Source organism: Mustela lutreola, chromosome 2 (assembly GCF_030435805.1).
Source record: "Mustela lutreola isolate mMusLut2 chromosome 2, mMusLut2.pri, whole genome shotgun sequence".
NCBI classification, from domain to species: domain Eukaryota; kingdom Metazoa; phylum Chordata; class Mammalia; order Carnivora; family Mustelidae; genus Mustela; species Mustela lutreola.
Window position 1 is genome coordinate 9083894 of NC_081291.1, and position 547984 is coordinate 9631877.

Here is a 547984-nt window from a genome sequence, read left to right on the forward strand (position 1 = left end):
GAAGCTCCCTAGTCTGTGGTCCTCTGGGATGGCAGCCCGAGCAAATTAATATGTACCTCATTCTTTTCTATGGCTGAATGATATTCCATAGTAGGGAGCTTTTCTTTCTGGAGTAACAAGATGGAAAAAAACATAAATGTCCAAGACTAGAGAGCTGGTTAACGAAACTACTAAATATCCAAAGGATGGAATACTATGCAGATGTTAAAAAAGAATAAAGGTCCTCTTGGGGTGCCTGGGTGCCTCAGTTGGTTAAATGTCTGCCTTTGGCTCAGGTTGTGATCTCAGGGTCCTGGGATTAAGCCCCGCATTGGGCTCCTTGTTCAGCGGGGAGTCTGCTTCTCCCTCTGCTTCTGCTCCTTCCCCCTCTGCTTGTGCTCTCTCTCTAAAAGAAAGAAAGGAAGTAGAAAGAATAAAGGTGCTCTATAGATCATGGTTCTCAGAGTTTGGTCCCCAGACCAGCAGCAACCCCCCACTGACCTGGAAACCTGTAAGAAATGCAGGTTCTTAACCTCCATCCCAGAATCAGATACTCTCCCATGAGCCTTCCAGGAGACACGGAAGCATTGCTGAGGTACCAGATTCCCTCCTGTATATGACCGTACACACTAGGGGTTCATAGCAGCCCCAACATGGTTTTTAAAAACACCAGTGCCTGGATCCCATCCCCAGAGATTCCACTGTAATTGGGAATCACCCAATTAGAACTGACTTTAATGGGCAGAGTCATATTCCAGATTGTTCCTTGCAGGATTCATTGTGATGGGCAATGGAGAAATAAATTTGGGAGATAGGTGTGCAGCAGAATACTCTTCAGAGTAGAAATGAAGCAATATGAAGTGGATAGATGAAAGTTAAAAGGATGTGTGTGTGTGTGTGTGTGTGTATAATACCATGTATATTAAATTTAAAACAACAAAACAATTTTATGTATCCGAATGGATACATATGTAGTAGAACTATGAATACAGGCATGGGAATTACAATTGATCAATTCAGGAATTAGGAACAAGTATAGCACCAGTTTCTCTCATATCTATAATTTTTAATTTTTTTTTAAAGATTTTATTTATTTATTTGACAGAAATCACAAGTAGATGGAGAGGCAGGCAGAGAGAGAGAGAGAGGGAAGCAGGCTCCCTGCTGAGCAGAGAGCCCGATGCGGGACTCGATCCCAGGACCCTGAGATCATGACCTGAGCCGAAGGCAGTGGCTTAACCCACTGAGCCACCCAGGGGCCCATAATTTTTAATTTTTAATTGGGGTAATGAGTACAGGGGTGTTTGTTATATATATATACGTATTTTTTAAAATATTATTTATTTATTCGACAGAGAGAGAGAGATCACAAGTGGGCAGAGAGGCAGGCAGAGAGAGAGAGGGAGAAGCAGGCTTCCTGCTGAAGAGAGCCAGATGCAGGGCTCGATCCCAGGACCCTGAGATCAAGACCTGAGCTGAAGGCAGAGGCTTAACCCACTGAGCCACTCAGGAGCCCTATATTTTTATCTATACTTATTTGAATGCCTGAAATAGTTCACTTATAAAGCAAGGGAGCAGACCAATCGTACAGATTGCTTTCATTTGTACTTTTTTTCTTCTGTTTCCTTTTGTATACTTAAAAATTTTAAAAAAGATTTTATTTATTCATTTGAGACAGATACAGAGAGAGAGAGAGCATGAGCAGGGGCAGGGGAGGGAGGCAGAGGGAGAAGGAGAAGCAGGCTCCCCCCTGAGCCAGGAGCCAGTTGTGGGGCTCTATCCCAGGACCCTGGGGAGATCATGACCTGAGCCAAATGCAGAAGCTTAACTGACTGAGCCATCCAGGGGTCCCAAAACAACTTTTTTTTTTTTTTTTAAGTAGTCTCCACACCCAGTGTGTAGCCCATGGTGGACTTGAACTCAAGACCCTGAGGTCAAGACCTGAGCTGAGATCAAGAGTGGGAAGTCGAACCAACTGAGCCACACAGACATCCCCAAAGCAATGTTTAAACTCTAAAGTGAAGCCCTTCCCCAAAACAAAAATTGCTGCTCTTTTCAACATGGAAATTCAAATGCAAACACAAGTAACGCATAGCTGTAAATTCTTGTCCCTCTCCCTCAAAAGGTCAGCATACAATAGATACCTAGTTTTTGTTTGTTTTTAAAGATCTGTTCATTTGACAGATAGAGAGCACAAGTAGGCAGAGCACCACGTAGAGGCAGAAGCAGGCTCTCCACTGAGCAGGGACCCCCGACTTGGAGCTCAATCCCAGGATCCTAGGATCATGACCTGAGCAGAAGGCAGACACTTAAGGACTGAGCCATCCAGGCACAACTAGACATCCAGTTCTGATTTTTTTTTAACTGAATTTTTCTTGGTTATATTTTCAGGCACAAAGGAGCTTCCTTAGCCCTGTACCACTGGGTAGTATTATGGGATTATGCCTGGTGAGTCTGGGGAACAGCGAGGAGGCCCCCTGTGGCTGGAGGGAGAAAGGGGGTGAGGATTGGAAAGCTGAGGTTGAGATAGTGGTGATAGGAAGGGACAGAAAGACATCGCTGGACTGCCCTGAGGACTTGGGCTGTTCCCCTGGGTGAAGTGGGAGCCCTGGAAGGTTCTGAGCAGAGGAGAGAAATGCCTGGACACAAGTACTCACCGGCGCCTTCTGGTTGCTGTGGAGGCAACAGACTTGGGGGAGAGGCGTGGGGGCGCGTGTAGCTGGAGCACCACTGTGGAGGGACAGTATTGGTTCAAGTGGGACATAATGGCTGTGTCCGGGTGGGGGAACGAGAGAGGAGTGAGAAGTAGATGGATTCTAGGTAGACTCTGAAGGCGGACGGGACTTGCCGTCATATCAGATGGAGGGGAGGGGGGCGTCAGAGAAAGAGGGGTCAGCAGGGCTCCAAAGTTTGGGTCCTTGGCACCTGGCAGGAGCTGCCATCAGCTGGGTCTGGAGAACAGCGAGAGGGCGGCTGGGGGGACGCTGAGGAGCTCGCATGTAGCGGGGTGAGCGGGAAGCCCCCTCGCACCTGTGGCCAGGTGGGGGCATCCAGAAGGTAGACAGCCTGGGCGCGGCCACCGCGCAGTCCCTGGAGCTGCCGCCAGAGGGCGAGCGCGCCCCATCGCCCTCCGCAGCTCCGCGGGGCGCGGGAAGGACCGGGTTTGCCGCTTCTCACGGCCCTGCCGCGGGCAGCTCCTCGCCTGGGTGCGAAATGCGGGCCACGGAGGTGCCAGGGCCTGTCTCGGAGTCCCCGACCCCACCCCCAGGCATCCCCCGGGCTCCAAAGCCTGGGACGCGGCTCCCAGCCTCTTTCTGCGTTTCCAGCCCTCCAGCCTCCACCCCCCACCAGGCTGTTCCCACCACTTCCAACAGCAGCTCAAGGCTCTGCAAAAATGTCACCTCCTCGGGGAGGCCTTCTCTGACCACCCTGGGGGCAGAAGGCCCCGCCCTGACACCTGTAAGGCACATCCTATTTAAATAACTTCTTTACACCGGAGCCTCTGGAATCTTTGTCTGTTTTCTGAACTTGTTTTCTGCACTGAAATGTCAAATGCACAGTGAGGACCCATTTCTGTCTTGCCCCCCACCCCCTCACCCCCGGATCTCCAGGGCTCAGAATTATGCCTGGCCTCTAATAGGTGCTAAAGAAAAAGCAGCTCTAGAGATGTTCATCATAGTTTACTCGTAGTTCTACAGTGTATCAGCCTCTGCTCTAAGCTGTTTACCTGAAGGATCCCACGTGCCCAGGTAGGAAGTGTTAAGAACACAGGATCTCTGTAACAGTAGAGGAAGCTGGGTCCCAGCATGGCTGAGGGGGTTGCACAGCCAGAAAGTCGCAGTGCTGAGGCTGCCACCGGGAGGCCTGGCTGGGATGACTGGTTTTGCCCTCTGGAGGGAGGGTGCCCTGGACCGGAGAAGAAGCTCCCTTCCCCCCACCCAACCTCCAGGCATTGTGCCCCAGAGCCCCTGTGTTTCGGGTGGTGCCTTTCCCTGACCCCACAGCCCACCCACCCACAGACCCAGCCCCCACCCAGAACCCTGGCAGGCTGAGGGGGAGGGGTGGGAAACCAGCAGGCCTTGGTTTATTTTCCTCCCCACTGTGGTGTCTCCTGCCAGAGCTGCCCAGTTTGGGGGCAGGCCATTAAAAGCAGGTCTGAAAGGCCGAGACTCCACTCACCAGACAGCAGGGTTGACTGACCAGGACCCTGAGCCCAGTCCCAGACTGACTGACAGACGGACGGATGTTCCTCGGCCAGCTGACCACTCTCCTGAGCCTGCTCAGTGGGACCCGGTTACACACGGGCTCCGGGAGGCCTGGACTCCTGGGGCCCCCACCTCAGCTCTGGGATGCCACCAATCAGACCCGGGCCCTGGGCCAAGGGACCCTAGGTTCCCAGGAACAGTTCTCTGCCCTCAGCAGCTGGAAGGCCTTCTTGGGCCTGCAGAAAACTGGGCCGCTGGGGAGAGGTAGCCAGCACCATGGGCAGGAGGTGGCCCCGACCGTGTCTCTGCCACTGGACCCGCAGGAAGTGGCCCAGGAGATGTGCAAGGCTGTGCCCTACACTCAGGTGAGGGTGGGTGGGGGGAGGGGAGGGTGGAGTTTCAGCATGGGCAGAGGGCACAGGCTGGGGTCCTGCACAGATCTGGGGTCAAGCCCGGCATCCATCTGCATTTCTCCTATCCTCAGTTTCCTCCTACCCAACTAGGAGATTTACCTGGTCTCCCACCCAAGTCTATTTTTCCACTTAACAGCCAGAGGGCACCTGCGCATACCTGAGTCACATACCCTCCTTCCCCAACTCAGAACCCTCCATGGCTCCCACTTCATCCAGAGCAAAAGCCATGTCCTTCCCAAGGTCCACAGGGCCCTGCACACTCTGCCTCTCACTTCCTCACCCTTGCCTCCTTTCTCTCCCCCTCACCCACTTCACTCCTGTCATACCAGCCACCTGGCTTTTTATCTGGACACATTCAATGTCACAGCTACCTCAGGGCCTTTGCACTGGCTGTTCCCTTTTGCATCTACCGTTCCCTCCCAACTCCCCGAGCATTCTGTGGCTCCTTCTCTCACCTCCTTCAGGTTTTTACTCAGGCATCATTTAAAAATGCAGCACCTGCCACCCTGTTGCCTGTTTCCTGCTTTTTTTTTCTCACTGTGGAACACATCACCTAACATCTAAAACTGATTTTGAAATTGCATTTATTGTGTCTCCCTCACTAGGATGTCTGCTCCAATAGCGCAGGGATTATGTTATGCCTTGTTTGCTTCCGTAGCCCCATCTCCAGGCCTGGGAGCAGAGCCAGGCACACGATAACCCCTCAGTGTTTGTTGAATGAATAAATGAATGAATGAATGATAGTATCTGCCCTTTAAGGGCTACTGGGCAGTTGAACGAGACAGGTATGGGTATGGGCACCCAGTCACTGCTCTGTAAGTGTTGTGAGAACTCAGACCATGTGTTTAGAACACGAGCTTTGGTGCCCGGTGTACCTGGCTTCAAGTTATGCCTTAACTAATGATTTCTGTGTGACCCGGGGGAAGTGGCTTCCCTTCTCTGAGCCTCATTTCCTATCTTTGCAACAACAGACTTAACAATAGACATGAATTTACGCAAGGTGTTTGGAGCCATGCCCTGCAAGGCATCCGTTCCCAGCACCCCCTGGCTTGTTATTCATTCAGCAAATTTTCGCTGAATCCAGGGGACATGCGGGTGACTGCGTGGCCTTGGACCAGCTACCTTGCCCTGAATCCTGCCCCAGTTGCCCCAGGCAGCCAGGCAGGCACACTGCACCCTGCAGAGGGAACCCCTGGCTTGGGATCCAGCTGTGTACCCTCTCCCAGAGCTATAACTGCCCCAGGATGACACAAAGAATTTCTAAGGGTTCGCAGTCCCTTCATTAAGGGAGGGACTGCTCAGAGCCTCTGGTCTCCTCATATATAAATGAGGATTCCAAGGTTCCAGCCTGGAGCATTGTGGGAGGAGTGAGTTCACCGAAGGTGAGCAGTGCGGGCCCTGGCCTGGTGTTAGGGCTCAGCAATGTCAGCTTTCCGCACGATGGACCAGCTGAGCTGCCCGCCTAAATAAAGCAGAGAACGTCCCTGTGTCCAGGTATCTTATGTTCTAGGAGAGGAACATCCAAAGAGACAGAACTATAAATTACTAGCAGCCCGTGAAGAAAGAGACTGGCCACAGGGATAGAGACCAGGGGGAGACACTTCCTGTGGGGGTGCTTTTGAGGAAGGAGCAGTCGGGATGATCTCAGTCGGGATGAGCTCAGGTGCAGGGCTCTGCAGGGGCAACGGGCCAGCGGTGGGCTTGTGTTTGGGGTACCAGAGGAGCAGTGAGGAGGCTGGGGCCGCTGGGGCAGAGTGAAGGGAGGGGGGGTTGATTGGGGGGGGTCGCAGGGTGGCAGGAATGCAGGGTTTAAACAGAGAAGGACCATGATCTGGGGACGAGTTGATAAAGCCACGAAGTTGGAGGGGACCCCAGAAGGTTTATTGAAGGCCAACTGTGTGCCCAGCAAGGGGCTAAAGGCTTTCTGTTAAATCCCCCCAGGCTCCTATAATACCACCCCTTCCTGCCATCCCTCCTCCCCGGAGGCGCAGCAGACTCCTCCCGATGCCAATCCCCAAGTGACCTCCTCAGCATCTCCTTCTCGGAAGAATCAGCCCTTCCCTGTAGTACTCCTGTTGAAAGGGCAAGACTGATTTCTTTCTTGCCTGGCTGAACTTCCACCTTTTACAGGTGAGGAAACAGGACCAGAGAGGTTAAGTAGCTTGCTCCGAGTCACACAGCCAGGAGGTAGCATTCAGGACCAGAGCCCGGGCCTGTAGAGGTGGGGGTAGATGATGATTCTCCCCATTCGGGCCCCAGACTCCGCTGCCCTTGACCCATTTCCCGGCCCCAGGTGCTCTCCCGGCCCGGCTGCTCGTCAGTTCACCTCCGCAATCACCTCTGCTTTGGCCGCTGCTCCTCCCTCTACATCCCCAGCTCGCAGCCCACCCCGCTCGTCCTCTGCAACAGCTGTGTGCCCGCTCGCAAGCGCCGGACCCCTGTCCTCCTGTGGTGTCGGGCGAGTCGCCCAGACTCCCGTCGACGGATGAAGACATCTACTGTGCTGGTTGAAGGCTGTCAGTGCAGCCCGAAGGCGTGATCTGCGCTTGATGGACAGACACACAGACGCAAACTCCTTGGGGAGATGCGGGAGTGGGGGGGACGTGCCCAGAAGACGCTGACCTGGATCATGAGCACTGGGTCAAGAGACCGGGGACAAAGGAACAGCCAGACAGGGCTCCAGGGACACCAGATGTATCCTCACTGGGGAGGTGGGGGTGTGGACCACTCACAGTCATAGCACACATTTTTGGAGCACTCTGTTTGCCCCGTCCCGCGCTGAGTGTTTGACACCCACTACTTCACGTCCTCCTCGGAGCAGCCCAAGGAGATACGGGTTGGTATCATCCCATTTCCCAGAGAAGGAAACTGAGACTCTAGGAGGCAAAGTCACTTGCTCAGGTCACACAGCAATAAGTGACAGATCCGGCATTCGAATCCTAGGCCGCGTGGCAACGAATTTTAACCACCAGGCCGGACCCCATCTCATCGAATGGAAGACACGCTCCCAGCTACCAGGAGGACGGATGCTCCTGCGCAGAGTAGGCGACACAGGGATGACCCATTCTTGGGACCTCAAGAAACCAAGGCGGGGAGGCCCACGGAGCCGCGGGGGGAAACGTGTGCTCCCCAAGTCAGGGGCAGGACCATGTGATCCCAGCTGCCCCTTCAGCCCCAGCCCCTTAAGTCTCCATACAGCCCCATGCACAGTGTGGAATTAAACAGGAACCGTGATGGTTGGCCAAGCCCAGTTGTGCGTGTGTGTGTGTCTGTGTCCGTGCGTGTGTGTGTGTGTTCCTCCAACCAGGGTTCCCTGGGAGCGGTGGCCCTGGGCTGGGGTGTAGGCAGCAGGGGTGCTCCCTCCGTAGCCTGGTACAGGGTCTGCGGCGCAGGAGGGCAGCCTGGCTCTGGGCGGCTGGAACCAGGGCCCTAGCAGATGGGCCCGTCTGGCACAGACGCAGGGACATGTGGCGCTGTCAAGGTTGCCTCCAAATGCCCCCCGGAGCGTGGGGTGGGTTGGGGGGGGGGTGGCCAGGCCCCTCTCAGCCCTCTTCCTGCCTCAGGAAGGAAGGCCCCAGGTGAGGGGAGCAGAAGGAGGGGACCCGAGGAAACAGATGGGCCAGCAGGGCGTGGGAGCCTGTGACCTCTGACCCTACAGGCCTGCACAGTGGGGTGGGAACAGGCCAGGCCGCCAGCTCCCAAAGCCTGGCTTCAAGGGCCCTGGGTGGGGGAGGGTCGCACGGGCCCACAGGGGGCGCACTATCCCTCCTCCCTCCAGGGTTCTGGGCCAAAGCCCGGGCAGGGTCCGAGTGGGCAGCTCAGCCCTGGCACTGTAGGTACCCCTCTCTCTGGCAGGCATGAGGCGCCTGCTACCCCCCTTCAGCTGTGCCCACCTCCTGCCAGCCGGGGAGCCAGCTGGGAACCTTAGTGCCAGGGGGCCCCCGGAGTCCCTGCCCCCTCCTGGGCAGTGCCAGCCGGCCCCCACCCCCGCCCCCCAGGCCCAGTAATGGGTGGGTAATGAGTGCTGGGGGAGCGGGGGAGGGGCAAGGGATGCAGGTGCCACAGGCGCTGGCACGGGGGCCGCTAATCAGGTTTGCCAACGCCATCTGTCACCGCGCGAGCATCTGGGGCTCAAGGTGACCCTGTCACCCTCAGTTACAATTATGAGTTTGGCATCTGTATTAAAGCCCGCCAGCCGGCCAGGCAGGGGAGGGCTGGGGTGGGCACGGGGGTGCACCACAAGCCCTGTCCCAGGGGTCCTGTTCCCAGGGGCTGCATAGCTGCCAAGGCGCGGGGCTTCTCCATGCTTGGGGGAGTTTGTGTGTGTGTGTGTGTGTGTGTGCGTGTGTATGTGTGTATGCCTGTGCCAGCCTTCATAATCCTGTGAGTGTGTTTGGATGCAGGGCACAGAATCTGGGGTGTCCTGGGTTTTGTGTCTCTGGGTATGGTGGCTGTGTGCCTGAGCTTGGTGGGATGGGTTGGGGGTGCGGGGGGGGAGCTCTGAGACTGCATGGGTGCACAGAAGAACATGGGTCCATGTGCTGGGAGAGGAGCATATGGCAGTTCTGGGTTTCTTTAGGTGATGCTGTGTTGCTAGGCTGTAAATGTGTGTGTGTGTGTGTGTGTGTGTGTGTGTGATTGTCCATGTGTATCTGTAGTGTATGACGTTGTACGTGTGATGGTCACAGGCTGTAGGTTTTGGGGTGTGGGTCTGTAAGATCCTGTTGAAGTGTGTGTGTGTAAATACACAGGGACAGCGGCTGGGACCAACCCCTGCTGCCTAGGGTCTAACGTGGGAGGCTTGGGGAATATTGGGACCTGGTTCCGAGGAGGGTTTTGGGCTCTGGGTCCTTGGTTTTAGGTTCTGGGAGACAGGATGTAAACGTCTGGATTCTAGATCCTAGACATTTGGACCTGGATTTTAAATTCTGGGACCTGAGTTCTAGGATCTAGATTCTAGATCTTGGCATCCAGGCATCTAGATTCAGATTCTGGATTCTGAACTCTGATTCTGAATTCTGGGATCTGCATTTCAAGCTCTGAATTCTGGGTCTGGGTTCTCGCTTCTGGATCCAGGCTTTAAGTCTCTCCAGGTCTCTGTACTAAGCCTGGGCCTGTCCTCTCTGCCCTTCTATTCAGGCTGGGTCACTGGGCTGCCACCATCTCCCCACGTGATGGGTGCAGGGACCATACATGGCCACCAGGGGACACCCTTGGTCCAGGTTTGGGCCAAGTTGACCCAGACAGCCAGAAGTTAGGGGAACACCCTGGCCTGGCTTGACCCAGCTCTTTGAAGCAGAGTGAGGTGGGGTTTCACTTCCTTCCGTTCCCTTCCCAATCTCCACCAACGACAGTGTCTGTATGTGAGACATGGGGACTGACCCTGCAGACCCACAGAACCCCCAATCTGGACTAGGGGACAGGAAGCCAGTCAATGGGTCAGACCAGGGGGACAGCGCATGTGTGTCATAGAAGGTGTCACTGAATGTAGGGAGAGGTGTGCAGATGACAGCATTCTGTATCTGGGCGGGGCACGTATGACAGTGTTCCCTAGAGGGTGAGCCTGTGTGGTGATGTGTGACCGTGTGTGACCAGGACCACATGTCTGGCAGGGTCCTCATGTAATGGTGCATCTGTGGGGCTCTGGTGTGGGGTAGGAGTCCCTGTCGTGGGTGTGCCTGCCTGTAGCCATGACTGTAAGTGTCTCTGGGTGTCTGTGGATGGATCAGTAGGTGTCACTGTGTCCGTGTCGTGTCCCCAAGGACCAGATTTCTGTGTCGACGGTCTCTTATAGCGGGTGTGTGGAGATGTGTAGGACTGAGGTTTGTCTTCTGAGAGTGTCAACCGGGGAAGGCGAGTCGTGGAAAGGGGAGTGGACAGAAACATGAGGGGAGTGGAGAAGGGACTGAGGTGGGTGGGACCAGAGACCCACGGAGCTTTCCCTTCATTTCCTTCCTGGGTCTCCCTGACCCTCCATCTGGCTGGGCTCCCCCCACCTCCTAGCATCTCTGACTTTGTCTCCGGGTCCTGGTCTTCTGCCTCCTCCCGTTGCCAGGCGCAGCGCCGGGCACAGTGGGCCTCTGTTTCCCCTCAGCCCTCATCTTCCGTCTTGATCCCCTGCTCTGCCTCTCCTTAGCCCTCCTCCTCTGTCAGGCTTTCCTCGTTTGGGCATTTTCCCCCATCTCTCTGTCTTTCCCCCCGCTCGCTCTTCCCCTTGTCTTCTAAGTATCTTCCTTTTCGCATCTACGGCTCTTTCGGTCTCTCCCTTCCTCCTGTCTCTCCCTGTCTTCCCGTCTCTCCCCAGCCCCATCTCCCGGTCTCTGCCGGCCCGGGTGGGTCCGGGTGGGTCCTGGACAGCCTGGCCCGGGCGCCGCGACGAACAATGCCCCATTCACGCGGCCCGTCGGCGCCATGGCAACGCGCCCGCCCCGCCCTCCCCGCGCGGGCCGCGCGTGCCAAGAGGATGCCATGGTTACGTCAGGCGCGTGCCCGCCCCGCGCGCCGCCGCCCCGCGCGCTCTAGAAGGGGCCGGGCCAGCAGGGGGCGCCCGGCCGCAGCCTCTGCCTGGAGTTGGGAGAGACTGTCCCTTCACCCGGCCTTCAGGGACTCCGTGCCTCAGTTTCCCATCCTGTAAAACATCAGGGGTGGGCCGAATTAGATTGTGGTGGGTGCGTGCTTGTGTGCGAGAGAGAGAGAGAGAGAGCAAGAGAAAGTGAGAGAGACACAGAGATGGTCCATGAGGTCACTTTTTGGGGATTGTTGTGTGTCTGTGAGTTTGAGAGTCAGTGGAACTGTATGTATGAACATGATGGTGCATGTTTGCACACTTATGTGGGTGTTTCATGAGAATTAACTTGTAGTTTGGAGGTGATCGTATGCCTCTGTGTGTGTGTGTGTGTGTGTACGTTTTCATGCCTGTGTGTGATACTGTCTATGTAGTTTCGGTGCGATGGTGTATCTGCGTGTTTGTGGTCGTGTGACTGAGTGTTTGTTTACCTCTGCTTTTTCATGTCGTGTGTGTGTGTGCACACGTGTGTTTTGTGTCTGTGGTTTTGGTATGATTATGTGTGGTTGTGAGTTCATGTGATTGTGTGTGCACCTTTATTTGCAAGTCTGAGGTGTGTGTGTGTGTACACGCGGTGGATGGCTATGTTGTTGGGTGTGGTTTTGACTTTGTAGGACTGTTGTTTGTGTGTCTGGAGGTCCGTGTTCACAGATTCGTGTGTATTTATGTGTGGAACTAGGGGTGGGCCCTGAGGACTGCTCGGGCTTGGCTGAGCCCCCCCTCACCTGAGGGCCTCCTGGCACAGAAGGGGGTGCCCAGCTGCCTGGGACCTCCGACTCCCCACAGGTTCAAGAGCGCCTCAGCTGATGAATATTCATGAGTTGGGGGGGCTGGCACCCACTGCCTACAGCTGCGAGTCCATTAGCCCCCTGGCTCTCCACACACTGACTGCAGCGGGCGGGCCACGGGGGGGGGGGTGGTGTCAGAACGGTTCTGTCCCTGTCTCCATGACTTGGGAGGCTGGGGGGTATCCTAGTGACTATTGTGGGGGCCATGTCAGAATGCTTGGCTGCTTGTGGGGACAGCTAAGGGGCTGTCTCAATGTTGTGACAGGCGCTGGGGAGAGCGACTGTTGTGTGACAGGATGTTCTTGTAACAGCGGTGGCGGCTGTCATCCACTGTTTCTTTGTAGCTCTGTCCAGGGACTCTGGGTGTTGTGCGGCAGTGTGAGATGTGTGCCTGTCACCTGCAATAGCGTATATGTCCGTAAGTGTGTGTCTTCAGAGTGTCTTTGCGCACTTCTGCAGTGGCCTGTACCTGCTGGCTGCCTGCTCTGTGACACCATGACAGAGAGGGTATGTCGTTGTGTTGCTGGAGTGACTGGTCTGGTTCAAATGTTGACTGAGGGACAGCTGTATGCCACAGCCTGGGGATGAAGTGATCAGATCTGCTTCCCCTCCTTGTGACCGGGGGTGGGGGGGTGAGCAGTGACTCTGTGTGGCCACGTGGCAACCACAGCTGCAGGGGCACCCGGACCGGGCGTGTCAGTGTGCCTCTGCTGGTCAGTGTGACGCTGAAGCAGTGCGAGGGTCAGCGTGTCAGGCTAGCTGTGAGGACACCAGAGACCATGTGGCCGAAGGCGTGTGTGACCAGAATTGTTGAGGGTGTGATGGTATTTCTGTGTGTAACAGCGTGGCTGAGGGTGTGACAGTGTCGCTGGTTGAAGGTGTGACAGTGTGGCTCTGTGTGTGGTTGAAGGTGTGACAGCGTAACTATGTGTGACAGCATGTGTGACAGTGTGGTTGTGTGTGACAGTGTGACTGAGGATGAGATAGTGTGGCTATGTGCGTGGCTGTGTGATAGAAGGTGTGACAGTGACACTATGTGTGTGACAGTGTGTGTGATGACATGAGCCAAGGGGCTATGCCTGCCCCACCCCCATCCCCAGGCTGCACAGGGAGCCCTGCTACACTGTCACACACAACTACACTGTCACCTCCTCAGCCATGCTGCCACATACAGCCTTGCTGTCATACGTTCATGCTGGAGCAAGGGGCCTCACGGCACGAGACTGCCAGCTGCCCAACCTGGGGACACACGTGGGCCTGAGGCAGGGACACCTGGAGAGCCAATCCCTAGTTGATCTGTCTTCTGCCTGTGGGCTGGGTTTTGGGAGTGGCCTCCAAATGCCGTGGGGATGGGTGTGGGGAGGGCTCCCGTGGTCTGGGGGACTCTGGCCTGGGCCCTGGTATGTGACTGGGTGGCCCCTGAGGCTTGGCTGGGGACATGACACAGCCAGCCTCACCCCCCTGATACCTACTCCCTGGGTCAGCTGGGTGGTGGCAGCATACAGAGGCCCCATTCAGGAGCTCAGGCTAGGTTTCCAGGGCGGGGGTGGGGGCGGGGGGGCGGGTCTCCTGCTGCCTGCAAATGAAACATTTTCCCAATTCCTTCCCTTTGCCTCCAGATGAGTGCTGGCTGCGGGAGGCCTTGCTGCCGGCCTACCCTCGGCCCTAGCCAGGCTGTGCCACACGCAGCACGTGGGAATGTGTGCCTGTGGGCCTTGTCTGCGGCTGGGGGCTGGCCTCACAGTCCCCTTTGTAATTTGGGGATGTTTATGTGTGTCTTTGGGTGTTGGTGTGACCAACTCTTCTGTGACCAACTCTTTCTATGTTTGAACATTTGTGATCGTAGGTAACCTTGTGTGTGTGTGTGTGTGTGTGTGTGTGTGATCTGTATATCTTTGTGTGACTTTGTGTGTGCCACATGTCTAGATGATTTGGGAAGCATCTGTGTGTGGGACCACACGGACTTGTCCCATATGAGATTTTGCGTGTGTACCTGTGTGACTTTGAGTGGCCTTGTGTGTATCTGTATAACTAGGCAACTAGGCTCAGGATGATTCCAGGAACCTGTGTAACTATGTCTTGGAAGGTCTGAGTGTGTCTTTGTCTGTCAGTGTATGTTTGAGTCTCTTTGGGGGTCTATGTGTCGGTGAGGGTCTTTGTATGTCCCTGGGGTGTTATTGGTGTTACTCTGTGGATGGATCTGGGAAGGTCTGTGTGGGATTGTGTGTGTGTGTGTGCGTGCGTGCGCGCGTGCCCGCGCTATTCTGGAAGAGTGTGAGCCTGTGACGGGATGTGGTGATGGCTCTTCATATGACGACCCCCAGAGGAGGTCATGTGTCCAAGTGTGCCTGTGTGTCCTCGGGATTCTCTTGTGTGTGAAACGTGGTCCCAGGTGCCTGACCGGGTGTGCCCCGGGAGGCAGGGCCTGAAATACCTCGGGCTCAGACCCCCTTAGGGACTCCCAGCTTGGGGTGAGGGCAGCAAGCACCAAGCTAGGACCCCAAGTTTGGGGCACAGACCATCCCTGCCGGGGGGCAGGAGAGGCATTAGGCCCTCATGGAGAGTGAGGACTCCCAGACTTGTCAGGAAGGCCTAGAGCACCCCTCTCCCTGATCCTGCCACAATCCACAGGCTGGCTCTTGGCCTACCCTGCCAGATGTTTACCCACAGCCCCAAGAGGCCTCCCTGGCTGCCCCAGAACCCAGTGACGCCTGGCCCCATCCTCAGTAGCCCTGGGCTGCCAGAGCCCAGATGTTTCAGTGCCCTCTCCTCTACCAACCCCCAGCATCCTGGCCAGGTAATGCCATGGGCCTGGTTCCCGATCCTCCCTCCTCCTCATTCCCCCACGCACCTGCATGGTAAGAACACACCTGCTGCCAGCTGCAGCCAGGTGGGCAGTCCCGGCAGGGAGGAATGTGGGGGATTCCAGCTGTGGCATCCCAGCTGTGCCCAGCCTCCTGGCAGCGCCCTCCTCCCCCTCGGTTTCTCGAAGGCCAGGTGTGCCCTAAGACCTGAGTTCTGTGTGGGGAGGGGTGGAGGCATGGGTGTCCTCTAGGACAGCCCCCCTTTTTTTAGAGCACCCCTTTGCCTCATAAAAATCCTCCCAGCTGGCAGCTGTAGTGAGGGGAGCCGAGTGGATGCGAGTGTGTGTGTGCGCGCGCACATGCATACGTGCATACAGGGTGGGTAGGGGGAGGTGGTTCAGCATGCAGAGAATTCTGAGTGCAGATATGTGCATGAACTTGGGGTCAAGTGTTTTGTTTGCGTGAACATGAATGGATGTAGTTTGCGACTATATAAGGAAGGGAGTGTGTATATGCACACAGTGGTGTGAGAGTGTGTAAGTGGAAGAATGGATATTGTGTGTTTATGAATGGAAGGAGGGGTGTCGTGTGTGTATCTGGATGTAGTGTGACTCTGTGTGTGTGTGTAAATGGAAGAATGGATGTCCTGTGGATGCGTGTATGGATGTTGTATCGTGTGTCTGTGTAAATGGAAGGATGTGTGTCCTTTTTTGTGTGAATGTGTCTGAACGGACGGATGGGTATCCTGTTTCTGTGTGTGTGTCTGAATGGGTGTTGCCTCTGTGTGTTGTCAATGGAAGCATGTTCTGTGTGTGTATATAGATGTTGTACGTGTGTGTGTCTGTCTGAATGGAAGGATAGGTGTTGCCTGTGTGTGTGTGCGTGCACATGTGTGTGTGAGTATGAGCAGAGGGAGGAATGTTGCGGTGTGAGTGTGTATGTGAACAAAGGATGGATGGTGTGCGTGCATGTGCAAATGGAATGGTGGTGTGAGTGCGGGTGTGAGTGGGTACAGGAAGCTGGTTCCAGCAGAGCCTAGGTTTGGGGACAGATGCAGGACCAGGAGGGAGATCAGCGAGTGGGGACACCCCAGCCCCAGGGTCTGGCGTGACTGGCTGACGGGGCTGGGAGCGCAGGCTGTCTAGTTGGGGGAGGACCGGACCCAAGTTGGCGAGGGGCTTCCGAGGGGCGCTGCCCTTCATGCCCATTTGCAGAGGAGGTCTGGCGGCGGGGGGTCGGCCTGGCTCTCGAGATCTCTCCCAATCCTTCCAGCTATACTAAAGGTGCCAGATACTCAGCCCTCTCCATTTCTTCCTGAGCTATCCAGCCCCCAGTCCTCCTTGATCTCTAAATCCCTTTCCTGTTCCTTCTTTCAGCCCCTCAGGGTGCCCCCCCACCCTGGTCCCCCACGCAGCATGCAGCCTGGCCCCTTCTCTCCAAACCATTTCTCACAATTGCCCCCCCCCCCAATCTTCCTCCTGCAGCGATGCTGGGGAGGAGCAGCAGCAAAGGCCCTGAAACTTTAAACGGTGTTAAAAGTTTCTGTTTACGAGAAGCCCTTGAATTTTTAAGGACGTATCGATTCCCTCTGCCACGGCCTTGGATCGGGAGCGGCTGTGGCATAGTGGGGGAGGCCGTGTGGGACCCACAACATTCTAGGGACAGAACCGATGAAGCGCTGAATGACAACACAGGGACCCAAACATACCCTCAGGCACACAGAGACCCCCTCCCTGGCACACGCACACACACAGAGATCCTTATCACTGCTCCCGACCCACAAAGACCACCCCACAGGAACACACTCCTAGTAACACCCATGGACACTTTCTGCCACCCAGACCCCTATCACAGACAGACTCAACGGGACTCTTGCCCACTTGCCCCCTTGGTCACTCGCCCTCTGGGACACACAGACCCATATCCCTGCCACACATACACAAGGTTGTCACACGCCCACGACACTTTCGGACAGAAAGACCCTCGGAGCCGCCGTGCACGCTGTGGTCAGCTTGAAGCACACACGTTCATTCCCCCCATGCACCCCCGTCTCCAGGACTTCCTGCCAAGCCCAGGCCCCATCCACACGTGACTCCCACTAGAATGTCAGCTCTTGGAGGGCAGAATCTTTTGTCTTGTTTCTTCCTGTGAGCCCAGTGCTTGACATGGGGCCTGGCAGGTGCTTACCATCTCTGATTCACAGACACTCCCAAGCCCATAGAGAGACCCACCACGACACAATGCTGGTCCCCACAAAGAGACTCCTGGGTGTACACTGACCTGTGTTTCAGTGTACACCCAGACCCACACAGACACCCGAGGACACAACTCCAGTCATCCTGCCTCAGTGATGTAATATGACCACACACACACACACACACACACACACCCCTGTGTCTGCTTGCAGGGACCCAAGGAGTATAGCCTTGGCAGCCCTGCACAGCCAGCCCAGCACGAGCGCGCGTGCACACGCACACACCTGGGCACCCGCACCCCTCCCACAGACAATGCAGGGCTTAGCATTGCCACAGCTTCTTGGCCCCGGGAGGGTGAGAAGGTGTTGGCTGTACCTGGCAGCAGGAGAGAGCTTTGTCTCGGCAGGAGCTGCCCAGGGGCTGCAGGCAACGCCTCCCCGCCCACCTCAGGGGGTCACCTAAGGGCTCCCCCTGCCCCACACCAGGGTCCTCAGTACCCACTTCTGCCCCCGTTCCTTTCTGAGGGCTCAGGAGCTTGCATGAGAGACTGGAGTCTCACAGGGGTGGAGGTGGGGCAAGAGTGTACGTGAACCTGAGGCCTCCATGCCCATTCTGTCCCTGCAGGACTCTGTGGTGCCTGCTAGATCTGTGTATGTCCACGATCGGGGCCAAGTACAAGTGCGTGTGTGTGTGTGTGTGTGTGTGTGTATTTGCATGAGGGCCATAAGGCTGGGGTGTGGGAAGGGCCTGGGTGTATGTGTGTCATACCTGTGTGCATGGCTGGGTGATCCCCTGGACTACTGGTCAATGTACCCAAGGCCCAGGGCACCAGGTGTGTCCTGTGTATGTCCTTGTGTTGTTGTGACTGCCAATGTCAGTTTGTATCAGTGACACTTTGTATCTCTTTGTATCAGGGTCAGTGTGCTCCTTCCCTGTGTCATTGGGCATGTGCATGCCATGCCGGTATCTGATGGCTTATGTTTGTTTGACAGTGTGTTAGCACATCTTCATTTTATTAGTGTCATTCTGTGTGCCCGGCTGGCTACTGCCAGGATGTTTCGGTGTGGCTTTGTGTGTGCCTGTGGGTGTCTATATATAGGAGTTGTATGTCTGGAGTGCGTCACAGTGTGGTTGTGTGATCATGCCTGTCAGTGTGTCAGCGTGAACCGTACGTGTCAGCACGCAAGGGTGTATGTGTCTCTTGGTGTGTATCAGTGTGTGTCCGTGGAAGGCCCATGTTCGCCTGTCTAAGCATGGTTCATTGCTGGAATGTATGTGTATAGGTTATCATCGTGTGATGGTGGGCCTGTGTGCCTGTCAGCGTGTGGGTCGCGGACTGGTGCACCAGGGCGTGTGTCTATGCTGTGTATGTGTAGGTGTCTGTGTGTGCTTCGTTGTTGGAACGTGGAACGTGTGGCAATGCGTTCTGTACGTGACATGTGTGGCGGGGTCCGAACCCTGCTGTGTGTCAGCGTGTGTCTGCGATGGAACGCGGGCCAGCACGTGTCGGGGTGGCTGTGTCGGTGTGCGCCCCCGCGCGCGTGTGTGCATGTGTGTGTGCATGTGTGTGTGTGTGTGTGCGCGCCGGCCGCCGCTCCCCCGCCCTGCCCGCCCCTCCCCGCGCCCCTCCTCCCGCCCGCGCCGCCCGCCCGCTCCCTCTCCCCGGAGTGCGCCGCTTCCAAACTTTGTCTAAACTTTCACTTTCACAGCGCGGCGGCGGCGGCGGCGTTGGCGGCGGCGGCGGGCGAGGGTGACCGGCCGAGCGGCGGCGGCATGGAGTAGACGCGCAGCGGCGGCGGCAGCAGCGGACGCGAGAGGCAGCGGCGAGCGCGGCGGCGGCGGCGGCGGCGGCGGCGGCGGCCCCGGAGCCGGCGGGGCCGAGCCTACGAGCGGCGAGCGCGGGGCCGCGGGCCGGGCGGGCGCAGCGCGGCGGAGGCCGGAGGAGCCGAGCCGGAGCCGGAGCCCGAGCGCGGCCGCCGCCTGCCGGGCCTCCCCTCGCCGCGGCCGGCCGCCGCGCTCCCGCCTGGGCGCCCAGCTATGTACTCCCCGTACTGCCTCACCCAGGTACCGGCCGCCGCCCCTGGGCGACCGGGGAGGGGAGCGGGCGCAGGAGGCCGGCGGGCGGGCGGGAGGACGGACGGAGGGGGCGCGCGGCGGCCCGGTGGGGGGGGGAGTGAGACTGCGGGCGGCCGAGGGGTGCAAGCCGTGCTGTGGGCAGTCCCTGCACGCAGGCGGGCGTCAGGGTGCGCGTGCGACCCTGGCCACCCGGAGGACTCCTGGTGGGGGCTCTGGGGGTGGCCGGCTGCGTGCGTGGCGCTGCCCCCGGAGCGAGGAGCGGGAGTGCGTGTGTGTGTATGTGTGTGTGTGTGTGTGGTGCGTGCGTGTGCGCGCGCGCTCGACTGGGGTGCGGTGGACTCCCGCCGACCCGGTGGGCGACTGTGGCGTGCACCCGGGCAGCGTGGCCACTGGCAGTGGTTGCAGGGGTGACAGAGTGGCAGGGGGTGGTCCCGAGGGCTCGGAGCTGGGACTGGGTCCCGCGGCGCTCTGTGGGGCGGGCGCAGCTTTTCCGAGGGTGGCAGCGGCCGGTATGCGTGGCGGCGGCCCCTGCGTGCAGCCGGGGTGCCCGGGGCCGGCCGAGCGGCCCGGGCGTCGCCCCAAAGTCTTTGTTCAGGCCTCACATGGGAGCGGGGCTAAGAAAATGGCGGGGCTCCCAAATTTCGGAGGGTTAGGGGAGGGGAGGGAGGGACGGGCGCGCTGCCAGCCGGGGCCGCGCCTCTCGGCCGACCCTGGACGTCGCAGCCGCGGCCCCCCCACCGCCCCAAACTTTCCTCGGCGCAAACTTTCCGGCCCCAGCTACCCTGGCTGCGGCGCGGTGGACCGGGCGGGCCGGGGGAATCCCGTCCCGCCGCCCGGAGGCGGGAGGGGCGGGAGACAGCCGTGGATGCCGCCGACCGTGCTGCGGCCACGCCGTCGGGTCAGCCACGGGCACAACAGAGCCGACCTTGGCGCGCTGCGCGAGCAGAGCGCGTCCCGCCTCCAGCGAACTTCCCGGAGCGGCGCTCAGCGGCGGCAAAAGCGCGGGGGATGCCTGCCCTGGCACTCCACCTTCCCTGGGCCATGATACCCAGGCTCTGAGAGGGCACAAGAACTGTCCAGAGCCCCACAGTGGCCCTGGCAGTGCTGCCTGCGGGGGGCCAGGCTACTGCTGGGCATTGCGGACTCAGAAGAGGGGACACCTGGGGACTGCCTAGCCCTGCTTGCCAGTAGGGCCTGCGTGTGTAAGGAGAATCTTTAGGCCAGGCCTGGGGTCCTAATTGTCTCCTCTGCCCAGCCTAAGTCCTGCCAGCCTTCTGCCAAGTGTGCCCACAGATGGGAGTGGGAGTCCAAGTGAATACGGCTGCTACCAGGTGGCAGAGGGTGGCGAGGGGCGAGCGAGTTGGTCGGGGTTGTATGTCAGCCGTGGCCGCACCACACTCCTAGATCCACAGATACAAGTGCGTATGTGTGTGTCAATCTTGGGGTCTGCATGTGGCTTCTATGAGTTGGCGGGGGGGGGGGGGCAGGCCTGCATGGTACCGACATGTGTGTGGCCCAGGGAGCAGATTTTCCTGTGCAAAACTGGGTGTGAGTGTTGGTGAGGATACAAAGGTACATGTATGTATCACAGTATGCATGGAGGTGTAAGCAGGCACTCTGGCCACTGTGGCAGCCTGGGGGACCCCCCCCCCCCCCAATCTATGCCTCTGATGGACCAATCACTCTATCTTGGGTCCCATGACAACCCTGCCCACCCAGCGGGGTCTGAGCTGTGGCTGCCTTTGGGGCTATGCTTGGCTGGACTACGTGCTGGTGTTTCGGGGGCCTAGTGGGGTCAAGACCCCATGCTTGAGTCGCCCCTTCCCCACCAGCTACCCGCCCAGCAGCCTGGCCTGCCCCCTGAGCCCTGGGTAAGACTTGGTACCCTGGGAAAGAAAATGCCAGCCAGTCCACTGGTGATAAGACCAGGAAGGGTCTGGGGTAGCAACCGGACTCAGGGGCATGACCAAGGCTTGAGTCTGTGACACCCCAGAGCAAGGGCTCAGCTCTGTGTCACAGGCCTGAGTGTGTCAAGGTGGATGGGGAGGAAGGGGCGCATGGTCTCTCTGGGTGGCACCTTTCAGCTCCGAGCAGGCGGCGGCTGTCAGCTGGTCAGCAGGGTCTGTCTACCCCTCCCGACAGTCACATCTCTTGGATCCAGAGTCTCTGTTTTTACAAATCTTTCTGCTTCCGTAATTTGCCCAGCCAGTCTCTGTCTTTTTCTCTGTCTCTGTCTCTATATCTGTTTGCTCTGCCCCTTTTCTGTCTCTCTCTCTTTCTCTGTCTCTCTTTCTTAGCCTCTGTCCTTCCATATCTCTGACTGTCCCTGTCTCTCCCTGTCTCTGTCTCTGACTTTGGTTCTGTCCCCATCTCTGCTTCCCCCCACCCCCCGCCATGAGTCTCGGACTCTCTCTTTCTCTCTGGCCTCTCTCTCTCTCTCGCTCTCTCGCTCTCTCTCCCCCTTTTTTTCAAACCAGAATTGGCTTCGATTTTAAAGTCAATAAATGATTGAGCAGGAACGAGCTTGGAGCAGCGGGGCCCTGGCGGGGAAAGGCACTGTGGGCGAGGGGGAAGGGCGGGGGGTTGGGGGGGGAATCTCCTTCTGGAAAAAGCATCGAAATCCAGGGCGGCTGGGCGGGGCGCTTGCTGGCGCTGCTTGAGCCCACTGCGGCCCTAGGCCTGAGTCCTTGGCAGACAGGAGGGGGTGGATGGATGGGACCCCTTCCCCAGCAAACAGACACACACTAGAATGAGGACATACATTACATCACCGCCACCCCCAAAATGGGGACATGAATGACCCGCTCAGGCTGATCATCCAGACACACGGCCATGGAGGAGCCTGCAGACACAGGAAACGGTGGACCTGTGTTCGCTCCCACCCCCAACACACACACACAAACACACAGGCGCGCCCCCCTTGAGATGGGATATGTGTATCGACATAGGCTTACGAAGACACAGCCATATCTCCCGGATACACTCGGATACACGCCGACTCAAGTGTGTGTTCACCCCTGCGCTTGCTCACACAGACTCAAGGACAGATAGATGGACAGACACATGCTTTTATTTTTTTTTTTTTTTTTTTTTTTTTTTTTTTTTTTTTTTTTTTTTTTTTTTTTTTTTTTTTTTTTTTTTTTTAAAGATTTTATTTATTTAACAGACAGAGATCACAGGCAGGCAGAGAGGCAGGCAGAGAGAAAGGAGGAAGCAGGCTCCCTGCGGAGCAGAGAGCCCGATGTGGGGCTCGATCCCAGGACCCCGGGATCATGACCTGAGCCGAAGGCAGAGGCTTTAACCCACTGAGCCACCCAGGCGCCCCGACACATGCTTTTATATAAGACGTAACCCTCTTGGCTCACCTGGGTGTGCACGGACCCGTGCACAGAGGAGACATTTCGGGCCACACAGCCACGTGAGCAGCAGAATGTTCACACACCCCTGTTTTTGTGAAGCCGCACACACAATCCTTCCAGGGCAGGGGCTGTGGGCTGGGGCCTCCCCGATGCCCCCAACTCAGCTCTCTCCTTGGGGCACCGTGGCCACGTTTCTGTCCCCACAATGCTATTGCTCCCTGTCCTGGCACAGTGTAGCGCCCCCTTTTAATGGGGCCTTTTCCCCCTGGCTCTGGCCCTACCTGCTTCATGCCCGCTTCTGGGATAGGAGGTGTGTGTAGGCATGAGCGGGGATGGGGCAGGCCGTGCTGGGGGCTAGCTTGGACTCCGATGTTTTGAGGCTGGACCAGGCAGGCCATGCTTGGGGCCAAGGGCTCTGCTGGGTTAATGGTGGGGGGCGGGCAGGATGCTCTCTTCTTGCTGGGTGCTGGAGTCAAGGGTTTTTGCTGAGCCAGGAATGTCTTGTGAGGCTTCAAGGGTCCCCGATGGAGGCTGTGGGTGCAGAAGTCAAGAATTGGGCTTTGTTGTTAGATGGCACAGGGTTTGAACTCTGGGTCTACATCTTCTAATCCTGTGACTTGAACTGCAGATTTTCCTGGTCCGTAGAATGGGTAATAAGAGCCCCTAACTCTTGGACTGTGATTAGGCTTTAGCGCAGAGCCTGGCCTGTAGCACATGTTCAGGAAATGGAATGACTTGTCATCTTGGTTATCATCATTAGGTTTCCCCTAGGCCTTCCCAACTGAGGGAAGAGTACTTCTAGGCGGGTGGAAGGCAGGGAGGAGCACCTCCCAACCATAGAAGTTCTAGAAGACTGCCTGGAGGAGGAAGCCAGAAACGAGTTTGGGAGGAGGGAAGCCGGTTCATGGCCCAGCTCTTTCCCTTGGGTGGAGTCCTATCAGCCAGGCAGAGGGCAGCAGGGGTTCAAGCAGGGAGAGGGGATGTTAGGGGTGGGCAGGGGACAGGAAGGGAGGGACGAGCCCTGTAATGCCCCGCAGGGACCAGATACCTTTTTGGGGGCCACTGGTTACCCTGACCCTTTCCCTAGTCTCGACCCTAGCCTCAACCAGGCCCACTTTGAGGCTGGGCTCTGAGGCCTTGTTCTGGAGCATGTAGGAGCATCCAAACGTGAGAGGGGCAAAGAGCCTGGAGTTGGGGGTGGGTCTTGATGACTTCAGGGACGTCTGCATGGCTCCAGAGCTGCTTCTGCATTTGGACATGAGTGGTATCACCTGAGTCCACCATAGGGCTAGGACGCATATGGGGGATCCTATGTGGGGCACCTGGCAGGGTCAGGCAGCCACTGGCGGTGTGCATAGGGGATGGGCACACAGCTGTGGCCGCCAGTGTAACTCCCCTGGTAGCGAGTGTCTGATCGCTGGCTTCCATCTGCAACCTGCTGGGAGCCTGGCCTTTTTTTTTTTTTTTTTTCTCATCTTGGTCCTTGTTATATCTGCCCTTGAAGCACAAATTTGGGGTCTCTCACTTCCCTCCAGCTGGACCAAGAGAGGCAGAGGATGCATAGACACCTGTGTTTTCCTCCAACAAAGTGCAGAGGATGGGCTCCTGCACCCCCCCGCCCCGCCCACTGAGCTGGGGTAGGGGAAAGAAGGGTGTGTATTCATTTTCCCATCCCCGAAGCCCCAGATGTGGAGGCAAAGGAGCCAGGAGGAGGGCCATGAATGGCTAACTGGCTTCTTCTGGATCTGCGTGTGTTCACTGGTGTGTCGGGCTTGAGAGCCACCATTTTGCTGTAGGTGGCCATGTGGCGCAAGCGTCAGCAAGGGTCCGTCTGCCAGTTTCTCCAGGTCTCCAAGAGTCCGTAATTGGGTGCCGCCTGCCTGTGTCTCCAGGGGTCTTCCCAAGCTCCATCTCTCCGTATCTGGGAACCATAGAGTTGCGGGTGCGTGTCCCTGTGTTTATCGGGTGCCTAGTGTCGTCTTTGTGTCATGGTGCCCCTGTAGCATGTCAGTGTGCCACTAAGTGTATTCTCTGGCTGTCTGACGGTCACAGCCAAGGTTGTATTGGTGTGGCTTCCCATGCACGTCGACCTATGTTGGCGAACGTATCAATGCCTGGGTCTCCGGGTGTCACCTGCCTGTGGCATTTTGCGTGCTGGGCTTGTCCCTGTGGCCACCAAAGCGTATCTCACCACGAGGGCCGCCTCTCCTTGGCCCCCTTTGGCTTCCTGGCAGCGTGTGAAATGCCTGCTATGGCGGCCAGGCTAGCGGCTGGGAGCAGGCCGGCCTCTCCATGGCTTCCCATGAGGTCGGGCAGCCGCGGTGGCCCCGCTGTGGGCCCCGCCCGTGCCCCTGGCCCGGCATGGACAGAAGCCCGTTGTGTGGCGAGGTGCGGGTGTGTGTTTGGGCCGCCCACAGGCCTCCCTCTGTCTGCCGGGTGCGCATTGATCTTGGCTTCTGCCTATGTCCGTCCTGGCCTGGCCAGCTGGGGTGTCCGGCTGTCTCTGTGGGCCTGAGCCCTCCGCCCCCGCTGCCCCCGCCATCAAGCCTGCCCTGGGTCCCACACCTCCCATGCCACCCGCTGTCCCTCCGAGGCTCTGAGAGCTCAGATTTGGAAACCGAGGCCCCCCTTCTTTCTCTCTCTTTCTCTCCTCTCTCTCTCTCTCTTTCCTCCCTCTCTCCTCCCCTCCTCCCGCTCCCTCTCTCCCTCTCTCTCTCCTCCTGCCAAACGCGTCTTGGCTCCGTCTGAATATCTCTCCTCCTCGATTTTTGGCTCCAGCTCTGGGCGCGTTCACTAAAAGAAGGGCTAGCTCCCCCCTTCCCTGCCCCCCCTCCTCGCCGCCTCCCCCCTCCTGAGGAGCCCCTCCGAGAGCGGGAGTGGCCGTGTGTAGGGGCCTGGGCCCCCCAAGTGGGCTTGGCCAAAGGGGCACAGGCCTGATGGGTGAGGGGGCTGGGTGGAGGGGGCCTGGCAGCCTGAGGGGGGCCAGCAGCCAGGGTGACCGTGCTGCCTGGCTGGCCGGGCGGGCAGGTGGGGAGGGGTCGGGGGCATGGAGCTGGGGTGTCTGGCTTCTGGTGGGGCTGGCAGGCCTCTGTGAGGCGCAGCTGTGCCCAGAACTCGGAGCTGTGTTTGCCACCACTACCGATGTGGCTGCGCCAGCCGGGGAGGGGGGAGGCGGGTGGCGGGCACTGCGGCGATCCGTAGCCAATCGGAAGCCAGGGTTGCACTGGGGAGCTTTCCCCCTACTGGGGCCCCACCCTGAGGGGAGCTGGGGGTGGTAGCCAGCAGTGGGCAGGGGGCAGTGCCACCATCACTGCTGAGGACCCTGCCCCCCTCGGCAGAAAGCTCTGTGCCAGCCTCCCTGGCACAGATCGGGCATGGGCAGGGGTCCGTCCCCACCTGAATCTGTGGGAGCCAAGACGGAAAAAGGGGCAACTCAGAGGTGCACCCTACCCCCTTGGCCTGGGGAAGCGGCTCTCAGTCCCGGGACAGTTGGGACCAAGGGGTGGGGGGCAAAGCATCCGGAGATTTCACCCCCATACTGGCTTCTGCAGAATCATCTTAGGGGTTTATTCTGGGTCCGTCTCACACAAAGTCGTACACTGTCACCGGCACGTGCGGGCATAGCACACCTTCCTAAATCAGGAGCGCACAGACACGGGCGGCCCCACACAAAGGGACTTGCCTTTCCACACAAACACCTAGAGATGCCCGCCCCACCCGAACACGTCAGCGTGGGCTACCTTTGCGGGGACGTGCACATGGGTACACGGGGTCCTTCAATCACAGGCCACGAGCTGCACAGCACAGACACATGCCTCGCTGTGGCCCAACACACAGGACCACGGAGTGTCGCACGGACCCACAGACACTCGGCGAGAAGCACATGGCACGTGCACGAATTAACACTGTCAGACTCCCAGAAACATACACACGAGCACGGATGCACTCCCGCCCACCATCACAGAGGAGCACATGCACACAGCCACACACTCACAGACACACAGCGATACACACACGCTTGGCAATGTCTGGGAACATATTTGGTCATCACACTTGGAGGGGAGCTGGCTACTGGCACCTTCCGAGGGGAAGCCAGGGACTCTGTCCCGCCCGCTCCAGCGCACGAGACGCCCCCCCCACCACCAACGGTGATCCAGTCCCCTGATGTCAACAGTGCTGAAGCGGCGACATTCAGCCCGAATCCTCTCAGACACACACATGGGCACAATGGATACTCATCACACACGCAGGTGCATGTGTGTGTGCACACACACACGGACAAGATGCTGTCAGTGCCGCACACACAGTCTTGCTCGTCAGGACCCAGGTGTTGTCACAAATGCGACCTCATCCCCATACATAAGCCCAGGCACAGACGGTGTGGAGTTACAGTCCGGAGTTGCCCCAGTGCGTGTGGATGAGCATCACAACCACACAGGCGTTCACGCCGGGGTTACACCTGGCTCTGTTTGGAAATGGTGGCTGAGCGCTGGAACCTGCCCTCCTCGGGCCTCCCCTCTGCCTGCCTGCCCTCTGGCTGTCTTTGAGCCTCTAATTCCACTACCTTGACCTCTCCAGATAGAATTTGGGACTCTGAATCCCTGTGCTGGTTTGTCACACCTGAGGGGAAGAAGCGTGCGAACCCACATGCCTGGGCTGGCCCAAGACACCCCAGTCCTCTGGCCCAGCGGCCCCACTCTAACTGTCCTGCTTCTGGAAGCCATCAAGACAGTCCGGGAGGGAGGCGAGGCTAATTTCTGAAACTCTTGTCCTCCGTGAGGCTGTCTCCTTAATCCTCTGGCCATGGACTCTTCATTTCTGACTCTGGAGAAAGAAAAGCGAGGGCTGGCAGATTCGCACAGGGAGAAAGCATTTTATGGGATTATAATGAGATGTCCTAAAAACTGTAGTGATAGCTAAAGCGTGCTGTATGCTTGCTGTGTTGTACCCTGTGCTAAGTGCCTTCCCAGCTTGTCCCCAGAATCCTTCCATGTGAGGCAGGCGTGGCAGGGGTTAGCTGTGGCTGTGTGTGCGCTACTCTGTGTGCGGATGACAGTATAATAAGGCAGGGTTTCTTCAGTTTGGCACTGTTGGCATTTGGGACACTTGGACGTTATTAGGAGAGCGGGGGCTCTGAGCCAACTTCCTGGGTTTGAATCCTGGTTCATTCATTAGCTGTGTGACCTTGGGCAACTCACTGAACCTCTCTGTGCCTCTAGTTTCCTCTCATAGGGTTATGGTAAGGATGACAGGAGTTGGCTTATAGGAAGTGCTTTAAAGTAGTGCTTAATGCGAAGTAAGTGCTTGGTTTTATAGATGAGAAGCTAAGAGAAGAGATATCTAGCGCCAGGGTCAAGGGCTCGGAGGTGATAGAGCCTGAGCCTCTTCTCTGATTGCCACCACTCCAAATCCTCCTGATGGGGACAGAATCGCAGCTTCTTTTCTGGCCTTTACCAAATTTCAGAGTGAGCCTGTACATTCCCCACCCCCACCCCCACCATGTGAAGCTTGCCCCAGCTGTCAGCACTGGAACCCTCCTTACCACCCTGACCTTCAGATCTTCTTCCTTCCAGGACTCAGAATGAGAGTGGGTGGTCGGCTCACCCACTCTGCACCACCACTGGCCCGGCTTGCCTTCACTCCCCCGACGGGGCGTGATGTCTTCTCCCACACCTTGCTGGGCACCCAGCTGGAGCCCGAGTGCTGGGGGTGCTGCTGGGGGCCTGTGCATTCCTTCAACAAATATCTACTCAGCACCTCCCCGGTGCCAGGCCCTGTTCTAGGCCCTGGGGGCTCAGCAGAGAGCAAAATCAGCAGAGGTGCCAGCCCCGGTGGGAGGGCAGACAGTGAACCTGAAAAACAAGGGAGTGTCCAGTCCTTGAGACAGTGATAGGCGCGAGGAGGAGGACAGGTAGGGCCCTCGGAAGAGCTGGGCAGCTGCTGTTTTAGCAGAGGCGGTCTGAGAGGCATCGTGGCCTGTCGCTGACCTGCCACTCAGCGTAGCTCTACCACAGCTCAAGCATGGCCTCACAGGCCCTTTTCCCTCTCGAGAGGGGGCAGTCCGGAGGTCAAGGGTATGAGGCTTAACCTGGTTGCCCCCACCGCCTGCCTCCGTGCGTGGCCTGTTGTTGGTGCAGCCTGAGATCATCCATTATCCGTGTTTGTGGATATACCGTATGCTGCCCGCCCAAGACGGGGAGACAAGATGGCTGGGGTTTCTCCTGTACAGAAATTGGGCCTCGATGGGCACCCGGTGTTCTCAGCCCTGCCCTGCTGCTCTGAGCTGGGGGTGGGGCAGGGGCAGCTGGTGGCCCGGAGTGGCACTTCCACCTGGGCCCCTCGATTTAGCTCCCCCGGGGCGGGCCCAGTTTATTTTTACCCCAGCCCGTCACTTTGGCAGTGCCAGGCTGCGCCATCTTTGTAGGGTCTTGGGGACCTGCCCACGGGCTCGAGGGGACCTGGCTTTGTCCGTTGGACCTCTTGATTTCTGCGGGACCCCCATATTCCTCCACCCCCAAAGTTCTAGATGTGAGGGCTCTGGGCTGGGGCTGGTGGGGTCAGCGCTGCCGGCTGGCAACCACCGTGCCCAGCCTGGTGGCATTTGGCTTGGCGCCCTGCCCGCCCGCCACCCCCACCCCATGCCCGGGCAGAGCCCAGCGGCTGCTGCTGCCAGTCTCCATTTCAAAGCTTGGGGTGGGGGTGGGGGAGCGTTGGGCGCCTCCCGGCCCCCTGCCTGTCCCGTGCCACCTGGGGCTTGTCCCCCCATGCCTGCTCCCCGGAAGGCCCAAGACTGCTTTTCTCGCTCCCCTTTTGCAGCCCAGAGCTCCGCAAGGATGCCCGCCTGGCTTCCATCTTCCCTGCTCGTTTCTTCCCTTGCTTGCTTGCTTGCCTGTAATGGCTCACCATTTTTGGCATCTCCTCCTCCTCCCCCTCCCATAGGCACCAACCTCACTTCCAAACCCGCCATTGCTGGCTCTCAGGCCTTCTCTGCTGCCTGGGGCCAGGACCCTGGAAATGAGGGTTTGGGAAGGCTGGCTCTGTGGGCACCAGGGGCTTTCTGGGTGCGTGCGTGCGTGCGTGCGTGTGTGTGTGTGTGTGTGTGTATGCATGTCTGGAGGGGGACACAGGCCCTGAGCCAGCTTGTACAACCTGCCTCAAGGCTGGCAGAGCTGGGCTCTGGAAAGGGGGCAGCACAGAAGAGTGTAGACCCTTCCATTTCTAACCAGACCCAGGGACAATCAGTCTCTGGGCCACCCGGAGACCAGGGTGGGCATTCTTGCCAAAGTCCAGGGCCTGGACTGGCAAAAGCAAGGCTTTTCTCTGTGGGGTGCCCAGATCTTCCCCCCACCCCCCGGGTCGCCCGGGGCCTTCAGGATTCCTGCTCCTTCTCTCTGGAGCTTTGGGGAGGGGAACTAAGCCCCATGTTGGGCACTCGTGCCCCAAGAGGGGCAAGGGACTTCGGAGGAACCGGTTTACTCCCCCCACCCCACCCCAAGCCCGCTGCCCGGGCCTCTCTGCCTCTCTCGGCACTAAACAAAGTTTGCTAAGTAACTTCAAATGTTATTTGAGGACGGCCTGGCCTCAGCCCAAGGCGGCCCTGTGGAAACTTGTTTTTCGCTGCCGAGGCTGCAAGTATCAAAGACACACTTTCGGGGGGGGGGGCTGCTTCGATGCCTCTCCCCACTCTGTGGCAGGGGCTGGCCCTGAATGGACACACAGACGCACAGAGGCCCGTACCGACAGAGGGACACATACATCATTCTGTGGCTTGCACACCAGACACACGACAGCCGTGGACCACAGCCCATGCCATCACGCACAAAACCTACACATCCTGACACACCAGGAGGCGGGCGGGGTTCACAGGGGGCTGCCCCCAGCCCACAGGGCCTGGGATTTTTCCAGCCGCGAGGTTTCTCCAAACCCGAAGTCCTCTATCCTCAGGTCTCCTGGGCGCAAGCTGGTGCTCGGGCAAGTCCCTTCCCCTCACTCAGCCTCAGTTTCCCCAGCTGTAAAGGGAAGAGGTGGGCCGGGGTGGTAAAAGAAATAGAATCCCACACAAATTAGGAGAATCCCCGGCTTTTCTCCCCCTCTGGCTGGGTTGATATGTAGCGTCCCTAAGATCAGGGGTCTGAGCGCGGAACCTGGGACACAGTGCCCTTCCGCATCAGTGGGTGTTTCTGCCAGTCCTGACCTCCCACCCACACAACCTGATGTGTGTCCAGCCCGACTGGAGGCCCCAGCCTCAAGCAGCTCCAGGTTCTCCAGGTCCCAGGCAAGTCTCCGGTCTTCTCACCTTCTCCCTCCATTTTTCCCCCTGGCTTTTCTGGAGCTTTCCCCATATCCCTCCTTTCTCTTGGTCTCCACCATCCCTGTCCAGGCCTGGAGCTCAGGGAAAGTGTGGGAAATAGGCTTGGGGTGTAGGCCCCCCACTGAAGCCAGCCAGACCTGGGGTCCTTCACACCCCGAGATCCCTGATGACCAATCCCGGGGTCTTCCGAACTCAAGCAAGAAGCGGGGGGGCCGGGGGACCTGAGTTGACAATAGCGGGTGCAGGGGCAGCTTTATCATAGGGCCCCTCTGACCGGTCACCTACTAAGGTTTGCAAGCAAGTGGAGTCCCACTGGACACGACAGAAAGGTCAAGGCCTGAGGGGCCACTGGACCCTGAGAGCCTCCCCCTTCCACTGTCAGCCAGAGCCTCACTGAGGGAGGTTTTCGGGAGTCCCCCAGCCCCAGCCCCACACACCGCCTCATCTCCACTCACAGTCGGTACCCGCAACACCCCGCCACCCGCAGTCTGTCGCGCAGTGACAGCCTGTCACAGGCAGTGCGCACACCGGCACAATCTGTCGTCCACGCACAGTCTCACACACAACCTGTCACACACACGCACACACACACAGCGGCACAGTCGCACGCACAGCCAGCCTCACGCGATCACACCAAGCGTCACAGCTTGTCACAGCCATAGACTCCTCACAATAAAAATAACAGCTACCAACTCCACAGCAGTTATGCCTGGGCAGCAGGCGGAGTGTGTGTGTGTGCGCGCGCGTGCGCGTGTGTGCTTGTGTGTGTGTGTGCGCATGTGCGCGCACATGACCTCCTGTAACCCTCCCAATGTGAGGCAGGTATGAGTAACCTGTTTTACAGATGAGGCAACAGAGGCCACAAGGTCAAGTGCCAAGGTCATGGGGCTGGAAGTGGGGGAGGGAGAAATTACTCAGTCAGGCCCCCAGGGGCAAGCAAGGCTTAAACAGGTCACCCTACTTTTCAACTCACTCCTATTCAGCGGAGACTCCCCCTCTTGGCCCTCCCTGTGGGAGTTCCCTTCCCATTCCCCGGATGGGCAGAACTGAGGTTCTAAGCAGTCCAGCCAAGAAACAGGGAAGGGGCCTCAAACTGTCTGCCCTCTGCTGCGGAAATTTGAGCCCTGCTCTCCACCCCAAATGCTATTTGGCTCCTCACCCGCGCATGGGGTTGCAGGATTCCCGGTGCGGGATCATTTGACTGGGGCCAGGGTCTCAGTCCATGGGCTGGGGGAGGGGGAGAATGAGTGGGAGAGTGGGAAGTTGGCAGCTGTGGGCACTGGCGACGTCCCTCACCCCAAGCCAGGGCCCAGAGTCTAGGGCTGCCCAGCACCCCTGCTCCCCAAGGCTCTCTGCATTCCAGGACGAATCTCCTCCTCCCCTGCTGCCGGCTTCCCTCACTTTCCCCTTCTTTGTTCCACCCCTGCTGCTCCCCGGGGCTTCCCCCGTTTGAGCTGCGTTGGCCAAAACCAACACGCCTCCAGTGACTTCCCGCCGCTGAGGCTGGCTGGGCAGCTGGCCCTGCCCCCTGGCCTGCTCAGGGGTTACATCCAGGCTCTGCTGGCCTCAACGGTGGCCCCAGCACACATGGCTGCTCCTAGGGGGCTCGAAAACCCAAGCGGGCGGCCCCCCGGGGCAGCATCCCGCTGCCCTCTGGCACTCGAATGCCCGTGTCTGACAACCCAGCAGGCCATGCAGGCGGGCTCTCTCACAGAGGCTTAGACGTGGTCCCCCAGGGGGATCCCAGGCACCACCAGTTCATATGCACGCATAGGCCTAACCCCTAGTGAGACTTCGAGGAGCACACAAGCCCATAAACTCACCCTTGCCCGACATCAGATGGGGTCTCCCTCACACACACACACACACACACACACCCCGCACACATACCACATGCTCTCCCCCGCCTTTTGCCCAGACCTGGCTCTGAGCACTGGTACTGACTGCCCTGTGCCCCCATGGGTGTGCTAGGCTCCACTGAGTCGGCAAGCCTACAGGACTGCTGATGCCCGCACACGTGGCTCCAGGCCCACGCAGGTACACACCTCCCCAGCCTGCACACGCGTGTGTTTCACGTGAGCTGCACACCTGCCAGGCCGCCCAGGGCACCTGGCTCCAAAGCGGCATTCAGGTTGTTGGGGGAGGAGACCGGGAAGCGGAGGCCTAATTCCCCCCACCGCCCTGCCGGATTTCTCTTAGAACACCCGCCTTCCCAAATGTCCCTGGGGTGAAGGCGAGAGCCCCAGAGCTGCTACTCAGTGGCACCCCTGCATGTGACATATATATATATTGGAAATTTGTACTTTATATATATAGTTTACATAGAACCTCTCCCCATTGCTGCTCCACGTTTGCAGTTGGATTTTTACCATCCCCCCACTCGGCTTGGTCCCAAACCTGCAAACCCTTTTTCACCAAGCAGGGACATGGGGCCAGGCAGCATCAGCCTTCCCCCCTCCCTCTGTGGACGCCCCACGTTTTTTAAAGGCCGGGCCACACCAACAAATCCTGCAGCACTCCCCGAAACACAATCGCGGGGGTGGGTGCTGGCGGCCAGACGTTGCTTTTTGGTGTGTGTTTGCTGTTGCTGCTTAAATTAATCCTGAGTGACGGCCCACAATTCCTCTCCACAAGGAGGCCATTTAATGCCCCCTCCTCGGGCGAAACTTCCATTTGCCCCCCTGAGTCCAGCTTGGTAGCTCAGACCCTGCCCTGGCCTCCTGGCCTTCCCCTCAGGTGCGCCTGGGGCAGAGGCAGATTCCCCTTGGACACCCCACCAGGGACCGCAGGAGCCAGTGGGTACATTTTGGAGGGGTGGGAGGTATCTTAAAATAGAAGTACATTGCTGAGCAGAGGTGGGGCAGGGGTTGTATCAGGACTCCCTAGATGGTCCCAGTGCCCAACGGTAGCACTTTGATGCCCCAACATCACCCAGAAGATATCTGGCACCCCCCACCTTAAGTGGGTGCATCCCATCATGTGCCTTTGCAAACCCCTGCAGAAAGTTGCCCCCAGGGCCATGCACTAGCCCCAGCACATGCATATGCCCCTTGCCAGGTGCAAAAGGTGTTCTTTATCCTCGTGGCATTCCCGGACCTGCTACAATTAGCTCACGCTGGGAATGGGGGTGGGGGCACAGGAGGATGGAGGTCGTGGGGGAGGCCTTCTCCTGGCCTCAGGCAGAGGGAGGGCTGTGTTCTTTCCACGCGGCAGGCAGGACACGGGTGCTGACAGTCACTGTCACCTGCACTGCACACCACGGGGTGGAAACGACAGGGACAACATACCCGTCGATGGTGCGGATGACCCCGGCCCTGGGGCACCAGAGGACCGTTGGCCGGGCGCAAAGTTGGGCGTGCGCGTGCGCGCAGAGGCAAAAAGGCGGGAAGCCGTCGTCGTCGTCATGCGACCAAACGAGAGTCCGTGCGCCTGTGCGCACGACGGCTGGGTCACTTGGGCGGAACCGCGCCAGGCGCTGAGCGAGGACTGAGGACCACTGCCTCCGCGGGCAGGTGACGGGAGACCGGGAACAGGTGTGAAGGAGTAGAGCGGAGAATGACGCCTCTGCGGGGCCTCAGGCCGGGTCCCTGCGGGGGTCCTCGCCTCCCCTGCCCCGCGCCCAGCTGGCAGGGCTCCCTTCCACCCGCGCACGGCCTAACCCCTCGCGGCGACCACCCCAAAGTGACCCCGCGTGGCGTCGAGGGCCTGCCGGCTTCGCGTTCCGGGGCCCTCGCCATTTGCAGCAGCAGAGGCCGCCGCCAGAAGGGGCTCAAATGGCGGCGTTTTGGCCCGTCGGGTCCGCGGGCGCTCCGGGTGGGGCCGTGGGCCGCCTTTGCTTAAGTTCCCTCTTCCGTGCCCATCCGGATCCCCGACAGGGGCTAACGCGCGCGAAGGCTTTGCAATGAGCGCGATGCTGATAATTCCTGTAATTCTTTAGTCGCGCGGAGGACTTTTGGGGCGAAATGCCCCCAGAATCTGCAGGCAACCTTAGGGCGCCAATCTGGAGAGGGTCCCTTCTCTGCCCCCCTCATCGTGCGCGCGTCGCTGCCTCCTGACCCCAGGCCTCCCTTCCATTTCTCTCCCAGCCGCTGCTCCTTTGGGGGGGGGGGGTGGGAGTAAGGGAGGGGAAATTTAGCAGGGGAGATTTTTGTTTGTTTCGAGGGTTGGCTGGGTTTGGGGGCGTTTGGCCTCCAGCAGGCACCGGGAAGAAATGTGACTAAGTGGCAGAAAATGTGCTTTCTCTTCCCCTCTCCCCTGCCTTCAGGCCGCGAGAGTTGCGCAGTCTCCAACAACGTTCAAAAAAAAAAAAAATTTCCCCTCAGATCCCCTCCGGTCAATACTGCCTTTCCTCTCACGGATGACTTCTTGAATTTGGGGTGCTAAGTCCCCCCCTTTCCCATTTCTCCCAGCCATTCTGCAGCACAACGTGGGCTGGCTTGTGGGGGTAAGGGATGGAAAAGCGGGAAAGGATCGCGTGCGCAGAGTGGGCCCGACTTAACCCGTCGGAGAAGGCTGGTGTCCCGAGGAAGTCACCCAGCGGCCCCTCTGGAACTCAAGCAGCACCCCAGCCTTCAGTGAAAGTGCCCTGGGGGCCCTCCCACCGGCCCATCGGAAACCAGTCATTAACGCTGACTTCTCATTGTCCAAATTACTTAAATGCGCTTTGGTGGTGTTAGGTCCTTTTACTTTTCCATGTGCAGATGACTCAGCCTACTCCAGCTGCGCCTGGGGAGGTGACCTGGGCAGCGGCTGACCCTGCACCCTGAACCCAGAGGCGGCCCATCCAGCAGCACCTCCCTGGCCCCAGGCTCCCAGACCACACTTGGCTCCCTCCTCCCCTTATATTACAGGTCATCTTTTCCCTCCTTTAAAAAAAAATATATATATTTTTAAGATTTTAAGAGTTTTGTTACTTTCTTTTTTTTTTTTTAAGCGTGAGACAGAGGCTGATGGAAACGAGCTGTTAAAAAAAGAAGGAAATACATGCCGGTGGCACTCTGTGGAGCTGGCGAGCCTCGCCTGCCTCACGACTGAGTTTTTGGTCGCCAGTTCCCTCGTAGAACCGGGCATGGGCACCTGGGGTATCCACTGCTGAAAAGGCACTATAGAAATGCAAGGAATTATTATGATTTTAATAAAATTGTGTCTCATTTAGGAGCGCGCTTCGGCGCTGCCTCTGTCGTCGGAGCCCGGGTTTGCCGCGGCAAAGTCTGTAATCAGAGAAAAATACCAGCTTTGTTGAGGGTTAGAATGTATCATTGGCTAATGTGTGTGGTTTTTTTTTTTTTTTTAAATAATGCTAAGCATTGGAATAATTAAAGAGTGAGAAATAACTCGTCTCTTCTCTCCCCTCGTCATTGTCTTATTTAAGGGTGAAAAGCGGGCTTTTAGGCAGAGCTGGTTAGTTTTAATGCGGGCTTTTTTTTCTCGCCCGCCTGTCCCTCCGCTCCGGTCTGATTCGCAAATCCCCAAACTGGCACAAGCCGGGAAACTTGCGGCGGCCGTTCTTCTCCTGGAGTTGGAGCCTCGCTTTCCTTTTTTTCCCCTCTTTCAGAGACAACCCTCGCCTCTTCCCTCCCCCGCCTCTGGGCCCTGACCCACTGCCTGGTTTGCGCTAGAGCGATTTAAAAAAGAAAGAAAGGAAGAAAGGAGCCGGGCTCTGGTACCCCTGTGCCAGCCGAGGGCGCGTTTCCCAGGCGGCGGGCTGGTGGGAAAGTCAAACCGGGTGGGGGGTGTGGGGGTCTCAGAGGCAGTCTTGATGCCTACTCTGCACTCCCCCCTACAAAAAAGAATCAAGTATTTCTAAAGATCGAAGGATTAGAGAGGGCTCAGATCCCTTGTCATATTTTAAAATCAAGCTGAACAGTTCTTTCTTCTCGGCCCCATACGCAATAGGAAGTGAAAATTCGGTCCTTGAGCCCAACTTGGCAGCCCCGCAGCCCGTGGTAGGGGAGAGAAGTGCCCACTTGGGCTGGGCCTGGCGTCCAGCCCCAGGACAGTGCTACCACCACCTACCGGGCCTAGGTTTGAGGCCGGAGAGCGGAGTACAGGGCCAGTGGTGGGCATCGCTTGGGAAGATGTGGGAATTGAGGAAAGGGCGCTTCATCAGGGCTTCGGAGGTTTCCTTCGGGCTGGTGGGATGCAAAGTGGCTGCCCTGGCCCTTCCCCCAGTTGTGGGGTGGATGGGCTCAGAAAAGGGGGTTTCTGTAGTGCTTGGGGAAGTCGCAGCTCCCTGTGAGAAAGGAAAGGGAAAAGTGAGCAAGAAATGGGGGTAGGGACTAGTGCCCACAGGCACTGCTTCGAGTTGCAAAGGAGTTATTTATTTGCTTCAGGTGTTTTTAATTAAATGTGTTTCTCTTTTATTTTCCTTGTTATTTGGTGCTTAGACTTTTCCGCGATCCCTTGCATTTTGTCTTTTTACATAAGCAGAACCCCCCCCCCCCTCCTTGGAGAGATATTGTGGGAGGTACTTTGCCTTCAGTGCTTTCTCTTTCCTGCTTTTTTTAAAATTTAATTTTAAAATTATAAAGTAAATTTAGTGCGAGTGAAAGTGAGGGGGGAGCCAGCTGGGGCTGGAGCCAGGGAAAGGGGGAGGCAGATGCAGCAGGGTTGGGCCTCCCTTCCAGGGCAGCTCTGCCCCAGGAACCCCTCACTCCTCTCCCTGATAGACTTTTGGGGACTGGAATGAGGGCAGCCTGCCTGGATGGGGTGCTCATTTACCCTCCGGGAATCCCTGGCTCTGCAGAGCCACTTTTTCACCCATTATGCTCCACACCCCTGAGGGCCCAGGTCTCTGCCTTCAGGGCGGGGTGCACGGGGAGTCTCTCACTCCCCCTTGGTCACTATGACTCTTGGCTTTCAGCTTGGTGGGCCCTGTTTGTCCACGACACACACGCCCGGCTGGTCTGTTACCCCGCTGCACAGTTGGTTGCCCTGTTGATGGGATCAGAGCCGGGCAGGCACAGAGAGAGACAGAGACAGAGAGGCACGAAACCCCGCTGCAGAATTTGAGGGGCTTCTCTTCACCGCAGTTTGTTTGTTTGTTTGTTTGTTGGTCACATGAGTAGCGTATGCTGCTCTGTTAACACATGTGTATACATAGGTGCTCGAACTTGACATTACTGGTGGGGGCAGGAGCTGTTTCTAAGGCCTAGAAACTCCGAGAACTCTAAAGTTAAAAGCTAAAGTCCTGTTCAGCGGTGCTGAAAATGTTCTATTTCTTAATCTGGGTGGGGTCACACAGGTGTGTTCACTTTGTGAAAATGTATCGAGCGCCAGGCTTAGAAGTGTGCGATCTTCTCTACTTTTTAGGCATTTCAGTTAAGACGTTTATTTAAAAAGAAAAAAAAAAAAAAAAAAAAGGAAGACCCAGCCTCAAAAGAAAAGGCCTTCCCTAACAAAATAATAATGATAATAAATGATGATTTAAATAAGAATATCCTCCAGCCGGCTTTGCTTAGGTCTCCCGCTAAAGAATGGTGGGAGGGCTTGTAAAAATTAGTGGGCTGATAAAAAAGCTCGCAGGCGTGTGGCCCACGAGGCTTCCAGACCCATCCGTGCGTGTACCGAGTGCCAGGAAACTGCCGGCAGACTCAGGTCTAGCTGTAGGATTTTGAACATCTCAGGACCAAAGGATGAAAAGTGGTAAGGAAGAAGTTACTTGCCAATTACATTTTGCTGTCAACATCTGGAAAGCAAAATTGCAGCTGTTCACCCTGCCCCCCCCCTTACCACCTCTTCTTTTTTTCTGCACACTTAAATTTTTGTATGCATGCCATCCATATTTCGGTTTTCTGCTCTGTTAAAACATCTTCACGGGTCTGTTCAAATCGAGTTGTTGGGTTTGGGCTTTAAAAAAAAATATCTATATGTCTCTCCTAGTATGACAGTATAATTTTTGGAGCAATCTATTTGAACAGGCTGTCTATTAGTTGATAATCCCTTCCCTGTTCTTTCCCCTTCTCGGCCTTCCCAGGACTGTTTAGGCCAGAAGCTTCGGGGAGAACGCTCTCGGCTGCCCTCGCCTCTGCTCCTCTGGGCAGGTACTATAGTTTCACCCTCCACGGCCCTTCTGCGGTGTTTTTGTTTTCCCTTCGCCCCCCAAAAATATTTGAACCAAAAAGCCTCTTTTTTTTTTCCTCCACCCACAGCAAACTGAAAGGGCTAGTGAACCGTGATTCAACAGAGCGAGGGCGCCTCTTTTCTTCCTTAGCATTAATTAACTCAAGTTCGTTAGGACGTTGGGTCTGTCGCCCACAGTTTTCTCTTGTGTGTGCTGAATCGGGTCATAGAGGGAGACTTCCCGTGCAAACAGTTTGTGTTGGAGCTGGAGGACACAGAGGGGGAGAGAGGGTGAGAAAGAAAGCCAGCCGGAGAGGGACGGATTGTGGCCGAGGGGTGGCCAGGTCCTGAGCTCCCGGCACCCTGGTGCCAGCCTCCGCAGGGGCTAGCCACCAGGGGAATGAGGATTCTCGAGTTTTCTTGGCCATGATCCTGATAATAAATTAGTTGGGGGGAGCAACACATTTTGAGGGATTGAAAAATGTCTTCCTTCCAACTCCTCAAATGGTACATTTTGGGGAAGCCGCTTGCCCAGACAGGGCCAGCCCAGCTCCCCTGAGCCCTCAGGCAGTGAAAAACCCAGGCTGTTTCTATCCTAGCCACCCTGCTCTCTGCCCCCGGCTCTGGGCACTGCCTGTTGCCGCAGCAACTGCAAGAAATAGGCTTTCTGTGGGCCAAGGGTGCGAGCAGTGCAGCCCGGTGGAGGAGACGGGGGATCGGAGAAACTCTCCTCTTGCCGCGGCCCTTCTGCCTTCTGTCCTGTGGCCGGGAGTTGGGGAGGCGGAGTGGACTAGGTAGAGCAGGGGGGTGTCCCTTCGGATCGGGACGGAGCTCCTGAAGAGGGCCTGGGAAGCCCACGAGAGGGGTCTCAGAGGGGCAGGGGAGGGAGAGGAACACCTTCCCTGGAGGATCCCCAAGCCTTTTGTGGGGTCCGGGGTTACAGCTGACCTCGGGCAAACAGTCAACATTTTGCCATTCGCTCTAGCCTTCTCTCTGGCCCTCTGGATATTTTTACTGGGAATGGCGGATCGCGCACCGACCTCATCTTCACGGGCTGGTTTCCCCTTGCCATGCTTTTGTCAGTATTTTCAGTTCTCCCCGAAAGTTGTAAAGCTGGCTTGTGGGGTTCTTCCTTCCTCCAGGCGGCCTTGGCCATCGTGGAGTGACACTTTCCAGTCGCACCAGGTGGGTGAGACTCAGGCTCTGCCCTGCTCTTGCCCCTCAGAGCCCGTGGCAGTCCTCTGCCTTGTGCGCCCCGCGGAGGAGGATCCCCGCGTAGCCCTCCAGCTGGAGGGCAGGGCTCTGGCCTTCCCGGTTTTATTTCTATTTGGTGACACAAGGAAGCTTCAAGCTAAATAGTGAATTAAAGGACTTGGGTTTTTGTTTTCTAGTATCTGTAGAGGATGAAAGTCCATTCCCAGATGCACTAAAGAGAATAGATGGTCTTCCCAAGACCTGTATTCCTACCCTATTTTATTTGGTGCCAGGAGGGTGAGGGGAGATGTGCCTGGAGCAGGGTAGTGTTTGGAGCCAGAACGAGGCTGCCTGTTGGCCCGATCCCAGGCCACCGCTCCCAGTTTGTAGACAGGAGGAGAAAAAGAAGGGAAAGGGAGGCGGATTTATAGGAGAGGAATGTGCGGCCTGGTTCTGATGCAGGCCGTGTCCTAGACCCAGCATGGGGGTGCGGGGCAGTTCCATTCAGCAAGCCGGAGAACGCTAGAAAAATCGTGTGGGGCTGCCTTTCCTGAGCAGAGGAAAACAGGCCCAAGTCAGCCAAAAACCCGCTTTGTCCAAATTCTGTGAGCCTCCTCGCAATGTGCATTTTCTGGTTTCCATGCCTGGCATTTCCAGATTCTTGGATGATTTTACTCTGGCTGCAGAGCCCCATCCCGCCTCCCCCCACCCCTGCCCAGAGAGGGGAGGCCCCACCTACCTCTAGGATAAGCAGCCTGGCCCCTTCCTTTTGCTTCGTACAGTTCTCTTTCCACCTTTGCCCCAGAGTCCGGACACTGCCTTCTTCCCTGCCTTCTTGTGACCCTTCTTCTGTGGGACAAGAGGGGAGATGTTGGGGTTACAAAGTTGACCCCTTTCTGTTGGGGCCAAGGATGAATTATAAAATCCCAAGAATTGGGCAGAGTAATCAGGGCTCTATTTGTGGCTTTTTAAAATTTCCTGCTTCTTTTTTCACCCAGGCTGCAGATAGGCAGTAGTAAAATGGTTACTGAAATATCTGGTTGGTCCTAGGAAGGTTTTATTTGCACTCACTGTGTATAGTTATCCAAATGAGCATGGCCATACATACGTAAATATATATATATTTATATGTGTAGCATGTGTCCAGGGTCGTCTGAGAGAATAAATCTGGGTCTCAAAGCAAGTAGTTTGTGGACAAATAGGATTTTTGTAAACATAAGGAACAGTGGCCCTGTCTTTAAAGATATAACTTACGCTTCTGGACATTTCACTGTTGGCAGGTATGGTCGCTTTCAAAACCTGTCTCAAGCTGGGAAAAATAGTTTGTTTCCTTGAAGACTTTTGGATACTGAGTGAAGTTCTGTATGAATTTTCCTATTTTCCCTTAAATAATCCACAAGACTTCATTTGTTTTGCGGAGTTTTGGAAAACCACACATTTTACTTTCTTGTGATAGAAGCAGTCATTTTCCTTAGCTAGCTATTCTTTTTTGCTCCTGACCCAGAGCCCTTGTCTTTTGTCCTTGTTCCTTGTTTTCTTTTTTTTTTTCTCTTCTTTTTTTTTCTTTTTTCTTTCTTTCCTTTCCTTTTCTTAATTTTCTTTTCTTTTTCCTTTTTGGTCCTGTCTTCTCTCCCTCCATCTTTGCCTTTCTTTCTTTGCAGTTTTGGGCCCAACTTGGCTTTTTCTCTCCAGGTTTGGCTTTCTTCTCTTTCTCTTCCTCTTTCTCTCTCTCTCTCTCTCTCTCTCGCTCACTCGCTCTTTTCCTCTTTTTCTGTGGTCTGATCAGTTTGTTTCTTTTGGAGGCACATTATTGCTAGTGATGGCTGAAACTGCCATGAGTATTTCTGAAATGTTTCAGTGAAAACTGTTGCTTTAAAAAAAAAAATCATATTCTATATACTTGACAGTAAAAGAGGCCTTTCTCTCCCAAAGGCAGAAAAATTCCTTTCCACAACCTAAAAACCCCATGTTAATTTTAAAAGTCTTATCTCTGGCTTCTTGATTTTTCTTTTAAGTGAAGAAAATACCTTTCCCCTCAATTTGTCTGCTTTTACATTATTTTTCCCCCCTTGTATTTGGTTTTCTTCTTTGCTCCCTGCTGTCACCAATATCACTGGCTCCCTCTCCCTGGTTTTTTTCTCTCATTCTCTTCCCTCCTCCCCTCTCCTTCTCAGAGGCCTGCCTGTCCCCTTGCTTCCTCCATCCCCTGAACCCTTGCACTTGTGGGTGACTCAGCCCTTGGAGAAGCCTTGAATTGTCTGAAGGTTTGTGTCTTGGCTCTTGTCCGCGTGCAGGGTGCAGAGCCTCTGAGCCCTCAACCCAGGCGGGAGGGGAGAAGGGAAGGAGGCTGGGTCTGGGACAGGTAATCTTCTAACAGAGCCTGCACTCTCTTAACAAAAGGGGGACAGTCCCCTTTTGTCTGGGGCTCCTGAGGGGCGTGTCCAGGGCCTAGAGCCACCACCAGTGGCATGGAGGAGGAGGCTGCAGCGGTAGGGGCACACCAAGTGTTTCTAATGGAACCTGAGTGAGTCCTCTCTGTGTGTGCCCACAGAAGAGAGAGAGACCTTCTCCCCTCCCTCCCAAGCCTTAGGAATACCCTGGCCTCAGGCCTCTCTTCCAGAAAACTCCCCCACACACCCCAGACAGTGGCCCCTGTGGGAACAGGGTGAGCGGAGAGTGCTCCCTGGGAATCCACTCTGCCCACCTTCAAGGTTACGACAACTGGCAGGAGAAGGACAATTGACGATTGTTCTCCTTCCGTGTTACTCTCCTGGGAAGGGCCTGTTGCTCCTCCTGTTCAGGGAGCATTTGAGGGGGCGCACTGTGCTCTGTGTAGATCCCTGAGGCTCTATTGAGAAACTCCACTGGTCCTCCTGGGTCGCTTCTCTGTCCTATCTCTGTGCCACTCCCCCGACCTTTGACCCTTCCCTCCATCCCCAGAGTGAATCGAGGATCTAGTCCGGTTTCCTTAACTTCCGCATGGACCCTCCCATCCGCCATCTCCCCACCACTCACCCAGGTGTACAACCCATGCTGAGCGCATCTCTTCTAGCCGGCTCCGTGGTCTGTGAGACGGAATATGCCAGAATCCTCCAGGAGGCCCGTGTTGGCCATTTTCTGTTTGGTGTCTAATATTTAGTATAAATCAGAATGCCAGAAAAACACCCATGTGCTGAATATAAACTCACTTCTGGTTTTTACCATCTCATCTCCACTCTAGAAAGTAAGAGTGCTTCTCTCAAGGTAGAGAGGCCGGGTTTGGTATCTTATGTCACTCAGTTAACATCTTTGGCTAATTGGACTGAAGCTGGTTATTAACATGATGTTAATTATTGAACGCTACTCTAAGAGGCCTGTCCGCAATGACACCTGCCTTCTGCTGGCTCACCTCTGTTTCTCTTGGTGTCAGCTGTGAGCTCACTTCAGACCACTCAGCTCAGGACCTGGAGCCCAGACCCGGGTCCCAGGTGCTGGCCGGCGTCTTTCCCTTTGTCAGGGCTCAGCACCAGCCCAGGGCTGCTTCACACCCCAGGTGTTCTTCCGGGAACCTTTCTGCCAGCATAAAGGCCACGGAGCACAGGGTTTCAGATGGGGAAGGAAGGGGCAGGAGTGAGCAGTGACCTTTCTTCCCCCTCCCCATGCCAGCTGAGGGCTGAGCCTCGCCTGGGGAGAGGGCAGCTGTGGAGACAGCTCCGAGCCGGATCAGCCTCTCCCTGTCTGTTCCAGGTCTCTGCCCTTCTTTTAATAACTGTCTCCTCCTTACAGCTTCTGCAAGGCCCGAAGCAGGCTGCTCTGTAGCCCCTGGCAGAGAGAACCCCATGGAGATGGCACTCACCCCAGGCCTCCCTCTCCGGGACTCACCCTCCCACCTGGCTGGGAGGGAGGCCCCTTCCCCATGACTCAGTTTCCCCAAAGTTGTCCTGCTTTTCCAGCTAGAGCCCTTTCCTTTCCGTTTTGCTGTTTCCTGCCTTCGATGTCTCCCTTTCGTATGGGTTTCTTTGCACACTGGTGCACCCTGCTCCTCCGTAGGGATTTGGGCCCTTTCTTCGGAATTGAATTGGGGGGGGGTAGGTGAGTATTGCCTCTCCTCCAACCAAGAAACACTAAACACGGATCAAGTGGAGAGGGTGAAGCTGGAGAAAGCCAAGAATGGAGTGGCTGGGGCTTGGGGGAGGCCTCGCGCAAGACTCAGTCACTGTTCGGAAGTAGTGTCCGTCTTCCTGCCTTTGTCACTTCTCCCTGGGATTGGCTGTTGTGTTTGTGGCTGCATGTAGTGCTTGTCAGCGGAGTGCTGTGACAGGAGGCTATTTTAATAAACTGTTGCAGTTTCTCGAGCCGAGCTGCATTGCGTTGGCATCCCTCGTCACCGCTAATGGAGCGTGCGTGGCTGGGTGTGGGCTGAGGGAGGCGGTGGAGCTCGCTGGGGGCCTGGGGGTGGGTGGGGGGGGGCCGTCTGGTCTGGGAGTTCTCCTGCCAGCGGCAGCCGGGCCGGGGAGGAAGGGGTGGCCGCACCCTGGGCGCCAGGTCCCTGCCCTGGAAGTGCTGCTGGCATGGACACTTTCCGAGCTCTTTTTCTTCTCTTTCTATTCATAGCACCGCAGGCTCGCGTGTATGGCCAGGGAGGAAAACTTCCACTCGCCCCTGTGCGCTCCATAAATAAAAAAAGAAATAGAACCAGAAAGAGAGTGTGAGGGCCTGAGAGAAAGAGACTGAAACCAAAACACAGAGAAGGCGCAGCTGCTCTCCCCAAGGCCTTCTGGGGCGCCCGCCCGAGCCAGGCCTTTATTTATTTCTTTTTCTGGCTTAAAAAAAAAAAAAAAAAAAAAAAAAAAGGAGGAAAAAAAAAATCCGTGTCTTCCTCAATCCTAGTCCCCCCAGCCCTACCCCCCTCCCCAGATTTGCTGGCTGCTGCTGCCCAATGGACCCGAGTGGGAGCTTGGAATGAAAAATTCATAACTGCTGGACTTTGCTTGTTCATTAGACGTGAACTTGTCGATTGGGCAAATTGTTTTTGGTCTCCAACTGCCGGGGGCTCTCCCCACCCTCCCGGCTCGCCCGGTTCCCTCCTCCCCTTGGACACAGCCATTGGCTGCTCGAGGATGTCTCACTGCCAAATAGGTGGATCCTTCTCTCTCTCTCTCTCTCTCTCTTCCTCCCCCCCCCCCCTTTTTACTGGCTTTGGCACAGGCAAATGGATGGGGATTGAGCATGAAAGGGGAGAGAGAGGGAGTTTGAGAGAGAAAAGCAAAAAAAAAAAAAAAAAAAAAAATCCAAAACCCAACCAGCACACACACACACACACACACACACACTCTCTCTCTCTCTCTCTCTCTCTCACTCGCACACTCACACACACACACACACACACACCACCATCCCATCCACGTCCTCCCTCGATCTCTCCCTCTCTCTCTCCTTTCCTCCCTCCCTTACTCCCTCTCTTTTTGCACGCGTCTGCCAGCGACGGTCTGCAGCCGGTCCGAACTCGTCCTCTGCCCCGGGAATCTGCAAGCTCCCCCTTTGCCTGCGATCAGGCTCAGAGGCGGAGGGAGGCAGCGCGAAGTTTACACCCCTGTGCCGCTGCCAAAGCCGAAAGCCTTTTTCTTCAGCTGCTGCTTTCCCCCTCCTGGTTTTTGTTTTTGTTTTGTTTTGCACGGGGGTGGGGTGGGGGGTGGGGTGGGGTGGGGGGTGGGGTGGGGTGTGCTGTGTGTTGGGGTTGGTGATTGGGAGGTAGGTTTTGATTTTTAAATTTTGCATATTTTCCTTCTCTCTCTCTCTCTCTCTCTCCCTTTTTTAAACTGAAAGAGGATGCACAGGAGGCGAAATTGAACATTTTTTTTTGTTGGCTTTTGTTTACCTGGCGTGTGTGGCAACCGGCTCGCTCCCTCTCTCTGCTTGCTATCCCTGACCTTTCTTTCTTTTTGCTCCTTTTCAAAAAAATATTAATTTCCCCCTTCTGTGCAATGGAGCGTGGAGGGGGGAGGAGGGGGAAGGGTTTGAGAATCCACCCAAGCCCGGCCCCTATTCCCCAGAACACCAATAATAACCCCCTTTAAAACATTTACCTTCCTCCCCTGCTCCTCCCCCTCCCCCCTCCCCCCACCCGCCCCCAACTCACAACTCTGTTGAGTCCAGAAGCTCAGAATCGGGCGTTGGGCTTTGCCGGGTGCTTCAGATCAATGGTAATTATTTAATTTTTTCCAGTTTTATTTTTGTAAACAGAAATCAATGATTATTTAAACTTCAAACAAGCAAACAAGCAAAAAGAAAAAAAACAAAAACAAAAACAAAAACAAAAAGCGGGAGCCCAGCCCTCTGTCACCTGACTGAGTGGGAAAGAGGGTGAAGGGGTCAGTGGGGAAGGGGCTGCAGGACGCCCCACGTAGCTTTTAACCCTAATGTGGCCGAGGCAACCACCTTATTTGTGCTAACAAGAAGTGTTTTGTTCCTTATTACTGTGATTAACATTAGTATCGGTGTCGGTAACAAAGCTGAAATCACATATTTAGGATTTAGATCTGATTAAAAAAAAAAATGCTGGGGTGGATGTTCCAATTGGAGCAGGAGAAAAGAGAATGCAAACAGCTCGGGGAGGAGAACGCCAAATCCGGTTCCTCGCCCGGCTCCTGGATGTCATGTTCTCTCTTTTTGGGGGTGGCCAAAAGCCGACCGGTGTCGGGACACGAGGCGGCCCCCGCACGCCTCGCCTGCGCGTCCGCGGGAGTCGGGGCAGCCGGGACCCGGCGTCGGGGCGAGCTGACAGGAGTTTGCGGCAGCGACAGAACATGGAGATGTCATGGGCGCGACAGAGCCTGGCGGGGATACCAGCAGCGTGTGTGTGTGGACGGCAACGTTGTCTGTGCGCGCGTGTGTGTGAGTGAGTGAGGGGGAGAGAGAGAGAATAGGTGTGTGCTCAGGCGCGGGGTGCCTCTGGCTGCCGAGGCTGACATGGGAGCGAGCGGCTGGCCAGGCTGGTGGCGGCTCCAGACCACACTTTCGTAGAACAATCACGACAGAACATTGTCGTGGGAGGGGGGGGGGCGGCGGAGGAGGAGGCGGCGATTTTTCTGGTGCCCCCCTTCTAACGCTTCTTCTCTCCTTTTCTCTTTCCCCCTCACCCCGTCTTCCCCTCCTCCCGTCCTCCCTCGCCCCGCATGCTCCCGGCTTGCCGCCTGCAGGATGAGTTCCACCCGTTCATCGAGGCGCTGCTGCCTCACGTCCGCGCCTTCTCCTACACCTGGTTCAACCTGCAGGCGCGGAAGCGCAAGTACTTCAAGAAGCACGAGAAGCGGATGTCGAAGGACGAGGAGCGGGCGGTGAAGGACGAGCTGCTGGGCGAGAAGCCCGAGATCAAGCAGAAGTGGGCATCCCGGCTGCTGGCCAAGCTGCGCAAAGACATCCGGCCCGAGTTCCGAGAGGACTTTGTGCTGACCATCACCGGCAAGAAGCCCCCCTGCTGCGTGCTCTCCAACCCCGACCAGAAGGGCAAGATCCGGCGGATTGACTGCCTGCGCCAGGCCGACAAGGTGTGGCGGCTGGACCTGGTCATGGTGATTTTGTTTAAGGGGATCCCCCTGGAAAGTACTGATGGGGAGCGGCTCTACAAGTCGCCCCAGTGCTCGAACCCCGGCCTCTGCGTCCAGCCACATCACATTGGAGTCACAATCAAAGAACTGGATCTTTATCTGGCTTACTTTGTCCACACTCCAGGTAGGTCACTCTCAAGCCCCTTCCCCGTTTTAGTGTACCTGCCGGCATTGGTTTTGTGTATGGTGCCTCTTCTTTCCAAAGGACCCATGCCCTGGGCCTAACTAGCGCGCCTGTCCTGCCTGGGGCCGAAGCCCCTGCGGAGGACCCCTTTTCTCCTTCTTCTGTTTCCCTCCACCCTCCTGGTTCTTCCTCCTTCGCTCCCTCGCCACCCTACCTACCGGATTGTCGTGCGTCTCCTGCTTTGGAGGACTCGTCTTACCCAAAAGACGCTGCAGGTCTTAGGACCGGGGCCAGGCTGCCCCAGAATTATCCACGATGGTGAGAGTTGGTGATGAACATTACCACACATTAAAAAAAAAAAAATCACTCGTTGCAGAGATTTAAAATGAGTCAGAAGAAGTATCGGGAGCCAGGTGCTGGCTTTCCTGCGGCTTCCTCCTAAGTCCTGGGGAAAAGCGGGATTTGGCACAAGCGGGGTGGGCAGCAGTTCGGTGGAGAGAGGGGCGTGTAAAACCCCCGGTTAGGAGCCAGAATGAATAGAAAAGAGGAGAGAAGGCAGAGGCGGGCCGATTCTGGGGCCCAGATGCCCAGGCGGGAGCTGGTATGGCTGGGATTTGGCTGCCGAAGAGTAGGAAAGTCCTTGGACTTCACAGAAAGTGAAAAGGAGCAGAGGATTCCTTGCGCTGTCCCTTCGCAGTCTGGCTCCAGTGGGGAGACCCCAAGGCTCCCCACCCCTCTGCTGGGAAGCACAGAGGCTCTCCCAGGCACCGGCATGGCAGGGAGGGGCAGCGGTGGCCTGCGAGAAACAAACAGTCCCCAAACTCTGCAAATTTTCCTTTTCCTTTTGTGTCCCGAGTAGTTCCAGTTCTCCTCTTGGCTTTTCCAGTTTGACGCAGCATTTTGGGTCGGGATGGTGCCGTTCTCTTCCTCCGGTCCTTTTGCCAACCCCCCCCCCCACCCTTTCCCTTTTTATAATTTCTTTCCGCTTTTGTTTTCTTACAAATTGAAACAGAGATGGCTGGTTAATTTTTAGCCTCCACTCAGCTACGCCCAATTTACTGCCGCCTTTGAAACCTAAACGGGCGGCACTCTGTGATTAAGCAAGGCAGAAGTGTGTTTACATTATGCCCAACCAACTTGTAATGAGAGGGCTACCAAACCTTTTTCTGTGTGTGTGTGTGTGTGTGTTTTTCCTTTCCACCATTCCGGTATTTTTTTCCCCCTTGTTTCCCTTCTTTCTCTCTTTATGCAAATGTAACAGAATGTGGCTTAACTTCAACTCTGGTGAATGTTCTTTCCCCCCCGCAAGAGTGTGTGAGTGTGTGAGTGAGTGAGTGAGTGTGTGTGTGTGTGTGTGTGTGTGTGTCTTCCTTCCTGTTCATTCATAAAAAAGAAAAGCAACTCACTTTTCTGCTGTGGTCACTCACTTGCCTGTTTGGGAAGTTGGGAGGAGTGGTATGACTTAATCCAGACATGAAATTTGGGGGAGCTTTTAGCACTGCGTCAGGAAGGTAACCTGGGCTAGAATGAGCGCTGAGGGTTTCTGTGCTGGACAACTCTGGGGAAGAAGAGGCGGTGCCGGAGGCCTCTGTCCCTGCTGGTTCACATTCTCTCTCATGAGAGGTGGCTTTGGTGGTTGTTTGGAAGCAGGGAACAAACCCCCTCACCTTTGACCTGGCAGGAAGCCATTGCCCCCTCCATGGATCTTTCTAGGCCTGCACCTGGCCCTGTGGGACTCTCGTGACCCCTCGTGAAGAATGCGCAACCGCCAGTCCTCTCCACTCCTCGCCCTTTTTTCCTTCTGGAAAAGAAACTAAAGAAAGATTTGAAAAGTTATCCTCTCATTCTCTGTCTACACAGCAAGTCAGAGTGGGGAGGGTGTGTGCCTGGTGGTGCTGTAGCTTCGGGGGAGCCTGGAGCCTTGAGTTTGTGTCTGCCAGGCAGACCTTCTAGAGGGGATTGGGTACCTTCTGACTTCAGCACTGGGGCCTCTAAGACGGAAATCAGGACTCTTCTTTCTCTGGCTTCCCCCTGCCCTGCTCTCTAGCTAGATCTCTGTAGCTGAGCTGTTTCCCTTTCCTCTTTTATTGTAGGCCAGATTCTTGACTGCTGCCAGCATGGGGCTGAGTTAGGATGAAGTGTGTGTGATGAAGGAGACGGTTTGTGGCCAGCCTGCTGGCTCCTGGACTAACCAGGCAGGTGTCGGGAGAAGGGAGGCATCCCCGCCCGCCCCCCCAGCCATAATGAGATCATTTGCCCAGGAATATGAGAGAATTCATGCCCCATCGAATGTGGCCGCAGCCATTTCTGTCCCGGCTGAGGTCCAGTTCCTGGACAAAAGCTGAGTGGAGAACTGAGGACATTTTAAAATAATTCATCCCTACTCTGGCTCTCTGGACTCCAGATAATTTCAATCAAGGTAGGATTTCTTGCCGGAATGGCTTTAATTCAAACGTGCCTCACTGCAGGAGCAGGGGTGAGTCGTTGGAGCACGGGCCACAGTGGGCCCGGGGTAGATGGTCTCGAGGATGCGAGGAGCAGGCACGGATTTCCTCCCAGGCCACCCCAGTTTGCTAGAAGATGTCTTCTTCTGACTAAATCCCCACACAGCATCGATGGGACAGCATAGCCCTCTCCATGCCCTGCGCTCCGATGCCCTCAGCAGCCCGCCCCACTTGTTCCTCCCACCGGAACCTGGGAAGGCGGTCTGGGGTCGCAAGGGCTCAGACAACAGTTGCTGTGGATTCTAAAGGAAGTACCTTTCTTTCCTTAAAACTGGGCCGAAGGACCCGGTCTGGGCTGCGCCAGTGGTGCCTGGTTTGATGGCAAGAGTATGACTCGGTCCTCAGCTAGGGAGCGCCGCTTCACCTGCAGGTGCCATCGTCATCCGTGGCCCTTGGTGCTCTTGTTTTGCCCACATGAAGCTTTAAGAGGAGCTGTGGTTGGGGAAGGAATCAAGGACATGGCTGTGTGATGTCGGGAGCTCCACTCCCAGTGTGCGGGGTCCCAAAGACCACCCAGAGTCTGTTCCGGCCTCCATGAGGGCTAGCCTTCCTGCTGGGAAGGAATCTCGCCATGTGTCTGTTCCATTTAGGAGGGGATGTTGAGGAAGAGCAGGGTCAGAGAACACTGTCATGGGGAAGAGAGGTGTATCCCTGGTGATGTTCTGCCATCCAAAGAGGTGGCCCTAAGGCGGGCGGTCGCAGATGGGCCAGAAGCGTGGGTCCTGGAGGCCCTTGCTTGTGTGGGGAAGGATGGCGGGGCTGGGCTGGTGGTGGGCTCAGTTCTTTAAACCCTCCACGGGGCCCTGAGGGTGGACTGGTATCTTCAGACCTGCCCTGATCTAGGCTTCGGCCTTAGGAAATAGAAAAATCTGGGGCACCTGGCTGGCTCTGTCGGTAGAGCATGTGCCTTTCGATCTCGGGTTGTGAGTTCGAGCCCCACGTTGGGTGGAGAGATTGATTAAAAATTAAAAAAAAAAATCTGTAAGTGATAAAATGCTTTATTGAATGGAAATGGCAGCTTCTTGCTGTCAGATTCCTCCGACGGGCTGGTAGTGCAGGCCCGTGGAGTCCAGATATTCCGGTGGTGGCTCTTTCCTTTATCTCTGCCTTTTCACTGTGGAGAATTTCACATGTAGAAGGAACCCCCTTCACCGGGGCCAGTAGTTTGCCAACTTACGGCCAGTCTCGACTCATCCATACCCCCACTGCCCACCCACGCTGTGTTGTTTAGAAGAAAATCCAAGCATTGTAGCTTTTCTTTCTTTCCTTTTTTTTTTTTTTTAAAGATTTTATTTATTTATTTGGCAGAGGGAGAGAAAGGGGAATACAGGCAGGGGAAGCAGGAGAGAGAGAAGTTGGCTTCCCTCGGAGCGGGGAGCCCGAAGTGGGGCTCGACCCCAGGACGCTGGGATCGTGACCTGAGCTGAAGGCAGACGCTTAACGACTGAGCCACCCAGGTGCCCCACATTGTAGCTGTTCAGCTGTAAATATATCTGTGCACATCTGCAAAGATAAGGAATTGTGAAGAGCGTAACTGCTATTTCACGGTCACACCTAAAAATAATCAAGAGTTTCTTTAGTATGGTCAGGCTAGTCATGTTCACATTTTCCTAATCATCTCCTAATTCTGTTTGTTTGTCTGGGTCAGGATCAGGATCGGGATCCAGGGGCACGCAGGGGCGCCTGGTGGGCTCAGTCGACAGAGCACACGACTCTTGATCTCAGGGTTGTGAGTCCAAGCCCCATGTTAGGCCTAGAGCTCTAAAAACAAACAAAAAATCAGGTGCAGGCAGTGCCAGTGGGTCGATAGGTCTTTCAAGACTCCTAATCTCTAGGTGGTCCTCCTCTTTCATCTTGGTTTCTTTTCTGGCAGTTTTTGGGTCGTTGCTGTCGAAGGGCCTGGGTTATTTGTCCTGTAGGGTTTCTCTGTCTGGACTCTGCAGCCGGCGCTCCCTTCGGCTGTTGGTGCAGTGCTCTGAAAGGCTGCCTCCTTCCTCACCTCCGGGTCCCGGGACGGCTGGAGCGCACCTGTCATGGAAAGTGGATTAGCACCTAACAAATTGTCTAAGAGAACCTTTCCGAGTGCGTTGTCACCCTGCTCAGGTGTAGGAGTCTCCTGGTTTTTGCTCTCTGCGTCAGAGCTCAGGGCTTTGCCGCGAGCACTGGTTTCCAGGTCCGATGGAGGACTGCTCATCTGGGTCCTTCCCTGGTGGGAGAGGGCATCATTTGGCCATGTTAGCCCTGCCAAGATGCAGCCGATGCCAGCAACGCCCCTAAGACTTTGCTGGACGTTCGGCCCATCTGGAGGCTCTGGGGTCCATGCGTGGGAGGGGCCCGAGGAGCACCCGCCATGCTCCCCGGGGGACTGACCCCTAGCATGGCCCCTGTGCCACCTCACCCACGGCCTCCTTTTTCAAGGCTCAGAAATGCCACTGGTCTGCGTCGTTGAGGCAGCACCATCTGGTACCAGGGCTAGCGGAGACTGCAGGGGCCGGGAACCAGATTCCTAAGATTTGCAAGATTTACGGATCATCTTTTAACCCAACGTAAGGTCCCCTTTAGAACACCCTGGAGGAGACGTTGGTGTCGTGCAAAGGTCAAGTTCAGTTGTAAAATTCTTCTGTTGGTCCAACCCAGAGACTGGTGAAGGGGATGAAAGCAGCTAACACGTGCAGAGACGGGCACGGGGCACAGAGCAGGCCATGGCTCACGGCGGCCGCCGTCACTGCTGTTAGGACTTCGTAAGCCCAAGACTGCCTCCCTGTCAGCTTCACCTGCCAGCCTTATTTCTGGTAAGGGACGACACAAGGTGAGAGCCAAGTTTTCTGTAACATGGCAGGCTCTTAGAGGCCAAAGCCCGCTCTCAGGGTTCCTTTCCACCGTTCCCCCCAGGAAGCTGTTCTTTCTCCAGGCCAAACGTTGCCAGTCCCTCCCACCGCCCGCACTGGACGCAGCTCCTCGAGCCCTTGCCATTTTGGTTACCGCTTCCTGGAGGCCCTCTTAAACTGGAGCATTTATTACAGAACACACAAACTCCGGGCACGATCAGATCCCATGGTAGCCACAGGATTTGCCCGGCCTTCCAGCTCCGTGATTTGTGGGGCCCAGTGCAAAATGTAAGTGTGGGGCTCCTAGTTCAAAACGCTTAGGGATAGCAGTGTGACAACAGTGATAGCATTAAAACCAAGCATGGGGCATGTGTGACTGTCCGGGTTGCACACCTGTGAAGCTGACCCAAGCCCCCTGTGCTCTGTCAATGTGACTGGGGATGCTGATGTCTTGCTCGGTGGGATGAAAGAGTGATAGGGGGTCAGGCTAGCCTCAAGAGGGGATGTGACCCCAAAGAGGAGACCAGAAATACCCAGACCCAGACCTTTGGCTTGGTCTCATTCTAGGACTCCCTTGACTATCTGCTCCTGTCTGTCTGCCCCGCTGGTCAGGGGTCCGCACTGGCCATGATGCACAGAGCTCTTGGTGGAGTGCTCACTCTGCTGGCTCAGTTGGAAGCTGTAGCTCAAGGGAAAAGAAAGACTCACCCTTGTCTGAGCTTGAACCGGCAGAGCTTGGGCTGTGATTAAGCCGGAGGGGACCCGGATGCCTGAGCATGGTGACCAAATGTACTCCACCACCCAGAGGAAACAGGGCCGCTCTGCAGCAGGAGGGCTGGGCTTCAGACACCCAGAAGGACTTACTTCCTGAGGATTCAGTTTACTTTTTGGCACTGCCACAGGGTGGTCGAATTTCCTTTTTTCATGAAATCCGCACTTGGTGAACCTACTGTGAGCGAGGCCCTTCTAAGAACAGAGTCTCCTGCTTGCAGCTGGCAGGTTTTGCGCGAGGGCCTCATGATGACTTCTAGAAGGCGCTGTCCCGTAGGCGTGAATGTGCAGTGATCCATGCTGGAGGGGAGGGAAGACCCGCAAAGGCTTCACCAGGGGCCGTGAAGAGGGAGGCAGGGCTCATCTCTGCCACTTTCTAGTGTTGCAGAGACCTGGGGCGCCCGGGAAGGGTGGGCCAGAGGGGCGGAGGGCAGCGCCACGGTCCCCCTCTGTTCTGGTGTCCTGCAGCAGCTGCACAGAGTAGGGCCCAGCTGAGCATCCCCTTTTCTGCCCAAGGAAGAGAGGGTGGCTCCCACCCCACCCCTTTCTCTCTTTGCCCCATCGGTCCCACCCCCCACCCCTGTCTCAGGAGCTGCCACGCTTCAGTTATTTTATCCTTCAGTGTCCGATTCAGAAGTCCTTTCAAAGGCCCCAGCCGTGTCAGCGCGGTGCTCGCACAAAAGGCCTCTTTGATTTCTTGTTTGTTTTCATTTGCCAGTGGAGGGGGAGGGGGCTGGAGAGAAAGAGCTTCTGGGTTTTAAAATTTTTATTTGGGTTGCTTCATTCTCAGAGGGGTCCGTTCCCTGGAACTCCTTCCTGAGCTGGGGGCTTGGAGGCAATGGGCGGTCTTCTGGGGAGAGGGCTGACGAGGGACGGGGGGGCTGCCCCCACGAAGCGAGAGGAGGAGGTGTGGGGGTTTAGGATATGGTCGTTGGTTCACCTTCAGACATCCAGTGCTAGGCCCCAGGGTGGGAAAGGTCAGGTTAGAGCCCGCTGCTTGGGTAGGGAAAGGTCTGACATGCCTGGCACCCAGGGACAGTCCTGTATTGGCCTCGTACATCCCGCGTGTCCCTAGTAGAGGCCTTGGCACAGCTGTAGGGTTTGAGTAGTCCTGAACCTTGACTTTGCCGTTTTCCCTTTAGTGTCCCAGATTATGCCGTTCCTCCCTCAGATGGGAAGGGAATGAGGATCCTTCCAGCATGCACATTCCTTGGAGATTCTAAGTGTCTTCAAATACAGGCTGGGTCTCCCTGCTCTCCGTCAGGGAGTGAAGTGGAGGGGTGACAGGTCTACGCAGCAGCCTGGCGTCCTGTAGCCTCCTGGCCTGAGATGAGCCCCGTTCCTTCCAGGCTGACTCTCTCACTGCCCCCCTGCTCCAGACCCCCATCCCGTACCTCTTGTCTCTCCACGATGGCTGATTTGCGAGACGCTGCAGCCACGGTGCCCCTCCCAGAGGACACGGCCCCCGGCTCCTGGAGGACTTTGAGGACAGGGAGCTGAGGCCAAAAGGAGACAGAGGGCTGCCCTCGCCAGTGGTTTGGGGCCAGAGACACCAGGACCGGTGCCTGTCGGGGTGCCTGCTTGTAGCTCATGTGGGTGCGTCCCAGCATGCGGTAAGGAGAGGGGCGGCCCGTTGGTGGCTGTGTCTGTGTGGAGGCCTCAGTGCCACGGCTCGGGAAGGGAACGCTGGAGCGTGAGGCTTGGGCAGGTGGTCACGGGCGTCAGCAACAGGGAAGCGTGCCCACTGGGTGAGGGGGCTCCGCGGGGCCTGCTTGGCAGACGGGAGGAGGAGGCTGGGGGGCTGAGAGATAGATAAATATAGCTGATGGCATTTCTGATGATAGGTTTTTCTTGGCACCAAGGGCACCGTGGAAAACAGCACGACAAACGCCGGCCCCACAGGCCGCCGTCGCCATTTTAAGCATGTTTGAGCCGAGGGGTTGCTGGCATTAGAAGAGGGTCCCAGTGGGCGGAGGGGCTGCTCTGCACAGGGAGCTTTGGCTGGACGGGCCTCACCTCCTGGGTGCCTGTGTTTTTCACTCTGTCGGATGGATATCTACTAACTGATTTTCTGGCCCTTTGGGGATTAAAAAAATATTCTGGGGTTGCTCTTTGTGGGCTTGTCTCCCAAGTGACGTGTCCCCCCACCAGCCACTGTGGCGCCCGTCTGTTGGGGAGTGTGTGTGTGTGTGTGTGTGTGTAGGGGGGGTGTTCTGGCTCTTGTCTTCACTTTTGATGTCTTAATGATGGCCTGGCACGCGGCTGCCCCAGGTCAGGACCATTGTTCGCTGTTATCTGGGGGACATCCAGTAACTTAAGGGGCATCCATTCGTTCAGGCTCCCAACAACTTCTTGTTCCCTGTCCAATGGAGGAAGGGGCACACCCCTGCTCTCCCTTCCCCGCTTTAATTCCGTTTTTTCCCTCAAAGGCCCAGTTCTGACTACGGCACCATGCTGAGTCCTGTCTGTGTGTGTTAACCACCCAGATTCTCACACCGACTCTAGTTTTAAATCTGTGCTCCTGGCTGAATGTATTTGTGCTCAGGTGACACATAGCAGTCTCTGTGTGCGGGGGGATCAGTGAATCAGATCCGGGGGGCCTGGGAGTCTTCTGGAAGATGACCTGTCTGAACCACACCTTGAAAGACAGTGAGGAATTAGCTCATTTTTGTCAGCTGGCTGAGCCTTTTCAGCCACCAGAAGCTGAGTCCCTTCTCACAATGGTTGAGTGATATAGGCAGGGCAGGAATTATTATCCCTGGGCCCGTACAGAGACGGGAACCCAAGTACAGAGGTGTCGTGGCACTCGGATCACGCGATGAGTTGCCGGCAGAAGGACCCCAGGATCCGGGTCACTGAGCACTTACACCTGTGGACTTTACTGCTCCTTGAACTTCATGGGGATTGCTGGCCTTGGCAGAGTCTCACGGGAGAAAGCTGTGTGGGTCCCCATGGTCTCCCTTGCTCTCTAGGAGCTGAGACCGTGGGGCTGGAGTCTAGCCTGTGGCTCGGCTCAAGGGCTCCCCCAGCTGCTGAGCACGTGGGGTGGAGACAGTGATCGGGCACCTGGCCTGTCCTTGACACTGGCCTCCCCACCAGCTGGCCCCCTGCCTCCGACCTGAGAGGCAGCATGATACGGGTCGGGTTGAGTCCACTGGATGTCTTCACCCTGCAGTGGCCAGCTTGGCTTCTTGGCACCCCTCCCTGGAGTGTGGGGCAGGGGAGGTAGAGTGGGCAGAAAGTCCAGGCCTGGGGCCAGGCAGCTCGGCTGGATCTTGGGATCCCTGATCCTTGCTCTGTCACGCCCTTTTCCTGGGAGTCTGCTTGGAATCAATGTTTGAAATAAAAATGAATGTAATTATCCTAATTAACCAGATGATTGCTGGACGCTTGCAGTAATCTTCCCTACATTGTCTCTGATGCTCCCTCACGTAAACTCTCGCCTTACCTCTTCCTTAAAGTTTGAAAACTTCAGGTCTGTGTGCATAAACACTCTCCCAGCATGTGGAGAGGTGGGGTTGTAGTGAGAGGCTAGCGCCCGCTAGACATGTTCCTGTTTCTGTGGCTAGTGAGACGGAGACATACCCTCTCAGCCACCAACAACAGCTCCCGTAGGTAGAGCCAAGTCTCCCAACCACAACACTGCTGGCTTTCCGGCCAGACCATTCTGTCGTGGAGACGGTCCTGTGCCCTGTGGGGTGCTTAACATCATCTCTGGCCTCCACCTGCTGGATGTCAGTTGCAGCACCCCACCCCAGGTGTGACAACCAAAGTAGCTCCAGACATTTCCATAGGGAGAGAATTTCCCCAGCAGAGAGCCTCTGGCCTGGAAGAAAGAGAGGGATTCAGAACTTTGTCCGCATTTACTTCTTGCCTCTCCTCTCAGTCTCGTGGCAACAGAACCTCTGAGCCCCCTCTGTTCTGCATGTGGTATGCCATTTTCCCTTCCTGGGCATCAGAAGCCTGGGCTCAAGCAGCCCGGCGGCTCCTCTCGCTTGTAAGAATCAGGAGCCCATCTAGGAGTGTCCTATTGAATGTTCCTCCTAGTATCTTGCGTCGTGGTCTGTGTCCTGGGGGTGCTGATCTGGGGACTAGAGCAGGGGGTCTGCTATCCAGCCGACGCAGGCCTTTATGACAAGCTGGTGACACTGTCAGTGCCGTCCCAGACCCCGAGGAACAGCAGGCATTCGTTTCTGCAACGTGGGACGCAGAGACCAGAAGTGTCACCTGAGCCTCCGCGCTACTCTTTTTAAATGATGGATTCAATTTTTTTTTTTTTATTGCGGTAGTAAAACACACTCTTTCTAAAAAAAAAATTCAAACAATAGAGAAATGAAAGAGACAGACAAGCTCCCCAAACAACCCTCCTGCGCCAGAGGGAAACTCACTTCCCTGATCTGTGTAGGCTCTTCTAATATTTTTTTTTTATCAATTCGTAGATCAAATAACTTAAATATGGAGATAACTGTTTTAAGAGCCAGTGGTACGTTTGGGCTAATTGGATTGGGTCCATGGAGTGCCACTGCGGTCTTGACTTTTCCTACTCCCTGCCCATTCTACCCGTGTCTTCCGTCACCCTAGGTGTGGAGCCAACGTCCATGACCTCTTTTCCCCCTAGGTGACAGTTTCTGCTTGTCCTTTCTGGGAGCTGGGTGACCAGCAGGATGTGCGTTAGTGTCTGAGCAGCCAAGATCCTGTGTGTGGGGGGGTGTGTGTGCATTTCTATCGGCTGTGTAACCTGGATGGTGGAAGTCAGGGCCTGAGCCCCAGCCTGTGCTGAGACCCCCGCCAAAGGCTCAGCCATCATGGGAGTGGCGGTGTGGCAGGGGCACTGAGGGAAAGAGAGGCTGTTGAGAAGTGGCCTGCTTGGCTGTGCCCTGCTTGGCCCCAGCCTCTCCTCTCTGGAGCCAGCTTCCCAGCTCTTTCCTGAAGGGCCAGAGTGAACCTCTGCGTGGGGTAGACTCTTCGTCAACTAGCCTGGCATCCCAGGCTCCTTCCAGGGTCACAGGCGGCTACTGCTTTTTTCCTTTCTTAAAATGGGGGTGGGGGCGCCTGGGTGGCTCAGTTAGTTAGGCATCTGCCTTCCGCTCCGGTCATGATCCTGGAGTCCAGACACTGAGTCCTGGATCAGGCTCCCTGCTCGGCGGGGAGTCTGCTTCTCCCTCTGCTCTCCCCACCCCTGCTGGCTTGTTCTCTCTCTCTCTTTCGCTCTCTCGCGCTGTCCCTCAAATAAATAAATAAATACAATATTTTTTTAAATGGGGGGGGCTGAAGTGTACCTCAGCCTTCCAGGATTTATCACATCATAATTCTTTGCGTCGCGCTTAAAACTATGGCAGAGAGAAAAGTGTTCCCTCCAGGCCAGGGGCACGGATAAGACTGGGAGAAGGAAATCTGGAGAGAGCTTTGCGGCTGGGTCAGCTGGTCTAGGGGAAGCTGCAGATGACAGCCGGGAGTAGGGTGACACCTGGTGACTCTTCTGGAGTGGGCGGAGTAAATGCAAGAGATCAGGAGATCCCTGGAGGCGGCCTGCAGGAGGCTGACTGAGTGCGGCCTTTGAGGAGTGTGTCCTTATTATGCCTGCAGATTATATCCCCATTAGCGCATAATTATTATATAATGGGTGTTATTGCATAATGGCAGTTATATAACACGTGGCCCAGAATACGGGGTGTGTGTGTGTGTGTATGTGTGTGTGTAATAAGTGTATATTCTCTGACTATAAATAGCTGCCAGCCCTGCACTGAATCTGTGGTCACACCAGAGCCACCTTATAAATACCCGGCGCTGGGCTATAAATTTCTGAGTGGTGACGTAGGCAGACAGGGTACCTACTTAGGAGGTGGTGGGAGGGACCTGCAGCCTCACCCGGCCACCTGACATCACTGTTTCCATAGTAATAAGAACGCTCCCTGGGGGACCAAGCAAAGAGAGGCCTTTAAAGGGAGGAGGCAAATGGTTAGAAAGCTGGGAGAGGGGTGGTTACCGTGCCTGGGGTTGAGCAGGGTGGGGTCCGTGGGGTGAGGACGGGCCATCTACCCTTCGGTGTTCAACCAGTGCCAGGGCAAGAAACTCCATTTTCTTTCATCTCTTCTTTAGAGGGTCTCAGGGTCCCTCCTCGTGTGTGGCAGGTTGTGAGAGACTCAGCTGCCTGTTAGGGAGAACGGGGGAGCCCATGGTCTCTCTTCATTCTTCCCTGTCCTCGGTGACCTCTCCATGGCTCTAGGGCCACCAGCTTAAGGGGAGCTGAACATGGGCAAACCAGAACCCTGCACCCCAGTCGTGTCCTCCCCAGGGCGGGACAGCTTCCCCTACTCGAGGTTTTAGGCCAATTCTGGCCTTAGTAATATAAGAAATATGTGAGCAATTTGGAGCACGTCTCAGAGAGCCTTTTGGAAGTCATGGCACTGGGAGTTGGCGCCTGGGAAGACACAGGAGGCGAGGATAATATTTTGGCCCCAGAAGAAGCTATGGGGTGGGCTGTCCTCTATTTTGGTGTATGAGACGTAGTTTCCTGTTGGCTGGTGAAGAGGTGTTCTTCTCATTCCCGAGGAAGAAATCCGTTTGTTGGCAGGTGGCAGGATGGAGGTTAGTTGGGAGGAAGGAAGGGTGGGTGACCAAGTTGTCACAGTATGACCAGTAGTTTTCTGGTTTCAGCTCTCCAAGTCCACTGTCTCAGGAAATCCCTCTGTCCTTTGCATGCCAGGATGGTTGGTCACCCTAGAACAGTGGTTTTCAACCAGGGGTGACTTTGACCTCTGGGGAACATTTGGCCATGTCTATAGACGCTTGGTTCGCACACCCGGGAGAGGATGCTGTCGGCATCTAGTGAGTAGAAGCCCATGCCCAGGATAGTCCCTCAACAAGGAATCGTCTGGCTCAAACATCACTAGGTGGTGAGGCTGAGAAGCCCTGCCTGGGGGCATGGGGCGTGAGGGAGAGGGTAAGCAGAGCTTCTGTGCCTCTCCTCAAGAGAGCCCTTGCCTCTGGCATCGGAGAGGGCACCCCCACACACACCCCCGGCCTCCGCTCTGCATATCTTGCAGCTCTATTTCCTGTGCTTTGCTTGGTTATGTGTAGGGCTCTAGGGCTGGGAGACTTTTTCTAGGGAATCATGAGGCTTCCGAGAGGGTCTTTCCCCCTCAAAGCTCAGAGGCTTGTGCGGCTAAGACAGTGTCGAGTGTAAGGCCTTGCTAGGCAGCCTGGTGCTGGTGTGGATCTTTTGCCTGTTATTACAAAATAATAATAATGGAGAAATCATTAAACAGCAATTCCTTATTGCCTGTCGAGGAGTTTCCAAGAGGCAAAGCTTGCCTGCTTCCCTCACCTTCCAGGCAAGTACTTCCTGTGCAGACCTGAGCAGGTGGCTGTGGCTGCCGGCCCAACGGGTCCCCCAAGTGTACCGGGTCCAGAGCCAGGACTTGTTTCCTGAGAAGCCCACTCCTAGGCCCAGCAACTAGGGCAGGACTCTGCCACTGAGAAGAGACTTTACCGGTGGAACAGGATGAGGGAGCTGCAGCCTCTGCCGACACACGGAGGTCACAGAAATCGGGTTTCCCCGATGTCACTTGTAGCAGATTACATTTTGCATGCGCACGGGAAAGGTAATCAGCAGAGCACAGCACCTTCTTCTCACCTGTGTTTAGTGCCTGTTGAGTGGACCACGTGGCTGTAGTCTTCTCGGTGCCCTCTGGCCCTGACCACAAGCATAGTGTGGCCACTCGGGTCATTGTTTCTGCTGGGGGCGGGGACCCACAGACGGCGGCCAGTATGGTGGCTCATTGGTCTGCTCTGCACCAGGTAGTTGGCCAGAACCGGAGGATCAGCTGGTTGCAGTCTGTCCCTTGTATGTGTGGAGCTCAACTTTTGAGTTGGACTCGGGATCGAGATGCTAGCGAGCGTGGACTGGGGAGGCAGGGCCCAGAAGTCTGCAAGCAAGGCCCTGCCTGCAGCGCCAAGGGGAACTCTGTGGGGAGCAGCGCTGGCTTCGAACACAAAGGCCGCTGCTCTGCGGACTAGTAACCCTCAGGGTATTGCCAGCCCGAGAGTATGGCCAAATGAGAGGCCCCTGCCCTGAGGATGGGCCAGATTTCTCTCACTTATTTATGGTATTGTGGTTTATAAAGTGGGCCCGGCACACAGATCTCTGGGCACCGTTTCAAATACAAGCATTTCTTTTAAATTAAACAACACACACACACACACACAGACACACACGCACACAGACGCACATGCACACGCACGGACTGTTTAAGCCATGCTGCTGCCCAGGACTGTTCGGCCACGTGGGTCGGTAACCGAGGATGATGGTCCCGAAGCCACCATTTAATATTAGATTTTTTAACTCAGAGATTCATTAATATAATTACTCAGATGCCAGCCTGGCTTGGCAAGGTCTCTTGAATTGTGTTCCTTTCCAACAAAGAGCTCTGGCTGCAGGGATGCCCCTGGTGTGCCAGAGCCCCACTCGCTGGTTTGTGGACTGTGGGCAGAGGCATGTGTTGGCCTCCTTGGCATACCCTCTCTGGGAGAGGCTGCATGATCCCAAGGCGGCGAGTCCTGCCTTTCTGTGTCTCATTAGGAGACAGGCTCCTCTGGAGAGTCTGCGGCAGAAGTGAACAGTCAGCCGGGCGAGGCCCCGTTTGAACACAAGTTCGACTCCGGGGCTCGGCTGGTGGCTAGGTAGTTTCGTTTCCCTGTGACACTTGCACTTAATTGTATAGGTTTTTCTGCTTCTGGAATCTTGGAACTAGGACTGTGTTTTATCTGCCCTCGCATCTGTCTCTTGCCCAGCGTACTAGGGTTATACAACCCCAAAACCCATTTTGAATATCGAATTACCTTCAGCTGGGAAGCATCCTGTGCCCATCCCTGAAATGACACAAAGGCGCAGAATGGGGTAAAAATCAGAAAAGGGGCTGATGAGGGAAGGGAGTGAAGGCAGGGGAGCAGGCATCAGAAGGGGAGAATTCTGACAGATGAGGAGTGGCAGAAGCTTCTGGAGGGCTGGAAGGAATGTGGCAGGCAAGTGAGAAGCTGTGGGTTAATGGGGTGAAAGAGACTTCCTTTCTCAAAAAGAAAATGTGTTTTTCTGCTTTATGGCTGTTGAGGTGTCAGGAAGATAGGGAAAGAGCAGCCCTCCTCCTGGCCCCCTCCTTCTGCTGGCCCTTTGTTACAGGGGCCACCACGGGGTGGGCCACTGGCCCTGGTTCACCCTGCCCCCACTCCCAGGCCTTTGCTCTTGTCTTTCTGGCCAGCCCTGTGAGACGGAAGGGATGCGTGGTCCCCGGAGCCCACGTCCTCTCCAGAGACACCCGCGGGCCGACTGCAGCCCTGAGCCTTTTGCAGGAGCATCAGACATCGGGACCGTTTGCCTCTAGCTCCGAGGCACCCCCCCCCCACACACACACCCTGCGCCCTCTTCTTTCCTCAGAAGCCCCCACCTCCAGTCCTCTTGTGTGGGTGTAGACTCATGGCTGGCTCTCCAGGCCTCTCTTTCCCGGAGACCCCTCTAGCCCTGGCCTCCCCCGTCCAAGATGGCTGCTGTCCCCCAGCGGGTACACGTGCACCCGGCTCTGGTGGCTGCGTGTGGTTCTTAATAAATTATTAAAGAAATGTGAACATTTTTTTTCTCACACACTGGCACACGCACGGTCACTTTTCTGAGCCAATCCCCAAGTCTGTTCTGGCCGCTGCTGCCCCCTTTGATTATCTCAGACCTCAGAGTCGGTCTCATTAGTTTTTCAGGGGACTCCCAGCTCTCCCTTTCCACCCTAAGCTCCTCTAGCCAGCCTCCTCCTCCCCAGCCGTGAACCTGCTTTCTCCAGCCCCGTGTGCCCGCCTGTTACTTTCTTGGAGACCAGTTTCCTTTTCAAGGTCCCCTGTGTCCAGTAGGAGAGCGGTCCCGCGGCCCAGTCGCAGGAGCGTGGCCTGCTGCAGCGTGACCGTGCTTTGGGGCTGTCACCCTCCTCCTTGCTCTGGGTCATTTGGTGTAGAGTCCACTTGAGCGGGAAAGTTCCACGTGAATCCCGATGGACCCACCGGGCTGTGGTTTCCCGTGGCCTCATGTTGTTCTTCTGTGATGAGGCGATGGTCGCAGGTGCGCCGTTGCTCATCGGTCCTCTGTTTTAAAAACAGGTATTTTTCTGATTATAAGACTAGTGCCCATTCATCATAAAAACACCAGAGAAGCATGAAGTCGGAGGGAGATCAGTAAAAAGTCAACATTCTGTGACTTAAATAACCACCTTTTGTTGCATTTTTTGCACCTATTCATGCACATATTTTATTCTTTAAAATTTGGAGTTTATGATACAAACACTTCCGGGTGCTGCTTTTAAAATTTAACACCACCGTGTGCCCTACCCCATCACAATTTTTCGAAAACTAAATTTTGGTGGTTTAGCATCTTTCCTTAGCTGTATTTCCCCTAATTTTCAACATTTTTCTAATGACTTCTATTCCCTTTTCATTTTGGAAATGAGAAACTACCTTCTATAGGGCGCCTGGGAGGCTTATTTGGTTAAGTGACTCTTGATTTTGGTTCAGGTCATGATCTCAAGGTCATGAGACTGAGCTCTATGTCAGGCTTTGCACTGGGCATAGAGACTGCTTGGGATTCTCTCTCTCCCTCTGCCCCCACCCCCACTCACTCTCGCTGTCTAAATAAATAAACAAGTAAATGAAATTACCTTTTGTTATTAATGAAATAGATGCTTATTAAAAAAAAAATACGAGGTGCCTAGCTGGCTTAGTCGGAAGAGCCTGACTCTTGATCTCGGGGGAGTGAGTTCAAGCCCCACGTAGGATATAGAAATTACTTAAATAAATAGAACTTAAAAAAAAAAAAAGAAACATGACTTTTAAATGGCTGCCTGAGACTTCAGCATGCCAGAGCTGATGCCCTCCCTTCTCTGGGAAGAAGCCCGTATGTCGTGCATTCTGCTGGGATGGACATCCTGACGCACCGAGCGCGGTAGCTCTGTGTCTGACCTTCAGACAAGAATTGCTGGTAGCTGAGTCACCAGGCAAAGGGTGCACACTCTTCTGAAGATGCTTCATATGGATTGCTAAATTGCCGCCTGGAAATCTGGCTCCTGCAGACGACGTGGGACGGTTTTTCTGTCCACATCCTCAGCTGTACCCCGTTCATGCTACCCAGAGCCCCAGAAAGACACTCCGGTCATTTACACACATCACACACACTTCACATACATATTACATCAGGCTGCCCCTTCAAAACAAAACAAACTGAAGTACAATTTACCCTGCAGCGTGAGGCTTGAACTCGCAGCCCCAAGATTCAAGACTTGCACGCTCTCCCGACCGACAGATGTGTGTTGCATTGGCTCCCGTATCCCCAAAGGACACATGCTGTTGTCCACTGTAAGGGCTAATCTTGGATGTCACTCTAGGCCTCTCTCTGTCAGCCCTGCTGGTGGGGAGGGGTCCTCAGAGCTCTGGCATGGCGGTGTCCGTTCCCTTGGGAGCCCCGGGGGCTGCCTGACAGTGAGCAGGTGTGGGACACAGCATCTGCGTGGCAGCCGCCTCCCTGCGCCACTGCCGAGGTGCAAGCCGTGAGAGCTTGCGAGGACGCAGCTGCTGCTGACCGCTGAGGCCGGCCCCGCCGTTGGCTGCCAGGAGCCCGGCCTGCCTGTGGAGACGCGTTCCTCCTGTGACTGAAGGGGAGGCCGAGGGAGGGCGAGTCCCTCACTCTGGGCTAGGGACACACACAAACACATCCATCCTGTGCCCCAGAGGTGGCATCCCCCAGGGCCACGCAGGCTGGGACACACAGCCCCCTGTGCCCTACCCCGGAGCCAGGACGGTCTCCTCCTGCAAGTCTCCAGGGGCACGTGCATGTGAGCGTGCTTCCCTCGGGCTCGGTCCCCCTTGCGTCTGCCGGTGCACGCTCGCATGTTCACTCACCTTGAATGCAGGCCTCGTGTCACTGTCTACTTCTCTTTGGTCTGTTGAGGCTGCAGCATCTCAGACCTCTTGTCCCCCAGCCCTTCTGCTCGGTGCTCCAATCTTGCCCAGAGCCTGACTGTCCCATGGCACCCCGCGAGGTGGGGGCCACCCCGTGACCCCTGAGGCCCAGCAGGAGGCCTGGGAGGTGCAGCGGTGGTGAGAGCCACGGACGGGGAGAGGCCTGTCCCCCGAAGCCTTTCTTCCCTCCTCTTCTTGCGGCGGCAGCTGCGTGTGGCAGTGCCAGGCATCCTTTGCCTCCAGGGCCCTTGGCCGTGCCATCGTGGGTGGGATGAGTGTTTATGAAACTTCGTCCGTTCTTTTCCGCTGCGAGTGTGCAGCATGTGTTACCCTGTGAGTGTCTGTGCGTGTGTGTCGGAGCGTCAGGAGGTGGGTGTCTGTGTATGAGCGTGGGTTGGAGTGTGTGTGTGTAAAAGTCAGTGCGAATCACACCCTTGGGACGGAAGGGGAAACTTGGAGGGTCACTGGATTCCAACTGTTGGTGCTCCCATGAGGCCACAGAAGCCCAAGGAGAGCGCAGTTCCCGGCCCCCCCCACTCCCAGCCCCTGTCACCCAGTGAGTACCCGGGTCGCCCAGGGGCACAGCCAGCAGATTCCAGGCCCAGAGCCGCTTTAGATGGAGCAAGTGGGGCCATGAAGTGCACTTGCCACAAAGCGTCAGGCCCTTCCCTGCCTGCTCCGCAGTGAGCAGCTCCTTTCTAGGGCTCTTTGTGAACCTGCCTTGCTATTAATCTACCTGTTAGTAAAAGAGATTACAATTGCCCTAATTACAGGGCGCTGTGGCTGCACCGTCAGGAGCCGGGCTGAGTGAGAGGCGAGGGGTGGGGGGAGTCCAGCCCCACAGGAAGCTGCTATTAAAAGCCCCATGTTTTGATATGGCACAGGGACAACAGCCCTTCCCGGGAGCTGGGCAGGTTTGGGGGGGCGGGGGCTGAGTTCCCACTGTGGGTGCTGGCATGACAAGGGAGGTCAACAGGGCTGAGGACAGGGAGGGCCCCCAGGCACCCTGACCTTCCGCGGCCCTATGCCCAAAGGTACAGGCCTTTGCGGGTATAGACATGGTGGCATTTGTCCGGATGGGGTGGTGGCTCTCTTCCGAAGGGACTCTGCAGCCCCCAGCCCCCCATTGATTTGTGTGGACACACAGAAGCACCTGGTCTGTGCCAGCCCGGAGCCGTGTGTGACCTGCTCCTGGGAGAGGACGCAGGTGATCCTAGAGCACAGCGGTTCTCAGCGGGGTGTGTGTGTATGTGTGTGTGTGTGTGTGTGTGTGTAAAAGATTCTGTCCCCAGGGGACTTCTGGCAATGTCTGGAGACATTTTTGGTCATCACTACTAGGGGGAGTGTCACTACTGGCATCTAATGGGCTGAGGCCCGAGATGCTGCTAAGTGTCCTGTAATGAACACTGTGGCCCCCCACAGCAGAGAACGATCCTGTCCCGATGGCAGAGGTGTCAGGGTGGGGAACCCTGGACAGAGCAAAGGAAAGGGATGGCAGTGGGCAAGTCAGACCAGAGGAAGGCCCCGAGGACTCCCTGGTGCTAGGACTGGAGACTTTAGCAAGTCTGTCCCTGGGCGGGAGTGGGAGAGAACAGGTCGCCCAAGCCAGCGACCCCGGTGTGTTGACTACTGGTGGGTGTCAGGGACCACAGGCTGTGGACATTTCTGTGCATTCCCCTCCCTCCCTTTTCTGGCAGCAAGAGCTGGACATGGATTGGGACACTTGTCCTTTCTCACTGCCCCCCCTGCCCTTGTCCTCACTGCCCACCGAGGCGCCTGGGCATGAGGGACTCAGACCTTTTCCTGCCGTTGGAGCCTGACAGGCCCCTCTGGGTGGGGGAAGTTGGGAGGAGGGCGTACAGGGATGCGAAGGGACTTGTGCCCTCCTGCTCCCCTGCAGGGACACCAGCCACACCCTGGCTTCTCCAGAATGCACCTCTGGTCCTCTGAGGCACAGAGCAGAGCAGGCAGAGGCATGAGCAGTAAACCCAAGTGCGTTCCTTTCTAGATGGGCCCAGGAAGCCTGCCTCCACCATTCATTCCTGTCCGTGATGGGGACACTGCTGCTCCCCTTTCCACTTCAGTTTCCGCTTTTCCTTCCCAACTTTGGTCTCCTTCAAGGTGCTCCTTGGGAGAGAGGACAGGATGGTGGGATAGAGGTACAGTAGGAAGTGGCCTGTGGGGGTGGTCCTGGGGGTGGTGGGTGCTACTGAGTCCTATGTGTCTTAGGGGATGTGCGCTGCTTGTGAGCAGACCGGGCTGTGTGTGGGGCGGCTTCTGACGCCTCTCAGCCCTCAGGCCGCCGAGTCTCTGTTATTCCACAGACAAAGCGCCAAGATTTTCGGCTGTTGTGAATTCTGTGCTTCACACCGAGTCTCTAATAGTGGAGTCACTTTGCCTAAACCCCCCCCCCTCCTTCTTTTGCCTTGACAGCTCCAACCTTATAATTTTACCTTCTCCCGTCTCATAATCGCTCCTTTTCTTCCCTCTCCCCTTCCTGGGGTTTTTGCTGCTCATCTCTGGGAACCCCCTTTAGGAGGGATCGCTCCTGACAAGAGGGGAGGGGCTTCCTGTCAAACATTGGGAGTTGATGTTTTGTTTGGTAAAATGTCTGTAAATAGGCTGTGAGGCATTAATTCTACACGGATCTCTGTGCACTAGAGCGTCTTTTTGTGTCTGTGCACGTCTCCGTGCGTGTGAATGTCAAGAGCAGAGAGAAAGGGAAGGAAGGAAGGAGGAGAGAGGAGGGGGATGGCCTCTGGGGGTCTTGGTTCTCTTCCTTCTGGGACATTGCCTTGGCCTACGTCACGAGCCCTCATCAGGAGAGGGCCCGAGGCCCAAGTCCTCTAAAAGCCAAGGAGAACGTCCGAAAAGAAGCCCCCATGGTTCTGGGCTGGCTGTTCAGAGAGTTGGGATGGGGCAGTGGGCCTGTAAATCCAGGGAGCCGGCGCTCTGAGGCCCTGAGAGATGGGCCATGAAGGGAGCTCTCCCTCCTGCGCAGGCTTTGCGGGTCACTTTAGATTCTCCAGAACAATGGCGGTCTTCCACCCATAAATGGACAGGAGGCTCTCTCTTAGGTAATTGTCTGCAGAGCCACTCCCAGGACTCTTTTTGTTTGTTTGTTTAAAGTTAATTAATTGATTGATGGATTTAAAAATTTTTTTTTCAAGTAGCCTCCACCCCTCGCTTGAGGCTCAAACTCATGACCCTGAGACTGAGAGTCGCATGCTCTCCAGACTGGGGTAAGCCAGCCCCCCTGGTCTGCCTTTTTTATTTTTATTTTTTTAACTAAGACTTCTTGTTGCTGTAGATTGGCCCCTTTTAAGCTTTAGGTGGCTTACGTATCCCAGGATTTGACTTAGAGCAAACTCACTAAAAGCCCTGGTGTGCTTGACATTACAGACTCAGCTGCGTCCGTTTTCCCGCCATCAGCCTTCCAGACCATGGAAAACTCTCCCTCTTTTCAGCTGCTCCTCAGCCGACGCCCTCCCTGAATCCATTTTGAGTTGCTCTTCCCCGGCCCCGTTAGAAAATGTCGGCTCCGACTGTACCATGCCCGCCAACAAAGGTGCAGAACGATTTTGGCTGCTTCGTCCAGGAAATAAATTCCTCTTCAGTGCCAGAAACCATAGAGTGGTGCCATGTGTTGAGCTCCGGGGCCCAGCACCATGGGCAAGGCTCTTGCTCCAGGCAGGGAGGGTGGAAGCATGGGTTCAGGATGCTCTGGGGGCGAGAGCCTTGCTGCCCACACATCCTTGGTGTGTCCTTCCTTGGTCAAGGACCCAAGAACTTGCCACTTGGCCTGTTCTCCCAGGCCTGGCTTCCATATGCAGTTGCCTGTGGTCGGCTTGGTCCCTGGACCCAGAGTAAGACCGGCCCCCTCTCTGCCCTGCGGCATGCAGCCTTCTTTCTTTCCAGCTACCTTGCCCAGGTTCTCCGGCTCCATCTGCCTTGTAAAGGTTGGTTTCCCCGGAGTCTGCCCACTCACCTCTCCTCTCCTCATAATTGGTGATGCTGTCACTGTCACTGAGCCCCAGCTCACTGAAGCCCACGACAGTCCCATGAACTACACGCCGTTCTAAGTCCCGAGTTATGCCTGAGAGCCCCGTGGACAGAAGAACCTTGCTGGAGGCCACCCTCACTGAGCACATCGGACATCCGCCCGCCCCCCCCACTCCCCCCCCCCCCGCCCACCGCTGATCCCTGGGCTCATCTCAGGACTGATTTCTCCAAACTCTTCTTTTCCAGCTCTTGGGCCAACAGCCAGTTGATACAGTACCCAGAGTGACCTCACGACACTCCCTGCTCCTCCCTTTTCTGTCCATTCCATGCCTGGCTTGGTGGGGGTTGTCCCCAGCCACCCAAGCTTGGGAGCCCGCGGGAGCGAGTCACTGCCGCTCTGGTGGCTCTAATCCCTGTCTCTTCACCACCGTTGTTGCTTTCCAAATTCAGCTTCTTCCCCTCTCTTCCAGATTTGTTTGAGGGGGATATAAGTCACATAATAAAAGTCACTATTTTGAAGTGTCCATTTCAGGGGCGCCTGGCTGGCTCGGTCGGAAGAGCATACGGTTCTTGATCTCAGGGCTTGTGAGTTCCAGCCCTGCGTGGGGTGTAGAGGTTACGTAAAAATAAAACCTTAAAAGCAAAGTATACGATTCAGTGGCAGTTAGTGCATTCAGTGTTGTGCAGCTTCCACCTCTGTCTAGTTCCAGAACATTCTCAGCACTCCCGCCCAAACCCCATGTCCGTGAGCAGTTTGTCCCCACTCCTGCCTCCCAGCCCCTGGCAACCGCCGGTCGGCTTGCCGTCTCTATGGTTTGCCTGTTCTGGACATTTCCTATCAGGGGCTCAGACATGTTGTGGCCTTTTGTCCCTAGCTTCTTTCACTGAAGGTCCTGTCATAGGAGCTCAGGACTTCATTCCTTTGTCTGGCTGAATAATATCCCACCGTGGATCTACCCCCTGTCTTTAATCCATTCTTCTGTTGATGGGTTGTTTCCACTGTGGGGCGAGTGTGGACAGTGCCGCCGTGAACATGGGGGTACAAGGAGTTTACGTGGACATATGTTTTTGATGCTCTTGAGTGTATACCGAGGAGGGGAAATAACTCTCTCCTGTAGAGTTCTGTGGCCACCCTTGAACGGGCAGCTGGTCATACCATCTCCCAGAGGTGTCTCCTTCTTAGCTGGGTTCCCAGAGTCGCTCACATTCTAGCCTCTGCTGACTGTTCCAGCATCATCTCCCCTCACACCTCCCCGTGCTGTGTCCCAGCAGACGGACCCCTCTGTGGGCCCTGAGTGTGCTGGATTGGTCCAAGCCTCTGGGCTTCAGTTCCTGTTTCTCTCCATCGTCCTTTCTCTTTCTCCCTTTGTCCAAACACTACTGTCTTTCACAGGCAGCTCAGCTCCCCCCCGCCCCCCCGCCTTGGTGCAGCCTTCTCCTCTCTCACCTCTCACCCCCACAGCCTGGCGCTCCTTCTTTGGGAGGCTCTGCACGTCATTCATTAGGCACCGCCTTCCAACTGCAGGGGACGTTGCCCAGGGCAGCTTCTCGGGTTCTGTACTCGTGGGCATTTGGCAGGTCATAGGTGCTTAACGTGGGCATTTGGCAGGTCATAGGTGCTTAACAAACATAGCAGACAGATTAGAGTCACATTAAGGCATGGTGTGCACATTCCCGGCCTGTCGCAGACCTGCAGGTGAGCCACTTGCGTGACCCTGCGGACACACGAATGAATGTCCTCCTGCGCTGTGCCTTCCTCCCCTCTCTGGGGCCCAGCGTGTTAGTGTCCTCACATTTGCTTCTCCAGGGCCTCCTGGGACCAATTAGAGTAAGTGTGGAGGCCAGGAGGCCAGGAGCTTCAGAGGGAACCCAGCCCCCTTTTGCCCAAACAGGTGAACAGCAAGTCACATGTGAGCCGGTCTCTCCCTTTCTTGCTGTGCCCCCCTCTTCCTCTTAGCACAGAGGGGTTGTTCTCTCCTTCTGGTCTGAACCAGCCTGTCTGGAGGTGATCCCAGAGTGGCCTTTGTTGGCTGAGTGTTGTGGACTAGACTCTTGCCCCAGGCTTTCCCCAGGCCAGGGAAGGGGTGGAGCCAAGGAGCCCGGAGGCAGCTGCCCCAGGCGTGGCTGGATCCCAGATCCTGGCACAGAAGGTGGGAATGAGGTGGTCCCAGCAGGTGTAAAGGACACTGCGTGGCCCCTGCACCGGCCCAACCCAGGGTCTGCCAGGTAGCCCAGATGGGTGGGCGGCTCAGGGGACACAGCACCGCCGCAGCCACCCCCCTGCAGGCCCAGGGAGGAGCAGGGGTGCAGTCACTCAGGGCCAGAGCAGGGTTGATGCTGTCTGCACCAGAGGGGGTCTGCATCAGTCAGTCAGGTAAGGCCGCCCTTCACCTCTGGTCTCCCGCGGGGGCTGGATCCTACCCGGTCCTTTCCTAGCTGGGCGTCTAGCTCTAGTCAGCCAGCCACACACAGGCAGGTTCCCCAGGCAGGCTGGACGCCTAGTGGCCCAGCTCCTGGCAACTCGCCGCCTTCTTAGGCGCAGCCTGGCCCTCCTCCTCCTCCGCCTCCCTCCTCAGCCCTCTCCTCTCCCTGGGCCTCTTCCCCACGTGGCTCATTACAACTCCAGTTGTTCAGGTCTTGACCTCAAGAGCCTTCCCTATTGACCCCTGACCAGCGATACTAATCTGTGTCAACAGGCCCCAGGGGTTAAAGAAACACAACCGGCGCGAGCTGCCTCCTTAGCAGGTGCCTGGAGGGGGCAGGGTGGCTCCTGGATGTGCGGCGGGCGGAAAGGAGCGTCCCCAGCCCCGCCTCCTCCCCACTTCACCCCGCCCTCCTGCTCCCCCTGTCCTGCTCTCTGGGATTCTCTTCTTCCCCCACAGACCCCCTCCAGCCCACGGTCCCCTCCTCCCTGCCACCACTTTGCTTCTGCCTTTTCTTTGCTCTCTACCCTGCTTTTTAGGATACGGGACCAGATGCCCCCTCCTGACTGGGCAGGGCTGCCCTTGTGCCCCCGCCCCTCACTCCCAATTTCCATCCCAGTCAGGATCCTCCCACTTAGCTAGCGGGTCTCACACCAGAGCCACCATCAGAATCCCCAGGAGGGCTTGATGTGACACGGATCCCTGGGCCTGCCCCAGGGCATCTGCATTTCCCGCTGGTTCCCGCGTGCTCCGGGCTGCCCCGCCCCCAGCCTCCGCTGGCTGCCCACTCCCCGCCAGGCTCGCCTGCACCTTTGTCTCCAGGGATGGAGCTATCCTTGGGACACTGAGGAGGCGAACTTCTGGCCCCATCGACCGGATGCTCAGAGGGGAGTCCTCCCGATGGGGCACGAACCCTCACTGAGCCATTGCTGTGTTCCAGAGCAGCAGGCGTGGGTCACCTGGTGACAGTGCAGAAGCTGGGGTGCTAGGCTGGCTCAGACTGTAGAGCATGCGATTCTTGATCTTGGGGTCATGAGTTTGAACCCCATGTTGAGTGTAAAGATTACTTAAAAAAAAAAAAAAAAGGAAAGGAAAAGATACTGCAGGGACTGCCATGTGGGACCCACTATGTGTTCTTGGGAGTCACACAAAGGAACCTGCCCTGGCGCTGACAGTGGTGGGGGGCACATCAGGGTGAGGGGCCACCCTCCTGACTTAGACAAGACAATCTGGGTCCTCTCGGAGAAACAGGCATCTGACACATGGGTCCCCTTTCTTGGAATGAGCCTAGAGTTCTGCTTATAATGTGCCCTTACCCCTACCTTTTGATGAAACCATGGGCCATCTCAGCCCAGCCTCCACTGCTCTGTGCTGTAGGGAGTACCCCCCCCCCCCAATTCACACACACACACACAACTGGCGGAGGGAGAAAGCTGGGCTCAGGGACGTTGACCTCTGTCATTGTCTAGTATGGCCTTGGCACCTGGAAGTCAGGATTCCCATGTTGCCCTCATCCTGCTCATAGCAAGATGGAAACCCAGAAAGGAGAAATCCCACAGGCCTAGAGTTCTGCCTTCCCCCTTTATCCCTGTTTTGAGATGCTGTTATGGCCCCCGGTGCCCCATCTTTTTTTTTTTTTTTTAAGATTTTATTTATTTATTTGACACACAGAGATCACAAGTAGGCAGAGAGGCAGGCAGAGAGAGAGAGAGGGAAGCCGGCTCCCTGCTGAGCAGAGAGCCCAATGCCAGGCTCAAGGGCTCTATAGAGGCTTCATCCCAGGACCTTGGGATTATGACTGGAGCCAAACGCAGAGGCTTTAACCCACTGAGCCACCCAAGAGCCCCCTGGTCGCCCATCTTAACGCGGCCTCTCCTTCTGTGGGGGCCACAGTCACAGGCTGCGTCTCCCACTGGGTGTCCATGCATGTGACGGGGATGGCCCCAGGATGTGCTGAACAGGGGACCCCAGAGGTGCTGGAGGGACCCCAGCAGAGGGAGAGACAACCAAAGGCCTCGTGTGCATGGGTGGGCTTGACAACATTTTGTGGAGGTCTTTCTTGTTGGCTGAGATACTGGTAGGTCCAAGAAATCCAGCTGGGGTCACCCACGGGGTGCCCCATTTTCCCTAGTGCTCTTACTCTCTCATGACTTTCTACTCTGTGCCCCACTCCCCCAGACTCCTCCTTCCCTTTTTCCTCTTGGCTGTGGCTCCCTGGCAAGGCTGGGGAGAAATAGACAAACTCTTCAAAAAAAATTTTTTTTAAGTTTCCCAAACTTTTCCAGATGCCAAGAAGAGGCCAGAGAAACCCTGCAACTGCAGGGCTGGGGTGAGGGGTGCGGCTTGTTTCAAGGCCTCCCCACCCCACTGCCTTGCTGTGGAAAGGAGGGAAACTAGGGGAATGGGGTGACTTTGGTGCCTCAGACAATCCACCTGAAGGTCAGTCAGGGGCTGCTTTGCCATCCCCAACAGCCCCCCCCATCCTCACTGAAAGCCCCCAGCCTGTGTGGGGACGCAGAAGCAGAGGGTCATGTCCGAAGAGCTCCTAGGAAGTGCAGCATCACATTGCAAAGGAAGTGACTTCTGGGGTTCAGGATTGGATTTGGGACAGAGCACCCCCAAGCTCAGTGAGGTCAGGAGCTGAGAAAAGGGGTAACCTGGCCCCAGGGGCTCCCTCCCCTGTAGTCTGGTGCCTGATATGAGAACCCAGTACTGCTGGAGCCAGGGGCAGGGGGACAGGCAGGAGGGGGTGGTGTGTGGGGACAGTGCAGACACCACTGTCCTCCCCCGGTCTCACCCATAAGGGGTGTTGCCCCCACCTCTGCCGTTCTGTCCATCCACTCCCTGGACACCTCCTAAAACAAAGGCCTCTTTGTGGTCCTGGCCCACTGGCCCGCTGCCAGCCACATTCTTTGCGTGTTTCCTGAGCACGGATCCCAGCTCAGTGGTCAGCTCCTCCCCCATTGGCCCAACTCCTCGGGGCTCAGAGCAGTCCCCTCTCTGCTGCCCTGCCCAGGGTCCTCCCACAGCTCCGATCCCTCCTGTCAACAGATCTGGGCTGAGAAGGGAGAGCCTGAGCCTGAGGAGCTCAGCCTTCTGGGCCTGCGGAGCAATCAGAAGCAAGTGGACATTCCATCCCTCCCGGCTCTGACCGATCCCAGTCAGTTCCACTGAGCCTTGATGTTCTCATCCCTGAACATGGGGAAAATAACTACCCCATGGGACTATGGGGCAGATTAACTGTCTCCCAAACACCCAGCTCCTGCCTGCCACACAGTGGCTGCACCAAGTAACTCGAGCTCCCCACTTGGGCAATGCACCCGGGGTGGGGGTCGGGGTGGGGGGGGTGCTGGTGGGGACTTTGGTGGATGGCTAAGGAGCTCAGAGGGTCTCCACAGCCTTGAGCAAGACATTTCCTGCAGTCCTTTGGGAGACCCAGAACCTAAGGCCCACTCCTAGGGGAGTCCTCCCCCCCCACCACCCAGAACAGAGCTAGACCCTGGCCCACCAGTTCTAGGCACGCTCCTGCTCTCTGTGCCCGTGCCCCTCCTGGCACCTACCTTCAAGCTGGAACAGCACTGGGGGACACCATCTGGGCGAAACATGGGGCAGGGCAGGGGCCAGATCTCTGAGTAAGAGGACCTGAGGAAGGTGACGGCAGGGAGCCAGGGGGAGGGACAGCTGGGCTTTCAGGCATAGCCCACTTTGAAAAGTCGGCAGATACATCCCGTCACCTCCAGTCACCAGTTACTCATGGTCACACACGGTCCTAATGAAGTCCTAGATTGCTGCTCTGGGGTTCCCCCCCCCTTGTTAAAAAAAAATGTTCATAATTTGGAAAGAAAAGAAGCTTTTTATTTTTTTTTTTTTTTTTTTTTTTTTTAAAGATTTTATTTATTTATTTGACAGAGAGAAATCACAAGTAGATGGAGAGGCAGGCAGAGAGAGAGAGGAAAGCAGGCTCCCTGCTGAGCAGAGAGCCCGATGCGGGACTCGATCCCAGGACTCTGAGATCATGACCTGAGCCGAAGGCAGCGGCTTAACCCACCGAGCCACCCAGGCGCCCGAAAAGAAGCTTTTTACAAGCTGGCGGCTCTAGGGAACTTTCCGTCGGGTTCTTTCTGGCCTCGTGATGGGTGGGGCCCACTTTTCCCTTCCCTTCTCGTGCTCTCCTAATAATCCCCCCCTCCCCAGCCCCATCAAACACACACACACTATTTAGGCGACCTACAGCCAGCTGTCACCCCAAGAAAGCTGAAGGCAGGCTGAGGACCTGTCTGTGCCCTCCTAGGCCCCAGCCAAGGCCCCGCACCACCTCCCCTGCCTGCGGAGGTCTCCGTCGCGCGGGCCTACAGTCCTCCGATAGCAGCTCTTCCCAGAATCTGCCCCAGGACCCAGCCCTGTCTGCGCTCCCCCAGGGCTTGCCCCACTCTCCTGCTGAGTGAGGGTCCCCCGAGTCCTCCTGGAGTCCTGGGGCCCCTCGGGGGAGGAGGCGAGAGGTGCTGAGCTCACCGCCTCGGCATCTGCCCTCCCCCTCCCTGGTGCGAGGGCCGGCCGCACTCCCGCCAGCGCCTCGCTCCCTAATAGCTTTTTAAGTCCAACCACATGTGTCTGTGGAGCAAGGAGCCGCCCCTCGCAGGGCCTCGGCTCCCCTCCCTCGCCCGAGACCACCCTCCACTCAGAGCAGCCCCGGGGCTGGGGGAGGGGGTCCGCCTCCCGAGAGCCCATCTGCTCGCTGCTGCCGGCGCAGCTGAACAAGAAGGGCCTTGGAGCCGGCTGAGTGCTCGGGTCTCTCTCGGGAGTGTTACGCGAGGAGACCAACTCAGAGGCTCCACTGGGCTCAGGGTCTCCCAGCCTCCCTTCCCGGTCCGGGGTCTGGTATCCTCTCTCCCTCTGGCAGCAAGGAGGGGCCAGCTGTCTGGGTTTGGGGGCCTGAAGTAGAAGGCTAGGAGGTGGGTGAGGAGCTCTGACCTCCCCTTGGGGCCTCCCTGGCCATGGCTTTGAGCCAGCACTTCTCTCCTGCACGCGGCCCCACTGTGGTGACCCCATGATCGCCCCTCTGACTGGTACACGTGTGGCTCCCTGTGCGTGTGAGTGGTCTGTGGGGAGGCCTGTGGGGTGCGGTTTCGCAGAAGGGGAGTGAGGGCTGAGAACCAACGGGCAGGCAGGCCTGGGGTCCTAATGAGAAAATTGCTTCCAGCCAGGGAGCCCTGCTCTGCGGCTGAAATTGCATCCAGGCCGAGCCAACTCTGCGGCCGCAGTCCCGCCCTTCGGAAGGAGGTGGGGGAGCCGCCTGGGGCAGGGGGAGGAGCGGGGCTTGCACACGACTCACCCCCCCCACCCCCCCCACCCCCCCCCCCCCGCCCAACACCTTGGAGAGAGTCTTCTGCCTTTTGGGGAGGGGGGACTCCAGTGAGCTCTGGGGCCAGGCTTGGCTCCGGACCCTGCTGCCTGATCCTTGGGAGGCAGAGGCAGGAGAGGGGACTGGGAGATTCTTCTCTCCCTTCTGCTCAGTTCCGCTGAATCTGTGGGGCCCCCACCGCCTGCAGGGGTTCTCAGGGAGGTGGACCCATTTACAGGCTGACTGAGCAAGGGTGTGAGGGGCGCAAGAGGTTCTGTGCGCAAGTTTGCCCACCTGGAGTAATTTGAAATCCAGCCGAAGACTTAGGGTCCGGCCCGTCTTGCCTGCTTCTCCACTCAGGAGGAGCCCAGTGCCCGCACCCCAGGCTAGGGGACCCGGTCGGTGAAAGGCCAGCTTAGCTTGCTTCTGTTACTCACTCTGGCCTTTCAGGAGAACCACCTACAGGAATAGCAGAAACCAAGGCCACGAAACCAGCCCCGCTTCTGAGGAAAGCTGGGACCTACTGTTCTGCTGCCAGTTGGCTCAGTGAGTTCCAGCCCCACGGATTAACCAGCCTCGGGCGTGCCCTTGCCCTGCCCCAGTGAACCAGAAGGTCCACCTTCTGGTTACCTATGGGAAAGACACATCCCACTCCTGGGAAAATACTTTCTTACTTGGGGCTCTGGTCTCTGCTGCCACTTCCACTTCGCTTGGAGGTTCTGGATCCCCTGTTTCCTAGATTCTGGTGGTTAGGGAGGAACATTGTGGGAGAGGGAGGAGGCAGAGAGAGAATGGGCCACATCCAGGTGCTTAGCTGCCTTTGCCACCTGAGGTGACCCTGACCATGGGATTGCTCCCCAGAGAGGCCACCGGTCACCCTGGACCTTCCTGTCCCCCCACCCCCCTGGGTGGGGCCTCACCCGGCTCTGGCAAGTTGTAAAGACTGTGCAGAGCAGGGAGTGAGCAGGAGTGCTTGGAGGGAGGGAAGAAGGCAGGAGGAAGGAAACAACCCCATTGTCATCCCCCAAATTACTGGCTGGGATGGCAGGGGAGGAGGCGGAAAGCCGACATTGTTTACTTAATTAAAAGTAAACAACAATTTGCCGCTGCCAGCCTCCCATTAGCTGTGTGCCGAGCCCTACGAGCTGGGGACTCTGCTTTAGCTCCCGCCAAGCCTGGCTCCTTTCACCACACCCCCAGCCTGGGCTCCCCCAGGGCCCTGCGCCCTTCCCTGGTTCTGCCTTTCTCAGGCTGAGCCGAAGAAGCGAGCTAAAACCGGTCGTGTCTCAGCATCCTTGGGGTGGGATAAGAGTGTCAGGAAACTGTCATTCGGCAGGTGAGTGAGAGGCCCCTGTGAGCCGAGGCTGTGATGCTGGGTTGTGGTCCCGCAGGACAGTGCAGGAAGCAGCACCCGGCCAGGTTAGCTAGGTGTCTGGCTCACTGGGGGAGGCGTTCCCCCCACTTCCCTCCTCACCTGGGTCCCCAGTCTATACTACCTGGAGGCCTGGGCCTCTCTGCCCCACCCCCCCCTTTTTTCCTTTTTCCCTTTTAGCAGCTTATAAACATCCTTCTCCCGTCTTTTTGGCTCTGCTCCCAGAAGGGGGCTGTTCAAGGCTCCAGGAGGGCTTAGGGAGAGAGGCAAGCACCCTGGGCCTGTGGGGAGAAGGGCTGCTGGAACGGAGTCCCCCCACTCCTGCCAGGACAGCCACAGGTGACCCCAGGAACAGGGGAGGGGAGTTGGTCTGGGTTAGGCCTGACCTAGGGCTCAGCTAGGGTAGGGTGGTGAGAGGGTTGTGCATTGATTTCTGTTGGCCTCCAGGGGCTAAGCAAGGTACCTTGCCTGCGGCCTTTCTCCCCACCCCACCCCCACCCCGCCTTTGTAGAGCTCAGGCTGCAGATCTGGCCCAGGGCATGACTTTGGCTCATGACTTTAGCCGTGACAGCTTTCCCTTTCCCTGTTGGAGGCCAGGGCTAAGTCATTTTCCAGCACCTTGCTGCTGATAAAACCCTTGCTGAGCCTGAGTCGCTCTGGCCAGATGTGTAAGTGGGGGAGAATATCTCAGAAAAAAAAAAGAGCCAAACCTGAGACACTTGGGAAGCCAGTCGACTGGGATTTACGCCCAAAGGGGGCGAGGTGAGGCAAGGCACCGGTAGTAAATACACAGTCAGTCTCGAGTCTGAGTCTCGGTTTGTATCTTGTGCCCCAGAGTGGTGGGTCCCACCAGACTGATTCTTCCCCCAGGGGACATTTGGCAATGGTGGAGACATTTTTAGTTCTCACAACTGAGGGGGCGTGATGCTACTGGCATCTAGTGGGTGGAGGCCAGAGATGCTTAGTGCTGCAGTGCAGTGCACACAGGCCGGCCCCACCACAGAGCGGTCCATGGGGCAGGGGCTGAGAACCCCAGTCTGGAGGTCTGCCCTCCAAGAAGATTGAGACACCTGCCCACTCTCCCCAGGAGCCATCCGGGCCCACCTCTGTCCTCCCCCAACATTTGCATCTTTCCGTCTTCCTCTTCTCCCCTCAGGATTCACACATCCACATGCGTGCACACATGCTCGCGGCTCCCGGGATTCACACGCATCAGGGTTTTCACATGCACTCGCACACACAGAAAAATCTGGGAAGTCTGTCCCGCGCTTAATTGAATTAAAGGACTGGGGTTTGGCAGGACATTGTGTATCTGAGCTGCAGCTTCTTGCCGCCGTTTCAGCCCTGGACAGGATGGTTCAGGCTCCCTGCGAGTCCAGCTGCTGCTGCTCCTCTCCCCTCCCTCCTTCCCCCACTTTCCAAGCCAGAGGCCTGGGAAGGGCCAGGCCAGCGACACAAGGCTCCTCCTCCCTGCTCTCACTGCTTTGCTTTGTGATACTGCGGCTAGGAGGCTGGGGCCTCCTGAAAAATAGGTATCCCCCACATTGGAGGCCAGAGAACGGTCTGGAGCAGTCTGGCCCAGGCCAGTCCCTTATTCCGTTTTCTGCTGCCCATGCATGGGTTGGGAGGTCGAGGGTGCCGCTGATTGGAAAAGGGTTGCACTTCTTGGCTGAGCCTAAAGCCCTCCAGCTCTGCCTGAGAGGCCGGAGGGCTCCGGGGAGCCTGCACCCCTGCCCTAATGGGCAGAGGACACACAGCGCTTGGGGGCCTGCCATCCCTCAGGTCCTTTCCTCAACCTGAGCCAGGGATGGGGTGTACTTCGGGGCAAAGGGGACACTTTTCAGTGTCTCTTCCCTCCCACTGCTGCCAGGCTCCCTCTGCAGCCTCTGCTTTGGCAGGCTCTGGAGGTGGGCCTATTCTCAGTCCCCCTTTACAACCCCATTCTAGCCCCTGCTTGGGGAACAGAAGGAGCTCAGGCCCTGCTTCTCATCTGAGGGTGATCCCAGCCCTCACTTTGAGGAAGCTCCACACGAGCCACCTCTAGCCCAGAGACCAGGGCTGTTAGAAAGGTCCTGTGTCTAGAATGGGTACAGGAGATGCCCAGGGCCTCATTGTGGGCGGGAGGGGCGTGGTCAGCCAGCCTGTGCCTCCTGGGGTGCCATCTTCTAGCATGTGCCACCCTCTCTGGCCATGTCTTTCTGGGGGACTGCTGCATGCAGAATCTGCCCCCTAAAACCCAGCAGCTTAAGAGCTGCCTGGGCAAATCGCTAGTGGCTGGTAGTGGCCCCGTCCAGAAGGCCCATTGGAGGACCCAGCCCAATGGTGTCCCACATGTGTGACCACTGGTGTTTGGACAAGGCCCGGGGTTAAGGAGCAGTGCTCCCCCACACACACTCCCCACTGCTGGGCTACTCCGCTGGCTGGCAGGAGGAGTGGGAGAAGGATTGGGGGGCCAGAGAAGCCGCCAGACCCAGTCCGGAGCCCTGAGAAGCGATCTGCAAGGCCCAGGGTCAGGGGGGGTGGGGGGAGCGGGCCTCACCTCGGCTAACCTCCCTGCCGAACAAAGGGGCCTTTCTCCACACCCGCCTGGGAGGGTGTGCCTGCGCGACGGCTGCCGCCACTGCAGAGAGCGCTGTTGTTTTCTTCTTCTTCTTCTTGACTTTTCTCCATTTTTCTCCCTCTCCTTGGTTCCTGATCTCTGACTTTAGTCTCCATTTTTAACTTTTTGAGAGGGGCGGCGGAAGGAAATCTTTCTCTTCAAGCGTTTATCAAGTGCAGGGGCAGGTCTGTGCTGCCAAAAGGTGGGGGCGTCGTGGGAGTGTTGGGAACAGCCCTGGGGTCACGCGGCAGCAGACTCACCCACACCCAGGGCAGCCCCGCTGCCTGGGGGAGGCAGGTAGGGACCGAGAGCCGCGGTGGCGTCGCGCAGGGTGGGCCCGAGCTCACTGGTTTACCCCCACAGCCATGCACCTGGCAGCTCTCCCCCCCCCCCGCCCCCCGCTCCTCGCTCGCCCATTCCCCGGCCCCCTTCCATCCGGCCCCCGCACCGCAAGCTGTTCCTAATCAATGAGAACGGGAAGCTCGGCCCTCACATCACATCACGGGATGTGCTTGGCAGCGGTATCGGCAGCAACGGGAGTCGCCGCCTCGGGCAGTACAGCCCGGGGTTCGAGCGTCTGGGTCTGGCCGGGGCCTCCTCCTTCCTACTTAGGCCCCGTGCGCGAGCAGAGGGAACCCCGGCCCCTGGAGCCCCCGCCGGGCCGCGCGCAGGTTGGCCGCCCCCGCCCCGGGCCCCGCGGCTGCAGGCGGAGGGCAGCTAGTGTTAACTAGCTGCGCCACCTAGCTACGGCGTCCGGGAGTGCAGCGCGCCGGTCCGTGCGGGCGCGGCCCCTGAGCCCTGCTGCCCCCGTGGCTCCGCTTAGGGGAAAGCCCCTTTCGGCCCTTCAGGGCATTGTCACGGGGGTGTTTGGCACCTGCCAACCTGGAGGGTCGGTATCCTTCGGTCTCTTCAGCAGCTTAGACGGTCCCAGCCCCGAGTCTGGATAGCTGCCTCCTACCAGGTGGCCCGCCATGGTACTGTGTGCAGGTCCAAGCTTCTGGAAGACGACCCTCAGCTGCTATTCAAGATCCCAGCAAAACTGAAATACTGGGTCCCGGAAGCCAGCCTCCTTGCCCCATCTATGCCCTCCTTATGTGTGCTTGGCGCTTTAGAGCGTATAAAACTACCCTCTGCTCTTCTCTAAAAATTCCTGCCCACAGCTCACTTTGTGCTGTCTGAGTGAGGCTCAGGGAGGGAAAGGAGGCTTGGGAGACACACTGGGTACCTGAAAACAGCAGGTCTAGGATTGGGATCCCAGACTCTTTCTGACACCCAGAGCCATCTCATGCCCTCAGGAGGCCACCTGCCTACACAGTTATTCAACCCAGCCTGGGCTTTCCATGCTGTAAGTTGGAGATTTGATATCAGAGGTCCAAATTCTTCAGGTCTTGTCTGGGTAGCTCTGGACAGTGGCTGCCATAAGGTCTTTGTGGGTGGGGGAGGGTAGGGAGCAGAGCAAGCTTGCAAGTGTGCTCCCCTTCCCTGCCCTCCACACGGAGACTCTGCGTCCTTTCTCTGGTCAGTCCAGCCGTCAGGTGTGGGGGTCCATGTGACCAGTCCTGCAGCGCGGGCCCAGCTGGGCTTTGCAGGAGAATTAGTGGTACTGAGGTTTCCACATCAATTCCTTGGGTGTTGAGTGTTGATGGACCTGCAGGAAAAATGTTCTCTTCTTTAGAAGGGAAGGTGCTAGCCACGTGGTGCTTCTATCCCCTGGGTGGTCAGAAGTTGGAAGAAGGATCTAGAAGGATCTATTTAGAGTTTCGTTATTCTTTCCAACTGTACTTCCAAGTGTGGTGGATACACAAGTGAACAAAACACTGGCAGGCCTTGACCCCGGGGACTGATGCTTTGGTGGGGTGCTCCCAGCTGGGAACCCTTGGTCTGGTAGGCCTGGTGGCTAAGTCCTTGGGGCTCTTTTTTTTTTTTTTTTTAAGATTTTTATTTATTTATTTGACAGAGAGAGACACAGCAAGAGAGGGAACACAAGCAGGGGGAGTGGGAGAGAAGTCGGCTTCCTGCCAAGGAGGGAGCCCGATGCGGGGCTCAATCCCAGGATCCCGGGATCATGACCTGAGCCCACGACAGACGCTTAACGACTGAGCCACCCAGACGCCCCCTTGGGGCTCTTGAGCCTTCCAGAACCAGAGTCTGCCCGTCCCCCAGCCCTGGTCCAGCCAGAGGCTCCCAGTGTAGATGGGATTTATTTTTTTTTTTAAGATTTTATTCATTTATTTATTTGACAGAGAGAAATCACAAGTAGATGGAGAGGCAGGCAGAGAGAGAGGGAAGCAGGCTCCCCGCTGAGCAGAGAGCCCGACTCGGGACTCGATCCCAGGACCCTGGGATCATGACCTGAGCCGAAGGCAGCGGCTTAACCCACTGAGCCACCCAGGCGCCCCTGTAGATGGGATTTAAAGGAAAGGCTGCTTGGCTTCCAACCTCCAGGCAGAAGTTCTGCACTTAGACCTTTGATTATGGCTTGTGCTTGTGTTTGCTGCTCTTCCATGAGCCCAAGTATGTGTCTCCCCAGAAGGCCTCCCTGGTAGAGGAGGCTCCTTTAGAGGGACCAGCCTGGGTGTCAGGTGCTGCGCCTTATGGAGCTGAGGAAACCAGAGCACCTGAGGACGGGAGCCAGGTGGCCTTGGCCTGCTCTGGCCTAGTGGGTTCTCTTTCCCCAAACCCTTTGGGTTCTCCTAAGGAAAGGGTCCGTGGGAGGCAGGGCGGGGGTAGGACTCTGCTCATGGCCAGAAAGAGAGAGGTAACCTAGAACGCGAGGAGCCCAGGGAGCCGTGATGCTCTCCCATCCCCACCATCTTCTGGCCAGCGTGACCCTCTCCCTGTTAGCAAGGAGGCTCTGTGTGTAGGAGCCTTCCTCCGCCCAGGGCTGGGCGTGACTTTACTCTCTGAGGGGATTCACCTCTCCCACCTTCTTTTCCTGGTCAGTTGTTCCTTTTCTGCCTCCTCTTCTGATCCTTTGCCCCCCACCTCCCTTCCCTGGAACATTGCAAAGGTGTGTGGGTAGAGGCTCCTTGGCTTGGGGCCACTCCAGTCCCTCACCCCGCTGAGCCCCCCCATCAGGTGCTGGCAGCTGGCTTGGGCTGAGCTGAGCTGCGCTTAGGAAGCCACTGCTGAGTGTTCTTAGGAATGTTTTCTCCTCTTGTGTTCCTTTTGTTTGTTTGTTTGTTAAGCAGTCACTTTCTCCTTTGTCTTCCTTTCTTCCTCTCCACTTTCTTCCTCCCTCTTGGAACCTTCTACTTCTCTCTTTTGCGGCCCTCTTGCTTTGAACCACTTTACTCTGGTTCTGATGTTCTATCTTGGTCCCTTCCTCTCTCTTAGTTTTATTTTTGTCTTTTTGTCATTCTCTTGCTCTGGGGTTCACGGATTCCTTCCCTCCTTTCCCCAAACTCCCGCTTGTTCCAGGCATGTCCCTCAGGTGGCCTCCAGAACTTCTGCACCAACCCCCCCTCCCCCCGCCTTTTCATCCCCGGTTGGCGTTAGTTAGTGCCTGGAGGACTCTGTACCTTTTACAAGTAATTAGACCAAGGGCAAGTGTATTTAGGGGATGGGGGGAGGGTGAGGCCTGACCCTGGGAGGTGGGGACACTATTAATAGTCCTAAGAGCAGCTGGAGGTGGGGGCAGTTGTCTGGCCAGGCCTGGCTTGGGCAGCTCAAAGGGTCAGAAAGGGCAGTGCTGGAAACAGAAAGCAGGTAGGGGTTGGGGAGCAGCTCTGCATGCCCCTAGCCTGGATGGGGGTGCCCCCTCCCCAGGGCCCAGTCTTTTCTTGGCATGCCGATATAGATGGGCATTCTCCACTGTCTGCTTCTGTCAGGTGCAGGAGAGGACAGAAGCTTTAGGGGTGCAGGCACTTTTATGGACCCAGCTATTACATGACTCCTGGCCCCAGGCGCTCTTGGAAACGGTGGCTGCAGCTGCTGGCGAGCTGTGGTACCAGCTGGCACTCCCAGGAGAGGCGGCTGGCCACCCCGTGGGGCAGCACCCACACTTCTGGTGTCCCCGGCCCTCTGTATCCTTAGCGCTGGACTAGGAGAGGCAGGGCCCAGCGCCCTCAGAGTCCAGGGGCAAAAGCTTTTCTCCCCCTTCTCTGTAGGCCTACCCATCCCCTGGCCTTCCCTCTCACTGCCTCTCCCCGACCGTTTCCAGTGTGGGGACCATCCTGAGACCACTGACTGACTTCGGAGAGGGACACACCCGTAGAAGGCATCCTGCTCTTTTATGTCCAGAGGAACCTCTCTGCCCCTCTTTGGAGATGGTTATGGGCCAGGCCAGGCCCTGAGGGAGCCCATCAGCTTCCTGGTCGCATTCTCTAGGCCGAGACACCAAAAACCAGTAATCTAAGGCATTCTTAACGTGTCATAATGCGCCTCTGTGGTAGGGGGAGCTGAAGGTTAGCCATACTTCCTTCCCTGAGGCAGCCTTTGAGCTGAGCGGGAGAAGGAGGAGTTTCAGCTAATGCTGGTCCACGTGGAAGGACGAAGGACGGTGACATTGACGAGTCGGCCCCGGGCTAAGCACTTTACACCTGTTTTCCCATTTAGTCCTCGCCCAAGAGCCTTAGAAGGCAGGTGGCATCTGCATTTTACAGAGGAGGAAACAGCTCAGAACTTGACCAAGGTCACTGGGCTGGTAGGTTCTGGAGTCTGGATGTGAACCAAGGGAAGCCTCTTTCCACGGCTGCTGGCTGTCTACCTCCATCCCCCACTGCCCTTGGTGTGCCCCCTTTACCCTCTCTGTGCTGGGGTGAGGCCCGCCCTTGGAGTGGACATGGGGTCTAGACCAAGGACATCTCCTGGGTAGGCCAAGGGCAGGCCTGGGGTGGGGAGCTCCTGCCTCCCTCCAGCTCTCCGCAGGTCCCTCCTTTGGCTTCCTTCAGTAGCAGCCACTTCACTTCCACTCCCTGTCTGCTGGGAGTTCTGCTCTGACAGGACTTCCTCTCCCTGGGCACCTCTGGAACCCCCCAGATGTAAGGTGTCCCGGGTCTGCTTGCTCACGGAGAGCCTGTGGATCACTGGCAGAGGTGCTGGGGGTCAGTGCTGGGTCTCCTGCAAAGGGGCAGACCCAGGAGGAGCCTGAATGTCAATTCACATCTCCCAGGGCTTCACTGCTGGGAATTAACTGCTTAACTGCTGGCCTGGGCTTGGAGAGGCCCCTAACAGGCTGACTGGGCTTTTTTTCCTCCATCCACCCGCTGGGTGTTGGCCTCCGCACCACAGTGCAACCATCATTCTCTCCGCCATTTTGGCCACTGTCTGTCATATCATGGGGAAGAACAACTGGGCCCCTGGTTCCCCCGGGCTTCAGTGACCAGACCCCATCTCTCGTTCTTCCTGGGCTGGAGGTAGTGCCGAGGAAGGTTCTCCCGTCAGGTGCAGGGCAGAGAACGCTGAGCAGCTCACACCGCGGGAGCACCCTGGAGGCACCAGGGTTATGTGCCTGGGTCTGGCCTTTGGGGCCCCTTCTGCTGGTCTCCTGGGCGCCAGAGGAGCCCACTGACTTGCCTTCTCCCTTTCTGCGGTCGCACTGCTGGGCAGGGAGCCCTGCGGCAGACAGATCTGGCCCTGGCTCCCCGAGGACCACAGGCGGTGCTGGTGGAGGCAGTGTGGGTTGAGGTGGGAGAGGTAGTGCTGCCAGGGCCAGGGACTGAGAGTAGAAGGTCCCACCCATGTGTTCCCTGTGACCCGTGCTGTTGGCCTTGCCTTACCCTCCTCCCATGGGCCTTTTTGAGCGCAGGCCCCACAGACAGCCAGAACAGGTCTAGATCGTGCAAGGGTGACTGAGTCTCTTCCCTGGCCCTCAGCCTTCCTCCCCTGCACAGGTGACTCAAGGCACGGGCTCAAGCCCCTTCAGATCTGTGGGTGGAGGGGAAACGAGGAAAGGGGAGATGGAAGGTAATGGGGGAGTGACACGACACGTGTGTGCATCTTGTCCCTGGCCGCACCCTTGCCCCTATGTTCAGGGCGGTGCTTCCTGGTCATGCTCCTGTGTTCTAGGTTACCTAGGAGTTCTAGGTTACCGCGGGATGGCTCCAGGGTCTGTGTGCACATGCACAAGCTGGTTGGCTCATGGGGGTGGTCTGCAGAGAGGAAAGAGGGAAGGAAAGATCCTAGAAGCTCCTTATGCCTGGCCTGGTGGAGGCCGAGCCCCTCCTCTCTTCGCCCTCTGGCTGCCCTACACTCTCTAGGACTTCCTCAGTCCCTGAGTCGCCTGTTTGCAGAGATGGGGAGAACCCCTCTGTGACCCATCTCCCTAGCCCCCCGTCTTTCCACCGCTCCCCTCCTCAGGGTGTCTCAGATTCTCAGACTTAGGTTTCAAGAGGCACAATAGTTACATTCTCCAGCTCTGATTGCTGTGGGCCAGGCCTCTGGTTCCCCTTGAGATTGGGTTTCCAGTGCCCTGGATGCTCCGGAATCACAGAAAGGGGGGGGGGGCAGGGGGGGGAGGGGAGTGCCACCCTGGGGAGGGCCAGGATCAGCTCCTGAATTGCATCAGTCCTTCAGAGGACAGCATCCCTGGAGCGGAGCACACCGCTGCCTTACTTCTCGAATCTCAGCCCCTGGGAGAGCCTGGGGAAGGGCAAGCCAACTGCGAACTCTGGGGGCTGCCCGCTCCAGCCCAGAGGTCAGTGGAGCGGCAGAGCTAGAGGTGGGCTCCTCTGCGGCCCGGTGCTAAGCACCCAGCATGCTGTGCACAGTGGGCCCGCAGCTCCCAGTGCCTCCTCTCATCCTACTCCTGTGGGATGGCAGGAAATTGCTGGTGGTGTGTGCACGTGCGTGCGTGTTTGTGCTTGCCTGAGTGTGTGCCCGTGTGGGTGTGGTTGAGCTGGGTCTTTCCCTCCTCTTGGCCACCTGAGCGCTCACTCTGTCAGTGATGTGCGTGGAGGCAGCTGGCCAGCAAGTTCCATGTGGCCCCTTTCACAGAGGGAGCTTGTTTCGGGTGGGAGCCGAGGCAGAGCGTTCCCCGCAGCAAGCAGGAATTCCTCCTTTACCTAACGGGAGCCATAAATATCTGCCCGTCTGTCTGTGACTGGAAACACACGTACACATATATAACGTGCTGTCAGTCGGGGTTCGTGTGCAACACTGGGCCCCTGCTGGCTGCTGCAGGTTCCCCTCCAGGGCTCCCACGAAGAGGCAGAGCCCTTCTGGGGGGACACACACACACACACAGAGAAACAGGCAAGGTTGGGAAAGGAAAGAAAGTTGGAGAAAGGGAACATGAAGGAGAAGGAAGGACAGAGAGAGGAGTGTGGAGCCGAGAGAAAAATAAGACTAGAAATGGGATTCCAGAGGAAAAGGTGAAGAGCTCCGTAAAGCAAGGAAGGGGCCTTCAAGGGCAGAGAAGGCAGAGCTGGTGCTCAGAGAAAGGCAGTCCTGGGTAGGGGGGCCTTGTGGCTGTTCGAGGGCTGTGGAGGGACCTAAGGAAGGGGGGCCCACATGCCAGCTGTTGGCTGAGCTTGGCCTGGGTCTGGGTACTGCAGAAGGCCACAGGCCATCTTTGCAAGGGGGTTGACTGATGACATGTGTGCAGATAAACAGGGAGTCGCCCCAGACCCAGGAGCCATGCTGAGACAGAGTCCAGATCCATTACCTGCTCCCTGCATAGTCCCCCCTTCCAGAAGCCTCCACAGTGGCCAGGGCCCTCAGGCACTATGGGCAGGTGGCCTCTGCCTTTGAGGTGTGGATCCCATGAGTAGCACAGGTCCCACGCAGAGGGCAGTCAGCTGAGCATGCTTCCGTGGGTGGCGTGGGCTGGCTTAACCACCGGCAGCGTGGAGAATAAGCTGTGGGCTCTGAGATTCTCTCCAACCCCAAACCTGGCCTGGGCTCAGGGATCCTGATGCCGGTCTGCACAGGGCATCAAGCCCAGGCATAGGACACAGGCTTGGACTGTTTTCAGGAGGCTATATTCGATGGGCCTCATGCGAGGAAGCTTAAAACCAGAGATGATGCCCTCTGGTCCTCCAGGCCAGGATAGAGGGAAAGGTTGAGTTGGGTCAGGGCCAAAGCGGTGCCCCTGGCGGCTGCTTCCCATCTCCAGTCGCTAGGGCGTGAAGGCAGCAGTAGCCTCTGATGAGAGGTGCAGGCAGGGAGCTTAGGGCTGCTTTGCTGACCTTAGGGTGGCCCCAAACTGGCGGTGTGTACTTAGGGGCCCCACCGCTCTGGCAGCCAGGCAGAGGAGAGGCGAGGCCAGAGAGGCTCCTAGGGGATGTGGCCCTGGAAGGCTGGAGAATCAGAGTGACAGCCTCGGGGGCGTGGGCCCGGGGAGGGTTTGCGGGGAGGATAAAAGATGGAGCTGGGCACCTGTCTGCCTTGTGCTAGCCAATACTGTCCCTGCCCCTCCACTGGCCCACAGGCCACCAGCTGGCCCATTATCCCTGGCGAGAAAGCAGACACTGGAGGGAGGCTCCCACGTGGCAGCAGCTCACTCATGCAAACCCGCCCGGCTGGGACTGCCAGGGGAGAGCCGCTCCGCTCTGGGTCCGAGGCAAGGGGAGAAGGGGGGCAGCGCAGAGAAGAGCCCCCGCTGTGCAGCAGTCAGGTCTCCTCCTGCGCTGTTGGCAGGGGGCAGTGCGTGGGGCCTGTGAACAGGAGATAAAGAGTTCAGGCAGAGGGTTTTTTCTCACTAACCGTGGATTTGTATGTTTGTTCAGCTGGTGGCTCTGATAAGCCCCATTCTGCCAGATAAAAGCTGAGCAGCCATGAGGCGGGGCGTGGGGAGGGGTGTCATAAAGGGACCTTCCTCCTGTGTGTCCTGAGGCCTGGGGTTATCCCCTCCCCCGGGGAGCCCAACAAGGAAAGGAGTCAGGATGCTGGGGTGTCTCGCTCCCTGGTGTGCTGGCCTGTGGTGCGGCTTCTGATCCCAGAGGGCTGTCTAGAGTAGGCCCAGAGCTGAAGCACGGCTCCTGGAAAAGCCAAAGAAAGCTAGCCTGCTGGCTCCCTGCTCTGGGGGTGGGGGGCGGGTGGTGGGTGGTCTCCTCACCCTCCCTAGGAGCCTGTCCACCAGGGCCCGCTGCTCTTTGGCCCTGCAGCTGCTCTATGGGCTCCTGTCGGCACCCCCCACCCCCCTGCCCTGTCTGCCCACCGGGTGGACAAGGGTCTGCCCCATTACGTCCCTTACTGTCCTGTCTGGGCAGGGTTCGTAGTTGAGCCCCTGGGCCTGGGGCTGGCCTGCAGGGGCTTCAGCTGCCTCTGAGCAGACCATGGTGTCCCCAGGGCTCCTGCTTTAACCCTCTCTTCCCCTCCTGCTGCGTGCGGGCCGCCAGGGTGCAGGGGCTGCTGCTCGAGCGGGCCGGTGGGGCCCTGGCCGGAGCTGCCCCTGCTGCAGGGCTGGCTGGGTCCAGATTTCCAGCGTTTCTGCCTTTTGTCCTGGAGCTGAGCTGAGCATGCCGGGGGCCGGCGGGGGTGGCATTGTGGGGACGCTGGCTGGGCCGCCAGCCGTAAGATGGCTGCCAAGGGCTAAGATGGCTGCCAGCAGCGCCTGGAGGCGCGTGGCAGCGGGCCTCGCCCGCGCTGGATCCTCGCTCCCGCTTGCTCCTTTACATCTAGCTAATAGTAATAACAGCAATAACGTTTCGGGACAGTGTCCTGGTTTAGAAGGATTTCCTGTCTATCGCGCTCTCCTGGAGCCCCATTTGTCTCTGCCGTAGTCGCTGGCCCACCTCCATCTCTTTGTCGGGTTCTCTCTCGCCTTGCTGTCCTTGGGCTGGATGTGCGCATGCGCGCAGCTTTCTGTCTCCACCTGGCCGCGTTCAGGGGGGCCCGGGACCACACCCTTGAGTGGACGCCTCTGGCTCTCCCAACGCCACGGACCCGGACCTGGAAGGCTAGTGGGGACGGAGTCGGTCCCAGGATGGGTGGGGTCAGTAGCAGGCGCCCCCCTGGGGCCGCAGGGGAGCGGCAGGCGCCGGGCTGGTGGGTTGGCCCTTCGGAAGCTTTGAGGGGCGCACGGGGCAGCCGTGGGAGATGAAGCAGGCTCGCGGCACCCCCAGTCTAGGGATGTCCTAGAATGGACCACGCACACCCTCAGCCCCTCACCTGAGTCTTCCTGGACTGGCGGGGGGTGGGGGTGGGGGTGGGGGTTGAATCAGACCTAGAGAGCCAGAAAGAGGCCAGGAGGAGAGAAAGACAAAATTGATACCCGCAAGACTGTGGCACAGAGAGGGTGCCCTCCTGGGAGCCTGGGAGGAGGTCCTGTAGGTTCTCTCCAGAGTGGAGAGTGCCACTAGCAAAGACACGCGGCCTGGGGTAGGACTCCCCGTCCCTAAACACACCACAGGCATGAGCACAAAGGGCGGTGTAGCAGGATGTGCCCCAAATTGGAGGGGTTGAGGGGACCTCATGAACATTTTCCTTATAGATTTCTGTTTTCTCGATTTGTGACGAGTTTTGTTTTTTGGTTTTTTTTGGACTTAAAAAAACGGAACAAGGTAAAGAATGGGGCAAGTGGGGACTGGAACTGTCCTGTTGTAGGCAACCTGTCCTTTCCCGCTGGTCACACTGAGGCAGGAGGACAAGAACTTGGCCTGAGCCAAGCCTGGGCCTTTGCTCCCAGGGGGATGCTGTTCTTCTTACCAGCCCCCCTCAGCCATCCCTCTTCCCTTCCACCCGAGTGGCCGAGCGGCCACAGGCCACCTTGCTGCAGTCTCTTGGGCCTAGGCCTTGTTCTTCAGGAACTTCCTTGCTGGTCACCCCCCCAAGTGTGAGCAGCTTGGCTGTGAGGCCAGTGAGGTGGCGGGGCTCTCAGGCCGGCAGGCTGACCGTGGGGTGGTGGGTGAGACCCAGGAGGCCAGGTCAGAGAGCTGGGCAGAGCCTTGGGCCGATACCAGGGTGCGGTTTTCTGATGCCACCCCCCATGTTTTTCCCTTGAGCGGTCGATTCTTTACCAAATGCCTCGCCTTCCTCCTGCCCCCCAACCTGCCCTGGCCCCCCTCTGCCACCCTCTCGCCAGCTGTCGTGCCTGGGCAGGCATTCTGGAGGTCCCTATTGTGCCCCTGGCACACAAAGCTTTGAGGACCTGGGGGGCGGGGGTGGGGGGGCTTTCCCAAGCTCCGCAAAATATTCACACACACACTCCACCCTGCCCCAGCCCTCTGTGAGCTCCCGCCGCACAATGGGCCCTTGTCTCGGGGCTCCCTCTGAGCAGCTGTGGCACTGGGGCATGAGACAGCCCAGACAGGCTGGCACAGAGCGGGCGACAGCGTCAGGGCAGACCTCCCCCCTCGGGGTTGCCAGGCACTGCCTGTGTGCATAAAGGTGAGGTGTAGGAATGGCTGTAATTAATGAAGTGCGAGAAGGAAGGGGCTGCTCCCCTGGGAGCTGGAGCCGAGTGGAGGAGGGGGGACCCTTGGGTTCATCCCAGCTGTGCAAAGAGGTGATCCCTGGCTTCTCTTATGGGTATCGTCCTTGCCCTGGTCCTCAGCCGCTGCTACTCTCCTGGGGCCGACTCTGCCACCAGGCACATGGGGCAGTGTCCGCAGCCCGTGCTGGCTGTCGCACTGGGGCGCTACTGGGATCTGGTGTGTGGAGACCCGGGCTGCGGCCAACCTCCCCACAGTGCCCAGGACACCCCGCCACCGAGAAGGAGCTGGCTCTGGTATCTATAGGACTTCCTTCTTTCTCTCTTCAGGTTGTCCCTAGGCTGCTTCCCTCCGAGGAGAGGGTGCTGTGAAGGTGTTTACAGGGCTGGAGGGGCAGCTGCTTGGATGGTGTGTGGGGGACACTTTGATCTTGACCCCTTTTCCCCTTTGTGTCTCCTGCAGAATCCGGACAATCAGATAGTTCAAACCAGCAAGGAGATGCGGACATCAAACCACTGCCCAACGGTCAGTGCCCCTCCGACCCCGCTCCTGTGGGCCCACGTCTAGCCTCTGTGGCTTGCCCTGCCCCTACCTGCCTTCCCTCCCCCTGGCCAAACTGGCAGCCCGTCTCCTCCATTTCTTCCCCTTTACTCAGCCATTCCTTAGCTGAACTTCAGCTGATGCCCCAAGGGCAGGAGCTCACCAGAAGCCTACTCACCCTTCTGTGTAGACATGAGGGCCCCTGAAGGCCAGCCTGGGTCTGGAATGGAGGGGAGGGAATCAAATCCCAGTGGGGAGAGCTTCAGGGACACAGGCAGGCAGCACCCTCCAACCTTGCCTGACTCACTCACTTGTTCTTTCCCCTCTTCAGGGCACTTAAGTTTCCAGGACTGTTTTGTGACTTCCGGGGTCTGGAATGTGACAGAGCTGGTGAGAGTATCACAAAGTGAGTTCTTTCTTCCAGCCAGGGCCGAGCTCAACAGACTGGGGGTGTAAGGAGGTGGGACACGGACCCCATGTGTGGCCCCCCCCGCTGGTGGGGTCTTGGCCGAGGGGCAGACAGGGTTTCCTGGGATGCTCTGCCCGTTGGTCCTGGGCCGGGTGGAGCGGAGGCACCTGGAGAGCCCAGTCTCTAGTCCCCACTGCTTCGGAGGAGAAAAATCACCACCAAGGGCTCTTGCCCAAAGACGCCCCAGCCAGGAGGAGGCTTTTGGGGAGTTGTTTAGGACGATAAAACAAGGCTCCACTGGGGCTTCCACCCCTCAAACCTTATCACCTTCTTGCCTTTTCCCAGCTCCTGTTGCGACAGCATCAGGGCCCAACTTCTCACTGGCCGACCTGGAGAGTCCCAGCTACTACAACATAAACCAGGTGACCCTGGGGCGGCGGTCCATCACCTCCCCTCCTTCCACCAGGTGAGCCCAGCACCCTGCCCCCCGCCAGCCCCAGGCCATCTCAGGTGCTGCAGCCAGCTGCACCTCCAAGGCCTGGGAGCCTTAGAAGGTCACCCCTTGTTGAGGGCGTGGGCTCCGGAGCTCCAGGGCCTGCCACGCTACCAATCCCCTGAGCTTCCTGCTTCGTGCTGTGCTGTCGCTGGCCATTTGGTGCCAGGGACATAAGCCTAAACAAGGCATGGGTCTGCCCTGAGGGCACTCCCAGTGGGGATCTGAGAAGGCCTCTCTGTTGCGGAAGTGACATTTGAGCCCAGACAGGCCTGGGATGGAGGCTCCAAGTAGAGCAGCCCCATCCCAGCCAAGGGTGGACAGCCAGGTGGGACGCCCCCCCCCCAAAGAAGGCTCTAGAAGATATTTAGACTTAAAACCTACTGAAGGGTTTGAAGCAGGAGATGCGGGGGATATGGGTTCCAGAAAGTGCCCCTTGCAACAGCATGTGTGGGCAGGACGGACGGCCAGTTAGAGGCTGGAGTAGAGGGGGGCCTCAGCTGGGTGTGGGAGAGGCGTGGGGGGGGTGGAGCTGAGAGGTGTTGGGGGGTGGACACATTCAGCCTTTGTCAGGGCCAGTTGTTCAGGACCGGAAGGGATCCTGTGCTTTAAAAAAAAACTTGGACTTCTGGTTCATTGTGAGGTTTTTGGCATTCACTTTAATTTGTTAGAATATTACGCTGTAATACTATAGTAGCTTCGTGGTAGTACTATTTTCATATAAAATAACCTAGTATCTTGATGTCTGAGTTTTGCAGCACCCCTTTGGGATTTTTGTTCCTGGCAAGTGCCTCTCAACTTGCCCTGGCCCTGGGGGTTGATGGGAAATAGAAGGCGGGGCCAGGGAAGCAAGGGAGGAGGCTTTTGCCCCCTCTTTGACCTAAGCAGCTCAGTGGATGAGGGTTTCATGGACTGAGAAGGGGATTAAGGAGGAGGAACAGGTGGGCTGGGCCCTGAGGGACTCCCAGGGCCGGTCTAGTCTCAGGGGTGGGCACGTAGTGAGTGCCAGGGAGCCTCGGCTTGAGTAGCTGTAGCTCAGTCTTCCCTTGGCCTACCTGATCCCTCTCCTCTTTCCCAGCACCACCAAGCGCCCCAAGTCCATCGATGACAGTGAGATGGAGAGCCCTGTCGATGATGTCTTCTATCCTGGTACAGGCCGCTCCCCAGCAGCCGGCAGCAGCCAGTCCAGTGGCTGGCCCAACGATGTGGATGCAGGTATGGGCGTTGCAGGGCCGACGCAGAGCAGGGCAGCCGGAGCCTCTTCTTCCTGCTCAGCTTCCACGGCGAGCCTCCCTCCGGTTCCCCTGCTGTGGTGGCGCTACCTGTCTTCTGGCCTCCTGACCTTCCAGAGGCGGGCAGACCAGGCCGAAGGGGTGGAGGCGAGGAGCTGGGCTGTCCCTACATGGGCAGCAGAGCCATGGGTGTGATGGAAGGAAAGCAGAGGCCCCAAGCCCCGAGCTCTCGTGGTCTCCTTCTCTTGCTGTTTCTCTAGAGAGGACACCCCAGCTCTGTGGTCCCCTGGTGTGAAGCAGTTTCTCTCAGTCTGGGCACCATGGACATGTGGGGCCACATCATTTTCTGAGGCGGGGCCGTCCTGTGCACTGGAGGGCGTGGAGCACCAGCCCTGGCCTCCAGCCACCAGCCAGCAGCAACTCCCCACTCCTCCCCAAAGTATAATGACCAAAAACGTCCCCAGATATGTCGCTGAATATCCTCTGGCATAGGGGAGAGGCCCTGAGTTGAGAACTGCTCGTTTGAAGGCCCGGGATCCCAGAGAGGAGCAGAGTCTAGGAAAGGATGACCAAATCATTGTCCAGTCAAGCGGGAAAGCTAGGGAAGGGCAAAGGGAGCCGGGTCAGTCCTCCCAGTACCCTCCGGCTGCCCCTTTCTCCGTGAACCCACCCACCTTCACTTCCAGTCTTGACCGGAGGCCTGAGCAGACCCAGAGAACCCAGATGGGAAGGAGAGGGGAGTGCGCATGTATGCTCCCACTTGTGTGTCTGCATGCCCGATAACATGCATGAAGAGGCTGGCCGTGGGCTACTCCGGCCGGGCACACTGCTCGTGCAACCTGCGTGTGTCCCTGAGGTGCGAGTTGCGGTGCTGGGGAGCGCAGCCCCGTGTGCAGGGCTTGTACACGGGGCTTGTATGCTCTGGTCAGGCCTGGGGATGGGAGCTCTGCTCTGGAAGCAGGAAGAGGAAGGCCTGACTTGCTGTCGCTTTGCCTGGTGTTTTCCAGATGTGCCTCTACAGAGATGGGCCAAGCAAATGGGCCGGGCAGGGGTTCAGGAAAAGCAAGGCAGAAGGGCGGGGAGGGCTTCTGCGTTGCTGTGGTCCAAGGGACCCTCTCTCAGCTCCCTGGGATGAGTGGAGGAGAGCTCATCTCGAGACCTTGGGCCGGGGGAATAGACCAAGAGCAAAGCTCACCTTTGTGGAACAGCTCTCCGGGCAGTCTTTGGGTGCCTCTCACAGGGCTTTGTGTGGCAAGCAGGGAGCTGGGTCGACACAGCCCAGATACTTCTCTGGGAGAGAGAGAAGGGGTTGAAAAGGCCTTGAAGACTCCGCAGCCAGGGCCTCAGTTAAGTGACAGTCTCTGGAGGACTCAAGTGCCTTGAGAGCTGCATCTGTAGCTGCCTCCTGGGGCTCAGCTTCCCCGTCCCTCTGCCCTGACCTGGTACCCAAGGAGCTGTCCCCTCTCTGACTCCCACTCTTTTTTCTCAGCCGTCTGCTCTGGTGCCTGCCATTTCTGCTCCTTCCAGCTGTCCTGCCACGCACGGCCCCCAGCATCCTCCTGCAGCACCCCCAGCTCCCTTGCTTTCCCTCTTTTCCTCCGCCCCCCACCCCCGCGGTGTTGTTTCCCCGTGCTGCGACAAATCGCCAATTAAGCAGCCCAGCTGCAGGACAGGGAACAGCTGGGGAAGCGCTGTGCGGCCACGGGGACAGCTGTGCACAGCTGGTGGGGGTGCTCCCCACCCCCTTACCGTGCCAGCTATCAGGTGGCACACAGCTGCCGCCAGATAACACCTCTGCTGGCGGCTGGGAGTTCACCCTTCCCCCACCTCTTCCCTCCGCGGTTAAGACTGCAGCCCCCCCCCCACTCCCACTCAGACAGAGTCTGTGCCTGAAAGACTCTCCGCGCATCCCCTCCACTCCATCTGAGCCCTCCAGCCTCAGCCTAGGACAGGGGACGAGCTCGCCTGGAGGACCTGGCCCAGGGCCCCTGCTGTGTCAGAGCCTCCATGGGACATCATGCTCTCAGGGTGCAGAGATGACTCAGTTGGCAGCATCAGGATCTTTCAGACAGAGCTGCAAGGCCGGGGGGGGGGGGGGGACTCTGTGCCCCTGTCCCAGTGAATGCCACCCATCTCTGGCACCAGGAGGAGAACAAAGCCCTGAAATAAGGCAGAGGCAGCCGCCCAGCCTCTGGATCCCCTGGAAGGGGGTTCCTTTGCTGTCTTGCTCTGCCACCCAGGTCCTCCGGTCCCTCCAGGTCCTCCTGCTCTCTCGTCGGGTGACATAGCATGTCACCCCTGCAGTCCCTCCCAAGGGCTGTGACTTCTTCCTACCAGAGCCTCCCCCAGTCCAGGGCCCCACAGAGCAGACCCCAGCCCATCGCTCTTCTGGGTCGCCCCTCACTCTGAAGCTGGCTCCCCGGGGCTGCTCCTGCACACCTTCCCCGCCCCCCGCCCCCGCATCCCACCTTTTCATCCTGTGCCCTACGAGCTCATCATCTGCTCATCAGGGAGCAAGACGGGCCCCCTTGCTCATCTCCTACCCTGTGCACCCGAGGGTCTCGTTTTGCTCTCGGGTCAGAGCACCTGTAGCTGGCCAGGCGGCACACGGGGCCTAAGAACCAGAGCCAGAATGGGGCAAAGGAGGCAGGAAGGGGGTGTGTGGGGGGAGGGATAGGGAGGGGGCAGAGGAGAGAGGAGCTGGCTGCTGGCTTCCCGCCTTCCCTTGCTCTCACCCCGGCCCAGCTAAACCTGCCCTGTGTTGCTGATTCCTCCCCCCAGGCCCGGCTTCTCTAAAGAAGTCAGGAAAGCTGGACTTCTGCAGTGCCCTCTCCTCTCAGGGCAGCTCCCCGCGCATGGCTTTCACTCACCACCCGCTGCCTGTGCTTGCTGGAGTCAGACCAGGTGAGAAATGGGGGGCCTGGCCGGGGGGTGGGGGCAGTGGGGGAGGCGGTGGAGCGCTTAGGGGCAGCTGGCCAGGTGAAGGAGCTGGGGTGACAGCCCGAGTGACAGCCCCAAGCTCTCTGAGTAGGCGGCGGCGGTCCGGCGGAGGGTGGGCACGGGAGTGGGCCCTCCCTCTGCGGCAGCCCCTCCTCGCCTTGTCCCCAAGCAGCGTCCCGCTTGCTTCTCACTCTCCATGTGCACGTGTGTGCATGGGTGCATGTGTGTGTGCTGGGCAGCATGGGTCTGTTTCAAGGCCCTCCCCGACCTGCCTTCGGTGACAGAGGCCTCAGATCCACTCCTGCCGCCTCTCCTTGCCTCTTGCCAGGGGAGGGCGGGAAAGCACAAGGCTTCTCCTTCTGTACTCTTTCCCTCTTCCCTCCGAGCTCCTGGCTGAGCCTGGGGTCCGATTTCCCAGCACCGGGGTTGGTCCCCGTGGGGCACAGGCTGACAAGAGCACTCAGGGGAGCCCGGGCTCCTTTCTCAGGCCCTCCCTGCCCTTTTGCCAAAAGTCAAGGGCTGGGCCCAGGGGCTGGTAGCACCTGGGTTGTTCTCCAGGGAGAGGAGCAAGCCCACTGCCTTGGTGGGCTCTCTTGCTTTGCTCGGGAGCGGGTGCTTGGTGGGGGCAGGGTAGGGGGGACATCTCAGTGTTCCTGAGGGGACAGCATCCGGCAGGAAGTGGTAGCAGCTGAGTCCTCAGCCTCTCCATTCCCTCATTTGCTTTTTCCCTCCCCTGGTACCTTTCTGGCAGAAAGAGGCCTGGACTTTTTCTCTGCCTGCCTGCCGTCTTGTGGGCTCGTCTGTAGGACACAGAGAAGAGTGAGGTTTACCCTCCCGGCTTCCTCCTCGGGGCCTCCTGGCTGAGAGCCCAGAGGCAGCCTGTGCTGGGGCAGGGCGTGGTGGCCGCAAGGTGGGGGCGGGGACCCCAGGCCCTCTCCGCGCAGGCAGCAGGAGGGCAGCAGGCCCAGCTCCGCTCAGCTTTTATGAACTCCAGAGAGAAGCCAAGTTTCCTCAGCCCCTAATGAAACTGAGAGCAAGAGCGAGCTGATTGGAAACAGACCGGAGGGGGAGGACTCGGCCCAGGGAAGAGCTGGGGCCGGCGCCGGGGTGCGAGCTGTGTGTGGGGATGCGTGTGCAAGGACCGCGGGGCTGAGCGCACGGGAACGCGGCCTGGGCAGCAGCGGCCAGAGCCACCGTCCTGTGCGTGCAGGAGCGGGTGTTATGTGTTTCAGGGGCTCGTCCTGCACAGGAAAGGGGCCGGGGCCCTGTCTCCAGCCAGAGCCTGGGACCCCTTGGTCCCTTCTCTCCCTCCCCCAGACTCACCCGTAGGCCCTGGACCAGGGTGAAGCCAGTGAGGCCCTCCCCACGACACCCAAAACCCTAGTCATCAAGATAAATAATATTTAATGTAATAATTGAAACGGTTGCAAGCAACACGCGAGGAACAGCTATCAGCATTTTAAACAAAAGATGGGGCTGGCCTTGCACTTGCCCAGCCTTGCTGTGTTCACGTCACCCAAGCTCCAGCCCTGGTTCTAATCAGACTTGATTACAAAGACCAGCAGCTGGCTGACCAGCCCTGGTTTGCCAATTTGACTTTTTATTTTAAAAAAGTAGTAAAAAAAAAAAAAAAAAAAAAAAAGATTTATTTACTTAGTTTGGCGGGAAGGGGCCAAGGGAGAGAGACAATCTCCAGCTGACTCCTCGCTGAGTGAAGCGCCAGGCGTGGGGCTCAGGGTCACCACCCTGAGATCACCACCCTGAGGTCATGACCTCAGCCGAAATCAAGAGTCTGATGCTTCACCGACTGAGCCATCTGGGCGCTCCGCCGGTCCAGCTTGTGAAAGTACTGTGTTAAGACATTGCTTACCTCCATTGTCGATTGTCGAATTATCTGGTGCTGCCTTAACTTTCTCACCGGAGGCCGGTGCCTCACTCTCCTCAGCCTGGTCTTGGCCTTGATCTTAACCCCATTCTCCCTTCTCCTCTGGCACCTCAGGGCTCTGTCTGACCAGCATCCCAACCCCCAACCAACCCCATCTTCCATTGCGCTCCCCTCTGCCTCCTAAGCCCTGACGCCCTCTTCTTCCTGCCCACATGCGCGCAGGGAGCCCCCGGGCCACGGCGTCGGCGCTGCACTTCCCCTCCACATCCATCATCCAGCAGTCGAGCCCGTACTTCACGCACCCGACCATCCGCTACCACCACCACCACGGGCAGGACTCGCTGAAGGAGTTTGTGCAGTTCGTGTGCTCGGACGGCTCGGGCCAGGCCACCGGACAGGTGAGTCCACAGGCCCCCGGAGCCCTGCCACAGCTCATCTCTGCATTTGTCCGTCTGTCTCGGGGCTCACAGGGAGAGGGTCCAAAAGCCGGGAGCCCTCCTAGGGCTGGGGCAGCAGAGGACCGGTAGTGCCAAACACCTCCGTCTTCTGGATCTGGGGGTAGGGGTCCATGTGTAATGCCAGGGCCTGTCACCGTCCAGAGTTGGGGACGAGGGCAGTGGCCGGGCCCGCCTCGCTCTTGCTCGGGCTCCTTGCCCTCCCCTCAGTCTCTGTTCCCCCGCAAGAGTGTGTCCGTGATCTATCCAACCCAGCCTGGGCTCCTGACCTCATAGCACCCCTCGTAAAACCTCAGGGCTACAAGGAGTGTGTAGGTGCTAGAAGGAGAGTTCCTCGCCTTGGCACTATTGACATCTGGGCTGTCCATTCTGTGTTCTGCGGGGCCGTCCTGGGCACTGTGGGGTACTGGGCAGCATCCGCGGCCCCACCCACTCAATGGCAGCGGCACCATCACTCCCAGTCCCGAAGATTGAGGATATTTCCAGAGTTCAGCGTGCCCTGGGGGCATCACCATTCCCTGGTGAGAAGCCCTGGGTGGAGCAAAGGCCCTCCCTCCTTCACCTCGAGCGGTCATGGAGTCTCCCGTTGGCAGAACTCTCAGCAAGAGGTTCCCAGGTCTGCTTTTGTTCTGGAGGGAAGCCCTTCTGCTCCTCAGCCTAGGAGAGATGCTGGTTGCCCATGGAGTTCTGCTGCCCCACCGCCCTTCTCTGTCAGCAAGCCCTAGGGCCCAGGCCCTGATGAGCAGAAACACAGGCCACTCAGCAAAGGGCTTATCCCAGACAGTGGTGGGTCAGAGGTGACCCTTCAGTGGGACAGTGGTCCTCTCTTAGTCCCTGGGTCCCTGAGCACTCGGGTTGGGACAAGGAGGTCTCTAGGCCTCTGGGAAGGTTCTAGAGTCCCAGCAGCACACGGCGCTGTGAGAAGGTCCAGCCCCTCTTTCTGCAGCTGGTCCAGCCTGGAAACCCGTTGGGAGAAGTCAGGGGGGAGGTCGCTCAAAGGCCCGTGGTGGGGCGAGGCGTTCGGAACCCCATGCCAGAGGTGGCCCAGGGAGAGCTGTGGGCGGCCCTTGGCCACACAGCCCAGTGCTGCCTCAGGGCGGCCTGTACAGAATGGGCATTTGCTGAGTGCTGGTGCATTGATTTGGGGCAGGGTTACGGCTCAGCCTCCTCGCTCTTGCTGTCCAGAACGGAAGCCGGTCCTCTCCCTCTCTCCTGTTCTCCCTCCTTCTACTTTCCTCGTCTCCTTTTCCCTGTGAGCTTCTCTCTCGCTGGCTCTGCAGCCCCTTAGCTCACTCGGAGCCTTGCCTACCTCTCTGGACAAGCTCTGTCCACTTTTAGGGGCATGGAGGGGGACGTGGCCATGACCCCCAACAGCTACTACGATTCCATCAGAGATGACAGCAGAGTCTACGGGAGCTACAAGCCCATGTCCCAGCGCCCAAGGGCCCTGGGGTCTGGCATATGGATCCGAGAGTCCAGGAACCCCACCTTGCATGCCTTCTCACCCACAGAGGCAGCTGGGGTTTGGAACCAAAATGAGACTGACCTGAGGGGCCAGTTTAGCCCAAAGAGCCAAAGCTAATGCACAGGACTCTCGGGAGTATGGGTCAGTCTGTCCTTAAGCCTCCTGATGATGGCTGGGTCCTGAGCCTCTCCCTTGACTTGAGCGTTCAAGATTAAGGGCTCATCTGGTCCAGAAGGCAGATGCTTGCTCCGAGCAGACCGTGGATAAAACACTGCCGGCAGGAGGGCGAGCAGGCAATCTGGTTGAACAGAAGAGCTTAGCCCAGCTGGGGAGCAGTCTCTGAGTTTCCTCTCCTGGCCTGTTGTGCCCAGAGAGGAGAAGGGCGTGTCTTCAGTGAGCCTGCTCTCTGGGGCTCGGCCGCAGGCTCTGGAGGAGGGAGCCAGAGGCCCCAGGCTCTGCAGCTGACCTGGTGACCGCCAGTGGCAGTACCAGGCTGCTCTGGGTCCGTGGCTGCCTCCAGAGCAAAGGTTCTCAGCCTTAGCATGCACGAGTCACCTGGAAAGCTCGCTAACACACAGGTGCCTGGGCCTCACCTGATTCTGATTCCCCAGACCTGGGTGGGGCCGAGAATCTGCATTTCTCCCCAAGTTCCCAGCCGATGTTGTTTCTGGTCGGGTGACCCACTTTGAGAACCATTGATCTAAAGCCTGAAGGAGTAAATTCCTAACCTCTTTGAGAATGTGAAGTTACAGAGCATCTTTGCAGAAAGAAAAAAGTACGCATACGAAATTTTTACGATTTGCAAAAGGGTTTCCAGGCACCACCCCGTGCTCGTCCTCGGACTGCAGCAAGAGGCCCTACTTGAGAAGAGCCAGATCGGTAAAGGCCAAGGCCAAGTGGACACGCCACTCAGAGGAGTCACAAAGGGCAGAAGGAAGATGCCTGGTTAGCTGTGTTTCTGGCAGAGAGAAGAGGCCACCAAGTGAACCGATGGAGAAGTCACAGGGCCCGATGGGATAGTGTGACCCCGGGAGGCAGAAAGACCGGTTGTAGGTCAGCCTCAGGCATCAGCGCTGGAGCCGCCAGGCCTCGTCTTCATCTGTCTGTTGAAAGTGAAGAGCTATCCCATCTCCAGGTTCCTTCTAGCTTTTAACTCGTGAGGTTTCAAGGCACCGCAAAATCACAAGACCTCGAGAGATTTTTAAAACCTCAACTTGTACTGCAATCAGAGCTGAGATACCGTAGCCTGGTTGGAAGTAGCTTCCAGAAACTAAATGTTGTAAACCAGCGGTGTTTGATGACTGGCCGTGTTGGGCTGGGATTGGCTTCATCAAGAGCGATGAGTGATTTAGGTCCTCCTGAGGGGAGACAGGGTCTTGAGGACTAGAAGGAGGCACAGGGCGCCCTGTAGGAGCCAGGGCTACCTGGAGGGCCGTGGGCCCCAGCCCCTGGGGGAGGGGGCGGCAAGCACAGAGTAAAGGAGTGAGGCTGTGATCTCTCGAGACTTGCGTTTCCTGCCCTGCTGGAGGAAGGCAGTTGCCTACTTCTGAAAGGGCACCTGGCACAAAGGGCCCAGGACGCAGAGACCAGCAGCCCCTGCCTGCTTTTGTCAGGGGACCTCTGAGTGGGCAGGAAAGAGCAAGTCAAGGGAACCATTTGGAGGGACAATGTCAGACCTAGGCGCTGGTCTTTAGAGGTGATGGGAGGTGGTGGCCAGAGCTCAGAAGGGTGTGGCCGGCACAGGTCAGACATGGGGCTCGATGGTTTGAAAGTGCAGCATGCCTGGGCCGCACAGAGGTGGCTGTCCCCGGGCTTGCTGGGGAGCCTGGGAGGCAGTCTGCTTCAAAGGCTTTGGTCGACCACCCTAGAAAAAAAAGGCAGAGAGAGAAACGGATGGTGATTTAGGGTATCTGGCTGGTCCCAGGTTGGGGATGGTGTTTTCTGAGCCGGACTTAAGGGGTATGGGAAGGGGTGTTGTAGATAGAGGGTTCTGCAGGGAGCATGGGTGCAGCCCCCAACTGCTTGGGCTATGTTCTGGAAACTCCAGTTTGTTTGCAATGGGAAGTACTTGGAAGGAGGTGACCGTAGAGGCATGAGTGGTGGAAGACCCCATCTGGGCTCCACCACAGGGGCCTTGAAGGTCCAACCAGGGGGCTCTTATTTGATGTTACACGCAGTCACATCCGTGGGAGGGGAGGGCAGTAGCCTGAGTGCTTTTGGATTTCAGGATGAGGGCTGGGATGAGCCCACTGGAAAAAATCCCCAGGATCCCTGGAGTGAGAGAGACATGGTTGTGAATTTCCGGCCTCACCAGTCACAGCTGGGTGACTGGATAAACCACTCAGCTGCAGAGCCTCAGTTTTGCCAGTTGTGCAATGGGGAGAATCAAGTTTCTCTTGAATAAGGGTTTCCCAGCCACGGCACTAGTAATGTTTGGCTTGTTGGGCCTTTATCCTGGGGGCCATCTCGTGCCTTGTGGGGTGTCTAGCAGCATCCCCAGACTCTGCCCCACCCCAGATGCCAGCAGCACCCCCAGAAGTGGTGCTACCCAACATGTCTCCAGACATTGTTAGTGCCCCCTGCCGAGGCAGAATCCACCCTGTCACCCCCGACCCAGGCAAAAACTGCTGCCTCACGGTGGGTGGGGTGGGGGGAGCATCGGCCACCACCTGGGTAAAGTATGCGGTACGGAGCCTGGCGCCGAGACGCTGAGTGTCCTTAGAGGACACTGTTAGCACAGGGGAGTCCCTTTGGAAGTCTCGTGGTCCTAGTCCAGTGGAACCAGTGAGGATAGAAGTTGGGTCGGCTGGAGACATCAAAGGGGTGGACTCCGTGGGGTTCGCCCACCAACAGAAGGGGCAGCACGGGAGCCTCCCTGAGCCTTGCACCTGGGTGGCTGGGGGGGGGCAGAGCTCTGCCCCTCGGGAGAGGGGACCATTTAGGACTCTGAGCTCTAGCCCCCTCACCCTGAGCCCAGGCTGCAGGTGGTCATCGAGAGCACTGCCCAGAGCTCCAGAAAGCTGTGCCTGCAGGAGGCCAGGGACCTCTGCCCCTCCCTGTGGGGCCTCCGTCCCCGAATCCCAAAGGCTGATGTGCACAAGGCATACATGAGGCTTAGGGAGGAGATTCAAGTTTGAGGCAGAAGACCGGATAGAGCCAAGCAATGGAGCTGGCGGCCAGGTTCCCAGGCTTCTGAGAGCCCCGTACAGGGAAGTCCTCTCTAAGAGCCTCGGGACTGCAGCTGGCAGTGATGGATTTTCCTCTTGGGCCGTTCTGTAGAAAATGGGCCGGCACCCCACAATCCTCAGGCTGCCGGAGTCCGGGGCAAGACCCCCAGCACGCGGCGTCTCCCTGGGCTGTGATGTGGGGTAGAGGCCCGAGGGCCTGTGGTCCTTGGCTGGGTCGGCCAGCCCCACCCCAGGGGCCCGCAGAGGGCGGCCTGCGTCTGTTTTCGGGGGACGGTGGGGGGTGAGCTGGCGCATCTTACCTGCTGAGGCAGGTCTTCCAAGAGCACGAGCGTGCTAGGGGCAGCTGCTTAGGTGGCGAGGTGGCATGTTTTGATACCTAAAACATGTTCCCTGAGAAATAACAAACCACTCGTCGGACACCCCCTTTCGTCCCTCCCACAACTTCAAAAGAGGACCACAAAAAAAAAAAAAAAAAAAAAGAGAGAGAGAGAAACACCTGAGAGACCAAATAGAAGCCTCACACCCTCACCCACCCCGTGCCCCGGAGGAGACGACCCCGTCCTGCATCTTCCACCGGGAGCGCCCGCTCTCAGGAGCGAGCTGGCGTGGCCGCGCAGGGGAGCGTGTGTCTGTGTGGGATGTGCCTTCATGCGTCACTCTATTTATGTTGTTCGCAGCCCAACGGTAGCGGCCAGGGCAAAGTCCCGGGGTCATTTTTGCTACCGCCGCCGCCTCCAGTGGCCAGACCTGTGCCCCTTCCTATGCCTGATTCCAAATCCACCAGCACTGCCCCAGACGGCGCCGCCTTGACTCCTCCATCACCTTGTAAGTGGACGATGAAACCGAAACCACAACGCCCAGCATCCCTGGCCCATCCAAACAGTCTCCACGGCAAAAAGAAAAACCCCTGCCCCGCCCACCGCCAGAGCCCCCCAACCCAGAGCGCCATGGAGCCTCCCACCCGGACAAGAGCAGAGCTGAGCCCCCAGTCATGGCCTCCAGGGCCTCAGTTGCACCAGCCAGCACCCCACGAGCCCCCCTGCCCACCCGCGGCTCCTAGCCGGGGGGCCCCTGGCCCAGGCCCCTCCCGGGGGCGGGAGGGGGAGCACAGTGGGGCACGCAGGCCAGGGGTGCTGGCCAGGGTGGGAGGGGGGCGGGGAGGCGCAGCCATGCCATCTTCATGCCTGATTGCTGTTTTTTTTCATTTTTCGTTTTTTTGTTTTTTGATTTTTGTTGTTTCGTTGTGCCCCGCTACACCAAAAAAAATTCAGTGTGACCACAAGGTGACGCCACTGCCATCCCCTTTTGGCCTTGCCCCCTCACCTCCATTCCGGGGCCCTTGGGCCTCTAACCGTACAGCAGGCCAGCCCCTGACCTCCTCCCCTTCAGTCTCACATTTGGTTTCTCGTTGTTCCTCTTTTTTTTTTTCTTTTTTTTTTTTCTTTTTTTTTTTCCTCCTCTCATCCCTCTCCCTTTCCCAGGTTGACTGTTCCAAGGACAAGGGAGGGCTCTGGGCCTCGGCTTACTTCATCTCTTTCTCTTCCTCTCTCTCTCTCTTTTAACCAATGACAAATTTTGTTAAAGGGAAAAAAAAAAAATCTGAGTTGAGAGGCCCAAGGTAGACCCGACGTGTGAAGGACAGGAGAGGTGGAGGGTGGGCGGTGTGCCGTCTGTGGGCAGAGGGTGGGCTGCGCTTCGGGCGCTCTGGGAGCCGGCAGACCCCAGGCCAGGACTGCCTGGTCCACAGTGGGAGGGGCGGCCCATCTCACTTTCCTCCGTCTCGCGCTCTCTGTTGCCTTCTTTCTCATGGTTTGAGTTCTTTCCCCCTCTCCATCCTCTTCATGCCATCTTCCCATCTGCATCCGCCATAAGACACGAAGTCATGGTCATGGTCATTGGAGGTGGGCAGGGTGGGAGAGGAGGCACCAGGCGGCAGAGTGGCTGGGGCGGGGTGGGGGGGGGGGCCCTGGACAGTATCTGGTGAGCATGCAGTCCCTGGGGTGTATCTGGTAGAGGGTGTGTGTTGGGGGGGAATCCCTGGCAGCCTGTGACACTCTTGTTCCTTCTGGGGACATCCACCCTGCTGGGGGTGCACAACCCATTCCCTCCCATAGGGTTCCAGCCAGAAAACCCAAGAAGAGCTCAGGGGTGTTGGGCTGCCCGTTTGCCCCTCAGGCTCCAGAACTGCTCATGGGCACCCAAGCCCTGGGGCTCTGCCACCTCCTCCTGTGCTACGGCCTGGGTCAGGCCCTGGGGACCGCGGGACCAGAGGCTCTGGCTCATGCATCAGAGGAGGAGGACGCCTGCTGGGTCCAAGCTGGCAGCCAGGTCCTCTCTCTGCCCCTGTCCCAGCCATCTCAGCCCTCCACTGGACCCCTGCAAGTTCCCTGAGCCATCAGCCCCATCCTTGGGACTGCCCGGCGTGGTTCTGTGATGCAGCACCGGCCCAGCTGCCCTGGTCGGAGAGGAGGCCTGGCTGAGCCGGCCTCCCCTGAGCAGGGTGGGGCCGGTCCGGCTGAGCCCCCAGCATCCCGCCCTCCCAGGCTCCCTCTTCCCAAGACCCAAGAGAGTCCGTGGGAAAGCACGGGTGCCTTGCTTCAACGAGGGCTAGCCTCAGTCCTGCTTGGTGCCTGCTTTGGGGACACAACGGGGTCTATGGGCCTCAAGCTAAAGCCTCCAGGGCCCCTCCCACACCCTGGGCCAGGAGAGAGGACATCTGGCTGAGGTGGAATGCTAGGGGTGGGGGACAGTGTGTGCTCCTGGTCAGTGAGCGGGTGATGGGACCCCCTCTGGCCTGTCCTTCCCACGGCCAGCCTAAGCCCTGGCAGCGTGGTCTAATCCAGTCTCTCCCTCTCTCAGCAGCCCCGAAGGGCAGTGCCCGGGCAGGCCCCAAGGCCTCACGGGGTCTCTCCCTCTCTTCCCTGCTCCCCACAGCATTCGCAACGACAGGCGCCTCCTCTGCCAACCGGTTTGTCAGCATCGGACCCCGGGACGGCAACTTTCTGAACATCCCACAGCAGTCTCAGGTAGGAGGCTCCACCCGCGAGGTGGATGTGGGCACAGGGGGAAGAGGCAGGGGCGGGGGCATCACGGGGTGGGAGGGAAGACGCTGGCTCCTTGAGGCCAATCCGGGAGAAGGGGCTAGGGCAGGGCTGGAGGGCCCAGGCTTTTGCAAGCCCAGCTGAGCCTGCCTCCCCAGGCAGCCCCCAGGTCCCCTAGCTAATCAGCTAATTGGATAATTAGCTCTGACAGCCCCGGCCCTGGGGAAGGCGGCCAAAGACCTGAGGCTAGAGGCGCTCTGGGCCAGGCCTGGTGGTAGCCCGAGGCCGAGGCCCCGTTAGGAAGAGGACAGCGTCTGCCTGTTGCTCTGCTCCCTCTCCAGCTGGAAGCCCTGGCCCCCAGCCCTCCCCTTCTTCCTTGGCTTTGGGTGGGCTGGGCAAGGGGTGGAGGAGGGACAGAGCCATCCTGGTGGGCTGATTGCCCAGAGACTCTGGCACCCAGGGTAGGGCAGGGCCTGTTGCCACCCTGGAGGCCCCTCCCTCAGGTCCCCATGAATCCCGTTAGAGGGGAGGCCGGGCTGTTGGAATCTCCAGTCCAGCTCCCGCCCGCCCGTCCCCGGTTCTCACAAGGAAAACTCCAGCCCTCCTGCTGGAATGCCCTGGATCTGGTTTTGTCCAGGCATCTGTGCTCTCGCACGCACGTGGGCCCCCTCCTCCCTGTGCCTGTCCCCCAGAGGCTGGAGCCCCGGGGCCTTGGGGTGCAGGGAGGACCCACCTCAGGAGCAGGGTGGAGGCCCGTTTAACAAAGCCCCAGGCTTCTCGGAAAGGAACATGCAAATAATCTTTCTCTTTTGCGCATTTTACCAAAACACCATCCTGTGAGCCCAAGGCCTGGAGGCTTTCTCCACCCCAGGAAATCCACCCCAGCCCAGAGCCCCAGGGCCACCTCTTGCTGCTCCGGCTCCTTTACTGCTCTGAGGCCTGAGTCCAGAGAAAGTCGGTGGATGCAAGTTTTGTGTGTGTGGTTTGAGGTTTTGTTTTTTTTTCCCTTTTCCTTTCCCTCCCTCAAAAAAAAAAAAAAAAAAAAAAAAAGCCAAAAAACTTTGTCAAACTTCAAACTTCAGAGCTCCCTAGTGGCAAGGAGGGGAGGGGAGGGGAACTTCAACCCCCTCCAGCTTCCCACCCCCTTTCCCCAGAGTCACGTCTGACCCGTCTGGTTTCCAGGAGCAACCAGACATGATGTAACACCCAGATGAACTTGAACTTGGGGGTGTTGAGAAGAAAAACAATGGCTCCGAGCAGGGGCTGGAGCCAGCCCCCTCCGCTGCTCTGTGCCAGGGAGGCCGAGAGAGCCCTGCTGGCAGAGGGTGGGAGGGGGTGCCAGAGGAAGGGACAGCAGGCGGGCCTCCCCTCCTGGCGCTGGGCTGGCACCAGGCGGCAGGGCTCCATCGCTCCCGCCCTCCCTCCCCCTGCCCCAGCGCCTGTAACTCCGAGCTCCCCAGCTCCCCGCTGCTTGCTTGCTCTTGGGGACCACTGCCGTGAGTCCGCCCCGCTCACCCTGTTTCCGCCTGCCTCCGTGTGCTTTCTCTTCACTTTCTCTGCTCACTTTGCTTGGACTTTGGGGCCAAGGCAGACTTGGAGGCAAGTTTGGGAAACAGTTTTTCTCCCCCTTGTTTTGCAAAGCAGCCTGAGCCCCGGGCCCCAGCAGGCAGGTGTGTCTGGGGGTGACGGTGGGGGCGGTGGGGGCGACTGGAGCCGGAGGAGGCCCACAACAGCCGAGAGCCCTTGGACCTGGGGGCAGGCAGGCGGCTGCAGCGGGCGCAGGGGGTACCGTGGGGGGCGGTTTCCACAGTAACCAGTGACTTTAGCTGATCTCTGGAGCACCAGATGGAGAGAGAACAATAGAATGAGGGAAGAAAAGAGAATTTTAGCAATTTTGTCATTCCCTGGGCAGCGCTTTTTACTTAGTTTTAATCAATTTTGGACCTGGCTCAGGAAGCAGAAAGGGTGAGCAGAAAAAGCCACTTTGTGCTTGGCAGCAGATGCCCCCCCCTTCCTGGGACCTATGGGGAGGCACTGGGGAGCTATCCTGGAACCACCTTTGTCTGCAACTCCAGGCCTTGAACTGGGGTCTTCCTGGTCTGCGGGGCGGGGAGGGGGAGGGCAGGAGGGGCTTCCCAATCTGAACACTGGTGGTTTCCCCCTCCTGTGCAGCTCCGAGGGAACCAGCCTGGCACCTTGGCTTGGTCCGACAAAGAGGGGCCAAACGTGCTCTCCGTGTCCCCGTTGTCACCTGCCTCCTTCCCCTTGCGGGGAGGGGGCGGGCCAGGCTTACACAGCGGCGCTGTAAGGGTTCCTCTGTTGTCTCCCCTTGCGAACGGGGTCCCAGAGAACACAGAGGCCTTAGACCGCAGGGATAGGGGCTCCCCCAGGCGGCTCCCTTCTCAGGCCAGGACTGGAAGCCTAGGGGCTGGCTGCTGACTTAGCTTCTGCCGAACTCGGGGTGCCTTTGGCCTGGGTTTCCCCTACACAGTGCCAGGTATCCCGTGAGACTCCCTTTAAAGACCTGTAGTTAGTTGATGGGGTTGGACCTTGGGCAGTTCCTCCAGGAGCTCGGCCACAGAAGGGCAGGTCTCTGGGTGTGGGCCAGCACGTGGCAGGAAGTTGGGCATCTCTGCCCACCCAGTAAATGCCAGCAGCACCAGTCATTGTGACAACCCCAAGCCCCCATTCCTCCAAATGTCCTCCATCTGCACCATCCAGCGGGGCAGGTGCCAGCCACGTGTGGCTGTTGAAGTTCAAATTAAATAACTAACTAGAGGGGCACCTGGGTGGCTCAGCCCTTTAGCATCTGCCTTCGGCTCAGGTCGCGATCCCAGGTTCCTAGGATCAAGTCTCACATCAGGCTCCCTGCTCAGCGGGAGTGGTGGGGGGTCTGCTTCTCCCTCCCCCTCTGCCTCTCCCTCTGCCTGTGCACACGCTCTATCTCTAATTAAAAAAAAAAATGTAAATAACCAACTAGAGAAAACTTTAGTCCTCAGTAACGGCGGCCACATTTCACTTGCTGAGACGCCACATGTGGCTCGTGGCTACCACACTGGATAGGGCAAACAGGGAACGTTTCCATTGTCGAAGAAGGTTCTAGGTAATCTTCCAGGCCCTTTTTAACACTACAACTCCATGTGTTCATCCCTCAGTAGAAGACTGCCCATGGTCCCAGACCAGAGCCTGAGGGGCGGGTCCAGCCAGCGGGCATAATCTGTGCGGCTCAAACAAGTGGTTTTAAACACTGACAGCTTTCACATGGGATGCCGTCCGGACTTCTGGCTTCTTTTGAAAAGCTGGCTGATCTCGCTGCCCTGGGGGCCTCACTCCGGTGTGGCAGCCTTGGCCCTGGGTTCCCTGAGAGCATGCCACGTGTGGCGGGTAGGAACATCGACTTGGAACCTTCCCCTGTGTCCGAGTCCTGGCGAGTCCTGGCTGGGCTGTGTGGGCAGACCATGTAGCCTCGGGCAGGCCAGCCCCACTCTCCCCACCCGGCTCTGTGTGGGCTTGGAGCACGGGTAGGATGGTCTGCTACCCAGTGCCAGCTCTGTGGTTAGCCCTGCTCGGCATTTCAGATCTGTGACCCAGAGCCTGGGAGTTGCCCCGATATACATTTCCAGGGACCCTTTTCTGGCCCCAAGGGTACTAGTAGTTCTGCACAGGTCCTGTAGACCAGAGAGGAGAAAAGCTCCCTTCCCTCCCCTCCCCCGCTGCCCCTTGGCCACAAGGTGGGGCCAGAGCCTTTGATGGAGGGCATTGCCAGGCCGCCCAGCCCCTGGGTCAGGTGTATTTTGTGATGAGGAGCCACGGAGACTGGTTTGTGGGAAGGCGGCTCCCCCTGCTGGCACCCTGAGGGAAGCGCCTCCCGCCGCAGGGAGACTGGGGTCCTTCCCCTGCGCCAGGTGCCCTAGGGTAGAGGATCAAGCACAGGGGGCTATGGGGCCCCTCCCCCAGGCCAGGGACTGCTAGGGACTGAAGCCATGTGCTGTCCCCCCCCTCCCCAGCCTTTCAGCCTGTGGGACCTTGGCTGGGGAGTACAGACGGGAATTTCTGCTTTTAATCCAAAGAGACAGAAAGAAAACTCAGCAAGAAGCTGAGCCACCCCCACCCCACTCCCCAAACCCCTCTGGGGACAAAAGCTCCAGCCTGGCATCCTCCCCACCCTGCAGGACCCATACAAAAACCTAAACAATTGGAAACATGGCCAGATCCCAGGTCTGTGCCTGTGCCAGCTCCAGCCATGGGGGTCCCACCCGCTGGGCACAGTGCCCACGGGAAGGCCAGCTGGACCCTAGCACTGGGGGGCAGGGTCTCTTGGGGGCAACAGGATTCCCACAGGAGGTACCGACAGAAGGGGGGTGTACCTCTTCGTGGGGTGTTGGTGTCCTTGGCTTTGCTGGAGGTGAGCCCTCCAGGGGCCTTGAGCTCCAGCCTGCAGTCTGCGGACCAGGTGGGCGCAGAAGAGACTTGCCCCTGCTATTCTCAATACGGCCTCTTTTTGTCCCATTTCAGTCCTGGTTCCTCTGATAAGATCGACAAAAAGAAATGACAAAATGTAAAGAAGAGGTTCCTCAAACGGGGGGAGAAGAAATTTTGAGACGTGGAAAAATCCCCCAGCCCAGCCCCACCGAAAAGCAAAAATTAGACGTCGTCAGCCACTCAGCCCTTCTCTCCTCCAGCCCGGGGAGCCCTGCAGGCCCCCAGAAGCAGCCCAGTTCTCGGAGAGCCCTCGGAAGAGGTCTCGGGGGAGCTGTGCACCAGCAGCCAAGCAGAAAGAAACATGCAAACGGACTCTGTTAAGTAGAGGACAGAAAGAAAGAAAGGATGCAGCAGAACTGCCTTTCTCCCCTCCCTACCCCGCCCGACCTTCCGGGGAAGGAACAAAATCAACCCAACAAAGAAACCAGCACAGTTCTAAAGGGGCCTGTCCTCCACCCTCACCCTTTTTAGGGGAACCCCACCCCCAACTTGGGCCGGAGCTTCACTAGGGAGCCCGGGGGACAAGCTTGTACAAATGATGGGGGGCAGATCCAGAGGGTTTCTCCCTCCAGACTCCGCCCCCTCCCTGCCTGTCTACCCGCCCCCCCCCCTCAGCCCCCACTGCCTTGGCCTCTGGCTTCTTCCCCCAGCTGCTCTGGACTAGGTGAGGCCGGTGCCTTCCTGGTTTCCCTGCCCTACCTTCGGGCTACAAGCCCCTGGGGCGGGGGGCAGGGAGAGGCCCCTGGAGCTAGTTTCTTGCTCCTGCAATGGAGGGTGTCCTGTCACCCCACCCTGAGCTTCGGGGTTAGTTTCAGGGCCCCAGACCCCTCTGTACAGTCCATAGGATAAAGTCGGAATGCTACAACAGCCCGTCCCAGCCTGGGACAGGCCCCCTCTTCCCGCCCTCTGCAGGCCGGGAAAATCACTCTCTCGCCGCGCCACGAGTGAGGGGAGGTGGGCCCCAGGGTCGCCCCCACACCCCAGCCCCGCATGCAGGTGCCCTCGCTCCGCCCCACCGGTCCCTGCCCCTGCCCCTCACGCAGACAGCCCTGCTGTGGCCGGGCCGGAGAGTGGAGCAGAAAGGGGACCCCGGAGCCGAGCGAGGAGGACGAGGCAGCCGCCGCTGCCACCGGCTAAGCCGCCCACCTGCGCTAGGTAGGCGTCCTGATCGTCGCCGACTTTCAGTTCCTTTGGAGGGTGTTGGGTGTTGTCCTTTTTCAAAAGTTTTTTTGGAGCTTTCTCTGTCCCCCCCAACCCCAACTTTCTCCACCATATGGGCCTCTTGGCCACTTCTCTCTGGATTTCAGCTGTAATGTCTTTACTCTTTCTTTAGGGGTGGGGCATTCATTGTTTGGGTCTTTTGCCGTCGCAACTGGGAACTCCTCCATTTGAGCAACTTGGGGACAATTTGGTAACACACCACAGGAAGTAGCTCTCCCCCCTCCCCCTGCAGCCCCTTCCTCCCCCACCAAGGGATGGTTGGGGACCTGTCCAGAGGGTCTTCTGAAGCCCCCTGGGAGGGAGGGAAGCAAGAGCATGCCCAGCCCCCCTCCAGGGTGTGACTTGGCCCCTCTGGCTTGTCTTTCTGTGCCTTACTCCCTCCTCCCTGCATCTCCCTTCCTCGGCCCCCTTCTGGAGTCCTCGTGCCTCTCTCTCTCTTTCTTAACTGTATGAAAACACAAAGCACAGGTCAGGATCCTCTGAAAGTCAGTCAACCCAACATTGCACCGTAGGGGTGGGTTGTGGGCTTTATTTATTGTGAATCTAGTTTGTGAGGCTGTGGCCCCAGCAGGGAGGGAGGGAAGGAAGGAGGGGGGGCAGCTGGCTGGGGAGGCGAAGAGGGCCCTGACCTGGGCCAGAAGGGGCCGGCGAGTGGCGTCTCCTCACCCGGAAGCCGCCAGGTGGCTGGCCCCAGCAGTGGCTTTTGTTGGAAGTTGAGCGAAGGCCCTCCCCCGTCTGCGTGCAGCCCCTGGGGAAGACCGGGACTGAGAAGCAGGGGATAGGGGATCCCGCGGGAGCCTGGGGGGGGGGCGTGGGGAGTAGGGCGGGGGGGGGGGTGGGGGGCCGGGTGGGCCGGGCGTGACGCGCGGTCAAAGTGCAATGATTTTTCAGTTTGGTTGGCTAAACAGGGTCAGAGCTGAGAGGGGAGCGGAAGGGACCCCCTGCCCGGCCGCACGCGCCCCTTCCCTCGAAGACAATCGGGGCCGCGGGCGCGCTGGGCCCGCGGGAGCCGGGGTCTGCGGGGCGCCCGCCCGGGCGAGGTCGGAAGCTGCAGGCCAGCTGGGCCGGGGCGGGAGCGCGCCCGGCGGGGCTGCCCGGGCGGGCAGGGGGGTGGGGGCCGCTCCTTTCCCAAGTGTCGTTGTGAGGGGGCAGGCGAGGGGCGACGAGGGCGACAGGAGATGTGGGGACGTGTTAGAAGAGAAAAAAAAAAAACCCACAAAAAATATATATGGGGGAAATGAACTTTTTTTTTCATTGAACCAAGTGCAATGCATCAGAGAGTTTTCCTATCTTTGTATGTTAAGAGATTGTTAAGAAAAATTCTATTTTTGTTGTAATGTCCTCGCGGCTCTGGGGACGCTAAAAGAACTGGGCCTGCCCCGCCCTGCGCGGGGATAACGAAAGCTGAGTGTTTTTTCCTTTTTTTTTTTTTTTTTTTTTTCGTTCGTTTTCAGTTTTGTTTTTTTTTTTTTTAAGTCGTTTTCCTGCGTTGACGAGGATGATCTGGGGTTTTTATTTGTTTCGTCGTTCGTTCTCGGTTTCGGTGGGAGGGCTGAAGGAAACGTTCACATTTTAGAGTTAAAAAAAAAAAACAAACACCTGGACATTAAAAAAAAAAAAAAAAAACACCACAAGATCAAAAAGGAAAAGGACGAGAGAAAATTATTTTTAAGATAATTCAACATAAAAACCCTGGTGCTTCTTACATTATAACGTACGTTTTAAAAAAAAACCCACAAACTATTATACATAAGTTTATGAATCAGTTAAATATCCTGCACTTGTTAGGAACACGCATATCCCTTCTTTGTTGAGTTTAACGGAACGGGACAGCGGCATACGCCCGGCGGCTGGGCTGCTCTGGCCGCGGGTCTCCCCGGGCGCCCCCTCCCCAGGGCCCAGCGCCCCCTCCTCGCCTCATCCCCGTCCGGGCACGGGGGCGCGGCGGGGGGGTCCCCAGCCCCTCCCCCGCAGAGGTCAATGCCAACGAACAAACGTCCCCTCCCTCCCTCCCTCTCCGCCCCGAGCGCCCTTCTTTGAGCCAGACGCCAACTTGACCCTCACCAGCATTATCAGGAGCGCGCTCAGCAAGTTGGTAGTTACCCCCCCTTTTCCCCGGCGCCCCCGACTCAACATCACTCCTTCCACCCCTACCCCTACCCCCGTCACCCACCGGGGAGCACGAGGAAGGCTCGAAGCTCCAGGACAGGACCAGCCAAGCTGACAGGTCGATTCGCCCAGGCCCGCGCCCGCACGCACGCACGCACAGGGCCCCGCACACAGCCCCACCCCACCCTGCAACCAGCCCCGTCGACTGCCTTACACACCCGCCCCCGCGCTGGCCGGCCGACCTAGTGCCTTGTTCTCACCCCCGTGCTGGCGGAGCGGACGCCGCGCTCTGGGTCCCAGAGGGGCCGGGTGGCTCAGACGACCCACCATTTCCTCACCCCGACCGTGCTGAACGGACCCCCCACACGAGAGAAAATAAAGGAGCAATAAAGTCACGAGAAATTTCGTCCCCCAATCGAGAGCCCGAGGGGCACCCCAGCCCCGCCTCTGCTCCCCCCACCCACTCACCCTCGGGGCGCCCCCCTTCCCCCCCAAGCCAGCCTGGGCCAGCCCCGCTTCGGCCCCTCCCGGGAGATCCGTGCGCCCGACCAGCACCAGCATCGCGGACCGCAAAGGCCGCCCGTCCCGTCAAACAAGTTTCTTCTTAGGCTAAGAAACGCAGTATATACGAGTATCTCTATATATAGTACTAATGGATTTGGTGTGCTTCCCCCTTAGCGTCCCCTGTCCCTCCGCTCCTCCTCCTTCAGCCTGGTCTCCCCCTCTCTCTGCCCTCCACCCCCGTCTCTGCACTGAGATACATAAGAAACAAGGGTAGTTTACTGTCTGTTTTGTTTTCTGGGTTTTCAGTGTCCTAGCGGAATGCAAGTAGGCAGCCAGCCCGTATGTTCCCTCTCCGCCCCGCCCCGCCCCGCCCCGCCCCCGTCACTGCGCTTCTGTTATACCATCTTTGCCTGACTCTCTCCGGCTTCTCCATTGAATGGCTAATGTGTATGTGAAATAAAGAAATAAAGAAAAACAAAAGTAAGAGCGCCCGAGCCTTCGCTAACGCCTTCGTCCGGGGACTGGTTCGGGATCCGTGGGTGGGTTGCCGCGTCGGTTCTGCGCCTCAGCGGACGCGGTCAAGGAGCGTGTATCCATGAGTCTCCAGGAGGGGGCGCCAGTGAGAAGGGCAAAGACTCCCCCCGTCCCTCCCCACCTCTCTCGGTGACCCCAGCCGGGAAAAAAGAGGCACCAGTTTAGTCCGATGAGCTGTCTGCCATGTTGGTTCCCGCACCTCGTCCCTGGGAGGGAGACGCGGGAAAGGCTATTTCCAGCGGTTGGTGGGTGATTTAAAAAGAAAAAAAAAAAGAAGAAGGTGGCCTGCTGGGGGGCCCCCTGGGGGCGACAGTCGCCCTTCCAGACCCCTGGGACCCTTTTCCCCGTTGGGGACGTCCTCACTGTTCCCTCTTCGGGGAAGTTCGCCCCAGAGCAGGCGCAAGGCATCATCCGCCCTTTCCTCGACAGCCCTGGGCTGAGTTCCCGGTGACCCTCGGCTCAGAAGCAACGCTGCGGAGGTCACCGCACCTCAGGGCTCACGGCCGCTCGTTCCGTCTTGATGGGCCGGGCCGCCCCGTCGGGACTGCCGTCGGGGCCGGCCGGGGTCGCGGGCTGCGAGCGCACCGCGGCCTCGGCCCTACGACAAGGCCCGCGGCGGGCGCCATCGATGGGGCCCCGATGCGCGGGTCTTTTGCGGGGCCCGGACGGGGCGGGGCCTGCGGCCAGAGCCGCCGCCTGGTCGCGCAGCAGCCGCACCAGGAAGCCGATGTATTTCATGGCCAGGCGGAGCACCTCGTTCTTGCTCAGCTTCCGGTCGGGCGGGTGCGTTGGCAGCAGCTTCCTGAGCTCTGCGAAGGCACCATTCACGTTCTGCTGCCGCCAGCGCTCCCGGCTGTTTGTGAACACGCGCCTGGCCACCTTCTGGGGCTGGTGCCCTGCGAACAGGAGGGGTTGGGTTGGCGCCGTGGCCCAGGAGGCGCCCCCTCCTGCCCACGTTTCAGGCACCCAGAGCCCTCGGGAGGGCACTTCCACATAGGCGGTGGGCTGGGGCTCCCTCCATCCAAGGGATCCACAGGCAGGACCCAGGCATATCTCCCCTGCTAGTGAGCAACACGGCTCCCACCCCCGCAGCCAAGATGAGGACATCACAGGTCCCCGCTGCAGACAACTGAGGCCTTCTGTATCTCTGTCCACACCTTCCTGTCAACAGCTGAGATTCCGAGGGACATGTGTCCTGTGGCTGTCAGTCTGGGGAGCTGTCCCTGTGGTCTTCATTCTGGAGCATGCCCCTATATGTGGCTGGAGGTGCAAGTGGGTCTGAGAGGTCCCCGTGGGTCTGAGAGGTCCCCTAGGTGCCAGCGTGGTCCTGTCTTGGGAGAACTCCTGGTATACCTAAACGGCTGTGGTCATGTCTGATCGTTGCCGGGTGGTTGTGGTCGTGTGGCTGTGGTTCTGTGGCTGACGCTTGTGGGGCCATGGTCCTAAGTGACTGTGGTTGTGTGGCTGTTCCTTGTGTGGTTCTTATCCTGTGGCTGTTTCCTGCGTGGCTGTGCCTTCTAGTGGGGGCTGTCATCTTGTGGCCCCCATGCCATGGTGCATTTTGCCACGACTCTTGGTGGCTGGTTGGGTGGCTGTGGTTGTGTGGGGCTGGCCGCGGGTCTGCGGTTTTGCACGTGGGTGTAACCTGAGTACTGGAGGCCTCGTGTGGGCTGTTCTGCATGTGTCCCTGCGGCAGACAGGAGTCCCAGCAGGTGGCTGTCTGTGCACACAAAGTCATACTCACCCTCAGCCAGCTCCAGTTCACAGTGGCTCGGTCTCCGCTTCAGCCGGCTGCTGGGGAAGAGGCCGAAAGCTCCTGCCGGCCCAATGTAGAGGCTGTAAGGGGTCGTGGGTCACTAATGCCTTGTGGGCAAGGACCCTGGCCCTGGATTCCCCCCAGGTCCCAGCCCTTCACTGACCTGTTGAGGAAGGGGTCAGGGTGATAATGCAGGGCCAAGGGGGGTGGGACAGTTCCCAGGGCAGAGAGCTGCAGCAGTGGGGGTCGCAGGGCGCTCAGCTCCGTGGTGGCCATGGTTACTCCTGGGGGCCTGGTGTGGCCCAGGCTGATCACCGGCACACCAGGGGGCAGCCTTGGGGGTGAGGAGCCTTGGTGGCCCATCTCTTTCACCTTCGGTGGCCCAGGAGAGGCAGGCTTGGGGGGCGGAGCAGGTGCTGGGCTGGGGGCACACACCATTTCGGCCTTCTCAGTCATGGTGGGGCCCACCTCTGCCTGGGCCTGGGGCGGGCACATGGACCCCGAGGGGGTGCTCACCTGTGGGAGGGAAGGAAGCTAGTGGGGAGGGAGGAAGGAATCAGATGCCAGCACATCCCTTTGCCCAACAGTGCCTTCAAAGGAGAGGGAAAGGGTGGTGGTGGTGGGGGGGTGGTTCCGTGCGTGAAGGCAGGTGGGCTCAGAAACCACCAGGACATGCGAGGAGGATGTGACACAAGGGCCAGAGGTAACTAGCGGGTCTCTGGGCGGCCCTGAGCTCAGCAGGGCCAATCTCTGAGCTATTTGTGACCCACGAGGACCTCAGTTGCCCAGCTTCTGAACAAATTTCCCTTATTCCAGAATCCCTTCTCGGCTGGAGTCTGGAGAGAGGGGTGAGGAAGGAAGCTGGGATGGAGCCTGTGTCCCCAGGATGACCCTGTAACCCTCAGATCTGATCTCGAGACCCTCATTGATACCACGTGACCTTAGAATCCCTCTATAATGGACTCTGACCCTTCACTGATACCCCGCCTCAGCTGACCATGTGGGACTCCGCTATGACCCTGAGGGCTCTTCTCATTGCCTCCATATCACACCCTGAAAGTCCCCCATAATTGCTCCATTGACTCCCACCCCCACTGAAAACATCCCCCTTACTAGACCTGTAACCCCACTGCTGACGCTGTGATAAAAAATGCTGACCCAGGATCCCCAAACCCTGACCCCACTGCCTAGTACCTACAGTCATGTCCCAACCCTTCTCTGGCCCTCCCTGATGTCCCCCACGCCCCATTTCCTATCCCCATCGCCACCCACGCCTTTGCACCCTGGCTTAAACGTTTTGGCCCCATGGCTTGGAGTATCCAGCAACTTCTGGGACTCCTGGCTCCCCTGCCCCCTCTTCCTAGGTAGATAGGCCCTGGGGAAGCTGACCTGAACTCTCACTAAGGAGGTGCCCCCATGAATGAATGAATGAATGAATGAACCAATGATCAAATGAATACAGGCACTCCCAGGATCCCCCACCTTCAGGCGGACTCTCCTCTTACCCCTGCACTGGTCCTGCTGTTTGGTGAGTGCCCTGGCTCTGTCCTTCAGGGTCGGGATGCGGTTGGGTTTCAGGCCAGGCTCCGTGGCCCCGATCCGATCCGGCCTCTGCGTTCACGGCCGCTGGGAGCTTGCCGCCCCCTCCCGGCAGCGGCGTCGGGGCCGCGCGTCTTCCCGGGCTCCCGAAGGCCGGGGCGAAGGCGGCGTGGATCCCTCGAGGGAAAGTGAGCAGCTCCCGGCCGGCCCGCCCTCTCCCCGCCCCCGGCGGCCCAGTTTCCTCCCTCTCACCCCCGGCCGCGCCGGAGGATGCTGGACCGGCACAGATAAGAGCCTGGCCGGCCGACTGGCCGCGCCTGATAAGGAGCCGGGCTGACCCCGGAGGAAACCGGCGGGCGGGGATCTCCGAGCGCTGGCCTCACAGCTCCGCCCCCGGCCGGCGAGGGACGGAGCGGTCCCCCGGGACCTCTGAGGACCCCGACCCACTACACAGCTGGGAGTGAAGTACGCAGCTGCACGCAGAGGGGAAACTGAGGCAGGGAAGGTGCGGCCTCCAGTATCGCTCGGGTTTTGCCTCCGGCTTTGAACAGCCCTGGCCCAAGTGTCCGTGCTGATGGGGGTGGAGAAGAGCCCCTTCCGGCTGAGCGGGGGCCTCGTGACCAGGGGCCCTCTCCTGCTCCTCCTCTCCTCACCCTGCTTGGTTCCTCTTTTTACGCCACCCCTCTGGGGCTGTGCACCACCCCCACCCCGGTTAGGGGCACTGGCAGGAGGGCAGTTCCTACGGCCTGCCTTTGGGCGTCCAGCGGTGGCCAATGTCCTGGGCCCCCAGGCCTGCTGTCCACACCACCTTTTCAGGCCCAGGAGGATGAGAGGAAGTACCACCTCTGGGAGAGACTTCCTAGGGTGCCAGGGCTGGCCAAGTTCACAATAGGTGTCCCTGATGTGTCCCCACAGGATGCAGATCTTCTAGGCCACAGGAGGGAGCACAGAGCCCCAACCTGGTGGCCTCTGGCCCTCCTCCCCCGTCATAGGCCACTTTGGGGGTGCAGGGGAGGACAGTGATAAAAAGGCCTTGGGCAAGTATCTGGGAGTGGGGGTGGAGCTCCTCACCGGCCTGGCCTCACCAAAGCGGGGGGTCCTCCCGGACTAGCTAGCTTCCCGGCTGGCTTCCTAGCAGGGACGAGACTGTCCCCTCCTCCAGGGCTCTCCCACTGGGGCCAGTCAGGCTTTTGCCTCAGATGTATCTGGGTGACAGCAGAAGCTGCCCCAATGACACCACCGCCCTCCCAGGAATCTGGTAGAGCCGGGGAACCAGGCCACCACCAACGATCCAGCAGCCCCACCAGGGGCTCCTCTGAGCCTGTGCGTTCACTGATCATCCCCTGCAAGCAAGGTTCTAGGATTAGGGTCATTTTACAGATGGGGTTGAAGCAAAGAGAAAGGTGTCTGGGAAGGCCCCACAGCTACCACTTGGGGGTGGGGGCTGTGCCCTAAGGCTCTCCGTTAACGTTGCTAACCCTTCTAACCCTCCTAACCCTCCGTCCTGCAGGCGAGGGGAAGCAGCAGGCCTGCCGGCCTCAGTGCGCTCGCCAGAGGGGCCGCAGAGCAGGAAGCACCTGGCCTGGAGCGGATGCACAAGGCGCCTGGTTCCGGTCCGGCTTCCGCCCCCGCGGCCCCGTGGGGAGCTCCGCCAGAGAACCAGGCGGCGACGCGGGTCAGGGTAGGGGTTGGGTGACAGGAGAGCCGGTCTGCATCCGCGAGACCCGCAGTGTGTGTGGGGGGGGCGGGGGGCGGGTAGTGGAGGGGGCGGGGTAAAGGCTCCAAGGGCACAAGCACACGGCTGCCGCCCCGTGGCCGCATCGGGAACTGCAGGGACCAGCAATGGGGTGGCCCAGGGCTTCCTGCTGCAGATAGTCCGGCCAGGCGCCCCAGAGAGAAACACGGACACTTCAGTCAGGCAGGGATAAACCCCCAGAATCCCAGGGCTCTCCAGGCAGTTAAAAAGGACGGACAGAGAGGCACCTGGGTGGCTCAGTGGGTTAAAGCCTCTGCTTTCCGCTCAAGTCATGATCCTGGGGTCCTGGGATTGAGCCCCATATTGGGCTCTCTGCTCAGCGGGGAGCCTGCTTCCTCCTCTCTCTCTGCCTGCCTCTCTGCCTACTTGTGATCTCCGTCTGTCAAATAAATAAAAAAAATCTTAAAAAAAAAAAAAGACAGAGAGAGGAAGAGTCTCCAGACGTGTCAGTTGGAGAGACGGGCAGGGCCCCCAAGATGGACAGACCCCAAGCGGCCTTCTCATTCAGACAAATGACAGTCGAAGGGATGACGTCTCTTTATTAGCTCAGTCTACTCCTGGACCAGTGGCCATGCCAGGCCCAGGCGGGTTCTGGCAAGGAGTCTCTGGACGGTCACCGGGGTCCTCGTCAGCAGTATCCTCGGGTGCTGGGGAGCTGTGGGAGTAGCAGCACTGGTCCCCGTGTTGACAGGTGCCCTGGTGGGAGGATGGGGTATGTGAAGCCTGGCTCAGAGCTCAGCAGCCTCTGCTGGGTCCTTTTCCTGGATGGGGAACTCACTTCCACATCTCGCCTGTCCCAGGTCTCCCAGACCCACCTGCCCCTTGGCCTTGACCTCTTGCTGGGAGGGGGATCCCTGGGTGCTGCAGGGGGAAGTAGGGGTGCCTCACCTCCTTGAATCTTTTACAGGGAAATGTCTTGAGCCGGGCAGCCCGCTGGACTGGGTCCTCTGCTGGCTCTTTCCTCTTATTCTGGTGCAGCCTGCGTCTCTCCTCCATAGCTCCGCCAGCTGCCTTGCCCCTGTGCAGGGAGAGGAGGAGCTGGGACCCCATTTGGCCTTTGCGTTGCTCCTGCCCTGGACAAGCCCCACCGTCACAACACTCTCACTCACCCTGGCCGGGCGCGGGGCCGGGGGCCCCAGTTGGCCTCAGGATTAGCCTGGAAGCGCTTGAGTCCTCGCTGGCGGGAGCTGGGGTTGGCATCCTCCCGGATGGTGAAGTTGGCCTGCAGCCTGGGAAGGCAGGAGTCAGGGCTGAGGGGCAGGTGCCCGCGGGTGAGCACAGACGGCCCGCCAACCTCGGTGCGGTGCCACGTGCCTCAGGAAGACTCAGGTGCCCCAGCCATTTAATAAACAGTTATCAAGGGGTGCCTGGGTGGCTCAGTGGGTTAAAGCATCTGCCTTCGGCTCAGGTCATGGTCCCAGGGTCCTGGGATCGAGCCCTACATCGGGCTCTCTGCTCAGCGGGGAGCCTGCTTCCTCCTCTCTCCCTGCCTGCCTCTCTGCCTACTTGTAATCTCTGTCTTTCAAATAAAGAAATAAAATCTTTAAAAAAAAAAATAAAGTTATCAAGGGCCTACTGTGTGCCTAAAATCTGCCATTTGCAAAGCCAGTGTTCTAGTGCATGAGACAACGGTACGAACCAGAAACAAGGAAATCACAATGTGTTTGGGTACAAGAGTTTTGAAACAAGCAGAGCAGGGGACCCAGGGGTAGGGGCGGGGAAAGGCATGCAGGGCAGAGTGAATGGGGGGGAGGGAAGCGCCATCAGGGGACCTGGGGACAGGCACTGCAGGCAGAGAGAAGAGCTCTCGTAAACGCTGTGCCTGGCAGAGTCGGAGCGAGGAGGCCCGGTCCAGAGGGAGGGGGGTGGGGAGAAGGGGACGAAGGAGGCCAGAGAAGATCGCAGCCAGGTGGTGCCAAGCGTGCACTAGTGAGTGCGGTGGAAGTCACAGGGGGAGCGGACTCGGGCTCACAGGTGCTATCTTGGCTGCTGGGCATGGGGCAGGGGCAAGCGGGGCGGCCAGGGGACCGGGACAGAGACGACAGCTCTGGGGTAGGTGGGCAGTGATGTGGCCAGACCAGGGTGGGGGCAGAAGGGGAGGGCAAGTGGGAAGATTCTGGATCCTACTTGAATGAGCATGGGGTTGGGGGGGGGCATCCGTGTTGTCAGCGCACACGGGAGCTTCTCCTGCCTCCGGGCAGCCCTGGCAGAGCCCATACCTGGGCTCCACACTGAGAATGCGGAAGGCCGGGCTGGTCTCGGACAGGCGCTCCCGTTTCACCGGACACTCCTTTTCCTGGGAGGAAAAGCTCAGAGATCAGGGGACGTTGGGCCTGACTGTCTGGCGCTCCCATCCCCACTCCGGCCAGGCCAGCCCTCACCCAGCAGCGCATGATGTCCCAGAGGGCGGAAGAGGGGGCATCTGTCTTCACGGCGTTCTTACAGGCATGGGAGAGGGAGACCCGGAAGCCAGCGTGGAGAAGGGCCGACCTGGAGACCAAGAGGGGCCGCGGTTGGCCGGGGGCGGGGGCAGGTTCGGGTGGGAAGCTGCGCCCCCTCGATGGGACTGGTGCAGCTGAATGGTTCGCGGTGTCTACGTGGCTTGTGTGAGGCCGGTTATTGAACCATAAGCCCATCCCCCTTGCCAAGGCTGATGGCCCCCGTGCCCTGCTCTCAGCACCTGCACAGAGGCATGCTGAGTCTCCGTTTCTCGGGAGACCCTGGTCTGAGAGAGGCTGCACCTGCCCAGTGGCCCCGAGGTCAGGCGCAGGCCCCATGCCCGGGGGATGCTCACCGCAGCTGCAGGAGGCTGGGCGTGCTACAGCGGATGGTACTGCTCAGCTGGTCCAGCGTGTAGTAGAGAGGCACATCCGGGAGCTCCTGCGAGTGACAACAGGGTGGATATGGGGCAGACGTTGGAAGGATGGCCAGGTATAGGCGGGGAACCCCCATCCGCACCCCGGCCTGGCCCCCACCTCAGTGATGACGCTCAGGACCCCCCGGATCCGCTCTGCGGTATGGAAGCGGCCGGGGTTGGTGCTCACAGCCTCTAGGACATGCCCCACGAAGTCCAGGTCATGGATGGGCTCTGCCCACAGGGGACCGCCAAGCTACAGACACACAGCAGCCGGAGGGGAGGGGTCAAGACAGCCGCGACCCCAGTGCCCCCCTTGTTTCCCTGCCCTGCCTCACCTGGTGTCGCTGCCCACAGTGCTCACACTCGGGGGCGACAGGGGGACCGCAGGCTGCAGAGAACTTGACCCTGCAGAGAGCGGAGTGGTTGGCAGGCAGTGACCCTGGGATGCCCCGTCTTCACCTTCCTACCCGGCTCCCTCTTGCTCACCGGCCTCCAGAGGCTCCTGACGCTTTGCCAAGGCGCTGAAGGTGGAAGGTCCCGCAGCCCACGCACTGGAATATGAGTGCCTGCTTGCTGTTGGGGAGCAGGGGCACCCCTAAGTTCCCAGCATGATCACCACACCCCGACGCCTCCCTCAGGCTAACTTCATCCCCATCAGACCCCCTTTTTTGGGGCGGGAGCATGACCCCCCCCATACCCCAAAATGTCCTGTTGCCTTCTTCCATCCGTCACTCTTCCTTGCCCCAGACTAACCTGGCTGAGGCTTTGACCTTGGCCTGGCCAGTGAAGACGCGGACAAAAACACGCACATAGAAGTCAGCACTGACACTGAGCAGCGGCACCACGAAGCGTTGGTAGCAGTTGGCTCGGAGGTCCAAGCTGTGCAGGACGATCCTCAGGGCCTGGGGGGTGGGAAATGGGCTTCGGCCATCAGCTGCGCCCCCACCATGGCCTCCCCGCTACCCTGGAGGCTCACGACCCCCTCAGGCCCAAGCCCAGTCCCCCATGTCCTGGCAGCATGACCCTTGCCAAGGGAATGTCTCAGTTCCCTCATCTACAAAATCGGGACAGTCTGTGTCTCTTTAGGGCCCTTTTGGTACCACACAATTAAGGGGTGCTCGGGCCCCTGAGCCCAGTGTATTCTGATTATCATTGACCGCGCGGGCCCTGAGCTGTACAATGTGCTCCAAAGACCAGTGTTCCAGCTCCCCAGACTGACCTGATGACAGATCCCTTAAGGAACAAAGACAAGACATTCTCCTTTCCAGCCTATGGCCACCCACAGGCAGCCCCTGCCTTCTCGAATCCCCGCGCCAACCCATCACCCACCATCATGCTCATTGCACAGATGCAAAAACCGAGGCTCAGAAAGAGGGGATTAGTTGTCCAGACACCGGCAAAGTTAGGATGTGAGCCCAAAGCCAGACCCAGACCTGAAAACTGCCTTAAAAAGCAATTTTGGAAAATTGTTAAAAACAGACGATACTGGGGGGAAAAAATGACTGAAGCACCGGTTCCTACCCCGGGCAACACCCCAGCCCCCCGAGATGACCAGAACTGGCAGCCCTGGCTCTTTAGGGCTGCACTGGTTGTAGACTTGCGTGTCATCCATGCCTTGGGACCTATCGGGAGGAAGCTAAGCGGCTGCAGGGGGTGGCAGAGGCCGGGGAGCACCCTCACCATCTCGTGGCAGGCGCGACTCTTGAGGGCCATGGCCCCGTACTTGCTGTAGCACGTCTCCCCGCTGTTGCCCGCCAGCACTGCCATGTCCGTGCACGTCACGCACAGCAGCCCTGTGAGGGGGGCCCGAGCCGTGAGGACTCTTGTGGCACCTCGAGCCAGGCTCTCCACCCCTGCAGCAGCGTGGCCTCACCTCCTTCACTCACGGCCTGCACGGCAGCATCCAAGAAGGGGGCAGGGCTGCCGTAGGGGTCCAGGTCGATGACATCAAACCTCTCTGACGCCTTCTGGTGCTGGTACATCAGCATCCTGGGAGCGAGAAGGCCAGGTCCTCAGCACCCTGCCCCAGGGACCTGCTCAGTCCCCTACGCGTGTTCTCTCACTCGGTGCGACCGTTCCGGCCCAGACCGAGGGGCCAGCTGCCTCTGTTCAGATCCTGGCTGGCCCATTTGCTAACTTCACGACTCTTCCTCCTTGGGCCTTGGTGGACTCCTGTGTAGCAGTGGCAGTAAGGACAGCCAGCCGCGTTTCAAGCAGCTTACAGCTCTATTAACTCATGTAATCAAATATGGATTTGGAATGATAGCTCCCTTTGTAAGTGACCAAAGACAAACTCTCCCATCTTGTGTAGCCTAAAACTGTAGCCCACCCACCACCTTCCTCCAGCCCTCTCTGCCCTACCCCAGCTGGAGCCGGGCAGAGGGAAGAGAAAAGCAGACTCCCCGCTGAGCAGGGAGCCCGAGGCAAGGCTCTTTCCCCAAACCCTGGGATCCAGAGGCCCCGCACTTAACACTTAATTGACCTAAGCCAACCCAGGCGACCCTCCTATCAGCTTTCAATACAACCAGGAAAGCAAATGATTTTCATAGCAAAGACTTTTTTGTTTTCTGTAAAGGGTCAGATAGTAAACATTTGAGGCTTTGTGGGCTGCAACTGGTACCCTTTTTAACCCTTTAAAAATGCAAAATCATTCTTAGCTGGTGGGCTCTACAAAAACCTGGCCCCACAGCCGGTTGTTTGAAGGGCCCCAGAATTAGAATATGAATGCCCCAAGGTCAGGGATTTTGTCCGTTTTGTTTCCTGCTGCCTGGCACAGGGTAGACCGGATATCTGCGCCTGCACTGGTGCCCGTAGTGCGTCTGAATGAGTAGAAATACCAGAGGTTGGGAGTCTAAATCGGCAACCATGATGCCACACTTCTGGCTACACAGCATTATCTCATTTAATCAACACAGCATTAGTATTACAACTCCTGTAATACTAACGTTCTCATTTTACAGACTGGGAAACTGGGGCTCAGAGAGACTAAGGCATCCTCCCGAGGTCACACAGGAAGAATATGACAGACTTAGGATTTGAGACCAGGCAGCCTTGTTCTAGCATGCGCCTGCCAGCCATCAGGCTCAGCTGCCCCAAACCTACCGGGCGTCTGCCTGCCTGGGATGCACCAGGTGGGCCACACCGTTGAGCTGCACGTTGCGGCGTATGAGATCCACGGCTCGGGCAGAGGCATCGTTGGCAACCACAGACTGGAGCCCAGGCACCTCTCGTGCAAAGCGAATGGAACGGAGGCCCGAGGCTGCCAGACCCTCCAGCACTCGAAGGCCTTCCTGTTGGAGTAACCAGGAAGCCCCGCTCACATGGATCCCTCCATCCTCCGCTGGGCCCCAAGGAGCCCCCACCACCCACTTCCTACAGCTCTTCCGCCACAGGAGCCTTCCTTGCTCTGTTACTGGAGGACTCTGGGGGTGCCACCTCCTGTGCTCAGGCCCCACCTCACAGATCTCCCCCACGGCAGCTGTTCGAGGTTGGTCTCCTGGGGCCAGGTTTGCACCCTCTTTCAGTTCAGCGTTTTCCTCCTCTTGCTCTGACAAGTCCACGACCACCTTTTGCACGTCCTTCTCACCTGGCACCTTGACTGCAGCCACCCAGAAGCACAAGTCAGGGGATAGTGAAGCTCCCCCTGAGAAAGCTCCCCCTATTTCTCAGGAAACAGAAGATTCAGGGAAGAAAATCTTTCTCAAAGCCCCTGGGGAAAGCCTGAAGGAAACGAGGCCAGGGCCTGCTGTGTGGCTGGAGCATTTCAGGACTTTAAGGGAAAGGAGGCGGGGCAGGGAGAAAGCTGGGCGTGACCCCCGCCCACCAGGAGACTGGACCTCGACTCACTCTGGATTCCTTTGGCCGCAAGCTGAACGCGAGCGAACTCGGTGATCACAGCACATCTGCAGGAGATGGAGGGTTAGCTCACAACCCCCTCATCCTTGCAGTTCCACTGCCCTCTGCCAAGCTGACCCCAGGCCCTTGCTCACGTCAGGTCGCGGTTAAACTCCTGCACTGGATTGTAGAAGACTTCGTTGGCGCTGGGGAAGGCTATCTTGGCGGCCCCCTCGGTGACCGTGGTCTCCTGAGCCTCGGATGCGCACTCTTCTCCGCAAGGCTCGGTCCCGTTCTCCATTTCGCCCGGATTCCGTAGCCCTTGCGCCTGTTCCTCCATAAACCGGGCTCTATAGAGACTGCAGGCGGGGCGAAGAGTCAATCTTAGCCACAGAACGATTCTCGCACGGGACATCCGCGGAAGCCTCTGCCCGCCAAGCCTGTTTCGGGGGGGTGGGGGAGGGCACAGGAAGAGCATCAGAGAGCCGTGTCTGCGAGCCAGGTGGCCTATACATCGATAAAGTTTCAGAAGACCCTGCGGCCTCGGTAAGGTGACACCACACCCCATTTTCGGGAGACCGGCCTCTGAGAAGCCAGAAGCCTTCGAGCTGGCCCAACCCCGACCTGTATCGTTCCCCGCGTCGCCCACGCCTTTCTCACCCTCTCTCGAGGTGCAGAGGACCGAATTAGTCTGGGTGCACGTTTCCCGGATTAGGACCTGGGCGTCGCCATGTTGGCACAGTGGGAGGGCAGGTCATATGATAGATGTTAGCCAATCAGTGATGCTACCTACAGTGGGTGGCCGGGATCAAAATGCACGGCGGAAAGCTCGGAAAGTAGTGTGGATAACCTCAATCACTTCGGCACCCCCGGGAGGGGACGCATCATTCGCCCCATTTTACGGATGAGGAAGGTGAGGCTCAGAAAGGGGGCGGTAAGCGGAGAAATTCACCTACTGATCGGCTTCTGTGTATTGAGTGCTGTGAGCACATTATTTCAGGGCACTCTGCGGAACAATTAAGGCTCTGAAGTTAGATTTAATGAGTTTGAATCCCAGTCCTACCACATGGTCTTGGGAAGTTACTTAAACTCTCTGGGCCTCACTTTCCTTACCTGCTAAATAAGAATGCTGGCTTCCAATATAGAGCAAAGATCAAACTACAGAATGCCTGGAAACTGTGCAAAGCAGCCCCTCTTACGTAGTAACCGCTGGGTAGGTTCTAACTGATGTAGGAGGAGAGCGTAGTGGTCTGCACTGCCTGGGTCTCTCAGTCCCAGCTCGCCTTACAACTTGTTCTTATCCCTCTCTATGCTTAAGTTTGCCGATTTGCAAAATGGACAGAAGTTTTTAACGTTCGCTACTGGGGGGTTGTGAGTTTTAAACGAGTTAGTGCAGGTTAAATGCCTAGAACGGAATCTGGCTTGGCATATTACATAAAATCGTTAACTTTTATTGTAGATTCTGGAGCCGGGGTTTGATTCCTGACACATGCCACCATGTACCTACTGGTGATCTTGAGCAGGTCTTTTCCATCTCTGTGCCTCCCTTTCTATAAAGTGTGTGTGTGTAATGATTTCGACCTAAAAATGTTAGTGTTAAGTTTAAACGAGATAATTCCCATAAAGAGTCTAAAACGGTGCCTGGCACAGTAAGTAGAAATCATTGTTGTTTTCGTTTTACAGGAAATGAATGTTCCGAAAAGCAGAGAGACTTGTCCAGGGTCGCGGAAGTAGAAAGTGGCAGGGTCGGGAGTCGAACTCTCCTGCAAAGCCAAGGTACTCGCGGAAACCGTGAAGGGCGAAGAGGAAAAAACGGGAGATGGAGGGAGAAAACGGAGATGGGAGGAAGGGAGCCTCTCGGCGCTCAGCTGGCCTCGCCTCGGGGGCGGGGCCGGGGGCGGGGCGAAGGCGGGGCTGCGGCCGCTCCTCCCCGGCCGGGTTGCGGCGGCGGCGGCGCGGCTTGCGCTCGCTCGGCGCTCGGCTGGGGCGGCCTGGCCCACAATGAATGGCCGCCGCGGCTGCCGCTGCTGCTGAGGCGGAGGCCGCGGAGGCCGCGGAGGCGGAGGCCGAGGCCCCGGCGCAGGGGGGCGCGCCCCGGGCCCAGGCCCGGCCCCAGCCGCCGCTGCGGAGCCCGCCGGGAGCCCCCGGAGCGCGGCCACGGCGCAGGTGAGGCGGCTCGCCCCAGGCCCGGTTCCGGCCTCGTCTCGCCGGGGCGGCCCGAGGGCATCCGAGGGCCGGTTGAGGGCTGAGCGGGGAGGGCTGGGGGTGCTCTCCTCCGACAGAAAAGGAGCCGGGTCCGCAACCTGCACTGTCCCCGGACCGGCGAGTGCGGAGAGGCTCGGCCCTTACTAGCGGCCTTGAGCGTCCAGTCCCGGGCCGGGCCGTGGGGTTTGGGGGTGGTGGTGGGATCGGGCCCAGACCTCCCCCCTCTTCGCTTTCGGCGTTGGGGAGGCGCAAGGTTGGGCCGGGGCAGGTGCCGGAGGCCTGGGAAGTTGGAGGGCCCGAGGAGGAAAAGTGAGGAGGCGCCCGGGGAGGCCGGGGGTTGGGGGGAGGGGAAGGAGGAGTCGGGCTTTGGGTCGGCGGAGTGGGGGAGGAGGGGAGAGTGGCGCGGCCGGAGGGAAACGGCCCGGAGGGGGGGCGGGGAGGGGCCGACTCGCAGGTAGTGTCTGGGCGCCGGAGGAGGTGGGTGGGTCAGGTTACAAGCCTGGGGGCGGCTGAGGAGAAGCCCAGGAAGTGGGGCAGGGTGGGTGTGGGCGGAGTTAGTTCGGGTGGGGGCTGATAGGAGATCCCAGAGATGTTTGCAGGGGTCAAATGAGGTTAGGGCTTGGAGAGGTGTTGGGCGGGGGGGGGGGGGGGGGGGGCGGAGGCCAGATACTGGGGCCATCAGGTAGGTTGAGGAACTGCTGTAGGAGCTTTGAGAGAGGGGGAAAGCAGCGCCTTTACGCTGGGTTGGTGGCCGCGAAACACGAATCGGGTCGTCCCGAGAAACTAGTGTGATCAAAAGGCACATGCCCTCTCTTCCCCCACCAGGTGTTACTTCTGGACCAGGTCTGGGGTCTTTTCCTCTTTTCTTCATCCCACTCAGGCTCTGGCTCTCTGACCTACCCTTTGGGCAAGCCTCTGGTGGCTTTTCCGAGGTGCTGGCCCACCCGGTGGGTGTTTGTGTGGGCAGCTTGAGAAAGTCTAGAACACCTAGCTGGGGCATATGTATTTGCAGAGGGGCAACCCAACGGCCCTTACCTGAGTATCTTGGGATACTTCACTTTTTGTGAGCAGAACCTTGGGGCTCAAGCCTAAGGGATGGGACCTCACGGGCACCATCTTATACCACGGCCTCCCAGGCACCAGCATCCCAGAGATGAGCCTATAAAGCTCTGTTCATTGTATTTGGATGCTCCTGATGGGGTGAAGGCAGGCCTCTGAGGAGATCAAAACCAGTATTTACACCCTGGCCCAGGCCTTTGGGGCTACTGGCCCCAGGGCTCTGCCTGTGGGGTGCTCTTCCTGGGTCAGGCCCCAGGATGAGCTCACTGATTGCTCACCACCACTGGGTCAGCTTAGGTCTCCCTGATAGGAGGAAGGTGAGGGCTCGGGTGGCTTGTCCCAGGTCACCCAGCTAGACATTGGCAGACCAGGATTGACTGGCACTCAGCTCAAACCCACAGTCTCCTGGGCTGGCCTCTGAGGAGCATGACCGGAGGAACTCCTACTGTTCTGGATTGCCTGGTGGGAATTCTGTGCCCAAGGCCTTTTCTCTTGCCCATCCCAAGGGATAGGGTTGTACCTTTGTGGACAAAGGGGTGTCCCACACACTCTGGTGTGTCCCAGAGGGCTGGAATAGCAGAAGCTTCTTTCTCAGAGGCTTGGTCACATCTCATTTCACAGCCCCCCCCACCCCACCCCGGTCTTCTGGGAGCCAGGAAGTCAGGGGTCACTGTAGGCCTGCAGTGGGAGGCAGTTATGAGGCTGGGCTCCAGAGCTGCATCTTGCTTTGGTTGCCTGGTTGTCTTTTCCCTTCTTTTTTTTTTTTTTTTTTTTTTTTTTTAAAGATTTTATTTATTTATTTGACAGAGAGAGATCACAAGTAGGCAGAGAGGCAGGCAGAGAGAGAGAGGAGGAAGCAGGCTCCCTGCTGAGCAGAGCCCGATGCGGGACTCGATCCCAGGACCCTGAGACCATGACCCGAGCCAAAGGCAGCGGCTTAACCCACTGAGCCACCCAGGCGCCCCGTCTTTTCCCTTCTTTGGTCCTGGGTCAGACCACCACAGTTTTCTTTCCTTCTCCCTGGGCTAATTGTTACCATCGTGTCCTGGGTGCAGATTTTGGATCTTGAGCCCCTGAGACAAGAGCCACAGACTGCTGGGTAAAGTGGTATCACCCAGGCCTGGTTTGTAACCCTCATTCCTTGCCTCCCCCCAGTCTCCCTGTAGTTCTAGAACTGACCCCACCTGGGCCCTGCTCTCCTCCTCTCCCTGGCTGGCCTCCTGGCTCTGAGAGGGGGAGGAACTGGGCTGCAGCCCCACTTAAAGATGCTTTTTCCCTGTTTGGTTGGGCCTAGGTTGGCTTCTGGGGCTCGGGAGTGGGTCCTGAGGCTGGGGGGGTGGTGGCTACCTCTGGTCACAGAGGCTGGGGCTGGGTGTTGCTGACCAGGGTGTGTGGATGGCAGAGGAGGGCTGTGGCTCCTAGCTGCGTCTAGAGCTAGAGGAGGCACTCAGAAGCTACTTTTCTGTGAGGATGTAGAGGCACACAGACCTGGGGCGTTGGAGAAAGCCAGAATAGCAAGTACTACAAGTAAAAGGACCTGTGGGACAGTTTTCTATCCCTAGGGTGTCGGCTACCTGCTGGGGCCAAGGGAGCAGTCCTGAATAACATCCTGGTGGGGAGAGGGGGATGGAGAATTTCAAATTGGGTGGTCAGGGACGGCTTGTGGGAGAACTGAGCCCTGAATAAGAAGGAGTCAGCCTGGTGGGGGGAAGCTGGGGCAGGGAGGAGCGAACGTTCTGGGCAGAGGGGACAGCACATTGAAAGCCTTTATTGAGCCTGTGCCAGCTTTCTGCTAAGTTCTCTAAATATCTTGTCCTCATAAGGAAGGAGTGAGGGGTGACCCTAGTGTGGAGATGAAGACCCTTAGTGCCATTTTCAGGAAAGCGCCCAGTCTCAGGGTCTCCTGGATCTCCCCACTGCCCCTAGATGAAAGTCCATACCCCTTGGCCTGCATCCAGGCTTTTTAAAGTCTGGGGCCTGAGCCAGGCTGTGAGGACGGCTGAGTTTCTGTCGGTCTTGGAGAACCTGTGGGGGGTTGCTCCAGCCAGGTCTGACTCGGAGTGCATCAGGTTCGGTGCCAGAGCTAGTGATGGAGAAGGGAGCCTGTGTTGGAGGCGACGATGAACCTCTTTCCCAGGCTTGAAGACAGGTCGGGGTGCTTGAACAGCCTTTGTTCCCTGTCTCGGGTCCTTCCTGCTCCTCATCGCCCTGATCGCTTCCGCCCTGCCCCAGGCCTTTGGGGTCTGTTGTGCCCGGCAGGAGCATACAGGCCCATCTCCTGCCTCTGCTGCTGGATCTCCTGGCTGAGAATGCCATCCCTCCATCTTCCCCCGGGGAGACTTTGGAGCTGCAGAGGCTGTGAAGTGGGACCCGTCTCGTAGTGGTTGCAGACTGGGCTCAGTGTTTGGCTGTGGTCGCCGCCCCATCTGTGCTGTGCTGCCTCCTTCGGTGAAGGCCTCAGCATCCTTGGAGAGATCCGAGAGAGCCCTCTGTGAGGACAGCGACTCTGTTTTCTGAACTAAGCAGGGGTTGGGTAAAGGTGAGCAAACATGGTATTAATGGGCAGTCTGCTCCCACCATTAGCACCGCTTGCTCGGCCCTGACACCCTGGGCCTAGGTTGTAACCTTGGCATCTCCCATTTCCTCCTCTGATAGTGGGAACCGGCAGGCATACGTCTGCCAGAGTGGTTCTCAATCAGGGATGATTCTACCTCCTCTTAAGGGATGCTTGGGCAATGTCTGGAAACATTTTTATTTGTCACAGCTGGGGCTGGTCCTGGCCTCTGGTGGGTGTAGAGCCCAGGGATGCCATTCGGCAGCATAAAAAATGTACAGGGCGGTTCCCCTCCCCAAGGAATGCTCAGTCCCAGTGGCTGCAGGGCCAAGGTCAGGGGATCCTTGTTATGTTGTTACCAGGAGGAACGCAGAGTTTGGTGTCCAGGGTGTTGGATGATACTGGGAAGGCACTGGGCGGGGAGCCCCCAGGAAGTACTGCCCCATTTATCACGAAATGGCATGAGGTTCCGGGAGCCAACAAGTGGTGTAGGATGTCTCCGCTGCTGCCTGAGACTGTAAGGGGCTTCCGGGGCAAACAGAAGGGGACATAACTAATAATCACAGCTGGTGTTACTGGGCACCCGTCTCAGGGTAAGCATCAGTCTACCCATGTTGCTTGCTGGTTTAATCCTTGAAACAGCCTTGTGTGGCAGGTGCCGCCATTCAGTCCATTTTATAGCTGGGAACACTGATGTCGGGGGCACGTACTGCTGTGGGTGAATGTTTTCTGTCAGTGTAGAGGAAGGGGAGCACAATTTTAAGCAGGAAGCTTTGAACTTCAGGTAAGATAAAAGGATTCGGATTCTCAAGCCCTGCCGAGAGGCCCTGGCATGGTCTCCCAGCACCTGTCAACAAGCCCCAGCCCAGCAGCCACGTGCCCAGCAGCCCTGCCAGCCTCCTTCCTGGGCTGCGCAGGTGTCCCCTCGGGGCCTTCACGCTTGATGCTCCCTTCACCACCCTTGGTGTGGCTGCTGCCACCGGGTCCTTCAAGTCTGAAGGCTCACGCGGGGATTAGGGTGTTAACTCAGGAAGGTGGGCCAGTGGGGAGGGGGAGGGCTGCTGCCCATCTCCTTCTCTGAGGAGCTGCTGCAGACAGAGGCCAGATTCCCCAGGGCTGCAAGAGAGTGGGCGGCGAGAGGGAGAAGCACTGGGCTGGACTGCTGGTTCCAGGGAGGTGGCAGGGCAGGGAGGAAGGGCGGAGAGTGGCTGCGGGAGGCTGGGCGGAGGAGAAGACCTCTCCCAGAGCAGCAGAAGGACCAGCACCCTGTCTGGCCCTCAGAGGGCACCCAACACCCCATTTCTGGGGAGGACACATCCAGTGAGGACAAAGAGCCCCATCTCACGTTGGCCTGTCTTGGCTTCCCTTCTTGACTCTGGCCTCTTTGCGCCCCAGTTTTCCCATCCACAAAATGGATCTGGTCACAGTGGCTGCAAGCCTTGGAGTGATGGGACTATGTAGAGTGAGAGGTGGGTATGGGCCGGCCTTGGTCAGGAAGCCTCAGCTGCTGTTACCACCAGACTCTGGGAGAAGAGCCAGACACTACCTCAGTGCCATCCTGGGCCTTGCTGTCCTAACCCAGAAAATGGCGCGAAGAGTCATTTCTACCTCAGAAACTAGCAAGAGGTGTCATGGAGCCCTTGCCAGGTGCCACGCATTGAAGGGGCGATGCTAATTGCCACCTATCCCCCTGTCACAATCCTGTCACCTGCCGTGGATTTAATGGCAGCTTTTTGGAGAAAAAGAGAATGAATTAAATGAGCACATACTTTAAAAATGTCAACTGTAAGGGGGCGGTCCCTGGCTGGCTCATTTGGAAGAGCATGTGACTCTGAGTCTCAGGACTCTTAACCTTGGGGTCGTGAGTTCGGGCTCCACGTTGGGTGTAAATACTACCCCCAAAAAAACACATAAAAAGTTTTTAAAAAGATGCCGACATAAGGATCTGTACAGTCAGATAATGCTTTGTTCTTCGCTAGCAAATGTTTACTTAAGCTGCCTTCTCGTTCAGCTCCTAGAGAGGGTCCTTGAACAGCCTAGGGGGGTGTGTCCCCCACCCCCTCCTTTACTCTGACCTCATGCTGAGCTACATGAAGGAGTGGGGGGCTTCCCAAGGGCTTTTGGTCCTTCTGCTGGGGTTGGTGGTTTCCCTTAATTGGCTTGCATGTCCCCGGGCAGCTCACTGGTTCCCTGGAAGGTCAGCGGGAAGGGTGGTCTGTGATGGTGGCAGACACCTGTACTGCTAGCTTCTGTTGCCTCGGGAATGTGGGGCTCCCTCTCCAAACCACTGGCAGTTTCCACCCCCACTCCTAGGAATCACCCAGCCACACAAAGCACTTCTGGTTCAAGCCTGCCGTACCCCAGCGCGATCCCACAGTAGTGTGAGCAGTTGATGGGAATCCATGCTGAGCCCAGAGCAGGACCCTGACTGCAGGCCGCCCAGCTGGTGCGGCCACCAGAGGAGGGCACCCGTCTGCACAGCCCCCTCCACGCTGGCCCTGAGGATTCCCCCCGTGGTGTGGATGGCACTCCAGGCCAAGCTCAGAGACCTCTGCTGAGGCCCACTGTTGGAGTCACGTTAAAGTGGAACCAAACAGGGAGTGAGGTTGGTAGTAACTGCAGTAATTCTTCATTCCGCAAACAACTATTAAGCACCCGTTGTGTGCTGATCTGGTCTAGGGGTAGCAGTCACCACAGTGTGAACCAGAGAGGCAGGCGCCGGTGGAGGTGACACAAAGCTGAAGACACCTGGGTAGCTGGACGGTAGGCAGTGCCAGCGAGGAAAGGTCAAGCCAGAGAAGTGCAGGGTCGGGGTTGGGAGAGGTTGTCTTGGGAAGCTCGAGCCAGGTTATGGCTTGGGAGGACATGAAGAGCTGCGGCCGTCTCGAGGACAGTGTGCTAGGAAGTCTAAGAACCGGTGGTGAAAACTGGTTTTAAAAGAGTTTGGGGTCGAGTCTGAGGGTCTTGCCCCGAGCAAGGAGGGCTGGAGCTGCTGTAAGCTACAGCTGGCGGACCGGGGCGGAGTTGGTATCTAGGACATCCACAGGCAGTCCAGGTCCGGGGCTCCGTGGGGGAGTTGGACGTGAGTGGATGGAACTTCCAGCCTCTCTCGAGTCCGCCTGCCATGACAGAAACCCCACAGACGGGATGGCTCAGGCAACAGACACTGTTCAAGGTTGTCGGGGCTGGAGGCCTGAGATCAGGTCCAGAGGGCCTTGGTGCGCATGCTCACAGAGAGAGAAATGTCTCTCTTCTCTATGGACATCAGTCCCAGCAGATGAGGGCCCCACTTTTATGTCGTTGTTTAATCTTAATTACCCCCAAAGACTGTATTTCCAAATAACAGACACATTGGGGGTTAGCATTTCAACATATGCATCGGGGTGAGAGGCACAGGTTGGTCCAGAGCAGGGCCCTGAGTCTGGGTTTGATCCCTGGGAGGAGAGAGGTTGACCAAGGATAGAGCTCAGTGTCCACTTTTATTTACCTTCAGTTTCTGGAAGGACCATGGCTGCTTCTCCCTCAGGGCTCTGCACAACTTCCCAGAATACTGAGGGCTGCGCTCCCAGTCCACCACTGCGTGGTTAGATCTGCTCCCTCGCCCATCCCCCAACCCCCGCCAGATACCAGCTCTAATGTCACCTCTTCTGGGCACAGTCAGAGGCCCGGGTATGCAGCACATTGATCTGTGTGACTCTGAATGTATGGCCACGTTCCCCATGGGACCGTGAGCCCTGGGAGGCTGGCCTTGTCTCAGTCCTGGCCTACCCCAGGCTCCCAGGCTCTTCATGCCCCAGGCAGGCGCTTGGCAAATATTTGTTGAGTGACTTGGGAGGTCATGGAAACCGTGCGCTGGGCCCTTGCATCGCACTGGGAGACCTGCTTATATTTGTGACCAGGACACTAACGATGCTAGGAGGGCCCACTCGGCCCTGTTTAGGACTGGCTGCTGCTCCTTCCCTCGGGGGGTCTGAGGACCCCAGAAGATGGGCAGACTAATATGCCAGCTTCTGAGGAGAGAGGATTTGAATGGTGTTGTGCCCTAAGGGAGTCTGTAATCAAGTGCTTTTCAGTGTTCTCAGAGGTAAGCATAAGGGCTCTGGATGGGCCGTGGGGAGAGCGTGCAGAGGGCGTGCAGAGGGGGGTGTCTCTAGTCTTGAGAATTCTCAGAGCCGGGGGGACGGAGGGTGGAAGAGGAGGATGTGGGCAGTGAGAGCTAGGGGGGGGCCTCCGGGCAGCGTGCACAGCTTGGCCAAAGGCCTGGCTGGGGTGGGAGAGCCATGCAGTTGCTTGCTGGGCACGGAATTGTAGGATGCTTTAGAGACCCCCAACTCTTGGCTCCATCGGTAGCAGGTGACCCTGACCCAGGCCAGGTACCTGGTACTTTAGACCTGCTTTTTCTGGGAGCCCATGAGGGCTCCGTGGTCGTCGTCTCCCTGCCTCCCAGCCCCCCACCCCGGGCTGGTGTGGGATAGGGGCTTCGCGCAGAGTCAGGTCAGCTGTTCCTTCGGAGTCCAGAGGACCGGATTGGGGTAGTTGCCCAGGGATGAGCGGAAGGTGGGGAACCTGGGGGTGGCCTGTCACTGTGCTTCTGAAACCAGCCAAGGCCTTGCTTTCCCCTGTCCTTGCAGGGGCAGCAGGGCCGTGCAGGGTTTCTGCAACTCAAAACCTGCCACCCCACTCCCCTGCACTGTTGTGGGGGCAGGGCGGGGGGTTCCTGGGCTCTGACTGGTTGAGTTCTTTGTACCAGTTGTCTCCCTCCCCCTCCCAAAGGCTTGAAAGCCCTGGGTGCTGGGCTCTGAGACTGGGGTTCACAAGGCTTGGGGGATCCCAGCCTGAATGTGGAGTGGCTGTCGCCCTCGGGGGGCCCCTTCCTGTGCATGTTCCCTCCTGTTACCACAGGGACATCAGTGTTCCTGCGGCTGAGCTTGCTCCAAGTGGCCAGCCTGTGCCAGTTTCCCAGTGAGGGGCCAGGCCCTACAGGCTGGCTGTCGGCCCCCACCTATCCAGTGGGGCAGTACTAGCACCCGCTCCCCTCCCTCCCGGGGAACCCCAAGGACAGCTCCTGCAGCAGCACCTGGCATGAGGACCACAGCTGGGAGCACTCCTCAGAGTGCCCCTGCAGCCCCCACCAGCTGCTGGGTCCCAAATTGGAGTCGTTCATTTCCACTGCGCTCTCCCCACCCGAAGAGTTTTTATTTATTTGTTTTTCTGACAGCGCACAAGCATGGGGAGCAGAGGGACAGGGAAAAACAGGCTCACTAAGCAGGGAGTCTGTCCTAGGACCCGGGGATCATAACCCCAGCCGAAGGCAGATGCCTAATGACTGAGCCACCCAAGCGCCCCTGGAGTCACTTATTCCTATCGTGGTGCCCCCTCTTCATAGCCACGCACTCACAGATCTGAGTGTTCTCTCTCTCTCCCCGTCCCTGCCACCGCCGCCTGCCGCCACCACGAGCCCAGCCCTCAGCGTCTCACCTGTTTCCGTTCTCCACACTGCTCCTGCGAATTTTCCCCAGGATGGTCTGGGCCTGCACCTCCCTTGCTTCAGGCTCCCCCCTGCTTCCTCAGAAACATTTGTCCTCACCAGGCCAGGCACCCCCTGTCCATACCCTTCCCAGCAGCCCCGTTGCCCCTGTACTCCCAGCCTCAAGCCAACACCGGCCTCCTGGGAATCTCCAGGCTGCGCCTCACTCCCAGTCCGCCCCTCAGGGACGTACTCTTCCTGGTTGTATCCCTCCCTGTGTCTCCCCCTAGACCTCAGCATGTGGGGACAGCCAGTCTTCTTTAAAGCTTGTCCCCCGTGCCTTGTGGTTTATCGGGGTGGATTGGGTAAATGAGTCCCCATTTTACAGATGAACAAACCAAGGCACGGAGGGGACGAATTGGCATCTGAAACAAGGTGTGGTGTAGGGGTTTGCTCTGACTCCACTGCTGGCCTCTCCTGCCTTGGTCCTCCCCCTTCCAGTATGAGCTTTCCAAGCTTGAGGGGTCTAGAAGTCTCTTTCAGGGATGGGAGCTAACCTTTCCCTTGACTTCCTTGACTCTGGTCACTTGGGCTCCAGTACCTGGAGCAGCTTCATTTTGGCAGCCTTGGGAGTTGGGTTGGGGCTTCGAGTCCCCTGGAGCAGGCTCTCTGGATTCTGTTCTTTGCCTTATCTTAGTGCCTGTTTCTCCTGTCTCCACACACAGGGTCAGCTCCGAACCCACCTGGCACTGAGTTTGAGCCCTTGAAAGAAGTGTGCTGTCTTCTGATGGGAGAGTCCCTGTCTCCGCCTAGCCCCTGTTGACCCTAAATTGTTTTTTCTGGCAGTGACCGTGATTTTGATGATGACAAGGAGGCAAAGGGCATACCCAAGGGAAATCACAAGTTTCAGTGCCTACACAGACTCTTGTCCGTATTACTTACTTACCAGTGACCCTTGGAACAGTTCTTGGCTTCCCTGTGGCCTCAGTTTTCCCATCTGAGAACTGGGAGTATGAAATTGGCCCCATAGGTTTGCTAAGAGGGTTCAGAGAACTTCCTGCCGGGCACCCGTCAGCTCTTTGGAAGCATGGGTGCTGGGAGGGGTGGGGCTTGCTGGTGTCTCTCTCAGGGTTCCACCACATGCAGCAAGTTCGAGAGGACAGACTGAATTTGTGTGGTAGGGTTGGTCTTAGCAACATTTGTTTCCAAATGGAGAAGTAGAGGTTTGGAGTTCATGCTCCCAGGAGGGAGTTGATTCTGGAGCCGGCACTTGCCTATCAGTCTGTGCAGCATAATTTTGAGTCCAGTGATACCAGGTAGGGCCCCTGTGTCCCAGTGTTCAGCCTGTGGAGGCGGCTCAGGAGGGACTCAATAGTGAGTGGAAAATGTGAAAGACGCGTGAAAGCTAATCTGGGAATGAGGGGAAACTGCTGGGGTCTCTAGTTGGTACCTGCCCCAGGGCCTTTGCACACATGCTTTCCTCCTTTCTCCTCACCAGCCCGACTCTTCTCATACCCATCCTGCCCATTCAGGACCACTGCCTCCTGTATTTTACAGAACTGCAGGGGACTCGCTTTTACCATGGGTACAGTCGTAAAGCCACATTGTCCTTTAGAGCCCTTTTATGAGGGCACTCAGACTATTGGACATGCCCAGTTCTGGATTGGAATGTGCTGGAATGTGCAGTGATGGAATAGGCTGTGAAGCAGAAGTTCACATTTGACAGGTGCCTGCACTCACTGCTCACGGTCACGGACAGTTCCTTTTTATTTTTTTAGTTTATTTTTATTTTTTAAAAAATTATTATTTTTAACTTATTTGAGAGAGAGCACAAGCAGAGGAGTGGCTTCTAGAGGGAGAGGGAGAAGCAGGCTCTCCCCACTGAGCAGGGAGCCTGACATGGGGCCCATCCCAGGACCCTGCGATTGTGACCTGAGACAAAGGCAAATGCTTAACTGACTGAGCTACTCAGACATCCCTCCTTTTTTTTTTTTTTCCTTTAAAGATTAATTTTATACTTGTGTATTTTAGAGAAAGGGAGAGTGGGGGAGGGGGGAAAGGAGAGAGAATCCCAAGCAGATTCTGTTCTGAGCATGGAAATATTATCTTTTTTTTTTTTTTTAGAAGATTTTATTTATTTATTTTGACAGAGATCACAAGTAGGCAGAGAGGCAGACAGAGAGAGAAGGGGAAGCAGGCTCCTCACAGAGCAGAGACCCCGATGTGGGGCTCAATCCCAGGACCCCGGGATCATGACCTGAGCCAAAGGCAAAGGCTTTAACACACTGAGCCACCCGGGTGCCCCAATATTATCTATTTTTTGTAAATAAGCAGTAGAATCACTAGGTTCAAAATTCAAAGGAACCACAGCATTCATGGCAAGTGTGAATTCTTTCTTTTCTCTTTCCTTGGCTTTATTGAGTTGCACGTAGCATGGTCTCCATTGAAAGTGTATAGTTGAATGGTTTTCAGTACAGTTGACCCTTGAATGACGAGTGGGTTAGGGGCACTAACGCCGCCCACCAGTGCGCACACAAGGTCAAAAGTGCATATACAACTTTCAAGTCCTCCCCACCCCGAATTTAACAGCCTACTTTTGATCAGAAGCCTTACTGATAACCGTTAACACATATTTTGTATCTTGTATGTGTTGTATGTGATTAAGCTAGAGAAAAAAATGTTACTAAGAAAATAATAAGATTTGCTGGCGGGTTCAGTCAGTAGAGCAGGCAACTCTAGATCTTGGAGTTGTGAGTCTGAGCCCCGCCTTGGGTGTAGAAATTCCTTTAAAGAAAGGGGGAGGGAGGGAGGAGAAAATCATAAGGAAGAGAAAATAACATTTGCAGTCCTGTACCATTGAAAAAAATTCTGTGTATAAGTGGACCCACACAGTTCCAGCCCGTGGTGTTCGAAATCGATTATCCAGAGTTGTGTGCACGTGACCACAATTTTAGACCATTTTAAGTTACGGCCAGAAGAAATGCCCGCATCCTTCTGCTCGCCACCCCACACCCCACCTAGCCCCTGGCAGCCACTAGCCTGCTTTTTTTGGCTCCGGATTTGCCTGTTTTGGACATCTTACATAAACGGGATCGTATAATACACAGTTCTTATGTCCACCTTCTTGCTTTAGCATGTTTTCAAGGTTTGCCCATAGAATGGTGTGTATCAGTGCTTTGTTCCTTTATATGGGTGAATAATATTCCATCATATGACCAGACCATGGGTTTTTTGTTTGTTTTGTTTGTTTTGTTTGTTTGTTTGTTTGTTTTAAGCCATTCATCAGTTGATGGTCGTTTGGGTTCCCATCTTTCTGGTGCTTGCGAGTGGTTCCATAGACACTCACGTACAGGTGTTTCTGTGGGTACAGGTGTTCGTTTCTCCTGGGTATAATTCTGAGGAATGGAATTGCTGGGTCATCTGATAATTTCGTGTTTAATCACTTGAGGACCTGCCAGACTGTTTTCCATAGCAACTGCACCATTTTACATTCCCAGCCGCAGTGTAGGAGGCTTCCGATCTCCTCCTTGCCAACACTTGTTGTCTGTCTTTTTGATTCTCTCCAGCCGAGCTGGTACGAAATGGTGTTTCCTTGTGGTTTGCATTTGCATTTCCCTGCCGACGGGTCCTGTCCTCGGACAGCCTCAGAGTTCCCTGAGTGCTCCCTTAGTCCTTCAGCCAACGTGATCGGGGGTCATGTCCTCAGCACTGCGGCCACGGTGCGAAGACCCGATGCCCCTGACCCTTTGGTGTTTCGATGCCAGTCCCCTTCAGAGTTCCCCCGTGTGTGCTGTGCTAGCGATGGCTAACACTCACAGAGTTCTCACTGTGTTGACTCATTTAGTATTCAAACACACATGTGTAAGTACGCTTTTGCCCCCACACCCCCACTGGAAGGGGCCGCTGTGGCCACCCGGCCCTGGAGCTGCCATGCCTGATTGGACAGTCTGTCACAGAGGCAATTCTGTGCTGGGACCAAGGGCGTGGGTGGCTGCCGGCATTTCTCCCCACCACGGCAAATCCCACCATGTGGATGTCTGCTCCCACGTGTCTCCCTGCCACACGTGAGCTTCGTGAGTGGCGGGGGGGCACCGAGTGTGCTGCCTGACCCTGTCCCTCTGTCTCTCTGTCCCTGTCCCCTGTGCAGCTGCCGCCATGGCCCAGACCCTGCAGATGGAGATCCCGAACTTCGGTAACAGCATTCTGGAGTGTCTGAATGAGCAGCGGCTACAGGGCCTGTACTGTGACGTGTCTGTGGTGGTCAAGGGCCATGCCTTTAAAGCCCACCGGGCGGTGCTGGCCGCCAGCAGCTCCTACTTCCGGGACCTGTTCAACAGCAGCCGGAGCGCGGTGGTGGAGCTGCCGGCCGCCGTGCAGCCCCAGTCCTTCCAGCGGATCCTCAGCTTCTGCTACACGGGCCGGTTGAGCATGAATGTGGGTGACCAGTTCCTGCTCATGTACACAGCCGGCTTCCTACAGATCCAGGAGATCATGGAGAAGGGCACTGAATTCTTCCTCAAGGTGAGCTCCCCCAGCTGCGACTCGCAGGGCCTGCACGCTGAGGAGGCCCCATCATCCGAGCCCCAGAGCCCCGTGGCCCAGACATCCAGCTGGCCGGCCTGTGGCACTCCGCTGCCCCTTGTGTCCCGCGTCAAGACGGAGCAGCAGGAGTCGGACTCCGTGCAGTGCACGCCGGTGGCCAAGCGGCTGTGGGACAGCGGCAGCAGTGGCGGTGGCAATGGCAGCCGCAAGATGGCCAAGTTCTCCACGCCGGACCTGGCTGCCAACCGGCCACCCCAGCAGGCCCCAGTGGTGGCAGCGGCGCAGCCAGCCGGGGTGGCGGTGGCAGCGGCTGCAGGGGCTAGCACTGGGCAGCCAGCCGGGGGGGCGGGGGCCACAGCCGCAGCAGCAGCAGCAGCAGGGGGCGTGGTGAGCGGGCCCAGCACGTCAGAGCGGACCAGCCCGGGCACCTCAAGCGCCTACACCAGCGACAGCCCTGGCTCCTACCACAACGAGGAGGACGAGGAGGAGGATGCTGGCGAGGAGGGCACGGACGAGCAGTACCGGCAGATCTGTAACATGTACACCATGTACAGCATGATGAATGTCGGCCAGACAGGTGAGGCGCCTGCCCTGCCCGCCCCACCCCTGCCCTGCCCCTACACCCCTCCCCCCGCGCAGCCAGCCCCCTTCCGCAACACATGCTGCTCTCTGCCCCCAAAGCCGAGAAGGTGGAGGCCCTCCCTGAGCAGGTGGCCCCTGAGTCCCGGAATCGCATCCGGGTGCGGCAGGACCTGGCGTCTCTCCCGGCTGAGCTCATCAACCAGATTGGCAACCGCTGTCACCCCAAGCTCTACGATGAGGGTGACCCCTCCGAGAAGCTGGAGCTGGTGACAGGTGGGCCGGCATCACTTCCTCCCCAGATTCCCTGCTTCACCCCAGGCCTCTGTGTCCTCTGAGCTAGTGGCTTGTGGGATGGTGGTTAGGAGCTGGACTTGGGGTCCGACCCCACTCCTGCTACCACTTGCTCTGCCCTAGGGCAGCTGACCCCTCTTTGCATTATATGTGCCCGAGACTGGCCTCCAGGTTTCCACACCAGAGGCTGGTATGAGCGTTGACTGGCACTGTTGGCCACACGGGCTGATGAGCGGCTCCGTGGGGCCGTTGGAGGGTTGACTAACACGGTGGTTAAGAATCTTGGCTCTTGGTGTCAGGTTGCCTTGGTGTGAGCTTCCTTTGCCTGTTCTTTCTGGTGCCCAGGTGGCTGTGTGGGCAGAAGCCATGCGAACGCGAGCAGGCTCGGCACGCTGTAGGTGCCCCGTGGACAGTGGCACCACCAGCTGGCCTTTCCTGATCGCTGACCAGGCCATGCGGGGGCGAGTTGTCAGGGGGCATCTTGGCCAGGCCCAGGCCAGGGCTTGGCCAAGTGGGGAACGGGGCAGTCTGGGGCCCCCCGGCCACCCTCCTGCTCCCCACTCCAGGCACCAATGTGTACATCACGAGGGCGCAGCTCATGAACTGCCACGTCAGTGCGGGCACGCGGCACAAGGTCCTGCTGCGGCGCCTCCTGGCTTCCTTCTTTGACCGGTGAGGCCCTCACAGAGCCCAGATGGAGGGGAGGATGGCTGCCCCCGCCCCCCACTGCAGAGGGCCTGACTCCATCCCACACCCATGCTCCCCACCTCAGGAACACGCTGGCTAACAGCTGTGGCACCGGCATCCGCTCTTCCTCCAACAACCCCAGTCGCAAACCGCTGGACAGTCGCGTCCTTCATGCTGTCAAATGTGAGTGTCTGGCCTTCTGGAGTCAGGCTGGGGTGGGGTCTGGGGCAGGCAGGTGGTCCTCTTCGCTGTTGACCCTGATGGGTGGGGATTGGTGTTAAGAAGGATTCGGAGGCTGAGTCTGAACTTGTTAGGAAGAGGACTGGAATGGGTTACAGATTTCTTCACAGTTGCAGGGACTGTTGGGGGGCGGGTCGACACTGAAGGTAAGCCTGTGTCAGATGGTGGGGGGCAGGGCAAGGGTCCTTGGGTAGTCATGGGAGCGATGAAGCAGCCTCCCCAGCCGTGTTCAGGAGAGAAGTCTAGGTTTTTACCTGGAATCTTCCCATTCCTAAATTCTGGCAAATGACCCAGGTTTTTCAAGAGCACTGGGGCACCCTCTCTGACCCCACACCTGGCCGATCTCAGGCATGGGGCCAACTGGTACGGTTTAGCGTCCTGGCTTGTGGGGCCTCCATTCTCTCACCTCAGAAGGGGGGTTCAGAGGTGCCACATGCATGTCGGGGGGGGGATTGAGGTGCAACGTGGCTGAGTGTTGTCCGTGTCAGAGGCCAGTGCCACGCTCTGCCTGAGCCGTGCGCTCCGCCCTCACAGACTACTGCCAGAACTTCGCTCCCAACTTCAAGGAGAGCGAGATGAACGCCATCGCAGCTGACATGTGCACCAATGCCCGCCGTGTCGTGCGGAAGAGCTGGATCCCCAAGCTCAAGGTGCTCATGGCCGAGGGTGACGCCTACACCACCTTCATCAGCGACACGGGCAAGATAGAGCCGGACATGATGGGCGTGGAGCACAGCTTCGAGACGGCCAGCCACGACGGCGAGGCCGGCCCCTCGGCTGAGGCCCTCCAGTAACTACCACCGGACCCTCCCCGCGGGGCCGTCACACTCCCCCCACCCGCCCCATCACACCCCCCCACCATCTTGGTCACGAGCTACTGTCTGTCCCTCCCCAGGACCCGCGGGGGGCGCTGCATGCTCCCAGCCCCTCTGCCTCCTCATCCCACCCTCCGACCACCATCCGAGTGGGCTAGGAGAGGGCGGCAGCCGGTGCGAGCTCTGTGCTGCCTCTCTAGCATGCTCGGGCACCGCTGGGGAGCCTGCGCTCCCCCTCCCCTAACCTCCAGCAGTGGTCTCTCCACTCACCAGGCCAGGTATGGGGAGGGGCCGGCCTGGGGGGCTCAGGAAGGCCCCTTCCCCAGGCCCGGGGCCCCAGGGTTCTCAGGACCCCTCCTGCCACCACCTCCCAGTGCTTCCATGTTTCCAAAAGCGCCTTCCTGACTCCCTCGTCTGTCCCTGCACCTGGGGGCTGGGGTAGGCGAGGCGGAGGGGACTGCCCATTTCACAGCTGAGGGAACCCAGGCTCAGAGGAACTCCACCGTTGACCTAAGGTGGTGGGCGGTGGCGGGCCCGGCGCCCTTCTCCCCCCCCCCAACCCTGCGCCCACCTCTGTTGCCCCCATCTGTCCCCTGGGGCCTGAGAGGGGCAGGTCCCAAGTGGGGGGCTCTTGGAGGCAGGCCAGGGGTCTCTGCGAATAGAATGAGAGGTTTCCTGGGCTCGCAGAAGTGTGTGCGTGTGTGCACGCGCGTGTGTGCGTGTGTGTGTGTGTGTGTGTGTGTGTGTGTGTGTGTAGACGTTTTTGCTTTTAAACAAATGAAGATATGAGAGGCAGTAGGGCCAGGGCTGGAAGTCAGGGGAGCAGGCTGGGGGGCTACTGCCCTTGCCCCCCTCCCCCACCCCAGCCCCCGGCCCCAGCCCCTGTACATAATTTTTAAAGCATTTTTTTAGCTAATGAAATATTGAAGTATAAGATTCCTTTTATTTTTCAAACCAACAGGACTGTGTCTGATGTCCCCTTCGGTCCTGGGGGACGTGACAGGCAGGACGTGGTGGGGGCTGGGGGCAGGGTGAATGCGTGCGTGTGTATGGAGTGTGGGTGCGCAGTTCTGAGGCTGGGACTCGGCCAGGCCTCTACTTGGGCTCTGTGGGTCTGACCAGGACCCCCTTGCTCCGCTGCTCCCCAGCGGGGTTCCATTTGAGGGGTGGCCCTGGCCTTAGCCTGTTGGCTGAGCCCAGCTTCTGGGGACAAGGCAGGGCCCGCTTCCATTGTTTAGCAGTTTGCAGAATTTTCTCTAACCATTCCTCTTTCTATCCTCGCCCAGTGCGAGGGATTTTTTTTTTTTTTTTTTTTTTTTTTTTTTTTTTTAATTTTACATGTGAACTTTGGAGGGTTCCTTTTGTTTTTTTACTCCCTGTTCCCCCACACTGGGTGTCCTTTTTTTTCACAATTTTCACCTTTTCCTCTCTAGCCCTGTCCCCACTGCCTCTCGTTTCTTCCCAGATCTGACCGGCCCATTCCTCCCATTGCTCCCAGCGGCCTTTCCAGAGGCAGGGGGATTGTAGGAGGTGGGGAGAGGGGGATGGCGGCCAGCCCTGACTGGACCCTTGGAATCTGACTTGGAGCCCTCCCCCACCACCCAGGAGCCCCCACCGATCTGCAAGGGGGTCGCTCCTGACATCTTGTTGTGGGGATGTGGGGGTGTCTGGTCTGGCCAGTGTCCTGGCACCCTGCTTTCCTGGCCTGGCCCCCGCACCTTAGCCCTCAGCCGGCCCAGTGTATGGGGGGAGTCGACGCCCCAGCTAAAGCACAAGCACCTTAGTCGCACCTCCCCCACGCCCTTGTCCTGGCCTTGACATCCTACCCCAGCATCGATCCCAAAGCACAATATCCTGGTCACTTGGCAAGCTGCCGGGCCGGCCAAGGCCGAGGGGCCGGCTGGGGCTCCAGCCAGACCCTACAAGGAAGGAGTCCTAGGCGCTGCCCTCCTTCCAGGCCTTAGCAGGGGCCAGCTCTCTGGGACTGGGGTCTTCTCCCTCCCTAGCCCTTTGTCCTGGATAGGCCCCTGCCCAGCCCCTCCCTGCCTTTTCCCCGGGTGGGGCTTGCCCGTGTCCCTCCTCCGAGCCCCTGCAGCACTGGGGTGGGAGAGCCCCCTCATTTCAGGGACCCCAGGAGGTGCCCCTGGCCCCGGGGACTGTGTTGGGGGGGAAGGGAGGGGAGGGGGGTGGGCAGGGGTGCAGGGGAGGAAACTCCTCACCAGGAGAGCCAAAGACAGGGTTGTGCCTTACCCCAGGAGCCACCCCTGCGTCCCTCCCGCCCTGCCCTCCCCACCTCCTGGGCGGCCTGCTGCTTTTCCTTCTCTCCCCACCCCTGCCCTGCCCTGCTCTGAGCTGCATGGTCCCCCCAACCCCGGGCAGCCCAGGGAGGAGCACGAATGGAGAATCACCAACCAACGCAAAAAAAAAAAAAGAGAGACTGTGGGGGCCCCCCCTTCACCTCCCCTGGCCGCCCACTCACCCGCCTCTTTCACGCAGGACAGACCGCCCGCCCTGTCCGTGTGAAGTGCCAACGGCCTCCCCGCCCTGGGCCGACCCCCCACTCCCCGGGCCCGTAAGTGAGATTGCACATTAACTACTGTAAGGAGAGGAGCCGCACTGGGAAATGTGAACCATGAGAATATCAGTGACACTGATGAGGAGAATAAACTAAACGCCTTTGTAACAGCCCAGCCGCATGCCGCTCTCTGGGGGCGGGGCCCAGGGAGGGACAGATGCACACAGGGGCTCGCCGCGGGCTCAGTGGGGCTCGCTGCGGGCTCAGTGTGCGCTGGGGAACTGCCGTTGTAGCCATTGCATCTCAGAACCTCTGTGTGTGTGGGGAGGGGCAGTTTCCCTCCTTCAGAGGCTCAAACCCAAGCTGCCAGTAGCTGCCCCTTGGAACGGGGCACCTGGCCGGCTCGCTCGCAAGTGTGGACTTTTGATTGCGGGATTGTGAGTTTAAGCCCCACGTTGGGGCTTGTTAAGTAGCACCTTTCTGGCTACCCTAGTGTATATAGACATGATGCCCTGGAGCTCTTCTGCACATGCATGGGCTGTCAGTCCTGTGCCAGGGTCCCATGGGATCACCCCCAAGAAGGGTCTCTATTGAATTGGCTGTAGGACAGACCTACTGGCTCGCTCCCCTTCTGTGGCCGTTTGACACCCCTAGTCCCAGTTCTGCATCCTGAACACACCCACCCCCTTCACTGTGGCTGAGCCGGGGCGCCCGTGCACTCCAGCATCGGAAGGAACAGGAGTGGGGATGGTGAGTCAGATTTGGCCAGTGTCCTTTAAAATACCTTGGACAGCTGTGGGTCCTGAGGATAGGGAAGGACAAAATGTCCTCTCAAGTCTGATGGAAAACACACAGATGGGCTGTAAGGTACCCTGATTCAGAAATATTTCTAGTAGCGTGGGAAGGTTATTCATCAATGTTAGGGGTCCTGTCAAGTCAGAAGATAATTTGGGAAAGGAGGCTTCATCCCCTGCCCTGGCCAGGCCTGTCTACTCCCCAATTAGGGGAACATCCAGACATCATGGGGAGATGATCAGAGAGGATTTCAGTTCCCAAGGAGGCCTGGATGTGTCAAGAAAACCAGCCCCCCACCCCTCGCCCCAACCAGCTGCCAGAAAGTAGGGTTTTGAGAGCCAGTGGCATCAACGGAAAGACCAGTCACTTCAGGTAACAGGAAGGCTGCCCCAGGTAAGTGGAAGCACCATCTGATTCCAGAAGTCCTGTCTTTGAACCCCAGGAAGACTTGGAACTAACTATAGAAAGATCAAGCAAACCCAAGCCATAGCATCAATGGGTTTGCATCAGAAAGGGAATCTGTACGTATTCGGTTCTTTTTAAGATCGGACAGATGAGCCTGATGTAAGGACATTCTTGTAACAGGCAGTATTTCCTGGTGTGTAAATGAACGAGCAAGAGGCGTTCTGATGTCTGACCGCACGCTGCACGGGATTTGAACCTCTTGAGACGCTGGCTAAGGTTCACGCTGGCTAAGTTTTCCCAGCTCACAGGAATCCTTTTACACCCAGACAAGCTCGGAAACCCCAGAGCTGACAAACGCTGCCTTGGGGACCAGGTGAGCCACGGAGCCCGGTGCTACTGGGGCCCCTCAGAAGCGACCGCTCAGCTCTGTGTCAAAGGGGCTGGCCTGCAGTAGGCCCAGAACAAGCAGAAGATTCTCTGAGTCCAGGAAGAATCAGGGTTGGCATTACTCAACGTTATCCATGGTGAAACCCAGAAATAAACTGGAATGGCCTTTTCCGCACAAATCCTGACCACTGAAATACCTCAAAGGCGTATGTGCGTGTATGCACACACATATGCACATGCACGCGCCTGGGCCCCACAGTGTGTGCAAGTGGGGCGCGTAAAACAGGAGTCCCACTTCGTGAGCCACAAATCAAAACACCATAGGATACAAACGTGTATAAAAAAGGCTGGGCTTTTATTTCCAAATTGGCACATGCAGAAGGCACAGGAGCAAATGGCTTTGGGGCACCAGAGTAGAAAGGGGGAGGGGTGTATCGGAGGTTCCCCTACCTGTACCACCTCCTAAGCGCACTTAAAACAGGACCAGTGGCAGGGGCTGTGGCCCTGAGGGTCCCACTGGCTCTGGATGAGAACCCTGGGACAGCTTCCCAGGAAGGAATACCTTCTCCCAGGGTGGGGGCAGGACCTTGCCAGCTCTCCCACCTAGAGGGACCAGCGCCCTCGGGAGGGCCAGGGTCAGAGAGAGAAGAGCAGGATAAGAACCAGAAGAAGCACCCCCAGCAGCACCACAATGGCACACCACTGTCGGCGGTCTGGGGGCAAAAGGGTCAGAGGTTACAGGGGGATGGGGTACCACCCCTGCCACCCCCCAGCCCAGCTGCCTCCCCAAGGGGTCTTACCACTCGTCATGTGGGATACTTTGGCCATCTTCCTGAGGACCCCATCCATCCGGGACTGGGTGTGATCCATCTCATGAGCAAAGGCATCCAGCATGCTGTCGAGACCAAGATGGTGTAAATCCCCAAAAAGTGCTGGGCACACTGGTGCAGCCAACTGAGGGTTCCCAGCCCCGCCTCCCTCCCACCCCCACCCCCGCCCCAGCAGGATCCTGGCCTCACATGCCCTGCTCATCCAGCTCCTCCCCAACACGGCCAGACATGTGTTTCAGAACCCGGATGCTCCCAGACACCATTTCTAGCTGTTGATCCTGTTGGTCCAAGATCAGCTGCAGATCCGAAGGAATGAGAATTGCTATCAGCAAGGGGTCCTGAGCCGTTTCCAGGCTCTTCCCGCCCAGGGCTCCCCAACCACCCACACAAACCTGCTGTGTGGCCTGCTGCTCCTCAATATAACGGGAGGCAGTTGAGGCCATGCTGGCGTCCAGCAGATCTCTGGATGGCTTCTGGGCAGCTGGCTTGCCCGTCAGCATCTATGGTGGCACAGGGCACAGATTCAGGGAGAGGCAGCCACTCAGAACAGAGCCAGACACAGGTCTGTGGCAAATCTAGATGGTTGTTGGGAAGGTAGTCTTGGCAATGGGATAGCCTGGATTCCCTGACCCACCACTTACTAGCAAGGTGACCCCAAGGCCATATCACTTGACCTCCCTGTGCCTCAGTTTCCTCATCTGTAAAATGGGAGAAATTCCTGGGGCTGGAATGAGGATTGACCAAATTATTCCATGGAAAACATTTATCATATAAACAGATGTATTTAAGAATTTAGACCTTAACCCTCCAGGCAGCACACCTGGAAAACATGTGGGCTCTGATACGTGGCTCCAAACTCAGCCCCCCACCCTCCCAGATCCCACAATGGGATGGAGACTGGTGGGTTTCATAACATGCAAAGAATGGCTGCATGACACAGAAGGAAAAAGTGTGCCAACAGAGGCGGCTGGGAGAGTGGCCACAAAAGGCATGAGCAGGCACACTCATGGGGGGAAATGGTATGCAAGCCAACCACAGCGGGGAATTCAGAGGCCAAGTTCTCCCGCTCAGATGCCTGGGTACATACACAGAAAAGTAGGCATACATCCTGGAAACACTAACACACCAAGCAAAAAAAGAGAAAGGAAACAGACATCCAGACCCACACCAGGAGGCAGGAAGGACTCTATACACAGGGCTCAGTTGTACACAACCAGAAAGAGCTAGCAGGTGGACAGCCAGGAGACAAGTGCATGCAGAGAGGATAGACAATGCAAGGGGGACAGGTGAACTAACACAGAAGGGTCAGGATCACTCTCAAAGGGGAGGGTCTCTCTGAGAGGCTCTGGTGAAGATATTGGGTCTGGATGGCTTACCTCTCTATTATTCCTCTCCATGAAGGCTATGGCTGCAGGGCTGACCATATGGTCCTTCATATCCTGGGGAGAGGACTCCATGAGTGAGTAAAGACACCCCAACCTCCCTGCACTCAGGATACAGGAAACTCTCCTCACCTGGACTGCCTCCCGCATCCGCTCCACGAACACCTTTCTCTCCTGCAGGTCTCCGGCTGGGAGCTTGAACTTTCCTGGGTTGGCTTCCACTATGCGTAAACCCGGAGTCAGGAGTCAAGGCCAAAGCCAGACACAACCCTGTCCCTGCCTCAAGCCCTTAACTCCTCCTAGGAGTCCAGCCGCCCCCGGCCACAGCAATGGGCTCTCCCAGGACGCCCTGCAATGCCCCCCCAGGATATCGATGGTCTCTTCCAGGTCTTCGAGGTCCCACTCGATGCTGCGAAGGCCATTCCGCAGCTCATTGGTCGTCCAGTCCAGCTCTTCGCGGCCGACGGCCGCATCCTCTTGCAGGAGCTCGCACCAGCGCTGGTACAGCCCGCGGGCCGTGTTCACCGCCTTCTGCACCTCACTGCGGGCCGGAACACACACAGCGGTCATGGCTGGGGGCCGGCGATCCTCCCGCCCGCCACTGCGCCCCCGAACCAGTGGGGCGTCTCAGGATACCCTGATACCCTCCTGCATACCCTCCCACTAGAACCCTCTGGCCGGCGCACCCTGACGGCCGTGCCCAGACCGCCTAGCACGCTCTGGCGGGCACGCGGGCACTAGCTAGCACGGGGCCCGAGCACCCTCCTCTCTCCTTCATTGCTGTCACTCACCCTCGGACAACAAAAAATGGGTCTTCGAGAGACATGTCACACCCCCTCCCCCCGCCCGAGGCCGAGCCCCCCCTCCCCTCCCGGCTTTGGTAGCGGGTTCCCTCCCAGTAGTCGGGAACGTGCCACTACCCCCGCCCCCGTCACGTGATCCGTACCACCATCGAGAGCGGGTACGCCAGAGTAGAAAGAGAGGCTTCGGAGGCCCGACGTGCGGAAACTTCCGCCCTTCTCTCGGCCATTTTTATTGTGGGCACAGATGACTTCGCGTTCGCGTACCCCGCCGCCACCGGCAATGTCCCAGTTACGTTTGGCTGGCTTGGGGGATCGGAGCTCCTGATCACTCAGTTCGAGACCCAGCCCTTCGGATTGTTGCTGCGCAACCTGTTTCCCTTTGGGGCATTGTGAATAATAACCTTCCTCAAATCAGAGATTATAGCTGGGGAAAGGGATCGTTCGATTCAGAGATCCTCTTCAGAGACTTGCTGAGTCTGCACCTTGATTCTGACCTGGGAGATCTCCCCAGTCTAGGATTGGGAAGGGAAATGATGGTCCTCCCCACTCTCCCGCGGGGATGGAGGTGCGAAGTCTTTTTGGACTCCTCTACTGGGCTCTTCCCTCCTCTTTTTTTTTCCTACGGAGGAAGGGAGCCTCGAGATCGACCTGGGGCGGAATGGCTGAGTGGGGGCCCCAGAGATGCTCCTGGGGTGTGTGAAGTCTTTCTGGGTGCGAAGATGGCAGTCGCGGGAGGGGGTGTGGTGGTGGTTCTGAGGGTTGTAGGTACAAGGAAGTCCTCTGCGTGTGGGTTCTCCATCTGGGGAGGGGCCAGGAATGCCTGGAGACAGACTCAGAGTTGACCCCTGCGTGACAAAGGCGCTCTGTGTGGGATCTCTGGAAATGCATTTTTTTCAGAGGTGAGCCATCACCTGAGTGGGGTCGTGGTCTGTTTCTGGAGAGATCGGGGCGGGATGTCTTAAGTTCTTGGAGAGTCTGTGTGCCCCTGTGCTTCAGATTCGCTGCCCAGAGTCTGAGATAGCGCCTGGGCCGGGGATGTCCTTGTGGATTCGCCGAGGTGGTGCAGGGGGAGATGGGGGCGTCCTCAGCAGGTCGCCCTAGTGTAGCAGGATCGTTGAATAGGCACAGTTTTAAGAGCAAATAATTGCTGAGTCCCCATGTGCGGGGGTGGGGGCGACCAGGGGGATGGCGGTGCGTGAGGGTTCTCCAAGGTTGTGTGGTTTGCCCGGGGGCGGGGAGAGCAGGAATACCTGGGAGAGAACCTTGTAGGGAGAAATTTTTGTGGGGTCTCTATGGCGGAACAAAGATGAAGGGATCCTCAGCGAATCGCCCGTTGTGTTGGCAAGGTCTTTGTGGAGGGTCTCAGAGTTGCTGTCAGTGGAAGCCCTTAGGTCTCCCCTAGGTGCCAACGGGGGTTTTCCCGGAGGCGGCCACGCCTTCTTGGCCTAAGGAGCCCGCCAGGCTGGACTCTGGTCCGGAAGCCGGAGACTACAGCCAGTCCTAGCTGCGGGGAGAGGGGGAGGAGGAGGGAAGGGGCGAGCCCGGAGGCCAAGGCACCGCCCCCGCCCGCCCGGAAGGAGGCCGCCACATCTCAGAGTGGAGATCCCGGCCCCTGTCCTTATATGGGCAGCCGGAAGCGGCTCGCGCGCCTGCCGTACGTCATTATATCCAAATTTAGTCGTGGAAGTCTGGCGCTTCCAGTGGCCGGAAGATTCTGCCCGCCCGTCGGCGGCTGGGGGAGGGGCGGGGGGGTAGAGAGAGGAGCCTTTCCTTAAAGGGCCCTTGTCACGAATGAATGGAGCTGTAGGAACAATTTTGCATCTTATTTTGGAGAAACTGGAAATAGGTTTTCTTGGAGGGATAGGGCGTAGCGGAGGGTGGGGCCGATGTTTTCCATCTGTCTGCTCTGTGCGTTGCTCAGTTTACAGCTCCTACCCCAACCTCGCGTCCCGGGGGGCAAAGGCGGAGCAGGGCCGTGTAGTCAAGGGGCGCTGCCACGTGTTCTCCCGGCCCGTCCTGTTGCCGGGTCCTTCGTCTTGCGAGTACCCAGCCCAGCCGTGGAGCTCTTGTAGAGGGAAACTGGGGGGTGTTCCGTGTGGAACGCGGGAATGGCAGCGCGGGCTGCGCTGGCGTCTGCAGACATCCGCTGCCCGTGGAGTGGGCAGCTATGCCCTGGGGCCAACAGCACTGCCCGCCGCCTCGCTGCCTACAAGGGGATTGAGGAGGGCTGGCTTACGCTAGAGAGACGCAGGAGCTGGAGACCCCAGTGGTCTATTTGTTCGTTTAGCAAATACTGAACGAGTCACTGTGTCTCGATTGCCCCGCCTGAAGAAATCAGGTATAACAGTACCCTTTGCGGAGTGGAGGTGAGGCATCAATGAGGTATTTTGTAAAGGAAACCCTTAACAGCGCCTGGCGGGTAGGACTTACTAGTGTTAGCACGGTTATTTATTAAAAAAACATTAATCGAAAAAAAAAACATTAATCGGTTACTGATTCAAAAAAACATTAGACACCTGGTAGATGCTAGGAACTGTGCCCACGGGGGATGTACCGGCTCGAACCCCGGTCTTCCCCGGCGCGAAGGGAAACTTGCCGCCTACAACCAGCTGGGGTTTCAGACGCAAGCACGTGGGTGGACTGTGCCCGGCTTCCGCGGCCCCCGTCTTCGGGGCCTGCGTGCTAGCGCATTGAGGGCCCTGAGCTTTCTCACCCCGAGAGCTCCGCCTGGACTGGGGGACGCTCCTCCTCGCCCCTACTCCCGTCCCTTTTCCCCCATTCGGTAAATCCCACCCTGTCGCTTTAAGGAGCCTCTCGCCGCGGTGCCTTGGGAAGCCCGGATGCGGCTCTCTGATTGGGCGGGGCGTCTCGGTGACTTCACTCCGGGTACAAAAGGGCCCGGGTGGCGGGCGCCGGGGCAGAGCGTCCTAGCAGTGTCACAGCGTGGGTTGGTGTGAGCGGAGGAGCGTGAGCGAGCGCGTTGCCCGGAGTGCACCTGCTACCTGTCCTGCCCAGCCAGGGAGTCCCCGCAGCCGTCGCCCCCGCCGTCGAGCCGCCATGGAAGTGCAGAAGGAGGCGCAGCGCATCATGACTCTGTCGGTGTGGAAGATGTACCATTCCCGCATGCAGCGCGGTGGCCTGCGGCTGCACCGGAGTCTGCAGTTATCGCTGGTCATGCGCAGCGCCCGAGAGCTCTACCTCTCAGCCAAGGTGGAAGCCCACGAGCCCGAGGTGCCCTTGCCGCCTGTCCGCTCCCCTGATCCTCGCCTGCACCAGTCGCGGGAAGCGGAAGCTGTCGCCGAGGCAGCGCCTCCCGACGGTGAGCAGCCCTCTCCGGAGCCCATGGACACGCGGGAGGCGCCGCCAGCCGAGGAGACCCCGGCCCGCTGTGCCCCACGCCCCGCCAAAGTCAGCCGAAAGCGGCGAAACAGCAGTCTGAGTGACGGCGGGGACGTCGGACTGGTCCCAAGCAAGAAAGCCCGTCTAGAAGAAGAGGGGGAAGAAGCCTCTGCGGAGGTCTCTGATCGCCTGCAGCCACCTCCCGCGCAAGCCGAGGGCGCCTTCCCGAACCTGGCGCGTGTCCTCCAGAGGCGCTTCTCCGGCCTCCTGAACTGCAGCCCCGCCGCCCCCCCGACGGCGCCGCCGGCGTGCGAGGCGAAACCGGCCTGCCGCCCCGCGGACAGCATGCTGAACGTGCTCGTGCGGGCCGTGGTGGCCTTCTGAGGGTCCCTGAGCGGCGCCACCGGAGCCCAGAGCGCGGGCCGAACCGTCGGCCGCAGAGCGCAGACCCGAGGCGAGGTCCATCCCCGGGGGAGTGCCCGCCGAAACCGTGGAGAGGAGCTGCTCCCCCAGGCTGCGGAGAGGCCAGAAGAGGGACTCTGCCCCCGGGGAGCCGTCGCTGCCTGTGTGCAGCGGCGGCGCCGAGGAGCCCGAGCCGGGAGCGCGAGCGCCTTCCGCCGAGACCTGCTGCGCCCACAGGTGCTGTCTTAACGGACTGGGACGTGGACCTTTCCCTCTCTCCTTCTGGGACTGGGAGCAGGGAGGCTTGGTTCTTTAAACTCCTCAGGGTCGGACTTTATTTTTCAGTGGGAGCTGTGCTGCCCTTTCAAGGTTTTTCAATAGTTGGTGTTTGCATTTCCAACCTCAGAAAATAATTCCAGGCAGGCGCTCCCCTTCCCCCACCGAGTGACATACTTGTGCAAGCGGTCATCGTTGCGTCATGGGGCAGATGTGGGGAGCTTCCTGTTGCCTTGCGTGGGTGTGGGGCCTGGGAGGAGGGTCTGGGGTGTGGACCGCCCTGGGGAATGGGAGGAGGGCCTCCTGAGTCACCTCGCCCCGCTTACTGCGGGTTTGTGCCCCGCACCCCTGAATCTTCGGGTGAATAGCGGCGGGGGGCGGGGGTGCTGATCTAATTTCAGGTTACAGTTTTCTCATCTGTTGTGTTTGAGGTGGGAATATGTTCACTGTCTCAAGCGTGACCATCTCTCAGACACAGACACAACCCAGACGGTCCTGGTCTGAATCACAAAAATCGGTGCGGGTGTTCAGAGCTCTGTAACGCTGAGCTGGGACCAGTTCCTGGTGGGACTGGGCCAGTTTGGGGAGGGGAAGATTCTTGCCAGGGCGTCCTGAGGCCTGTTTACCTTTACTGTGGTGGATTCTGTTTAATTTCATCTATCTGGTCTTCTGCTAGAAACGCCAGATAAAATAAAGACCATTTGAATAAAGTCTGTGCGGCCTGTCTGGTTTTCTTCCCTGGTGGGGGAGGGGCAGGGTTAAGGGGTCAGGAGCTGGCGGCGGCTTGCTGGGGCCCCAGAAACCGGTCTGACCGGCTATCACGTGGGCAGAGTGGGCGGGATGGGGCTGGGCCCCCTTTTCTTTGCCAGAGCGTTTCCGTGCCGGGTGCCCTGGTGTTCCCACTGCCTAAGCTCCCCCATATTTGGGAGTTTCTTCGACATTCTACAACTCCGGGGGGAGGGGTTGCCGAATTTGAGGCGGGGGGGGCGTGGATATTGCTGGGTTCAGTGCCCCAGGCGAATTGGGAGGGCCACGCCCCCTTCGGAGACATTGGAAGAATGGCAGATCTAATCCCCACCCTCCCGCCCCGCTTGATCAACTGAATCCTATTTGGCCGGGGCCCCACGGGTTGCGGGGTTGTGAGCTTTGGAGCGCTCTTTACACCCCTGTTGTGATCTCTCTTGGTGTAACTGTGTGACTCAGGCTGAAAGGTGAGTTCCCAGCCTCAGTTTTCCTCATCTGTGAAGTGGGCCTTCCCTCGAGGCGGCTGTAGAGTTAGAAATACCCGTGAGAGCCCTAGTTATTTGGTTTGGGTCCAACCCAGCTCCGTTTCAGTCACCCGAGAGCCCAAAACGCTCATAATTCACCCACCGCTGATTTAAGAGAGGGCCTGTAAGGCGTTGCCCCAGGGCGGGTGGCGGGGTGGCTGTTGGGAGGACAAAGGAGCCGCAGGTGCGGACAGTGAGGACCGCGGGAGGCTCCGGGAACGCTGCCGCCCCGCCTCCAGACGGCTGGCTCCGGCGCCGCGAGGCTTCTGCGACCCCGAGGGACCTGACCCCGAGGCCCTAGGGTGGAAGGAGGAGGGTGCGGTGGAGGGCGGGCCGGTCCCGGAACGCCCGCCTCCGGCTCCCCTCCTGCCGCCTCCACCCACCCCGATCCCCACTCCCCGCCTCCCGCAGGGTGCTCCCTGGGGAATCTAGCTCCGCTCGCCTCCACGGCCACCGGATTCTTTCCTGGGAAACATGGGAGACTTTAGCGCCACCCACTTGGAGTCCTGACCCGTAACACCCCAGTGGGACGTCGGAGGGAGGACAGGAGCTCCACCCCCGCTGTGGCAGTTCAGTGCGTTCGCGTGGGAGCAGCTCCCCCGAGAACCTAGCCGGCCCCGGGAAGTCCCTGGCGGCTGGGGAGGGGGCCCCTCACTGCGCATCCTGTTGCAGGAACGTCCTGGCCCTTCCTTCCTCCCGGGAAGCTGCCTGGCTGGTCTCCGCCCTTGCCTCCCCGGGGTAGGAGGGTGGGGGGCGGTTTCCGGTCTGAGGGCTGGAGGTTATGCGGTGGGAGACAGGAGATCCCCCCCCCAAGCCTCTCTAAGATACGCCCCTTCCCGAGACCCCCATTTCACCTTTCAGAATAGGCAACATTTGTCACAATAACCAACTCTGATGAGGTTTGCAGTTTTCACACCTTTACATGGCATTGGATTATTGGGATAGGCCCTGGAGTGGGGGTGGGGGCAGTCATTGATGGGACAATAGCTGTGAAAACAAAAAATGTCACCTATCCCTAGACCAGTGGATCCTCCAGGGAGCCTCAGGCAGGCTGCAGGAGGCTGCAGGACAGCGTTCACTAGCACTGTCCAAACAGGCCCAAACTGGAAAAAAACCTACATGCTCATCATGCAACCGAACTGGTCCCTCCCCAGTGAAGAAACGGCGGGAGGGGGACAGGACGGAGTTGTGGGGTCAGAACGCAGATTCTGGAGCCAGTCTACCAGCTCTGTTTGCTGGCTGTGCAGCACTGGGCAAGTCACCTTGTCTCTCTGGGCCTCAGTTTCCTTCGCTATAAATTGTGGAGACTAGCAGTCCCTACCGCTCAGATTCATCAGGAAGAGGAAGTGAGAGACTAAGTATAAAGTGGTTGGGGAATGCCTGGCACACCGGAAGTGTTGTTATTTTATTATCGTGGGAACCCAGGGGGAGAACAATGCCGCCATTTAGAAGCACCTACAGCCCTACGGACATACATGTCACGTGTGCACAGACGCTGGGCTCATTCGTCCTGGAGAGCTGGAACAAATAGTTCCTCCCTCCAGTGGCTCACTGTGAGCGAGGGTCAGCCTCCCCTCCTCAGCTCTGGAGTTTGGTCTCAACCTAGTGACTTGACAGGGTTGACTCTTCCCTTGCTGGCTGGGGGGGGGGGGGGGGGGGGCGCACACTTCTCAAGCCCCGGGGCTCTGTCTACACTCAGCCCTTGGTAGTGGTCTCATTCAGTCTTAGACCTCTAAATGCCGCTCTGCCCTGACACCCATATTTCCCTCTCCATCCTGGACCTACCCCCTGCCCCCAGACTTTATGTTCAAGCCCCCTCCCTATATCTCCTGGTGGGGCACTAAGGTATCCTGAACCTGATGGGACCCAAAGAGAATTCTTGCTGTTTCCTGCCAGCGTCTGGATTGAGGGAGCCTCCTTGAATAACCTTTTCTCCTTTCCTTGCACGGTACCCAGTCCCAGGTGCTGTCCACTTGACTTCCCATCCCACTCCACTCTCCCCACCTTCAGGACTCCCATCTTAATGTGAGTGGCGGCCATCACCTCTCCCCTACATCAGGGCAGTGGCTTCCTCTCTGCCTTTGCCTCCACAGTCCATTCTACACAGCAGCTACACAGATCTTACAAAATGCACATTGGATCATTTCACTCTCCGGCTCCCCTCCGCTTCATCCACAGTGGCCTCCTTCCTGCTTGGAGAACAGGCCAAGCATGTTCTAGCCCAGGGCCTTTGCACTTGCTGTTCTTCTGCCTGCGATGCTCTTCTCCCAGATGCCCAACCTTTCTTTCTTCAGATTTTTGCTGAAATGTCACTTCCTTGGAGTGGCCTTTGGCCACCTGATCTAAAATACCTCCCCATTCTGCCACTCAGCTCCTTTACCCATCTTCTTGAACTTCCTTAGGTCACTGCTCACCGTCCGAAAGAGTACATTTATGTTCTAATTAGCATCTGTGCCCTCATTTGAATATCACTTCCATGAATGTCCAACACAGGCCTGAAAGAGTGAATGGGGTTGTCTGGGGTAAGCAAGTGCTAAGTGCTAAATATTTATTGTCTCATTTAATCAATGGCTTCTCATGACTCTTAGAATTTCCCAAATTTCAGACAGTTGACAGGCAGGATTTTTGTCATATCTGCATACCGACTGTACTATTATTTATCTAAGAATTTGTCTTATTGTAACTCACTTGTTAATCACTAACCATACTTAGAAGGTAGCAGTTAATAAAAGTTACGGTGAAAACAAAACGTCATAAGATCCTGCTGAAACAGACAGCTTTCTTACTTAGAAAGCGAGATTAGCAAGTTACACATGACTAGGATAGGAAGAGGCCTATCTTTAGTCAGAAGACTAGGGAAAGACCGAAAGCTGAAAAGAGAGAAACTAAGGGATTCATTCTCTTCTTTAAATATTAGCATTACATCACTTTGCCCACTATTACGGAGTTAGGAAAATTCTGCTTCTGGAAGAGACAAAGCTACAAATGCCACCCCACCCCACCCCCATTTTAGTCCAAGACTCCTGTTTATGGACATCCAAATCAAGAGCTACTTTTTTTTTTTTTCTCCCTGGTAGTATCATAGTTGCAATTTTACGTTCGTTTCTGGGTTTGTCTCTCCTAGCCTCTAGCCTCCGTGCAAGCGCAGAAACAAATCTAGCAGGTGCGTACTAAGTGGTTTTTTGTGAATGAATGATCACTTGGAACTCTCCTAGGAGATCGGTCCTTTGAACTCCACTTTTTACGGATCGGGAAACTGAGGCCAGAGAGGATCGCCTCGCCCAGCAGGAGAGCAACTAGGGAATAGCTCTAGTCGTGTCTGCCATCCCCAAATCCCCTCCCCTCTCCGCTGTGCAGGACAGGCGCCCCGCTGAAGCCTCCGCAGAGCTGGGAAGGGGCCGGGCCACAGAAGCAGCACCCAGACCGGTTTACCCGCTTCCAGGAACCTGGGCGAGGTCCGCGCGTCCGAGAGGAGGAAACGCAGGCCCAGGCCAAGCCGGGCGAGGACCGCACTCGACCGCGGCTAGGAAACCTGACTTCCGGGCCGGGCTGCCGGATCCGTAACTAGACAACGCGGGGCGGAGCGATCTGGGTGTCAATCACAGGCGGGGGCGGGATTTACGAGTTTACCGGGTCTCGTGCTTTGCTCCGGTCTCGCCCATGCGCGCTGCCCCGAGTGACTTCCAAGAACTCGCCGGGTACTGCGCCGCCGGGTCCACGCCCCTCGCCCCCAAACCGGTCCCTTCCGGAGCCCGCCCAGGCCCTCCGCGCGTGGCCCCCTACTCCCAAGCACGCCCCGCGGACGGAAGGCGGAGGCCGCGCCGGGGGCGTCTGGGGCTGGGGGCCCCGCTCGGAATCAGGTAAACGGCGGAAAAAGCGGAAGGGAAATGGGGATTGCCAGGGTTTGAGGCTCACGCTCCCCACCGCCGTCGTGGTGGCTGCTGAAGCCCCCATGTGTCCAGAGGAGCCCAGAACCCGACACCAGCGTTCGGGGGGACCAGAGCCCCCCGCAGCAGTGTTTGGTGGAGCTCAGATCCACATACCTAAGTTGAGGGGAGCCCGCACCTTGCCCACCCGTGTCCAGAGTTGCTCTCGCTAGGGTACTTCTCTGTTTCCTGAGGCTCAGCCTAGGGCTTTTATTCCGCCAGGCTGTGTTAAGGGGAGTTTAGGTCTCCCGAGATTTGTGTCCAGGAGAGCTGAGGCCAAGGCCTAAGGCCTTCTACCTACTGATTCAGGCTTGAGACCTCCCCCACAGCCACCTCCCAGCCTGATACTTTTTAAGGCAGCCCCTCTCAGCAGAAATCTCCCTGGGTTGCAGGCCCCTGCCCAGATCTTTTTATTTCTCTTGGCCTTCCAACCTCCCTGCTTCATCGGTCCCGACTCCCCCCATCCCCTGCCTCCCCCAGCACATTGTTGACTCTCAGCTAAGAAATAATCTCAATGTTCTCTGACCCCCCACCGTTTCTGCTCCTTCCCGCACCCTGGCTGCTCCCCCGGGCCCCCTTGGGGACCTGCCTTTCCCCGCCTGTTACCGACTGGCACCAATTAATTTCCTCCTCAGCCTGTCCACCCACATCTGGTGGCCAGCTGCTCGCCCTCGCCCTGCCCGCCCCCAGGGTCTCCCAGGGAATTGCTAACAGCTCTCCTCCTCCCTGCGCCCCTCAAATCCGGGACGCCCCACCAAAAGCACAGACTTCCTCCCCTCCCCCACCGGAGTCTGCTAATCGGAAAAAGCTGGCAGTTAGGACCTGGAGAAGAGAAGATCTGAAATCAGATGGAGGAGGGGTGGGGTGTGAAACTTTCTGAACCAGAGATGGGGGGGGGTGGCGTGGAGGGAGGAAAGGGGTGGAGGGAGGGAGGCAGGAGTTTAAGTTTTACCTAAAAAGCTCAGATCAAAGCTTTCTGGCCTCCAGATGGGGACTGCAGGGAGGGCCGCCCCCACCCAGGGGCAGGCAAAGCTGAGCACCCCCCTTCTCGGAAACCCCCTGAGATGTGTCGGTGACAGCTGTGCCCCAGCCCGCGCCCAGCGGGCTTCCTTTTCCTGTGCTCACTCTCCCGACAGCCTGGCCAGCAGCCTGGAGACACCGGTCAGGCCCTTTTGAAGGGGCTCCCCAGAGGGGGAGGGGACTGGCCGACAACAATGGACTTCTGTAGCTGCCCGACGCCAGGGGCTTCCTGTTAACCCTTCTCTTCCGTTGCAGTCTGGGGAGCATCTCAGAGCCCTGGACTGCGGAGGGGACAGGGAGGGAGGGCGTTGACCAAGCAAGCAAGCAAGCAAACACACAGCTCTTTTTCTCCTGTTGCGGGTCTTGTTTTCAAAAGTGATCAGAAACGGTGAGCTGAATGGAGACCTTGCCTTCCCATGGAGTCATAGAGCCTGGTTCTCGGCTTTCTGTTGAGCTGAGGGCTGGACAGCCAGCGGACAGGGCTTGGCTAGTCTGGGAGAATCCTCCATCTGGAGCACCCAGCCATCCCAGGATCTCTGGTGGCGGGCATGGCTGGGCTGAGGGACCCAGGTGAATCCAAGGTACAGCCACGTTTGCCGCCCTGTCAGATGAGCTGGGGGTCACTGACTCCTGAGCCAGTTCCCTGGGTGGTCTGGACCTCAGTTTCCCTGTCTGGGAAGTTCTCCCAGGCGCCTGAGAAGAGCACAGGGTGGTCCTCACCGGCCAGAGTGACCTGAGCCGGGACTCCTGGAGATCTTTTGCTGTTCCTTGGAGCCCCGGGAAGCCATGTTGGGGAATTAGCTGCTGTGTTAATCTGAGGATGCACGCGAAGTCCCTTCTGTTTACAGAGCTAGCCTGAGAAGTTCACCCTCAAGAGATTCTGTGAGCCTCCGTGAGCCTCTAAGGGCCTCCCCAGTGGCCCCGAGACAGCACCTGGCCCTGGAGGCTTTCCAGTTGTTATAGACCAGATAACAAGCCCTGTTTTAAGAAGAGGCTACATTCAGGGGCCTCCCACCAGCCTATGGTGCTTGGCTCCTCCCCTGTGTTCACTGACCCCTCCCTGCAAGCCCAGGTCAGAATTAAAGTAGGCACTTTCACTGGTCCCATTCTACGGATAAAGGAATTGAGGCACAGAGCAGGTCTGTGTCTAGTAAAACAGAGTCCACCGTTTTTCTGTCTCTTCTGGATTGGGGAGGCAGGTGTTAGGTAGGGGCCCTTGTCCACACCAGTGCCCCACGTCTTCGTGCCATCACTGGGTGGCCTTTTCCCTCTCTCCCTCCATCCTTAGCAGACTGCCCCCAGGTTTGCCCACCAAATGCCCTTTTCAGCTTTTTCAGAACCACTTGCTGGGTAACTTGGTACCATCTTTTCTCCTCCCCCTTCCGATGGCGAAAAGCCCCCCCAAGGGCCAATATGTGCACACTCAATCCAAGGGCTTGATGAGGACAAAGTTGGTTTGGGTTTTTTGTTTTTGGGGGGTTTTTTTGGTAATCATTATTTACTGAGCAAAACCAAACTTCTAGACTGGAAAGGATGTTGCCAGGGCCCCTTGCTGGTGTCTGGAACAGGAAGTGTCTCGCTGCTTTTGCCTTTCAGCTCGGAGGGCAGGTGAGGAGGGTCTGCTGGAGGCCTGGCAGCTGGGGTTTAGGCCACACCGGGGTTTGGGCGTCGGGCCAGCTTACTGCCGCCAAGCCTCCACCTGAGGCCCCGTCCCCTCCCCCACCTCCCTTCTGTGGCCCGCCCTTCCGGAATGAACCTTGTCCTGGCTTCTGGCCACCAAGAAGGCGAAGCAAGCCTGCAATTACTCACTGCTGGGTCCCTGCGGGCTGCCGTGCTCAGACTCATCCGGGTGGGGGTGTGGTGACGGGGTCCTAAGACCCTTCCCCTCTCAGGCTCTGTGTCGGAGCCGGACCCGGAATCTGCAGCACCGAGTTCCCCTATTCCCCCAGCTACCCTCGAAATCCCCACAGATGCTGCCTTATAAACAGATCCTGGAATTTTCAAAGTGCTGTCGTGTGGTTTGGGACAAGGCCTTCTCTTCTGCGAGGGGTGGGTGTGAAGCCAGTTCTGAAGAAAACCGAGAAGCCAGCTGCAAGAAGGGGCACGCGCTGAGACCAGCAAAGCTCTCCTTCCTGCCAGGGTCTTCCCCCTCCCCGCCCCTTGGTTTGGCTCTGCTCTGTGGCTGTGGCTGCTGTGAGGCCCTGGGGCACTCGGTATATGTGTGTGCATCAGCAGCGCTTCTGTGTCTTCGCCTGGGCGTATTTTCCCATGCCTCCTTCATTTCTCCTCAGGCCTGTCCTTTCTCGTGGCTCTGTGTCCAGCCTTGGGAGGGGTGCGGGCATCCATGGACAGGTCCAACCTCCCAGTAGGTGCACTGTAAGGCTGGGAAGGCCAGAGCCAGGATCCATCCCCAGGATCGTGTCTCCAGCTTGGACCTGGGTTTCTTTTCTTTCTTCTTTTTTTTTTTTTTTAAGATTTTATTTATTTATTTGACAGACAGAGACACAAGTAGGTAGAGAGGCAGGCAGAGTGAGAGAGAGAGAAGAGGAAGCAGGCTTCCTGCTGAGCAGAGAGCCGGAAGCCGGACTCCATCCCTGGACCCCGGGATCACGACCTGAGCCAAAGGCAGAAGGCAGAGGCTTTAACCCACTGAGCCATCCAGGCTCCCCTGGATCTGGGTTTCTGGTCAGACGGGGAGGGTGGTCTCAGTCTCCTCAACGGCCAGAACTCAGTCTAGGGGCTGTGGGTTACACACACACAAACGTGCGCGCGCAGCTCCCGGGTATTCTCCATCAAAGGTGTACATTCTAGAAAGCTGGGGAGGGAGTTCCTCAGAAAGCTCCTGCCAGCCACACTCCAGGTTGGCTGGGGTCTCACACGTGCGTGGAGCCATATGCTTCCTGCTCCGCTCACGGCCAGCATGAATCCTCCCTGCAACCTTCTCCGAGTCCCTTGCACCTGAGCCCATCCTGTCCCGTTGCCATGGCATCCTGGAGCCCAGAAGCCAGATGGTCTCATGTCCCCTAATGCCCCTTCCAGACTCAGACGGTTCCGAGCTCAGCAAGAGTTCCCCCAGCAGCCCTGGGTCCCCAGCGCGCCCTGGGGCTGTGTGCCCAGCAGCTCATCTTTTCTCCTGATTGCTGAGACAGGCAGTGACAGCACTTGTCCAAATCCAGCTCAAAAGTGTCAGGTGTTGGGTTTTTTTGTTTGTTTGTTTTTTGTTTTTACATAAGATCTACGTGCAACTTAGGCCTTGAACTCACCAGAGCCAGCCAGGTGCCCCAAGGCAAGGGTCGGATTTGAATTAAAGTCTATGGGACTTGGAGTCTGAGGTCTTAAGAATGACAGTGGGGCCACCGGGGTTGGGGGTGGGGAGGCTGGGTGGCTCAGTTGGTTAAGTGTCTGCCATTGGCACAGGTCATGATCTCAGGATCCTGGGATCGAGCCTGGGCCGGCCCAGTGTGGGGCTCCCTACTCAGCGGGGAGTCTGCTTCTCCCTCTGTCTCTGTCCCTCCCCCTGCTAGTGCTCTGTTCACTCTCTTTCTCACCTAAATAAATAAAATCGTAAAAAAAAAAAAAAAAAAAAAAAAAAAGAATGACAACAGAGCCAACTGGCTGGCTTATTCTGTACAGCCTCTGACTCCTGATCTCAGGGTTGTAAGCTTGAGCACCACGTTGGGCATAGAGATTACTTAAAGGAAAAAAAAAATGGCAACAATCATAAGTAAGCCAGAGCTGGCTACTTAAAGTATTTCGCTCAGAATCCTCACCGTTGGACTTACTGGCATTCTCATTTTCACGTTGAGGAGACGGAGGCACCCTGCGGGTAGACAGCTTTCCTACCATGTCTAGTCTTTATGACTAAAAAGTACCGCAGGTTGAATTCGCACCCGGGCCTATGCTGGCATTTCTTGGCTTTTGCGGCTGAATCTCACACGTGGGCGCTGGCCTCCACCCACTAGGTACCAGTAGGGTGTCTTCCTGCGGTGGTGGCAATCAGAACTGTTCCCAGATGTGGCTGACTGTTGGGTGGGGAGGGGAAAGCTCACTGCCCTCTGCAGAGCATCACTGCGTGTGCGCACGTGTGCACGTGTGTGTGTGTGTGTGTGTGTGTTTGTGTGTCTTAGGGTATAGCCTTGACTTGAGTCCTGGAGATGGAGGAGGCGGTTGGCAGGTCCTGGCATGTTGGTGGGTGGGGGGGATCAGCAGGGCCACAGTTCTAGGTCACGTCCCCTCCGTCCCTGGAGGGAGGAGTGCTGGCTCCCAGGCCGCTGGTGGCCTGACCTGCCCAGGCAGTGGCTTGAGCAGTGCCCCAGGTGGGTGGAGACAGGCAGCCCTTCCTTCCTGGTTCCCAGGGGTGGGCGGTGGCAGCAGCAGCTGCCCCAGAGCCAGAGGGAGTGGGGAGCCCCGACCCGGCTCCTGGACTTACTGAGTGGGTGCTGGGGTGTGTGCTCTGAGACCCAAGGCCCTTGTGGACGGGCAGGAGAAACCAGAGGCTAAAGTAGGTCTCCCCACCCGCCCAGCCCGGGCTTCCTGCCAGCGAATGCCGCTCTGATGACTCATGGCCAAGTGGAGGAGAGAAGGACTGGGCAGGGTGGGGGGGATCCCCCTCATTCTTAGTTTCCCCAGCATCCCTATCCTGACCAGGACCCTTGAGGCCACCTCTCAGATTGGTCACCCTGGCTCTCTTCCTCTCCCTGTGTGCCCCCTAACCCGCCAGTGGGATTTCTGTTCTTGGCACCATCCTGGGGCAGAAAGGCGGAAATGAGTGTGGGGCATGGAATGTCTCTGAGGTTGGAATATATTTAGGCCTGGACGAGAGAGAGGGAGAGGGAGAGAGAGAGAGTGTCAGTTGTACAGAGCAGACCTCAGCGTCGGCTTGGGGTGGGAGGCTTCTGTCTTCTCTCTGTCTCTCCTCAAGACAGAGCTTCCTGGTTTCCCAGGGGCCAAAGAGAAAGAGCAGGGAGAGCCAGATGAGGCTCTAAAGGTGGAGACAGGCGCCTGCCCAGCGCCAGACAAGACCGTTTACCGCTGAAAACCTGAGGCCCAGAGAGGTGAATTTCGCGAGGTTGCTCGGGAAGGAAGGAAAGGGACCCGGGTCGGCTCGCTGATCTGCTGGCTACAAAAACGGGTCTCCTGCTGCCCTCTAGATACCAGCATCCATTCATTCACGGAGCTCTTCTGCGCGGTCAGGGCTCGGGTCCCAGTCCAGAGGCCCAGCCCACAGGAGACCAGGCAAACTGGACCAGGGTCTCCAGACCCCAACCTGCAGGCTGCCTCCTCATGTCCTTGGCAGGACCCTCTAGTTCAGAGATGGCTTTTGAGTTATTAAACAGATGAAAACGAAAGGAATAGAATACTCTGTGAGGGGTGCCTGGGTGGCTCAGTGGTTAAAGCCTCTGCCTTGGGCTCAGGCCCTGATCTCAGGGTCCTGGGGTTGAGCCCCGCATGGGGCTCTCCACTCAACGTTGAGTGGAGAGCCTGTTTCCCCCTCTCTCTCTGCCTGCCTCTCTGCCTACTTGTGATTTCTACCTGTCCAATAAACAAATAAAATCTTAAAAAAAAAAAAAAAAGAATATTCTGTGAAATAAAAAAATCAAATGAAATGACATCTTCTGTGCATACCGTCCTGCCCGTTCACCTCTGGCTATTTTGTTTGTTTCGTTTTTAAGGAAGTTAAAATACATGCAACCAAAAAATTTACCATCTTAGCCATTTTTAAGCATACAGTTCTGTGGTATTAAGTGCATTTTTGCATTGTTGTGCAAGCCATCCCGCCAGATCTCTTGTAATCTGACCCTTTGTCCCCACGAATCCCCCCCAACCCCACCCCGCACCCACCACCTGCCTTCTGTCTCTGAATTTGGCCCCTCTGGGGACCTCATATAAAGTGGAATCAGAGAGTGTTGGTCTTTCCGTGTCTGGCTTAGTTCACTCAGTCCAGGTTCACACGCGGAGCGGGTCACATGCCGAAGCAGGTGTCAAAATCTCCCATCTTTGTCTATGGATGGACCGCATTTGGCTTGTCCCTCAGTTCGTGGATGGACACTTGCATTGTTTCCATCCACGTTTTAACTCTTGTGAATAATGGTGCTAGGAACGTGGGTGTGCAGCTCTCTCTTTAAGATTCTTTTGGGGGATATACCCAGAAAAGGCATTGCTGGGGTCCCGTGGTAATTCTATTTTGATTTTTGGAGGCATCGGTATGCTGTTTTCCATGGACGCTGCACCCTTTGGCAGTCCCACCAACGGTGTGCAGGGGCTGCGGTTTCCTCATTTCCCCGCCAACACCTGTCTGGGGCTTTGGGATGGTAGCCATCCTGATGGGTGGGTGGTGGTGTCTGGCTGTGTCTGGCCTCCAGCAGCGCACTTGTAGCAATGGACACCCACAAAGGCAAACTTATTTTCCATTCTTTACGGATGTTTGCCAGTCCCTGGACTGGACAGGTGATGGGGGGTGGTCCCTATCCTTGGAGACCTTGTTTTCTTTCTTTCTTTCTTTTTTAAAAGATTTTACTTATTTATTTGACACAGAGAGAGATCACAAGTAGGCAGGGAGGCAGGCAGAGAGCCCGATGCGAGGCTCAATCCCAGGACCCTGAGATCATGACCTGAGCCAAAGGCAGAGGCTTAACCCACTGAGCCACCCAGGTGCCCCGAGACCTTGTTTTCTATGGGGCCGGGGGCACAGGCCATGTCGCATAGTCTCAGGTGGCCAGCAAGCCAGCTACAGATCAGCACTATGAGGACACATGACAGGGTCCTGGGGCGAGAGTAGTGGTTCGCTGAGGAAAGCAGTCGGAGGCAGCCTGTCGTGGGGGGCACATGGGAATGTGTGACTCCCCATCCTAGGCCAGGCAGTTGGGTCTGTGTGTGTTGCAGCAAAGACCCCTGATCGGGCCTCTTGTGGCCCGTTTCTCTCAGGCAGCTGGGGGCCTGGGGAGTACCTCGGGGTCTTCAGGGACTCCTGTGTCTCTCCGCTGGGAGAGGCCCGGCCCGCAGTGGCTGCTGGCTCAGCAGGGTGGTGCTGGCATGTGTGTCTTCTGACTGTGTCTGGGTTCAGGACGGTGTCTCGGGGCAGTTTTGACCTGGGGGTTTGGAAGGTGGCAGATGGGGGGAGGCAGGAGGGACAAGAAAAGGGGGCTGGGGACTGTGCCATCCTCCGCCTAGTCTCCCGGCGCTGGCCGGCCCGACGCGGGGCCAGGCCGGGCTCCTGCACACGGCCTCTAACCCTTAACCACGAGAGCCTGTTCTGTCCTGTCCTGCTTCCAGTGCCTCTTTCTCCTCGGTTCTCCCGTCCCCCGCATTTTTGCAGTGTGGGCTGGGAGCAGGGGGCCAGGCCAGCAGTGAGCCCCGCAGGACGGCGGGCGTGTCCTTGATGGGAATGCCGTCGCAGCCGCCGGGCTGGCGGGCCTCCCCTTCTGGGTTGTCTCGGGAGAACTCGCACCCCGTTCCTCTGTCCCCTTAATGCTGGGCTTAACATGTGAGACCTTTGCAGAAAACCACTAGAGTTTCCCAGCGTTCTGGAAGAAGGCGGCTGTGGCCCTGCCTCGGTTTTACTGGGCTTCTTTGACTTTACAGGCCCCCCACCCCACCAACTGTGGCGGCTCAGGCTCTCACCTTAGCCAGAGGGTGACAGGTGTCCCCAGAGGGTGTTCTCTGTCAACAAAAACTGCGGTGCTGCTGAGGAAAGCTTCTTCTAACATTGATGCACTGATCGATGGATCCCATTCGTTCACTTCCCACACATTCGCTGCGCTTCTGGGGCAAACCGTCAAGGGCTGGGTGCAGGGCCGCCCTCGTGGCCGTGTCCTTGCTGTACTGGTGAGGACAAGCTCAAGTCGCCAGACCCTGAAGGATTCAGAACCATTGTTCAAAAAAATCCCTGCACGCCTGTGTTTGTCGCAGCGTGATTCACAGTCGGAAAGAGGTGGAGACGACCCAAGGATCCACTGATGGAGAGAGGGATGGGGGCGCCTGACTGGCTCAGGCCGTAGGGCGTGCAACTCTTGATCTCAGGGTTGGGAGTTCAAGCCCCACGCTGGGTGTAGAGATGACTTAAAATCTGGGGGGCGCCTGGGTGGCTCTGTCGGTTCAGAGTTTGGCTCTTGATCTCAGCTGAGGTCATGATCTCAGGATCGTGGGACCGAGCGCCACGGGTTCCGCCTCCCTCCCCCACCTTAACTCTCCCCTGCTCAACCTCTCGCTCTCTCTCTCAGTGAATAAATACATTAAATGAAATAATGAAATCTCTATCTGACACAGAGAGAGAGAGAGCACAAGCAAGGGGAGTGAGAGAGGGAAAAGCAAGCTCCCCACCGAGCAGGGAGCCTGATGCTGGGCTCGATCCCAGGACCCCAAGATCATGACCTGAGCCAAAGGCAGACGCTTAACCGACTGAGTCACCCAGGCACCCCCTCCACCCCAAATAATGGGTCAACAATATGGTCCATCCATACTATGGAATATTATTTGGCCATAAAAAGGAATGAAGCTCAAACGATTGTGTTCGGTGAAAGAAACCAGTCACAAGAGGCCACGTATTATAACTTCATTTACATGAAATATTCAAAACAGGCCAATCAACAGAGAAAGTAAATTCGTGGCTGCCAGGGGCTGGGGAAGGGGGAATGAGGAGTGACTGCTTAATAGGTACAAACTCTCCTTTGGGGATGATGGCAATATTCTGGAGCTAGAAAGTGACTAGCGGTTGCACGAGAGCGTGACTGTGCTAAATGCTGCTGAATCATACACTTTAACATGATTAAGGGTTAATTTTATGTTACGTGAATTTCATCTCAATTAAAAAAAAAAAAAAAAGACAAAGGCACGTCAGCATGCTGGGTTTCATGCTTCCGCCCTGGCTTCAAATAAAAAGATTTACAGTGGTCTGTGGTGGGAGGCAGGGCAGAGCCCGAGCGAAAGGAAGGAGTTTCCCGGCATTCACCTCTGCTCCTGCGGGCGCATGAGGCTTCCTTCCCCGCAGCCCTGTGTGCAGCCCTGTGTGCGTGAGGGCAGCTGGCCTTTGGGTTGTGGGGAGGGTGCCTCCCGAGGGCCTGCCCCTAGGAGCCACTCAGAAACTGATGTCTCAGGATGGTGGGGGGAGCAGAGTCACCACATAGACCAGGTGCTAACACTTGTCACCCAGGCAGGAGGGGAGACGGGGCCAGAGGACCACTTTGTTCATGAGCCCATGGAATGATGACAAGGGATCGGTAGAAATGGGTCATCCTGTATTCACTTAGTTATTCAAATAATCCTCCTGTCCCAAGGTCACTCTTTGGTGAGTGTCAGTGCCTTCGGGCTGATATGACAAAAATGCCATAGGCTGGGTGGCTTATGAACAGCGGACATGTATTTCTTACTGTTCTGGAGGCTGGAAGCCTAACACCAAGGCGTGGGCATATCTGGTTCGTAGACTGGATTTTTTTGCTGCGTCCTCACGTGGCAGAAGGGACGAGGGAGCTGTCTGGGGTCTCCCTGTAAGGGCACTAATCCTGTTCGCAGAGACCAGTGATCTCAGCACCTCCCCAAGTCCCCGCCTCCTAGTACCATTACTTTGGGGGTTAGGACGGCACACACCTCCCTCCCAGGCTTCCCCAGCACCGATTTTCCCTTCAAGTCACTGACCATCCAGCCAAACCTTGGCCACAGCCCACGAATCAGCATATGATTACACATCCGGCCTTTTCTCCTTCCAGCTAAAATGAACAGCCAGGTGCCCTGCTGGGAGTTCCGCCTGCAGGGAGGGTTTCCCTTCAGGACAGCCATTCTTCCAGAATGTTCCAGGAAGGGATGTGGTGCTGCAGCTGTCTGCTTTCAGGTGGTGCCTGCAACCCTGGGGAAGGACCATCTGTAATCCCTGCCTGAATTTTCTCCTCCTTAACTGATCATAGGGACCTTCCCATGAAGCTACAGGTGCAGGACGGCAGAGAGAGAAGGAGGCATGGGGCCCGGGTGGGGAGTGGGGAGGGGAGGACTCTGTACCACGTGACTTTTTGCTTATAACAACATGGGTTTGTATGATCATTATATAACATAACATATTTTTAAAAATCTCGATCAGGGGGGCACCTGGGTGGCTCAGTGGATTAAGCCTCTGCCTTTGGCTCGGGTCATGATCCCAGGGTCCTGGGAGCAAGCCCTGCATCGGGCTCTCTGCTTTGCTGGGGGGTGCCTGCTTCTCCTCTCTCTCTCTCTCTCTCTCTCTCTGAACAAATAAATAAATAAAATCTTAAAAAAATATAAAAATAAAAAGCTGGATCCTCTTTCCAGACTCCCTGATACAGTATTAGAAGGAGCCGATATGGGGCGAGAGGTGGTGCTGGAACCGTCCACAGGCTTGTTTTGCTAAACGCAGCCCGCTGCCCGTTTCTGCACAGCCTGCAAGTTGAGAATGGCCTTTTCATTTTTAAATGGTTGGGGGAAAAAAAAACACGATGTGAAAATTAGATGCAATTCAAATTTCGGTGTCCAAGGGAGTTGGAGGGATGGGACAGATGTTGTTTAAGGGTACAAACTGGCAAGAAGTAGGAGATAAGTCCTGGAGAGCTAATGCACAGTAGAGTGAATATAGACAACAATATTGTATTATAACCACCAGCCTTGCTAAGAGACTAGAAGTCTTAATTATGCCAGCTACTAAAAAGAGATGATAATTACGTGATGTGATACAGGTGCTAATTATCGCCACAACGGCAATCGTATTACAATATTTAAATATATCAAATTAGCATGTTGTACACCTTGAATTCACACAGTGTTGCACATCAAGTACCTCGCAATGAAAGAATTCGGTGTCCATCGATAAAGTTTTATTGATATCACAGCTGTGCTCATTCATTCACTATCATCTGTGGCTGCTTTTTTTTTTTTTTAAGGTTTTATTTATTTGACAGAGAGAGATCATAAGTAGGCAGAGAGGCAGGCAGAGAGGAGGAAGCAGGCTTCCTGCCGAGCAGAGAGCCAGATGCAAGCTCAATTCCAGGACCCTGGGATCATGACCTGAGCTGAAGGCAGAGGCTTTAAACTACTGAGCCACCCAGGAGCCCCTGTGGCTGCTTTTATCCCATGTGGCAGGCTTGAATCATTGCAACAGGGATTCCCTGGCCCACGAAGCAGAAAGTATTTCCTGCCTGACCTTTTGGGGGAAGTTTGTAGACCCTTCTGCTCTACAGGGCCTGGGACCCCAATGGCAACATGCCTGGGATGCTTCCTCAGTGAAGAGGTGGGCAAGATTTGGAGTCTCTGTGGAGTGGGTGTGGGACACACAGGGGATCAATAATCGCACCGAGAAGGGGAGTATAAGGACATTCCCCAGGGGCAGGGGACATCTGGATCTTCAAAGTGGAGTGGGATTGAGCACTGGAAGGGGCCGGCTGGCGGCGGGCACAGATGGGGTGCATGGTAATGGCTCTGCCCCAGCTGGTAGATGCTTAACCCACTGAGCCACCCAGGCGCCCCTCCTCTTTCTTTTCTTTTCTCTCCTTTCTTTCTTCCTTCCTTCCTCCCAACAAAATACTTGTAACATTAGGTTAACCTTTGTTTGTTTGTTTGTTTGTTTATTTAAGTGAGCTCTACACCCAGTGTGAGACTTGAACTCATGACCCTGAGATCAAGACTCGAGACCCTCTACTGACTGAGCCACCCAGGCACCCCTAGCTTAACCATTTTATTTTATTTATTTTTAAAGATTTTATTTATTTAATTGATATATAGAGAGAGACAGCTAGAAAGGGAACACAAGCAGGGGGAGCAGCAGAGGGAGAGGGAGAAGCAGACTCCCCACTGAGCAGGGAGCCCAATGTGGGACTCAATCCCAGAACCCTGGGATCACGACCTGAGCCAAAGGCAGATGCTTAACGACTAAGCCCCCCAGGCGTCCCCTAACTTAACCATTTTAAAGTGTACAATCGCCCGGCATCTAGCACCTTCACCCTGCTGCACGACTATCCCCTCCATCCATCTCACAACTTTCCCATGGCCCCAGGTAAACCTGTAGCCATTAGCCGCTACTCTGGTCCCCCCTCTCTCGGGCTTCAATCTTTCTCTGTCTCTGTGGATCATTTGCCCATGCTGGATATTTCATATCCGTGGAATCATGGATTTGTGGTCTTTTGTGTCTGACTTCTTTCAGTTAGCATGTTTTTGTGATTCATCTGTGTCCCAGCGTGAATCAAAACTTCGCTCCTTTTCTGGCTGAATACTTTATTGTATGGTTAGAACCCAGTCTGTCTATCCATTCATCCATCGATGGACATGTGGGTTGTTTTGTTTTCCCCTTAGCCAATAACTTTTTGTGTATGTGTGTGTGTTAAAAGATACATAATAGGGGTGCCTGGGTGGCTCAGTGGGTTAAACCTTCTGCCTTCAGCTCAGGTCATGATCTCAGGGTCCTGGGATTGAGCCCCACATCGGGGTCTCTGCTCGGCGGGGAGCCTGCTTCCTTCTCTCTCTCTCTGCCTGCCTCTCTGCCTACTTGTGATCTCTGTCTGTCAAATAAATAAATAAAATCTTAAAAGATACATAATATAAAAATTTACCACTGTAGGCAAGTCTGGGTGGTTCAGTCTGTTAAGTGTCTGCCTCCAGCTCAGGTCATGACCCCAGGGGCCTGGGATCGAGCCCCACATTGGGCTCCTTGCTCAGCTGGGAGCCTGCTGCTCCCCTGCCTGGTGCTCCCCCTGCTTGGGCTTGCTTCCTCCCTCTCTCTCTGTGTCAAATAAATAAAATCTTTTTTTTTAAAGATTTTATTTATTTATTTGTCATAGAGAGAGAAGCGAGAGCAAGCACAGGCAGCAGAGTGGCAGGCAGAGGCAGAGGGAGAAGCAGGCTCCCCGCCAAGCAAGGAGCCCAAAGTGGGACTCGATCCCAGGACGCTGGGCTCATGACCCGAGCCGAAGGCAGCCACTCAACCAACTGAGCCACCCAGGCGTCCCTAAATAAAATCTTTTTAAAAATTACCATTGTAACCATTTATTTTTGCTTTTTAAATTATTTTTACTTTTTAAAATTGTCATACAAGACATATAAAATTTACCATTTTAACCATTCTAAAGTGAAGGGTCAGTAGCTTTGCCTACACTGACACTGTCACACAGCCATCCCCACCATCGGTCTCCAGAACTTTCTCATCTTCCCAAACTGAACCTCTGTTCCCCTTTTTCCTCCTGCAGCCCGCGGTAATCACTGATCCACTTTCTGTCTGTAAGTCAGTGAGCTTTTACAAATGAAAGTCTGAGCATGCCAGCTCTCCTGAGCCTTCAATGGCTCCCTATTGCCCTCAGAGACCAAATAGTCCCAAGGAGGATGCACTTTGCATCTTGGTCCTCAATTTGCTCCTCAGTCTCATGGACACCTTCCCTTCCCCTTCTGAGGAAGGCTGGCCTCCTTGCAGTGCTTTGGACTGCTTACTCACAGCGTACATCCTAGTTAAAATTCATTATGTCCGTGCTTTGTCCTTTGGTTTGTTGATGTAGGTCCCTGGATGTGCTCTCTGCCTTCTCCATCTGACTAGAGTGTGCTGTCCGCCTCCTCCATCTGACTGGAGGGTCTGGGCAATGCCTATTTTACTCAGTACCATGCATCCCTGGCTCCTGAGCCTGTGCCTGACACATAGCTGGTGCTCAATATATCATAGAAGGCACAGCAGAAAGTGCGGGTGCAGCGGGACAAAGGGAGTGGTCAGCTGCCCAGGGTGGTGAGCGGACAGAGGCAGGAGATGGATGCTAAGAGGCTCTGGGTGGGTGTGGGCGCTCCAGGGCTGCAGGATGGGTGGGTGGATGAGCAGAAGGCGGGGACCAGCTGGGTGGAGGAAGCAAGGGGCATGGAGAGGTGGACCCTCCCACCCAGGGCAGAAGCGCAGGCCGGAATTGGGGTCCAGGAGAGGTGGGACTAGGAAGGCAGGCGGATGATGCTGTTGTATCTGGGCCCATCCTGCATGTGAGGGGCCAGTCCAGGGCCAGAGCCCTATCAGGATGTCTCTGTGTCCTCCATGGGAGGTAAGTTCCCCAGGCAGGCTTGACCCATCTTGGCTGAGGGAGGGGGGGCATTTGCACAATTTGCATTTTCTGGGGCCCAGCTTTGGCCAAGGAGAGAGTCCTGTTCAAAGTCAGACTTGGCTTTCCCCCAGCTGGCTGGCCTCCTTATGCCTGATGCTAAATGTTGGCTTGTCACAGTGTCTGCACGCAGGCACACGCCTGCACCTCTTGGAGTGGGGGGTGGGGTGTTTGCCATGCTGGGGCAGTATGGGGGCGGTGTCTCTTAGCAAGCCAGTGGCCGCTCCCCTCCCCACCCCGGCGCCCTCCCCACGCTTCTTTTTATATCTCACGTTTACAGGGAGCCTAAAACGTCTGAGCCTGCGAGGGAAGGGGCGGCAAGGCGGAGAGGCGGGGATGCCTGAACCCAGTGCGGAGGGAGGCTGGCTGGGTCAGGGGCGGCCGCTGGCTTCCTTCCATCAGTCCCGAAGCATCAGATGGTGCTGAGCCATATTTAAAGGCTGATTTCTCCGCCTCCGCTGCGGGGTCCTCACCAGGATGAATGAGTCAGAAGGAGGCCTGGTGTGGCCTCAGGCCTGACCGGGTGTGCCCTTAGATGCTGGGAACCTCTCCCCTGGAAGCAATCCCAGAGCAGACCCGGCTGGCTGCCTGTTGACCTGAGGTCTCTCTGGCCGAGCTCCATACCAGAGCCCAGTGGATGACCCCCGAGACTCAGGGGGACCCCATGGGCGGCTGGAGAAGGCCCGAAGGGTCTCCCTGGCCTCCTGCAGGGGCCTTCCCAGCCAGCAACTCCTGTGGGATTCCCAAGGCCCCTGCCTCCTCCTTCCTCCGGCGGGGAGGGGGAGGGGGGGCGCACAACCCCATTCTTTCCCTGGTTTTCTGGCGTCATCACGTGCTACCGTGGTGGGCTCTGCTCGCACTCACATCCTTCCGGTTTTACTCCTTTTTTGTGGATTACAAGCCTGAGGTCCCAGGGTGGGGTGGACCTTCGTCAGCTCCAGCTGCTCCCACAAAGGACCACAGAGTGAGGGACTTCTAAACGACAGACATTGATTTTGCACAGGTCTGGAGGCCTGTCCAAGATCAAGGAGCCAGCAGGCGATGTAGCTGGGGAGAGCACTCTCCCTGGTTCATAGGTGGCATCTTCTCACTCTGTCCTTGCCAGGCAGAAGGGCGGAGGGAGCTTTATGCGGGCCCAGCTGCCATTCCCAGGGGCTCTCCCTCATGACCTCACCACCTCCCAAAGACTCCATCTCATAGTACCGTCACCATGGGGGTTAGGGCATCGACACAGGAACTGGGGGTGGTGATGGGGACAGTCATAGCAGGATGTGTGCCTGTGTGGGCTAGATGCAGCAGGACAGGGATTGGAGGACAGCCTGCCCCCCCATCTCTGCAGGCTTCCCCAACTTTCCCCAGATCCAAGCCCACAGATGGGGGGATCCTGCACCAGCCACTCATGGGCAGTGGAGGGGGTGATCATCCGGGCACAACAGAGCTCAAGAACGATCCTGGGGGTGGGGGGTGTATGTGCCTGGGTGATTCAGTTGTTAAGTGTCTCCCTTCAGCTTGGGTCATGGTCCCAGGGTCCTGGGATCAAGCCCCGCACTGGGCTCCCTGCTCAGCTGGAAGCCTGCTTCTCCCTTTCCCACTCCCCCTGCTTGTGTTCCCTCTCTTGCTGTCTCTCTGTCAAATAAATAAATAGAATCTTTAAAAAAAAAAAAGTACAGTCCTGGGAGTGTGAACCCACACCTGTGCCATCCAGGACAGTCGCCTCGAGCACTGTTGAAACATGGCTGGTCCAAATTGAGAGGTGCTCTGAGGAAAACACACAGGTTGGGTTTTAAAAACTTCCTAGGGGGAAAAAAAAATAAAAAGATTGTAATACTATTTATAGTGGTTACATGTTGTAATGGTTGTATTTTGGATTTGTGGCATTAAATGAATGTATTATTTAAAATATAACCTCACCATCCTCCAAAAGCTTAACAAAGGGCTATCCTGGGACCCAGAAATTCCACTCCTAGGTATAAACCCAAAATAATTGAAAATAGGCATTCAGATAAATATTTGTACACGGCAGCTTGGTTCACAGCAGCCAAAAGGTAGAAGCATCACAGATGTCCATCAGCAGATGAACGGATACGCAGAGTGTGGTGGAACCCTACCATGGAACGTTCTTCAGCCATAAAAAGGAATGAAGTCCTGATACGTGCCACACGTGGGTGTGCCTTGAAGACATTATGCTCAGTGAAAAAAAGCTAGACTAAAAAGTCACATATTGTATGATCCCATCCATGTGAAATGCCCAGAATAAGCAATTCCATAGAGACAGAAAGTAGACTGGTGGTTGCCAGAGGCTGGGTGGGGGGGTGGGGAATGACTGCCCACAGGGACAGGTTGATTTCAAAACTAGACAGAGGTGATAGGTTGCATAATGTTGTGAATGTACTAAGTGTCATGGAATTGAACTTTTTTTAAAAAAGATTTTATTTATTTATTGGACAGAGAGAGAGAGGCAAATAGAGGGAGAAAGAAAAGCAGACTCCCCACTGAGCAGGGAGCCTGATGTGGGGCTCAATCCCAGGACCGACTAAGCTACCTAGGCACCCCTTCCAGGGGGCTTTTGATTGTCTTCTGTTCTTGAGGCAGTAGGACCTCACTGTCTGTGGCCAGTGGGGAGGGGTGGTGGATAGAGATTGGTGCAAAGTTTGGTCCACCTTGGACTTCTGACCACTTGAAGTTCAAAGACCCGGAGACTGTTGTTTCTCGCTGGTGGCTTAGTGGTGTGCACGCCCAGTGACCCTGGTGGCAGGGAGGCAGCATTTGGGAGTGGTTTAGGATGAAGGACAAAAGAATCAGAAAAAGGGGTCATGGCACGATGGACAGGGCAAGAGGTCACTATGTCCCAGCCAAGAGGGGTGTGGTGTCACCCTGTGGGAGGCAACAGGGCCAAATGGAGGGAAACCAGCTGGGTGAGTTTTTAAGGTTCTTCCTTTTCTCCCCCCTGTGTGACTTTGGGCAAGATCTTGGACAAGTGATTGAACAGGTTTCTCATCTGCAGGTGTCTTCCTCAACTTCTCTTAGCCAGCCCCTCCTCGCACTGTGCTCCCAGAGCTCCTCTCCTGCCCTCCCGCCTCCCCTGGGCTCTTCCTGAGAACGTGGAGGCAAAAACAGGGAGACCAGCCTCTCTGGCTCCTGAACGCCCCCCCGCCCCCCGTCTTCCTGGGTCATCTGTCCTGTTCTGAGTAGTTGTTAGAAAGTTCTTCCCATAGAGCGGCCGGGCATTTACATCCGTGATGTCCCGCTGGTCCAGCTTCTGTCTCTGGAGCCGGGATTAGGGGTACTTTTATGCCCCTCCCTCCACCGCCTCTATTCCTCGCTCCACCCCCTGGTTCCCGGATCACGCCTTAGCCATTCGCTTTCTGGCCTCTAGGTGGCGCTGCTTATTCGATGCACCTGCGTATTAGATTGACCTGTCCTGCGGGTGCAACCTTAGCTCCACAATAGCTCCCCTGCGCCTCCTTGGGGGGCCAGGAACTGCAACTGGGCTGGGGACACCACCTTGAACAAGGTGCAGACCTCTGAGAGCCTTTTGGTTGTCCAATCGGCTGATTATTACAATGTGGTCTTTAATCTTACAGGGAAATGTGGAGTTCAGGAGGCATTTTTTGGAGAAAAAGGCATCTGGGTCCATTCATTCATTCATTCATTCATTCATTTATTAGATTTTATTTATTCATTTTCAGGAAGGAGAGAGCACTAGCAAGGGGAGCTCCAGGCAGAGGGAGAGGGAGAAGCAGGCTCCCCACAGAGCAGGGGAACCCAATGTGGGGCTCCATCCCAGGACCCTGGGATCACGACCTGAGCCAAAGGCAGATGCTTAACCAATTGAACCACCCAGGTGCCCCCCTCCAGCTCATTTTTCACAGAGGAAACATAGTCTTGGAAGATATGTTGTACATGGTGAGGCTGTTCTCATGTTTAAGGGCTGGGGCAGGGTGGGTGGGGGGAACAGGGGGTGGGCCTGGGCAGAACTGTGTGGGAGGCTGGGAGGGGGCCTGGAGCTCTGGGAAGCTCACAGGGCCCGAGGTAGTGGGCACGCTGGGAAGACTGCAGGGGGGCTCGGGCTGCTATTCCAGGCAGGCACAGGAGGCCAGATGGAACGTGGGTGTTACGTTTAGCAGATGAGGCTGTCATGGCAGATCCAGGGCAGGGGTGGAATGAGAGCGGTTCCGTGTCCACCCCCTCTGAAGATGCTTCTCCGGCCAGCAGTCCTTGTCCCGTCATCCTCCGCAGCGATATCCCCTGGGCCCTCAGCAGGTGTTCAGCTGTCTGAGTCCACTCAGGCTGCCGTAACAGAATCCTGGAGCCCGGGGGGCTTATAAATAACAGAGAGTTATTGCTCACAGTTCTGGAGGCTGGAGTCCAAGATTAAGGCGCTGGCAGATTTGGTGTCTGGCGGGGTCCGCTTGCCTCCTGATTCATATACACCGCCTTCTCGCTCTGTCCTCGTGCTCTCGAAAGGCTGAGAGCACTCCTGGGTCTCTTTTACAAGGGCACTGATCCCATTCATGGGGGCTCCACCCTCATCACCTAATTATCTCCCAAAGGCCCCACCTCCAACCACCACCACACTGGGAACCAGATCGTAACCTTTGAATTTTGGGGGGGGGGGGGGGGACACAAACATTCAGTCCATACCAATGGCCAACATTGGCAAGTGTGTGGGCGACTCCTCATCACAGTAATTTTGTGGCTGAGACACAGCCTCAGGGTGAAGTTAGCTCCTGTAGGGCACACAGAGGGCGACGGAGGTTGGGGTGGGCCTGAAAGCTCCCCCTTCTAATGACTAGGTCTGTCTAGTGATCAGCCGGATCCTGAAGCTTCTTAGGGTCAAGGTGCACCGGATAGGCAGCGCCACCTAGAGGCCAGAGGGCGAATGGTTAGGCGTGATGGGGTAACTGATCAGGTAACCCGTGGGGTGGAGCGAGGAGTCCAGGCGGTGGGTTGGGAGTGAGGGGCATAAGAGTACCCCTAATCCTGGCTCATTAGCATAAACTCAGGTGTGATCTAAAGGGGCTCCTTCTGGGGACGCCTTGCTGGCTCAGTCAGTGGAGTACATGACTGTGGATTTTGGGGTTGTGAGTTCGAGCATCACGTTGGGTGTAGAGATGACTTTAAAAAAATCCTTTAAAAAAGTTGGGGGGACCCCTTATGAATGATAGAAGACATTCATATGACTTATGAAATTCCAAGGGTTTTAGAAGATCTGTACAAGGAACTGGGGACAAAGACCAAATATATTTCTTCATATATATATATATATATATTTTTTTAAAAGATTTTATTTATTTGTCAGAGAGAGAGAGAGAAAGAGCACAAGCAGGGGGAGTGGCAGGCAGAGGGAGAAGCAGGTTCCCCGATGAGGAGGGAACCCCATGTGGGACTTGACCCCAGGACCCTGGGATCATGACCTGAGCCAAAGGCAAAGGCTTAACTGACTGAGCCACCCAGGCATCCCCAAATGTATTTTTTATTAAATCACAGGGACCTTATTTGGAAATAGGATCTTTGCAGATGTAATTAGGCTAAGGACAGAGATGAGATCATACTGGATTGGGGCTGCTGCTAAATCCAGCAGAAGTGTCCTCATAAGAGACAGAAGAGGATACTCAGAGACATAGGGACAAGGCCAGGTGAAGACAGAGGCAGAGATTGTGATGACACAGCCACAGCCAAGGAATGCCAAAGGATTGCCAGCAACCACCAGAAGCTAGATGAAAGCTGTAGACTGATTCTCCTTCAGAGGCTTCAGTTGGGAGCTGACTCTGCCAATACTTTGATTTTAGGACTTGTTGCCTCGTGAGTTGTAAGACAATACATTTTTTTAAAAAAAGATTTTATTTATTTATTTGACAGACAGAGATCACGAGTAGGCAGAGAGGCAGGCAGAGAGAGAGAGGGGGAAGCAGGCTCCCTGCCAAGCAGAGAGCCCGATGCGGATCCCAGGACCTGAGCCGAAGGCAGAGGCTTTAACCCACTGAGCCACCCAGGTCCCTGTTTTTTTTTTTTTTTTTTTTTTTTTTTTTGTTTTTTTTTTAAAGATTTTATTTATCTATTTGACAGACAGAGAGACAGCTAGAGAGGGAACACAACCAGGGGGAGTGGGAGCGGGAGAAGCAGGATTCCCGCCGAGCATGGAATACGATGCAGGCCCAATCCCAGGATTCTGGGCTCATGACCCGAGCCGTGCTGAAGGGAGACTCTCAAACGACTGGGCCATGCAGGCGCCCACATTTGTGTTGTTTTAAGCCATTCAGACTGTGGTAACTTGTTATATTGGTCCTAGGACAGCAATATTGCTACTATGTCTTTAATTTGTTTTTAAGCCGTTTGTTTTCCTTTTACTTTTTCTTACCTATCTGTTTTATCACTCTAAGTGCGCATCTCTGTGAGATACCTGGTTCACTGTGTCGGTGAGGCTTTTCCAATGTGCAGCCTCCTGGCTGCACATCTTGTCCCAGTCCTCTTCCTTCTGGTTGCTTCCGAAAATCAGGACTTCACCTCAATGCTGTACAGAGCTCCTGAGGAACTAGTAGTTCCCATATTGGGGTGCTCTGGTTGGCGCCCACACACGGATCTGGCTTTCCCACAAGTCTTTGAGCCAAGCGCTGTCACCCATCCACACTCTGCCGGTCCTTTGATGACAGCTGATGGGGGTCAGATTTGCCACCCCCAAATATGCCACTTTAGCGAAAGGATTATTTTAAGCTGAAGGCAAGTGAGATGCAGAAGAGGCCTCTGTTCTCCCCTTTTCTACCTAAAAGCAGGGCATACATTTCCTTTTAAGAAAGTGACATAAATTTCCCTTTTTGAAGATGTCCCCTTTTCTCCTAAATCAGGAAGAGAAGAGTGACTCATCACTGAAGATAGAGAGGCACCAAAACGAGCCTGTATCATCAACAAACCTTATGAAAATAACCTTTATCTTCCATTCGTTTCTACCAGACATTTCCTAGTCATTTCCCCACCATTTATCGTCCCTGGAAGCCCAAATCCCCTTTTCTTTGTTAAAATGGTATCTAAACCCCTGGGTCTAATCACTTCTTTGAAATTCACTGCTTTTCTATGCATGTAAATATTCATAAAAATGATATGCCTTTTCCCTATTAATCTGTCATTCATTAGCTTAATTCACAGGCCACAGTCACTGAATCTAAGAGGGTAGAGGCAATGTGTTGCCTCCCTGACACAGTGGTAAGTTCCCATTTCACAGACAGAACATTGAGGCTCAGAGAGATAGCAACTGGAGGCTGTGGATTACAGGGAAGCAGTTCCTTGAAGCACTGAGGACACATCTGTAATAAGCCTGGGTCTCTCAGACTGTTTTCCCCAGGAGGGGTGCTGCCCAGGGCATTTGCATGGCAGGCTGGGCTTTCAGAGTCTCCATTTCCTTGCCCCTTTGTCAGCCTTCCAGATGTTGTGGCTAAGTCCCCGGGGACTGAGGGATTTGTGAAACCAGGGCTTAAGCCAAGTCACGCCCTCCCTCTTCCTCTCCTGATCCCTCTTTCTGAGTCTCCTGGGCCTTTTACACCTGCTCTAGCCTGAAGGTGTGGGTGGCGGAGGCCTGGGGTCCAGCTTCCTGACACTCAGCCACAGGTTTGGCCTTTGGGTCCTGGGGTCGTTGGGGGGCTCTGGCAGTGGGCCTTGTTCCCTCATGGACAGATGGCTGTGGCTTCCCTGGCTGCAGATGGGCCCACGTGCTCCTAAATAGCCTCGGCACCATGGGAGGTGGACCTCTGCCAGAGGCCAGCCCTGCCTTGGGCAGGCAGCTGCTCTAGAAGTCTGCCGGGGTTGTGATTGGCTAAAATGCCTGGGCAGGAAGTCAAAACCCTCTATTTAGATTTTTGCGGGACTGGTCACTTCCTAGATGTCATGATTATAGAAGGAGGTCTGCCTGCCTTGCCGTTTGGAGTCTCTCAGCCTTCTTGGCCCAAGGTAAGGTCAAGGGTGGTTGGGGTCTAGAGCAAGGTCTGTCAAACTTTCTGCTTTGGTGCCATGGTGATAATGTCATTGGTAAGCAATTGCTCACTCTGAGACGGGGAGGTTCAGAGAACACATTATATATTATGATACTATTAATAATGCTATTAAGATGTCCTGTGCCTTTAATACTTTCATTCTCTCACACGTGTGTGGTCGAGTTTCCAGAAGATGTGGGATATTGGAGCAAGCTGAACGCAGAAGCAGATGTGAGAAGCTAGCTGTCTTCTGTGAGTTGACATGAATGAGATGCAAAAAACGTAAAACAAAGCCTCTTTTTTCATGTTTTTTTCCTTGAAAAAGTTGTTATTTTTCATTAAAAATATTATTACTCTAAGGTTTATTTTATTACTATTGGTAGGTTTATTATTGATTGCGATTTAGAAACTAGTATGTAGGGACGCCTGGGTGGCTCAGTCGGTTGAGCATCTGGCTTCAGCTCAGGTCACGATCCCAGGACCCTGGGATTGACTCCTGCATCTGGCTCCCTGCTCGGTGGGGAGCCTGTGTCTCCCTCTGCCTACTTTTCCCCTCTGACTGCCGCTCCCCCTGCTTGTGCTGCTCTCTCCCTCAAATAGATGAATAAAATCTTAAAAAAACCCCACAAACGTAATACATAGTTTAAAAAATTCTCAGTTTTAATTCCTAAATGGTAAACATAAGTGACTGTAGTCCACATTAATAGATATACTTTGGAGTCCTCAACAATTTTTTTTAAAAAAGATTTTTATTTATTTATTTGAGAGATAGAGTGAAAGCATGAGAGGAGAGAGGTTAGTGGGAGAAGCAGACACCCCGCCGAGCAGGGAGCTGGATGCGGGACTCGATCCCAGGACTCCAGGATCATGACTGGAGCCAAAGGCAGTCGCCTAACCAACTGAGCCACCCAGATGCGCCCGCCCCCCCAATTTTTTTAAGAACGTGAAGGAGGAGGGGCACCTGGGTGGTTCATTTGGTTAAGCTTCTGACTCTTGATTTCAGCTCAGGTCATGATCTCAGGGTTGTGGGCCCCAGCCCCATGTCAGGCTGCAAGCTCAGCGTGGAGTCAGTCAGCTTGTCCTAACCCTCTGCTCCTCCCCCTGCTCTCTCTCTCTCTCAAATAAATAAATAAATAAATAATCTTAAAAAAAAAAATAAAGAATGTAGAAGGCGCTGATACCAAAAAGTTTGGGAATGTCAGATGTAGGACAAGGGCCCAATTTGGCCCACTGCTTTTGTTTATAAATAAAGTTTTATTGGAACACAGCCACATTCACTTATTAACCTATTATCTCTGGCTGCTTTCCTGGTACAAAGGCTGAGCTGAAGAGTTGCAACAGAGACTGTCTGGGTCACAGAGCTGAAAATATTACTCTTTGATCCTTTAAGGCAAAGTTTGCTGGCAGCTGATATAGACTAATGCGCTTAATTGTCATAGTCTTATTATTATTTCTGTTTTACAGATGGAACAACAGAGGCACAGAGAGGTTAAGTCACTTTCCTAAGGTCACATAGTCAGTGAGGCTGGAGCTGAGCCGGGAGTGGTTCTAGGGAGGGTTCAGGGCCAAGCTCCTCAGGTCCAGTGACTGTCCCCAACGGGGTGTGGTAGATGTTTGTGGTTAGTCTACCGCTGCCTGGCCTCTGATTTTCCTTCTTCTGTTACCCAGATGTTCCCTGAGGACCACCCCCCTCTCTGTGTCTATAGATTTTGTGGGGTTCTCTGAAACCCTCTCTAGGGAGGTGCTCCAAAGAAAGGCCTCTTAGCTCAACTTGAACAAGGGGTTATAATGGGCCTTTTGATCACCTGAATCAACACAGCCCTCTCATCTTCTAACCTCACTGACTGCAGTTTTGTAGCTCTTGGCCATATTCACAGAGGCATTCACAGAACAGGCAGGGAGGTGAGGCCCTGAGGATGGGGGTCAGGAAGGGGGGTCTTCTACCATCTCCATCTGTGGGGTCAGCTTCCATCAGTCTGTAGTGGGAGGGTATAGACAGGTGCCCTGGGTGGGCTGTCAGTCCCTTCTGTAAGCACCCCACCTGCCCCTATACGTCTGCTACACTGCTGGCATCTTGAGCTGGCCATGACCATCCATTCGCACCCATGGGTGGGCTGCTTTGACTGAGCTCTAGGACTCCCCACTGCCAGGGTGTTTCCCATAGGAGTTCTGCTAATGTTTGGGACCTCACAGGTGCTCTCTGGGGTCCCAGTGGCCCAGTCATGCAGGATGGTCATGCAGGATGGTTGATCTTCCAGAACGGTTGCTTTTAGATAGAACCTGTTTGGCAGGCAGATGGCTGGAGACCTGGGTGCCTGAGGATGGAGGTGTGGGGTGGCAGTGGGGGCACCGCTCTAACTTCCAGCCAGAACAGCTGGCAAAGACCTGGCTTTTGGCCTTGGCTTTCCTCGGCTTGTTAAGGTAGCCAGGATTTCTAGAGCTCTGGCTGCTAAGTGCGGTGAGGCACAGAGCCTGTCTGCCTTGTTCTTTGTTGGCTCTGGAGCAACACCCAGACATCGCCAAGACTGGATGCCTAGAGAGTCACAGCTTCCTTGGCTACTTTCAAATATGTTCAAAGGGCCTCCTTCTACCATTCCCCCAAAGAGACCTAGGGAGCGCTTTGCATAGGGATAAAGACCAATGCAATCAAAAGCCCTTTGATTCAACTTTTTTATTTTTTTTTTCTTTTTGAATGTCATGCAGTAATTCACAGTCCCAAGCCCACAGTTTTCAAACAAGGTAGGAAAAAGGAAAAAAGAAGCAAAGGAAATCGGTGGTGGTGGTGGTGTTTTTTTTTTTTTTTTTTCTTTTTCTTTTGTTATTTCAAGCAGGACCAAATGTCAGAAAAAATGCTTCTTTTCTCAATCATTAATTTTTTTGTCCTTTTTAAAATTGTTTTTTTTTTTAAATTGATTTCTGCAGGCAGTAATAGTAGGGTTTGGTATAACCAGCAAGCACTCCTGTGTGTGTCTGAGAACGTGTGTGGGGTATGAGTGTCTGGTGGAGGTCTGTGTGGGACGCTGGGTTTCAGCTTCACTTCTGGCTTCTCCGCCACACGGGCCACCAGCTCGCGTTCACCAGGGAAAGGAAAGATTCGATTGAGATGATAAAACTCATCAATAGAAGCGATTTTTTTTTCTCCCCTTTTTTTCTTTTAAAAATGTTTTTTTTTTTTTTTTTAAATTTCCATTTTTCCCCAAGGTTCTCCAAAAATGGCTGAGTTAATTCGAATCCCTTGGCTGTGTGGTTTGTCTGCCCCCCCCCCGAGGGCCCCCGTCATGCGGGGGAGGGTCGGAGTTGGGTGGGGGGCGCATCACCGCCCAGGAGCGGCTTTTCTGGCCGAGGGTCTTTGCGGGACACCCTGGTGTGTCCGGGTCCTGGGGACTCCCTCCAGAGCCCGGGGTCGTCCGGCAGGTCCTCTCCTGGGCCCCTTCCGGGCCTCCCCTGTGTGCTGGGCAGGTGGCAGCGAGGTGGCCCCGCGGCCTGTGCGCGGCTCCTCCCCGTGGGGCGTGTGCGTGGGGTGCGTGGGGGGGCCGGGCGGGCGCGGGTGCCACCTCGCCCGGGCTTAGCACCAGTCGTCGTCGTCAGTCTCGCTGTAGGCTTCGTGCAGGCCTTTCCTGGAGCCCGGCCCGCGGGGCCTGGCCAGTCCGTGGGCCAGGTAGTAGCCGTTGGGGAGTCGCCGGCCGTGCCGGGAAGGCGAGGCGCAGGCCGGGCCTGGGGCCCGGGGAGTCCTGGGCGAGCACGTGTGTCGCGCAGGGGGTGGCGCGTCGTAAGCCGCGGCCCGGGGCTCCTCCCCGCCAACGCCGCCCGGGCCATCGGCCTCGTCGTAGTCGGAGCCCCGGTAGTAACCGTGGTGTCGGGGTCCGGGGGGCCCCTCGGACGCGTGCGCGCCAGACGCCGGCCACCGCGCCCCGCCGTGGCGACACGCCCTGGGGGACTCGCTCCGGGCCGGGCCCGGGACCCGCCGCTCCATCGCGGGTGAGCGGCTGCTGCCGTGGCCCCCCGCGGACGGCCGCTCCCCGGCCAGAGGCTCGGCCGCGGGGCCCGGGTACCTCCGCGGGCCGCTGGGGGCCGCCCGGCCCGGCCGCGCCGCCGGCTGCTGCTGCTGTGGCTGCTGCTGCTGCTGCGGGGGCCCCGAGCCGCCGGCCTTACGGATCACGGGGGAATAGGACACGTGTGGCCGGGGGGTGGAGGGGGTCTGGGGGAGCTGGCGGCGTCCGCGCCGCGGAGTGCTGGTACCAGATGTTGAGGGGGCTGGGCTTCCACTTACGGAACTACTGCCCTACACGAAAATTGAAACAAAGGAAATCAAAAAAAAAGATACAACAAAATCAACCAGAAGGAGACGGAGGAGACACAGGGGACGGGCGGGAGAGAGGGAGGGGCAGAGGAATACCAAAGGGGACGGAGGAGGGACGGGGGAGGAGGAGAGGGGGACACAGGACATTTGAATGGAAAAAAAGGAGAAAAGCAACAGCCACAGGGCAGAGGAGGTGAAGGAGGAGGAGGAGGGGGAGGAGGGGGAGGAGGAGGAGGGGAGGAGGAGTCAGACAAGGAGGGAGGGGAAGTCGAAAACCAACACAACAAAGTGAAAAGAGAAATGAGAAATGGAGTTTTGTAAGTTTCCGGGTTAAATAGCAGAAGTTTCAAAAATTACTCACAGGCGTCCAGAGGACAGAAATCATAATCGAAACAAAAACGGAAGCCGGGTTAAAGGAAAGCAAAAGGCAGCAGGCAGCCAGCGGGGGCATGAGCCATAAGGACCGCGCTGGCCAGAAACTCAAACGTGATCCACAACCAAAGAGGAAGCAGCTGCGGGGCAGGGGAGGGGGCGGCAGGCGGGCAGGGGGGCTGGGGGGGCAGAGTGGGGAGCCAGTGCCTACCCCTGCCGGGCTTCTCCCCATCCCCGGGAGCTTGGGGACCCCAATGGTGGGCAGGGTTGGAGGTCACAGTGGGGAGGGAGGACCCTGCCTGGAGGGGCTCTTATGGTGTGCCCCCCACCACCACACTGGTCTCCCAGGGGTTCAGGTCTGGGGCGCCCAGTGCCACACCCACCTGCCGGTGCGCTATGTGTTCACGGCCCTCGCTGGGCGAGCGGGACCAGCGTTGGTCCCGGGCCCGGGCCCGGCCGTGGTCAGGCGGCTCCTGGGTGTAGCGCTCCTTCTCGGAGGGTGGGGGGTGCGGGTGGTGGTGGCGGTGGTGGCGGTGCTGCCGGTGCCTTCGGTCCTTGGGCCGGCCTCGCTCCTGGTCTCGCTCCTTTGACGGCAGGTCGCCGGACTGGGTGGTCATGCTCAGGTCTGTCCCCAAGCCTGGGCCCGGGTTGGGGTGGGGGTCAGACAAACAGATGGCCTTGAAGGAGGAGTGGGTGAGATGTGCACCCGGGAGGTCACCTGGGGGGGGGGGTGCGGGCTCTAGAAAGGGGCCTCTTCTCTTGGACCAAGGAGGTCTGTTTGGTCCCCAGGCTCTGAGCAGCCCCTGGCCCAGCTCGGGGTCCCTTGGTCCTGTCCCCTGAGAGTCCTGTTCCACACCCAGGCCACTCCTTTTCTCTCTCCATGTTTGCCCTACTCTGCCCTATTTTCCTGTCCTGCCCTCCTCTGTCTCCTGGGGCCCGCAGGGCAGCCCACCTGTGTCCACATCTGTGTAGCGGCCCAGGGAGCGCTCAGAGGCTCGGTGGCCGCGGTCCCGGCGCCGCTGATGGTGCCGCTGGTTCTCCTCAGGCGGCACCCTCTCCAGGGAGTAGTCGTCCAGGCGCCGGGCCTTGGGGCCCAGCACGGAGGCTGAGCGCTTCATGGGGCTGGTGTCTGAGATGGTCTGGGAGGGTGGACAGGCCAGCGGGCCAGGGTCAGCCGCCTGCACCAAGTGGTCCCGGTCCGTTCTGCCCCATCAGCCCTCAGTGACCAGGTGTGACCACCCGGGGCAGAGTCCGAGTGGGCCATGGGGCTCGGCTTCCGATCCACCAGGATCCCAGGATGCCTCTGCCTCCTCCCAGGCCCATCCTGGGCTCCTGCCGGGAGGCCCCATCCGATGCCCTCCTGCTGCTTCTCAAAACCACCCCCGGAGGTACCACCGCCCAGCCCTGGCCATTCAGCCAGAGACGCACAGGCAAGCTGAAGGGGACAGCTTCTCCCATCCAGAGTGTCCCCTGGGGCCGCGGGGCTGCAGGGCCCTGCCCTCAATCCTGCCTACTCTCCTCCCACGGCAGGGCAGGGGGGGCGGCAGTGGTCAGGCTTCCTATGCGCCCAGGGCCAGGCACCAAGAATCCCAGCTCACTGTCCTTCCTCGGGTGAGCTGGGACCGGTCTTTCCTGGTCACCCAAGTCTGGCTCCTGTAGCCTGCCCTGGAGGGGCTGCCCTGGCACCTGAGGCCCTGGGGGGACCCGCTCTTCTTGGCCTGCAGTCTGGGAGCCTGTGGGAGCTGCACCTCCCAGGTCAGGCCCCGGAGAGGAGCCTGTGGTTCTCTGCTGCTGGGAGAGGGGAGGAGGAGGATGGTGCCCGGGGCTGGCCTGGCTGAGTGGTCAGTGGCACTTCGGTTTTAAGGGACATGAGGCTTCAGCACCAGAGGGTCAGAGGTGCGTCCGGGGAACAAGAGCCTCTGAAAAGGCGTGGGCCCGGTGGGGCTGCGGATCAGGTTTCTTGGAAAGATGGCACCTCCTGGCTTGGGGGCTTGGGGGTGAAGATGGGGGAGGGGTGGGGGGGCAGACCCCGCCCCCCCCCCCCGGGGCAGGGCACACAGAGGACACAACACACAAGGATGGGGCTTCATGGGCGAGGGGGGTGCAGTCTGCAACGAAGGGGCGGGGTCCAAGGGGTGGAGAGATGACAGGACTCCCACGAGGGGGGGTGGGCGGGAAGAGGGGGCCGGAGCCCAGCTGGGAGGCGGGCGGTGAGGTACATACACTGAGGTTATTCCCACGTGGCCGGCCCCTTCTCCTCTGTCACAGCCCCACGGGATGGTGCACACAGAAAAACAGAAAGAAGAAAATAAATATAAAAGCCAAGAGGGAGAGGGAGAGGTGGTACACGGAGATGCCACGGTTGGGGAGAGAAACCTGGGCAGTGTGGGGGAGGGGAGCAAGGGAAGCAGGGAAAGAGGTTAAAGTCCCTGGTGCGTGGGTGACCCCAGGCCCGGCTGGCCAGCCTCCCACGGGCACAGAGGAGACAGACAGGAGACACCACAGACAGACAGATGGCGGAGGCACGAGACCGACAGATGGGATGGCGTGGCCACAGGCCCCTGGCCCTGGGCTCTGTTTCATGCAATGCGCCCCAGCCCTGGCTCCGGCTGACACTCAAAGCTTGGGGAGGGGGCGGCCGTCAGCTGGCTTGTCCCACCCCTCTCCTGGGGCCCAGCGACTCTGTCCTGGGGGTGGACGGGGTAAGGGGGCTGGCAGCCACATGCAGCTAGGTGCCCCCCGACCCAGGTTCTCTGCAGCCAGAGGCCAGCCAGGTCCCTGAGCCACCCTGGCCCCGCCAGGCACAGCACAGCCTCCCCCTACCGCTGACCCCTCCGTGCAGACACCACGGCACAGCACACGGGAAGCCCGCCCCGGCCCCACATGCCACCGTGCCTCTCAGGCTGGGCAGGCAGCCAGCCATGCTTCTGGCTTCTGGCCCCTCTGTCCCTGCAAGCCTGGGGCAGCGGGATCACGCATCTCCCCACCCCACCACCCGCCCCGCTAACCAAGTGGCCTCTGCAGCTGGGCAAAGCAGCCAGCCACACACAGACACACACCAGGCATACGCCCCTGTTCCCCCCACTGGCCCCCACAAAGACCAGACAGGAAATACAAACCCCAGCTGCCTCCAGGCCCACCCCAGACTCTGCTACCAGGTCCTAGGACCTGCCAAATTCCTGATAGCAGACCTATGTACATGCGTATGTGTGTGTGTGTGTGCAGTGTGAGCACATGCCTACATGGTGTGTGTGTGTGTGTGTGTGTGTGTGCGCCGCGCAGCTCACCCAGCCCCGACACACCACCTCCTCCCAACACCCCCACATGACCTCCACATCCCCTTGCCTTGGCCCCTCCAACCTGGATAGCTGGAAAGCACTTGGCAGTGACGACTGTGTCCTGCTCCAGGGGAGCCCCTTCCCTTCTCTGCTCTCCATCAGAGAGATGCTCAGAGGGCCAGGCCTTCTGGGCCCTCCAGGATGGGCCTGCCCCCTGCTGCGGAGAGCGCAGGTGGGTCCCCCCGCCAAGCCCGGGTCCCAGAGGAAAGAGATGCCCTGGGCTGTGTGTTGGACCCCAGGGGCCCAGGAGTCCAGCCCCAGGGGGGGTGGGTGAAAGCCCTCACCTGGTTCTCCGCAGGGAGGCGGGGCATGGAGGCGGCCCGGGCCTGGCCTTCCATGGGGAGGTAGTGCTCGCTGTCCGAGTAGCCATCTCTGCCCATCTCTCGCAACTCTACAGACTGTGGGGCATCAGGGCAAGGCCAGCTGAGTTCCTGGCCCGACCGTTGGGCCCCAGGGGTGGCCTGGTGGGTGTGCGGCTGTGGGGCCCACACCCTTCCCTCCTGGGCTGCCTAGGCCTGGGAGCTGGGAGGCAGTTGGGGGGACAGAGGCACCTGGGAGTTGGGCTGGCTGTTGGGCATGTCGGTGGGTGGCCCCCGCTCTGGGCTCCATGTTCCTGTCTTCTGGAACATCTCCTGGGCTCGCTGGGTCACCCAGGATGGGCTCTCCTTGATGCTGCTTTCATGAGCCATCCTGTGTGTGGGGGGGACAGAGGACAGGGTGGCGGTGGGCACTCCAGGGGTGTCTGCACTGGGGAAGGGTGCCCCCCTGCTCTTCCATCCCCACCTCCTGGCCAGAGCCACACTCACAGGCCTCCACCTGGGTCCAGCTGGGAGGAGGGGAGGGCGTTCTGGCTGGGGCCCCCCTCCTGGGTTGGAGACGGGGGCTCCATGCGCTGGAACATGAGTGGTGTCCGGTTCTGGAGAGGCAGAGAACAGTGTGTGGGTACAGGGTGGACAGGCAGGGGCAGTGAGTAGGCTGGGGAGGGTGTTCGAGGCTCCGGGTCTGGCCAGCTGTGCAGAGGACACTCAATGCTTCTCCCCGCAGCCCCAGCCCCCCAGCGCAGTCATTCTTGACACCCAACACACACACACACTCTCTCTCTCTCTCTCTCTCTCTCACACACACACACACACACACACACACACACACACACACACACACTCAGGTTCGCTCCATCAGCCAGTCCGCTAGACTCTTCCCTGCAAGTCCGTGTAGAACAGGATCACTTCTCACTGAGCTCTGGCCCTATGGCCTAGCCTGGACTGTGCCACTCACCTCCTCCCCTGGCTCCCCGCTCCAGCCCTAACCCACCCCGGACACCAGAGGGCGCCAGCGACCACCTGAGTGTGGTCACTTCTCTCCGGGGGCGGGGCCTCCCATCAGACCCGGACAAAACGTGTCAAGGGCCTCCAAGGCTCTCCACAGTCTCCCCTCTCACTTTCTTACCCTTGTCTCCATTCTTTTTTTGAACTCACCGCCCGGAGTTCAAGACCTGAGCTGAGATCACGAGTCAGATACTTCACTGACTGAGCGACGGGGCGCCCCCTTGCCGCCCCTCTTGCTCTCTGTGTTCAGCCATATTGGCCGCATCGCTCTTCTCCAAACTCAAAAGTCTTGCCACAGGACCTCCGCCCTGCTGTTCCCTCTGCCTGGAGCCCTCTTCCCTCAGACATCCACGTGGCTTTCTCCCTCTTCTTTTCCTTTGGGTCTCTGCCCGACATCACCTCCTCCAGGCAGCCTCCCTGATCACCGGTTTCAGACTGCACCCCTCTCCCCCAGCATGCCTTCTTAGGACACTTACTGTTCCCTGCCATGTTAGTCACTTATTATTGTTGGAATGTCCGCTCTGCAGTGATTCTGGTCTGTTTTGCTCACAGCTGCACGCCCCCTCCCCTCCCACCCCCCGCCCCCAGGTCTGAGAACAGTGTCTGGCACACAGTAGATGCCCAATAAGTGTTGAGGGAACAGATGAATTCATCGGGGCCGCCTCCTCAGCCCGGCCCTACTTTCCGGTGTCCTGTCCTGCGTCCTGGCCATGCCCTGCTGCTCTGGTTTGTCACTGTGGGGCCCGCAGGGGAAAGAGCACCAGCGGGGAGGGGGCCAGGGCCCAGGGCCGTACCTGCTCCTCGCGTAGGGCCTGCAGCTTCTTGGCCTTGCTCTGCCGGTAGTACTCCATGATCATCATGGCCGCGTAGATCTTGCCCACGGTCAGGTCTGTGGCTGGGGGCACAGGGTGAGGTCGCCGTGGGTGTGGGCCCTGTGTGTGCCAGCCTAGCCCCTGCTCCAGCCTCCTCTCTCCCTGCCCCCTCCCACCCTGGCAGGGCAGAGCCCAGGGCCAGGCCAGGAGAGGCTCTTACACTTGTGGGGGGTGACCAGCAGGTCCAGTGTCTTCTGGGACAGGTTGGGCCAGATGGCCATCATCTCTTTCCTCAGCTCAGCGTCCATCTGCTGTTTGTCAGCTCCGCCTGCAACGTGGGCACAGAGAGGCCCTGACTGCCTGTCTGGGGGTCAGCCAGACTCCGGGGCAGCTGGAAAGCCAGCAGCTCCTGCCAACTCAGGCCCTGGAATCCTGCTTGCCATGGGTCACCAGTTCCCTGCAGGCCTGACCCAGAGGACAAATGACCATGTGGGCTCTGGTCCGTGGGGGGGCTATGTTGGGGGTGGGGGGGACAGGCAGCATCAGGAGGAGCGGGAAGGCGCAGGTCCCAACCTGGCTCCCACTTACCCACTGCATGGCTCAGGTGTTAGGCTACCATTGTGGGCCTCAGTTTTCCCATCTGCAAAATGGGATGACAGCAGTAGGACCTACCTCACAGAATGGTCTGAAGATCAAAGCAGCTAGTATGTGTGCAGCCTTAGGACAGTGTCCTGCCAAAGAATGACTATGACAGCAGCCCACAGGTCCGAGGCAGAGCCTCGTGCTAAGCCTCGGAGAGGCTGGGTTGTCCCAGAGGAGCCCTGATAGGGGAGGTTTCTCCCTCAACCAAGTCTCCCCTCCCACGGATGTGACCTTCAGCCACTGCTGATCCTCGGTCCCTCACCCCGCCCACGGAGGTCATTAAGGCTCCCTGCCAGCGATTCCTGGTCCGTCCAGCCTGACTGCCCAGGAGCCTGGCTCTTCCTACCCCTGGGCTTGGCCAGGGGGCTGTGTGATGACTTCTTTCCAATGAAGCGTGAGCGTGCTGAGTGGCCACTTCAGGGTCAGGGGATTTAGTGGCCTGTAGGGGGCATTCCTGTGTTCTTTTTCCAAAACTCTGTCACGGTGGCTGGTGAACAGAGCCCCCTGCCCACCCAGGAAGGACAGAGAACAGGAGTGGGAAGCAAATCTCGGTCGGTGGGAGTACTCAGGGCTGTTTGTTGCACGGGCACGTTCTCCTCCATCTTGACCGCTACACCAGCCCGACCCCCCTTCTACTACTGTTTCCAACTCCCCAGCTCTGGGCACAGGGGCGCTGTTCCAAACTTTTACCAGCAGGTATGGAGGGACAGCTAGAGCAAGGCCCACAAGGCCCCCTGTTGGGCCAAATATTAACCCTGTAGTTGCTGGACTGTGGGGTGGGGTGGGGGAGGTCCCGGAGATGGGGGAAGGGCAGGGGCCAGTACCAGCCAGCAGGGAAGTGTTTCAGAACTCTAGCAGCCATCGGCCTGCTGGCTGAGTAGCAGCTCCTAGCCTCGGCACCCCCAACATCCCACTTTGCCTCCACTCCCCGTGGACCTCTCCTTGCCCAGGTCTGTCCTCCCTGCCCTTCCATTTCCCCGGGCCACCCCTGCCCCGCCGCTGGAGCCCGGGTCCAGCTTCTCAGCAGATGTGGGTCAAAGCATAAACGTCTGCCAGACACTCTCTGGAGCCTTCGCTCACCTTCACACATGTGCCCCTGGACACACACATCTTTACTCTGAGAAAGACCCTCCAGAAGGGCCTTTTTACCAGTGCACAGGTAAAGCTCAGAACTCGTTCTGGAGTGAGACTATTGAGGCCCCGCGGGACTGACCTGCCTGCAGAAGGGCAGGTGCCTCTGCTCAGGAATCTGTGTCCGTCCCCGCCTCCACCACAAGAGGGCGCCGGCCCGGTTGGAGTCAATCCCCCAATGCCTCTGCTCTGAGCTCTCCGTGTTCTGTTCCCTCACTCCTGTGATTGCCCAAGTCCTCACCGTGACCCCACAAGGCTCTGCGCCATCTGCCCTTTTTTCCTCTACTTCCTCCCTTGCTCACTCTGTTCCAGACTGAGTTTGCTGTGCCTCACACATGCCCAGCATGGTCCTGCCTCATGGCCTTTGCTCAGGTTATTTCCTTTGCTAGGATCGTTCTTTCTACGAATATCCATGTGGCTTCCTTCCTCATCTCCTTCAGGTCCCTTCCCAAACCCAAACCCGTCTTCTAGCTGGCCTCCCTGAAACAGCCTCCCGCCATTCCCTTGGATGCCATTCTGCCTCTATCGCATTCCTTCAAATCACTTCGTGATGTTGTTCCCCATCTCACCCACTAGAGGGCGAACTCCACGGTCCGTTCTGTCTTTACACCACTGGTGATGCAGGGGTGTGTGGTCACTCAGGCCAAGCTGCATGGGGGTGGGGTTGATTCGTGGGTTAGGACTTAAGTTGAGAGTTCAGGACTATCATGGGAGACCCTTGGGAAAATCCCCCGTGTTGTTAAGCTCTCAAGACCCTTGACACTAACTCATAGTTTTTCTTTCCTTATGGGAAGCAGCTGGAATTACCAGCTCTATCTGCTGTCCGCTGTAGCTAATTGAGGTGCCCGGGGTGGGGGGGGGGGTTGTGTGGCTCCTTCTCAGAGACCCAGGGAGGGAAAAAAGAGATTGTGGCATTTCCTAGTAAAAGTCACGTTCTCCTTCTAGCTTATAGGTTTCCTGTTTCTGTGAAGAAAAGGAACACACCTGCCATTGAGAACAGAATTGTGTCCCCCTCCCCCAATTCATGTTTGAGCCCTAATCCCCAGTGTCACTGCATTTGCAGGTAGGGCCTCTAGGAGGTAATCAGAGTTACATGAGGTCATAAAGGTGGTCCCTGATCCCAGGGGACTGCTGTTCCTATAAGCGAGAGACCCCAGGCTATGTGAGGACACAGCAAGAAGGTGGCCATCTACAAGCCGAGGAGAAGGCATCACCAGGAACCAGCCCCGCTGGCACCTTGATCTTGGACTTCCAGCCTCTGGAACCATGAGAAAATAAATCGTTTAAGCCGCCCCGTCTCTGGTATTTTGTTACGACGCCCGAGCGGACTGTTGCGCTCGCTCTAGGCATTTGGGTTAGGTAAGGGATCTGGGCAGGGTTTCTCAACCTAGTTAGCACCATGGATGCCTGGGGCTGTATCATTCTGGGTGTGGGGTCACCCCATGCACTGCAGGGTGGTGATTAGCCTCTCTGGCCTCCACGTTCTTGGTACCAGTGACACCTCCTTCCCCAAGTCCTGACAACCAAACTGTCCCCAGACATTGCCAAGTGTCCCCGAGGGGATAGAACTGTCCCTTGGCTAAGAATCACCACCTCCAACTGTTTCTGTTTCAATTCACTGGGAAGTCTCCCATTCGGGATTGTCATTTCACATTTAAACAAAGGGAGAATCCTTTGGGGACTTCAAGGTGGCCTTCTGCTGGGGTCCTGGGGTTCCCTTCCAGGCTGAACTTCAGACTTATTCCTCCTCCAGGGACAGAATTACTAACATCTGGGGTGGGGTGAGGGCAGGATCAGGAGGTCCTCCTGGATGCAGGCAACAGTCCCTCACAAACCAGTTGTGTCCCAGGGTTTACCATCCTGGGTCCTCCCCTGCTGTATCCTGTTTTGCGTGACATTGGGCTCCGAGTCTGTCCCTGGAGGACATTTGGCAGCAGCCTCGGCCTCTACACCCCAGATGCCACTGGCACCAGCTCCCTCCCAGATGTGACAACCAGAAATGTCTCTAGAGTGCCAACAACCCTTGGGGGCAGGATCAGCCCCTGGCTGACCTAGGGTTTACCCCTCCCCCCACCCGAATCCCCAGTCCCTACCCCTCGCCAGCTCTATCTTTCCCCCTGCATGCCTCACCTTCCAACACATTACATACTCCATGAATTTATCATGCTTATTGTTTGTCGCCTTTTTGCCTGCAGCCCCATGAGGGCTGGAGATTCATTCGTCTTTCAGGTCTGTGTCCCACATACCAACAACAGGGCTGGGCACACAGCAGGCACTCAATGAATGCTCTCGTTCAGTGAGCCACGGCCAACGTGGCCAGCAGTTCTGGGTGGATAATAACATGCCAGGAGGTCACCCTCTCTGGTGCACCTGGGTCAAAGCCACTTAGCTCCCATGAGGCCCATCCCAGAACCTTCCACGTTCTGGCAGATCCCACATGCAGAGAGAGTCTGGTCTTTGGGGGAGATTAAAGGGCAGGATAGTGGTCTTTTGGCTCGTCAGCCCTGTGGAATCCTGAATGAGTGTGCAGGCTGGCCCTGGGTGGGGATAGCCTGGGCTGTGGCCCTTTCTAAGACAATTCCTGTTTTGGGAAGCTGAGGTCCCCTACAACAACCAGTGGCATGTCAGGACTGAGGACCATGTGGGCACGGGGGATGCCAGACAGGTGCAGAGATGTCTGGTAATAGTTGGCTCTGGTTTATCTTTTCTCCGTGCACCACCCCCACACCTGTCTGGGCTGATAGTGCACGGTGGCTCCACGTTTCTACAGCTCTCGTGTGCTCTCTGCAGAAGTCGGAGTACTAGTGTGTGGCTGGGGGTTTGCATCTGCTAACTGGGTTTCTGTATGGGTTGGTGGTTGGCTCTGCCCTCAGTGCACAGCCAGGGGGAGCAGGAGGACAAGGGGGCAATGAAAGGACACAGACTGAGTCCCTTGGAGGGAGAATTCAGGGGTTCAGACACAACGTCCAGGAAAAAGAGAAACATGAGAGAAGAACTTTCCTCAAAGATGAGATTCTCCTGGGTGCAGAGAACAGAGGGGTGGGGAGGAGGGACGGACAGACAGAGGAGGGAGAGGGATGGACAGAGAGGGGACAAATAGGTGAGCGGAGGGACCTGCCCTCTTTCTTCCAAGTATCCGGCTAAGAATGACCTCCCAATTTTTGGAGGATCTGTATGACTGAGGTTAGTCCATTCTCCCATATGCTGCCCCCTGTCTGCTGGAAAGGAGTTCAGTGTGTTTAGAAGTAAATGGAGTTGTTGAAAAAAAAAATAAGTGTTATACTTTCAGCCCTCCTAAGACACAAGTCAACTAAAAAGGCTGTGATTGCCATCACTGTTCTAACTGTTGTCCCCAAGCACTCAGCGAACCTTCCTTAACCCCGGAAACTGGATCAGTTATTCTCCGTGGAGCTCTGGGAGGGCCTGGTGCCCTCACCAAAGTCAGGATAGGGAGAGGTCCCTGGCTCAGAGATGTCAGGGGTGTGACCCTCTGGGGACTGAGTAGCATCTGGAGTATGAGTGACAACAGCAACAAAGTCAGGCACATCCCTGGGAGCCTTTGAAATCCTCATGTAGGGCATCTGGTGGGTGTCATAGAGACTGGCCTGACTGGAGTCCCACAGACGCTATCCTCATGATAAAGGACAACTTGGCATTCTGAAAGAAAGGACTGCTCTCTGACCAGCTCCTGGGAGGTCACCTCTATGTCCTTAGAGTGTCCTGCATGATGAAAGTGTCTTTTGGGCACGTGAGATAGTTTACCCCAACAATGGGATTTGTGGTGGGGGTCTTGGGCCATGTGACCCACCATTAGTGTGACCTCTGGAGGGGCTGGAGCCTGAGTAACTAAGTCAGCCAGGCCTACACGTCCAACCTCCAGCATATACTCTGGTCACCAGGGCTTGAGTGGGTTTTCACAGTTGGCCACACTTCAACTGGGTTGTCACATCCTGTTGCCGGGACATCAGTGCTGCTCACATGACACACCTGGAAGTCTGCACCTGGTCTCCCGTGGACCCTGACCTCTGTGCCTCTGCTTTGCAGATTTTAACCAGTATCCTTCTGTTGTAATAAACCATAACTGTGAGTCCAATAGTGCCTCTTGGTTCTGAGAATTTCTAGGTAATCACTGAATCTGAGTCTGGAGTTCTCTTGGTACTACTGAACAGGTCCCCAGAGAGAAACAGCATCTGGATCACAAAGGTATTGCAGACCAAGAGTGGGGGCACAGTTAGACCCATTTTAAAGGTGAGTGTAACATGGCAGGCAGAATTCTGAAGCTGCCCCTACCTCCTGCCCCAAGACGCTAGTTATTCGATCAAATGCTAGTCTAGGGACTGCCAGGAAAGGCTTCTGCAAATGTAATTAAAGTCCCAAGTCAGCCAGCTGTAAGATACATAATTTATCTGGGTGGGCCTGACCTAATCAGGTAAGCCCTTGCAAAGCTGAGTTTTCTTTCCACCTGGTGGCAGGAGAGGTCAGACAGATTTGGAGTATACAAAAGATGAGATGCCTCCCTGGGAGCTAAGTGCAACCTCTGGCCAAACGCCAGCAATGAAGTAGACCCTCGGGCCGATGGTCACAGGCCACTGAATACACCTGAATGAGTCTGAAAGTACATTTTCCCCCAGGGCTTCCAGAAAAGAGTCCAGCCTGGCCAACAGCTTGATTTCGGCCTTGTGGGATCCTGGAAAGCCCAGCTGAGCCTGTCTAGACTTCTGACCAACACGACTGAGAGCTATTAAGTGGGTGTTTTAAGCTGTTATGCTTGTGGTTGTTTTTTATGTGGCCTAATTAGCTAATATGTGGACTGAGGCTCGGAGAGGGTGTGATCTGCCCAGGTTTACAGCGAGGACAGGGCAGGGCAGGTGGGGAAGATGAGCCCACGGAACATAACTCTTCCACCTGATTAGAAGTCTGCTGCCTGCGCTTCAGATTCCTCACCTCCCCAGGCTGGGACCTGGACCAGCTTCAACCACAATGATAAGGAAACAGTCTTTGGGGCGCCTGGGTGGCTCAGTGGGTTAAGCCTCTGCCTTTGGCTCAGGTCATGGTCTCAGGGTCCAGAGATCGAGCTCCACATTGGACTCTCTGCTCAGCAGGGAGGATGCTTCTCACCGCCTCCACCCCGCCTGCCACTCTGCCTACTTGTGATATCTCTCTGTCAAATAAATAAATAAAATCTTAAAACAAACAAACAAAAAGAAACAGTCTTGGGAGCGTAGAGCCACAAATAGCCAGGACCTGGGCCGGACTTCTGCTGAGCACTGAGCTGCCTGGTAGGCCTGAGCCACTCACCTCGGACTTATTGCAGGAGAAAGAATTTGCAGGCTGTGCCAGACAAGGGCCTGACCCCCACCCCCCCACTTCTGTCCTCTCCTGAGCCTTATCTCTGCTTTTTCTGATTCTCTCTTGCTATACTGGGGGGCTCTTTTTGCACTCGGAACTTTCACCTGCATGTTTCCTGGCTAACTATGTCTGTCCTCAACCTACTCCCCTCTGCCGGGCAGTGTCCTAGTAGAAGCTGCTAACATCCCTCCTGGAAACCTTCCACCTCCCCAGCAACTTCTGGCCTTGGCTCCTCCCCATCCTCTTTTCCTCGGGACCCTGGAAGGAACCTGGGTCCCTGAAGTTCTGTCTTCCTTCCTCTTCACCTCCTGGTGGTTTTAGCTAGTGGACCCCTAACCTCTCTCTTTAGTGCCCTGATTTCCAGCCCAGGGCTGGACGAGGAACTCAGCCTTCTGTCAGCCCCTGTGCCCCCTGATGACCTGTGTGCACCTCTTTCTCTGTCCTCCTGTCCCACCAGCTGCCAAGTCACATCGGGTCTACTGTCAGGCCTCCAAAGCCCATTCCAGGTGGAGGGGAGGAGGGGCCCTCACCACTCCCCCAGAGCTGCCTGTCACAAAATCCACGGGTCACTCTTAGGCTTTGTCTTCCTTGGTTACTGGACAGTGCCTGATAGGCTGGAGACACCCTCCAAAAACCCACATTGCCCTGGCCCTCACTCGCCTCCCTGGTCACCCCTTCTCTGTTGCCTCTAACCCTGCAGTGGCCTCAGGCTGTCTTTGGGGGCATCCCTCAGCTCACACTCATCTCCCGGGAGAGCTTGTCCAGTCTCCTATCAGCATCTGATGTCTCCCGACTTTTCACCTTCAGCCCAGCCAGGAAAACTCATTCTTTTGCCTCCTTCAGAATGTTCCTGGGTTGTGTCCCACATAGGACATTTAAGCTGGAGACTCCCCTGCCTTCTGTGTGTCTCTAGGCTGACACCGACTTCCTGCCCTTCCTTAGCCCGGAACCTACCCCTCCTACATTTCCCTTGTCTCAGGCAACTGAGACATGGCTCTGTCCTTTTTGTGGTTAGGGCTCAGTCCCTGGTGGTGGCTCTGACTCCTCCTCTCTTTCCTTCATCCCCTCCATTGGTCATTGGCTCCCAAGAAATATCCAGAACCTGAACACTCCACATCCCCTGAATCTAGGCAGTCCTCCTGTGTTCATGGGGTAGTGGCCTCCACTGTGACCTCCTTCCAGACAATTCTGCCCTGTGGCTAGAGGGAACCTTTTCAAATGTGAGTCTGGTCAAGCACCCCCTTGCTCAAAGGGCAAGTCGGTTCAACACATTGGCGGATGGATGGCCTCCTACCCCAGGGCCTTTGTACCTGCTGGCCTGAGCACTTTCTCCCCAGGGGTCCATGTGACTGACTCCTTCAGACCCTGCTGGGGGAAGCCCCTCCCACAGGAAGCGGAAGCCGCGGAGCACAGCGCCGGCCGCTCAGGCAGTGCGGCGGGATGTCTGCCAAGTGAGTGGGGAGTGGGGTGACGCTCATGATGAGGCAGTGGCGCATCTGGTTTCATGTGGCGAGTGGGATCCCTGGTTGCCCACAGCTCTCCCCTCCCAGGCCCCAATTCCATCCTGTCCTACCTCTCTGCTCCCGCTCCTGCCCTTACCCTTGGCGATCTTGATGTCCAGGGCTGTGCGGATCAGAGCCATGAGGGTAGAATTGAAGTGGACGGTGTTGTCGTCCGCCACGGGCAGATCCATGCGAAGGAGCCTCTACAGAAAACCAAAGGCGGGGGCAGTCATTGCCAGGCACCCCTCCCAGTCCCCCCCCCCCCCCCCCCGTGAGCCAGACCCACACTACCCCGGGAGCCCTAGGAAGAACTCTGAAGGCGGTGGCTGAGGATGCTCCCCACCCTCAGGTTATCCATCCCCTGCGCTGTTTTCCGGTTTCCCTTCGTGGCCCACAGGGAGAGCTCTGGGGCTCTCCTAGTCCACCAGCCCCCGCCCTTCCCTCTCCCGCATGCTAGATCCCAGAGCTGGCATTTCCCAGGTTGGCCAGACCCTTCCTTGCCCTGCCCCAGAGTTCTTCTGGACGGCTCCGCGCCATTCTGACCCCAGAGAAGAAGAGCGCAAGGCAGATCGCGGCAGATCATGCAGCAGCCAGGCACAGTGGTCCCCGGGCCACAGCCGCCGGGGGGGCCACCGGCTCCCGCCTCCTCCCCCGGCTCAGCCCAGACCAGACCAGATGGGCACAGACCACATCATTCCTCTGAGAAGCAGCAGGCAGGCGGCCCCCCACTGACGGGGCAGCCGCTCACGGACATGCAGCGAGGCCATGACACACAGAACGGCAGACAGGGGTGCGCATGCAGACGGAATCTCGAGACTCATTCATAGCTCCGTGGGAAGTGTTTCTCAGGGGCATGTCCAGATCTTGGCTCTGTGCGATGGCAGGGGAAGGGTGAGGGGGCATTCCCGTGGCCCAGGGAAGAAAAGACTCCCCGTGTCCCAAGCAGGGGCTCTGTCCCCCGTGCTTGGTACTGTAGGAAGGTTTGCTGGACTGGTGGGCACCAGCCCAGGCGGAGGTGGCATGGAGATGGGGTTGAGGGTGAGTTAGGCGCTCACTAGGGGATTCAGACATACGTCAGCAGGAAAACACAGAGCTGGAGATGGGGAGAGGGATGGCAAACCCAGAACAGAACACAAGAGAGGGATTGGGGCAGGGAGGGGAGGGAGGTGGTAGACAGAGAAACACACACAGACTGGGCTGCTGTGCACAGCTGTGCAGGTTATGCACTGCACAAAGGGCTAACTGTCTTAGAAATCATAGATTAGTATATTTAAATGACAGCTTTTCAGCAGATAGCAAAGAAGTATCTTGTTTTTGCCAGATGGGTGGATTACAACAATTTTCCAGCAGACAAAATGTTCTGTGGAAAGGGTGTCCTTTTCAAATTTGCACAAAGGTGCCTAAGGACCCCTGGTGGCCCTGCACACAGACCAGGGGTTCACGCTCTCTCTCTCTCTCTCTCTCTCTCTCTCACACACACACACACACACCCCCACGCACATACACACACGCACAAGCACACGGGCAGCCAAGCAGAGACCAAGAGAAGGTACAAAAGGAAAGCTAGAGGAAGGATAGGTGCTGAGAGAGGCTTGTCAGAGAGGCTGGTGGGACAGCCCCTTCCCAGTCTAGACTGGGGAGGAGGAGGAGGGAGGAGGTTGCAGGGAGGATGCTTGAGGCGGGAAGGAACGGCATTAGCAGAGGGAGGGAGGACTCTCACAGACACAGGGGACGAGGGGGGCAAGGTGGCTGGATGATGGGGCGATTTTCTGGGAGAGCAGGCGGCAATTTTTAAAGGTCATCCCTGAACTTCTCGTGGATGAGCTGGAGGGAACAGAGCATCTGTCCTTGGGTGCCAAGGGAGATTCCGGGACAGGGGTCTGGAGGGGTGGCCCAGCCCAGCCGCCTGGCGGCAGGACCCCTGCTCCTTCAGCCAGCATGCACCGTCCCCCGGTCGGCCATGGTGCTTGCCCGCCCCAGGCCCCCGCCAAGGCAGCGTGCATGGCCTGCATCAGGGTGCCACGGTCCAGGGGTCCAGCTGCGGCCTGCCTGACCACTCTGGAACAATGGAGAGGCATGTTGGGGGTGTCTGGGGGAGAATGGGTGGCATAGGGGTTGGGGCTTGGGAAGCAATTTTGGGGGGGAGGGAGAGGTGGAGGGAGGAGAGGCTCCGGGTACCCCTTGGGAGGTCTCGAGTCCCCCAAGGCCCTAGGTCAGAGATCAGCTTCAGGTGTATGTAGGGGTGCTGCTGGACCTGGGGGCTCAAGATATGAAAGATGGGGGGGGCAGGGCCTTGCCTTTTTGGGGCCAAAGCCCACCCCCCCTAGTTGTGAGGTACCTGCCCCGGCCTGGGACTGGGTGTGGAGGCTGCTCTAGGTGAGCAGAAAGGAGGCGAGGAGGCATTCCCTCTGAAACATGTTTGTGTCCAATTTGGTTCCCAGGGGACCAGGTGCGAGGGGACTGGGGGCGCCCCTCCCCCTCCCCCCGGCGTGTCGGCCATAATGGAGTCTCAAAACACCAAGACACACTCATCAGAAAAGACGGACACAGTGTGCTGCTTAGAGTCAAGGGACGGTCATGATCCATTTACTCGAGGAGGAAAGGGAAAAAAAGAAAAAGAAAAAGAGAAAAAAAAAAAAAGAAGAAGAGTAGCTCCAGAAAAAGAGACTCGGCTGGTTGTTCCTGGTCAGCGCTGAAAAATCCCCAGTGCCCGACGCCGGTGGTCGGCAAGGGTAGACTACCTTGTAAGCCACTCTGGCCGGACACTTCTTCCCCAGACCCAGGGGCGGAGACATGTGTCTCAGCATCTGATACATGTCCGGGTAAGGCATGCGGCCCCTGGCAGCACCGAAAACAAAACGGGGTAGGAACGGAGAACCAAAGAAAGGGGTGGGTGAAGGGAGAGGGAGAAACGGAAAGAAAAAAAAAATTAAAAAAATAAAACAAAAAAACAACAAAGATAAAAAACAAAACACCAAAAAAAAGGAAAACAAAAAAGAAACCAAAACAAAAATCCAACCAAACAAAAAACAAAAAACAAAAAACAAAAAACAAAAAAACCACACGAGCCGAAAAAATAGAGAGAGGAAGATGCAGAGAACAATAAAATAGGTGTTTCAAATAAATGGAAAACAGGAGGAAAAAAAAAATGGAAGAAAAGGTCATTAAAAAAAGATCATTTCACTGCTCATGAGCAGGGAGAGAGAGAGAGAAAAGAGAAAAGTCAGATTCAGTTTTGACTCTGAGCTAGGGTTCTGGTGGGGCTTGGAGGAAAGGCGGGGTCTCATTTTGGAGGGACTGGCACAAGGCTCTGGCTCAGTGTTATTTTAAAAATTGGGTCAAGTTCTCTGGTTTGGCTGAGGCTGGTCTCTGAGGGGGCCTAGAAGGGGAAGGGGGGGCCAGGGCGGCGGGAGGAGGGCTGGGGGCTTTGGGAGGCAAAGGGTGGAGGGGGAGAGAGTGGAGGTGATGGGGGGTCAGTGCACAGCTCCGACCCCCGATGTGTCTGATTTGGGGTGCCGTTGAGACCCTGGGATGGGCAGCTTCAGCTAAGAGCAAGCAGAAATGGCTGAAGGGAACAGAGAGATTATGTCCCATGCTTCATCGAGTCTACGTGACTGCATTCTGTTGGCTAAGAATTCTCTAGTTTTAATGCAAGAAAGAGAGATGGCTCTGTTTTTTAGATATATATATATATATATATATATATGAAATATATATATTGAGGAACCCCAAGCCACACTCATTCCATGGATGCTAGCAGGTTTTAGTGGAATTCAAACCTTGCAAGCAACCCTATGAGGACATTTCTTGCCTAAGCCGAGAGGGGGAGATATCACGCGCAATAAACTGTACATATCCTTATAATGAATCCGACCACTGAAAGGAGAAGACAGGGGTTAGTGGAGGCAGGGGTCTGGGCTCACGCTAGCTCCCTGTGCACGCAGCAAGGTCGTGATGCCAGAGGCTGGGGACCCCCGGCTTTGAAGGGGTTGGGGAGACTCAGGGATGAGGGAAGGTCCCTGAACTGTTCCCAGACAGTCCGGGGGAAGAGGGTCTCGGTTGGGGTGTGTGAAAGCTCTGGGCCAGGGTGGGCTGGGGTGGGGGTAGGAGGGGCCCTCCCCCAGGGCTCTCTCTGTAACTCCCTTCTCCCCAGTCTGCACAGGCTACACTGCAGGGAGGGGGAGCTCGAGGAATAGGGGGACAGCATCCAACTGCTGTGACCTAAAATCAAAAGAGGAAGAGTTAGGAACCAGCCAGAAGTCAAGGCCCCAGACCCGTGGCTCACCCCAGCCTCTTGGTCTCACGGAGGACCTGTCTGGGGTTGTGGGAATGGCAAGGATGGAGTCCTCCCCACCTTCCTCCTCCTGGAGGCCTCCCCTCCAGCACTCGGGGTGCCAAGGGCCCCCATTAATGCTTTCTCAGGCCCCCAGCCCGGCTCGAACTAGACTCTTCCATTAGTGGTTGGTGGGCGCTGAGGTTCGGGGTAGCTTCTCTGAGCAGCTCCATGCTGGTCCCCAAGTGCACAGGGTAGAGAACGACCCTTTGGAACCACCACCAGGAGCACTCTGGTGCCCAAGGGTAGGAGAGCTCGCTCCCTTTGTAGCCGCGAAAATGCGAGAACCCCTGAGGCTTTGTGTCTTTGGCTCTGGCCTCCTGTGATAGCTGTCCGGCACCAGTCTGATCTCACAGCCAATGCCACCTGCCAAGGGAGCTAGACCGACCCTGTTCCCATCACTCCCAGGACAGCAGAGGGTGAGAGGCCTCTGGTTTCTTCCCCGTCCTCTGTCTGGCTGGCCTGACTAGCTTGTCCTCACCATCCTGAGGCCTCTCAGTTGCGGGGAGAATCACAGGAGGCTGAAACCTCAATGTTTGATTCCTTCCTTCTTCTCCCAGAAAGCCTGGGCCTCGGGCAGGCGGTCCCCAACCATTTCACCTGTGGCACGTGAGGGCGCTGATCCTTGTCTCTTTCCTCCAGGTTGACCCCTTGGAGATCCCAGCTAGCTCCCCAGCGACCCAAAGACCCAAAGTCCAGGACCTGACCTAGCCTCGTGGGCTCTAGCAGCCAGGGAGAGGTGGGCGATGTGGCTGGAAGGGGCGGGCGACTCCTTACCACGCTGCGGGGTCGTACTCGGCCCAGACACGCACGTACTCATCCAGGTGGTGGGGACCCAGGATGGAGGAATCTCGAGTGAGGTACTCAAAGTTGTCCATGATGACGGCGACAAAGAGGTTCAGCATCTGTGGGGACCCCGGGGGCCGGGAGGGAGTGGGGGAGAGCGAGACACACCCAAACACACATACACAGAGGCCCGGAGAGAGAGGGAGGGAGAGGGGCGAGATGACAAAAGGGAGACAGAGAAAGAAAAAGATGGGGGTATGGGGAGGAGAGACACACCCTCACACAAGGAGCCCCAGAAATGAATGCAGAAATGGAGATGGGACAGAGAGACAAAGACAGAGACAGAGAAATACAAAGAGACAGAGACCAGTAGTGATGGACAGAGACAGAGCCGGAGAGAGAGGGGGAAGACGCTATGTGAAATGGGGGCCAACCCCAAGGGACCACCATGACCCCACATCTTCCCACATCAGCCCCCCCCAACAAGGCCAAAGTCAGTGCTCCATGTGGATTGTATTCCCAGCCCCAGCACAAAGTAAGCATTCAGCAATTATTTCCTGGATGGACAGATGGACAGATGCATGAGTGAATGAATGAATGAATTTTCTTGCCCACATCTGCACCCCGTAGCACGTTTTCACATGTCCTTCTGGCCCTTAGCACAGCGGGAGATTACATCATTTTGCCTCCAATCCTTTGCAAATGTTGCATCTCTAGTAAACATCAGGATTTGTCTCCCTGTGGGGAGCAGCATCTGGGGAACCCCCCTCTTTTATCTGTAAGAGGCTGGAGCTGGGTGTGGCCAACCCCCAATTTCTGGCTCCCCAGGCACTGGTCAGACAACCCAGGAAGAGCTGTGATTGCTTAGGGAGGGACACATGACCCAAGGTGGTCAATGCGAGCCTTCCCTGGGATTTGTGCTGACACCCTGGCCATCGTTTGGACTCAACAAGGAGAAAGTCTGAGAGCGAAGCCAGTGCGGGGAAGAGCGAGGAGGACGGGGTCTGCTGTCAGGATCCCGCCTCATGTGGACTTTTCAGGTACACAAGTCAGTGAGCTGTATGTGCTGCTTACATTATGGAAGTTTCTGCTACTTCTAACGTGTTCTAGTTCTTGCTCGTGGTCCCTGCAGGCCACTCCTTGAAATCTTCCTTCCCTTGGTCTGAATCATCTCATCACAGCATGTATCAGGCCACGTAGCTATTACCTGCTGACTTGTCTGCCAGTTACCCCCGAAGCCTGAGACACCTGAGTTCTGTCTCTGTATCTCAGTGCCTAGCATCAGGTCTGGCATGTAGTAGGTATTCAACAAAGGTATAGATGTAAGCCTAGTAAGTGCTTAACAAATAACCCGTAATCCTAGGCGTCCCTAACTTCAGTGACTCAATTTTTAATTCATCTTCATGATATTGACGAGCTCCCACTGTGTGCCAGGCACTGTCCTAGGTGCTGGGGATGCGGCAGTGAACAAGACAGAAATCTCTGACATCGGGGGTCTGATGGTCAAGCAGAGACGTCTTCTAGGGTGCCTGCCCTTCTCAGATGGGCTCTATTATAGGATCTTGTCCTCATATGTATCTATAGCTGCTTGGACAGGGTGGCTATTTGACCAAGGGGTGGGCTGGTCCATTCAGATTCTCTCGCCTGGGAACTTGGAATGGGGCAATGAATAGAGCTTGTGGGTCAGCGGCTGCGGGTGCTGGACTCGGGGGCTGAGAGACAGAGGCTACAAGTCTCTCAGTATGAGGCCACAGGTCTGAAGGGGGTGAGGGTGCTGGACTTTCGCCGACAGATGCTGGCGTCTGGTCAGGGTCTGCGCTCATCTCACGCTCTCTTGGCAGCTGGCTTCCTATATCCTGCTGGGGGGATCCACGGTCAGGAAACCAGACCAGGGAGGATGGGCGAAGGGACCCCTTCTGTCTCCAGTGTGGATCTGTCTTGTGGGTTGAATTGTGTCCCCCTCAGAAGACATGTTCAGATCCTAACCCCGGTACCTGTGAACCTGACCTTATTTGGAAAAAGGGTCTTCGTGATATCAAGTTAGGATGATGTCATACTGGATTGGGGGGGGCCCTAAACCCAATCTGACTGCTATTCCCCTAAAAGAGGAATCTGGACACAGACGCACAGAGGAGAGGATGGAGGTAAGATGCCGGAGGCACAGACCCAAACCAGGGAACACCGGGATCCAGAGAAGCTGGAAGAGGCCTGGAAGGATTCTCCCTTAGAGGTTTTGGAGAGAGCATGGCCCTGCCAACTCCTTGATCGGTTTTAGCCTCCAAAACTGTGGGAGGGTCAATTTCTGTCATTTTAAGCCATCAAGTCTGTGGTCCTTTGTCACAGCAGCCACAGGAACTGTGTACAAGTGTCCTGGGGCCATGGACAGCCAGGGTGCCAGGGGCGGGCTGGGGGTGAGTCAGTCCGCCCTCTTTTCCTTTTAATTCCCGAAGCCAGGAATCCTTGATGACTCCAGGGTTCTCTAGTTCTCTTTCAACCCCATGTAGCCAATCCTTGTATTAAGTCTCCTCTAAGATATCTGGAGAGTTTCTGGTCTCTTAACTTGGCTCTGTGGCTCCAGGAAGAGGAGGGACATAACTAGTATCCCATGTAACTAGACTGGCCGTGGGGACCGACTGGCCCTGGGGACCAGCTCTCAGCTCCGCTAGTTTTTTCCTCAGTAAAACCCAGTGACTCTCGGATAGGGGAGATTCTGTCCTTCCCCCAGTCTCCAGGGGGTCACTGTCAATGTCAGAAGGCATATTTGCTTATCACACCTGAGGCTGGAGGCCAGGAAAGCTGCTAACCACACTGCAATGCACAGGACAGCCCCCCTAACGCTCTGCAGAGACCGAGCCAGGCCCAAATATCAGCAGTGTCGCTGCTGAGAATCCCTGGTTAACTGAATCCCCAGCCGGTGCAGAGACGCTCTGGAGGGAGCAAATCTGTGACACAGCCGTATTCTAGAGAAACCTATGCCCCGCAGTGGGAGCCAGGTCAGGGAGGCCCCCCGACCCCATGCTACTTGCCCCATCCCCCCACATGCACACAGACTCACCAGAAACGAGCATAGGAAGATGAAGGAAACGAAGTAAAAATAAGCAAATTCATTGCCACACTCGGGAGTCAGGATGCCCGAGTTCTTATCACACGGCTTCCCACTGAGGCAGGAAAGCATGATGTTGTGCCAAGCCTCCCCAGTGGCACTCCTGGGGGAAAGGAGAGGGGGAACCATCAGGGACCTGGGCACCTGGACCTGGGCGCCAGGCCTGGACATGGATATCCTTCGGGGATATTTGCATGGGGGTCCGGAGTTGAACTGGCATGAGTTCAAGTTCTAGATATGCTACCTTTTTGCTCTGGGAGCTCAGAGAGATGATTCTCATTATTTAGGTGTGCTTTAAAGTTCATTCTGGGGGACTTTAAACAATGCTGATGCAAAAGCCCCACTCTCGCAGACTTGCTTTCAACTGGTCTGGGGTGAGGCCTGGGGACATAGCTAGGTATTTTTTTTTAAACGATTTTATTTATTTATTTGACAGACAGAGATTACAAGTAGGCAGAGAGGCAGGCAGAGAGAGAGGAGGAAGCAGGCTCCCCGCTGAGCAGAGAGGCCGATGTGGGGCCTGATCCCAGGATCCTGGGATCATGACCTGAGCCGAAGGCAGAGGCTTTAACCCACTGAGCCACCCAGGCGCCCCATAGCTAGGTATGTTTTAAAGGCTCCTCTTCCTCCAGGCTATGATCACCTCTTATTACCTTCTCCCTAGGTCTCTCTGCTCCAGGCACACTGGGATCTCACTGTCCCCAAACATGCCAGCCATGCTCCTGCCTCAGGGCCTTTGCACTCATTATAACTTCTTCCTGACCTGCCCTTCCTCAGATAGCCACAAGATTCCCTCCCTCACCTATTTCTCTCACGCGTCACCTGCCTCCAGGGAGGCATGACCTACCAGCCCTCCATTCCTTTAGATGTTGTCGCTAAATTAAAGAAAAATTTTTTTTCTCATTCCCAAGTGTACATAAGATTTATCATTTTAGGGGTGCCTGGATGGCTCAGTCGGTTGAGCATCTGCCTTTGGCTTGGATCACAATTCCAGAATCCTGGGATCTAGCTCAGCATTGGGCTCTCTGCTCAGTGGAGAGCCTGCGTCTCCCTTTCCCTCTGCCTGCCCCCCCCCCACCTGCTTGTGCTTGCTTGCTCTCTCTCTAATAAATAAATAAAAATCTTAAAAAAATTGATTTTAACTATTCTTAAGGCTAGAGTCCAGTGGCCTTCAGTACATTCACAATACCGTGCACCTACTTGTCACCACTGTTCACCTGTAGAATCTTTCATGCGTCCCACTCATGCAGTCCCTGGCAATCTCTAGTCCTCCTCTTTACCTCTATGAAATGTGCCTGTTCTGGGCACTTCATGTAAGTGAAATCACACATTATTTGTTCTTTTTTTTGTGTGTGTGTGTTTTCTTTTTAAAGACTTCATTTGTTTATTTGACAGATCACAAGCAGGCAGAGAGGTAGATAGAGAGAGGGGGAAGCAGGCTCCCCGCTGAGCAGAGAGCCCCATGCAGGGCTCGATCCCAGGACCCTGAGATCATGAACTGAGCCGAAGGCAGAGGCTTAACGCACTGAGCCACCCAGGCACCCCCGCACATTATTTGTCCTTTTGTGCCTCCATTTCCCTCTTAACCTTGAATTCTATCCCCTTCCTGCACTCTCCATCACTAGCTTACTGATGGCCTTTCTCCTGCGCAGGAATAGAAGCACCTGGAGGGCACGGAATATCTCTTTCTGTTTTGTTCACGGTACCTTCAGCAATGCCTGGCACACAGTGGTGCTCAATAAACCTCCCACGGATAAATGAACGAGGGAACTCTAATGCGCATCCAGGATTAAGAAATCAAGCCTCAGGGTCCAATTAGCCTCAGTTTCCTCACCTGTCAGATGGGGTTGCCAAGAATCCCCACCTCACAGGACGGTCAGGACTCAGTGATGTAATGCCTGAAAACGCCTTCCATGCTTGTATCCTAGGACCTTTAGCTTCTGCTTAGCCAGGGTCCCTGGGCCCCCCACAAGCCCATGCTAAGCCTCATTGGAGCAGAAGGAAGACAGCACGCCCCCTATAGGAAGAGGAGGGAAAGGACACGCCCCCTACAGGAAGAGGGGGGTAAAGGACACACCTCCTACAGGAGGAGGAAGGAAAGGATACGCCCCCTACAGGAGGAGAAAGGAGAGGACACGCCCCCAACAGAAGAGAAGCAGGAAAGCACATGCGCCCGCTCACCTGAAAAGAAGCATGAGGGCCTGGAAGAAGGTCCGAAAGTTATTGTGCTCAGTGATTTGGAACTCATCCTCATCACTGTCCTCATCCTCCACGTCGATGCCGATGTTGCCAAACACCTGGGGCATAGGAAGGTAATGAATGACCAGGGGCACTCATGCCCCCAGTGGCTTCAGGGAAACTCCACTCAACCATCATGGCTGTCTCTCCAAACTGGGTTCCCCTAACCCACGCCTGCCTAAGGATGGTGGCCCTCCCAGGGAGGGCTCTAGGAACGCTAGGGGATCGACACTCACCTGCATCCCGATGATGGCATAGATAAAGAAAAGCATGGCAATCAGCAGACAGACATACGGCAGGGCCTGGTGGGGAAAAAAAGGCAATAAAAGAGAGTGCCAGGGGCCTCTTACCCAAACCATCTCCCTCCCCGTCCCAGGGTTCTGCCCCACTGGGCTGGGCAGCCCCAAGCTGTGCCAGAGTGGTGCCAGGGATCCGTGGGCCTTTTTGAGGTCATAGTGGCAAGAAGGCATCAGGGGGACTCTCAAGCTATACCAGGGGCCCACGGTTGAGAGACGAGCTCTACAGATCACAGACTCTCAGCAAAGGGCACCACAGAGGCATTTCCACCTCATTTCTACTTTCAGCCACAGCAGGGGTGGGGGTAAAAATCTTCTCAGCCCTAGACTGGCGGCAGGGGCTCACCTTGAAGGACTGCACAAAGGTCCAGAGAAGAATCCGGATGGTGTAACCCTGACGGAGGAGTTTGATGAGCCGGGCAGCTCGGAAGAGGCGGAGAAAGCTCAAATTGATGAAGTTATTCTGGGGAGATGGAGAGAAAAGGGTGACCATCCACCCACCCCCGGGGGCTCAGAGCCGTCACCACTCACAGAGGCCCCTACATGAAGCCAACCAACAGGAAAAGCAAGCCAGACCCCAAATAAGGAGGGAGAGAAAGCACTATTAATGCAATGGTGCGGAGGAAAAACGTGGAAAAAGGAACAAAGTTGGGGGGGGGGGTTGGGAGGAAAAGGCAACTCAAAAGCATAAACCCTCCCTGCCAGCCCCACCCGCGATGGGGAAAAGGAAAGAAAAAGGAAGGAAGAGAAAGGAACCGGGTGGGGTGGGGAAAAATAACCAAAGAACAAGTGAAAGAAAATATATCCGAATCATCCAATCAGGAAAAAAATCGAGATGGTTTTTGTTTCTCCCAACAACCAAATGCACTGAGACGATAGGACACAAGCGGGTCAAGTTGCCGAATCCATCACACGTGTACGATGCACAAACACCAGGGCAGGGTCGGGGTAGCCAGCGCGCAGGCCTGGTGGACATGTGCGGGTTCCCAGGGCATGTTACGCTCTGGGCCAGAAATGCATCTGTCATGGAACTCAACGGGCCCCCTGCCCTGCCCTGCTGAGCTGCCCACCCGCTCCTGCCCGCCCTGACCTCACCCCACGGCCAAGAGGAGCAGCGGCTCGAGCCAATCGGAGAAGCGGAAGAGCATCTTTTCTTACCCCCTTGGCGAGCGGGAATGGGGAGGACGGGAGGGAGCTGGGGCTGGTCGGCTGCAGGGCGAGTCCTCGCTGCCCGCTGAGTCGGAGAAGATGCATTTGGGGCCCTTTTCCCCCCTCTCAGGGATGGCTTCTCAGCTTCTGGGGCTGGGTGGAGTAGCACGGGACCAGGCCTGCGGGAAGCAGGAAGTACGCAGCGCCCGTGGGTGGGTGAGCTCGCCGACAGCCCAGGCCCACCAAGGGGCCGGTGCTGGAGGTGGGGCCGTCCCTGCCCCCAGGACCTCCCTGCGTGGGCCCTGCCTCTGCTCAAAGACCCCCTGACTAGTCACTGCCTCTACCTCCTCCCACCCAAGCCGGGAGAAACCCCCAGGGAAGGGGGCGCGGTCAGCTAGGAGGGGGGCCAGGAGAGCAGCGGGAGGTGGGCCCCTGGCTGCCCCCCGCCCCGGGTCGGGGAGGAGGGGTGGCTGGTCTGCTGGGGCCTCAGCGTCGCTGGTGGGGGACACGTGGCTCAAAGTCACAAATGGACCAAATGTGACTGGCGAAGCTCTCTCGTTGGGCCTGAGCGGTTTGGTTCTGATTAAGAAGAATTGCCAGTGTTTAAAAATCAGATGTCTCCACCAAATCTGGTGATTCTGGCAACTCTGGACCTGCCTCCAGGCTGGCAAAAGTTGTCTGGGACTTAGATATGGCAGCCCCCATGAAGTGGGCCATGTGCCCTCTAGTTTGACGAGATGCCCCACGTTCTAGAAATGGCACCCGCTTTCCTGGTCTATGGCACGGGCTTTGATGCCAGAGGCACTGGGGTGCGAGACCTCCGCCTTGGGCAGACCAGGAAAGCTCCGCTGGTCACTCTGCCCGCAGGCTGGAGGGGGGGGATCTTTACCTGGGCTCTGCTCTAGGGGATCTAGAGAGCCCTAGACATGGGCCATGTAGCAAGATTTCCACTGGCCTCGCCCTCACCCTTCACATGCGGCAGGGGCGACCATACAGGCTGCCCTGACAATCACAGCACTCCTTTTGCTCTCAAAAGCTCGGCTGATGAATTCTATCTGGGCATCCTACTTGGTGGCTCCTGGGGGCTCCCCAGCTACTAGGTCTGGCCTGGGAGCTGAGAGTCAGGGATGGGAGTTCAAGGAATTTCTGGGGCTGATGGCGGGGGGGGGGGGCTCTGGATTGGTTGGCAAAGTCTAGGATGCTCGTTGGGACCCATCAGTTGGCCCTTGGGCTTCTAGGATGGGGGAGGGGACTGGGAGAGCCTATCCTGACCATCCTGGGCCCAATCACTGTGAGAAGCTCCCAGGGGCCCCAAACAAGCTCCCACTCCCAGCTCAGCTGAGAGTTGCCCCCTGTGCCCAGCTGACCTGACTCCCAGCCCTGCCTGGCTTCCCAGCTCTACCTGGGGATGGGGCCGATGGCCCAGGTGTCCCCAGCCCCTCCCGACCATCCCCAGAGTACAAGCCATCCCTTCACGGGGCGGGTCATAACATGTGGACTCTGCCCAGCATGCAAAGGCAGGTGGGCCTGGAGCAGCTTCCGGGGACTCAGGGTAGAGCGGGGGAGCCTGCCACCATGCAGGAGAAGCAAGGGGTCTCGCAGGGGGACGCGTGCAGAGAGCATGCTGCCCTTCTTGGAGCAGAGGAAGGAGACACATGGGGGAAGTAGGGGTGGAGATGAGAGAGGTCCAGGGGGTGGGGGCAGGGGAAGGTACTTGTATGCCCTCATCCACCCCTCCGTCGTCTTCTTGGTTCTGCTTCAAGTCCTTCAAGTGCTCACAGAACTTCTGGAGACTTCCCTCTTCCTAGCTTCCATCTTTCCATCCACAGCCCAGGAAGGAGCAGCTGTGCTCTCCTCCAAGCATGCCCCATGCGCCCTGGTTCAAGGGTGATGGGGTGGAACGCAGGCCGGGGAAGGCTTGTCACGCTCAGGAAGACACGAGAACCAGCCATTGAAGGGTCCAGAGAAATCCTAGCATTTGCAGACCACACCTCCGCAGACCTTGCCCCTGCGCCCCAGATCCTGTAACCACCTGCCTACTTGACTTCCCCCGGGGTGCCCTTAAAGGCACCTCAAACTCTGTGTCTACATCTGCGCTCTTCCCCCAACCTAGTCCTCTTCTGGTATTCCCTAACTTCTGTCTCCAAGTTCAAGCCAGACTCAGATCCCTCCAGGTATCTTTCTCCCCCAGCCCAGACCCAACCCATCCCCAGGTCCTGGAAAAGCCCCTGCTTAGGTGGCCAGTCCCCTCTCGAGGGGATCCTGGTGCTCCCTCGTGGCCTCAGCCATCTTGTCTAATCATACTTCCATAGCTGCACCTGCTCCAAATCCTCTCAGGTTTCCACAAGGCCCCAAGGGCTTATCCCCTCCTAACGTTTTCACTTTCCCTGGGTCAGCCTTCCTTCACTCTCTTTGCTCCCACACCCCCTCACTGGGAGACCCAGACACCTGCAGGATTCCTCTTGCCACCGGACCTTTGCACATGCTGTTCTGGGCCTTGAACGCTCTTCTCCCCCCTCTTCTTTTGTTAACAGCACTTATCCTTTAGTTCATAACACAGTTGTAATTTCAGGTGGGTTTGAGAGTGGTTATTTGATCAATGCCTGGCTTCCTCACTTTGGCTTTAGGTGAGAGGGTGGCAGTGATGGTGTCCCCTGCAACCCACTTCCGCTTGCGGCACCACATTCAGAATCATGAAATGTCTGGGGGATGAGCGCACGTGGTGTTGCTAGCATGGGAGGGATCCTGGTACGGGGGGGGGGGCGCGTCCTTCAAAGGGGCGCAGAGTTGGTGGGGCTGAGGCAGGGGAAGATAGAATTTACGAGAATGAGAAGTGTGCAAGGAGCAAGGAGTGTGCAAGTATGCAAAGAGGAAGGGAGGGAGAGCGATGGAGATGGTGTGTGCTGGGGCAGGAGCATGGGTGTGCAGGGAGGAACAGAGAGGGACAGGTATGCATGGATATGTGTGGAGCGGAGAGGAGAGAGAGGAAGAGCACCCAAACAAGAGAGTAAGGGGGAGTGTGGGTGTCGGAAAGGGGGGCGGGCACATGGGTTCAGCGATGGTGTGCATGACCTCCTCCTTGGACTTGGAAATTGACGTCTTAGCCAGTCAGACCCACAGGCCTGGAGTGGGGTGAGTTAGCCCGGTGCCTGGGCTCTGTGAAGCTGAACAGGAGACAGGGGCGATGAGTGGCTGGCTGAGGGCTCCGAGTGTAGGGAAGCAGGTAAGGGATGGGGTGGGAGACCCAGCCAGCTGACTAGTCTTGCGGGAGGCATTACACAGGGCAAACCCAGTCTTCTCTTGGCAAAAGCTGTAAACCAACCCATGAAGAAAACCCCAATTTAGAACCCCATAAAAACAATGAGAAGGGGGGTGGCAGGGGAGGGAGGGAGGGAGGGGCTGTTGGAATGAGGAGGGAGTGGGAGTGGGCTGGGGAGACAGACAGAGAGATGGGGTAGGGGGGCTGGGGAGGAGCATCAGGCAACCCAAGTCCAAAGCCCAGGGCAGGACGTGCAGTGCTGACGCGAGAAGATGCGTTCACAGTTAATGTAAGGCATTTAGACTTCAGAAAGAAGTAAGACCAACCGGATTCTAGATGCAGATGTTGAAGATGGAGGGGGAGCGGGCGGGCGGGGGCAGTTGGGAGGCGTGTTCAGCGTTTTTTAGGTTGATTTGTAACCAGTGCCAAAAAACCAATGGGTTTCGGTTCCCGGGCGGGGAGTGGGGGTGGTGGGTTGGGAGATAGTCATTGGTGTATGAACACACAGACCACGTCATGGATGAACAAATGAATTTCATAGTGCATTTTGATTGGATGAGTTTTTCAGACGGCGTTGTGCCAATATACAGTTTAAAGAGCAGGCATGAAAAGAGACAAGACAAGAAACACAGTCATTATCCATTGAACGCAGGGCAAACCCACGTCACCCGGCCACTTGGGGGCGGCAGCTGAGGCCCAGGGGGTCCCCGGAGCCCTCTCCCTCCCAAACCGTGGGGACTTGGCCTCGCGAGGGTTGGCTCTTCCTGCCTCAGCCTGAGCTGAGCTCTGGCTTGACCTAGCGGGCTTACCTGGGAGGCAGAAAGGGGAGGCTGTGGGCTCCTTGCCCCGCAGGTTGGGAAAATTAACATCCTAAAAGTGTCCACACACCCACCCTCTATCTTTCCCCTCCAGATGATTCTAATTCAGAGCCCCAGGGAGATGGGGCCAGGGAGGTGGTTGGCCCAAACCCCAAATACCGCAGACCCAAATACCTTCACGGTAATAATAGCAGTAATAGTAACCACCATTTGGAAGCAATCTATTTCCTGGCAGGTTCTGTGCCAAACCCTTCACGTGGATTGCTCACACCTGTTGAAAGCTGCCGACTCCCTCCCTAGATGATAGATCATGAGTCCCCTGGGGGCGGGACAGGCATTCTTGTCTGTTTTCGCTTTGTCTGTTCCGGGCACTTACAGCAATGGCTGGGATGCAGCAGGCGCTCAGTGAATGCCTACTGAATGCATGGGGGAACGTGGACCTTGCAGGGACCCAGTGAGGTTAACTGCAACCACTGGACCCATTCTACGTGAGAGGAGGCGATGCAAGCCAGTCGAAGTAAACAGCTTGTAGGGAGGGGTGTCCGATCACTGTACTAGTCCTGATGTTCTTGAATTGGGGGCCCGGTGCCTCACCCTCCTGTCCTTCCCTAACCTGCCAGCCTGGAGGATGGGCCATTGGGGTCCAGCCTGATGGTGCCTGGAGGTTTCAACTAACTTTCTCCACTTGCGCGGCTGGGGTGCTGGGCCACCCTTCCGACCTCTCAACCCAGAGGGCCACTGGTTCAAAACTGTCGTGTGCTCAGCTGGATGGTGAGATATTGTGACTGCCAACGGGAGCTCTGGATCCCTTAGAAACTCAAGACAGTGATGAGGCCTTCCAGGTCCTTGGCTCCTGCAGGTGGACCCTCCTCATTCCGGCTTCAGCACCTGGGCAGGTAACATCTCCCCATGGTGGCCGTGTGCTGGGCACTTTGTCATCCTGTTCTGCCTCCCTCGCCTCCTTTCTGTGAGTGGTCTCTCTTTTCTGATCCCTTCAGCTGAATCCTCCAAGGGAGTTCTTTGCTGTCCTGACCCCCTGACCTGTACCACGGGCTAATTCACGTGAATTGTTTGGCACAGCACCTGTCGTGCATCTGAGTGGGCCGTTCTCGCCAGCCATTATATTTATTGCTATTATGATGAGGTTGATGTGCCCCGCCCTGCCCTTGGCTCCAACAGTCTTTGCCCTTTTGCTCTCCCTGTGAGGATCTCCTGCCCTCCCCCTAGTCTCCTGAGGGCTCCCAAGCCTGTGCTCACTCGCAAATGGCCAAGGAAGGGGTCTGAGATACGAGCTCTGGGGCCCTGAGTCTTTCAGATGAGGGGGAAGGACGAGGTGGCTTGTGGGGCCACAGCAGAGATGCCCAGAGACCCCCGCAAGTCACAAGTCTCCCAAGCCTGGGGATGGAAGAGGGTGGACATCCTGGGAACCTTCCTAAGGTCCTGGCAGTGGTGTCCCCTGTTGGCTCAATGGCCACGGCTCCCTCCTGAACCTCCCCGCACGAACCAGAAGGTGGTTAGTTCAACCAGAATGGACTTGAAGCTGGTTTTTTCTGGGTCCCAAGACTGTGTGGTGTTTGGGGGCAGGGCTCAGCCTTGGGGTCTTGTAATTATCCCAATGCACTCATCCATATTATATATTCATAAATCAACAGCCAAGAGGCAGGGAAGTTCACGCTGCAGAGCTGGCCCCAGAACTGTGGCTTTGGGCTCCCCCGTCTCCCTAAGTTGCCCTCCTGAGGGGCTGCCCTTGTCCCTGGGGTCCCCAATTCTCCCTCTTTGGTCACGGTCAAGTGCTGGCCCCAGTTAGCTGTGGCTCTTGGGACCGCTGCTTCTGGAAGATTCCCCCATTCTCCACCCAGCCAGGAGTTACCCAGAGAGAAGCTGGTGGGAAACTTACCCCAAACTCCGTCACGAGGATGTCGGTGATGCTGCCCAGAACAGTCACAAAGTCGAAGATGTTCCAGGCATCGCGGAAATAATTCTAGAATGGGGACCCACAAGACAGGGATGCCAACGCAGGGCTCCACGCCCAGCTGCCACGACCAGCCCCGGGGTACATTAGGGGAACAGCTGCCGATCATCCCGAGTGCCCACAGCATTTATGGTCATTCAAATGGCAAAATGCTGTGTGGGCTGCTCAGTATCATCTCCTCTGAGCTCCCCCTCCCTGGGACTAAACAGCTCTCCTGGCCCCAGAGGGGGGTCTCTGCAGCCTGAGTCAGCTCTGCTAGAGAGAGGGCTACCCTGTGGGCTTGCCTGTCCCTCTGACATATAGCTCCCTGACACCCCAGATGCTTTATAAATGATGTCACTGGGATCCTCACGTAGACCCTCGGAGAAAAGGATTATCAACCATTTTTTACAAGGTGGCTGAAGCTGAGTGAGGCCACTCGCCCATCTGAGGCAAACAGCACAGATGTGAAGAATCAGGATTTGAACCCAGGCCTGGGTGAGTCCAGAGTTTGTGTTCAAGACCCCACTCGTTATAGCACGCTCGCTAAGAGTGGGTTGTGGGTTCATATCCCTGCTTTGCTACCATCGTGCTGTGCGGCTGTGGGCCAGTGACTTAACCTCTCTGTTCTTCCACTACCTAATCTGAAAAAGAGATAGTAACAAGCACAAAGGCCTTCTGGCACACCGCAGGCTTCACTTCCTGGTCCCCCTCGTGGTTCTGTGGGGCCACGTGTCTCATTATAGCCAATGGGTTTTGAGCAGAGATGGTCTGAACCACCTCCTGGCCAGTGTCGGGCTCACCAAACTCTTTTAACCCTGGGCTTGGTGACTGTCCATGTTCCAGGTGGTGGCTGCTCTGTGGGCCTGGGTCCCTGTGTAACTATGAGGCAAAGAGCCTCCTCCCTTTGAATGTCAACAAAACATTTGTTGACCGAAGGGATTTAGATGTGGGGGTTGTTTGTTTCCGCTCGTAAACTAGATCTATCCTGACTGGCACAGCCCGGGCAGGGTGCTGGCTTGATCGGGTCACACAGGGACAGCACACTGCTGTGAAAATGATGAAATGTTTCCCACGGTTTGAGCTCACACTGAGCAGCACCTTTGAATCCAAGGGTCTGGTTGAAACAGACAGCCCTGCTCTCAAGGCTCAGGGCGACTCACACGACACGTAGGCCTTTCCAGCATCCTACAAAGCAGAGGCCAACAATGGGCTCGGGTCCCATACTGAGGGATCCGTTCCTTCTCTGAGTGTCTGACCCTGTGGCAGCCCTCTGCCTCAGAGAGAAGAACCCCGGCTTTGGAGCTGCGCTTTCCAAGATCAAATTCTTTCAGCCTGAGTTAAATGTCGTTGGAGTTGGACTGGTTGGGCCTTAGAGCCCCCTCCTGGAAGCCAGGGGTATAACAGCAATCAGATCAGGCATGTGAATGCAAGCGTGAAGTTTGGTTATACAGTAGGTGCTCAATGAATGGATGCTATTGAATACTCAGCTGAAAGGAATTCAGGTTTTACAGGCCCTTTTGGTGTTTTCATAGATGCTGCCAGGGCCCTGACCACCTCCCCTCATATTGTGACTACACGTCTTCAGTTACTCTGCCCAGGGGCATCCTCTTTGGATGGGAAATTAAAATTCTCTTTGTGGGAAATTAAAAGCTCCCCAGGGAGCAGCCCTTGACTCTGACTGATGGGCACTGGGGGATAACTACCCCAGCTCTCTCCTCCCCTCAAGTGAAAGAACTGTGACGTATGTGCTCTCTGCTGCCTCCTGTTGACCCTCAATGGAGCTGTGTCCCATAATACCCCCTGTACTGGCTGTCTTCTGGCTCCTGCCTCACTCCCCACCCACCACGCTGAACTTCCTGGGCTTTTCAGGTAAATTCCTTGCACTCACTCCTTATCTCAAGCTCTGTTCTGGGGAGTCTCAGTGAAGGCAGCTTTCTAGGTGTCTGGCCACAGGCCTCAAGCCCCTGGACTAGGAAGCTCCCCCCATCGCCTAAATTGCACATGGTGAACTTGGGGCTTCATCTACACTGGTGAGAGAGGCTCCACCCCCATGGGATGGTCAGGGGTGGAGGAGGTAGAAGCCCAGCCCTCGGGCAGAGCCACTTTCATTACCAAAAGATGGACTGGGGATTCAGAAATTGCATAGCACAGCTGCATCGTGCAGGTCCTGTGTCTGAGCCCACACCACGCTCCCCTCAGCCCTGGGAGGCTGGCATACAGCATTCCTATTTCTAGAGTTGCCTTGCTTGAGGCCAGGTAGCTAGAAAGAAGCTGGGGCAGGATTTGCACCCAGATGCGGGCACGCCAGAGCCCAATCCCCATCCCCCACGCATGTCCCGCCATCCATCCTGGTGGCAACCCCGGGACCCCAATGCTGAGTTGGTGCCACTGCTCAGGATGGAGGGTACCTCCCCCGCCTGCCTGGTGTTCAGCACAGGACCTGATAGCCCAGGCTGTCTCTTGGACTCGGCTGGGCTATTTGTTAAAGATACAGATTCCAGGGGTGCCTGGATGGCTCAGTGGGTTAAGCCTCTGCCTTCAGCTCAGGTCATGATCTCAGGGTCCTGGGATGGAGCCCTGCATGGGGCTCTCTGCTCATTAGGGAGCCCTCTTCCCCCTCCCTCTCTGTGTGCCTCTCTGTCTGCTTGTGATCTCTGTCTGTCAAATAAATAAATAAAATCTTAAAAAAATACAGATTCTGGGACCCCCACCTGACCAAGGGAATCTGAACTTCTGGTGTTGGCTCGGGGGCACCATTCAATTTTAAGAAATCTCCCCAAGCGGTCCTAAGAGGTAAGAGGGTCGGGAGCCTCTGCCTTGGAGGAGAAGGGGTGGGGGTGACAAGGCTTCCTGTGACCCTTCCTGGCATTTACGGGACACTCCATGCCAGGCTTCACCCTCGTTTTATCCAGACACACTTAATCTGTGCTGGGGTTTGCAGGGGCTCTTTTGAGGAAGGGGAAGACGACTGGCCCTTGCGATGGCGGGGGTGTGTGTGACACAGCCGAGATGTGATCTGAATGGAGGGCTCTCTGGTCCCAACAACGACACTCTTTGCTGTCTCAGGAAGCCATGGTGAGGAGCCAGCCTCCACCCCACTGAGAGCCTGGCTGGGGCCACCGACTGTAGACCATTCTCCTCTCCTCAGGGAGGTGGACTCAGCGGCTGGTGGGGAGGAAGCCATCTTGTATCGAGTCTGAACTCGGCCACTCACTGGGGGGGGGGGGCTTCTTGAAGTCACCCCAACACACAACCCCACCAGTTCAGGCTTTCTCCACTTTTTTTTTTTTTTTAAAGATTTTATTTATTTATTTGACAGAGAGAAATCACAAGTAGATGGAGAGGCAGGCAGAGAGAGAGGGAGAGAGGGAAGCAGGCTCCCTGCTGAGCAGAGAGCCTGATGTGGGGCTCGATCCCAGGACCCTGAGATCATGACCTGAGCTGAAGGCAGCGGCTTAACCCACTGAGCCACCCAGGCGCCCCCCTTTTTTTTTTTTTTTGGCTCTGAACCTCCTTGGCTGGGAAGACCTTCTTAGAGGAAGCTTTGTAAATGAATAAAACAAAATACCCAGGATGGCAAGGGCCCCTGTTATCTTTAAAATACGCTGATCACAGTATTTTTTTTCAGTGATCTAATTAATTAATACACTTCTTTGTTAACTCACTACATAACTTCTAACTATAGGTTTGAGAGTCATCAGCATCTGAAGTGAGGGTGAACATAAAAGAAATTTGGAGGTACCTGTGATCTCTTATCACGCCCCAAGAAAACATCTGATTTTTTATTGGGAACCCAGGCTGCACTGAGGGTAACATGGCAGGGGGCTGTCTGCCTTCAAGATGGAAGGAAATGTGAAAGTCCGATTAGTGGCTTGTGGAAAATAAAGATGTGGTTTCCCCCCCCCCGCCCCCCGTCTGATTTCACACACACTCCCCACACTGATCAATGGGCCTCTGGCTAAGACCTCCTGTATCAGTGGGAGATGAAGGCAAGCTAGTGGGGCCCCGACTACATTTAAAAAAGAAAGGCAGGGGTGTGTGTGCCTGGGTGGCTTGGTAGGTTAAGCCTCTGCCTTTGGCTCAGGTCATGATCTTGGGATCCTGGGATCCAGCCCTGCATCGGGCTCTCTGCTTGGCAGGGAGCCTGCTTCCCCCTCCCCTCTGCCTGCCTCTCTACCTATTTGTGATCTCTGTCTTTCTGTCAAATAAATAAATAAAATCTTAAAAAAAAAAAAAAAGAAAGAAAGGCCGGGCCATCAGTGGACACACAGCTTAGTGACAGGACACACAAGGGCACAAATCATCTCTGCTGTGTTTGGATGTCTGCCTGCTGCCTCCCTTGTAAAATGTACGTATTTCTGTGGATTGTGGTTTAGAATGGCTGGAATGCCATGGGCTTGGCCTGTCTGGATCTTGCTTTCCTTAAAGTGCATGGCAATTAGGCCCAGCGCTTTGGATCACTTCGAGGAATGACTGCACCAGGATGCGCAGAGGACCCAAGAACCCTCAAATGTTGGGTCTCGTTGCTGTCACTCGGCAAGCGTGCAAACACCTCCATGGGGTCTGTGGGCACTGGAGGGATGCTCATGCTACTGGGGTTGGGGGTTGGGGGTCCTGGGGCAGGTGGGGAGACCAACACCCCAGGACCCAGAGCCCCTCTGGACGTCCCCCACAACCCACGGCTCTAGCCCCAAGGCCGTGCTTACCAGAATCCCAAAAGCCATGACTTTCAGCACACATTCCAGAGAGAAGAGGGAGGTGAAGACGATGTTGAATACTCTCAGTGCGTTTTCATAAGCCACCGAGGCCCCATAGAACTGGAGAAGGGAAGAGAAAGACAGTGGAGTCAGCGGGCAGGGCGGAGGCTGGGGAGGCAGGTGGCTTCGCGACTATCCTGCCCCGGGGCAGGTGGGACTTGGACACTGGGCTTCCCAACATCCTGTGGAGGTGACCCAGGTCCCAGGCAAGCCCTCTGTGGGCTAGGCTAATCTTTTCACAGCAAAACAAGCACTTTCTCAAGTCCTGCCTTAGCATCCCAGATCCTAGGACTGCCTGCCTGATGGCACTCCTGGGGGGACGAAGGAGGACATGTGTAGCATCTTTCTGCAGGACTTTCTGTTTTTTTGTTTGTTTGTTTTTCCCCTTCAGATCTCTCTCTCTTTAAATCCTTACCTGTGAACTCCCATAAGATCACTCCCTAGCCCAAGACTTAGAAAACCTCCAGGACCCCCAAATCGTTCCTTGTATGCCTTTCTAGTCAGCAGCCCACCCCAGAGGTAACTTCTTCTTTTTTTTTTTTTTAATATTTTATTTATTTATTTGATAGAGAGAAATCACAAGTAGGCAGAGAGCAGGCAGAGAGAGAGGAAGGAAAGCAGGCCCCCTGCTGAGCAGAGAGCCCGATGCGGGACTCGATCCCAGGACCCTGAGATCATGACCTGAGCCGAAGGCAGAGGCTTAACCCACTGAGCCACCCAGGCGCCCCCAGAGGTAACTTCTATTCTGACTCCCTCTGAACTCTTCTTGCCCAAACTGTTTAATTAACGTTCAAGTTTATAACCTTGAGCCCTGAGAACCAGGTTACAGGAGACATGGCAGGTAGACGAAGAGGTTACAGTTCCCCATGAGAAAACCAACGCACCCGGCGGGGGGACCATTTTCCTTCAACTCATCTAGTTTCCTCAAGAAGTCCACAGCATAGGGGACAAAGAGGAGGGGCGAAGATGGAGTTGTAAAAGACAAAAACCAGAGAAAATGGGTAGCCATTTGGATTTTGGCTCAAAAAACAACTCCTGGGGCACGTGGGTGGCGTGGTTGGTTAAGCGTTAGATTCTTGATTTCAGCTCAGGTCACGATCTCAGGGTCGTAAGATCGAGCCCCATGTCAGGCTCTGAGCTCAGTAGGGAGTCTGCTTAAGATTCTCTTTCTCCTTCTCCCTCTGCCCTTCCCCACTTCTAAAAAACAAACAAAAACCCAACTCTTGCTGTAAAAGACATTTTGGGGATGTATCTTAGAGAACTGTCACTCATCTTGTTGAGCTTAAGAATATGGAGGAAGGGGCGCCTGGGTGGCTCAGTGGGTTAAGCCTCCCTCTGCCTTTGGCTCAGGTCATGATCTCAGGGTCCTGGGATCGAGCCCCATGTAAAGCTCCCTTCTCAGCGGAGAGCCTGCTTCTTTCCCACTCCCCCTTCTCCTGCTCTCTCTAATAAATAAAATCTTAAAAAAATTTTTATTTATTTATTTGATGGGAGTGGGGGCACAAGTAGGCAGAGCGGCAGGCAGAGGGAAAAGGAGAAGCAGGCTCTCCACTAAGCACGGAGCCTGATACGGGGCTTGATCCCAGGACCCTGGGGTCATGACCTGAGCCGAAGGCAGCTGCTTAACTGATGGAGCCACCCAGGTGCCCCTCTAATAAATAAAATCTTAAAAAAAAAAAAAAAAGAATAAGTAAGAAAACTTCTTCTTAGAAATACATACTGAAGAATTTAAGGGCAAAATACTGCGGTGTTTGTCATTTAAAATAATTTAAAAAATAGATGAAATGTCCAGAACGGGTAAATCCATAGAAACATAATGCAGATTGGTGGTTGTTGGGGGCTGGGGGAGGGACCCGGGGTAGGGGTGGCTGGTCATGAGGATGAGGGGGGTCCCTTTTTGAGGCAATGAAAATGTTCTGGAAGTAGGGAGAGGTGACGGTTGCCCAACCTGGTGAATGTACATTGAACTGCACACTTTGAAATGGTTAATTTTATGTGATGTGAATTTCACCTCAAGAAAACAGAGAAGGTAGATGAAGCAACCTTAGAACCGTGGGCACCTCTGGGTGCTGGAGACTAGGTACTCATGAGAGTGGGGTCTGGGGACCCGCGGCCCCAGTATCCTGGGGGATCCTGACTTGGAATGTCAGGATCCCAGCCCGATTCTGCTGAACCGAATTCTGCATGTTAATGAGACCTCCAGATGATCCGTGAACACACGGCAGCCTGAGAAGCGCTGTGCTATACTATTCTTTTCTCTTTGAAACTGCTCATGATTCTAACAATGAAAACATAAAAGAACTTGCTTATGGGGAAGCGTTTCAAGCAAAAATAGGCACTGCTTTTTTGCCAATCCAAAAATGAATAGCTTAAACATCGAGTGTTTTTGAAGTGTCAAGAGATATGCTCGTCTCTTTGCCTCAATGTCCTCATTCAATCCTTGTCCCCACCCGGGGACGGGAGGAGCGTGCTATTATGGTCATCCCCATTTTATTGACAGGGAAACTGAGGCCTGAGCATTGCTGGTCCCTTGCGCAAAGTTAAATGCTGAGATAAATGGCAGAGCTGGGCTTATATCCGGCCCTTTGGTTTCCAAACCACAGGGTGAGACGTTCTGACTTTTCACCCTGAAGAGGCTCTGTGGCCCCAAGAGTTGCGAGGTCCGTGCCTGCACCTCCTTCCTCAGTTTAGCCACAGGACATTTATAAAGGGCCTCCTGTGCCCTTAAGGGCAAGGATTCCTTGAACCCCAGGAATTCAGGGGTGACAGGGACTTGCCTGGGCCCTCGGAGCTCACAGGCTGGTGGGGGAGCGTGCCGGGCAACCCGACGCTGATATGATATGGCTCATGGGATCACTGGTGCTTGCAAAGACAGGTGCTTCGTGCAGTCATGGGAGGTCGGGAATGGCTTCCTGGAGATGCAGGTGGAAGGAGCTGGCCAGCCGAGGGGTGGGAACTGTGTGTCCGGCAGAGGGAACAGCCGGAACAGAGGCTCTGCAGTGGTGACGGAGTGTGGTCTGCCTGGGAAACTTGGGGCACATGGCCCCAGGGGGCCAGAGGAGGGCGGGTGTGAGGGGCGGGCACGCATGGGGCTTACGCAGGCTGGGGGCTCACCTTCATCATGAGCACGATGGTGTTGAGAGCGATCATGGCCATGATGGTGTACTCGAAGGGTGGGGACACCACGAACTGCCACATTCGGTACTGGAAACTCTGCTTGTTCTGGGGCATGTGTCGGGTCAGCGGTTTGGCACTGATGGCGAAGTCGATGCAGGCTCTCTGCAGGAGAGAGGCCGGTGGTGTGAGGGCCGGGGGTAGGAGAGCACCCCCCATCTCCCTGGCCACGGCTCTCGGGCACATCTGCTCGAGCCTGTCCCTAGCCGAGATTCCCCACTCCCAGAAGCCCTTCACCAGACCACTTTCTTTTGCCAGCAGCTGCGGCTCCTTGAGAAGTCATGGTCTGCCTGATCTTGCGCTAACATGCCCCTTGTGACCTCCCCGAATCCCCGCAGCAAACACGGGAAGTGGGTACTCTCGATAACCCTACTTTGCAGGGGAGGAAAAGAGAAACTCAGAGAGGTTAAGCCCCTTGCCTGACGCAGCACAACTGCCAAGTGGGCCAAACCTGAACCTGAACCAGAGTCTGATTTGAAGTCTGACCGTGCTTTCCTACTGAATATTTTGCTTCTTTTCCTCCTTTGCTTTACAGGAAGGAGGAATAATGGCTGCTTAGTCTTAGGGGCCAACAGAGCAGAGGAAGGATGGATTTCAGGTCCTCTTCCTAGCTTGGATGATTCTAGAAGGGCAAAGAGCCAGGTCTGTCCTCTCTGGAGGACTGGATTTTCATTCATAAATATTCACCACCCTGCCCTCGGGGAGATCATACTCCCTCACCCCGCTGATACCAGACATTGATGTGTGACTTGCTCTGGCTAATGAAATGTGGACAGAAGGGACACGTGTCCCTTCGGGGCACAGAGCACAAAAACTGGACCGGGGTTTGCCATTCTCTCTTCTTGATCTGCAGAGACTCAGAGGGTAACCAGAGTAAAGATGACGTGGACCAGAGTCCCCCAAGACATGTGGTGTTAAGCAAGAACTCCATCAATCCCTTTGTGGGTATCTGGCGCCGAGATTCTGGAACGGCAAAGCTATTCCAAACTGACTGATACAGACACCTGCGATTGGTGTGTCTTCCTCTGAGAACCCCAGGACGGGCTGTCCAGCAGATGGACTTCTGCCTGCAGGATGCTGCTGTGCCCACCCCAGATGCCCCCAAAAGCTGTTTCCTGGGTGTGTGTGTGTGTGTGTATGTGTGTGTGCGCATGTATGTGTGTGCGTGCGCGCATGTATGTGTGTGTATGGGGGGGGTGTCCTCAATTTTTAAACAAGGGATGCAGGCAGGAAGTAGCACCTCATTTTTCTCCAGGCTGTATTCCTCCATCATCTTGTCCCCCTGCTCCTGGAAGGTGATGATGATCAAGGCCACAAAGATATTGACGAAGAAGAAGGGGAAAACCACGAAGTAGACGACGTAGAAGATGGACATCTCCATGCGGTACCCAGGGCTGGGGCCCTGGTTCTCAAAGGTGGCGTCCACGGAGTGCTTGAGGACTCTGTGAGGGGTGGGGTGGAGAGAGGGGGCAAGTGGGTGGGTCACAGGAATGGGGGGAGATGTTAAGAGAAAACAGCAAAGAAATGAGAGTAGTCATTGTTTTCAGATGCCAATGACTGTGGTGACTTTACAAAGCCAGAAGTCTTCCCACCTCCTTTTGTCTGTGGGGAGGATCAAAAACAGCCTTTTGTCTGTGGGGAGGATCAAAAACAGCGTCCGTTACCTTCATCAACGCTTCTGGAAGGTTATTAAGTGCTGGGCATGATTTTATTTATTTTCTCGGCCACCCTCTCAGGGAGGTTACCACTGGCTCCTTTTTGCTCATGAGGAAATTAAGGTTTAACAAATTAAAGTGACCTCCTGAAGTTCACCTACTAAGGTCTGGCCAAGTTGGGATGGGAAACCAGGTTGGTGGTGATGGATGGGAGGGTGTATAGGGTCATGGAGACAGAAAGGAGTGTGTGTGGGGGCATTTAAGCACAGCTGGTGATCGGAGCCAAGAAGGGGTAGTGGGGATGAACGTGGGTGTGTATGTGCGTAGCTGCTCTGAACGGTTGCACAGATTGTGCACTGCTCAAGGGTTCTGTGCTTAAGGGGTGCCATTCATACTGTAGTCATGATAGATTTGTGTATTTATGATGACAACTTTTGGGCAGGTGGCCATGAAATACCTCATTTGAACAAAACCATTAAGTATATTGCAATGATTTTCTGACAGATGGAAGTGAAGTCTGCTGAGGAAGCGCTGTCTAAAAAATTTTCTCCGAGGTGCCGTATGGGCTAGCATTGGCCCCATGTAAGTGGGTACTGAGTGTGTGTGTGGGTGGGTGGAGAGGCACAGGAGGGCTGCTGTGTTTCCTGAGAGCAGGACGGAGGGAGGCGAGGACGAAGAGGGTGCACTGGAGTCCACTTGCATTTCTGAGACCTCTGGGAGGAGGGCCAGGACTTGGGTGAGGAGCGTGAGGCACTTGCCTTGGACACAAATTAAGGAGGTGCCAAACCTCTCAGTCATCAGGAGAAATATCATTTTACTGCAATATTTAAGCAAATTATTACAAATGCCAAAAAGACCTATGATGAAAAAAAAAAAAATCAACATTTGAAGTAAAGACAGGTCCAGCCCTGGACTTGCACATGATTCAGCCTCACCCAGGCCCTTGCTCTGTTCTGGGCGAAGAATGATCCTGTGGTCACAGGGACTTGGGAAATGTCATGTCCACACACCCTGGTCCTGGAGATCTGCACTCACCGGCACAGGAAGGGTTAAGAGATGGGCCTACCTGTGTCTAGGAAGCCTCCCTGCAAATTAGAAGCAATGCCCATTCCACAAACAGAGTCTGGCAGACGGAGCTCAGTGAGGGCTGGGTTCCTGTCCCACAGGCCCAGCCACACGTTGCGCAGGCTGGCGTTCCGGTGACAGCCCCTCACGCTCCTAGCGGGGTCTCCACCTTGGGAAGCCAGGAGCCAGCCTCTCCTCAGCCAGGCCTTCCTCAGTACTGGGCTCTCAGATCCTCCCCCGTCCTGCTCCCTAGCCGCCCCCCGCCCCCAGCTCCACCGTGGGGTTCTCTGGTGGGCCACTCACTGTGGCCAGCCTTCTCCCGTGGACACAGTGAAGAGAGTCAGCAGAGCCCACAGCACGTTGTCATAATGGAACTCGTATTTCTTCCACTGTCTGTCCCGTGCCTTCACCTCGTTCTTCTCGTAGAGGAGGTACTTGCCGCTGCCACAGAAAATGGGGGCCGTGAGTAAACAGAAGAAGGGGACACTCATCTCCAGCAGTCAGAGAGAGAAGAAAGAGGAAGAGGGGACCACCAGCCCCCACTGTGTCCCTCAGCCCAGGCAGCAGCCTCCAACGGGTCTCCCTGACGTCTGTTTGGAGACAAACCCCCACATGAGGCCGGACTCAAAGCCACGAGCCGACTCAGGACCAAGCACTCTCTTGTAACACAAAAACTTCCAGTCCTGCAGGTGGGAGCCTCAGCCTTGGGGGGTTGAGAGCAGGACGAGAGAGAGGCACATCTCTGGGTTCCTCAGGCCGGAGGGGGCGACTGCCGCTCCTTTTCAGGGCAGGACACAAGGCTCAGCCCCAGACATGTGGCCAAGTGTGTGGGGCCCTTCCAATGTCAAGACCCAGCCACCAAAACAAGAGGCTGCCATTCCCTGCCTAGTCAGGTTTTACACCGGGCGAAGGTAAAATTTACAGGGAGCTTAGTTAAAGGCTTAGCAATTTCTATCACGAGGCTGACCCAAAGATGGGGGCGACTTCTGGTCTACAGTTTCTCCTCCATGACTCCAGAATCTAGAAAATTATGAAAACTAAACACTTTTCTCTTAAGTCAGGGGTGGCAAGTTATGACCCGCAGACCAGATGTGCATCTGTTTCTGTATGGTCCACAAAGTGAGAACGGTTTTCTACCTTTTTCAGTGGTTGAAAACAAATAAAAAGAATGCATTCGTGACAAATTAAATTTGTCCGGCATTCACAATTTTCATTTCTAGAAATAAGAACACAGACATGCCCGTTTGTCCCCGTGTTGTGTGGCTGCTCTGCATTAGGATGGGAACGGACACGGGCTACTGAGGTCTATAGGCCCCCTAGAGATCAAGCACATAGGATCCGGCCCCTGGCAGACAAAATTTGTCTACTTCTGACCTAATTTGTTTGGCAATAAAACCTGACCCGACTAGACCTGAAGCTCTTCACCCTTGTCATTTGTCCCATTTAGTGCAAACAAGTGGCATGGTTCCCAGAAAACAAACAAACAAACACACAAAAACAAAAAATCAGTTTGATTACAGGGATGCCTTAGACCCAGCTAAGGGTGCGACTGATGTCCTATGTGTAACTCGCACTATTTGATCTTTCTAAAATCGCAAAACATTTTCACTTTGAAACGCCATCTGCCGGTAAAGGTTTTCCAAAAAGGGAATGTGGACGAATATGAATAGCCCTCCCGCGACAAAGGTGGGGACCAGAGCGATGCACGGCAGATGCAAACACCAAAACCTTTTCTTCCCACTCCAGTCCCAATCGGGTTGCACCTGGGTCACGTCCAGGGGGTTTCCAAGCCCAGGGGCGCTTCTGGCCCCTCCCCAACCCTCCCCTGGCCCGCCCCGGCCGGGACACACCGAGGAGAGCAGAGACCCACCGGCAATCTTTCTCGAACTCCTTGGACTCGTCAGTGCAGTGGAAGAACTTGCCCTTGAACAGCTGCACGGCCACCACAGCGAAGATGAACATGAAGAGCATGTAGACGATGAGGATGTTGAAGACGTTCTTGAGCGAGTTCACCACACAGTCGAACACGGCCTGGGGGGCGGGGGGCGGAGAGGAGAGAGGGCATGAGGGGCTGTGGGCTTGCCCGGCTTCTGCCTCCAGCAGCCCGTGGTACCAAACGTGTGGTCCGTTTGTCCACGTTCCAGACAAGCCCTTTCCTGTTGATTCCAGGTCCCTGCCTCCCTCTCTTCCTTCTGCCCACTGAGCAGTAGGGGGCGCTCCGGCTTTGGGAGCTGACCTCCCAGGCCCAGGAGATTCCATCCTGGGTGAGATGGCATCTTTCCATCATCTCTCAAAGAAGGCAGGGGTTCCTCTCGCAGCCTCTCCCACCCCGTTCTGCTTCTAACCATAGTGGGTCCTAACCACAAGTGGGTAAGGGTCCTCCAGCCCCCTGTAACTACAGGCCAGCTTTCCTGGGGGTGGGGGGTGAAGGGGGGGGAAAGAGTGCATAGCTTTCAGGGGGCTTGGGGAGGGGGCTGCCACCCAGAAAAGGGTGAAGAACCACAGCACCGAATAGGGCTGGACTGCATCGTACGTGTTTCAGTGCAAGCTTTCCTGCCCAAAGGACTGCCACATATCTGGGAGCACAAGTACCAAAGTCATGGGGGAGGGGCACATCCGGGCGACAAAGGACCTTCCTTTAGGTCCTGCAGGAGCCCAACGCTAAGTGGTGTTGAACTGCATGGTAACAAAATCATTCACTTTCCACTTTTTCCCTTCAGTCCTTTTGGGTGAAGGAGAAAGTCTTGCTTTGTTGCTACTGTGAGCACCTAACCCTGATACTTTTCTTTTTTTAACCTGGGAAGAGCAAGTACCCATGTCCGAAGCCTTTTTCAGGCAATCTTTCTGCCTAGATCTTAATAACCGTGTCTTTTTGGGGGAATGTATTTAGTTTTACCTTCTGTTAACATTGGGTTCCAATTTGAGAACCTTGGCATAGCATTTCCTTTTAAAACACATTCGTTTTAAAAAAAAATGAGGACTTTTCATGAAGTAGGAGATAATACAGGTGGCCTTCGGGTGGAACATCAGTGGAAAAGGTGTGTTTGAATGACTGGGTTGCATTTCCTTTTCTTTTCTCCCGTGTCTCCTGAATGACAAGCTTGGGAAATACTGGTTCATACTATTTTGGAACAGGAGATAATAGAGCCTAGAACAGACTGGTGAAAAGTAAAAAGTTGTGTGGGAGCAGAAACCCAGTTTCTGGCTTCCCACTTTATGGTTGTGCCCTATTTTATCCATATGATGTCCTCCTGTGAATTAGGAAAAGGGATCTCCACCTTAAGACATTTCATCTAATGGAAAACTGTCACAATACACAGATTTTGTTAGATCAACTCACTTTACTGCCATCTGCTGGAAAGTTCTAATAATAAATATATCCATATATGACGGATGTGATGTTATCAGCACCCCTTTCAATGTCGTGTCTTTGAGCAGCATGCAACCTGTCCAACTGTACATGGCAACCCAGACAGGCCTCCCACATACCCCAATCTCACCTTGAGCTTTGGCAACCGCTTGATGGTTTTAAGAGGTCGTAGCACCCGGAGGACTCGGAGGGATTTAATTGTGTTGATGTCCTTTCCTTTGCTATTGCCACTGTGGAGGGATGTTAGGGTATGGAGAGGGGAAGAGAGGGAGCAGAAGTCAGTCTGGATGGTGGGTGGCCCACAACTCCATGTGACCCCCCCACCCCCACCCTCTCAGGCCTAAGGGTCTGAGGGGAGCCTGGCACAGTCCTGCCCTTTCTGGGGAAGCGTGGTAAGCATTCCTGCTATGTTTGAGCTCAAGAGATAATCAACAGATGGCCTTCTGTGGTTCTTGTCTCAGGATTTGTTAAGGTCCTCCACCACTTGGCCTGGCTTGAGTAGCTGCAGGGGTGGCAGGGGGGTGCTCAGACCTAGCAGAGGAGAGCTGGCTGACCTTGTATGCTGGCTGGGGGTGGTCTTGGTGGGCTCTTCCAACAGGATTCAGGAAGTACTTAATGTGGTCCTCCCCCAGTATTCCCTGAGCCCACACGAAAGGAAAGAACCAGACTTCAGATGCCCATGTTGAACCTCTGCCAGGATCCCGTAGCCCGTTTTTCCAGAGAGCTGCATAGAGGTTTTTTAGTCCGGGGTCTATTGGACTTGAGCCTTTGCCCTATGGCCCCTGCAGATGCTTTCCTACCCTTACCCAGCCATGATGTGGGTCCCCCAAGAGGAGGGCATTGGGTGCAGCCATCAAGGTCTTGTGGTTAACAGAACTCACCATCTACCCAGTCTCCCAAGTCAGAAACCCAAATGTCACAATCAGCTTCCTGTCCTCCATCCCCAGTGGGTCACCTCCATAACATCTCCATGCTCATCCCTGGGCACCATCTTATGCTGGACTCTCGTGACCCATTTCCCAGTCCCCCACACCCTCACTCCCTGTCTCTCTCTCCTTTGATCTTTTCTGCACACAGTGGTCAAAGTCAATGACCATTTCGCTCTCCCTCTCAGAATCCTTCTGGAGCATCTGAATTACTAGAAGTGGAGACTTCGGGCGCGGCATTCAAGGCTCTTGGAAATCTAACCCAACTTACCTTTGCCTTTGCATTCCCATCGACCGTGACACACCCTTTGGTCACAAAAAGCTACACTCTTTGGTCTCCCTCTGCTTTTGCACATACTGTTCCTGCTGCTGGCAATGCCCTTCCTCCACCTCTCCATTCACAGGACCACGCAGCCCCCAAAGCCAAGTTAGATGGTCTTTTATCTGACAGCCTTCCCTGATTGCCGCTGGGTTTTACTGGCCCCTACTGCTGCTCCACAGTCACCTCTGCTTCTGTCTTTGGCTTCAGGCTTTAGACAGACAACCCCTCAAAGGCTCGAATTGTGATTTATTCATCTACGTGTCCATTTTCCCTTTCATCTTGGTTCTTGTCCCAGCCCCCATCATGTGCCTGGCGTGTGGTCTCAGGACGCCCATGAATGGATCTAGATCAGAGTTCTTTGAGGGTCCTGCAGTGAACATCTCTCTCTCTTGTTACCTCGTGGGTCACATGGAGAGCTATCCCAGGGACCCCCACTATGATGTGTCTGGGTATCTGGGCACAAAAACAATCCTTTTTTTTTTTTTTTTGCTTTTCCCTTTTTAAAGCCAAGGTCATCATTGTTATCTCAAGGCCGTGCCCCTGAAGTGACACATGTCAAGAGAGTCACTGAGGTAATGTGAGGCAGAACAGGAACACAATGAAATAATTAGACCGCACAGGGAAACCAGTGATTTCTTCTTCAAGAATGTTTTAGGCCTTTTGCTTTGGTAAGAGTGGAAGGTCTCCAAGATGTGCTAGGAGGTCTGTAATGTTTCCCTAACACTCACTAATTTCTCTGGAATTCCTAGAAGCCAGCTTGAATGTGACAAGTCACATTGTCACTGTTTCATGCCTGTGGGATTCACATTTCCAGCCGTGGTTCTGTCTGAGGTTAACAATACTGGTTGTAACGGGATGATCTAGTTTCCCAGCAAAAACTGAAGCACAGTTTAGACTACGTGTTGGTGGAAAAAATGTCAAGCAGGTGGACATCTAGGTTGTATGTGGAACCGGCTACAATCGAAGCGCTGAATGGCTGACATTTGGAAGCATGACTCCCATGGGCATATCCACTCTCTGAAAAGGACTCCCTGGCCTCCCCCCTGCGGGGCCCTCTCCCCCACGAGGTACTTTGGCCTCAGGTGAGGCTGAGAAACAGTCTTGTTTATTGAGGCAGTGAGGAGTGTCCCTGGCAGTTTGGGTTCTGAGCATGCAGGAATGGCTGGCTCAAGGCGCGCTCACAGAAACAACCCAACTTCGAACCGGCTTTGCTGAAAGTGTAGATGCTCCATGGGAGGCCAATTTCTCCTTTTAGAGCCCAAGTCCTGGTTGTGTGGCTTGTCCTATCTCGGGTTTGTCTGCCTTGTTGAAATCACACCTTGCAGAGGCCCCGCTTCCCCATGTCCTTTCTATTCTCTGCCAAGAACTGGACTCATGGTGGGTCATGGCGGGAGGCAGTGGCCAAGACCCCTTAGGGATCCTCCTCCCCGCAGAGAGACTGAGGGCGGGCTCTGGTCACTGCAAGCAACGGACGGCAGCAAAAACAGAAGGCCGTGGAAACAGGCCCAGAACCAACACAGCTGCACCAGGGCATGGAGAACGAGAGACAAAATGAGAGAGAGAGAGAGAGAAAGAGAGAGAGAGAGAGAGAGAGAGAGAGAAAACTTTACCGTGTACTGCTCCTGGTGAGGTGGCATCGGAAGGAGAGACAGATCGTAAGCGGCCTCAGAAGAAAGAACACAGAACACACACATACACACGCACACACACCTGAGCGCCCCCTGCCCTACCCGGGCACCAGGAGGGGCAGCCTCAGGCTTGTGGCTCTGGCCGACATCCAGCCTTCCATCTGGAAGCCCCCCCGTTCAGTCCCCTGCCCTCGGCAGGCTCCCGGCACTGCCCAACAACACCAAGAAAGCCAAATTTCCAAGTAGCAGGACAGCCAGAAAGTTGTCAATGACCAAAGGCAAATTCACCACTGAAGGTCACTGCCAAGAGCTGGAGAAACCCCTTTTCTCCAGAGGTTCTGGGGCTGGAAGGTCTTAGAATGGCTTGGAAATTGTGAGCTTTGGAGTCGGGCGGGGGGCACTGGGGTTTGAATCCCAGCTCTGCCCCTAATTATCGTCCTCACCTGCAAAACAGACCTTGGGGATTCTGATGCTTGATACATGGTAGCTACGGCCTTGACTTTACTCCCTAAGTTAGGAAGGAGAGGGAGGTCAGCAAAGAGTTCCAATTTGGGGTGTAGTTAGACACAGGTCTTGGGGGTCCTGAGCCGAAGCTCTTGGCATCTGACTCAGCCCCCGCACTTATCTTTGGAATCAGGCTTGGTCTCATGACAACGCTCTAACCATGGCTGGAGGTCAAGGCCAGAGGAACCTGAATGTCATCAGAAACTCTTCTACCATAGGGGCACCTGGGTGGCTCAGTAGGTTAAGCCTCTGCCTTTGGTTCAGGTCATGATCTCAGGGTCCTGGGATCGAGTCCCACATCAGGCTCTCTGCTTGGCAGGGAGCCTGCCTCCTCCTCTCTCTGTCTGCCTCTCTGCCTACTTGTGATCTCGCTCTCTGTCAAATAAATAAATAAAATCTTAAAAAAAAAAAAAAAGAAATTCTTCTACCAGGCGGGTACTCTGTGGAACTTCCTGTCTGTTGCCTCTTTCAAAGCTAGTGACTTACCTTCCTTCCTTCTTTCCATTTAACATTTTATTCAAAGTTAGTGATATTTCTAAATGCAGAATGGTTTAAATGTCTACAGATATTCCTGATGGATTTTTCCTGCCCCCCTCCAACCTTTTGATTTCATCTTCCAGGTTCTCAAAGCTCAAGATATCTAGGAGTTATCATATACATGGAATCGTGTAGATTCTCCTCGGTGGATCATTATAGATCTTTCAATGACAGTGATTTCTGCCTGACCTCCTGACTTTAAGTGTAAAATGTGAGCCTTCTGAATGTCACTATGTTTGCCTGTGGCACCATCATGCCTGTTTTCCAGATGAGGAAGCTGAGGCCCAGAGAGGGAGAGTGACTTGCCCAAGGTCACACAGCTTGGAAGAGGCAGACTGAGATTCAAAGCCCGGTTCGTGTATCTTGCACTCAAGTCTTCTTTTCCATTTTGTCACACACAAGAAAAATCATGTCTTCAGTGCAGGGGCTGGGTTGAGGATGGGATTAAAAATGCGGCAGCCCGAGGGCTCCTTCTTTGGCTTCCTGGCAGTTCGGCTCCTGAGCATGCAAGAGAAGCTTGATCAAGGCGTTCTGCCAGCTGTGCTGGCCTGCCTTGAGGGAGGAGTGGCAGCACCAGATGGACTCTTGGCAGTGAGGGCAGGATCACGATCTGCCAGCTGCTGAGACATGTCAGTTGGCCACCCCGATGCATGGGCACAGAGCATGAGATCACGTGTGACGGCTCATGAGATGGTGTGTTAATGGTGGTCGCGTGGACACGGCACACAGTCGGTGGAAGGAGCAGGACACACACACACACACACACACACAGAGATTCGGGTGAGGTGCAGGAGGGGTGGAAACTATCAGCAGAGCTTCAACACATCCCTTGGAGAACCACAGGGATAGTTTTCCTACATCTGAGACGGGGCCACGATCACAGCAGAATCCTTGCCTCCTCCCCAAAAGGCCAGACCAGCAAGATTCCTTTCAACGAAGAAAGGAGCAGCCTTGTGCCCCCTTCCCCAGGCTTTCGAGGAACCTGGTGGCTAAGCGGTCAAGTGTCCTTCTGTTGATTTGTGAAAGCTTCCACGTTCACAGCTGTGAGATGGGCAGCACCCTGGAATCTGTCGATTGAGCCCCACCTTAGCGATCCCAGACTCACCTCTGGGCCTCAGTTTCCTCCTCTACAGAATGGGAACAGTGAGACAACTTCCCACAGGAGGTTGCCGGGGGGATTAATTATATGGAGTTTGTGATGGACTATCCAGTCAAATTTTTTGGCTTTATGGGGAAATTGAGGCACAGAATGGCGACGGGACATGCATATAAGAGACAAACTTGTAGACTTGCAGGAGGCTCTTTCTAAAGCAATAAGACTAATTAACACCTCTCGGGGGTCTCAGCCTTGTCTGTGAGGAGATGGGCACTGGACTGATAAATTGAGCTAAAAGACCAGAAAGGAAAGAAGCAAAGGACTCTGGGGTCGGGCTCTCAGGCTGAGACCCTCAGAGACTTCCCACTCCTACCAATGTGATATCCATGTAGTAACAAGAAAAGATAGTAAGAAAGTCCTCATAGGGCGAGAAATGTTCTCAGGCAAAAGAGGCCAGAAACCTGCAGCCAGGGGCAGGATTCTGAGACCTTGCTGAGGAGACCTCCTGAGGACTCCTGCTTTGGATTTTGGGCAGATATAGCCCTGGGCATGCAGGAGTGGCTTGATCAAGGTGCCTGGCCAACTGTGCCAGGCCTGCAACCCTGCCTTGAAAGAGAGGTGGCAGCACCAGATGGATTCCTTGCAGCAAGGTAGGGAGGGTCTTGGCAGGGGGGTCTCAGGGTCTACCTCTCCTATCCCCATGACCATCACACAAAGGGACTCGCATGGATGTCAGCTCTCCCAAAACCCCTTGAGAGCGGCCAGCACTTGTCAGGATCCCACTGGAAAAATTTCACACCCCCAGTTCCTGCATGATCTATAAGCCCATTGAGGCTTAGAGGATGTCCTTAAATCACAGTCTGGACCTTTTCCTTGCATACGAATTAAAAAAAAAATACAAAATGGGGATTTTCAAGGTCATGGGTTGGCTGGCTTTATGCCTGTAGCAACTTCATAGAAGCAGTTTAAAAGACTGACTACAAATATGCTGCCAGATTTCTGTGAGTTGTAGGCTCATTTTGAATGCCCTTGTATAATTTCATATATAAAAATGAAAATTCAAAAAAAAAAAATCAGCTCCCTCTAGCAGATTCTTTTGCAACACAAAGAATCATACTGCTGATTGATTTTTGGTGGAAAAATAATTTTGATTTTGCAAATTGTTTGCTTAAAGTAGAGCCCAATTATAGCTCCAGGGATCCTAGAAACAGCATATTGTCAACTATAGCTTATTATGGCGAAAGTTCTCTGGTTGAAAGTCCCACGTCTTTGGAAGACCACCCATTCCCCAAATTGTGAGGTCAAATTGGGGGATGGAGGCGAGGCAGGGCAACTGTGGAGTCCCCCCTCCTTCTTACTGAAGCATGTTGGCTCCGACAGAGGTCTGGGAAGAAAGTGCCAAGGCCAAGGGTGAGCTGATGGGCCCCTGTCATCACTTCTTTTGTTCTATACCCAGTGGTGGCCATGGAGAGCAAAACTCCCCACCCCAGGCAGAGCTGGCAAAGGAGTGGTTGTGTGTGGACAGATGGATGTGGCTGACAGGGTCCGCCTTGACCTATCATCTCCCGAGCTCTAGGAGACTTGATGGCTGCTGGGAGGAAATCACCCTGGAAGGCTAGAGGAAGTCTGAGCGAGGTGCCTGCTAACTTGCCCTCCCTTGCCGCAGAGGCTGTCCCGGGTCAGAAGTGTCCCCTTTCTCTAGGCCACACAGGTTAGGTAGATGGTCAGGCCCAGGGGGCCAGGGTCAGAGGAAGGAGAGAGAGAAAGAGAGAGAAAGAGAGAGGAGAGGAGATGAACCAGACAGACGGACAGAGACAGAGAGAGACATGTATGTGCTGGGGAGGGCTGGGTAGGCAAAGAGAAGCAGAGAGACAGAAGGTGATAACAGAAAAGAGAAAATGCAGGGTTGGGGAAAAAAGGAAGAAAAGGATGAAAAGGGAGAGACACACAGAGAGAGAGGGAAGGAGGAATGGAGAGAAACAGAGAAGGAGAAAGAGCAGGAGAGGCAGTTAGAGGGAAGAAGAGAAAAAAGGGGTAAGAGAAAGAGGCAGAATGAAATAGGAACGAGGGAGGGAATGGGATTCGGGACAGAAATGGAGACAGACAGCACGGAAATAATTTCCACAGGGGATAGAATCACTCAGGCTGAGGGCAGTAAAATATTTTGGCTCCTCAGAATTGAAATTTTCTCAGGACCTAGCATGGTGCCTACCAGATACCTTGTAGGAGTCGTTCAAATACCCGATGGAGGGAGGAACGAGCATATTTCGTGACATCCTTAAATACACTTTAAAAATCTTTTTGGAAGCAACTGGTGCTATCTTGGTAGGAAACAAATTGTATCTTACTTGTATTTTCCATTTCTCCGAATTCTTTTTTTTTTTTTTTTTAAAGATTTAATTATTTATTTGACAGAGAGAAATCACAAGTAGACGGAGAGTCAGGCAGAGAGAGAGACAGAGAAGCAGGCTCCCTGCTGAGCAGAGAGCCCGATGCGGGACTCGATCCCAGGACCCTGAGATCATGACCTGAGCCGAAGGCAGCGGCTTAACCCACTGAGCCACCCAGGCGCCCCCTTTTCTCCGAATTCTAAGGAGGCTGATTTTTTTCCCCATTTTTTTTAGTTGTTAGCGTTCTGCAAAAATTTTTGTTTATATCCCTCATCCATTTATCTATTGAGGTTCATATTTCTTGTTGATTTGCAATTGCTTTTTATATATGAATGCCAATAGTTCTTTGTCTTATTTGTGGCAATCTTTCTCCTCTAATTCACCGTGCACTTATTTAATTTTTGAAACTTCAGAACACGTTAATAACATAGTCAAATTTTGTGGTTTTTTAGTGTTTTCCATTGCTCTAATACTTAAGTACTCATTTAGAAAAGGGTAAGAGAGAAGGAGGGAGAGGAGGAAGGAAGGAGAAACAAAGGAGACAAGGTAGAAGGAGAGCAGACATAGAAAGAGGAAAAGAAAGTAGAAGAGAAAGGTGGGGGGTGGGAAGTCTGGTCAGAGTCAGAAATATATCAGCCTCCTGACCCTTATGGTACTTCTTCACCAGCTTGGAGACATCCAGAACCTTGGAGCTTTCTGGCTGTTCTGACATAAGCTGACTTCATTGTTTTCCCACAGAAGAATCCGAGAGTGGCCCACATTAGTCCCTAAATTGGAAATGAGCCACCACTCTGGCCTCCTGACAAACCAAGTCTTTGTTATTTGGTTAGGGGGACATTCAAGAACCCCTAAAAATCTCCTGAGAAGGAAACTAGGGGGCAGAGGCACAAAGGAAGCCTCTGATTTCTCACTATGGGGGTGAGATGAGTCACAGTCCCTCCGAGACTTTCCTTTCTGGGAATGATCCATGGTGCTGGGCCCAGACAGGTCCCCAAGACAGTTCGTTTCTGGATTAGGAGCTGGTTGGGTCTTCTCAACCTGCTCCAAACATCTATAATTTGAGGAAAGCACTGCTAAGTTTGCTATCAAGGCCCTAAGATCTAGTGGCTTCCCAGCCCTTGGGTGCCATCTTGAAACGGGTTCCCACAATTTGGGTGCCATCTTGGATGGAATGGCTGCTTGGCCCTTGGGTGCCATTCTAGAATGGCTACCCACAACCCAGGTGCCATCTTGGAGTTGCACAATGATGCATGACCTTTCTGGAGGCAGAGAGTCCTAGGACTGCCAGGAGAAGTAAAAGACACATGAAGGGAGTCACAGGTCTACAACTACAGGGCCTTCAGGCACAGGGTGGGGGGGGTTGAATTCTCATGCACATTCATTTCCTGGTTTTCTTTTTAAGGGGCTCTCAGAGAGACAGCGGTTGGGGTGGAGCTTGTAGAGCAGAAGGAAGATGAGATGTCCCGGCGGGGCTATTCTACTGAAAGCAGCAGAGCAAGGATTCGGTGACACGGCTGTGTGAGGAGGTAGAAGGTAGGGTCCCTTCTCCTTCTTCCTGCACAGTGGACGTCATGCAAAAGCCAGTTGAAGCTCTTCCTGGAGGCATGCGGATGTCTCCCACCCCCCAGAGCCCACTCTCCCCATCTCTACACCTTGAGAACATATTCCCTGATCCAGTGGGCTGCCCCAAACTAAGGGCAGGGGGCAAAGAGGCAAGTAGAAGCCTCAAGAGGAGACTTACGTGAAGGCAAAGGCCACCAGGGCCCCACTGACCACTATGAAGTCAAGAATGTTCCAGAGGTCACGAAAGTAGGCACCCTGGTGCAGGACGAGCCCCAGGTCGATCATCTACAGGCGAGAAGAGATGGTGCTCAGATCCCGCATCCCACCTTGGGGATCGAGACCCACCTTTCCAGCCTCTGGGGGAGGGGCACCAGGAGGCGACATGTTGAGGGATGGGACAGCAGCCGGAGGTCGTGGGGGAGCCCAAAGTATCTCCCCATCTCATGAGAGGCAGTTCTGACTTGCTGGTTCTTAGGCCCAAAACCTCGGGGTCCCCCTTGACTCCTCTTGGTCTTATTCCCCACGTGGAATCCATCAGCAAACCTTCCAAGAATCTGCCCACCTTGTCCACCATCACCCTGATCTGCCCCCCATCACCCTCTGCCTGGACTAGTATGATCGCCGCCTGCTCCTGGTTCTCCTGGCTCCCACCTGTCCTGCCCCTGCCTCAAGTCTGTCCTCCCCAGCAAAACCAGAGGGTGCCATGGGCATGGGTATGAGTTGAGTCCCTTCTCTGCTCAGAATCTTCCATGGCTCCCACCTCACTTGGAGCAAAAGTCAAAGTCCTCCCCGTGGCCCACAAGGCCCTGCGGGTTCTGTCCTGTCACCCTGTTCTCATCTCCCTGCCCTGGTTTCCCATTTTTCTCACTCATTCCTTCCAGTCCTTGCTGCTGCTCCAACACACCAAGCATTTCTAATCCCCCGGGTAAGCCACCCGCCTCAGGGTGGCATTCTTGAGGTTGAAGATTCCCTTAGATCCCTGGCTCTCTCAGCACTCACCTTGATCACCATCTCAAAGGTAAAGACGCCTGTAAAAACGTAGTCAAAATATCGCAGCACCTGTAGGGGATAAAAGCAAGGGGGCAACAGATCACTAGCTTGCTCCAGCAGAGTCCCCATGAACCAAGTGATGGCCCACTGGGGTGTGTCGTCTCCAGAAAAGTCCCCAAGGAACACACTTTCCGAAGCAGAGAGGAAACATGGCTGCCACATACAGTTGGGCAGGGTGTGCACCGCACAAGGGCCCATCCCATCCTGTCTTAGTACAGATTTCTATGTTGTGTATGAAACTTTCCAGCAGATGGCAGCAACGTCCTAACAAAATCACTCAGGATGGTTGGTCTACCAGTGGGAAGGGTTTCTTGATTTGCCCAAAGCTGAAATATAAACTGAAGGTGGTCTTGGGGGAGTTCAGGGAGGACTGCATCCTTGTTGGGGATGAGTCTGACCTCTTAATGCCTTTGACCTTTGGGGCATCCTAGGTGAGAAACTGTAGGGTCTCTTAAACATGACCACCTAAGTCAGACCCCAGGGGGTCAAATTCACCACTGTGGTCTCCCTCCCAGCTCTGCGGCCACATCCTCACCATGGTGGGGTGGTTTGCCCTGCACCCCCTGCCGTACACAGATAGGGCCAGGCAGAGAGGTTTCTGCCTAGATGCGCAGCAGTCTGCAGCCTGTCCCCTCTCAGGCCCTGTCACCACACACCTCTGGTGTAACCTTAGTGTGAGGATGTGACTGGGCTAGTGCAAGGGTCTGGCAGGTGGCAAATACAGGGGCCTGACTCCCATCACACTCACGTTAGGAAGGAGCTGATATTTCCTGAGGCCCACCACCAGAGGACGTCTGTGAACACCGAGTCAGTTTCAGGTCCTTCTCTGCTCTAGAATTCTCTGTGGCTCTGATCTCACTTGAGGTAAAAGTCATAATCCTCCTGCCACCGCCCCCGCCCCCCAACCAAAGCCGTGAGCACTCTGGGGGGTTCACCTCTATGCCTTCACCTCCTCTCACTCCCCTTTGCTCTCTTTGCTCCTGTCACCCTGTCTTCACCCCAGGGCCTTTGCACAGGAGGCTACCTCTGCCTGGAATGCTCCTCCCCACATCCCACTGGATGCCCTCTCTCTCTCCTCCTCTATGGCTTGGCTTACACATCACTTTCTCAGTGCCGCCTTCCCCCACTGCCTGTTTTAAGTCCTACTTGCACTTTCCCTCACCAAGCCTACCACCCACCCTGGCAAACTATTTGTTATAATTTATTATAGTCATTAGTGATCTTAAAGTCCATGTGCCCAACCCGATGTCAGCCCCATGAAGGCATGAACATTTGGCTGTCCCTGTAGCCCCTCTGGGTCAATATCCAGGTCCAAGCATAGAGCTGGCACTCAAGAAATATTTGCTGAGGGATGCCTGGGTGGCTCAGTGGGTTAAGCAGCTGCCTTCTGCTCAGGTCATGATCCCGGCGTCCTGGGATCGAGTCCTGCATCGGGCTCCTTGCTCGGCAGGGAGCCTCCTTCTCCCTCTGCCTCTGCCTGCCATTCTGTCTGCCTGTGCTCGCTCTCTCCCCACCCCTCTGATAAATAAATAAAATCTTAAAAAAAAAAAAAGAAATATTTGCTGAATGAAGGCATGAGTACTGGAACTGTACTGGGTCCTGTAGGTGCTGGGCTCTGTGATCCACGTGGTCGCAACTCACATTCCCATTTTGTGTGGTGCTCAAAGGGCCAGTAGGGATCAGAGTGGTCAGGATGGCCAGCTTCCTGAGGTGGGGCGACAGGTGCAAAGGGTGGGGGGTATCTGGGTGCAGAGAAAGCATCCGGTTGCACTAGGTAGAGGGCTCAACAAGGTCCAGGACCTGGTGTTCTGTGATCTCTGGGGGACCGTTTATACCCTGTTAATCCTGGATGCTTAGCCCTCTGCCTGGCAATACTGGCTGCTCATTTAGTAATGACTAAGCAAAGCAACGAGTGAAAAGCAGAGAGAGAAAATGGAAGGCAGGGAGCGGGGAAGGGCAGCCCGGGAGGTCAGGGGAATCTACTTCTGGAGAACGGAATGAATTAGATGGGGCAAGAGAAAATCAAGAGACCAACAAATTAGCTTTGACTATACTGAATATGGAGATCCTTTGACCTTTATGAATGGCAATTTCCTGTGGCTCAGTTTAATCCGATGGTGTTCTCAGACCCATTTATCGAAGAGAAATGCAAATCAAAGTCACAGACAGATTCCCCTCCATAGCCACGGAGTCCGCCAAGCACACAAGTCTCCAGCACCAAGTTCTGACAGGCTTGTGGAGCAGCAGGAGCCCCCCACGCTGCCTGTGCGAGCGTCATCATATCATCCAGCAAACACCTGGCTGCAGCCGGCAAGCCTGACTGCACACAGCTTCTCTGATCTAGAAACTCCGCTTCTGGTTCTCTATCCTGAAGAAAGTCAAGCCCATGTACCCCCAGAGACGCACCCGGGGTGGGGTGGGGTGGGGTGTGTGGCCAGTGTTTTCACCTGGAAATGATGCAAACAGACATCAGCAGAGGAATACGAAACAGCCATGAAAAAGAATGACCGTCACTCCTTGCCACAATGTGTTCCTCTCACAGGGGACACGATGTCGGGTGACAGAAGAGAGGCATGGAAGGATTCTATCTGTTGAGGGTCAGAGAGGAGCAAAACCAAAATCTAGTGCTTAAGAAAGCACGAGCCCATGGGAAAATGAGAGCAGTTAAGCTCATTCCAGAAGTGGGGGAGGGGGTGTTGTGTCATGGTTACCTCCAGGCTTCGTTTCCCAAGGTCGGTGTGACGGACACTCAGGGCAGGGTCGTTCTCTGTGGGAGGGGCTGCCCAGGTGCACCGTCAGGGGGCTGAGCAACACCCCCGGCCTCCGCCCTCCAGACGCCAGTGGCTCCCTGCCACCCGCCCCAAGTCACGAAATGTGCCCACAGACATTGTCCCCGCTTGTGAACCTCGACTCCAGAGAGAAGAGGTGCACCGGGGAGGCCGTGGTCACGGGTGGTTTGTTCTATTTCTTGCCCCTGGGAGGGGTTGTGGGGGCTTTAAATCCTTGAAGAGATGGATCATGTGTGTTTCCTGCACTCTTCTGAGGTCTGTTCTAGTTCAGCCAACAAAAGAATGGGGGGAGGGGGTCCCTGGGCATCAGCTGGCAGTGTGGGGCCACAGTGTCCTTGAAGGCGGTGGGGTTTGAGGAGAGAAGTTTCAGCTGCGAGATGCAGCCGGAAGGGACCAGGATCTGAAGCTTTGCAAATGCTCCATGGGGGCTGGTCCGAGCCTGGCTGGGTTCCCTCAGCCCGGGCACCGCAGCAGCACCCCTGCCAGCCAGCGACCGAGCCTTCTCCTATGTCCTATAGGCGGCAGGGGGTTTGCCGACCCCTCTCAGGATGCCCCGTCCTGGGCCTGGCTCCCTGCCGTCCCTGGGGGAGAGCAGGCAGCAGGAGATAACAGGGTACAGCCCCAGCCCTGCCCTGGTACTAGTTTCTTCTGGGAGCCTTGTTCTAATTATTTCCTTGTAACTCCCCCATCGGGTCCCCAGGGACCCTGCCAGGCCTGCAGGGGAAGGGAAAGTGCAAGGTAAGCTCCTGTCATGCAGCCTTGACTTCTGGGGCTTTCTAGTCTCGCCAGGCTCCTAACCTACTTAGTGAGGGCAGCAGGGCCCAGCTCCCAGCGGGAAATGTTCCTTTGGCTCTGAGTGGGGGCAGGGCAGCGATGGGGGGCAGGAAGGAGCTGGGGCAGGGGCTGCTGCTGCCAGTCCAGAAACTGCTACGTGCCCGTCTGCCAATCTCTTGCTTCCCCGTCTCAGCCACAAGCACAAACTCATTCTTGCTTGGCAGGGCACAAGGGGAGCTGTGCTCAATAAAGGTGCTCAATAAAGAGACCGTTGAAGGAAGCAGCGGGAGCCCTAGGGGAAGCAGAGTTGGAATTGTGCTGTGTGATCTTGGTCGGGTCCCTTAGCCTCCCTGAACCTCAGTTTCCCCATCTGTCCCATGTGGGGATATTTGGGAGAGCTTACGTGCCAAGTGCCTGAGGTTGTGCCTGGAACACAGCAAGCACTCAATTAACAGGAACTGCTAGCAGACCCTGGACCCCTAAAGGGAGAGTTTTTTAGCACTCCAAAAAGTTAAAAGTGTCGGCTGTGTTTCTGAGTCAAAATAGTCCTTTCTTTCAAAGCTCATGTCCAAACCCAGAAGTCTGTTTGGTGACACCTGGCTGTCCAGGTGACTGGCTGTGGAGGACCCCCTGCCTGAGTACCCCCATACCTGCCACGCACAGCGTGCGTCCCTCCATATCACTCAGCCTCACTCCCTCTACCAGGGATGCCAGCAATTTCTAGCCCTACCCACTGTCAGCCAATTTCCCCTCTGCCACGTACACATAGCCTCTGTCCCCTCAAGTAACAGCCAGCCCCCAAGCACCTCCTCCAGGAATCAGAACTTCCCCTCCCAACCAGCAGCCATGGTGCACCCAGGGCTATGCCCAGGGGTACCCCTGACATTCCTTCCACCATGGCGATCAGCTTTCAGGGATGCAGGACAAAGGAGCCCGGAACAGAGGAGCCCAGCCAGGAAGGGGTCTGCTGGGTGGGACTCACGTTGTTTCGTGGTGCGTTGGGCTGCACGGGGTCCTCAGCCGCCAGGGCGATGCTGCTCATGGCAATGACCATGAGGATGCACATCTCAAAGTAGCGCAGGTTCAGGATGTAATGGCACAGGCGGCGCAGGCTGTTGGGGACACGTGGGTGTGCAGAGGTCTACTCAGATCGTGGGCTTACAGACCCTTTGCTTCTGTAATCTTATTTCACCTACCACTTCCCAAGGTCCCGTGCCCAACAAAGTATCAAGATCCTCCACCTGGGGGCTTTCATGGAGGTCATGGAACCCCAAGAAGGTGGGGGGGCCCTCAGCCAGGGAAGATATTCATAGGCCCTGTTGATAAGTTGATAGTTTCCCCGATTCTGCAGGACATTAAAAGGTTTTTCATGCATAAAATGTCCCATGGTCAAATAAAACAGGGAAATTCTGGGTTAAAGAGATTTCTTTTTTTTTTTTTTAAATTAATTGAGTGACCTTAGGCAAGTTACTTATCCCCTCTGTGCCTTAAAGCTCTCATCTGTGAAATGGCCATAATCATGGTGCCTACCTTAAAAGAATGTGAAGATCAAAAATGTTAATATATGCCTGGCACATAGTAGGGGCCTCCAGAAAGCTACTGAAATTATAGGTTGCAGACCTTATCAGAGCCTTTGATGTGGTAATGGGATAATACATAAGTACCTAACCTCTTAAGTGGAGCTAATAATATTTATAAATATGTCATAAAGTTGTGTGGATGGCAGCAAGGCTGTGTGTGTGGTTAAGAACACGGATGCTGGCATTAGTCTGTTTGGGCTCTCCCACTTGCTTGCGGTATGACCTTTGGCAGGTAACTTCATCTTCCTGGGCCTCAGTTTCTTCATCTGTTAAGTGGGCATAAGCACAGTACCAAACTCATAGCGTTATTATGATAATTTTATTATTTTTTTTGGTAAAGCACTCACAACAGTGCCTGGCACTAAATACCACATAAATGTTTTCCTAGTAAAATAGATAATTTCAACCACATAAAAAAAGGAAGCATGTAGGATGAGACTCAAAGGTCTCAAGAGGCAGGTAATAGAAAGTAGTTACTGACCAGCTTCTTTGACATGATTTTTGTCAGGAAGCATTTTGACGGACCAGGGTTTCAAGAAATGTCCTTTGGAAAAATGCAATCCTCAAAGAAGCCACAGTGAGATGCACGTGATAAATTTCTCTCCTAAATCATCTATCTTCCTCAAGGATGCCCAAGACAAAGGGCTATGGAACTCAGAGACCATCTGCCTAGAATCCAAATCCTTGGGGAGGAGAGGTTAGGAGAAAGAGCTCAGGGACCAGGGCCGCCATGTATGATGACATAGGTTGTGCACTGCATAAGGCAAACATTTCTTAGGGGTGCCTCTCATATTACAGGTGGTGTAGATTTGAATATTTATGACAATAATTTCTAGATGATAGTTGGAAAGGGTCTTTCACCCTACATCAATACTTTATGAGAAATTTATGAGATTTTTATCTTTATGAGAAATTTCTTACAGGACTCAAGAAAAGGGCATCATTTTAAAATTTGCTCAAAAATCCCCTATGGCCTAATGGTGATCTTGGAGACCATTCTCCCCAGTACCCACTGGGTGGGCCTGCCGTCTGGCTTGACTTCCACCAACCCAGTGGAAGCCCCAGGCACCCTGCCCTGGCCACAGGCCATACTCACGGGTTGGTTGTAGAGAGGATAAACATGGAGCTGTAGGGAGGCATGGGTTTGGGGCCGTCTTCCCCGGGGTCGTCGTCTTCCTCCTCCTTCTTCTCTTCCTCCTTTTTTGGCAGTGGGTCTGGGTTGGCGTTTTTGTTCACTGTGGGGACAAGAACCAACACAGGGCTCCTTCCGTGATTTCCCATAAGCCTCTGGGGGTTCCCGTCCGCTCCCCAGAGCAGACAATAAGCAGCTGAGATTTGTATAGTGTCCACAGTACGCCAGGGACCACATTAGTCCATTTAATACTCACATGACCCTGTGAGGTTGGTACTTTATACTCTCCATTTTACAGAGGATGAAACTAGCACAGAGAGGTGAAGTGACTTGCCTAAGGTCACACAGCTGGGATGTGGCAAAGCTGGGATTTGAACCTGGTCCCAGAGTGCCTGCTCTCAACCACTCAACAACCCTGAGGCTGGTGGACGTTCATGGGATGGTAACACAAACCTACCCCCATCCCGTGGGATCATCACACCGTCCTTGGAGGCAGGGAGCATGAGCTCCAATAGACCCATTTCACAGATGGTAACCCTGATCCCACCACCATGAATACCTCTCTTTCAATGGCAAGGGCCACTACCCTCCCAAACATTGATCCTGCAGCCTTGCTTTGCGTCTCTGGGCAGGCTGAGTTTCTCTGAGCCTCAGTATCTTTATCTATAAAACGGTCACAATTACAAGACCCTCCTTGTAGGGCTGTGGTGAGCATTTATCAAGCAGATTCATGAAATTCTCCTGCATAGAGCTGGCACTACCAAGAGGGCTATTGTTACCATCTTTGGAAATAACTAGCTCAGTGGGTCATCTCTAAATTCTCACTGCTTCTCTGACCCCAATCGTACATGGTTGGGGGACTTGGAGGGAGGTCACAAACTGCCAATCCCTCAAGGGCCTAGACCTGCACTAACACTTGAAGAGTACGATACTCTGTACGTGTAAAACACACTGAATTTCGAAGACCGAGTATAAGACAAAGAAGGTAAAGTAGTTCGTTACTGTTAAAAATGTTGATTATGTGTTGAAATGGAAGCATTTAAGATACAAATAAATAACACTTCGGGTTAAATGCGATTAAAGGGAGGGAGAGAGAGAGACTCCCAAGCGGGCTCCAATCCCAGCGCAGAGCCTGATGCTGGGCTCGATCTCACCACCCTGAGATCATGACCTGAGCCGAAAGCAAGAGTTTGATGCTTAACTGACTGAGCCATCCCGGTGCCCCTCTTTTCTGAAATCACTCCTTCCTCCCTCCTTCTCGCCTTTCTTTCTTTCAATAGGGCCACTAGAAAATTTAAAACTATACACGTGGCCCATGTCGCATTTCTTTTGGACAGCGCTGGTCTGGGGAATCATCTGATGCCTCCTTGATTTCCATGAAAAGGACCCTTTGCTTGTCAAATACGGTGGCTTCCTGGCTTCCCTGTGAGAATCTGGGAGGCAGACAATATCGCTGAACTTCTTGGAGGCCATGTGCCAGGTCACGGTGTATTATCTCATTTAGCCCTCCTGGCAGTCCCATGCGGGCAGGAACTGCATCTATACCCATTTGGAAAGGAAAAAACTGAGGCCACAGAAGTAGGTTCACTGTCAAGGGTAACTTGGCCAAGGCTGCCGGGACTGGGCCCTGCTCACCTCATTGGCCCCAGGGACATCAGGTGCCCCTCCCAGTGCCGGAGGTGGTGGGGGTCTCACCTTGGACGACGGTGTGGTTGAGAGGGGCCGGGCAGGCTGGGGGGATGTCCACTGTCGTGTGGTCGGGTTTCCTGGCAGTCTTTGCTGAGTTGGTCTGGGTGCTGCTGGGGTTGGTAACGATAAGGCTGTTCTCGGGGGTCTTGGGGGGGCCGGGGTCAGACGGGTCCCCAGGGTTGTTGGGCGTCCGGCGGCTGGCGGCATTCTGGGGGTTGGTGGCCGTGGGCGGGGCTGGCGTGGGTCTGGGTTCGGTGCTGTTCCCGGTCCTGGCGGGGCTCTGGGGCAGACCGGGGCGGCCGAGGCTGTCGTGGGCGCCGGCCGACCCCGCGGTGGCCAGCTTGTTGTTCCTCATGTTGTCGATGTCCTCGGCCAGCGGTGGCTCTTGGCGGCCCAGGTCCTGCTGGATTGGCCGGGTGGTCGACAGGTTGGGGCCTGACACGGGGACCCCAGGGCCCTGGTTCTCTCTGCAGAAGGCAGGCCAATGAGAAAGGACCCGTAACTGAGTGAGAATAATAGGACGAATGCTCTAGACCCTGCCTCAGCTTCTACCCTTCAGGGTATACACCTGGACCCAGAGGCCTGGAGCTCCCCAGGCCCTGACACGAGAGAGGCCTGGCTGACTCCTGCTTGGAGATCATGACCCCATGGAAGAGTAACGTCCCGGCCCCCCAGAATTCAGTGTGGTGCTTCTCTTGCTGTTTCCTCGGGGATGAGGCTACTCCTGAGGGGAGAGACCCGAGGGTAAAAGAACTTTCTGCCAGAGCCTGCCTTCTTCCAAACCAAAGCCCCCTGCCTCCGCCTATAGGTCCCCCCACCGGAGCTCCTGAGTGGGACTGGGGTCCATAGTGTTTTCAGGGGTGGTTAAAACTGATAGGGAGACACCATCTTTTTAGGGATAAAACTGTCTCATGGCTTTACATGCCTGATGTATTTATGTCCCCTCCCAATATCCTAGCTCGGGAGAGCACACTATACACCCAAATAAGCATCATAAACACGAATAAACCTAATAACAGCAAACACTTCAGTAACAAAGCTCTCAGCGGCTGCTCTAAGCACTCGGCTTATGGTAACCCCATCATCCTCAGCTAGATAACGAGCCCCATTTTCCAGATGAGGACACTGAAGCTCAGAGAGGTTTAGTCTCTTGCCTAAGGCCACACAGCTGGTAAGTGAACGTGATAATTTTTCATGGGGATACAAGTGTGATGGCCAAAGCATTGCAGGCAGAGGGAACAGCCAGTGCAAAGGTCTTGAAACGGGGACAAGCTCATGAAGTTTCAGGACGCTGGTATGGCTGCAGCTGGAGAGTGGGGGAGACAAGGCGGGTAGGAATTTGGTGCCTCAACTACTCAAATAATTAACACCGTGCAGACGGACAGAAGAGTCTTGAGTGTTCGGTGCAACTGGGGAGAAGAGAAACATGTTAAGGGTCTTGGCTGGGCTTTTTCTACCCCATCGCCGTTTGGGACATCAGCTCTGGGAGGCAAGTGGTTTATTTCTGTCTTTCTGTTCACAGCTGTGATTCCAGTGCCCAGAATGGGGCCTGGCACACGGCAAATGCTTGGTCACTTTTTGTCAAGTAATAAGTAGATGCCCCCACTTTTCAGATGAGGACACTGAAGCCCTGAACTCCCACGGTCCCAGCGCTCCCATCAGGCCCCGCCTCCTCCCATCTGGAGACTCACCCCTAGCTTGCTGGGCACCCCCAGGAGCTGTGGCCCCGGTGAGGGTGGTGGGGGTCTGGGTCCTGACTGGTGCCTGCTGGCTGCATGTCCATCCTCAGCTGGCTTCAGCTCTGCCTGCCTGTGCCAAGCGGACCTGGCTCCCAGTCAGCTCCCTGAGGGTTTGGACCCCAATATGCTCTGTTTGCTTTTAGACCACCCTTTAGACCTTGGGTCCTCCGATGAGGGGTCTCGTCCTTCCCTAGTTCCTGGGCGCTGGTCCCAGCAAAGCCTGTGCCCTGGGAACCCCAGGACATGTATTGTTTATAATCTCAACGATGTCTCTCCCTGGAGGGCTTTGCAATCTGAAACTTATCTCTCCGGCTCTTCTTAAAGGCAACCCCAATTCTGCTTCCTGTATCCTCCGCTTCAGCTCATAATAGCTCACACGCACTGAGCACCTGCTGTGGGCCAGACATAACATGCCTCTCAGACATACACAGATCATCTAATCCTTAGAATCACTGGGGAAACTGGGCAGTGCTATTAGTCCCATTATGCAGGTGAGGAAAACTGAGTCCTGGAGAGGCCAAGGCATAGTAGAAAACGATGTCCTCAGGCTGCACACGTTCATTGACCAGCAGGGAGGTCAGGTAGGATGGTAGGCACGAAAACCCACGCCCAGTTTGGAACTCTAAATCCACCTAACACTTCCTCGTCTTAATTTTGCATTTTAACTTGCCAAAGTCCACGGTGTTTTTGGGAAGCGGAAGAGAGACGAGGGATTTTATTTTCAGACTTGCGTCTCTGAGCCTGCACGGGGAGAAGGGCAGGCCCAGCCGGTTTTCTCACTTCTCAGTCATGTGAGTGAGACAGACTGGCCTGGCTTTGAGTCTCAGCAAAGCCCCTCACCAGCTGTGGGACCCTCTGTAGTTCAATTAACCTCTCTGAGCCCCAAGTCCCTTGTCTTTATATTGGGGATAAAGTAGCAGAGCCTTCCCTATGACCGGGCGGCTAAAGTGGGGATCCTGGAGCTGAGTGGCTGCAAAACCATCGGCAAGTTACTCAACCTTGTTCTTCATCCAACACATGTGCGTGGTAACCTCCTTGGGTCTCTATGAGGCAACTCCCGGGCCCGGAACCTGTTGGGATCTGCCCTGCCTCGCTTAGAACCTGCTTGTGACTAGTGATCCTTTATCCTTCTCAGCATCTCCCTTTTGGAATAGGGCTGTCTACCTTGTGCTCATCCTACCCCTGTATTCTGCCGGCAGAGAATTTGTCTTCTAGTTCATGTCCACAGATGGGAGGAGATTTGGCCTCTAAGTGGCTCAGCCCCAGAGTCTCAGCCATACCCAAGTTAGATAATGGGATGTAGGATTTCTGAGCTGATACTGTGAGAGGCCAAGACTTCTGGGGATGTTGGCATGGGGCGGGGGTCAGAGGGCAGACTGTAATGGGCGGAATGTTGGCCTCTCAAAAGATACGCCCACCTGGAAACCGTGAATGTGGCATTATTTGGAGAAAGGGCCTTTGTAGACATAACTGAGTTAAAGATCGTGGGATGAGGGGCACCTGGGTAGCTCAGGTCATGATCCCAGGGTCCTGGGATCGAGCTCCGAGTTGGGCTCCCTGCTCAGCGGGACATCTGTTTCTCCCTCTCCCTTTGCCCCTCTCCCACTTGTGCTCTCTCTCTCCTTCTGTCTCTCAAATAAATAAAAATCTTTTTTTTTTTTTCAAATAAATAAAAATCTTTTTTACAAAAGGGATCATGAGATGAGGTTATCCTGGATCAGGCTGGCCCCTGAATGCCATGACCAGTCCTTGGAAGGTCTGGAGAGGGGGAGAGAGAGGTCTTGGATGGTCTTGGAAGAGAAGGAGAGAGGACACAGGGGCCAAGGGGTGGGTCGTGCGGTATGAAGCTGGAGGTCAGATGTGCAGGGATGCATCTGTTGTTCAAGAAGGACCCAGCCTCCAGGACGCCAGCAGCCCTGGGAACCTCGTATGGTGCCCGGAGAGTGACTGTGCGTCAGCTGTAATGGCACGGAGTAAATCAAGTCTCCACCCGTATTTCCCCAATGTCTCATGCAGCCCACAAATAGGTTCCTATTTCGAACCCACTCCTGGTCCTTTTTGAGAAGTTGTTCATGAGAGGAAAATCTGGTTGGGAGTATTTTCTCATTGTTCTTATCAATTTTGCAGGGCGGGGGGGGGGGGAGATAGCCATCCCTAGCACAAAGCAGGTTCGGGTAAATTACCACTTCAGAGAGAACCTAGATCCTTCGGCCAGCACTAAAGAACACACAGCTGAGACCTGGTGCATCCACGGGGATGGCAGCCTCGTGCCCAGGACCAGGAGCCCTTGGCTCCCTCGGCCGGCTTGGTCTACTGAGAAACTGGAGCCAGCTCAACCGCAGTGGCCGCACCTCAGTCTCCAGGAGGCTTCACTGCCAAGCGTCTCCAAGGAAAACTCAAAAGGGGCAGAAAACTTTGAAGTCAGGCCCCTTCCCCCTTCCCTCTTGGGGATGTGCATCAGCTGCCCAGAATAGGCAGCCGGTTGCATAACCCTGTCCCGCCCTGCATCTCTCTGCCAGCTAATCACTTCAGCGTCCTTCTGCCAAGGGCCATGGACACCTTTTCCCGGGCGTGCAAAGGCCCCCGATGCAGAGGAGGATGGTGCCTCCTCCTCTGCTTCCTGGTGCCACTATGTCCTAAGGACCTTTGTGTATTAGCTCATTTAATCCCCATATCCACTACCACTGGACATGGGATTAGGATCAGACCCATTTTACAGAGGAGGAAACTGAGGCCAGGAGAGGCAAAGGCCAGATGTCACCCAGCTCGGAAAGGGTTGTGCTGGACTGGACTCTGGTCCTACAGATTCTAAGGCAGGATAGATTCTGTGAGGCTCAGGGGTTCAGGGTCTCCTTTTGCTCTTTCTGGGGAGTGGGTTTCACGGTGACGGCAGCAGGTGGAATGAGGGCGCAGAGAGCCCAGATGCTAACTCCAGGGTGGTGCAGGTCTTGGCAAGAGATGCCTCTGCTCAGCCCCGTCCAGCAGGAGGCACTGCCTGGCTACTGGGGAGCGGCAGCCACTCTGCGACCCGCAGCGTTTTCCTGGGAGTGGGGGACATCTCCACCTTCGCTCTGATGGCCTTGGGGTGCCACCGGGCTCAGCCACCTGGGGTGGGGGATCTGGGGTCAGTGGCTACAGAACGATGTAGAATGAATGACAGAATGTGCTTACGTCCATGTTTCACTGGGGTGAGCTTATGAGAGCTACGGGAGGCCATTTAAAGCTGGGGAGGAGAGGGTGTAATCCAGGAAGAGGCAGAGGGAATCGAAAGGGAATCCTTATATGTGTATTATCCATGTTCTGGTGAATGAAATACACAGCGCGGATCTGGGAAAAGGCCGAAGAAATGATAAAAAGGAAAAAGGCAGGTGGCAGACCCCTTAGGCAGGGCCATTGGCTTGTCACCATGGAGAACTGAATGTCTTTTTAGTATATTACATTCGTGATTAAAGTTTTCTCTTGGCCAGTTTTTTTTTTTTTTTTTTTTTTTTTAAAGCAGATGAATGCCTTGTCTTGCATTTTTTCTCTCTAAAAGTGTTTGAATCTTCATGAAGCTCTATTTCCAACGAGCATTAGACCCTTTTTATAAGCCAGGAGAATAATGTCTTCCTGGCCAGGGCTTCGAGTGAGTGCGTCCATTAACATGGTAATAGGAGCGGCCCCCTGGTGCAGGTCTGAGGTGGGAGTGGGGAGGTAGTTTCTTCCTCCAAAGGGGAGGGGGAGCAGGGGCCATCTGTGGGATTTGGGAACACTGCATTCTTATCACACCGCTGCTATCTGCGAGCTGCCCTTGGGAAAATCTCTTCTTCTTTCTGGGCCTCAGTTTCCCCATCTGTGAAAGGAAGGGCCTGGAGTGATCACTCTACAAGCTATGGATATGAAGTTGTTTTTTATGTCTGTTGATGAGAAAAAAGAATTTTTTTTTTTTTTTGGGGAGAGGAAGGGAGAGAGGTGGGGTGGGGGCAGAGGGACAGGGAAAGAGAGGATCCAGAGTAGTCTCCGTGCTGAGCACGGAGCCCAACGTGGGGCTGGATCTCACGACCCCAGGATCATGACATGTCCCCAAACCAAGAGTCGGACAATTAACTGACTGAGCCACCCAGGTGCCTCTATGAGAAAATCTTAACAGTATAAATGATAATAGTAAGAGTAATAGCTAATACTTCCAAAATGCTTGCTGTTACCACCTCTACACATAGTTAAGATATATTGAGTACATAGTAATAATCTTCACCGTGATAATAGCTAACGTTCACTGAGCACTTATTATACACCAGGCATGATTCAAAGCCTTTTACATATATTAACTCCACTGAACCTTCCACTTACGCTCGGCAGTAGGACTGCTCTCATACCCACTTTACAGATGAGCCAACAGAGGTGCAGAGATGGGAAAGGACATGCTACAAGTCACAGAGCTGGGAGGTGACAGGCAGGAGTGTGACCTCTGGCTCCAGAGTTCTTGCTCTTCACCACCAGGCTGTGCTGACATTCCATCCCTGTCACTCAGCCTCCTTCGATCATAGGAGTCATATAGCAACAAGTAATAGTAATACCAGCAGGAGGGAGAAGAACAGCATCGGTGAATCACGGGTCCTTAATCACGGAGTCATGTTCTAAACACTGTGTTCCACCTAAAAATCCTTTCTGTGGCCTCTCCTTGCCCTGGGAGGATTCAAGGTCCTGCTGATCCATCACTGTTCTTTCCATTTTTTTTGGTCTGCCACTCTCTCCTCACCTTCCAAACTGCAAACCGGCTTCCTTCTGGTTCACCTCAGGGCCTTTGCACATGCTGTTCTCAGCCCAGAACAGTCTGCTCCCTTCTCAGATAGCTCCTGTTGGGAGCCTGGTCTGGGTAGAGGGGGAGGGGGAGAGAGAATCTCGAGCAGACCCCCCACCGAGCACAGAGCCTGCCGTGGAGCTTGATCTCACAACCCAGGGATCATGACCTGAGCCCAAAGCAAGAGCTGGACACTCACCCGGCTGAGCCACCCAGACACTTCTTGTATGTTTTAAATACACTCCCTATTTTCCTGGAATGCAACTACTGGACACATTGAAGGAAGACTAGACTATTTCACAGGGAACTTCACCAAGAGGTATTCTCCAGTTTGGAAGATCTCCATATTGGTGGCAACCCCCTCATGTCACCTGAGTTGCCCACACCACCCAGAGCCAGCCAGCGTCGGCACCTGTCACGCTCATTCGTGGTGCCTCTGCACACAGGGCCCTGTGTCACTTTACTCTGTCCTCTAGACCCTCCTTACTCAAAGTGGGGTCCCTGGACCAGCATCAGTCTCACCTGAGAGCTCCTTAGAAATGCAAAATCTCAGCTGCACCTGAGACCCACTGATTTAGAAACTGTATTTTAATAGGATCCCTAGGGATTCATTCAGTTTTGGTAAGTGCTGGCCCAGTGCCCATGTCATATAACAGAGCCACTTAAACACATCATTAAAAAGCCAATATGATCCCCTCGTGGTGATATAAATGAAGACAAACAGGATGTCAGTGAAAATAAGAACAACTTCTGTTTCAACATGGTTGGGCTCCTGTATGTAGCATTACTACAGGACAGTTACAAAATATTAAGAAAACAAAGATGCTTTTGCTACTGGGTAGGGTGCTGGCCTGCAAGGGGCCTCAGAAAGCCTCCGCCTTGCTCTTGTTTCAATTCTGAGGGCCCGGAGGGGCTTTTCAGATCCCTCAGGAATAGCATCAGGTAAAAAGATGGTTGACTCATTAACAGCTAAAAATGGTCTACTTTTACCCAGCACTTACGTGTCAGCTGTTCTTCTTCGGGCCTTTTGCATGAATTATCTCTTTGAATTCCAGCCATGACCCAATTTGATCCCACCATCTCCATTTTACAGATTGAGAAAACTGAGGCCCAGAGATCTTTAGTCACTTGCCCGCGATCACACAGCAAGTACATGGAAGAGCTGAAGAATTTGGGGGTAGGGGGTTTGGCAGGATTTCTCACAGATTATCCCTGAGATGCACAAGGGGGAAATGGTGAGCCTGCAGAGGCTGGCGGCCAGAAGGCCTAGTTTCAGGCCCCTTAGTGGCGGTAGAACCCTGTGCCCGCAGCCCAAAGGCCTCTCGGTTCCGCATCTGTGACAATGGGGTGGGCGGAGGAAGACTGAGATGCTCAGCAGGGGCCAGCATCATTACCACTACTGTCACCCACCAGCCAGCCTCGAGGTCATCCCCACTTACTTCCTCCTCCGGTGCCTGCGCTCCCGGTCCTCCCTCCGCGCATCCGCCTCGTATGCAGCCGGAGGGCCGTGCCGGTGCCGCCGCCTCCGCTCGCCGCCGTCCGGCCCCTCGCCATCGCCCTCGCCGCCCCGGACCGGCCGGCTGCCCTCGCGGTGCCGGGACCTCCGCTCGGCCTTGTCCTCCGCGCCCTCCTCGCCTGGCCTGCGGTGGGTGCGGTGGCGTCGCGGCTCCCCGTCCGCGCCCGTGCGGGGCGAGCTGCTCCGGCTCTCCCGGCTGCCGCCCTGACGGTGCACGTGCCTGCGGTGGGGGTCCCCGACCTTGGCCCGCTCGGCCTCGCCCTCCCAGAAGCCCGGCTGCTCCAGGCTGCCCTCCCGGGCGTGGTGGTCCGACTCGCGGCCGTAAGGCCCCTCCCGGCTCAGCTCGGCCTCCTGGCTGCCGGCCCAGGCCCTGCGGGGGTCCAGGCCCACCGAGCCGCTGGGGTCCCGGGCCCGGTCGTGGTAGCGGGCCTGTTTCCTGAGGAAGTCCTCGGCTCGCTGCTGGCCGAGGCGCTGGTCCACCGTGGGCTCGGCGGCCCGGCTCTTGTTGGTGTTGTTGTTACGGTTCTCCTGGGGATCGACCACCAGTGGCCGGTCCAGGTGGGTCTTCATGTCCGGCCGCAGGTGCCGGGCGTAGGAGGCCTTCCAGCGCTCATCAGGGTCCATCTCGTTGTACAGGGCCTCCCGGCTGGCCAGCAGGTTCTGCTTCCGCATCTCACTGGTCCGCTGCTCCCACACCGACTTGGTGGGCTTCTGGTTCTTCTGTTGCTCCTTCCTGCAAGGGGAGGGCGCGGGGCTTAGAGCACCGCTGGCACTGTGGCCTCCTCTGGCTGCTCCCACTAACGGGAGTCTCAGCCTAGGGGGCGTCTCAGCCCACGTGGTCTTGGCCCGAGGCACTTCGAAGCTCAGAAGGGTATCTTGGCCTGGCTTGGTTATCTCCGCCCAACCAGCTTGTGCAGAAAACTCAACTTGGCTGGACATCCTGGCCTAGCAAGTGCCTTAACCCAGGTGGGTGTCTCCATTCAGCAAGGGGTCTTGGTCTGACTGCATATTTTGTCTAATGGGGGCTCTCAGCCCAGATGGGCGGACCCTGTTGTCCCCTCTACTCTTTTCAAATTGTAGCACATGACCTCCTGGGGGTGTAGCATTGACATTAAAAATATTTTAACTTCTGAGACAGCCAATCAAAAGGACATTGGCCTGGAGCAGATTCTGGAATTGTCCACGGGGTCTGCAGGAGCCTTCGGTTCTGGGTTATGGGAGGTCTGGGTGGTCCCAGGGAGAGCTGGGTTGGGTACTTGGAAGTCTGGGGGACAGCACCTCTTTACCTGCAGCTGCCGATTTACCCACAGGGCCCCTGCTGGACTGCTGGCCAGGCCAGAGCGCAGCCTGGAGATTACAGACTCTTCCAGGGTTTCTGTGTGCACTGATAGTTTTATACAGACCATCCACAGACCATCCTCCAAAACTCACTGGTCTGATTATTTGCTTTCCTAGGCTCCCCTTTCAGAGCCACTTCCTTCCGCTTTGGCCAAGAAAGCCCCCTTCCCACCGTCACGTGATGCGCCACCCCACAGTGTGTAAAGTCCCTGGGACATCCGACATAGGCACGGTTCGGAGTATTGGGGTCAACAAATCTCCCTTTAATCGAGACACCTCAACTCCCACCGCCTCACCACCTCTGCTTCACCAGCAGACTCTGTCCTCTCTGCCTTCATGATCTGTCTGGAATTCGGCTACATCCATCACCCTAATCTGGTCCCACTATCTGTTTTGCAGGGACCAATGTAGTCTTCAACCTGGTCCCCTGACTTCCACCTTGTTCCCCACAGTCTGTTTCCCTGAGAACTGCCAGAGGGCGTCTGTGAGCTCCCAAGTTAGGTCCTGGCCTTCCTGTGCTCAAGAACGGTCTATAGTTTCCCCCTGACTCAGTGCAGACGTCTGAGTCCTGCCCATTACCCACAAGGCCCTGCACGATGTTTGCCACCTGTCTTCACTTCCTCCCACTCTCTTCCCTCCCTCCCTCTATTTCAGTCACCATGGCCCCCTTCATGTTCCCTAAACACAACAGGCACTCTTCCTGCCTCAGGGCCTTTGTATATGCTGTTCCTGCTGCCTGGTATGCTCTTCCCTCACCTCCTTCCACCTTCTCAGGGAGGCCTGCCCTGACAACTTTATTTAAAAGTCCACCTCTCTCGAGCTCTAGCAGGCCCTCCACCCCTTAACCTCTTGTTAATGCTGTCTCCCCAACAGCTAGAACAGGGCTTGGCACAAAGGAGGTGCTTATTAACTATTCATCAAGTAAAAGGGTATGGAAGAGCAGAAGTCCCTCATTCTAAAGCTCAACCCTGTTGGGGACTGCTCCCTGCCCCCACATCATGGATGGGGAGGGGGTAAGGGCTGAGGAGCCTGGAGAGTGTTCTGGACTTGGGGGCACTTACACAGCTATGGACATGTTGGCTGCCGACAGGGGACTCACTTCCGCCACCTCCTTGGCTTTCTGTAGAGCAAGTTTCTGGTTGGCTGCTTCTTCTTCTTCTTGCTCATCCTAAAAGACACACGGAGTCCCCCTTCACAAAATAGGAACTAGGCCTTGGGGCCTCCCCTCAGACCCTACGGCTAATGAGCGGCAACACATGGAATATTTAGAAGCAGATGTGGCCTAGGGGTTGACCCACCAGAGCTGAGGCCCACAGAAAGGAATAGAGCCCAATGTTGGTCAAGGGCACGGCCACCCCCTTGATGTGCAGCCTTGACCTCCAGCTCGTTATTAACCCTATTTTGGCACACAGCCAGGAGAAAACAAAAGGAAAAAAGACCTTTCCTTCCCCACAACGGGGATTTCTCTGCGCCCTGTCTCAATGAGCCAGAAATTAAGGCAGAGATTTTCCTCTCGTTTTACCTTCTGGGTTGTGCTCTCTGAACCAAGACTTTTCAAAAACACTGACTAGCCCCCACGTGCAGAAAATCCCCCCCCTGGAGTCCCATGGCCCATCCCATGCACCGCCGACAGCCTCCAGAAGGGGAATCAGGAGAGGAGCTTATGTTCTCAGCCGGTTAGGTTCAGAGAAGAGGAGGATGGGGGAAGAGATTTTAAAAATACATACAGAAAAAGATGTTTTGGGGCTTTAAATCCTTCTTCAGCCTTCATGCAGGGCCTCATTCGTAAAACAGAAAAGCCAACAAAGAAAAAGCAAAGAAAAAGCAACGAGAAAGAAATGGCCAGAGATGAACCCACCCGTAAGAAGAGTCATGCTGCCGGCAGGACGCCTCTCCCCCTGTGCGGGGATCTCTGGGGCAAGCAGCAACCTTACCACCTGGGAAGTGGTCAGATCAGGACACTCTGCCAGTGACAACACGGAGGTGGGACCCGGCCGGCCACCCCTTCTCATAAGGCCTCCCTTCCTCCTTGGCACCTCACTCAGCATTTCTCAGAGCCCAGTCCCTGGACCACCCGCCTTAGTGGCACTGCAAATGCAGACTCCCAGGCCCCCGGGAGAGCCCGGACTGGGCCCTGGAATCTGCATCTTCAACAAGCGCGCGGGTGAGTATCAAGCATGGGTCAAGTTTAAGCAGCCGGGAATGTGGCAAAGAACGCAAGTTCTAGACCCACCTGGCTTCAGACCCCAGCTCCTCTGCTTACTGTTGATGTCAGGCAAGTTGCCTCTCCTCTCCAGGCCTCACCAGCCTCACCTAAAATTTCTACTCTCCCCGACTTTCCCTCCCTCACTCATCTCCCCAGCACTTCTCCCCATCTGACAAATTTCTTTCTTGTCTGTCTCTCCCGCTGGAATATCAGCCCCAGTGAGGCGGGGGGGGGGGGGGATTTCTGCTTCTTCTGTTCACTGCCACGTCTTTGGCTCCTAGAACAGGCCATGCTCACAGTAGGTGCTCGATAAATGCTTTTGGATGAATGACACAGCCTGTAAACTTGCTTCTTGGGGTTTCTGTGAAGATTCAATGAGATGAAACACCCCAGAGGCTTAGCAGGGTACCTGCCTCGTATGAAAGACCCAAGAAATGCTTGTGGAATAAATGAAGGAATCACTGTGGGTCTGGAAGAGAATGTTCGTTCTCCAAAGACCGTCTTGCCTCTCTTGCTCCCCGGCTCCCAGCCTCCCGACGCACCCGCTCCCGGAGACAACCTCTGAGGATAGGTTCATGGAACCTGGATGAGCACAAGGTCTGATCAGCCCCTGCAGCCAGCCAGCACCATGGTGACCAGGCCCGGGGCCGTGTGCTTGGGGTAGCAGAGACTTCCGATTTCCCCCCCTTTTGGAGCGGGGCCCAGGAAACTCTCTCTCCCTCCTGCCAGGGCCAACAGATGGAGGGTTTGGCAGCGTCCACTCAATTCGGTTCAACACCTCCAGGCTTGGGAGATGGGGCCATGAAGCGGAGGGATGCCCTAGGCCTGGCCCTCCTGGGCGGACAGAAAGGCTCTGCACATGTTCTCTTAATGGGATGGGGCTGTTTCCCAACACCCTCCTTTCAAATTGCAAAAATAGGTGCCTGGCTTCCTTTGCGCAATGCACAACCTGTATAACCATTCCCCACGGCCCTGCTCATGGGCTATCCCAGGGCGGTGAGCTGTGTGACTGAAAGTTATGTTGCCTCCTCTGTGCCTAGCTGAGCTGGACCCGAGTACCAGGGAAGTGTGAAGCTGCTCGAAGGAGGCATCCACCAGAAAGTTTTGCCCGGGGCAGTTCAATATTACTGATAGGACTGAAAACTGGACTTCTCGCACGGATGGCTCTCAGCCCCGTCTCCCAAAATTGTCTCCTGACTTCATTTTCTTCTGCTCTTCCTTCATTTCTGCTCCTTGAGGGCATCACATCTCTCCTTTCTCAGCTCCTAGCTATGCGGCAAGGCCACTGAACCCCTCTGGACCTCAGCTTTCCCATCTATGAAATGGGAAGCAGAGTAAATCCCCATCTCTCACTGTGGTTGTTATTTTGTAACTTTTCCTGCTCCAGCTGGGGCTCCAGCTAAAGCCAGCAGAGCCTGTAGTAGAAAGCTCAGGTTCTAGAGCTTGCCAGGCCTAGATACCCAGCCTTCCTTTTACGAGCTCTGCCCAGTGAAAGCTCTAGGGCCAGATCGTGCCTCGTGACTAACACAGGCTTCCTTTATTGAGCACTTACTGTATAGCAAGAACCGGGTTGAGTGCCTGACATGCGTTGTGTGATGCTATAAATAGTACCTGTTATTATCCTACCATCTGGGGCCAGTGACTTGGCCTTTCTGAGCCTCAGTTTCCCCTTCTGCAAAAGGGAGATGGCAGCAATGCCTGGCACTGTAAGCATCAATTAATTCTTTACTCCAGTCACTTGGAGGCAAAGTCTGGCCAGCTCCCAAGCTCCCGGGTACAGGCATTGAGCCTCAGGACCCTGTGCAGGTTCTAGTCCATCTGTCCTATCCTTTCAGCTCTAGGGTGGTGACAGTGCCTGCTAGCCGGGGGGCTACACCATTCCTTGGAGGTCCCTTGATGCCGCCCACTCCCTCTAAGGGGCACTCCAGTGGAGTGTGCCATCTGTTTCCTGCGGCAGACCTGCTACCTTAACCGCCTTCCACCTCCTCTGTTGTGGGATCCACTTGGTGCGGGACAGTCTGTTTCGGGGAGAGGGTGGGTCTCCTCCCTGGCCCAGTGCATCCAGGGCGAAAGCTCTAACCCTGTCCACAGCCCCCACGCCCAGCCCAGTCCTGATCTGCCACGAGCGAGTGGTAACTTTGCCACAGGGAGAAATGGTCTCCCACCAACTCCACCTTGGTGAGCTCCTGGGCGTTGGCCAAATTGTCCACCGCGATGGCTAAGAACACATTCAGGAGGGTGTCTGCAGGCGCTGGAGTCAGGGAAAGCACCGCCACTGGGACCCTGGCTACTCGGAACCTCCTGGGTAACTATCCCCCCACCCCCACCCCAGCACCCTCTCCATGCCGCCCACCTGCTCCACCAGCCGCCCAGGCCTGCCCCACCTCCCCCACGGAGGATACAGTTCCCGAAGAGCGTCAGCACGATGAAGTAGATGGAGAACACCATGCCGCCCTGCACACCCCCCTGAGACTTGATACCGTCATACATGACCTCATTCCAGTCTTCGCCCGTCAGGATCTGAAAGGGGATGGAGAAACACACAGCCAGCTCCTCTCAGCCACGGGCCGCGCGGAGACGAAGCTGGGGGGCTGGAACCTGCCTGCGGTGGCTCTCCCTGGGCCCTCGTCTTGGGTGTGTGTGGGGGGTTCTCATCTCGTTTGTGAGTGGGAAGGGCCATCCCTGTCCTGAGGGCCCTCTGCCCGGCTTCTAGGAAAAGGTGACCTTGGGGGAGCCACAAATCTTTCTGCAACTCTGTCTTCCCTGGTGCGACAAGGGATTTGTTACAGATGGGAGCTGTGCCCCTTAAATGCACTGCTTGAAGCTCTCAGCCCTGATGGGACAGTATTTGGGGATGGGGTAGGTGAGGTCACACGCTGGTGGGTCTCTCGGGATAGGATCGGCGCTGTTCTTTCTAAGAATAGACACCAGAGAACACGCTCTGTCTCTCTCTCTGGGCCAGATACGGAGGTGACCATCTATAAACCAGGAAGAGAGTCCTACCCAGGAACAGACCCCGTGAGCGCCCTGGTCACGCACTTCCAGCCTCCCAAGCTCTGTCACTTAAACCACATTGTCACTGGTCCTTCTGGATTGCTGGGCCTGGGGGCAGGGCGGGAGCCAGTGACCAGAGGACACATGAGGTACAGGGATGCAGGAACTAAGATAAGTTACCCAGATGCTTATGGGATGCCATGCTCATTGGAAAAAAAAAAAAATCCAGCTTCCCTCCTTTATAATATTTTCATTAGGATAAAGTAAATATAAAAGAACTCCAAAAATGTCAATCCGTTAATGCAGGCTTCTCAGCCTCGGTGCTGCTGACATTTGGGGTTGGGTCACTCTCTGCGGGGGGGCTGTCCTGTGTACGGTGGGGAGCTGAGCCACGGCCCTGGCCTCCACCCACCAGAGGCCTGCAGCATCCCTCCCCCAGAGCTGTGACACCCAGTAGTGCTTCCAGAACTTCCAAGTGTCCCTGGAGGACAGAATCCCTCTTGGACAAGAAGCCCTGTGCTAAAAATACATGGGTGGTGATTACGGCTGCTAACAGTCATGCATATGGGGGCTCAGAACTTCATGGACGGTTGCCCTTTTCCAACCCTGGTCTAGGGGGTCTCATTTAGAAATTACCCTCCCAGAAGTGGGAGAGAGTGAAGTCATACTTTCCATATACTCTCTGTCCCCCTCACCCCAAAGAGGCAGAAACTACCAGAAAGGCTCTGGAGGTCCCAGCCAGGATAGTCCCAGATGTCAGGGCATATGTCCACCTTGGTGCAGAAGTTGGTTTGGGGAGACCACTCAAAGGTCTATTTGCCTTAGAATATGGGATCAGGATGTCTTCCAATCTGAGGAGGATGGGCCTATTGCTACCCTCTGTCTTTTACTTCCTCTATTCTGATGCTTTGACATGGGGGGGGGGGCATGGCTTGCTGACCTTGGAGGGAATTAGGGCTGGCTAATTCCTACAAAGAGTAATCAACTTGCTTGTGAGTACACTTTTCAAATGCAAACCAGTCAATCCAGAGCCTGTACTCCCAACCACTTTCTCCAGAGGCTCTTACACTTAGAGCCCCAAATCCCCTGCCCTAGGCACTCAGGGCGGGTACCAGCCAACCCAAGCAAGACAGCCCTGATGCCCAGAGCCCACTGAGATCATTCAAACTAGCCAATTCTGAATCTGCTTAGCCTGCCTCGCCGATCCCTCTTGCAGAAACCACAGTCAAAGCCTTGGGTTCATGTTCCCCCTCCCTTTCCTTCCTGACCCACCCTGGGGCTTCCCGGTGTGGCCCTGTGTGGCAAGCATGTACTCCCTCTCTTGGGTTCTGCAAGTATAACAAGCTGTCTGTCCAATGGCAGTGGTCCACTGATCTGTTGGCCTCACCATATCTGAATTAATGATAAAACCTGTATTTTAAAATAGAGGGGCAAGGCAAAGCAGAGAAAGAGGGATTTAAAGAAGCCCCTTGTATACTGAATGGGAGCGTTAAACTTTTTGACACCAGGGGCATCTCCCGTGGGGCTGGGTGAAGACCGTACCTGAAACACTGTCATTATTGCTGCTGGAAAAGTGTCGAAGTTGGTAGGAGGAGTCCCCTCATCAAAATTAAACCTGCAGGGAGGACACACGCATTTCACATTGGCCCCACCCTGGGTGCTCTGAGGGCTTGGCTCAGCATCCTGTCTCCAGGGCAACATCTCCAGCATCTCTGTTCTCCAGAAGGACCCCCTGACTGGTACCCGGGGCCCCTGACTGGTACCCCGGGGTGAGTGCATTGGACATCGAGGCCATGCGGAGGGTGGTCTGAGGGATGGAGGTGAGCCTGAGTCTCTGGATGCTTTGGACCTGGGTCTGGGGACACTTGACCTGAGGCAAGCAGAAGTCGGGGAATCTGCTCAGCACTTACTGGCCGCCAAAGAGTTGCATTCCCAAAAGGGCGAAGACAACGATGAACAGGAAAAGGAGGAACAACAGGCTGATGATAGATTTCATGGAGTTGAGAAGAGAGACGACCAGGTTCCTGAGAGATGCCCAGTACCTGCCAACAGCGGCCAGGTGGGGGAGGGGCGGTGAGGACAGGAGAGCTGAGCCCACTTCCCACCGCGTTGGAGGGGGCTCCAACCCTGGTCCCCCTCCCCACCCCTGCTGGGATGCCAGGGAGCTTCAAGGACTTACTTTGTGACTTTGAAAATACGCAATAACCTGAGGGCTCGTAACACGCTGATTCCAAAGGATGTGCCGGGTTTTATGACGGCCCAGATGACCTCGAAGATGCTCCCGATGATAACCTAGAACAGAGAACCTGGTCTTATGTCCAGGGACCTTGAAAACATGCCCTGGCTCTAAAGCTTGCAGGAATCCAACCAAGCTAGCCCCTGGATGGAAACAGGGGGAGGGTCTCAGACTCCTCTCATCTCTTTCTTGAAGTTGATTAATAGGTCACACCGAGCAAAGAATTCCTGAAATGCACAACTGCAAAGTGAAGATCCATGTAACTTCCATCTCCATTAAGAAATAGGACATGTCAACACCCCAGAAGCCTCGAGAGACCCCTAGAGATAACCACCATCCTGAATTTTGTAATAACCATTTCCTAGCATCTTTAAAAAATGGAAGTGAAATTCACATAAGACAAAACTCACCATCTGAAGCACGCAACTCAGTGGCATTTAGCACATTCACAGAGTTATGTGACCTTCACTTCTCTCCAGTTACCAAAATATTTTCATCGCCTCCAAAAGGGAGTCCAACCCCATGAGCACTGCCCCCATCCCTCCACCGCCCCAGTAACCACTAATCTGCTTCCGGTCTCAATGGATTTGCCTGTTCTGGACATTTCATTTAAATGGAATTATGCAGTCTGTGACCTTTTGGGTCTGGCTTCTTTCACTTAGCATAATGTTTTCAAGGTCCTTGCCTTTTTAAAGTTTTCAAGCATCATCCCTAGCCAATACACTTTAATTTTATCCATTTGAACTCCCATGGGCAGAACCATGCTGTACGGACTGATTTTTGTCAGGGTCTGCCTCCTTTTGTGCAATACCATGCAGGTGAAATTCACCCAGCTGTTGGGTGTGACTGTTGCTGGTTGTCTCTCACCCCCGTGGAGAATTCCATTATATGGCTAAGTCACAACTTGTTTATTTATCCGTGCTACTGTAAAGGGATGTTGCATTATTCGGTTTGGGACTGTTACAAACACAGCCACACAGATCATTCTTGTGAGTTGCTGTTGCATGAACCTCTAGAATCGCCAAGTCTCCCCTGCAAAGGAAGGTCTGCACACCTCCCTCCCACTGGCAGTTGGCTAAATATTTTGGGGGCTCTGCATCTCCACCAATATTTGGGATTACCCTCTCATTCCTTCTGCATTCAGCTGAGGCTCTCGCATCCAGGGATGACCCCTATCCTTCCCTTTCTGATGTCCCCAGGCCTCAGCCATGTTAGGTAAGAGCTGCAGAAATGAATTCCTTACCAACCAGAGCACTTACCCCACAGTCAAAGCAGTTGAAGGAAGAGTGGAAGTAAGGCCGCGTCCCAAGCCCGTACATTTTTATAAACATTTCGGACATAAAGAGTCCTAAGAAAATGAATTCTGCATAGTCTAGAAAGGAGTGGGGGGAAACAGAGAGGAGGTTAGGTTTGTGGGGTGGGGGTGGCTCCCCGTGGCTTTGACTTTCCTGTTAATAGCTATCCTGTCCTGCTCTGGCCTGGGAGGCAGGGACAGAGGACAGTTGTTGGTGGCCTCAGCCAAAGATTATGCAAGGCTTCCTTTCCATGGGGCTCAGGTTCTCCTCTGTTAAAGGGGAGGAACAACAATTGCCCACCCCCCACCCTCCAACCCACCATGGCCTGACTAATCTTAAAAAGGAGTGAAGAAAAGTTCCGTGGCTTTCCACCTTGTAGTTTCTGCCCTGGTTCAGTGATAACAGCTGGACACGGGACATGGCCAAGGACCTAGGTTTTGTGATGGCTGGTGGGTTCCTGGGTGCTGACCATGTTTTTAAAACTAATGAACCAACAAACTAACTGACTAACTAATAAAATAGCAATGGTCCCAGGATGTTAGTGTGTCATAATCTAAGAATGATGATCAATCTCCTTTTATATTCCTGAGCTTGCAAGGAAAAATAGAAATAGAAATCATAATGGTGTCCTTTTAGTAATCCTTGTGTCGGGGATTTAGCTGGAGATTCAAGGGCAGCCCATCTAAGGTACAGCTTTTCTGCCAACTTGGAAAACCCATCTGAGGTCCCCTGGAAAAATCCGGTCTGACTGGTGTCTAAAAGTCTTGAACAAGATCAAGCATTCTTGTTCTTTGTTGAGAAGGCATAATGGTGTAAATGCCCTGGGGAGAGGTAACATAAGGGTAATTTGTTTGCTCCAGCAAAGACATGGCTAATTTCAGGACCCTTTCTCGGAGAGCTTTCTTGGTAGGGTGGGAGGATGAGTCATCATGAAGGGTATGGATACTCACCCAGTGGATGGGAAGGGGGGATATGGCGGGGTCTGAGGGGGAAGAAAACGTATAAAAAGGAAGCTGGAGGACCCAAACTTCCAAGAATGTCAATTTTGGTCACATAACTAATTCTGTTTGAAAGTCAAGGGTATTTATTATACCATTCTTTTAAGAGATGGTTTGAACTGTCAAGGTCCTTCATACTCATTCCTGATTGAAACTTCCCCTTAGTTTTTTGGACTCAAGGGAGCTCCTAGGATCTGAAGGAAATCAGGGTCTCCAGGATCATCAGGCCAAGATATCAGTGAGGGAAATATGTCTACAACATCTGGTGTATTCTAAGAACCACCAGAAACAACTCTGGGAGTACTTAAGAGTTTCTGAGGTGCTTGCTTCCCAGTTACCATGGAAACCTGATTTCTGGCAATGCACAAGACCTGAGAGAATTGTCTATAGCACTGGTGGGTCTGGAAGAACTTTCAGGGCCGTCAACTCCAATTTCCAGATGAGAAATTCAAGACCCCAAGAAACTACCACACTTCACTGATTCCAAGACAAACACTTTTGTTCAGTTTGACATCTGTGTATTCAGGGTATATCTTAAAATTGACATGTCCCAGTTTAAGATGGTAGCACTGCTTTATTTCTTAGCGGCAAATAAAAGAAAAGGGTGCTTTATAACTGAAGATGCTTTCAACTGATGGATGATGGGAGTGACTTGTCCGGGGTCACATGATGAGTTAGGAGCAGTGCAGACACTGAGAATCCAGGTCACCTGGTGACCAGGGAAGGGATCTGTCATCAGATCCCTTGGATTCTAGGTTCAAATCCTGGCTTTGTCACTTACTAGCTGTGTGACCCTGGGCAAGTTACTTAACCTCTCTGTGTCTCAGTTTTCTCAACTGGGGATAATTAGAGGACCATTACAGACACAGAGTCCCAGGGCAGGAAGTTCCAACCCCCTGCTCCTGAACCAGGACAGACAGAGCAAAGTGATTAGTGTGGAGAATATAGGAGATTAAAAATAGACTACAGAAGAGGTTAAGACAAGAAGTAAAGAGTCCTCATTTGTAAGACTCGAGGGGGACCAAAGCAATTACTAAGGTTGGAACTAGGTCAGGGCTCTCAGAAGGAGAGCTGGTCCCTGGGGGGTGTCCTGAGGGGTCAACAAATGTGACTGAGAACAAGAAAGGTTACAAGGAAACAATGACCTGGACCAGGCTTCCGGGCCTCTCTAGCCTGAAGACTAGACTACCTCCAGTGGCTGTCTGGGTGAATTCCAAATCAGGTCAGAAGGGGAAAGAAGCCACAGACCTAAGTTCACAAACATGCAGGAGGAGAGTAGCCAGCAGGCAAAAAGGTTTAGGGAAATCTTCTCTTAGGGTTCAGAAGTCCGAGCCAGGGCATGGACTCGCCTTCCGCACTGCCCAGACACTATTCTTATTGATTCCTCAGAACTCTTTGTTTTTTAAATCCTAGTCAGAAGTCTCCCTACCTTTCACTGCTACTCCTCACCCCCACCTGGCCATTGACTCTGATACTGTCTTATGCTAACTCCTGGAATCTGGGAATAGGTCCAGTGGGGCAAAGCCTTCCTTAGGGGTCCTTGTTTCCACTGAAGGAGAAAGAGGCCCTCACACTTGTTGGAGGAGATCTTCTAGAAATGAATTCTAGGTTTAAGGAAGTCAAAAAGGGCAAGAGAGGAAAGGCAGAAGGTTTGAAAGAAGAGGAGAGAAGCCGGGAGTGTCAGAAATGAGTAGAGAGATTGGGGACAACATAAGGGCCACTCTTTGTCCCTAAAGCATTCCCATCTCTCAACCACAAATTACTTATTTTAACATCCTCAGAAATGGGCCCATTAGTTAGATGTGTGTTTCTGTCTCTATCTGGCTGTCCTGTGGTCTCAACCCTTTTCTGTCTCTCTTCCAATGCCCCTCTCACCCCTATGGCTCTCTCCTAAAAAAGCACCACTGCAGTATTTGGTGGCCCGAATTCCAGCTTCCAGCCCCCAGGCCCAAAGGAGTTGGGCTCTGATATTGTGGTAGCAGTTACAGACACATCCAATCGAAAGGACAGGTTCAACATGAGCCAAGGAAGGAACACGGGCCACCGGAGGACAAGGGGAAAAGGTTTATGGAAGGGATTAGGGAGCGGGCGGGGGCAGGGCGGGGTGGTACTCACAGAGGAAGTCGGAGAGCCACTCGGGCTGGTTGTAGTGAACAATAGCAACACAGAGCGTGTTGAGGGCTACCAGACTGAGCACAGTCCAGTAGAAGGCCTGAGTTTTGACCATGCGGCGGATGTAGAAACGCATCCTCCTCTCCTTTTTGTGAAAAAAAGTCGAGTTCTCCAGCTTGGCACTTTTAATGCTGGCTCGGGCGAAGGGAGACCCTGCCAAGGAAAGGATGGAGAATGTCAGGGTGTTCCTGTGGAGGAAATTAACTGATGTGCGGCCCAGGCACGGAATCTGGCCAGGGGATCCATTAGCCTCCCCGGGGAGCACTCTGGCCCGAGGGAATGATCATGACCCAGGGCTTAGCTTTCCAGAGATGGAGCTAACAGGAAGGCGGAAATACCCAACGAGCGCTCTGGATGTCGGGGGTAGGCAGAGGGCTCTTCGCTGATGGAGTCAACTTTCTGTGTCTCCTTCTCCTGGTCACATCTGATGATTCTGGGGGTCATGCCATGGGGGGGATGACGAACGAGCTCAGGACCCTCAGTGCAGAGGCAAGCAGCAGAGCTTCAAGCTTGGGAGGCCTCCCGGAAGAGGTGTGAATCGGACCCTAGTTTTCATGGACACCTCACTTTAGGCATGATCACCGAGGAATGAGCCTCCAAGGGATCTGCCTGCATATACTTTTACTTGTGGAACATCTACTATGTGCCAGACTCTCTTCTAGGTGTTCCAGATACACTAGTTAACAGACAGAGCCCTGGCTTTCTGGGTCCAATCTCCATTTGGGGAGAGAGACAGGAAATACAATAAAAAGTAAATTAGTAGTGTGAGGGAAGTTATAAAATACTTTGGGGGAAAAAGAAACAGTAGTGTAACGGGATGGGGAACCCCAGGAAGGGCCATGGGGCAATCTGCCATATTAAGTCAAGCGGTCAAGGTGAAGGTGTTGACCTAAATCATCTCAGTAATGAAGGAAGAGTTAACAGGTCTTGAGGCAGCAATATGCCTCCTGGCATATTTGGGGAGTGGCATCTGGAAACCAGTATGGCTGGAGCGGAGTGGTTGAGGGGGAGAGAAGGAGGTGGTTAGGACAGGAAGCGGACAGTGTGGAACAAGCAGTGCATTATGGGCTGTGCCGAGAACCTGGGCTTTTGCTCTGAATGAGATGAGGACCCCAGAGGTCTGAGCAGAGGAGGGACAGGACCTGACTCAGGTGCTCACAAGCACCCCTGGGCAGCCATGGGGGGAACAGACTGTGGAAGGCCAGGGCAGGAAGAGAGAGGAGGCGACAGCCCTGGTCCAGGCCAGCAATGATGCCACTTGGCTCCAAGGTGGCAGAGAAAGCAGAAGAGTGGGCAGATTAGGGATGTGTTACTTAACGGAGAAGTCAACACCCACCGCGGGATCAAGGGTGGGTATGAGAGAAAGGGAGGAGCCAAGGTTTTGGGTCTGAGCCCCTGGAGGGACAGAGCTGCCATGCGGTGAGTGTGGACGGGTTTGTGGGGCGGTTTGGAGCTCGGTTTTGGATGAGCTGTTTTAATCTTCTAAATGATTTCTTCTTGAAAACGTTCAGTGGCACTCATTTGTTTGTTTATTGTGCTTTGGCTCCTTCACTCCTTCCTCTGTTCACAGCTTGTTCACTGACCCACGTATCCATTAGCTGATGTGTCCAGTTACGCGTTCGTCCACGCGGCTTGTGCACCAACCCCATCCCACCAGGCAGGCATGGGACATGGCAGACATCTCGCAGGATGCCACTTCCTTCCTGGTCACCAAATTCTACTCAGCAGCAGCGGGCCAGGCATGGTGGCTGGACCCCAATCTCATGTCTATCACCCACCTGACCTCACAGGCATTGAGAACCCCAGGGTGGCTCTTCAAGGGCCTTCCCACTTGGGACATTTCTGGCCCCGGTCTCTGCAGCTCCCGAAGGTGTGCCCAGACCCGCAGGCATCCACAGGGTGTGGCAGAGAGAAATGAGACTCTTGAAGGTCTCAGGTCAGGTTCGAATGCTCCGTGGGGAGGAGGGAGAGAAAGAGAGTTGGGGTAGAGCTCAGTCACTGGGCAAGAGGGTCCCCATCCCTACTCATGGTGGAGCCACGCTGAAAAGCTGGCTCTTTCACCAACCACCAAATGACCTTGGGCAAGTCACCTTGCATCTTGGGGCTCCAGTGTCTCAATCTGTAAACTGGGGACAACCACACTTCCTACCTCGCAGAGCTGTGGGGAGGAATGCATCTTAGCATGATGCTGGCACAGTATGCTTATTGGCCATGATAATCTTCTATAATCCCAAGAGCTACAGTGAGGATCTGGTTCATGCACCAACTTATAGAGCAAGTTTTTCCTGATCACTGGCCTGGAGACACATCCCTCAATCCCAGCACTCACAAGGAAGGGAGAGAGAAACAAATGTTAATTGAACACCTACTACATGCTAGGTCTCTATTAGCTATATTGTACCTGTGTATTGTCATCTGTGTTGTATTTCACGCTCCACCTTGCACCATCCTTATCTCTTATTTTTCTCTGTGGTCTGGAATTATAATTGTGGGGAATCTTTAGATCTTAAAAATACATTTTTAAAAGATTTTATATATATATTTTAAAGATTTTAAATTTATTTGACAGAGAGAGAGAGAGAGATCACAAGCAGGCAGAGAGGCAGGCAGAGAGAGAGAGGAGGGGAAGCAGGCTCCCTGCTGAACAGAGAGCCCGATGTGGGGCTCGATGCCAGGACCCTGAGACCATGACCTGAGCCGAAGGCAGAGAGGCCCAACCCACTGAGCCACCAGGTGTCCCAAAAGATTTTATATATTTGACAGAGAAAGACACAGTGAGAGAGGGAACACAAGCAGGGGGAATGGAAGAGGGAGAAGCAGGCTTCCCGCCAAGCAGGGAGCCTGGTGCAGGGCTCGAACCCAGAACCCTGGGATCATGACCTGAGCTGAAGGCAGATGCTTAATAACAGAGCCACCCAGGTGCCCCTTAAAAATTTAAGGCACCCTTTAAAGATATAAGAGATTTTATGAAACCCAACAGATCCAAGATATTATAATTTCCGTATAGCATCAGTATAAATCTATGTTAAGGAGATAGTTTACACCTTTTTTTTTTTTTTTTTTTTTTTTTGGTACTAGGACTTCAGATCTGATGTATTAGAATGAAGCACATTTTGGTTCTCACCAGCTGTACTTAAGGGATCAAGAGCTATAGGTGGCCAGTAGCAGTCTAGAATGTTCTCTGGTGAGGACAACAGTCTGTCACCACCAAGGCTTGATCTGGGGATTTGGGTAATTTACTGGTCCTTAAAATTCTCTGTAAATGGAAATAGGTCCTGCCTAAGTTGTGGGTTGGACTGTGTGTCTTAGAGAGATGTGCTGAACTCCTAATGCCTGGTACTCGAGAACACGACCTTACTTGGAAGGAGTCTTCGTGGTTGTAATCAGGTTAAGACAAGGTCACACTTGATTTGGGTGGGTCCCAAATCCCACGACTGGTGTCCTTATAAGAAGAAAAGAGCCACACAGGTGCTCAGGAGGGCCACGTGGCAACAGAGGCAGAGACTCGAGTAATGCACATAGAAGCCAAGGATCCCCAACACTCCCAGAAGCCACGTGGGGCAGGGAACAGATTCTCCCCTGAAGCCTTTAGGGGCAGCACAGCCCTGCCAATATCTTGATTTTAGTTTGGACTTCTCACCTCCAGAACAGTGAGAAATCAGATTTCTATTGTTAAGCCCCCAGTCTGTGCTATTGAAATATGGCAGCCCTCATAAATGGATACATGCACCCCATTCTGCATAAAACCCAGTTTAAAAACTCCTCCTTCATGAAACTTTCTTTGCTTTACAACCAAATACCTCCCAGCCCACACAGCCAGCCATTAGGTTCCTCATAATTAGTCTTTGTCGCTTTTAAGTAACTTAAACTTATCTAATTACTTTTTTCATTTCAGAAGTAATGCCCATCACTAATTTGTATGTTTTAGAAAAATGTCACATAGAAAGTAAAAATACCTTGCAATCCTCCAAATTCCACATTAAAATTTTTTTCAATTTCCACATTTTTATTAAGTAGCTCTTATACTTAATATTGTTCTTAAAATGGGATCATAAATTTTATATAATGCTGTGCAACTTGCTTTTTTCACTGAGAAATTGATTTCAAACATTTTTCCATGCCAGTAGAAACCTTGTTCTTTTTCCTGGCCATGTAATAGTCCATCATGTATAAATAATGTAATTTCTTTAGTCATTTACCCATTTCTGGGCATGTGGGTTGTTTCTGGTTTTCCCTCTTTAAAAAATTTTTTTGTTTTATTTCTTTATTTGACAGGGAGAGAGAGAAAGAGAGCTAGAGAGAGACATGAGAAAGGAGGTGCTACAGAAGGAGAGGGAGAAGATTCTCCACTGGGCAGAGAGCCCGATGTGGGGCTTGATCCCAGAACCCTAAGATCACAACCTGAATGAAGCCAGATACTTAGCCGAGTGAGCCACCCAGGTGCCCCATGGTTTTCACTTAAAAAAAAATATTATATTTTTAAGTAAGCTCTACACCTAATGTGGGACTCGAACTCATGACCTTGAGATCAAGAGCCGCATGTTCCACTGACTGAGCCAGCCGGGCACCCCTGGTTTTCACTCTTTTGAACACCAGAAACAACACTGTTGAGAAGAGGCATAGGCCTTTTGCACACATGGAAGAAATGCTTTTGAAGTGGAAATGCTAGGTCAAAGAATATAAACATCTATAATTAAATAATACCAAACCATATATCAGAAACACTGCGGATTACACTCCTGCCAACAGCATATGACTATGCTCATTTCCCCACATCCTTGCCAACACTGAGTAGTATCACTTTTTCATTTTTTCTAGAATGACTGATGAAAATAATTTCTCCATCAATTAAGAGCAGGTGCCTAATCTTATCCATAGGGGAGACCCTGACTTGAGTATACCAAATTTTATTTTTTTAGCACCTGGCATTTAAAACAAGAGGTCTGAACAAAATGTGTCCGCCTATCAAAATACAACAAAACGTTAAAAAAAAAAAAATGGAAGCAACCTAATTGGCAAAAGGTGTGGGCCAGACAGAACCCATCAAATACCCAGAGCACCAACAGAGTGCTCCTGTTCTTGAACTTGCTGGAAGGAAGGAAACAGATAGAGTCCACAAGTTGAAATAGGTCGGGTTCATCATTACAAGGAAAAGAGTGTTTTGGCTAGAAATAAAAAATGCAAATTAAAACAAGCTTTAAGGTATCATTACAGACTTACTTCACTGGGAAAGAAAATGAAACGGAAAATACGCAGTGGCCGGGGTGTGGGGGGGAGGGATCCATGATCGTATGAGTACTTGGCAGGTTTATAAATGGGTTCAGTGCTTTGGAAACTCAGAATGGCTCTGTGAATAATGAGTTGAAAAGCTGTTAATATCTTTGATCCTGTAATTATCCCCAAGGAAACACGCCCAAAGGGTGGGGGGAGTAATTGTGTATCAATGTTCGCTGCGGTGCTTCTAGTTGGGGCAAAAATTGGAAACAACTCCCAACACCATATGATGGAACCACAGCCAAGCAAACTGTAGTGTAGCGCTCTTTTGGAGTATGGGCACTGCAGGGGGAATGATGTCGAAACTTAGCATTCAGGTCAAAAACTAGGGTGGAGTGAAAACAGCAGAGTATAGAACAGTTGGTGCCTGTGGACTAGAGCTATGTGTGTATGTTAAATTCCCTTCTCCCCTTCCTTCCTTCTGTTTTTTTTTTGGGGGGGGGCAGAGGGGCAGAGGGAGAGAGAGAAAATTTTAAGGGGGCTCCACGCTCAGCACAGAGCCGGCTATGGGGCTCGACCTCAAGACCCTGAGATCATGATCGGGGTTGAGATCAGGAGTTGGACACTTAGCCAGGCACCCCAGAGTATTTTATTTTTAAGTCATCTCTGCACCCAACGTGGGGCCCGAACTCACAACCTCGACATCAAGAGATTCGTACTCTACTGAGTCACCCAGGCTCCCCTCACCTTCCTGCTTCTCTGCCTCTAGTTTTTCCTTGTCTCTCTTTTCTTCCTTCTTCTTCTCTCCCTCCTCCACCTCTCCCTCTCTCCTCCATTCTTCCTTCCTCCAGCCATACAGTTTAAATGACTTCTCCCCTCAGAGTCACGGGAAAGGGTAAATGTCTCCTCCCCTCAAACACTGCCCTTTGTGTTTGTCCCCACAGCAACAGACCGAGTACAGCCTTTCCCATGGTCCTCTCTGCTTTCACTGCCACGGCGAACTCTTACTCATCCTTCAGTTCTCAGCTTCAGTGTCACCTCCTCTGAGAAGACTTCCCTGATCACACCCCACTCTTCCAGAGCAGGCCGGACCCAGGGCATCTCCTCCGCGGCACCATTACCATGACAGGTTTATTTCAGTAATTATCTGTTCAACATCCGTGTGCTACACGGACTGCATGCTCCGCGTGGGTAGGGATTTGGTTCCTGTCTCGTTCACAACGGGCACCTAATAACAGCAGCCCCTCAATGAATACTAATGGCATCTAGTATCATGACTGGGAGCTTATTCTCTGACAGACACCCTGCTAAATGCTTAATGTGGATTATTTTAAGTTTTCACAACAGGATTAGGAGATAGGCACTGCTGTTATTCCTGTCATCGTATCATCTGCCCCAGGACACCCAGGTGCAAAGGGGTCAGATGAGGGACCCAAGTCGAGGGAACGTGGTTCCCAGGCTTCCAGCTCCCATCTTTCCTGCGATCAGTGAGAGTTGAGCGCCAGGCTGGGGCAGGAGGGACTCACCCACAGAGGCGATGTCGGCCAGCTGATCTTCAGCCTCCTCGGGGTTGAGCAGGTCTGTCTTGCTCTTCTTTATGGTGGCTCTCCGCAGAGCTCCAACAATGGAAACATGGCAAGAGAAAAAGACGTTACCCTTTTTGAGAAAAGAACCATACCTCGGTGTCCTTGGGTTCTTGGGGCCACGGACTTGCCATGTGTTGTTGGGTTAGCTAATCCTCGTGGCCATCCGGGCTGGTGGGAAGTAAGAGTATGCCCATTTTATAAAAGTGGAGACCGAGGCTCATGGATGTCACATGACTTTGCCCCAGGGGTAAAGATGAGAACCGAGTCCTGTTCGGTCTAAGTCTGGGCTCTCAGCCACCCTTCCCCTTTGGGCGTGCCTGGGACCGGACATACAAAGACTCCCATGAAAGCAGCACACCTTCAGCACACTTGCAGGCAGGATGGGACTGTGGACGGCTTTGCTCAGTATTTAAGTTCTATTCCTTCCCCACGAGCTCTCCAGGGGACAGTGAGTTCAGTCACATACACCCCCCATGAGTCCATCTCTTCCCCTTCCCCCCAAATTGTAAAATCAATTTTGTAATCTATGGAGATCAAACTCCAGCTCCTTTACTTCCTTTTCAATCTTGGTATTGTTTAATCCAAAGTCCTTGCTCTGTCTAGCCAAATTTCTAACACGGGAGACTGTCCTGAATAGTAAGCTGGATTCTTGGCTATTGATCTATTTAGCGAACACAGATGGGGCTGACCCTGGGCCAGGCGCTGTAGCAGGCATTCTATTTGCAAGCATTAATGCAATCTCCATAAACAATCTGGTGAGGTAGGTATTATTACTCTTGTACCCATTTGATGGATGAGGAAGACTGAGGCACCTGACTCAAGCACAAAGGGCAGGTCAGAAAATGTAAAGCCTACACCAAGGTCCTGAAATGCCCCCAAGAAGCAGATTTGCACCATGCTTGTGTCTTCCTGGTCCTGACCTGATCTTGTGTTTGTTCTTGGAGTCACCTGGGCCCTGAGCATCTATTCCCTGGAGGCCTCTTAGAACCAAAGAGTCTGTTCCCCCAGCCCTGGCTGCTGTAGTCTCCCCTGGGATCCACCCCCACACCCCGAGCCAGGTTCAGAGCAGTTACCATCAAAGGGATGCCTCTGCTCCCCGTCGGTTTCATCCTCCGCGAGGATCACCTCTTCTAAAGAGGAAGAGCACATAGTTAAGCTCCAGCGCCTGCAGGCCCCTCCTGGGCTGGGTTCCCTTGGATCAGGAAGGAGAAGGGTCTGCCCAGCCACCTTCCTTCTCCTCTTGCTGATTGAGGCAACTCAACCAGCTACAAATGTGCTGCTCTGTTCTTCCAGACTCCCAGTCTCACTGCAGCCAACACCACCTCCCTCAAAATGAAACGCAGCTTCCTTACCGTGACCTTTATCAGGCCTTGCCTGATGTGGCCCCTGTCACCCCTGTCACCTCCCGGTCCCTGTTTCCTCCCATTTTCCTCTGCACATATTCTGCTCCAGCCACACCAGTTTCCTGGCTATCACTCGATGCTGCTCCCACCTCAGGGCCTTTGCACTTGCTATTTCCTCTGCCCGGAACTCCCTTCATTAGACATCCACAAGGCTTCCTTTGGGTTCTGCTCCAACGTCAACTCCTCAGCTATTTCCATGCCACCTCGTTCGGACCACCCCACCTCCTCCAGCTTTCTTTCCACTTCCTACGCTGTTTTATTCTTCTTCTCAGCATTGGGGAACACTCAACACCAAATGCCCTTGTTTATTTTCTGTCTCCTTCAGTAGAACATTTAGGAGCCCCAAGCGTGAGGATTTGGTCTTTTGGTCACTGCCATATCCTCAGTGCCTGGAACAGTGCCTGATACACAGGAGGCGCTCCATAAACGTCTGCTGAATGGCCGAACCAATAAACACGCACCCACTGTGTGTTGGGCCCTGCCCTTGCTCAGTGGCTTAGCTTGGAAGCTCTTACTGCACAGTCCCCAGCCCTGCAAGGGAGATGCTATTGTATCTCCACTTAACAGCTAAGGAAACTGGAGCGCAAGGAAGTGAGCATCGCGGCTAGGAGGTGGCAGAGCTGGGATGTAAACCAAAAGTCCCTCAGCCATTACGTGACACCTTATCCTGGTGTCACCCTGAAAGTTTCTCTACCCTGTTCCCGATTGCCTGCTGCAGAGAAGCGAGGCCACCTGACCAGGTCCTCTTTCTCCTGCCATCAGGGCTCTCCCTTCCCCCACTGGCGAGCTGCATGCAGGACTCCGTGTGCTCCGAAACTCTCGGAATGAAGGCCTCACCTGCTTTTGAGATCCACTCCATGTACCCATTGAGCTCTCGTTCAATCTGCTGCTGCCTCCTGAGCTTCAGAAAAGCCCGCCGGTTCTCCACCCGCTCCCTTTCTTTGGCAAACTCTCTGCAGAAGCACGAAAGAGCCAGGTGTGGCTGTTGTTGACATTTTAGGGAGTGTGTGTGTGTGTGTGTGTGTGTGTGTGTGTGTGTTTGGGGGTTCAGAAATCCCTGGAGGGCAGGCAGTGGACTTCAACACGAGAAATCATGTCTCCTGAGATATCAGAACACCACAGGGGTTGGGAGTATTTCTGCCAGCTTCCCACCTTATCCAACAACTGCACTCAGGTAGAGGAAAAAAGTAAAGCCACAGAACCATGCCATGCCAACCACTGCTGGCCGCGTACCCCACTCTGATTCTCTGTACTCTCAGGTAGAGAATATTTTCAGCCCTCTTTTAAGTGAGGCCAATGAGACATAAGCTGAAGATTTCTGGGGTAGCCTGAAATATATCCTTCCCCTTTTTGTTCCCTCTCTCTTCGTCATGTTTGGAGTGTGCAGTGGCCTCTCTTGTGAGTGTGAGGCAGCCGTCTTAAGACCGTGAGGCATCCATGAGACTGAAACCCTCTGTCTGGTAAGGATGTCAGAGTAGAAAGCTAGAATGAATTGGGGTCCCTCACGTCACCATGGAGCCACCATTCCAGCCCCTGGACTTCTTGTGATGAGAAAAACAAAAATCTATTTATGGAGCCCCCCAATCTCCAAACCCACATTCAATCCTGGGGATAAGAGACACTATGTGTCATGAAAATGCGTGTTTGATTGTATACAGAAATATACAGTATATTTGGAAAATGGGAAGGGGGAACCCAATCTATTAGTTTTTAAAAAAATTTAAGTTATAAAAAGTAAAGCACTATAGAAGTTTCTTGTGTGGTGGTTGTGGTTGGGTAAGACTTCTGAATGAGAGGTCTGCATTGGAAAGAACCTTCCCTTTCTCTGGGTGGAGGTTGCTCAATGCCAGGGGTACAATGTTGTGAGCTAATGTTGGACTGGATTCCAGACCTCATGAGTCCTTTTCCTGGGCGCTTTTAGCAGTGCACAACCTGTGCACCTGTACCTGACTTGCTAATAACTTCCTGGCTAACCCAAGACAAGGGAAGGTCTATTTTCTGCCTGGAGAATGAAAACAAAGGTTTGATGGTCTCTTTATGGTCAGAAGATAGTGAGGGGGCGTGGGATGGGGAGACTAGCAGAGACTTACCCTGACAGCACACCCAGCACGAGGTTCAGCATAAAAAAGGAGCCAATGATGATGAGGGGGATGAAGTACAACCAGTTCCAAGTGTTCCCTGAGGCATCGTTGCTCTGTGGGAAATGAGGACGGAAAGTAGGTGAGAGTTCATGGGACTCAAGTATGACCTGACAGGTGGGAGAAGGGGGAGCTCTGCCCTCAAATGTCCTTGGCCTGTGGAGTCCTGGAGCTCTGGAAGCATAGAGAGAGAAATGGAACTGGATCAATTAGTGGGGGAAACCCCAGAGGTACCATTAGACAGACAAAGCCCCCTCTTAAGCATGTAGGCCTCACAGGACCCAGGAACTAGCATGAAACTCAAGAGAACATCCCAGACCAAACTCCAGGAAAAAAGAAGGAAAAAAAAAAAACCCCAATCAAAATGTAGAAATGATCCCCTGGTTCCCTCCTTCTCCCTGATATAGTCACACTCTTCCCTTAGAGGAAGTGCATGAAGGCAGGGCCTGAAGGCCAGGTTAAATCACCAAGACAGATGGCAGGGCAGTGAGCCTTTTCCTCAAGGGTCTCCCTCCTCTATGCTCTGCAGCCTCAATGTGAACCACAAAGAAATTCCCAGATGTGCCCAGCTCAGTTTTCGAAAAGGCAGGGAAGATGTCTACAAGTCAAACATTCTTCTCTGGATGGCAGAACACTGTGCCAAGAAGGAAGTAAGAGGAGGGGATGAAAATCAAGACTAGAAAGAGAAAGAAAGGGAGAAATATAAAAACAGGTGCTCATGGAGTACTTGTGCCAGATGCTCTATTAGCTATGTTAGCTTAGTTACTCATTTAATCCTCATGATGACCCTATTCTACCATCATGCCCATTTTCTAACTGGGGAAACTGAGGCCCAGAAAGACAAAAGTGCCAGTCCAAGGTCCCAGAGCCAATTGGTGGTAGACATGGGACTGGATCCAGGAGGTGGGGACCCAGAGCACATGGAGGTAACCTCTGTGCTGGGGAAGCCCTGGTGTCAGCAGCTGGAGCAGAGGGAGCCTTATGGTGGTTCATCAGGTCTGGGACACCCATGGAACATGGCTTTAAAAGCTCACCTTTAAACACACCCATACGATGCTACTTCTCCTGCCCCTGCTCCCACCAACCACAAATACTAGGATGAGAAAGACTGATTCTATCAGGTGTTGGGGAGTCTGAAGAAACTGGAATCTCCCTTATGTTGCCCATGGGAGGGTAATATGGTGTATGAGTGCTCTGTGCCTGTGGTAACAAAGAACTACAACCAGGGGCCTTAAAATAACAGAAACTTATTGTCTCACAGTTCTTGGAGTCCAGATATTTGAGACCAGGGTGTCAGCTGGGTTGGTTGGTTCCTTTTGGAGGCTCTGAGGCTGAATCCATTGTATGCCCCTCCCCTGGCATCTGGGGGTTTGCTGACAATCTTTGGCGGTTCCTTGGCTTATAGACACATCACCCTGATCTTTACCTTCATCTTTGCATGACATTCTCCTTGTGTGCATGTCTGTCTCTCTGTCCAAATTCTTTCCCCTCTTTTAAAGATGTCGCCATATTGGACTAGGGCCCACCCTAATGACCTTATCTTCCACAATGATCCCACGTCCAGTGAAGGTCACACTTTTCTCGTACTGGGTGTTAGGACTTCAGTATATGAATTGGGGGAGGGAGGACACAATTCAATCCATAAAACATGGTACAACCACTTTGGAAAAGGGGTTGGGAATTTCTACCAAAATTAAATCACATACTTGTACTACCACCCAGAAATTCCACTCCTGAGTCCTGGGTCATTACCCAACAGAAATATGAATGGCATGGACAAGATTGTTCATAGTGGTGATCTTCATAATAGCCCCAAACTGGAAATGGTCTGAACCCTCATTAATAAGAGGTTAAATAAATGGAATGTCATGCAATGAATGACTGCCACTTGTCACATGAAACCTTACGGAGTTAGTTAGTGTCAGGCAAAGGAAGCCAGACAGAAAAGAACATGTATGGAAGATTCCATTTCTACGAAATACAAAAGCAGGCAAATTAGTCAACCATGTCTGAGGTCCTGATGGGGCACCCTTTGTGGAGGGGGCCCCACGGGGCTTTCAGGGCTGAGAAGGTTCTGTTTCCTGATCTGGGGGTTGGTCACACAGGCGTGCCCAGTTTGTGAAAATTCATCAAGCTCCTCACTTAAGATCTGTAGGTTTTCTGTATGCTTATTTTACTTTACTTTTTAACCATATTTTTTGGGGTCAACTTTACCATAAAAAGGAAGAAAATTTTGACCCATGGTACAACGTGGAAGAATCTTGAGGACACTATGTTGAGTGAAATAAGCCAGTCATAAAAAGGCAGAGGCTGGGGGTACCTGGGTAGCTCAGTCAGTTGAGTGTCTGCCTTCAGCTCAGGTCATGATCCCAGGGTCCTGGGATTGAGCCCTGCATCGGGCTCCCTGCTCAGTGAGGAGTCTGCTCCTCCTTCTCCCTCTGCCCTCCGCCCTACTTGTGCTCTCTCATGCACTCTCTATTTCAAATAAATAAATAAATTCTTTAAAAAAATGCTTTATGATTCTACTTCTATGCAATCCCTATAGAAGTCACAGTCACAGAGATAGGGAGTAGATGGTGGGCACCAGGGGCTGCAGGAGGGAGCAGGGAGTCAGTGTTCAGTGGGGACACAGTCTATTTGCAAGATATAATGAGTTCTGGAGATGGGTGGTGGGGATAGCTGCACAACAATGAGAATGTACTTACTGCCACAGAACTGGACACTTAAAAATCATTAAGACGGTAAAGTTTATGTCATGTACCACCATTAAAAAATGGAACACAAAGCGAACCAACAAACAAAGCCAACTTTCATCATGGACACACACAAGTTCTGGAAACAATATGTCAGGGCTCCTCGTTCATGTCCTTCTTCCAACAAACACCCAAAGTTCTGATGTTTTGCTTCTAGAAGGTTCTGGAAGAAAGAATGGAGTCAGCAGAACAGGGCTGGACAGGAAGGCAGGACTGGGTTTGTGCTTTTCCTTTCCAGTGCTGCGGCAGCTGAGGCTTCTCATGCCTATTCCTTAGGCTAAATATAGTCCAGGGAGAGAAAGCCCGCACCAGCCAACACAAGAAAAAGTCTGGGCCATCTCAGGAAACAGGTTTGGGATGGGGACAGAGTGGCGGGTGGGGGAAGAGAGGTGGGATGGAGCAGGGAGAAACAGCAGAGGCCCCTCAGAATTGAGGCAGCCCCTCCATCTCAGACTCTGCTCCCAACCCAGCTCCCCAGTAGGCTTAGGACCCCTCTGGTCCATGACATGTTGCCCAGCCTAATAACAGACATACCCAGTGCCAGGCACTCAGTCTACCTGAGCTCAGTTAATCCTCTCATAGACCCCAAAAGGTGGTACACAACTCTTCCCATCCTCCTTGGAGGGTAAGGAGAAGTAAAGTTCCATGTCCAAGGTCCATTCTGGGTTGCCTTTTGTCTCCCCACTCTCCCAGTACGTGGGAATGTGACTTTACTTGGAAATAGGTCTCTGCAGCTGCCATCAAGTTAAGGTGAGGTCATGATGGTGGGGGGGGGGGGCTCATCCAATGTGACTGGTGTCCTTTTAAAGAGGAAAACACCAGGTTGAGACAGGGACCTGCAGGGGAGAGGATGGCCACATGGCTATGGAGGCAGAGTGTGGAGGGAAACCAAGAAGCACCAAGGGTCAACAGCCACTGGAAGAAGCCAGAACGAGGTGAGGAAGGGTTCTACTGAGTCTCAGACGGAGCATAGCCTTCCTGACATCTTAGTCTCTGGTTTCTGGTCTCCATGAGATGGCAGCCACAGAAAACAAATATAGCTACTAATTGGCAGAGGTATCCCACCCACCAATGCCCCTGTCTGCCCCTGGATAACTCTTCTCTAGTCACATGGGCTCCTTTCAGCTCCTCAGATACACTAGGCATATAGTCCCATCTCAGGACCTTTGCACCTGCTGCTCCCCCCGTTGGAAGGCTCTTCCCCCGGATTCCTACATGGTTCCTCCCTCACTCTTCTTCAGGTCTTTGCTCAAATGCCACTTTCTCCAAAATGTCTTCCCTGATGGTTCTTTATTTCTAATCCCATTTCCTGTGCCAGATTTTCCCTTAGCTTCACCCTCTCTATACTTTTCCTATTTCTCCTGCTCACGGTCCATCTCCCCAGCTAGAATGTCAGTTCCACAAGGTGCTCTTTTTGGTTCTTGTTCACTGCTGTATTCCCTAGCACAATGCCAGGTAGGCAAGCAGTGCACAATACATGTTTGTGGAATGACTGAATGAGAGGAGGGTCCAAGTTCCCCACACATCCCGCGTCATCAGTTCCCAAGCTGTCCTCCCTCTCCCACCTCCCGAGTTTGCTCTTCTCCCTGGGACTGAGAGAGAACTTGTTCTCTTTCCAGTATGGCCCCTGGGGTCTGCTTGCGAACAGTATGGGAACTACGTTTCCCAAGAAGGCTAGAGCTGCCACCGCTATTCTGATAGCAGACAATGTAGGGGGTCCAAACGTCCCCTCCTGGGTCTGACCTCCTTTGGCAGTTCAGAAAAGGGCGCGTGTGTGCACGAGTCTGGTTGGCGAAATGGAGGAGGATGGAAACTTGCTCACCTGTCATAATCAGGAATCCTGAAAAGGACGGGTTCTTAAGAGTCCTGTCTTTTTCCCAAAGGCTCAAAGCATTCCAGTGCTTGGAACACTATTTCTTATTAGTGCTGTCACTAAGTATTTCTGGTGATATGGTGGGATGGCCCGTCCCAGTCCCCCTGTGGTTGGCTGAGGGCCTCATGCTGAGTGCTGGCCGATAAGGAGTGAGTGGAGACAGCTGTGCCACTTTGGAACACTGAACTGTCACCGTGGGACCCTTGGGGCTTTTTTTCTACTTGGGACAGCAAGTGGCAATGTCCTAGCTGTTTTATTGGCTGGCTTCCAAGTGGCAATGGTGAGCACAGCCCCTTCTCCCTCACTGCCAACCCATGCTAGACACGTAGTGTGAGCAAGAAAAGAGATCTGTTGTTAATGTCATGGAGACTTTGGGGGATGTTTGTTACTGCAGCATGACACATTTTCCTGGCTGACACACCCTGATATCTCCTTGGTTTGCTCCTTCATCTCCTTCAGGGCTTTCTCAAATGCCACTTTCTCATTGATCCTTCTATGGATCTCATGAGGAAGGTGAGGAAAAACAATGTCTCTGGTATGTCTGATGGAGAAATCGGTACACCAAAAGGTAAAGTTCAAGATTACAACGCACTAGTTGTATCTGTTCTCTGAGCCTCTGTCTGGAGCCCAGTGTCCCCTGGAGCCCAGAGTCTCCTCGATCTTGGTGTGGTTGATGCCTCCTCATCACTCACTCTTCAGTTCCACTGTTCCCAGCTCAGATAAGCCTTCCCAGCCCTCCTGACCCACAGGAGTAGTTCCTCCCTCTGGCACTGCCAGACATCCTTTCTCTTCCTGGCATGCTTTGTTCTCTGATTCACCTTGTCAGTTTATACCTTCGCTTGTTTGTAGACAGTCTTTGTTCCTAAAACCTCACCTCCCCAGTGCCCAGAACGGCACCTGGCATACAGCAGGTACTTACTAAGCGTTGGTGGCATGATGAATGCAGGTAACCTTGAGGTCCCTGGAATGGGTTGTTTAAATAATACCAAGGGCAGGGACACCTGGGTGGCTCAGTCGGTTAAGCGTCCGGCTCTGGATTTCAGCTCAGGTCATGATCTCAAGGTCAGGCTCCATGCTCAGCAGGGAGTCTGCTTGAGATTCTCTCTCTCTGCCCCTCCCCCACAAAATAAATAAATAAATCTTTAAAAAAATAGTATCATGGACAGGAGACTGTGCTTATCTCAGGTCCAAATGATCAGGCTGTTTCCCTGGGAACAAAGAGGCAGGCAGGACAACCACTGTCACTTTAGTGACAAATACCCCTTGATTCCCACAGTTTCCATACCCAGGGGATGGGGGAACCAGGCTGAGGAAGGCAACGTGACTCGCCAGCTCGCACAGGGTGTGGATAGCACAGCTGGGGCTGGAACCGTCCTTCTGGCTTGCAACAGAAAGATTTTTTTTTCTACTTCACCTCTTCGCTGCACTTACATAGTATTTTATATTTATAATAGTTGGCCCGTGAGAGCCTTAAAGGAGAGACTGATTCATCCCCGCACTGCTGGTGCCTAGCGTGGCGCCTGGCGTTTAGCAAGCGTTCAATAAATACTCATCAAACAAATTAATGGCTGAGTCCCAGTAAAATTCTTAAGTGCTTTCTGTTTTATGGTTTATTTTCCTCTTTTTTTTTTTTTTTTTTTTTGAGCCTGGTTCATTCAGAAAAAGTACAGAGGATGTTAAGAAAAAAAATATGCAATTCAGGAGAACACCCAATTCCCCAGCATACTGGATAAAAATGGTGCGGGTTTGACCGGGAAAGAGCCAAGGTCCCACAGAGGCTGTGAGGGAGGTCGTATGTCCCAGTTTATACTCACTGTAGATCACACAATGCCTGTTAATTATTTTTTGAGTCCTCCTTTCCTATTTGCTCTCAAAACTGTCCTGGTTTGGATGATAAATTACACAGCCTCTCTGCCTATTTGGTCCTGTCACCTCCTCTGGCCTCACCAGCTCCCTCATTTCCTTTACTCACTCCCCACCTTGCTGCTCCTCATAAATGCCAGGAACATTCCTGCCCCAGGGCCTTTGCACTGGCTATCCTGTCTGCCTGGGCTTCTTTTCCCTAGCATACTTGCATGGCGACCCCCTCACCTCCTTCAGGGCTTATTAGAAGAACTGCAACCCTTCACTTTGACAATCCAAAGCTCCTCTCCTGTTCAATTTTTCTCCTAAGCTCTCTTTCCCCTCTTACACAGGACTCCTCAAAGTTCAGCCCACAGCCTAGCCACTTGTGTTTGTAAATTATGGTTTTACTGGTACACAGTCATGACCATTCTCTTATGTATTTTCTCTGTGGCTGCTTCTGTGTTATGACAGCAGACTGAGTAGTTGTGAGAGAGATGGTGAGGCCTGCCAAGCCTAAAATATTTAAGATACTCTCTGCCCTTTACACATACATATATAATCTCTAAATTATGTTGATGATCCCAATTCCCTGCTTCCTCCACTAAAATGTCAACTCTCCCCAAACAGGGATTTTTGTCTCTTCCATTCACTGCATATCCTGAGTGCCTGGAAGAGTGCATGAACGTAGGAGGCATTCAATGAATGTTTGTTGAATGAATGTATGACCCAAAGTCCCCTCAGTTTTGGTGATTTGAAATTGGCCAAAAGGAGCATCTACGAATTATAAAGGGTTTGGGTCAAAGATCAGTTTCAAGCACAAGTGACCATTTGTTAAGGGACACACAGTTATAATCATCAACCATGCACAGTCTCGCTGTCTTCCTAACTGACATTAACTGAAGGAGAGAAACAGAGGGAGAGACACACAGTAAAGCAGAGAGGTGGAGAAGGAGAAGACAGGTGGAGGAGGAGACAGAGACAGATACGACATAAAAGACACAAAGAAAGAGGGGGAGGAGGAAGAGAAGGGGAGAGTCAAACAAAGGGGAGGGGGTGGGATGATGAGTTCCCAGTGCTGGGTTCGAATCCAGATTTCGCCACACTTGGCTATAGGACCTTGGCAGGTTGCTTTATCCCTGTGGACCTCAGTTTCCTCATCCGGATGATGGGTCTAAAAATGCCTCTCGCACAATGTTGTTTTATGGATTGACTGACAGTACAAGAAGATGTGTGGCATCTGATAAATTCAGTGAATGGCAGCCAAAAATGAACTTAGGTAGTGTTGGTCCTGCCAGGACCCCCATGCTGTTCACGACAGGTCCTGGGTGAAGGACCCATGCCTCTCCCCTTGTATCCACCAAGAGAGGGCAGTTCCCATCACCCACACGCTGCTTCCAGGCTGCTTTGGGCCAGCACAGCGCTCCTGAGCTTCCCCATGCCACCGCCACCACCTGGGGCAAAAAAACCAAGTTTGGGCCACTCTATCACGTGACCGATGTTCACTAAACTCACTGGGTAATGATGCGTCTGTCAGATCAGCATCTTGTACGTCTCAAACTTGTATGTCAATAACACAAAAACCATAAAGAATCCCTGAATTCTCTAATGTAGGCTCTTTGGCCCCTAATGTACGTTTTCTGCCCCAGACTTAAAGAGAGTTTGAAGAAATTACTCCTTTAAAAATTAAATGGCTCGGGGCACCTGGGTGGCTCAGTGGGTTAAAGCCTCTGCCTTCAGCTCAGGTCATGTTCCCAGGTTCCTGGGATGGAGCCCCACATCAGACTCTCTGCTCAAAAGGGAGCCTGCTTCCTCCTCTCTCTCTTTGCCTGCCTCTCCATCTACTTGTGATCTCTATCTGTCAAATAAATAAATAAAAAAAAAAAAATTAAATGGCTCTCCATGCTCAGCGGGGAGCCTGCTTCTCCCACCCCTCTGCCCCTCCTCCCACTCATGCTCTCTCTCTCAAATCAAGAAGTAAAACCTTAAAAAAAAAATTAAACTGCTCTCCTTCCTTTCCCCCATATCTCTTTCCTGGGGTTCAGTTCAGGGCACCTGGTCCTGCACGTCCCGGCCGCCAACCTCCGGCCACACTCTCTATCTCGGAATCTTATTTGTAAAACGGGGGATAGTCCTCTCTCCCCCTCAGGTTATTTATAAACCAAACTCCTGACTTTATTTGAACTTTGTCAGTTTCCCATTAATGTCTCCTTTCTGTTCCGGAACCTCACGTCACATCCAGTTGTCACATCTCCTTTGGCTCCTCTGGTCTGTGATAATTTCTCAGTCTTCCCTTACATATATCATGACCTTGAGAGTCTGGGACAGGACTGGCCAGTATCCGGCGGAACACCCTCCAGTCTGGGTTTGTCTGATGTTTTGCTCATGATTACACTGGGATTGTGAATCTTAGGGAAGAAAACCAGAGGTGAGGTCCCCTGCCCATCACATCCGTCAGGGGTCATACGATAGTGTGTGTGTGGTTGGGGCGGGGGGGAGCGTCCGACCTTGGTCCTTTGCTTCAGGTGGTGTCTGCGAGGTTTCCCCCACTGTAAAATGACTTCATCTCTCCCTTCCCTACTCTATTCTCTGGAAGTGAGTCACTAAGTCCAGCCTACCCTCCAATGAGGGGGGAGACTCAACCCTGCTTCTAGAAGTGGAGCATCTGCATTTATATTAAACAGAATTCTTCCATAAGGAAGATGTCCTTTTTCTTCATTTAATTTGTTTATTTAATAGTAAAACAATAAGAATGAGCATTGATTATTGCTATATTAATTGAGCCTTTGGTGTTCACTCTCTCTGGACGGGTGAGTAGCCAACACACTGTGGACACACCCAGAAAATATTCATTTCCCCCCTTCTCATAATAAGCAAAAATATCTTTTTTTCCCTCTTAAATCTATAACAAGACAAACCTATTTTTTTTTTCCTGATTACAAAAGGAAATTGTGCTCACAGTAGAAAAATTGATAATACAGAGAAGAATCGGGAAGATAAAGATTCCTGAACCCCACTCTCTAGAGGCCATCTTGGTACAGTGCGTTCCAGCCTTTCATTCCCTAATGTATATTTTCAAATGTACACACTTGAGAGCAGAAGATGGGACAGGCTGAAGTGGATCGCAACCCCTACGATCATGTGTGGAAACCCTGAGCCCCAGTGTGATGGTGTTAGGAGGCGGGGCCTCTGGGAGTTGGTCAGGGTTCGAGGGGGTTACACAGGTGGGGCCCCCATGATGAGGTTAGTGTCTTTATACGAAGAGACACCACAGAGCTAGCTAGCTGTCTCTCTCCTGGCAAGAAGCCGGCTGTCCTTAAGCCAGGTGGAGAGTCCTCACCGTGTTGGCCCTATGGTTCCAGCATCCAGAATCGTGAGCAATGAGTTTCTGTTGTTGAAGCCGCCTGCTGCATACTCTTCTAATGGCAGCTGGAGCTAAGACATAGGTTTACCTAACCTTGATTCTTTAAAAAAAAAAAAAAATCAGTTCTCCCCACTCGTCATTCTACAGTGTGCATTTCTACGCATCCGTAAATATTCTCCCAACAGATGCTTTTTAATGACGACGTAATATTCCATCATACGAAGGGACCATACGGTACTGAACCAGTTGCTTCCAGTTTTGTTCTATTTTTACAAATAATGCTGAGATGCACATCCTGATATAAATCTTTGACAACACTGCTGATTAGCTGGGGTTAGGCTTTTTCCAGAAGGTGCTTGATTTAACCAGGAAGCCAAGCAGAAAAGAAAAGGAACAAATCAAAACTGGGAAAACCTGGAAGGGGGCTGAACATGCCATGTAGGTGAGCTACTGCTGTTTCCTTTGCCAAGAATGCTCTCCCACAAACATCCGTCTGGCGCTCTCCTTCTCTCTGGAAATGTCACTTCCTCTGAGGAGCCCTCCCTGATTGCTGACCTAGACTAGCCCTGCCTTCCTCTTGTGCTCTTTTGTCTTCACAGGGCATGTCACCACGTCCCCTGTTATGCATTTGCTTACTGTCTATGTCCCACCATAGATGAAGTTTTTGATTTATCATGTTTAATGTTTCTGTCCATCTCCCCTATCAGAGCGAGGGTTTTTGTCCATCTTCTTCATGGTGGTGGGTTCCTTCCCCTGCTGCCACCTGCCCATTTCCCAGCATACCGTAGGTGCTCAACAGTTAGTGAATAATCAAATGGTTATCAATGATATTGAGAAAAGAAATGAGATGTTGGGATTGTAAAGTCCTGCCCACCCAGGCAGGTGGCATCCATCTGGCTCATGGATTCTAAGAAACCTGGAGCTGGTGCACCCAGACTCTCTACTCCTGGGTCTCACCTGCCAGAGGCCAGCGAGGCCATGCCCACGGGCCTCGGCTCTAGCACAAATACAGAGGATAAAGATTCCAGACCTTGTGGCTGCCTGTGGCCAGATGCATTGAGAAGGCTGGGCTGGCAGAGGGCAGAACACAACAGCAGAGCCCAAATGCCTAGAAAAGCAGCAGCTCTGTCCTCAGCAGCAGAAACTCAAAGGCAGTCACCTTCGCCCCCTGCCTTTGACAATGAGAGGCTTTAATGGTTGTATTAAGTTTGTGTCTTAATTTGAGAAGCCCTAGACAAGGGTTCAGGTCCAGTAGTTTATCTGGGAGGTGTTATGGATTGAATAGTACCTCCCCCCAAAAGGATACATTGAAGTGTTAACCCCCAGGACCTCAGAATGTGACCCTATTTGGAAATCAGGTCATTGCCGAGGTCATTAGTTAAGACCAGAGGGTGCTGGAGTAGGGTGGGCCCTAATCCAACATGACCTGTGTCTTTATAAGAAGACAGCCGAGTGAAGATGGGATGTTCACGTGGAGGGCAGAGAATGTGTAAGCCAGGGAATGCCAAAGATTGTTGGCTAGAAGCTGGAGGAGGGCCAAGAGGGCTAATGCTTCTGGCACCCAGACTGGGAGACAACTAATGTCTGTTGCTTTAGCCACCACTTCGTGCTACTTTATTACTGCTCTAGACTCACATCGGGCCCAGATCATGGGTGGAGTTTCTACTCACAGGATGATGGTGGGATGTAAGTACATGTAAAGTTCTAGAAGGCTACTCGGAGTTAGGAACAGCTACTAGTGTGTTGAGGGTGAGGGTGGGGAATGAAGTGGAACCCCACAGCTCACTCTACTTCGTCAGGTGCTGCTGGGGTTTTTATGATAAGAAATTCATATGTTTCTGAGAGCCATGCCTACCAGGGTGGAGAATTCAGCCTTATGCAGAGCTTGCTGAGGACCAGGCACTGTTCTAAACACTTCACATGTACCCAGCTCACTCAGTCCTCCTGCCCTGTGAGGTAGGACCGTGCTTCTGCTCATATTGCACAAGTGGAAAGAGGTACAGAGAGGCCAAGTGACTTGCCCAAGGTTGCACAGCAAGGAAGTGGTAGAGTCAGGATGGGGACCCAGGCAGTCTGGTTTCTGACTGTGCTCTCACCACTTCCCCTCCTCTTGTTTCCCCAAAGACAGCTCAGCTCTAAGCTTCTAGGACAAGTATCTCTTCCAACAATGGTGCTTATGACTAGAGAATCTTCTGGAAATATGTCATCCTGCTCATGCTTCCTCTCCCACTACTAAGTACATCCCCAGTGTCTTCCTCTGAACCTCTGGACACTTTCTCTGGACACAACCCTTTCCCATGTTCACAATTTTCTTAGCTTCTGTTCCTCAGTCCCATTCTCTGTCCAAGTTCCTTACCTTCCTGGCCCCGGGCTCTGTTTCACTTCCAGCAGGGCTCATTTCCCTCTGCAGCCTCCTCTCACACCATCCTTGCAAAGCAAAAATCTAGAACCCATAAAAATCCCCCAGCAAGCTTTTGCCGATTGGGTGTAATCTTTGATCCAAGCTCTTTGCAAGTGAGGCCCAAGAGAGAGACTGAACATTTCTTAGATCTGTGGTCTGTTTCTAGGATGCTATGCTTAGACAAGGTCTTTATACAAATTAGGACACCATGTCTCCTTCTTACATTCTTTATAGTTGTCAAAAAACTGTAATAATGGTGAACTATAATACCAAATACCACTATTTGGCAATACCAATAATATAATACCAAAAAATGGTAGTCTACAATACAAATTACACTCCTGAGATGTGGCTTGTGCAGTATGTGACATGCTCAGCTGTCCATGGCACTTTTGCAATCCACTTCCAGGCTGTACTCTCAGCCCCACCCAAAAATGAGCCACTGATCAAAAGGATAGATAGGTTCTTGCAAATCTCCATCCACCCCCAAGGGGGAACCTTCCTTAAGAAACCTCAACTGCCACCAGGAGGAGGCTTCAGCAGCCCCACATGTAGGAAGAAACATGGTGTTGCTTCCCCAGCAGGCCAAGCCCTGGCTCATATGGCAGAACCTTAACTGGCAATTTCAGCATTTACGCAGGCAGAGAGGACACCTCTGTGAGTCAACAGAGGTATATGTGGACCAGCCCAATGAGGTCACTACACTTGTGGCACCTTGTATTCCTGACTCTACCCATCTCCAGCTGCTGACAGGTGACGACTCGGCGGGGGGAGGTACAGGGGGGTGAGGAAGGTGTGCTGTGTTTAGGGCAGAGAGAGTTCTAAAACCTGTACATCTAAATATCTATCAAAATTATAAATACACTTTAGTTGTTGACCCAGTGATCCCACGTCTGGGAATGGACACCACCAACCCCTGCTATTTCTGCACAAGGATGAAAAGACATAAATGCAGTAGGGCTCATGGCAGCTCTGAGTTCAATGTCAGAGGATGGGGAACCACCCAAGCATTTGTCTCTGGGAGAACTGATTAAATGAACCAGAGCCCACCAAACAATGGACTGCTATGCAGCTGTACAAAAGAACGAGGTCATGTTCCATGTCCTACCATGGAAAGATCTCCAGGATATGTTGTCATGAGACCCCCCCCCCCCACCCACCCACCAAAATCACAGAATAAAACAGCAGGCATAGAATGCTACACTCTGGGCTAAGAAAGAGGGAGGACGATATAGATTTGATTACACTTATATTTGCATAAACACAGAGAGCATACACCAAGGAGCTGAAGGGGTGGCACCTGGTGGAGGGATAGGAAACAGGATGCAAGTGGGGCAGGTGGGCCTGTCTCTAACGTTTTCAAGATCTCAGACAAGAGTACTGATGGAGGCCCACATACTCTGTGTAAATATTTAAAAGCTACTTAATAAAATATGCTGTATGCTTCGCCTTTGTAAACATACCTTCATAAGCACTGGGAAGGTCAGGGTGGAATTTAGAACCTAGACGTCTGCCCTGGATCATGATGTGAACAAATCCAGCCCTGCCCCTGGACCATGCCTGGCCTGCCTTCTCTCCCACTCATGGCTCCATCTGGCCCGGGGCAGGGGGCTTCATGTACACATGCATGGACATTTCTGCTCACATGGCTAAGCTCCAGTCACATTAGTGCCAACAGATGCTCCTAGGACACCTGGCCCAGTTGGAGAACAGACCCACAGAAGAATCTCATGCAAGTCCACAGAATCTGGACTTGGGCAGAAAATTCCAGAATCCTGGATAATCCAAGAAGGCTGTCTAGAAAGTGGGATAGCTGGTACCAGCTTCTGAAAGATATATCCCCTGTGCCCCACGGGCTCCTCACCCTACAGAGAAGGAATGTGGCTGGCAGAGGGCCCGTGAGGGTCCCAACACAGAGTCCCTTTGTATATATCCCGGGATATTACTCTTTTATCCATATGGGCTTGTGAATCACACATTTACATATTAAAAAATCTAAAATTATACTTAAACATTTTAACAGTGAAAATTTATGCAGCATCTAAGTGCCCTCTAGATTTCCATGTCCCAAGGGGCCTTCTCTACCTAAAGTTCTGATGCCTCCTGCCCCCTCGCCCCGTCCCACCTCACCGGCTCAGAGTCCCTCCAATTCAGCCTCAGGAATTGGCTGGTCCAGGAGGGCCACCTCTCCCCATACTTGCATCACTTACGTTGTAGAGGAGGTCAGTCCACCCTTCCATGGTGATGCACTGGAAAACTGTCAGCACTGCAAATAGGATGTTGTCGAACTGAGTGATCCCATTGTTGGGCCCTTCCCAGTAGGGCTGACATTTGGTCCCATTGGGGCAGGTGCGGGCGGGTTCCTCTGTCCCACACGGAGCCGGAGACTCACCCTGAATGTCATCTATGAAAGGGAAGGGGAGAAGAGTCAGGGGAAAGGGCTAGGAAAACCAGCTCTGAGAAACAGGGGCTGTAGAGATTCAATATTGTTGGAAAAAAATGACTATTGCAATGAATTTATCAGTATTTTTTTTTAAAGATTGGCTTTGTTGATCTATTCATTGTTTTCTGTTTTATTAATTTCTTCTCCAAGTTTTATTACTTTCCCTGTACATTTCCTAAACTTTTGAGATGGATTCATTTCTTTTAAGGCTATAAATTGCCCTTTGCGTGCAGGTTTAGTTGCATCTCACAAAACTTGTCATGCATTATGATCATTATCACTCAAGTAAAATATTCAGCAATTTCCAATATTATTTCTTCTTTGACCCATGGATAACCAAGATGCATTTCTTATTTTTTTTTAACTTGCCAGATGTTTACAAAAACATTATAGCATAGGGGCACCTGGGTGGCTCAGTCGGTTGAGTGTCCGACTCTTGATTTCAACTTGGGTCATGATCTCAGGGTTGTGGAATCAAGCCTTGTGTCAGGCTCTGTGCTCAGCATGGAGTCTACTTGTCCCTCTCCCTCTGCTCCTCCCCCCATGCTCTCTCTCTCTCTAAAATAAATAAAATCTTAAAAAATAGAATAGCATAATGAATTTCCATGTACCTATCACCAATTTCAACACTTACCAACTCAGGGCTAGTCTTGTTTCATCTGAATCCTCTCCGCACACTTTGCCTTGCGCTAGAATATTTCTAAAGCAAATCTCAAATACCCTATCATTTCATCCACAGAGAAGAAGCATGCCTCTTAATTTCTTAACTTTAAATGAACTTAAATTAACTAAACTTAAATTAACTTAACTTCCAAACACTTCCAGGGTTATCTTTTTGTTACCAAGTTCCAGCTTAATTACACTGGGGTCAGAGGATTATATTTTGTATACTTTGGTCCTTTAAGATCTGTTGAGATGTGCTTTCTGTTCCCTGATATAGAGGGTCTGGGTGAATATGCCACACGCGCTGTGAGATGGTTGGGGGCAGCGTTCTCCAGACTTCCATTAGGGCAAATATGTGAGTCACGTGATGCTGTTCTTCAGTTGTCTGACTGATTTTTTCTTTTTTTCCTCTTTTCTCCCCTCCTCTTCTCTCCCTGTTTCCCTCTCTCCTTCCCTTCCTTTTTTTTTTTTTTCTTTCTTTTCTTTTCTTTTTTCTTTTCTTTCTTTCCTTTGAGATGTACTAGGCTCAGGGAGCTGTTCTGGGGGCGAGGGAGGCCAGTACACACAGTACTTACCCTTAGGCACAGGAGCTAAGTTTTCTCCCCAAACAGCAAGAGGCAGATTGTAAAAATGCCACAAGGAAAGAGACACATGCCAACAGATGCCCCTTTTGCTGGCAACCAAAGACAACTTCCTGGTGAAGTTGGGCTGGGTGCCAAAGGTGGGGTCTGAATTCCAAGGTGTTGATGGGGAGACCCTGGAAACACATAGCATCAGGGGACCATCGAATGACCCAGGGGTGTCCCCACTGGACCACAGCAGTGGATACAAGAGGACCCTATTCAGTGAGTCACACTTTTGAAGGTTTTCAGAGAGCAACACTGTCCGCCAAGAAAACAAACAGCCAAGTCGGCAAATTCAAGGTCTCCACAAAATAAAAATAGCTCTCAATGTATGTGCTATAGGCACAAATTCCCAACCCCCACTCAGCATGCAGCAGAGAGAAATAAACCAGCACGGAAGGCGTGAATCTTACTGGCCTTTGAAGCGTCAGTTAAATAAAAACTGTAGGTCACGCAAAGAGACACCCGCCACTCTCAGAGCTGACACCCACTGCTCAAGAAGAAATGAGAACATCAGCCACTAGTTTAAGTGGCTGGAAATGCCTTCCTCATTCATGCTGGATTTGGTACAGGGGGGCTAATATTGAACAGATATAGATTGGAAGGCAACATCTTATAAACATCAGGCTCAGAGTGGGGAGAAGAAAATGCATGGGCTCCTATAAGAAATGAGAACCAGTGTTTGTTGGGAAGGTCACCTCTGTCCAGAACCTTCTATGTCTCCACCCTGTGACCAAGTCTGGCTCAGTTCCCACCCCCTGCGGCCCCCTGCGTCAGCCAGTGAACTCTGGTCCCTCCTTTTTCTCAGGGCTACAAGAGCTCCCCAATGTTCGTCCATATTTGGTGGGGAGATAAAGCTCACGCCAGCCTTCATGGCTACAAACTGATTGGAGACGAGGAGTCTTGTCTCCTTAAACGATTTTGGAGGCACTTGGAAAGCAGAATGCCTTCCACTTTACCTTTGCATTTCTCTGACTGTTTGGCACGGTTCTGGGCACGCGGGAACCGGGTTCCCGAGGATAAAGAGACGCAGCTGAAAATCTGTCTCTCCTTGGCAGTTTGGCCCAGTGGTTCTCCTGATTTCAATCCCCCCTCAACCCTCCGCCCCCCCATCACGAAACACTCTGAGCACTGCTTCTAGAAAAGCAACCGTCCAGAGAGTCTGAGGAATTTGGTTATAAATATATTTTAAAATTAACCTGCTGCCTGGGTGTCTGTATATATCTGTCTCTTACTCACACGCCTTATATTTTTAATCGCGAGCTTTTCAGTCATCCTCCTAAAATGAGGTTTTCTAACCCCCCCAGCTGCTCCCCCCCCCACATCTGCCCCCTCACAACCCCACTCAGACCTAAGCCAGTTGTGTCTGCTTGACTAGAAAGACCAAAAAAGAAAAAAAAAAAAATCACCTCAACAAAACCCCAAAACCTAGGCTCCAGGAGTCCTGGTTTCTCTGCTCTTGGCTGACTTTTCCGAGGGGCCCTGCCCTGTATCTCTCCCTCCTGTGTTTCCGCCCGGGTGACGAGGCCAGGCGCAGAAATAGCTCTGCCTCAATTAACACCTTCTTCATCGGGGAAAGAAATAATTAGGACATCCCATATTGAGCAAACTTCACAAGCCCAGGAGAGAAGGAGTCAGGAGGAGCAAGAGAAAAGGAGCAAAAAAAAGGACATCTTGAATAAACGTTTCCAACTGAGTTTTCCTTCCCTCTGGGGTGGTCTTGGGCCATGGCTCCACCATGTGGGGTGCGTGGGAAGCCACTCCTGAACAGAATCTTCTTCCCAGAGAGACGGGCCTAAAACTCCTTTCATTTCTCACAGGGGTTCCCCTTTAGCTTCACCATCCACGCTGTCTATCCCCTGAATTCATGGTTCCCTGGTCCCATGATCAGCACTGCCAGCCAGCCCATCTGGACCAAGATGGCCAGTGGTCCCAACACAGACATCCAGGCTTCTGTCCTTATCCGGTTCCATTTGGTTCTTGGGCTTCAGAGAGCGAAGGAGCTTGGAGAGCAGGACACTTAATGGAAAATGTATCTGGAGGGTGCTGGGGCCCCTGAGTGTGTGGATAGTGGGGGACACCGCCCTGTGACATTGCTGATTCGGAGCTGAGTCCCAGAAGTGAGCCTCCTGCCTTCCTGGCTTTTCTCTGCCTGTCCCCCAACCTTGCATTTCTTCACCCAACCACTGAGGAGATGCCAATGACACAGAACCCTGCTTGTGCTAGGTTCTGATTGTTGGTGTCCTGCCTCCCAGCTGGGGTGTCTTCAAGGTACAGTCTGGGGGGGGGGGGGGCGAGAGGGCCGCCTTCTCTATTCCTTTTCTCCAGGCAATGGGGATTGCCCCCCAACAAAGCAATCGGACCCCTTCCTTCATGACCAGGCTGTCCCCTTTCCTCCTGCTTGAGAACACAGCATGGGATGTGGTCCCTGCAAGGTTACGAGGCAGAAGCTGCCGGCACCCTGTCCATATCCTGCTGTTGGCCTGGCCTCCCCACCCTCTCACCTGAAAAGATCTTTCATGCCTGCTCCAGCCCAGCATGCAGGTCAGCCAGCCGGGCCGGGACATCAACACCCACCCAGGGACAGTCCTTGTCAGTGTCGGACAGAAATTGGTGGATAAGACCCTGACTCCCTTGCCCCTGGCTGGGATGGGTCTGAGGCGTGTGTCCTATGCTACCTCCCCAGGCTGCACAATGGGACCGGACCCCAGCTGCCCACAACGGTAGCCTGCTTGATAACACTACACCCCTTTACTAGATGTCTTCCTTTCCTGTCTCATGTCCCCACTGCCCCTCTGGCACTTCCTGGGATCACTTCCCAAATTAACTACTTACCCCTGGGACAGTTTCTGGGGAACCCCAATGCAAGGCCCTAGAACAACCAAGACCCCAAGGGCTATCTCACCCCCAGCTTTGCCTGGAGCACTTTGCAAGGAAGTTCTCCCAGCTGCCAGGAGAAAGAAGCAAAGCCCTGCATATCCTTTCCAGGAGCTTGTCCCCAAGGGAGGAAGGCTGGGGGAAAGAACCCAAAAAACAAAAACCAACCACATCATGCTGCTTGGACCTACCTGTCCCCTCTTCAAAGCAGGTGGTATGAAATTTTCCCATATAAAATTCTAACCCTATGATTGCAAAAATAAGGATTGCAAAAAATAGGAGGAGGCCAATCTGCAGCAGGGGGATCATTGCCTTCATGATCGACTTCAGGACGACTTGTAAACCTGAGAAGACACAGAGAGAGCCCCACGGCTCTGTGAGCAAGCACCCCAAACTCTAGGAACCCAGAGCACACGCGAGGCTGGGGGTGGGGTGATGTCGAGGGAACCACACAGGCTGGTTGTCATAAAATGGGAACAAGCCTTCCTAATATTTTAAGGCACTTCTTCTTTTAAAATATTTTTAAAGCATCTGACATACGCTGTCATTTGTTGACCTTTTAGCTAAGGAAGGGGTGGAAATTGATTGCTTTCTGAGCCATATTCCTGGGTGTTGGGGAAGCTTTTACCCAGAGCGGGGTGCTTTTTCCTAATTTTTCCCACCAAGAGGGGGCGTCTTTTCCTAAGTCATGCAGAGGCACCGGCGAAGCCAGCCACACCTCTGTGCGGGGTACAGCAGTCAATGTCCCAATTCCAGTCCTGAGAAACCAGACATGGTTTCATTGGCTTCTAGCACAACCCCATGAAGTGGGCACCCGTGTAAAATTACCCCATTCTGCAGAGGTGGGAAGCAAGTCCGAGAGAGGTGATTCGACCAAAGGCGTCAGAAATAACAGAGCCGGGACTAAAACCCAGGTCTGAGGGATGTCAAATCTGTGTGGTTGTAGCCACTGTGTTATTAGGAAAGTTTACGGTTAAAATCAGGGTTCAGACAAAAAGCCCAAGGCCTTGCTTCCTGATTAGAAGAACTTTGCATGGCTCAGGATTAGCACCTCTCGGCAGGTGGAAGCCCTAGGGCTCTGGACACTGCATGCCTGCATGCGGGTGAGTGCCGGGGGTTGGGGTGGAGTGGGGGGGGGTGGGGGGGTGGGGGGGTGGTTCCAGCTGGCTGCTAATGGCTCCCTGCTGCCCCTCCTCTTTATACAAATGCCCTTGGTTTTCAAGAGCTGCCTTACCTGAGCAGCTCTTGTCTTCCCACCGTCCCCCACCCCCTGCCCCCAATAAGTGACCAGAGAAGCATAAAAGGCCAGCCGTCCCTCTGCCTCGGGCTGGAGGATAAGTTTGGTGCTCCTCACACTCCTGAGCTTCCCGCAGGATCAGGCCGAGACTGTGTCCTTGCTCGTAAGCTTTCCTCCTGCCTTCATTCATTCTCTCCTGACACCCGTCCCCAGATAAAGCAGGGCTATCTGAGCACCTAGCTCAGTCTGCATGGAGGGGACCGACCTAGTCGTCTGCTTACTAGCAATGTGACCTTCAGCAAGTCAGGTCACCATTCTGAATCTTGGTTTCTTCATCTGTAAATGCGGACTGGAATAGCACCTCCTTCTCAGGATTAAATGAGAGAGCACATATCTGGCAAAGTACCATCACGGGTGCTGAAATTCTTGTTAGTATTAGTTTGGAGATGACCCCTTAATGCAATGCAGGCAGCTCCTGGAGTCCTACGGACAGCTAAGCACAGTGCCTTCTTTCTATGAAAAGACCCTGCTGGTGGTGGTCGTCTGGGAGATCTTACGTTTAAATCCAGATGGCAATGAACTTGACAAATGAAGCTAATGAGTAAAATGGAACTGATAATAGAACCTACCTCACAGGCTTGTCGTGAGGACAAACGAATTTTTAAAATGGCAAATACTCAGAACAGTGCCTGGCACATAGTAAGTGCTTTCTTTTCTCTTCTTTTTCTTTCTTTCTTTCTTTCTTTTTTTTTTTAGTAAGTGCTTTCAAATTAGTAGTAGTAGTACTAACTGAGGCAGCGAGACAGAAAAAGGTCAGCCCTGTTTTGTTTGGTTTTTGGTAGCCAAATCTACGTCTGACCCTGAAAATGGCAGCTGTGCCCAACAGGTGGGGCAAGAGCACCCTTGGAGGAAGAGAAAGCAAGAAGATAGGACGAGTATGGGCTCTGGAGCTCATTACTGTCAGGCTGTCAGAGCTCAGGTGCAGAATTTAACCTGTCTGAGACTCGGCCTTTTCATCTGTAAAATGGGTTCATTGGGCCACTGAGAAGACAAACAAGACAATGCATGTAACATTCTCTCTACAGTGTCCAGTATGCAGCAGGTGCTCAACAGATGGTCATAGTCACTGCCACCAGTGTTAGTGGCCAGGCTTGGGGTCACACTTGCTAACTCCTAATCCTGCCATTTTCAGTCACATGACTGTGCTCAAATTATTCAGCTGCTCTGAGCCTCAGTTTTCACATCTGTAAAATGGAGATATCAGCACTCCCTCCCAACTTCAAGAGCCTTGAGTACTGACTGAGATGTATCAGCATGGTTCCTGATAGACAGCAGGTGCTCAATAAACTGGTGCTGTGGTTATAGGTGAGGCTCCTGGCTTGCTTTCGAAAGCTCACGGAGACCTACTGCCAGGTCCCTGGGGGTCCCTTGGGAGCATCCCCCCCAAAAGAAGGCGGCCCTGGTACAAGCTGGGAAGCACTCAGGGGCCGCTTCTGAGATGCTCTGCAGAGGGGAAATTGAGGACTCCTAGGACCCCTGATCAGACCCCTTCCAGGGTTGGAAACTCACGCACTTGGGATTCCAGACACCAGCTTGAGCGGCCTCAACACTCGAACTGCCCTCAGCGTCCGTAGGTCAAACTCCGTCCCAACAGTCGCCAAGATGCTGGAAGAAAGAAGCCAGAGCAGAAAACAGAGGGTGGGTTTCAGGGTCAGACGGGAGTGGGGTTTGACGTCATTTATTGGCTAGGCGACCACAGGCAGGTGACTTTACCTTGCTGGCCTCAGTTTTATCTCCCGTGTTTACCGTACCTGCCTTAGAGGATAAAAGGTGATTTACAACGACCCCAACAAGGTGTATGGTTCATGGTGGTAATAAACACCAGATTGAGAGGAATAGAAGCTTCCTGTTGGCACGTGGTTGGGGTGACATTCAATATATTTCACATGCACAATTGGAATGAATCGTGGGGAGGCCCAGGGGTCCTGAGGAGCATCCAGGGAGCATGGCAGACCCTTCAGGGCTCAGTGCTTTTTACCAACTGGCAGGAAAGTGTTTCAGTATTATAAGCCCAGCCTGCATGGGGTTCAAATCCCGGCTCTGCCATTTCCCACCTGGGTGACCCTGGATAAGCCAGTACACCTCTCTGTGCCTCAGTTTCTCCTTTTATAGAACAGGGATAACAATAGTACTGACGATGCCTCAAAGGGATGTGGGGATGAAATGGACTGATACAGGGGCTGTGGTTGGCATGGTGCCTGGCACACAGGAAGTGTGCTAAGCTACTCGGAAATAAATGAAAAGGGGAAAAAAAAAAAACCCACAGAAAACCAAACCAAACAATGAGTGTGGCTCTGCTGGTGTGCAGCTGAGGGAGCGTGAGGAGGCCGGGGTGGCCAGAGCCAAGCCAGCCAGGCTGACAGTGAGGGCAGGGTGGTGACGGGCAGATCATACAGGGCCCAGTGGGCCGTGGTACGGACTCTGGTTCCTTCTCTGAGTGACGTGGGAGCCACGGAGGGTTCTGAGCACTGGAGGGATGGGATGTGACCTGTATTACAAGAAGGTCCCCTGCGGGGCAAGGCCAGAGGTTGGAAGCGGGGGTGAGGAATGGGCCACCACACTTCCAAGTGAACCATGTGGGTCTGGGCCAGGCTGCGTTGGACACAGTGGTAGCACTGAGAAGAACTTGATCCCACCCTCAGGGGACTGCACAAGTGGGTGAGGTTCAAGCTTGAGTCCCTGTGGCCGCAGGCTGGAGAATAAGGAGGACCTAAATACAGTCAGGAGAGCTGGGGACAGCATCACCATGGAGCCCAAGTACAAGGAGTTAGCACAGCACAAAATCTCAGACCCAGAGTTAAACCCTGGCCCTACGTTTTCACAGTGTGTGGCCTTTGTTCTAACCAGTCTAAGCCTCAGAAATGCAGATAATCCGACCTCCCCCTGGCCCAGGGCAATCTTAACCTGGCACCTAACATGTACTATTTTTCATCCCCCACGCTGGAAGGATGAGAAGGAATTAAGAGGGAATGGGACAGGGTTGGGTGGGGAGGCTTCTGTGGCCAAGAATGCCCCACAAAGACAAGCTTTGTTCAGGGTATTGGTGGGGAAAAATGGGTGGGCTGGTGTTGGAGGCTGTGAACTGGGGGCTGAGGAGGTGGGTCTTGTCCTGTGGACAGTGGGAGTCATGTAAGGTTTCGGAGCAGGGGAGGGATGTGATTAGGGTTGGCGTGGTGAAGACAAGGCTGACAGCTGACAGGACAGATGGGCAGTGATGGAGGCAGAGCGAGGAGGGAGCGGTGAGAGCAGGCCAGCGTAATGAGGGCTGGAACTAGGACAAAGGCAGTGGGAGTACAAAGGAGGCCCCAATTTAAATATAGCTGCCATTGATTGCTGGGCATCGGGGAGCTTGCCTGGGCTCATCAAATCCTCCCTGCATCCCAGCAGTCTGCAGGATGAGTCCCATTTTCCAGAGGAAACTAGAGCCTGGAGAAGTTACTAATGCATAGAGGTCCGTACCACTGAGCAAGAACTCAAAGCCAGGACCCCAGGACTCCCGAACACCCGTTTTCTACCTCACATGGCTCATTGAATGGGGTGGAGGCCATGGTGGGAAAGGGAGAAAGGAAGACTGGCTTCCTGGTTCTGAATTGGCCACTAAGCAACAGCTATTCATTTATTCAATGCGGGTTTATTGAGCACCTACTATAGGGTGCCTGAGGACACTTCCATGCACAAAGAGACAATGGGAAAACATGACATGTTAGATCATGGCAAGTGCTATGGAGAACAATATGGCAGCCACCAGGGTTTCCCATGGAAAGATTGAGTGGGGTGGGAGCTAGAAGAATCAGAGAGGCCTGTAGCGTTTTGGCCTGAGCTACCTGAAGGATGAAGTCTCTGTAAATTTTAATAGGAAAGGGGTAGGTTTGGAGGAAGATCAAGACTGGGCTGTTGACATGATGAGTTTGAGATGCCAGTTTTCTGTCACTTCCTTGTTCAAACCTTCCATTGGCTTCCATCAAGCTTAGAATATAATCCAAACTCTACCATGACCACATGACCTTGCATGACTTGACTCCCACTGACTGCCTGTCCCACCACATCCTGGCCACTCTGATCTTCTGTTCCTCCAACAGAAGGAAGAGCTCCTTCCTGCCATGGGAATGTTATAGCCATTTCCTCTACTGCAAATGCCTGTCCCCTCAACTCTCTCCCTCTCTGCCTTGCTGGCCCTCTTCAAACCCTTCAGAGCTCACATTTTGCCTTCTCAGAGAGGATCTCCCTGGCTCCTCTTGCTAAGGAGATCCTTCACTCTGAAGGATTATATAGCTTATTAAGTTGCATTTATTCTTCACCCCTTCTTTTACAATGTGAGCACCATGAAGACAAAGTTGTTTGTTTATAGTGCCTGTAGCCCTGTTTATGGCCTAGCAGGGACTCAGTAAAAATCTGGTAAGTGAGAAAAGAGTGGTGGAAAACAGGGTTATGGTAGACCAGATAACCTAGGGGTAGATAGGGCAAGTGAAAAAAGCCAAGGCCCCCCAGTGGAATGTTGGGCAAGAGCGACATTTTAAGAGAAGGTGTTGAGATGCTGGCGAGGATACAGAGAAAGGGGAACCCTCCTACACTGTTGGTGGGAATGCAAGCTGGTGCAGCCACTCTGGAAAACAGCATGGAGGTTCCTCCAAAAGTTGAAAATAGAACTGCCCTATGACCCAGCAATTGCACTACTGGGTATTTACCCTAAAGATACAAACGTAGTGATCCGAAGGGGGACGTGCACCAGAATGTTTAAAGCAGCAATGTCCACAATAGCCAAACTATGGAAAGAACCTAGATGTCCATCAACAGATGAATGGATAACGAAGATGTGGTATATATACACAATGGAATGCTATAAAGTCATCAAAATAAATAAAATCTTGCCATTTGCAATGATGTGGATGAAACTAGAGGGTATCATGCTTAGTGAAATAAGTCAATCGGAGAAAGACAACTATCATATGATCTCCCTGATATGAGGAAGTAGAGATGCAACATAGAGGGTTTGGGGGTAGGAAAAGAATAAATGGAACAAGATGGGATCAGGAAGGAGATAAACCATAAGTGACTCTAAATCTCACAAAACAAACTGAGGGTTGCTGGGGGGAGGGGGGCCGGGAGAGGGGGGGTGGAGTTATGGACATTGGGGAGGGTATGTGGTATGGTGAGTGTTGTGAAGTGTGTAAACCTGGTGATTCCCAGACCTGTACCCCTGGGGATAAAAATACATTATATGTTTATAAAAAAAATTAAAAATTAAAAATTAAAAAAAAAAAAGAGAAGGTGTTGAGGAAGGAGCTTGGTGAAAAAGAGGAAGTCATGGAGGTTGCAGGAGATCTGGCAGAGGAGGTTATCCCCAGGGGTCAAGTTCAAAAGTGTTTTGAGAAAGGCAAAGCCGATGGTCTCTAGGGCAGCCTGTGGATGAGTCAGGTGCAAAGGATGAGCAGCATCAGGTGGCTGATGGCTGGAGAGAACAAGAGAAGATGAACCAGAGGGGCGCCTGGGTGGCTCAGTGGGTTAAGCCTCTGCCTTTGGCTTGGGTCATGATCTCAAGGTCCTGGGATTGAGTCCTGCATTAGGCTCTCTGCTCAGTGGGGAGCTTGCTTCCCACCCCACCCCCACCCTTTGCCTGCCTCTCTGCCTACGTGTGCTCTCTGTCAAATAAATAAATAAAATCTTTGGAAAAAAAAAAATAAGAAAGAGAAGATGAACCAGAAAGAAGAGCCTGGGTATGAGAAAGGAGATTTTAAGGGTGGGAGACACTAAATATGTTGACATGTCCAGAGAGAGAAGTCGATAATGTATCCCTTGGCCTTTAGAGCTGCCTGATATGGTAACCACTAGCCACACACAGCTATTTAAATATACCCTTAATTTAATTTAAGTTAAATCAGACGTTTAGTTCCTCAGTCACATTAGTTGCACTTACATGTAGCTGTTTAAATATATAATTAAATTAAATTAATTTAGACATTCAGTCCCTGGGTTGCATTAGATGTATTTCAAGTACTCCCTAACCACATGTGGACAGTTGATTTCCATCACCGTAGAAAGTTCCACTGGATGGCACTGCTCTTGCATGCCCCCCACCTGCCACCACCAGGGCAGGAATTTTCATCTGTATTGTTCACAGCTGTATCCTTGGTACCTAACACTGTGCCTGGCATATAGATAGGTGCTCAATAAATGCTTGTTGAATAGATAAGAAGGAAGTTAAAAGTTAAGAAAGCCTAGTAATAACTAATATACTCTAAAAGAGATGGAAGGCTGGGTAGATGACAGGACTTCTGTTAAACTAGGAAAAGAATCATGGAAGATACTGATGGTTGTTTATTCAATAGTCAATCCTATCCCCTCCCTTGTCAGTGGAGTCTGCCTTCCATCAAAGAGTCAGAAAATGCCCAATAGTCTCTTTTCTTCCGGATTCCCTTCGATGGGAGCATGGGTCACATGATTGGGTCATATGCCTAACAGGATCTGAGTGAAAGCCTGCTGGAGGCTTCTGGGGATGAGTCTCCCTCCCCCGAGAGGAGTAACATGGCAGGAGAAAACCCCTGCTCTTCTCTGGCCCAACATTTTCTGTAGACATCTTGAAGCAAGATGGCCATCTTGGGACCATGAGTGGTAATGATTACCAGGAGAGTCCTTACAATGGAGATGACAAGAGTGGAAAGACGGGAAGTGATGTCCTTGGGGACATCACTAAGCTGTGGAGCCAATCCTGCAACCAACCACTGGGCCTCCAGACTTCTTACAATGTGGATAACAAACATCTTTTCTAGTGGATAAGAACTAGGAAGCTTAGGTTCAAATCCCCATCCCTCCAATCACTAGCTGTGTGACCTTGGGCAAGTCACTCAATTTTTCCGTTCCTCAGTTTCCTGAGGAGTACAATGGGGACTGTACTTACCCCAACAGGTGTGGGGGTTTATGCAAGATGCTTGGAACTGTGCTTGGAATTTAATAAGTCTTCTATAAATGTTTGCTTTTTTCTTCACCATCATCATTTGTATTCTTGCGTTATACAGTTATACCAGACCCCACTGATAAAGGCAAGTCGTTGAGTTTTCTTCCTTTGTCAGGTTGTATGCTCGCTGCTTTACATACTCAGACCCATGCCTCAGAATCTTTACCAGGTGAGTGTTCTACTCTCATTTCATTGACAGGGAAACTAAGACCCAGGGTGAGCTACTTGTCAAATAGCTAACATGTGGTGCCTAGCTCCTGAGTCTTGCTGTGCCACCTCTAGTTCCCCTGGTTAACCCTACCTTCCCCTCTCTCAGAACTTTAGCTAAGTTCATGCCTCCACTAACCCGAGTGCGGAAAGGAGCTAGGTTTTTCTCTGCTGCCTGAAAGTCACGATGTCAATAAATATTTGTGGAGGAGCAACTACTATGTGCCAGGTAGGTGAGGAGGGAAATATGTGCAAAGGCCCTGGGGCTGGAGAGACCTCATGGTAAAGGGTGAGGTTACTGGCTGAGAGAGAGTGGTAGAGGACAGGAGAGGGACAAGGAGGTGTCAGGACAGTCAGAAAGCAGAGGAGAGAATGGGGGCTGCTCTGGACCCCTGACCTCAGGTTAGAAGCACCTGCCAAGATTGACAGGGTCAGATCTTCGTGAGATGGGTACTTAGAAGCATAACTTCTTCTCATGCCTTCTATATTCTTGCCATTCATAGATTGTGCAAATCCTCTTCAAGTTTATTTTTACATCACTTGGCTTTTACCTCCTCTTGGGAAAAGTATTTCTAAAATTCCTTTTTAAAAAATCTTCAAACTGGGAGAGTCAAGTTAATTGCTTTCCTCAGTTCATGGCATCTTTCCACCTTTGGTCTGTGCAATGCCCCCTCTCTGCTCATTCATTCCTTCATTCATTCCTTCCCTCTTATCCCCAAGCCCTACTTTCATTTGTCTCTCCTGAGAGACAACCAATATAATGTTTAATTTGGTCTTATTGGAGTGCATTCTTGCAAAACATGTGCTTTATTTTGAGTGCTTATATTTTTAACTTACATTGACGGCACGAAGTTAAAGCATATTCTGTTGTTTCCTGTTTTCACCCAGAACCATGTTTTTAAGCCCTATCCTGGGTGGTCTATTGGATGTGCCATCTGGAGCTTTCACTGGGCTCGGGGCTCTCCATAGGTGTATCTACCACATCCCTGTTCTCCAGGGATGGACACCAGCTGGCCTCCGGCATCCCGTCCACAGATGCTGGTGTAGTGAACATTCTCACACCACTCCTTACAGACCCAGTGAAAATCTCCCTAGGGTGGATGTCTTGGGGATAACTGTGGTGAGTCTGACTTAACCCAACTTAGCATGCTGATGACCTTCCACATGGAGCAGCCCCCCAGCCATACCTCCAGCCGTGGGGCAGGAGCCTCCTCTGTTCACACATTCTGCGGACCCTTGGCTCATCCACCATGTTGATTTTTCCCACCACGAGAGGCATACAGAAATACTCGCAGTTTTAATTTTCATCGTTCTGATTACAAATGATTTTGAGTACCACGTCATATACTGATTAGCTTTTCAGACTTCTCTAATCTCCCTGATCACAGTTTTTGCCTGTTTTCCTATTGGGATTGTGTGTTATTCTTGTTGACTTGCAGACATTGCCTAGTACGGTCTTAATCAGCGCTGCCCAATATGGCAGCCATGGGCCACATGGGGCTCTGGACACTGGCAATGTGGCTGGTGGGAGTGAGAAGCTAAATTTTGTTTTATTTTTTCTTTCAAGATTTTATTTATTTATTTGACACAGAGAGAGACACAGTGAGAAAGGGAACACAAGCAGGGAGAGTGGGGGAGGAAAAAGCAGGCTTCCTTGATGAGCAGGAAGTCCAATGCGGGGCTCGATCCCAGGACCCTGGGATCATGACCTGGGCGGAGGGGCAGCTGCTTAACGACTGAGGCACCCAGGTACCCTAGGAACTGAATTTTAGGTTGTGTTTACTTTTAATTCATTACACTGAAAACAGCTGCATGTGGCTAAGGGGTAATGTAATAGATAGCAGTGAGTTATTAATCTCTGGTCAGTTAATTTTCTACCATCCTGGGCACTATATACAAATTTTACTTAAGTTCTTTCTATGCACCAGAAGCTATTCTATAGAATTTATAAATGTTTACTTGCTTTAAACTCCTAACAACCCCATAGGCAGATATTATTCTTTCCATTTTGTTGATGAGGAAACAGAGGTACAGAGAGGTTGAGTAACTTGCCTGTGGATTCACAGGAAACAGGAAAGCAAGAATGGGATGTGGGCAGTTTGGGTCCTGAACTGTCCCCATAATATCTTTATTCGAACAGAACATTAGTTTTCATCTAATCCATTATCATTAGTATTATTTTGTCTTAGAGTTTGTGCTTTCAAAGTTCTGTTTAAGAAGTCCTTCCCCTACCCCAGGCCACACAAATATTCTCCCGTGTTTCCTCCTGTAAAGGGAAAGCTCTGACCACTGACACAAGGTCCTCTCGAGCATCTTAACCTCCACACGGAGCTTTTCTTCCACTTATTTGTCTTTTAAAGTAGAGGATTACACAAAAGGACACGTTTCTATTTTGGGTGATTCCTGAAGCTCTCTTAATGTGCAGTGTTTTCTTAAATAAAAAGCAGGAACAGATGTAAAAACCCCAGAAGGAGAGAGTTAAGTGATTCCAGAAAAGATGGGCCCTCCAGAGAAGTGGGGCTGCTGAGGGAGGAGAAAGGGATGGCGGCTGAGCCAAGACAAGTGGGTTCGGAGAAGCGGCAGGTCTCGCTGGCCTGCTGAAGGGCACTGTCGCGGTCACTCGCTGATCGTGAGGCTGAAGGAGGCGGTAGAAGGGAGACCTGTCCCTGAGACACGGTAGCCAGAGCAGGGAAGAGAACTGGAGGACTCTCTGGGGGCCGAGAGGCTTCCACATGGAGGGGATCTGTCCAAGTTTGCAAGCAAAGTGTACCAAGTCAGTGCGGAAGGAGAGCCTGAAGGTCCAAATGAGACATTTGATGGAGTAAAGCTCTCGAGGAAATGGACGAGTACATTTTCAATTTAATTCCCAGACATTTAGCAAGTACCTCCTGAGGGAGAGGCACTCCCAGGTCAAAGTAAAAACAAAAGCTCAATTCTCACCCACAGCTGGTGGGAGTTGAGACCGGTCCCACCACGGCCCAGAATTGTTAGGGCCATTTCCACCAGAGCTAAATGGACGCCTCCTGATGACCCAGAAACCCCAGTCCCGGGAACACCTCCTGCCAAAGACAAGCATGAGAGCGTCGACAGCTCTCTGTAATAGCTGCAAAGCTCAGTGCACCGAAATGCCCATCACCCATGCGGCACATGTGGCCATGACATTGAACGCCGCACAGTTCTGGCAGTAGCAGGGGCGGATCCCACACACACAACAGCAAGGGAAGGAAGACGATGAGAGTGTGCCCTGTGACCCCGTGAGTTTATAATTCCAAAACACGTCTTGAGACTAATCTGTGCCCTCCTAGGTCAGGGTGGGGTGACCGGTGACTGGAGAGGAATGAAGGGGTTTCTGGATGTTGGGGGAGATTCTGTTGCTGGATTTGGGTGCTGGTTACATGAGTATGTTCAGTTCTGGAAAGTCACTCAAGCTGTACCTGCCATGTGTGCTTTTCTGCGTGTATGTTCTACTTCATTATAAAGCTGAAAAAGCAGAATGAGGAGGAAGGTAACATTTATGGAGTGCTTGCTGGGGGCCAGGCAGCGGGCATTGTTTTAATCAATCCCATGATGACCCTAAGAAGTGGGGCCTGTCATTCCTTCTGCTTTCCAGATCAGAAAGGTTGAGTCACTGCTCCAAGCCCACAACGCTGGCACATGGCCAAGCTGGGCTTTGGTCCCACTTCCCATACATTTCTAATTACTCTGCAACACTCCCCAGGCTTGGAAAAGTAAAAGGCCATGGATTTCGCTAAGACAGAGGAGAAGAAAAGAAAAGATGATGATCCTGAGGAAATTTAAAGGAAGTGAGTTCATAAAAATTGGCAAGATCTCAAGAATCGAGGGAAGACTGGAAGCAGATGTGGGGTGAATTTAATAAGGCAGTGACTTAAGATGAAGACATATTGAGGGATATTGAAGATCTGAGTAAGAGCCACCGTGTAGGAAAGAAAGGAACCTTCTTCACTGGTTCTCTTGAGGCCATTCTGATCGTTTCCCAACATGGCAACAGCTAATACCTTATACAGTCCTACTTCCCCATAGCCCTGTTCATGGGCATCGTCATCACGGCAGGTAGGCTGACACCCATTTTGATGAAGAGCAAACCGGGGTTCTAAAAGGCCAAGTGTCTTGTCTGAGATCATACACCACTAAGTGTCGGAGCCAACCTTGAACTGAAGCCTCTTTTTTCTGCCTCATGAGGTAAGCCTCTAGCCAGGCGAGCATCTCATTCGACCTCCCTGCTTCTCCCCTCTGCTCCTTTATTCAGAGAATCTCCTCCCCATGGACCCACAGCTCTGCCTGCCTCAGAACTGCTTCCTTCACTGTCCAGCCTCATGCCTGACTCCTTTCTCTTCCATCCCATAATCCGCAGGGGCTCAGGGTACATCAGAGACTTGCCATGATGGTGGAAATGTTTTATTTTGAGTTGTCCAATACTGCAGCTAACAGCCACATGTGGCTAGTGAGCACTTAAAATGTGGCTGAGCAACTGAATTTTTCTTTTGAGCTTATTTTAATTAATTTACATTTATATTTTATGCCATAGCTACATACGGCTAGTGGCTACTGTGCTGTACTGTGCAGCTCTGGAGCTGCATTATAGAGTAGATTATATAAGCAAGTGTACGCAGTCAGTCACACACTGCTGTATGCTAATTATTCCCTGTTTGCCCCTCAGGTCCATTCTCCAGCTTATGCTGTGCCCTGTAAGGTTGATTCTTGTGGACTACATCTCCCAGAATGCTTTGCTCTGGTTCCTGGTTGGGTTTGGCCAATGGGAGGCCCCAGCAGAAGGTGAAGGAGAGAGGGTGTAATATTGTTTCCACCCTCTCTCCCTGGTTCTGAGCCTAGTTCTTCTTGTGTGGTCCTGCCTTGGCTGAATTCTAAAAGTGTTAGGGTAGCAAGGGCTTCCCTCATGGGATCTCAACATCCCTTACTTGTTTCCTTTTTCTGCCCCCACCTCTTTAAGGAGTTTCTTCAAGACGACTCTTCATTTGAAACCATCTCGTGGGTGAATTCTGTTTCCTGTGGAGAGCTTAGACCAATAAAAGGTGAGAAGAATGGATGATCCATGAAGAGTGCCCATCCGAATGTCCTGAAATCCCCCAGTTTCTGAGACAAAGGTTTCTGGAGAAGCGAAGACTTGATTCCAGGTCTCCTAATCACAAGGGGCAGGGATACCATTTGCCTATTCCAAGTAAGTCTTTAAGTTGGGAGAAAGATATTCCACGAGGTGCTTGCCTTGCCCCACTACAAAGGAAGAGCAATTCCTCTCCATAGGAAGCTCAAGAAACAGAGGAAGTAGAAGAAGACAGGGGTGTCTGAGAGCTGTCCTAAGGTAGGACTCCTCAGGGGAAGATCCAGGAAGATGTGGAGCTCAATTTCCATTGTTTTTGGTCTCTTTTTCCCAGGCACTCAGCTGGACAGCATAGCCCAGCCTTGTTGGTAGACATGGCTCTGTGCCTAATATCTGGCCAGTGAAAACAGAGCAGAAGCCATGTGGACTACCTCTAGGCCTGGTCCGGAAACATGTCCTGGGTGCCCTCCTTCATTCTTTCCCCTTCTGTGGCTTCATGCCAAGAGGCACAGAGACTTTGGAAGCCCCGGGTTGAAGATGAGGAGCAACAATATGGAAGGAGCCTGGGTTTCTGCCTCCCTGCTTGGAAGGGAGCTGCCCACTGTTTATGAATTCATATTTTGGACTTTGTGTGTGTGCAAGAACCAAATTCTATTGTGTTTGAGCTCTTATGCATCTTGGGAGTTCTTTGTGACAGCAGCAAGCACTTATCCAATACACATATTAGTATCTTAACTTATCTAATACACAGTGACTAGGACACTTGTGCAGCTAAAATGTCAGCCCCATGAGGCCACAGATCTGTTTCTTGTTTCCTGTTGGACCCTTAATACATGATAGGTCTCAATAAGTAAGTGTTTGTTGACTGAGGTGTCAGCTTCAATTTTTTTCAGCTCAGTGGAAGGCATAGGAGTAAAGCAGATGTGAGCTGTGGCTCTCAGGTGGGAAGGGGCTGGGTTTATATCCTGACCAATTATTTACTAACTGTCTACTTTTGGCAAATTCCCAAGCCTCAGTTTCCTCATAGGGAGAAGAATGATATAAAAGCCTTTTCTCTTTGTGGGCAGTGGGAGGATTCAATGTGACCATTCATGAAAATTGCTGAGCACACTGCCTGACGCATAGTAAGCCCTCAGGAAGTAGTGGTCACGATGATTCGGACATTTCTTGTTCTCTGGGCAAACCAAACTCTGAAACTGTCGCTGCCATCAGGTCTGACAAATTTCAGGCCCTGAGGTATGGGTGGGGGAGGGGAGACGCACGGCTTGAGCCTGGGATTATAGCCAAAGACCAACTCAGGAAATGCTATTCCACTCCCATGATCCTTCTACTGTCCCAGGAGGGCTCGAGACTCCATTTCTCATCCTGACCTCAGACTAACTCTGCGGGAATTAGACTCGCTGTTTCAGGGCTTGGAGAAGCTGCCTCTGGATCAGAGGGCCCCACTGGGGCCCCAGAACTTGGAGAACCCAGAGGAGTGCTCAGGACTAATGGAGGAAACGAGCCATAGTTTAATTCAGGGCTACTACATTTGGGGGGTATTGTTCTTATTACAACCGGCCTGGAGGTATGGGTGGTTGGACACATGCCTTAGGCTGATCAGATTTTTCTCCCCCATTAATTAAAATGTGAATCACAGCTGAGTCACTGAAGAAAGAAAACGGTCAATGAACAATTCTAACTTCCTCCCTCCTTCCTTGCTCAGAGAGATGAGTCAGCAGAAGTCCGGATCCGAAAGTGAGAAGGGAAAAAAGCAGAAGAGATGCAGAGCTTGGGGGAAGCAGGAGCAGAGCAGCCCTGAGTCACTTAATTCTTTGTCTTAGCAGAAAACAAGTCCTCAAGTTCCCGTCCCAAGGCATCGGCCAAACCCCCTAATAAGCATGCCTCTATTTCTCGTTTTACACAGACTCACGGTACTCTGAGTTTTACACGTGCCCCAACAATCTCCTTCCTTACTTCTTTCAGGCAAAGGTAGATTCCTCATCATAACAGAACCCACCTCAAGTCTCCATCCTTCCGCTTCATTTCCCCCACAAAACCCCAAGCTCCTCTGGGAATTCACACACCATGATCACATTTCGCAAGCTAATGGAAGAGTGGGGAAGCCATGTTGCCTCTGATCGGTAGTGAAGGACAATCGGGAGCAAATGGAAGATTCCAGAAGTGGGTGTCCCTCAGGATCAGGGTGGCCATGGAGTCTACTAGCTGAAAGCAAGACACCTGGAGCCAGACTGGGTCTGAATCCTGGCTCTGCATAGCACTGGGAGAGTTAGTCTGTCTTTCTGAGCCTCAGTTTCCTCCTCCACGAAATGGGGATAGTAAAAACACCTACTCATGCTGTAGTGAAGATGAAGTAAGTACCCACTACAAATTAGCAGTGATGATATTCATAAAAACAACGTAACCCAGGCATTCCTGCCTCACCCCTAAGGTCGGCAGTCAGCAGGAGGCACAGGACCTGAAGCACATACCCAAGCAAGGATGTGTTGCATGTGCACACGTGCAATTTCCTCCACAAAACGGCCCAATAGCACATAACATCCCACACTTCATTTCTTCATCATGAATTTTCAGGAGAATTATTTTTATTTCTCTATTCTCAAGGGGTTTCACCAATCACCCCGTCTTGATCCCTTGATATTCAAACCATTCTCTTTTACAGAGCTTGTGGAGTCTTGGTCCCTGTTGATTTTTAACCAGATAAACACCATCCAGGTGTAATTTGCCACTACTGAACCTTATGAAATTCTACTTTTTGTTGTTGTTGTTTTTTACAAGGTTGGCAATTTCAAAGGCAGTCTGCCTTGAACTTGCATTACATTGCAGGATGATATTTAACGATCTAGAACAGTGGTTCTCAACCAGGGGTAATCTCATCTTCCAGGGGACATATGGAAATGTCTGGAGACATTTTTGAGTATTATGATGGGATGGGGGTAATCCTACAGGCATATAGTGGGTGCTGGCCAGGGACTCACATCCTCGCATTGTAGGATGCTAAGCATCCTACAATGCACAGAACACAAAGAATGATCTGGCCCCAAATGTCAAAAGTGTGGTGGCTGAGAAACTCTGATCTTAGAACCTGATTAACAAGGGTGTGGACCCAGTGAGCCATCGTTGCCCTGGGGTGAGATATTTTGAGTCAGAACTCATTTTTACAAGTGGCCAATTTCTTAGTGACCAAAGAGCGGATTGTGTTTTTTGGGTCCCTCAGCCTCCTTGTAACTGTAATAAATTTATGCCAAGCTTGAGGCTCTGTAGCCAGACTGCCTGGATTCCAATTCCAACTCTGCCACTTCCTAGCTATGTGATCTTGGGTAAGTTATGTAACTATTCTGGGCTTCAGTTTTATCACCTGTAAATGTGGCTAATAATAGTGCCCACTGAATATGGCTGTTGCACGAAATGAGTTGGTATGTGCAAATCACTTAGAACAGTGCCTGGTACATAGAGAGTTGGAGGGTGGGTGGGAAGTGGCCTGAATTCCCGGTACAAACACGGTACAAGCATGGTGTGCTGCGTGAAGATTCACATTCTCCTTCTGTGGGGTGGCTGGGAAATGGCTGTTAGGTCAGGAACTACACCTCCCATTCTCCCTTGCATCTAGGTGGGGCCATGTGACTAAATTCTGGCCAATGGAATGGAGTCAGAAGGGAGGTACATCACTCCCTGGCCAAGCCCACAAATACCTCTCATTCCACTCTCCCTTTCTGCTAACCTGCTGGCTGGGAGCTGACTCTTAGTGCAATACTGGAAATTACATGTTGAAAAAGGCAGGGCCTCAATCACCCCAAATCCCTGAGTGACTGTATGGAGCCATATTTTCTCATCTACCTCTTCACCCTATACCATCTCTCATCAGTTGCACTTTAGAAGTTTATTTTTCTTTCATATATTTTCTTAAGCTGGAGGCTTTTGGTTTTATCTGTTATAGCAGCTGGTGTTAACTAACACAGTCTCTTCCCTCAGCATGGCTCCTGTTCTCCCTGCGAGCAAATCTCGTCATCTCCTCACCATCTGACCAGCTTTAAGATGTCTCTGAACTCTTTGTTTCATAGCTTCCCCCACAATCTGGCAGATAGGCAGGGGAGAAAGCCCCTTCTCCCAGTGGGAGTGGATTCCTCAGGCCAGAATCTTAATAAAGATCTGTGAGATACAGGAACAAGGAGGACCCCAAGAGACCTAGCTCTTTAGCCAAGTTTTGGATCTCAGGCAAATTAAAAGGGCAAGCGAGGGGGCATCGGAGTGGCTCAGTTGGAGTGTCTGACTCTTGGTTTTGGCTCAGGTCATGCATGATCTTAGGATCATGAGATTGAGCTTTGCACCAGGCTCTGTGATAAGCATGGAGTCTGCTTAAGATTCTCTCCCTCTCCCTCTGCATCTACCCCAACTCATACATGCACATGCTTTCTAAATAAATAAATAAAGGCATAAGTGAGATTTGACTCACATTAAATTTAAACTCATATTAGTGCCTACAAATGGTAGTAATATGTGTCAACACCTCAGTCTGCTTAAGTGCTCAAATGTCACCTTCCCAGTAATGCCTGCTGTGACCGCACACCATTGAACACGGCATCCTGTAGCACCACCCAATACTGGCAACCTTCTTACCCAACTTTACCATTTTCCCATGGCACCCTTCACCTTCTAGCATCCTGTTCTTGTTTGTAAACCCCATCCTGCTAGATCATAGGTCACAGGTATCCCCATCACCTAGAACAGTTCCTGGCACATAGTAGCTGTTCAGTAAATCAATGGATAGGTAAACAGAGAGGGAGGGATTGGTTTGGTCAAGTGCTCTGTGCCCAGAAAGCCCTACGAACTTTATGTGTAAAAACCTACCTGAGCACTCACAGCATTTCAGGAAAGTGGAGATTCTAATTATCTCCACTTTACAGATCAAACAGTAGGTTCAGAGAAGGCACTCAGGAAGGAAATGGGAGGGTCAGGATTTGAACCCAGGTTTTCTGTCCTTAGGTCTAGGTCTTTTGGAATTTGTTTTGTTCAAGCCCACATCATAGAGCTGACATATCCTAGACAAGCCCAAGAGGATCCTAAAGCAAAGCCGTTCATTTAGTCTGTTTGAAAAATATACACCCTGTTGTATATTGGTCTGTGAATATGGCAAGCCCCACAGAAACGTGCCTGGTGACTGTTATAAGGGTGGGGAGGTACACGTGATCAATCCTGGCCCCTTCACTCACCGGCTGTGTGATCTTGGGTAAGGGGTAACTTAACCTCTGTGTGCCCCAGTCTTCTCATCTACCAAATGGGTTGCTGGGAGGGTTACATGTGTTGATATCTGCAAAGTGCTCAGGAGAGCTTCACAGGCACACACATATATGTACACACACACACACACGGTGAAGCTTATAGTAAGCACTGTGTAAGTGTCTGTGAATGAAATAAAGGTCACAGTTCCTGCCCCAAGCTCAGGAGAATGGGCAGGCCACCTGAGTGCAGAGCAGAGCCCTGCACTGAATCCAGGCTCACTGCCACCTGCAGAAACATGTGTTGTGGCCTAAAGAGCTGACAGTGGCCTTCTGATGATTCTTGATGATTTTGAGGACAAGCTTCTCAGTGCTGAAATGATGGCACCAGGCGTTGGCTTCTAGGCCTTCCATCAGGAAGATGCCCTCTCTCAGGAAAGCTGAAAGCGGGAAGGGGCCCAGCTTGCCTCAAACAGGACAGGAAATGGCCCAGAGCAAAGCAGAGGTGGTCAGGGGGAGAAAGCATGAGAGCTCTACCCTGCCTGTCCTCCACCTGCCTGGCACAAGGATCTAACGTTGGCTTCGAGATCGTGTAAGCCCCATGATCTTTCCAATCTGCAAAGCACATGGAGCACCAAAGTGCTTTCCGGAAGTGAGGTAACAGTACCCAGGGACAGGTCGCTGATGCTAAATGTGGCCACCCTGAGGGAACATGTGTGGAATTCCATTCAAGAACTGATGACACCGCAGGGCAGCGGGAGAGAGGCCGCTGGTAGCAGTGATGATGATGGAGTGATCTGAAGGCATTACTATTCCCATCATGAATATAGGCTCTAATATTTATTAAACGCTTACAAGGAGTTGTGCCCTCTTCTAAGAGCTTCACATGGATTATACCAGTTAATTCTCTTCAGAACTCTAGGAAGGAATTATTATCCCACTGAACATTGGAGTATTATTATCCCCACTGAACAGATGAAACAAATGAGGCCCAGAAAGGTTCAGGAATCTGCCTCAAGTCACACAGCTTACAAGAGAGGGAGATGATTTAAGCCCAGGTGGTCCTCATCATTCTCACTGTTATGATGATGTTCTGAGTATTTGACAACACTTGCAACCCCCTGAGGCTATTACTGGGCCCATGTTCTAGATAAGGAAACCGAGGCCCAGAAGGGCTGGCTGACTTGGCCAAGGTCACAGAGGCAGGAGGTGGCAGAGTCAGGATTCATTTGCACTGCCTTCCTCTCTCACTGCCCACACCAGAACCATTGGAGGATGTCTTCTACAGGAGAGCTTTACAAAGCAGGGAAATGGATCCCTTCATTAGTTCAGGATTGCCTCAGTTTGAGGTTTGAGGAAGACAAGTGGCTGATATATTCCACATCCACTGTCTGACCTCCAAGTGGGGCTGCTCAACTTGGCCACGTTCGGTCTGTCCCTTGATACTGTGCAGGGCAGAGAAAGTGAGTAGACATTCCTGTACCTAGGCAGAGGGACTCCTTCATACATACCTGCATTCTGGCTATCATGGTGCAACCAGGGTAATCCTTCTAAATAAAGATCTGATTGTATCCACCCCTTGTCTGAATCCTTCCATGGCTCCCTTGTACTTTAAGGCTAAAGTCCCAACCCCTCAAAACATGGCCAGGTCCCTGCTGACCTTCTGTAGATTCTTCTTTTGCTGCTCTTCTCTTCCAGCATACAAGCACATGTGCGTGCACCCGTGCACATATGCACACACACACACACACACACACAGGCATGCACACAGCTCCAGTCACATTCTCTTTTTTCTGCCTGAGTTCTGCATCCAGACTGCCTGATTTTGAATCTTGGCTTTGCCACTTGGGTGAATCACTTAACTTCTCTGGGCCTCATTTCTCCCAACAGGAAAATATTTTGCTCACCTCTGTGCTTCTAAATCCTAACCCCCAATGTGATGGTATTTAGAGAAGGGGCCCCTTCTCTAAAGAGGTGATTAGGTCATGGGGGTGGAGAGACTCCAAGGGGACCCATCTGTGAAACAGGATGAGGGCTCTTACCAGACACCATATCTGCTAGTGTTTTGATCCTGGACTTCCCAATCTCTAGAACTTTGAAGAACACAATTCTGTTGTTTACAAGTCACCCAGTCTATGGACTGGAAATGAGTCTGAATGAACTAAGACAACGACCATTCTCTGCTAGTTTTGGGGAAGATAACGCACACACGTAGTATGCAATTCAGGAAAACATAGTGCATTTGCTGTGAAAAGGTAAATTTTCTCTGCACACTTACTGCCAAGTCCCTCAGAATCGCCCTAGAGAGGCAAACACAATGATTAGTTTCTCCGGCAGCTTCCATGCAGTGCTGAGGGCATGTTTCCCATCGCCCACGTGATCAGATCAGTACCTCAGAGATCAGCACCTCTGTGCTGGGGCTATGAGGTCAGCTCCCTGTTGGAGAACCAATCTAACCAAAGGGGTAACCTTCACAGATGGAGGCTGAGTTGGTCCAGTTTATGGACTGTTCTTGCCCTCCAAATGTGGCTCATGTCCTTTTCGTCAGCTCTTGGCTTCTGAGGACCTTGTTGGTTTCAAAAGGTCAGACAGGAGTTGGTCAAAGGAGCACCAACTTGGCCTGGGGAGGGAGATGCATGGCGAGGCAGCAGTCCCCAGAGTGTCCTCGAGGGGCTGGAAGGAGGCCTGGTGAGCCTGGGCTGAGTGGTAGGATGAAGGGTAAAGAAGGGGTGGGAGGCAAGGAAGAGAAGCGAGGTGGATCGTGAGCTTTTTAAAAATGTATTTTTGTAACTCTTGAGTTGAAAATAGGCACACCGACTTCATGCCGACTGTTCTGTCTCAGTGACGTATCCCCGCTCGTGGGGGCCTTTCCATTCAGCACGTCTCTGTGGCAACGGACCACTTCTCATTCACGCCATCTCCAGGGTTACCTTGCTTGGCTCATTCATGACTGTTGCCACGGAGACGGGCCCATTGATACAATCTTGATTCTTTGGAACTTTGCTTTCCGGAATGATAGATAGCGTGCTGGCCTTGGGGTGGGGACAGGATCACGGTAGGGAGTGGAGTGAAGAGTGTTCTGGAAAGAGTGGGGGTTGAGAGACTTAAAATCCAGCAAGAGGAAGATGAGGTGGTGGGAGATGGGAGAGAGGAAGAAGTGAACATCACTCGTGGCTGACATTTAAGATGGCTGGTCTAACAGTCCCACAGGTACATGTGTGGCCTCTCTGTTGGACCTGAAGTACGAATACAGCAGGTGCTCAGCCATGCCTTTGTTTGCAGCTGTATTACCAGTGCCAGCCTGATCCAGAGCACCTCCCCACCTGAGAAATAATTATTGAATGGACTAGACTTTGTAGTTCAAGAACCTTCCTTGAAGGGCACCTGGTTGGCCCAGTCGGTTAAGCTTCTGACTCTCGATTTTGGCTCAGGTTATGATCTCAGTCAGGGTCTTGAGATGGGCCCCCATGTTGGGCTCTATGCTGGGTGTGGAGCCTGCTTAAGATTCTCTCTCTCCCTCTCCCTCTGTCCCCCCTCCTCTCCATCCCTCCTTCCCTCTAGAAGAAAAAAAAAAAAAAAGAAAAAAGAACCTTCCTTGATAAACTGTGAGAAAATAGAAACATTAGAAGAGAACTCCCATGGCCCCCACCTGATGTCTCCTCCCCAGCCCCAGCACTTATAACCACACTGTGCCTTCCCTTGTGTGGGTGTAGATGACCTGTGTCATCTCCACACCCAATCCCATCCCTTCTGGTCCACTGGGAGATATCCCTCCTGCCAGCCCTCTCCTTTCTGGCATCTCTGTGTTTCTCCTTCCTACGGGGTTATTCCCATCAGCATAAAATCTGTCAGAATCTCTTCACTTTGAGGAAAGAAAACCCCTGAACTCCACTTCTCCCACCAGCTAACACCCCATCTCTCCCCCTCTCCCTGTCACAGCAAACTCTTTAGAGCCGTGAATAATGCCTCCAAGGGTCTCTGCTTCTCCCTCTGCTCAGAGCAGCTCTGGCAAGGATCACCGAAGACCTCCATTCTGCTGAGGTCTCATTTCTCATTTGAATCCACCCATTGGCCTTGGTGGACACTAGCGATCATTCCCTCCTACTGCACAGTGTCCAGAACCCACACTCCTCTCATTGGCTCCTTCTCTGTCTCCTGTGCTATTCTGTCCTCATCACCCCAGCCTCCTTAATGTTGGAAGAGCCAGCCCAGGCTCAGTGCTTGGTGCCCCTTACAATCCACTTCCTTATCCACTTTCATAGCTAAAAATAACCTCCGCAGGCTGATACTGTCACATTTGTATCTCCAGCTCTGTCTCCTCTTCCTGCACTTCAGACTCCAAATACCCCAACACAATAGCTACCCTCCTTACCAGGCAGGGAAAACTTAGCATGTCCAAAGCTCAGCTCCTAATCTGCACCACCGCCCTTCCCATCACAGTCAATGGCAAATCCATCTCCCCAGTCACCTCCCAATTAGTGTCCCCACCTCCACAATCCCTTCAGTCTATTCTTGACACAAAACAGGCAAAATAATCCTTTTAATTCCTCAGTCAGGGCTTCCCTGATTAAAGGGAATTAAAGTTGCAACCCTACCCAACATTCCCTCTGCTCCTTCTTGGCTATATTTTTTACTATAACACTCATCACAATTTATGTACTCTGTATTTCATTTATTAAGGTTATTGTCCATAGTTTGTCTTCCCTCTACTAGATTATCAACTTCATGAATTCTGGAAACTGTATGATGTTCCTGGCACCTAGAAAATGGTCTTGCACACAGAAGATGCTCAGTAAATGTTTGTTGAATGACTGAAAGGAGGACAAGGAGAAAGAAGGCGGTGAGTTAGGCAAGGGCCAGTGTGGCCACAACAAAGAATTTGTCGTTTTTCCTGAGGTCAGTGACTTCAAACTGGGTTTCTCAGAGGTGCCTCAGGGGCCACCTCATGGGCAAGGGGAAGTGAGGTGTAGACTGGGCAGGTGGAACTTTCTGGAAAGTCCTTATCTTCTTCAAAACTCCTTTTTTATTGCTTTACCTATTGGGATTCAAGTAACACTTTAGAAGTTCAGCTAATGGTAATGCACCAAAGTTAATTTCTTAGTTTTGACCAAGGTACTGTGACGGTAAGTTATGACGGTAACACTGGGGAAACTGGGTGAGAGGTAGATAGGAACGTTGTACTATCCCTGCAACCTTTCTATAAACCCCCAATTCTCCTAAAATTCAAAGTTTATTTATTTTATTTTTTAAAAATATTTAATTTATTTATTTTATTGAGAGAGAGCAAGAAAGTAAGTGCAAATGGGGGGAGGGAGAGGGACAAGCAGACTCCACGCTGAGCTGGGAGCCTGATGTAGGGCTTGACCTCATGGCCCTGAGATCATGACCTGAGCCAAAATCAAGAGTAGGATACCTAACTGAGCCATGCAGGTGCACTTACTTACTTTTATTCTTTGTTGTTGTTGTTGTTGAGATAGAGGGAGTGTGCATGTGTGTGGGAGCAAGCGGGGGGGCAGTGGCAGAGGAGAGAGAATCCCAAGTTGACTCCATGCTAAGCAGGGAGCCTGACGCAGGGCTCGATCTCACAACCCTGAGATCGTGACTTGAGCCAAAATCAGGAGTTGGACACCTAACCGACTGAGCCACCCAGGCACCTCTAAAATCAGAAGTTTATTTAAAGGTAAGATTAATTTGGTAGAAAGGGTCCCATTGATTTGAAAGGGTTTGAAGACCACGATTTCAGTGTCTGAAGTGGGAAGTGATTTGATAAACTTAAATATTAGATGACAATAGTTTGTTTGTAAGTTCAGATGGTGGGTGAGGGTGTGGGGAGAAGGATGCTGGCGGTGGAAGCCCAACAGGATGGTGGCCCCAGGTCCAGGTGGTCCAGGTAAGGATGAAAACCCTGAACTCAGGAAGGATGAAGGGGATGCAGGAAAATGGACATATGCCTCCCAGACACCTTCAGGTGGTGGGCTTGACAGATTTCGGGTGGATGAGGGGAGAGAGGGAGAGAAAGAAGGCAATGATGGTGTCCAAGTTCCTGGTTTGGGTGAGTGGGGTGGGTGTGGTGTCACTGAGTAGGAGGGGAAGGAGAACAGGCTGGGATTTTAAGTGATTTGAGTTGCCTGCTGATTAGCCATGGAGCTCCCCAGAGAAATCTGAGCACAGGCCTGGGGCCGGGGCTCACAACACAGACTAACTAGATGTTCTCCGGTTTCCACATTCTTGTCTGGGCATCTTGCTAGGTTATATTTCTCACCACTGCTTGCATCAAGACAAGGTCATGAGACAATGTGGCCAGGGGCATGTGGGAGGAAGTGATAGAAGCCATTCCCAGAGCCTGGCCCCTAAAACCTCCTGAAGACCCTCTTTTCTCTCTTCTCCTATCTACATCCAACTACAGAGGATCCAGAGGAGGACTCCATGGCCCTTGCAGATGGTGGAATCCAAGGTGCATAGAGCCTGGGTCCCTGCATGACTACATAGAGCACAGCCCAACCTCCCCCTTCTGATCAAACTGTGACACGTGCAAGGAACAATCCCAAGCCACTGAGATCTGGGGGTTGTTTGTTACAGCAATTAGCCTATCCTAGCAGATGTCATCAGTGAACAGGTGATAATTCAGTTTATTTTAATTAACTTAAATCGAGCATCTATTTGGTAGTCATTTTTCTTTTCTTTTTTTGGTCACTTATCTTAGTATCAGGGGCATAGATATAAATAGAAATGTGACATGGCTCCTCTCCTTCCCAAATACTGTATTAAATGTCATACTAATAATAGCTAACACTATTCCCCATATTGTTTCATTTCATCTTCAAAAGAACTTTATGAAGAAGCTACTCTTATTGACCTCCATGCTACAGACGAGGAAACTAAGGCTCAAAGAGGCTGGTAACTTGCTGAAAGATACACAGGTGGTAAGTGGCAGAGCTGGGATTCGAACCCAGGTAGCCGGGTTTCAAAGTATGGGCTCTTAACTTCTGCTCTATGTATGCAGCACTTGCTCTGGGACATGACAAGGGGAACAGAGCTCAGCTCTGGGGAGTGGAGATAACCCCTGAATGAAGAAGGGAGGAGGGTGACGTAGGGGCTAGCACAGTATGAGCACACGCCTGGAGGTATGAAAAGGCTGCGTGGATGGGGGTTGGGAGAGAACAGGAGACGTGAGTGGGGTGGGGGGAGACAGCGGAGCAGGGGGAGACCACCAGGTAAGGCTGAATCTGGGAGCCATGCTAAGGAATTTGTGGATTGTACCTTGAAGTCTGCTAGGTGGACAGAAGACCCTCATGACCCCATAACAGGAACTGGGAAAGAGTCATTAGAAAAGAAGAAATGCAAGCCAAGAAGCATCAGTGAGCTGAAAAAAGAGAGTGTCAGCATGCCTCTAAATCTTCAAGAACGAGAAGTTCTGAGATGCCTGAATAAGACAACTGGCCTACACACGGGGGACTTTTCTCCTTCCCAAAGTGTCTTGGGGAGTGTGGGAACACAGGCTGCTGGGTTGACACGGACGCGGAATGTGGGCCACATTCTCAGGAAGCTGGAGAGCGACAGGGCAGTGACTTGAGAGGGGGGCAGAGGTAAGGACAGAATTGGGGCCATGGAAAATCCTGTCTTTCTCTGAGACAGAGACAGGGTGAGGTGTGGAGTGGAGGGAGTGGTACAGACACTAAAAGGTGTGTAAGGAATGGCACTGGACACAATCCCAGAAAGCCCCTGTGAGCTCCCTCTGAATTCCCCATATGCCGGCTTTATTACCCCAAGGTGAAGACAGAGGTGCCCACATGTCAGAGCTGGGCTGACAAGGTTCTCCTTTCTGTGTCCAGAGCTGCTGAGTGATACATTTAGAACCAGCCAGGGTCTCATCACTTGGAGCCCAGTCTCCTGATTTTACTGATGAGGAAAAAGTTACAGAGTGGCTGAGAAACCTGTCCCAGGTCGCCTAGCAAGTGCACGACAGATCTGGAGCTAGATGAGTCTCTCATCAGCTTGGCCCATGTCCTTCTGTTGGCTCTAGGAATTCTTTTTGTTGTGGTTGTTATTTTATTTTTTTATTATTTTTTAAAGATTTTTAATTAATTTATTTGACAGAGATCACAAGTAGGCAGAGAGGCAGGCAGAGAGAGGAAGGGAAGCAGGCTCCTTGCTGAGCAGAAAGCCCAATGCAGGGCTCAATCCCAGGACCCTGGGATCATGACCTGAGCCGAAGGCAGAGGCTTTAACCCATTGAGCCACCCAGGTGCCCCATTATTTTATTTTTATTGCTGTAAAAACACAACACAAGAGCTACCTTCTTAACCAATTTTTAAGTGCACAGAGCATTATTGTTGACTCTAGGTACAGTGTTATATAGCAAATCTCTGGAGCTCATTCATCTTGCTTGGCTGAAACTTCAGGCATGTTGATTAGCCATTCCCCATCCCCCACCCCCAGCCCCTGGCAACCACCCTACAGAGGCTTATTACTCTCAGCACAGTGCCCTCAAGATTCATCAGAGTGACTGCATATTGCAGATTTTCCTTCTTTTTTTTTTTTTCAGGTGGAGTAATATTCTGTTGTATGCATGGATCACGTTTCCTTGACCCACTCATCTGCCAACAGTCACCTCTGTTGTTTCAGACCTTGGCTACTGCGCATAGTGCGGCAATGAACACTGGGTGTTAATATCCCTTTAAGATCCTGATCTCAATTCTTTTGGATAAATACCCAGAAGTGGGATCGTTGGATCATATGATAGTTCTATTTTTAAGTTTTTGAGGAACTTTCACACTGTTTTCCGTAGCGGGTGCACCATTCTGCATCCCCACCAGCCGTGGGCAAGGGCTCCAAATTCTCCACATCCACGCTGGCACTTGTTGTCTTTTGTTTTTGCCGTAATAGCCATCCTGGCAGGTGCGAGGAGTCTGGCTTGTGACTTTCTCCTGCTTGTGCTGGTTCCCACGGGACGTGGGAGCAGGGCTGAGAGAGCCTCCGGCAGGGATGGAACTGCTCTCTATCTGCACTGTGCAATCCAGTAGCCACCCACTATGTGTGGCTACTGGGCACTAGAAATGTGGCTAGTGTGCGTGAGAAACTGAACCTTATTTTATTTAAAGATTATTTATTTGACAGAGAGCAGAGCAAGCGAGAGAGAACATTAGTTGGGGGGGGGCAGAAGGTGAGGGAAGAAGCCGGCTGCCCACTGAGCAGGGAGCCTGATGCAGGGCTCGATCCCTGGACCCCGGGATCATGACCTGAGCAGAAAGCAGATGCCTAACTGACTGAGCCACCTAGGTACCCTGAGAAATCAAACTTTAAATTTAACTTGATTTTCGTTGATTAAAATGTTAGGATGGTGGTTCCTCAAACAACACTACCACCACCACCAAACTGAAACATGGAATCACCATATGATCTGAAAGTCCCACTTCTGGGTAGATATCCCAAAGAACTGAACACTGGGACTTGAACACCCATACACCCGTGTTCATAGCAGCATTGTTTGCAGTAGCCAAAAGGCGAAAGCAAGCCAGATGCCTATCAGTAGAGGAATGGATAAGCAAAAATGTGGTGTAACCGTAGAATGGAATATTAGTCAGCCTTTAAAGGAAGGAAATTCGGACACCTGCCACAGCATGCATGAACCTTGAGGACATAATGTTAGGGGAAAGAAGCCCTTGGCAAAAGAACAAATACTGTATAATTCCACTTACATGAGATCCCTAGAGTTGTCAGAGTCATAGAAACAGAAAGTAGACGGGAGGGTGCCAGGGCCTGGGGGAGGGGCAAACGGGGACCTAATATTTAACGGGGACAGAATTTTAGTTTTGCAAAACAAAAAGAGTTCTGGAGATGGATGGTGGTGATGGTTTACAACAGAATGAATGTACTTGATGCCACTGAACTGTTAATCTAGACATGGTGGAAATGTTAAATTTTGTGTTATGTACATTTCACCACAATTAAGAAAAATGTGAATAGCCGCATATGGCTAGTGATGACTGAATTGGACAGGGCAACGCTAAGAACGGTTCCAAGGATGTTTCCAACGACCATCTCAAAACTCACGGTCTTTCAAAAGAGACCAGCGTTTCCCTCCCCGAGTGGGCAGCCACTTGTCCAGGTCAGAAAGCAACTGCCAAGAATGCGCTGGACATTGGCAGGCAGCCAGATGCCAATCTGTCAGCTTGCATCCGGAGGGCTAGAGAGAAGCCGTGCATTAGCTGGGCTGCTCTGTGCTGCCTGCACACGCTCGGTGTCCGGGTCCCGGGGGGTTTCCACTCCACTGGGCAGGGACAGGGAAGGAAAGCTGTCACGCTCGAGTTTCTGCATGCCCAGTAGCTGTGGCGACAGCAGGAGAGAGTGGCCGAGGGCTAAGAATGGAGGCACCTGGCTTCCCAACTGGAAGAGCCCACCCACAGTCCATTCTGGAGGCAGTAAGGCAGGTTCCACACAACCAGGAGCAGAATCTCTGTTCCTATTCGGCTCTGCCTGCAAATGCCTGGTCTTCTGCACTTGGCTTGGACCTCTCTAGCCAATTTAGCAAAAGGAGTTAAATAAGACCCAGGGCATCTTAGATCAAGCTGCAGACCCCCTACCCCACTCTGTTGTGGGCTTTCCTAGTCCCATGTTCTTTTCCTTCCTGGCACTTAGCACAGCAGAAGCTCAGAAAGTATTTGGGACAACACTCGTGAGGGGGTTAGAACACATATGTAGAGTTAGATCACACACGTTCAAATCCGGACTCTGTCGATTACTGTGTGTCCTTGGGTGAGTTACTTAACCCCTGTGTTTCAACTTCTCTGTGGAATGAAATTAGTTAATTCCTGTAAAGTCCAAAAAACAGTGACTGGCACCTTGCAAGTAGAATGAAGCAGGACCCCCAGAGGTCAGAAGCTGAATTCCAAAGAGCATTCTGGGCAAAGCAGGCTGAATGGTGACCCCTCAAAAGACAGGTCCAGGGGTGCCTGGGTGGCTCAGTGGGTTAAGCCTCTGCCTTCAGCTCAGGTCATGATCTCAGGGTCCTGGGATCATCAGGCTCTCGGCTCAGCAGGGAACCTGCTTCCCCCTCCCCCGCCTCTCTGCCTGCCTCTCTGCCTACTTGTGATCTCTGTCTATCAAATAAATAAATAAAATCTTAAAAAAAAAAAAGTTCCATATCCTAATCCCCAGAAACTGTAAGCGTGGCCTCACTGGGGAAAAGAAGGGATTTTTGCAAGTGTGATTAAGTTAAAGGCTTCCAAAGGAGAAGCTTCTTCTTGAATTATTGGGGGGAGGCCCCGAAATGCAGCCACATGTATACTTATAAGAGACAGAGAGAGTTTTGGAAGAGAAGAGAAAGGGGTCATGTGACCACAGAGAAAGAGACTGGAATGATGTGACCAGAAGCCAAGGACGGCCTGCAGCCATCAGAAGCTGGAGGAGACAAAACTTGGAGCCTTCAGAGGAAGCATGGCCCTGCTAGTATCTTGATTTCAGATTTCCAGCCTCCAGAACTCTGAGAAAATAAATTTCTGTTGTTTAAGCCACCAAATTTGTGGTACATTTTGCATCAGCTTGACGAATATAGGCAGGCAAAAATGAGGTGATGTGCCTCTGCTCTCAATTCTGCCCATTCATTTTATAGCAACTCCATATAAGAGACATCCTGTTTGACAGGGTGATTAAATAAATATGGTATTAACTACTGAATACCCATCAAAACCCACCCCTCCCCCACTGCCTTCTACGGTCAACCAAGCCTGTGGCTGCCCAAAGAAAACTACATTTCCCAGCATCCCTCACAGCTAGGTGTGATCACATGACTAAGTTTCCAGCAATGGTCTGTGAGCAGAAGCGACACAGACCCCTTTCAGGTCTGAGACTTCAGAGACGGGGATACCCCTCTACCCTTTCTTCTGCCAGTCAGCTTTGTGCAAATGATGCCAAACACCCCTGATGGTTGTAGAGCAAAAAGAAGGTAGAAACCTTGATCCCTGAATGACTTTGTGGATTGGGGCACCCCTGCCAATCTGTATGGCTCAACTCAGAGCTATTCTGGAAGAAGTAACATTCTTTATTGTTTCAAACCACTGTTCTTTTGAGAACTCTTGTTACAACATAGTATTGCCATACAATATAACAAACACTGATTGTGTACCTAGGATGTTGCAAGCACTGGAGATGTGACAATGGACTGATCAGGTAGGACCCTGCTCTCATGGAACCCACAGTCTCATGGGAAGAAAGGAGATCATTAAAATCTCAACGATAATATAACAGGATAAGAAATCTGGTAGAAAGGTATTCTCAGAGAAAAAGGAGGCTTCTGACTACGGACTTGGAGGCTCAGGGAAGGATTTTTGGATGAAATGATACCAATTCTGGGACCTGAAGGCAAGAGAGTTAGAGGAAGAGGAGGAAGTATTTCACAGAGAAGGATGAATACCCCTGAGGCTGCCCAGTGAGAGAAAGCACAGGATGCTAGAGGATCTTAAAGAAGTTTGGTAGTGTTAGAGAGGAGAGATGACACTGGCAAAATGGACAAAAGCCACAGAACACAGGGTCTCAGGTGCTCTGCTAAGAGCACCGATCCCCTCTGGAGGACTTTATGAGGTGAAATGACTTGGTGAGATTTATATTCCATAATCCAAACCATACATATTCCAAGGGACCAGCCCTTGACTGGCTCCTCGGGGATAATCTTGGAATATCCTGTCTGCTGAGAGTGTCTTTGTATATTTGGGGCCTTGGGCCACGTGAGGTAGTCCATGCTGACAGTGTGATTTATGGTGAATGTCTGCTTGTGTTCATCTGGGGCCGTGGGGCATGCTGTGCCTTTTTGATCCCCGGGGGTGCTGGGGCAGTTAAAGACAGTCACATGGGTGTTCCACACTTCTGAGACTGAGCCCAGTAAAAACCTTGGACACCAAGGATGGAGTGAGGGTCCTCGGTTGGCAGTACACCACACATGTTGTCACCTGTCATTGCTGTTGAGCACTCAGATTCCCCTGGGAACAGGGAAACAGAAAGCCCTGCCTGGTCTCTCCTAGATGCTTCCCTAGCTCTTTTCGCTTTGAAGATTTTAATCTGTATCCTTTCCCTGTAATAAACTGTGACTGTGAGAATTGCAGCTCTTCTGGGTCCCGGCAGCCCTTCTAGCAAATCATCAAATCTGAAGGTGGTCTTGGGAACCCCTGATATATAGTCTTACAACCTTAAATTTGCTTTAGGCCAATAAGATTCCTGTTCTAGGTGCATCTCAAGAGGAGGCAACTCCATTCAACACATTTTCAGAAGTCCTGCCTGCTTGTCAGGCACAAGGCTTTAGCGAATTCAGAAACAGACAACGCTGGTCCCTGTCTCCAAAGAGCTCAGAGAATGGAGGACAAGATAGAAAGGAGATCAAGTCAGTATGCTTCATACTTGAATGGCAGAATGTGTGATGGAAGGTTAGTGAGTTCATTTCTTTACTGTCTGGCCAGGAATGGGGAGAAGTTGTAGCACCTAAACTCATACACCAAGTTGATGGGGCTGTGTGTGTGTGTGTACACACAATGTATACCTTAGGGGTAGGGATGGGGGAGGAGGGAAAATGGAGCAGTCAGTGCTTCATCGTGGACCAGCACTGAGTCCCAAAGAGAATTTTCTTTTAGAAACTCTTGGAGCAATGTGGAGTTTTGGGTACTTAGAGCTACCCCAAGAAATAAATAAGGCTTTGGACCAATATTGGCTAAAATCGAAAATACCACCCAAGAAAACCTATATCCCCCACCCCGACTTCTCCATCCCACAGCCGTTTTGCCCTGCCCTGCAGGAAATGCCCCTAACCAAGACTTCACTGCTCTGCCTTCCCTTTCAACTACACTCTCAGTAACAATCAAAACAGCCAACACATGCCAAGTACTGCGCTTGATGCTCTGCTCATTTATATAATCCACAGACCTCTGTTTCTGGTAAAAGGAGGCTGGGTAATCAGACTGGACCTCTTGCTGGAAGCAATCACAAATCCTGCATAAAAGCTAAAGACCCTCATGTTGAAGCATGGAAAGCCCAACAATGTAAGTAGATAATTATCGGCTTCAAATTTAAGTGAAACCAGGAGCCTCCAGGAAGCAGGCAAAGCATCAAACCCACTTCTGCTCCAAGGACATTTGCCTAACCCAGAAGACAGCTGCCTCGAGGTTCACGGCCTCTTGGGGATCAGGAGCAAAAAGCAAAGCCCAAGGCCTACGAAGACTGAGAAATCTAAAAGGAAACCTTCCCACCTCGAATTGGGATAGGGCTCCAAGGAGCTACTGCTTTAGGGTAAGAAACCTGGAGCCAATTTACTCCATCCTCTCTTCCCCAGAGATTTTCAAGAAAGTTGCTCTGGCATTCAGCAGAGGAGAAAAATAAGTCTTTGCGAAATTATAACCACAAGCTGGCATGGTTTTTTGGAAACACTGGTGCCCTAAATTCTCAACATGTGGGTGGTCCAAAAGTTGAAGCAGGCCTTGGAATGGGAGCACCCCAGACACCTGGAAGCAAGTAAATGCATATTTTCCAGGAAGGATATACCTTTATCTCAGGCCCCAGAGAATTCCCCCTAACACTGTCTCAAGGAGAATGAGCTTCATAAACAAGAATAGGAAAACACTCAAAGCAACAAGAGATGGGGAAGAAAAGCCGTTAAGGAATTTAAATATTTAAGTTATCAGACACTCATTATGAAAGAATTCTTTGCATGTTACATTTAAGAAAATATAAAATAATGCCTGAAAATATCTATAAAGCGATTCTCAGCCAGCGGGGACTCTGACCCCCAGGGGACATTTGGCAATCTGGAGACATTTTTGGTTGTCACCACTTGGGAGAGACAGGCAGTGCTCCTGGCCATCTCCTGGGTGGGGACCAGGGACGCTCTTCAATGTCCCACAGCACACAGGACAGCCCCTCACAGCCAAGGATTATCAGCCCCAAATGTCAACAGCACTGAGGTGGAGAAATTCTGCTGTAGGAACACAATCCCCTATAAAAGATGAAGCTGGTTTCAAAGGATCAGGTAGAACTCGTGGAGATGAAAAACCTAATGGGCGTGGTTAATGGCAGATCAGACAGGGCTAGCGAGACAGTCGGGAAGCCTGTGAGAAGAGGGTCCCGTGATCCTGCTCCTTTGATGAATAGGTAAACTGAGGCACCCAGCCTGCTGAGAAGTTAGTCCCCAACTAGCCTCTGCCAAACTTGAGATTGGGGACTCCAAACCACTCTGCTGTTCTGTTTAAACCCGACAGAGGATTTCCTCTCCCTGCCTGTGTCTCTTTCCCGCTTGATACTTTCTGTGGCAAAATATTTTGAGGAAACTAGAATTTGTCTAAAATGTCTGACAGAAGACACACGGTGCTGTATTAGCATGCAGGCAACAATGATGAGGGAGGAAAAAAAAAAAAAAAGCCCCGCAATTTCCATCTCTAAAGCACTGACCTTCCATTAACTAATTATATCCCAGTTTACAGCAAACGGGCTTAGGGTGTTTATCTTCACACAGAAGCAGGGAAAAGAGAAAAAAGGCACCAAGGAAAGCCTTCCCTCTATGAGCCACTGGAGGCTGGGGTGTGGGGTCCAAGGCCACCCCGAATTTGCAACCCTGAGTTCTCACTGCAGGATCCCAAACAAGGGACTTATACAGCCTGTGTTTCAGTTTCTCTCTCCATCAAATGGAGATCACTAAAAATCAGCCTCACTGGACTGCTGCAAAGGCCCAATAAAGTGTGTGTGAAGGACACGGCAACATAGCCATTGGTCAATGTGACCAAAGATTATTGCTATCAGAGGGGCAGGAAAGCACGGTGGTAGAGAACACAGACTCTGGGACCATACTCCTGCATGTGACTCTCAGCTCCACCACCTGCTGGTTCGCTGTGTGGCCTTTGGCAAGTTACTTAACCTCTCTGTGCCTCAGTTCCCTACTGTATAAAATGTGGATAATAACAGCTCTTAGATTACAGGCTCTTCCGTGAAGATTAAATGAGCTACTATTTTAAAAGGGTCCAGAATAGTGCCTGGCTCATAGTAAGTGCCAGTGGCTGGTATTCCTATTATAATTTCAGAGAATGATTAAGCTGAGGAGTGCAGTGTGGCTATCCTGAGACTCTACAAGGGCAGGAACCAGGCTTGTCCTGTTGACTACTATATCCTGAGGGCCTGGTATACAGTAGGAACTCAAGCAAGTAGGAACTTAAGCAATTTTTGAATTGATAAGAAATTTCCCCTCTGGGATGCATGGGTGGCTCAGTCAGTTAAGTGTTTAACTCTTGAGTTTGGCTCAGGTCATAATCTCAGGTTTGTGAGACTGAGCCCTGTGTCAGGCTCTGCGCTAGACGTGGGGCCTGGTTTGATTCTCTCTTTCTCTCTCCCACTGCCCCCCACCCCCTAAAATAAATTCCCCTTTACCTGACAATATTGTCCCCAAACACAAGGAAAACCATGACTACCATACACTAAGAATTTATCCTGGAGCAGGCCCCCTACTGCCCATCCTCACAACAATGCTGTTTCACAGATAAGTAAGCTGAGGGTCAGAGTGGCCCCATAGCCAGTGAGTGGAAGAGTCAGAATTTTCATCCACTTCTATCCTGATTCCCAAATCCAGTGCTCGGCCACTTTCTGCCACCTGCATTCTTCTCTTCAACCTGGCCATCCTCAAGGAGTTCAGAGCTAACTCCTCTGCCCTGAGAGCCTTCTTGCTTATATATCTTTGTTTTTCCCTTGATTCTGTATTTTCACTTCTCTGGTTGGCTCATTCCTTGCTTCTGATGGGGGAAGGTATTTAGTTCCATGCCTCAGTTTGCCTACTCATAAAAGAGAGAGGAACGATATCTTTCCCCTAGAATGGCTGTCGGAATGACATGGGTGAACAGTGCCTCATGTAGATCAAGGCTCCATAACCACAACTGTCTCTATAATCCAAGTGTCGGCTAACACTACCCCTCCTCGCCTTGATCCTGGCACTTGTGCCTTTAAACAGACTGACCACCCTCTGGACTGGGGCTGGGTCTCCTCCCCAGTATTTTACTTTGTCCAAACTGACTTATCTAGCAACTCCTCCCCCATGAGGCCTCTGTCACGGTGTGTGCGGGTGCACGCGCATGCGTGCATACACACACACACACACTCTCTCTCTCTTTCTCTCTCTCGCTCTCTTCTTGCAGCCTCTCCAGCCACTAAAATTAGCTCCATCTCCAGTCCACATCCCCAGCGTGCCTGTCCTGGTTTCTCTGGGCTCCCAGCCACTTGCGGTACTGTGTCTCAGATGCCACACGTTGTCTCTCTGATGCCACAGTCGCTTCCCCAAACAAGGGGTATCCTGAGATACCAGAGCAGGTAGGGTGGGAAGGAAGACATTTCACCCATCTGCCTCCCCATGTGTTGAAAAACAGCTGATGCACGAGCTGCCTGCTCCCCACCCCTATGTCTAGCTCCAAAAGGTCGAAGAAAAGCTTTAGCCAGTGAAACCTCCAGGGCCCCAGTGAGTTAAATCTTGATTTTTAAACAATGGAAGAACGATCCAGCAAGTCTACTTCCGGTCTGCACCCCAAAGAGCCGGAAGCAAAGACTCAAAGAGCTACTTGCACACTCATGCAAATATCAGAGCAGCATTACTCATGGTAGTCAGAAGATAGAAGCAGCCCAACTATCCACTGATGGAGGAACGAACAAACAGAATGTGGTATGCCCATACAATAGAATACGATTCAGCCTTCAAAAGGAGGGAAACGCTGACACTTGCTCCAATGTCAGTGAATCCGGAGGACATCATCCTGAGTGAAAGAAGCCAGGCACAAAAGGACAGATACTGTGTGATTCCACTCACAGGAGGTCCCTAGAGAAGTCAGAACCACAGGCATGGGAAGTAAATGGTAGACGCCAGGCACTGGGAGAGGGAGAAGGGAGCTGGTGTTTCGTGGTGATACAGGTTCAGTTTGGGAAGATGAGAATGTCTGGGAGATGGAGAGTGGGCATGACTGCAGGACAGTATGAACAGACTTAATGCCACTGAGCTGGAAACTTAAAAATGCTTAAAAGATTGGGAGGGAGACAAACCATAAGTGACTCTCAATCTCACAAAACAAACTGAGGGTTGCTGGGGGGAGGGGGGTTGGGAGAAGGGGGTGGGGTTATGGACATTGGGGAGGGTATGTGCTATGGTGAGTGCTGTGAAGTGTGTAAGCCTGGTGATTCACAGACCTGTACCCCTGGGGATAAAAATATGTTTATAAAAAATAAAAAATTTAAAAAAATGCTTAAAAGGGTCTGTTTTATGTTAGCTCTATTTCACCACAATTAAACTTCTACTGAGCACCTGCCAAGTCCAGTTCTAGCTCTGGGATACAGCACTGAGCACAAGAAACAGAAGCCCCTGCCCTCATAGGGCTGAGATTCCGGTGGTGGAGTTGGACAATCACCAACCAATGATAAGTAAATGTGGTCTGGTAGCAGCTCATCAGGACTGTGGAGGGAAATAAAGCACAGAATGGGGAGTGGGAATGTCAGGAGAGAGATGAGTAAGTTATAATCCTGAAGAATATTTGAGCAAAGCAAATGGGGCGGAGTTAGGCAAAGACGTGGGGGAAGGGTATTCCAGGCAGAAGGAACAGCCTGTGCAAAGGCTGAGGCTGGACTGTGCCTGATGTGTTTAAGGGACAACAAGGAAGGGCACCTGGGTGGCTCATTTGGTTAAATGTCTGCCTTCGGCCTGGGTCGTGATCTCGGGATCCTGGAACCGAGCGCCGTGTCGGGCTCCCTGCTCAGCAGGGAGTCGGCTTCTCCCTCTCCCTCCACTCTTCCCCCCACTTGTGCTCTCTCCTTCTCTCTCAAATAAAGAAATTTTTAAAATATTTTTTAAAAAGGGACAACAAGGAAGCTCATGTGGCTGGAGCACAGTGAGTGAGGAGGACCGCGGGGTAGGGGGAGATGAGGGCGGGCAGGGGACAGGCCAGAGCTTGTGGGGCCTTGTGGGCTACAGGGAGGACTTGGGTGTTTTTTCTCCAAGGGAAGTGGGAGCCATGGAGTGTTAAGAGCAGAGGCCAGACACAGCTGTCCTCAGGTACTCACAGGTGCCCTCTGGCTACTGTCAGGGGGACAGACTGTGGGGAGAGGGGGAGGGGGGAAGTTAAGAGACCAGGGTACAGGGAGAACAATGATGGGAGCCCGACCAGAGGGGGCCAGGAAGGTGGTGAGAAGTGGGTGGATTTCTGGGTAGATTCTGAAGATGGATCCAACAAGACTTGCTAACAGACTAGGTGTGGGGGCTTGAGAAAAAGAGGAATGGAGAGACCCTGAGGCTTGGACCCTAGCACTTGAATGGATCTTTCCCTTCCTTCCTTCCTTCCTTCCTTCCTTCCTTCCTTCCTTCCTTTCTTTCCTTTTCTTTTTTCTTTCTTCTTCTCTTCTCTTTTCTTTTCTTCCTCCCTCCCTTCTTTCCTTCCTTCCAAGATTTTATTTATTTATGTAACACAGATAGAGAGAGAGAGCACGCACAAGCAGGAGGTATGACAGGCAGAGGGAGAGGGAGAAGCAGGCTCCCTGCTGAGCAAGGAGCCTGACGTGGGGCTCAATCCTAGGACTCTGGGATCATGATCCGAGCCAAAGGCAGACTCTTAACTGACTGAGCCACCCAGATGCCCCTGGACAGATTATTCTGAGACAAACAGGGTGGCAGGTCTAGGTGACAACAACGAAAGCTTTTTGTAGGAGGGATATTTGATTCAGCACCTCACGTGTCAGCTGGAGATGGACCCTCAGAGACATGGAAACTGATTTGTACCAAGAGCCTTGGATCAAGGACCTGAGCTGGGCTAAGGCGGGCTTTGGTCTGTCTGAGGGTGCAGATCAGAGTGTCCACCTGGCTCTTGCTGTCTCCTCCTGAAACAGGGGAGCAAACAGGCCTGATGCAGAGGACTCAGGCAACCCCTGGCACAGAGCATGTGCATAGTAAATAAGAAGAATTATTACTATTAGCAGGAAAAACATTGCCATGTATCTAGCTAAACTCTCCCTGGCAGGTCCACCAGCTGTGACCTCTTGGAGCTAAGTCAGGCAGGCTGGAAGCAGTCTTCACATCCCTGATTCCAGGGTCTGATAATCCTCGAATCAGCATCGTCTGCTCCATTTATTGCCTGTGCCTTTAAGAGTCAGGCTTCATCCTTGAAATCCCAATTCTTCCACTTCCTAGTCATGTGGCCTGAGACAAATGCTCTAGCTTTTCTGAGCCTCTGTTTTCTCATCTGTAAAATGGGGATGACATCTTGCACCCACGGGAGGCGGGGACCGAAGGGAATGGTCCTTATAAAGGTCTTGGCTGCAGAGAACACGGCCATAGCCAGTGCCTCACCTGTGGTCACCATTATTACTGACACATTTACTTGCCCTGCAAATGAGGTATGACAAGCCCCATTTCACAGATGAGGAAGCTGAGTTTCAGAGAGACGAGAAGGTTCACCAGAGGCCAACAGAGCAGTGGAGGAGAGCGCAAAGGACCCAGCTGTCCAGATTCACCCGGCCTCCTGACCGGCATGCACCCTCCTCAGGACTGTTCTTGTTTTCCCAGCTGTATAATAGGGACAAGGGCAGCCTCTAAGGGGTATACTTATACTCCCCTCCTCATATACTTGGAGGATTAAATGAGATAATCTACTCGATCTTGAGGACAGCACTGGGCACATGGTAAGCTCTCAGTGACTGTCAGTGCTGATCCGTAATGCCCCCAGGTCCCTAAACCAGACACTGAGGAAGCTCACGTTGGTATGACTCCAGGGTCCAGCTCTTGATCGCAGCTCTGCTGTTGAACCTACAGCTCAAAAATATGCAAGCCTTACCTGTTCCTTTACAAAGGACTAGGAAATGTAAAATTAGAGGCTGTTCCCCCAATCCCTTGTGTTCTCAAAGACCCCATCGCTCTTGGCTTCCCAGGATGCCCCTTGGCTGGCACAGCCCCCCGAGTGAGGCCAGACGGAGAGCAGAAACTCCTGTGTCTGCAGCATTCGCTCAGGCTTCAGAGCAACATGACTGAATTAAGGATATCCCGTGCTTCCTACTGTCCATCCCTCAGCAACGCCTGGGCAACCCTGCCAAAGGGCATGGCTCTTTCCACCGCCAACTACGAATTCCTTCATTCAGTAGATATTTACTGAGCACCACTTTCAGGTTCTGCACTAGGCTCTGAGTTCAGTCTTTGTCCTCCAGAGAAAAAAGACAGGTGACTAACCCAGTATAGAGATGACACCAGATCCCATAAAGAAGGGACCTACACTGGCCTGATACTAAGCATGGTGTAGGGAGGTCAGGAAGGCTTTCTGGAGGAAGAGATAGTTAATATCAATAAATACATACTGCCTTGAGTCCCATGAATGCACCCCCTGGCACCTTGGTCCCCCTCTAGGTCCCCTGGACCTTCCTATGTACAGCAAACTAAAGGTCTACACTTGGCACAAAAGAAGAGATTCCTTTCTAACTGGTCAGTGCTCGTGCCACTCCAGTTGTTACATACTTTAATTATCACATCTGAATCAGAGTTAGCTAGACACAGAGAGCATATTCTAGATACAGGCAACAGCATCTGCAAAGGTCCTGGGGTGAGTGGGCAGATGCTGCTGATGGAGGAGGCTGGCATCCCTCTCCCTATTTTCTCCCTCTAAAATGCAACTGGTTCTACAGAGGGGGGATCTGCATCCAAGTCCTGGTCTAGAACTTCCCATCTGTGTGACTTTGGACAAGTAACTCTTCCTCTCTGGATCTAGTTTTCCTCAACTGTGATACTATTCATGGAGCTATGGGGAAGCTGGAGGGCAATGAGGGTGTATAAGGGGTGTGGCCCATGGCAGGTGCTCAACTAATGCCAATTTCCTTTCTCTGAGGTTGACTTCCCCTGTTGGCATGCATTCTCAGAAAGCTGGAGTTTTGGGAGGGAAGGCGGGGTGGAGGGAATGCATAAAAATAAGGCAGATGCAAAACAGAGTTAGGGCATGAAAAAGGGCTGTACAAATACCTGCCAGTCTGGTTTCTATCCTCCTGAGCTGATAGAATTGGAGGAGGTTTCCATTCAGCTCTGATTAGGAGCAGATGACATTTCAAAAAAAAAAAAAAAAAAAGGAAAGAAAGAAAGAAATCAAAAGCCCAGCTGACATAAGACGCCAGGCTGTATGGCTATAAACTGTGCTGGGTTTACATAGCAGGTAAGAAATCTGTTCTCATGCTTCAACTGCCCATGAGGACTCAGAACTCAGGTATCAAGTTGAGATTTGATAAAGGTTGTGTGGTCTTCTCCACCTTTAGTTCCCAGGGGGCTATATGATGGGCCCTGGGCTCTCAACAGAGCCTTTACTGACACTTTCTCTCCTTTCCACTGTATGACTGACATGGTAATAATAACACGTCATCCTTGTTTCTTGCTACAAGTCAGAAACTAAAAGGAAGGGGAAGGTGTGGCACCAATGACTAACAGAAGTCAGGGCAGAAGTCCTCAGGGGACAGAAATCAGGTCTCAGTGTTCCCACTGAATAACTTCTTAGATACACACCTTTGCAATATGATGTAACACTCCTCCCACCAAGAGATGGGATTTATTGCCCCATCCCTCGAATCTGGAATGGCCTCACTGCATACTTTGACCATCAGTCGCCAAAGTGAGGACACTACATTCCTGGGACTAGCCCTCCAGGGGCCTGTGTACTCCCTCTTACTCGAAGAATGCTGCTTCTGCCATATGAACAGGCCCACATTAGCCTGCTGGAGGATGAGACCAGGTGCAGCAGAGCACAGTGGTCCCAGCCAAGGCCATCCTAGACCAGCCTATAGACAGCCAACACGCAAACAGCAGAGCCACCCAGCTGCCTCACAGCTGGCCACAGCTGCATGAATGTGCTGATCTGAGATCAGATAAAGCACCCTGCTGAACTGCCAACCCTCAGAGCCATAAACTAAATAAATGCTGTCACTTTAAGCCACTGGCTTTTGGTACTGTTTGTTACACGGCACTATCATGACAATATATAACTGATATGCAGAAGCACACAGAAGAGATGATTATAAGGTGAATGAAGACAGTTTTAAAATAAAATAGTCTGACTTTAAATATACCCTTTAGCCATATACAAAATCAAAAGTTAGAACCGTCTCTAGAATGGTTAGAAAAGTGAAATGCTTTCCCAGGCTCTCTCGGAGCTAGATGTGGCCATGAACGTACTGCTGGCCATGAGATATAAATAGAAGCCTGGTGGATGGTTTCTGGGAAAGATTTTGCTTTGCATGATGCAAAAGTTGGCAGAGCTGGGTGGGGTCATCTTGTTCTTGCTTCTTCCTGCCTGGAAAGTGGACATGATGCTAAAAGCTCCAGCAACCATTTTGCAACCATGAGACAAAGGCCAAGAGAAAGCCAAGAGATTGGCCAATAGATGCCAGCCCACACCAGCCCACACCCACTGCCAACTTTTTGTAACATGACAAAAAATAAGCCGCCATTTGTTTAAGCCACCACAGGTTGGATCTTCTGTTACTTGCCATTTCTGAGCCACACAAGACTCCACAATAGGAACATAGGAACCGCACTTTTTCTTTATTCAGGTGTGAACACATGCGTTGCTGTGCCATCCTCAGTGGCGAGATTACCCTGCTAATGCAATTCTCACCTCATAGTGAGAGAAGACCAGTTTGTTCATTTGTGCCTTTCTGGAACAAATTCTACTCATTGCTGCCAGCTAAAGACAATGCAAAATGTTGCTAACTCATCCCCAGTCCCGGACCCTGGATCCCACCTGGATCTTATTTGGCTCCTCTGCTTCAACATTCTATTCCTATTATTCACTCTGATCTCTATTCTTCTCTGCACAGAAGTCCCGTGCCCATCATGCCAGGGAGAGAGTCCTCTGTCTCTAGAGTATCACTGAAGCCCAAACTCCCCAAAGGTTGAGGATCTGGCTTTCAGCTGCCCTTCCTTTATCCTTTCCCTACAGAGCCATTGTTCTCACTCCCCATATGAGGCCAAGAGGGTGAGCTTTGTTTTCCTTTCGTTGATGCAGACTAAAGATGAACTGACCCCCAAAATGCTTCACCAGGAAAGCCAAGGAGTTGAGCGACAACTCACGGCAGAACCAGCTAAGAGTAGCCATCAAGACAGACACTGTCGGTGCTATGCCTGTGTCCCACATTGCTCATTCTGAACATCTAGGATGTTCTGGACACAGAAGCATGCTCAGTCTGAGTGCAGGGCAAAACAGGAGAGCAAGGGAGCCCATGCCCCAGGAGGATCTCCCAGCCCAGTGCCATCACTCCATATGTGAGTTGACTCTGAGGGGCGTGTGCTACCTGCCTCCCAAAGTTCTCCAGAGAGATGAAGCAAGCACCAGTTGCAAGTGGCACTAACTCATTGCCTAATGTAAACTTTATTGACTGTCTTCTCTTCACTATCTCACCCCTCTAGTCTCCATCTGTGTCTCCTGGGATCTACAAACAGGCTACTTGCCTTCAAATCTTTGTCCCAGCATCAATTTGAGTTCTGTATTGCAAACACCAAAAATTTTTTAGGAAGCTCAGATAATCAGCTGGAATCCAGAGGAGGGGACTTGGAGAGTGGGCCAGAGCAATGCAGCCAGACCAACAATCCCCACGGTAGCAGGCTGCTAGGAAGGAACCCAGACCATCCCTTCATGTTTCAAACATTCTGCTTTCCAGTTCCTTGGTCAGGGAGTGTGTGATTGGTTGAGTTTGAATCACACGCCCTGATTACCAAGGTCTGGAGAGAGGACGACTCCCTCTTCCTGAAACCTTTGGTTTGTGAGCAAGTGTGATCCAGGAGTACTACGCACAAAGGGGTGCTCTCCCCAGATTGGAAGAGGGGGTTAGATGTTGCATGCCAAATTATCAGGAGCCAATGTTCTCTACAGCAGACTAACCGGTCTGTGGAACTGGGCCTGGAGAAGCACTCATAATTATTATCATCATTATAATTACAGTTATTAGTGTTAGAATAGCTAACAGCACTGAGCACTTATTCTGTGCCAGTTTTTAAGTGTTTTACATGTATTATCTCGTGGAATCCTACCTTTTGTGGTAGGTACAGCTCGTCTTCCCATTTCACAGATGAGGAAGCTGAGGCCCACAGAAGCACCAAACCCCTTCTTCCTTTCTCTTCAAACCATCCTTCTGTAAATACCATCCATAAACCCACCCTACCACATGTCAGACACAAGCTCATTAAACCTTTCAAATAACTCTACAAGATAGGGCATGATACCCTGTTTTCCAGGTGAGTGAGCTAAGATCTCAGGGTGGCAGAGCCACCTGCCCAAGGTCACACGACTTGGGAATGGAGCTGTGTGTTGAATCTGTTCAAACTCCTGAGCCCACAGCACTAACTATGTGTGTGTACGTACTGGCTGCCCTCGTTTCTAGAGTTGCCCACACAAGGAGGAGCTGACTGGCAAAGCAAGGTTGCAACGCTAGCCCTCTAATACCCAAGTCCTTTTTGATGTAGGACTCACTTCCAAAACCAAAATTCACCAGACATATCACTACTGAGAAGTCACACCAGGTTGAACCTCAATTTCTGCTGCCTGGTGCATCATATCCTAGTTCTACAGGACAGAGCCTCTCAAGCGAATTTCCTATATGTCACTAAGTGAAACCACCCCAAATGTACCTTCCCCATTTCAGGAAGATCTGTCTGGATGTTCCAGTATGATGTAACTAGAATTTTATTTGGCAAGAGATACGTAACAATATGTGATACCCATTTTCTTCATCTTTCTAAACATGCCCAGCATTTCACTCTCCTAATAAAACAACAACAATAGCAACAACAAAAACAAAACAAAACAAAACAAAAAAACTTTTGTGAAGGAGAGGAAAAAGACTAAGGAAATCAAGCTAGTTCTCAAATGAGTTTACTCAATCCTCAAACCCTGGTGCAGATGGTAGAAACTACCAAAGCTTTTCCTCCTTCCTTCGCTTTTCAATCAGACCTTTGCCACCAAGATGTCATGTGTCCCCATTCCCCCTAGGACAACTCTTTAGAGTCACTCTTTTCCTCCTAATGTAAACTTTCTCCTCTATTTAGCTGCAACTGATGTGGCTGACTGTGGCTTGCCTCTTCCTAACTACCTGTCCCCTGAACCTTCTGTTTCCTTTTCCTCTCTGGTCCCTCAGTGCTGGCCCTCCCCTGACCCCCTGTTCCTGTCCCTTATAGCACCACACCTTTAGAACTCAGGCACTTTTCAGGCTTAACCAACCTCTTTGTGGATGACTCTCAAGACCAGGCAGGCCAGGCCGACTTTAACTGTTACCTATATCTGTCTAAATGACTTTTCTACTTTGATGTCTTACAGGAACCTCAACACGACTGAAATAAGTTCTCCCTAGAAGCACCCTGTGCTCTTGCAACGGCACTAGCAGGATACCAGTCAACAGTCCGTTGATTATCATGCTCTGGAATGTTTTTTTTCTTTTCTAGGAAAGTGTCCTTAAATCCATCCTTCCCTTCCTATTTCCATTATCATCCAAAATCATCCCAGACATGGACTCACCTCTATTCTAGGACTGGCTCCACCACAGGAATCCTCCTTCCTCTCTCCCTCCTCTTGACTACATTTTATTGCTAAAAATTATCCATCTGATCTTCACCTCAACCCAATGAGGTAAGTATTAATATGAGTCTCATCTACCAGATGAGTAAAATAAAGATGAAGAGTAAATCATGTGCCAGAAGTCACACATCCTCTGAGCATGAGAACCAGGAATGTGAATTCACATCCACAAAGTGATGTTCTGTCTTACGTGGGAGAGTTAAGTTCTGATTCTGAAGTAAGTGCACAAGGAAAAAATTGCAGACTCAAAAAACACCTTTGACAAAACTTTAAATCATCCATAAAGTACAATATGGATAGTTTTGCACATTTAAGCCTGGGCAGTAATAAGCATGTATAATGTGGACAGTAATATGTGATATAAAAGAATGTGAATAGTATGCTTTATTTGACAGATACCTCTAACTGTCCCAACAGCCATTTCCTTCTCCCCCATCTTTCTTACAAGCAGAACTAGCCTTCCAGAAAATGGCAAATATACCAGACATGCATGTTTCTGGTCTGCCCTGAAGCTGGAAATGGTCTTGTGCCCCGGGTATAGCCAATCAGATGTGGAGGGAAACCTTCTGGGGGAACTTCTGGGCAAGATTTGTTTCTCCTAGATAAAAATGAAAAGCCTCCAGTGAGAGTTTTCTCTCCTTGTCATTATTTTCCTGCTTTTGAATGAGCCATAAGAGGATGAGATGTGGCAGCCATTTTGCCACCTTGGGGCAACAAATCATGAGGTAAAAATTCAACTCACTGAGGTGGGTAGGAAGACATCACTGAGCCATTCAATTAATCCTCACCTACAGATTTGTGGATTTCTAAATCAGGTAACAAAAACATCTCCTTCATACTAAAGCCCCTTCTAGATGTCTCTTCTTTTACTTGAAGAGAAAACATTCCTAGCTGAGGTACTAGGCTCTAGGAAGAACATGAATCATACTCATTCCTTGGGAAAAAAAACTCACTAAATGCGATGGCAGGTAGAAATGACCACACAATTTAATTATTATATTCATCTTTTTTCTTTTTCTATAGGTGCCAATTACATAACAATGATTTTGTATAAGTCAGATGTGCATAGAATGCAGTTCTGCTACACACTTTGCAGTTTCTGCTTTGAAAACATCCAGGGCTATTTCCTATGAATCAAAACTCATCGGTCTAATTTACAAAGACCTCTCAGTCTGATTCCTCCTGTCCACTCAATATTATAATGATTCAACTTCACATCCCTGGCATACTAATGTAAAGCAAAGGAAAGGAGTACCAGCCACATTTTAGCACCCAGAGCAGGACTTTAGAGTTTTCAGTTTCCTTTCTGCCTGTTTCTACTGCCTGTTTCATGTCCTAAAATTCTGTGGGTGGCCTCCAAATATGCCTGTGAAGAGTGAAAACAAAACAACCCATAACCTTCGACACCAACCATGTCTCTTCAGCACCACACAAAAAAAGTGACTCCTAAAATCAAAGCTTCTTAGGGTGGAAGGGACTCCCGGGCATCAATTATTTGATACTTTTTTGCCTGTGATGTCTCCGAAAGAAGTTTACATGTAGACGAGTTAAACACTTAGAAAATACACTCCAGCTGTCTGATTCAGTGTGCAACCTGCACAACTTTATACAGTAGGCCTGAGAATGCTCAGACCCTGCTCAGACCACACCCCCTTCCACACAATCCTGTTCATTCTTGTGCCACTTTGTTATTGCAAGGTAGCTAACAAAGTTGGTTTTAGTCCATTGAGAACTCAACGCATAAGACACGCCATAATTCCTAGGGCAGGATAACAGCAAATGGGCAGACTTATCATAGCCACAGTACATATGATAGTTAAGTTGACACTTCCAACTGCCCTCCAAAACTGCACCATCTGATCTAGACCAGGCGAAATGCAGGGGCACTTGGGAAGGGGCTTCTGTGCCTTAGTTTATTGGACACTGAGACTTCCCTCCATATTGGCAGGTTATAGGTACCATCAATTCAGTTGTTCTGTCAAAAACATTTATTGAGCACCTCCTGTGTGCCAGGTGCTATTCTAGGTATGGGGGAATAGCACCAAGAGCAGAAGAAACCAAATCCCTGTCTGCAGGGAACTTACCTAGTGGAGGAGACTGGCAGAAAATGAAGTAAAATACATAGTTTGTCGGAAAGTGGCAAGAACACAGAAAAAAATCTAAATAGAAGAAAGAGGACACGAAGTGTGAAAAGTGTTGGAATTGTAGATAAGGAGCCAGGGGACATTGGTGTAAAGTCTTAAAGATGAGGAAATGGATTGAGAAAAGCATACCAGGTATAGGGCACTGCAAGTGCAAGGGCCCTGAGGTGGAAACATGTCTGAAGTGTTCAAGGAGCAGTGAGGAGCCCAGAGCCGCTGGTGCCAAGTGATTGGGGGTGGCTACTGATGAGGGTGGGAGGTGATGGGGTAGATCATGCAGGTCCTTGTGGGCTGTGCTGAGGACTTTGGCTTTTACACTGAGTGAGACAAGAACCATGAGAAAGATGTGAGCAGAAGAGTGATTTGATCTAATTTATGTGTTAAAAGGATCCTTCTGGCTGTGTGTGCTGATAACAGGCTGTAGGGGAGGAGGGCAGAAGCAAAGAGATCTAGGTACAGCCTGCTCCATCAAGGCTGAGAGATGATGATGGCTCAGCTCAGGTAGTGGCAGGGGAGGTAGAAAAAGACAGAACCTACAGAATTTGCAAAAGGATTGACCACAAGGGAGAAGGTGTCAAGATTTTTAGCCAGAGCCCCTGGAAGGATGGAGCTGCCATCCAATGATATAAAAAGACAGGAAGGGAAATATGAGAAGGATGCCCAGGAGTTCAGTTTTGGACATCATGACTGTGAGATGTCTGTGGACTCCTCCCCATGTGGAGACTGCAAGAGAGCTCTGGGCAGAAGACTTAAGTTTGGGGAACATTGGTACTGAAGGTATTTAAACCTTTAAGATTGGCAGACAAAACCAAAAAGCTCATCATAGCCAGAGAAATAAAGAAAAATGGGGCTTTGATATTCCTATACTCCGCCCCCCAAGCCTCAGTTTTACCATTCTATTACATGACCCCATTGAAGGTGAGAACTTGTCATCTCTGGGTTAGGCCCAGGTCCTGCCCAGAGAGGGGACTGTCCACTTTCTACAACCTCTGTAACAACAGAGCATCTCCAATGCCTGTAGCTCCTCCTGCATAAAGCAAAGCACAGTGTCTCTCATTTGGCAGCCTCTTTCTCAGCCCCAGGCACCCACTTGCTTCCCGTTCCGCTGAGATTTCCTCTGCCCGCCAGGCAGCCGCCTCCCTGCCCTGGTGCGAAGAGAGGAGTCATTTAGCCCTGCAAACTGTAGAGGCAGTGGCCAGATGTCTCTCTGGAGGCAGGCTGGTGTTTGTCATAGCAATTCAAGAGGACAAGACCTCGATCAGCCCCTAAACCTGCTGAGAGATGGATGGCAAGGTCTTCTCCAGCCACACAAGGAAACTGGCCAAGAAGCGCAGTATGGAGCAATGTCACCTGGCCATCTGGTCCTCACTCAGTCCCTCCCCACTCCAATCGGAGGGAGAAAGGAGGAAGTCTTTATCTGAAGTGTGCTGTGCGCTGTCCGGGGTGCTGAAATCTCTAACCTGCTAGGCTTCAAGCTATTATGGCTCCAAGACAAGCACTTTTGGGAGATGATCCATGGAATTAAAAGGGATAAACTAGAAAGCATGAAATCGGTAAAGGGAGCGCTGATGAATGGGTATCATTGTGAGAAACTAGTATTCAATCCTGTGGAAGGCCCTTTGAGAGGTAGAACACACCTCCAAGTCTCACCGAGGAACAGAGAAGCCAGGCCTATTTACACATGGACTCCCTTTCTCACTGGTTAAGGGGCTGCTTCTGGGGGTGTTAAATGTCTGTCATGTGGCTGAACAAACTCCTGCAAGTCTGGAGAAGACCCTCCAGCAGAGATGCAGAAAAATGAGAGGTACAAGGGGGTACTGGAGGTTACAAGGTACAAGGAGGTACCTCCTTTGGTACTGGAGGTACAAGGAGGTTAGCTTGCATGGGAACTGCCCAGGAGACGTAAACTCAGAGGTGAGCAGGACAAATATGGAGTGGGACATTTGCAGGATCTACCACACACCTCCAAAGGAGTATGTTCTAATTTCTTTCCCTTCAATTCACCAACTCCCATTTATGAAGAACTCAGAACGGTCCAGGGGCTCAGTTCACGGTGTTGGCTACAATGTTGCCTTTCTAATCCCTACCACAGCCCAAAGAGGCAGATGCTATCCCTTTTTCCAGGTGAGAAAACTGAGGTTTGGAGGGATACATGCACGTTCTCGAGTTCATCACTGGCAGAGATCCTTCCAACTCTGAAGCCCAAGTCTTAACCATTAGCCTGGGCCAGTCTTCCATGTGTGGACATCTCTTCTGCCCATTTTTTTCCCCTGCTGTCATAGAGTCCAAGATGGGAAAGCAAAATAAAGATCCTCCTGACTTTCCTGAAAAACTTCATTTTAAAGAAATGGTGTAGGACTCAAGAATATGGATTCTATCTCCAGATCTAAGGAGTTCAAATCCTAGATCTACCACTTATGAGGTAGATGACATTGGGCAAGGTGTTTAGTCTCTTTGAACCTTGGTTTCTTCAACTGTAAAGTGGGAGTAATAGTGGTACTTAATTCAGAGGGCTATAAAGATCACCTGAACATATAAAGTGCCTTCTAAGTTCTAATTTGTCAATGTTGCCACTGTTACTAGTAACAGGTATTATGTTCATAGGGATACTGTGGTGAATATGGCTCTTCGAATTTAACTTGGGCTTCAGGTTATCCTAGTTTTAGGGCATGGTCCCAGTAGAGTGGTTGAGATCCTGATCCACCCTTTATTAGCTGGAGGATCCCTGAGGCTCTCTGAGCCTCAGATTCATCTCTACAAAAGGCTTGCGGAACTGAAATGTGATAATACACATAAAATTGTTAATAGTGCTGGCACATAGTAAATGCTTAATAAATAATGGGAATAACAAGCATGGCAGCCAACAACATTATTATCACCATCACCATATTACAAGATGGAGAAGCTACCTCCTGCTGTTAGGAAGTGAGGCTGCTCCTGGTGGAACACAGTTCAGCAAATATCATGACACCAAACACTTTTGAACAATAAAAAGATCAATGCTCTCTCAAGGATAAAACTCTGAATGATAAGAAGCATTTGTGCCATGGTAGGGAATTCTTAGGATACCCAGGATGACTGATCCACGGTGGAATGCGGGGCGGGGGGGGAATTAATGCAGACAGAAGTTAAAATAAAATGCAGCTGGTATTTACAGGAGCTGTTAGTTGGTCTCCTGAGTTAGAGTGCCAATTGGGTTTTGTTGTTGTTGTTGTGTTTAGAATGCTGTTTTTATTTTCAGGCAACTCAGAACAGCAACGTGGAGGTGAAGGAAGGAGGAGAGAGTGAAGATTGGTGATATGTGTTTGTTAAATTGATCAAAGGGAAGACAGTGTGAGGTGTGTGACTCTGGTCAAGTCATTCTGACTCTGTTGGACCCCAGTTTCTTCAGCTGTGTAAGGGGGAACTGGGATTACTATCTGAGACGCCCTTTCTATCTCTCTGGAAAGGGGCTATAGCTGGATACTTGGACAGAAGGAAGGAAAATGCAAGGCTCTGATGGCAGAAACTCAGCGGGGCATTATATTATACCACTCTCACTGCCCCCAAACTGGGGTTCTAGGCTCCTTGACATGAACACAGATTCTGATTCAGAAGTTTCCTGATTTGCCATTATCTCAGTGTAACTTGAGTTTGGGCAAATAACTTAGCCCTCTGTGTCTTAACTCTCTTGTGAGTGAAATAAAGGGTTGGACCTGCCAGAGTCCATTGAGTCCTAAAATTCAGTGATGCTATGAAAGCAAAGCCGTCCTTTCCTGATGGTCCCCCAGTAGCTGGGTATTTTCTTCAGTTCTGATCCTCAAAAAAACTGTCCAAAGCCTGGAGTAGCTGGTAGGACCTTCCAAAATGGAATAATTTTTACAGAGTCATGAAATGTCAGAGTTGGCAAGGACCGAGAGTTCATCTGTCCCATGCCTTACCTGAGTATCAGAGTATCTGTCATAGACTCCCAGGCTATTTAGCTATATCGATGCAATGATCCCCATTTCCATAAACAGCTTAGTACATTTTCCTGAACACTCTGTATCTCAGAAGTATTACAGCTTTGCAGCCATTTATTTTACTGAGCAACTATGCCAGGTACAGGGCTAAGCCTATGAGCACAAAAACAACTGTATTCATCCCTACCCTGGTCATGTCCACAATCTCCTTTGTTAACATGCACAATTGCATTATTTGACCTCCCAGATGTTCATATATATATTTGAGCACTACAGTCAAAGCTCTGTCATCCCAGAAATACAGCCAAGCTTCTGAAATCCTCCTCTTACACGATTTCAATTTAACGATCAGACCTTCAAATACAATAGAAGCCCACTTCAAAGGGGTTTGATAAAATTGCAAAGTTAGAATTTCTCTGAGGCCTTGAACTACACAGAACAAACCAGACTCCATTGGTATGATATTTCCTGCCAAATTTTACAAAAGAAGAAGGCAAGAACCCTATTAATCCATGAAAAAATGAATGGTGTTTTAATGCTGCGGTTTGCTTAGAAATGTGAGAAGACAATGAGTTAATCAAAAAGTGCTCATTAGGGCCATGTTGTCAGATTAATACCCTCACATCCCCTCCCCCTGGAATGCAGAACTAAGAGTGCACCGCCTTTGCTTGGCAGTGCCATTGCACAGAAAGCTGAGTTTGCAGGGCTTGCAGTCCCTACTCTCTGTTCCTTGCTTGCAGCCCAATGGGAGACCAAACAGCCCACTGGAATTTGAAGTAATGAAATTTGAGTTATGTGCTTGATTTGAAGGATATAGAACCACTAGACAGTAAAGAAGGGTCGCCAATTATGGGAGAAGCAACAGGGAGCCAAGCAGGAGAAAGGAAGGCAGGAAAAATGCAGAGGGAAAGGAAAAGGGGTAAGAAAGGAACAGAATGGCGGCTCCTTGTGGTGTTAGGAGCAGGACCCCCTAAGAATCTAATGAAAACTACAGACCAGAAAAATACACATACACACATAATTTTTGCATGCAATTTCAGAGGATCCATGAATCCCATTAATTCTAATGCTCTCATCCTCAGGACCTATCTCCGATAAAAAATTTCTCCTCTAGGGCCTCATCAGATGTCAAAAAACTAGGGAAAAGATCACGTTGTTGTAACCAAAAAGCAAATGCAAATACCCAAGTGGCTAACTAATTTATCACACATCCGCCTTTCAACTTAATGACCATTGATTGAGACTTATGATATGCTGAATGGCATACGAGCTTCTCTGATATTCCAAGAACCATGTTATAAAAAACAAAAAAACAAAAAACACAAGGATTTTAAGGCTTCTTCCTGCCAGCAAGGTCAAGCCGGCCCCTGCCAGCAAAAGTCAGCCCCCAGGGAGTATAAATTGGCACAACCACTTTGCAGAGCTATTTGGCAATGCCTCATGAAGCCAAGGATGCACAGAGTACACAACTCAGCAGTTCCAATCCCAGGTAGATTGCCCTAGAGAAATCCACTGGCAAGAGTGAGGGGACAGCTTGGTTCAAAATAGCCCAAAGCTGGAAACAACCCAAAAAGATAAATACATGGTAGAATACTCATACTGCAGAATACGATGCAGCAGGGAAAATGGATGAATGAGACCTAGTCTTGTCAATCACATTAATCTCGTGGTGAGTGCAGAAGGAAGGCTGTAGAAGGAAATGTTTACACAGAAACCTAAAACTGTGTAAGAATGCACTACTTATATTTCTCATATATTTATGTTGTCAAAATATAAAGCAGATACTACATATTTCCTATACCCTTATTTACACATATATAAAAGGGCAAATACATAACTGGAAATGCTAAACACAAAACTCAGGAAGTGTTTCTGCACCAGGAAGAGAAAGAAACAAGGACAGGGAAGAGAACACAGGGGACTTACACTGTAAGAGAAAGATTTCATTTGGGGGCGCCTGGGTGGCTCAGTTGATTGAGCGTCCAACTCTTGGTTTTAGCTCAGGTCATGATCTCAAGATTGTTGGATAGAGCCCTGTGTCAGCCTTCACACTCATCGTGGAGTCTGCTTGAGTTTCTCTCTCCCTCTCCCTCTGCCCCTCCACCCCCCCTCACAAGCTCTCTCTTTCTCCCCATTCCCCCAAGTAAATAAACAAATCTTTAAAAAAAAGAAAAAGAAAGTTTTCATTCCGATGGTAGGCTGTTGTTCCATCACCTACCTGTCCTCACCTCTTCCACTCTCTCCCTCACTCTGTTCCAGCCACTCTGGCTTTCTCACTGTTCATCAAACGTATCAGACACAGTCCAGCCTCAGCACCTTTGAATGTGCTATTCCCTCTGCGTGGCACTTTCCTCCTTTAGCTCATTTACTCACCTCCTTCAGGTTTTCATTCAAATACTGCCTTCCCAATAAAGTCTTCCCAGTTTTCCAGTCCTCCTGCTCATAGCATGTCTTCTCTGTTGATTGTTTCTCTGTAGCCCTCACTGCCACCTAACACACTAGATATTTATTCATTCATTCATTCATTCATTTAGTTTTTCTTCACCACTTGACTATCTGTTGCACAAAAGGAGGGACTTTTATCTGTTTTGTTCACTGCTGTGTCTCAGAACCTGGCACATAAGTGTGCAAAAAATATTCATTGAATGGGTATTTGTATACATGAATATTTGTTATATTATTCTCTATTTTTTGAATGTCTGAATAGTTTGTTTTGCACTTAAAAAAAAAGATTTATTTTAATTTTTTATTATATTATGTTAGTCACCATACAGTACATCATTAGTTTTTTTTTTTTAATTTTTTATTTTTTATAAACATATATTTTTTTATAAACATATATTTTTATCCCCAGGTCTGTGAATCACCAGGTTTACACACTTCACAGCACTCACCAAATCACATACCCTCCCCAATGTCCATAATCCCACCCCCTTCTCCCCAACCCCCTCCCCCCGGCAACCCTCAGTTTGTTTTGTGAGATTAAGAGTCACTTATGGTTTGTCTCCCTCCAAACATCATTAGTTTTTGATGGAATGTTCCATGATTCATTGTTTGTATATAACACTCAATGCTTCACGCAAGGGAGGGGAGCACGACTGTGGTAGGGTGGAGCAAAGGGAGAGGGAGAAAGAGTGCATCTCAAGCCAACTCCACACTGAATGTGGAGCCTGATCCCATAACCCTGAGATCAGGACCCAAGCCCAAATCCAGAGTCAGATGCTTAATGGCCAGAGGCACCCAGGCACCCCTTTGTTACATACTTTTAACAACAACAATAACAAAGTCAGCTATTAGGATGTTTCACAGACAAGTTTCCTACTAAGGTAAGAAAAAGATGCCCAATATCACAACATGTTCTTGGAACTTGCCAAGGTCCCAAGCCACAGAACTATGCGAACAAGAAACAGAGGACCCTCAGGGAGCACTCAAGCCCACTAGAGCTAGCCCAGGGTACCCACAACAGACTACTCAAATCTGAATGCCTCTACCAAAACAGCCCAATATGACAAAGCTCTTTTTGGGAAAAGCAACATTGCTCTGAAACAACAAATGTGCTCAAAACCTGAATTGCAGGAGCACAGCCACCACAGCATGGGTGCTAAGACCCATGACATCTGCCAGGAGAGACGGGCTCTGAAACAGAGCCTAGAGGAGAAATTTGATCCTCGAAGAGAATTACAACCCCAAAGAGGATGGCTGTGACCCCACAGAGGAGAGCTGTGACCCCATACAAGGGAGCTGTGACCCCACAGAGGGGAGCTGGAACTCCACAGAGGACAGCTGTGACCCCCAAGGAGAACTGTGACCCCACAGAGAACAGCTGTAATCCCACAGAGGACAGCTGTGACCTCACAGAGAACTGTGACACCACAGAAGACAGCTATGACCCCCACAGAGGGGAACTATGAGCAATGAATAGGGGTCTTGGAAGACAAGCCAGTCTTATCTTGGAGGAGAAGAGTGGGTGGGCAGAGGAGCCAGAAATGAGCACAAAATGGTAATGTCTATGCTGACATCTGTTACAGAACTTTGGGGTCCCTGAAAGAGCCTGACTCGCTACTCAGCAAATCCACCTTCCTTTCTTCTAAGCACAGTCAAATGTTTCTCAGCTTCCCCTGCAGTGATGTGTGTCATGTGAATAAATTCTAGCCAAAAGAACAGCAAAGGAAGAGGCCTCTGCCAGGCCCATAAAACCTTCCTAGTACCACTTTGTGTGCTCATTTCTCTTCCGTGGTTTGGTGTAGACAAGCACAGAGTTCTTGGAAGCTGTGAGTCAACAATGAGGAGTCACAATGTGGCAAGGGCCTGGGTTCCCTCAATTACTGCTTGAAGGAGAGAGCCCTGCCAACAAGGAACAACTGTTTTGGACTTTCAATGAGTGAGAAATAAATTTCTGTTATGTGTGAAATATTACCCAGTTTCTTTTATTGTTGTTGTAACAGCTAGTGTTACCTTATACAGAGGGTCCTTCATGGAAAGTGTATACACACTCACCTTTCAACTGTGGCATGCTATATACAGATCCAAAAACTCTTCTAAGACGGTCACTGTACCTTATCTAGCTTGGTTTTCTCCATAGCCCTTCCATAAACCATTACACTCAGAAGTCCTCAACAAACATTTACCAGCTAGAAATCAAGACCAGCTTGGAATAAAGGCATCCCCAAGTGAGACAAAAGGACCACATATGCACAACAGTTAAAAACTTGATTTCTGGAATCACATAATAATATTAGGTTCAAATTCCAATTCCACTAGCAGGGTGATCTTAGGCAAGTTCATATCTGTGCTTCAGATCTCTCCATGGTCCCACAGGAATATTAATATTTCCTAATTCATTGGGTTGTTGTGAGGATTAAATGAGAGAATGCACAGAAAGCTCTCTGGAAGCAGTCAACACTAATAAGCCGTTATTCTAATTGTAACCAAAAGCATCTACTGCAACATGCAGCCAGAGTATGGAGATGGGTGCAAGATGCAGAGGAATGGTGAAGAACATGGGAACTCAGCCTTCCCGAGCCCAGCCTGTACACACCAACCAAGATATTTCCAAAGTCTTTATAGTTTGAAATAATTCTAAGAAGCACAGCATCTGACACTTACCCTGTTAGCACCACCACAAAGTCCATCACGTTCCAACCATTCCTTAAGTAAGAGCCTTTATGGAAGGCAAACCCCAGGGCGATGATTTTAATGCCAGCCTCGAAACAAAAAATTCCAATGAAGTATGGTTCTGTATCATCCTGGAAGGGAGAGAAGGTAAGGTCAAGATCTTTGGCTGGGCAGAGGGTGGCATAATTGGGGACCTTGCCCACCCAGACATCTCTACCCATTTTTTCTCACCTCTCCTACCCTCCAGCACCCATTTCCCCCCAACACATCCTTCCCAGAGTTCTCTTGCTTTTGCAAGAGAGGCAGAAGCGTGGAGAAAGTACCCTCCTTCTTTCCTTTTGGCCAATCTCACATATTGCTTGGTCAAACAGAATTGTTTGTTTGGATCCATGATGTCTAGTATAGCAGCCACTGGTCACATGTAGCTATTTAACTGTAAGTTAATTCAAGTGAAATACAATAAGAATTCAGTTCCTCAGACACAGAAGCCACATTCCAGTGACTATTATATCAGACAGTGCAGATGGAGAGCATTCCCATCACTGCAGAAAATTCTACTGGAAAGCACTGGTTCATTATGTCTGTCACACAGATCACTCAAGGCCTTTGAGGTTAGACCCCGTATACTAACCTCACCCCTGGATCTGACACTCGTGAAGGGTCTCAGCTGGTATGCACCAGCACAGCTCTTCAGGTTGCTAAAATACTGGAGTGATATTTCTGCATTTGCTGGCAAATGGTGAGTGTCCTGGTCCCCAGACCCTCACTGAACCTCCTGTGAGTTTCTGGCTTCCAGCTGGTAGTCTATAATATTTTAAATTAAGCTGTAAGCTCCACTCCATCAGAGCCCCTACATGGATGTTTTCCAATCTGTTATGAAGTTTCTCAAGCTTCAATCCTTTCTGCCTTCATGATTCTTTTCCTATCAGCTTGCCATGATACTACTATTTGCTTTCTATTTTTCTAGCTGACTCTCTCACCTTCACCTTAAACAAAAACCAAAAAAAAAAAAGTCTTGAAATCATAAGTTTAATAGGTTAGTGATATGTTTTAGAATACATATTATAATTCATACCTATTAACATTTAGGTGCCTTGAGAACCATCTATATTTTGTGGATTAGGAATGAGTGGATTCTTACACCCCCCCCCCCCACCTACCCTTGAGCTATTACAGCTGGATCTGAAAAGGTGACAGAAAGGAAAAGAAGTCTCCTTCTTTGCACTGTCAGAATGCCAGGAGAGGAACCAGGGGGCTTAGGGATGGGTAGGAGGATTGAGAAAAATCTTAGTGCTAGTTTGTAGCTCTGCTGAGTTTCACCAAATGAGTAACTTTGAATGAGGACTGTGAACGTCCCCCAGAGCTGATATCCATGACAGGAGACACAGAAGATAGAAGAACAAGCCAAATGACACCAGATGCAAGGAACCAAGCTAACATCAGAATGTGGGACATGTCTTAGGGCTATGGGACTAGTTTCTGCAATAAGTCAAGGGCAGGAGTAAAAACAGTTACTTTAGTTTAAAGGGCTTATGCAGGAATGCCTGGGTGGCTCAGTTCATTGGGCATCTGTCTTTGCCTCAGGTCATGATCTCAGGGTCCCTGGATCAAGGCCCACATCAGGCTCCCTGTTCAGTAGGGATTCTGCTTCTCCTTCTGCCCCTCACCCTGCTTGTGCTTGTGTACTCTCTCTCTCTCAAAAATAAACAAATAAAATCTAAAAAAAAAATAATAAAAGGTTTAAGCAACATAACAAAATCTAGGCCCTGCTTGGATCCTGGTTTGACCAAACTGACCAAAAAATGCTATTTCTGAGACAAACACGAAAATCTGATTCCTGACTGGGTGTGACATGGTTCCAAGAAACCACTGCAAGTCGTGTTAGGTGTAAAAATGTCACTGTGGTAATGGAAGAAAAATGCCCATATTTTTAGTGATGCAGAGTTAAGTAATTACATGGCAAAGAACTGACAAGTTGTGTGGGATTTGCCTTCAACGATTTTGCCCAGGAAAAGACAAACCAGTGAAATCCAAGGGGACAAGCAAAGCAAACAGGGCAACGTCTTGAAAAACAGTTGAATCTAGCTGAGGGGTTCATGGAGGGGTTCATTGTATTATTCTCTCCATTTCCATGCATACTCAACATCTTTCACAAGAATTTTGTTTCTAATAGGATGTTTCTATGGACCACATAAACACTTGTCAAACACTGTCATCCTGGTTGGCATTGGGTTTGCCAGGTCTGGAGGGATGAGTCATGAAGGCCTCTCTCTCTCCAGATTATTGGTATTCATGAAATTTAGGCTTCCCAGGCAGGGGGGCTCATGATCCATGATCCAGCTCTTGGCTCCAAGACTGAGAGTCCACTCTGCCCTCTGTCCCCACCCCCACCCCCAGCCATGGCAGCTTGCCTCTAAAGCAAAAGAGAGACCCCCTCAAGAGAGACATCACTTACCAGTCGTTCAGACATTGGGGTCTTGTCATCGTCGGGTAGGTGTTGTTCCAGAGCAAGGACAATGCAGTTTGCTATGATGGTGGCTAAAATCATATATTCAAAGGGAGTATGGAGGAATTAAGGAAAATCTTTCCAGCTTGTTTAGGCTCCCAGCAAAACTCAGCAGAAGGTAGAGAGATTCCCCATTCTCCCTCTGCCCCCACACATGCACAACTCCCCCCCATTATCAACATCCCCCCCCAACCAAATGGTGCATTGTTATAATCAATAGATTTACACCAACACAACATTATCACCCAAAGTCCACCGCTTACATCACGGCTCACTCTCGGTGTTGCACACTGAGAAGTCTGGACAATAACATGCACCCACAACGAGAGTGTCCTGTGAAGTAGCATCATTGCTCTAAAGACCCAGCAGATGACTTTTTAAGGAAAATGTAGATGTTATTCTCCATCTCACCTCCAACATCCACAGAGCAAATATTAATTCAGCACATACTGGGTGCCGGGCCCTGTTCAGGGCACTGGGGACACAGCTTACAGTAAAAGAAAGAAAAATCTCTGCCCTCATGGGGAAGAAGTGAGTGTGTGAGACAACCACACATATAGAGCATTACAAGGTGGTGAATGCTACACAGAGAAAAAGCAGGAAAGGAGGTTGGGGGTTGCAATTAAAGTACGGTAGTCGGGGTGCCTAGGTGGCTCAGTTAGGTAAGCATCCAAGTCTTGATTTCGGCTTAGGTCATGATCTCAGGGTTGTGAGATCAATCCCCACATCAGGCTCTGAGCGTGTCAGGGAGTCTGCTTGAGATTCTCTCTCTCCCTCTCTCTCTGCTCCTCCCCTTCCTCATGTTCTCTCTCTCTCTCACTCTCAAATAATAAATAAGTAAACCTTTTTTTTTTTAGTAAATCTTTTTATAAAATAAGTGCAGTACAGTGTTCCGATCTGATGCCCAAAGCACAATCAACAAAAGAAAAAATAGGCAAACTAGACGTCACCAAAATTAAAAACTTTTGTACATCAAAGAGCATCATCAAGAAAGTGAAAAGACAACCAACAGAACAAGAGAAAATATTTGCAAATCATGTATCTGGTAAGTCTGGCATCCAGAATATATAAGGAACATTTGTCACTCAACGACAAAAGGGAGTCCCAATAAATAATGAGCAAATGGCCTGAGTAGATATATCTCCAAAGAAGATATTCAAATAGCCAATCAACACATGCAAACATGCTCAACTTCATCAACCATTAGTGAACTGCAAATCAAAACCACAATGAGGTACCACTCCCCATCCACTAGAGCTAAAACAAAACAAAACAGAGCAAAAACAAAACAAACAAAAAACCCCACAGAAAACAGTAAGCATTGGCAAGGATGTGAGAAATTAGAACTTTTGTGTGTTGCTGGTGGAATGGTGCAGCCTCTGTGGAAAATAGTTTGGTGATTCCTCAAAAAGCCCACAGAATTACCATATGATCCAGCAATGCATATCCTAGGTGTACACCCCAGAGAACTGAAAAGCAGGTACCGAAACACATATTCATAGCAACACCACTGCAACAGCCAAAAGGTGGAAGCAGCGTGGATCACGGATGAACAAAAACTGGTCTATCCGGACAACGGAACCATCCTTGGCCATAAAAATGAAGTGCTAATACACAGCACAGTGTGGAGGAACCTCAGAAACATTGTGCAGAGTGAAAGAAGCCGCGCATAAAAGGCCACATACTGTATGATTCTGTGTGTGTAAAATGTCTAGAACAGGCAAATCCACAGAGTCAGAAAGCAGATGGGTGGTTGCCAAGGGCCGGGGGAGGGGGTTGGGAAGTGACTGCTTAATGTTTTGGAACTAGACAGATAATGTACAACAAACACTCTGAATGTACTAAATGCCACTGAATTAGTCACTTAAGAATGGTTAATATTGTTACATGAATTTTACCTCGATAAGTAGAAAATAATATGGTGGTCAGGGTAGGCCTCCGAGAAGCTACCTTTCAAGATCTGATGGAGGGAAAGGGTAGTCTGTGTGGTTATTTCCAGATGTGGCATTCCCTCTCCCTCCAGGCACAAACTCCTTCTTGCCTCCTGGGAAAACTGCTCTGGGCGGACAAGGCCTGGTGACCTGCTGGAGGGGCTCTACTTGGGGAGGGCCATCCGTGCTCACTTTACATGAGGACCTGATCTGCTGATCAGCTGGTGAACCAGAATGTCCCCTGTCCCCCTGCCAGACCCACACAGGCACTGTCCAGTCAATCTGGGTGTAGAGAAGTGGGTGTCAGAAGGGAAAGCCACAGGGTACTGGTCAGTCTGGAGTAGAGCTTCTCCACCTTGGTACTACTGACATCTGGGGGCAGGTCATTCCCTGTGGTGGGAGTGATGAACAACAGCATCTCCTTCTCTCCAGTTCCGACAACCAAAACGTAACAACATCCAGATATTGCCAAGTGTCCCCTAGGAACACCGGGTCCATTGTTCTATGGAAGGATCAAAGAGCATGCCCTGGTGGACTTGGCCGTGTGAAACCCCTGGCCTCCTCCCAGCTGTCTCCCTTGGAAGCCTAACTTGCCTTGTTCTGTCCTTTGGCCCTAGAGTTAGGTTGGGCCTTTTGGAAGCTCCATAAAACCAAAGGATCTTATAGGCTGGTGGAGTGAGAGTATATACTCACTTTCCAGGTGGGAAAAGAAAGTCTGGAATGGACAACCTTGGGGGTAAGAGCCCAAGTAAACCAGGAAAACCAGGCCTTTGTCACCGGCTTCGGCCTTTGCCTCCAGCTGAAAGCGGCTGAGCTGCGCTTCGTGCACACTCTGAAAAGCAAATCTGACACTCAGGGCAATTTGGGGAGCCAACAAAAGCCGGCCCTGCCGACGAGTGCCTCTGATTGGCTTCCTGCCTCCAAGCTGACAGTCATTAGGAGCACAGAGAACAAAGCTGGGCTATGTTGCACAAATATTCCATTCTGCCTCACCCTGCAGCCCAGAAAATAAGAGACAATATTTGTATACAGAGAAGCAACGCCAAGCCCTTCCCTGGCCTCCCCTTGCCGAGGCTTCTGAAGCCATGATTTGAATCTGATGATTTCACTTCCCTTCCCTGCCAACTAGCTCCTTGCTCACTTCTGTGTGGAGCTGCTGGCTCACTCCTGGGGTAGAGGGGGTGTGTGGCCTCCTGCCCCTAAACAGCTGGGATGTGACTTCCTCTCCATCAGACTTGAGCTGAGGTTCCAGGAAGAGTCCCAGAAGACTGGCAGCAAGCAGCACTTTCAGGGTTGCATTATCAGGATTTCAATTGTCCAGTGTCACCGGATTTCAGGCCCAGAGCTCTCCGGATAGAGGAATGAAGCCACAGCATGGGGGAGAACGGAAAGAGGCTGCCCACTCCTACCTTACTGCTTTTTTCTTGTCAAACATGGCAATACTGGCTATCAAATATTAACCCTTCTCCCTCCATGCACACATGGATCCCGCCAATGTCCACAGATCTGCCCCCCCATGGGAACTGGCAACATTGACCTCATACCCTTGCTACTGAATGGCCGAAGAAGAGCATCAGCTGCATCCTTTAGAAATGCAAAGTCTAGCCCCCCTCCCCCCTCGCTGACCTGCTGAGTCAGAATCTGCATTTTAGCAAGATCTTCAGGGGATCTGTGTGCACAGTGAAGTTTGCCTTAGATCTATTTCAAGGGTAGGAGGAGACCAGGTAATTGTGGCTTTGAGTCATCTTAAGAGAGGTGGGGGCTCCCCTCTCTCCTCCACATTATGACCCTAGGAGGAAACTTTGGGAGCCCCAGACCAGTCTTCTGGCTGCACACAGGTAAAGGGGCTGGTAAGAAACCCAAGATCTTGATGAAATAAGAGTAAACTGGCATGAGACAAATATGCAGAAAAGAAAATTCCAGCTGACATGGAAGGAGTCACAGTCTTCCCATGACTCCCATGTCACTCAGAAGAAAAGCCAGTCTTCCTGGCAGCCAGCAAGACCCAGCATGACCTCCCTGCTCTCATGACCTCTGTCTCCCTGTGTTGGCTCAGCTGCAGCCACACTGGCCTCCTCCACATTCCCCAAACACGAGGCATGTCCCACACCAGGGCCTTTGTACCTGCTGTTCTCTCTCCTGTAATATTTTTTCCCCACAGACCCACATGGTTCCCTCCCTCACTCCCTTTAGGTCTTTACTCAAAGGTCACAACCCCATAAGACCTTTTACCTCTTGCCCTGCTTATTTTTTTCCTCGGCCCCGTCCCTGGTCAAATATATGCTCTATTTTTCTTCTTTATCTTGTTCACTGTTTGTCTTCGCTAATAGACTATAAGCTCCATGCAAGCAGGGATTTTTGTCTACTTTGTTCACTGCTTTGTTCTCTGCACCTAAGAGAGCATCTGTTTTTATAGTAGGTGCTCAATAAACACCTGAATAAGGAAGGAAAGGTGGGTGGGTCCTGGTTTGTGCATCTTCTCTCCCCACTCTGTTGTATGCCAAGTCTTGGTGGCCATGTCAAGAACATAGCTTCTTAAAATATGCATTGAAGTGGTAGGCACATGGACACAGAGATGGGGTACTGTGTTCTTGGCATGGGAAGAGATGCCTCACCCCAGGCAGAAGTCAAAGGTAGTCCAGGCAGGGGGAGGTGAGGCTTTCTCAGCCCAACCCTGAGTCGTGCCTGTTCCTCCCAATTTAGAAATCCTGGGTTCTAACTCACAGCTGCGGTGAGCAATGCTTCTGCTAGCTGAGCTGAGCTTTCCTGCTCCCGGATTGGTTCAGGGAGAAAGCACCTGTGTCAGCGGGATCCAGAATAATCAGCCAGCCGAGAGGCCAAGGGGAGGGAGTGCGGGGAGAAGAGATGAAAGGGGAGAAGCATCCCTGATGGGAGGAAAAGCTGGCTCCTGAAATGGCTTGTGGAAGTCAGGATAGCAAACAGCCCTGCAGGCAAGCGCAGACACACAAAGCTCCCCGCCTCCAAATTAAATTGATCAGGACCACAGAGGCCCCAGAAAGGGGTTGTGTGTGACACTGGAAATGACCAAGTGATTCTTCCCAGGGAAGAAGAGCTGTATCTGCTAACAGGATCTGCTCTTGGGATCCAGAACATCAAAGAAAATCAGTTTGCAAAGTAGGCATGGCTGATGGTTCCAGCTCCTTAGCAAGACCTTGTAGAATGTCTAAGTAATTCATCCTTCTCCTTATGATCTCCCATCCCTACCTTGTTCCCAGCTTCCTGTGGTTGTTGTAAAAATCAAATCAGGTTTTTTAACTCATCAAGACCTTTCCTCTAATATAGGGGCTGCCTGATGTTCTGAGGAAACAGATACTTCAGTGAGTCAACCAGGCAGTTGAACTTGTAGAGAGAAGCCAAACAGACCTTATTTTCATGTTAGTTCCATGCTCTTCACAATTACCAGGAAAAGAGCGGGGGGTACCAGGGTCCGAGATGTATGAGTTTAGGACATATTCTTTGCTTCGCTAAACAAATGCCAGCATTTAACTTGGCAATATGATAAACTATTATGGGCCCATTAACAGGCACAACAACCTAATTACAGCTGTGTTTATCAACTGCTTCATTGGGCAGACACTGTGCTAAGCATTTTACACTCGTTTCAGTTAATTTCTTGCAACAGTTCTACAAGGTAAGTTGCAAGCTCCATTTTCCAGATAAGGAGATCAAGGCTTAGAGAGGTTAAGAGAATTGCTCACGACCACAGAGGAAATACTGGAAGAGCATTCACTCACCCCAACATCCATGCTTGCAAACCAAAGACCATCCAGCAGCTTACTCTTATTAGAAGGTGGATAGTTTTTTATTTATTTAAAAATTGGAGTTGGGGTACACCTGGAACCTTAACCATATGGATGAAACCAAATGGATTAGACCTCAACTGAATCCCAACTACCACAACTGAATGTAGTTGTATTCATGATCAACAACCGCAGGCTAATCCATGCCCTCATAAACCCATCCCAAGCGGGCTACGTTAACGAAAATTTTACCTTCCAATACTCCAGAGAGTGTCCAGTTCTCAGACATGGAGTTTGAACTCTCCAATGCATAGAACAGCCAAAAGCCAAGCCTACAAAAGAGCTTTCCACCAGCCCATTAGCTAGAGACTCTAGTGGTGACAACACGACTCAGGGCGACTCTGGGTGCAGCCTGGGAACTTTTCAGCACCATGGCCAGCGGCAAGCGGAGACGCTTAATTTCACATCCATCCAGACATAGCAAGCCTGGGGCAGGGCAAGCAACCAGCGTCAAAGATTAACACACTCTAGACATTTGTAAAGACCTACATTTCACATCTAGGGTAGAGAAAAAAAAAATTCATTATGTCACCAGGAAAATCAAATGAAGAAAAAATTAAAAACCCAACACCAAATAGATGTGATGTGTCATTTGTTTTTTAATATAATCAAAGAAATTTCAACACTTTGGTTCTATAGAGAGAAGTCTACCCAGGGCATCTGGATCAAGCTTCTGCTCAGAAAACTGGAAATACTACGTGAGAAGTCATAGAAAAAGTAGTTAAAAGGGTTTGGGGGTCAGGCATGGTTCTGATGTTGGCCAAAAAAATCTCCTTTTCTGAGCCTGTTTCCTCATATAAAATTAAAAAGTCATGCTTACATTGCAGGGCTGTGAAAAGAATGAATGGACACCCACAATACATTTAGAATAGGACCTGGGATATAGTCTGCACTCAATACATATGTATTTATTATTTACTCTGGTTCCTGCATTGGATCTTAATATTAAGAAAACTTAACATGTTTATATAAAAAAGAAACTTAACATGCTTATAAAAGCATAAGATAGGGTTCATCTCCTTGTGATCATGCAATCAGTGCTTATATTATTATGTTTATGACAATGGCAGCTACCAGTATTATTAATCTATCCTATGCCTTTTTTGCCATCCAAGTCTCAGTCCCTTCCCTTCACTGGAAGCTTTCAACATGCACTCCCATCATGGCTGACCGAGCCTTCTCTCAAATCTGAAATCATTCCCCAAACAGGAGGCAGTGAAGTTAGGCGATCCACTCCACAAATACTGGGCTCAAAATAAAAGTTGCAGGGTGCCTGGGTGGCTCAGTGGGTTGAAGCCTCTGCCTTCGGCTCAGGTTATGATCCCAGGGTCTTGGGATCGAGCCCCGCATCAGGCTCTCTGCTCTGCAGGGAGCCTGCTTCCTCCTCTCTCTCTGCCTGCCTCTCTGCCTACTTGTGATCTCTGTCTGTCAAATAAATAAATAAATAATTCTTTAAAGAAAAAAAAAAGTTGCAAAAATCTCTAGCAGGTATCCCATATAAGTGGGATTATACAACATGTGATTTTTTTTATCTGGCATCTTTCATTCAGCATAATGATTTGGGGGCCATCCATGTAGGGGTGTGTACACGTACTTTGTTCCTTTTCATGGCTGTGTAGTATTTCATTGTGTGGAATGCATTCCATTTTATGGATGTGTGTGTGGGTGTACTTCAATTTATTTATCCACTCACCCACAGATGGCTATCTCGACCTTTTTGGCTATCCAGGATCTGTGACTCAATAGAGACAAAATACAGAGTCACGTTTGCCAGGAGGAGGTGAGGAAATCAGGAGCAACTGCTTCATGAGGCAGGATTTCCTTTTGGGGGTAGGAAATGTTTTGGAGCTAGATGGAGGTGGTGGTCACCAGATGATGTGAATATTCTAAATGCCACTGAATTGTTCACTTTAAGATGGCTAATTATATTATGATACGGAGAATCTCTAAAAAAAAAATCTTCAATTTCTAAAAAACTGTTGTTGGTTGTGCTTCTTTTCTTTCTCCTTGATTCTCATAGTTCCTATTATATGCTGTTACTCACTGACTTTCCTCTGAACCATGAACCACGAACAGAAACACCACCCAGGCAGCTCTCAAGATCTTTCTTTTTAAATAACTGCTTTTAGTTATAAAAAGAATACATGTTTATTGTATTCTTTTTAGTTTTAAAATTTATATTGTATTATTTAAAAAATGAAAAGCCCTTACCCCAGCCCACAGCCCAGGGATAACCACCATTAGCAGTTTGCTGTCTATTTTTCAGATTTTTCCCTACACATGTTCTTTACCCTGGCTGCTGTGTCTTCTTGAGTTACTCTTCCCCTAAATATGGGCAGGGCTCATTCCCTTGCGTCCATCAGGAGATACCAAAACATTATCTTCCCAGTGAGACCTTCCTGGCTACCAGGTCTAAAGTCTCAGCCCCACCAATACTGCCACCCCCCTCCCTGCTTGCTTTTTGTTAATTATTTTAGCAACTTATCACATCAAACTACGCATTTTACTTATTTACTTTATTACGTTGATCTCTTACTGGAATGTCAGCCCCATCTGGGGCTTGTTCTCAGCTATGTCCCCAGGATTTACTGCCCAACACATAGCAAGTGCTCGATAAATACCACCAAATGAGTGAAAACAAACATACGAAATCATATTTTCCTTTTATAAAAATGCCATTGTGTTATGCAATGTTCTGACCTCTGCTGTACCCCTCACAGCACTGGACCCATTTTCCCATATTGACACACTGGATCGCCTTCTTTTAAGAGGCTGTGCAGTATTCTTATGAGTTAATGCATCATCATTTCACATTTTCTTATATGCTTCCAGTTTGTCTCTATTACAAAGCTGTGATGAGTAACCTGCTCACACAATCACATTCCCTGAGATGTTCCCTCTGTCCAGGCAAGTCCTTCTCCCCTGTGTGGTACTGTCAACCTGTGCAGTGATCAGTGAAATCTTCCATGTCCTTGGCACTTGGCATCTTCTCTGAGCATTTCATCAACCTCTTAGCTTAAACTCAAACCTGGAAATTCCGTGAGGGCCATCAACTCCAAGGCCAAGGAGATCACTGGCAGCTTCAAATTAGTCCCCGAGAACAAAAAGAAAATCAAACCCGAGGCAGATATCTGCCATGATTGCCCCAAGGAAACCCAGTGAGGCCAAGGAGAAGGGCCCCAGGAAAGCAAGTGAAAAAAAGGACCCTCTGAATCTAAGTATGGTAAGACTACCCAAGAAGCCAGGAGAGGTGAAGAAGGCCCTCTCTAAACTAGTTGCAGCCAACAAGAAGGCCCCCAAGATAGGGTATAAACAAGCCAAGAAATTCTCCCTCTTCTGACCAGACAAGCCATGAAAGTCTTTCCCAGTGTCACTGGACTCAGCAGGAAGTCCAAAGTTAAAGGAAGTCCCAGCAGCCAAGATACTAAGGCCCACAGAAAAATAAAAGCTGAGAGTCAGACTGGTAGAGCCGGTTACTCTCTATGACTTTCAATTTCCACGGGAAGACTACTGCCTATGCTGGCCCCTTCCTTCTTAATCACTGGAAGAGATCCTTACCTCTTCATCAATGACCCTTATGAACTTCAAGGCACTCCAGCCATGCATGCCTAGGAGCCACACCGGCCATCTTCAAAATACCCTTTCCCAGCATCCTTCTCTTTAGCCGCAACTCTCCTCCTCCCAGCTTACTAGCTCTCCTAAATGCAAATGAACATCCATCCCATGAAACCCTGCCACTCACTGACTCCACCATTTCTCAGCACCCTCTCCTCACTTCATTTCCTTCCTTGTCAACCTTACAAAGGTTGGCTATATATCACTTCCTTGCATTTCCTTTGCTTCTGGAGAGAGCCCATCCCTGGTGAACCCAACCAGTTTCCTTTTTCATGCTGTACAGAGGTACATTCCTGAATGAGATCAATGATCTGGGCTGATGATGTTAAATTCATTATCCTAAATCTCAAAATGGGCATTTGAGAATTCTAGCATCCTAGATGGGAGAAGATACCAGTCAGTGCATACTGGTGTACTGCTAGGAATGACCCACTTTAGGGAAGTTAATATTCTCCCATCATTAGAAACCCCACCCTTGTCTCAAAATTTCCCTCCAGACGCAAATCCATTTCTCTGTTACCCTTCATGAAGAAGTTGACTGCATGTATTGCTTTCACTTCTCCACTTTGATTTCTTTTTCTTCTGCCTGCTCCTCCAGGCTGTCTTCCAGCTCCATCACTTAACCAAAACTCTCCTAGTGAGGATCACCAAGGACCTCAAGGCTGCCAAATCCCAGGACCTTTTCAGGCTCAGATTTCTTGGCTACAGCTTCTTTTTATCTTTTTCTACTACCTTCTTGTCTCTCTTTCTTGCTCCTTTCTTACTCAATCTCTCAACATTGGTCTTCTCTGGGGCTTAACCCTAGGTAATCTATTCTCTACCCATATCCACTGTCTAAAGGCCTCATGTATTGGGATGTGTTTTGCCACTCTCCTGAGTGCCCTTCCCCCAACATATCCACTCATCATTCTGCTTGGTGTCCTGGGAGAGACAAGGTTGGCTCCTGTCTCATCTCCTACCTTCTGGGAAGGTTTGTTCAATGGGAAGCTCCAGCAGGAGATTGGAGGGAAGAAGGAAGACGGGGTATTTCTTTATCCCATATGCTCCCCACTACAGTGTCAGGTTCTGTTGATGGCTGTGTCTTGTTGTGCCTTCTGACAGGCACTTCTGACCTCATAGAAGTGTTTACTTTCATTCCCTAGGGCTGCCATGGTGAATTACCACAAACTGGGTGGTTGAAAGAACAGAAATCTCATCTTTCACAGTTACACAGGCCAGAACCCCATAATTAAGGTATAAGAGCCCCCTCTGAAAGCTCTAGGGTAGGATCCCTCCCCTCCTCTTTCAGCTACTAGAGGCCCTGGGTGTTCTCCAATTTGTGGTCACATCACTCCATCCTCTGCCTCTGTCTTCACATGACCTTTCTTATGTTTCTCCCCTTCTCTTCCCTCCTAGGAACACTTGCCATAGAAATGGCTCACCATTACATTCCCAGCGCCCCTTCCAGTACCAGGCACCTAGCAGGACGCCAATCAATGTCTGTTGAACAAGCAAATGAATCCACATCTGTTTTATTTCTCTTTACCTCTCAACAGCAATTCTTTCTGCACCTTCCACCCTGTTTTCCAGCTCTCTCCACTGTTGTACTGCCAAGCCAAGTCAAACAGACTTTCCAGAATGTCCCAAGCCCCCATTGCAGCCCCTTCACATGTTCCCTGGACACATCCCCAAATATTTGGGTCTATCTGGCCCTTTCTTCTGCTGGCCCCACCATCTATGAAGATTCTCCTTGAAGCTTTATCTTAAAAAAAAAATAAAGCAACATATTCTGTGCCTCCAAAAGAAGCTTTTACTTTTGCAAACTCTATTGATTTAATCCTAGAGGCTGTTGGCAGCAGTCCTAGGAGCTTAATCAATACGACAACACCCAGCACAGCCGGGACATCAGGGAGCCTTGGCCAAAACCTTCTGCTTGGGTCTTCACTGGCCCTGACTGAATCTCTTGCAACTGCAAGATTTACAGTAGGGCACGAGACATTTGCAATTGCTCCAGGATCCTGCTTAGGTGAGCAGAAGAAAATGTCTTCAAGCTCAAGGCACTTCAGAACTATTTGTTAATTTGCACTATGGTTGATTCCATGGGGGGGGGGGGTGGGAAGAAAGCAAGAAATCAAAGAGAACAGAGAAACACTGCAGGTTCTAGAACTCGGGTATAAAGAGCAGGAGTAGAACTGGCAAAGAGAAGGTGGGGAAAAGGAAGAAGAAGTGTGCAAAAATTCAAACTTGGGGGGCACCTGGACGGCTCAGTGGGTTAAGCCTCTGTCTTCGGCTCAGGTCATGATCTCAGGGTCCTGGGATCGAGCCCCGCATCGGGCTCTCTGCTCAGCGGGGAGCCTGCTTCCTCCTCTCTCTCTGCTTGCCTCTCTGCCTACTTGTGATCTCTGTCTGTCAAATACATAAATAAAATCTTTTAAAAAAAATTCAAACTTGGATTAAGTTAAAACAGGAATTCCTTCACCCCTCAGCAGATACTAAATGATCAGGGAAGGAGAGCGAGAAGGTCATAAGAAGAAGAAGGTTGAGGGTAACCGAATCAGTGCCCAGGGCTTTAGAAACCATTCATCTGCTTGAAGGAAAAGTCAAACAATTCCTTTCACTAACTTTTTTCAAGACTGAAAAACAGGGAGAGGAATCAGAGGCCCCATAGAAAGCAGGCAAAGGGGAATACTTGTTGGCTAGTTTAAATGCGCATTGGGGTGCCAGGATAGCTCAGGCAGTTAAGCAATTGACTCTTAATTTCAGCTCAGGTCATGATCTCAGGGTCATAGGACTGAGGCCTGAATTAGGCTCTGTGCTGGGTATGAAGCCTGCTTAAGATTCTCTCTCTCCCTCTCCCTCTGTCCCTCCCTGCTCCCTCTCTAAAAAAAAAATTAAAATTAAAAAAAATTAAATGCATGTTAAGTATACATAACTCTCACAAGAACACTGTGTTTCAACTTTAGTCCCAGAGCCCAGATGAGGAGGTATTCTAGCCCCAGTATTCTACATCTTGCTGTAGTCAAACATCTCCCAAATCTCAGTTGCTGAAAGCACCATGGGACTATTTTCTTGTTCATGCTATGTGCCCACTGCCGGTGGGATGGGGACTCTGTTCTATGCTGCCCCCTCTCCAATGCCTAGTCTGAGGGAGGCTCCATCTCTGTGCATGCATGATGGTGGAGGCAGCAAAAGGAAACACAGTGAAACATACACTGATTCTTCAAGCTTCTGTCCAGAAGCAACACAAGTCACTCGTCCTCACATTTCATTGGCCAAAGCAAGTTATAGAGCCACACCTGACTTCAAGGAGGTAGGAGAAAGAACACTCTACTGTGAAAACAGAGAAGAACTAGAATTATTAGCTGAGGAAGGTGAAGGATTTCCACTCAGGTAGACAAAATGACATGCCCAAAGTCGAGCAACGTCAAGGGTGGCAGATGTGGGATCAGAGGTCAGGACTACAAGGCCCCATGCTCTTTAGATCCTATGGTCTTGCCCATGACAGAAGCTGAGAATAAGACTTACAGTGGAGGCAGTGGGGAAAGCAGTGGGGAAAAACAGAAGCTGATCAGTGGGTAAGTGGAGGCAGAGGGAGGGAAAGCTAAAAGAAGCCAGAAAGTGAACACCAGAGCCTAAGAAGAGATGTCTCATCTTTAGAAACTACAACACATCACACACATCAGGAGAGGGGTGGGGGAGTTTCATACCATTTTCAGAGAGGTCAACAGTAACAGAGAATGGAGAGGAGATTTATCTGAAGCCACATAGGGAAATGGGGGCACAACCATGAAGAGAACCTGAATGCTTCTTGCTTTGTTCCCCAAAGCCGCCATCTTGGCTCAGGTCAAAGGTCCAACAAATGCTGGTTGGTGTTACAGCGGCCCCAGAAAGCCAAGGCCAGGGCTTGCCAGGACTCCCATCAGATGCACTCTCCCTCCCTAGACATGTTCCTGCACAGTTCTGGGAAACCTGGACCAGAGTTTGATGGTGTTCCAGAACGGATGGCTTGGCCCTTCTGACTACTCCTCGCCCACCCCAACCCCAGGGCCGAACTGGAAATAGGACAGATTCTGACTGCAACACAGCCAGCCAGTATTCGGGAATTCCAAATAGATGGGTAGCCCATTTAGTTTTAGAGCAAGGCTTCTGGAAAGAACTTGCCGTTGCTGCCAATGAGTCATGGCCATTTCAGTTATGAGAACCCACTATGTGTCACCCAAGTGCTGTTTGCACATGAATTCAATAAGCCTTCACCGCCTATCTGTCCAGAAATCCTACTGGTCAACCTTCAGATTATATCCAGAATTGGTGGTTGCCAAGAACTGAAGGAAGGAGGGGGAATGACTACTACCCTGTATAACATTTCTTTCTGGGGGATGAAATGTGAGTCTAAGTAGAGCTGATGGGGGCATGCAATCTAAGCCACCTCCCCATAGGCTAGCCAGATTTTATGACAATTTGTCATCCTATGACATCACATGACATCGTTTGACAACTTGTCAGCCCCACTGTCTTCACAATGGACAGGGGGCTCCATGGGCTTAGAAACCTCATGATGGTTTTCTTTCCATCCCATATTTGCAGATTTATGGATAAATGAGGACCCAAGAGCCCCTTTGTCCATGAGGAACTCCTAAACTACTCCCCAGACAAATCCTCATCTCTCTGTCCTTGGAAACTAGAGAACTAAGCTCCTCCCTTGAGCTGTTTTATAGATTTTTCCCCCCTTTTTTCCTTTCATGCTTTATTATATTTATTTATTTATTTATTTTTGTCCTTGTTTCTTCACTCTGGAAGCAGACAGTTCTGGCCGGAATGCCACCTGCATCCCTGTAACACACACACATCATTGTATGTTGTGACAAGTGCTATGAGGAATGATGAAAGAAACCAGGGAGGGGGGAATGGGTCAGGAAAGGCACTGAAGATGCACTATTTCATGCAAAACCCAAGGGATATTTAAGGGTTCACCAAGTGAAGAGTTGGGGGAAGGTCCAAGAATTTCACAGCAGCTTTATTAGCAATGGCCAAAACGAGAATGAACCCAAACACCCATCAACAGGTAACTGGATAAGCCAAGTGTGGGCTTTTCCATACCACTGAATGCTAATCAGCAATAAAAATGAATGAAGATATATGGCATACTCTCTCAACACATTTATGTGCAGGTGCTGTTCTAGAGGAGAAGAGGGAAGAGCCACAAAGTAGGATGGATGCAAGCAGAGGGAAAAGCCCGTGTGGAGACACTGAGATAAGACTGTGCCTGGTGTGTTTGGGTCAGAGAAAAGAGGCTGGGGTAGCAGAGAGGGTGAGGGGACACTACGGGGAGAGGAGCTCAGAGATCCTCATGGGTTTCCCCAAGGCACAGAAAATCAGCCATGGGCAAGGAGAGTGGTAAGTTCCAGAGCTCAGAAATAAGGGAGGGATGGTGCGCCTGTGTGGCTCAGTCAGCTAGGTGTCCAACTCTTGATTTTCATGATCTCAGGGTTGTGAGATCGAGTCCCGTGTTGGGCTACACATTGGGCATGGAGCCTGCTTACAATTCTCTCTCCCTTTCTGTCCACGTCCCCCTCACTCACTCTCACCCTTTCTCTCTCTATAATAATAATAAACAGATTTTTTAAAGATTTTATTTATTTATTTGAGGGGGAGAGAATGAGCAAAAGCATAAGCGGGTGAGAGGAAGGGAAGAGGGAGAAGGAGAAGCAGACTCGTTGCTGAGCAGGGAGCCCGACGTGGGCTCAATCCCAGGACCCTGGGAACATGACCTGAGCTGAAGGTAGATGCTTAACTGACTGAGCCATCTAGGCACCCAATAATAAACAAATTTAAAAAAACTAAATGGGGCACCTGGGTGGATCAGTGGGTTAAAGCCTCTGCCTTTGGCTCAGGCCATGATCTCAGGGTCCTGGGATCGAGTCCCGCATCGGGCTCTCTGCTCAGCGGGGAGCCTGCTTCCCTTCCATTCTCCTGCCTGCCTCTCTGCCTACTTGTGATCTCTGTCTGTCAAATAAATAAATAAAATCTTAAAAAAAATAACTATATAAAGGAATAAGGGAGGAGGAGAGGATGGAGAGAGGCCTGCCTGAGCTTAGAAAATCTGCCACCCTCACTCCCCATGTCTTATCAGACAAATAAGCCTAGTATTAGAACAGCCCAGCGGCCTGACATGCTTTGCTGAAAGACAGGAGGAGCAAAGGAGGGAAAGAAAAGCTGGTTTTGTAAGAAAATAATATAAACAGAGAAATATGGAAAAATCACTGATACATAATAACACATACTAGATTAGGCCCTGGCAAACTATGGCCTGTGGCATGTTTTTAAAATAAAATTTTATTGGAAAACAGCCACACTTGTCCATTTACTTATTGTCCATAGGTGCCTTTGCTACAACAGCAGAACTGAGTGGCCCCAATAGAGATCTGTGGCCCACAAAGCTTCAGATCTTTAATATTTAGCTCTTTGCCGAAAAAGTTTGCTGGCCCCTGTACTGTAACAAAAAGACAGAACTACATATTACTACACTAAGTCTTTATAGCATATATTAACATACAACTCTATAACATAAGATAATAAAATCACTAATATAACAACTACATTGAATGCTTATTCTATGTGGGGCAGTGGACTAAGCTTTTTTGCCTCCATTATTGCATTAAATCTGTTTAACAGCTTGCTGAATTAGGACATTATCATTATGTTTCTTACCGATTAAGAACAGACCCTGGAGCCGAAGAGCTTGGGTTCAAATCCCACCTCTGTCATTCGTGGAGTGTGAGACCTCAGAAGAGTTATTTACTAAACCACTCTCTGTCCTGGTTCTCTCCTTTGTCACCTGGAATGATGACAATGCCACCTACCCCTCAAGGCACTGAGAGGACAAACTTATTTGATGCAAGTGAGGCACTTGGCACATCGTCCAGAACTTTCGAACAGAGGCACTGGGAGGTAAAGTCACTTGCCTGTGTGGCCAAGCCCAAGTGGTTGAGCTGGGATGTGAACCCATGCAGCCATCACTACCGGAAGCAGGGATACAGCAGAAGTGGGAAGGTGATGAAAACCCAGAACCAAGAGCTCATGAGAGCAGAGGGAGCAGAGCATATGGGCCTAGGGGACATGGGTCTATCTGCCACACTCCTCAATGCAGGGTGGGGTGGTTTGAAGGTTGGGACCTGGTAGGTTGGCTGCCAGAAACAAGGAACCTGCTCTTCCGCTCTCTGTGGAGGGGAGGACAGGTCAGTTAAAGTTGAATAGAGGAAGGCAGGCCAGTGACAGCCCTAGCATCACAAGGGTTCAAAGAAGTGGGCAAGGCTGGGAGGGGACAGGCCATTGTTACAGCCACTGGGCTGATCCTGGAGGGGGCTGGATACCGGGAACACTGCTAACACAGCTGGGCTGGATTGGGATAGGGTGGACAAGAGCCATTGTTAGCATGTCCAGACTACAATTTCATTTGTGCACCTACTTCTGGCTGCCAAGACAGGCTCCAAAGAGAGGGAGGGCAGGAAGCAACTCCTCCAATTGCTTCCTGCCCATGGGACCTGAGTCCACGTTCCTGGGCTCAGGCTGAGAGCCCTCTCCTAGGCAGGAGGCCCTCTCCTTAGGCAGGAAGCTTCCCTTGCTGCTCCATTCAGGCACTTCCCTCCACCCCAGCCTCAGGTTAACCTGAGGACCTTGCTAGAGGTATAGACTGCCCTCTAAGACCCCAACTACCAGCTCTCTAAGCAGAGGGCCCCACGCTTCCTGGCATAGAAAGGAACTCCTTTCAAAGATTAAAAGATTTCCACACAGAGTGAGAAAATAATGAGGGAGAGAAAAGAAAATTATCTAGGAGGGCACATAGCACCCAGTAATCACTACCACCACTAATAACAACAATAACAAAACAACGAAGTAGACTTTTGACACCCAGGAACTAGATTTCTCTTTGTGAAAAAGACAATGGGATGTGTTCACTGAGCCTCGTCCTCCTAGATGCACACATGGACTAAATGTCCCAGTGTTCCCTGCAGTTAAGTGGGCTTCAGGTGCTGGCTGTCTTCAGCTACCCAGAATCCACCATCTCTCTTCTTTCTGCTATGCCTGGGGAGGCTGAACTGCGTAGATGGCCTCATTGAACTCCCTACCTTCTGGCTTCCAGTTGGGTTTAGACAACGGGGAGCCATGGCAGGAGATGCGGGGAGTGCATGAAGCTGGGGTATTCTGCCAATTTTCTGAGGTTGCAGCTTGAGTCAGACAGCTTTTGTGCTCTCTCTCATCCCATCTCCCACCCTCCTTCCTCTCTGTTTTCGTTAATTTCCCACACCTCTCTCCCTTTTTAAAAATTAATTAATTCACTCATTGGAGGGTGGGGAGACGGGGAGAGGGAAAGAGAATCTTAAGAAGACTCCAGGCTGAGTGCGGTGTCCCTAGGCGGCGTGATTTCCTGACTCTTAGATCAGGACCTGAGCAGAAACCAAGAGTCGGCACCCAGGCACCCAGGCACCCAGGCACCCCTGCCCACATCTCTTAATTCAATTCCTGAAGAGCGTCTTCTGTTTCCTACCGATACACCATGGGATGAATTTTTAGCCAACAGAATGCTGGCAGAAAGAGGAAGAGAGGTTTACTACTTCTGCTCCAACCCTTAACATACATGGATATACCTTTTCTTTTTTTTAAGATTTTACTTATTTATTTGACAGAGAGAGATCACAAGTAGGCAGAGAGGCAGGCCGGGGTGGAGGGAAGCAGGCTCGCGCCAAGCAAAGAGAGGGGTACGGGGCTTGATTCCAGGATCCTGAGATCATGGCCTGAGCTCAAGGCAGAGGCTTAACCCACTGAGGCACCCAGGCGCCTCTGGATATACCTTTAAAGAGATGACTCCTACCCAGTCTCTGAGGTTGGCTCCACCCCCAATACCAGCCCATCATGTGACTCAAATTTAAGCCAATCACAGCATCCCTTTCCCACCTCCCAATTCCCGGAAGAGATTGGTTCATGCATGAGCACCTGATCCCAGCACAGCCAATCAAAAGCAGTAAGTCATTTGCTGAGAATGCTGGTAAAAATGGCTGAGAAAGAGAATTAATTTGGATATTTTGGGAGGACCAAACCGTTGGAACGGCAGTCATGTCCTGGCCAAAGGGAGAATGGAGCTAGCTTCAGAAAGCAGGGCCCGGAAACCAAGGCCTAATGATGTCATCTGATCCCTGGATCCAGACATGCTGGACACCATCACTCCCTGGACTCTTCCGTCCCTGATCTATTAAATTCTTTTCTTGTTGCTTAAGCCCCTTTGACTTTTCTGCCCCTGGCAACAGAAAGGCACTAATGGATTTAGTAGGAAAATGTGTGTCAGGTCTAAAGTTCAGAGCAGGTATTTTATTTTCATTCTCCCTTTACAGTCCAGGAAACTGAGGTCTTGTAAGCTACTCAGGTGCACCCAAGAGGAAGTGGTCTGCAAGCACCTGCATGGGGAGCTGGTGTGTGACCTCCTATTAACCCCAAACCAACATCTTTTGTATGATCTCTGGGGTGCCAATTAACTTCCCCTCATTCTATAATAAAACAGATTAAAATCCTTGTCTCTCTCCACCACGCACCTCCTAGGGTGGGCTGGGGGGTGAAATATGAAGCAATAACGAAAGGCATTTTGAAGGAAAGACCATCAAAACTCATTGTTGTCATTGTTATTAATAAATGGCCATTGTTGAATTGCTTCCAGAAAACCCTGGGGGCCGGGGGCTGTCCAGCTACTCTCTTGGCTAGAATTCCAAAGACCATCTGTGGCAAATACGTCCTCCAGAGCACATACCCTTGGCATGAACACAAACTGCTTTTCTCACCCAGAAAACTCAACCAGAAAAGGAACAGAGATAGAGAGCGGGGAGAGGAAGGGGGAAAAGATCACGCCAGCTCAAACAACTTTCAATCTGAGCCATGATTCCTATCTCCACAGCCACCATTCCATTCCAAGGCACATGGCCTCTTCCTTGAAGGACTAGAGCCAGTTCCTCACTGGTCTCCTGGCTTTTTGTTCTTGCCTAGGGCCCAATCCATTCTCCACACAGTAGCCAGTTGGGGCCATTCACAGACACAATTGCATTATATTACGGCTTCAGTGGCCAGATGGTGCCTTTAAGATAGATACCACCTTCCTAAACTAAACATCTGCCCCAGGACTTTTCACATGCTGCTTCCTCTGGTCAGAACATCTTTCATATTACTCCTGCCCTGACTCTAGCAGAGTTGCACTAAGGACTCAGTTTATCACACTTCCCTGGGTGGGGCAGATGGTGGTTTTACATGCTCCTCACAGAGCAAGCTCGAGTGGTCTCTTCTTATAGGGCTTACAGCATTTGTGACTGTAAACTAAGTAGCTACAACTATTTATCTGTCATCCTTGCTGAACTGTAACCTCCATGAGAGCACTGTCCACATCTGTTGTGTTTAGTGCTGTAAACCAGTGTCTAGTACATAGTCAGTACTCAAAAAGTATTTGTGGCTGACCCGTTGAGTACAAAAACAGATCAGACCAAAGGAAGTAGGAGTTAAACAGTCAGAGAGGTTGTCTCATAGATCATGAGGCAAGTCATTGGAATAAATGATGCTGGGACAACTCTTATGGACATTGGAGTTCTACTGCATACTATACGCAAAAATCAATTCCATGTTGATTGAAGACAGAAGGTGAGAAAAACTATAAAACTTTTAGAAATAGCATACAACATCTCCATGGCCTCAGAATAGGGATGGTTTTCTTATATAACATATAAAACCCATAAACTGTAAAGAAAAAGATTTCTAAGTTCAACCACATTAAAATTAAGAACCACTGTTGTCAAAAGACATCGTAAAAAAGGATCAAAAGGCAAGCCAAGAAAAGATACTGCACATCCTATAATGATGAACGACCTATTTCCAGAATAGACTGGGGCCATCTACAGATCAATAACGGAAAAAAAAAAATCAACCCAATAAAAAAAGTGGACATGGTATGTAGGGTGCTTCATGAAAGAAGGAACTTGAATGCCCAATAAATATAGTAAAATGCGTTCAGCCATTTTGTAATCGGGGAGCACAGGCAAATCACAACCAGAAATCACACATCTACTAGAAGGGCTGCAGCTAAAGTCTGACAATAGCAAGTGTTGGTTAGGATGTGGAACAATTTGAACATTCACTCACTCCCAGCATGAGTGTAAATCAGTACAAACACTTCGCAACACAGTTTTATATATTTAGTCAAATCAAAGATGCACTAATTTTAATATCCAGAAATTTTGCACCAAGGCCTCTATCCTCAAGAGACTACTGCACCCATGCAGCAAAATCCATAAAAAACAAGCAATGTGGCTCTTGACGGTGCCCAAAAGGAAAACAAACTCACATGTTCATCATCAGTGAACAAATATGACCACGAAGGAGCCACAGAGACCACAATAAGGATGAATTTTACAAATATAATTGCAGACCAATGAAGCAAAACATGAAACCATTCATATCACCGAAGATTATTTATACTAAGTTCAAAACCACAGAACGTTTAACTACATCGTTTAGGGATGCACACCTAGGTGGTGAAACCACAAAGAAGAGCAAGCTAATGGTTCCCATACAGTCTTCACCAGTGCTTTGTGAGCCAGAATGGGCCTATGGGAGAATCTGAGGGGTCAGTGGCTCTGGCTCTTGAGCCACGCAAAATGGACATTTGCTTCAATGGTTGGTCTTTAAAATGTCCATCTATGTTCCTGTATTCTTCCCCAGGTTTGGTCTCTCTCTCTCAGGCGCGCGCACGGACACACACACACACACACACACTCACACACTCACACACTCAGCCAAAGACTGACGAGACACAATGAGACACGTACACCAAGGGATGGTTTCTGAAGAGAAAGGAAAAGGGGACAAAAAACCCAGAGAGAAAATGAAAAGATAAGAGGGACACAGGAAATGAAAAAGGCAAGACAGCAAGAGTCAGGAAATGAGAAATGGAGAGACAGAGGGAGGAAAAGATTGTCAAGGGTAATGGGGAGGGGAAGAGATACAAGACACAATATTCTCCCTCTTGTTTCTTTCTTCGCTTTTACTGGATTTCCCATTCCTCTGCCTCCCCATCGGCTTCCTCACTGTCCGTCTCCCCCCCACGCCTCACCCCAGCACCACCCTCCGTGGCCTCCTACAGTTCAGTCTCTGCTTCTCAGATCCCTCCCCCCACCCCATCCTGCCCCTGCTTTCCTTCCCCCCTCATTTCTTTCCCCCTCCTCTTCTTCCTCTGCCACCCCTGCCCCCCTCCACCTGCCCTTTGAACATTTATTTGTCAAGGGGTTGCTCTGTGCCAGACACAGTGCTAAAGACAGAGGGAGGCCACAGCTGGGGGACAAGGGACGGTGGGGCTCAGACAGGGACCTGGGGGCCACCTGCGACTCTCTCTCCCTCATTAACTTCACTATCAAACACTCCTGGCGTCACAAGTTGTAGGTCTTCTTTATGAAATATTTAACTAGGAGAAATCCAGCTGGGAGGAAACCTCTCATTTGTGGCGGCGCCAGGAGAGCAGAACATGGGCCTGCTGCTGGCATTCACTTGGGATGATGGCAGGCCCACGGTGCCCAAGGGGGCCACAGGTGGGGGCCAGGAAGACTCTGACACCAAGAGAGCTCACAGTTTCCCTTGGATGCTTCAACCCCCCAGGTTGAAGGGGGGCAGAGGGGGAACTACCCAAACTCCAAAACCAGAATAGGTCAATCCAAGAGACAGGACCAGAGGAGCCAGAGCCAAGGGTGGGGCAAGGGGTAGGAGAAGGCAGGGGATGGGGAGTAGCCTAATGAGGGCTGGAATTTCCTTTGGGGGATGATGAAAATATCTTGGAACAAGACAGAGATGATGGCCACACAACTCTGTGAACGTGCTAAGTATCACGCAGCGGTGTGCTTCAGAATGGTTAGTGGTTAATTTTATGTTAGGTGAATTTTAACTCAATTTTTAAAAACCGTTAAAAAAAAAAGGGGGTCTCATTTCCTGTACTCCAACTATTAGCTCTAAGGCTGCTGACCTCAATTTTAAGAAATTAACACATTTATGTAGGGAGCACTCACTATGTGCATCCCAGGCCCCCTGCTCAGCGCTTTGAACTCACAGGACCAAATGAGGGAGGGAGATGCCAGCATGTCCTGGAACTTGAGGATCAGAGAGGGTAAGTGACTTGCCCAAAGTCACACAGCTCCAACTCCAATCTACCTGCCTTCCAAGAGTTCTTAACCACCTGATGGACTCTCTGCCAATTCTAGCTGAACTTTAGAACTACCTGGGGATTTTTAAGATCACCAGGTCCAGGGGCAGCCCTGGACCAATCTCACCAGCACCTGTGGGGTGGGGCTCAGGGCATCAGCATTTCTAAAACTTCTAGGTGATTCCAAGTCTAGCCAACCTGAGGATCTCCTTGAAATGCAGATTGGGACTGAACAGATAGAGGGGTAGGGGTGGGGACTGAGATTTTGTATTTCCAACTAGTTCCCAGGAGATGCGGCTCTTGCATGTTCTAAACAGCATATCCTATATTCCACAGCAATGGAATGTTCTAGATCTGTGTCATTCAGTAGCCACCAGCCACATGTGGCAATCTAGCACCTGAAATGTGGCTCTTAAAACTGAAGGCCTGACTTTTGCTTTTTGTTTAATTTAAATTAATTTTAAGGCAATACAGCCACACCTGGCTACTGGCTACTCTACTGGGCAGCACGGGTCTATACAATCTCCAAGGAAAGGAAAAAATGGGATCTCAAACGGTTAGGAAGAAAATGGTGCCTTAAAACCTTCCTAAAGAACCTAGAGACAAAAATAACCTGGAGTGTGATCCCCTTGCCTGCACCTTTAAGAATGAGAAACACTCTTCCAAGAAAGGAAGAAATGCGAGAATCCCTTGGGTCTTCTCCAACTTTCCTTCTCCAGCATTGCCCACCAGCTCAGGGCCCCTCACCCGCCCCCTTCACCAGCCTTCCCTTGGGTCTCTCCAACCAACCCCTTTCACTCCCTAGACAAAGCCACCTATGAAACAGACCTCTAGGTTCACCCCACCAGCTTCTCACCTTCCCTGCTCCAGAATCATGCCCACCCCCATCTTGGGTATCCTCTTGTCTTGGCTCAGCGCCAGCAGTCTGCCCTCACCATCCTGCTGTATCTCCTATCCCTACTTTACTTTTGTACCATAGCATTTACTACACTCAAACAGGTCCTTGGTCTGTCTTCCCAGCTAGAATGTCAGCCACATCAGGGCAGCCGCCTGTGTCTGTCTGTGACTGACTGTGTCAGTGCCCAGACCAAAGAGGGAATAAAGAGCTTCTGCCACTTGCTAAAGCATGTACTCTGTGCCAAGCATGATTTTTGACATTCACCATCGATTTCATCCTTCTGGCCTCCCTAGGACTTAAATACTATTTTACTCACAGACATTGTACAGATGAAAAAAACCGAGGATCTCTGAAGTTAGGTAGCATCCCAAAGGTCACAGCCCTGACAGAGGGAAACCACCCAGTCCTGAGTGACCTCAAACCCTGTCCCTTAACTACTCCCTTGTGCCAGCTCTTGCCCACGGGCACTCCAACTTCTCTGGAGCATGAATGCCTTCCCAGACACAACCTGAGCTTTTGCCCCTCTGGGACTTTGTCCCTTGCTGTGCTGATACCTGTCCAGTGAGGTTCCCCACTCTCTAGATATGTGACCTCGGCAAGTGACTTTGGCTCTCTGAACCTCAGTGCGCTCATCTGTAAAATGGGGCCAAAAATAAACCCACTGAACTCTTAGGGCAGGTATAAAGATTAAGTCAGCCAAAGTAGTCTTCACACAGCCTGAGAGTCATAAGCTATGCAGAAAGAGAAGCTATTAACCATTGTCCAAAAGCACCCAGGGTTCCCACATCCTCCCAGAATAAGGCACTTCTTTGCCAGGGCTCCTGAAATCCAGGACATGAATGAGCAGAGGAGAGAGGAGAGGACCCACTCATCATGAATGTGGAGAATGGTCCAGGTGCTTCTCATCAAGTTTTGGGGCAAATGAAGGATCCTGTTTGGTCATTTAGAAGAGCCGTGGCTGGCACACAAGCTTGGACAGCTTGCTCTAAATCACACGGTGGCTACTGCGCCCTGAGACACCAACAGGGGTCCACAGAAACACAAACTATTGCACTGATGAGGGGGAATGCTAACGCCTAGCCCCTTGAACAACAGTGCAGCCTAACTTATTCATCGTCCGCTGGGTGCCAAGCAGTGTTCTAGGTGCTGCTTGAGCCTTACGACAACCCCGCGAGGTAGACATGATGTTATATGCAGACATGATGTTATATGCATCTCGCAGATGAGGAAGAAGATGCCCAGCAGGTTAGGCAACTCACCCAGGATGATGAAACTATAAAGAAATGTCGAGATTCGAACCCAGGAAGACTGGCTCTACAGCCCTCCCTCTTAACCACCGCGCTGGGCTGCCTCAGACCCAACAGAGAGCCACAGAGCATCTGGTGGCTACATCTGGTGCATTTCCCCAGAAGATACCTGCAGAATATCTCTAGAGAAGACAGAGCAAAGACATGACCAGGGACATCATGAAGGAAATGCAGATGGCCCACGCAGACCCAGAAAATGTTCTACTTCTTCAGTTCCTGAAAGTACACATTGTACCCCAAGGGGATCCCACTTTTCGCTTATGTCTCTGGTAGAGATGAAAATCAAGGGCAAGCCAACTGGTTCACGGAACCAAGGAAAGGGGACCTCCAGGTCTGAAAGAACATGGACTTCCTGCTCCTTACCATTTGGCCCCAAAGCCTGACATATGACCCAGCGCTGCCATTTCCAGGACTCTGTCCTAAGGAAATAGTCATATCTTGTCACCTACCTGACCTCATCTGCCCCCTCTCACCTGCCACATAGTAGGTGCTCAATAAACATTTATAAGTAAATGAATTCACTGTGAATGAATGAATGCACTTCTCTCTCCGCTCCCATCTCTAAACTAACCTGCCCCGGGCACTGTCTCTTGCTCATGCACAAGGCCAGCCTGGGATGCTGGGTCTAAAGGAATAGAGAACCACGGTCTACACCAACAGCACCCACCACACCAGGAGCCCAGAGAAGTGAGACACGATTTAAAAACTGGGCAACAGAAGGAGAAGGAAAGAGAAGGAAAGGCCGCAGCAGCTTTCATTCCAACATTTTCCAACTCCGGCTGAGATTTCCTTCTATATACTCATCTATATTTACATCAACGAATCTGTCGGTAGCAAGCCTGTTGCTGATCGTGTGAGATCTAAAGTTCACAGAAAGCTGGCTTAGACACCCAGCTAGGAAGAGAAACTGTAAATTCAATTTAAGTCACCCAAAAACCCGAAATCCACCCACTCCCCTCCAGGAAATCTGTGATATCTTTTACATCAGGATCTCTCAATCTCAACTCTACTGACACCTTGGGCTGGATGATTCTTTCCTGGGGTGGGGTGGGGTGGGGGGAACATATGGGGCTGTCCTGTGCATTTTAGGACACTCAGCAGCAGCCCTGGCTTCTGCCCACTACATGCCAGTAGCACCTTGCCCTCCACGGTCACGACAACCAGAAACATCTCCAGACATTGCCAAAAGTCCCTTGGCAGGAGAAAGCACCCCCAGTTCGAAAGCACTCTTTCCATGCAGCCCAGGAAAAACTCCAAACCAAACAGCAGTTCTTTCCCTGCCCCTCCCCATCAACTTCCCGAACTTTGAGTCACCTGGTCTCGAAATCTCTTTTACAGATTCAAAGACAGTGCAGGTGACAGTTTTCAAACTTCAGAACCTTATCTAGAGCAGGATTTTATTCCGAAAATAATCAGAGCCGTGCACAAAGAGGCACCAAGATGTTCGCTGCACTGTTGTTTATAAGGAAAACAAACATACAACTGAAGGTGGTTTCATGAAGTAGGATACATCCATAAAACGGAGACTGTCAGATATTAACAGCAGTCTTTTCTGGGGTTGTTGCCAACCCATACAGCACCACTGTGTGAATTTAAATAAGACACCCCTTTTTCAAGTTGTTAGGTCCATCTGTCAGAAAGTTGTCATAATATCTTCATTTTTCTAGAATAAGATACTAAGCTTTCATCAGCTGGGAAATTGAAATAATAAATGTACAGCTCCATGATGTCTATGAGATACGATACCCTTGTGCAATGTACAGCCTGTGCAACAGTACATGGGAGCTCTGATGCTTTCCAAGGATATCTAATGGCATGGAAATGTGTTCACAAAAACTCATAAAAAGGGACAGAATGAAATGCATTAAAACATCTATAGAGATTCCCTCTAGATAGGAGACTATACATATATTCAATTTCTTTGTACTTCAGATGTCCAATAAATGAAGAGGACAGACCTCTTGGAGGATGCAAGCCTTGCATTGAGACCTAAGTAAGGGGAGTCAACCCTGGGGAGACAGGTGGAGAGAAGAGCCAGCACAAACGCCTTTGCCTTCGGATGCAAGTGAGCTGGGTGTGGGCAAAAATGGTCAGTGGAGCTGAGACAGAGCTGAACTGGCAGAGAATAGATGAGACAAAGAGAAGACAGTGACTAGATCGTGTGGGGCTTTATAGGACAGTGATGCATCTGTAGTCTGTAATCTGTAATCTCTGGTCAGTGAGTAGGAATCGAGGGCATTTATCCAATCTGCCACTATCCACCGATGGGGTAAATTCCAAGGAATTCCACTTCCAGTCCCAGTGAGGAAATAAATAAAACCAGGTGGTCCCAGAATTTTCATCATCTTTGTCAACAACACGGTTTATTTTCCTCATCATTACTCAGTTAACTAACATTTATGCATGATATAGCACCGGCACTGCTAGGGGGGTGTGAGGAAGGCGAAGTTCTGTCTCCTACCCTCAAGGAGCCTTCTAATTAGGGAAGCAAGCCCTAAACACACACTTTCACTGATTGTCACAAAAAGCATGCAAGAGTCATTTGATGCTGAGAAAAGTACAACGAAGGCGGCAAGTGGAGGGACTTCGTCATCAACAACCCAATCAGAACACCAACTATCACAGACACCCAACATGGACAACCACCTGCCAGACACACCCTTGTCTTCAACATCCCCCCGCCACTCTCACCCATCGCTCCATGCATCCATCTTCTTACCCTTCAGTCCAGTGCAGTCATCTGCCCATCTACTCATCCACCCAAATACTCACCCATCGGTCACCCAACAGTCTACTACTCAACCTCTCATCTATAACCCATCCACTTACTCATCTGATCACCCACCTACCCAACACCATTCATTTTCTTCTTCCTCTCTCCCTCTTTCCCTTCCTTCCTTCCTTCACCCCCTCCCTCCATCCATCTGTCCAACCACCCACAGATCCATCCATCCATCCATCCACTCATCCCATACTAACTGCATGGGATGACCCTTCTCCCCTACAGACCAGAAACATCCATCCGTGATGCATAACTTAAAAGGCTGCACTGTGGCTAGGAACGGGCCAGACGCTTAAATTTTTTTTGCATTCGAACAACTCTTCCAAAGGGAATTCAAGTCTATAAATGTGTTTGACTATTTCAATTAGTTCAAGACCCCAACTCTCCAGGCAGGAACAGGGGCCATCTGGCTGAGCCAGCCCTTAGAATGAGGAGGAAACGGAGAACCAGCTTAGCCAGGGCCTGTCAAATGGCTGGTGTTCCTTAAACGCTGGTGAATCTCAGCTGATTCTAGCTGAAGCTAGGTTCCCAAGTACACAGACTAAAATTAACACCTTGAATTCATTCATTCAAAAATTATTTATTCCTCACGGCAGCACTGTTCAAAATAGCAAACATACACACACGCACAGGCACTCATACACACATGCAAACTGGAAACATCCCAAATGTCCATCACCCAGGGAAGGGGATACATTGTTGTATCATCACAGAATGTAATATTAGGCAGAGAAAAGAAATGACCTACAGCTACACTCAACAGCAGATGAATCTTAGAAACATACAATTGGGTGGAAAAGTACAAGGTCCAGAAGGCTACAAAGTTCAGAAACCAGAAAAACTAAATTTATGTGAAGGTGCATGTGATAAAACCTGTAAGAGAGGAAGAAGGAGAAGGGAAGAAGACACACACACAGTCCAAGAGACAGCATCCAAGAGACAGGGGCTGACTTTGGGGAACACAGTGGGGGAGGAGCAGGAGGAAAAGGGAGGTCGGAGACCACAAATGGAATTAGGTTACTGATATGTTTAGTTCAGGGTTTCTCAAAGCCCACTCCCAGACCAGCAGTAGCAGCACCGCCTAGGAACTTGCTATAAATGTGGGTTCTCAGGCTCCACCCCAAACCTCCTAAATCAGAAACTCTGGGGGTGAGGTCTGGCCCCCTGTGTTTAAATAGCCCTCCAGGTGATGCTGATGCATGCTAAGGGGTGAGCACCTCCGTCTCTTACAACAGATGATGTTGTAACCCCTAGAGGGCTGGGGACCACCCCTGGAGGACCACTACTCCAGTCTGTGACGTATGTAGCTGGTCCACCAGCATGTCCATATCCTAGCACAATAAATAAGGAAAAACAAGTGGAAGGACAGATAATATTGAGAACGTATGGTGAAGCTCTAACAGGATTAAAGCAACAGGCTCATAATGGAAAGCACGAGAAAACACCCCACGGATATTTATTCAGCCCCTGTAGGCGCTGGGCTCATGGCCAGCGTGGTGGCCCCATGAATGCAGCCCTCACTATTGTGGGGTCCGAAGGCCATCTTTTTGACAGCATAATCTTATAAACCACATGGTTTCTGGGTACAGTATCTTTTACAGTATCTCCCAGAATTCCCTGGGTGTAGGGTTACTCTGCCCATTTTACAGATGAGGAGACTGAGGCGCCACTAATAGGGGCTGGAGCAGAATTGGGCAGTGCGGGTCACCTATCCTGAAGCTCTGTACGCTTTGCCTCTACCCTAAGTCACCTCCCCTGTCCTGCCTCTTCTCCTCCTCCACTCCTTAGTGCTATTGCTCAGAGAGAAACATTCCTACACGGACTCCACGACTTGCCAAACATTTCACGGAGCAAAGGAAAGCCGGCATAGCCTCCCATGCCTGTTATCTTTAATAAGGAAAATAATAAAGGTCAATGAGATAAAAGAGCATGGCATGTTCTAGAAGGTCAGAAGCCATGTTACCCTCCCTTCCTCGCCACTGGCAAGTTCTAGGTCTGCCTCTGTGTTCCTCTGAGACGCATCTGTCAACTTACTCTTGAAATCAGACTTAGCTCTTGTGCAAAAGTACTTGCATAAAAATACTTTAGAAATTGATTTAAAATTATATATATATATATTTTACACACAGACCTAAAAGGAGAACAGTACTTAACAGCATGAACATTATTTACTGGCAGGTGGGCGACAAAGCTGAGTTTCCCTCACAGCTCCGGAGACAGGGCCCAGCCTCTGCAATAATGTCATTCTGGGGAGGGACCGCTAACTCTGAATTCCAAGTCCGACCTGAGCCCTGAGTACCTCCACGAAAGACCAGAGGATGTTCCCAGTCTGAACAGAAGATAAAAGTCATCTCTGACCCAAGAGAGACGACAAAACTTGATCTGGACTTAACTCAGAAATTTCACTACAGAGCTGGGATCTCTCTCGCATTAGCTGCCTTAAACAGGCAGCTTCCGAAAGCACAGTTCATTCCAATAAAAAGCCCCAGCTTTTCAGAGGGGAAAAGCCACCTATCTTCTTCTTTCCCGCATACTAGCACCACCTCTTATTCCCCTATTCTCTCCCTTCTTGGGTGTTAAGGACTCACCAGGAGGGTGACCGGTGTCCTGCTTTGCCCAGAACTACTAGGTTTCCTGAGATGTCAAAACCAGGACAGTCCTAGGCAAACTGGGACATCTGGTCATCCTATCCAGACAAGGACTAATGCCCAGTGGTTTTGGAAACCCAAGTTGCGGAGCCCACCCCCTGGTTCCCTCTCCTGCAATGTTCTTTGGCTTCTCTATTCTCGAGGAGGTATGGGACAAGTGAGAAATAAGAAAGAAATTGGTGGGGAGGAAGTACATTTTAACCCCAAATGAGCAGGGTTCTGCTGTTAAACCCCACCACTGGTTGCCTGGGGTGACCTCAGCAACTGTCCTAAGGCATTTGGTCTCCATCCTGGGCTGGACTCTTGGCCAGCTCCGAAGAAGGAGATGGGGTGTGAGAGAACAAGGAAGCTAATTACATACTTTAAAACTCCCTCACCTTGTCACCCACAAAGGGAGGGATCAAGGGACAAGAAGACAATTAATTTTATCTTAGACCGAAGGGAATAGAAAAATAGGTCAAGTGGGCACGAATCTTCCCCCTTTAAACCTTCCAGAAAGAACAGCGAATACAGAACATCTGAGGGTTGCTTTAAAGAGTGCCACACTCAGATTAAGAAATCCAACCTGGCCAGTCACGGGGCCACTCGTACCCAGAGAACCTGATTTCCAGCCAAAGTTTCCAGAAAAGACCATTAGGGGTAAAAGTGCTCTCTAACATTACAGCTTATGTATTTTGGAGCTTCTTCATGCCTGACACAACCCGAGTGAGCATTTAGCACGTGTGAACCCACTTAACCTCCCCAGTTCTCCAAGGGGAGACACTAACCTCATGACGGACACTGAGGCTTTGATGCCCAAAACAGCCTGGCTGGGGAGCTGCTCAAACTTGGGACTGGCCATCCCACAGCACAGGATGCTTTCCCTCTCCTCTGTCATATTTTGGGGTACCACACCAATCCTTCCCAAAGAGCCGAGTTAGCATTCCCCAAAATGTATTAACTGTGGGGCTTTGACGATATCTGGATTGAACCCACTTTCGCGGTGCCGCCTTCCATTGTTGATGGAGGGCTTATGTGCCTTGCTACTGGGGAACAGGGAGGAGAGGGGGTACATAAGCCCCAAGCACCCACGAGACATCCCTCCACGTCCCTGAAGAAGGACTTCACTCTCAAGAGCCACTGTCCCCCAACTCCTCGAGCACTGTAACTTCAGAGACCTTCTTTGGTTTGATAACCTCATGTACACATCCTCTTTCTGATTCCCTTCCCCACTGGTCCCCTGTACCTAAAACCCACTGAAAACCTCAAATGTTGGACTAAGGGCAGAGCAGATCTATAGGGTGTGCAAATGGGTGGTAAGAGGCTTTTTCACTCACTGTAAGAACATCTACGGAGTACTTACTTCGTGCCAGCTGTGGTGGGGCTGCGGGGACAAGGGTGACAGGCATGGACAGGTCGGAGCCTCACAGCCTCAGAGCCTGACTTTTTACCATGAACGGTGGAACCAGCGCACTCCAAGTAAGAGAGTCCCTTTCCCCACACTGGAGACCCCCTTCCTCCCTCTTCCCCATTTCTCTGATGGGTACATAATACTACCATATCCAGCACTGTCTATACACTCCCACAATCCTTTACCTAAACCCTAGACGCCAGACGTGCTTTGGAGTTTAGAATTTGGTGCTTTTAAAGGGATAATGAGGACATGAACGTAAAATGGGCACAGCCACTTGGAAAAAATAGTTTGGCAGTCTCTTATAAAGTTAAAGGTATACTTAACCGCACACCCCAGCAATCTGACTCTTGGGTATTTACTTACCCAAGAGAAATGGAACGTACATTCCCAATGTTCCCACTAAAACCCATCTGCCAATGTTTATAGCGACCCTAGTCACAATTGCCCAAGCTGGACACATCCCAAATGTCACTCAACTGGGAAATGGATGAACAGACTGTGGTCCAGTCATCCCATGGAATACTACTCAGCACTAAAAAGAAACGAACTACTCCTATGCACAACAAAAGGAATAGATCTCAAATGGCTTCATGAAAGCAGCAAGGCTTCAAAGGCTACATACACAGGGATTCTATTTCTATGACCTCCTGGAACAGGCAGAAACATAAAGATGGAGAACAGATCCGTGCTTGCAGGGGTCTTGGGTAATGCAGACTCAGAAAGCATTACGGGATCTCCTGGGATGATGAAACTGTTTGAGATTTTACTTTTAAGTCATCTCTCCATCCAACATGGGGCTCGAATCCACAACCCCAAGATCAAGAGTCGCACACTCCACCGACAGCTGGCTAGGCTCCCTGAAACCATTTGCTATCTTTGTTTTGGTGGTGGCTCCGTGACTGCATGCGTCTGTCAAAAACTCACAGTGCTGTATGCAAAAAAGGGTGAAGTCTGCTAACTAATTTATACCTCAATAAACCTGATCTTGGGGAAGAAAAAAAAGAAGAACAAGAACAAGAACAAGAAGAGAAAGACCCTAAGATGTACCTATGATATGACCTGGCTACTCTCAGTGGACCCCACAGATCACGGCCTGGGCAATCCCTAGAATCCTGCTGGAAAAGCAAAACTCTGGGCCCCACCCCAAACCTGCTGGGCCAGAATCACTATCTGAACGAGCCAATCCTCACACACATGAAAGTTTGGGAGACACTACAAGGCATACATAACAGAGCATATCAAACATTTCTGCATCAGAACACCTCAAAACGTACATCATGGGGGATCAGTCAAGATTGTACGTAAAGACTATAAACTCAGGTCAGTTCCAGGTAGGATTTTACCCCTGCATGATCTGACGTTTTGCTTTCCAGAGCTTTTGGGGTTTGGGGATTACAGAGGAGGGATCACACCTTTGTGGGGAAGAAAAAATCCCAATGGAAAAGCCATGCTAATTCTTACTTCCCAGAATTCTGCTTTTCTGGAATTACCAGCCGTGCCGGTCTAGTAGAAGTTTCATAGGGGTCACACTGTCTTGCCTTCTATAGTAGTATCTTCTAGCACATTCTACTTTTCAGGATGAGCGGAGGGCTGATAACATGCTCCAACTTCTCCCAGGGCTCCCTCTGGTTCCCATACAGAACATTCCTCTTTTAAAAAACTAGGGAACACCAAGCGGCCAATGTCCACAGGTTACCTGATGTGATGGGACTTGACTCCTTATGGAGATGGCCAGAAACATGGATGAAAAGCTGGAATCTTGCGGCCAAATCGGGAGACCGAGTGGGACAGCACACAGACCTGGGCCGCGGCTCCTGCAAAAGCCCCAGTTCTTACATCGTGCTCAGTGGGAAATCTGCTGGCATCAGCAGGACTGGGGGAAGATGACATTCACACTGGCGTTTGGTAGCACATCAGAAGGAATGAGTGGCATTAAGTAGGGGCTCTGGTAAGGTTGACAGATGCACCCTATTAAGCTGACAGATTTGAGCTCCTTAGAAGCCAGCACCAGACCCCATCATGGCCGCACTGAAATGAGACTCCCGATCACCAAAAACATGGAACCAAGGTGTGTGGTCAAGACGGCCTGCTGCCCAGCATACTCCGAAAGAAAAAGGCAGCAGTGTGAATCTGAACATCAAAGATTTCCATTTGGGTGTTCTTGCTTCAGAAGAGAAAACTGAAATGAAGGAGAACCCTTAATTCCCACTGCTGGCTTCAAGCTTGGAGGGGCCGAGAGAGTAGGGTACAGAAGGGTAAGGCATTGCTGTGGCCAAGTGCCGGAGGGCATGGAGACTGGAAGGCGGCCCCCTCCACCAGCGAGCCATGCTAGAATTTGCACATGCAAGTAACACCCTTGGGCCCTATGGAGTGTATAGCCAAGTTCACGGAACGTTCGCCTGCTCCTCCCGAGACAGTGAAGAAGGTCCTTTCCATAGTCCTCTGCACCCTTAGTGGATGTCATTTCCAAACACACACCCAGCTACACATGCATCAAAGAATGGCAGGGCAGTTTCATTCCCAGGCGCAGACCCAAGAGAAATGTTCAACCCAAGACGTGTACAAGAATGTTCCTAACGACACAATCTGGAGACTGACCAACTCACAAGTAGAGGGAACAAGTACACTGTGGTAGAGTCACACAGTAAAATGCCCAGAGCCACGAGAAGGAGCCACCTCTAACCACTTGCGGGAATCTCGATGATTCTCACAGGCATCCTATTGAGAAAAAAGAAACCAAACACAAAGGAACACAGTCTGTGCCTCCACTGACCGGAAGTCCAAATGGAGGAGAATGAACCTGTGAGCTTAGAAGTCAGAGTAGTGGTTAACCTTGTGGCGTGAGTGGTGGGGGGGAGGGAGGGAGTGGAGGGGGCCTGAGGGGGGCATCTGGGGAGCTGGTCCCAGCCTCTTTCTTGTCCTGGTACTGGTTGCAGTGGTTGTGATCACTTTGCGAACACATATTAAACTGGACTTGACTTGAGTACTTTTGCATACATATATTAGCTTTTATTCTAAAAGTTCAGAATAAGTACCGAAAGACATTATCTTAAATGGCAGAAGCGTTTGGATACAGAAGCCAGCGTCTGCCCTGGTACCCTGGCTCGACGGCGTTTCTCCAGTCCATCTCTTTGTGCTGGCCCCCGAGTCCCTCATCCAGCGCCCCTGCCCCCAGCTCTCTGTCCTCTCTCCTCTCAGCCCCCCAGCCCCCAGAAGGCTTAGACCTGGATTACCCTGCTGGGTGACAGATTGGGGGGGATGGAGAGCTTTCCCTTCCAGAGTGGGGCTGTATAATGTGTTTGCTGCCTCGGGCCAAAAAGAGAATAAAAACTGTCTGCAGAGAACAAAATGCACAAACTCACAAAGCAAGAAAGCCAAAGAAAACCTAAAGTACCAGCAGAATGCTCCCGATTCACCTGCATCCCTCCCCAGAGATTCTTCCTTCTGAGAGGTCCCTGGCAATCCCCTCTCTCCCCAACAGCTCTCTGATCTGCAGGATTCAGTCTGGACGGGGTGAGCTGAGGACACAACATTAGGACTCCCACCTCCTTCCTTTCCTCTTAGAAGACTCCAAATCCAGGCTCCAGAAGGCGATCTAAAGCCATTTTCAACATGGAAACCTGTCAGCCCAGTGATTCCCTCCTGGACACCCCCTGGAGTTATTTGAGCACGCACACATTAACATCATGCCACCCTCCAAGCCCCCACCGCTCCTGAGGCAGAGGGTGGGGAGGCAGGCAGAGTGATCACAAGACCCCTGAGCATTTCAGTGGGTCTTCACAAGGTTGGAACTTGGGAGGCAAAGTCCGGGCTCCCGGTTTGTGCACCAATCCAGATGACATCGTGCTCATTTGCCCCTCCAGAAAGACCCCAGCTGAACCTCCTCATTTTGACCACCCTCAAAGTAGACTGTTCACACCAACACCTCACAGCCCTCTTAAAATTTCAGCACCCAGAAGCCAAAAGCTTGCTCAATTTTGAGTTCTCCTAAAAATGAATCCACCAGCCACAGAGCTCCTCAAATAAGCAACCCCAGGACCACCCGGGGCCCAGCCCTGTTGAGTATATAACAGTTGAAACCAAACACAACAGAATGGGGGCTCATTGCTGAGCCTCAGGGGCCCATCCAGCCCCGTTCATTTGTACACGGAGGGCAGCCAGTTGGAACCAAGCCAAGGAGCAGCACATTTGGGCATGGCACAGTGGCCAGTCAGCCTGGGGAGCAGGGTGCGTCCCCCCACTTGGAATCTGGGTCATGCTTAGATAACTGCTAGAAAGCCCGACTAATTACCCATCCTTGCCTGCCTACATCTCAACAGATGTTAAGCCCTCCTCAAGGTTTATTTCAAGCAGGCACAGATTTAAAGAAACACAAGGGGGATCTGCATTTTGATAGCATCTCAATAGAGAAAATGTGGTCTTCACCTTCTTCCTCTGGATCTTTGATTTAAAGGAAAAAAAAAAAAAAAAAGGCATTTACCTGCCCAGAGGTGTCCACATGGAGGCTGATTCTCCTGGTGTCCCCTCCCGGTTCCCTAGGGTAGGAGAAGGCAAATCCAACCCAAGGCCTGACACGGTACCCTAGGAAGGACCTGCCACCTCATTTCCTCTTGCCCTGTCTTTCTTATTGAAATAGTCCATCTAGGTCTTCCAGGTCAGGGCCCCAGAGAGGGCAAATGGGATGTTTTCTGTACCCCAAACGATGATGAGGTCCCTGGGCAGTGGCTGAAGGAAGTGGGACCAGCAGACATAGGGGAGAAGAAGTGCCCTCCAACCCACCACTGCCTTTTTCAGATGGGGCCAAAGGCCCAGACCGGCATATGAGCTCGGGCAAGTGCTGGCCCCTCTGTGTGAAGGCCACATGTTCTTCCACCAGCTCTTGGCCCTGGGAACCCCTAACCGCCCTGCCCTACGAGAGCGGTCCCCTCTTCCGGGGAAGGCAGGGGTGGAGAAGCCAGTGAGCTGGGTTCGGTCTCTGGCTCTGGAAGCTCCCGTGGATTCCAGCGAGGGCCACCTAAGGAAACCCAACCAAAGCCCCCGTGGTTCTCCTGCCCTGGCCAGAGAGCCCAGGCCCCGGCCAGGTCCATGATCATTTGGGAAAACTCTGACCCATCCAGAACTGGCTCTGAAGCTCCCACCCAGGCCCCTATTACGACCCCAGGGCCCAGCCCTCGTTCTGGAATCCACTTCCCCGGTTCCCCCACCCCAAGCCTCCACGGTAGCTCAACCCAGCTCGGGGTGGAGAGATTCTCCACACTCCTCCCCGGTGCCCCCTCTCCCAGCCACTGGAAGACCCCCCCACCTCCCATCAACCCCCGGGTCTCTCTCCCAGCCTGGAAGAGGGGAAGCGGAGGGAGGAGGGGGAGGCGCAGCTGCCGGGGTTCGCTGCCGGGTTCGGGCAAAGGATATGGCCATTCGGTGATCTTTTTGGCGTATTTTCTCACCACGTTGTCCTCGCTGAAGAGGAATAGAGACCGGTTGACCGTGAGGCAGTTCTGTCGGACGGGGATGGGGTTGTAGAGGGCCATGGTCCGCGCTCTCTGCGCCATTGACTGCTTGTACATCCTTTGCGCCCCGGGCTGCCCGCCCTGCCGGCTGCCCCCGGCTCCTCGCCCGCCTCCGGCGCCCACGACCACCCCGGCGGCTGCCCCGGAGCCTCCTCCCCCGTAGCGGGCCGGCATCTCGTCTCCGAAGCGGGCCATTCTGCAAAGAGCAAAGGGCTCCGGGTTACGCTGCGGCGAACGATGCGGAAGACGCCGCCGCCGCCGCTGCCGCTGCCGATGCTGCCGGGGCTGTGAAGACGGCGGCTGGAGCTGCGACTGCGGAGACGCTCCACGGCCCAGCCCATCGGGCGGCGGCGGCTCGGCGCCTCGGGTCGGGGGCTCACAAGGCGGCTGCCCGGCCCCAGCCGGGGATAGCGGCTCGGGACATCTTCCTGGCTGACCCCGGAGAAGGAGGGGCGGAGGAGGGTGCGGGGGCGGGGCGCGGGGGCCGGGGAGGGGGAGGGGAGAGGGAAGCGAGGCAAAAAATAACCGAGGAAGGAATCCAGGCAATCCCCAGTCCACCCACTCCGGAGGGGGAAAAAAAAAAAGACAGTTAAAAAAAAAAAAAAAAAAAAAAACAACGCACACCCCCTTTAAGACACGAACGGTTTGCAAAGGACGCCCCCCCGGGACGCAGTGGAAGCTTCAAATTCCTCCGAGGTCCGGGTCAGGCTGGCATCTTGCAAAAGGAGTGCGCTCGGCCCATTAGAAAAAAAAATTGATTAAAAAAATAAAAATAAAAACCAGGTCCTTGCGGGGGGCGGGGGAGGGCAGCCCCCAAAATTTAAAAAAAAAAAAAAAATCCCTCTTTCTGCTTGCTTGAGTTCCTAGACCTTAAAAAGGCTGAAAGATCTGTAGCCAAATAAATAAATAAATGAAATGAAAAGAAAAGAAAAAATATTAACGGGAAGGGAAAGAAGGGGAGGGGGAGGGAAACGCTCCGGTGGGCTCTTAAGGAGTCTTGAAGCCGCAAGGTCCGGGTGATTTTTTTTTTTTTTTTTTTCTTCCTGAATCACCAGCGGCTGCCTCTTCTGTTCACGAAGGAGTGTGAGTGTGCGTGTGCGCGCAGCCTTTCGCTCAACCGTGCCTCATCTTGGGGTTAAATTGCAGCAATGAAATCCTGAAAATTCCCAACAGGGGAAAAAGAGAGAGAGGGAGAGAGAGAGGTATGCGCCGTTCGCTTAGCCACTCAGTAGCTGCTCCCGGATGCTGCAATGCCTGGCGTTCCCCCCCCCCCACCCCCCCAATGCCTCCTCCTCCTCCTCCTCTAGGTTTTGCTAAAATAAGACGGGTGTGGAGGGGTGGGGGAAGAGAAAGGAAGAGGGAAAATGGGCTCAAAGGTCTAAACCACTGGCCAGCGAAGCTCCAAAGAGGAGCGATTGATGAGTTTAACGGGAGAAAGACCCACCCAGAATGTCGACACATGATGGCCCACGACCAATCGCGGAGGCGCGAGGGGACCCGGCTCAGCGGAGTTTGTGGGGGAGAAGTGGGGAGAGCCGGATGGTCGGGAGGCAGGGGGGAAGTTGGGACGACAGATTCCTCCTCCCCTGGGAGGAGACCTTGTTTTCCGAAGGGTTTCATTTCGGTTGCAGACAACCGGACGCTCTCAGCATCTTGCAAGGAGAAGGTTAAGAGGAAGAAACTTAATGATAAAAAGAGAAGGAGATTCGTGTCCAGGGGTGCAATTAGTCCGTCTCTAAACAAATCTGGTCCGTTGAGCAAAACACGCTTTTTGAGGAAAACGATTTGGGGGCACTGCTGTCAAAGTTTCAAGTCACTGAGGCCGGGCAAGCTGGAATAAAAGGCTTAGCTCCTCTTTGAGAAAACTCCAGAGGTGGCAAATCTTAACTGCTTGAGGCAGATAACTAAACCAGGTCCTAATATTGGGCATCGTGTTCACTTCCCTCCAGAACCACTGTAGTTTATTTCCCATTCCCTTTTTTGTATTGTGAAGTTGAATAAACACACAGAAAAATGCCTACAGCATAAGTACAGTTGAAGACTTGGTTGTGAAACCAATGCTCTTGAAACTAACACTCAGGTCCAGGGCTACCAGTGGGACATCGCCAGCTTCCCAGAAACACACACACAGGTCTTCCCCCAGCCATAATCACTGTTCTGACTTTATACTATTAACAACCTTGCTTTTCTTTATACTTTTACCTTATTGTGCATTCCCAAATAGTACAGTTCTACTTGGCATCTTTTTGGATTCTTACATAAATGGAATCATACATACAGTATATATCCTGTGATGTCTGGCTTCTTTGGTCCAACATAATGTCTTTAAGACTCATCTGTTGTCATGTGTAGCTGTGATTGATTCACTTTCACTGCTACATAGTATTCCATTGAAAGAGTATGTCACAATTTGTTTACCCATTATCCCACTGATGGACATTTGGACCGTTCCCAGTTGGGGCTTTAGACATTCCTGCCCCAAATACTCTGTGCCTGTGAGCATGCATTTCTGTAGGAATAGCCTTCGGAATGGAATTTCTGGGTCCCAGAGTATGCCTACCTTCAGGTTTGTAAAATGTCACCAAACTGTCTTCCAACGTGGATGTACCAAGAAACCACTGAATTTTTAGGAATCCATGTATAGGCTTAGAGGGCAGGAGTGAGGGTAAGGGTTAAGAAACAGGATGAAGAAGGCAAATATATATATATTTTAAGCCTTAGCTAGTTGAATTTGAGTTGATCACCCCCATGAGTATTTTGGAACATTCTAGAAAAGATACATCTTTATATAAATTCCCCATTCTGTGCTATGAGTCATCCTTTACAGGTTGCTTACAGCATTTTCAAGATTTTCTAACTTGTCAAAGTATGGACAAAATGATAAAACCAAGACTAACTAGAGTTGCAAGGAGATGGAGCATATAGGATTCTCGACAAATAGGAATGATTTTTGTATTTCCTGTTACTTCATATCTCAAGGGCAAATGATAGCCAGTGGAAAACAAGAAGTAATCCCAGGTGCGTGGATGCCAAAGGCCAGTCATGTAAGAAGATCATGTTGTGCAAAGCAAACTTACAATAACTTGTTTTTATGGACTTTCCTGAGAAGACAGTGGAGTTTTATAGCACAAGTGTTACCTACACAGATTTCCAAAGACCCCAAAGTCTTTCAGGAAAGAGTGACATCTCCTTGATAAGGTATTTATGAATGTTCATACATGCAGGTGAGAACAGAGGATCCCCAGCTATATACAAATGCATGGACCAATCTCACAACCATTATGCTAAGCCAAAAAAGCCAGACACATAGTAGAACATAGTATATAATTCCTATTATATGTTGTTCATACAAGGGCAAATGAAAAGATATATAGGCACCTCTATGCTCATTGCAATGTTATTTACAATAGCCAAGATATGGAAGCAAACAAGTGTCCATCAATAGATAAATGGATAAAGAGGAGGTGGTATATATATACACGCACAGTATACACACACACAGACACACACTGGAACTATACTTCTATGAGTTACGCAGTTTTCTGTGTGTGCTATTCTTCAAAAGAAAATGCTTGTCATGCTTCTGAATGTAGGTCCCAAGTGGCATCACTTGGCATGGTGACCTGTAATTCTCATTGTGCACTTTGACTGTGAAGTCCCTACAACAAACACTGGTTTTTATTTATTTATTTATTTATTTTAAACTGGAAGACAACATTCCTCTGGAATGCTCTAATCCATGCCTTGACAGCAGACAAGTTGACTACATATCAGAACCACTGACAAAGTGTTGTATAATTCAGACTCCTGGGCCCTCCCCTCTACCCAAATTCCCATTCAGCAAGTCCTTGGGGGTATAGCTAGGTTTGGCAATCACTACTCTGAAAGGCGAACTTACCATCCCTATCTTGGCATTCTCTAGATTTATCAAGGGGGCATTGTTGGCATTTTTGGTGGAAAAACTCTTGTTGTTTGGGTCTGTCCTGTGCTTTGTGGGCTGTTTGGTATGCCTGGCACATGCCCACTAAGTGTCAATGGTACCCCAATCTTGTGCCAAACAAAGGTATCCATACACAATTCCAAATGCTCCCCACCAAAGTGGCACAAAGTCTACCCTTTCCTCTCACCAAATGGCATTCCCAAAGTGTGTCTGATTATGAAGTTCGAAATATCTGAGTATACCTCTTCTTCCTCAGAATCTTCCTAAGACCTCCAACCCCCTCAATTGCTCAATCAGCCTTTTCTGAAAAGAACTTAACTCAGGCCCCCTAAAGTGTGACAGGGCTCCAAATACATTATCCTTATAGATTCACTTTACAAAAACAAACAAACAAAAAAAATCATGTAGCCAAAGGAATGAATCCCTAATGTTAGAATCTTAATATCACCTAGGAAATGGGATGGATGGGCAAGAAATCTTCATAGCCCCTCAAATAACTTTAGTAGGTAGTATCTTGCATCCCATTAATCCAAATTACTAATGTTGACCAGTTAGAATGGTATAGAACCTCATTAGCATCATAGATAGAGGCAGTTTAACAGCAGGCCTCCAGGAATGAGTCTCAGCCATTGGTTCTAATCTAACACATCTGCCAGCTGGAGGTTTAATTTATCAATCAGCAGCAGCATTACCATACTGGCTTTGAGAATGTTATTCAATTGAATAGGGCTAGCATCTCTGAAATAAGTTCTCCAAATAAAAAACTGCAAATCGCATTCATTTGGCTGTTAAAACAATTACCAGCTAATCCAGTCATGTTGAGTTGCAAAAATGGATCAGCCAAAAGACATTTGGTCTCTGCCTTCTGGTCTGGATACCAGTCTGGGAATGAGTACCAAGATCTTTGGGAGATAGAGAGTATAAATGACAAAAAACAAATCTTATAATCCAGACATTTGTGGGTCACGATGTAGCAGTAATAGTGAATCCAGAGATGGAATGTGGCCGTCACTCCAGACATGACATTACAGAGCAGTACATGCCCTACAAATTTCTAAAAAGAAATGAGGCAGAGCCTCATTCTGGGTGCAGACCTGGATTCAAATCCTAGCTATAGTGCTTCCTAGCTGTGTGTTTTTGGAAAAGCTCTTAGCCTCTCTGAACTAAAACTTCCTCATGTGTAAAAAGGAGACAAATCTCCTTACTCCACAGGTAAGGAGTAAGGACTGAAAGGACTAATTAAGATTAAGCTTAGCACAATGAATTAATAACACAATTAGCACACAATTAATAACCAAGAAATGGTAAATAGATGTTTAAATCACCACCATCTGGGAAGATATTCCATGTTCATGGATAGGAAGACTCAATATAATCAAGATGCCAGTCCTTACCAGCTTGATCTATAGATTCCCTGCAATCTCAATCAAAATTGCAGCAAGTCAAGCTCAGTGGGAAATCTGCTTAAGGATTCTCTCTCTCCCTCTCCCTCTGCCCCCGCAAATAAAGTATTTTTTTTAATTGCAGCAAGTTATCTTGTATATATTGACAAAATCATTCTGAAGTTTATCCAGAGAGGCAAAAGACCCAGAATAGCCAACATGAACAATGTTGAGGGGAGGAAAACAAAGTTAGAAGACGGACACTATTCAACTTCAAGACTTACTATAAAGCCGCAGTAATCAAGAAAGTATAATATTGGCAAAAGAATAGATAAATAGATCAATGAAGCAGAAGAGAGAGCTCAGAAATAGGCCAACTGATCTTTGACAAAGGACCAAAGGAAATACAAAGCAAACCTGTCTTTTCAATGAATAACACTGGAATTACTGGACATACACATCCATAAAATGAAAGAAGTCTGAACAGATCTTGTGCTTTTCATATACATTAAAATGGATCACAGATTAAATATAAAAGCAAAACTATAAAACTCCTAAACGATGACATAGGAGAAAATCTAGATGACCTTGGAATGAATTAAAAAGTTGAACTTCATTAAAATTAAAAGTCTCTGCTCTGCAAAAGACACTGTCAAGAGAAGACAATCCACAGACAGGGAGAAATAATTTTCAAAGATATGTATGATAACAGACTGTTAACTAAAATATACAAAGAATTCTTAAAACTCAACAATAAGAATGTGAACCTGATATTTAAATGAATCAAAGACCTTAACAGACACCTTGACAAAGATACACAGATGGCAAAAAGATTCCCTGCATCACATGTCATCAGGGAAATACAAATTAAAACAAGGATATACCCCTACACACCCGTTAGAGTGGCCCAAATCCAGAACATTGACAACACCAAATGCTGGCAAGAATGTGGAGCAACAGGACTCTCACTCACAGCTGGCTGGGAATGCAAATTGGTACAGCCACTCTGGAGGACAGTTTAGTGGTTTCTTACAAAATTCAACTTTCTCTTACCATAGGATCCAGCAATGGCACTCATTGGCATTTACCCAAAGGAGTTGAAGACTTCTACACAAAACCTTGCACACGGATGCCAATAAGCAGCTTTATTCATAATCGCCAATACTTGGAAACCCAAGGTATCCTTCCATAGGTAAATGGATAAACTGTGGGACATCCAGATGATGAAATACTATTCAGTGCTAAAAAGAAATGAGCTCTTGAGAAGTTAGAAGGCATGGGGGAATCTTTAATGTGTATTATTAAGTTCAAGGAGCCAATATGAAAAAGATGGACACTGCATGATTGCACCCATATGACATTCTGGAAGAGGCAAAATGACAGAGACAGTATAAAGATCACTGGTCACCAGGGTTAGGTAATAGACAGATGGAGCACAGAGGATTTTTAGGGCAGTGAAACTACTCTGAGACTACAATAATGGATCACGTCATTACACATTTCTCAAAATCCACAGAATGTACAATACCAAGAGTGAGCCCTAATGTAAACTATGGACTTTGGGTGATAATGTGAGTCTGTGAAGGTTCATCAGTTGGAACAAGTGTACCTTCTGCTGAGGATGTCGATGATGCGGGAGGCTGTGTGTGTGCAGGGAGTGGGGTATATGGGAAATCTCTGTACCTTCCACTCCCTTTGGCTGTGAATCTAAAACTGCTCCAAAAAATAAAGTTTATTTTTCAAAATCACTGTAAGTCACTTTTCCATACCTGGGATCTGAGTCTGTGTATGTCACTCACCCAGACTGATTTCAATATTGGAGAAATTTTATTTTTTTAAACAAACTTTTTATTTTGGAAGAATTTTGGATCTACCAAAAACTTTAAGAGATAGTACAAGAGAGTTACCCTGTTGCTCTTCATCCAGCTTCCCCTCATGTTAACATCTTATATAACCCATAACTAAGAAACCAGCACTGGTACAATGGGAGAGAGAGAGAGAGCGTGAGCGAGTGCACTTGTATATGAACACAGTGTGGGGGAGCACAGAGATGGAGAAGCAGACTCCCAGCTGAGCGAGGAGCTGGATGGCTGCAGGACTCAATCCCAAGACCCTGAGATCATGACCAGAGCTGAGGTCAGACACTTAACTGACTGAGCCACCCGGGCACCCAGGTAGTTTATTAACTTAGCCCTAACTTTATTCAAATTTCATTAGTTTTCCCACCAATAACCTTTTCCTGTTTGGAGATCCCAGCTGGGATGCCACATGCTATTGAGTCATCTGGTCTCCCTACTTCCCTTTCTTTGCGATCGTTTCTTTCCTTGTCTCTCACAATCTTGATAATTTGTGGGAGTACCTGGTCATGGATTTTGTAGATGCCCCTTGGTTTCGGTTTATCTGCTATTTGCTCATGATTAGACTGGAGACTCATTGGGAGACAGTTGCCTGCTGTCTATATGGCTCTGGACTCAGGAGAGAATTTGCAACAGGGACACGTTTGGGGGGCAGCCCTTAAGCGATGTCCACATCCTGATTTCCAAAACCTGAAAACGTAATCTTATTTGGAGAAAGTGATCTCCACAGATGCGATCAAGTCAAAGGATTTTGGAGAGGAGCTTATGCTGGATTATCCGGGTGGGCCCTAAATCCAAGGACAAGTGTCCTTATTATAAGAGACCCAGGGAAAGAGAAGACAGACACAGAGGAAACAGCACATGCAGACAGAGACAGAGACAGAGGCGAGGCAGAGGTTGGCGTGAAGCCTCCATAAGCTGAGGAATCCCAAAGGTTGCCAGAAACACCAGAAGCTGAGAGAGAGAGGCAAGGAACAGATTCTCCCCAGAGCTCGTGGAGGGTTTATGGCCCTGCTGACTCCCAAATGGTGAGAGAATAACTTTTCGTTGCTTTAAGTGACCTAGTTTGTAGTAAATACGGCAGCTCCAGCAAACCAGCATGGGGACCATCGCTATGAAGGTCTTGGAAGTGGGCGGAATAATTTTGGACCATGGACCCAGAGAGGGCTGAGGCCTTAGGAAGGAGTCCTGGGAAGGGCTGACATTTAAAGGCAGAGCAGAGAAGCAGAAGCCTCTAGTGCAGGCTAAGAAGGCACCATCAAGGGCGTTGGAGGAAAATGTTGTGGGTGATGCCACAAGAAGCCCCAGGGATGGGCGATCTGGTGTCAAATGCTGCCAAACATAAAGCCAGATAAGGACTGAAAATACCACCCTCGTTCTGCCACACATATGATAATGGCATTAAAGTCACAGCTTTTCAAATGAACCATTCTTTTTTTGATGGTAAAATATGCATCACATAAAATTGACCATCTGAACCATTTTTAAGTGCACAGGTCAGTAGCCCTGGATATCTTCACACTCTTGTGCTACCAACCCCACCATCCTTCTCCAGAACTCTTCCATCCCCCCAAACAGAAACTCATCCCCACTGAACATGGACTCCCATCCCCCTCCCACAGCCCCTGGCACCTGCCATTCTAGTTTCTGTCTCAATGGATTTGACTCCTCTAGGGACCTCCTATAAAGTGGGATCATACAGTATTCGTCCTTCTATGACTAACTTATTTTACTTAGCATAATATTCTCAAGGTTTGTCCATGTTATGGCATATGCCAGAATTTCTTTCCTTTTTTTTTTTTTAAAGCTTTTATTTATTTATTTATTTATTTGAGAGAGACAGAGATCACAATTAGGCAGAGAGGCAGGCGGCGCAGGAGGGGGTAGGGCACAGGCTCCCCGCCGTGCAGAGAACCCGATGCGGGGTTCCATCCTAGGACCCTAAGATCATGACCTGAGCTGAAGGCAGAGACTTTAACCCACTGAGCCACCCCGGTGCCCCAGAATTTCTTTCCTTTTGAAGACTGAATAATATCCCACCATATGGTTGTATCATTTCTGTTTATCCGCTCATCTGTCAGTGGACCCTTGGGCTGCCTTCTACCTTTCAGTTATTGTGAACAACTCTTCTAGGAACATGAGTATGCGAAACTCTTTGGGTCCCTCTTCTCAACTCTTTGGGGTATATTCTCCGTCCCAAAGTGGGATGCTGGTGCATATGCTAATTTTATGTTTCATATTTTGAAGAATTGCCATACTGCTTTCCCCAGCGACTAGAGAGTCCTTCGCTTTTTAGAAGTGCATATTAAAATATTTACAGGTGAGATCATGTGATGTCTGAGGTTTGCTTTAACAGAACCCTGGGTTATGTTAGAGCAAATTAAAGGTTTGCTTTTATTTGCAAAGTAAGGTTATGTTAAAAGTTTAAATACAGTATCATAAGATGAGCTATGAGTGGATAATAACCAAATAACGAAAGACGGATATGGTAGGCTATCATTCTAGTCTCTCTTCTTTTGTATTTGTTTGAACTTTTCCAAAAGGAAAAATACTCTTGTCAACTACTTGAATTATTCTTGATTCGCATTGCAACGGAAACCTCGCACTTAATTATGGAAACAAAAGTACTCAAGCTTACTATATTCTCAGGCAATTACAAATTATATTCAGCATCTAACCCTTCTGTAAGTCAGGAGCTTGATTAAATGCTTACTTATATATTCATGTGTATCCTGAGACATTAGCAAAGAGAAATTTAATCAAACGAACCACATCTGCTTAGGGAAACCCCGTCTTGGTTTTTCTGGACTGAGAGCTGAGCTAGGTCCCCTCAGCTTGAAAAAAAATAAGTTCTGTCACATCTGGAGATAAAGACAAAGAAAACAGAGCCAAACATGCTACTTCATTTGCAACACTCAAGAAAAATGGCCCACTCCTTTGATTATTCATCCTTGCAACAAATGTTGCATGCAACAAATGTTTACTGAGCATCTCTTCTATATCAGGCCCTCTGCCAGGCAGCAAGGAGACGTACAGCCATGAATAGAACAAATATGAAATTCATGTTCTACGGCAGAGAAACCCGAAAAAAAAAATGAGTGAACTTGGGTAGATCTAGCAAATGTCAGGTAGAGATCGTCTTTAGAAGAAAAATTGGAGCAGAGAGGGTGTCAGACAGAAGAGGAGGGGAGTTATTTCAGAAAGAGAGCTCTGAGAAGGTGGCATTTAAGCTGAGACCCTTGGAAAAAGAAGAACAGAGGTGCAGACATCAGGAGAGGGGGGCCAGGCTGAGGGAACCCCAGCAGCAAAGGTCTGTGATGCTGGTGACTGCAGCAGATGGGAGTGGAGGGGGACAAGAATGAACTAAGGGAGGTGACCAGGCGAACAGGGCTGTAATCCCATGTAAAAAACATGTACTGTTTTAAAATACAGGTTTTAGGTGAAACATGCAACCCTTGATCTCAGGGTTGTGAGTTCAAGCCCCACCTTGGGTGTGGAGCCTACTTTAAAATAAATAGATTAATTAAAGAAAAATGCCCCAGTAGGGCATCTGGGTGGCTCAGTCAGTTAAATAAAGTGTCTGCTTTTGGCTCAGGTCATGGTGCCAGGGTCATGAGATTGAGCCCTGGTTTCTCTCTTTCCCTCTGCTGCTCTGCAACCCCCGACCCCTGCGCTCTCTCGTGCACACACACACTTTCTCTCTCAAATAAATAAACAAAATCTTTTTTTTTAAAAATGCTCTCACTGTATTTCATATGTACCTTCTTTAAAGCATCTGGCTTTTAAAAAACAAGAATAAAATATAGGTTTTATTGCTATTCAGATATGGTGAGGCCAACTGATCAGGAGCTGACTGCCATGAGATAGAGAGCTCATTCTGCTCACAGATGCCAAGAGAAGGGGGGAAGCCATGTTGCCGTGTCACTCAGGGCCACAGAGGGAAGCACCAGGTTGCTCAGAGGGGAAAAGAGCAAAAGCAAAATGTGGGCAAGAACCTCTGCTGGGGTTTCCTCAGGAAGGAGAGACAGAGTGGGGTAAACAGTCTTAGGACTGGCCAGTTCGAATAACTTCAGGGCTCTGGGATGGGAGGCTGTCCCTGGTTGTGTGGAACCTGGCCCTGGAGTGATCAGGGCTGGTGGATGGTGGCCCTGAGTGTGAGAGCCCCCCAAGGAGGTGGGGGGTGTGGGCTCTGGATTGGTGGGTTTGTATTTGAAACAAAAGCTCCCTGGTGAGACTTTTACTCTTTCAAATGATCAGCCATCTCTGCGACTGACAGTCAAAGTTCCCGAAACACACAGCTTATACTTTTAACTCACCTGAGAGACTTTTCCTCCCATAAAGTCACAGCATGTCCCTTAAAATGTTTTGAGTTCTGGGACCCCAAGGTCCTGCCTAACCTGTTCACTGCTCCTGCCCCAGCAACCAAGAAAAGTCAAAATAGGACCCCGTTGCCTCAAAAAGGGAACAGAGCGAGTTTCAGAAAAGTGCAGAATGTGAACCATCTTTCTAAAAGAGAGACAGAATACATGAAATTTTAAAAACAGTTGCTGGGATTTTTTAAAGAAGAAGCAAAGGATAAACCACAGACCAAATACAAACAATGTCATAAGAGGGAGCGAGAGGGACAGGGGCCAGGGACAGAGATGGGAGAAACCTGGTGCTCACATCTGGTTAGAATCACAGCAGCATTACTTGCCTGGGCAACATGGACTTACCCCTTTTATTTTCTTCTTTTTGGACCAGTGACGGAAAAAGAGAGCAGGAAGCATGCACACAACAACAACAACAACGGAGAATGTGGTAAGAGTTAAACTTGGCGACAACATGAACAGGAGCACACACGTGCCTACAGGGTTACACAGAAATATGTGCATATATCTGCGATGTCCTTCCATGGCTGTTCAGCCTTTTCTGTTACAGAGATGACAACAGCTAAATAATCTCACGTCCCATATGGCACCCCGACTGTCACCAAGTTAACATGCTTCATGTTAAGGAGGGTTTGTGATGAAAAAGAAGAGCTTCTGAATTATGAGAAGGTAGGTGTGTCATGGGTGTGGCGGGCACCGTCCAGCCTGAACCTGACCACTTCAGTGCATGCAGGTCTGACTTTCTACTGCCAGCCCCCCAATTAGTGGGGGATTAGGGGAAGCTCTTTCTGGCCACCGCGGTGTGCACACAGCAGGCTAGGATGCTGGGAGATGAACGTTCCTGGGAGCATCCTTCAACCCATGACTGATGGAAGCTGGTGAATAAATACCCCAGCTCCCTTGGTCCTAGATTTTGCGTCGCTCTGAGAAATGTGCTCTCTGTCGCCCACTAGAGGTCCCCACTGGTAACTGAGTATCAGTTGCTCCTGGTGATTGGCCTAATGGCAAACCCATTACTGGTTCTTCCCTTCTCTGCTCCTCTGTCAGTGTGTCCTGGGATCTACCCCCAAAGCAGTTGAATCTCTGCTTCCAGATCTGCTAAGACAACGGAGTTGGTCAGAGTCTGTTACCTCTTTCAAAATTTTTGGGCCAAATGAAGTTCCTTCCCTCCTCCCTTCCTTCCTATTTTCCTTCCTCCTACTCTCTCTTCTTTCTTTCCTTCCTTCCTCTCCTCCCCCTTATTCCCCTTCTCCTCTCTCTCTCTTCCTATTTCTTTCTACAAAAAATATTTAAGGGGCTTGTAGGATAGAAGTTAAATATAAATCAGGAACCCCTGATAAAATGTGCTGCCCAGACCCACTGTATAATACAAAACTCCCAGAACTGGGCCACCTGGGTGACTCGGTTGGTTAAGCATCTCACCCTTGGTTTTGGCTCAGGTCATGATCTCAGGGTTCTGAGGTCGAGCCCCACATTGGGCTTCCACTCCGTGTGGGGTCTGCTCGAGATTCTTTCCTTCTCCCTCTACTCCTCCCCCCCAACCTCTGCTTGTGCTCTCTCGCTCTCTAAAATAAAGAACATCTTTTTTAAAAAGATTTTATTTATTTTTTCGTCAGAGAGAGCGAGCGTGTGCGAGCGTGCACACAAGCAGGCAGAGTGGCAGGCAGAGGCAGAGAGAAGCAGGCTTTCCACAGAGCAAGGAGCCCGGTGCAGGACTCGATTCCAGGACCCTGGGATCATGACCGGAGCCGAAGGCAGCAGCTTAACTGACTGAGCCACCCAGGCGTCCCCAAGAAAGAACATCTTAAAAAAGAAAAATCTCAAAATTACTTGTCAAAAGATTTGAAGTCGCTGTCTTTACAATGTAGCCACAAGCCTCATGTGGCCACTTGAGCACTTGACCGATTCACGTTGAGACATAAGTATAAGAATACATACCAGATTTCGAAGACTTAGTACAAGAAACAAAATTCAAAATATCTCATTAATAATGTTTATATTCCACACAGGTGGAAATGATGACATTTTCAATGTGTTAGGTTAAATAAAATATATTAAAACTAACTTTATATATCTCTTTTTACCCTTCTAATGTGGCTACTTGAACATTTAAAGTTACACTTGTGACTGCTGTTGTTTTTCTGTTGAAGAGGGTCAGCCTGGGTGACCACCCAGCTCTGCACTTCCGAGTTCCATGACTTTCCCCACCGTGAAGATGACCTCCTTGCTCAGGAACGACACAGCAACAGTAATAATACCCTTCCTCCATACATTATGAGGAACTATCACTTATTATCTCTGAACTTCAGTTTCCTTTTCTGCCAAATGGGGATGAGAGCAGGATGCATGCTGGGGAATTACAGCAGGAGTAAATGACACCGGTCTGGGTTGCACCAGGCACAGGGGAGTAAAAAAATGAGTTTTGGCTTCCTTGAGGATATTTACTGCATGTTGGGTGAAATTGCATCTCATGTCCAAAGGAGGCATCCAGCGCTCCAAAAATAAGGAAGGCAGAGGCAGGGACCCATCAGAGACACAGACAAATAAAGGAAGCAGCAAAGAGATCTCAACAACACTCATCCGAAGAGAATAAAAGTTCCATCTCAGATGCTGTGAAGTGTGTAAACCTGGTGATTCACAGACTGTACCCCTGGGGATAAAAATACATTATATGTTTATTTAAAAAATAAATAATTAATTAATTAAAATTTTTTAAAAGTGAAATATACATCCAAAAAAAAAAAAAAGTTCCGTCTCAGAATTACGTGCAGAGAGAAACAAGAATGCATTTATGTTCAGGTTGCTCAGACACATGTGGTCCAACAGAGAGACCATCCGGGTTCACTTGACAGAACATTAAAACTCTCTTCTATGTTTTTTTTTTAAGATTTTATTTATTTATTTGACAGAGATCACAAGTAGGCAGAGAGGCAGGCAGAGAGAGAGAGAGAGAGAGAGAGGAGGAAGCAGACTCCCTGCTGAGCAGAGAGCCCGATGCAGGGCTCGATCCCAGGACCCTGAGATCATGACCTGAGCCAAAGGCAGAGGATTTAACCCACTGAGCCACCCAGGCGCCCCTCTTCTATGTCGTTTTTATTCATTCCCCTGGCATTGCCTGTGTCTTTTGTCACAGGAAATGCTTTCATTCCAGGCTGACAGAAATCACTTACTCTCCTACCTGAGACGCTGGCTCAGGAACGTGTCAAAAGGTGTCATGAACTCCCAAATCAAGAAAAATCCCGTCATCATAAGAAAGAGATTTACTTGGGCTCACAGATGTGTTATAAGACAGCATGATGTGTGGTCGAACTATGTGGCTTTGGGCAAGTTGCTCAACCTCTCTGGCTTCAGCGTTCACTTGTAAAACGGGGAAATTACACTTAATTGGTGGTTGTGAGAATTAAATGAGATAATCCACACAGCACGTCATACAGACTCAGAGCCTGGGTCTTGGTGCTGTTAACTCTCCCTGCCTCCAACCTAGACTCATGTTCGTTACCAAAGATATTCCTGTCCCTTCAGATAAGCGTAAACCTTTTCTTTAAACTTTCTATAATTTGCTTTAAAGTGTTTTTCAGGTGTCCTTGCGTGGCTCAACAGTTAAGCAGCTGGCTTTGGCTCAGGTCATGATCCTGAGGTCCTAGGATCGAGCCCCACATCAGGCTCCTAGCTCCGTGGGTAGCCTGCTTCTCCCCCTGCCTGCTGTTCCCACTGCTTGTGTTCTCACTCTCTGTCAAATAAATAAATAAAATCTTTTTAAAAAATTTTAAAAAAATGTTTTTCAAAAGTAAAGTAATTTCCATGGTTAAAAAAAATATTTTAAGCCATTGTCCTATGACTACCCCAATATAAAACCCAAGGGTATTCTGTTGTATTTCTGCCTGGTGTTCCCCCACCCCCACCCCGGCACTGTGTTTTTATTTCATAGACAGAGGTCATTATAGCATAAAGATGTTTTATATATAATAGTTCCTCATCATCTGAGTATTCATTACATGGCTCATTATCCAGATATCCACACAGCTATGAGCTTAGGGAAGCAAAAGTCATCCTAACATAAACACGTTCACTAATGAACCAATAACTTCACAATTATCCATTCCAGAGACTAGCACAAACACCGCTTTGGAACCCATCGGATCAATGTGTTTGCCAATGTTTATCTCAGACTGTTGATGGTTGTCTGAAATCCAGTGATATAACTTGAAATGATGTGAATTGACTGCAACGTGAAAACAGGAAATCTTTACAAAAGACAGCAAGATTTCATGAAGTCAATGCAAGTGATGTAGGAAAGCCACTTGCAGCGTAGAGGGTCCCGCTGCCAAAGGAGAAACCTGGGAAGCAGGTCAACAACCGCAAAGCAGAAAATAACTGGATGACAGTGAGGAAGGCTTCAGACGAGAATGAACTAATGCGTACATGATTTTAAAGGCCCTCTGGGGAAACTGAGGAAGACTTTGCATCAGTGTGCAAAACTACTCCCTGCATGATCACATGACAAAAATCAAAGATGAGCTGAAAGATGGTCTATTGTCCAACCACACGATTTCAACAGGAAATGATGCACATGTAAAGATGTGTTGACTGTTGACTCTCATTCTTTGTTAATTCAAGGAATGGGAGCAGGGGTACCTGGGCAGCTCAGTCGGTTAAGTGTCTGACTCTTGGTTTCAGTTCGGATCATGATCTCAGGGTCCTAGGTTGGAGCCCTGCGTTGGGCTCCGTGCTTAGTGTGCAGTCTGCTGGAGATGCTCTCTCTCCCTTTGCCCCTTCCCCTCTTTAAAATAAATAAGTAAATCTTTAAAAAAAAAAAAAAAAAAAAAAGAATGAGAGCAAATTTGCAATCATTGTTTATGCTTTGTTCAACACGATTGAAAGACAAACTTATGTTTACGAAGTTTGGATTCATTTCATAGGACAAAGTCCTACCTGGATTCTGAGTTTCAATGGGTTCATTCTGAGCAGCTCCTCCTAGTACTAAGTATTCTGGAACAGAGAAGGTTTCCTCTACCACCTTCTCACTTGGCATCATATTATAACCATCCTTTTAAAGGCCACATCTACTTACTTATTTCCCTTTGACAAACTTTTAATAATGTTTCCAAATAGATGCTTTTAAAAATAATAGGGCAGGGGTGCCTGGGTGGCTTAGTCGTTAAGCAACTACCTTCAGCTCGGGTCATGATCCCAAGACCCTGGGATTGAGCCCTTCACTGGGCTCCCAGCTCAGCAGGGGAGTCTGCCTTCCCCCTCCCCTGGCTCAAACACTCTCTCTCTCTCACTCACTCTCTCTCTTTCAAATAAATGAATAAAATCTTTAAAAATAAATAAATAAAATAAAAAAGTAGTAGGGCAATGAGTAACACTGTGTCTTGGTGTTTTGAAGGCAAAGATATTGTCCTCTTGTCCGGTGTGTGGAATTACTGGGTCAAGTGTAGAATTATTGCATCTGCAAGATCCTTGATACATATTTCTAAGTATCTTTCCAGAGTGAACATACAAATATCCTCTGCCTCATCTATTAAATATTTGTTGAGGACCTACTGTATGCCTGGAGCTGTTCTGGGCACCCGGGACACAGCCTAGAACCACATGGTCTCAAATTCCTGCCCTCGCTGAGCTGACATTCTAACTGGGGAAAAGGGCCAATAAATAAAGAATTATTTAATATGGCAGATGTAGCATAGAAACTTGAAATCAGGCACGGGAACCAAAGTATGGTCATCAAAGGATGACCAAGGAAACCTCCTCAGTCACTCAAGGTAACACTCAAGCAGAAACTTGAAGGAAGTAAAGAAAGGAGCTATCAAAAGTCTGTGGAGAAGCATTCCAGGTTGAGGGAACAGCAAGTTCCCTCAGGAATGTGCTCAGTGTGTAGAGATAAGTAGGTGAGAGCAGACCGTGCCGAGCCCTGCGGATTGCACTGAGAACTTTGGCTTTTATTCTGAGTAAGCTGGAGACCATGAAGGTGCTGAGAAGAGGAGGACTGACTCCAGTATTCAAAGTCTCTTCTGACTGCCTGAGCAGAGACAAGAATTCTCGAGAAGCTGGGAGACCAGAGAAGAGGCAATTGCCTTAGTCCAGGTGAGACACGATGGGAGCCATGACCAGGTGAGTGCTCTGGAGAGTCAATTCTGCTTATAATTTAAAGGCAGAGCAAACAGGTGTTGTTTATGGATTGGACATGGGGTGGCATCGAAGGGCAGGAGTCAAGGACGCCTTAGGGATTTTGACACAAACAGCCTAAGGACAGAGCTGCCATCGGCTGAGATGGAGGAGACCAAGGGAGGGGTGGTGTGGGAAGGGAGAGCGATCCACATTACCACGTCCTTCTTGAATTACAGAATCACCCCACAGCAGCATTCATAAAGAATGAAAATGCAAACATCTATTAATAATTATTTGCAAATGCTGCACATTAGGTAGTTTAGATAAACCCTGCTCTCTGGGAATTTTGCCAGAAAAATCCCGAACTAAGCTTCTACAGCTATCAAAGCCAATAAAATGCCATCAGGGAGAATATGGAGAAAGGCGAAGTCTCTGTCTTGTGTGAGAATCTATTTAATCTAACATTATCATTCCTTCATCTACCCTTCTATAAGCCCGGGGATCATCTGAACATAAAGATAAACATGAGGAAACTGAAGGATTGGAGTCCAGAAAACAAAGTAATTGCGGGAATAGTGTATTTGACAATTTCAGGAGAGATTGCCTGAGGACTCCTCAGTCTACCAGAAGACTAAATGTAACCACCTCCTCCCACGGGCACCCCCCCTCTTCTCCCTCTTTGCCTCTGCCCTCTGCCAACACTGGATTAGGGTCCTCATTCCTACTTACACTGTTGTTCCTGGAATGGTTCGCCATATTGTAGCTTGTTTACTTATTCATTTAACAACGAATTATGAAGCGTCTGTTACATTCCAGACACTGTAACAGACACCTGAGAAAGTGTTTCAGAGACAGCTGGTTGCCTACCCACTATCCACTGGTGCCTTCTTCTCTAGCTTTCAGAACTACATTTCCTGGGTTCCTCTACAGGGAGGTATGGCCATGTGAACAATGCTGACCAGTGAAACATAAGGGCACTGGCCTCAAATGACCTTTGTCCTTTGACCTTCTTCTTGCCTGAAAGGCAGATGTGATGTCTGGGGCTGCAGCAGCCATTTTGAGACTGATAATGGGTGCGGGGAGTCCTTGGGCCACATTTTATTTTGTATACAGCCAAATAAAATTCTTGACTGCTACGTGGAAATGGTCTGAACAAGCGGTCTTTCTTTACCTGTTTCTTCACACAAGACTGCTCGAGTACAAAAACCAGTTTTATTTAGCTTTGTAAGCCCTCAAGAAATGTCAGATGAATTAACAAATGAGTGAAGTAGCTCTACTTTCACAACTGAAAACCAGTGGGCCAGATTTAGGGTCCCCACAAAATGCATGGCGGGGACCATCTGAGACCCCGCCACCACCACCACAGTTGTCCACAATGAACTCCTACAGCCTTGGAAAACCTCCTCAGCAGAATGGGAGTAATCACAGTATCTACTGGGGGCTTTTTGTGAGGATCAAGTTAGTGACTGCAGCTAAAGGATCCAGAATGATCCCTGGCCTGTTCTGGGAACTGTTTACATTGCTATCATGTCCTGACTTCCTGAGCTAAAGCAGATCCCATCTCCCCACATCGTGGCTAGGCTGCTCCTGTACCTCCTTGGTCTCCTTCAGAGCGCTCTTCACAACTATCTGTTGCTTATTTATTTAATGAGCATCTCCTCCTGAGAACGTGGTTCTCCATCTGCCCACTCTATCCCCGCCAGACCCATTCTCTACCCTTCTCTCCTCTGAATATCACCCAGTTCCTAGGCCCCCTGGATTCCTGTTGCTGTCAATGGGAGGCACCTGCTGGAACCCAGAGCAGGGAGAAGCCGGGGTGGGTACTTCTTCCCCATTCCCTCTCTGCTTTGGTGTCACATCTCTGGTGAGTGGCGGCGTCCCTCCACCATGATGGTTTGTTCCTTCCAAGCAGCTCCTCCTCCATCATCTGCCATGATGGCTCCTACCGGGCAGCCCCTCCTCCCTCATTCCAGCTCTCCCTGGCTCTGGCGCTGCCTTTGCTTCAATTCAAGGGTGGTGAAGTCTCTCTGCTACTGCCGCTCTCAAGTGGCCCCAACCCTTGTGGGCTCCCTTACCTCTGTCCACACTTCTTCAAGCCACTCCCTCCCTCGAGCCTCTTCATATCAACTGTGGGGTGGGGGTGAATTCTGTCTCCTCTTTGGAACTTGAGAGATACCTCCCACCTGGTGGTTAAACTCCCCGTGGGCACAAAACACACATCTGCTGTACTCACCAGTGCAGCGGACACAGCACACAGCCTAGTGTGGAGAAGGTGTTTAATAAACATTGGTGGAGGGGCGCCTGGGTGGCTCAGTGGGTTATATATAGCCTCTGCCTTCGGCTCAGGTCTTGATCCCAGCATCCTGGGATCGAGCCCCGCATGAGGCTCTCTGCTCAGCAGGGATCCTGCTTCCCACCGCCCCCACCCCCCTGCCCGGCCTGCCTCTCTGCCTACTTGTGATCTGTCTGTCAAATTAAAAAGCTTTTTTAAATAAATAAATAAATATTGGTGGAATAACTACTGTCAGTTCCCATTTTAAAAAGATCAGAATTCTAAAATAATAAGGCACCACTATTTTTGTCCATTAAACCAACAAAAATAGTTTAAAACATAATACTAGATTCAGGTTAGTGTGCATTCAAATGGGGACTTAGGCATTGCTGGTAAATGTGCAAATTGGCACCAGCCTTCGGAGAAGTCATTTAGCCATATTATCAGAAACCTTTAAAAATGGGTCCCATTTTTTTTAACCCAATAAAATACTTCTGGCAATCTATACAAAGGAAATAATCCAAAGAAAGGAAAAGGTATATGAAGATTTTATGGTAACATTTTTGTATAATGTTTAAATATGTCCAACAATAGGGAAATTAAGTAGGTTCTAGAGGGAAAAAAATTATATGGCCATTAAAAGGATAGAATGAAAATGTGATGCATAATCCGATTTATTTTAGTAAAAGTTCCTTCCCTGGTTGGATCATACAGTGAGAATCAAATACACCATGCTGGGTGCCTATCAGTAAACATGACTAACAAGATCCCTGCCCTCAGGGGGCTGACTTTCTAAAGAGAAGAAAAACACAAACAGGATGAATAAGTAAAATGTATACATGTCCGATGGTGGCAATTACTCAGGACAAAGGTAAAACAGCCAGCTCTTATGTGAAGTTCAAAGCAAGCACAACTGATCTCTGCTTATGAATGAACTGGGGAGTTTCCATGCAGTGGGATATGACACAGCAGTGGAAAAGCCCTAACTTCCGACCCACACATCGACTCTTGACGATACGAACCAGCAGTTGCCTCAGGGGTGGGGGTACTGGCCTGGGATGGGGCATGACGGAATGTTCCAGGTGTGGGGGATGTGGGGGTGGGCGGGGAGGATGGAAGTGTTCCTTATCTCGAACCAACTATGGTTCCACAGCTCTCCACGGAGCCAAAAATCTACTGAGGCATAAGGTTAATTTTTGTAAACTCGGCTATGTGGTAGCCCAGATTAAAAAATTAAAAAGGACTGGGGCACCTACCTGGGTGGCTCAGTTGGTTGAGCCAGATCATTTGATTTCAGCTCTTTATTTCAGCTGAGGTCATGGTCTCAGGGTCATGAGATCAAGCCCTGCCTCAGGCTCCACACTTAGCTCAAAGTCAGCTTGGGACTCTGACTCTCCCTCTGCCCCTCCCCCAGCTCATGCTCACAGGTGTGCTCTCTTTCTCTCTCTCAAATAAATAAATAGGGACACCTGGTTGGCTCAGTCAGTTACAAGTCTGCCTTCAGCTCAGGTTATGATCCCAGGGTCCAGGGATCGAGTCTTGCATCAGGCTCCTTCTTCAGCAGGGAGCCTGTTTCTGCCCAATGCCTCCCGCTCTCCCTCTAACAAATAAATAAATAAAATCTTGAAAAATAATAAACAAATGGGGTGCCTGGGTGGCTCAGTCATTAAGCCTCTGCCTTTGGCTCGGGTCAGGATCCCAGGGTCCTGGGATCGAGCCCTACACTGGGCTCCCTGCTCGGCGGGAAGCCCGTTTTTCCCTCTCCCACTCTCCCTGCTTGTGTTCCTTCTCTCGCTGTGTATCTCTCTGTTAAATAAATAAATAAACTTTTAAAAAATAACAAATAAATAAATAATATTTTAAAGATGTAAATAAATAAATAAATAAAATTTAAAAGTGCCAGGAGAAAAGAAACAAGGGGAAACTGGGGCTGTTAAGAGTTGGTGCCGGTGGTGTAACTGCAGCTTTGCCAGGGTGGGGGGGGGGGGGGGGCATGGTCAGGGAAGGGACCAAACACCTGAAGGAGGTGAAGGGAGGAGCCAAGCAGATGGCAGGAATGAGCCAGAGGAATGAGAAAGCCCTAAAAGGAATGTTAATAATTAGGTATTAATAGCTGGACATTGATTAGTACATATCTTTGAGGTCCTGCTCTGGATGAGGGGTGCATTAAAAGAAAAAACTAAAAAAGAAAGAAAAAAGAAGGGCGCCTGGGTGGCTCAGTGGGTTAAGCCGCTGCCTTCGGCTCAGATCATGATCTCAGGGTCCTGGGATCGAGTCCCACATCGGGCTCTCTGCTCAGCGGGGAGCCTGCTTCCCTTCCTCTTTCTCTGTGATCTCTTCCCTTCCTCTCTCCTACTGTGATCTCTCTCTGTCAAATAAATAAATAAAATCTTAAAAAAAAAGAAAGAAAAAAGAAAAACTGGACAGAGAGCCCTTATCTTTTTATTAATCAAATAATGACATCAACAAAAGTTAAATGATGATGTTGACAAGGACCATGAAAGCAAAGCGCGGGATGCAATAAAACAGGGGTGGAGGGAGAGAGACAGAGACAGATGGCAGAGAAAGAGAATGGAGAGAGAGACAGAGGCAGAGACAGAGAGAGATGTCAGTAAGGTGAATTATATTTGGGGTTTTCTGAAGGCTCTTTTCCACAGCTGAATAATAACAGTAATAGCCTAGTAATTAGTATACAGCAGCTCAGTCTCTCTCTTGCCTGGGGCTGGCAGAGAAAATAACCACTTGTTCTGGAGAAGGGACCAAGGACTTAAGGAGACATTTGAAAGAAAAATCAGCCTAGAAGTCACGCACTGGAGAAAAACAGTCTGAAGATTCTGGCAACATACAGATACCCTGGGGTCAGGAAGAAGGTAGGGGTGTGAGAAAGAGAAAGAAGAAAAAAAGAAAAAGAAAGAAAGAGAAAGAAGAAAGAAGAAAGAAAGGGAAAGAAAGAGAGAGAGAGAGAAAGAAAGTTCCTTCCTATGTAGGTATTCTTTTTTCAAGATTTTATTTATTTCTTTTTTTTTTATAAACATATATTTTTATCCCCAGGGGTACAGGTCTGTGAATCACCAGGTTTACACACTTCACAGCACTCACCAAAGCACATACCCTCCAAGATTTTATTTATTTCTTTGACCCAGAGAGAGAGACAGCAAGAGAGGGCCCACAAACAAGGGCAGTGGGCGAGGGAGAAGCAGGCTTCCTGCTGAGAAGGGAGCTTGATGTTGGGCTTGATCCTAGGACCCTGGGGTCAATGACCTGAGCTGGAGGCAGATGCTTAATGACTGAGCCACCCAGGCACCCCTCCCGTGTAGGTCTTGATGTTCACCGGGATCTTGGTAAAATGAACTGAAAAGACTTGACTCTAAAACTCTGTCTTCCCAGATGACGTTCCTGATCCTTCACCACCAAAGCCACACCCTCTCATATGGGTGTTTTCTTTCAGTTACCTTAAATCATGGAGATGGATTTTGTTTATCCAACCGCCCTGTCTTTCCGGTGCTATTTGTGACACAGACAATGATACAGATCTGGCCCATCCTACCTCTTCTTCCTCCTAGGCATATGGCAAGGAGACATGCCTTAGCTTTTCCTGCAGTTGCCTGGGGCTCTGGAACTGCATTCTGTTCAAGGACGTGTGAGCCACTTACAAGCCTGACCCATAAAAAATGTCTGGTCCCAGGGCACCTGGGTGGCTCAGTTGGCTAAGCATCCGACTCTTGATTTCGGCTCAGGTCATGATCTTAGGGTCTTGAGATCAAGCCCCAGGTCAGGCTCCTCATTGAGCTTGGAGCCTGCTTGGGATTCTCTCTTTTCTTCTCCCCCTCTGCCCCTACCTGCTCATGCACTCTCTCTCTGTGTCTTTAAAATAAATAAATAAATAAAAAATAAAGACTGGTCCCCCTGTTCTTCTCTTCTTTCTTTCCTTAACCCAACCAAATTCAAAAGCACCATAAGACAGAAGGACCCTGGATATCCAAGTCACCATCTGGAAAAAAACTTGCCAGGGGAACCATCCATCTTGGACAACTGAATGAGCAAGGACACTTTCACTGTGTTCAATCGTGGAGCATTCAAGGCATATTTGTTAAAACAGCTAGCATTACTTATCCTATCTAATACACCACCACCTCGGATAGCCAAGTAAGCAAGAAGGAAACTTGCACTGTGTTCAGGCCCTGAGTGTTCAGGGTTGATTATCTGTTACAGCAGCTAGCATTGCTCATCCTGTTGAACACACCCTTTCAGTAATGGTGTGTGTAGCCAATACGTTTTGAGGAAAGTTGACATTTTCTCCAATTCTGCTATGAAACCTTTACTTTCCTGCCCTTGAGGAAAAAGTCCCACCTTCCTTTGGGACTCAGACCACCCATGTAGCATCTCCATCAATTCCTGGACAACCCCATCTCTTGTCCCTCCCCCCCCCCCAGGTCCCCCGCAAACTGTTTCTTGCCTCCTTGCTCTTGTTTTACGCTAACCCCCACCTGGAATGTCAAGGGGATGTGGCAAATGATGCCTGTGTTTTGGTCTACATGGACAGAAGTTCTGTCTGCTGCTGTGGGACAGACTGAAAAGCTATTGGAAGTATCACACCCCTGACTTTGACCTTGGTGATACCGCTTTCTAGCCACTAGACAAACTAAGCATGGAAGTTTTTAAGACAACCCAGTTCCTGAAGCAGAGAACTGGGATTTATTTTTTACTCCTCCCTCTCCCTTTTTCCACTATTTGACCGGTCACCAGGATGTACTGATTCTATATTCAAAGACCTCCCAAATCCATTCACTTCTCCCCATCACCACTGCTTCCTTCAAATTCCAGGCCACCATCTCAGGGTAAAGTCCAGGTCCATGAATGTGGCCCAGAGGCCCTGCACAATCTTGTCCCTGCCCCAACCCTGCCCTCCTCTCTTTCATGCTCTCCATTCTAGCTGACCCAGATTCCTTTCAATTCTTTAAATGCACCATCTTCTTTCCCACCTCCAGACCTTTGTGACACTGTCTAAGTAGCCAAAAGACCTCTTCCCTCCTCTCTGCAATCAGAAGCTTTGCTCTTCATTGAGAGCCCTCCAGGTATTTGCCAGACTAGGATGCTGGTCAGCAGAGACCACATCTGAGTGCTGCTCACTCTTGTGTTTGCAGGGTCTAGCTTGGGGCAGGACACAGAGCAGGTGCTTGGGAAGATGTCACTGAGTAAATAATCGGAAGGATGGATGAATGACTTTCTCTCTCAAGATGATGCATGTGAATCTGAGTCCCAAGAAAACCAGTCCTTTCAACAACTCTACAACCATGGGGCCACATTCTGCTCATCTTTGTTTTCAAGGACCTTGCATTCTCTTGGGTGGGAGGTGGGAGGTGTTGGTGAGCAATAATGGCAAGGGAGCAAGAACCATACAACACAAAGAAGACAACTCAACATGGGCTCGGGGGAGGGGAGGAGAGGGGAGGTGACATTTGAACCCGAGACCGCAGACATTTGAAATTAAAATGAAACAGGTGAGAATGCCAATTCCATGCCAAAAATCAAAGCAAATGATCATCAGAGTGTGTTGACTGGCAGCGGTGGCTCGGGTTTAAAAATAGACCCGCCACCTATTTTGCATGTCCTGCCTCTGCTTCAGTAATCACTTTCCTGGGTGCCCGAGGAAATACAACAGCCCTGAAACAGATGACAAGGGGCCCATTTTCACTCCTAATAAGAGAAAGCAATTAAAACTGCACCGAGATGCCATTTTCCCTCTCCTGCAAGGGCAAAACCCCAAAAGTATGGCAATGGTAGGGGAGCAGGATGCTGTCAGATCGCCTTCAGGTCACACTCAGGTCCCCAAGGAGATACTCAAGGTTGAGATGGAAGAGGGAGCCTCAGTTTCTCCCTCTCCCTTAGCTACCCCTGCTCTCTCAACTGGGCAACACTGCCTCTCTAAGAATAAAGACACTCCTACCGAACTAATCTGGAAAGATCTGTGAGAACATACGGTTAGGTGGGGGGAAAAAGCAAAACACTGAGCTGCACGTGAAGCACGTGGTCTTTTATGTAAGAGAGGAGGGGAAATTAAATAAGTGTATTTGCACACACTTCATGTGCTTGCATGAAGTAGCTCTGGAAAGGCATGTACAAAACCAAGAACATTCAAGGCACAGGAGATGGAATGGCCCCACTTGGGGAGGAGTAGGACAGGTAAATGTATTAACTACTGAAACATTAGCAATTAATTTTGAATGGCTAGCGAGGCTCATAGGTACTCAGGAAATGCTTCTGTCACCTGGTAAATGACAGGGCATGTGCCTTGCAGTTTGCCACAGTCCCCACCATTCCCTAATATCTGCCTGATATAGAGGCCTCATCTAAAGGGGGTATGTCTCTCAGTGCCAGCAGGCTGTTGCCACACCTGAATGTGGGTCCAAAGTGGCCAGATTCCCTCATTTTCTAAGAGACATGGACAGGACAGATTTTTCCATAAAATCTTCCAGATTTTAAAAGTTGGCAGAGGCTTCTTTTTTTTTTGGAAAGTGAAAACTACAATCTGTACACAACCTCTGATCTAGAGAAATGCAGACTCTGTGCCTCCTTGGGAAATCTTCTGGAAACATTTTCTTGATGAGTGGCAGTGTTTGTGGTACTTTAAGAAACTTCAGGGCAACTATTTTATGTGTGGTATGAGAACAGAGATTCCAAGAGGCAATAACATGTGCTGGAGAGAGGCCGCCATGTATAGTTGCTCAAGGCATGCACTGCACAAGTGCCCCTAGCCACAGAAGAAAGAGGAAGGCTGAAATACAGTCCACTGATGGAGACCTTCGTGATAGATGGACCATGTTGGTATCCCTATCAAATTCAACATCACTAAAAGAGGCAGCCAGATGTGACATGCCACCTGATGAGGCAACAGGAAATACCTAGCACTGTCAAAAACTCACTCTTGCAAAAACAAAACCAAACCACCAAAACTGAATCTGACTGATCCTCTAGTTCAGGGATCATCAAATTATGATTTCCCACGCAAATCCAGTTCTCCACCTGATTTTACAAATAAAGTTTCATTGAGACTCAGCCACACCCACTTGTTTCCCTACTGTCTATGGTCATTTTCCCAGCACAATGACAGAGTTGAAAGCAAATCAATTGCAAAGACTAGAATATTTATTATCGAGACTTTCAGAGAAAAATTTCAACAACCCTTTTGCTAGATTGAGGCACTGGTTCACAGGAAATACGGAGGACAGAGGAGCACGTTAAACCAACACCATGGGGAATGCAATCAGCAAAACCCAAAGTTGGAATGGTCTTAGGACAAACAATCCAGTTCCTTCCATAAATAAGTGACAAGAAAACAAAAAGGGGGCAGAACTGGTGTAGATTCCCAGAGGCTTGCAAGACATATCAGCCAACAGAGAAATGGGGATCATGAATGGGTATTTGATAATGTTAAGGAATTAGTCATTTTTGGTAGATGTGAAAATGGCCTTGTGCTAAATGCAGTGGTACTTAGTGTTAGATCCTGAAACAGCAAACAGGACGTTAATGAAAAAACTGGTAAATTCTAAATAAAATCTGTGTTTTAATTAATAGTAATGTACCGTGGTAATGGATCACACTAATGTAAGATAATAACATTAGTGGAAACTAGATGAGGGGCATCCAGGAATTCCCGTTACCTCGGCCATTTTTCTGTAAATCTAAAATTATTCCAAAACACAAAGATTATTTTGAAACAATGACATTGTCATTGTAGTTTTTAAGAGACTCTTTATCTCTTAGAGATAGAGGCTGTAAGTTTAACAGATGAATGATAGAATGTCTAGAATTTGTTTTAAAGTAATCCAGCAAAGTGTAGATCGTAGGTGGGGGGTAAGGAGAAACCAGACTAAGCCACAGGTTGACAATGATTAAAGTTAAGAAATGCATTCATTTCTAAGGTCGTTTTCACAATCCTCTCCAATTTGGTGTAAGTTTGAAGCTTTTCATGGTAAAAAGATTTTTTGAAAATTACAAAGACTGAAGGGGCACCTGGGTGGCTCAGTCCATTAAGCATCTGCCCTCAGTTCAGATCATGATCTCAGGGTCGTGGGATGGAGCCTAGCATCACACTCCCTGTCCAGTGGGGAGGCTGCTTCTCCCTCTTCCTCTGCCCCTCCCCTCCACTCGTGTTCTCTCTCTCTAATAAATAAGTAAAATCTTAAAAAAAAAAAAAAAGAAAGAAAGAAAGAAAATTTAAGAGATTAGATCTACATGGCCTTAAAGATGCTCTTTGAGGTAGACTGTATACTCCTGGAAGAAGGGGCACCTCAATTTCACCTAAAGGCACTCTCCACTAGTCAGGTCACATGTCCTGAATTGCACACTCCCCCAACTGCAGTCCATCAGGATACCCAGGCCTTGGCACAGCTTTCCATGGAGTGATGAGACGATGTGTGTGTCTGACCTCTGGGGCTGCTGAGTTCCCCTGAACTCTTAACCACCTCCATGGAACATTGTGGAATCTGCCTCAAGCCATGTTGCCCGGCAGTGACAGCAAAATATCTCACCTTGCCCCCACACATGTAAATTTGGACAATAAAGCCCATAAGAACATTTCCTGGGGACATCAGCAAAGAATGAAAGTCTCTTACAAGAGCCATGGGAAACTGCCTTTTTTCCACTGGGCATGAACAGGGAAGCAGATAGCCCCAATTACAATAGCAGCCATCCTAAGACCTAGGGTCCTTGAGAAATTAAAACAATGCTAGATCAATCCCATCCTGAAGCCCATACCACCTCTGTCCTTCTGGTCATGAAAGATAATGCTTTCCTTTGCCATTCAGTCTGCCTGAGTTCACTGTGACTTGCAGCCCAACACCCTACCCTGGTCCGCTCACATCAAGCCCTATTTACAGAGGCCCATGTCTATCTCTTAATTCAAACCCATGCAGGTTTGCCAGTAAGGAGGGCCACGAGTACAACCGTGTATTTGAAAGCATCAAACTCTGAATCCCAGTTGAGATGATTCAAGTTTTTTCGGGCATTAGTCATAGGTCTAACCAGATTCAGAGCTCTCTTTACCACCCTCTTCAGTTAATCAAACCAGTCACTCGTCAAATCCCCCCTAGCCCATCCCTTCCTCTCCATCCCACAACGGCTCCGTCCAGGCCTCCATCACTGCTTGCCTATACTGTTGCAAGATGTTTCCTCTTGACTCCCCTGCCTTCAGTATCATTTCTCTTCAGTCATCCTCACACTGCCCGAGGAGGGCTCTTTCTAACTCACACAGCCGATCAAAAAAATTCCCTGGCTCAAAATTCTTCAATAACTCTCTTTCTCTATTTTGTTAAATTGTAGCAAAATACACATCACAGGACATTTACCACCTTGACCGTGTTTAAGTGTACAGCTCTGTGGCAAGAAGTGCATCCGTGTTGCTGAGCAATTCTCACCGCTGTGCATCTCCAGGATTCTTTTTCCTCTCCAAACTGACACTCTGGGGGCGCCTGTGTGGCTCAGAGGGTTGAGCCTCTGTCTTCAGCTTAGGTCATGATATCAGGGTCCTGGGATCGAGCCCCGCATCGGGCTCTTTTGCTCAACGAGGAGCCTGCTTACCCCTTTTTCTCTGCCTGCCTCTCTGCCTACTTGTGATCTCTCTCTCTCTCTCTCTCTCTCTCTGTGTCAAATAAATAAATAAATAAATAAAAATCTTAAAACAAACAAACAAAAACTGACACTCTGTCCCCATAAAACGCTAGCTTCTCATCCCCCTCCCCCAGCACCTGGCCCCCACCATGTACTTTCTGCCTCTATGAATCCCACTCTTCTAGGGAGCTCACGGAAGTGGAATCCTATGGTATTTGCCCTTTTGTGACTGGTTTCTTTCAGTTGGCATAATGTCCTCAAAGGTCACCTATGTTGCGGCTTATGTCTGACTTTTCTTCCTTTTTAAGGCTGAATAACTACTCCATTGTATGTCTCTATTGCCTTTTGTTTACCCATCCACCCAATGACGAACACCTAGGTTGCTTCCACCTTTTGGTTCCTGAGGATAATGCTGCTATGAGCATGGGGTACGCATACCTCTTCAGGACCCTGCTTTCCATTCTTTTGGATCTATACCCAGACATGGAATTGCTGGATCATATGGCAATTATGTCCATGATTAACTTTTGCTTCTACATTAAAGTCTTTTGCTGTAGGACTCTGCCTCCCTCCCAGCATCCACACGGTTGCCAGAGGCTGTCCTCTGTCCATTGGGTAAAGTCAAAAGCTCTGATTTGACTTCTGTCTACCAGATTCATATCTTATTGCATCCTTGAACCGCAAACTCTAGCCCAGAGATACTGGTTGCCTATTAGAATCCCCGAGAGCAGGTCAGCTTTTAAAATTGCTACCCTCAGAGAGACTGTTTCACTTGGTCTTGGGTATGACCCTGGTGTTGGTGTCACGTGGGCAGGCTGCTTGGAGAAGCACAGGTGGGTGTCTGTTTTCAATCTTTCTGTTCCTCCAACACCTAAGTTACTCCATACCTCTAAGCTTTTGGGTACCAAGCTCCCTCCACCCTGGAATCTGGAAGCCATTTCCTTCCTCAACTGTTTGACCCACACCAGCCCACATCAAGAATCATACACTTCATAAATTCTTTTCTAATATTTTTCAAGAGAATCAACCAGTCCCTCATGGTGTCCCTGGGTATCCCCATCTTACCAGGGCTTCCTCCCCTCTCTAGAACATAAGCCCTTTGAAAAGAAGGATCGCATCTTAATCTTTACTCCCCCCAATATAGAACAGTTGCTGGCAACATGGAACCCTTGGCCAAGAGTCATCTCATTAGCACACTTAAGACACTTGTATCACTCAGAAATTCCAAGAGTTTCAGGAGCTGTCTAGGGGCTGAGGCAAAGCCCAAATATTTTTTTATTATAACACAAGCTAATGACCTCATTCCAGTACCAGAGGGCAGCCATTCCTGAAATCTGATCTTATTTCAAGCCCTGGATGCAGCCATTCCTGAAACAAACTTGTTAAATTACTTGTGTCAATACACACACACACCGCTTTTTGTTTTTAACCTGAGTCTATTTGCATTGTGTTTCTATCTCTCACAACTAAGAGAATGTTGACTGATCCCCCTGGGTTATCCTATCCATCTGGAATTCCAACCACCGCCCCCACCAACACATTTATTACCCTGACAAACTTCAGCTCGTCACCCATACCCTGGCTCAATGCTTCCTCCAACTGAGAAGGCTTCCCTGGTTCCACAGAGCGAACCCAGGAGCTCCCAACGCACCCTAATGTGCCTGCCTGCAGCATTCCTGTGACGCTGTGGTGACTGTTGATCTCTGTCAGCCGCACTAGACTGCTCTTCCCAGGGAGGGAGCACTACGGCCTTTTCATGTTTGTGTTCCAAACACTGACCCCAGCAGCATCCAGCAAATAGCTGTTGGGTTGAATAAACGAGTAAGTGAATGATTAAATAGTAAAGTGTCGCCTTCCTCTGACAATGGTTTTATTTTTTAAAAGAAGGAAAACAAAAGACTCTGCCTCTAATGGATGGCAGCGACTTGCATGCATTCTCTCCTCTGATTAAATAGCAGGCAAGGTGTGTGGGAAGAGAACAGAGGGACGTCGGAGACAGGCAGATAAAGGAGTGGGTGGCGCTTGCCAGCACAGACCTTCCTTCCACCTTCTACTGTGTGGCCAGCCCCAGCCTCCAGTGCCCACCTGCCAGGCTAAACTCCTCTGGATCCCCCGGAAATAATGAGAAATCATTTGTCCGAGGAGGGGGGCAGGGGAAATGGGATGGGGGAAAGGGAGGAAGATGTGTCCGTCTCCTTCCAGCTGGCTCCAGCCTCCACTACTGCTCCCCGAGTGGGCCAAACGCATCTTCTAATTTAGTTCATTCTTCTCTTCCCAGACACTGGTAATGGACCCACACAGAACACTGTCAGCATTCAACCACCCTCCCTCCCGATGAGAAAGGAAAAGCGAGAAGGCATGCAAAACAGAGAAATGCACGACAGAAGAAAGGAAGGGAAAGTCTAAAGGAGGAATAACTCCAGCAATGGCTAGTAAATATAGCTCTTGCTGCACGTCAGGCGCTTGGCTGAAAGCTTGACGTAGCATAACTCAATTGACCCTCTTCAAAATGTATGAGGCAGGTTGTGTCATTGTCCCCATTTTACAGATGAAAAGAGAGAGGAAGAATATTGGAGAAGACAAAGAAGAGATTTTATTTTTGTTTGTCTCTTCATTTAAGGATTTAATTATTTAATTATTTGAGAGAGGGAGAAAGAGAGAAGGAGGAGCAGAGGGAAAGAGAAAGAGAACCTCGAGCAGACTCCCCACTGAGCACATAGCCAGACACACTGTTCCAATCCAGGACCCTGGGATTGTGACCTGAGTTGAAATTAAGAGTCGGATGCACAACCGACTGAGCCACCCAAGCACCCCAAAGCAGGAATTTAAAAAAAATATATTCAAATGAAGGCATTGATGGATCCCAAGCCCTGAAACACAGATTAGCACATAGTAGGTGCTCATTAAGCAATGTGAAATGAAGGTTGATAACAAATCTTAGCCCCCATCATAAAGACTCATCATCATCCCCTATTTTGTAGGAAAGACACACCCCAAAGCAATAAGGATGTAGGTTGCTAATTTTGCTTTTTATGCAAGTGGGCCCAGCCCCGCCATTAATGGGAATTATCTTGGAGGTGAGGGGAGAGGTATGGGGGGGTAAATTCAGTTTTAAAAACATTTTTTAAAACATTGAGTTCTTAAAAATAAGAACCCACTGATTTCACAGTAAAACATATTTTGGGGAGAAAGATAACACATACAATACTTCCCATTGCCCTTAGTGTGAGATCACCACACATAGACTTTTAACAATTTTGGATGAAGTGACTAGGGCTGAGGCTTTTTTGGGGGCTTTTTTGTTAAACGTGGCCTTGAAAGTTAAGAGGCTCTGGAAGTTTAACTCTGAAAAGGCTTAGGGGTATTGGCAGGATTGGCCTGGGGATATTGCCTTGAAGTCATGTTTGCAGAACAAAACTACTGCTTCTACTTGGTTGAATAGTTGTCAAATGTTGTGTAACTAATTACCCCAAAACTTCACAGCCAAAACCAAAAAACTTATGACTTCACAGTTTCTGGCAGGACTTAGTGGGTGCCTCTGTCTTAAGCTCTGTCATGAGACTGCTGTCGAGATGCTAGCATCCAGAGCTGTGGTCTCATCTGAGAGCTCAGCTGAGGAAGGGTCCAATTCCAAGCTCACTCACATGTTTGTTGGCAAGATTCAGCTCCTCCCAGGCTGTTGGCTGAAAGCCACTTCATCAAAGCCAGCAAGCAAGAAAGAACCAACCAGAGCAAGACAAAAGCCACAGGCTTCTTGTAGCCTAATCGGGAAGTGGAGCCTACCACCCTGCTGCATTCTAGTTGTTAGAAGTGAATTGTTAGGTCCAGTGTATAGTCAAGGGCATGGAGATCAGGAGGTGGGATCATTGGGACCATCTCAGAGTTCCCCACAGTTGAATTGAGAGGCCACTGGCTTAATGGTCAATCCCACAGCCGGACTGCCTGGGTTTGAATCCCAGCTCTGCCAACTCCAGCTATGTGACCTTGAGCAAGTTACGTAGACCCCTTGTACCTTAGTTTCCTCATCTAGAAAGTGGGCATGGTACTAGTACCTACTGAGCAAGGTTGTATAGGGATTAAAAGAGTTAGTATAAGCAAGGCACTCAGACCAGTGTCTGGCACACAGTAAGCACCACGTAAATGCAGGCTATGGCTGTCACAAGTCACACATCAATAAAAATAGCAAGGTTTCCTAAAGATGTCTTATTCACACTTACAACTAGGCAAATGGCAACTGTCTATGACAAAGAAAAAGAAATCAATGGGGTTTCTGTTTATTGGAAGTTCAAGAATAGGTAAACCCAACCAATAGTGATAGGAAATTGGAATATAGTCTGGGCAGGAGCACTGAGCAACCTTGTGAAGGGCAGGACTGTTCCACATCTGGATGCAAGCAATGTTCACATAGTTGTACAGCTCGGAAAAAATTCATGGCACTATGAATTGAAAGCAGATACATGGTACACATCTTGTCCAGTGCTTCTTATGCTTCAATTTTTAAAAACTTTTAACATGTTAGAAAATAATAATTCTAAAAAAGCGCCATGAGCTTAGCTGGTAGAGAGCTGCTGTTGGAAGTGGAAGTGGACAAAGCCCCAGGATGAACCATGGCCCCAGGTCCTGGTGTCCCTGAGGAGGAAGGAGTTAGTACATCTTCGCCAGCTCCCTTTGCCATGACAACAGGAGGCCAGAGCACTTAGAGACACTGGCCTCAGCACTTTTTAATCTGAGAGCTCTGGAAAAAGGCTCTGAGTCGGGGGAGGAAGAGGAGAGCAGAGAAGAACTGGCTGGCAAGATGCTGGGGTGGTGGAAAAAAATGCTTCCAAGGCAAAAAGGATTAAGAACCAGCTCTTCTGGGCTCTGGATGCATTGCCTGGCAAGCTGGAGACATTCCCACCCATTCCTGCCTCCTCTAGAGAAAAGAGAAGGCGTGATGTTTAAGCTTCACCAACAACCTACCCTCCCCATCAAAAAAAAAAAAAAAAAAGAAAGAAAGAAAGAAAGAAAAAGAAAAAACAGAAAGAAAGAAAAGAAAAGAAAAAAGAAAGAAGGAAAGAAAATAGAACTCACTTTTAAAGTATTTTTTTAAACCCTCTAAAAAATATTTAGTCAGAAAGTGTTCCCAAGAAAATTGGGTACAAATACTAGGTCACTCTAACTCAAGAAATGCATGCATCTATTTGGGCTCTGTGACTGGTCAGCAGTCTTTGGTGGGGGCATATATCTCAGGGTGCAGATGCTTAATCCATAGATGTGTCATCTAAACAGAAAAAAAAAAAAAAAAAAACCCAGAAGATTTATCTGTGCTCCATTACTTTTCAAATACTAAGATTTCAGGGCTGGGAATTGGCTTTGCTCCTGGGAATAAGCCAAAAAGGAAATTTTAAGTTAACCCAGGTACAAAGACATGATTGTGAACACAACGTTATCCACAAGTGAACTGCACACTTCATGAATAAAGGTTGTCAAGTTCTGATCCTCAGGAATTACCTTCCTGGAAGAGATCACTGGTGTCCACCAGCATCCTGGCGGGAGGAAGGACTACATTTCCCAGAAGCCCCTGTCATTCTGCATGGTCATGTGACCAGTGATTCACAAGCAGAAGTTTTAGGGGCTTATTCTGGACCTTAAGGAAAGGGACAAGGGACGTCTCTTCATATTTTGGTGTAAACCTTGGTGAGCCAGTGAATGGTGATACCCAGAGGATGGTATCTTCGTCTGTGTTCTCCAAAAGGAGACCCTGAAACAAGGATTCTAGTGTTATTTATTTGCAAAGTGACCCCAGAAAACACCAGCTGGGGAATGGGGAGGTGAGACAGAGTAGGGAAAGTAGCCAGGTACCACCATGGACTTCTGGGATTCAATCCTGCTGGAGAGTTCTCGAAGGCAGCAGAGGACATGCACCCCGCCAGAGCCATCCTACCCAAGGGGGAGGGAACTGGGGTATTCATCCCATGACTCGGCAGTCATTGGTTGGGGATGCTCCCTGGAGGGGACAATCTCCCCCAACACTTGAGGCTTGCCTTGTTTGTACACACAGGGAACTCTGGCTGCCAGGAAAGGCTCTGAGGCTGAGAGAGGCAGGTGCTGTCTTTTGAGAATGGGGCAGGCAGGTCCAGAAATGGAAAGTGCCAGAGGATCTGTGTGTGGAACAGGGCAGTGTCTGCAGCAATGACAGAGCTATGTGACAGAGGAACCTGGACAATTGCCTGAAACAGAACCAACCCATCACTGCAACAAACGAGATTTAACAAATGAAAGAAAGAAACTCCTACCCTCATGAAGACATTGAATTTGTATTGGGCTTCTTGTTATAGCAGCCTAGGCTTCCCCTAATGAGTACATCCGCCTTCTTTCTTTCCCCTGAACTTGGGAGCTACAGCTCCAGACATAATAACACCTGCGGTCTTCATACATTATTTCAGTGAATATTCACAGAAACCCTACGCCAGATACTACTGGTGTTCCACCCACAATGTCCCCCATCTCGAGGGAGGACAGCCAGAAATGCTGGGGTGTAACATCCTCAGAAGCAACTAATATCCTCAACTAACTGATGAGAACCCAGCCCTCCCTCTCCCCCCAACCCCCCCGCGACGGCTGTGGGGGGGGGCGGGTGGGGGGGGGGACTCTAAAAATCATGCTCTCTGCTGCCTCCCAGAGGCCTGTGGTGGAAGTGAGCCTCAGCTGCCCGCTGGCTTGAGAGCGTCCATTAACAACCCGTCTTCCCTTCCCTCACCGCACTCCGTCCCTCCCTCCGGTGTGCCCTAGACCACCTCCCAGGAAACTATCTGGACTTGAATTCTGATCCCAGGATCTGCCTCAGAGACCCAAGCCAAGACTTGGACTATTATCACTTCCAATTTACATACCGGGAAACAGAAAAGTCATTCCAGGTGACATAGGAGGAGACTGGGAAGGGGAGGGGAGGAGAGGGGGGGAGGGGGGAGGGGGGAGGGGAGGGGGGAGGGGAGATAGAGGGAGGAAGGAGACAAAACTAGGGCCAAATCCTGTTTCCTAACAAAGGGGAGGCGAGTAAGCCCCTCACTTTGGGGCCAGAATTTGACAGCTGCCCCGCCAGGTCACAGGCGGCTGGGGCTGCCACAACAGGATGTAGAAACTAAGCAACTTCAACACCAGCAATGTATTGTTTCCCAGTTCTGGAGGCCGAAAGCCCAAGATCAAAGTACTGGCAGGGCCAGGCTCCCTCTGAAAACCCTCCGGAGGTCTCTGTTCCAGGCCTCCCTCCTCCCTTCTGGTAGTTCTCTGGCCTGGGGCAACATAAGTCAGTCATGACATGGTGTTCTCCCTCAGTACACATCTCTGGGTCCTAATTTCCCCCTTTTCTAAGGACACCAGTTACATTGGACCAGGACCCACCCAATTCCAGTCTGCCTCATCTTAACTAATCACATTGACAACAACCCTATTCCAAACGAGGGCACATTCTGAGGTCCTGGGAGTTAGGCCTTCAGGATGTAGGAACTTCAGGGGGTGACACAATTCAACGCATAACACACACCGAGCCATATTGGAGCCAGAGGTCAAAGGAAAAATCAGAAACACTGATCTTGCTCCTGCTTAAAATTTTGGTGTTGGGGCGCCTGGGTGGCTCAGTGGGTTAAAGCCTCTGCCTTCGGCTCAGGTCATGATCCTGGGGTCCTGGGATGGAGCCCCCCTTTGGGCTCACTGCTCAGCAGGGAGCCTGCCTCCCCTGCTCTCTCTCTGCCTGCGTCTCTGCCTACTTGTGATCTCTGTCAAACAAATAAAATCTTTAAGAAAAAATATAAATAAAATTTTCGTGTTTTGCTCATTAAGCTGTTCGCATTGACTTTTGATTTTTTACAATACTGCATTAAAATATTTACTTTCATGACCGAGTTTTTTGGTGCCCCTTAAATTCTGTACGCAAAGTAAATGCTTTATTTGCCACACCCAGTCCTGGCCTTGTCTAGCATTCTCCATGATTCCAAGTTTGCAGCCAGTGGTTCCCCAACCACGTCTGCAAAATCTCTGTCTGCCCTCCCGTGGGCTTGTTCAGGCCCAGGAGGTAAAAGGAGCTGGACCCTTCTAATCTGTGCCTCCTGCCATCCTGGGCTTCATTTAGCCAAGCCGGTCAGGCTGTCCACCCAGGCAAGGAGATGTCTTCTTGCCCTGGGAGCAAAGCAGCCAATGACCAGGCTCAACCCCCTCTCTAACAGTTCTCAAATCGACCCCTCAGCCAATCCAGCTCTGCCTTGTTCCTCTACTTCCTGTGTCCTTCTAGTTTGTGGAAAAAAACCTTCCGGAAGCAAGTCTTTCTGCTTGGCCAGTAATATGCGGGAAGCATGACGTCCGGGGTCTTGAGATGCCGTGATTTGGTGACATTTACTTGGACCATTTCAAAACACACACAAGTTCTCCTGGCCCACCACCCGTGTGGATGCAAACCTGTGGCAGGGTTCGGTGTTCTAAGATTTGATTAGAAAGATTCAGCTCTAGCCTTCCACGGGCCCTCCTGTCCACCCCCCTCTCTCTGCCTGCCTCTCTGCCTACTTGTGATCTCTGTCAAATAAATAAATAAAATCTTTTAAAAAATAATTTAAGGGGCGCCTGGGTGGCTCAGTGGTTTAAGCCTCTGCCTTCAGCTCAGGTCATGATCTCAGGGTCCTGGGATCGAGTCCCACATCGGGCTCTCTGCTCAGCGGGGAGCCTGCTTCCCCCTCTCTCTCTGCCTGCCTTCTGCCTACTTGTGATCTCTCTCTGTCTATCAAATAAATAAATAAAAATCTTTTAAAAAAATAATTAAAAAAAAAAAATAACCACCGCCACCATCTTTCTAAGAACCGGGGGAGGAGCTGGGAGCGCTACAGGAGAGGAAGAGAAGGGGAGGAAAACCATTCAGGGGTGTAGGCACAATCCAACAAGGCAATTCTGGAGAGAGCTATTTTAATTCATTAATATATTACCCACTTTTATGCACAAAGAATACATCTCAAATTACGGGGAAGGTTCAAACTTGACAGATCTCGTAGTAGTGACAAGAATAGGAATAAGAATAAATAGGAAATAATTCAAGGCACCCCCTGCACGCCAGGCATTTCTCTCACCTGATGACACAGATATGATCATTATCTCATTTTACAGATGAGGGAACCAAGGCCCAGAGAGGTGAAGTGACTTGCCCAAGGTCACACAGCTAGTACGTAGCAGAGTCAGAACTCAAACCCAGACATTTGGAGACACTGTCCATTCTTTAACGTGTAGGTTACAGCTGTCTCTATTCTTATCATTGCTATCATAATATCACTGCTTCTTCTAATAATGATAATATTAATCAGTATGGACATCTAACGCTAATCATTACTAGTCTGATTGTGATCCTAACCCAACACTGTATCATTTAGAGGGTTAAAAGACATGGAATCCTATGCAGAAATGTTAGCCTTGGGATATCCAGGATCCTGTTTTTGGATTCTGAGAGGAGGCTCCTGGCACCTCTTTACTGGGCTGGGGCATCCATCCCGAGGCTCCTCTGGGCTGGACTGCCAGCGGCTCCCAGCCCAGTGCCCAGCCCCAGGTGGGCTCAGCTCTGGTGCTCTTCCTGCTCCAGGCTCCCACCCCATCCCTCTTCACAGGCATCAGGCAGGGACTGAACTCGGGCTGAACCCACATTCTTATTCCGCTTCCTCCCCTGCCCTTTCCTGTATCCCTCATTTTCTATAGCCACTGGTTCTCAAACTGGAAACACCCCCAGAGGTTCTGCCTTAATAGGTAAGGAGGAAAGCCCAGCTATCAGGATTTTTTATTTATTTATTTTTAAAATTATTTTTAAAAAGATTTCATTTACTTATTTGACAGAGATCACAAGTAGGCAGAGAGAGAGGGGGAAGCAGACTCCCCGCCGAGCAGAGAGCCCAATGCGGGGCTTGATCCCAGGACCCTGAGACCATGACCCGAGCCGAAGGCAGCAGCTTACCCACTGAGCCACCCAGGCGCCCCATCAGGGTTTTTTAGAACCTCCCCAGGAGATTATAACGTGCAGCCAACCTTGAGAAGCACTGCCTCAGAGGTCACACCCCCTCAAGAAATCCCCTGCCCAAGATTCCCCATCTCCGACTCTGCTTTCAGGGAACCTGAGTCAAGATACATGCTTTTGGCAGAATACGCCCTTACAGTGGGCAAGATCTGTCACTGAGGGTGCGGAGAATTTCTCTTCCATGCCTCTGCCCAACTCACAGACGGGACAGTGCCTTGGTCATGTAGACGGAGCAGCGAAACCAGGGGTGGCTGAAGCGGGCAGGAGAGGAAGGATGTGCCTGTGTGAGAGGGGGATGCAGGGAAACGGAGACAGAGACAGAGAGACCCAGAGACAGGGGGACAACCAGGGAGAAGAAGAATTCAGATAGAGAGAGAAACAGAAGACCAGAGAGAGGGGGAGGGAGGGAGGGAGAGAGAAAATACAAATTCATAGAGACAGACAGAGCAAGAGGAAGCCCCTTCTACTATTGAGCTGCACCCGCTCTGCTAGTAAAGACCCCAACCAGGATATCTCTGACCTCTGATCCTGCTTCACTTGGGGGCACCCAGAGACCTGCCTCGGGACCCTCACCTACCGGCGGGAGGGAGGGGGCCTCCAGGAGGGTCCCCAGAGTTCCCAGCTGTCTGATCTGCTGCGGCCAAGGCAGCACGTCCTCAAGGCTCTGCAGGAGCTCACCAGCTTTGGTTAGTTAAATTTAGCTTAGGTTCCTCAGCTCTTAGTAAATTGCCTCTTTGCAGAAGAACGGAAGAGGACTAAACCTGTTTACAGTGTTTGAAACCCACTCACTACAATATTTTGCAACCATCACAATAATGAGTCGGATTCCCGTTTCAGATGTCTCTCAGGAGCTCAGGTGGGTGCGGGGACTTCCAGAGCCACCTGGCATGGGGGTTCGTTAGGAGACTACACGCTGGCATCAGGCAGACATGGGCTCAGTCCCAATGCTTGCAACTGACCTGCTGGGGTCTGTGAGGTGACTCATCAAGGCTCCTGTCAACAGACTCGGTGATCTCTGCCCCCTCGGGTTTCTGTAACAGACGACATGAAATGCTGGGGGCCGGGCTTGGTGGCCAGAAAATGCCAGAGACCAACAGCTCGGTGGTGCCAATGGAACAAGATCTGAGGACAGGATGCTAGGAGTCAAATGCCACTTGTGCTCTGTGGGACCCACGGTAAGTGATCTAACCTCTCTGTCCCTCAGTTTCCCCGTGGACAAAATGGGGACAAGGATAATGCCTAACTCACAGGCATGTTGTAAGGTGACTTGAGTTAATCCTTGAAAGCATTTTGCAAATCTGCCATGCAGAACAACTCCAGAAGGCACAAGCACATACATCGTCTATGTAAATGGCACCCCTAGAGTTTTCCAAAGCAGCAGCTGACAGCTGTTATTAATGCTTTTATCCACTGAGCTGTCTGTTGTGGGAAGGACTGTGCTGGGTGCTTTATATCCATCCGTCACTTCGCCCTCCTAAGAACTCTATGAACAGATATCATTATGATCCCTTTTTACAGCTGGGGAAACTGAAGCTCAGAGAGGTTGGAACACTGATGCATAATCACACAGCTGGGAAATGATGGAGTAGGGATGCAATCCTAGGTTCATCTCTGGCAGTGGGCCAGGGCGGAGTCACCCAGTTAGTTAATCTAGTTGGATTACCGTCAGCCTTAATCTCATCATTAGCTACTCCTTCCAGGATGGGCTGGCATCGGCCACCATGGGTCAGTATGACCCAGGGAGAAGTTCACCAGGGTCTTCTGGGAAGAAAGCATCTTGCTCTCAAGAGAAAGCATCGCTGGAAGCTGTCTTTTCCTCTTCCTAGACATTAACTGGGGTAACAACCATCTACAGAGAAGCCAGCCTGAAAACAAAACCAACTCCAGAGGAGAACGCTAAGAGAATTACAAAGAAAGCTGGATCCTTGATCTAACTGTGCTTGAAGCCCATATGTCTCTAGTAAAACCAATAATGAGAATAGGGTTTCCTTCTGGGATGATGAAAACCTCTTAAAACTAGACAGAGAGGATGGTGGCGCAATATTGTAAATGTGTTAAACGCCCCTGAGTTTTCATATGAAGATGGTTAGTGCTTAATTTTATGTTATGTGAATTATACTTCAGTTTTTAAAGTATGAGTTGGGTTTTCTGTTACTTGCAGCCGAAAGCTTCTTAATCATTACCTCTGATTCCAAAGCAGTGGGTTTTCCACTCCCCACCCCAAATCCTCTGAACACCATTTTCTATATCTATAATTCTCAGATTCACTCATAATTCCCCCTTGCAGACCATGCTTCCTTTATACGATCCCAAATCATCTCACCATTTAATAACAAGTCTCTGCCTACGGGGCGGCTGGTGGCTCAGTGGGTTAAGAATCTGCCTTCAGCTCAGCTAATGATCCCAGGGTCCTGGGATCAAGCCCTTCATTGGGCTCTCTGTTCAGCGGGGAGTCTGCTTCCCCCTCTCTCTCTGCCTGCTGCTCTTCCTACTTGTGATCTCTCTCTCCCTCTCTCTCTGTTAAATAAATAAATAAAATCTTAAAAACAAATAAACAAACAAACGAACAAACAAATCTCTGCCTAAAATTCTGAACAAAAGTCTTTGCACAAGAATCTACAGTGCTGGGGAAAGCCATGAGGTCACTCATTTAATCAGCCATGTTTATTCAGCAACTACTACAGGCTTTGCACTGCGCATGGCCATAGCAAGGATTCAAACACAACTCCATAAAAGGTCTCATTCATTTATTCCTCTAACCATTCATTCATTCAAAAATATTTGCTAAAGGGGGTGCCAGGGTGGCTCAGTTAGTTGAGCATCTGACTGTGGGTTTCAGCTCAGGTCACAGTCTCTCGGTTGTGGGATCGAGCCCTGCATGGGGGCTCTGTGCTCAGTATGGAATCTGCTTCAGATTCTCTCCCTACCCCCCACTCGCAAATAAATAAATAAAATCTCTAAAAAAAAATTTTTGAACACCTACGGATTCCCTGGAAGTTCTAGATGCTGGGATACAACAGACGGACCAAAGTTTTGCCTGCGGAGGGCTGTCGTCCTGGGATACAGGTGGAGAGAAACAAGCAATAAAATAACCACAGCGAAGGACTAGGTGTTAAATAGTGATGCAGGGACTGTAAATGTTATGGAAGTTTCAAGAAGGCTTTGCGGAAGCTATTTTTAAAGAATCGATAGTATTTGGGAAGGAATTAGAAGTGAAGGGAAGAATGTGATCACACACAGCAGAAGAGAGACCAGCGCGCAGTATCTGGGGCAGTCAGGAAGGCGGCGATCAGAGTCAGAATGGCCCAGCGGTGCCGCCGTAACAGACGCCCCCCAGCCCTGGTGGCTTAACAGAACCAACGTTCATGTCTGGTTCCGGATGCATGTTCAAGATGGGAGCAGGAAGCTGGGATCTGGACCCAGGTTGACAGAAGTCCATCTTGTCACAGCAGGAAGTAGGGATCATGGCATGACCCACATGGACTTTCAAGACTCCACTTATCCTCAAGGCTTATCCTCAAGATGGAGGAGGCAGAGGGCCAGCCGTATCAGCAGTGTTCAATATCACCGGTGCCTATGATGATCTCCACTTCCTAACTGCTCTTCCCATTAGACTGTAAACTCCCCAAGAGGAAACACCTCCGCCAAGCTGACTTTGCAAAACTGTTGCAAAATAGCTAACACTCGCCATCGGACCCCTTGCTCGCTCGGTGCTTGGGACAACACAGGAGCAGAGTCAATGTCTGATGAAAACTCAGATGGGAAGGCTTGGCAGCATTGAACGGAACTCGTCGTGGATGGAACTAGAGGGGATTATGCTGAGCCAAGTCAGTCAATCGGAGAAAGACAATTATCATATGATCTCACTGATCGGAGGAATTTGAGAAACAAGACAGAGGATCACAGGAGAAGGGAGGGGAAAATGAAACAAGAGGAAACCAGAGAGGGAGACAAACCATAAGAGACTCCTAATCTCAGGAAACAAACTGAGGGTTGCTGGGGGGTGGTGGGGAGGGATGGGGTGGCTGAGTGATGGACACTGGGGAGGGTTTGTGCTATGGTGAGTGCTGTGAATTGTGTAAGACTGATGATTCACAGACCGGCACCCCTGAAACAAATAATACATTATAGGTTAACTTAAAAATAAATAAATATAATAAAATAAAAAAGAATGGAACTCCTAAGAGGTGGCAACAGTCTGAGAAAATGGCCAGGACGTTGGTCTGGCCGTGGGCACGGAGACTGATGAAGACCAGAACTCAGCGTCAGAACCAGGCTTGTTAGATCCCCGCCAATGCAGGATGAACAAGACACTTCAAAGCAAGAATGGAAAATGCTCGGTGACACACTGAGAGGAGTCAAAACGTGACTCCCATGTCCTGATGACGTGGCCTCCAGGACTAGGAGAACAGAGGAGCTGCCCCCCCACCCACCCCCATCCCCACTCCACACCACATGACCCAGGATCTGGCTCTTCAGCCGTTGCTCCCCTGGAGCTCCCTATCTCTGTCCACTTGATCTCTCAGTTGGGTCTGACGCTGTGGACCCCGTTCTCCTTCTTGGAACACTAGCTTCCCTTGCTCTTCATGATGCGGTTATAACCTCCTTAGCTGGTTCTTCCAGGCAGCTCCAAGGATCATGCCTCCTTGTTCTTGTTCTGTTCTGGAATGACCTCCTGCTTATCCTTAGGTCTCAGCTCAGGAGACCTTTAGAAAGCTGTAGCTAATCCCTCTGTTTATACATCTCTTAAAGTATTTACCTCACTGGACCAGCTTATGGCTATGTCTTGGATTTCACTGAGGGCACCAACTGGGAAGTATTCACCCTCATATCTCTGACATATAACACAGGAGCTGACGCCCACCAACTCCTTCAGCTGCATTTCTCACCACTCTCCGCCTCACTCACCTTGCTCCAGCCACACCGGTTGCTTTGCTGGTCCTCAGACAGACCAGGCATGCTCCCGCCTCAGGGCCTTTGCACTTGCTGTTCTCACTCCCTGAAACTTCCTTCTCCCAAGAACTTTGCATGGGTGGCTCATCTCCCTCATTCAGGACTTGACTCAAACGTCACCTCACCAGATGGGCCATCCCTGACCACCTTTTCTAAGATACTCCTGTCCCATCACCCATTATTCCATCACACTGGATAACGCACTTGTCATCCTCATTCTACAAATGTGTCAACCGGGGTGCATAATATTGGTCCAGTAACTAAAGGAGCCTAGATTTGGTACCAGAAGTGGGGTGCTGTTGACACACTACAATTACAAAGCTGGTAAGAAGTTGGGCCAGGATTTGAACCCAAGCACCCTGGCTCCCAAGTCCAAAGGCTTAACCACTCTGCTCCGTGTTACAATTCCTCCAGTCCCTACTTCTACCTCCTTCTTCCCTGCTCTGTTCTATCCTCTAACTTCTGACAGCCTCCTGGGTAACCATCCCCAAATAAGAAACTCCAGAGTTCCCTCTGAAACCACCTCTTCCTTTGTTCCCTAGATGAAGTTGGACTTAATTTGCTTTGTGGGTTGTTTTTTTTTTTTAAAAAAGATTTTATTTATGTATTTATTTGCGGCAGGACGGGGGCAGGGAACACAGAGGGAGAGGGAGGAAGCAGACTCCCCACTGATCAGTGAGCCTGACTTGGGGCTCGATCCCAGGACCCCAGACTTAACTTGTTTTTAATTCAGGGAGTCTGTGACTTTGGTGAAAAAAGTCACATCCTAGTTGTCACTACCTCTAGCTGAAATTATGAACGGAGGCAAAGAATTGCAGTAGTATTAACAGTGTTAACAACTCCTGTGACTTTGTCATCAACAGCAAACACACTTCCATGTCACATTACAATGATTGCAGAGATCTTGAAATACCATTTACTCCCATCACTACCCAAAATTGTAAGGCCTGTCACTAGATCACGGGTTTTCACGTGTTATTAAAGAGGCATATTTGTAAGAGTATGACAAACCACTGGTTCAGGTATTTTGGTTACTAATTTTCACTATAATTAGTCTTCTTTGTGTTTGATTTTATGCATTTATTTTTAGAGATTTATATATTTAAAAGAGATAGAGTGGGAGAGGGAGAGAAAGAAACTCAAGCAGACCCCAACACTGAATGGGGATCCCAAGGTAGGCTCCATCCCAGGACCCCAAGATCTTGACCTAAGCTAAAATCAAGTCAGACGCTTAACCCACGGAGCCACCCAGGCACCCCAGATTTTATGCATTTAAAATTAAAATTCTGAAAAGGGGTCCCTGCACTTCCTCAGTCTGCAAAGTGTTCCTCGTGGGTGTGTCTTTGCTGATCCTCCCCTGTGGCATGCTTCTCCAGCCCCGCTCCCCATCCTCTACCCACAGGAAACCCTCCTCACCATCTCTATGACCCACCCCTGACTCCCCAGACTATTTCTCCTACCCATGCACCCCCATAACTCTGCTCACCCCTCTCTTCCAACACAGCCTTCTCTGTTACAGGAAGCTGTGGTTTCCTGCCTCAGAAGAAACATTCCTTGAAGTCAACACCTCTCTTGTCTCTTAGGAAATCCAGAACTCAGTCAGGAAATGATACCAGAGGTGCCCAAAGATGGCGGTGGGGGGAAGGTGCCTTTGAGAGTAGCAAATGGGAGGATGTGGAGGGGGGTCCCCCAAATACAAATCCCAGACTGACTGTTCCCCCAAGAGTGGAAGGATGCATGGGGCATCTGGGGTTCTAGGTTCTAGTCCTCCCCAAAGATTCCTGGGTCCCAAATATGTCTCAGACACAATCACCAGCTGGAGGGATCCTGCAGGGCAAGGGAGGGTCTCAAAGGTAGCCAATGTGGACTGATGGCTCAGAGGTTTCCGACCTATTCTAGACCCCTGTCTGCCTTCGAGGTACCCATACAGGCAAGCAGGTCAAATGCACTGGACAAAATTTTAAAATACTTAACAACCAGCAAGAGGCACCACCGCTGGAACGTGGATCATCAGGAGGTGTGGGAAGACCCAGGAAGGGACCTGGTGGGTGGGGGAGGGAAACTCAAGGCTATTTACTAACTGGTATGGAAATATGTTAATATTTTAACAATAAGCTGTACCAATGTGTCCCAGCTGAATATCTGAATACACAGAGAAGAGATCATTGAAGCCAAAAGAATAAGAATCCAAACCGTGAATCATATGAGCATAATTCTGTGTTGGCTTAGGAATGGATTAGACATTATTTTTTTAATCCCCCAGTGGATGTTATGTTTCCAAGTTGTGTATAAACCTAGAAACCTCCTCGGAGTATATCGTAAGTAAAATGAGAATCGATGACCTTGGGGCCTTGGTTCTCAAGCAGGATTCCATGTTAGAATCACCTGGAAACTTTGAAAATGCCAAGCCCCAGAGGGGGATTTAATGGGGGGTACAGATGGCCTGGGCATCGGGGATTTTACAATTTCCCAGGCGATCCTGATGTGCAGCGGAAGTTGGGAACCACTGACCCAAAGCCATGCTTCTCAAAGTGTGGACCCTGGACCACCAGAAGCAGCATCCTGGTGAGCTTTTGAGAAATACAGATTCTCAGGCCCCACTCCAGGCTGCCAAATGAGAAACTCTGGTGAGTCCAGTGATATCCATGCTCTAGCAGGGGTGATGATGGGTGCCAAGGCCATGAGGGCTGGCAGAATCAAAAAATCTGCTGCTGATTATCCTGTAGGACAGCCAAAGCCACATGGCCATACCGTCACCAAAAACCTTTCCCCCTGCAAAGAAATCCAAGATTCCACTATGCTGCTAACCTGCGGTGGTCAGCCAGAGTCTAGCACACAGGCCTGACTCAGGACTGGAGATCATGAACATGGATCTGAAGAGAATGGGTCAGCCCATTGGCTGCCCTTGTGGGAACCAGCCAAGCTGGCATGTCAGGTAAAGGCCAGGAAAGAAAACACACAAGAAAGGGTCTGAATTCTGTGACGGAGAAACCCAAGGAGCTCTCCAGCCTGGCTTTATTTGATGAAGCCTCTTTGAAATGGAGCATCTACATTCTAAGAAGGAACAGAAGAGTTCCACAGTGTTCCAGGGGGCTCGCCAACAGACCCAATACACGGGCACCGTGTCAGTTTGTAAAGAATTTCAGTCACACATGTCTGCTGAAAAATCCCACATACTCGTGTTACTCCTTCAGATGCTTCCCCATTTGGGGAGGCATTTGGGGACAGCTGTGAACATTTAAATGACTGAAAGAAGGTCCCAGCCCTTCTCTGGCCTTGGAGGAAAAGGCCTCCCGATTTTTGGAAATGAACCCAATGGAGCCAGAAGGTCATTTCTGAGCTGTGTGACTTTGGGAAAGTTTCTTAACCACTCTAGGCTCTAGTTTCCTGATTTAAAAAGAAGGAAAGGGTAATTAAAGAACTCACTAAGGTTTTCTTAAAGTTAAAGGAAAGTATCAGAATGCCTATTACAAGGATGCCCATTGCATCTGCTTAATAAATAACAAAATTTGTTAATAAATAACAAAAATAAATAGATACCCCAATGTCTTCAAGCAGCATATGAGATTGAAATGAGTTCGTGGCTAAGAGATGAAAATCTAACCTCAAAATCTGGGATGCAAGCTACTATAAAGGGCCAGAGAGTGAATGCTTTCAGCTTTGGGGTTCATGTGGTCGTACAGTCTCTGCAGCAATGACTCAGCTCTGCCTTTGGAATGTGAGAGAAGCCACAGAACGTGTGTAAATGAATGACCATGTACCAATAAAACTTTACTTACAGAAAGAAGTGGTGCGCCATATCTGGCCTGAGAGATGGAGTAGCTTGCTGACTCCTGCTGCAAACCATAGAGAGAGGTTAGTGGGGACAAAGAGAAGATACTTGATGTGGTTCTTTTTGGAGAGATGATGATGCCAAAGCCCTTTAGCCCAGGGCCAGGCCCACGGTGATTGTGGGATAAATGAAGACTGGTCTCTGTGTACTCCCTGGGTGATGTGTACAGTCGCTTGTCTGCATGTCTGCCTCCTCCATCAGGTAAAACCCCCTGGGTACATCACACAGGACTTGGAATTAAAAGATGCCCTGGATTGAGAACTGAAGAGAAAAAGATGTTCACTGGCTCGAAGAGATTGCAGATCTCAAAGCCAGAGACAAAGAGAGGTCATCACTATAGATGTTCAGGTTCCCAGGGATCAATTTACTCAACAAATACGGGTACCTTCTATGCAATGGGGGCACTGCAGTGGATAAGGAAGACAAAAGTCCTGCCTTCATGTCACTGGCAGTCCAGTTTAGATGGAAACACCCAATGGCGGGCAATGAACAGACTGATGTGATCCACAGTGTGGGCCTGTGCTGAGACATCTGTGCTGAGATTGGAATGCAAGAAGGAGGCAGCCATGCCAAGGACATTCCAGACAGAAGCAACAGCAAGTGGAAAGGCCCTGAGGTACAAACACTACTTGAAAATGCCAGGAATAGAAGATAGGCCAGTGAGACTAGACTGAAGGGAGAAGAGTCATGGTGGAAGTTTATTCAAAGATGAAACCGATGGTTCCCCTCCCTGGAGCAGGGGGCATGAGAAGTAGGGGGAAGAAGTGCAGACAATCTGGAGAGCACAGGTGCAGACACTATTGAGAGAACCTTGGGGTGTCAAAAGGACAGACTTCTAGAGGGTTGGAAGCAGGAAAGAAGACTGGAATCGACCATAGACAAGAAGGTAACTCTGAGGGTCATTTGTTCACAAGCTGCTTGGGCTCCAAAAATGAGCATGGAAAACCTGGTAGATCATAGATCATAAAGGATGGGGAGGGCAAAGTGGGGGAGGGGGACAGCACCATGGAGCAGGGATGCTCCCCAGGCCCTCCATGGCTAACTACAGCCAAAGCTGCTATTGCTTCAGAGGACAAAAAGAGGGTCTTACTGCACTAAAAACCAGCCAGCCGCACTGAAAAAGAAACTCCCTGGGACCAGACCTATATTTTTTTAAATATCAAGTAGGCTAGAACTGTCCAGCTGCCTCCCTTAAAAAGAAGGAAAAAAAAAAATGCTCCGTTTTTCCAGGCAGGTCTATAAAGGTCAAATTTGGTTTAATTGTGATGTCTAAACAACCTGCTATTGTTTTGTTTTGTTTTGTTTTGTTTTAACTATTAAACTGTGGCCTCTGAGTGCTTAACTGTTTACCCTTCCTGGGACTATAGCAAACTGGTATCAAGGCTCACTGCGTGCCTGCATTGTTTTAAACTCTTTTAAACGTCATATAATGATACATTAAATTTCATCTTTGTAGGAATTCCAGAAACAAGCGTGATTATCCCCATTTTACAGATGAAGAAATTGAGACACAGGGAGAAGAATGACCCTCCTCTCGAGTGACAGAGTCGGTGAGGGCAGAGCTAGGATGTGGACTCTTGCCATCTGGCTCCCAGTCCAGGTAGCCAACCACACCCCAGCCCAAGGCCAGATGGGCTCCACACTTGACCCCAGGACCCACCTGAAGCCCTCAGCCCTCTGGGAACCCTTCAAACCCCAAGATCCCTTCCCCCCATTCATCTTTACCAGCCCCTTTCTGCAAGAAAAAAGACACTGCCATATATGTAATGATGAAGTATCACATGATGAAAATTGGATTCACGCTTTGGGGCTTCCTTCCATTTCTTAGAACACTGAGAAGGGGGGTGCCGGGGTGGCTCAGTCGTTAAGTGTCTGCCTTTAGCTCAGGTCATGATCCCAGGATCCTGGGATTAAGCCCTGCATCAGCCTGCTTCTCCTTCTCCCATTCCCCCTGCTTATGTTCCCTCTCTGTCAAATAAATAAATAAAATCTTTTTGAAAGGAAGGAAGGAAAGAAAGAAAGAAAAGAAAATAAAAGAAAATAAAAGAAAAGAAAAGAAAAGAAAAGAAAAGAAAAGAAAAGAAAAGAAAAGAAAAGAACACCGAGAAGGAAGAATGAGCCCGGGAGATGAGTACCTGGGAAGGTGAGCGGACCGCCTCCCACTCTGGGCTGCTCGCTTACGCTCTGCTTGGGAACCACAGCGCCACCTGGTGGCTAGTCGTGGCATCAGCAAACGAGCGGGGTGACTGTCTGGGAGAACCCAGCTCCCCTGGCCTATCGCCCAGGCCACCACCAAGGCCGACTGTTCCAGCCCAGGGGCCCACAGACTCCTGAAAATGGCCTATTTTCAGCTTTGCAGCCCAGAGTGTTACAGACTCGACTCCACCCCTGTGATGCTGAAGTAGCCTCAGGACCACAGGTGTGTAAACCAACCAAGGTGCATTCCAAAAAAAACTTAACACACGCTGAATTTTGAATTTCATACAATTTCACATATCAAGAAATGTTACTCTTCTTTTGAATTTTTTTCAACCCTTTAAACATATGAAAACCTTTCATAGCCCTTGGGCCATACAATAAGTGTCTGGTCAGATTGGGCTCCCTCACTGTGAGCTAGGCACCCGGCAAAGAACACGCCAGGCAAAAATTCTTGCCCTCGGGGAGCTAGTGGAGAAAATACAAATAATCAACAAGATAAAAAGCCAAAGGTGTGGGACGCCTGGGTGGCTCAGTTGGTTAAGCAGCTGCCTTCGGCTCAGGTCATGATCCCAGCGTCCTGGGATCGAGTCCCACATCGGGCTCCTTGCTCAGCAGGGAGCCTGCTTCTCCCTCTGCCTCTGCCTGCCATTCTGTCTGCCTGTGCTCGCTCTCTCCCCCCCTCTCTCTCTGATAAATAAATAAAAAATCTTAAAAAATAAAATAAAAAAAAAAGCCAAAGGTGTAATAACTATGAGCTGGTTATCAGTGCTCATCAGAAAAATAAAGTAAGTCGGAAGGAGGAGGTACATATAGAGGCTGAATTTTAAACAGGGTGGTGAGGAAAAACTCGCTGAGGAGGTAACCTTTAAGTAAATGCTAGAAGGAGGTAAGGAAGGAGCCATATGGGTGTGGGAGGAAAAGCTATTCCAATCAGAGGGAACAGCCAGTGCAAAGGTCCTGAGACAGGCCTGCCCTGATGTGTTTGAGGAATAGTGAAGAGGTCCCGGTGGCTGAAGCAGGGTGAGTGAGGAGGAGGGTAGGAAGGGGTGACAGCAGGGACGTGACAGGCAGATCACACAGGACCATGATGGCCTTAGGGAGGACTTCGGTTTTGACCCAAGTGAGTTATGAGCCGCAGAAAACCCAGATCCATCTTAGCAACCCTTGAGGTCACATGTGGGTTAAACATGCCACCTTGGGGTCCAGTGGCACTAGTCATTTTATCAACAGTCTCCTATAATCCTAAATAATCCTAATTTGTCCGCCAAAAGCCCTGGAACTAGCTTATTGTGTACTGAAGATGAAAGAGATGGGGGCAAGGGTGGAGAGTAAATGAGAAAATGGATTCACTAGAAGAACTGGCGTTGGGGTGTCTGGGTGGCTCAGTGGGTTAAAGCCTCTGCCTTTGGCTCAGGTCACGATCCCAAGGTCCTGGGATCGAGCCCACATCAGGCTTTCTGTTCAGCAGGGAGCTTCCTCCTCCCTCTCTCTCTCTGCCTACCTCTCTGCCTACTTGTGATCTCTGTCTGTCAAATAAATAAATAAAATCTTTTTTTAAAAAAAAAAGAAGAATTAGAAGAACTGGAGTTGCCTTCTTCCTCACCTGGCACGTCCCCTCATCTCAGCTCAGGCTCCAGGGACCAGGACGATGCAGGTTGCCCACCCCAGCCCCAGCAGGATGGCTGAGCCTGAATCCCGACGTCCTAGAAACAGCCAGTTCTGGCCTAAGAGCCCAGATCCTGTCACCCTGTCCCGACAGGCCCCAGATGCCTCAGTAACCCTGGGGACCTGCTTGCCCATTTGCATAAGGGGCGACCTAATGGCACAGTAATACCACCAACAACTCAAGGCTTCACGAGCTTGCTGTGTGCCCGGGATGAGTTGCGGAGCACAGAAACGCTGGAAAATCATGCCACTCTGCACCTTCTATTTAGAACAGTGGTGATGTGGATTAAATGAGTTAATGTATAGAAAGCACTTGGGGCCATGCCCTGCAGATAGTAAGTGCTCCACAGACACTGGTTATGGTCGCTATCCTCACAGCATAATAAGTATCATTCCCAGTTTTCATTGCAGTTTGTTGGGCTCTCCTCTCCTTGCCCCCCATTCTCCCACCCGGGCCCTCTGTTCTTTGACAATGACCATGACAGTGGTGATGACTCAGAACCTAGCTGTTGAGACCATCCTCCTGCCTCACGTGGGAGCCTGTTAAAAAGAAATGGAGAGTCCCAGGGCACCCTCTGCAGCCCTGCTGGATGGGAACCTGCATCTCAGGAGGCCCTATAGGGGTTCGCTGGCACAGGATGAGATCTGGCCTGGAAATGCTCCCCAGGGAGACCCTCTTCCTCGCTCTTCTTGCTGGTCACCATTTGTTTCCTGTTGGGTTTTCCTGCAGGTGGACAGCATCATTATGGCCAGAGCAGACTGTTGACTGATGGGTCCCCAAGATCCCCCACGGAGCTGAGCACAGAGAGGGTGTCCTAAATATTGGTAAAAGAAAGAAGTAGGGACACCTGAGTGGTTCAGTCCATTAAGTGTCTGCTTTGGCTCATGATCTCAGGGTCCGAGGATCGAGCCTTGTAACAGGCTCCCTGCTCAGTAGAGAGTTTCCTTCTCCCTCTGCCCCTCCCTGTGCTCATGCTTTCTCTCTAATAAATAATACAAAATATTTTTAAAAGATATAATGACTGAATGCAACACACAGACCTTCCTGATGCAAAGAAATTGGCTGTAAAAAGACAAGTGGAGGTATTTAAATGAGGAGTGGAAATTAGGTGATATTTTTAAAAGTCACTGTTAATTCTGCCAATGGGATATGAGTATGAGAATGTCTGTGTGGTTTAGGGATGTCATCTGAAGCTTGTGAAATCATATAAGGTCGGGGATTGGCTTTAAAATAGCTCAGAGAATAAGAAAGACAAAAATGGATTTATGATGTAAGTCTGGCAAAATTCTGATACTTATTAAATTTGGGTGATGAGTACATGGGGTTCACTGTTCTATTTAGCGTGTTTGAACATGTTCAGAAGTAAGAACTCTGACAAACACAGTATTCAAAAGGTGAAAGTAAACTTCAAGAGCAGGGGAGCTTTTGTACAATTAAATTCCAAAAATTAAAACCTCTTAAAAAGGGGCGCCTGGGTGGCTCAGTGGGTTAAGCCTCTGCCTTCGGCTCAGGTCATGATCCCAGGGTCCTGGAATCAAGCCCCGCATCAGGTTCTCTGTTCAGCAGGGAGCCTGTGTGCCCTCCTCTCTCTCTGCCTGCCTCTCTGCCTACTTGTGATCTCTTTCAAATAAATAAATTAAAATCTTAAAAATAAATAAAATTACAAAAAAAAACCTCTTAAAAATAATGTCTCCCTTGGGGCGCCTGGGTGGCTCAGTGGGTTAAAGCCTCTGCCTTCGGCTCAGGTCATGATCCCAGAGTCCTGGGATCGAGCCCCACATCGGGCTCTCTGCTCGGCAGAGAGCCTGCTTCCTCCTCTCTCTCTGCCTGCCTCTCTGCCTACTTGTGATCTGTCTGTCAAATAAATAAATAAACAAAAATCTTAAAAAAAAAAAAATGTCTCCCATTGGTGTGTCATTCTTTTGACATTTCTATTTTATGTACATAATTGTATAGGGCATATGATAAATATAGCAGGATACTTACATAATTGACAAATAAATGAAAACATATATGTTATGATGTGCTGAAAGCATGTCTGTTTTACTGGTGGGGTAGGAGTTCAGTTTGGAGCTCGTGGCTATAAAGATTGCGAATCTTCATATGGTCCTAGAAAGCAACAGCAATGGGAGATTGAGGCACGAGTTGGCCATTCAAGGAGGTCGTGGTGGAAGTGACAGGGTAATCAATGTCTCCTGATCTGAAGACCCCTCCTTCCGCTGCTTCTCTCTTTCTCCCTGATACAAATGACTTTCTTTCTGAGTGATTTGAAAGTAAATCTCCACCACTTCCATTTTGGCCAATAGGTAAGAGTTTGGGTTCTGGGGGCATCTAGGGGACTCAGTTGGTTAAACGTCTGCCTTCAGCACAGATCATGGTCTCCGGGTCCTGGGATCAAACCCTGCATCTGGCTTCCTGTTCCGTGAGGAGTCTGCTTTCCCCTCTCCCTTTGCCCCCCCCTTCCCCACTTGTGCTCTCTCTCCCTCTCTCCTCTCTCAAATAGATAAATAAAAGGTTAAAAAAAAAAAAAAAACTTGAGTTTTAGAGGCCAACAACCCTAGGGTCCGAACCCTGGGTCTGCACTTTCTAGCTGGGAGGCCCCCAGCACATAACTTTACTTCTCCCAGCTTCTTGGTTCTCACCCATGAATTAGGCAATCCACTACGTGGCAGAACAGGAGGAGGCAACAAATCATAGAATGTCTGTCAAGCAGTAGGTGCCTGATAAACATTAGCTGCCATTATTATTATAAGTTATAATGATCATGTTCCTTGGCCAACAGGGACTGTTTTTTTTTTTTAACTTCTTTAATTCACTGACACTTTTCCTTTCTCTAAAAGTGTCTTTTCAGCGGTCTGCAGAAATAACTCACTTTAAACCCTTAAAGCAGCCTCCCTGGTTCTGGGAGAATGAATCAAATTTCTTTTCAAAAGGAAAATAAAAGGAAATGGGAGAATGGAAATAAACAGAGACTCAGGAGGGAAGATACAGGATAGAAGAGGCAAGTTCTGGAGAGGGAATGAGAGAAGATGGGTGTTGGACATCACAGCTGCAGACATTAAATGCACCCTAGTTATTTAAGGAAGGGTGGACGGACAGATAGCCAGATGGAAAGACGGATGGGTAGGTGGGTGGATGGATAGAAATAGGACAGGTGAATGGATGGATGGATGGATGGATGGATGGATAGAAGGATAGGAGGGTGGGTAGGAGGCTAGATAGGTGAGTGGGGAGGAGAAAATCAGAAGGAACACACTGTGGGAAAATAAAGCTTTCTACATGATGCCCCAGTATGCCACCAGATGTCAGCCTAACCTCAGGAAACTGCCTCAGAGGCCAACTTACACCCCCTTTCTATGAGTTTTCATCGCACTCTCTATTTACACATCCCTCACCAACACATCCCCAAACCCAACTGGCATTTATAACGCAGCTCTTCCTCCCAGCAGACAAAAACTCCAGGGAAGGCTGGTGGAGAGCCCTGTGTGGCGCTGGAGACCGTGTTGCTAATTTCCCAGAGGTCAGACAGGATGGAGCCCAGAGAGGGTGGGAGGCGGGATTTCAGGGTCCCCAGGAGTGATTAGCTCCAGGCCAGCCTCCGTTCCAGTCGCCCTGAAACTGTATTCAGAATCCTACCTTCTTAAGGTCTGTCTGTCCAGGAGTCCACCCCAGTTCTGAGCCTTTGCCAAAGAAGCTCTTGAGAAGAAGAAAAAGGAAAAAAACACCAGCTTTCCTTCTGTACCTGGGACTGAAAGGTTCACACCCACTGCTTCGATGTCCTCCTAGAAAGAGCGATTTCACGGTGAGGGTAAGAACCCAGGGAGGCCACTTGCCCAAGATCACAGGAACAGAGCCGGCTCAATGCCCACCCTTCCTCCCTAAGGCGACTCCTAGGAGAAGATCCGCTTTCGGGGTCACTGGCAAAGAGGGAGAGGGCCCAGGACGGGAGTCCCCAGAGCCAGCACATTTCCCCAGCCCCCCTCTCTGCGGCACTATAAACTTCATCTCCAGCCTGCAAACCCTCGGGTTTGGTCTCAGCGCTTGAGATTGGAATGCGACTCCCGCTCCCCACCCCTCCCACTCCCTGAAAACAGCATTTCTCAGCCGGTTTCAGGAATGCCTCCCATCGTTACTACTGGCCATCCCGTCCGAGGGGACCGCCGCAGACCCCGGCGCAGGGACCTCCGCGGACGGCCTGGGGCGCCTACCCCAACACCTGTGTTGCTGCGCGCTGGGCTGCGCAGGGGTTCGCAAGGGCTTACGGCAGTCCCTGGGGGGTGCTGCCCCCCGCCCGTGTCCCAGCCCGTCTGCCCCGCGTACTCACTCCCATTCTTTCCTTCTGGCCTGGGGGGTGCTGTGGACTTTGTGCGCCTGGTGGGCCAAGATGACATCCCGGTGGTCCACGACACCGCCCCGCCGCTTCAGAGGGGGGCCCTGGAAGCCGCCGCTCATCCAGGGGCCCCGCGCGTCCTGTGGGGCTCTGGCCGTGCGGTCCACACCCGGGGGCCCCGAGCCGCCGTCGTGCAGAGCGTCATAACTGCGCGGGGAGAACATGGGGTCCGGGACCCGGGAGGCCTTCCACATCCATGGACCTCGCTCAGAACTCGCAGGGTCTTCGGCCTCCAGCACAGCGCGCAGCTAGAGGAGAGAGCAGAGGGCGGGCGGAGGGTTAGCGCGGCACGCAGTGCACGGGGACAGAAGGGAAGGGAGCCCGGGGGTGGCCACTCAGTGAGCGGCCCCCGGGCCGGCTGAGCGGAGTTTAGTATTTCCTTGGCAACTCGGGCGGGAAGCCGGTTCTCGGGAGCTGCCCGGCAACCGCCGCACCCTGATGGAGGGACACACCACAGAGGGCGGAACGGTGGATGGCTGGGCCCCTCAGTGTTCCCCTCTGGAAAATGGGTCATCGGGACCCTGTTTGTTCACGGCTCTCCAGTTCCCGGGCCTGTGAGCGTCACAGAGTGACTTAGAAAACCTAAAGGGCGAAGTCAAGGGTCGGCTTTAAAATCCACGTGGGACGACTAGAGCGTATCATGCTTAGCGAAATAAGTCAATCGGAGAAAGACAACTATCATATGATCTCCCTGATATGAGGAAGTGGAGATGCAACATGGGGAGTTAAGGGGGTAGGAGAAGAATGAATGAAGCAAGATGGGATTGAGAGGGAGACAAACCATAAGTGACTCTTAATCTCACAAAACAAACTGAGGGCTGTTGGGGGGAGGGGGTATGGGACAGGGAGGTGGGCTTATGGACATTGGGGAAGGTATGTGCTATGGTGCGTGCTGTGAAGTATGTAAACCTGGCGATTCACAGACCTGTACCCCTGGGGATAAAAATACATTATATGTTTATAATAAATAAATAAATAAATAAATAAATAAAATCCACGTGGGGCGTGGCTGTCTATCTGGTGTGCCCACTCTTTGTCACCTGGCTGGGTTTTTGAAAAAAGGAACAGGATTCCCAACACTCACACATATAGCAGGTGGCTACTGAGCACCAGAGAGCACTTGGAGGAACTCAGAGTCCCTAGATCTTTGTCTCCATTTTTCACTCACTTATTCACTCAACAAACGCTAGGGAGGCAGCCTCTGTCGAAGAGCCCTTGCTGGGAGCTGGGGACACAGCCCAGAATGAGACAAATATCCTCCTGTCGTGGAACAGACGTTCTACTGGGGGGCAGATGTATGCTGAATTTTTTTTTTAATTTTTTATTTTTTATAAACATATATTTTTTATATACATATATTTTTATCCCCAGGTCTGTGAATCACTGGGTTTACACACTTCACAGCACTCACCAAATCACATACCCTCCCCAATGTCCATAATCCCACCCCCTTCTCCCCAACCCCCTCTCCCCGGCAACCCTCAGTTTGTTTTGTGAGATTAAGAGTCACTTATGGTTTGTCTCCCTCCCAATCCCATCTTGTTTCATTTATTCTTCTACCCACTTTTTAAAAAGTACATTATGTAGAGATTAGGGGCTCAAAGTATGGTGGTAATTAATCAGGAAAGGTGTGTTTGTTTGCAGGAGATGTCATAATAGAGTATCACAGAGTGGGTGGCTTAAGGAACAGAAATTTACTTCCCCACAATTCTGGAGGCTTGCAAGTCCAAGATCAAGGTGTTGGCAGCACTGATTTCTTTGGAGCCCTCTCTTTGGCTTGTAGGTGGCTGTCTTCTCCTTGTGCCTCCACATGGTCTCTCTTCAGTGTATGTCTCTGTCTTAACCTCTTCTTACAAGGACACCAGTCACACTTGATTACAGCCCACCTGTATGACCTCATTTTATTCTAATTACTTCTCTAAAGGTTCTCTTTCCAAATACGGCCACATTCTGAGGTATTGGGGGGTTGGTGTTCCAATATAAGAATGGGGGACCTAATTGAGTCCATAATAAAGGAAGTGTTGGGTGAGCTGGTTATTGTACTAAATAGGAGGTCTGAGATGGCCCACTGAGGGAAAGACATGTGAGCAGAGGTCATAAGAAAGTCATGCAGGAGTCATGTGTGTATCTGAAGGGAGGAGTTTTCTAGGTAGAAAGAAGAGCAGGTGCAAAGGTCCTGTGACTTGCTCAAGGAGCAATGCAGAGGCCCTAGCAGTTGTTAGGGATTGAGGAGAGGGTAGAAGGGAGGAGGGTGGGGATGCAATGGGGCAGAGCTTATGGGACCTTGGGGACCATGGGGGTGACTCTACTTGCTTCCTCCTGGAGTGAGACAGTCCATGACTTTTGGAATGCCCACCTCACCCAGCATCATATTTTCAACCTCGGACTTATTTGTGCCACTTGAAAAGTCCCCACCACTAGCCACTCTGCATCTGACTAAGAAAAGCAAACCCACTGGAAGGCTAGCATGAATGAAATAGAGTTAGGAGGCTGAATCTCATGCACAAATGTAGTATAAGTCACCTTAACACCCAGAGGTGTAAGGAGATGGGTTCAGGCCACCTCTGGATTGCCAAAATAAACAGATAAATAAAATAGGTGTGGGGATGGAAGCTTATCTCCCCCAACCCCCAATTATCTCCTCTCATCCTGCTGGAAGCATCCAAAGTGCTCTCCTAGCCCCTCCTAAGCAGATCAGTTCATTATCAGTTTAATGACAAGAGTTTTTTCCAAATCTTTCAAATGGTGGAGTTTAATAGATCTATCCTTCACGATGCCTTTACACTCCAATTTACTCTCATGAAACCTTACTCTAAAACATGTGCAATTGTGTATTTCTAAAGTCTTTGTGTTTTTCTGCGTACATTTTCTTTGTGTGGAAAACAAATTCTGTTATTCCTTTTATAAGCACACTCACGGAAGGCATTTTCCTTCCCATTTTACAGAAATAAAGCTGAGGACAGAAGGTAGATTCACGTGCCTTGCTATCAGGTTCCTTTTCTACCTGCAGGGGTTGACCCTTCCTGCCAAAAAAAAAAAAAAAAAAAAAAAAAAATTATTACTGCATCAGTATTTAAAAAAAAAAAAAGAATCTAGCTGACAGTTTGGGTGTGTTGTGTATTACCTATCACTTTGCTAAAACCCTAGAGACCAGGCACAGTTGAAGCACCTTGATGGAGAAAGTTCCGCACATCTACATAAGGTGTATTTATACCCAGGAAGCTGGGAGGAGGAACAGGAAAGATGAGACCTAAGGCATACACTCCAGGTGACATCTGAGACCTCCACCTGCTTGTCCCACAGCCCCAAGCCAGGATGTTCCGTTCCCCACCCTGCCCTACAGCACACACTCCCGGGCTCCCCATTTCGATGTGGGTTTCCCAATTTACCCTGATGCCCAAACCACAAAATGAACGGTCACTCCTGGCTCACTTGCCTCCACTCCCTGCATCAGATGCATTGTGTCCCAACCACTCGCCTCCAAAATATATCCTGAATCTGATCACTTCTGGCCACTGCATGCCCCCCACCACAACACTCATCTGGACTCAGGTAGCTGCCTCTCCCGGGCAGTGGGCTTCCCCATTCCCACTCCCACCTCCCACCCTGCACACTGCTTTGCAGCCAGTGGGTCCTGAAAGTCTGTGGTCAGCACTTCCCCTGTTACAGGACTAAAAGCCACACCCTACAGGGCTGTCCCCTCTCCTTGAACTCATCCCTTTCTCTTCTCCCTTTTGCCCTCTTAGCTCCACCTCTGCCACTGCTGTTCCCTCTTCCTAGAATGCTGTTCCCCGCATCTCCAGCAGGCCATCTCCTTTTTATCATTTGGGGCTCTGATCAAATCCAGGCACTCCCCATCACATCCTCCAACCGGTCTTCCTCATGGCGCGGGTCCCTCTCTGGGACTGGCACTTACGAGCAGCCTTGGATAACATCTGCCTCCCCCAAAGGAAGTCAGCACTGCCAGGGCAAGGATCTTGATCTGCCTTGTTGCTCCTGGGTCCCTGGTGCCTTAAATATTTCTTGCCTGAATGAATGATCTCAGGAATGGGTTTACCCAGGAAAACATCCTGAACCACCTTGCAACTGCCTGGGGTCCGGGACTTCTGAGTAGGAAAGGGATGAAAGAGAAAGAAGTGGGAAAGAAGACGCCAGGTCTGACCCCAGCACATCATCAGCTAACTCGCCGTGTCGTCCCCAGCAAATTACTGAACCCTCCAAGTCTGTTCTCTCCTGCATAACACGGAGATGGTGATAGGTGCCAGAGAGAGCCATCATGAGGGGTCAGCGAGCCAGCCTGTGGGAAGGCAACATCCTGAGCTCTGCACTAGCCCATGAAAAGCACGTGGTCAACACTGGCTTTCCTGTTGATTCTGTGGCAGGCAGAGCCTGGCAGCCGTGGGGATGGGGGACAGCTGCTCCAGCCACACCATCCAGCAGGCTCCGAGGAGCGGTTCCAATGGAGCCCCAGCTGTCCCATGTGTACACACGAGAAATAAACACCTCCCCAGCCAATGGGCACTTCCCAGCCGGGTGTCCGTCCCTGGCACCAGCTGGGCCCCATGGCCAGGTGTGCTGTTCCCTCTCTCTGTTTGCCCAACCACAGCGCAGAGGAAATGGCAAAGCATGTGGGGTTTGCTTCCCTCAGAAGCAGCCAGGTTCCACGAACAGACGGTGCAAAGAGGAGACAATGGGGAAAAGCAAACAGGAGAACATAAGCCACATGAAGCCTGAGGCCACAGAGAGCTCTACTGTTAATGCTTTAAGAACAGAATTCTACAAAGCACCAGGTATCACTGTATTCACCACTTTCCGAATCCAAATTGAAGCCGCACCTGTGGTGGGGGACTGACCCCCCCACTGCCATGCCTGGACCAGCCTGAGTTTCCATGGCAACCGGATGGCGCCTGGAGATGCTGTGATTAATATGGGCTGGTGCCAGAGCTCTGGGGAAGGAGTGGGGAGGGAGGCGACCAGAGGGAAGTCTGGAGGCCTGCTGTGGCCCCCTGCACGTGGACAGGAACATTTACACAGCTGTGCTAGGGACCAGGAGTCACCACCCATGAGCGAAACAAGCACTAATTACTGGTAAAGCAGCTTTAGCTCCCGTGAAAATTAGTGGAAGTATGGCAATGAAGCGAAAAAGCTAAGGAAAACCGTTCTGTAAAACTTCTCAGGCTCGTCCTACACATTGGAAGGACATAGGATTCCCCGGTGCCAGTGGATGTCTTTCCCCCATGTCTGGAAGCAAACGGAACAACTTAAAACAGTCAGGTAGTTGCATTCCTGAATGCATAAAGCTGCCAAAAGTCATAATCATAAAGCTCTATTTATAGTAGCTCCAGGGGCGCCTGGGTGGCTCAGTAGGTTGAGGCCTCTGCCTTCAGCTCAGGTCATGATCCCAGGGTCTTGGGATCGAGCCCCACATCGGGCTCTCTGCTCAGCAGGGAGCCTGCTTCCTCCTCTCTCTGACTGCTTCTCTGCCTACTTGTAATCTCTGTCTGTCAGATAAATAAATAAAATCTTTTTAAAAAAATTATAGTAGCTCCAAACCGGAAGCAACCCAAAGGTCCATCAACAAGAAAAGGGGAAATAAACAACAACATAGCCATCTAAGGGAATACTATGCAACAATGAAAAAGAATGTGCGGGGTGCCTGTGTGGCTCTGTTGGCTAAGGATCCTCCTTCAACTCAGGTCATGATCTCAGGGTCCTGGGATCGAGGCCCAATTCGGGCTCTCTGCTCAGCATGGGGAGCCTGCTTCCCCTCTGCCTCTGCCCTCCCCTTCCCCAGCTCGTACTCTCTCTCAGTCTCTCTCTCAAATAAATAAAAATCCTTTAAAAAAAAAAAAAAAGAATGTGCTAAAGTCAATATGTGGAGGAAACTCACAGACAGGCACAGAGCAGACCCCACTGCATCATTTGATTGTCATGAAGTTCAAAAACAGGCGGAATGAATCTACAGTGATGAGAATCAGAGGAATGCTTTTGACCTTGGGGGTGGGGAGCTATGGACTGGGATGGAACACAAGGGAGCCTGCTGGTGAGACTTCCAGATAAAATACAGAATGCCCAGTTGCATGGGATATACTTACACGAAAAAGCACTTCACTGCTTCTCTGAAATTTGATTTCAACCAGGTGTTCTAAAATTTTTTTATCTGCTTAACCTGGCAAGTCACTGGGTCGGGGGCGGGGGTGGATAGAAGTTCCTTGACTCTTGACCTGGTGGGGACCCAGTATATATGCATGTGTAAAAAATCATTTGAGCATTTTCCTGCATGTTACATCATAAAAATTTTTTAAAGTTGAAAGAAGCATAGGAAATTCATTAAGAAGGATTAGACATGCCCCACCTCTTAACAGCTAAGTTTTGAGTTGGGTAGGAAAAGAGCCAGAGGTCGGGTCTCCCCTCCTAAATACAAGTCCCAGAGGAGGTGAGAAATCTACTCCCTCGTGTAACAGATAAGACTGAGCTTCAGGGGCACCTGGGTGGCTCAGTAGGTTAAAGCCTTTGCCTTCGGCTCAGGTCACCATCCCAGGGTCCTGGGATCAAGCCCTGCATCCGGCTCTCTGCTCAGCGGGGAGCCTGCTTCCCCCAACCTCTCTGCCTGCCTCTCTGCCTACTTGTGATCTCTTGTCTGTCAAATAAATAAATAAAATCTTTAAAGAAAAAAAAGAGACTGAGCTTCAGTGAGGCAGTGAGTTACAGTGGCTTACCCAAGTTCCCAGAGCACAGAGCAGACAGGCCAGGGATAGGGGACCTGGGTTTATGGACCAGGGATATGGGACTCCCAAGACCTTTCTCTGAGGTCCAACCCAGAGTCCGGCCCTGAGCAATTTTCTTGCAAGGCCCACGTCTCCTGAAACATAAACAATCCATGGCAGTCGGGATTTTGCCCCCATGATCTTGAGGCATGGTGCAGAGAAGGAGAGCCATCTGCCGGCCAGGAACACACTCCCAGGGCTATCAGGTGTGTTAGAAGCAAAATTTCATGGTGCTTATTAACCTGCCATCCCTTAGGGGTCTTTTTGTTACAGCAACACACTTGTCTGGCAGCTCGGGCTGCCAGACCAAGTCAGAGATTGAGCGGCTTAAGCAACAGAAATGTATTTCCTCACACTTCTAGAAGCTGGAAGTCTGAGACCAGCACAGTCAGTTCCTGGGGAGAACTCTTCCTTAGCTTGCAGTCGCCACCTTCTTGCTGTGTCGTCCTCACATGGAGGAGACTTTAGAAAGAGCAAGTCTTCCAGGGTTGCTGGAAGGTTGCTGGAAGGACACTAATCCCACCAGGAGAGGCCCCACCCTGGGATCCCGTCTAACTCCCAAAGGCCCCATCTCCAAGGCCATCACACGGGGGGTTAGGGCTTCATCATATGAACCGGGGGGGAGGTGGGGTACACAACTCAGCCCACAACATTCGCTAACTGATACACTACTTGAGAGAAACAATACTGGTTCCATTCAGTGCATGTTTTCCTTGTGCTCTCGAGGCTTTGCATTCAAGAAGAGCACACGCAAGTGTGGAGTCCTGTCCAGAACACCAAAGTGTTCATTAAAAAGAGAGCTGGGGGAGCCTGGGTGGCTCAGTGGGTTAAGCCTCTGCCTTCAGCTCAGGTTATGATCTCAGGGTCCTGAGATAGAGTCCCGCATCGGGCTCTCTGCTCAGCAGGGAGCCTGCTTCCCCCTCTCTCTGCCTGCCTCTCTGCCTACCTATGATCTCTCTCTCTCTCTCTCTGTCAAATAATAGAAAGAAAGAAAGAAAGAGAGAGAAAAAGAGCCAGGAGGGGCGCCTGGGTGACTCAGTCAGTTCAGTGTCTGACTCTTCATTTCTGCTCAGGTCATGATCTCAGAGTCCTGGGATCAAGCCCCCATGCTCAGAGGGGAGTCTGCTTGAAATTCCCTCTCCCTCTTCCTCTGCTCTTTCCCCTGCTCATTCTCTTTCCCTCCCTCTCTCTCTCTCAAATATAAAATCTTTTTTTTTTGAAAGAGGGAGATCGAGCTAAGAAATAACATCTCCATGTGAAATCACCCCCCCCCTTCTCTCTTGTTCTCTCTCGACCTTTCCTCTTTTTCCTCCTCTTGTTTGAGGCTCTCGGGCAGTTTCACTCCTTCCTGTCTCGTCTGTGTGCTTAAACCTCAGTCAATAAAGCATCTTAATCTCACCCTGCACAAAGAAAGGTTGCTTAGTCCCACAGAAATCATATCCCCTCCAGAGGTCCAGGCTGACGAGTGTGAAATTCAGCGGACCGTGGATTTGAATAGCCAGGAGGACGATAATCCAAATGTCATTTTTAACCGACCTTCAAACGCATTTGTCACCTCCCGGATGATGTTTTATTTGGCTGATGGTAAAAGTAATTTCCAGGCCTTGAACAAACAGTCTGCAGAGCAGGTAGCCAGGTTTGGGGCGAGTGTCAAGGATCTGCCTAGAAGTAAAAACTTACAACGGGGAGGAACAAAAGCAAAAATCAATACATGGGACTATATCAAACTGAAAGGCTTCTGTTCAGCAAAGGAAGCCATCAGAGAAATGAAAAAGCAACTTACTGAATGGAAGAAAATGCCTACAAATCGTAGATCTGATAAGGAGTTGGCATGCCAAATCTACAAAGAACTCATACAACTCGGTATTAAAAAAAAAAAAAAAATTCATGGGCAGATGAACTAATTAGACTTTTTCCAAAGAAGACATCTGAACGGCTACCAAGAGAGTAAAAAGGTGCCAAGTAAAAAGGTGTCACGAATCATCAGGGAAATGCAAATCAAAACCACACAGAAATATTCACACCATTAAGATGGTTATTATCGAAAGGTCAAGAGATGACATGTGTTGGCAAGGGTGAATGGAAGAGGCAAGCCTGTGTACTGTTGGTGGGAGCGAAAACCAGTAACAAGCAAACAACCCAGATGTTTACCCAGAGATAAATGGATAAACCCAATGTGGTATATAGGACAGTGGAATATTATTCAGCCCTTAAAAAGGAAGGAAAGTATTTTTTTAAGGATTTTGTTTTTAAGTAATCTCTGTACCCAACATGGGGCTCGAACCCACAACTCCGAGATCAAGAGTCCTACGCTTCCACCGACCAAGGCAGCCAGTGGCCCCCCAAAAAGGAAGGAGATTCTAATACCTGCTGCAACACGCGTGAACGTTGAGGACATTGCGTTGAGCGAAATAAGCCAGTCACAAAAGGACAAATCCTGTCTGATTCCAATTTCATGAGGTCCCCAGAGGAGTCAAATGCAGAGAGACAGACAGTAGGATGGTGGGAGCCAGGGGCTGAGCCGGGGAGGGCGGAGGGTATGGGGAGTCCATGTTTCATGGGGACAGAGTTTCCGTTTGAGAAGATGGAAAGGTTCTGGAGACAGATGGCAAGAATGATTGCACAACATTAGTGTCCTTAATGCCACTGAACGGTATGCTTGAAAACTGGCTAAAATGATAAATTTGTATGTTATGTGTATTCTGTTAAAATTTTCTATGTGCGTGAAAAGAAAATCCTAAGAGGTGTTCCAAAAACACCCACACATCTTTTTTTTTTAAGATTTTATTTATTTATTCAGTGAGAGAGAGCATAAGAGGTGAGAAGGTCAGAGGGAGAAGCGACTCCCCATGGAGCTGGGAGCCCAATGTGGGACTCGATCCCTGGATTCCGGGATCATGACCTGAGCTGAAGGCAGTTGCTTAACCAACTGAGCCACCCAGGTGCCCACCCACACATCTTTATAAAGGTCCTTACATATTCCCAGTGGTCCCAGTGTATCAACCTTCTGGCCTCTGGTCCTGACACCCACTCACCGAGGGCACAATAAGCAGAGACAGACATCTACAAAGGCTCCCCGATTCCAGCAATGTGGACTCACCCCACACCCCACCTTTGCACAGAGACGCAAAGAGCAAGGTGACATGAAAAGTAAAGCCAGGGCCAGCAAGAACTCTCATTGCTTGGAGCAAAACTCCAGAACTGTCCCAAATACATGAGAAAAGAGCTGAATAAAATGCCAGGCCAGATGGCGGAGGCTGAAGGCTGAGCTGAGACCAGACTGCCAACGCGACTCTGAGCACGGCTGCAAAGGTCCGTCCCCTGGTGAGAAGAAGCCACAACACAGTTACGGTCTGTTTTCACCTGCTTTCTCCCTTGCTGGCGGATCACAGCACAGCTGGGACATGCGTACTCCCTCCCACTGGCATGGACAGATCGCCTGGGGATGGCTGGATTTCATGGGCAGCCCCAGGACATTGGCTAGGACTGAAGAAGGAGAGAATCTGAATCTCAGATTCTGCCACTGAATCTCAGACTGAATTCTTTCTCCCAGTTTCATTCAGGTCATGACTTTGTTATGTTCCCATCGCTCGCTTGCTCACTCACGTATTTATTCACTAGCCCAGCAGTATTTATTGGGCTCCTACTGTGTGCCAGGCCCTGTTCTAGACACTAGGAACCCAGCAGTGAACAAAAGGGACTCAATCCCTGCCCTTGCAGAGCTGAGATTCCAGTGGGGAAGACAGACAAGAAACAAGATAAACAAGTAAAATATCCAGAATGTCAGATAGAGAAAAGAAGCCAGGTGAGGAGGGGGCGCCTGGGTGGCTCAGTGGGTTAAGCCTCTGCCTTCAGCTCAGGTCATGATCTCAAGGTCCTGGGATTGAGCCCCGCATTGGGCTCTCTGCTCAGCAGGGAGCCTGCTTCCCCCCATCTCCCTCTGCCTGCCTCTCTGCCTGCTTGTGATTTCTGTCTGTCAAATAAATTAAAAAATCTTAAAAAAAAAGAAAGAAAGAAAGAAAGAAAGAAACCAGGCGAGGAGAAAGGAAGGGGAAGTGGCATGTCACTTAGAGAAGATGGCCAGAAGAGGCCCCATTGAGGAAGAAACTTTGGAGTAAAGACCTAAAACAGGCGTAGGGGGAGGCATGAGGGTGTCTGGGTGGAGAAAAGCATTTCAGGCAGAGGGAAGAGCCAGTGCAAAGGGCCTGTGGCTGCAGGAGGCCTAGTGTCCTCAAGGAGCAGCATAGAGGCCTGTGTGGCTGGAGTGGTGGAGCGAGTGAGGACAAATGGAAGGAGCTGAGGACAGAGAGGTGACAGGGACAGAGGGTGCAGGGTTTTGTGGGTCTTTGCTGAGTGAGGTGGGAGCCATGCAGGATTCTACGCAGAGAAGGCAGATGCCCAGACTCGGGTGTTCACAAGGGCCCTCTGGTTGTCAAATTTGCAAGAAATTCAAAATGCAATGGAATTCATCCTCCCAACCACTGTGGGGCCCCCTCTCCCCTTCCTTCACCCCATATTTTACTCATCATCAGGGCTGAGGACTCTACCTAGTACTTCCTATCCCACTGGCCATGGTTTGGGCTCTCATTTGCCCACTCAGATGAACTGTAATGCCTTCCTCCGTACTCATATCTCCCTGAGTATCTCCTCCCCCTAATTCATCATTGACTGAATAGACAGGTCACCCATTGGATATTTCCAAAAGGACTCCCCCTGTGCCGATCCTAAGAGCACCCCGGACTTCCACACCTCTCTGTCTCCATCCTGAATGCCCTTCCCTCTCCCCACCCCAACTCCAGTTCAAAAGATGCCTCTGCTAGGAAGCCTCCAAGGGAATTCAATTAGCCAGTGCCCAAACTCCACATCTGTCCACACATGCCCATGGTTACCTACCTCCAACACCTGTCACTCCCTGCCTGGGGCTCATCCTGGCCACAGGACTGAGGAATGGGCCAGGGGCCCTGGGAAGTCGAAACCCTTGGATAGCCCTCAACCAGTGATTGATGGGAGTTGGTGGAGAAATGCCCTCAACTTTGCAGCTAGCCAGCCTGGGATATTGGATCTTAGATCTGCCACTTCCTGCTGTGTGACCTTGGGCAAACCACTTCAGCTCTCTGGGCAGAGTTGAAACTATAAAATAATTTCTTTCTATGTAACATGCTTAGAACAGTGTCCTGTTCATGGTAAGCCCTAGATAACACTGTCGTTTTCACACCTATGGCTACCAGTGCAACTCCCTTCTCTGCTGAATCCTCCAAATCTACTTCAGTGCCTGGCCTGCAAGAAAGACACAGGTAGTACTTGTCGAAAGGTAGATCAGTGATCACTCTTGTCCAGGCTGGGGAATAGGGCAGCCAGATCAAAATTCCAGACGCTGTCATTTATCATTCTTTCTCTCTCTCTCTCACTCTTGCTCTTAAACTTGCTTGACTCTATCTGTGCTGGACGGTTTAAAAGTAAAAAGGTCAAGGGACGCCTGGGTGGCTCAGTTGGTTGGACGACTGCCTTCGGCTCAGGTCATGATCCCGGAGTCCCGGGATCGAGTCCCACATCAGGCTCCCAGCAACATGGGGAGTCTGCTTCACTCTCTGACCTTCTCGCTCATGCTCTCTCTCACTGTCTCTCTCTCAAATAAATAAATAAAATCTTTAAAAAAAAAAAAAAAGTAAAAAGGTCAAGGGCGCCTGGGTGGCTCAGTCGGTTAGGCGTCTGCTTTCAGATCGGGTCATGATCCTGGGGTCCTGGGATTGAACCCCTCAGGCTCCCTGCGCTGCGGGGCAGTCTGTTTCTCCCTCTCCTTCTGCCCTTGCTCATGTGCTCGCTCTCTCCTTCAAACAACTTTTAAAATTATTTTTTAAAGATATTTATTTATTTGACAACAAGAGATCACAAGTAGGCAGAGAGGCAGGCAGAGAGGGGGGGGAAGCAGGTTCCCTGTCGACCACAGAACCCGATATGGGGCTCCATCCCAGGACCCTGGGATCATGACCTGAGCCAAAGGCAGAGGCTTAACCCACTGAGCCACCCAGGCACCCCTAGACAATCTTTTTTTAAAAATAAAAGTAAGGGGCACCTGGGTGGCTCAGTGGGTTAAAGCCTCTGCCTTTGGCTCAGGTCATGATCTCGGGGTCCTGGGATCGAGCCCTACATCCGGTTCTCTGCTCAGCAGGGAGCCTGCTTCCCTCTCTCTCTGCCTGCTTCTCTGCCTACTTGTGATCTCTCTCTCTCTGTCAAAGCAATAAATAAAATCTTTTTTAAAAAAATAAATAAAAGTTGGGGCGCCTGGGTGGCTCAGTGGGTTGGGCTGCTGCCTTCGGCTCAGGTCATGATGTCAGGGTCCTGGAATCGAGTCCCGCATTGGGCTCTCTGCTCAGCGGGGAGCCTGCTTCCCTCCTCTCTCTCTGCCTGCCTCTCTGCCTACTTGTGATCTCTCTCTGTCAAATAAATAAATAAAATCTTTTAAATAAATAAATAAAAGTAAAAAGGACAGACTGCCAGGGTTGGGGCGGGGATGGGAATTTCTCCCAGGGACGAGTATTCCTCCAATGTTGTTTCTTAAACTAAACCAACCTACATCTGTTCTCTCTAATGTCCTCGGCAGGAGTAGGAGGGTAGTTTGGCCCATACTCTGCATCTTTGGATTTTTCCCCCCCTGTTCAATACGTGTTTCTGACCTCGGGTGAGGGTTTCATTGTCCCCCCCAGCTCATTCTGCCCCTTCGGCCAGTCATTGGCTGTGTGTGGTATGAGTGTGTTAATATGTTATGACATTAATTCATTATGATGATAATTATTCGTGCAGATGGGCTTTTTTCTCTCAACAAATATTTACTGAATGCTCACTGGACGCCACCATGATTCAGCTAACATGTGCCCTGGGATCTTAAAACTCTCAAAATCATCTAGAACTATCACCCTTTAAGGCTGCAAGAAACTTCAGTGATGATATTTGCTGGAGAGACAGAACTGGATACAAAAGTTGGAGCCACTTTAGAAAAAGATGGTTAGCCCTCGCACCCAGTCTTAAAAAAACGTTTGAAGACTGCGCCCCCCCTCCACTTTGTTCGTAGTAACTAATGAACATGTGATTTAGTAGGTCCAGTGATGCGGTTCTGTACCTCCTATCGGACCTGCACGATTCAGGGCAGGGATAGGTGGATCGTGTGAAAGGTAGGAAAGAGAGAAATGGGAGCTACAAAAAAACAAATTAGAAGTGAAAGAAAGTCCATTTTATAATGCCATTTACGATTTTTTAAGATCCTATTTTTAAGTAATCGCTACCCGATACGGGGCTCAAACTCACAACCTCAAAATGCAAAGTCATGCACTCCAATGACTGTGCGCCCCTGTATGATTCCATTTATAGGAAATATGGAGAATAGGGAGACCCACGGAGACAGAACACAGATTGGCGGTTGCCAGAGAGGGGGAAGGCAGAGCGCCTGCTTCATCAGTAGGAAACTCCCCTTCAGGGTGATGGAAATATTCTGGAACAAGAGAGAGGGGACGGTTGCACAATATTGTGAATGTACTAAATCCCATTAAAGTATACACCTTAAGGGGCGCCGGGCTGGCTCAGCGGGAGCATGCAACTCTTGATCCTGGGGTTGTGAGTTCGAGACCCACATCGGATGTAGAGATTACTTTAAAAAATAAATCTTCCCCCCAAATTATGCACTTTAAAATGGTAAATTGTGCATTATGTGTATTTTATAATTTTTTTAAAGATTTTATTTATTTATTTGACAGACAGAGATCACAAGTAGGCAGAGAGGCAGGCAGAGAGAGAAAGAGGAGGAAGCAGGCTCTCTGCAGAGCAGAGAGCCGGATGTGGGGCTCGATCCCAGGACCCTGGTATCATGACCTGAGCCAAAGGCAGAGGTTTTAACCCAATGAGCCACTCAGGCGCCCCTGTATTTTATAATTTAAAAAGAAAAGAAGAAATTGGACATCCGCCCTCATTCTGGAAAGTACTTTAAAAGTAGCCAATTTATCAAAAGCCTAACGTCCTTGACCTTTCTTTTAAAACTCACCGTAACTACATCCAGTGACATGTCCTCTTTCTAAAATAATGTAACTTTTTTTTTCATTTTGAAAAAAAGAAAGAGGAGCGCCTGGGTGGCTCCGTCAGTTAAGGGGCTGCCTTTGGCTCAAGTCATGATCCCAGGGTCCTGGGATCGAGCCCCACCATCAAGGTCCCTTTCCCTCTGCCGGCCACTCCCCCTGCCTGTGTTCTCTGTCAAGTGAATAAAATCTTTTTTTTTTTCCTAATAAATAAATAATGAAAATAATTTTTTTTAAAGAAACAAATTTTAAAAGTGAATTTAAAAAGAAAAAATGTGCTTATTAAAAAAGTAGCCAAGATTTCGTGAGCACCTCCTGTATACCCAGGACTGTACACGTCACCTAGCCAGGCCTTCCAGGAACTCTAGGAGGAGGGCACTAGGGTTCAGCTGGTGGTCAGCCAAGAACAGTGACACACTGAGGGTCCTGTGATGCTCCCACCAGCTCTGCAATCGGCAGGGCTGGGTGGGACCTAAGACTCTGCATTCCTCTAGGGTGCTGCTGGCTCTTTCAGAAGGAAGGTCTGGGGATTCTGATGAGCAGCAGAGTCAGTCAGCCTCCTCCTTCAGACAGGCTTAGCCTTGCCAGAGGGGGTAGAACAACCCAAGAGTCCTTGCCTGTCACAGTGGAGACAGAGAGGGTTGAAAGATCCTAGAACAGAATTTGCCCTCACTTGCCCAGGTCATTAGGGCCCTCTGGTCTTGTAAGCTAACATTTCAAAAAGAATCATACAATAAATAAGAAAAATCCTTGGCCAGAGTTTCTGACGTCCCAGAGCTGCCCTGGGCATTACTTTGCGGGTCATTTGCCCAGTACTTTGTTCAATGTCAAATCCACCCTTTGTCTCTGGAATCTTGGTCTTGATCTTTCTGTTTATTGGGGTGGGGGGGGGGGGGAGAAGGCGGTAGACACACAGCAGAACGGAGTTAAATCTCACTTATTAAACCCTCCAAGAGGTAGGATGGCATTTAGCCCTAAGGGACATCTGTAGGCCTTTCTGCAAATCTCTGGAGGAAAAACATACCAACAGGGATAAACCCAGCTACTCAAGATGTATGGAGTTGTGGGGGCTTCCTGCAGCCTAGGTTTGGGGTGTCCTACGGCCTAGAGATCAAATGGGACAGGAGGGACCAGCAGCCAATCCAGACCCCTGGCCTCCATTCATTCCCCATCCTAACACCCTCCCCCACCCCCACCCCACCCTGCCAGGGGCCCAAGACTGTCCCTGGAAGAGTCTGCGTGGGAAATGGCAAGGATGGTCTGAAGTCCTGAACTCTGAACAGGAAAAGCGACCGGTGGAAGCCATCCCCAGGACCCTGGCTCATAGCTAAAGAGTGAGGGGGCGCCAGCGGGGGCTCCCCTTCCTGTTGGTTCAGCCCTAGCGAGGCTGCCGCCTCCGGAAAGGTGCTCATTCCTCCTGTTTACAATCTATTCAGGTTCCTTCTCGGGGCTCAGTCTCCCAGGCCTCCTAAGCAGGAACCCCCGAGAACCCAGGAGGAACCTAGCCGCCAGCCTCCCCCCTCCGGCCCCTTGCGGTCTCCGCCTGGGCACGTGTCCTGCAAGGCTGTCGCTGTCCGGCCGCTAGAGCAAGAGGGAAGAGAGAAGGATCCCGCTGCCAGTCTCTCTCACTCCTGAAGGAACAAAAGCCACCCCGAGAGTCAAGTGTGTCCAAAATAAAAGGGAGGGATTGGCCTAGAGGGGAGACAAGCGCTGTCGCTGCTTGTCATTTGGCGCAAGGGAGGGGAGAATATTAAATATTAAGCGGAGCAAGCGGTTTCCTAAGACGATGTAATTATTCTCAACAGCCTAAACTCCATCTGCCATCTCCCGTTTTCCAACGCATTCACGCAAACTTGAGCACAGAAAACAAGGCCGGGCCACACCAGGCGGAGGCAACTTTTGCTTGGGGGGACCCCCCCACCACCACCAAAGGCAGAAGCGATGGGGGAGGGGAGGCGCGCATGATCCCGAGCCCCGTCCCTTGTAGAGCCTGCTTGGGTCTCAAAGCAGAGAGCCGCTCATGTAGACTTGAGTGAAGGCGGGATGAGAGCGGAGGACACACAAAAAGTACAATTTGGCTTCGATCAGAAACTAATCACTGGGGAAACAGCACAAGCCCAGGGCAAGTGGCAAAGACAGAGGCGCGGCAAGGTGGCTAAGAGCGGTTCAAAGAGACTGGATTTTTAAGAAACCAGTACTCGCTGGAGACGAGGGGTCTGCCCCCTACTTCCTGCGCAGAGAAACTATTCAGAAAGGGGAAGCGGTTTTTGAGACAGAAACAAGTAAAATCTGGAAATAAACGCTCTCTCCCCACCGCACCCCACCCCCAAATACTATTCTCAGGAAGGGGATGAGGGAGGTCATCGCGTTTCCACCTTTGCAGATGGAGGTAATGTTGCAGCAAGGAAGTAACTGGATTCTCCCGAAGGACCCAGCCCCGGCGTCCCCAGACCTGGAAGCCCCCACTCACTCACCTGTATCTCATGAGCTCCGGGGCTCCTCCCGCGGCAAGGCTAGTGGACAGCGCAGCGGGTCCTCCAGCTGTCCTGAGGGTCCCACCTTGCCAACGTCTGGAGAGCCGAGCCGGCCGAAGCCCACGCACCCATTGCCCATCCAATGGAAAGGAGAAGAAGAGAAAGAAGGGGGGACCCAGGAGCAGCCGTGTTCTGAGCTGAGGGCTCCCCACAAAGGCAAGCGCCAAGTGGGGCTGCTGTGCCAGCTGCCAGGGGGAAAAAGAGGAGGAGGAGGTTTCCCTGATTCTGGGAGGAGGGGCGGGGGGGGGGGAGGACCGACAGCTCAGCAGCAACTGATCATTTCCAGCAAAGTGCTCCGCCGGGACCCAGCTCGGGGAGGTGGATCCAACCAAAGACGTGTCCCCCCATTGCTCCTCAGGAGAAAATGAATTTGTTGCTGTTTTCTCTGAGCCCCTGAGCACCGCACGGCGACCTCCCAGCAAGCACGGGGCAGGACCCTAGTTCCTAGAAGGATGCTGTTTATTCTCCAGCCCCCCCCCCCTTCGGATGGGCTTCTCTTAAGCAGCAGAGGAAAGATGGTAACATGAGGGCTCTCCCTCTTCCTCTTGGGGGGTCTTCGGAGGGGGCGTGTAGAACACGCGTGAGCAGCAGTCTGTGGAATCACGCTTAGAATTTAACCGTCTCCCCTCCGCCAATCGCAACCTAAATTATTGATGCTCGTACAAAAAAAACAATCATTAGCAGACAGCTGCTAACCCCCTCCCTGAGTCCTTTCTGTTCATTCTCCAAACAGCTTTCCCTTACCCAACCCCCACCTCTCCTTAGCCCGAGGGGCTGTATTATTTCAACAGAAAAGCAGAAAAAAGGAAAACAGCACTTCCAAGCAAAAAAAAAAAAAAAAAAGGCAATTGATTGCAAGTTCCAGGGTTTCCTGCCACAGGCAAGGACTTATAACTGAGCCGACCCTCCTGTGATTCTGTTTAAAGGGGCCCTCTTAGAGAGGGTAATGTTTTTCCTCTAAGAGGCTTCTGGGGGCACAGAGAGACCCCATATTTTTCCGAAGTAGGGATATCTATCTTACTGGGGAAAGCACTGTTTTTGCTTTTTTTTTTTTTAATTGAGGTCTAATTGACGCAGAACATTTTATCAGTTTCAGGTGGGCAACCTAACGATTCGATATTTGTACACACCGTGAAATGATCACCATCTATATCTAAGAAAGTGGCGTGGTTTAGACGGAAAATGGAACTCAGGCTGGGTGTTCTGGAATCCTAAGGGAACAGTGTTCATTTTTCAAAATCTGTTGATGGTATTTTCATCGTGTTGGTTTTTTTAGATCCTTATTGGTTAGAGATTCGTATTGAAGTATTTATGGGTGAGAGAAGAAGATGTTTCCAGGAAACCACCAGAACATCCATCAAGGGACAAATGGATGAAGACAATATGGTATATCCATACAAACGGAATATTATTTAGCTGTTAAAAAAAAAAAAAAAAAAGATTGAAGGGCTGACTCACACTAGAATACAGATGAACCTTGAAAATGGGATGTTCAGTGAGAGAAGCCAGACACCAAAAGGTCACCTGGTATATGATCCCATTTATATGAAACATCCAGAACAGGCAAACCCATGGAGGTGGTAAGTGAATTTCTGGTTGGGGGAGGGGGGGATGGGGAGTGAGTGTCAAGGACGCAAGATCTCTTTTGCTCTGAAACTAGACAGGGGCGGTGGTGGCATGGCTATCAGTGTCCTAACCTCTGCAGGCTTGTTTGCTTTAAAATGGTTAATTTGCTGTGATAGGAATTTCAAAAAAAAAAAAAAAAAAAAAAAAAAAAAAAAAAAAACTCCACCAAAAAGGAGAGGGAAAGAGAAACACAAAAAGCAGAGCGATGCTGAGGAAGACGCTGAGGAAGACGCTGATGGGGACAGGAAGCCCACTGTATTTTTCATTGTCTTCTCCCTGTCGTGTGTATGCCTGATATTTTCACTTTTAAAGAGATGGGGTGGAGTGGAATAGGGAGAAAGCAGCCCTTGGACCTGGTCCGGACCAACTGAAGGAGGTGGGGGGCTCCCCTGCAAGTGAGAGCGACCCCCAGTTCAGGTGAGCCCCTGGCCTGCAAAGGGAAATCACAGGCCGTGGGGTCCTGTGGTCTGGGACAGCAAACAGCCCCCATGCCATCTTGCCAGCCCACCACCCCAGACAAGCCTCAGCCTCCTCGTCAGTAAAATGGGGCTAATCTGTCTCACCTTCTGGGGATTTTGTGAGAATTATGTGAAATCCTGTTGAAAAGTGGGAAGAATTTTGGCTTCTAAATCCATCTCTGGAAAGAAACATGAAGACTAATAACAGGGGCTCTCATGGTGGCTTTCTCTGCTGACGTTTTTATATTTAGGGGATTTTGCAACATGTGAGTACAGATTAAAACATTAAGTTAAGAAGTGAGACTGTAGGGGTGCCTGGTTGGCTCAGTGGGTTAAAGCCTCTGCCTGCGGCTCAGGTCGTGATCTCAGGGTCCTGGGATCAAGCCCCCTGTCAGGCTCTCTGCTCAGCGGGAAGCCTGCTTCCTCCTCTCTCTCTCTCTGCCTGCCTCTCTGCCTACTTGTGATCTCGCTCTCTCTGTCAAATAAATAAATAAATAAAAACTTAAAAAAAAAAAAAAAAGAAGTGAGATTGTGTATGTCAAGATTGTGTATGTCACTTTCTCTATAAAGGACGAGATAAACATGTTAGGTTTTGTCAGTCCTCTGATCCCTGTGACATACACACGATTTGGCCTATCGAAGTACCACAATGTGTAAATAAATGGGCAAGGCTGTGTACTAATAAAACTTTATTTTAAAGACGGGTTACAGACTGAATTTGGGCCCTGGGCTGTAGTTTGCTGACCTCTGATATGGAAATTCCTTAGCTTCTGCCACCTATCAATTGTTTTTCTCAATTCCAGTATTAGAAATGCCACTGGTAAGCATTGGTAACTGCCACTGGTAAGCTGTGTGGCCTTGGGCAAGTCACGGAAGATTCCATTGCCTCCTGTTCAAAACTAGGATAATAATACTTGAGGGAGTTGTTTTGAGTGTATACTGAGACATCCAATATTTAAGTGCACTGTGTACTCTAAAATGCTGTGCAATGTAAGATATTATTATTGTTATGCCGGAAGCCATAAGTCTGTGTAATTAGCATTGAATTTTCCTATTTTTAAAATCACACAACTTGTATGAGTCACGTCATGATGAACATAAATAACCATTCTGGTTTCCTTTGAAGTCCTTTGAAAATGTCAAAAAGTTCTGCTTTTTCCCTTAGGCAAATGAGACCATCCTCAGTCAACCGTTGTTTAAAACTCTTGTGTCTTTTGGAAGAGTTGTGATCTTGGATGGATTGAACAATTGACCCCAATTATTCACTCCCTGCTGTATCCCTATCTTTGCCATGTTCTCACTGTGGGTGGTGCGTACCTTCCCAACCCTTGGCTTTGGACTTGCTTCGATCAATGGCACGTGGGCAGAGGCAGCAATGAACCAGTTGCAAGCCTGGGTCTTAAGAGGCCTCAAGGACTCCCACCTGCCCTTTAGCACCTCTGTTCTTGCTGTGACAGCAAATGCCTCGGGAGGAGGATGAGAGACACATGGAGCAGAGTCATCCAGCTGAGTCTTTTTCAGATTAGCCAACTCCGGCTGACTCACAGGTGCACGGGGATCTATAACCATTGCTTTAAACTACAGAGCTTTGACTTATTTATAAAGCAACATAATTGTTGACAATCCACTGAGTCACTGACCCAGGGAGGGAGCACACAGCTTGTGAGTTGTAAGCAGAATCAGACTGAATTCAAAGTAAAAAGAGAATGAAGTCAGCCCAGTAGCCGAAGTCTGGGCACCTTCTCCACCATTCCACTTAAGTTTCTAATTCTGCTCACAAAAATGATGCCCGAAGAGAAACATTTCAGAAGGCAGCGGGACAGGCTGATCCAATCGAGGAATTGGGAGGACAGTGGGTGGCTGGTCCAGTAGGAGTACATAAAGTGCTCCACACTTAGCTCTCACTGGACTGGCTGCTCCCTACAGCAAGGGTGGCCAGGACATGTGGATTTTGGTGAACACTCAGCACAATGCCACCATGATTTGAAGATGTTCACTAAATGTACTTCTCTCTTCTCTCCCCACTGAACTTGCAGTAACAAAACTAGGCCTCAGGGTCTTCATACTGCTGTTCCCTCTGCCTGGAATTCCCTTCCCTCGGCTAGTTCCCCAGCTTACTTCATCACTTTGTCCAGGCCTCTGCTGAAACAGAGAAGACATTTCTATTGACCTTATCCGAAAAACAGCCACAGTCACTCTCTACCTCCCCACCCTGCTTCCCTCTGTTGTCCTTTCTTTTGTGCATCTTTCGCTCCTTGATATTAGACTATATAGCTATCTGTTTATGCTTAGTACCCCCTGAGCAGAACGGAAGCTCCGTGAGGACAGGAGCTTTGTTTCATACACAGCTGCACTTCCAGCACCCACAATTGTAGCACATAGTAGGTGCTATCACATAGTAGGTGCTCAATAAGGATTTGCTGAATGAATACAGGAGTGAGTAAATGAATGAGTAAAACGAGCTCCTCTAAAATGTTTGTCAAATGAACAAGCGAGTGAGCAATGAATGAATACCTTCCTTTGTTCTTACATCTCTTTAAATAACGAAAAAGTTTCCTCTCCTTCCTCCTTGAGGAAAGGCAGAAGGGTTTTGCTGAGAGAAGATAAAGTTTATTTCTGAGGGAGGATAGAAATGAAGAACGTGTAATTTCTAAGAGGAAAGAGAAGATGGTGTAAAGCTCCCTCCAGGCCCAGGATCTATGCAAATTGCCACACATCTGGAACAGAGAAGGACATCTCAGGCTTTTGGACTGAGATGTATTAATCAGTATAGGACAGGTGATTCCATGATAACAAATATCTCCAGAATTTCAGTGGACAAAATGGTAGAAGTGCATTTGCACTCATGTGAAATACCCTGCATGGCATATTCTGCTCCACATCATTGTCATTCAAGGTCCCAGACTGTTGAAGTTCCCACCATCTAGAACACTGTTGGTCACCATGGCAATGAAAAGGAAGATGGAGAATTGTGCCCCTGCTCTTAAAAATCTTCCTCGTAGAAATGACTCCTACCACTTCTGCTCATTTGTCATTGGCCAAAACAAATCAGACATCACATTCAACTTTCAGAGCATAGACAAGAATGGTCTCCCTCTGTGTCCATGTATCAGCTAGCTTTTGCTGTGTAACAAACTATTCCATAATTAGTGGTTTAGAACAATTTAAAAATGTATTATTTGTCCCAATTTTTTAGGTTAACTCAGTGGTTCATCTGATTGTGGCCAGGTCAGCTGATCTCTATAGTCTGCTGGTAGTTTGGCTGGGACTAGGTGATCTATTATGTTCTCATTTATGTCTAGTGGTTGACATGTCTAGTGGTTGGGTTCTTAGCTGGGAAAACTCATCTCTGCTCCATGTGGTATCTTATCCCCTAGGAGACTAGCCCAGCATTTACACAGTGGCAGAAGAGTTGTAAGAAAGCAAGAACAGAAGCTGCAAGTCCTCTTGAGGCCTTGACTTGAAACTCTCTTGCCATCATTTTTGCCATATTCAATTGTTCAAAGCATGCCACATGATGCAACCCATTTCTTCATGGCCATCAGGAAATAGGCTCCACTTCATGATGGGAAAATGTGCAAATAATGTGTGGCTATTTGTAGCCATATAGTCTGGAGTAGAAAACAACCAAAAATTCAGAATGGCAATAATGTATCACTCCCAAGATGATCATGAGATACTCCAATGAGTTTCTCCATAACCGCTATTTGGAGATCTCTATTCCAGGATATGAGGCAACTAGAATCAGACAGGAAAGAAAGAGATTGGCATTATACCAGGTCTGCTGTATACTGCTAGGGTAGGCCCTAGATTTGTGTAGTGCACAACCCATACAACCAATACAAGATAGCCAGTCAGTATCCCCTGCCCCATTCTTTTATCCACCTCTAGAAAAGTGTAAGTGTGTGAGTATGAGTATGTGAGTACATGGCTCTGAACCTAGAACTATCAAATGTCCTGTATCAAGAGCTTTCACAGGTCCTGGTCCAAAAAAGCAATGTGTCAGAAGTTTGGGCTTCCTTTCACCCCTACCTGATTCTTTCTCTTTTATATTCTCTCTGTCTGTCTGTCTGTCTCTCCCTCTCACTCCTTCTCTCCAATATATATATATTTCTTTTTTTTTTAAAGATTTTATTTATTTATTTGACAGACAGAGATCACAAGTAGGCAGAGAGAAAGGCAGAGAGGGAGGGGGAAGCAGGATCCTCGCCGAGCAGAGAGCGCGATGCGGGGCTCGATCCCAGGACCCTGGGATCACAACCAGAGCCAAAGGCAGAAGCCTTAACCCACTGAGCCACCCAGGCGCCCCCAGTACATCTATTCTGACTCATCCCACCAACTAAACATCCAGTCATTTCTTATAATGGGCGAGAAACACATGTGGTTATGCTGAATATCCAAGTACCCTCAAAATCTGTCTCAAGGGAACTTCTTGACTCAAATTTCAAGAAAGCATTTGCCTCTTCAAAGAAGACAAGTTACTCAACACTGTAATATATATACACACAATTTCTTTTTTCTTTTTTTTTAAGATTTTATTTATTTATTTGACAGAGATCACAAATAGGCAGAGAGAGAGAGAGAGAGGAGGAAGCAGACTCCCTGCCAAGCAGAGAGACCGATGCAGGACTTGATCCCAGGACCCTGGGATCATGACCTGAGCCAAAGGCAGAGGCTTTAACCCACTGAGACACCCAGGTGCCCCTATATATAAAATTTCTTACTCAGGATTTGAGAAGCTGGGAGGAGAGAAGCTCACTGAGGTCAGATGGGAGTTATAGTCCAAAGTCCTATTTGTATAATTCAAAACCACTCTGAGAACCCATGTACTCTGGATTTCAGCCAAGAATATTCGAGAGTCATGTCCAAACCAAAGAATAAAAAGAAAGCAGGACACCTGAATGTTGAAAAGTCCTATTTCCTCAAGCTAGTCTCCTGACATCAAGTTCGTTGAAACTTGAGAAGATGTATGAACTTTCTTCCACCTCTCACTCATGTTTCATTTGAGGCTCCAGAAGAGCTGGGCTGGGGGATGTATCCCATTCACATCTCATTGGCAGGATAGTCTTGGGTGCTTAGCTGGGACAGCTCATTTCTGCTCCATGTGGTATTTCAGCCTCCAGTAGACCTGCCCTATAGATTAGCTCTATGTATATCCATGTACATTCCATATATACCCCTGAATATATACAACGTTTTTGGCCACTGGGAATTACCTAGAGATTTGTCCCCAACTGAACAGTTGAGGCAGACTACTAGTTGTCTCTCAAATTCCATTTTCCCCACTTTCCACAGTAAAACAGTTTTAGCTGGGCACATGGCAAAGGACAGCATTTCCCAGCATCCCTTGCAGCTTGGTGTCGCTACATTCTCACCAACGGAACATGAGCAGAAGTGATGTTTGTAACTACCAGGTGACCTACTTAAAGAGAATCCACTGGTCCTGAACTTTCTCTTTCCATATTCCCCTGGACTACATTATGGAAGTACTGGTGACCAGCTTTAACCACGCATATGAGGACAATACCCTGGGTGATGACAAAACCATAAGATGGAAGGAAGCTGGGTCTTGGATGATCTCAAAGGAGCAGAACCATCTACTTATTCAAGATATCTACTTTCCTCCAAGCTATTACATGAAAACTAAATCTTTTTTTTTTAATTTAAATTCAATTGACATATAGTGTATTACTAGTTTCAGAGGTAGAGTTTAGAGATTTTTTTTTTAATTTAAATTCAATTGACATATAGTGTATTACTAGTTTCAGAGGTAGAGTTTAGAGATTTATCAGCTGCATATAACACCCAGTGCTCATTACATCTAGTGCCCTCCTTAAGGCCCATCCCCCCATCCACCTCCCCTCCAGTAACCCTCAGCTTGTTTCTGGGAGTCAAGAGTTTCTTACAGTTTGGCTCCCTCTCTGATTTCATCTTCTTTGATTTTTCCCTCCTTTCCCCTATGATCCTCTGTTTTGGTCTTGAATTCCACATTTGAGTGAAATCATATGGTATTTCTTTGCCTGACTTATTTCACTGAGCATAATACCTTCTAGTTCCAGAAGGTATTTTGGTGGCTAGAAAAAGAAATTTTTCTCATAAAAAAGATTTTAATTATTTATTTATTTGAGAGAGAACACAAGCCAGGGGGGAGCAGCAGGCAGAGGGAGAAGCAAGCGTCTCACTGAGCAGGGAGCCCAATGCGGGGCTCGATCCCAGCACCCCGGGATCATGACCTGAGCTGAAGGCAGACACTTAACGAACTAGCCACCCAGGTGTCATGGAAAAAGGAATTTCTATCTAGTATGAGTCATTGTATTTTGGCTCTTTTTGTTACAGCAGCTGAACCTGTGTGCTCACTATTATAACACATAGTGTCTATAATTATTGTTCTTAATATCTACCCCTAAAGCATACTGTTCTTTGGAGGACCTGTGTTTGAAGTGAATATTTTGACTTTTTGTCCTGCTCAATGTTTCTGTATCATTGTTTGTGGATACTAAACTTTTGTTCCAGTGCCAATATATCCTATATACACTCTGACCATATGTATCTGAATCAGATATTGAAATCCGGATATATCTGCAAAAGCATTGGGGGTGGCATAATTCTGAGCATGGCATCCGCAGTCCTCCAAATGCCAGTCTGAATCCTCATTTGACCTCGTGCTAGTACACCAACTCACTTACCTTTCTGGTCCTCAGTGGACTCTGCTATAAACTGCGGATGATAACAGTGCCTAACGTGAAAAGTTATGGCAAAGATAACATTAAAAATGCAGGGGCCCCTGGGTGGCTCAGTCAGTTAAGCATCTGCCCTCAGCTCAGGTCATGACTCCAGGGTCCTGGGATCAAGCCCTGTATTGAGTTCCCTGCTCAGCAGGGAGTCTGCTTCTCCCTCTCCCACTCCTTCCCTCTTGTGCTCTGGCTCTATCTCTCCGTTAAATAAATAAATAAAATCTTTTTAATAAGATAAATAATAAATAAAATCTTATTTAAATCTTATTAAAAAGATTTTATTTATTATTTATTTGATAGACAGAGATCACAAGTAGGCAGAGAGAGAGGAAGGGAAGCAGGCTTGCTGCCGAGCAGAGAGCCTGATGCAGCACTCCATCCCAGGACCCTGGGATCATGACCTGAGCCAAAGGCAGAGGATTTAACCCACGGAGCCATCCAGGCTCCCCAAATAAATAAAATCTTTTTAAAAAAATCAAAAGTGCAGATTGAGGAATGCCTGGGTGGCTCAGTTGGTTGGGTGGCCAACTCTTGATTTTGGCTCGGGTCATGATCTCCAGGGTCCTGGAATCAAGCCCTGCATCAGGCTCCCTGCTCAGCATGGAGTCTGCTTGTCCCTCACCCTCTGTTCGTTCATGTGCTCTCTCTCTCTCTAAAATAAATAAATAAAATCTTTTTTTTTTAAATGGAGGGGCACCTGGTTGGCTCAGTAGGTTAAGCCTCTGCCTTTGGCTCAGGTGATGATCTCAGGCTCCTGGGATTGAGCCCCACATCGGGCTCTCTGCTCAGTGGGGAGCCTGCTTCCCCCCGACCCTCTGCCTACTTGTGATCTCAGTCTGTCAAATAAATAAATAAAAGCTATTCAAAAAATAAATAAAAATAAAAATGCAGATTAAGAACATAACATAACAGCGAGGATGCATTGTATGTTAACTTCTGCGACCATCATTATCATCATCATCTCTTTCTTCTTTAACCAACTTTCAGTCTTCAGTTCATCATCAGTTACTTTCTGAATCCCTGCGATTTGGGTCATTTTTCTCAGCAGCCTACTTGACCTGATTTTCTTTCTTCTCCAGCCACCAAGGAAACAGATACAAAACAGAAGATTAGATTCTCCAAGGAACCCCCAATAAATCTTAGGGCTTGTCGACCTAACACGTGTACATCCATCATGACATCTGATTTTGAGCCAGCCCTCCTGAGAAAGAAGGGTCATTACTACACTATTTATGTTCTCCTGATCATATTCTCTCAGTCAAAAGAACAGACAGCTGGCCAAACTTATAATGCCATGGTGGCAGAGGTCTCTCTCAGTCCAACAGCTGATGCTGCACATGCACGGCAATGATGGGACATATGACATGATCCTCCATCAGCACAGTGAATGCCTCTGCCATCTGCCCAGGCCAGAGAACGGCTGCTTATCTATCCTGGGCAGAGTCCAGTGGCAAGTAACAGAGAGGGAAGAGCAATCAAGAGAGAGGAAAACAAGAGACCAAAATTCGAAATAAAATGTCTTCATTCCTTGCCTGCATGAGCCAATCATTAAAACCAAGGAAGGGCACAGTGACGTGTTCAAACTCTGACATTGACCCCGACTGTGTGCAGACCTCCGCTCTGCCACTTCCTACTTGTATGATTTCTAAGCTGCTGTTTTGTTTGCGAGGGCAGCCAGAACTCAATACCACAGACTGGTTGGCTTAACTGACAAAATGTATCTGCTCACGGCGCTGGAGGCTAGAAGCCCAGAATCAAGGTGTCTGCTGGGCTGGTTCCTTCCAAGGCGTGTGTGGGAGATCCGCTCCAGACCTCTCACCTTGGCCTGCAGATGGCAGCCTCCAGGCTCACATGGTGTCCTCTCCAAAATGCCCCCTTTTTTCATAAGGTCACTGGTCATACTGGATTAGGGTTCATCCTAATCACCTCATTTTAACTAATTACATCTGCAGTGACCCCATTTCCAAATAAGGTCACATTCTAAGGGACTGAGAGTTAGGACTTCAGTATCTATGACCTTGGAAGGTGCTATAGAATGAATGTTTCCCCAATATTCATTTACTGAGAGCCTCACCCCCAAGGTGGTAGGATGAGAAGATGGGGCCTTTGGGGATGATAAGGTCCTGAAGCAGGGCCCTCGTGAATGGGATTAGTGCCCTTGTAAAGGAGACCTCTGAGAGAGAGAGAGCTCCCTCAGCCCTTCCTCTGTATGAGGCCACAGGAAGAAGGCAGCCACAGATGGACCACGGATGGAAGCCGGTCTTCACTGCACATGGAATCTGTTAGCACCTTGATCTTAGACTTTGCAGCCTCCAGAACTGTGGGAAATAAATGTCTGTGGCAGTCTGCACATTCTGTGATAACAGTTCCAACAGATTACGAAGGGGGAGACAAAATTCAACCCCTAAGTGTTATTTAATCTGAATCTCAGTTTCCTCTTTATAAAATAGGTTAAGAATCTCAAATGGGGTGGGATGCCTGGGTGTCTCAGTCAGTTCAGCGTCTGCCTTTGAGCTCAGTTCATGATCCCAGGATGCCTGGGATCAAGCCCTGAACCAGGCTCCCTGCCCAATAGGGAGTCTGCTTGTCCCTCTCCCTCTGCCCTGCTTAGGCTCTTGCTCTCGCTCTCTCACTCTCTCTCTATGTCAAATAAATAAATAAAATCTAAAAAAGAAAAAGAGAAAGAAAATATTAGATTAGCAAAAGACATACGCTTGCAGGTGGAGGCCAACCACTCGACAGGATGTGGAGAAAAGCCTCTCGTATCAGATAAGGATCCTCAGTAACACAAAACACATTGTAATCGACTTCATTGAGGTGCAAATTACCTACAACGCCATGCACCTATCTCAAGTGTCCAGTCTGATGAGTTTTGACTAATGTATTCACCATGTAACCATCAACACCATCAAGACTGGGAACATTAACTTCACTCCAGAAGTTCCCTGCTGCTCCTTTGTGGTCAAGGCTCCCATTCCTGTCCCCAGACAACCACTGATCTGTTTTCTGTCACTACGGCTTAAACTCAACTAGTCAATAATTTTATCTAAATGGACACATACAATATGTCCTTTTTTGTATCTCACTGCTCTGACTCCATGCTTTTGAGACTCATCTAAATTGGTCTGTTTATCAGTATCTGTTCCTTTTTATTGTGCTCTGTTTTATGGCCGGACCCACGGTTTGTCCGCTCACCTGTTGATAGACATTTGGCTTGCTGCCGGTGTTTGGCTATTATGAATAAAACTGCTATGAACGTGCACATAGAAGCCTTTGTGTGGACATGTGTTTTCATTTACCCTGGGTAAATACCCAGGAGTGGAATTGCCGGGTCATCTGGTGAGTGTAAATTTAACTCCAGGAGAAGCTACCAGACTGTTCCACGAGCCGTGGGCATGTCTCCCCATCCTCATTCACACATGGTACTGCCTGCCTTTTTGATAATAGCCATTCTAGCGGGGGTGTATACTCATATTTCATGGAGGTTTTCATTTTCATTTCCCTAATGGTTAATGATGTCATACACAGACACATGTATGAATGAGCTCTAAAGAAATAAAGGGTTGCCCAGAGATCAGAGAAGGGGGTAAGCCAGGGGGTAAGTATGCAAGATGGCAACACAAAAAACTTGTAAAGCATAGGAGTTGGGGGGTTTTACTCACCCTGTGGGATGAGGGACGAGGCCTCATGTCCCTGGTGAGTGGGTGGTGAATAGGAATTGACATTCCTTGTAGAGAGCTGGGATGCTGGTGGGATCACACCCTAGGGAGTGGGTGCCAGGAAAATCTTGTTTACCAGCCTAAGAGAATCACAAGGAAGATTGTCTCTTCCCTGCACATTAAAAGATATATAAAATAAAAGCCAGTGAGGGCTAGGATGTGGAAAAATGGACATTAATTTACTCTGTTAACTAGATACATTGTTATAAACTTTGGGGAGAGCCAAGTAATAATTAAATATTAAATATTATCTTAAAATCTAAACACACTTAAAAAAAATCTAAACACACTTGCTTATATCCATTTGGGATTTTTGGAAGTATGTAACAGAAATTAACTAAAGGTAGTCTGAGCAAAATGGTGGCGGGTAATTATGATGATAAAGGGGAAATAATGGAAGATAATGCAAGATCAGAGGAACTAGGACCAGTCATCCTGAAGCCATCAGAACCCAGTAGAACTTCAATGTGTCTTTAGCCATGGGAGGTCAAGATCATGAGCCTTCACTATTACTAAAAAGACAAAAGATGCCAACCAAATGTTGGCAAGGATGTGGAAAAAGGAGAACACTTATACACTGCTGGTAGGAATATAAATTGGTAGAAAAGTTTCATAGTATTATGGAAAATAGCATGGAGGTTTCTCAAAAAATTAAAAATAGAACCACAATATGATCCAGCAATCTTGCTTCTGGGTATACACCCGAAGGAAAGGAAATTTGGATCTTGAAGAGATGTCTCTGCTCCCATGTCCATTGCAGCATTATTTATGATAGCCACAACATGGAAACTACCATGTGTCTGTCAACTGGTGAGTAGATTTTTTTATAAAAAATATGAAAAAATAAAAAATATGAAGTTAAGTAAGTGGGATGAAACCTATGGCAATAGCACAGAACTGTAAGTTTTGTTTTGGAAACTTTAAAAAAGATTCCCTGGTTTAATCTCATTTCTGTAGTCTTCAAAATCAACTTCTGAGCATTATACTGGAAATCCAGGAGAACAAGAAGGAGCGAAGATATAAACAGGTTCAGAAATCATGAGTGAGAGTTGGTGCCAAAAGGCTGGATGAGCTCCCCCTAGGGAGTTTGGGAAGAAATAAGAGTAGAGGAAAGGCAGGCAGATGGAGAAGAAGAAAACAAAGCCACCAAGGACAGCCAAGGTGAGCGGAATGGAGCTGCAACTTGAAAGCCATGGGCTGGCTGAGTTCCAAGGTGGGAGCGATCTACGGTGCTAAGTGGTAAAAATGGACAAGGAAGTTAGGACTGAAAACTAACCATGGGCTTGAGCAAAAGATGAGGTCACCAGTGACCTTGACAAGAACAATTTGAGAGGAATGGTGGGTTGGGAGGCAAGGCTTGGAGTGAACAGAGAGGAGGAAGCAAAGTTTCAAAGTACAGGCACCTCTCAAAACAGTTGGCTGAAAAATGAGTAAGCAAGCCTGATTGCTCCAGGGTTGTCACGGCAACCGAATAAGACAATGATGGTGAATGCTGTTCTTAAAGGAGGTATATATATAATTTTTTATTGAACTATAATTTATCTACAGCCAAATTCAACCTTTGTTATGTAGTCTTGTAAGTTTTGACAAGTGTCCATAGTCAATGAGCCATCGCCATGATCAAGATATAGAACAGTTCCACCCCCCTAAATGGCTCCTTTGTGACCCTTTGTAATTAACACCTTCTTGTACCCCCAGCTCCTAGCAGTCATTGATCTGTTTTCTGTCCCTGTGATTTTTCCCATCTCCAGGAGGTCCTATAAATGGAAGTATACAGTATGTGGTCATTTGAGTCTGGCTTCTTTTACCCAGCATAATGTGTTTGAAATTCATCCCTGTTGTATCTTTCAGTATTTTATTCTTTTTCATTGCTGAATAATGTCCCATTGTATGTGAAGACAGTTTGAACAGTGTGAAACTCTATAGAAAATCGTAGGGACTTACTATTTTGGGCAAAATATATGCATGAGGCGGCGGGGTGAGTGTCTTAGTTTGGGCTCCTTTAAAGACAAATTCTTAGACACTGTTCAGTGAAAAGTTGTTCATTTTAATTTTTTGTAAGTTTTATTTATTTAAGTAATCTCTACACCCAATGTGGGGCTCAAACTCATGACCCCAAGATTAAGAGTCACATGCTTTTCTGACTGAGCCAGCCAGGCACCCTAGAAGTTGTTCTTTTTAGGGAACAGACGACCCAAGAGGGGAATATTAAATGAGGCAGGGGAGGAAGGCAGCCAGTGCACAGTGTGTGATAAGTGAATTCCCGCAGAGGACAACTAGAAATCAGTCCCACTGGTGACCTTTAGGAGGCAGCAGAGAATACAGACCTCAGTATTGTCCAGCTGTGCATGAGACAGCTGGGGCATTTATCCACCACCTCTCACCAGCCACAGCTTGACGGCCACTCATGGAAGGCATTCTTTCCCTAGCATTTCCCACCTAACTGCGTAGATCACAGTGTGCACCTCAAAGGCTAGAAAAAGTCCTCAGGCTAATGAAAGCAGGTGCTGACCGTTGGAAGTTGGACCAGGGTGTGATGATTGTGAACCAGAGGAGATGTACTAGGGACTGACAGCCCTTGTGACCAAACTGATAGACAGATCGTGAACTACCTTCCCCTGCATTTTCATCCCTTTCTTGAACTGTAAACATCCAATATTTTTATAGCTACTCAAGATGTTTTGCATGAAGACCTTCTAAATCATCTCTCTGTCCTCTAATTGGGCTTGTCACTCACGGCTAGTATTGCTATATTTAGCCTCCCTCCATATAGGGTCTGAAGGTCTATTTTTGGATCTGTGAGTCAGGCATGCATATCCCAAGTATGCGTGTTCGTGTTGCAATTTATCTGTCTCTGTGGGAAAACAGAGTGTCACTTTCCCTTTTTTCTCCTGGCTTGCTGTGCCTACCTCTGACTCTCATCTGGCAGGTTTCTTGTGTATATTGATTTTCGTAAATATCTTCCATGGACCTCATAATTTCCCAAATATTCACAACTACATTATTTTACTTACTCTGCATTGTAACAGTAGGAGGCCAGCAGGGACCTCCTGTGTCTTAAGCATTTAACAGATGAAGAAAATGAGACAGGCTTATTAAAAATCACTTAAGTTTCCAGTACATCATTTAGGAGGCTTCTCATTGGGAATAACTAAAATCTCAAACTGAATTGAACATGAAAGAGAATTATTAGATGCTATAAATTGAATTATGCTCCCCTAAAATTCACAGGTTAAAGTCCTAACCCCTGATATGATTGTATTCAGAGGAAGAGCTTTGAGGAAGTAAAAAAGTTAAATAAGGGTGGGGCCCTAATCCAATAAGACTGGTGTCCTTGTAAGAAAAGAAACAAATACAGATCTCTCTGTCTCATGTGTGCACTGAGGGAAGGCCATTGTGAGGGCAGAGTGAAAATACAGTCACCCATGAGCCAGGAAGACAGCCTTGAAGAAAAAAAAGAAACTGAATCTGCTAGGACCTTGATCTTGGACTTCTAGCTTCCAGCAATATAAGAAATAAATTTCATGGAACATCCGGTTCTCCCAGCCAAGAGGAGCATGTGACTCTTGATCTCGGGATCATGAGTTCAAGCCCCATGTTGGGTGTAGAGATTACTAAAAAAAAATTAAAAATAAAAATACAGGGGCGCCTGCGTGGCTCAGTGGGTTAAGCCTCTGCCTTCGGCTCGGGTCATGATCTCAGGGTCCTGGGATCAAGTCCCGCATTGGGCTCTCTGCTCAGCGGGGAGCCTGCTTCCCTCTCTCTCTCTCTCTGCCTGCCTCTCCGACTACTTGTGATTTCTCTCTGTCAAATAAATAAATAAAATCTTTAAAAAATAAAAATAAAAATACATACTGAGGGTTGCTGAGGGGAGGGGGTCGAGAGAGGAGGGTGGGGTTATGGACATTGGGGAGGGTATGCGCTGTGAAGTGTGTAAACCTGGCGATTCACAGACCTGTACCCCTGGGGATAAAAATACATTATATGTCTATAAAAAAATAAAAAATTTTAATTAAAAAAATAAAATAAGAATACATAAAAAATAAGTAGATTTCTATTGTTGCAATCACCCAATCAATGGTATTGAGTTATAGCAGCCCAAGCAGACATAATAAATGAAAAGTAGGGTAAGTTTCTAAGACAGGCATGATGTTCCAGCACAGCAATGTCAATAAGAGCCTCATTTTTTCCCATTGCTCTGCTCTGCCCTCCATGGTGTTAGCTTCAAGGTTGATCATACATCCTCAGGGTGACAAGATGGCTGCAGCTGCCCCAGAGCTTCATGCCTCCAATCCACATCCAGGCAAATGCACCTCAGAGTTATTGCACCAGAGGGTGAGGGAGCTGGGGTATTTATCCTCCAGCTCCATGCATCACTGGGTGTGGGCTGCTCATGGGGGTATTTACTTCCTCCCACATCTAACTAATCCCATTTGTGTTCAGCATGAATTCCTGCAGCCCGAGAAAGCCCTCAGACTGAGTCAGAGTTGCAGACAGCAAAAAGGCTTTGATGTGTATAAGAAAGTTGAAAGCCAAGGAGATAGTACAGACAGTCAACCTATCCACCTACTAAGTCAGTACTCAATAAATATTTGTTGACTGAGGGGCTAATCACATGGAACTTCTTTGATCCTTGTAAAAGTGCAGAGCCACAATGATGTTAGTGTAAGGACCTATTTAGAAACTGACCCTGATCCCCTTCCCCCAGGGGATTTACTTGGAGACAAGTCCCGGAAACCAGCTTCAGGTAACAAAGCCCAGATACAAAGGTGGGTCAGGACAGGTGGAGACATCGATCAGTGGGGGGGTGGGGGGGGTGCATACTGTCTCCCTGGTTACCAAGGAGTATGGGCCTCGCCCTTTGGGAGCCTTTTTGGCGCCAATCTCAATCAAGGTGTAATAGGCTGGTACAAATGTCTACTAGCGTAAGTTGTAACTCAATTGGTCACCTAGCATCACTGTGGAGTTTCCTTTGTGTGTTACAATCTCATTGGCCACCTGTGCGTGGCCAGGCCTGACCGCTAGTCTGTGAAACAGAGAAGGGTTGCCCTGTCTTGTAAGAGGTGCGGCCCCGAACGTTCGGTTAGATTCTTGATGCTTGGTGCGAAATAAAGCTTTGCTTGACCTTCGCTTTGTATCAGTCTTGCTCCTTTAATCACAGACCCATTACTGGGACATAACAGTTAGAAACAATACAGCCACAGATTTTTTTCAATCAAAATCAGTAAAAGTATAATCAATCCTACACCAGGCAGCTGAGAAGTTAGAAGCTCTGCAGGTTGGGGGTGTGGAAGCACATGGCCTGGGAGGCCGTGTGTGTGTGTGTGTGTGTGTGTGTGTGTGTTTCATGTGATTTTATCCCCTGTATGAATTTGTAGAATCACCGTCACAATCATGATACGAACCGTTCCATCTCCCCACAAGAACTCCTGAAGGAGCAGGAGGCTGGCTCAGGACAAAGCAAAAGCTGGCGCCTTGCACCCCCCCTTCACCCACTCCCCTCCATATGTGTAGCATTCCTCAGGCACCCCTGACTGCCATAAAGCGATAAATAGTTAACTTGCTGAGATCACAATCCTGCAAGACAGGAGTCTCCCCTGGTTTGCAAATGTCCTTGAGATTTACAACAAAGAAGTTACCTTATTGATAGCCCTAATGTCACCCTCCCCTCCATAAAAAAACCGAAGGAGGCGGAGGTAGAAGGAAAAGTAAATAAAGTTAAATTTCTTCTAAACCTAATTCTCACTAACAAGGATGCTTGATAGCAGGAATGTAACATTCCACCAGGAGACTCCCAATTGTCTTTACTTGATAGTAACCAGGCCTTCAATATCCTGATAGTGCTTTTTTTGCATGCGTGGGCTAACCGGCCAGTTCTGCTTCTGTAAGATTGCTTTGTCTGCTTTCGCGCGGGGTCCCCTGACCCAATTCACTGACGCCAAGTATGCCTGTTCAAACTGTCAATCAATCAGCTCAGCCCCACCCGAAACTTGTTTGTACCTGTCTATAAAAACCCTGCACCAACCCAGCTCTGGACCTCTCGGCGTTATCGGCAATGAGCGCCGCAGAGGTCCAGGTTCGAACCTGCAATAAACGACCCTTGCTGATTGGCTTTGACTCACGTCTCTGGTGGTCTTTTAAGGTGGGGGTAATATTCAACTGGCATTTCATTTGGAGGTCCCACTGAGATCTCCCCTTCAAGCCCACCAGACAACTGGTCAACGGGTCGCTGCAACCGATCGGTAAGAAAGCCGGCTTTGTGTGCAATAAACAACCCTTGCTGATTGGCTTTGACTCACGTCTCTGGTGGTCTTTTAAGGTGGGGGTAATATTCAATTGGCATTTCACTCCCACGGGCTAACCCTTTGTAATCACAAACTTCCCTTCCTTTACCCTTGGCAACCACTACTCTGTTCTCCATCTCTATAATTTTGTCACCTCGAGTCCAGTTCTATGAATGAAGCCACACCACACGTGGTCTTTTGAGATTGGCTTTTGTCACTCAGCATAATGCTTTGAAATCCTGCCAAGTTCTTTCGAGGGTTCATGGTTTGTTCCTTTTTACGGCCTAATAGGATTCCACCTGGGGGGCAGGGGGAGCATTTTAATCCTACAGGCACAAGCTCACAAAGACTATGCACCCTGCATGGAGCAAACCAATCCCTGTTAAACAGTTAGCCGACAACTACAGTGTTTCTAACAGTGCTATGTCCTATCCCTTCCCTCTGCTGGGTGGTGAAGGGCCGGGAGGAGGGAGGGACAAAACCCAGTGGTTTGTTGTTTTAATCACCGCCACTTTGATGAGGGAGCAAGAGGCTGCCTGAGGACAAAGCAAAAGCTGGTACCTTGCACCCCCTCTCCACCCGCTCCCCTCCGTAATATGTGTGACATTCCTCAGGCACCCCGACTGCCACAAACGAGTAACAAATAGTTAACTTGCAGAGATCACATCCTGCAAGACAGGAGTCTCCCTTGGTTTACACATATCCTAGAGATCTACAAACAAAGAAGTTACCTTATCAATAGCACAATTTCCAGAGGCAAATAACTCAGTTCCTCAAGCTCTAGTATCACCCCCCCCCTCCATAAACAAAACTGAAGAAGGCTGAGGTAGAAGAAAATATAAATAAAGTTAAATATCTTCTGAACCTAAATCTCGCTGACAAAGATGCTCGATAGCAGGAATATGACATCCCACCAGGAATCTCCCAACTATCTTGATGTTAATGGCTTGCCAAAAGGGAAAAGACTACATTGATCAAGCCAGAAGACCTCCAGAACCTAGTAGGCCCTCCTTAGCATATGAAAACTCCGTTGAAACCTCCCTTTCCCTCACCTTCCCCCAACCGCAGAGTACAGAACCCGCCATCTCTCACAACCCGGGGCAGCAGCTCTTTCTGCCCACAGGTCCTGTCCCCTTGCTTTAATAAACCACCATTTTGCACCAAAGATATCTCAAGAATTCTTTCTTGGTCATCGGCTCCAGACCTTAGCTTACTGAATCTCACCTAGGTTCTAGAACTTCATCAACTTCATGCCCTCAGTGAAGGAGGGATGGGGTTCTGGCCCTAGGGTAGGGGAATGGCCGAGCACACAACCCCCGATACTGGACCAGCGAGACCCACATAGATTATTAGTCATATATACTCATAGCTCATGGGAGTATATGACTTATTAGTCATATATACTCATAGCTCATATACTCATTGTTGGGCTAGTGGAAAGGGCTACTTAAGATGGTGAAAGTTCCCGCCACAAGACCTGAGCTCGGACAGGAGAACAAAGACCCAAGCAGGAATCTGAAAACCCTCCCGACCCCCATGGACCAATGGGACCCTGACAAGCAGGAATCTGAGACACCCCGCCCCAGGCTCCTGTGGACCAATAGGATCCCGACGAGCAGGCGAGATATCCAAATAAGGGAAACTTCCAAAAGACCCCTGAGCTTCCTCCGAGACCCCAGTTGCGGAACCTCGCCCGAGGGTGCCCACCTCCTCCCGGCACAACTTTCCTGGCTCCCCTTCTCCTGAGCCCTGAAACTTCAGTGGAGAGTGTTTTTAATAAATCTTGCCTTGCACCCACTTTGCCTGGTGTTGTGTTTATCTCGCCGGAAAAACTTTACACTCATACTCATGGGAAAAGATGGGCACCATGGGCCATGCAGGGCCACGTTGCGGGGGGGGGGGGGGGGGGGGAGGGGGTGTGTGTGGCACCAGGGGGGTTGCCTTAGGGAACAGAACAAACAATGGGCGCTGTGGAGGACAAGCTTTGTTGTACCAAGAGGTGCAGGTGGCCCTTGCTGCCCACAGGAGGGTGTGATTGGCTAGTTTCAATAATTCCAAGGATGGGCCGGTTTATAAGTGATGAGGGAGCATGAGGCTGGCTGAGGACAGAGCAAAAGCTGGCGCCTTGCACCCCCCTCTCCACCCGCTCCCCTCTGTAATATGTGTGGCATCCCTCAGGCACCCCTGACTGCCATAAAACGATAAATAGTTAACTTGCAGAGATCGCAGTCCTGCAGAACAGGAATCTCCCTTGCTCTACAGATGTCCTAGAGATCTACAAACAAAGAAGTTACCTTACCAATAGCACAAATTTCCAGAGGCAAATAACTTTCAGTTCCTGAAGCCCTAATGTCTCCCTCCCCACCATAAACTGGAGGAGGCTGAGGTAGAAGGGAATGTAAATGATAGCAGGATCCTAACACCCCACCAAGAATCTCCCTTCCCTTCACACCCCCCCAACAGCAAGGTACATAACCTGCCATCCCTCAAAATCCGAGGCAGCAGCTCTTTCTGCCCACGGGTCCTGTCCCCGTGCTTTAATAAACCACCATTTTGCACCAAAGATGTCTCAAGAATTCTTTCTTGGTCATCGGCTCTAGACCTTAGCCCACCGAACCTCACCTGGGTTCTAGAACTTCATCATAAGGAGGCTTGCTTGGCCCATAACCCTTCAGCATGGGAATCAGATGGGGGAAGAACTGTCATCAGGCCATCTAGGCCCCTCGCCAGATGATAAGGCTGCCCATAATCTTGAGCTTTAATTTTAGGTATTATACCACACTGCTTCAGGGAAATATTTTTGAGGATTTATTATAGAGCAGTAACATTTCCCTGAGGGGCTCCATTCATAATTGTTGGGAGTTGCACAGAAATCAGTATAAGGTGTCGGGTTTTTTTTCTTCCCTTGTCCTGGGAACTAAGACCCAGTGATCTACAGTCATAGAGAACTTCAGCCTTGCTGCCACAGAGACCACTTTTCTCACTCGTGGGGAAAAGGGGAGTTTACAGGAGGATTTCCTGAGGCAATAAGGCACCTGGCCATCGAAGATTCCACGTACTTGATCAACAGCCAGGAAATGCTGGGAATTTCCTGGGATTGACAGAGAGGGACTCTTAGGATCTGTGATTTATAAGAAGAAATACATATTTGGTCTCTATCCCAGTTCCCGGTGTAGAGCTCCTAAATCCCTTGGAATTTCCTGTGATAAGCATGATCAAGGTGTCTTTTGTTATGTTAATGGTTGACTTTTGGAAAACTCCTAAGGCTGAGGGCTGGTTGCCAGGGCAGCCAACCACGTGATCAGAGAGGGTTGAACGTTCGGTCCCACCCTCTAACCTCCGCAAAAGGAAGAGGCAGGAAGTTGAGCTCAATCACCAACGGATAATGATTTATGGAATCAGGCCTGTGGATGCAGTGTCCATAAACACAAAAGAATGGGGTTCAGAGAGCTTCCGTGTTAGTGAACCACCACCATGCTTGCAGACTCCAAGGGTCAGAAGCTTCTTAATTTGGGACCTCACCCTATGGAACCATCGTCATCCAGCTGTTGATTCATACCCTTGAGTATTCTTTGTAATAACCAGTAATCTGATGAGTAAACTAGTTTCCTGAATGGTGTGAAACACTCTAGCCAATGCAACAAAGAAGGGGGTCATGGGAACCCCTGATTTATACCCAGTAGATCAGAAGCACAGATACAAACCTGAGGTCACAATTGGTGTCTGAGGTGGGCACAATCTTACAACCCCAAACCCTTAATCTGAGGAATCTAATGCTGTCTTCAGGCAGACAGTGTCAGAATTGCGTTGAATTGTAGGACACGCAGCTGGTGTTGCAGAATTGCTTGGTGATATGGGGGAAACCACACAGAATCAAGGATATTGGTATCAGAATCATCAGGATCAAAACATTTCTTTGGAGAGAGGCCTTCTCTCTCTCCTCATTCTGAACCAGGCCCCTTGGTTCTACTCCTGCAGCATCTCCATCAGAGAAACTCACCATTGTCAATTACACACCATTTGTGTCCTCCCTGAGGTGAGCATCATGAGTCAGAAAGCATGTGGTCTTTGTTCATTGCTGTGTCCCCAATAGAATATACCAAGAACCAATACATATTTATATAACAAATGAACTCACTAATTTATATGCACTTACTAACTTGCTGTGGTTTCTGATTTGAGGAAATCATTAAGGAAGAAAGTAACCAACCATTCTGGTTTGCCCTGAGCCAAAGGAGCTCCTAGCACACTCAGCTTGCAGTGCCAACACCAGAAAAGTCCATGGCAACCCAGGATGATGGCTTACCCTATCGTAAGGCACTAAATGACAAAAGAGTAACTCACCCAAGCCTTGTTCCTAACCCAGAAGATATGCTTCCCAAAAGGCTCACCCACTGCTTTCCCAGAGTGAGCTCCATGCAGCCATGGAAGCTTCCTTGGATAGTCAGTTCTTTACCCTATTAACAAGTCCCATCCTTCACTCTTGTTGAGTGGGAGTTTTGGGGCTCTAAATCTGAGATTGGGGAAGCATCCTTCCAGAGTGGGTTTGCCTGTGCTTCTGCCAGGAGCCAAGACCACCACTGACCTGGGACCACTCGGCCTCCCTTCAAGCCTCTTACCTCTGAGGGAGAGTCCCAGACCTCCCAATCCCTATCACGCTCAATTTCCCAAGAGCAGGGATGCTGGTGGCATCTACATCCATGAGTGACCTCTTCTGCCCCAGTTCATGCTTCTTCTTTATCCTACAAGGGGAAATCCTTGGAAGTCCTTTACATCTTGTAGGACCAACAATGTTCCTAAGAATGCATCCTTCCCAGGGCACCTGGGTGGCTCAATGGGTTAAGCCTCTGCCTTTGGCTCAGGTCATGATCACAGTGTCTTGGGATCAAGGTCTGCATTGGGCTCTCTACTCAGCAGGAAGCCTGCTTCCTCCTCTCTCTCTGCCTGCCTCTCTGCCTGCTTGTGATCTCTCTCTGTCAAATAAATAAATAAAATCTTTAAAAAAAAAAAATGCATCCCTGCCCAGGTCTGTTTCTATAACAGGAGGCACCTCCCCAACATTGTGATTGCTCTGTGTCATCTTGTCCTGGAGCAGTGTGGCCTGGGCCCTTTGGGTCTCCCAAAGTCTCAGGAAAGCAGCTTTCCCTTCATCCATGTAGCCTCAGAACCTGTTCAAGGACCCTCCTGGGACTAGCACCCATGCCACTCCTTCTTTTCCTCCCTGCCTCTCAGATCTGTGGGCACCAACAGCCTCTCTCTCCCTCCCACGAAAGCCTGAAGCCCAAGTGCAGAGCTATGTGGCAGGAGGCACTCAGGGCCCCTCATCCAGGAGACGATGAATGGTAAGAAACCCCAGGCAGGGGTTTGCACCCATGTGGGGAGGTGCCAACTAGTCTCAGCTCAACTCCGGTAAAATCCAAGGATGGGAAACTTCTATTTTGTGTTTTGATTTTTTATGTGGATTAATTATCTTTCTTTTTTTGTTTTCTATCTACACCCTTGGGAGCACAGCTTTCTCAGAAAAGTTCCAGCTTTCCTTCACCATACGTGATGGTCACCTAGAGAGCAGAGGAACCCTTGCTCCAAGTTTGATCTTGATCTTGAAGCTGGTGAAGGTGGAGCGCCCACAGGCCGAGGGGGTATTAAAAAAAAGAGGGCTTATGACTCATATAATTGAGATCTCCGGGGAGAGCAGGGGCGGCATCCCTAGCAGTTATGAAATTGTTTGAGAGCAAGGAAAAGTGCCTGGCTTTTATGAAAAGGACAAGAGATAACATGTTGGTGAGGATGTGGAAAATAACTTGGGAAGGTAAGTTGGGGCAGCCCCTATAGAAAGCAGGCTAGTGATTCCCCAAAATATTAAAAATAGGGGTGCCTGGGTGGCTCAGTGGGTTAAAGCTTCTGCCTTTGGCTCAGGTCACGATCCCAAGGTCCTGGGATCAAGCCCCGCATCGGGCTCTCCGCTCAGCGGGGAGCCTGCTTCCTCCTCTCTCTCTCTTATTGCCTCTCTGCCTACTTGTGATATCTCTCTCTCTCTCTCTCTCTGTCAAATAAATAATAAAATCTTTGGGGCAAAATATTAAAAATAGAAACTACCAGCAATCCCACTTCTGGGTATATAGTCATAGGAAACGAAATCAGTGTCTCAAAGACCTGTCTGTACCCCCATGTTCAGGGCAGCGTAATTGACAAGAGCCAGGTCTTGAAAACAACCTAAGTGTTCATCCATCCACAGATGAATTTTCCGATGAACACTCGCCTAGATTAGCACAGCCAGGCAAGCATGTCTTTAAAAACCTCTGCAAGTAAAAAGGAACAAGGTACTAACACCTGGTACAGTGGGGATGAAACGCAAAAGCGTGCTGAGTGAAAGAAGCCAGTCACACAAAGCTGCACAGTGATTGACTTCATGCAGACGAAATGTCCAGAAAAGGAAATCCGTAGACACAGAAAGCAGATAGGTGGTTGCCAGGGGCTGGGGGAGTGAGTATTAATAGGTCAAGTTTCCTTTTGGGATGATGAACATGTTCTAGAGCTAGACAGAAGTAGTGATTACATAACACTGTGCATCTACAAAAGGCCGCTGAATTGCATATACTATAAAATGGTTAAAATGGTAAACTGTATGTTATGTGTGTTTTACCACGATCAAAAATTTAAAACCAGGGGCACCTGGGTGGCTCAGTGGGTTAAACCTCTGCCTTCAGCTCAGGTCATGATCCCAGGGTCCTGGGATCGAGCCCCGCATCAGGCTCTCTGCTCCGCAGGGAGCCTGCCTCCACCTCTCTCTCTGTCAGCCTCTCTGCCTACTTGTGATCTGTCTGTCAAATAAATAAATAAAATCTTAAAAAAAAAAAATTAAAACCAGGCCACCTGGGTGGCTCAGTGGTCATGATCTCAGGATCCTGGAATCAAGTCCCTCGTCAGGCTCTTTGCTCAGCGGGGAGACTGCTTCCCTTCCTCTCACTCTGCCTTCCTCTCTGCCTACTTGTGGTCTCTGTCTGTCAAATAAATAAATAAAATCTTAAAAAAAAAAAAAAAGATTAAAACCTCCATGAACGACGTGGATGCTCAGCCGAGGAATCTCTCCACATCACCTGGGCTTAAATTTCTGGCTCTCAGAGGGGCATCCTGGAGGAATCTAGTGGGCTCCTGCCCATCTGAGGAGAAATATGCTAACACTGAACCACATCAATGGAAGGTAGACAGGGCTTTCAGGCAAACTTGGGAGGTCAGAGAAAACAGTGGGTGAGAGATTCAAGCTTTGCCCAAAAGAAGACCCCTTTCTCAAATGTGTCCTGGAGGCACCACAGCTATTTGGATGACTTTCTTTTTTTTAATGGAGTTGAGAATTAATGGGGCACCTGGATGGCTCAATCAGTTAGGCATCCAACTCTTGATCTCAGCTCAAGTCTTGATCTTAGGGTTGTGAGTTCAAACCATGCCCTGGGCTCCCCCACCCTGGGCATGGAATCTACTTTAAAAAAAAAAAAAATGGAATTGAGAGTTGTGAATGAGAATTGCCATGTTTTTCCCATGGCAGCACTGTTCTGGGTTAAATTGTGTACCCCCTGGCAAAAAGAAAAATATTGGAGTCCTAACCTCCCTGCACCTCAGAATGGAATCTTAATTTGGAAATAGCGTTGGTACAGATGTAATTAGTAAAGGTTGGATGAAGTCATACTGGACTAGGGTGGGTTCCCATTCCAATAGGACTAGTGTCCTTAGGAAAAGGGGAGATTTGGACCCACACACTCAAGGAGAAAGCCACATGAAGATGAAGGCAGAGATTGGGATCCTGCTTCTACAAGCCAAGGAATGGCAAAGATCTCCCACAATCACCAAAAGTTAGGAAAGAGACATGGGACAAATCCCTCCTACCCCAAATTTGGTTTTCCTAAGTCTGACTGCCAAGGAACTGTTTAGCCTTCGAGTTTGTGGTATTTATTACAGTATCCTGAGGTAACAAACAAACACAAACACCCAAGGAATGGAAAGTATGTTTGCCAAGGGCTATCTAGAAACTGGAAGAGTTTTGAACAATTGGAATCACTGTCAAGTTACCTCTCAAAACATAGACCCTCAGGGACATTTGGATGACTCAGTCAGCTGAGCTTCCGACTCTTGATTTTGGCTGTGGTGGTGGTCTTGGGGTTGTGGGGTTGAGCCCTGCATCAGGCTCTGTACTCAGCATAGAGTCTTCTTGGGATTCTCCTCTCTCCTTCTGCCCCTCCCACTGCTTGCAGTCTCTCTCTCTCTCTCTCTCAAATAAATAAATCTGTAAAAAAAGGAAAAAAGAAACACCTTATTGTTTACTGAGCACTTAAATTTGGTATTTCACCTAAAATTCTGGCTGCCAAATATTACCTCACTGCATTATACACACATGTTACACCAACATGTGTAGGAATTCCCATAATGTTCTTTTTTTTTTTAAAGATTTTTATTTATCTATTTGATAGACAGAGAGATCACAAGTAGGCAGAGAGGCAGGCGGGGGGGGGGGGAAGCAGGCTGCCTGCTGAGCAGAGAGCCCGATGTGGGGCTTGATCCCAGGACCCTGAGATCATGACCTGAGCTGAAGGCAGAGGCTTAAACCACTGAGCCACCCAGGCGCCCCAAATTCCCATAATGTTCTAAAGGAACTTTTCGTCTTTGTGTTCTCTCGAGTTGTCCATGGTTTTCTTTCTTTTGGAGGTAGTGGTAGTGGGGTGCCTGAGTGGCTTAGTTAGTTGAGCATCCCACTCTTGATCTCAGCTCAGGTCATGATCTCAGGTGGTGAGATCGAGCCCCCAGCTTGGACTCCATGCTGGGTGTAGAGCCTACTTTAAAAAAAAAGAAAAAAAAAAGCTTCATACCATTTTTTTTGGTGGGGAGGCAGAAAGACAGGGCAAGAGAATCTTAAGCAGTCTCCACACTTAGGGTAGAGTCCAACCCTCGTCTTGCTCTCATAACCTGATATCATGACCTGAGCTGAGATCAAGAGTCTGACAATTAACGGACTGAACCACGCAGGTGCCCCGAGTTGGCCAGGGTTTTCTTTTCTTCTTCTTCTTTTTTTTTTTTTTTTTAAGATTATTTATTTATTTATTTATTTATTTGACAGAGAGCAGTGCGGAGAGAAAGAGAAGGAGAGAGTACAAGAAGGGTGAGTGGCAGGCAGAGGGAGAGGGAGAAGCAGGTTTCGGGCTGAGCAGGGAACCCTAGGCAGGGATCAGTTCCAGAACCCTGAGATCCTGACCTGAGCCGAAGGCAGGAAGCAGACGCTCAACCTACTGAACCACTCAGGCGCCTCAGCCATGGTTTTCAAATGCTGGTTTTTTTACTTAGCTAATGGTAAATCATTGTGGGTTTAGCTTGTTATTGTCAATGTAATTTGTTGTGGGGTGTTTGGCAAATCCTACAGGGCTTAATAACACTTATTTGCATCAGCATTATGTTTGGTCTATAATTTTTCAATAAGTAGACTTTAAGTCATGTATGCATTGAGTGAAAATAGGAATCATCTACCCTTGTATTGCTAAAGCAGATGTACCCACAATTCCTCAACTTTTAGGATGACACTCCATTTTTCCATCCAGTTGTTTTCCACTGGAAGGTGGGAACAGGTGGGGTCTTCATTCCCCCCTAATTGTATTGGGGACCAAAACAACATTAGTGCTAATGGCTCAGTGGACTTTATACATACCAGTGGGAATTTTCTGGAAAGTTTATGTGGTAGAGCAGTGAAGTATATATTTGAAAAACTGGTCTTAAATTGTGGAAGGACTGAAAGCTTGATCTACACAGCAGTTGGCAAACTACTGTAAGGACCAGATAATAAACCATTTTGGGTTGTTTTTTTTTTTTTTTTTTTTTTTTTCAGGCTGTCCCATCTCCATTGCAACTCTGGTGCTGTAACACTGAAACAGCCCCACATTGTAGGTAGGTGAGTGGGTGTGGCCAACAAAACTTTAATCACAAACACGGGCAGTCAGCAAATCTGGCTGGTGGGCCACAGTTTGCCAACCCCTGGTTTCAGAGTCTGGACTTCCTTGTGTTGAACCCCTGAGAATGTTGCAAGTGTGAATTTCAGATCCCGAAGTAGATACTTAAGTGAAGATGGTAATTTATTTTTTTTTTTTGTAACAATTTTATTGCTGGTTCAAACCCCCATTCCGTGGGGTGGTGGAAACTTCATTTGATTTGGGTGCATCTAATCAAAGACCCAGGAGGGTCAAGTAGGAAAAACAGAGGAAAAGCAACACTTAGAGTTCACTGCAAATTTTTTGAAAATTTAGGAAAAATGTGACGTCCACTGGTTCAAGAAGCATAACCGATCCCAAGCGGGATAAAACAAATAAATGAAAACCTAGATGCATCTTGGTGAAACTGTAAACACCAAAGACAGAGAGATCATTACAACAGCCAGAGAGAAAGTACACATCATCTCCGAACGAAGGCAGGTCAGCGTTATGAACAGACTTTCCAACAGCAGTGATGAAAGGCAGATTACAGTGAAATGTAATCTTGACAGCTTTGGAGGAAAAGCCAGTCCCCTCCTCAAAGACCCTTGGCAGCTTGGGGGCCATGAGCACCGAGAAGACCATCAGGAAGGATCACGGGGCCCTGTTGTCCAAAAGAGCAGGGTGCCCATGGAAAACAGGAGAGAAGGTAACAAGATGCCTGCCATTGGGATGGTAAGAGCAGCAAACCTGTTGTGAGCAAACTTTTGCCTGGACACAAATGAAACAGTCCCTCAGAATTCTGCAACACAGTGTGGAAGAGTGGTGAGGTCCAAGGGCAGAGAATAAAAGAGTAGTTGAAATTCAAGCATTCATGTTAATGTGGCCTCATCTGTATTCGTAGGTGAGCTGGGACTGACCCACTTGCTTCTAGGGTCTGCTAGGTGAGCAATGAGCTCTGAATTTTTTAAAACAAACTTTGACTCATGTTCAGCACTAAATCCATTTCCCTAAGATACAGTCTAATGCACAGATTGTAAGTGATGTGTTATTGAGCATGGAAACAAGATATAGAAGCTAAGAGACCCAGGAAAACAATGGTTCAAATAAGAAAGAAATTTCATTCTCTCTTACTTAGGACTCCAGACATGAGCAGGAGGTCTGACACAGGCAAAGTTTCACTGTACAAGATCACCAAGGGACCAGTTCCTTCTACCTCATAGCTCTGTCATCTCTAGAGTCTGTCTTTATCCACATGCCCAGCCTGGCCTATCCCCATGCCCTTGTTCCAGCTGTCATGGGGTAGGGGTGTGGAGAAAAAGTGGAGGACAAGCATTTCCTCTTCTGGAAGCAACACAGAAATTTATGTATTGCTTCTACTATATTCTATTGCTGCTAGGACCTTGATCACATGGTCCTTATGTAGTTGCAAGAGAAGCTGCATAACCACGTCCTCTACCAAAATTCAAGTGAGTCCTATTACCAAAAGTATGAAGTGGGGAGGGATTCCTGGGGTGGATGGCAAATCCTGCCATGGAGGGCAGAGGCAAGCATGCGGTGACTTACTTACAATTGTTCGCACTAATAGTAAAATCATACCGGCTAATGTTTGCATATGATATGTCAGGCACTATTCTAAGTATTTTATTTGCTTTAACCCATTCAATCCTATTATTGTTAGTTACTAGTATTAATCTCATTTTGTAAAAGAGAAAATTAAGATCTAGAAAGGCTAAGTGATGTAACCAGTGACACACAGCCAGGAAGTACAGCTGGAGTTTTAAAACTTTGGCTGAAAATCTTAAGAAAATCCATTTTCAAAAAGGTAACTTTGCATTCACCTGCAAAGCAATTATGTGGAGGGATGCTAAGGGTATTCCTCAAACTATGGACAAGAAAGCTCACAAAGCAGCTGACTGGAATTTAGTACAAAGAAGGCACTCTGCTCTTGAACATAGAACAAAAGCCTTCTTGCTTCATCTCTAAAGGCAAACGCTTTGAGAGAACATAGTCTGTTTGCCCATGAGATACATTCAGAGCAATTTCAATCTCAGGGTTTAATCCTCCTGCCAAATATGGGTTTTGTTACTAACCCCCTTGGTTAGAAATCTTCAGGACCCAGAAAACATTCCTTTTGGGTCTCTAACACACAGATGCTAAAAGCAAATGTCTGTCCCTTGGGAACCTTGGCACAGAAAAATCTGACAATGGCTCTCTTTGCCACCAAGCTACTTTGGGAATTAAGATCATTAAAGGCTAATAGCAGCTGTTAGGTACTTAGCAAATGTAGCTAATCAGCCTCCCACACATGGGGAAGTGTTCTAAATTCACCACTGCTGCTAAATCCCATGGTGACAGCGATATTATCCGTCTCCCTCCTGACCAATTACAAAGAACAGGATAACCACCTTAGCCAAACAGCAGAGGCAGTGATATGTCGCACCTGTGATCTACCACAGTCTGTGTAGCCAGGTTGCAAGTTGAGAGTGTCTCTGGACTGAGAAATATCACAGTAAAAGTGATGTGTAACAGAGGCTGAAATTCATTGAGGTTTATCATGCTCCAGAGTCTATCCAGGAAGTTCAGATTCAGTAATCCAGGACAGAGGTGGAGATTTGCAGTTCTAGAAGGTTCTCAGGTGTTGCTGATGTTGCTAAGCCACAAAACACACTTTACCGAGCAAGGATTTCAACCAGTTCATGCCCCTGCCTCTCCCCAAGAATTAGGAGCTAAGTGTCCAGATGCCCGAATTCTAGTCTGAGATCTCACACATGACAATAATTGTTTCCTAAAAAATGTTCCTCTTTCTGTGCCATACCCCTTTTCTGGAAATTAGTTGGATTCATATATTCAGGGTTTTTTTTTAATAGGCAGATTCTTTTTCAAGGATTAGATTTCTCCCAGGAAGGTGCCACACTTCCAAAGAACAGTAACCATAAAATTGTGATATATGATACCACTTTCCAGGGGACTGTGACAGCTGTCTCACCCTCTGTCTTATTCTTACTCTCTAACCCAAAATAATATTCATTGAGGCTTTATAAAAAAGTTGACACAAGTCATTCTGTGCTCATTTCAACAAGAAACATTGGCTACATAAAAGTAGAAACATTCTCAGCCTGGAGGGATATTATAATCAATAGCAAAACCATTTCAGCACCCCCAAACACTTAGAAAATGTATCCCTGTTGCAAACCCAACTCCAGCCTGAAAAATCAGCACATTCCAATAGTAAGCCAAATTCATTTCACAGAGGAGAAATACAAATGGTCAATAGGTGTAGGAAGAGATTTTATATTACTGGCAAATAATTGAAGTTTAAACAAGGTGCCATTCTTCACCTGGAAAATAGGCAAAAACCAAAAAAGAATATTAACACCCAGTGCTGTTATTGGTGAGAAGAAATGAGCACTCTAATTTACCATGAGGGAGAGTGTACTTTAGGAATCATGTGTTTGTAGGTGACAGGATCCTGATTCAAAATAGCTTTATCATAAAGGGAAGCAGCAGGGGGATGTATCAGTTGGTGACTCTGGGAAGGCCAAAGTTAAATCCAGCTTCAAGAATTACTAGAGCCAGAGCTGCCAAAGATGTCATTAGAACTCATACTATCTCTCACATCCATTGTCCATTGGGTAAGGAATTCCCTCCTTCCCATAACCTAACCATGACTGCCAAGGTAGATGGGATTGCACTTCTAGAAATGCAATACATCCACACCCTTTTCATGTGACCATACAGTGCCCTTCCACTGTGGGTGGAGTGTATTTCCCCAACTCACTGATGCTAGGTTTGATCAGATGACTTGCTTTGGCCAATGGATCTTAGCAGATGTGAACAAAGCTTTTAAATGTTCCTGTATGATTTAATTTGGCTCTTGCACGCCATTCTTTTGTTAGGAAAAGAGCACGGCCTAGGGAGTTGCTTCCCCTTTATCTTGGGGCACAGAGTTAACAGACATGAGAAAAGTAAACCCAGTCCTCAACTTGGCACCAGCTAAACCCAGACAATCCACAGCCTGAAGCAAAATGACCCAGCCTGTTCAAGGTTTTTGCCCATTTTGTTTTCATGTATTTGTCTTACTGGTTTGTGGGAGTTCTTTATATACTCTGAATATGAGTCCTTTGAGAATATGCCATCTAGATTATCTTCTTCAATTCCATGACTTGACTTTATGTTCTCTCAATGGGCTCTTTTGATGAAGAAAATTTCTTAATCCTTTTTTTAAAGATTTTATTTATTTACTTGAGAGAGATAGAGTGAATGAGGGGAAGGGCAGATGGAGAAAAAGAAGCAGGCTCTCCACTAAGAGAGCCCTATGCAGGGCTTGATCCCAGGACCCTGAGATCATGACCTGAGCTGAAGGCAGATACTTAACCAATTGAGCCACCCAGGTGCCCCAGAAAATTTCTTAATCTTGATGAAGTCTAACTTTGTCAATATTTTACAGTTCATGTATTTGGGGTTTAATTCAGCTTCTTATTCAAGCAAAACCATATGCTTTGTCATTGAAATTCACAAAGTATATTCAAATTTTAGTTCACTTTAATTAGCAAAATTTCAAAAACTTTAGGAGCATTTATTAATTTTTGCCTGCAAATGCAGAAGAAAGACATGTTCTGTTATTATTTTCGGTAATGAAAGACAATATGAGCCTACAAATCATTTTGATGTTGCCTTCCTAAAAGATTTTGGAAGGCAATTTGGGTCACATGCAGCTTTTGCCTTTTTCATTGCCTTCAGAAACCAAATCATCACATAAGGTGCAACCCCACTGTAAGAAAAACCATAGGGGCTCCTGGGTGGCTCAATCAGCTAACTGTCTGCCTTTGGTGCAGGTCATGATCCCAGAATATTGGGATCAAGTCTTGAACTGGACTCCCTGGTTAGCAGGGTGTCTGCTTCTCCCTCTCCCTCTGCCCTCCCCCTGCTCATGCTCTCTTGCTCTCACTTTCTCTATCATTTTCACTATCATTCCCCAAACAACCCATGTGCTCCTCTACATTTCCCAATACCCTGTAAATTTTTTAAAAGATTTTATTGAGAGCAAGAGCACGCATGCGGAAGGAGGGGCAGAGGGAGAGAATCTCAAGCAGACACCGCATTCAGCAGGGAGCCTGCCTTAGGACTTGATCCCACAACCTTGAGATCATGATCTGAACCAAAATCAAGAGTCAGACACTTAACCAACTGAGCTAACCAGTTGCCCCCTACCCCTTGCATTTTTATTAGGATCCGATGGCTTGTTTCAAGCAAAGAACTGTGAGCAGCAATGATTCATGCTGTTTCCAGACTGAGGTGGTTAAGAACCAGGGTCTCTCCTCTGTCCAACAACTTCAGAAACCATGTCTTTCCATTTGGTGCTGATAAAAGGTGGAAGATGGGCTGCCCAACCTATCTCAGAGTGCATGTGAGTGATAAACAAACCTTTGTTGTGTAAAGCCCCTGAGATTTCAGGAATTGCGTACAGTAGCAGCTGACATTGCTAAATCTGACCCAAGGAACTCCCACTAATAGAAACTAACCAAATCTCTGCATGTGAAATTCATTTCCAAGCAGTTTCTGTGTCCTCAACTCAGTACTCAGGTTACCTTTGGCGATGTTCTGCATCACTAATTTCTTAGGTCAGATATTCCCAGAAGCAGAACTGGAGACAAGAACTCAAGTGCAAGTGATTTATTAAGAAGTGCTCGGAGCACCTGAGTGGCACAGTCAGTTAAGTGCCAACTCCTGATTTAGGTTCAGGTCATAATCTCAGATTCCTGAGATCAAGCCCCGCATCAGGTTCTGAGCTGGGTGTGGAGCCTGCTTAAGACTCTCTCTCTCCCTCTCCCTCTGCCCTTTCCTCTGCAGCTGCACCTCCTGCAGAAAGAAAGAAAGAAAGAAAGAGAGAGAGAGAGAGAGAAAGGAAGGAAGGAAGAAAAGAAAGCACTCCCAGGTAACTAATAAGGGTTTGGGGCATCAGGACAGGCAAAGGGAGGAAGCCACACAAATACGCAATGCCAAGTGCAGTTCTGACTTCAGACTGATCCAACAGAGAGCTCTAGGGCATAAATTATGCCTCAGGCAAGTGAGCTTGGCTTTGGAAACCTGTATTCATCTGTTAGGGCTGCTATAACAAAGTACCAGGGACTGGGGGGATTAAACAACAGAAATGTATTTTCTCACAGTTCCAGAGACTGGAAGTCCATGATCAAGGTGCCAGGAGGGTGGAAGCCTAGCAAGGGCTCCCATCTTGGGTTGTGCATGGTTGCTTTCCCACTGTGTGCTCACATGACCTTTCCTTGGTGCATGCATGAAGAGAGCTCTAGTTTCTCTTTCTCTTCTTAGAAGGACACTGACCCTATCTGACCAGGGCCTCACCCTTAATACCTCATTTAATCTTAATTGTCTCATAAAGTTTCTATCTCCAGATATAGTCCCATTGGGGATAGAGCTTCAACACGTGAATTTTGCAGGGACACAAACAGTCTGTAACAGCCTCCTAAATCCAATAGCAATTGGCCATCTAGGATGCGGGGGCAAGGTAAAATAAACTCCCAGGCACTTCTGGCCCTCAGATTGGCTCCAGTGCCCATAAGGGACCCTCTGAAGGTCACAGGTGTGAACAGATAGCAGGTAAGCTTGAAGAAGCTGGGGGATGGGCACACAGAGCTGGGGTCAAGTACTTCCTGATACTTTGGTGTTGTATCAGTGAGAAACAGCTTATGAATCTCTTTTAACAGGGGAAGTAAATTTTTGAAAGATTTTATTTATTTATTTGTTTATTTATTTGAGAGAGAGAGAAAGAATCAGCACAAGCAGGCAGAGGGAGAAGAAACAGACACCGTACTGAGCAGGAAGCCTGAGTCAGGGCTCTATCCCATGTCCCTGAGATCATGACCTGAGCCAAAAGCTGATGCCTAACTGACTGAGCCACCCAGGTGCCCCTGAGGGAAATAAATTTTAATTGTGTATTTGCAGATTTCTGTCACTCCATACCAGGCTGCAGAAGTCTTCTGCTAGAGTCAAAAATTTCCACAGAGTTAGTCTCTGATCTCTCACAGTGTGGCCATTGGACCAAAAGAGTTCTCAGATTTTTCACAAAATCCATAACGATAACCATAGAGCTTTGACTTACCTTCATTCAGATGGTCCCCAAATACTGCCAGCACCTGGTTGATCTCCCAGATTGTTCCCCTGCTTGATTTCTGAGAGTGAGCAAAAACGCGAGAAAGTTCTGCCCAAAGCCCAGTTAAGCATTTGTCTTAATAGCATTCGCCTTGAAAGCCAGCCAACTTCTGTACAATAAGAAAGAATCCATTTTCTGCTTCTATTTCTTGACCATCCCCCATGAAGAAGCAATGATTCAGGTCTTGGGCTCTGTGGAAGTCAGTGGTTGGGACAGAGGCAATGAGACTCCTATCAGCAGACTGGCAGTCTCTGACAATGGTGTGTGCCTACAGAGAGGCTGTGACTCAGGAGGGCAGGCAGTACTCCATTATCCCCCAGAGCAGCCATGCCAGGTGTGGTGCCAAGAACTGCAGTTGCTTCTGAGCTGGAAGAAAATCAATGGTTTTCTTCCAGTTGAAGTTGTGTTTAGCAAAAAAAATTGTTCAGACTCTTACAGATATTGACAGCTTTGTCATTTTCCAAGTAGGGTCAGAAGAAGGAAATTCTTGGATGGTGTCAGTGGGCACATAATGGGTGTGCATTTGCTCTTTGCACCAGAAAAGTCTGCAGTGCTATCTGGCTGCATGCTAAGGGGAAACAAAGGAGCTGCCAAATCCTCCTCAACCCACTTCAGAATATAAACAGAACGGTGAGCAATTCTGAGCTGATAACAAATGCAGTTCTTTGGTTTTCTTTCCCCGTTTCAAGTCACAAATCAACTCAACCATTTCTAGGACACATGGCTTTACTGGGGATTCTGTTCCAGGAGCTAGAGGAGACATCAAAACAAAGTCTTGTGCAGGGGCAGTACCAACTCTCTGTAAGGTGTTTGCCTTTCCAAATTGTGCTTTCTTCACACACACACACACACACACACACACACACACACACAAACACACACACACACACCGAAGTTCAGGTTGGATAGACTTAACATATTCAGTCTATTTTGAGAGTGTCTTCAACTTCAGAAGTTCAACCCTGAGACAGGATTTGAGGATAAGTCAAGTGTTTAAGAAGCAGTCCCTGGGAAGCATTACTAGAAAACAGGGAAGTAGGATGGAGAGAGAGAAGGCATATAGTAAAGGATGTGTTGGTATCCTACTTACTACTAGCAGGTAACTAGGGTTTAATCCCTCTGGGGAAGTCTGGGAGCCAGTGTAGAACATGCCCCTGAGAGTATGGCCCCCTGAGGAGCGAGGAACTGGAGTATTGACCCACCACCTTCTGTCAGTCATTACTAAAAGTCTTCTCTCAGGGGACTTTGGTTCCCCAGCATTTCCAACTGCCACAGTGTGGGCAAAACAGACTCTGGCTGCAAGAGAAGCTCCCAGGGAAAGAAAGGTCACTGTTCACTCGATTCCCCACATCCTCACCATCCCTAACAAATCTCTCACATAGCTTATCTCATCCTGACCTCCACATCTTGGATGTTTCAGATTCACAAGGGAAACCATTTGTCAAATACTCCACTGACTCCACATAAGCAAAAATCATCCTTCTGATGCCCTAAAACACAGCTGTTACAGCAACTATTATTACCTTAATTAACACAGAAGGTTATCTATTGGAGGTCACTTCCCAAAATGTTAACTGCAAAACCATAATCCTGGGTCATGATTCAAAGACCAGGAAGCTGGACCAAAACTTCTCTTGAAACTCCCAAAGTTAGGCCCTGGGCATTGGAATTCTGCTAGGAAATAAAAATGGAAAGCCAAGATATCTCCAGTCATCCATAGCAGTACTAACAGCCGAAGCCGTGAAAAGATGGCCTCCAACTCACCATACTTTCCAAACCTAGTGGGCTTCCAGTTGGTTGGACATGATTTGCCTCCAGCATTCTACCTGCAAGGGATTCTTTGAAGTGCCATGTTTTGCTGCCCAGCCTCTGCATTACAAGAAAACAGATCAGGACATTGGGATGGATGCTGGGTGCGAATCCACCTACACTGAACACTAGCAAAAAGCTTTAGGACACTTTCTGTTTTTTGACATTTTCCAACATGCCACTGACTTCTTTATAAACAAAAGTAGATAACCCATAGTCCTAATGACAGGTGTCTTAGTCTGAATGTCCTCAAGAGCAGCCCTAGAGATAAATACTTCAGTGCAAGTAGTTTACTGGGGAGCGATGCCAGGAAGCTGGGTAAAGAAGCGGTGAAGCAAGATAGAGAAGGGAAGTCAATAAAAGGTGTGATGATGGGCATGGTATTGGTTAGCTATTGTTGTATAAAAAATTTACCCCAAACCTAGCAATTTAAAACAGCACACTTCAGGGTCACCCGGGTGGCTCAGTTGGTTAAGCATCTGACTCTTGGTTTTGGCTCAGGACATGATCTCAGGGTCATGGGATTGAGCCCTACATTGGGCTCCATGCTCAGCTCAGAGTCTGCTTGGGATTCTCTCTCCCCCTCCCTCTACCCCCACTCTCTCTCTCTAAAATAAATAAACAAAATCTTTTTTAAAAATAATAAAACAGCACACTTTGTTGTCCAACAGTTTCTGAAGGTCACAAATCCAGGGATGTCTTGAGTGGACCCTCTGTGGCAGGGACTCTAACAGGCTGCCAAGATGTCAGCCAGCACCCCAGTCTCAACCAAAGCCTTGATTGACAAAGGATCCACTTCTAAGATCATAAGGTTGTTGGCCAGATTTGGTTCTTTGCAGGCTGTTAGACTTGGGATTTCAGTTCCTTCCCAGTGGTTGACTAACATGGTCCTTCGTTCTTTGCCACACAGCTATCCCCACATAGTGAATATTTCACCAAAGCCAGCAAGAGAGAACCTGCTAGCGAAGGGACTATCTATGGACCATAACCAGGGAACTGACATACCATCATATTTGCCACAGTCTGTTGATTAGAAACCAATACAACCACCCTGTAGGGCAAGGGATGACATGAGATGTGAGTACCAGGAAGCAAGCACCATTAGGGACCATCTTAGAGTCTATGAGTCCCGGGCACTTTCTCCCTCTTAGCAAGGAGGACTCAATCCCACCAGGATGCTCTGAGAGATGCCCCCAGGGCTGTCCCACTGAGATGTAAGGAACATCTTTCCATCAGCACTGGTCCCACATTGTTTGAGGGCCACTCTGGGGGTATTCATTTTACAGCCCTTCTGACTTGCCTACTCTTTAAGTCATTTGAGCTGTTACAACAAATTGCCATAAACTGGGTGGCTTGAAAACAAGAGAAGTTTGTCTCTCAAAGTTCTGGAGTCTGGAAGTCCAAGCTCAGAATGCCAGCATGGTCAGGTTCGGTGACAGCCTCTTCCAGGTTGCAGACAGCTGACTCCCTGTTCTGTCTTCACATGGACTAACACAGTCAGAGAGCTGAAGGGAGTTGTTGGTATAAAGAGGGGCTGTTGGTGCCAAAGAAAGAGGTCGCTGGGGGTCCTTTCATAAGGGTACTGATTCCATTAGAAAGGGCTCTACCCTCAAGACCTAATTCCACCCCAGTGGTCTCACCTCCAAATGCCATCCCACTGGGGACTAGGATTTCAACATATGAACTTTGGAGGGACACAAACATTCAGACTGTCATATCCACACAGACTGAGAACCAGTGCCTTAATGTCCACACCCCAAACCCCAGAACCTGTGAATATGACCTCATTTGAAAAAAGGACCTTTCAGGATGTAATTGAGGATCTCAGGATGAGATCATCCTGGATTTTGGGTGAACCCTAAAAGCAGTGATTGACATCCTCCTAAGAAGAGGAGGTAACACACAGAGAGATAGGTACAGAGAAGAAACCCATGTGATGACAGGGGCAGAGGCTGGAATGATATGGCCACAAGCCAAGAAATGCCAAGGATTTGGGGGAATCACGAAGAGCCAGGACAGAGGCATGGGATGAGCTCTCCCTCAGAGCATCCAGAAAGAACCAATATTGCTAACACCTTCATTTTGGACTGCTGACCTCCAGAACTTAGAGATTTCTGTTTATAAAGCCACTGCTTGCAGTCGATTTTTACAGTAGCCCTAGGAAGCCAGTCCAGAGGGCCGAAGGCAGTTGTTGGTGTAGAAGGGAATGGCTTGCACGTGAATTCCAAGGCGGTCCAAGGTGGGAGGAGAACCCATGACATCTGCTGGAGCAAGATATGATTTTTTTGGATTTGGGGGAAGGGTTGTCTGTTTTTAATCTCTGTAAAACTGTTGTAAATGCAACAAAGAAATCACAAAGGTGACAGCATCTCATTCCCTCTGGAGAGGGACCCCTTTTCCCTTTCATCGGGGGATAGTGGGAGTGGGGGTGGGGGCAGGAAATTCTCCTCTGAGAGTAGTCTTTGCATAAGAGCTGTTCCAACACCAGTGGCCCCTCCTGGGGCAGACAAGAGATCCATGCTTGACCAACCCCTGTTCCTGTTCCTTGCTTTGGCTCCAGGGTGAGTGGCCCACAGTCACTTGGGGATGTCTGAAAGGGTAGCACGTGTCGAGAGCTGTCTTCTGTGTGACCTTGGCTCTGAATCCTCTCGCTGGCCCCCAAGGAGGAAGGCTCATCAAACATAGACATGCTGAGAATAAACTTCCTATAAACTTTTTATCCAGCCTGAATGGGCACAGGCATCCTGTGATAATACATAAGTGACCAGGAGAAGGGATGCACTGGACCCTGGCTGGGAGCTCCCTAACCACTCCTCAGGGTGTCCAGTGGTAGCTGAGTACTAACAGAAAGAAGGGGAACTCAGAGCAGAGCTGTGCTCCCAGTCCTGAGGAAACCCACTGTGCCCAACTCCTATATCAGGGGCTGTTGTCTCCAGGCAACTAGGAAACTTGGGAGAAACTTCTAGATGCTGATATTGACACCACTTCTCAGCCCTTTCCTCTCAAAGTGGATTCTAAATTCCTGGATCTGGGGAATTCTGCCATGGAATGCAGTTGTCTTCACTTGGGTCCCCCCCAGAAGTTGGCACTGACCCAAGGGCTCATAGGTAAATCGTCTATTTGGGAGGTGACTCCAGGAAATGCCAGTTTGGGATTGAGGATGTGAAACAGAAAGAGAAGAGCAGCCCATACAGGTGCACTGATAAAAAGGTGACCCCACAGGCCCCTGGGGCCCAGTTCTACTGGGGAATGTTGTGGGATAAGGCAGTACACACCCCTCAGAATCATCCCACCTGAGCCCAAGGGAGCCGGGGCAGCGACTCACCAGCTGCTATCAGTCATGGGCTGACGGCTGCTGACGGTGGCAGGAGTGGGATAGTGGGATGTAGCTGCTCATTCACAGGCACTTCCAGCCTGCTGTGCAGCCTTTGGCAACTTTAGGCAAGGCCGTTGGGCAAGCAGATGCGGACCAGGACTATCTGCTGAGGGTTACAGCCATGCATTATTATCATCGGCAATGCACAACCCTCCTAGTGCCCATTAGACTCCCAGAGCTCCTCCTTCCGTTTCTCTCCTTTCTCCAAGCCTGTTTCTCCAGTTTCCACTCAATGCTGAGCACCTCTGATATTATTTCTATATAACACATCTTTTTTTTTTTTTAAAGATTTTATCTATTTATTTGGCAGACGGAGATCACAAGTAGGCAGAGAAGCAGGCAGAGAGAGAGGAGGAAGCAGGCTCCCTGCTGAGCAAAGAGCCCGATGCGATGCGGGGCTTGGTCCCAGGACTCTGGGATCATGACCTGAACGAAGGCAGAGGCTTTAACCCACTGAGCCACCCAGGCACCCCTAACCCATCCTTTAAATGTAAGACTCACCAAACCCATTTCTGCGGCCTGCAAACGAAAATTGCATTTAACAGGACACCTGGGTGGCTCAGTTGGTTAAGAGGCTGCCTTCGGCTCAGGTCATGATCCCAGCGTCCTGGGATCGAGTCCCACAACAGGCTTCTTGCTCAGCAGGGAGCCTGCTTCTCCCTCTGCCTCTGTCTGCCTGTGCTCACTCTTTCTCTCTCTCTCTGACAAATAAATAAATAAAGTCTTTTAAAAAATAAATAAATAAATTGCATTTAACTCTATAAGCAAGGTTTTAATGACACTGGTTTTTGACTAACAGAGTACAATGGTACCTGAATTGTGACAAGTGGGAATCCCGTCAACCTAGTTCATGTATTCTTTTGATAAAATTCTTTAGTTTTGAAAGCCCTTTCCTTGCTTTCCGATATGAGTAGATACTCTAACCTCTTCTTTTTTTCCAGGGCACAGAGGTTCTTTTTTTGTCTTTGTTACTTCCTCTATTCCCAGTGCCCAGAACAGAGCCTGACACTGAATGAATGAATGAATGAATGAATGATTGTGTTTTACTCATTCCTCTGCTTCTCTCCTAATAACTTTCTTTTTAAAGATTTTTATTTATTTAAATAATCCCTATATCCCACCTGGGATTCGAACTCACACCCCCAAGATCAAGAGGGGCACATTCCTCCAACTGAGTCAGCTATGCCCCTCCCCATAATTTTCAGTTTACATCATCTCTCAAGTCAGAAATTGGAACTTGCACGTTTTAGGGAGGCTCGCAATCCTCTCTGAAGTGAGACCTCCCACTGACATCCCTTCCTGGTAGCTAAGCCCAGTTTAGTCACAACTCCTGGATCTGTTAAAAATAGCTCAAGGCAGCCTCGACCGCTCCCAGGATCCTGGCTAATTTTAGGACAGAGGAGGGGGTGAAGGAAAAATGTGACCAAGAGTCACCTCCAGGGAGAAGTATCCCCTTTCACTCACTCAGGACCAGGGGCCTCACCCACTGCTCAGAGATGCCCACTCCTGTGAATGGTTCAAGTCAGAAGTAGATGGCCACGCAACATGGTTTCACTCAATATTGGATTCTGAATGCCACACAGATTTCCTGCTCTGTTGGGTTTGCAAAAAAACACAGTGCCCCAGGGTCCATCAGAGAGGCCACTAAAATTCTAAAAGTCTATGGAGGCTCTGAACTTTGACTACAAACTGCTGAAGAACGGTCAATCTTTAACTTGAGGAATATACGGATCAACTCATTCATTCAGTTCATTGTCCCAGGCGCTGTTCTAGGTTCTGGACTTCCACAGAGACTGAAGCAGACAAACATTCCTGCCTTTATGGGGCTGGCACCCCAGTCGGGGACTCCAACAATATAATAAGCAAGTAAACTATGCGGTCTGCTGGCTATTGTTAACTGGTATGGTGAAAAATAATGCAGGAAGGTGCATGGGTGGTCCCTGGGGAAGGGCTTTGGATGGACCACATTTCTGATACTCTGACCCTGGGGGCCTGGCTGAGCCTGGAAAGACTGCCCCTTGCAGGGTTACTCCTAGAGTTAGTAAAGGGCTCCAATCCAGATTCCACAACCCAACCGACTCTGTTCCTGGGTCTCCCACTCTGGGCCACTCTCTACCTGCCTTATTAACCACAGGGCCAAAGAGCAGACCAGTAGGGACAGTTCTTATGCTTCAGAACCCACTGAAATTATTCAGACTAGTCAATTCTGAGCCTGCCTATCCTGTCTCACATGTTCCCATCTGCAGGAATCACAATAAAGGCTCCCGCCCTGTCTCTCTTTGCTCTCTCTGCCTCCTGCCTGGCCACAGTGCTTCTTGTCATCCCCAACAAATGCTTGCCTGGGATGAGATTGTTTCTGCTGGAACAAAGAATAAAGGACAGATATTGAGGATGTAGTAAGCAAGCAGTCTGCACATTAAGCATGTTGCATTTTCCTTCTGGTTTTTATTTCTCGCACAGGGTTTCTATCCCATGCACCTGTCCTTACCCTTCAGTGCACACCGGCCTGTCTTCCAACTGCCCAAACTGAAGGCTTTTGTTTGCTGCCGAATCCTGCTTTGCCACACACAGGCGACGGAATTAATGCTCCCGGGGAGCAGCTCTCTAGCAGTAACTGACAAAGCCAAAGTGCGTGGGTAAATACCCCAGCTCTCTCGCACACCAGTGGAGACAGCCCTGAGGCATGTACCCTATGCTGGCTCCCAGAGGTCCCCAGCAGGACGAAGCTTCATTTGCTCCACAGGTAATTCCTTGACGCAAACCTTTCCTTGTCTTCTCTCCTTCACCCGAAATAAACTACTTGATCCAATCCTCGTCTTGGAATCGGCTTTTGGAGGAACTTGAGCTGGAGGGAGAAAAAGGAGAAGAAAAAAAATGTAAAAGAAAAATATCCATAATCCCTTTACACTAACATTGCAACTTTTTTTCAGAGGAACTTTCTTCCAGTCACTGCACTCTGTCTGCTACATTCTTCAGCGTGCTCTGTTTGTTTTTGTGGTGCTGGTGATAGAGATGGGGCTCTTGTGATTAAATCATTGTAGAACAGGACAAGCTCTAGAAACCCACTGCCTACATCTTTAACCTTTTGATTGTGAAATAATCACAGATGCCCAGGAAGTTGCAACGAAGTGTACAGGGAGGGTCTATGCACCCTTCACCCACCGTCTCCCAACGGCAACATCTTGCATAACTATAATACAACATCAAACCAGAAATTGACATCACTGGTATCATTCTACAATTGGCAGAGCTTATTCAGATCTCATCGGTTAATATGCATTCATGACTGTGTGTGTGCCTGTGTCTTGTGTGTGTCTGGGGTGTGTGTAGCTCTATGCAATTTTGTCATGCACAGCCTTGTATGACCACTAGCACAATTAAGAAACTGGACTGTACCGGCACTATAAGACTCTGTCTTGCTACTCTCAAGCCACTAACAGGTCCTCCATCTCTGTAATTTTATCACAAATGTTACATAAATGGAGTCATGCAATATGTATCCCTCTGTGATTGGCTTTTCTCACTCCACATAATTTCCTTGCCTGGCTGAGCCTGGTCAACCACAGAATCATGAGAAATTACAATCGCAATTGTTCTAAGCCACTGAGTTGGAGGACAAATCCTTACTCAGCTATAGCTAACTCTCAAACGGGTAGTATAGGAGACAAACTGTTGTTTTAAAGCCCCTAAAATTTAGCCTATCCTGACAGACCTGCCCTCACTGTGTTCACCCTCTGCTCAAATCTGTGGTTTCAGATATCTGAGCACAACACTGGCCTCAATCAAATATGATTTACTTGGTCTTAGGAGATAGGCAGGGTTTGCCTGCTATGGACAGTTAAGAGCAATGGCATCTTAAGATGTCTGCTTTTCAAAAAGAGAAAGTGTTCTGACCCCTTTCATTACTCTGGAGATATTCAAACACCATTCTCTTGCCATATTCAAGGTACTAAAAGGCAGGTCTCTCTTTTCTAGAACAGACAGAATAAGCCGTGTTTGCTCCTCGCCACCTATGTTCTCCTACATTTCCCAGACTCCCTTGCAGTTGGGACAGGCCCATGTGACTCATTCTAGCCAATAGATGATCATGACTGGGGCAGAAGTAGTGAAGAGCTGATGCACCTGTCCGGAGGGGCTAGGAGAGGCAGGTGAGAGGTGGGGCTGATGCTCGGTGCAGGAAGGCTGGCTCTCTGAGTTACTGCGTGGAGGCAAGCCCTGCTAACCGGCTTTACAGAAACGAGAAGCAGGCTTGTTCTGAGGGAAGCCACTGAAGTTTCCAATTTGTTTGTTATTGCCACTGAACGAAGCCTCACACTGACTCACGAGCCTGCTTTCTGGAAAAAGGAAGAATTCTTGGGGACATTTTACAGATGTTACGTTTCATTTTCCGCAGCTACAATTTGTGTAATTCATTTTGCAAGAAGAACCTTCAGAACTTAGTGAAGGACCAAGATCAGTCGGCAGCAGTTTGCTGATCCCATTTGTTTTCATGAGAGAGGAAAAATCATTTATTACAGTGACCACCAAGTGGTCTCTTTAAAGGGAGATGTAGCCAAGAACCTCTCCCAGGAGTGATACACATAAGTCACTTCGCCATTCTGGCCTTCAGTTTCCCCATCTGGAAGGCTGGATGGAAAAGTCTCTGCAATCCATTCTCTTATCAAAACAACAACAACAACAACAAAACAAAAACTTTGATTATAATTTCTCTCTGGATAGTTTGGGAAAGGAGAGCAGGAAGGAAATTTGGAAATAATTTCCTTTCAAGTAGCAATCCCTGAAGATCACAAAAAGGTTATAGTGTGAACGGGAGCAAGGTTTCTAAAAACTTCTCCACTCCTAGGGAACCTGCTGTCCTAAATTTAAACTTGGCAGAGGTTTTGGCAACACCCTCATGCCTCTTTCTGCCAACAAACTCATTGAAATTAACAAATGGCCTGTTTGCTTATGTTTGGTCTGTCCTCAGTAAGGGAATGGTTTCGTGCACATAACTGATTATATCCATATTTACTTGGAGTTTTTTCTCTCCTGTCTGCTGTTGTATCCTCAGTTTGAAAGGTCACATTCATCACATTAGAATAGGAGAGGTTGTCACGCAAATATTTCATGTAAATGCCTAAGTGCCTGAGGCAGGATAAGAAAAAAAAATTTTTTTTCAAAAGAAAAATAATTATAACAGCTCAGGCACAGGTCCTAAAGTTGTACATATATTACATTTAGCAACATTGGACTTCATTTTAATTGCCTGACTTTCTCTGCATATGTGATTACATTTGCCCAGACCAGTCCAATAAATATGTGGTACTACATAAAAATGCAGCTATTATACTAAACTGTGAAATCGAAAATAATCCAAACAAATGCTAACACCCTGGTCTGAGTGTCCATCATGTCCCCCTGGACTGGTACCTGGCCCAGGTCTCCTGGCTTCCACCCTTGCCCCCTAGCATGCTTCCCCTGCAGCAGCCAGAGGATGCTGGTAAACACCTGAGTCAGGGCACATCCCTCCTCTGCTCAGAATTTTCCATGGCTCCCACTTCGCTTGGAGTAAAGTGTAAAGTCATACCCACGGTTCACAAGCTCCTGTACCATCTGCTCCTGTCACCGTCCTGCCCTTATCTCCTCCTTCTCTCCAGGCTCATCCCATCCAGCCATGGTGGCCTCCCTGTTGCCCAAACCTGCCTGGCATGGTCCTGCCTCAGGGCCTTTGCACTTGCTGTCCCCACTACCTAGAAAGCTCTTCCTCCCAGCTTCCTCCCTCACGTGCATCAAATTTACTCAGTTCTCACATTCTCAATGAAGTCTCACTACCCAAGCTGCAACATACCCCCCAACACACCCTGATCCCTTTACCCAGTTCCAGATTCTTTTTCCCATAGCACTCACCACCTCTTTAGCATACATACACACTGTGTATTTTTTTGTATTTATTGTCCATCCCTCGCCTCACTTAAATTGAAGACCTGTGAGATTAGGAGCTTTGTTTACGTACCCCTGTATCTCAGTCTCCTGGAAAATACCTGGCCCATGCTAGGCTCACATTAGTTGAAGGAATGAGTGAACCAATGAATTAAAGACCTGGTTTGGAATATCTAACTTTGGAATGCCTCGAAGTTGGCTTTTTTACTTTGAATAGGTTTTCATTTCTTTTTTTCCTCTCTGTTGTATCCTGTTGGAGCCCAAACCCCATTCCTCCACCCTCTAGAATTCTCTCCCTCTCAGACCTTATAGGCCTCAGTCTCCAACTTTCTGTATTTTTACTAAACCGGAATATCAAGGAATAGTATTCACACCTGGGCCTTCCTGGGGGAAAAACAGCTCTGCAGGTTTCACATAATCAGAGACCAGGGTTTCTCAGCCTCAACACTTAGGGGTTCCAAATCATTCTCTGCAGCGGGGGCCAGCCCGCCCATTATAGGACTTTCACAGCATCACTGACCTCCACTCACCAGATGCCAGCGCCTCCCCCTTACCCCCATTCCTGACATTTAAAAATGTCTCCACACTTTGCCTAATGTCCCCAGGGGCCAAAGGCCACCCCAGGCTGAGAGCAACTGAGTTAAATGTCCCTGGCAGGTTACCAAACCCCCATTCCAGTAAACTTCCCAGATCGGGCTCTTTGGATTCATAGTTAAACTAGCACTTCACTGATACCCATTTCAGACAAAACCCAAGTACACACAGTAGCCAACAAGCCTCCAATCAAGCCCAGAGGCGAGCACAGAACCACTCCCACTATGTTCCTGCCCAAAACGTGCCTTCATATATCAGGAGGAAACATCAGACAAACCCATACCCAGGGGTCGTCTACAAAATACTTGACCTTAACTGTTCAAGAGAATCAATGTCGGGGCGCCTGGGTGGTTCCGTGGGTTAAAGCGTCTGCCTTGTCTCAGGTCATGATTCCAGGGTCCTGGGACAGAGCCCTGAGTCAAGTGGAGGGGAGGGGAGTGGAAGAGGGTCAGGATGGGTGGTGGGGTGGGGGAAAGGAAGCAAAACGGATGTCCACGTGGAGGCGTCTGCAACAGGAGCCCCAGACAACACTGGCAATAGGTAGACATTTCTCTGCCTTGTGAGAACAGATTGAATGGAGGGAGTTGAGAGGTGCGGAGGCAATGCAGCCAACATCCCCAAAGACAGCTCTTCAGAAGGCCCTTTCACATCATTCCAGACAAATGTCAGCTGGGGACTGTAATGTCCTGGAGTGATTGAATGTCAAGTGCAGACGGAAGACAAGAGGGAGCAGAAGCTACGCAAGAAAATATACCCTTTCCTCTCTTGCCGTATCTGGGTCAAAACACCCAGCTGGGGGACCAAGCCCATTTTCTCAGCTGTCTGCGAAGTTACGGCATCTGATCCGCGTCTCCCAGGGCATGAGATGGTCGGGCTTCCTATTATTAATTGATTTGTTTGGCCTACGTGTGTAGGGTGCTTGTGTTCTGGGTGTTAGGCTAAGCTTTGGAAATCACAGAGGATTCTCCCCGTTGCTGTCCAGCGAGGGAAAGAGAACTGGTGGGTTAAATTGTTGGTCTCACTTCTTCATCCCTCCCCCCGACCCACACTCTGAATCATGGGCTTCCGTTGTCGCTCACTGGAGGCAGAGGCCCTGCCCCATGTGTTTTCAAATATTACATATTAAGAGGAAGCTTAGGGACGCTTGGGTAGCTCAGTCTATTAAGGGTCTGCCTTCAGCTCAGGTCGTGATCTCAGGATCCAGGATTCCCTGCTCAGAAGAGAGTCTGCTTCTCCCTCTTCCTCTGCCCCTCCCATCTGCTCATGCAGAGTCCCTCTCTTCCTAATAAAATAAATAAAAAATCTTTGTAAAAAAAAGCTTAACGTATAGTAAGGCCGATAGATCAGATGATTCCTGCTGACAAGACAATTATTACTTGAAGATTCCAGGAAGAGAGGGCACACCTGCCAAGCAGGGCCACACGAGGCATTGGGTGCGGGTGGAGGCACCAGGGGGTTGAGGGGAGGCCCCAGGGTCAGCCAGGAGGCAGAGGCATGGAGGGTATGAGCGGGTCAGGTGCCTTTCTTGTGATTTTTCTGGGAAGAAACAGGTGAGGCAAGGTTGGGGATTGGCAGGTTTGAATAACTTCAGCAGGTTGAGGGACATTGGGGCTGCCCCTTCTTGTCTGATACCTGCCCCTGAGGTGGTGATTAGGGCTGGTGGTCAGAGCAGGGGGGCTGGGATGTGAGCTCCGGGTTGGTTGGTTTGCCTATGAAAGGTGCATTTAGGTGCAAACTGTTTACTATCTCCAGGAATAGGCTAAGCCTGGGAGGTGCAGTCCCTCCCAGGTCAGCAAGACCCCAGATGTCAGAGCATCACAATACAGACAATAAAAGACATGGTTAGGGGCGCCTGGGTGGCTCAGTGGGTTAAAGCTTCTGCTTTCCTGGGATGGAGCCCTGCATTGGGCTCTCTGCTCAGCAAGGAGCCTGCTTTCCTTCCTCTCTCTCTGCCTGCCTTTCTGCCTACCTGTAATCTCTGTCAAATAAATTAAAAAAAAAAAAAAAAAAAAAGACATAGTTAGTACACCCTGACCTTGGGTCACACGACCAGCTTCAGTCAATGAAATGTAGTAAAGGAATCCCTGTGTCAGTTTCAGCCTAGACCTCTAGAGAGAGTTTCCAACTGCCCTCTCCTGTCCATTACCATCTTGGGGAGAGCTACTCCTTTGGCCCAGGCCCCAGAATAGACACAGGTAGAATAGAGCTGAACCCAACTGCAGAGAGAAGCTTGAGGGTGAGTCAAGGCCACCCAGCGGACCCTCACCAGCAGCAACCAAGTCCCAACTGCAAAAATTGGAGTAAGGGGGGGATTCATTTGCTCTTTCCCTCTCTCTGCCTGACCATTTGAGCTGGGACATCCACCCTCTGTGCTCCTCGTTCTCAGGACTTCAGCCCCAGACTGGAACACACACGTTGGCTGTCGGGGGCTCAGGAATTTGACCAACGCCACATGGGGAGCTCCTGGGTCTCCTTGAAGATGGCGGATCATGGACTTCTCAGCCTCCATAACCATGTGAGACAACACCTTATAATATATGTCTTCCTATATAGATACAGATATTTGTTGATAGATTTCTCTCTATTCGTAGAGAGAGAGAAGTGAGGACGGCTATGGACTGGGGCCTATGAGTTGTTTCTCCGGAGAACTGTCACAAATAAAAGCTCGTCCTGACTCACAATGGCTTCCTCTTAATGAATCACATATGCAAAGACCTTGTTTCTAAGGTCACATACTGAGATTCCAGGGGCACACGACTTTTGAGGGGACGCTCTTCAACCCTGCACAGATAGTAAGTTGAAATGCTGAGCCAGGCCCTTTTTGGTCCCATGTCCTGGCCTCTTGGCTCACCTCCGATTTCAGCCCAAAAATGGCAGAACATCACCATGCAGAAGTTCTGCGCGTCCGCCATGCCTCCCGCCTCAGGGCACTCTGAGGCAGCTCCTGTTTCTGCCTCAAAGCTTTTCTGAAGCCTCGGAAGCCTACTCTCCATGTAGGTGCGGCCAGAGGCAAGAGGGGATCCAGGCCCCCTGCGGGAACACAGAGCCAGTGGAGAATGAGTCAGTGAATGAGTTCGCCCCCTGGTTCAGTTGGTTAAGCGTCTGCCTGTGGCTCAGGCCCTGAACCAGGAGTCCCAGGATCGAGTCCCGCATGGGGCTCTCTGCTCAGTGGGGAGTCTGCTTCTCTCTCTGCCCTTCACCCCACTTGTACTCTCCCTCTCTCTCTCCAACTCGGTCAGATAAATAAATAAAATCTTAAAAAAAAAGAGAGAGAGAGAGAGAAGAGTCAGTGAATGAGACTCTGCCCCATCCCGCCAATGGCCATGGTGAATGTGTCCTTACCAGGTACCCCCAGTGGGAACTGACTCAATAATACTCCCCATATTAACTTTCCCTCCTAACCTGCCTCCCTCTGTCAACTCCCCTACTGCTTCCTGAAACCACTTACCAAATAAACTGTCAGCAAAGGGAAACTAAGACACAATAGAAGAGAATGCTTTTGTTTTATTTTTGTATTTTTTATTTTAATTCCCGTGTGGGTAACATATAGGGCAATATTGGTTTCAGGGGTACAGTACAGTGATTCATCACTTCTATGCAACACCCAGTGCTCACCATGGTAACTGCACTCAGAATCCCCTCCACCGGATCACGCATCCCCACCAAACTCCCGTCTGGTAACCACCACTGTGTTCTCTAGAGCTAAGAGTTTGGTTTTGGGTTCTCTCTCTCTCTTTTTTTCCCTCTTGTTCATTTGTCTTGTTTCTTAAATTCCACATATAGGTGAGATCACATGGTATTTGTCTTTCTCTGACTGGCATTAGACGTTCTAGGCCCATCCAACAACGTTGTTGTTGCAAACAGCAGATTTCATTCTTTTTTATGGCTGAGTAATGGTCCATTGTGTATCTATACCACATCTTCTTTATCTGTTCATCAGTTGATGGACAGTTGGGCTGACTGCAGAGTTTGGCTATGTTAAGTAATGCTGCACAAATATACGGGTGCATGTATCTCTTCAATTTAACATTTTTGTATTATTTGGTTAAATGAGCAGTAGTGTGATTACTTGATTGGAAAGTAGTTCTATTATTAATTTTTTAAGGGACCTCCACGGTGGAAATAGAATACTTTTTTAATTTTTTAATAATTTTTTATAAAAAATATGTTTTTATAAATTTGGTTCACATTCATTATTTTAAAATTATAATATTTTAAATTATTTTTTAATTTTTTATTAACATATAGTGTATTATTAGCCCCAGGGGTACAGGTCTGTGAATCGCCAGGTTTACGCATTTCACAGCACTCACCATAGCACATACCCTCCCTAATGTCCATAACCCAACCACCCTCTCCCTACCCTTCTCCCCCTTGCAACCCTCAGTTTGTTCTGTGAGATTGAGTCTCTTATGGTTTGTCTCCCTCCCCATCCCGTCTTGTATCATTTATTCCTTTCCTACCCCTGAAACCCTCCACGTTGCCTTTCAACTTCCTCATATCAGGGACATTATATGATAATTGTCTTTCTCTGATTGACTTATTTCACTTAGCATAATACCCTCTAGTTCCATCCACATCATCACAAATGGCAAGATTTCATTTCTTTTGATGGCTGCATAGTATTCCATTGTATATATTCCCAAGATGTGGTATATATACCACATCTTCTTTACCCATTCATCTCTTGATGACATCTTGGTTCTTTCCATGGTTTGGCTATTGTGGACATGGCTGCTATAAACATCCAGGTGCATGTGCCCCTTCAGATCACTATATTTGTATCTTTAGGGTAAAAACTCAGTAGTGCGATTGCTGGGTCTATTTTCAACTTTTTGAGGAACCTCCATGCTGTTTTCCAGAGTGGCTGCACCAGCTTGCACTCCCATCAACAGTGTAGAAGTGTTCCCCTTTCTCCACATCCTTGCCAGCATCTGTCATTTCCTGACTTGTTAATTTTAACCATTCTGACTGGTGTGAGGTGGTATCTCTTTGTGGTTTTGATTTGTATTTCCCTGATGCCGAGTGATGTGGAGCACTTTTTCATGTGTCTGTTGGCCATCTGGATGTCTTCTTTGCAGAAATGTCTGTTCATGTCCTCTGCCCATTCCTTGATTGGATTATTTGTTCTTTTTTTTTTTTTTTTTTTTTTTTTTTTTTTTTTTTTTTTTTAAAGATTTTATTTATTTATTTGTCAGAGAGAGAGAGAGAGAATGAGTGCGGGAGAACACAAGCAGGCAGAGCGGCAGGCAGAGGCAGAGAGAGAAGCAGGCTCCCCACTGAGCAAGGAGCCCGATGCGGGACTCGATCCCAGGACTCTGGGATCATGACCTGAGCCGAAGGCAGTGGCTTAACCAACTGAGCCACCCAGGTGTCCCTGGATTATTTGTTCTTTGGGTGTTGAGTCTGATAAGTTCTTTATAGATTTTGGATACTAGGTATAGATAAAGGATACTTGGATATAGATAAAGGATACCCTTTATCTGATTTGTCCTTTGAAAAGAAGACTTTAGGGGTGCCTGGGTGGCTCAGTGGGTTAAAGTGTCTGCCTTTGGCTCAGGTCATGATCCAGGGCCCTGGGATCAAGCCCCACATCAGGCTCTCTGCTTGGCAGGGAGCCTGCTTCCCCCTCTCTCTCTGCCTGCCTCTCTGCCTACTTGTGATCTCTGTCTGTCAAATAAATAAATAAAATCTTAAAAAAGAAAGAAAGAAAGAAAGAAAAGAATACTTTTAAAGGTAAGGAGTGATCATAACGTCAAATGCCATGGAAAGATCACAAGTAACCATCATAATGAGACAAGCAAATAAAAAGGTATTTGGGGGAAAGAATGCCATTTCATTTTTTTAAGATTTTTTATTTACTTATTTGAGAGAGAGACAGAGCATAAGCAGGGGGAGCAGCGGAGGCAGAGGGAGAAGCAGGCTTCCCACTGAGCAGAGAGCCCGATGTGGGGCTTGATCCCAGGACCCTGAGATCATGACCCGAGCAGAAGCCAGTCACATAACCGACCGAGCCAGTCAGGTGCCCACGAAAGCCATTTCAAATCCCTTCCCAGGGCAAAAGGAGAAGCGTTTAGTTCTATTCTGAAAATAGTGAGCTAATTCAAATTTACAGAGAGAGCATATAAATGGGCTCCCTCTATTTCTACCTGTCTTTTCTGTTCTTCCAGCATGTGGGTAGAGGGATTGGAGATAATGAAGAGAACAGCGTTGCTAAGGAGACACGGAAAAAATATGAGAAATTTTCATAATATGAATTCATACCTAGGGGCCAACCCATCCCACCTGTATTCATTCCAAGGGAATAAAAATATAACTTATCTGCTTAAAAAAATAATAAATTTAAATCCAGGTATAAGTAAAATAAGCCAGACACAAAAGGACAAACCTTGCATGATACCACCTACATGAGGTCCCTAGAGGAGTCAAATTCATACAGACAGGAGGGAGAACTGCGGATGCCAGGGGGAGGGAGCCAGGAAGGGAAGTCAGCATTTCACAAGAAAAGCGCTTTAGATCTGGAAGATGGCAAAGCTCTGGGGAATGGATAGTGGTAATGGCTACATGACAACATGAGTGTACTTCATGCCACTGAACTATACCCTAAAAATGGTTTTCAGTGGTTTATTCTATGTTATGTAAATTTTACCACAATAAAAAAAAGAAGAAGAAGAAGAAGAAGAAGAAGAAGAAGAAGAAGAAGAAGAAGAAGAAGAAGAAGAAGAAGTAAAGAAAAAACAGGGGCACCTGAGTGGCTCAGTCAGTTGGGCATCCAACTCCTATTTCTGCTCTGGCCGTGATCTCAGAGTGATGGGTGGACCCCGGAGTCAGCTCCGTGCTCAGCTGAGAGTCTGGGATTCTCTCCCTCTACCCCTCCCCAGCTCATGCTCGCCCTCTCACTTGCTCACTCTCTCTCTCAAATAAATAAATAAATCTCTTAAAAAAAAAAAAAAAAAAACGGTAGAAAGGAAACATTGTTTCAGGCAAGAACCATCAGTAGATGCTAAAATTAGCGATCAGAAGTTTAATGAGAAATGGGATATTTGCAAAATCTCAAAGCATCTCTCCTTCTCTGCAAGACCATCAGTATGTTACAAACTTCACAGTGGAGAGACCTAGTAGACACCACCTTAGCCAAGTTTTCTTAGACAATACTGGGATTGAACCAGTCTGTCCACTAGATATGAGTATCTCATCAATATTAATTTCCTGATTCTGAGTATCATAGTTTAGTTTTATAGGAGGTTACCATTTTATAGGAGGTTACCATTTTATGGAGGTAAACAATATATGGGAATTCTTCATGCTGTCTTTTTTATCTTACTGAGGGGAAACTCACATAACAAAATTAACCAGCTCCGAGTGCACAAGTCATGTAGTACATGCACAACATTGTGCAACCATTGTCTCTATCTAGTTCCAGGACATTTCCATCATCCCAAAGGAAGACCTGGAACCATGAAGCGGTCACTCCCCATCCCCACCTCCCCCAGCCCCTGGCAACCACTATTTCTACTCTGTCTCAGTAGATTTTCCTACTTTAGACATTTCTTATAAAGAGAATCCTCGAGTCTGACTTCTTTCACCAACCCCCCGCCAATGTTTTCAAGATCCATTCACATTATAGCCTGTGTCCATGGCTGAATAACATTCCACTCCATTCTATGATCTCCTACATTTTGTTCGTTCATTGAAGGGCATTCCCACCTTTCAGCTATGGTGAATAACGCTGCTGTGAACATTTATGTACCCGTTTTTCTTTCCAATATACTTGCTTCCAACTTTGTGGGGTATATGCCCATGAATGGAACTCCTTGCACTATTTTTGCAATGTCTTCATAAGTCTGAGATTACTTCCAAACAAAATGTAAAATCATCATCACCATCATCATCCTCGTGGTCATCCAGGTAAGGGTGGTGAAGAAATTCACACTCCTGGAGCCAGTTGGAAGGAAGGGATAAGTCCAAGTTTTCCTCCTGAAGCAGCGGCTGAAAATCCGGCAACCAGGACAGATCTCCTGTGCCCTCCTGTGGGCGCCTTGTGCTGGAGTCCCAGCACGGCTCTGAGTTTGCGTTGTGAGAACCGCAGGGACTCTGAGCCTTTGCAGGCAAGAGCATCCTTTCCAGGCGAGAGCATCCTTTCCACCAGTGCGATTCCAGGCAGCAGGAGGGCAGGCAAACTGGGACGACACAGCAGCAGCCTGAGAGTGAAATACTGGATGAAACGCATGACTTAAGCAGAATGTGGCTTACACGAAAGGTTTCAAGAGCCTCCTGGGGGCTGCAGATAATCCTCTGTTTTGATCTTGGTGGTGATTACATGGGTATGTACATGTGTAAAAATTCATCAAGAGGTATACTTCAGACTTATGTATTTATGGACCTAAGTTTTAGCACTGAAAGCTTTTCCTACCCCTGCAGTTCTTCCCACCTCCAGCTAACTGCCCCTTCTCAGTCTCCAAGGCTTTCTGTCCACGCTTTAAATTTGCCATAGTTATATATATACCAAGAGTTGGCAAGTCTTTTTCTTTAAAGGTCCGGGGAGTAAATATTTTCAGCTTTTGGAGCCAGATGGTCTCTGTCACAGTGATTCAACTCTGCCCTTGCAGTGTGAAAGTAACCAGACAATACATAAATAAATGAACATGGCTGTGTTCCAATAAAACTTTATTTACAAGCATGGGTGGGGGGCCAATTTTGGCCCTAGAGCCACAGTTAGCCGGCCTCTGGTATATACCATGTTTTAATTGCTTCATCTGTTTCCTCTATCAAGTGTAACTACCTTGAGGGCAAGGGCAAGTTTTTCCATCCCTGTGTCTTCACCATCTGGTCCACTGCCTGTGCAAAATAAATGACTGTCCACAAACAAATGAATGGGTAATTTAATTAATTACTTGCTCAGTTTGCACTTAAGTGAGAAGTGGGAGAAAAGCAAAGTTGAGTAGTAGTATTAGGGCATGGCAAAAGATGCAACCCCAACCCTATGCATACAACACCTTCGGGGAACCCCTATAACTATAGGGGTTCTGGTTATGGCATTCAGACTGTTTCCTGAGAGCAGGGTTTTCTTTTGGGGTGATAAAAATGTTCTGGAATTAGGGTGCCTGGGTGGCTCAGTGGGTTGAGCCACTGCCTTCGGCTTGGGTCATGATCTCGGGGTCCTGGGATCGAGTCCGCATTGGGCTCTCTGCTTGGTGGGGGGCCTGCTTCCCTTCCTCTCTCTCTGCCTGCCTCTCTGCCTACTTGTGATCTCTCTCTGTCAAATAAATAGATAAAATCTTTTTTTAAAAATGTTCTGGAATTAGATAGAGGTGGTGGTTACACAACACTGTCAACGTCCTCAGTGCCATTGGATTTTTCATCTTTAACTGGTTAATTTTATGTTTTGTGAATTCTGGTTTTTTATTTTTAAAGTAAAAAAAAAAAAGAAAGAAAAAAGAAACCCTACAAATTTGAAAACTTTGCTGAAAAGGAAAAACAAAGGCTCCCTCTGGCTGCTGTGTGGAGAATACACTCTACAACCAGGCCAGAGCAGAAACTTGGACCCTTCTAGATCCTAGAGCGTCAATCATTTTACTTCTGTTATTTCTGAATTATTTCTCGGTTTGGTCTGGGTGTTACTGTGACTGCTTAGCTTCCTTGGTCTTGGGATCTGCCCAGCAATAAGGGTGCTGCCACCGGGAAAGTTGGTGGCGTCCCCTGTTTGAGGATCTGAGAGGCACTGCCTGAAGTTGGATATTCGTGGCACTGGCTAACTCCCAACGAGGGCTTGCTCTGTACCAAGCACTGCCTAAACCCATTTCAACTTGACCGTACCATGAGCTGGTGGGCTGTTTCATCATTATCTCTGTCGCAGCAGACCCTCTGGTGACCCATGTCCCTTCCCCTCAGCCCCCTTGGCTTTCAGCGTAAGGGGACAGTTCCTACAAGCTCTGAGTCACCTCTTGGTGACAGTATCACATCTCAAGTCTACACCACATGGATACCCAGTTCCTACCACCCCTTCCAGCTCCACAGGGCAGCTTAAAAGTGGGGACTAAAGAAAGTGGGTGTACAGATTGCAGATCACATCGGCATAGAGCATGTCTCCTAGTAGGATATATTCAAGCAGACTGCTGTTCACCAGATGTGTCTCCCCAAAATGGGCCTGTTGAAAACTAACTCCCAACATGATGACAGAGGTGAGGGCTTTAGGAGGTGATTAGGTCAGGAGGGCAGAGCCCTCGAGCATGGGATTTGGGTCCTTGTATTTTAAAGACAAAAAAAATAGGCAGTGGATGCCAGAGGCTGGCGGTGGGGAGGGGACGGGGAATATGTGTTTCACAGGGACAGAGTTTCCATTGACAAGAGTCCTGGAGATGGATGGCGGGTACCACTGCACGACACTGAGACTTCATACGGCCGAACTGGACACTTAAAAATTGTTAAAACGGTCAATTTTATGTTATATCTATTTTATCGCAATTTTTAAAACTGATTTTCCAGGTATAAAACTGGGGTCCTATTTCTGCAAGCAGTTGTAGTAAAAAAAAAAAAGGGGGGGGGGGAGGGCACAACCTCAATATAATTGTGAGAAAAACATCAGGAGGGAAATTCTACAATATACATGGTCAGAACGCTTCAAAAATATTAAGATCAGTAAAGCCTGAAGGCATTCCATGGACCAGCAGAGACAAGCAGATGTGACAGCTAAGTGAAACGTGGTGTCCTGGGTGGGCTCCTGGACCAGGTACAGGAGATAGAGGACACTAGTGGGAAAGCTGGCAAATTCTTAAGAAGGTCCCTAGTTTAGTTAGTCGCATTACCCCAAGGTAGATTTCTTGGTTTCGAGAAATGTTCTCTGGTTACGTAAGATGTTAACACATGGGCAACTGGGTTAAAGAGTGTGCTGATCTCTCTGGACTTATCCTTGGACCTTTCCCATAAATGTAAAATTATTTCAAAACAGGGAGTTTAAAAAGAAAGCCTCCAGGTCTCAACCCTCAACCAATGGAGAATGTGATCCAGTGGACAAAAGTTTGCGGCTCCAGTTTTCAAGTGTCTGGTTGAGCTCTCCCTACGGCTCTACTGTTGGGAGAAATCTTTGTCCTGTGACACACAGCAGTGACCCCAGTAGCACACCTTCTCTTGGCTTTTCCTCCTCCTTTTTTTTTTTTTTTTTTTAAGATTCTATTTATTTACTTGAGAGTGAGACAGAGAGAATGAGAGAAAAAGCATGAGAGGAGAGAGGTCAGCAGGAGAAGCAGACTCCCTGCCCAGCAGGGAGCCCGATGCGGGACCCGATCCCGGGACTCCAGGATCATGACCCGAGCCAAAAGGCAGTCACCCAAACAACTGAGCCACCCAGACGCCCTGGCTTTTCCTTCCTGGTCAGTCTCCCAGCTCTCTTCCTCCTACTCCTTGGGGTTACGTCTGGCGAGGACCACTCCCTTACCAAACTGTGGGGAGGTTTCTCGAAGCTCTCTTCCTGTCCAGGCCTTGTCCTTGTCCTGCTGAGCCCAATTTAGTAAGAATGCCCTGACCCTTGACACTTAACAGAGTTCCTCCTAGTAACTGTCCAACCACTGATTCCTCTACCTTGCCCATTGGCTATAAATCCCCAACTTCCCCTACTGTATCAGGAGTCAAGTTCAAATTTTTCCGCCCTCCCTGATTGCAGTACTCTTGAATAAAGTCTTCTTTGCCTGTTTAACATTGCCCCCATGTGGGTGCCTGCATGGCTTTTTGGGTTAAGCCTCTGCCTTCAGCCCAGGTCATGATCTCAGGGTCCTGGGATTGAGCCCCGCATTGGGCTCTCTGCTTGGCAGGGAGCCTACCTCCCCCTCTCTCCTGCCTCTCTGCCTACTTGTGATCTCTCTGTTAAATGAATAAATAAAACCTTTTTTATAAAAAATTGCCCCCGTGGGACTTTTCTTTGGCACCCCATGAGGAAAACAAGGCACAGAGAAGTTAAGGAGCTCTCCCAAGGTCACACAGCCAGGAAATGGAAGAGATAAAGCACTGGCCAGGTGATGGCCCAGCACCAGAATGTGCCCTCCTGACGACCACACTAGCCCACCTCTAACAGTTAAAGGATTTTCCGTTTTAAATTTCACCTACTTAGACCCAGTTTTATATCCCCATAGCTCCCTAATACGAACCCAAACAGCCTTCTTCTGCCAACTTATTTGAATAACGTGTGTAAAGCAGAGAAAAGTGACAGCTTGAAACTATCTAATTTTACTTACAAATAATTGAGGTTGATTCATGCTGTTTTCTCTGAGACCTTCCCCCCACCTCCAAAAAAAAGTAAGAAACGGGTACTCTGATTGGTGTTGCCCAATGCCAACTCTGTCACATGTATCTGTTACAATTTCTACAACTCTCCCTCGAAAGCAACACTCAGAAGCAGTCAGTGGCAAAGCTAGAGTATAGTAAATGAGGGATATTCCAAGAGAAGAGAAAGTTCACTTTCCAAAACAGATGGAGACAGAAAGTTCCGTGTTCGGTGTTAAGAAGTTCATTAACAAGCCAAGAAAGAAAGGAAGGGAGGGAGTGCAGGAGGGAGGAGAGAAGGAAAGAGAAACACTAAGTTGCTATAACAGACACCCCCGAAACAGGGCAGTTTAAAGAACACAGAAGTGGGTGGCTGGGGGGCTCAGTTGTTTAAGCGTCTGCCTTTGGCTCAGGTCATTATTCCAGGGTCCTGGGATCGAGTCCCACATGGGACTCCCTGCTTGGCAGGGAGTCTGCTTCTCCCTTACCCCTCCCCCTGCTCATGATCTCTCTCTCTCTCTCTCTTTCTCACCCTCTCTCACACAAATAAGTAAATAAAATCTTTAAAAAAAAAAAAAAAACTGAAGAACATAGACGTATCCACCTATGTCAGGTGATGGCCCTCAGATGTATGAGGCAGGGGTGTGTGCTGTGCCCCTCTGGTCCCGTGGGGCCCATGTTCTTTCCATCTCCTTGCTCTGCTACAGTGTTCAACTCCTAGGGCTTCTTTAACAGAGGGCCATGTACTAGATGGCTTAAAACATGAGAAATTTCTCTCACAGTTCTGGAGGCCAAGAGTCTGAAGTCAAGGTGCTGGCAGGGCCATGCTCCCTCCAAAAGCTGTAGGGGAGGATCCTTCCTGGGCTCTTTCCACTCCTGGTGGCCCCAGAGGTTCCCTCCACATCCACTCCAACCTCTACCTCCGGCTCCACATGGCCTTCTTCTCTCATTTGTCTCCGTAACGTCTTCTTGTTACAAGGATACCGGTCATATTGGACTAGAGCCCTCCTCTTAAAGACCTCTTCTTAACTTGATGATATGTGCAAAGCCCCTATTTCCAAATAAGGTCACTACCAAGGTGGGGGAGGGGGTTCCCACACCTCCAACCAATTTTCCGATTCTTCGGACACCAACTGGGTGTCCAACGATTCAAATGAATTCTGACACTAACTACCCAGAATTTGCGTCAGACCCCATGAGTTAAGGGCTCAGTGTCACAAGACTGTCCCCACTTTGGATGCCAATCACAAGTCCCAAGCTTCCCATACTTCTGAAAAGCCGTCTAGAAGTTAGGAGTTCCTGCAGTGCCCTACTTGGGTCAGTAATTTGCTGGAACAGCTCATATGACTCGGGGAAAACGATTTAGTTACTATTACTGGTTGACTATAAAGGATATCATGGCTATAAATGAGCACAGATGAAGAGGTACACACGGTGAATTCTGGAAGGGTTCCAAGGGCAGGGGCTATGTCCTGTGGAGTTAGGCGGCACCGCCGTCTTGGTACCCGCATGTGCTCACCAACCTGGGAGCTCTCCAAACCCCATAATGTAGGGGGTTTTATGGAGGTTTCATGACGTAAACATGAGGGATTAAATCACTGGCCATTGGTAATGGCCTCAACCTCCTGCCCCTCCTCCTTCCCCAGAATTAAGAAGGATGAAGATGAAAGTTCCAACCCTCTCTCTAATCATGTGGCTGGTCTTTCTGGCAACCACCCCCCACCCTGAAGCTACCTAGGGCCCCCCGGCCCCCAGTCACCTCATTAGATTAAAAAAGACTCTCATCACTCTGGAGATTCCACCAGTCTTAGATGGGTCTCGTGTCAAGTACGAGGAACTAAAACCCAATATTCTAACAAGAGATGCTTCTATCACCGCTATCACTCAGGAAGTTGTAAGGGTTTTAAGAGCGCCGTGCCAGGGACCCCTGGGTGGCTCAGTTGATTGGACGACTACCTTCAGCTCAGGTCATGGTCCCAGAGTTCTGGGATCGAGTCCCGCATCGGGCTCCCAGCTCCAGGGGGAGTCTGCTTCTCTCTCTGACCTTCTTCTCGCTCATGCTCTCTCTCACTGTCTCTCTCTCAAATAAATAAATAAAATCTTAAAAAAAGAGAGAGAGAGAGAGAGAGAGAGGTAAAAAACAAAAACAAAAAACCCAACTCTGTGCCAGGAACCGGGGACATAAACCAAATATACACTTTTTAGATCACAAAATTACAGTCACATTCACGGGTACCAGGGATGAGGACTTCAGCTTATCTTTTGGAGGGACACAATGCAACTCATAAAAGCTGTCACCAAGGACACTGTCCCCACTGCAGGACTAGTGCTGGCCTGGGGGGATACCTGTGATTCTAGCTCCAGAAAAAGGAAAGAAAGCACAGAGGAGCATTATACCTGGTGTTTTGAAGGCCACAACCAGACATGGCACATCTTACTCACCCCTGCTCATTTTCCACTGGAGAGACGGGTGTCCCACGGCCACCAGCGAGGTAAGCAGCAACAGGTCCATCATTATGGAAGGAAAGCAAACAGAAACAAATTTTTGGAAGACAGCTGCCATCTTTGCCAAAAGGGGGGTAAGAGGCAATAATTGAATAAATTCAAACCTGTGTATAATTTTTTGTAAGATTTTATTTGACAGGGAGAGATACAGCGATAGAGGGAACACAGCAGGGGGAACGGGAGAGGGAGAAGCAGGCTTCCTGTGGAGTAGGGGGCCCGATGCAGGGCTCGATCCCAGAACCCTGGGATCATGACCTGAGCAGAAGGCCGACTCTTAAGGACTGAGCCACTCAGAAGCCCTCTGTGTATCACTTTTTTGAAAATTGTTACTTTGAATCACTTGATTTTCAGAAGAGTTGCTGCAGACTGTAAGGAGAGTCTCCTGCACTCTGTGGCAGTTCCTTAGTTTTTTTCTTATTTTAAGATTGCCGGTAACAGGGGCCCCTGGGTGACCCAGTCCGTTAGGCAACTGCCTTCAGCTCAGGTCATGATCTCGGATCCTGGGATCAAGTCTGTGTCTGGCTCCCTGCTCAGTGGTGAGTCTGCTTCTCCCTTTGCCCTTCCCCACTGCTCCCCGCTCCTATGCTCTCTCTTCTCTCTCTCTCAAATAAATAAAATCTAAAAAAGAAAAAAAAAAGATTATTTGTGATATATTTTGTAGACTATTAATACCTCAAATTGGTTTGTCTGATGTTTGTATCAGTTTTTATAATAGCATTTTAATTTTATTTCCTTTAACATTAACAGTCGCTTGCTTGCAACAGATTAAATGATAGACATGGTTTCCACATATTTTTCTAATAGGAATAAGGTGTTGACACTAAGATTTCAACACTCTTGCCTGTTTTCCCTCTAGCTATATGCTTTTGTGCAACTTCCTGGAATAAGAGTGTATTTGTGAAGGAACAGGTAAAATATTTTAACCATAGCTAAGGGTAAGGTGGTGCAAGGATCACAAGTTCTGAGCACTGTGCTATGAGTTTCACGTGTTTCTCCCCATTTACCCTCACTGTACCCTGTGAAGAGCCGGTATGTGAGCCATTTTGCAGATTAGAAAAACTGATGCTGAGTGGTGATATAATTTGGGATCAACACAGTCAGTCAGTAAGTGGCACAGGCAAGGTTTAAATCCCAGCTTCTCCACTATGCAGTGCTGCTCATCAATTATAACAGGACCCTTCCTCCTCAACCAAAAGCCAAGCACAAAATATGTCTGCTGTGTTTCTTCAAAAACCACGATGACCCAGTATTCATCTTCAAGGGGCTTACAATGGTGAACTGCCCCCCCCAATTCACTATCTCTTTATTCTATTTAGTAATAGGACTTCCTGGATTTTAGATTGGGGGCGGAATGCATGAGCCCCAGCTGGAAAGTACATTTCCCAGGAACCCTTGCAGCCAGGTGTGACTACGTAACTATGTTTGAGTCGATGTGATCCCAGCAAACACATGAGAAAGTTGGAGGTCATCTCCTTAAACACAAGCTATTTGCCCTAACTTCCTCCTCTCCCTTTCTGTTGGTTTGAACTTGGAAACGGAGGCAAACAAGCTTTTACCACGTAGATGAGGACAACCCCTAGGGGACAGAGGAACAATAAGATGAAAGGAATCTGAGGCCCCAGAAGACCTGGTAGAGCTGAGAAAGAGAATTAATACCCACCCCTTTGCACTGTGTTTGCTTTTAACGGAAGATTTGGGTCCACATGAAACCTGTGACATGCATTAAGTGGAATGACATTTAAAAAGGTTGTTATAAGCATTCCGTAAAGCCTGAAGCCAAGCAACCGGTTATTGTGAAATTATGTGCAGCAAGGCACATACAGAAACTTCCCAACTTAATGCAAACAGAAAAAGGCACCCACTCTAAGACACCAGCTAGAAGGTGCACTGTCCTCCAACTTGGGAAACATAGCTACCCTGGATTTCAGCCCCTGAAATCCTGACGGATTCCCGTTCTCTCGGCCAGGCACAACCCTCAGTCAGGTTGAGGGAGAGGTCTTGTATCTAAATGAATTTTATATAAAGTGAGTAGTTGTCAGGCACTGAGGATGTTTTCTATTTAAAGAAATTCTGCTATGAACTTCTTTGCAGAGACTGCTTTCCTAATGGAGTTAGTCACCACTGAGTCATTTCTGCAAAATTCAGATTCGTGATTTGGTCTAAGCACGATCTGGCCGGAGAAGTCAGATAAATTATAGATGCCGTAAATAAATTATAGAGTACTCAAAGGCAGAAAAGGAAAGAAAAAGTGACATGTGAAGGTGAATGGGATGGACTCTGGAAGTTCTTAAAGTGGTCTCCACCTGCCCTAATCCTGGCCGGGATCCGCCCCCCCCCCTCCCGTTATCATTTAATTAGCTGCAGATGCTCCTGGGGATAGGAAATCAACCTTTCCCCAGTTGGAAGTGAATGAACGAGGGGACGATGAACAACCGGAAGAAGTTTCACAGAGTTTGGGCCAAAGACCGACCATTAACGAACCAAAGGGACTCAGGGGCTTTTTGGCCCCGCCCCGGTTGCCCGGACAACCGGGCCCGACGCCAGGGCTGAGCCTCAGGCGTGCGCGCATGCGCCTTGGACCCAGCCAGGCTAGCTCCCAGCCAGGCTGTCCCCGCCCCCGCCGCCGGGAGCCTAGCCCAGCCGGGAAGTGGGATTTCAGGGCCCCGGGAGGGAGAAGCTCGTCTACACCCCCCCAACCTTGGTGCTGAGCGCCTTTCGGAGAGCTCTGGAGAACAACCCCCGCCCGCCTTCTAGCCCGGCCCCTTCCCTCAAAGATAGGAGAAAGTGCTCCAGTTCGGTAGCCCCTCCCCCAGCCTCAGTTTCCCCATTTGTAGAAGGTGGGTTCACAGCCCCTCTCTCAGAAGCTGAAGATTTAGAAAATTGAGAGCCAGGCGGCCTCCGTGGGGAGCGCTCGCGAGGCCTTTGTAGCGGGAGTGATGGGGTGAAGTGCTCTCCTAAAACAGCCCTAAGAGGTGGGTGTTATCATTCTCCCCATTTTACAGGGAAGGAAACTGAGGCCTAGAAAAGTGAAGGGGCCCACCCAAGGGATTCAGCAGGTGCCTGGCAGGACTAGGAAGGGAAGATGCCCACCTTAGGGTAACCCGACTGGAGAATCTGGGGTGAGCCTTTGTGGTTTAGCAGGGGTGGGGAGAAGAAGAGCAGGAAAAAGCAGCCCAGAATGACTGTACACCATCTGGACCATTATCAGGATGGGGACAGTGTTGGATTTAGGAGCCCAAAGATGCTAACCTTTGAATCAGTGCCTTTGCTGGCAAATTTTTCAGCCCACTTGGCATCCCCCACCATGGTCAAGGCAGGCTACCCAGTCTTCCAACCCGAACTTCCATTCTGGGTTTCGTGCCTCTACTGCAGAGTTTCTCAACATCAGTACTAGCGGCATTTAAGGCCAGATCATTCTTTGGGGGGCAGGAGTGGGGCTGTCCTGTGCACTGTTCGTGTTTAGGAGTTTATCCAGCCTCTACTCACTAGATGCCATGAGAGCTACAACCCTCAAATGTCACAACCAACCCAAAGTATCTCCAGACACTGCCAGATGTCCCCTGCGGGGGGGGGGCAAGAACCCAGTTGAGAACCACTGACCAGAGCCAAAAATCAAAAAGATATATTTGTCAGTTTTCACTAAATAGATTTTAAATTCTCTCACCATTGTTCTGTGCTCTGAAGTATATGCCATATTAATTCTCTCTAAATGATAGGCAGATTTTTTTTTTAAGAATTTATTTATTTATTTGACAGAGAGAAATCACAAGTAGGCAGAGAGGCAGGCAGAGAGAAGACAGAAGCAGACTCCCCACTGAGCAGAGACCCTGATGTGGGGCTCGATCCCAGGACCTTGAGATCATGAGCTGAGCTGAAAGCAGAGGCTTTAATCCACTGAGCCACCCAGGCACCTAGGCAGATTCTTAAAATAGCCAGATTTTCTGGAAACTAGTTGTCCAATTGGAGTTTATGAAACAGTGGATGGACAGTTCAACTGAGCAAACCAAGCACTGGCCAAGACAGGAAACCTTGGGTCTGTCCTTATTTCTGCCATTACAGGCCCCATGGCTTTGTCACTTAACCTCCTTGGACTCATTTTTTCCCCTCTGTCAGATGAAAATAGTGAGATGATTTCTAAGGACCTGGAAGCACTCAGATTCTTTTTTTTTTTTTTCTTTCTTTCTTAAGATTTTATCTATTAGAGAGAGGATGCCCAAGCTGGGGGGTGGGGGCAGGAGGGCAGAGAGACAAGCAGACTCCCTGCTGAGCACAGAGCCTGACCCTGAGCTCAATCCCAGGACCCAAGACTATGACCTAAACTGAAATCAAGAGTCGGAACCTTAACCCATGAAGCCACCCAGGCGACCCTTGAAGTGCTCAGATTCTGACAAGATCTTCCCCTCCCCTCGCACTCCTTGGAGTTATTAAGGTCACCCACCTCCCTCCCAGTGTCCTCTTCAGACTCTAATGTCTTTTGTTACTTCTCTCAGCCTCCAGGCTGGGACCCTCAGACACATCTTTCAGAGTCAGTTTTTCCAGGTTGTTGTTACCACTCAGACAAATTTAGTATTATTCCTGATTCTAACAAGTAAATTATGGTGGTGTTTAACACGCCAGTGGCAGGGGCTTGTTTGTGGGAAATTGTGGTATTTAAGCACCAGACACCCTGGTGTTTCCGTGAGGAAAAATAAAATGAAATTAAACACCGGCCTTGTAAAATGGTCCATGATGTGCTGCTAAATTATAGGAATGTCCCAAGCATCCACATAAATTATTCTGACCTAGTAGGATTCGTACAAAAAGACATAGATCAGCCCTTGAGTTAATTCTCTTCAGCACCCACCTGCCTTTCTATGCACTCTGCAGTGGCCGGGTTGGGGTAATAGCTCAGAAAATTCTATGTCCTCTCCGCAAAGAACAGGAACTTGAAATAAGGAATTGAGATCCTATTCCTAGAGAATGGTCTGCCCAGGACAATCCAACCTGAACCCACCAGAATGTAAGCTCAGGAGGGAAAAAAAAAGACGGATTTGCATACATGCTTAGAACAATGTTAGATACCTAGTAACACTCAATAAATACTTGTCAAATGAATGAAGGAACGAAGAATACCTGGCTTGTTTGGGTAAGTAATGAATAAAGACGATCTAAACATTTTTGCTTGGAGTTTGAGACTATGTTCTACAAAGTATTGGTGAAGGCGCCTGGGTTGTTTAGCGTCTGCCTTGGGTTCCGGTCATGATCCCAGGGCTCCCTGCTCTACGGGAAGCCTACTTCTCTCACTCCCACTCCCCTCTGCTTGTATTCCTGCTCTCATTATCCCTCTCTCTCTCTCTCTCTCTCTGTCAAATAGATAAACAAAATCTTTAAGATCTTAAAAAGAAAGAGAGAGAGAGAAAGAGAGAGAAGGAGGAAAGGAAAGGAAAGAAGAAAGAAGAGAAAGAATCTCTTTCTCTTTCTCAGGAAATATACAGACATTTCCCTCTCTTTTTGCCCCTTCCCCTCATTTCACACCTTTTTTCTCTTACCCTCAGCAGTACTCATTGGACAAAGCATCTCCTGCCTCATTGGGTCTGCTATGTGTGAGCAGTGCCTTTCTGGTGGGCTGTATTTACACGTGCTGTTGGTGGCCAGAGACAACACTTGGCCAGAGACACCAGAGACACCCGTTGGTGTCCTTATTATACAGGACAGAGGGTGGGGGTGGAGGTAGGGGCTTTTCTGTGTTCCCCAAACCTGATTCCTGCACACCGCCCTTGCCATGTTGCCCCTGGTCTTATCCCAGAAGTTTGCTCCCTATGCTTGCGTTTGCTGTTTGGAAACATCACCTTAACACACACAACGCCAAACAGGTGGATGCAATGAAGAAATGTCATTTGGGAATGGAAATTCACAAGCAAACTTCGTGCTGATGCCTTCTATCCCAAGGGGTCAGATCCTGTTTCTTAGCATTTTTATGTGTGTTTTTACTAGAATCCATCACAGAAGCAACAAAGGGACAGACTTCCTCTTAAAAAATGTCAATAGTACTCATTTCTTTTGGACAATTACTTCTTTTTTTTTAAGATTTTATTTATTTAACAGAGAGAGAGAGAGATCACAAGTAGGCGGAGAGGCAGCCAGAGAAAGGGGGAAGCAGGCTCCCTGCTGAGCAGAGAGCCCAATGCAGGGGCTCCATCCCAGGACCCTAAGATTATGATCCGAGCCAAAGGCAGAGGTTTAACCCACTGAGCCACCCAGGCACCCCTAGACAATGATTCCTTAAGGTGAAGAATCATCTGTAGTAAAAATCTGTATTTGTCCCAGAGGGTGATACAGGTAGGGGAACTCCAACCCTTTCATATTTCAGTTATCTCAACATAACAGTTATATCAAACCTAACTCCCACACATTTTCAAAAAATTTTAATTTGTCCTAATCATGGTCTTACAGGTGACATCCTGGATACAATTCTTTTCTTCGGGGCCATTTCTCCTACAGAACAATGTTTACTATCATGAATGGAAACAGTAACTCAACCTCAAGGTGTCCTCAATGCAGAAGACCAAAAGTTAAAAGTACTGGTTTTCTGGGGCGCCTGGGTGACTCAATGGGTTAAAGCCTCTGCCTCCGGCTCAGGTCATGATCCCAGGGTTCTGGGATTGGGCCCCCCCACCCCCCACCCCTGCATTGGGCTCTCTGCTCAGCAGGGAGCCTGATTCCTTCCCTCTCTCTCTGCCTGCCTCTTTGCCTACTTGTGATCCCTGTCTGTCAAATAAATAAATAAAATCTTTTTTTTAAGTACTTGTTTTCTCATTTAAACTTTGATAAACATCAATTAATTTATACAGTGTAAGGGGCACCTGGTTGGCTCAGTCGGTTAAGCGTCTGCTTTCAGCTCAGGTCGTGATCCTGGGATCTTGGGATCCAGACCCACGTCAGGCTCTCTGCTCACTGGGGAGTCTCCTTCTCCTTCTGCTCCTTCCCCTGCTTGTGCTCTCTCTCTCTCTCAAAGAAATAAATACAAATTTTTTAAAAAAAATTTTATTTACACAATGCAAAAGTCAGGGGGGGAGCCTATTTGCTAAGCCAATTCACCACACACAGAATCTAGAAGGACCAGGCATCATGCTAAGTGCCTTCCCAACATTATCCCGTGAAACCTCTCCAACAAATTAAGGGTCATTATTTCCATCTTTAGCTAATGAAATTGAGCCATACAGTAGTTAATGACTTGCCCCAAGTCCCCAAACTAAGAGGCCCTTGACCTTAGAAATAGGATCCGTGTGTGTGCCAATAGCAGGGATATGGGCTTCAACTTTATGTCAAGAACTTCCTGAAGCATAGATCCTGCCTCCTCCTTAATCATTCTGCCCTTATCCCCAAAAGCTGCACCATGATTCTGGAATGCCCTTCCCAGCCCACAGCATTCTCTTTTCTTACTCAAAATGTTTTACAAATTCATTTATGGCATTCACAGCATTCATTCCCACGAGCAGAGCCAAGATATTCCACTTTATGTTTGAGCAAACAGAGTTGAGGTCCCCAGAGTTAGAATTCAGCTCCCTTCCTGCCCCTTTCCCAGACTGGCTGATTTCCCTCCTCTTTCCTTGGCCCTACAGGACATCCCTTGGCCCGAGTTTGACATCTTTATAGAACAGTCTCTTCGTATCTCAGGCTGATGTTTGCGTTTCATCACCTGCCTTGTGTGTGAGTGATAAAAGAGGTTGCACTTGTCCCTTGACAGCCAAAGATTCTCATATCTCCCCTCCTCTAAATGGTACAAGGTGGAATTTTATGGCTTTTCCAACACTATTTCTTCATTCACGTTCAGGACAAGGATTCAAGGAAAATGCAGATGTGGGGGATGCCTAGGTGGTTCAGTCAGTTAAGCATCTGCCTTTGGTTCAGGTCATGATCCCAGGGTTCTGGGATTAAGACCCATGTTGGGTTCCTTGCTCAGCGGGGACCCTGCTTCTCCCTCTTCCTCCTGCTCCCCCTGCTTGTGTGCTCTTTCTGACAAATAAATAAAATAAAATCTTTTTTAAAAATCCAGACGTGGTAGGCAAGATTTCTGGGATTGAACGCAGCTCTGCAGCTCCATCTTGTCCATCAGGATCTGTGAACATTACTCTGCCCCATTGTCCCTTCTCTGATTCATTCCTTTTCATCCAGCTCAGGAGTCACCTTCCCAGCAGTCTCGTCTCATGCCTGTCCACTCCCAAACACTCCACTCTTGTTAAAGATTCTTCCCGGTTCCCATGGCCCTTAGGTTTAGGGCATACGACCCAAAGCAGCATAGCTCAGAGGTTAAAGGAACAAAGTGTAGCATCAGCAGATGGAGATCAAATCCTCCACCCCTCGGGGCGCCTGGGTGGCTCAGTGGGTTCACCATCTGCCTTTGGCTCAGGTCCTGATCTCAGGGTCCTGGGATTGAGCCCTGCATCAGGATCTCTGCTCAGCGGGGAGCCTGCCTCCCCCTCTCTCTGCCTGCCTCTCTGCCTACTTGCGATCTCTACGTGTGTGTGTGTGTGTGTGTGTGTGTGTGGTCAAATAAGTAAATAAAATCTTTTAAAAAGAAAATCCTCCACCCCTCACTAGCTGTGTGGCTTTGGGCTAGTTACCTAACTGTTCTGGGCCTATCCCCTCATCTGTAAAATATGAAAGATAGAGTATCCATTTTCTAGGAGCAGCATTACCCGAGATGATAGCTGTAAGTGAGTGGTGAGTGTGATAAAAGATGCCTGGAGAGTTACCAGCACTTAATAGGTTGCACCATGATCACGTAAGAGCTGGTTTGTGTTGACTTTACAACAGGGCCTAGCAGCGAACAATATAGTAGCAGTGGTAGTAGTGTTGTCAGCATTTCTCACACTGCCTTGATAAATTGCCATTTAAAGTGTCTGCCTCATCAGAGGTAAGAGTGTGTCATTGGCTTTCTGAATCTCATACACTAGGCACCTAGTAAACGGCTGCTGAATGACCAAATGAAGAAACATTCTGTTGGGCCCTACTGGGCATGAAAGTAAACTCAAAAGCCACTCCTTGGGCGCCTGGGTGGCTCAGTGGGTTAAAGCCTCTGCCTTCCGCTCAGGTCATGATCCCAGGTTCCTGGGATCAAGTCCTGCATCGGGCTCTCTGCTCAGCAGGGAGCCAGCTTCCCTCTCTCTGCCTGCCTCTCTGCCTACTTGTGATCTCTGTGTCAAATAAATAAATAAAATCTTAAAAAAAAAAAAAAAAAAGCCACTCCTCTGTGCAGAAGGCACCTCCAGGATGGTCTGAAGACTCAAAGGCAAGGGCCAACCCACTTCCTCTGCAAAGCACCAGAGAGTAAATTTTTGAGGCTGTGTGGGTCACACGCTCTCTATTGCAACTATTCAACTCTGCTCTTGTAATGGGAAAGCAGGCGTGGACAACTGAATAAATTAATGGGCAGGGCTGTCTTCCAGTAGTACTTTATTTACGGGCCTAAAATGTGAACTTCGTAGTATTTTCACAATCACAA

General features: G+C 51.4%; 8 protein-coding genes and 3 long non-coding RNA genes across 38 annotated transcripts; 5 read left to right on the plus strand and 6 right to left on the minus strand.

Annotated features, from left to right (window-relative positions):
• The first annotated feature begins 4204 nt into the window (after positions 1-4204).
• On the plus strand, positions 4205-7751 carry DAND5 (DAN domain BMP antagonist family member 5). Its single transcript, XM_059165123.1, has 2 exons — positions 4205-4549; positions 6891-7751. Exons 1-2 carry the CDS (start codon positions 4223-4225, stop codon positions 7134-7136), a joined length of 573 nt encoding a protein of 190 aa, XP_059021106.1. The 5' UTR covers positions 4205-4222; the 3' UTR covers positions 7137-7751.
• A 10926-nt stretch (positions 7752-18677) lies between these two features.
• NFIX (nuclear factor I X) lies at positions 18678-115782 on the plus strand. 8 transcript variants are annotated; one of them, XM_059160156.1, is made up of 11 exons: positions 18678-19013; positions 47129-47660; positions 93266-93328; positions 93675-93749; positions 94098-94218; positions 95324-95460; positions 98259-98381; positions 100525-100700; positions 106088-106235; positions 108345-108436; positions 112967-115782. In XM_059160156.1, exons 1-11 carry the CDS (start codon positions 18987-18989, stop codon positions 112979-112981), a joined length of 1509 nt encoding a protein of 502 aa, XP_059016139.1. In that variant the 5' UTR covers positions 18678-18986; the 3' UTR covers positions 112982-115782. The 8 variants fall into 8 exon arrangements, with proteins under 8 accessions (XP_059016139.1, XP_059016140.1, XP_059016136.1 ...); XM_059160157.1 differs by lacking the exon at positions 18678-19013 and adding an exon at positions 45697-46132; XM_059160152.1 differs by lacking the exon at positions 18678-19013 and adding an exon at positions 46448-46786.
• Positions 35539-43732, minus strand: LOC131823607 (uncharacterized). Its single transcript, XR_009350608.1, has 3 exons — positions 42966-43732; positions 40690-40799; positions 35539-36927 (listed from the first exon to the last, which is right to left on the minus strand). It is a non-coding gene; the product is annotated as an uncharacterized LOC131823607 (long non-coding RNA).
• A 1679-nt stretch (positions 115783-117461) lies between the features above and the next one.
• On the minus strand, positions 117462-120702 carry LYL1 (LYL1 basic helix-loop-helix family member). Of its 2 annotated transcripts, none has more exons than XM_059160161.1 (4): positions 120563-120702; positions 119221-119573; positions 119046-119137; positions 117462-118197 (listed from the first exon to the last, which is right to left on the minus strand). In XM_059160161.1, the coding sequence occupies exons 2-4, from the start codon at positions 119550-119552 to the stop codon at positions 117782-117784; spliced, it is 840 nt and encodes a 279-aa protein (XP_059016144.1). In that variant the 5' UTR covers positions 119553-119573; positions 120563-120702; the 3' UTR covers positions 117462-117781. The 2 variants fall into 2 exon arrangements, with proteins under 2 accessions (XP_059016144.1, XP_059016145.1); XM_059160162.1 differs by having other exon boundaries at positions 119221-119591; positions 120563-120695.
• Positions 120703-120809: 107 nt separating this feature from the next.
• LOC131823606 (uncharacterized) lies at positions 120810-123369 on the plus strand. The gene is made up of 3 exons (XR_009350607.1): positions 120810-121061; positions 122107-122277; positions 123260-123369. It is a non-coding gene; the product is annotated as an uncharacterized LOC131823606 (long non-coding RNA).
• TRMT1 (tRNA methyltransferase 1) lies at positions 122875-129800 on the minus strand. Of its 3 annotated transcripts, none has more exons than XM_059160141.1 (17): positions 129704-129800; positions 129199-129402; positions 129056-129111; positions 128665-128867; positions 128312-128499; positions 127083-127198; positions 126890-127002; positions 125963-126111; positions 125696-125782; positions 125545-125614; positions 125328-125462; positions 125147-125232; positions 124734-124842; positions 124572-124648; positions 123462-123581; positions 123241-123370; positions 122875-123048 (listed from the first exon to the last, which is right to left on the minus strand). In XM_059160141.1, the coding sequence occupies exons 2-17, from the start codon at positions 129381-129383 to the stop codon at positions 122899-122901; spliced, it is 1974 nt and encodes a 657-aa protein (XP_059016124.1). In that variant the 5' UTR covers positions 129384-129402; positions 129704-129800; the 3' UTR covers positions 122875-122898. The 3 variants fall into 3 exon arrangements, with proteins under 3 accessions (XP_059016124.1, XP_059016123.1, XP_059016122.1); XM_059160140.1 differs by having other exon boundaries at positions 128665-128807; positions 129199-129483; XM_059160139.1 differs by having other exon boundaries at positions 129199-129483.
• Positions 129801-129831: 31 nt separating this feature from the next.
• NACC1 (nucleus accumbens associated 1) lies at positions 129832-154348 on the plus strand. 9 transcript variants are annotated; one of them, XM_059160146.1, is made up of 10 exons: positions 129832-129956; positions 130727-130819; positions 144476-145447; positions 145552-145725; positions 146310-146415; positions 146516-146613; positions 147205-147460; positions 149982-150057; positions 150606-150750; positions 151381-154348. In XM_059160146.1, the coding sequence occupies exons 3-9, from the start codon at positions 144484-144486 to the stop codon at positions 150699-150701; spliced, it is 1770 nt and encodes a 589-aa protein (XP_059016129.1). In that variant the 5' UTR covers positions 129832-129956; positions 130727-130819; positions 144476-144483; the 3' UTR covers positions 150702-150750; positions 151381-154348. The 9 variants fall into 9 exon arrangements, with proteins under 9 accessions (XP_059016129.1, XP_059016128.1, XP_059016125.1 ...); XM_059160145.1 differs by lacking the exons at positions 129832-129956; positions 130727-130819 and adding an exon at positions 131009-131209; XM_059160142.1 differs by lacking the exons at positions 129832-129956; positions 130727-130819 and adding an exon at positions 138743-138945.
• STX10 (syntaxin 10) lies at positions 151922-154730 on the minus strand. Of its 2 annotated transcripts, none has more exons than XM_059160163.1 (8): positions 154591-154730; positions 154171-154340; positions 153932-154026; positions 153794-153856; positions 152810-152917; positions 152607-152713; positions 152388-152482; positions 151922-152300 (listed from the first exon to the last, which is right to left on the minus strand). In XM_059160163.1, the coding sequence occupies exons 1-8, from the start codon at positions 154623-154625 to the stop codon at positions 152224-152226; spliced, it is 750 nt and encodes a 249-aa protein (XP_059016146.1). In that variant the 5' UTR covers positions 154626-154730; the 3' UTR covers positions 151922-152223. The 2 variants fall into 2 exon arrangements, with proteins under 2 accessions (XP_059016146.1, XP_059016147.1); XM_059160164.1 differs by having other exon boundaries at positions 152611-152713; positions 154591-154663.
• Positions 154731-157479: 2749 nt separating this feature from the next.
• IER2 (immediate early response 2) lies at positions 157480-159329 on the plus strand. Its single transcript, XM_059160165.1, has one exon. It carries the CDS (start codon positions 157660-157662, stop codon positions 158323-158325), a length of 666 nt encoding a protein of 221 aa, XP_059016148.1. The 5' UTR covers positions 157480-157659; the 3' UTR covers positions 158326-159329.
• Positions 159330-189510: 30181 nt separating this feature from the next.
• Positions 189511-476244, minus strand: CACNA1A (calcium voltage-gated channel subunit alpha1 A). Of its 8 annotated transcripts, none has more exons than XM_059160168.1 (49): positions 476047-476242; positions 458677-458990; positions 402047-402340; positions 364997-365102; positions 362533-362672; positions 308827-308918; positions 306208-306360; positions 301621-301814; positions 287130-287233; positions 285877-285992; positions 284710-284766; positions 283577-283666; positions 276780-276989; positions 273631-273743; positions 272315-272427; positions 272046-272177; positions 271678-271750; positions 269544-269661; positions 269316-269383; positions 265997-266103; positions 263521-264330; positions 255569-256029; positions 253838-253976; positions 252144-252273; positions 247548-247607; positions 246727-246833; positions 237713-237812; positions 236083-236243; positions 234516-234653; positions 232733-232934; positions 231433-231597; positions 228268-228378; positions 223505-223588; positions 216728-216844; positions 216322-216387; positions 216029-216144; positions 213800-213950; positions 210736-210863; positions 208367-208463; positions 205723-205828; positions 197222-197329; positions 196984-197084; positions 195671-195780; positions 195416-195554; positions 195149-195262; positions 193750-193785; positions 192479-192665; positions 191910-192163; positions 189511-191136 (listed from the first exon to the last, which is right to left on the minus strand). In XM_059160168.1, the coding sequence occupies exons 2-49, from the start codon at positions 458934-458936 to the stop codon at positions 190420-190422; spliced, it is 7755 nt and encodes a 2584-aa protein (XP_059016151.1). In that variant the 5' UTR covers positions 458937-458990; positions 476047-476242; the 3' UTR covers positions 189511-190419. The 8 variants fall into 8 exon arrangements, with proteins under 8 accessions (XP_059016151.1, XP_059016150.1, XP_059016152.1 ...); XM_059160167.1 differs by lacking the exon at positions 208367-208463 and adding an exon at positions 209405-209501; XM_059160172.1 differs by lacking the exon at positions 208367-208463 and adding an exon at positions 209405-209501 and having other exon boundaries at positions 190898-191128; positions 283577-283668; positions 284709-284766; positions 476047-476244.
• Positions 476245-502863: 26619 nt separating this feature from the next.
• Positions 502864-545467, minus strand: LOC131823609 (uncharacterized). Of its 2 annotated transcripts, XR_009350610.1 has the most exons (4): positions 545343-545467; positions 538438-538453; positions 519990-520072; positions 502864-503205 (listed from the first exon to the last, which is right to left on the minus strand). It is a non-coding gene; the product is annotated as an uncharacterized LOC131823609 (long non-coding RNA). The 2 variants fall into 2 exon arrangements; XR_009350609.1 differs by lacking the exon at positions 502864-503205 and having other exon boundaries at positions 519660-520072.
• Positions 545468-547984: the final 2517 nt, after the last annotated feature.

Excerpts from the sequence above, each read along its gene's own strand:
- TRMT1 (XM_059160139.1), bottom strand. The coding sequence starts at position 129,458 with ATGTCCCGTGCGAGAATCGTTCTGTGGCTAAGATTGACTCTTCGCCCC. Across the intron at positions 125,463-125,544 it reads ACTGTGGGCAGCGACACCAG|CTTGGCGGTCCCCTGTGGGC; the intron begins GTGAGGCAGGGC and ends GTGTGTCTGTAG. Across the intron at positions 124,843-125,146 it reads CCCAGCCTCCTGCAGCTGCG|GTCGGCCCTTCTCCACGCTG; the intron begins GTGAGCATCCCC and ends CTTGGTCTCCAG.
- IER2 (XM_059160165.1), top strand. The coding sequence starts at position 157,660 with ATGGAAGTGCAGAAGGAGGCGCAGCGCATCATGACTCTGTCGGTGTGG.
- DAND5 (XM_059165123.1), top strand. The coding sequence starts at position 4,223 with ATGTTCCTCGGCCAGCTGACCACTCTCCTGAGCCTGCTCAGTGGGACC. Across the intron at positions 4,550-6,890 it reads AGGCTGTGCCCTACACTCAG|GTGCTCTCCCGGCCCGGCTG; the intron begins GTGAGGGTGGGT and ends TCCCGGCCCCAG.
- NFIX (XM_059160152.1), top strand. The coding sequence starts at position 46,526 with ATGCAAACAGCTCGGGGAGGAGAACGCCAAATCCGGTTCCTCGCCCGG. Across the intron at positions 94,219-95,323 it reads ACCTCCCCTCCTTCCACCAG|CACCACCAAGCGCCCCAAGT; the intron begins GTGAGCCCAGCA and ends CCTCTTTCCCAG. Across the intron at positions 98,382-100,524 it reads GCTTGCTGGAGTCAGACCAG|GGAGCCCCCGGGCCACGGCG; the intron begins GTGAGAAATGGG and ends ACATGCGCGCAG.
- CACNA1A (XM_059160168.1), bottom strand. The coding sequence starts at position 458,936 with ATGTGGAAGGCCTCCCGGGTCCCGGACCCCATGTTCTCCCCGCGCAGT. Across the intron at positions 269,662-271,677 it reads CAATAATGACAGTGTTTCAG|ATCCTGACGGGCGAAGACTG; the intron begins GTACGGTCTTCA and ends ATCCCCTTTCAG. Across the intron at positions 195,555-195,670 it reads CTGGACCCAGGTGGAGGCCT|GATGGCTCATGAAAGCAGCA; the intron begins GTGAGTGTGGCT and ends CCCCACACACAG.
- NACC1 (XM_059160142.1), top strand. The coding sequence starts at position 138,891 with ATGGTGTTGTGCCCTAAGGGAGTCTGTAATCAAGTGCTTTTCAGTGTT. Across the intron at positions 146,614-147,204 it reads CGTCCTTCATGCTGTCAAAT|ACTACTGCCAGAACTTCGCT; the intron begins GTGAGTGTCTGG and ends CCGCCCTCACAG. Across the intron at positions 150,058-150,605 it reads ACCCCCCACTCCCCGGGCCC|GACAGACCTACTGGCTCGCT; the intron begins GTAAGTGAGATT and ends AATTGGCTGTAG.
- LYL1 (XM_059160161.1), bottom strand. The coding sequence starts at position 119,552 with ATGTGCCCGCCCCAGGCCCAGGCAGAGGTGGGCCCCACCATGACTGAG. Across the intron at positions 119,138-119,220 it reads CCTGACCCCTTCCTCAACAG|CCTCTACATTGGGCCGGCAG; the intron begins GTCAGTGAAGGG and ends GACCCCTTACAG. Across the intron at positions 118,198-119,045 it reads TGAACTGGAGCTGGCTGAGG|GGCACCAGCCCCAGAAGGTG; the intron begins GTGAGTATGACT and ends TCCTGTTCGCAG.
- STX10 (XM_059160163.1), bottom strand. The coding sequence starts at position 154,625 with ATGTCTCTCGAAGACCCATTTTTTGTTGTCCGAGG. Across the intron at positions 152,918-153,793 it reads TGGAGAGGAATAATAGAGAG|ATGCTGACGGGCAAGCCAGC; the intron begins GTAAGCCATCCA and ends GTGCCACCATAG. Across the intron at positions 152,301-152,387 it reads AGTATCCCACATGACGAGTG|ACCGCCGACAGTGGTGTGCC; the intron begins GTAAGACCCCTT and ends TTTTGCCCCCAG.